The sequence below is a fragment of the Larus michahellis genome, chromosome 9 (genome assembly GCF_964199755.1).
Source record: "Larus michahellis chromosome 9, bLarMic1.1, whole genome shotgun sequence".
NCBI lineage: Eukaryota > Metazoa > Chordata > Aves > Charadriiformes > Laridae > Larus > Larus michahellis.
Genome location: NC_133904.1, coordinates 16587446 through 17071906, shown reverse-complemented (window position 1 = coordinate 17071906; position 484461 = coordinate 16587446). Strand labels below are relative to the sequence as shown.

General features: G+C 39.0%; 2 protein-coding genes across 4 annotated transcripts; one reads left to right on the top strand and one right to left on the bottom strand.

Annotated features, from left to right (window-relative positions):
- The first annotated feature begins 31412 nt into the window (after positions 1–31412).
- On the top strand, positions 31413–334269 carry THSD4 (thrombospondin type 1 domain containing 4). Of its 3 annotated transcripts, none has more exons than XM_074600956.1 (19): positions 31413–31622; positions 31972–32093; positions 52810–52917; positions 56890–56959; positions 73584–74026; positions 88102–88531; positions 107979–108081; positions 161313–161449; positions 262280–262484; positions 299034–299209; positions 303057–303153; positions 304079–304321; positions 306626–306755; positions 308497–308701; positions 310935–311108; positions 320377–320550; positions 323197–323376; positions 327024–327168; positions 328570–334269. In XM_074600956.1, the coding sequence occupies exons 3-19, from the start codon at positions 52889–52891 to the stop codon at positions 328710–328712; spliced, it is 3084 nt and encodes a 1027-aa protein (XP_074457057.1). In that variant the 5' UTR covers positions 31413–31622; positions 31972–32093; positions 52810–52888; the 3' UTR covers positions 328713–334269. The 3 variants fall into 3 exon arrangements, with proteins under 3 accessions (XP_074457057.1, XP_074457056.1, XP_074457058.1); XM_074600955.1 differs by having other exon boundaries at positions 31413–31688; XM_074600957.1 differs by lacking the exons at positions 31413–31622; positions 31972–32093; positions 52810–52917; ... (3 more) ...; positions 107979–108081; positions 161313–161449 and adding an exon at positions 208417–208856.
- A 105797-nt stretch (positions 334270–440066) lies between these two features.
- CHRFAM7A (CHRNA7 (exons 5-10) and FAM7A (exons A-E) fusion) lies at positions 440067–482247 on the bottom strand. The gene is made up of 10 exons (XM_074601061.1): positions 481907–482247; positions 480674–480813; positions 460888–460932; positions 455907–456016; positions 450421–450500; positions 449079–449246; positions 448493–448687; positions 447085–447171; positions 446316–446425; positions 440067–444240 (listed from the first exon to the last, which is right to left on the bottom strand). The coding sequence occupies exons 1-10, from the start codon at positions 481959–481961 to the stop codon at positions 443722–443724; spliced, it is 1509 nt and encodes a 502-aa protein (XP_074457162.1). The 5' UTR covers positions 481962–482247; the 3' UTR covers positions 440067–443721.
- Positions 482248–484461: the final 2214 nt, after the last annotated feature.

The following is a 484461-nucleotide window of genomic DNA, read 5'->3' as shown; positions in this document are numbered from 1 at the left end:
CGTACAGTTTTGTCCCGCTCCACCCACCTTTCCCAGTCTATAACGTTACTCAGAAGCCTACCAAGCTAAAAAGTCTGAAAGAAAGAGTTTGGCCTGTCTTATCTAGTGCACCAACTGCTATGCTTCCATCAGATAAGTAAACAGGGGGCTACCTGCGTGTTTGCAGCAGCTTGGTGTATTTGATGAATGCAGTCACCCTGAAGACACCTTTGGATCAGTCCCACATTCAGACCTGTCTTTGTAAGAATAAGAACTGCTCTGTTGTGGGAACCATAAAGCACTCCATACCCATGACAGTTCTAAGTGAAAGATCATAATGGTAGAAATTTAGGCCAGGTGTTTAAAGCAAACAAACAAACTGCAAACACAAACCCACGTTTTAAAGTTTTTTCTTCTTTGTCCATAACGCCTCTAGATTTATTTAAAAAAAAAAAGAGAAAAAATTTTTAATCTAGAAAGAATAGATATTAGCCTAGAAATTCACAAGGTAACTAAGGGCCTGTCTTTATGCTCCCTTCTGTCATCCTTTTTTCAGAAGCTGAGTTGATAGATGAATACTTATGTTGAGTATGTGTGTGTGCACGCACGTGTTTATGCAGGTTTGCATGCATGCTTTTGTATGCACTGTGTCTTAAATAATGTAAGAAGTAGTTACCACAGTAGGAAGTGCAGTTGTGTGTTTCCCAGTGCTGTACATTCTGGAGCAACCTGAATCTGTCTTATAAAAAGTAGTAGGTTGTAATACTGAACAGTTTGTCTCATACCAAACATCTTGATAGGACACTTAATGGTTCAGCAGACATCGCCAACATTGTATTAGGTAGAAGCACTGGAACTTTATCTTGCGACTTTATGAATTAAACAGAGCTGATTTGTGTCTGGCATTTTATACAGATCTACTATAAACATCCTAGTTTACTTGTTTTATTGGTAAGTGGGAATATAACCCATACAATTCTCTTAATGCAGACCTGCAGAGCTTAATTTTCTTCCATTGAGTATTTACAGTTAAGAATAATAACCCTTCCACTGTTTCATTAAATGCCATTTTATATTTTTTGTAAGGAGAAATCCAACTGATAGAACTATTTCTATTGCATTTAACCTCTGTAGCATAATTTTTTTAAAATAGATAAATCCTATTTCTTAGACAATACTTTATAGAATCATAGAATTGCTGAGGTTGGAAGGGACCTTTAAGATCATCAAGTCCAACCATTAACCTACCCTGACAAAAACCACTTCTAAACCATGTCCGTAAGTACCACATCTACCCTTTTTTTTAAACACCTCCAGGGATGGTGAATCCACCACCTCCCTGGGCAGCCTATTCCAATGTTTAATAACCCTTTCAGTGAAAAAATGTTTCCTGATATCCAATCTAAACCTCCCCTGACATAACTTGAACCCGTTTCCTCTTGTCCTATCACTTGTCACCAGGGAGAAGAGGTCAGCCCCCATCTCTCTACACCCTCCTTTCAGGTAGTTGTAGAGGGTGATAAGGTCTCCCCTCAGCCTCCTCTTCTCCAGGCTAAACAACCCCAGCTCCCTCAGTCGTTCTTCATAAGGTTTGTCCTCCAGACCCCTCACCAGCTTTGTAGCCCTTCTCTGGACACGCTCCAACACCTCAATGTCCCTCTTGTAGTGAGGGGCCCAAAACTGGACATAGTACTCAAGGTGGGGCCTCACCAGTGCCGAGTACAGGGGGATGATCACTTCCCTAGTCCGGCTCACCACACTATTCCTGATACAGGCTAGGATGCTGTTGGCCTTCTTGGCCACCTGGGCATACTGCTGGCTCATGTTCAGCCAGCTGTCAACCAACACTCCCAAGTCCTTTTCCACCGGGCGGCTCTCCAGCCACTCTGCCCCAATCCTGTAGCGCTGCATGGGGTTGTTGTGACCCAAGTGCAGGACCCGGCACTTGGCCTTGTTGAACCTCATACCATTGGTCTCAGCCCATCGGTCCAGCCTGTCCAGATCCCTCTGCAGAGCCAACCTACCCTCAAGCAGATCAACACGCCCGCCCAGTTTAGTGTCATCTGCGAACTCACTGAGGGTGCATTCGATCTCCTCATCCAGATCATTGATAAAGATATTAAAGAGAACCAGCCCCAGCACCGAGCCCTGGGGGACACCACTTATGTTTCACCCTAGATATTTTCCCTGACAGCTATAAGGATATTGTGAAAGTAGGAGTTCTGATGGGAAATATACTCCATTAAGCAGTTTATTCTTCAAATATTAATACAGTTGTTCTTGAATACATTTCTGAAATTACTGTAGAATTCAATTTTAAATAAAAATCTTGCCCCATTTTTTCTTACTATTGTCTTTCACAGAAACATGTACTAAGTGAAGTGTTGCCATAAATATTAACTTCATGCATCTGTCTGTACTTGGGTCTCATTTCAACAGAGGATTTATGTGGAAGTTTTTCAAGCATGTACTTAAATGAGTGCGGTAAGTGCTTATTGCTGAGCCTGACTCTTACGTGCTGTTGGGTCGGGAGCCTGGTGGTGAGAGCAGGAGCACTCTCATCTCCCTCACTGAGATTACGGTTGTGTTCTCTGCTCCTTCCAGGTAGAGGGGGTGGTACAGACGACTTCTCCTCCTTTTCAAATTTGAAACCACGAGGGTGAGAACATTCTCTTCTTTGGCAACGTTGGAGTGCAGTTCATTTCCTTAAATTTACTGTCAGTGCTTGAGGAAAGATTTTTTTGTTTTGTTTAGAACCAGGGGCCAAGCAGTTGCAGAGTTTAATAACCCAAGACAGGGTTATTAACAGACATATAAAAGGGGTTTTAGGATACTGGAACAAACTCAGAAAACCAGAGCATCTGGTGAAAGAAAGAGGAAAGCTAGTTTTGCCATGGGATGTGAGACCGCACGATAGGAGAATGACTGCAGTGTGCCACTTTGAAGCCATTGCAATTTTCTTGCAGACAAGTATGAGAAATTTAATGTGTAGAATTCCACCATTCTACAGTTCTTCCTTTGACTGGATTATAAATCTTTCTGTTTACCATCTCTTTCTACCTCAGTGGGATTTGTCAATTTCTTTTTTTTAAAATGCATCACCAAATTTGAAGCAACAACTTCCATGAAACAACTAATGAGGACAAGAACTTAGCAGACAAACTGAAATCTCTACAGCTAAACAGTGCAGTTGTCAGTCTACGGTTGTTCCGGCCTGGCAGCTGAGTGAAAAAGGCAGGACCTTGCGCCTTTTGTGTTGAGGGTGATTTGCTTAGCAGGGTCTGCCTCAGTTTGCTCTTGATTTTCACCTGTTTGCAAATTCTTCATTCCAGACCTTCTATCTGAAAAGTTCCAAGCGAAGTTTCAAGAAGTGTTAAATAAGTATAAATAGTTTTCCACGAGGCTTGAGAAATCAATGAGATTGATTTAGTGTCCATTTGGACAACGAGTAAATGAGTAATTTGTACCAGTTCCTGGAGATCAGGAAAAGGTAAAGTAGCAGCGTAGGAACTTTAAATCCTGTTATCTGCATGTGTCCCTGAGAACCTGTAATCTTCATAAGGGCCCTGTCCTAAAAGTAAAGGACTAAGTTTATCCTTACAAAGACTTTAAGATTGGATATCGGAAGTAAGAAGAAAAAAGACAAAAAAGATAGAGCCAGTCCTGAAATTCTGAAATTGTGAGGTCAGTTCCATAAATTTTAAAATAAGTCATTTTCGTCTGAGTTTTCTTTTTCTCTGCAATAGAAAGTTTCAGGTAAGCCCTGTTGCATTTTTTCCCCCATACAGGACATGAAATTCACTATACTGGATAAACCTATTTATTTGATTATTCCCTTCCCCCCTTTAACAATTGCTCATCTGTTTGCTGTCGCTTGCAAAGAACAAAGATTCACTTCCTCATCCAAATACTTACCTTGCAGGGTTTGGAGAAAAAGTATGTTCTATTTGCTCCCTTTGTGCCTCAGGGACCCTTCAGAAGATTCTTTGGGGTTTTCTCTTTGTGTTTTGTTTTGTTTTGTTTTTTTTTTTTAATGAAGTGGAAAAAGGAAGGAAAGAAGGGGTGAAAGAAGAGAAGTGGGGTGTAGAGGAATCTTGTAAAAAAGGAATTAGATTGATTCTAAAAAGTTCGAAATGTTTTCCCCTTAATTCTTAAAATATTCTTTTGGCTTTTCTCTTTAAAAGTATAAATACATGTGCACAGACACTGTGGTGTGTTTAATACTAGAATAGTAATGTCTTTTCCATAAGTTCTGCTATCTTATAAAACTTGAGATTTTTTTACAGGGTGGAGGGGGAGTGAGAAACCGGGTAAAAAGCATACTAGATACTAGTGCTTTTTTTTTTTTGCCTTTTTTTTTTTTCCCCCTCTGTGCTTGGAACGTTTTGTTCAACAGCATGCACGTCTGTGTGATTTCACTGACTGCTGCCTCGGCAATGGCAGGTTCTCCGAAAATCTTGATTCAGTTCAGGAGGAAGCTGTCCAAGAGCACTGGGAGCAGGGCTAAAGGCAGCCTATGAGCACGTAGGACCAAAGCATCAGAAAGCTTTTGGAACTCTTCCTTGGAAGGGTTTGCATGCTGCAAATGCTAGACTTGGGGATGAAATATGACTCAGAGAACTGATCTCAGTAAGAACCAAGGAAATGGCAAATAAATTATGTGGGAGACTAATGTGTAATTACAAATTTAGCGGTAACTTTTCTTTTGAAACAAAACATCATTCTGCTCAGAGCCAAGCAATAGTTCAGGTAACTGCTGAAGATTTACAGAATGTTTTTCTTGGCACTGGGCAGTAGATTAGTATTGTTATTCTCGAGTACAGTGACAGTTGTTCATAACAGCTAGAGTCCTCTTGCATCTGCTACTCTTGTTGCTTGAGACAGGACAAAGATTGGACAAGCATTAGAGAAGAAATGGAGAGAGACAAAAAGAATTGCTTAACTCTGGCATTCCCCTGAAAGAGGTACACAAGAAGGTAACGAATTATTTTCTTGTATTTCGAGTACCTTAAAGATTAAGAGACGAATCCAGTAGGCATAGTGGTGGAATTTGTACTTTAAATATCTGTAATACTCTTGATAACTGTAATATCTGTAATACTCTAGATAGCTATGAACATACCTACATTCTTGAATGCAGGTGTTGGTATGAGGCATTTCAGAAGCTGTATCTGTGGCTTTACTGTGAGGCAACATCAGCTGCCCATCCTTCTCCTACAATGCCAATTGTACTACACCTGAAGTTTCACAGTGCTTAGACTTTCACTTCCAAAATCAGTGGATTACTCTAAAATATTTGAATATCTTGTTCAAGATCAGTTACATGGCCAGGATGGGAGGAGATCCAAGTATTTTGCTCATTAGCCCACACTCTAACCTCTACGCTGCACTTGCCACTTTTATTAATAATTACCAAATCATGGTCATTCAAGCAGGCAGTTGCTCAAATAGAATTATACTTGGTGATCTTTTGTAGAGATACTAATATTTGGTCCTGTAGATATAATTCCCAAGGACGTGATAATACTTAATTGAATATCTGAAAAAAATATTTCCTCATAATTTTAATCTAGATCAGCTAGGTAATGATACTTGCCCCATTCTGCGTAACCAGTAGTTCAAGTGTGATAGCAAAACTGGAAAGAACTTCCTTGAACTAGGCTCTTTTTCAGGATTTACTTGAATGAATGTAGTTTTACTGGTAGATACTGGGTGGTGGTTTTTTTCTGTTGACTTGGGAACAGGTCCCTGAGCAACCTGATCCAGTGTCAAAGTCAGCTGTACTTTGAACAGGTGTTGAACATGATGAGCTCAGATCTTGGTTATTCTGTATTGTCAATAGGAGCAGAATTAGATTCCCAGTTGCATTGTCCTGTCTTACAGTCCCTCTTATTAGTCCTCTTAAACAAACAATTACTTTCAAGATTTAAATTGATGCTAAAAAGTGGTTAAGCAATTCTAAGCTAGATTTTTTTTATCTTGCAACAAGCATTCTTTTGGGTGTTCCTCTGAAATAACACCTACTTGTCTACTATTGATGGATTTTTAAAATGTGTGAGTAATCATTAACTCAATTTCATTAATTTCACCATGTTTTTTTATTGTTGTTATTACTGTAGTTGAAAGTAGCTAAACAGCTGTGACAAATTTGGGTAAGGAAATTAACTTGACATTCCTTCATTCGCCATGTGTGTTCTAACTTTAGGTTGTAGTGTGTGTTTTTATAAATCTTTATCTACCATGTGAGGCTTGCTTCATACAATGCTGTGTACTGAAGAAAGCAAGCTTTATGAGAAGAGAACACCCAGATTAAGCTCAAAGCTTGATGGGCTTCAGGTTTTCTGGCTCTTACATAGAAGCTTTACACTAATAACTTAGAATTGTTCCTGGGTTTCAGGCTGGTCCAAAGCAGTGATTTCTTGAAAACTGCCAGTCAGTATTTTCACTGAGCTAAAATATCAAAGACCAGGACAAGTCTAACTTCCTGTCTAATAAAAGCACTTCATGGAAGTTTTGGGACACAGCAACATAATCATTTCAGGTGCAAACTACAATCTTATCTTCACATGAGATTGCCCGATCCTGCTAAAATAATCACCACTGCAGCACTGAGAACCTAAGAAGCAAGGCTCTTGGTTCAGTAGCTATCTTCAAAGTGTCATTTAAACCTCTTCAGAATCTATTAGGAGGAGAGATATGGAATTAATAATTACTCTAATCATAGGATTTTTGTCTACAGTGGGGATTTCAGTTTTACTCAGAGAATCATGGCATCAGTCTTAGAAACGTGTGGGCTTTTTTTAGAAAGTTTCTGTAGTGGAGAATGCCTAATCACAGGGTAGAAACTCGGAGTGCATTAACAGGAAATCTAAGGCTCTAAGGAGCTGTGGTGTGAACACGCCTGCAAATCCTCCACTATAAAACTACAAGGGGGGAAAAACACCTTTCCCAAGTTGTAAAAGTTGAAAATAATTTCTTAAGGGTAGGTTTGGTTTCTAACTCCAGTATAATTCATTAAAAGTTTTTTTTCTGTCAGGCTAGTAATTTGAAATCAGCTTCTTTAATACCTAGACCCTAGCAAAGAGGTAGAGTGAGTTTTGATGAAATTCAGAGAGGAATAAAGGCAAAGACGGCTGCAAATGTTCATTCAGAGGATGCTTGCTTAGTCTGGAGAATGGATGCTCCAGCCAACATACTCCGAAGCAGTGCATTCCTTGACTAAGACAACTATGCCCTTTCTACCTTCCCTTGGCCCCTTTTACCAGGTAATGCAGTTGCTGGGCCGGCTGACTTCATTTCAGCATATCTTGTTAGCTGCTTTGACCTCCGCAATCCTTACATGTATTCTCTTTGGGAAGAAGACACAAAGGTAGCATCCAGCAGTTGCCTTTCTTGAAAGCGATTTTCTCATGGTAGGGTAAAGGAGGGTGCAGCGTCTTGCACTGCAAGTATATATATTTGTCTTTTTTTTCCAGCACAGATGAATCCAGTCCCATTCATGAATGGGTGTCCAGAGAAGGACCTGGGAGGCACATGTTATGAGAGATTTGGAGCCAGTTAGTAGGGTATTGTTTCCTCAGGTTATTATGCAGAGTAGCATATGTGAAACACTACCTAAACACTGTGGCGTTTGGGCTGCACTTTCAGTGATGGTTGGGCCAGACTGCAGCAGGGAAATGGAAGAGCTTTGCTGTACTACTTTAATGTGCCCTGGGCTGTAGTAGGCTGTCCTGGAACAAAGGACAAAGAAAATCACAGAGTGCTTTCTGCTGTTTAGTTCAGTGAAAACTATACGAAAAGGATGGTGGTTAGTTATGGCGCTAATTTAGAGCGCCTGAGTGCGCTTCCCGGAGAGCTAGGCAGGCTGTTCAGTCTCTCTGTGGCATGTTTCCCTAGCCTTAAAGGGAGCAAGAATATCCTGTCTGTGGTTCATCTTACTTTTGCTTAGCCAGGCTATCAGCTTTTAGGGAGGTGGTTTTCACTTGTGGTTTGTACTGGTCTGGCATTATGGGTCTTGGTGCTCTTTCTCAGGGCTCTTAAAAGCTACCGTTACACTACTGCTACTTCTAAGTTTTAGAAAGCCTCCAAAAACTTAAACTAATGTAGAAAATAGAGTTGTGTAGCTGTTTCCTGATTCCTTACTGCTCAGTAACATCTGAAGAAAATGTTTGGTAATCGCAGTCCAGTTCTTAGTGAACAGATGTCTCTCTCTTGGAAAGGCTGTCTCTGCAACTGGACTCTTTCCCTGGCAGTTACATCAGCTAAGTGAGATATAAGCATCCTCTTCTGGTTACGTACTTGAGGAAGAATTGCGTTTGATCTCTTTCTAGCAGAGTGAAACTTTGGAAAAGGACAGAAATTGGTATACCTTCTAAAGATGAACACAAAAGAATTGCCCTCTATTCTAAGGAAAGCAGTTGTGCATTCTGAATGGCTGCTCCTGTAGGCTATTAAGTCTCCATAAAACATCACAGGTCCTTGATCCAATAGCTGACAGAACAACAACAACAAAAGACTCTGGTACAAAGCTGCGGTTCTTTGGGATGTGGAGAACTTTGTGTGTTTTGAATTGGTGTGTTGGTCAAATATTGGTCAAATTGGTCAAAATAATGACCCTGTAATATGCTGTTAACACCTTTTGGATAAACTCAACAGATGAATTGGTGGATGCCCATGGACAACTCCTGAAATTGTTGGAATCAAAACTGTATAAGGGTGGATTAAAAGTCTTGAGGGTTTCAGTACTTGATACTGAATGCTTATCTTTGCTTAGTCAACTACTTGTTTGTTAGACACGTTTTCTTCAAACTGTGGAGATGTTTAGTTTGGAGGAGGCTGAGGGGAGACCTCATTGCCCTCTACAACTACCTGAAAGGAGGTTGTAGAGAGGTGGGTGTTGGCCTCTTCTCCCAGGTGAATAATGACAGGACGAGAGGAAATGGTCTGAAATTGCGGCAGGGGAGGTTTAGTTTAGATATTAGGAGGAATTACTTTACTGCAAGAGTGGTCAGGCACTGGAACAGCCTGCCCAGGGAGGTGGTTGAGTCACCATCCCTAGAGGTATTTCAGAAATGCCTAGATTTGTCACTTCAGGGCATGCTCTGGTGGCAGAGATTGTAGGGGGGTTTTTTGTGTGTGTATGGTTGGACTTGATCTCAAAGGTCCTTTCCAACCATGAGGTTTCTATGATTCTATGATGTTTCCATATAATACAATTACAGCATAAGTCTTTATGTGAAGATCTGAGGTTCCTTTGGATTTTTGCTGAAGTTGCTGTGGGGACTTCTAGGTGGCATTTATTTCTTCTACGTGTCTCTCTTACCGCCAAACTATTCTTAAGCAGGTCTTTTAATGCAGATATTCCTGTTGTTTGTGGTTCAAATGTATGCAGCGTTCCCAGGGTTTTTGCTAATTTCTCCAGGTAGCCAAAAGAGGTTTGCCTAAAATATTTACTGGGTTGCTTGGGTAGAGAGTACTTATGCATATGTTGATCTTCGAAAATTTATAAAGGATCTATATACAGATCTCTGTTCAGTCACAGACACGCGGGTGAATGATGAGTTGGAAGGCAAGCCAAATGTATCACTGTTGTAGAGAAGGAAAGAAAACAGGAGTGGAATTGTAGGGCTTTCCTGTGTCTCTGATTTGTACTTGGACAGCTGAAAAATAACTGTAAATAAATAAGGCATGGAGAAAATACTGAAAAGGAATATACTGATGCTAGCTTTAAGGTTTAGCTCCCTGAAACCAGAAAGATGTATTTGAATAAGTATAACTAGCATTTGAAGTGATTTTGGCTGCCGCTTCTGCCAGATGGCTGCCAGCTATTGGGCCCTGGCTTGCTGATATGTAGCATGTGGGGTGCACAGAATAACTAGCTGAGTTTAGTTTAGGAGCAGAGTCTGACTATTTCATTGTTGTTGTTTAATATTTGCTGTGATCACCCCCGGAGCAATAGTCAGAACTCATGCCAAACAGCATTCAGTGTAAAAACGATCTTTGCCTTGCATTGTTTCTAGTCTACAATTCATGCCCTTTAAATGAGAGGGGCAGAGCAAGCAGAAACCTCCACTGAGCTGGGTTTTGAAAGTTAGTAAGCAATTTATAGCAGCCTTTGATTGTGAACATGGTTTTGCTCTTGTGACCGAGTACATGCCTTCAGAAGTTTTGCATGCTCATGGGGCTTTTACTTCTAATCCAAAGGGGTTTTTGTATGATGTTAGCATGAAGATGACCAGAGTTTATTACATTAATGAAAGGAAAGGAAAAATGAGAATTTAAAATATGTTCCATGCTCTTGTATGGGTTTTATCGGCACCATCAACAGAAACGCATAGATTTAGACCATTCAGAAATCTGGCCTTCTATTTCATTTACTTTTTTTTCAAACCTTTCAACAGTGAGAGGCAAAACGAGTTCAAGTAGAAATTATTCCCAAGGGTTCTATGGCAAAGGGACTTTGCCTAGTATTTATGAATGATACAAGTTTAATATCTGGCAAGAAAAAATACATGTCTATGCTAGGAAAATTATCTCTTGCTGATATTAAATGTCAGCAGTATTGCAGCAGAATCACAGATGAATGTGGGTTTGCTGCCAGCATACACAAGGACAAAATCTGCTCACGACCATTTTGGGAACTGGCATTAATCTGGCACATTCTGCACTTTGCTTGCAGTTGCATTCTATTCTGCACTCTGAACCAGCAATATGTAATTTCTCTAGCGTAAACAAGGATAAAGAGACCGATCAGAAAATACCCTGAAGAAGAAAATAATCTGAAGTCAAAGGAGTAAAGCAGGACAGCTGTTGATGCAGAGCAATTTCGTAGTCCAGTTGCCTAACAGGAGACCAGTGAAGCAGCTGCTGAGAGGGGGGGATTGCTCTCACAGCAGCTTTCTGAAAGCCTGCAGATGCCATTACACGTTCTGAAGAAGCTTACTGAGTAAAAGATTACTACATGTATTTTCCTAAGGTGTTAAAACGGTCATATTGGGACTTGCTTTAAATTTTGAAGTTGTGAGGAATGGTGATATATTTTGACGATTTGAATGCAAACCTCAGCACAACATAGTATATTTTACATAAATGCTGCACAGTATGAGAAATAAAGTGAAGATCTGCTAGGGTACAGGATACAGAGAGATGATGGTGAGCTGAATAACTGGTGTTTAAAGGAGTATCTCAGGATTAGTGTTGATGGCTGTTGTGAACTTGAAATTTTGAAGAAATCAAGGGAGAAAATGGAATGGGCAGAGGGCTGACATTTGGAATAGGAGTTTCAAAAATGCTTTGTGAAATACAGAGCACTAGAGAAAACTGCAAAAAACTTCCATGTACAAAGTGAAGTCATAGGTGCAGGCACCACGATGACGGGTGGAACGATTGTCAAATGCTCAGTAACGTGCAATGGAAGGAATCACTTTAGCCAGTCACACATAAATTGGCTGCAAAGCTCAGGAAAAAGATGAAATATCAATGTAAATGACTCAGTGAAATTATCCGTTCAATATGAAGCAGAAATCGAAGAAGGAACTAAGCTGTGTAAATGTTTGAAGTCTGGGACAGAAAGTAATACTGAGCTTCTTACAATGCTTTGGGAGTGAAGCGTGCTGCAGCCACCCCCCTGTATGACTGGGAAATGGAAGGGGAACGAAGTGACCTCAAGTCCCAGAAAGACCAAAGTGAGAAGAAAGGAGGACTGTTCCTGTTGAAGAGATGAGAGGAGGCCTGACGGGGTGTTTGTAATGATGTGTGCTCTGAATAAGCCCACCTGTGTTTCCTTTCACTTTTTCCATAACGTTTGGACAAGAATATTCAAACAGATTGGAAAGAAGAATTTTTACAGTTGTTTTTTTTCTGCCTTTTTTTGTGCGTGAACAATAAAACAATGAACAGTAAAACTTGTCACCGTCAAATGTCAGTGGGGCCAAAAGAACTGCTGAATTCTTGGGCTTTTCTCTGAAGCGCTGTCATTAGTCACAGTAGGAGGAAAAACAATAGCAGATTGGGCTGGACTACTAGCCTGATTTATAATAGCAGCTCCTATATTTCAAAATCCCATTTGAAGTGCAAGGCGATGGTATTTCTATTATAGACAAATCTTAATTCCTAGTCAAACTCCCCTAAATTTAGCGCACATATCAAACATTTATTTAGAGGCATTTACTATCCCATTCAATATCCAGCCAGTTCTTATTGAAAGACCTTAATATCAAAATGCTTTTCTTTAAAAAGCAGGTGTCTTCCTTTAAACAGTATTCCTTTAAACCCTACAAAGCAATTATTCTTTAAAATTCCTGGTCAGTAGTCATCTTATTAATATAGATTAAAGCTTCGCAGTATATTAGGGCAGCAAGTTATAGATGCTCAGTTTTTAAAAGCTTATGAATAAGGACTGCAACCTGGCTCTGCTGTTTTGAAACTCTCCCTGGTTTCAGGGCAGCAGGATTTGATTCACTGGTGCTATCCATACTGATCAATATTGGTGTTTTGTTACAATTTAGCAAGATGCAATTGCTTTTTAATTCTTCTAAGGATTCTGTGAGAACGTCGATACATGTTTGTTCTTGCTAGAGTGAAATGGAAGCCAATGTTTAACTCTGTAAGCCAATAAATTGTAGTTTATTGAGACTTACAAAACATGGTGTCTGACTGCGGCTTGTTTCAACACTGGACAGAGTTTGAGAACAGTTTTTCTCCCTGCTTGGTGTACACATTCACAGCTACAGTGAGAGCGTGTTATTGTCAGAAAGCTGTCATCTGCTGTGTTGAATTACAAACAGTCAGGGCAACGATTCTTGGCTGTTTAGGTTCTCAAAAGGCTTGACATCATTTACATTCCGAGAATCGTATGTATCATAAACCATAGCATGGGAAGATTAGAGGGGGAAAAGATAAGGGTATGTATTTGTCATCATTCACTCATGTATGTTAAGTTTCAATTGCAGAGTGTGCAAATACAATGATGTACCCATGCTGTCCCCAGACAGTTATTTTTTGTGCTCTGATGGCCAGCACAGAGTTCTCTGATATCCATGTCTGCTCTGTCCTGCTCCGTACATTGGCCATAATAAAAAAGGGTAGGACATAAACGAAGGAAGAGATGGTTGCAGCTCTTCAGTGTTCCAGGTGCTCCTCAGAGACCCTGTAGTGCCATTGTACAATGTGCTTTTCTGACTTGTGCCAAAGGACCAGTACAAGAGTAACCCATAATAAGAAGATACTAGAAGTTGCTCATTTCTCAGGTGCGTAGAAGGAAAAGCATCAGAGAGTCACTTCTGAAATTCTGGTGTGGTCCAGATCATTTATGTCATTTGTACTTGGTCACTACTCAATACCTAGTGTAGCAACAGCTGTGTCAAGTAAGCTAGGACATAAATCAGTATTTTGGCACTCCCGGAGGGTCTAAATGTTTATTCCATCTTCCAATAGTGACAGTGCTTTCTCAAAAACCTAAATTCTCTGACTGAGAGAACAAAAATTCCCTCCTTAAATAATGCCTTCAGATACCTAGAAAACTACTGCAAAGTAGAAAGAATAATGTGTTTCCAAGTTTTGATAGGAAAAGAAATAATGGGCTTCAATTGCAATAAGATAAATTCTGCTTAGTTTTGGCTGATGCTTAGTTAGGGATAATGTACTACTCTTTCCTTGGGAGACTGTAAAATCTCTATAATTTGGGCTTTTAAGAAGAGCTCTAACAGGCAACTGTCAGGTAGATCTGATGCTGCTGTGGGGCAGAAGAGAAGTCTCCAGAGTCCCTGCCTTTAGCATTTCCTATGATGCAGCGATTACAAGATTCATAGCCTCTGTGGGTTTGGTTATTCAACATATCTTTGAAGTAGAATTATGGGGCAATTTAATGACCTAGACGCAAATGAAGACACTAGAGAGACAAGGAGTCATAAATTTAAAGAGATTAAGAAAATTATAGCTATTTTGATTAAATATAAGAAATACAGTGAGATTGCAAGGACAGTATAGAAATAGTTTAGTCTGCATTTAGGTGCCAGAATGTCTGCACATAAGCTTTGGGGAGTTATTTCTTTTTGCTGTCTATAGCTGATGCGTACTAACTCCAGCTGTGACAAAATTCTCTCCTTAGATTAATGACATCTAGACAAATTCCAGGAAGGAGGTGAATTTGGATGTGAATTTAGTGTCTGTTGAAGACAAGGAAGAGAGTCAGGGTGGTTTTATAGGCAAAATTAAAATATTGCTCCTGTTCCGTGAGACTTAAAAACTAAAATGGACTAACAATATGTAGTATAGGAGCAATTCAGGTGGGCAGAGGAATGGTCTACCTCCATCAGCGTTTTCTGTCAGTGGCTGTTATTATGTGCCTGAGTAGGGCATAACGCTGCACAATTTATGATGGCACTGAGAGGCTGACTTGATGACTGAAGCTCCTATAGCATATTGCTCTTAGGGGTATTGCAAAATATATATCAAATTTCTCAAGTCACATTTCAGGGTGTAGTTTATTATATAAGTGTCTTCAACTGATATTTAGGACTATTTTTGTACTACAGGGCTTGAGAAATAACTCCTGGCTTGAACATGAAGTCCATGCTATTTTTGATCAGCTTTATCTTCACACATCATAATTTTGATAACAAGTCAGAGTACAGGAAAAATGGGTAAGATGTGTATTTGGCCAGTGCTGAGCAGGGGATGGTTTTTGAAAGCCTTATTAGAACTGGGTGACTCCACAACAAGCTCCACATCTATCGCCTGGCCGTTGTGAGGAGGGGATAAGTGATGTTATTTCTCCCTTGATTGCTGAACTTTTCTGTGACCCTTCATTAGGGGTGAATGAACACATTATTGACTGGTAAAGCAGGGCACTGGAGTCAAAACCAATGTGTTGGAGTTAGAAACAAACCTGTTGAAATGTCTGTACCGACACCAGCAGTGAGTTTCTTTGTTTGAAAACAAAACAAACAAAAAAACACAACAGTGCTGTAAGAGAACAAGAGCTATAGCCTCAAGATTTTCCATGTCAATGGTCCTATGACAGTGAGTACCCACAGTCGTGGAAGAACAGGGAGGGTGAAGGACTGAGTATTGGAGTAAATACTGGGGAGGGAGTGTGAGCGAGCTAGAGCTGGCACTCACATCCGCTTTGTGGGCCAGTGCTGGCCATGGGCCATAGTAGGTGAAACTGTTGCAGCAATTTATCATATAAACAACAAATCAGGCCAGATTTATCTAATCAGCTTTTTGTGATTAACATATGTCCAGACTCCTTTTTCCAAAACTGAAAGGATTGCAGCAATGGCGAGATTAGGAATAGACTGTGTGTCTCTGTTTGTGTGTGTATGTTTATATGTATGTATCTATTTTATTTTTCTTTAAGCACTTGCCCTTAGGAGAGAGCTAAAGGACAAAAAAAAATGAAAAAGGATAAAGAAGCATAGGATTAAGAAATGGGGACTATTTCAACAAGAGTTGACAGTTAATGGTGGCGCCCTGGAAAGCTTTCAATAACTAGGAACTTTTTTTTTTTCCTATTTCAAGCAAGGTGGTTGTTCAAGATGAGCTGTCAGAAGCTTTCTTGACAGCATCAGACCTTGGGTGCAAATCTGTCCATGGGAAATGAAGTAGGGGAGGAAGCAGATAGAGATTTCTTCTGTCACTTACTTTTGATTGACTTGCTGTTTAATTCCCCCTTAGCACCTAGGGGACTGCAGTTCTCACCTGCTTCTTGGTGCTCTGGCTTCTCTCTCGAGGTGTGTGATTATCAGAGATACGTATCTGGATCACGACTCACCTTGTTATGGTACAGCTGGGCTTTGTAAGTGCTTCTCTTTCCCATGACACACTGCTACATGCTATGAGCCAAGCAAAATGGTGTAGGCAGGTGTGAATGTCTGTAATAGAAAGGATACATTTGGAGACTTCTATGTTTTAAAAGGGAATAGAAGAATCTTTTCTATGTTATTTAGTCTAGGGAAGACTTTTTCCTTCTCACTCCATCTCCTGTCACTTTCAGCCCTTCTGTCTTCCTCAACAAAAAAGTGCTCTGTTATTCCAAGCCTTGGTATCCTGTCATGAAAAGAAGTGTGAGAACGCCGAGTGTCAACATGTGATTCTCCCAACCCTGTGCATTGACATAAGGATTTAAAAAGTTGGATGTTGTGTGTTTATAAATGTCACTGCTTGTGTCTTGAATGTAACAGGTCTCAGTGCTCTTAAGAAGTCCATGGAAAAGTTCTCTTGCTTTCCTTTTAGCTAAGAGACCTTTTGTAACTGTTCTGATGGCTCTACAGGTCAGGCCCCTAGGAAAAATGAAACAGAAGAAAGAAGATCTAGAATGATTTTGGGTTTCCTGGGGGGAAATATTTCCAAGGGAGAGTACAAAAAATAAAAAATCTGAAGGAGTAAATCTGATTAAGTGATATGCTGAGTTTCTATTTTGTGTTGATATTGCATCATGGGCCATGAGGTCCTCCAGTCTCACAGAAGCCTTGAAAATGGAGAATGTGTATCTCATTTCCTAGAGTTCATTTGTAGCTGAGCCATCCTCGGACAGCCAAGCTGAGCAGGGTTTGGGATCACTTGAAGATAGGGCTCTAGGAAGAGATGGTTCTTCCACCTTGTCAAAAAATCCACTGATGTGTGAGATCCTTTGATTTCTGTGGTGTTCACAAAGGTGTTCATAGATGCAGTACAGATTTTGGTGTTTCCCTCTGTCCTGCAGTAAAATGGTATTATTTCCTGAAACAGACTTAACAGTTAGTCTTAAGGCTTAATTTTTTTTATAGGTTCTTCCTATCAGTTCTTCCCATCAAAGGTTATTATTAGCTTTTGAAGTTTATGAGCATCTTCAAACAATAGCTGTTCTCTTTGTAAAAAGAGACACACATATATTCTCCTCTTTCTATTATAAAGGTGTTTTCTTCTAAGTAATGCATATTCCAAATCTTTTCTGATAAAACATGGGCCAGTAAAATATGTCAAGATCTGGTACTTTGTAAGCTATTCTAGGTTACATAGAGAAGGTGTATGCTGTTGAAGGGTCTGTTATAGCAGGATGAGTTCCGTGTTGTATTTCTTACCTAGTCAACTAAGCAATATCTCAGGCAGATGTCTGCACGTGACCATAATCTTGCTCTGCAAGGACGTGCAAGGATGAGCGGATGGTGTTTGCTGGGTTATCCTGTAACTTCATGGTGAAGCAAGTGAGGAGGCAGTAGCTTTCTTGGTAAATGAAGAGCAATGAACTCCTCATAAGGTGTGCTTTAGGATCTGCCCAGCTGGCTTCTACATCATATATGCACTATTACTTGTAGTACGTGGGCTTCTGATTTATTGCCCTACTCGAGCAATGATCTTTCTTACAGGTGATGTTGCTACAGTTGCAACTAGCGAGGTACAATATCATAGAGGTGTTGCTCTGATTCATGTTCTTTGCTTTTTGTTACCCATTGCTGTAGGATTCAGAGAGTAGTCATCTTTCCGGACAGGAACTTGGTGTGGGAGGAGAGCCGGAGGAGAGCAGGCAGGGCCTTCGAGAACCTGAGCTCCACAGGCAGGCTGGGCGTCCTGTGGAACCCGATGAAGAACAACTCAGTTTGCTTGTACAGTTGCTGTCTGACTATTTAGGTACTGCCCATCTCTGAACAGTGCATGTACAGAACAGACTCAAGATAAATGCCTTTGAAATACTAGGCTGTTATACTTCCTGGCTAAAAAGATGCTCTCAACAGAACAATCATGGATGAGATAAAGAATTTCACTTAATTTGAACTAATTTTGAACAATGCAAAGGACACTAATGTGTTTGCAACCTAACACAGCTTTTATTACCTAGATTGACAGCCCTAAATTTTGTCTTGATCTCTCATCAGTAGAAGTTGTATAGAACTTAGTTTACCACCAGGTAAAAAATACCTTATCTTAGCATATTTGGAAAAATTTGATCTATCCACTGAAACACCTAATTTTGCAAGACATCGGGAAATTTTCTGTTGGAAGATACCGAACATTTTTATCAATTGAAGTTCAATATTCTCATTTTTCAACAGTAGTGATTCTAGCACTTCTTACAATTGAGCTTTCTAGAGTAACTTTTAATGTTGCTGTCCAAGCCCAAAGTAATACGAATCAGAATTAATCTGATTAAAGAAACCTAAAAGTAGTTGTGCCTACTATGAAACTGCCTGCATCTGACTTCATTTCTTTGCCCTACTTTTTATTTCCCACTTTTTAACACATGTGACTGCAGACCTTCTAGGCACAAAATGATGTCCGTCAGTGTCTTTGGTATGGGTGTAAAAGGCTGTGTAGTGCATTCTGGGAGACACCCCCCAAAAAACCCCCAGTGTCTTTTAAAAATAATTTTGTCACTAACTCTGTGTAATTCTTTTTTTCAATTTTTATAACTCCAGAACATTGTATTCCCATTGCTTTTCCATTGCTTGAAGTTCAAATCCCTTATGACATTGTAGTATTTTCTGCATCAGTCTACTGTGATTATAAAGCAGGAGTATTTCTAAATCATATGTGTTAAGGTTTTGCTTGGTTTGTTGGTTGGTTTTTTTTTCTTTTTTTCCCAAATGTTTCCATCTGGTGTCAGCAAAGTTCAAAAGGCCTCATTATTTTTTGGGTTATCAACAGTTTATGATAAGTTTTCTTCTGCCTGCTGCTAAAGAAGTTCTTTTGGAGCTTGGCTTTTCCTTGTACTAACAGTAATCTTGGAATTCCAAAAACTCTGTAATTATTTGCATTTCATGAATTTGATGGATTGTACTTTACAGTTTGAATCTTGACACTCTTCTGGGTTACATTTGGGTTATCTTAGCAATTAGAAAAAGGCTGTTTTCACACTTACGCATTTTCTTACTAATCTTCATCTGTTCTCCTATTAAGAAACAGTTTTTATTAAATACATGAAAACTAGTGGGGGGGAGGACTGCTTTCATTCTCTCTTCCTTCCCCAACCTCCTTTCCCTCCAGCTCCTTTCTTTCTAGAAGAAATTGTAGGAAAAAAGTGAGAGAACCAGAAAAGTATAGAAAAAACAAATAGGAAACTTATAATTTTTCACTGTAACTTAAACTTCTTTGGAAAACCCATCAGCTCAAAACTATCAACTTTCCCATAGGGATTAAAAAAACCCAGCTTTTCTATCCAGCTCCAGTCAGAGATTGTGAGGGAATAAAGTTTGCCTTCCTACTGAATGGGCTCAGGGCTGCATCTCTGGCCAACTAATTATTTCATAATCTGTCAGGAAATTCTCTAGATCTCCAAGTATGCAGGGGGATTGTCCCATCCAAAACAGAATGCCCTAGCTGAACAGCTTCGTAGTCTTCACTGCACGTACCAGGGAGCTGTGAGTTTGTGCAGGTAGAAAAACAAATGTAGTTGACTCAGAGTTACTTCTGCAGAGCATTTAGATGGATGTGTCAAAAACCTCAGCTGTGCAGAGCCAGGGTTCTCCGGCTACATTTCCCCTCCAGCCAGCTACATGCCACCGTAACCTGGAATTCCCAAGTGCAAAGTACCCTGGGAACATGGGAAGCAGAGCACAGTGCTAGTTAAGATTGAAGACTGACAGATTTCTGGACATTGTAATGCATTTTCTCTTCCTTTCATCTAGTGCACACCTTAGAGTGGAGGTTATGATTTGGCTGTAGGTACTTGCGTTGACAAGCTGTGCTGAGGCTCTGACTCACTGTGCAGACAGTGTGTATAATATATAGAGAGAGGTAGGTTTCTCTCTAGCTCTCTCAAAGTTGAAATTACATCCATAATTTTGGTAGAAAATGCTAAACTTTCAAAAGGAAGGCTGTTGAAGAAAGATAAATAAATGGAACTATACTGTTTTTTATAGACGAACATAAAACCCTGGAAAAACATGACATAAGGTAGGCAAGACGTACAGATGCTTCAGTGGTGCGGTATGGAATTTAGGGAGTTGGTCCAGTTGTCTCTGGTTCTGAGCTGCAAAATGTTCCAAAAGATGCAATGATTGCTAAAGAAATAGTGGAAGTAAATTACTATGTAATATGGAAAGTAATAACCAAGTGACTTGGAGCAATTTTAATAGCCCATAAAACAGTCTGTTTTGCTGTAACCTACTTGGTAGTTATGTAAGTACCAAAACCACTGTGTGTTATCTGAGATGGTAGACTAGAGAACTGTTACTTCTCTTGCTGCAGAAGTTGTTAGCAGAGGCAGATTCTCTTACTGCTTCTTGTGTCATTTTAGAATGTGGTAGTGTCCTACTGTTGAAGGGAATTGCAGCATCTTATCACATAATGATTAGTAAAAAAAAAATCTTCAGAGTTTGAATAAAATCTCTGTCTTCTCGATGACGTGAAGAATCTGTTTTGACTTCAGGTAAAAGTATCTAAAAATCTGTTATGCAAAGAGCTGCTTTTATGCTACCATAATCTTTTTTTCTGTTCTTCTACATGCTGTCTGCTTTTAAACTGCACAGCTGACTTGCGCACGAATGCTGTTGCAGTGAAGATGTTTTATCTGCTCTGTGTTTACCACAGCACAGTGATGTGCCATGAATGTAGGTGTGGAACCCCTGCCACCCTTGGATGCAGCTCAGACTTGACAAATGAGACCAGGACAGGCAGAATTCATTGTAGCTCTTTGCATCTGTCTGTTGAAGGTTCACGTATGGAGAACCAGGCAGGTTCTTCTTTCTCAGCCAGAAGTAGCTGTACCTTCTCTATTGGTATGATTCTCTTAACTCAGTGGTGAAGTTAGCCTGAAATGTTCGGTTTATCTCACAGCTCTCAAAGTCCTGAGGCAAGGATATTGGTGGGAGTAAAGAAATTTCATTCAGAGCTTATCAGCGCCGTCCTGTATTCTGTATCTTGCAAGTTCTACCTGAGAAGAGTAAAATGTCAGGTTCCATCAGAAGCAGTAACATTTAATTACCCAAATGAATGACTTTGACAGGTGGAGATACCAAAACTAGGGAACAAACTGTTCTTTAGGGCCCTGAGCAATATGAGCTCTTAAGCAATCATGGGCCCACCTTTCTGTATAAAATGATTACTTAGAAGTTGAATGTAAACTGTTTCTTCCTTGCAGTGTAAGGGTCTGACCCAGCTGGCTGAACTCCACGTGGTATTTCTTCATTGATTTAACTCAATTTTGGATCATGTATTGTAAGATTCTGTACGTATGTAGAGGGTAAATATAATCTAGATTTATTTTACTCTAGTTGTTGTTCTCACATCAGTATGTGACTGGTACCTATGACTTACAAAGGCCACTTCTTAATCCCTATAAAATCTCAGCGTAGAAGTTTCTAAAACATTAGCTGTTTGCAATGTAAGGACTGAAGATTTTTTGGCTTTTACAGTAATAAAATGTCAAGTAAACTCTCTTACTTTTTTCTTTCCTTTGTGAAAAGTATGCTCAAACCACAGATGTGTGCATGCGTAGATACACACAGAATTAAAGAAAAGAACCAGCTACCAAAGCTGGAATGCAAAGAGTGATTGCTCTGGTGGAAGTGCAGGCTTTCCACAGATGTTTGATTGTACACATGGGGCAGGCTTCACTCGAGATGAACAGACAGTACATAAAATCCACACTTTCCCTCCCCCGTTCCTCTTGTTTATCTGATTTTGTAGAAGGATTTTAATTAACCCTACAGAACTGCAATAAACTACAGGAACTGTAAAGTTAACATCCAGGAACACTACAAATAGAAAAAGTGATACATAGCTGTAAGGTTATGTTTTTCTTCTTTTGTGCCTGTAAACACATCTGTTCAAAGCTACATGTAAACTTCTTTTCTTTGTGCAGCTGAAATGCATAAGGAAATATTTTTCCTGAAAAAAATTATCAATGCCTACTTTAAGGAATTTGGGAGTTAGAGATATTTAGATAGTGGGGAGTATTGCACTCGCTCTCTAAACATCTCTGAGTTGTTCTTACAACATGGGAAAAGTGCCTTCCAGAGCCTTACTTTTATTTACTTCGTTATAGAATGTAAGAAGCTATCTACTCTGAGGTTATGTGTGTGTATATATAAATTTATATGTAAATGTAAATATACTTACATGTATAATTGTCCTGCTGAACAGATGTTGTTATTATGTAGACTGGGTTTTATGGGAAGGCAGATCAGTGAAGCAAAGTTTGGGTGTTTAGTTGTGCGGTATGTCGTGCATAATAGCCCTAAGAATATGCTTACACTGAGATGTTCCCAGAACCCTGGTCCTCCTCATCCACTTGTACTTGCCTGTTCTTCTCCCTTCTTTCAAGTGCTTGGAGTCTACGGACCATCTGCGTGAAGTGAGCCGAGTTCTGTTTACATTATGCACTAAGAAAGAAAACATATGAGGTCTAGTTTAATAAATTATCCTCATGTTAATCTTTAAATGAAACAGAATATTTTCCCTCTCCTCCCAACCCCCTTTGTTTCTCGCTTTGTTTCTCCCTTTGTTTCACTGTAGCAGATAAATTAGATTTGATTCAAGTTTTAGAAGCAACAGCTTTTTTGAGAGGCCGGATTCTGTTTTACTTTAGAGGGCAGGCAGAGAGCTTGTTGGGAGGGATTATCTTCGGGGCTGAGCCTTTGGTTCTGCGGAGTCCAGCTCTGTTTGGGTCAAGCTTCGTGTTGACAGCTCATCCTTGTGCTACGCCTGGCCAGGGAGCGAGCTGGAGAGAGACGGGGCTCTGCAGGGCTGGATGAAAGAACACGGTAAGGCTGGATGGGCTGTGCCACCTGACATTCTTATGTAGCTCAACTATGCTGTATCATCTCGGGGAAAGGATTCTTCCTGCTATGAAATACCTGTTATTTGTATGAGGTGTTTGGAGGAAAGCAGGAAGAAGACACATGTTTTACACCTCTATGTAGGGATAATTAAAGAGGAAAATAAAAAGGCAGGATTTTAACAACTCACTACAGCCTGATGCTTCTTAAGAGTCCAAACTGAAATAAAAGGCAGATTCTGTGTTTTGTACAAGTGTTTGGCACTTGTGGTTAATCAAACTCAACTCAAATGTTGAACATTAGGCAGTTAAAAATTGTGCATCCTGTAGTTGCTAGACTATATATTGCTAAAGTTATGGTCTGAATCTCTAGCATAGAAAATATTTTCAAGTGTGTTAGAACTTCTTCGAGTTACTCTGCTGGTAAACTTTTCAAGAATAACCCCAAGGGTGGCCTTATTAGATGAGGGAATAGTTGCTCATGAGTTATGTAATGTAGAACATGTCTTGGTTTCTTGCCCCAAAATGACTGCCTCTTTCTATGGAGGACAGGATAAAATCTTGTTCACGTTATGCTCATAGGGATTTGGCTGTAAAGATGACTTTTCATGGTGTAGAAAGTGTGTTACAAAGCAGCTGGATAGGCTTGGCCGTGACCATTTATATAAAAGGATAACTTGTACATACTCTCCCTGAAATGCTGCGTGCGTATGCCTCATCCTAAAACAACTTTCTTTTCAAAAAGGGAAATTGAGCACACGTCCATTTTCCACTGTCCTGTCTTTTTCTCTCTTTAATAACCTAATAATTCAGTCAGTACACAGTGTTCAATTGCGTTTTTACTCTTCTCTGTGTAGAACGGAAAGCTTGGCTGCATGAAGGCTCACATCTTCCAGTGAGAATAAAAGATGATGCAGATCTAGTAATGCTCAGGAGGTACAGGGGAGGGGGCAACCACAGCGTTTGCTTTCATGCTGTTCCTCATGCATTGGAAATGTTTTGAGGATAGACCGATGTTTAGATGTAAGATTTGCCTGCAGATCAGTACGCAGGTTGCCTGTGGTCCAACTGTTTTCATGAATCAGGGGAAAAACATCTAGGCATGTCTACTGTATGGGGAGGCAAGCCCCATAGCTCGGTACTTACATCATCTATAAGCCTTTTATTTATTTTTGGTAAACAACTCTCTTCTGCTTCAAATTAATACCCTGATTGAGTCGCTGATACAAATGTTAAACTATTTAGCATCAAGTTGCCAGCAGACAGCGTGACAAGAAATGATGATAGGAGTGTTGCTGCCAATGACTTGCATTCACGTATCTGATCAGAGCCATATCACAGAGCCTGGATCTGTGGACGTTGTTCTCCAGGTTAGACATTCAGCGTGTGCTTGAGTATGTGTACTGAAGTTTTTCTCAGTGGCAATGATTTTCAGATAATTTTAAGCTCAGCCAAGAGTCAGTAAATCAGGAAAGTGGGTAATGTTGAAGAGAAAAACTGTTTGAAAACAGCATCTATTCCAAGCTAGATATTTGAGTTCAGTCTGGGGGTGTGTGTGTGTGCGCGCCTGATATAGGTGCAGTGACGTGTACTGAAGTAGGTGGCAAGAAATAATGAGTACAAATTAAATATTAATGATTGACTATTGCATTGCTGGAGTTTACCAAGCTACCTTTGCCATTGCCAAGGGAGAGCACAGCTAAGTGCCTTATGTCATATCTGATCTCCTGTCTCCTCAGCTGTAGTTATGTCTGCCCTCGTTCTTCTCTCAACCTGTTCTGTTGAGAATAAAAGACCAGAAATTTGAGCCCAATTCAGCAAAACACATACGCATGTTTAATGCTGAAGTGCTTTTCTAGGGGAAGTGGTGTCCGATTTTCTCTCCAAAGCAGGGAAACAGTCAGTTCCTCGGTGTACTTGTCTTCTCTGTAACCTCCTGACAATTTGGCACTGGATCGGGGCTTTCCTGTGCATAACACTGGGAGAACCGTGTCGTGTTGATAGGGTGACAATTGTGACAATTGCTGCCAACCAGAATAGTCATGCACGAAGGGAATTGTAATCATGTCGCAGAGGGAGAAATAATGCTTTCCTAAAGTATATTAGAACTAATCCTAATGAGCTGCATAGGAATCATTTCACTGAAGTAAATTACGTTGCTTTAACTTTCATACTGCTGCAAATGAGAAAAGAATGAGGCTAGGCATGTGGCTAGTTGTAGCTTAGAAGATTTCTTGAAGAAAAAAGATTCATGGGTAAAATTGCACTGCTTCTGTAGAGGGGAAAAAAAAGTAGAAAGGAAAACTTTTAAGTGTAAATTCAAAAAATACTTTAAGCCAGTATTTCAGTCCATAATCAATAGTGCTCTGACATGTGTTGGCAGGAATAGCACTGAGGTGACAAACAATCCAGAGTAAATCAAACAAACAGCTTGAACTCCAACTATCAATCAAAATCCAGCCTTTTTTCATTTCATGACCAAGCAATTGCATCACTATTCAAAGGGCTTATTCTTGTGTCATGTATGTTGCCTTAAGCAAATTAGCTCTGGGAACCCACTTGGGAGGAAAAAGAAAAAAAAAAACAACAAAAAACAACACCCAGAATTTTGTCAGAAGATTTATCCAAAGTCAATATTTATGAAGTCATAACAGCCCAGGAGGAATCCATGCTGTTTCAGTACCACAAGCAGTGCCATTGCTTCCACAGTGTTTTGTAGAGTTTCACACCTCTGAATCAGCAAATAACTTCACAAAGGCAGCTAATGTGCCAGGGATTGTCCAGCCCCGGTCTCTCATATTCACTGCCCAGAGGGGTCAAAGCTCATGCTCAAGAACAATTTCCTCACTATCGTCCTGTTATTCTCACACTGCTTAGAAAGGCTCAGTTGCAGTGCTCCAGTGTGGGGAGAAAAGCACTAACCCGTGAGGAGGAGCAGAGCAAGGAGAACCGGTGTGTGGGTTCTCCCCCCACACTCTTTGTGGCGCTTAGCGGAGGTGGTTATCTTGGCTGCAGAGCTTCTCTACTGGAGGCTTCTAGCCACATGGTGCCCATTGTAACAAGCAGTACTACATGTTTGCACTGCAAGCACTGCTATTTTTGCTTTCCCACCAATAAATCCCTGATTTAGGAGCATCTTGAGGGAGCTGGGTGTTCGTAACTGCTCTCCTACTCAGCACTTCCTATCCTTTGTCCCATAGCTGCTTCTCAGCTAGAACACAGGACATTTTGAGTCTTACTCTTAGGTCTTCGTAACTATCCCCTTGCATCCAGAGGAAATAAAGATGTCTTAGGCAAAGATTGCAGGGGACTGGCCATCTGCAGTTTCTCACCTGTGAAAGATGCTAAAGTCCATGATTATTTCTCAGCTCCAAGAATTGAGCTCTCGTTTATTTTCCATGGCAGTATCAAGCATTAATAGCCTTGCTGCCTAGCACAGTGGCTTGCTTCTGGCTGCTTGCTGCCGAACAACTTGGGCACCCTTTGCTCCCACTTACCACGGGATATCTAATTGGTCACTGAAAGGTTTCTAACCCTGCTCCAGAGTTTTGGTCTAAATCTCCAGTTCTTTAACAGTTGTCAATAGACCTACAGCTGTGCATGGCTGTTTTTGGAGGAAGTTAGGTTTTAAACAAACAGTTTGGATCTCCCAGCTCTTAAGGCGAGCAGGCCCATTTGGAGAATGCCTCTCTGATGGCAGACAGACTGCACCCAGTATTGTGCCAAGTCACTCTCCATTTGTAAATATTAGAATGTGTTGTAGTTAGATACAGTAAAAGAAAGAAGGTTTAAATTATACAGCTGAGAAACAACAAAGGAAAAGAAATGTAAAACAGCACACGCTGTGTGTGCTGGAGGTCTAGTTTTGCTGTGAGATAGTAAAGATAAGAAACACAAGCTAAAAAGGCCGCTCAGTTGAATGACTCTCATGTTTTCCTAAATGCATATTTTTGCTTCACCTAAATCTATGTAGCCTTCTGCTTGTCTTTCATTCATATTTCCTGCTGTGAAGAAGGTGTTAAGGAAGGCTTAGGCAGGAAACGTGTGTAGACAGGTTATTTGACACCAACTTTGTATTACTAGCTCTAAGGGACTAAAGATGGTGATTAACAATGGAAAAAAGTAGGGAGTATGTCCACATAAAGAAAACTGTTGAGGTATCTATATGTAGTAAGAGCAAGGGACATGGTCTATGTAGTTGTACGTGATCTGGCTGTTGCTTATCTGGAGAAGCTGGAGAAGTCCATCAGTGTGACCAAAGAGAAGGATTTGGTATGGAGGAAGAAAGGGGAAGTCCTTTTTTGTTTGGCTAGAAAGCCAGCTTGCCCTGCTGTGCTGCTGTGGAATTTTCCTTACGAGTGAGGCAGTGTCCAGAGTGGCTGCAGATCCCAGGGAAGTGCCATTCCTGGAACTCCCCCTCATGTGCAACGTAGAATAAGCATAAAACAGGTATGTTCTCCCATTTCTGTAATGTGATATGTTAATTGAAAAACTTTCCATCTTCTAGGTGTCTCCGCTGTTCTCACGCAAGGATCTGACAGGGACAATTGACTTCTGGGAAAAGGCATATGTAGGGGACATAAAATGTAGGCTTTTCTGAACCCAGTTTCTGGGTGCAAAATACAAAACGCTAGTGTTGTTCAGGACAGCTAAGCTGCAGCTGAGCTAGCTACTGTTCCTTTGGTGTCAGGTACTCTTTCTAGTACTCCTGCTTAAAGAGTAACAGACCTAGGGGTGAAGAGAAAACTTGTAAAACTACACTGTCTTTCTTCCAGGCCAGCAAGCTAACTCATGTCTCCATTTTTAACTTTTTTTTTCCTGTTCGTTTTTGGGTTTTGCGATAGTGTGTTTTTTTGCCACAGATCTTGAAATATAATGCTTGTATAAAAGGCACTTTCCAAGGCTTAACTGTGCCACTGACCTGTGCTGGACATGTTGCAAATCTGACATCATCTTCCATATAGTAGGCAGCAGATTTCTAACTCTTTGCAATGTTGACGCCTGCTCTCACAAAGAGAAGGAAATGAAGCAGAAAGATCCTACTGCGACAATTAGTGGCTCACAGAGAAGTACTGAAACAAATAAGTGGCTGAAACAATTCAAGGGAGGGAAACTCTAGCTTCCTACTCTACCACAATCTGATCTTTCTCAGATTCTCTCCTTCCTTATCCCAACAGGGATTTTCACACACTTTCATTCCTACTGTTGGTGCAAGGTGATTCTTTGTGACTAGTGAGCCGCAGTTCAGTCCTCCAGGGCGTACCCCTGTTCTAACCCATTATCTGTTTGCCAGTCTTATCATTTTATGCTGTAATCTAGTCTGAATTTTCAAAGTAGCACTAATGCCTTGTTCCCAGGCTGCTGTAACCCAGAGAATTTTAATGAAATGGATTCCTATTCTTTCACTGAGGCAGCTGGCCAAAGAACTGGCTCATGGGCAGGGAAGTCTTTCAGCTTTGGAAGTAAAAATACCGAGATACCCTTTGCCTCTCAAACCTGAATCTTTGCAGCTTGCTGGGTGAGTGGCGCTGGTGGCTATCCCTGCCCTCACACGAGGAGGCAAGATGTGGCTGGATCACCATGTGCTGAACAAGTGACGAAGTAGGTCGATTCCTGTCCTCACCCAGATCTTTCTTTGCTTGGTGAGTTGATACCTCCCTCAAATGCGTTATTTTCTACTGCGTCTTCTGCTAGGAAATTAAAACTTTAAACTAGCATTTCCTTTCTGATTACTGCAGAAAAAATTACATTTAAACTCATAGTGAATGATGTTTTCTTTCAAGCCTTTGTGTTTTGCTTTCTATTTAAAAGAACCATGCCATTTCACAATCTCCTTTATGTCCATCTCTTAGAAAAGGGCAGCCAATAGCCTGAGTATATTGGGGTTTTTTCTTGGATAGCCCCATTTGTTATGAGACCACAAAAGACTTCAGATAGCATTGCAATGTAATGAGAAGGGGAGACGCGTAGCTCTGCAGTTGTTCAGAACAAATTGTGTGTCAGCTGCACAGGTAAGGTGTGGGAAGGACTGCTCCTCTCCCCCTCAGCAGCATGGCAACGGCTTGCTCTTGCACTGCTGGGCAAACACCAGGCCTGCTGTTCCTAACAGTTCATCCGCAGGGGAGGAGAAGATGGAGGGATTCTGCATTAGCCCCTGGGAGGGAGCAATCATTCCAAAAGTCAAATGGAAAACAAGAGAGAGATTAGGGAAATTAAAGGCAGCAAAAGAGAAAGAAAGGGAAAACAGGGACAGGTGTATGTTCCTTGGCTTTTCAGAAGGCCTCCTTGTGGTTTCTGCTTTAATGTACCAAGGCTCCAACTCATCTGATGCTATTAGCACCCAGCTGAACCGGCCTTCAGGGCCTCCAGGGTGGAGATTAAGGCTGTTCAGCTTCCCTTAAGGTAGAAGCAAGTTCTCCTTCCCCTGAGGGCTGATAGAGTTAGGCAGCTGGTTACTGGTACAGGTTAAGTAATCTTTCCCCGATACCAGGAGTTAAGAACTGTCTCAAGCAGAGCAATCCCACCGTGTTGGCTAAATATATTTAAGAAACTTATTTATACCTAAGTATTTAAGTCTTTGCTCTTGAAAACAAACTCTTGTTTCTAGTCCCTCTGGCCGCAGTTGTGTCTCTCCCAGAAGCAAACAGTAGTCGTATAATTGGCAGAGTAGATGAAGTAGAACACCTACTCTGTAGTAGGGCTAAAATACTGTAATCTGCCAGAGCTATTCTTGCCCACGTGCTACCTGGTTTAGCAATTAGTCACTTACGTACTTTATTAGATCACGGCCAGAGTAGTGCAGCAATTGCTTCCTGCTAGGTTGTCTACCAGTGCCAAACAGGCTTCGCTCTAGTTTCTGAAGCACAGGTACAGGTCTGCCTCATACCAGACCACAGCATGACTCAGCAGGGACTGGAGGAATTCTCTCTAGGTTAAATCTGTGTTTTCCAAACCCATTTATTTACTACAAGTGAGACCTCGATCTCTTGGAGGGAGCATAGTAACACAGCCTTTCTTTGCCTGTGAGAAATCTTTAACATACAGCTGTATACAGCTGTTGTTTTACAACTGAGATCAGCTGTGGTGCCCACAAGACATCTGAAAGTGCTTGGGAGTGCTATGCTGTGGCAATTGCCTGGTAAGAATACAGGGAAAAGTAAGTTTTCTGTAGTAGATCTTTGCTTAGAGCCTGTAGCTACACATGAGCTTGGGAATGGAATAGTGGTTTTGGTGCAATGAATAGCACACTCAACACATAATCTTTTACTGGTTCTGCTGGGTTCAAGTGTAATCGAGCCCAAAATGTTGCCAAGAAAAAACAACCTGTTTTGCTGTGCTTTAAAGCAAATGGGTTCACCTGGTTGGGTCAGTTCCAGCACAAGAATAATAGTTTTGGGTTTTTTTTTTAAAGCATAAAACTCAATGTTGCAATGAACTGTTGCCAGTGGCTATCCAGTTCTAAGGTTTAGAGCTCCTGCTGGACACTTTATTGCACTGTTCAATAAAAATGCCCTTAGGGATTTTAGGTCCGGTACACTTAATATAAAGCAGGAACAGAAAGACAAATCCAATTTTTCCTGCAGATGCTGACTCAGAAGTTATCAAGATCCTCCTCATATGTGCTTGTCTGTGGTTTGTTTTTCACAGTGCCAGTTTATCACTGCTACTGGCATGGTTTCAAAGGTCAGACTTTTGGGCAAATCATAGAATGGTTAAAGTGAGAAGGGACTTCGAAGATCATCTAGTTCCAACCCCCCTGCCCTGGGCAGGGACACCTCCCACCAGACCAGGCTGCTCAAAGCCCCGTCCAGCCTGGCCTTGAACACCTCCAGGGATGGGGCACCCACAGCTTCTCTGGGCAGTCTGTTCCAGTGTCTCACCACCCTCATGGTCAAGAATTTCTTCCTCATATCTAATCTAAATCCACCCTCTTTCAGTTTAAAACTGTTGCCCCTTGTCCTGTCACTCTACTCCTGGATCAAGAGTCCCTCCCCATCTTTCCTGTAGGCCCTGGCACTGGGAGGCCGTAAAGTTTTTCCAGAGCCTTCTCTTCCCCAGGCTGAACGCCCCCAACTCTCAGCCTGTCCTCACAGCAGCGGGGCTCCAGCTCTCGCATCATCTCCATGGCCTCCTCTGGCCCCGCTCCAATAGGCCCATGTCCTTCTGATGTTGGGGACCCCAGAGCTGGAGGCAGCACTGCAGGGGGGTGTCACCAGTGCGGAGCAGAGGGGCAGAATTCCCCCCTCGCCCTGCTGGCCAAGCTGCTGGGGATGCAGCCCAGATGTGGTTGGCTTTCTGGGCTGTGAGGGCACACTGCCGGCTCACGTTGAGCTTCTCATCCACCAGCACCCCCAGGTCCTTCTCCTCGGGGCTGCTCTCCATCCATTCTCCGCCCTGCCTGCAGTTATTCGTGGGATTGCCCTGACTGGCCGGGATCGCGCGTTATCTTCTCTTAGCGAGTGTTTTGGCTAGAAGCAGCTGGTCTTTCATCTTCTCCGTGCCGTTATTGCCGTGGGTGGGCGGGCGCGGGGTGGGGAGCGCAGGTGCCGGTAGGCGCGGTAGCACCTGCGCTGCCTCCCGCCATTACCGCCCGCCTCCCTCAGGCGGCGGCCCACCTCCACCTCGCCGGCTCGCTCGGGCCCGGGGGGCTGGACGGCCGCCGGCGGGAGGGCGGGCGGCAGGGAGGCCGGGCCCGGGCGGGGGGCGGCCGCCAGGTGGCAGCAGGCGAGGTCCCGCCGTTGCGCGGGAGGCGAGGGGAGAGGCTGTTCCCTCAGCCCCGCCGCCGCCGGGAACCTGCCTCGCCTCCTGCGGGGTGACCTGCGGCCGCGCTCCGGCATTCCCGGCGGAGGGGCCGCCGCCTCCCATGTGGGTGTCAGCCCTCTTCCCTCTCCGCCGCACGGAGAGACACCTCGTCGCGGGGCGAGCGGACGGGACGAACGCCGGCGCGGTGAGGCCAGGCCTGGCCGCCCCCGCGGTGGCAGCGCCCTGAGGGAGGGAGGGAGCCCCGCGCCAGGTGGGCGGCGAGGGGCCGGGCGGGCTGGGCGACCCGCCGGGGGGAGCGGGGAGAGCGCGGGAGGCGGCGGCCGGGGGTGCGGGCAGTGCCCCGGGGCGGCCGGAGCTGCGGGGCCGCGGCTGGGGGTGCGTCGGCGGCCGCGGCCCGAGGAGCCTTCGCTGTCCTGGCTGCGGGAGAGGCTCCCGGTCCGCCCCGCGGGGCTCCTGCGCCGTGTGCTTTTGGCTGGTTCTGGCTGTGAGAGGAGCCATTTCGAAGCCGCTCTCCCTGCGCGCTCGGTTTCCAGGGGCTGCATCCAGAGGGTGTGCGAGGAGCTGCGTCGCCTTCCTTGCCCGGGTGTCCCAGCAGGAGCCGTAACCGCACGTAGCCCCAGCCCGGTCCAGCAGCGCGCATGAGGGAGTGAAAGAAGTGAGTAACTGCTCGCGGAGAACGCGTGCCGCGGCTGGGCTTGTCTGGGGCCAGCGCTGCTGGTCTGTGGAAGCGCAGCGCGCAGAGCGTGAGCTGTGCTCGGCGTTTGGCATTTCTCTTCACGCTCTCCTGCTTCTGGCTTTGTTACGCTCTCCCCTGCCCTTAAATTCTAGCGGCACTCGAGCTGTTCCTGCTCGGCTGTCAGGCTGCAGGGGTGCACGCCGCAGCAGAGGGGAGCCTCGGAATATCTCTTCTCCCCCAGCTATAGCTTTACATTTTTTCAACTGTCAGTGTGCCCGCGCTCGTGTGTTTAATATCCCTCGGCACACTTGCCGTTAATTCGTCCAAATATTTGTTGTGTTTTTTTTTTTTTTTTTTCGTGCTAGAAGCATGAACGGTTTAGAAAACCTGGCAGCAGTGGGTTCCACAGGTGTGGAGTGTTGTGGGGAAAACCGACTTCCTTCTGCTTCTTTTAAATCTACTGCCTGGTGCTGTTCAGTCCTTATAAAATGAATGAAACTTGTTCTCTCTTCACTATCTTTGTGCTATTTCAGGACTGTGTTCTTTTATCTACCTCAATTATCCCTTATTCCAAGCTAAAGAATTCTCAGCTTTTTAGACACTTCTTGCATGTTAGTTCTTCTGTATCTCTCGGCAGTGTCATCACCTTTTTCTGCATTTTTTTATTCTTTTATATTTTTTTTAATCAAGGGATCAGCAAAACTAAGAGTTATATTTAAGATTTCAGTACGGAATGGGTTATGTAGCAGCATGATGCTCTCTGCTAGCGGATTTAAATCAGGGCATTGATGAGCTGAATAGCCAACAAAAGTAATAGTAAAAATAAAAAAATATTTGTAGCTCACTATGTGGTCACCTGTTGATGAATCGGTGTGGTTTATATTTATAATCAGAAACCACTATCTAAGTAACTAGTTGTTACTAGCTTAATACAAGTCTATAATGCCATGGATGAAATAGTCGCCTAATGGGCTCTTAATGTTCTGTCAGTCTGCTCTGCGTGTTTCTCCTGTCTGCAGTGGCAAGAGCAGGAACTGAAAATAGCCCAAATTTGTCTGAGTGTAGTGCTGTTTGTGGAACTGCCAATGCACTCCTACCAACTTGATCTATCAAGCTGTGGCTTGCCAACTCTGACTTCTTTCTGGCATAAAATTAGTAGTAAGCTACTGGTTGATGTGATTTCCACCCATTCAGTACCATCAGGGGTTTAAAATGAAACTTGATACTGCTGAAATTCCTTAGACAGCTGTAATTCTTGATGCTTTCTTTTCCATCACCTCTCTCCCAGGGAATCTAGTGGGACAATGGAGTTAAGTAGACTGGGAGGAGAGACTGCCTTTCAAGGAGGAAAGTGCTGTAAAATGAGAATTTTTAGCAAAGTTAAGAAATAGGAGGTGAGCTGGTTTGGGTTATCATATAGAAGCCTTCAGAATGAATGTAGGTAGGAAACATGGATTATTTGTCATAATTGTACCCTGTACGTAGCTTGTCAGGTTTTATTTTGGAGCAGGGCTAATCCCGGGTCTTGCTGATGATGAGTCTAATCTGAAACAGCTCCATTGGAATTAAAGTAGCAGCTTCCGATTCCTCACTCTCACTCACAGAAGCACTTGGGGGTGTTGCACGGTGCAAGATTTCTGTCTTTTCACACCTCATACAAGGGGTTCATTCAGAGCTCCAGCAGATTTAATTGCAGAAAATTAATAGGTTGCTGGTAGGCAGTGATGAGTTTTATGATCCCAGTATGAAACCTTTGCTTTTGCTGTAGAACAAAGTGGATAACTGTGGTAGGCAAACATGCATTAAACGAAGCCTGAAAACAAACCAAAAATGAACAGAATCTTCTTGAAGACTTAGAATGGCCTGAGTGTGTGGTTCTGTGCAGGCAACGGCAGCAGAAAAGCTGGTTTTCCACATAATAGTCTCAATTCTCTGCGATGTGACATGGGCTTTGAGTTGTTCTGTTAGAGAAAATTAAGGTTTGGTGGTTAAGCACTTAAAAACCCAGGAAACTCCAGCGTCAACCATGCACAAGCAATTTTGACTGTGTCCCCTATAGTGTTGTGTTATCATAACAGGCTTCGGTTTTAGAAGGTTGTTATTTATTTTGCAAGTTGGAAAAAAGTAAGAGCAGAAAACTTACTGTGTACCAGACCAACTTCTTAAATAGTTTGGACCTTGATAGTATCACTTCTGTCACTGTAGACAGGCTAAGCATTTTTGTAGCTTTTAATTGTGAAACACTTCCCGTGGTCATAGTGCTAGCTGGAGAACTTATTCTATGGAAAGTCTTGTTCCCTTAAGTAGGTGCATACACAGTTCGGTTATTAGTTCTTTTGTTTTCAGAAAGCAGCTTAACCCAATATAAATGTAGTTTGGAGGATGAATCAGGTAATTGTGAAGCTAATTCAGCTGTAAAATTATGTGGTTTAAATATGTGATCAATGGACATGATTTCATTGTTGATCTACAGTAGATTAAGTAAAATTTGTGTTCAATTAACTTCTCTTGCATTCAGGATAGCACATTACATTAGAAAGTTCCGTTTACGTGTATTAGAATGCATGGTCTAGTACTTCATTTAGAAGATTAATTAGGGAGATGTTAAGCAGATATAAATACAAGAGACTGATTAACAGAGTGATCTGATGGGCACTGAATTTGGCCTCATATCTCACTCTGTATAAGGGGAGCATATCTGAAACTATGTTGCCTGATTATTTTTTTACTTTGTTCTTTGTGTTAGTTGACAATAACAGATACAAATTCTGTAATTTAAAACAACTTGGTTCTCTTCCTGGAATGTTCTGTCCCACCCACTTTTCTCTTGGGGACTCATGAGTGTCATGTCACACATCAAATTTGTGTAGCTTCTCCCTGCAGGGTTATGGCATTCCCAGAGATGGGTCAGTGTTCATAATTTTGGCTGCTGTTAAACAATGAGCACTTGTCAACACCATGTATAGATGTCCGTTACATATTTTTTTTAAAAGGTAGTACCAAGTGTTAAATGTGGGGCTTCTTGGCAGGAACTGTTCTTGCACTTGAAATATTCAGATATTGATATGATCTCAGTACGATCCTTGTGAGAGAAAGTAGCCTTATCTCTTGGTTAGGTGATATACGTGCGAGTTGCTGGAATGTGGGCTTCTGTTTCCAGCACTGCCATTGACCTGCTGTGTGCTGCTGATCAAGTCTTATTGGCATCTTGCTCCACTTCCTTTATCTCTGAACAAGGTATGATAATTACAGGATATTGGCCAACTGTTAACTTTCCTGAAGATAATTTGCATGCAAAGTGCTGTATGCTTTAAAAAAAAAAAAAAGGGCTGGAATGAAAGTATCTATTGTATATGAACAAAATCAAATTCTGTAGTATGTGCCTCATAGGTTTATTACTGTGTTTCTTCAAAGCACAGCTTAAGGACTTGCTTGTTGGCTATTTCACATCAGTCCCGTGCTGCTGCTACTTGGCATCCCACTTCAGTATTTATTTTGGTCCTGGTTTTGGAATTTCCCTTCACAGGAAGATTCCATATTCCTTATATGGAAAAATTTATTTTAAAAAAATGACTTTTTTCCATTGGTTCTGTAGATTCTTTCCTCAGTAAGTGCAAGAGCTGCTATCTCTATTCTTTAAAGCTCTGATCTAAGGGCCAATACAGTCAAGGAAAAGGTTATCAGTAACTTCAGTGGCTTTTGGATCAAGGCGTTCCCATGTGATGTGCCCTTGTCATTGGAAAGAAGAGCCTCTGGTGTCAGCCATGAAATATTAGTGGCGTTTTAAACCATCGTTTCAGTATTTCTTTAAAACCTATCTGTTGGTATGCTTGCATTCACATGTAAGGAACTGCTTCTGTGTATCTTTTGGTTTTTAAAGCAGGCAGTGCTCTTTATTTTTCCAGTGGGACTAGTGCTGTATCTGAACTGTGGTAAAAGCTCATTCTCTGCTGGTAGAATGACTTGACAGAACATGTGAATGCAACTGTTCTCAGGCATTGGCTCATAGTCCTTGTTTGCATTAATCAGTTGGTGTTAAACATGAAAATTTTCAAGTGCTGATATGGCTGTGATTTGGGAGTTCAGCCCCGCCTAAGGTGTGGAGCCCTCCTTTCCTCAAACATTTTTCCCTATCATCATTTCAGCGCAACTGCCTGTGATCAGACATCAAAACTAAATTCTGTTTCACCAGGAATAAGGAATGCCCTATAACATAAGAATTGTGAGTTTTAATGAATAAAATTGACAAGTTATAATATATTTATAAAAGGAGCAGGGAAGGATGCTTTATCAGCACAGATATATTTAATGTCTTCATCTGATTTGTGGAAAGAAATGGCTATGCTTCAGAAATCTGGAAATAAATTTTACTGATTGGGTGGTGACATTTAGTAGAGGCACAGAAGCTACGTTTGTGGTTCAATGGCAGTTCGTTAGAGTGTAGTACTACTTCATGGAGCATTTAGGAATCAGGAGGTAAGTCTGCCCCAGAGTCATTAGATTGGTTTACAATTCCTGAAATGCTAAAATGAATATATCTGATCTCATGTTTTTGGAGCCCTTGGAGTTTACAGTCTTTTCTTTCACAGTACAAGATCTAGTAACTTTTTCTTTTAATAGGAGTTATGCTTGTTGTATAGTCAGTTCCTGGAACTGGGGCCTTTGGGAGACTCTGTGGGTACCAAAAAAAAGATATTTAAATTACAGGACTTGCTAGATAAAATTCAACCCTTTGCATAGGATCCCTTCTTTTAAGACTGCTATAAACTCTCAAGTTGTAGCTACGTGCCATTAAGTGTAGAGAGAAATACAGTTCTTCAGAAAGCTACTTTTTTTTCCTGCGTTTTTGTTGATTTTGCTTTGCTTACTTGATGGTGCTTTTTTCCTAAACTTAAACTTCTTAAAATACACAATAAATAAGAGAAGAATATTTCCTTTTTGTTAAATTCAAGGGACAACTGTTGTGGCCACAGAAGTTTCAACTTCTGAACTTTCTTTATCTGTGTATGAAGGTTTCATTGATGACTTCTTGTAGACGAATGAAGTTTAGCAGGGAAACTTGGTAGTAAGCAGAACCTTTCCAAATTTGTCTCTGTCAATGTAGAAGCAGCGTTGACGTACACCTTGGACCTTGCTTGCCCAAGAGGTGGGGCAAGGTTTGTCCTTTGTGACTGCATGGCCTAGCGAGATAAAAGAACTGGAGGAGAAGGCTGCCCTGGGTTAAATGTTTGTTGTGAGGCTAAGGATACTCTCCATACGTTGTGTAGAAGTACTGGGGTTTCCTGCTTGTTGACTTCTATGTGATACCCAAGTTGGAATGTGTTTTCTCTGCTATTTTTTTTGGGAAGAGGATGGATTAAAAGCCCTTTTTAAAAGCCCTTCTTTAGGAAGGCTGCATCTTGGTGAAAAACATTTGTTGTGCCTGGCCTTGCTGGATCTGCACTTGGGTGTGTGTGAGCATGGAATACTACTCCTCCAGGAGAAAAACGTCACTTAGATACTTGAATATCCTATGACTAAAATCTGTAATCCCGAATCAAGTGGATTCCCCTGATACTCCATTTGGATTAGCTGGACAGAACTGCATGGGAGGACAAACCTATCTCTAAGTGGCAAATTCAGCGAAACTGTTGACAATAGAGTAAATGTTGACTTGGAAAGTTTTCAGATGTCCTGGATTTCTTTCCATGGTAAAGGTGATTGCTGTAGTCCTGGCTTGGTAACATCAGGCTGCTGTTAGTTGGTTGTATATTATACTTGTATTTTTGTTTGGTTATTTTTATCTAAAACATGTAGTTTCTACGAAAGTAAAAAGAAGGAATTATTTTGCTTATCAGATTGGCAGAGAGAAGCAAGAGCCTGTCCAATCCCACCCTGTATAATTGCAATAAAAATGACATCCCATGACACAAGCTGCCCAAAAGGATGATAAATTATACGGAATGGATGCAATTACTTAATCTGGCAGCAATGAGAGCTCTGTCTCATTTTCCTGTAGTTCCATGGAGCTACGTTCACTGTGGAAGTGAGTGACGAACAGTGGGCAAACCTCTTTGCAGATCTTCAGGGTCTGCATGTGGAATTTAAGCACTTAACTAGAACAGTGTAAGACTAAGGATTTAAAAGAATAGAGTGTGTTAACCATTAACTGTTAGTATTGTTCAGCTTTGATGGCCCAGGAAATACTGTTCATGTGTTGAAACATGGGGGTTAAGGCAGGATGTCAGTTTTGATTTTTTTGTAGTGATAAGCAGCCATTAAAGATGTAATTTCCTACATTCCTTTACTTCTTCAGACATAGCTTGTACTTGTTAATATATATTGCACATCAAAAAGACTATTATCTTTTTTGTCATTCTTTTTTTTTTCCCCTCACAGTTCAGAGGACTGCTCGCATTGGCACTGATGAGTTTGGAGTACTTTTCATGCTTCTCATGGGAATGTTTACAATTTTGCAGGATCAGGTTCGAATTTATTACTTAGGCACTGACAATGCTGCTGTAATTAATCAGTTGTCATAAAGCTGTCCCTCCTGCCTGTATTTGTTTCTGGCCAAATTCATCACACCAGGGCTGAATGCAGAGTGATGGCTTGTGAGCATGTTTAAAATTTAAATGATGATAATTAATAACTATTTTAAACAAGAAAAAAACCCCTATGCAGTTTTGAATTACGAGGGCATGAAAGGACTAAAATGTCTTTGCCGCTTTCATACTGTTAGAATTGAACAGAAACTGATCTGACTGCTTTTGAACCCTGCTGCTTGTGATTAAGTTGTGATTGTTTCTACTGCTTTGAAATGGAAGAGGGGGAGAAACTGTTTCCAAATGTATCTTGCTGGCAATTGTGGGTTCAGAAAGGTAGGGTTGGTTTGGTTCTGCTTTTTGTTTTGACACTTTCCTAAAGTTATGTTAGAGGGGCTTTTCAAAATTCCTGTTTACTCAGACCATAGAGATTTAAGCTTAACCAGGAAAGACAGTGTCAAGCAGTGACTGAAGAGCAATTACATTTGAGTTGTATTCCTTTCAGCAAGTCTTCACCTATCTCCAACAGTGAGTACTCAGTAGAAGATTGCAAGTCACTGTATAAAACCCTACTTTTCTGACTTTAAGCAGTATACGCAACAGCAGTAGACTCTAATTTAAAAAAAAAATAAACATACAAAACTTGGTCCCCCTTTTTTTTTTAAAGATCACCAGTGATCTTGCATGCTCTGCCTGTGGCATAGGGGCTGTTTAAAGCAGCAACTGAAGTCTAAAGGGTTGGAGGAGCAACTCTGTTTTCTCTGCCAGCGCTTTGTAATTGTCTGTTCTTGTTGTCTTGCAAATACAAGTAGTCTCTCATTCACATTTTAAGTCCCCATTTTTCAGTTTGTAGACACATGGATATTTTGCCTAAAGCACTAAGTGATGTCAGGTGAAGGTCAGTGCACTGTAATAACCTGCCCTCGAGCACAAATAAGTTCAGGCTCTACTGCCAAGAGATGACCTTTGATTTCTTTTTACCTTATGCAATAAGGGCCCTATTCAGAATTCTTCACTATCGCTTTACTTAGGCCAAGTCCCAGCCACTTGAATAGGTTTGCTTGAGGTCGCAAAAGTTTCCTAAGCATGGTATGATGATGGCAGAGGCTTCTGCATTGGAGATGATTTTGATAAACCAAACTAGGTTCATCATTTATTGTGGTCAGAAAATAAGAGTAAATGGTGAGAGTGGATTTTATTCTGACTTGTGTTGCCACCAACTCTGAAACTACTATTAAGCACTGTTTCTAAGCTACATCTGATCAACAGACATAGTGAACAAAGATGCTTATGCATTAAAACATTCGTTATATACAGGGAGAAAATAATACTTTAACCTGAAGTCATAATTGCTTTTAGATACAGCCAGAAGGCTGTATATGCCATCAGTGAGTAGACCTGTATTGTCGTAGACACACTTTCCTGCTCTTGGTATTCTCCTAGTCCAGGTATGTCATTGAGCTGTGAGGTGCAGGGTCCCTCAAAACTAAGTGTAATAATTTTGCCCAAACTGCTGTTGTTGCAAGATGGGATTGCGAATGGGCTAGCTTATCCTGAACAAAGTAGTGTATGGCTGAATGGGGAGGCAGGATACAGTCACCTTTTGACTACGCTGTGACTAACTGTACTGCTGGTTTCCACGGTGTTATTAAAAAGGGGATTTCCATTAAGCTGCCTTTGTTTGCAAGCCTGTGCAGGAGTTGTAGAGAAGTACAGTATTTCTTACATTTTTTTTCTCTTCAACCCTTCTAGCTTTTTGCAGATATGAGAATGGGTACCCGTGTGTATCAGCTCCAGTGAATGACTTCGCAAGTAGCAAAATCGTTTTGGTTCTTTCAAGGTCAGATTGTACAGTCAAGCCTTAGAGCTACTGTCAGGCAAACCTCTCCTGAAAGCAGTAGCACTTCTAGGCCGAGAAAAACTCAAGACTAGAACCTGACCTGGAAAGTGTGACTGGCAGTGAAAAAGGAATACAGTCGTCTTGACTTATTAGTTTAGTTTTTTGCATAATGCTGTTAGCAAGGGTGACAAGGGTTGTTGGTGATTCTGTGAGGTTAGTATCTTTTATCTGTCAACCATAAACTCATTCTTCACAGGCCACTGGACGGCATCTGCCAAACTGTGTATTTCCTAATAGGGAGATTTTAATCTGCAGCGAGTGAAATGTTTCAACTTTGCTGCTCAGTGATTGATAGCCTGAGATTCCTTGAATGTATGATTATCTTTGTGTTTTTGTGTCAAGGAATGGCATCTCCTCTAGGAGTGTAACAGTTTACACAGTTTACATTAAATGGACTGAAATACTAACTGTCATCTAGACCACCAGAGCACAAGAGGCATAGCAGCAAGACAAGATTTGTAGGATGTCTAAAATCCCTTTCAGACTGGCAGGATAAGAACAAACCGCTCCCACTCCCCACCCTTAAAGGGTCTTGCAGTTCAGTTTTAAAATACAGGAGGCTGAAGGGTTCACCTCATGGAGGTACGATGGATACAAGCGTTAGGATATTTCTGGAAGTCTGAACCAAACCTGAACTGAATAAGGACTTCAAGAAAATGATATTCAGTGACTTCAGTCTCAAGGAGTAGAATTGAGATCATAAATTGTTTTGGGATTTCTCAACGTATGAATTTTACATTTCTGCTGCTGCCACTAATCATACTGAATCTTCATTTCTCTTTCTTAAGAAGACGCAATGATACTGTTGCTTGTCATCCTTACTAATTAAAGCTGGGTAACATAGCATTTTCCTTTGTTAACATCTTCTTCCCTTAAAGAAGAGATGCACAGAGATGAAACAGTTCTTCAGTGAGTTATACCTGTATCTATTTGCCTACAAAATTTAATATTTGCAAAAGATTTACAAGGCAACTGATTGTCATTCTTCCAGTTGGCTGTCAGAGATCCATTGATAATTTATTTTTTTCATGTTGGGATTAAGTTCCCTAGTATTCTGTTTCAAAATTACGAAAGAAATGCTTAATTTCACAGTGCTCTTGCAAGACCTCTCATTAGAGCTATTACTCGTCATTATGTAGGAACATAAAAGAAAACAATAAATCTTCAAATTCCATTGTTGCGTTTCCATACCAGGATGTGTGGAGCCTCACATCAGAGAGGATTTTAATGAGAAAAAAGTCAGAATCTCATCATTCTTATAGTATTATTTAATAACAAAGTAATTTAATAATCTTAATTGCAAGTTGTTTCAGGAGCAAGGTGCATAAGCTGTATGCTGAGCTGTGTTTCTGCCCATGATCTGCAGTTCTTATCTGTACTGCCTCTTAAAAATAAAGCACCCAAGTCTTGCTATTAGGTATATGAAATTTCCTTCAGAACAGACCAGAACAGTTGATTTGTTACTGTTTATTCAGCAAAGGTGTGTTTAGGATTTATCTGAATGCCACAGTATCACAGCACTGGTTTTTTTTGGACATATGTCACTTATTTTTCAGCGGTACCTAAAGCATATCCCCGTGTGGTTTTCTGAGAAGCTTCTACACCCTTGCATCTGGCCACTAGCCAGTTGAAAGCCTATCTTGCTCTCATATACTGCGCCTATTTAGGATGTGTTTATTGCCCAAATTCTCCCCAAATCTTAGAGGACACTCTATTGTTTGAATCTTTGAGCTTTTAAGAAGATGGTACACCTCTGCCTCCCCCATACTCCAGTACAGTACAGTCCCTTAGAGTCATTGCCCAGTTTTTAATGACAGCTGGGTTGCAGCAATACTGTTACCTGAGCAGTGCTGTTCACTTCGGTTCAAGTGGAGCTCAATTCAGGTGGGAATTGCATGAAGGAAAAAAGAAATATCTTCTTTTTGACAGAATAAAGTAGCTGGGTTTGCTGATTGCAGGAGAGGACCGAGGGGAAGAGGACTTTCATCATGCTTAATGTGTATTACGAAAGCCCTGGTCACTTTTTTTGGACATTGGTTTGTACAAAAGGTACGTCAGTAGATAGTCAGTAGGTAGTCGCTGTTGTTTTTCCCTCTGGTTACGGCAGTATTGAAATGCACGTTAAAGACACTTGCCCTTGAAAACTTGTGTAGAAAAGGATTGGGCGAGTTCTTGTGGGATTCATGTTCTCATTAATCTCCATTAGAGAGAGTTCAGGAAGCCAGTGGTGTAGCTGTTGGACTACCAAGACCTCCTTACTTTGCTGCTGGAATGCTTGGGAGGGGGATACTTGCTTGGCTGTAGCCTGGCATATACATTTTTAAACGTATTTTCTTTGTAAGTAGATGGGCTAATAATCTGATGCTGAATTGCCTTGCTTTTACCTGTACTAAGAAACAGTTGGGGTTTTTTGTTTGTTTTTTAATTGTTCTCCTATGTCAAAGTCACCTTCAAGTCTTGAGGGAACACCAGCCTTTCTTTAGAATGCTTAACCCAAACCAGAGAACTACATAACAGGCAGAGAAATCTCTGAAGTTCCCTGGGAATTATTTTTATCCCATTTATAGTTCTGTACACAGAGAATAAAACTACAGAAGCCCTTGGAGTCACTGTAGCCAAAGTTTGGAATTGAGCCCCAAGGATCTTAACGTTAATTTCAATGGATGCCTGTGTTATATTTATAGATATGTGTTCCAGTTAGTATCTGCTCTGCTGCATAGGGTTTTACTTTAGAAAATTAAGCATCTCTGACAATAGTGGATATGAATAGCTACCCAGAAGAGAAATATTTAGGCAGTCTTGACAAGACTTTTTTCCCTCTGGTTAACTTGGATGATCTGTGGTGATCTCTTCCGAGGAGTAAGAAGGCTTCCATTAGAGGTTGGCTAACAAGTTTCAAAAGTGGTTTGGTTTGACTTTCGGAGTGTCCGTGTACAAATACAGCTTTATCGCTTGTCTGCTCTGGAAGAATGTACGAGTATTCCCAGAAAGCATTATTATTTAGAGGTATTGCTTATGCAGGGAGATGTTTCCTCCACTCATACTCCAAAGAAAATATTTTGTTTCTGAATAAGCAAGCAAAGATTTCCAGTCCCCATTGCATACTCTCCTCCCTGGTGTGTTCTAACACTGGTACCCCAAGCACCTCAGAAATCTTGCAAGCAAAACAGAAGGAACTTTGTGAAAGTTAATACTTTGAGATTGCATGTGTTCAGGTAGTACCTTGACAGGGACACCAATTTCATTGTGTTTTGTTTTGTGAGGACAGCGTTAGATTTAAGCATTCATCTACTATTTAATTTCTTCTTTAGAAAATCACAGCTGTGAAGGTCAGGATTTTTATGTTGTTAGAAATGTTTCTGTGTGTTCACAGGGCATTGCTGGCTCTTTATACTATCCTGTTAGTGTGAATCGGCCCTAATGTAGAGAATGGGCAGTTTCACGTCAGGTTTTCTATTTGTGTTGGAGCCATGCAAAAATTTAGTTGTGATAGGCTAATGATACACACTTCTATTTACCAGTAAATGAAGTATTTATTTTGAAGGGTACCTCGTCACCAGGACCACTTGATCTTCACCTGTGTATGTTGTTGAATGTTGCCTGATGCTCACGCCAAAAAATTTATTGTCTGAAGCACGGCCTCCTGTATTTTTTATTTATTTATTTATTTTCCCTGTGTGGGGGATGTTGATGCTTGGGCATGTATTTACAATATTTATTGAACAGCGTGAAAGTGAATTCTCATGGTAAGTGGTTTACAAAAATGAAAAACAGACTTGTGTTCTGCTGACATTAAACAGATGGTTGAAAAACAATGTTTTCTCTTTGCAAAAGGAAGGTGTCTTCTAACTGCGCAATAATTATGTAATATATGTGATTTTTACTTGATGAGAGGGGTGTCTCCCAGCTGTATTACTAAGAAATAGCTGATTATACTGCTGAAATATGTTGTGTGTTACTGTCCTTGTACATGTGCCTTCAATTAGCTTTGCTGAAATATTTGTTTTCTGTGACCTTTTCAAATAGGATGTGTTATAACTCTTTGAGTGAGGCTGGTCAGTCCTTGGTTTTCATGCAGAAGGCGGTAGGTCCTCAGAACCATCATCTGCCTCTTGATGTAAACTCCACTTGGACACCGTTGTGAGCCTATGTTTTGAAGAAAACTGAGATAGGTTGAAAGTTAGAAGCTTTCCTTTGATTTCAGAGAGACACCTTGTGTTCTGAAAGCGGCTTTCATTAACCAAGTCATGAAAGAAGTATAAGAAAAACTCATTTTCTTTGACATATTTACAGGTAAAGAAATTAGTATGGTTAAAAGAGGCTCTAAGAAATTTCTGTTATTCCTGGTTGCTCTGAAATGCAGTTATATGCTTTGCAATATCAGTATTGTTAAGACTTTTACTAAATAAATATACTTGGAGACTGACATTTCATACGTACTACTTCTCTCAATGAAATATTTCTAGCCAGGGCATTCGAAGTACCAGTCACAGCAGACGGTTTTACCTGAGTCTCCACAAGATGGAGGGGGTCTCGAAGCAGTATATGAACCAGATCTAAAACACCACTCTGGCTACTTAGGCTTGGTAGAAAAGTATCTAGAACAGTAACTTGTTGAAAATAAATTCGTGTTCTTACTGCTCATTTTGTAGCCAAGACTGTAGCTATTTGATAATCATAGCAGAGTTCACACAAGTCTGTTTCTCTTGCTTGTCATAACTGTGAAGGATTCACCTGTGTTTTGAATTGGTGCTTGTAGGGATGTCAGGTATTTCCACCTGACTTTTTAGGCTGTTAACCGTTCCTTTTTCCATAGCTTTCAATTATCAGTAATCAGATTAATGTTGATCAGGATGATGGAAAGGTTAAGAAAGATTGTTTTATGAAAAGGGTCTTGAACATGTCATCTCCCCCTCTCTCTTACCTGTGCAGTACCTTCTACATCCTTGGTTTGGAATACTCAGATTGTGGCAGAAAAGTTCTTTAAAAGGGGAGCAAAATTTATTAAACATATATGGAATGCGGCCTCTTAGAAGAGGTGATGGTTTCTAATGTGAAGAGCTGTGAAAAGTAGCACCTTTTGTAGTTTTCAGGTGCTGAAACTGCTAGAACTTCTTTCAGATCTCTGGGCTCATTAAGTGTAGAACGGGCTGCTCTTAGTGGTTGTGTGTGCAATGATTGTTACTGGATCTGTGAGCAAAGGGAATTTGCAGCCACATTCGCATGACACAAGTGGAATATACTATTTGAATGTTGAGTAAGTACTTTCAGATGGGAACAGAATTGCTCTGGTCTGTACATACTTGTCTTATATAAGGTCTAGCCAGTTTGTTCTGCACAAGTGATATAGAACAGATATGGCAAGAGTTGGAATTCCTTAAATCAGTGAATAGTGATGAGCTGGTATTGAGATTCCTATAGTAGCCTCTTTAGAGGGAGAAGGGAAGGTAAAAAACCAACCACCATGTGGCTTGGCTACCTTAGCTTTGTTAATTGTGTGCTGGGCTTCTTTTTATATACCTACAGTTACATGAGTGCATATTTTGTATCCATTCCTTCAGCAGTAATACCAATTAACTGGTATAAAATAGAATACTAAATACACCCTGCAACTAGTTGGTCTATCCTCTGTTTATTGGAGGTGTTTTCTAGTTTCCTCTTATTCTGCCTACAAAGGCTTTTGAAGAGTTGAGGAACCCTTTCAGTAAAATACAGTATCTGGCTTTACTACTTGGTAAAAGTTGTGGAAAACGTTACCTTGACTTCAAACTGTCCTTAGACAATAATACAGTAAATCCAGGGAAAGATCAATGACCCGATGAAGCTCTATGGGTCTCTGATTTGGAACTTAATAACATTTTGTAAATCAGTTGTTGTAGAAGGCAACATAGATTCAAGAACTGAAAGATGCACTCTGGGTGTGATTTCTTGACAAAACGTTCAGTTAGAAATGAGGTTGTCCATCTACAGTGTCATCATAAGAAATCATTCTTCTAAAAATTGTAGTTACTAAGCATACTTTTAAAAATAACGCCAAGGATTTGGCTAAAATTGCACAGCCTGTCAATTTAAAATCTTGAAATGAACTTAAGGTAGGTTTGCAATAGTTTCCACACAGTTACATCCCAAGAATCTCTCTGCCGATTTGGAGAGAGATATGATCTCACTTTTGTGATTCATTTTACCTTTTACATAATTGTCCTCTGCCTGGAAGCCACACATGAGAACTTTAAATGCAGTAAGTGTTTCTGAAAACTAGCTAAGGCTTTCAAAAGGTGAAAGAGAGGGCAAAATCAGACTAAAAATGGCAATTTTGGTGCAGCCTGAACCTTGAGAAAGGGTCATCTTTCTGGGTTATTATTTCAAAGAAGTAAAAAAGAACAAGTAATTCAATTTTTCTGGCACTCAATATGATTTTGGGTTTTCTGTTCCTTTTTTTTTTTTTCTTTTAAGGTTGGATAAATCAGAATTACTAATCAACTTAGCACTGCTACTCCAGCACACTTCCTTTGTAATTGATCTCAATTAACTAACTATATGTCGTAATTCATGCCACAACAATGTACTTCATTTGATTATCAAAACTATTACTGTGGTGTTAAATCCATATTCAAAATTGTTATTGAGTTTAAGAGGTCTTTAGTGAATTTTAGATCAGGTTCATTTTATTATAATATTTTCACTTTTATGATATTTTTGTTACTAATGCACATTGAGCAAATACATAACCAGTGTTGTGAACAAAGATTAAGAAAAACGAAATCTAGGGGAAAAATTAAAGAAACAAATCCTACTAGTCCTAGGTAAAGTGACTGCAGCTCACAACCTATAAACAAGCGCTTTCTTGCGCTTCTCCCCTTTGCTCACAAGATTAATGTCACAACCCTTGGTAGATCTTTAATTAAATTGTGTGTACTTCAAAAAAGACTGAAGCAAAATTGTTTGAATTATGCCACCCTCCAGCATAACCGTATTTTTACAAGCCAAAATTTGCATCTTTTGAGTGGATATTTTGGGAAATTTTGTGTATGGTCACTGTTGGATTTCACCAACTTTGAGTTTGTCTCCTAGATTTTCAGAGGACAACTAAATGTAATAGAAATGGATGCCAAATAATGGATGCCACATTTTTTCCACTGAATTCCAAAGAAATGAGCTGAAATTGTTCTTTGAGAAGTGGAACATTTGCTGAATAAAGAGACAGCTCTAGAAATGGGACCAAAATTTTAGGCTACTCTGGGATGGCCCTCAACCTTACGATTATTGTTTTATTTAGGGTCTTTGGTGCTTCTATGTAGAAGCACAACTTTATAGAGAGTCAGTGAGCGGTGGGTAAGGTGCGTCCCTGGGGCACCAGGGAGTGCCGAGTGCCCCCCTCCTTGGGGCAGAGGCTGTTGAGTCAGGGCCGCCCATCACGGGAGGTGAGTCACCCAGCTGTTACGCAGAAGCAGATGATGCCAGAAGGGGATGTTTAAAAGACAAGTAGTAGTTTTACCTGTGAATGTAAGAGGCTTGATCGTGTCTCTGTCTATGTTGTTGTTTGTGGAGTGTACTTACTGGACTGGGGAGGGAGGGTTTGTGAGATTTTAGGCAAAAAAATGAAAGCTTCTGGATCTTGATCAAGCTTAGGTTGGAGACAGGCACTGAGCTTTCTTGGACTGCAGTAGTTCTGGACACGCCCAGAAAGAGAACTTTAAAGTTTTCAAAGCATTTAAAGTAAAACAGAGAGGCACCTTCAGGGTTAGGTGGAGTAACTTGCAATTTTTGTTTTAATGAAACTGTTTGCTCCATTTAAGCATCAGATCTAACGCTAGATTTCTCTGTTATGCAGCTTTCAGAGACAAGTGTGTGTTTTAATGTAGTTAATGAATATGTCAAGACATTAAAACACTAGTGGTAGGTGTGAGCAGCTGCAGTCCAAGCTGTTGGGTGCACGCACAAATGATGTAGCTAGATAAACCCCGTGCACTGTGGGGTGCTTCATCAGAGTCTTGTGAATGTCATGAGTTTTAGATCCAATCCAAAGGACTTGCATTGAACATCATTTAATAGGTGGGAACAACTAAACTAATTGATACACTATACCAATGTGCAAGGCAACAGATTCAAAGGGTACTCTATTATAAAGAGTATGTTATTTTTTTCTTTAAGCATTCCTAAGTATTTACTTATGATTTCTTTTCCTAAATAATATAGAAAGAGAGCTTTGCACATCAGTGGAAACATGACTCAGAATGATGCTCAGATTTCATAGCTACTTCAAGTTGCCATTGTTGGTAGCTGGCAAGATACATAATCCAACCAGAAAGACAAATATTGAAAGAAATTTAAGTTGGCTTGCTATATGTTTAAGTCAACAAGATAAAATGGGCTAAAAGCTCAGAGCAATTCTGAACTTAGTTGAGTTAGTGTATGTTTCTACATGATGTGTCTCACATCCTTGTTGTGAGTTGAAATAGAGGGTCTTGGATTGTTTCAGTAGGTAATGTACATAGGCACATGTTAAGAAATTTCTGTTACAGTTAGTACATAGATGCATATGGATGTATGCGAGTTGACAGGACTTGTAAGAAGTATAGGTTGATGCTAAAATGACATTGGAATTCATGAAAGTGAAATACCACCCACTCACAATACACAAAGGGTATAGTCACATGAAAAACTGCATGTGAGTGGTCCTGTGATATTTAAGAGGTTAGGATAACTAATTCTGTAAATTTTCAAACCACTTTGTAGGAAGACGTTTCTTTAAGCTAATTAGCCGAGGGGGAAATATCGTTGTTGACTTTCTTCTTTCTTAAGTTTCTGTACAGTTTCTGTAGTGTCTGTCCTGATAATTCTGTGTATTGCATCATTTAACTCTCTGAGAAATCTTACTGTATCCATTTTGGCAAATTTCTGGGACTGCCTATGAGCCTACTAGATTATTTTTTTCTGATTTACTGCCATTATCCATCTCTGTCCCTTTTTGAAATCTCCATTACAAATTAGTGGTTTTCTTTACTAATTTCATTTAGACGCTCATCTAAGGGCTGCAGTGTCTGACTACAAATGGGCTGTTGGACTGAGATGGTTAAGGAGACTCTGCAGGTAAAGCTGACAGTAAGCTCAGAGTCAATTTCAGTAAATACCAAGACTAAGGACGGCTGATGACTTGGTAGTATAACTGCTGAGACTGGCAGCAGCAGTTTGAAGGTGTGAGGATCACTCACCTGCAGTGTGAAAAGGGAGGAGACTTTAACCAGGATCTTACTATCCGGTCTCATTTTCTGTGACCTGATGCACATTGTATTATGTACACTGAAACACCTCTCACTTTGATTCTCGTGCCATGGTTGTTCTGGAGAAGGGGGTTAGAATTTCTCCAGAATCCTTCCATCCTATGTGATGGGTTGGTTGGTTTGGTTTTTTGGGGGTGTGTATGGTTGTGGGTTTTTTTTGTTGTTGTTGTTTTTTCCCCTACTTAGTTTCACAGATTTTGTTTTTACCCTGCTTGGAGGTGAAATGGGGAAGATTGCTGAAATGTCAAATATTGTAATGCAGGGGAGAAAGTCTTTCTAACTCCGCCGAAATACAGGAGTGTGGGCTCTTCCAGTTGAGATATTAATATCTATTCTGCTGTAAATAGGGTTACTAGAAAGTCTTTTGCTAAATAGGTCTATAGTGCTCCGAAGCCCCTTCTGGGAAGGTAATTTGGCTTTTACATTTGCAAGACTTACTGCAGTGACTAGCACATAGTACACCTCATCAGGTTTTTGAAAGTTTCCATGCCAAAATTCATGTTATTTAATCCTAGTGTTAACTGTTTAGCCATTTCAGATATTCATTTTGCCCTGGATCTTCTGGAGGGAAAATGATTGTCACGTTTGCACATTTTCCTATCAAAAACACCACTGCCAGTATGACATTTCTTTCAATAGGCTGTAAGCACCTAAGCACTGAAATAATTTTGAAAACGAGCTTTAAAGTTGCTTAGATACTTAGCAGTTTTTACACTGTGCTACAAATGATACTGCAAAAGAATGCATCTGTGTGGTGCAGTAAGAAGTGTTTTGAAAAAGGCATTGAAATACTGTTGAAAGTTCAGTTTGTAATGCAGCCTGCCATTGACAACGAAGATACAGACGAACTGAAAAAATTGAAAACATATGTGTGGACTTCAGGCATTCTTTTTAAGAACAATCTCCAGAAACACCGGAGGTTCCTTCCCCACTTCTTCGCAAAACTAGATCTATAATAGTATCTTTTCTGCTTTCCAAATGAGGTGCAGTTTACAGAGTGGATTAGGGGAGCGCACATTTCTTTTTCTGTGGGTTTGTATCCTGTAACAATGTTCAGCTGCGATTGTGTCCCTCCATACAAGGATGCTGGATAAAAAGATTATTTTGGAGTGAAAAAAAACTGAAAGAGAGTACATCTGGAAAAAACTAATGATAAGAACTTGAACCCATGTTGTTTACAATCCATGTTACGTGCATATCCTTCATTTTCAATATGTGATATAAAAGACTATTGCCTCAGTGTGTCTGGTACTTAAGAGCCAGGTTGCAGGAAGCAAGACATTTGTTTGCTTCGCGATTCAACATGTCTGTTAGTAAATAGTATCCTAGGGGATCTGTCTGAATGCTTTGTGTTAGTGCTGTATATGTGGACTTGCCTAACGTTTAAAGGAATGTAGCTTTTTCTGAAACCGTGTGCTAAAACTTCACATAGTGTAAAGTGTTGCAGGAGATCTAGACTAAAAATCTGTTTTCAGAAGTGCTGCCCATCTTTTAAAAAACAGTTGTACGACATTAAGCAGTAAAATTGGTAAGTTTGAGAAAGCCTCTTAGATCTACCAGCCATGGAACTGCAGAAAGAGAGGGTGAAGTTTAGCTGAGCCCTAGTGCTTCTTCCTCATGACTAACTTAAACCTGTTACAGGCAGAACTTCTGTCATCGTACTTTCCCAAGTACTCAACTTTAATGCCATCCGTTTAAAAAGCTAAACAATCGAACAGTAAAAAGAAGAGGAATTTTCTTTTAAAGTTGTCAGAAATATTTTGTAACTTCCTAAAACATTTGTTTTGTTCTTTGATTTTTTTACTTGTGTGTGTGAATTTAGCTTGTCCAGTTACCTGCAAACAATCCACATTTTCTAGTGGCAGGATCTGTACTTTTTCTAACTGCACGTTTCTTAAGTTCTTGTAAGTCTTGTGCCTTTCTAGGCAGATTGTAATTATCAGGCTGCCTGACAGAAATTGAGAGCTCTTTATCTATGAACAGCAATGTTCTCTTGTTTCTGCTCACTCCACTGCATTTCAACATGTAATCACTTGTAAATGGCAAGATACAGACAGCGGTTGACCAAGCTCTGAAATATATAGATTTAGGTTCAGTCCTAATAGTGTTTTATTTCCTCTTACCCTCCCTTCTTCCCCCCACCCACCGCAATTTATATTGTATTTCCCTACTGCAAGGATCCCTTTCCTGCTTGAAATACCGGAGCGGCATTTTAGGTGTCCAATATATGATTACAAATTTACCAAAATAAGGACTTCCCAGATGTCTGGACATTTGAGAGTATTTCCAAACAAATGAGAGTGTATGCAGGTAATAACCTCTCAAGGGCTGGTAGGGCTTCTGTGCGTTTGCAGTAGTCATGATGCAATGATAGGACTTTAGAAATAAGGATCAGTTGAATTTGTATTCAGAATGCTGTTGAACCCCAGATTTCCTCCGTGACTGTGGGCACGGCATTTAACTTCGTTGTGGCTGTGTTTGCCATCCGTAATAGAGAGGGAACAACGCTGCTCTGGTTTTTTTCTGCAGACTGTATGAGCACTCACAAGAGGATCACTCTTGTATTGCTCACAAAATGGAGAGTGTAATAATATTATTACTATACAGTAGAAATGGGTAATCCAGTTTCAGTTCTATGAATTCTATTAACACGAGCTGTTAAATAAAGCTGTTTAATTTATTGTCATACAAGCGACATACCAAGAACGTGAGATAAAAAGGCAAGTAAGGTTAACATCAGATTTGCATACTTGGGAATTAAATCAAGATTCTGCATCCTGTAGCCTTTCAGCACAGCACTTTGGCACTGTTGAAGTCCTGTTGCAAAAAATGGGGTGTGTCCAGTCAATTCATGTAACATGCAGTGTTTGAATTGCTGTGAAGTCCCAAGAATTGAGGTAGAGATGACTGACGTAGATCTGTATCCAGTTTCATAGGCATCCCGGAGAATACTGAATAAGCAGTGTTAATGTTTTCCTCTTTTTCTGTAGGATTTGTGTGTGATCGGCATTGTGCTGCACTACAGTGAAGAGGTATTTTTCACTTTAAGACACCCTGCATTAAAGGATCATGGTAGACAGCTTAATAGTTTCTTTAAGGTAAGTGATGCAATAAAACATTTAAAATCTTATTTAATATGCTCTTAACACACTGCAGTAACTATCAATTTTGTTGTCTCTTGCTTTGGTGTTAAAGGTATTTGTAACATAGGAGGCGTCCTGGTTTGAGGTAAAACAGAACCAATTTTCTTTTCAGTAATTTTACTTCCCAGCTAAGCCTCTTCTAACTGAACCCTCTGAAATTAACGGCATCTGTTGTTCGTTTTAGTGGCCAGCCCAGCCCAAACCACAACAGGAGGATAAATAAAAATCTTATTCAAAGACCAAATAATCAAGTATGTGCATACCAGACATAGGATTCTTTGGCGATAGTAAAAAAAGAAAGTTTTCATTGTTTGTTTATGCTTAGAGCATCTGTTAGTGTATGCCAGTTCCTTTTTTTTTGATGAGGCTGTACAACTACAGTCACTGGGCTTAAATTACTGGTTTACATGTTTTAGTACCTGTGCTGCAATTCATTCAGGGATTTATACTATGCATTCCTGAAACAGTTTGCCAGTGGGCAAACATAGGAAAGACCTTTCAAACAGCTTTCCTGACAAAGGAAACATTTAGCTGTTTCTAAGCTGGTCTGTCCAGTTCTGTAGTTGGGCAAGCGGATTCAGGGACAACAGGCAGCTGTGATGCTACAGGAACAGCAGTTGACCTCCTGCGAGGAATGACAGCTGCATGCTCTTTCATTGTATGGAGGAACTGTCAATATCAGCTCTGATCTAACCTTCATTCTTGTGAATTTCAGACATCAGTCTTTGAGTTGCAGTTCTGACACTCTCCTACTATGCCAGAGCAAATTCCACATCAAAATGGATCTGTCGCATATTACTGATGATACTACCGGTGTTATCTTTCCTGTTGAGACTTCTCCCTGCATAGCTCCTCCCAGGCTGTTCTGCAGACTTTCATTTGGGAGAAAGTCAGGAATATGAGACAAGAGCCATACCGCACTAGTCAGTACTAGTCACTTGGCTAAAATACTTTCACTCCTATCTGGACAATCCACAGTTGGCCGTGATAGCCCTTCATAAAGTACAGCTACTAAGAGACAGCAGCCATGCAAGAAATCTTTTTTTGGTATGCTGCAGCTTCATTCACGGAGAGCTAATACTCACTGCAATGACAGAGGAAGAACTCTGAGAGGTGTTCCTAAATGAGGTGTTAAATAGCAAACTTTTTCTTGCTGCTTCTACGATGGAGCTAACACTACTTTGCTCTGCGCCTCCTCAGTTAAAGAGAAATTGCCAGTTAAAGAAAGGAGCGTGTTTGCTCTTTGACTTGGATAGACTAACAGTTTAATGCCTGTCTTTGCTTTAAACTAAGTACTTGGCTCCAAATAGTGCCATAGCTGTGAAAGTGTGGTCTGTACCAGCAAGATTCTTACACAGAGCCCAAGTTAAACAGCCATCAATCAGCTGCAATTGGTACCTGACCTGTTCACATATACTTGAAAAGATTTGTTTTATTTTGAGGAGCACTTGTTCTTTTTGGCTTTTCTGCACAGTAAGAATACCTGAAACAAGCCCACTGAAATTGGAGAAGCCTATTTTTGTAGCTTGGGAGGCCTAACGTTAGTCAAGCATGACAAATAAAAAAGCTTAGTCCAGAGAAGTTAGCCAAAGCAAGCTACTGAGGGAAATAACATTTAAAAAATTAAATTGCCACACACTGATTTGAAGCTAGAGGCTTACCTCAGGCTAGCCTAAGTATTCCTGGCAGATCTATGTGTTTGAAATAGTGGGTTGATACTGTTGTTTCTGAGAGATCCAACTGCAGATACAGAAGCAAACTTAAAAACTAGCTTCATTGTCCTTGAGCACATACATACAGATGGTGATTACAGTGCAACCTCATTAAAGAATGGTCAGGAAAAGCTTGGCACGGAGTAATCACACATATACTGAAAGTTTGCATTTTAGAACTGAAAACTTTAATCTGGTAAGTAATTTGCTTTGAAGATTACATTTCTCACTCGGTTTAGAACTCCCAACCTTGTGCATGATTTCAGAAGAACTTATGCGTAGAAATCTGTAGTCCTTCAGACTGATCAGAAAAATCCTGTCCTGTTGAGGATGAAAGCATTCATTTCCTTATGCAAAGTTTGAACTTTCTTTCACATGCTCTGAGGGATTATAGGGAGCAGGGAGTGGGTAGGAAGATTCTGAAAAGGAAGTTAAATATAATTTGCAGAAGATGTAGGCTGGGCCTGTCAGAGACTGCGCTCTGCCTACTTAGAAGCTTGTCATATTTTCCTTGAGAATAGTTAGGAGATTACTTGAGCGCTTGAAAAAGGGAAATGCAGGTCAGTTAAAGACAGACTTGATGCTGTCATTTTGCAGTTTGGCCGTCTGAGTTCTACTTTTGATTCCAGGTGTGATTGGCAAATCAGTTTCTTCATTCATGCCTTTGGCTTCCATCCACCGCTGTGTTATGGGCCTTGCTCTGAACTGTGTGTTTTGACTCCTACTGTGGTTTCTTTATAGTGCCTTACACTGGCTCTGATTTCAGCCACCTCCCCTCTGTTTGGCTTTATCACAAATGATAGCTTTGTGAAATGTAATACTTTAAAAGTCCGTTAGAAGGAAGTGTTTTAATTGTTTGTGGGGTTTTTTTCTAAATTGATGTGGCAAGTAAGGAAGTAATGACTTTTTCTTGCCTTTGAAGGGTTTATTGCTTTGAGAGAGAGGGGCATAGACTATGGTGATGAGGTGATGACAGGCCATGTGCAATCAATACTTACCTAACGGTTCCTTTTGCAGTATATTAGCATGAACAAACACAGAAAACTCAAGAAAAACATTCTTCTTAGAATTTTTGTGTTGGTGGTAATGAAATGCTTATTATTAAAAAAACCTTCTTTCTGTTTAGGAGGTCTGTCTGAAAATACCTGAAACAATGAGAAATATTTAAAGGGTTACTGTGTAGGGAGCAAAGGAAGGAGCTGTGAGTAGGAAGCACAGCTGGATTTTGTCTGGTCCATTAGTTTGCAGCTGGATTTTGTGCCCAAATCCATCAGTTTTACTTCTGCATTGAAATTCAGCAAATCATTAGCAGCTTTCCCCATTATAGATGGTCTGAAGCATACTCTTTGTAGACTGAAAAATCAAACTCTTGGTAGAAATAAAGACATTTTGATCCTAATTCTTGTACCTTTCTGTGTTTTCTGATGAAGGGGCTTGCTAGAAGAGGGCAAACCAGTCCCCAGTGCAAATTATAGCAAACAAAAGACTGAGCTAACTGAGCCTAACTTGTAATGGGCTCCTAGGAGTCGTTATGGTGGTGAGGCTTGACAGAACAAAGTTTGTTTGGGCTTAGTTCCCGTTATGACTCCTTTCAGATTGAAGGTGTGGGGTCTGGGGTGATGCGTGGCTGCTTATCCCAAGTCTCTGGTGAGCTGTGTCCGCCACTTTCCATCTTCTGTGCCCATTAGGTTATTCAATTTCCACAAGCATTAGGCAACTGGGGAAGAACCTATTTTCTGCAAAATCATGGTGATTCATTGCATGTTTCCTGTGTGCTGGAGGTGGAGCGTTCACCTGTAAAATGAGGAGCCAGAGCTAGAAGTAGACTTAGTCCACAGATAGGTGAATTCTTACTTAGCGCTTTAGAAAACTTGCAGAGCATATGTCAGTTTGATACCAAATGCTGAGACGTTAAAAGGTGCATTGCCAATAGGATTTTAATTTAAACATAAAGTTATGTGAAATACTATCAATGGATTCTACCTGGTGCACTTTTGCTGTGTAGGTGGGCAAATATACCTGTGTACCTGGTACTGCCTGCTGTGAAGAGAATGTCATAAGAAAGTTTCATATAGTTCAGTGAGTCTGCTTTTGTTAGTAATGGTATTTAAGTGTCTAAATAAGTTCTTGTGGTATGAAGCCCTGTAATAGATTGTAGATGTGTGGTTGGTATTAGTGGTGATTATATCTTCTCTTTCACTATTTGCTTTTTCAGACTTCTCGGCTCCTTGGCAGTGCTGGGATTTCAGTTTGTCATCCCTCAGCCTTCAATTGAACACAGAAAGGTAAGCATTAGAATGCATTAGCATTTTGTATACTTAAAGGTAAACGTAGAAAACATTAGAGTAAGATGCATAAAGCGATGCAATCTAAATAAAGTTCTGGGAATAATGTGGCTTTTGTTTTGTGTGTGGGTTTTGTTTCTTTTTTTTTTTTTTTAATATGAATAGATACTTGGTTAAAAGAGGCTCATCATGGTTAATTAGCTGAGTAATTGTATGGAGTGTTGTAGGTCACAAATAGGTCCCTGTCAGCTTACTCAAGCTTTGGAGCATTTTCATCATGTAAGACAAAGGGGAAGAAGAATTCACATCAGTTAGAGCAGCGCTCAAACATGGAGTGATTAGCAGAAGCATCTGGTTGCTTATAGGTAGCTCTTACAGAGATGGAGATGTCTGAAATAGAAGTTGGACCCAAACCATAGTCTGCTGCTAGATTTAAATTGCTAGAGATCGGAGCTGGAACCTGTTGAACTTTCCTGTTGCACTCTCATGAATGGCTCACTCATAGACATCGGCCTGTCTAAGGCAGCTTGCAGCCTGTGCGCCATCCATCCTGCTCAGCATTCCTGAGGTCTCGGCTGGACTACTTAAGTTAGGTTTTTGCACTGCTTTTCAGGAAAGTAGTGGGCAGTTTGGAGAGAAACAGAGAGCAGCAGTGATTATCCTCAAGAGGTTTTAAAATCTTGCCTCTGAGGGAAGTTTGAATGAATTCAGGTTGTTTAGTCTAAAGATTAGAAGACTGGTGGAGGAGGCAGATATAATCTCCAAATGCAAGCGCTAAAGAGAAGGCATTTCTTTCTGTCTGTGCTGGAGTAGATGAGAAGAAATGGATTTAAACTGGAGCAAGGGAAACTTAGGTTTCCTGTTAAAAAAACCTTCTTATGGTAAGGTAATAAAGAAGAATAGACCATATTGACTGGCTAACGTTCAGAATTTCCGTGATGGAGGTCTCTGTGAATGTGTTGGACAAATGTTTGTCAGGAATGATGTGTAGGTGTTGCTGATTCGACCAGAGACCTGAGGGGAGACCCCTTGAATGATCTTCTTTCCCTTTATGGTCTGTGACCTTATGTAGATGTTGTTCTCATCTCTTAGTATTCAAACGCAACCAATTCATTATTAAAGGTATCAAATAACATATTTTTTAAAAAATTTGCTTTTTACTATAGGTTTTTAAATAATAACGGGAGATGTGTATTTATTTTTAAACCACCCTATCCCCACCGGAACCAGGACAAGGAGGTAAAAGGCAGGTTTGCAGGGTTTCCTTTTTTTCTGTGAATATGCCACTGTCTTTAGGGTGAAAAATTATTTGGACGATAGCTCCGTAGGTATGGACTAGAGACCTGAAGCCATCCGATAGTCATAGTTCCTGAAGAACATAGCTGCCATGTTCAGCTCCTTGTGCAGCCTAATTGTAAGACAAATTAAATGGGGTCAGTAATGATGCAGTCTGAAACTGGCACGGTCCAGTCTGCAGCATTTCTCAAGCTGCCCAAGTGTTCAATTCTAAACCTGAGTACAACATAGTGTTTTTCCCTATTTTAGATCTCTTCCATTTTGTTGTGAAGTTGAGATGGTCATGCTGCTGCTCTGTTTTCAGTACTCTGTCTAATTAGACATTCTTTTGTAACATTGACAGCGGAGAGATGCTGCAATCCAGCTTCCAAATGGCCTTAGGGGAAAAAAAATCTACTAACTAAAATAGAGTAAGTCAGAGAAACAATTGCTTCATTCTCTGAAGCTCCGGAATTAATTTTGATAAAATCAGATTCTTTGTTTTCAGTTGAATGAGAAATGCCACGGGTCTGGAGTGTCTTCTGTACTCGTTAAAGGGGCTGGAGGCATGCATGGCACTAAGGGGCACGGTAACCACCTTGGAGCTGTTCTTTTTACTGAAAACAAGAGAAGCAGAGGTTTCCTAGTGACCATCTCGTACAGGCTCCAAGGCTGGCTGTCATTCTCGGCTCTTACACTACGGGAGACGATTCTATTCATGCCAAACTGTGTTTAGACTGGAAGTCTGCATTTATTAAACTTTTCAGAAACCTTCTGACCCACCTATCGGCTCCAGGCAAGAGGGGCTGTTAGGAACTGTGAAGGCCGAGACCGACGTGTTTCTGAGTGTGAGTGCTCAGCTTTGTAGCTCTGGAGGTTGTTCCCCTTCTTTTTATGCAGTAACCCGGCCATGTGTTTGCTGGCGTCCCTCGCCAGTATCTCCTGTGTACTTCTGCGCGGATCATTCTGCTCTTTGGCAGAGTTTCTTCTGTGTGAGAGTAGGTCGGTTTTGCAGGAAGAAAGAGAGAGGAGGGGGGAAGGATTTGATGAACAATATGTCATTTTAACAATGTAGTGAATAACAAAAGAGGTGGCTGGTAACTTTCATATCGCGCTCAGAGGGTACAATGTGTGGAGACTGAGTAACTAGAGCTGGATTTCTAATAAAACATTAGCTTATACCCCAATCCTTAGCGTGTGTTTATTTTGCAGCTTGAAGTTAAGCATGTGTGCACAACTGATGCTTGAACGTGCAGTGTTGCAGGGTGTTTGGATTCTGTCTTTTGCACCCTGCATCTAGTTATTTTTGCTCTGGAAGCTATGGACAGGGAAATAAAATCAGAGAACTGGACTTGGGTATTTGGCTGAGTAATTCATTAAAATATTTCCAAATAGTCTTGATTTTTTTTCTTACACTAAAACTTTTGGGAAAATGAAATAACCCCCAGGACAGTCCCCAAAGCAGTTGATAGAAATCCAGTTGTAACTGCCTCTGGACACCCACAGTTCAGCTGAGATGTTGTTTTTTTAGGACTTAAAAACACTTATAAACATCAGGGAATACTATTTTCTGTTTATTTTAGAATCTTGCTAAATTTTTCATCTTTTGTTTCTTCTTTCTTTGTAATCCACGTTTAAAGTCATACTAGTTTCAGAGAGGCTGACACAATGTAGATTTTTGAACAAAAATCTGTTTGTCGTTTCCGAACTCTTACTTGTCAGAGTTTTCATTTAGCTTTGTGTATATTAGAACTACTTAAAGTGCCATTTAGCTACTCTTGACTTAGTGGCATTCATTTAGGACTTTAACATGAAGAAAGACGTTTATCTTATCAAGCAGCAATTAAAAAAAAAAATAAAATTAACGGGAAAATTCGTCAACAAAATCTGGGAGAGGAGAGCTCAGCAGGTTGCTTTCCTCAGATGCACACACAAAAATCCATTTCTGGCATGACAGTCTGGGGACTATTAGCTAGAAGAATGAGCCAAATTACTTCCATAGCAGGGAAGTGCAGATACTGCAATTAAGACTTGGGTGTGTGCGGTGTGTGTGACATGGTCAAATGGGAAAGTTTTATTTTTTCTCATTTGCAGTTTATTCTGTAACTTTTCCGCTTTCTGGAGTGTCCTCCCCCACAACTAAACGCAATACTATTCCCTTTCAGTTCCCCTTCTTTTGTTACTCTGGGGAAACTTAAGCTTGGCCATTAAAGTAAAAATGTTTCAAACACTAGCTAGTGAGCAGATACTTTTTTTGGGGGAAAAACATTTGACTGGGCAATGTTTTCTGCTTTTAGGTTTTATAATTTTGAAATTAAAGTCTTGGAAGCTCGTCCATCATACAAAGTCAGAATTGACCAATAGAGAATTTCTAGTTTCAGAAATACCTGGCTACCTGATTTTTATGTAGAAGTAGCTTTTTTGCTTATTTACTTTAGGCAATGCTGTCTCTCCTGTCAAAAGTGCACAAAAACTGAAAACAAAGAGCATCTTTACATCTTCCTACATCTGAGCTTATGGTACTGCTCTGTTTGTTAATCTTATCTCTATAAATACCACATGTTTGGGCAGTAATACAAATACATTAAACATGGTATGTTCATTAGATAGAAATAAAAATTCCTATGCAAAAGACTTTTATGGTTTCTTGCTGAAGACAGGGGTTGTAGTGTTTGTAGAGGCTGGTTTTTTCATGATCTACTCCTCATTCATAGTACATAATTTCTAAATGTCAAGTGTATTCCTCCATAAGGCCAAAATACTCATCAATATTAGCAAAAAAGGAGGAGATGTTATATGAAACCAAATAATTGACACTTGGCATTTTAAAAATCAGCCGAGCTGTCTGCAACTGGTTAAACTGAAATCTTTCTTAATATTTGAACAATGAACTTTCCTTGTCCATCAGTAGTGGATATATGAACAGCCCTCCTGCTGCTCATCATGCAGTCAAGCTCTCTGTTCTCTCTCCCTATGCTTATTTTATTGAATAAATATTATTTAACCTTATCTGATAAGTGTCATACTGTGATGAACAGAAGGTTAAACTATGAAACATAACAGTCCTCCTCCCACGCAACCACTGGAGTCTGTATTCCCGATTTTTCAGAAGTAATTCCTGGGTGGATTTCTAATCATATGTTGCTGTTTTAAGAAAGTAAGCTGTAGTTATATTTATCCCGTGTTTATTTTAGTAAAATTGGTAACATAAATAGTAGTAAAGTTTGTCCAAATAAAATTCCTGATGTAAATATTGCTTTCTTTAAACATCTTGCTTTTGTTATAGCATTAAATAGTAGCATTGAAGCAATGGAGTTGCTTTGAATTTATGCGTATCCTCTTGTCATTCAGTTGTAGGTTAGTATTGACTTCAGTGGAGGTACGATATCTTAACTAATTTTCAGTGTATGGAAGAAGTGTCAGGATTTATTTTTACAAGTATTGGGGCACTACAATATTGCTGAAGAATTTTGAGCCTGTTTGGGCTTAGTGGTGTTTCTTTATGCTGGCTCTAAATTAAAGAAGAAATAAACTGGGTGTTATCTCTTGCTATCAGACACACAACATCTCTATGAAAAGCATCTGCATATCAAGTGAATGTAGCTGTACTCCCCACAAAATTTGGAGATGAATATGCTTTATGATATGTGGTGTTGGGTTTTTTGTGTGTTGTCGGCGTTCTGTTCCCCCCCGCCTTGTGTGGGATTCAAATATGCCTGTTGACTTGCACTGCTAAGTCAGGAGAAATAAGGAAGAGGATCAGGAGCAGAAGCTGAGGGAAAAGAGAGGACTGGGGGGAAGGGAAGGGTGGCCAAGATCCCTCATTTGCCTGCCTTGAGCTGTTAGAGCAGTTCAGTTACTTGTGGAAGTGCAGCCTGAGTAGCAATGCAGTGCAATGGCCAAAACCCATCATTGCTCAAATTGCAGTTCTGTTCACAAAAGGGAATTTCTACAATTAACATCTACTTCAGAGCAGCTTTCCTATCTGTATTGTATTGGGTTTTGGTGAGGGTAGGTTTTTCTGGTTTGGTTGGAGGGCTGGGGGTTGGTATTCTTTTGTTTCTTTTCAGTAGACACAGAAGTTTTCCTTACCTCTAGAAGGAGTGATCTCTGAGCTACCTCTGTTTTCCTTTTTCTCCTTAAATCCATTACATAATAACGCTGTGTTGACTGCATTGGCAGAACATGTGAAATTGAATTAGGAGCTTATCAGAAGTTCTTTTTAAACAAATTAATCTGTCACTGTGGATTGACCGTGAGGATCTATGCACTTCTCCTTTGCTTTTGGACAAGATGTTTAAAAATACTGCATCTCCCCTGCTTGCCTGTGCCCTTATCTAGAGTTTTTAAATTGTTTAACATCAATGTTTGTTTGCTGTAGGACAGACCTTTTTCTGGGCAGTCATGTACCTCCCTGAAGTTTGTCCTAGGAATGGAACATTTATACATGGCAAGTAAAATGAAGTGCTAAGGCTTTAGGGAATTCTGGCATATTCTTAGGTTAATTGGACTACCTACTTTGAGGGGCAAAAGCAAAGAGACTAGTTTTGGTCTTGCTCTCTTCTGTCTTTGAAAAAATTAAGAAGTAGGCCACTGATTTCATCTTTCTGTCTTTTCATCTTTGCTTTCCCTGGCAATCTTCCTTGCTTGCTCCAGTACGCTACACCACCTCAAAGGGCTTAAGGTGCTAGGGCTAGGTGCTTCTAGTTGGCTGTAGAAAGAGGATGGTGAAGATGTAAGTGGGAAAGAGTGTGCAGAGAGGGTGATAACTTTAGTACTAATTCAAGTGACAAGGATTTTGTTACTAAATCTGACTATGGTAACATTTTTAGGATTCATATAGGAAATACTGTGTATAAATGTGATCCTACACCTTCATTTATGTTGTAATAATGAGAGTGAATGGCAATGTTTCTTCATTCCCATTGTTTTTTTACCCTACCACACCCCATAAAAGTCACTATTCTGTTAACTGAGAAGGATACAGCTGCCTAATACATCTGAACACACTGTAACAGAATAAAATGTGAAGCATGAAGCAACTCTTACTATATCCTTGAAACACTGGAGGAAACTGGACTTAGACAAAGTAGTTAATATCTAAGCTTGGCTTTTGGCCAAGACACCAGGGCTGGTGCTTAAGAGTAGTAAGGATTACGGTGGGATCTCCACCACAGCTGGTCACCACCTTGCTTTTGTGTACCCTGAGGAGCAGAAGCGTGTAAGGGACGGCTGTGTTCTTCCTCGCAATCCAGGTAGGGTGAAGCTCTGCCCTAAGCTCAGCAGCGACTGAAATGTGTAACTTGTGGGGACTTGCTGAGCTGGAGCTCAGCTCTTGCCAACAGGCCTACTGCAGAGTTGCTGTGGTTCTGTCCTGCTGGGCTGCCTACGCTGCGCTGAATTTTACTAGAGCAGCTTAGTCACCACCTATCTGCATACAGCTGCTGCGTACGTGTTCCCTGCAACAATGTTTGCAGGTGTCATGCTTTTTTTAAGCTTGTAATGTTTTTATTGTTTATAACTGCTGTCCATTAGCATTGTATTTTCATGCACATCAGTTCTATAAAACAGTACCAACTGAAATGTAGTCTGTATTCCTCTTGCAGTTTTCCCCTGGTCAGTATATCTGATTGCCTTCTGCACCGTTGCTTGACTTTAACTGTATAGGTATGCATGCTGTTTCATTCATTGAAACTTTGGTAAAATAGAGCCTTTTGAGCTAACAACATTGCTATTTTAATGACACTGATCTTTAGGGAACAGGAGAGATTATTTAGTCCATGCCAAGACTTTTCCTTTAAAGTTAGCCTTTTAATGCAACAGAATATTTAGAAGAACAGATGAAAGAATTTTCTTGCTATCTCTGCATTGTTACTAATTCCCTGTCCTTGATGTTGTGCATTAAAATGGTTAGGAAATAAAATTCTTTGTTTGGGGAAAGGAGATAGGGTATTTTATGGAAATATACTCTTTGAAAAATTCAGGCCAATGGTTTTGTTATTTTTAACCTGCTTTGTTGTGGACATCCGAATTCTTTAATTATTTTTTTTTTAATTAAAAAATACTAACTTTAAGCTTGGAGCGCGAGGGGCTTAAAGCTCATTCTGTGTTTCTCTGGAAAAAAAATGAAAGGACCTTTGTTCCAGTTGGATTCCAGAGCAGGTGAGCTTACCAAGGTCGCAGATAAGCTTCTCATCTTCCTTCAGAGCAGTGCTGCGTCCTGGTTCTGCCCCGGGCTTTGGATCAGAGCGGTGGTAAAGATGAGAAGCTTTTTGGAGTTCTTCTGTTGGGGAATGCTGCTTTATGTTTTATGATTCTGCTTTATTGAGTGACGGGTGGATGGCTCACCGAGAGATCTTGAGAGGTGTTACATCAATTACTGAATAAATAAAATCCATGTTTCCACCATGTGTGGATCCCAAAGAATTTTCTAAGTGTAGAAATATGATAGAATGGCAACAGCTTTGTCGCAGCTGTTGTACTACGTGTTGTAGTAGTACAACCACAGCTCTTGTACCCTTGTTGTACTACCAAGGGTAGTACAAGCTGAGTAACTCAGGTCACAGATGATAGCCAATGATGAGGACATTGCTTATTAAAATAAAGAATCCTAATTTGTGTTATAGTGAGGGCCTGATGCTTATCATCTCTACTGTAAATCAGCACCAGTCCTACTGTTGATAAGGAGTGATTGTATGGAACACGTAGATGTGAGGTGAGGAGTGAGCCATCTGTTTACTTGGAAGTACTTCATGGTCTCACAGAAAAATGGAAAGAAACCTCTTCCTTGAAACATCAGGCTCACAGAGCACAATGGAGGTGGTCTTGGTGTGAAAAGCTGTGTTGGCACAAAACCTGTTCTGAGCGTTTTTCAGAGCTGTTTACTTTCTAGGCTATTTAAATAATGTTGAAGTTTCTTCAGATGTGGTCGAAGTTGGTTGAAGGGGCAGTTAAGCTTTCCAGGCATTGTAACTCCCTTCAGTGATTCGCGAATACAAAGGTCTTCTATTTCCAGGCTTTTTAGCCCTTTAATCTTCACAGGCACAGATGTTCAGACAGAGTTTTTATACAAAGAACGGAAACCCAAATCGTTTAAGCTGGTAATATTTACACTTACCATGTACTGTAAAATTCGAATGGTTTACTACATCTCTGATTAAAGGCTTCCAAAATGCACTGAAGGATTAAAATAGCTGAGCATACTAACCAGGCAGACATGTACGCATTGTGTCCTGATGTTTTGTTTGGCCTCTGCCCCATTTTTCTGCTAGCCTTGAGAGATCTGAGAAGTTGTTATCTGCAAGTTTTAGGGTTTTTTTTGGTAGATTGTTTTTTATCAAACCACCAATGTTCCACATGTTTCTTGTAAGAGGCATAAAAAATACAGTTGTTGCAAATGAACATCTATAAAATGGACTGTAAAGACTTTCTGCTGGGAAATTGTCGTGGCTATATAAGTATGGCCTTTATTGGAAATCAGCTGAGCTAATACTGGAAGAATATTCCTTTAAGATGCTTAGACTGGTGAAAGAATTAAACCAGTTCCATGGATGTGTTTACAACACTGGCAGGGAAATACAATAATGTTACACTTGAACAGGTTCTAAAACTAAACTATAATTTCCTCAGCCCATTCAAAATTTGGCATGCTCTGCTCTGAAATGCCGTTCAGTTCTAGTTCCTCTGAGTCCCCCGGCTTTTGTTTTTATACTCTTGAAATTTTAAGAGGGCAAAGACTAGCTCTTACTGTGCGGGATCGATCACTGATCAATTATATAGGAAGATGGTGAATGTTCATGAAGAATGCTGTGTTCAGCTCATCCCAAATATGACACACGTGTTTTTAGTAATGACAATATCCCATTATACTGGTTTTTGAATCGTCGGTCAGGCTGAGCCTGGCCATGATAAAAGCTGCATGCGCATCTTCTGCGACAGGCTGGGCCCTAGCGAAATCGTCAGACAGTCAGAACTATAAAATAAAGGAGGTGCGACCCTGGGGTAGTGAAATAAATAAGAAGGGATCATGTTTTCCAAGTGCCTTGACACTCCTTCAATGATGACGGTGACAGTTTAGTGTCGTAGCATGGGTTACCACAAGTGGCATAATGAGAAGGACCATGGAAGAGATTATGAAAAAATGCCTAAAGGGTGTTGGGGGATATTAACAGGATTAGGGCTCTTTGCTATGGGAAGCACAAGACAAGTATGATAGTAGTAGTTTAAAATAAAAAATGGCTTCGTTAATTCCACTTTGCATCCAGCGCATGAACATGAGTTTACTGAGTGAATATCATTGGTAGCATTTTTCTGAGCAGGTAATAAAATGTTGTTCTGGATACAATTTTTTTGCCTTTGGGCTAAAGTAATACCATAAAGCCTTGTAGAACATACATTTATGCCTGTTGCATCCCTTTCAGATGTATAATTAGGAATATGATGTAGTTACTTTGTTCATGAATCCATTTAAATTCAGGACATTTAACCAGAAAAAAGAATTACCGGATAGCACGTTAGAAATTAAATCGATGAAATATAACATCATTGTATTTAAACTGAAATTGGAAAGAACCAGAAATGTCTGATTTGGTTTAGATATCTCCATGTTTAAAGCTTGCCATTGTCTTGTATCCCTTTTCAGTTTTGCCTTTGGACTGCTTTAACATACTCGGTATCTGCAAAATACTTAATAACATTGGCTGTGGCTATGGCAGCTTACTTAATTTTGTAGCTGGTTAAAAAGTATGTACTGTCACCAAGCATTGTGATCATTATTACTGTGGAAGTCCGTCATTAATTGACATTTGGAGTACTGCATGCAGCATTACACACCCATGTCAAAATGTAGGAGTGGAAAATGTGCTGAGGATCAGGACACTCCAAACTCTGGCCTGTTTTCCTTACAAAAAGAGACTGAACAGATGAGGACTGCTGAAATTCAGAGAGAGAGCCTGTAGCTGGACTGTGTTAGTGATTTCAAATCAAACATTGTGGTGTGGTGAAGGAGAATACAGAATGATCGTTCTTCATTTATCACAACTGAAAAATTTGGGGGGGAGAGTGAAATTGTCAGGCTGCATGAGTAACTAGAGGGAAAGGAAGCACTTTTCCAATGTAAACGGCACAATCTTTTGGAAGCCAAGATCAGAAATATGCTAAAAAAGGGATTAATTGTATTCATGGAGATTAAGTCCAGTAGTTGGTATTAAAAACAATTTGAATATGGTGTTTAGCTGAAGGAGGCCCTTAAATTACTGATTAGCTAGAAGCAGAGGGTCCGTAGATGTCTCTGAACATGTCCTGGTTCTTATACTGTTCCCTAAACCTTTCCACGCAGTCAGAAATATCATGCTGGCTTAAATGGGCCTCTGATTTACCCACTTTCCCCCCGTTTTTCTGAAATTTTAATTTGTATGTAAGCTATAGCTTAATAGGATGAAGTATGCTACAGTATTTAAGATCAGTGTTTGTCAGATGAGTACAGCATAGTCAGTTGTTTTCATGCACAACTAGTTACATTTGAAATATTTGTGGCTTTCAGTTCTCGTGATATTTCCTCTTCAGGGACATTCTTGCATAGTATAGTTTCAACAACTGCTGAAATCCCGAGATGCGGATCTTATTACTAGAAATTTGCATTGTATTTCAACAGCTTGTGCACTCTTAGTTGTTGCTGGAATTTTTGATTCAGGATCAGAGTGATTGCTGAATTATATGAATTCAAGATAAACTATTTTTCTATTTAAAAAGCAATCTATGTCAACTTACTGGTTGCATGTTTAGTTCAGTAAGATCTAAGGTTGTAGTAGCGTAAAAGTGAGGAAAGACTCAACGCTTGTCATAAATCTAAAGTTACAGGAATGACAAGTATGGCATTAACCAGTGATTTAGTGGAGAATGTCTGCCTAAAAGCTACTAAACGTGTTAAAATTCTATAGGGCAACTTTAAATTTCTGAAATCCTTAAAATTTGGAAGTAAGCAAGTAAAAAATATAAAGTTAGATTTTTTTTTTTTTTTCCTCGGAGCATAAAAAGAGAAAAGGATGTAATTAAGGAAGCAAGAGACATAGTATTGTAAAGTATTCTGCTTTCAGTTTTTTTTCAATTTATTACCCATGATAATACAGAGTTTTAGTAGCTGTAATCTACATACTCGTGCCTGTTTCATTGAAGATAAGTAAAATGTGTGTCTAAACAAACTTAATTGCACTGTAGTTCCTCTACAATTCATGGCAATGTGGAATGCTAGTTATGGATTTTTTAGTCCTGCATTTAGGATTAAATTCCATGGATTTATATAATCCTGGTGCATTTATTTAGTTCTGCATGGAATCAGGGTTGAAGATTTTGTATGCAGAACAAAATAAATGCCTAATTAGCATTTAAGTCCCTGGGATTTATACACAGTTCGTTTGAGAGAAGATTCTGGTGGTGTGTTTTTAATTGTCTTTCTTAACTTGGTCAACCCAAGGCAGCAAATACGATGCATGTTGCATGGACCTGAGGAAAATGAAGGAAAACAGGGGAGTTAGAATTTGTTTTCTTGTCTGCCACATGGATAAACATCTCCCTCTTTTCTGTGTTGACTTCTGCTGTCTTAATAAGTTTATTAACTTGCTCTGTTTAGTGTTCAAAAACAGTAACTTAAATCACAATTATTATCTTACAAGTCTTGTACAACAAACCAATTTTATAAATAAATTACAAAACCCAAAGAAACGGGGAGGAAAAAACCAAACCTCCAAGAAACAGGGAGGGTCTTAGTATCTCTTAGAAAGATAAAAAATAAAATTGAAATTACATTGTTCCCATAGACTGCCTGTCCCCAGTGGTATTTTTGTTAACATTTTTGGGAATTCTCTTATCTGCTTCACTGTGCCTGAAACAGACTTTGGGCTGGTATTGATGTTTTTCTCTTATATTATTTCTAAATAAATGATCGCAATATTGAGAAGTTTTGAGCTTCTAACAGGTTCTGATTAAATCAGATAATTTGAGACTGTTTAAAATAAGGGTGTTTTTCTGGCTTTTTGTTTGTTTTCAGTTCAGCCAGGTTTATTTAGGTAAATAAAGTACTTCCTTTTGGAAGTTTTAGTCTTTATATACTTTTTACACAATGACCTCATGTATTTATTATATAGATGAATGATGTTTTTGGAAAAAAAAACCAACCCAAAACCAACCAAACAACAAACTGTTTTAGAAACTCTGCCTAATTTGAAAAAGATGACTGTCAGAATGAAGCCTGAATGTAACGCAGCTCCTGTTTACAAAAGTAGAAAACTAGCAAAATACAAGAAAAACTGTGGGAAAAGAACAGAAAGGGATGCGGAAAGCTGATATGGAAAGGAAGAAGAGTGACCCTGCAACTACTCTTCTAAAAATCTAGCCTCAATTCACTTTGCCACTCACTGTTAGAAAGGTGACAGATTGGGAGATATTTGGTGCCTAACCGTCATTATGAAGACATTTTCTGATTTAAAGGATCTTTGATAGTAACGTGATAGGAGTTAGTGCAGGTGTAGAAATTGCAAGCACTTGCACGCCTGAAAGCTTGCCTTACTTTTCTTTACTTTGTTTGCTACACAGCTGTACCTAGTGAAATGTATTACTGCCACTTACAAACTTTGCCCTGCCAAGTAACTGAAAACATATAGGAAAGAGAGAAAAGGCTAGAATTAAGGGGTGAAATTAAGGGAAAAAACAGATTGAATTTGTAGAGCAAAATATTTGGTTGTTGATTAACTTGCAGTAGACAGAAATCTCTTTGATGGTGCATTTATAGTTAGAATGAATATTACTAGGTCACCTAGAGAAGGAATCAATCATGAACTATGGGAAAGTAGATTAAATGGCTTAGTTGATCTCTCCCTTTTGCAGGCTATGTGATTCTAGTAAAGAAATTACTTTCATGACTTGGCAAGGAAAATTCAGTATACATTTCACTTGTTTCCCATTGCAGGCTCAAACTCTTCCCTTTCAAAAGTGTGCTGTTTAATGGGTAATTTTTAAAGGGATAGCAGGAAGGACCTAGTGTCGTGTATCTCTGAGTACGTGGTGCTTCTGAGATGCTCTGGAATACTTCAGCTGTCTTGTAGCTACCGGTAATTCCTTGTCCATATCCTAGGGCTGTGGTAGAATTCATTGCTGCCTACAGAGTAACTTGGAAATCAGAGGACGGAAGGATGGGGAACGACCTGTGAGTCCTGTTGTTCAGCTCCTCTGCCCCGGGGGAAGATGAGTTATGCCTTAGTTGTTCCTGGGAGAGGTTCGGGCTCGGCCTCTGTGGTGCCAAGATCTCCTCAGGCCATGTGTTCCCAAGCTTTGTTTGCCTTTCCATTAAGTAGTTTTTCCTAGTAGCTAATTTGGATCACCTCCGATTAAATTTAAATCCACTGTTACTTGTGTGTAGGCTATAGACATGGAGAAAATTTGCTGCAAAGAGACAACAAATGTCTCTGTATTTATTTATGTAATCTGTTTGGAAGACTCATTATTGCCCCCTATGTTTTCCATTCCTTAAGCTAAGCAGCTGCAATTTATTCAGTCTTTCGTAGCAGGTTTCACTGTGTAGATTATGCTGTTAATCACATGTCATCTTCTCTAAAGTTTCATCTGTAGCTCCCATCTTTCTCAAAGTAAAAAAACAGAGACCTTAATTAAAAAATTAAAGTGCATAACCTGATTTGCTACTGAAAATTCCCATCTCAGAATTTTGCATCTCATAACTAAGTAGTATTGATGAATTTGTACATCAGTATAAGACATTATGTTACTTTTTGGTTAGTTTTATTATTATGTTCTTACTTAACTAGCTAGATTAAACCTTCTTATGCTACGTCTAGAACTCTTAACGGAGAAGATTAAGGGGTGTGAAATTACTTTACATTGCCTTCAGTCATTTAAAATAATATTTCATCTGAAACAATTCTTGCTGCCATGAAGTTTGGCAGCTAGAAAGTTCTCCCTGCAACAGGTCAACACTTGTCACTATTATTTATATCAGTTTCTATTTTTGCATAATGAAATATTTCTTATGTTAGTGGTGACTTGAGTTGCTTGCAGATGAGTAGATTTTAGTTGTTGCCTGCATGAGAGTCTTTGGCTTTTTAAAAAAAAGGTGTACCGAACCATCATAGAAATGATTGAGAAATAGTCCAGGCAAGTGAAACCTGACTTGTCTGATAACAAAGGACTATTAGTTTTATAATAAGTAAATTCTACTGCAAACTGGGGTCAGACCAGAAGGGTGCCTCTGTGTATAACCGTTATAATTTTATATCTGTGGTAGAGCTACGTTACTGTGTAGTGTAAGTATGAACAGGGAATATTCACTGAAAAAATCAGACTGAAGAACAGCTTGTTTAGTTGGTCAAATTGTGAGCCGGTGGTGTTCTGTTCCTGGATATGAAAGCAAATGTAACAGCCAGAAACCAAGACCTTGGTGCATGTTATTCATAATTTCGACATTATGCAGTATGAGGTTGTACAGCTATTGGATTTAAAAGGCTGATGCCAAATGGGGTACCCACAGAAAAAGGTCATATTAAATACAGAGACATCTGCTCCTGTTTTCAAATAACATTGGAGAAATGGGTAACATATCACACCAATGCAGATGCTTTTTATTATTCACAAGTTACAATTAAATGCAGTTTTTTCTGTGGTCAGTGATGAAAGTGTGAGAGCAGCCTCGGAGGGGGGAAATGTTTCAGATTACGTAGACCACAACTGACTATTACAGAGCCACACCACAAACCCCGCGCTGGCTTGCCTTTTTGTGTTGTAGTGGTGTATTCAGCCCGTGGTTTGCAAACCACGTCCCACCAAGGCCAGCCCCGTGGTAAGGTGAGCTCCCTGGCACCGGGGCTCCGCTGTTTGGTTAGTGACTGCGCGTGTTATCTGTGGCCAGGGGCAGAGTATGTAGATGTTAACCTTTTGCTGTTATACAGTCATGTTTGAGGCAAAATTATGAATGGAAGTTAGGTCTTGAGGAGGTCATCCTTTGAAGGGGGGAGAAGTGACAGATGGAAAAGGGTGTCTTTCCAAGGCTCATTTTGAGATAGCTACACACTTGAATTGGGGCTGGAGAGGTATGGCAAGCATTTGTTTGTGGACAGTGCCTTTTTTTGTCTCCTAATTGAATTGATATGCGTGTGTGCTTGTCTGTACAAAGATTATTCAGAATATAAACTATTAAAGGATGCTCATTTAAAAGAATGTTCTATATATTAATAATTGTGAGAATCCAGGCATTTGAAGCCTGCTTTGAAAATTTGTGATTTAGCCAGTTGGACAAGGGAAGCCACAGGAAAAACTATGTGTTTAATGAAAATGGATCTATTTTCTATTCAGCAAAGTTGAGCGCTCTGCCCAGCACGAAACATTGAGAAATCCTGCCTGTGTCTAGCTGCAGGAATGGGTAAAGCTTGGGGCACGAACCCACAGGAGATGGGGGTGGGTGGTTGTAACTTCTAGGCCGTGCTGATACCTTGCCATCCACAAGGTCAGGATATTTGAATATTTGTCCACAGCTTGAGAGGTTAACTCTCCTTACGGTAACAGTCCCTGCCCTTCCTAATCCTTCCTAGCTTCCTTCAAGAGAAACCCCCCTTCTCTTTGGGGTTCTTCTTTGTTTCGCTTTCCCTGTGCTGCTGAGTGGTGAGCGTGGGCTAAGCGTCACTGAGCACCTGAGACCAACAATTTGTCCTGTCTTACTGAATTTGATGGGGATTTCTGTGAATGTAGGATTGGGTGGGTCACCTTGAATAGCTCTTTTCTTCCAAACATTAATATGGGGGAGCGGGGAAAAGTGGTAATATAAGAGAGAACTATTGCAGTATTTTTGGCTGGTTGGAAATCAGCCTGTCCTCTTACGTTATTGCTCTCCTAAAAAGTTCCACATTAGATGGGAGTTCCTGAACTACTATTGCAACCTCTAGCGATCTCCATTGTTGAGGCATCAGAGTGGAACAGAGCAGTCAGTGTCTGTTGACCCAAGTTCGTCACCAAAAATGACCTTACTTCCTGACTTTGCTAATACTATAATAGTTTTCAGCCTCTACATTTCCAAGCTTTGCATTATGCAATGTTTTCCATTGCTGAGAACTAAAGGAAATCTATTCCTATCCAGATAGTCCAAAAAATACTTTTGGTGGGAATGGCTGGTGGCTGTAGGAGACCTCCTCCTACACTGGCAGAACAGGCAGCTGTTTGACAGGGAATGAATAAGACAAGTTACTTCCGATGTCCTTCAGTTTCACTTGTGAATGGATTAAAAAGGATATCAGTGTTCTCCTGGTATTACAGTGTGAATTCTCCTTCCTAAGTCAATCTCTTCTGTCTGCAGGTTCCCCAGAGGATAGAAGAGCAAAGCGATGCACCGGAGGATAGCAGCGGGGGAATCCCAGGCATGTGGGGCAGCTGGGGCCCCTGGTCTGCCTGCTCTCGGAGCTGCAGTGGTGGGGTGATGGAGCAAACGCGGCCATGCCTCCCAGCCTATTATCGGGAAAGGGGCTACCGGCGGCCGGGCCGGCAGTACCCGGCCTCAGAGAGGACTCTGGCTCATCAGAATGCTCGCCACCACGAGGACTCGCTGACTGCCTATCCTGGCCATGTCATTTCTGCCATCCGCACATCTGTGCCGCTTCACAGGAATGAGGAGCAGCTTTGGGCTGGCCTTCGGGCCCCAGCTCCTTCTGGAGGCGGAAACACCAGCCAGCTGAGCAGGGGGGCGCTGAGGGGCAGCAGGCACTCCCAGTCCCAGAGGCAGAACGCCAAGCCAGAGAAGAGGTACGTGTTGATGCTCGTATTTTGGCCTTGCTGTGAACGATGTATCTTAAGAATGACATGTCAGATCAGAGTTGATATTTTTTTAATACTTACAGAGAAGTTATTAAAGACTGACTTTTACAATGTTTACCATCTTCTGTGGAAGGCTACCCTCCCTGTTGACTATTTGTATGATAATACCCAAGGACAGATATAATTATTGTTCACTTGTACTAGGCAGATTATCTTATTTCCCTTAAAGATCTGTTTTATGATTTATTGAGATATTTTTCCTTTTCTGCTACACTGTCACTTGACATTTCCATCTTCACCATAGTAATAAAAATCAGAACAAGTAATAGCTCTAAACTTCAACAGCCATTCTGATTTTAACTGTTTGAAAAAAGGTTAATCAAACTTTTTTTCATAAAGAACGGCCAACTGTCCGTTCACTTTTTTCTAGTCAAAACTTGTATTTTTCAAAGAGTTTCTATTTATGGGCTTTTTGTTTTCTCTTTTCACTTTTTTGTTTTCTACCACCTCTTTTAGCAACATTTCCTATTTGATGAAACTAAAAATGTGGCTGTTTAATACATAGAATATTTTAAACACCATATATGTTTATATGAATTTACTTATAATAGCTGTTCAGTCTTTAAGGCTGGGTGGAACTGTGCTGTTACAATTAATTCTCCAATTTCTGGAGAAACACTTTTTTCTCTTCTTAGATATGAGTCTATCAAATCTTTTTATATATGTATGAAAGGAAAATGGATGTGTTTCCAGTTTGGAAACTGTGGAGAAATGGGCACGGAGATCCCCTGGGAGGAAGTGCTCCTGAAACATCTCTTCTGTCTGTCTGTCCTCAGAATATGTATTCCAGTGGTTCTCTGGTTCTTTGCCTCTCAGCTCTCTTCTGGGAGATGCATGGGGAGATATTTTTTTTTGGGTAGTTAACAAAAAACCCCAAACAAACTAAACAAAAATAGAACCCCAAACCCAAAACAAAAAACCCCTCCTTCATATCATCTGCTTCTTTAAGATTCTTAGGTGAAACAGTCAGCTGTAATTCCCTTTTTAAAAACATCTTGCTGACCCAAACAAAATAAAAGAACGTTACCTTGAGGCAATATTCCAGCCTGACTGCAATAAGACAGTAGGACTCTCTGTTGCCGGTGATAAAGACATCCTCAGCCCCTGCGAGAAACTCTCTCCATCTAAAAGAATATTTGAAAATAGAAATTAACCTGTTGGCCTCCTGTTTGTCTCCGTGAAGCATAGATTTCAAGAAGCAGGACCAGCTGTTCAGATTTGATGTCCCTAGGTGTTGGTGTTGGCCATTTCCTTTAATCACTGCTTTGCCTTTCTTTCAAGCCCGTGCAAATGGATAGCCCAGCCCTAGTCAGTATAACTTTGATACTGCACTGATGATCTCATAAAAATTCAGAGAATGCCAGAGGCAGGCTTTGAGGAGCAGCGTTAACAAGACTGCATTGAAACAAAAGTAATATTTTCTTTTTTCTGTTTTCCACTTAATCATTTCCTATAATGCATGTCTGTTCTCAGCACGCAGCGTAACATGTGCAGGTTGTAGTATATGGCTGGGCTATTACTAAACTGGAAGCCTGGCCTCGAACCACCCGCACAAAGCCTTTCGAAGCCTATTCGCTCCATCCCCTTGGCACCCTTCGCCTCCGAGGGAATCCCACGTTGCTAGGGCCATCCCCGCCGCCTGTCCCTTGCTGCTCTGGTGGCCTCTGCAGGCCAGGAGAGACTGGAACACTCAAACTTGTTCCACTGCAGTTGTGGCTGAAATACAAGAGGACAATGAGCACAAAATAAGATTGATTGTGTGCAGAAGTGAAGCTATATTATTTCCTAATAAATGCCTTGCCCTATGAAATATTAAAATGATCATAATGTCTGCTGTGCCTCCACTTTCCTGCATGATGGAGGCCTTTGCTTTTGAAAATTCCTGTGCTTTCCTAAGCACAGTGCAAGCTTCTGTACCACAGTTGATTTTTCCACCCCCACACACACACCGCCCCTTGGCAAAAGACTGTGGATTCAGGGTCAGGGTTTTAATCTTATTTGCGTAATAAGTTATTTCCATCTTGTGTTAGGAGGGTCCCTGGTGGCTTTAAAGCCTGTTGTATTGCATAACTTTCAGATTCTTTGGTGGTGACTGTAAAAACAGAATGAGAACAAAAAGCGTTATTTGAAAATGAAATTATTAGAATGACAAACCTGATAGTTTTCCTTAATTTACAAAACCCAGAGTACAAACCTTCTTTACAAAGGAGATTACTGCTCCAATCTGATATATGGAAAATGGATTTAAAAATGTAAGTTACTCTAAACATGATTTTTATTCTGTAGAACAATGTTCAATGTTTGCTAAGTGGGTGATATTGGAAACTTGTGTCAGACTATTAAAAAAAGCCCGACCCATGTGTGTTTTCACAGTATGTAGTCAGTGAAAACTTTTTGGAGTTTTCCTATTTACTGTACTGGACTTTATATAAAAGCTATAATTTTAGCAGACTTCCATAAAACAATAAAAGAGGAATGGATGTTTGTGTCTGAGATAAGCTCACATTTGATAGCATGGTAAGATGAAATTGGATGGCTTCCAAGGCAAATACATTTTGACAGCCACAGCAGTCATTCAAAGCAGCCAAATATCTTTGTATCATTTAGCAACAAGTGGAAAAGTTCTCTTACCTGCTTCCAGGCAGCCGACAAAGAACTGTTCAGTTCTTTTAGCAAAATTCAAAATATAATTTATATATCATAAATTTTGACATACCTTGTCTGTGAAGAGGATATTCACATTTTCAGCTTTTGAAAGGTAGTTCACATGTCATTTAGAAACCAGGGCTGCACATGAAGCTCAGGGAGCAAGACATTTGAGGTACCTACAATTAGAAGCCAAATTTAAAAAGTTTAAGTGCTCCCCTTTTTGTCATGGTGCTCTAAGTAGAGTTCCTGCGTAACTGAAATGTGTTAGGAAATTAGTCAGTCACTGGAATGAGGGTGGAAACACAAGAACGCTGATGGTTCGCTGGATTGTCCGCTGGGTTGTCTTGGCGAGAGGGAGCTCTTCACACCTTGAAAGAGTTGAGTTCCCATTAGCACAGCCTTCTTTTTTATTTCACCTGGATACAAAATGCATGGACCATACCATACAGTGAGAACAAACTGGAATGAGGAGGTAGTGGAAAAAATATCAAAGCATTTAGAAATCTTTACAGACGGGCACATATGGAAAAGTAGTAAGGGCGTGCAAAAGGATAACGTGCTTTAAGAGAGAAAACACATCTCAAAAGGAAATATCATTCATGGACTAGGTTTTAGTATTCCTTAAATGTTGTATTTCTGATTCTCTATTTTGGTGATAGAGAAGACAAACCCGTAATTTTACATAGACGTCTTGAATGTTAGGGCGCTTATAACTGCCGCCTTTGCTTTCTCTACAAGTTGACCTCCATGTCGGAGCAGCAAAGCTCCTGTGTCCACTTCTCAAAGCACAATGTGTACTTTATATGTGCTTCTTAGGAGCAGAAAGAAAAAACTACATTTATCACCAGAATAATGAAATAAGTAAAGCAGGCTTGCTTAAATAGTGCCAGTCTAAAGAAATATGTTAATAAGGAAAGGGCTTCCCTAAGGCTCTTTTTGTATTTGGAAGAGGAACGAGAGGAAAGGCTTGCATTGAGGAAATAATCCAAAAATCATCACCTTCTACCCATGGCTGTGGCTCTGTGGTCTTTATTTGGCTGCCAGCAGCTGACATGAAAGGCTGCTGTGCTGCTTTGTACCCTGTATAGGGTCACTTTGCATCTCTAGGCCTGTGAGCAATGGGAAGGAAGAATGTATTGTTTAACGTCAAAACAGAATTTCCCTTCCGAAAGTATTTCTTTTGCCCCCTCTCACAGATGCTTTGACCAGGCAAATGTAGGTCACTCAGTTGGCAGGTCTACAGTTAACCTTTAGAGGGAAAATTAAGTTGTTCTTTCCTTAACCAGTTTAAGCATTATTAGCTCCATGTTCTGGTGTAATTTTTGTGACCTGTTCTACTGGGTTCCCGTTTGTAGAGGTGGACAAATGTGTGATTGCTGGACCTTCAGGTTCAAGAAGGTATTATTTTCTCAAGTTCTGAGGCTTTATATTTATTGGCATGGGTGTTTGCTTTTCCTTAATATTTGGAATGAAACCCAGCTCAAGTACTTAGCCATCTCTCCTTTTATTATTTCTCTAATAGAATGAAAATGTGATGCATTTTACCCCAAACCCAATATGGTTATAAAAGCTTGTTGGGCGTTGGTGTGCGTGCAGGAGAAAGACAAAGGGAGAGGATTTGATCCTTTTCTGAGGATAAATTTTCCAGAAATCTAAGACCAGCAGTCGTAATCAAAGAATTCATTTTGATAGCACAATGGGGATTTTAAGCCATATGAGAAAGATGTTTATTTTCCTTCTGGATAGAATTCCAAACAGGTTCTAATAGCAGTAAAGACCACTTGAGGTATTTCCTGGCAAAATGAATAGCTAGCTGGGGCGGTTGTGGCCTCAGGGTGACTTTGTGCTCTCCCACCTCTCATCTGGTTATTAATCCCCCTGATGGGCTCTAGGTCTCACTTATTATTACCTAATTAGTATCGTTTTTTATTATGCTACTGTGAGCATGCTTTGCATGGTAGTACCAAAAACGCAAACCTAATGTGATACTATAATTGCAAGCCACCCGAGAAGCTTTCTTAATCCTACTGCTGAACGTTTATTTCAGCCCTTCCTGGAGTGGGGTGGCTGGAGGAGGGAGAGGACACGAGAACACTGCGACCATTCCGTCAGGTGTGAGATTGCATTTTACTGATGAATTACTGCCCGGTCAGTAAGGGGTAGAAACACAACAAAGCTCCCATCACAGTTGTAGTGCAGCTCAGCAGTTATGTGGTTACTTGCCTTGAGTTTCTGCTGTTTTACCTGCCAACTGCACAGTTCCGTTATTCAATCAAACCTTCAGGATGAAGTGAAGGGGAAAAACTCATAGACTTGTAACTAAATTTCCTGGGATCTGAGGTGTTATTCAACTTATAGGAAAAGAGGACTGTAGTATTTGGGTTCAAATTGTGGAATCCTGTCTCAGTGTTGAAAGTGACATAAATGAGGTTACGTATAGCACGTGCTGGGAGATCAGCAAAAGCCAATATAGTAAGTTATTGTACTGGGCCTATTGCAGCTGTGCTGGACTGGGGTATTAGTAGTGATCTATGAGGATGGAAAATTGCATGTAAGATAGTCCACATGGATCTCTCTTATATTAATCCAACTAATTAAACCTGTTCCTAAGAGGCAGTTTACTTAGTGACCTTACTCATTGATTCTACTCTGTCAGAAAAATGTAAATATTTCTTGCCCCAATATAATATAGAAATGAGAGAAGAATTGCCCCATTTTCCTACAAAAAATGCACTTTTTAGGTATAGTTGGTTACTTTGTGTCCTCTAGCAGTTGAAATTTTTAGGTCAAACATGCTCACTGTAGTTTTAATACTCATATGCATAGATGATACATGGAAGTCGTGAATATCCACAAATCATGCTGTGGTTACCAAAGTTACCAGAATGTAAACCAAACTTCTGAGTTCCATAATGAAAATCAGTAAAATGAAGTGAATGCCTGTACTGATCTAATTGCAATGCACTGATGTCGTGTGAATAACGTGCTATAATGTGGCAAAAGAATTTTGTGACGGTGGCTCTGTTTTCCAATGCGTGATACACTCTCGGAAGGTGTGGTTTAGCTCTCGTGACCAAACATTTGACAAAGATAACTGCTCGCCGCTTTAAGACGGTTTTCTAGGTCAGTGAGCAGATAGGCGTGCATTTTCATAACATAAAACAGAGTCAAAGGGCTCCCTTCTTTCATTCATGTTTAAGTGATTTTCTCCAGATTGATTGAGAGCTGGTGAAAAGTGAGTCCGTGGAATGCAGAGCTGCACAGGGCTGTGGTACAGTACCGAGAGGCGACACATAGTGGCTTTTGATGAGAAATCACCCAGACTGCTGAGAGCTCTCCCTTTTGAGTAGATGGGAATATGTTCCCAGAACCAGTACATAATTTGTTTTTGTTAAAAATTATTCTTGTGAAAGAATCTGCTAAAATACTGCGAGGTGTGGACTTGATAGCAGGTATGACCAGGATAAGACAGTTTATTTTGTGACTTAAACAAGCAAAAAATGCATGGTGGACACTCTTTTTAACGTAAACCTTGTTAAGTGTGTGCCTAAAAATATATAAAATCTGAAGGAAAACTAAAAGCAGCAGGAGGGCTGTGGAGAGTAAATGATTGAATTGGACAGTTGTTAGGCCACTTACAGTTTTCAATTATGGAGGAAGTACCAGGGATTAAAAATGTGTATCTGAAATTATTTTAAGGATACTATTTTAGGAGTAATAAAAATGATGGAGTACACTAAAAAATATATATACCTGTACCTATCTTGCTAACAGAATAGTATGTAATTAGGACGTGTTTTTTCCATTTGAAGTTGAAGTTTTGTGTCTGCAAAGACTTCTTGGCTCGGTCTCCATTTATTTATTTTTTTTTTCTTAATTACATTTTAAATATTGGAGTGATATTTCAATAACTTCATTGCTGACAGGAATAGCTAATAAGTCACTTTCAGTTGTTCAGAAACAAAATCAAGGCAATTCTAACTATATTAAATACTTGAACTGTATGTAAAGGGATAGTGTCCTTTAAAAGCTGTCAATTACAGTAATGCTGCCAAATAGGTATTTTGCTGTGATCTAAAATATTAGGTTAAATCTTGGTATACTTATCCACAGAAATAGATGTAATTAAGTTAGAATATACATAATTAATTTAGTTAAAGAGGATTTGGCCTACTAACTCAAGCATGTGGATAGTCCCATTAAAACCATGATGGGTAGTAGGACTTAAATTTAAGCTAAAGAGCCTTTGTAAGGATCTAAGGGGATTGAGCTCCTTTAGAACTAAGTTTCTAGTGGGAATCAAAGAAATGCACTTTTGGAGCATTTTTTTAATAGAAATGAATAACTGTACTGCAGAACCACAAATCAGTATAATTTAGAATGCATTTTGCAGTGATATGTAATGTGGAATGTTGTTTGGGAAATAAAGCTATAAATCATATTCGTACTCTTTCTTATGTCTCTTCTCCTGCTTTTATCTTGCACATAGAACCTCTGTTTCTGATGATGGATCACTGTTAAGTTCAGCTTGAGTGGTGCTGGCTGTGGATTGATTGCTGTGTTGACAGGACAGAAATACAGCCAGCAACACTTTGGAGATTAGATTATAGGCATCTGCTGAATTCCCAAGTGAGAAGAATAGAAAAGAACATGAAGAATGCTTGGGTCCTGGGCACCCAGAGCAGCATCAGGCTACGTGTCCAGTTAGACCAGGCTCACTGATAACATGATTTACTTAGCATATTAGAAGACGTATTTGTTAATTCCAGGACAGGATTCCTGGTAAAGCAAGCCTCTGAAGATTTTGGGGAGAAAAAAAAAAGTTTCAAACTCGATCAGACTGTCAACAAAATTAAAAGAAAGCATTGGTTTGACAGCTGTCCAAATGCTCTGTGATGAGTTTCTGTTGGCTTTCTTTGCGGTGGTTGATGTGGCTGGGCATGCAGGGAAAAAAAAAAACTGTCTTCCTTTCTTACAGAATAATTTCTGCCAATAGACAAGACAAAATTTTGGAAAAAAAAATAATCATGAAGCCTGCAATTCTTCTGCAGTTTTTCCTTCACATCGCTGGTGAAATTGGTGGCTGAAGGCTGTTACCTTCCCAGGACATGACGTTACTCCTTGAGAAACAGTGTGAAAGGTTGTGAATTGAAAATGAGGGAAATTGGCAGTTTCTTTGGGTTCATTCTAAGAAAACATTCCAACGGTAGGACACCAAGTCTTCTGTGGTGTTGTAAAAGAGAGCTTTTGCTAATGTTCAACCTTGCAGTTTTTCATTTACAAGAGAAGAAGTATTTTGATACTAGGAGATAAGTTGAATGAGATACTGCAGAGCTCATGTGAAATGCATTCTTTATTCTATCTGACATCAGAAGAAAAAGAAAAGGAGTTATGCTTCAGCTGGAAGTGAGCCAGGGAACCTCTGTTTAGAGAACTCTGGGAGAAATGTAAGGAGCAAGGAGAAGTGATGAAAAAAAGGGAAAAAATGAAAAAGGTGTGTTGGAGAGAGGCTTTGTGAAGAGCACTTAAGAGAGCAGGTGGAGTCCCAGGAAATGTGTAATCTTACTTGTGTAATTTAAAGACGCTGCATATCCTTGGTTCAAAGAGGGTTTCTATTCAATATAAATAACCAGCCCACCAGCTCTGAAAGTACTTCATTCTTACTGAACCTCAAGAACTCTTAAGGTTCAAAGCATTGTTTTTAGTATGAACTCTATGAAGCAGTGATAATGCATTTATTTGCCGACCAAGGCACACGTAGGCTTATGGCTAAAATTAGAAAAAGCTACTACAACAAAATTCCTTCTTGTCACTCCGTGTGCTGTGAGGGGCCAGATCTCATGTTCTCAGCTGACTTATCCTCAGCATGAGACAAATTGTTAGTAGTTAGACCAATAAGAATACTAGCTAACAATAATTGTTTTTAAATGTTTGCTACAATCCTTACAGTAATAGCACAAAACCTGATTTTCAGACTTGTCTGGGCAAACGTATTTTTGAATTCAAGAATATATTTAGGTTGGCTTAAGTTTAAAGGGGCCCATCATTTTTGTTATCAAAAGCGCTAAATAGATTTGTCTGAACAATCAGGTGTGTGTGCTTACGAGAATTATGCCCAAAGAAAGAAGGTTACCAGATCTGCATTAAACAGCTGTTATGCCTCTACTTGAGATGAACACAATAGATCAGAGATGTCTACTGGCTATGGTCTGACATGAAACACTTAATGCAGCTACTTGCTTTTCAACATACCTTTTCCTGTTAAGCAGTAATTTGCCTTGAGATGATAACTGTTAGTGGTGTCATTTTTTCCCCCCTTTGCTTGTTCATAGTACATGCAGTCTTCATCCTAACTGACTGCAAATATTGCTGAATACTTTATTTTCCTCCTCTTCTTCCCTCTTTCTCTTCTTCAGTCCCGTAAAGAACTGAACAATGTCTTATTATTAAGCGTTTATTTTATATACTAGGCAATTTAGCCAGAGAGCCTAACAGGTGATGGAGCTGGTGAGATTTACTTATCCTTGCCTTTTTGATATTCTTCCTTTCTGTTGCTTCTAGTTCTTGAAGGGATATTTAGGACCTTTCTCCATGCAAAGTATTGTAGGCAATTGTTGATTGTTATCTTTTTATTAGAAGCAATAAAATAAAAGGCTTGGTCTATGTTAAATAGTTTTATTAACACTAGTGGATCAGGAGTGGCAGAAATATGACTGACATAAAGATATGCTGCCGAAAGTCCTTGTTTAAAATTAACTGGCCTAACATATGAGAAGCCTGGGAACATGTTGTTTCTCTACCTGAGCTGATCTGGCTGATGTAGGAGGAGGAACTCTTCTCTAAATGGAACAGATGTAGGATATGAAGGTAGCTCTCCCCAGTCCTAAGCTGTCTCTGCACATCCAAGGACCGTATGGACCCTGGGAAGGAAGCACACCTGACAAACTATTGCGTTTCTGGCTATGAACATTAATTTATAGGCAATGGAAAATTAGTATGACTGTTCTGCTAATACAGTCATATTTGTCTCAGCCAAAAAAGAGACTGCTTTTGAGAAGATTGATGTAGAAGGGAACTGATAACTTCCTTGCTCAAGCATGTGCAAAAAGAGCACTGGATTTACACAAGTGAGAAGCACTGAGTAATCCTGCAGAATAAAGTTCCAGGCTTCTTCTTTGTCCCGTCACCTGTTTTTCAAACAGTTGGTGTTTTCTCCTCTCTGGGACTTGGGCTTCTTTTGATTTTTAACTATTTATTGCATAGTTAAATTAGCAGTAAAGTGTTATTTTAACAGCTTCACTTGTGAGCGTGGTAATGCTGGTATCTTAGTGCCAGCGGCTGGACTTCTCGTACCCTTTGGAGTTCTACCCTGCAATCATTCTCATGACCGATGCGCCAACTTACAGATTTAATACCTGAGTAAATGCATCTGTAAACAATATGTGCTCTGCAGGGACTGTGTTTATCAGAAGGAACCTAGGCATTATTCATTATTGCTGTTTTCTTACAGGGTATGAGAAGAATTTGTATTGACGCAGTCATAACCTTGATATGTCAGTGCAGTGCAGCATGTTGCAGGTTTTAGAAATATATTAGAATCCTTTGTAAATATGGCTATTCTAGGAACTGTGCTGGTGGAAGGCACGTGGGGCCCCACTCTGGTGCCAGACTCTTGTAATTAGTTCTATTAATGCTGGGGAACCATGGACTTGCAAAGACAGAATCTAACACCTTGCTGGAAAAGCTTTGTCAAAGTTGTCTAAAACATATCTTGCTCAAATTGGATCTTCAGAGTTTGTCTGAGGGCTGTTGACTGTGGTTCATACACTCAGCTTCACGCCTGTGGTTACACATACTCAACATCCTGTTCAAACGCTCTTCTTAACCATTGCTACATTAAGAAGGATGACTCCGTTGGTTTTCAGCATACCTGGATATGTGAAGTCTAATGCTGCAAAATCCCATGCTAGCTTAGGTCTGGCTAAGTAGGCACAAGGATTAGGGGTGTGCTGTTACTTGCTCAGTCTTTTTTCCTCCTTTACTTCTTGCATTAAATGAGAGTGCATCTCAACTCTGACCTGGGTCATGATAATGTGCGTTAAAAAAAAAAAGACCAATAAGGAGGAACTTCCAAGCCATGCTGTGGGGAGGAGTGAGGTATGTGGTTTATAATGAACACAGGTAATCGTAATGAATGACAGATAAGAAAAAGTCTTGCTGGCAACTGGAAACTCACATGAAGCCATCAGGGCTTGACCTACTTTCTTCCCCTACCAGCAGATCAAAGCTGGGTTGATTTTAGCATAAAGCAAACAATGTCAGCAAGGTTAGTTTAATTCTGATTTTTATGTTAATGGCAGATTTTGTCTGATATTCTTCCCCCTTTCCTTTCCCTGATTCTCCGTTGCCCATTGTTTTCTCATTGTGTATGGACCTACATAACACTCTCTCCCTTGTTCCTGCATGATATCATAAATTCTGCCTGACACTCACCAAGAATTGTTAAAGTTAATTACCACCAAGCTATTTTTACAGGCTTCTTTATTACATTGCAACAAACTGCATTCCTAATTTATAAGGATGTTGCCAAGTGTGAATGAAAGGTGCTTTAAGGCAAAACAGACAGTGTTCAGAACAGTTTCAGTCCAGGCAATATTGGTTCAAATGAATGCATGAACACTAATAAAGATGTTAATAATTAGAGGTTGTGTGTTACACTTTGTTTCCAGAAGTTTGTTTGTTGAAAGAAATGCGATGTTCCCCGCTACAAAAAGTTAACCTTCCATTTCAGAGGAAGTGTGTTTCCATGGAAATTCCAGGTCATAATTACTGCATAACCTCAGCAAACTGAAACTTGCATTCAGTGGTACACGGCAATGTCTTGGGTTATTCTGGCCCTAACTGTTATGGGGGAAGAGCCAAAGGAGAGGACTCACCCCTGATGAGCTTGATGCAACCATGGGCATGTCTTCATAAGGGTGCTGGAATCTTAGGCTACCAGAAATGGGGCCTCGTTTTTTCATCAGTGGTGACTCAAGCAACGCTTCCAAGTTACAGTGGAGAAAAAGAAGCCAAGACAAGACAGGAACTAACAGTAGGAATGTTGTTACTGCACTCACTTCTTAGGCGCTGTGGTTTTACGTTTGCTGCACCAATCAACCATTTCACAGCAAAAAAAGCCTGGCTTCCCTCAAAATTAACTTTTTCTAATTTTTGCAAATAATTTGATGAGATTACAACAGTTTTTGGACACTTCCTGCCTTCACCTATGGGTCTTTATTTCAGCTACTAGTCACTCTATGTTTAAGACTATTATATGCCCATTTCATCATTTTTTCCAGTCTGAGGAGTCGTAGTTTATGTCACTGTTTCTTGCATGTCCATCGGTTCTCTTCAGTTCCGATTCATGACCCTGAACTGGAGATTAACAGTCAAACATCAGTCTCATTTTTGACCTTTTGCATGACCTCTCCAAAGTTGCCAGGCAGCAGTTCTTCTGGGTGGGTTGGGCAATGCATCTAGGGGTTCCTCTCAGGAAGAGTCTGGTGCTTGTTGCTGCAAAGAGTTTGGTGTTCAGAAGGCTGGGACAGAGGCATATTCCTACCATTCCGCTTTTTCGTCCCTTAATGCCAAACCCCATTATACTGCTTTTCTCTACTGTAACTACCCCAACCCTTCCTCAACAATGACCATCGTGGTCACAGAGCAGATTAACAGGTATAAACAGCTCAAGAGTGCTGGTCGCTTATCTGCCAGGGTAAATCAACACTCTTGTTCACACATCCTTAAGCCAGGAAGGGCTGATTAAAAGCCCCACGTGGCCATAAAGCTAGAATGTTAAGTGAATGACTTTCAAGGTTCCCATGTAAGAAGAGTCTTAAGAGAATATAAGACTTGCGAAGAAAACACAAGAAAAAACAAACCCAAGGAAAAGTCTCTTTGATCTGGTGTCTGGCTGACATCTGTAACACTTCAGTTTCTAGAAAATAAGTATGTCAATTTATAATCTCTGGTTTTCACTGCAGTTCATGTCTATTTTACATATATTAAAGAAAATTACCTTCTTTTAATGGTGTCTCCCTTCCCGAGCTGCAAAGGTTACCCAAAACAGCTGTCTTCACACATTGGTCTGAACTGGAACAAATCCTTTTTGCCAACTTATTCTTCAGACTGCAACATTAGAAACCAAGGCCTGAGGCGATGTTAAGCTGTAGAGGATGGCAAGAAAAGCAAATCCAAATGAGCCTATTGCTTGCAGATAAAATTCCAGGATTAACTCTCTTGAATGGTATGACCCAACTGTGGTACTGTTCATTTTGTGATTTTTCACTTGTAATTTGGAGCTGAGTTTCTAGAGTGAGTCCATTGTGTTGCTGTGAGTGTGCAGAGGACAAAACTACCCTCCAGGGAGGACCAGCTGTTTGGGAGTGCCGATACAGGTGTAATACGGCCCAAAACGCTGGGTCTTCAGTAAGCGAGAAGAGATCTGTGCGCAGGCAGACCTGAAACTTCTGTGATTAGTGCTGGGGGCTGTCAAGCTCTTGTGTAATGTTTTAGTAATGTACACTGAGAGGTGGGCTTTTGTCCTGACGACAGATTGGGGGCTCATGGCTTATTCATTAAATATGGTGTTAATCCACACGTTGTATATTAAAATAAAAAAGATTAAAGCTGCTGGCCAAAGAAGAGACAGTAAACTGTGTACAATAATAATGGTATTTTCCTTCATTTGTCATCTTTTCCAGAGTTCTTTTATTAATATTTTGATGTTCCTTATCCTTTTTCTGTTTCCATTTTTATTTCTTAAGTAGTAAATGAAGCAGAACCACAGGAGGCCTTTTAAATGCATACAAAATGGTTAATGATCTTTGCCATACTGGACTCAAATTTTCTCCTGTCATTACTCAAGTCCACAGTAGGGTCTTCCTGCTGTTATGTATCTCAAGCTCCTCAGAAACATGGTTATGTATATTAAGAATATACAGCCTTGATTCTCTGAATTTCCATGTTAAAGGAGAGTCCTAGGGATTAAAAGAACAACCACCCCCGCCCCCCCAAACCCCTACTTTATACCACACCTAACCATTTGCTCTTGCTAGTTGGCACTGACCTCCCACGTGACTCTTGGCCGAAGAGGGCCCAGGATTTAGTTCAGCCAGTAGACTTCTTCAGAGATTCCCAATACACCAAGCAAGACTACAGCTTGGGCATGTTTTCTGTATAATAGATTGAAATTTTGGGTTACCTGTTGCTTTGCAGTGAATAACTTTGACAAATAACAAGTCATATAAGTTTCTAACTGTTCTTCACTTACGAATTCAGTAACTGTTTTCTCTCACTTTCTCTGTTTTTAGAAGCAGAAACAGAAATCCTATTGGTCCAGGAAAGTATGGATATGGAAAAGTCCCATACATTTTACCTTTACAAACTGATACTGGTCAGCAGCCTCAGAAACTTCGGAGGCAGCGACAGTCATCAAGGAACCACGTATTTCATCAGAATCCAAGCCTCATGAACACTTACAGCCAGGCAGCTAGTCCTTCGCTTCAACACGGGAATCTTTATCAAGAAGAAAGTGGGACTCAGGCTGGGCATCAAGTCCTGGGACCCTCAGTTTATCAGTCATCATCGTTCCCTGTGTCGCAGAGCCTGTTTCACAGCAGTGACTCCAGCCATCACGGGTCTGCGTCACACCAGGCCCTCCAGGGCCAGCCCCAGCCTCAAAGGGCTGCAGCAATTGTGTGCGTTGGCGCCTACAAGCAATATAAGCTCTGCAACACAAACGTAAGTCTACTTTTCCTATATTTTATTTGTTGGAAGGCTGTTGGTTTTCCCTAGGTTGCTCAGTGTTCACATAGTCAATGAAGTGAAGTTGAACGTTGTTTTTTATTAATTTAATGAAATTTTTTGTGACCTTATTTTAAAGCGTCTTGGGGAGTACTGAAAGTAGATGTATAATGTTATAATTACCTAATATCATACCTTCAAGGATTTTAAGCAGTCACTAAACCTACGAAATGCGTACAATTCGAATTTGATAGAGGTAGAAACTGAGTCACAGACAAGTTTAGTATTTTTCCATGTAAGAAATGGAAAAATGGAGCTGGGGCAGAGCACGTTGTGAAGGCTCCCTACTTCTCGATCCCATGAGATAAGGCTATCCTTTTGGGAGTGCCAGTCATGCCCTAAATAGCATGTAAAGCCAGCACCCAGAGCCTGGATCACTCCAGTATCTTCCCAGGGTGCTGTGTGCATTCTGTCACAGATGCTGCTTTTACCAGCATTCGAGCTCTGTGTGCTTTGATTTTGGCATCCTAGTTTATTGGAGAGAAAATCTGTTCTGTGTTAATTTTTAAATAAAACTTACTCTGTTATTACTCTATTCAAACCCGTTCGGCTGGGTGTAGCTCTATGCTCTGGGGCAGTCTCCCATTCTGTGTGGGAGGCTAGTGAGGTTCTGCTGTTTCTCCCCACGAGCAGTTTTCATCCTGCTAAAAATTTCAGTTTCTGGCTGTGTCATTTTAGTATTTCTTAAAGTATCTCTTCCTAATATTTGCGTCTTATTTGGGCTACTGATCTGACTTAATGTTGCAAACTCGAAGAAGCTCGTATTTGAATATTAGAAGCAGGATATTAAAGAGTGGTCTCAATATGTTGACACAACAGGCCCTACTTTTCTGGGTGGGTGCACATCTGATTCTTCCGCCTCTTAGAAATTCGTTTCGTTTAGTGGAAGCCTGCATAGTGGAGATGTAGAAACAGAACATATGATCAGGGTAACGAAAACACAATCTGAACAAATTAGATGAGTGCCTTTTTGCCTCTTAGTGTAGCAGTTATTACATTTGCTTCATTTATTTATGAATAAAGTCCATTGATGGAGACTGGAGCAGTTGATTGAAGGGACCCACTGTCAAGAAAGTTTTAGCGTGTTTGTCTGAAATGGAAAACATGAAAGGGCTAGTCTGAGTCTCTGAGAACAGTCTCTGGTACAAATTGCTCTTTTGAAAAACACTTTCTGTTTTTTGAAGGAAATGGGAAATGAACTTAGTGCAGGGCATTAATTTGGAAAGTTTTCTGTGCTGAATTTGCTCAGTGGTGTCCAAGCAATACACAACTGCCCCAGTCTTTATTTCATCCCTTACTGCATCAAGGCAAAAAGTTGGACAGTATTCTTCCTGACTTAAGAAACCTGACAAAATTGTTTCCAGGAAAGATCTCTTTTCAGAGAGAAGGGGTGAGAGGTGAGGAAGTTAGAAGTGAAGTGGAAGAAAGAAGCGATCCCAAATGGCCGAGGTATGGAGGAGGGTTTGTAGAGGAAATTTGTTGAGAATGATAAGTGGGCTGGAAAGAAAAGGGCTGCCAGCTTGTGAGTTAGACAGTGGCAAGACACTCAGGTCAGTGCGGTGAGTGGTCTGGCCATCGGCAAATTTCTTTTGATAGTAGGGGAACAGGAGTGAAAATACTTTCATGTTAATTTTAGCAACTGTTGTTTAAACAGGAGACTTCAGTAGATGAAGAGGAAAAAATAGGTGAGCATACTGTTGCTGCATCTTTGCCACTGTTGCATGTATAAATGCGGTTATTGAGAAATCATCATTTATATTACAGGACACTTTTAATAACCAAGAGAAATTGTAGGTGGTGCAGCTCCTCCTAGGCATGGAACTCTATATTGTGATATTCTTTATTTAGTAACATTTCTGTTGCCCTCGGAGAAGCTGTAATTGCTATTCAGGGTTATTTTTCTCCCTAGAATGTGGTAATTAATATAATTATAAAAAAGAAGTTGCTAAGAACAGTTTTAGTATAAAGGCCAGGATGAGAGCAAAACAAGGCCAATAGTGTTTCACTTTGTTTGCTTGTTCTTCCTGATTAAATGCTTCTGCACGTGGGCTTTAATTTAATTTATTGGCAGTGACATGTACCAGTGGTCTTGCCAGCACGCAGAGAACAGTATCTTTTTCTTTCTTTTTCTTTTCTTTTTTAATTCTTCTCGGAGCATACCAAAAATGAAAATCTCATTTATTGAGTGGAAAGTATTCTGTTAACGGTTATCCTAGTGTTTGGCCACTCCCGCTACAGTTTCTCCTAAGGGCAGTTAATTAATAACAAATTAAGTCAATCTGCCTTGGTCCATTAGGTCATTTCCTCATTATTGTACATTTATTGTTTTTTCATTAATAGCTGAACTCATTTTACGTGACTGACAGCTTGATTCCGAAAAGTTGAACTTGTGGGTTTTGGTTGGGGAGAGCCTCGGAAGTGCTTGTGTTTGTTCAAGTGTTTCTGCGGGTCGTTAAACCTATTTTCTTATTGTACAAGTGGCTTCCCCTCTTCAGCACCTTGCATGTTGGCTTTGCGCGTGCTCACCTCGGAATGGGCAGCTGCTCTCGCCTCCTTCAGCAGGAACCAAGCAGCAAACGTCTGTCCTTCACACACACACCGCACTGACGGATCTTCCCGAACCCAAAAGCTATTCGCAATGCAGTGAGATTCTTCAAATGTAGTCTGCATTCCTCCAAACCTGGGGAGTGATGAGTAAATCTTCCTTACTTCCCCCTGCATTAAAGGAAAGAGAATTGTATGGGCGTGTGAGGGAATTAGAACTTGAATGCAAACTTGTTGGCGTTGTTTGTCACCAGAAAAAAGGAAGCAACTCAAATGGAACATTTGTTTGCTGAGCACTTTTTGTTACTAACTCTCTCAAGCACTGCCAAGTCACTAGCTCTTCGGGAGTGTCTGAATGTGTGAGAATGTATTTGTAAATTAACTTCAGGCTGAGGGTTGCTTGGGGCAGTGTAAAAGAAGCTTTCAGAGTTCTGAAATTCAAGCCTACTTGTTTTGCAGTGTAAATTTGGTGATACAGAGTGCCCCTTTTTAAAGTCAATTTGATCTGATTTATTTTATTTTTTTAAAGACACACAGTGAATTACGGCTTATTGGTAAAGGCATTAATTCTTAGTATGTCTCTACTTAATATGCAGAGACTTTATTGCAGCTTTTCAGTACTCAAAGGGGACTTCTAAGAAAGACGGGGAGGGACTTTTTACCAGGGCCTGTAGTGTTGGGACAAGGAGCAACCATTTTAAACTAAGAGGGTAGGTTTAGATTGGACATAAGGAAGAAGTTATTTGCTGTGAGGGTGGTGAAACACTGGCACAGGTTGCCCAGAGAGGTGGTAGATGCCCCATCCCTGGAAACATTCAAGGTCAGGTTCTACAGGGCTTTGAGCAACCTGGTGTAGTGGAAGGTGTCCCTGCCCAGGGCAGAGGGGTTGGAACTAGATGACCTTTATAGGTCCCTTCCAACCCAAACCGTTCTGTGATTCTGTGTTGTCCTTGATGGTGAGTTCAGGTGGTTACTCTGACAGCTTGTTACCTCTCCTCTTCTGCAGTTCCCACTTTTCCAAATTGCACAAATACAGTTGAGTCTGAAGACACATAATAATCATGACCACCTAAATGCTTTGGTTAGAAAACCTGTAAAATAAAATAGTGCATGTTCCAGTGATTCCGTTACAGTGCAGCAAGGAGTATGAAAAAATAGGCAGAGGAATTCATACATGAGTTTCACCACGAAGAGCAACGCAAAATGAATGTAAAATCTAAGATGGACCGAGGTATGGTTTTGACCAAGTTTATACATTTACTTGTATATGAATGTGCAAAAACCAAGCTAAAATGTATGAAAGACTAATAGCTGAGAGCTCAGTGAGATACGTTAGTGGATGAAATTTTCCTGAGCTTGTCCAGTTTCATGCACAGTTGCTCGCTTGCCCACTGGTTCATATGGGTTGCTATCACGTCTCCAGTTAGACTGTGTTGCCTTTCCCAGTATTTTATGTGACTGATACTTAGCAAGAAGTCAGTTGTGTTTTGGAGAAGTATCTAAATAGGATCAGAAAACAATGGTTACTTTTACTTTCTTAACCTGACTCTTCAGCTGTACGTGGTATTATTCCGGTAGCACAGCTATGGAAAATCCAGCTTTTCGTTCTGAATTAGAGTTCTCTGCTTGGATCTGTGCTCCTGTGTGCAGAGCACTTGAGAATGGCACCTTAGCAGATACAGCGAAGTATCGGAAAAGACAATCCTGGAAATGGAAAGGTTTTACAGTTGAAGGGATGAGGTAAGGTAAAGGGCTCAGGGCCAATCCCCAGCTCTATCCTGATGGGATAAATTAATAAATTTAATTTCCTAAAGAATATTAATGATGATGATACTAATTTTGACTGGTGTGAGTTAAAACTTTTCCATTTGAAGGCTTTTTTGGATGCAGAACCCTAATTAAACAGAACCGAAACATTCTGCAGAAATGTGTCGAGTCCATTAAAACCTGATGTGCTTTTCTGTCACCTAAGCACATAGGTAGGCATTGGCAGGCTCCCTTGGCACCTGGGATCTTGGGCCATTTCACCAGCTTGCTGGCGTTCTGCCCAAGTGTTTTTGAACGTTTTCCACTCTATGGAGAATAAAACATTTCCAACATTTCAAGTTTTAAAAAAGGTAGAAGTGGAAATGTTGAATTTTGTATGGAACAGAAAATGTAGTTTCCAGACAGGTCTTTTTAGAAGTGATATGGGGTGCTGCAAGGATGTGTGCACTCTCTAATATAGTTGGGATGCTCAAATACTGAGGTAAAGATAAATAGAAGGCTATGTATTTTTAAAAGAATTTTTTTTTTTAACTGAAAAGCCCTTTCTTATTCCCAAAGAGCTACTGTGTGGTTTATTTATTCTCGTTTTGAGATTTGTATAGAGTAGGTGTTTGACATAAGTGGCAAAGCGGGGTTATGATGACATATCTTTTCCTGAGGAAATTTAACCTTGACTTTATGTGAGGAATTTTCCCTGCAAACACTGTGGGTTTGTATGTATGTTCGGTAGCCTGACATTCCGTGGGTGTATAGGAAACTTATTAAAAACTTACATTACTTTGGGTTGTACTGTCTTTTCTTTGACTGTTTTGATATTTGCAGCTGAATTTTATAAATATTAATTCAGAATGTGTTGTCACTAACACAGGCTTAATTTACCAGGCACTGGCCCAGAGATACCGCTCGTAAAATGTCGTGCCTCGTTTGATCAATTGTGCCTTGTATACAAAAGAGTCACAATAGAGACATCTTTGATAAAGCTCTTGGACCACGGTTGTTTCCTCTGCATCTCTGCGCTGTGGCTTTATGACATGCCCTTCAACAACTGAGAACCCTGTAGTGGAAAATATTTTGTAATATTATTATGAGAAACTATCTGCCTTAAATCTTTAGGAAGAATATGCTGGGATAACTGTAGAAGCTCTCTCAAACAGTTTTATTCCACAAGTGTGCTCTCTGTGTGTGGCAGTAACAGAACACAAGTTAGCTGTTTTACACAAATTAATTATTACTAGGTTAATTACTTACTAATCACTTACTAAACTTGTAAAAAGTTAACAATAAGGCCAAAATTGTAGAAAATTTTGATGTCTAGAGGCTTATGGGTTTTCACTGAAAACTCAATTACTTACTGTGATCAATAACTCTAAGTTACTTAAAACTAATTCAGCATCTAGGAGTCCAAGAGTCTCTTGGTCTCCTGGCTCTAATGCCAAGAACTATAAAAACACAGACCAAAAAGATAGGTGCAGGTGAAAATTTGGTAATGGCTACAATCATAGATTATATTCTCCAGGTCAGGGAGAAGCGACCCGTAGGATCTGTCATGTTCTTATGATGACTCTCTGTGTCATACAGAAATGATGAGATTTCTGTCTTTCTCCAAAGACAATTTAATAAGATATAAATAAAATATAGTAGAGCCTAGGATAGAATGAACAGCTGAAGGCAATAAAACAGAAATATTCGACTGGAAATGAAAGGTTGAGAGTCTGTATCAGTGATAAAAATCTACAAAATGTGAGAGGGCATTATCAGAAAGACACAGCAAGAAACTTAAATGTTCTGTTTACGCACAGAGTAATTACATTTTTTTAAGGCAAGAAATGCGGAAATTGCCATAATTAGTCAATGAAACCATCTTAACTCTGCCTTGTGTGGGGCAGAACAACCTTTTTTATGATTGAAGCATTTTTTGACATGCTTCTAGTTTGAGTTCTGATCTTTAATGAATGGCACCAACCCCTTTCACCCATTTTCCACTCAAATGTTATGAAAGGAGTAGTGGGATTCACACCGTAAATTTGGAAAATCCATAGCAGGCGCCTATGCTGACTGCAATTCTGCTTACTCCATAGACAGTAGCATTGCTTTTGAAACAGTGGCCATACCTAACTTACATGAAATATGAAGTATCTCAAATCATTATGAATATAGCTCAGGACAATGTACCACGGTTGAAGTTCTCTCCATGCAAAAATCCCTTCTCTTGTAAAAATGGCCGAATAATCCTCGTGACATTCAACCTAAGTTTTCAACTTCTTTCTTGTATTTCATGTTATTGCTCCTAAATATCTTAGGGAATTCTCTTGTTGGTTCTTGATGTTTATACAGGGTAGACAGTTTCTATATTTTAGCACAAGAGTTAGCCGATTCATATACATTTAGTGCCATTACTATGTTTGGGGCTTCGCTTGGGCACTCGGGGAGCTGAACTTTCCAGAGGCTCTGTCAACTTCCCAATGTATATTTTCTTGATTTTTACTGTACAGAAGTACTTCAAAAGGAATGGTTAACAGTAGTACCTCAGTGTTTTATGATACTGCAGGAAGCATTGAGCTGCATTTTTCTTCTGTGAGGTTTATTTTGAAGTTCTGAGCCTGTTAAACGGGTTGCATGGTAAAGTTGGAGAAGTCTACGTACTGGTTGTAGTTGAGTGAATTTGTGTCTAAGAACTGCTGAAGACTCAGACCCTCATTTATCTGTAGTAATAACGTGATATAAAGATGTTAATAATTCATCTAAATGCCTCAAAATCAAACCCAAAATGTGTATCAGTTGACTAAACCATTTGTTTCCCACCTTCCTGGTGAGCTATGAGTGGTAGGTTTCATATAGCAATTGGAATTGTCTGAGAAGTTACCTTTTAATTCTTAGAGTAAATGGAATGCATGTGTCCCGGAGGAGAGGAAAGGGGGAATAGATCCACGGTTATCAGATCACTTCATCAGCTTTGAATAGCAGCATTAGCATTTACAATATTGGGGAGCGATATTGGAAACTTCATTCGGATGCCTGTCGAAATGAAGCCTTTTTTTTTTTTTTTTTTGTTCCGCAATGAAACATGACTGCAGGGTGATTTAGATGCATTGCCTGGTTATTGTTCCAACATAACCTCTGTGCCAAGTTTTAAAGAGGAAACTAATCAAGGAAAATTGTGACTTCGGAGTTGCAACCAGACGGTTGCATTCCTGACATATTTGTAGTTTGTTTAATAGGGTACTGTAAATTTGAGTAGTTGTCATTTATTGATATAGACAAGTGTTGTGGGAGATATTTTAAGGCATTCCAGCTTGTCTTTGTTTCTTTTTGTCAATCCATATTGACAAAAGTCTTTGTCTGAAATTCCGGTGCATAATTATTCAACACTCCTATAATTTGAACAAGAAGTTGTTTTTGATGCATATGTTAGTTTAATTGCATCCAGGTTTGTGAAGCAGAAGAAGCTGCAGATGTCTAGAAACTTTGATCAGGGGAAATCCTTTGAATTAATTTACAAATAATATTTTAAAAATGTTTTTATGGACATTTGTTAACTATTCCCATTAATTACAGGTATAGAAAACATCTACTGACAGATGTCAGCATCTGCTTTGGTACATGAAAGGGGTAATTTTTTCCTGGTATTTTTATGAGATTAGTTCAGTACTGCTGATAACAATGAACAAGTTAAAGGCACGTTTTCAAGCCAGATAGCAGGACAAGAACATAAATTACATCGATACAGGAACTTCCAAGTGAAAGTACCCACCAGTACAATCCCAGGTGAGGTGACTGGAGGAAGAAGTAAGTGCAGGAGAAGCTGCCAAAATTAAGCTAAGGGTCCTGAAGGAGAAGTGGTCTGTTAGCAATGCTGTTGCTAGATTTTTTAGGTTTGTGGGGTTTTTTAATTTTAGATTTTTAAGCAAGGCTTGAAAACAACAAATGGCCAAAACTCATGTAGAAAGTAGGAAACAAATGCAAGATTATCTCTAGCAAGCATGTGTTCCTTTGCCTAACCACAGAATAGTTGTGTTGAAGGATGTTACTCCAAACCCTCTGCCCTAGAAGTGGTGAAAATGGAAGTTGGCACTACATGTCCTGTGGTGCCCAGAACAGTTAAATAAGACTTTTGCATATGATACGTTAAGAGCTAACTGCATACAGGACAACGCAAAATCCAGAAATAATTAAAGCAGTGGTGATATTAAAACAAACAAAACAAAAAAACCCCAAATAAACCCCAACAAATAAACAAAAAAAATGAGTCTGTGGTGCTCTGTCTCATCTTTGCTAGTACTTCATCAAGTGTGGTGTGTGTTCCTCCAGAAATAACACCTTTGCGGGCAGCACATTGCACACAGAGAGACATGCAAGTGTAATTAATAAAACAGAGTTTCTTTCTAGTGATAGGTTGGTAAGGCTGTTTATTGTCAAACTCTTGACTTATATTTGTGGAAAAGCCGATCCCGTCTATTTTGTACCTGCCATGACCGTGTTAGAGAGGCAAAGGGTGGCTGATCTATAGGGAGGAGAAGCCAAGGAAACATCCCCCTGCCTTGTTCTGCAAACTGTCCTCGGTTTTTGGCTTCAACACTCAGGAACTTCCCAGCCAAGCAATGTACTGTTTTCTTTTTCTATATTTCTGTTTGCATTATCATTTGTTAAAGATAGCAAGTGGCTAATTATCTTGACGGCTTGTTTGGGACCTTAGTTTGGGTCACTTTTTGATGAAAATTTTTTGTGATGGTGTGTAGTTTTACTTTGAGCGGCAAAGTGCCAGTAAAAGGACTCTCTTTTGTGACAAAGTGCAAAGGTTTAGAGCTTTCAGAACTAGAGTTTTGTCAATAATCCTATGGTAACTCTTGTGTGTTGAGAAAATTATTTAATTACCTGATAATATATTATTTTACCCCAGGGTCCCTGCATAGATCAACAGCTTAGTTATTAGTGATACACTACTCAATGTTATTCTCTTTATTATTCAGCTTTTGGCTCCCTGCCTTTAAAATGCTCCTTGCAGAAGAAGAGAAAAAGTGGCTTCTCTAAGGACTAGTCGTTGGTACTACTACTGCAGTGTTTGATTTAACATTCACAAAGCTGCTGTGTGGTAAGAAGATCTAATCTCTATTGTAAGAAAGGGAGCCGAGATATGGAAGAAGGAAGTTTAAAAGAAGTGCTCGATAATTTAGTGCCCCATGTTGAGTAATTGGGATTGGATTTTTTTTTTCTTCCATGTTCAATATCATATTTCAAAGCAAAATTTGCATTGGCCAAAACTGTAATTATGATTTGGCAGCTCATCTGCAAATTGGATCCAGAGGTTTCCAATCAGAACCCCGAAGCAGAAAGTACATAGTTCACAAGCTGAGAAAGGATTGGATTAAGTAAATTGCATGGGAGGTGACATTTTTCCCCGCAAAACTGGTAGAGTAGCTAGTTCCAGAAACTGCAGACTGTCTGTCATGTTCCTTATTCTGCATGTCATTGTATACCTGCTGGTTTCTCCAGTGAATGAGACAGAAATTATATAAATAACTCTTCTAACTAAACGTTCCCGATTCATCCCCAGAGGAAGTCCATTCTGCACACTGAATGAGTCATAGATCATATGGAAAAAATAGTATGTTATCCTATAGTTAAGAATGGACCTCACAGGCAAAAAGAGCCAAATTATATAGTAATTGCGTGAACAATCTCTTCTAAGTTGAGGTTAAACATTCTTTTAATGTCCTGTGACTTACCGTATATAACTTATAGTTTTAGAACAAAAATAAAAAAGCCTTCAAAACTAGAATGCCATCATGTGATATGTCAGAATTCATGGGCCTGATCAGACCGTTGCAGTTGAGCCAATGGTGGAAGGAATTTGCCCTCTACTAGTACTACAGGGCAACGAAAATGCTTTGCCATGGTGTCGTAGGTTTTTCTCACCACAGGTGTTTCTACCTTTCCTCCAGATACAGCCCGGCTCTGCCCCTTCCCTCTGGCAGAAGCTGTCCCTTTGTATTTTCTTGCTTGGTCACGCTTCTCACTTCCACAGAATCACACAGAATCTTAGTACCTTGCCTAATATTTTTACATCTCTTCTCCCCATCTCTTCTGCCTCCAGTCACTCCTTCTACTGAGGTTCCCCAGCGTCTCTCCAGTTTCATCCAGTTGCACTTTCTTCTTTTCGGTGCCTTCTTCAGCTGACTTGCTCATCCAGTCTCACCTCTTGAATCCCAGTCCCAAGATTTATCCAAGTTTTTCCAAAGTGTTCCATGCATTTTAGGTACAGGTATTTGCATTAGGACGCTTCTTTGCTTTGTCCCTGCTGCCTGCAAGAGGCTCAAGGGTTATTAAGAGCAGAAGAGAGAAATATCTTGTTTTCATTTCCAGTGCCGGCCCCGGATGCAGACCTCAGGAGCACGTACCAGTAATTGCTGGGAAACTTGTCAGCCTCTCTTAGCCTCAGATGTGGAACACGCTCCTTGTAAACAGATTGTTCCAGTAGTTCAGCTGCAAAACTTGAACAGGTTTTGACTGAATGTGTACAGAGTATGATTATCAGAATTTTTTTCAAAATCTTGTGGCCTGGCTACATTTGGTAGCTTTTATATGGTAGATTTCCATATAAAAGGCAGAGGATGCATTCTTGACAAAACCCCACTTTCCTGGCTGACTTAATTTCACTCATTAAAATAAAACAGGCACTTACGTTTTGAAAAAAAAAATTATCAGAATATTTGAAGCACGGAAAAAAAATAAAATGCTTCTGCCCCTCTTGTTTTCCTTCAGACTCATTCTTGGATGAAATACTTCAGTCAAAAAAATGAGACTAAGACAGATACCAGGAGTGGAAAGTTTTAGTCTGAAGGGTTAAAGTTTGATGAACTCATAAGTAAACAGACAGTGCTACCAGCTGTAGCGGTGCCAAAGCATTGTAAAAGATGGGACACGAATCTGCTAGTTTAAGGTGCTTTTTTTTTTTTTTTTTTAAGTAGTATGACCTAGGAAGAAAGAACATATTGCAGAAACAGTGTGTGTGTTGTATCAGAAACTAATTTTTGATGGGAACAAGAACTCTAAAATATGAATAATGCTGTAATTTCTGTTACACTTGGCTCCTGCAAACTTACAGTAATTTTTAAGCTATATTTACAGTGGTCTACAACTCTTTGCTTTTTGTGGAAAACTAATTGTTCCATATTGTAGGTCTTTTTTTTTTTAACCAAAAAAGAGCAAAATGCATTCTCTCAATGGACTTACCAGAATTCACCCTAGATGTAGTAACATCTGTACATTTGTTCCTGTACATTTCTGCCTCATATAACGCTGCATAAACATTTCTGTTGCCTGATTGTCACTTAGAGATCCTTCTCTAAGAACATTGTGATTATTGCTGTAATAAGAATTTTTAATTAAAAAAGTGGAATATCATGGTAATACAAATGAGAAACTTTCCTGAACTTTCAGCCCTTCTGCTGGAACCATTTCGGTAGTCCCTCCTCCCACACAAAGGCCAGTCATTTAAATGGAATGCATGCAATTGAATTTCCATTTAAATTGATTAGGCTTCCGTGTAGAAAACTGGTAGAGGATTATTCCCACGTTCTGATGAAGCTGGTAGAATAAAAGCATAAAGTAGTGAAACCTCTGTGATGTAAAGACTGCACCCCCAGAAAGAACAATGATTTCTAAAAATGAAATAAAATAGTGCTGGAAACCCCAGAGTAGATGTTTTATCACATTGGAGTAATTTTCTACAAACTACGAGATCTAGATCTATCATCTTTGCTTTAAGTCGGTTGCTTTCACTGGAGTTGCATCAAGTATGAGTTTGTCTCAGGGTCTTTCAAAGCTGATGTTGATTGTGCCTTTCAAAAAGGGGTTTGGAGTGGCTGATGTTTCTAGTATAAAGAATGCTGCGACTATTATATTAAAGCAACAGGCCTTAGTACATAAACTTCACATTTTCTGAGGAGGCCTCTTAAAACATGCTCTGTTTTTCAGATGTATTTGAACAATGTAGGCAGATGAGACACCGGATCTGCATCAAGGCTGAAAGCTTCCATGTTAAGGCGTTTTTCAGACTTTGAGCCAGGTTGTGTCAAATGCAAATAACTTTTCGTCGATTTCCCATTAAACGAGGCAACAGTGTGCAGTTTAAGCACCTTGAGCATTATGTAGTGTTTCTATAAATAGATATTTGAATGGAGGGATTCTTGTATTTAGTGGATTTCTTGATGCAGCCTATTTATAGAGAAAAGTGATACCACTGCTGAGACTGAGAATGGCCGCTGTACAAAGTAGTTATGATTTCTGTTGCAAATGCCAAGCTTTTGATGCTCGATTGGGATCATGTAAAGAATATCCTGCGCGCGCTCCAGTCTCGGTACTGAAGTACTTCTTTGCTCAGGAACTGGGCACTAAAAGAAACTTGGGACAGTAAAATAGTAACTATATTTTGAAAAAAGAAAGGGTTTTGGAATGAGTTGATAGTCATCTGGTCTTTTGCTGGATCAAAAAAAGACTAACAACAGTCAACTGACTCGATGGTTGGCAGGTGTGAGTTGACATAGCTCTGACTTCCACAGCATACTTGCGTATCGCTTACACCAGATGATAATCTGTTCCAGTATGGTCTGTTTTCAGTGTTTGTCTTCCAGTTTCTAATTACTAAGCTTAGATGTTGTAGAAACCAATTATTGTTGCTCAGATTGGGTTTTCTTTGGTTGTTTGGTTGGGGTTTTTTGGAATAGCATTTGTAAAATTTTAGCAGTAAACAGAAATGGATGATTTCCTTGACGCATTTTTGGTACTACTGAGGAACTGTACTGTTAATTTTCCTACTATAGCTTTTTGGTGAGCCCCTCCTAAGCTTCTAGTGCCAAATGTTTCCAGTCATGCACATTAGATCAGTGTAGATGCTTTCTGTGGGATGAAGAGTGGCTAACATTTTATTTAAAACCAAAGCTGGACTTGAATCTTTTAGAAGTTGTTGAAAACCTTAAATAAAATAAGTTATTTCAATCTAATCACATGGATCTGCCAGTGAAAATTTAAAAAAACCCCACAAACCTGTAAAGTTAAGCAGAAATACTTCTTTTTCCATCTGTTTGGTTGATCTTTCTTCCCCATCATTAGACATACTGTGTTTTCAGCTGTAAAGTACCATGGAAGGGAAAAAAATGTAAGGGCGTAGTAAATGCACTTCCCACATTGTGCATTAATGCCTTATTTGTCTGACACATTGCAAAGTTAATAAAGATTAGGTTTGGGTAACACTTCATAGACTTTTCTGTTTAAATTCAGAGGACTTTCTCAGTGCAAAGCTGAAATTGTTAATGGAAAACGGGGTTCTTAATTTCCAGGCTGAGGTGGCAGCAGTTCCCTTGCCCGTGGCAGTGGGAGCCAGCACCTACCTCGGGGAAGGCAGGCGCCCTGATCTGCAGCTCTGCCACAAACCATCTTCCTCGTTCCAAACACAAGCTCGTTGCCAGCTGAATGTGATTGGGGCAGAAATATAATGATTCGGTATTGTGCACGCGTCTAAGGTCTTTTCCATCAATGGCGGGCAGCCCCTTGAAAAAGAGAAAAGCTGCGATCCTGTATTACTTGCTCCCTTAGACTTCACATCACTTCAGAATCTCTCTCTGGTTCGTAAAGAAAGTTAGCAGTTTATGACGACTGTCATGACGAAGCTTAATCTCCATTGCAACAGACACGTAGGTGTAAATTCATCGCTTGAGGAAGTGCCGAGATTTTGGCAATACAGGTGCTCATTCCTCATAAACCTGTCCAGATACCACTGCGTTCACAGATGTTAATTTTCATTCCATGTCAAACCAGACATTTATGGTGTACTGTCTGTGGTTGTGGTCTGTAACTAGAGCTGGCTAGCACTATTTTTACTGCAGAGCTGTTCTTCACGGAATTTATGCATTTTAAAGTGTCTTGCATATTTCGGTTTTTCAGAAGCATCAATTCCATTTTAATAAAAAATCTGATATTTTGTGCCACAGTTATCTAGACACATTTAATATACCTTATTTCTTTTTTTAGTTTGCAGACAATTGTCTTCACGTTCTGTTACCCTTTTTAAAAATGAGAACCATTGGGGGAATAAAAGAATCTTCAGCAGTTTAGATGGATGTGTTGCTGTCTTTCAGTGTGTTCATGTAGACAAAAGCAGGTTGCCTTGATTCCACGTAACGCTGATAGGGACATGCATGGTCCTTGGTGATCCAAAGAGAAACAACTTAGCAGAAGAATTAAAATTTGAAGGACCCCAGATTCGGCTTTCAGGTATGGATGTGGAACTTGCGTAGGTTTCAGAAGGAGCAAGGCACCAGCACTTCAGGGCAGAAGTTCACTGCCGACACGGACATGGTAGATTGCTGTGTAAAGAATTAGAATTTATATAGTGTGCATATTGCAAGGACATGCCACTTCTAAGAGTATGTTCTGAAAATGAAAGAAGATTCTTCAGATTACTGTTTCAGAAACAAGTATTTTAATTATTTTTCTTTGGCGATGTGTTTATCCTCTGGAATGTCAAAGGATTAGTATGATTAGGTAGAACCACTGCAGAAATGAAAACTGCAGTACAACTAGATTACTTGGACTTAATCTAATATATAGTATTGCACACATAGAAGATATTAATTATGAATTATGCCTGAGCCTGGGGAATCCAGAAGGACTATGGGGCCTTGGAAAAAGAGTTTGCCAGTTACTGTGGGTCATAAGAATGAAACTGTGCCAAAAATCTTAGTCAGTATTTTAATTACCTTTAGAGGTGGTTTCACAGGATCAAAATGGCCCATTTCTGCATTTCCAGAAGTGCATTATCTCAGCGCAGCTTTGGAAGAGCGTTGCTAATGGCAGACGTGCATCCAGCCTGAGCCCACACCTGCTGCCAGGCTGATCCTTTTCTGGTGGTTCGCCAACACTTCATTAATTAACCAAAAGTGTCAACAATTTGTGAAAAACCTTTGCTTTTCAAATGTTTCCCAAAAGCTAAAAAGCAAGTAGGGTAATTTCTTCGTTTTACAGTCTTAGCTGTACTGGCAGCTCGTTTTAAGACAGCTGCAATGGTACATGACAAAGGAAGTGCTGTGTGCTGCTGTCCTTCTGAATACTTTCATACCTGCATAGTTCAGATGATATTGAGGCATAAATAAAGCTGCTGTTTCAGAAGTGCAAAGTTCCTATCAACTGCAGGCACAGTGCATTTGCAGAAATTTGGCCTGAGGCCCCAAAGCACAAAGGGATACTCTTAAAATGTTTTGCCTGAAGCACTGCGGCCACGTCTGAAAGGACAGGAAGAGACGCTGGCCGAGATGTCCTACTCATTGAAACAGCCTCTTCAAAACGCAGCCCTGGAAGCTCTGAACTGTCTTACCTTGGGTGAAAATGTCCAGCACGTTGAAGGTACTTAGCTGAATAAAGTCCCATGTGCTTCATTTACAGCATTGTTTTTTTCAAGCAGCATATTTTAAATAGGAGGGACATCATCTAAAAACATACAAAATTATGGATTCTAGATGTTTTTTCTAATTTTATAATGCACAGCTATAATAATAAAAAATCCTCTCCCAGCATAAAGTATAGTTTTCTACATAATTTATATCTGCCTCTACACAATGGGGTATGAGATTTATCTTAGTAGATGCAATGTATATTTTTTGCTGATCTGGCCTCCACAGACCTGGTTTAAAAAGGAGATTTTATTTCTTTTTTTACAAATGTCCAAAGAGTCATCCTGTTTTCATATCAAAACCTCTGTGAAAAACTTTAGATAACTCCCTCAGTAATCACAAAACAAAATGAAGTTTTTGAGGAAAAAATGAAACTGTAGCTCTGTTGTTAACAAAACAATGAATCAAAGTCAACGTTTTGTTTTCCAAAAAATTGTTTTCAAGTCCCTACCAGGCAGCATGATCCTGATGCCCTCGTGTCACTGAGGGGGGACCCAGGGAGAATCACACGATAACGTTAAATATTTTATCAAAGTTCATTCTGAAAGCCCCTGGAAGATTTTGGAAAGAGATCCAGGTTGTTTAAATCCTAGTGCTCTGGCCTAGCCATGGGAATGTTCTTCATCTGTAAACATGCCAACATGCCTGTTTTTAAAGCCAAATTGCTCTTCGTCGGGCAGGTCGCAGGACCTGCGTCGGGGATGGGGCCGTGGAAAGCCTGGCTTTCTCCTGCCTCCCCTTCCAGCCTCTCCCAGCCGTGGAGGGGAGCCAGCGATGAACTCTGTAAGGTGCAAGGGTTGGACATTGTAAATACGAGCTTGCTTTGGGGTTTTCGTATTCTCACCAGAGATGCTCATTGCTGTCTTTTTGGAGTTTTATAGTCAAGCTATGTGTGTTTGTGACAGAAATAGTAATTAAATAAAAGTGTAAAAAATTGGTTGTGCTCTCAGGGAATAAACAAAAAATGAGGATCTACATAAATCCCCATGCTAAAGTGTCACTTTTGACTGTGCAGGGTCGTGCTTTTTCCTTTTGGTGATAACACTGTATTTTTGCCTGAAAGATGAGCTGAAAAGCCAGAGAGGCCAAGAGAAAGTGCCTGGCACTCGAAGCTCTCCTGAGAAAGGCTCATGGATTTCATTTTGGGGGGGGCTGAGCAGTAGGAGGTGTAAAAGTGTAGTTTTGTTCAGCTATGCATTAAGAATTTAGGTGGGGTTAATAAAAGATGTGTAAATGTTAACTAGTATATATGTAGAGTGTAGTATAACTCTTTTAAGTACTGGTCATTCATAAACTGAAGTAAGTTTGACTAGTTGTACCTCGTAGTTAACTCTTTCAGAAAATATTTTTTTAAAGACATTTAAAAACAAAAATGAGTATAGTCTGCATAAAGAATAAAGCAAAGAGGTTTTGCAGACCAGGTCATTCTCAAATTTTTACTCAAAATTGTATTTTATTTTGTAATTAAACTTTAATGAAAGAAATGGAGGAGGGACAACTGAGTTGGGACTTTTAAAGTAGCAGGGACGTTACAGAGTTAGCCTTTTCTTCTGATTTTGGCTTGATCCCCTCAGAGTTTAGCATATCTGTCAGCCCTTTGTCCTGCTTTAAAGCAATGGGGCTCTGTCCCGTGGGCAACTTTCAGTAAGTTTAAAAACAGAAATTGTAGCTATATAAAAATGATCTTAGAAGGGGTGGGTGTCACTATTTTTTGGCAACAGCAGTGAGTATTTTGATCTTTTTATTCATGTGCTGTCTGCAGTTGGTATGAACGGGGTGTCCGGGAAATGGTTTATGAGCCAGAAATACTGGTACACAAGAGCACAAGCTCAAGGCTCAGGAAAGGAAAAACAAGAAACAACAAAACTTCACAATAGACTGTCAGAAGATGCGTGCCAAAAAAAAGGGGAAAGCGTTCCAAAAAGAAACCCCTCAGGCTGGGGTCTTTGCTGATGCAAACTGATGTCATTCTGCTGTAATTTAACGTGGTGACCTTAATTTATGCCAGCTCAGGTTCCATCCCTTCACCTTTAGGATATGTGCTACAATGGGTTTCCATAAAAAATGTGACCTTGCCGGCCTGGGTGGGTTGGCTGGTGCGGCAGAGCGACCTGTGCTGCACTGCTGTGTCATGGATGCAAGGGCGCGCGTTTCCCTTGGGCGAATAGAGCTTTGCTTTCTGCATTTGGCACTGGAAAGACTTCTGGTCCCACCCTTCCAATGTAGTTTGGTGGCTCATGGTCCTACTTTCAGGGAAGCATTTTTTTTTTTTTTATTAGAGGGTTTGTTGAGGAAAACAATAGTTCAGTGTACTTGGAGATCTCGGAAGGGTGGGCGAACAAAGCACAGATGGCTGTTTGCACAGAAACAGTGTTTATTCTAGAAGATTTGTTACCGTGATTGTAAGAGAAGATAAAGTAGTCCGTGAACCTTCCCCCAGGCTGTCTTTGGTACGGTTTATAGCCCACTTGAAAACTCTTGACTGTGACGTCTCACTGATCCAGTTACAAACATCTTCATCTATAGATGGTGGACACAAAGTGAGAAGTGCCCTGGGGCCTCTGGTTTGGCTATCGCCGCAATGACCAATATATACAAATATAAGAGAACTGCCTTGCAGTTGCAACAAGAGCTCTTACTGATTCTCTTGCTGTTCCCTTCAAAAACACAGACATTTGGGAATGCTGTTTTCATATAATACTGTCTCAAGTTTTCCCTTGAAATCTGTTTCCTGTACAAAAAATACTCTGCTGTTGTAGTCCGATTCTTCAAGTGGTTTCTATAGTTCTTGAATAGTGTTTTTAATACCCATTTTGATCATCTAAAGGCTACCTAAAAAAATGCATCTGTGACCAAAGCTTGTCTGTTTTCTCCAAGCGCAGAAATTGTTCTGATTAACCCCCAGCCTTTTCTAGAAATCTTTGTGCGTGCCCACACACAGAGTAGTCTCTGTAACCGCTGTAGTGTGAGGATATGGGCGGAACGAAGTAATTAAGTATTTAAGTATCTAACTTGTATTTACTTTTGGAATCTGCTTCACATCTAAACAAGGCTTGTCTGCCAAAAAGGGGGTTGTGTGTGTGTTAAAATACAGAGTAATGCAACGACTGTAATAGCAGCATGTAGAAATAAAAAAGAAAAAGCGGTAACATGGTATTGAAGCAGAGGATGAGAATAAGAAGCTGGTGTGGCCAGCTTTTAGTAAGTCATAGAAGCAGGTATGTTAAGTGTTTCAACTGTTGAATCTGAGCCCAGAAAATTAATAATGAAAAATGTGAAGCTGTTGTGGAAAGGAAATGATTCAGATCTAATTTATTGAATTTATCTTGGAGTGTCGTCTTTTTGCTGAGGAAAATGATGGCTCAATAAAAAATTTGCTTTTTTTTATAGAACTGTTGCTCCATGAACTCTACAAATTAATATTTTTTTCCTACAGGCACTTTTGATACTGTTACTTAAAAGCGGACTGTTGTTACCTGTTTTAAAGAAAAGGAGTCTCCAGATGTTAATATCATTCATCTGGATAAGAATTTGGCAATGCCTTCATTAACCTTCTAAAGTGAATTAATAAGAAAGCAGTAATAACATTGCTGTTGATTATAATGTGACTGGTTTTTTTATTTAAACAGATGTGTCCCGAAAGCAGCAGAAATATTAGAGAGGTGCAATGTGCATCATACAATAACAAGCCATTTATGGGTCGATTTTATGAATGGGAACCTTTTGCAGAAGGTAAGGGAAGACAACTTGGCTTTGCATTATTATACAGAATGTGTTTTGGAAAGGCGAATGTGATTTTTACCCAGTGGAAGCCATCAGGCTTTGACTGTGTGTCTTGCTCAATTTGCTCTGTTTGTCTGCTGCATTTGTTCATGGGCAGAGAAGTAGATAATCTCACATCAATATCTCTTATGTTTTACAGGAAAAAAAGCATGTAAGTCCTGCTTTGACTGGTATACCATTGGCTCTGTGTAGTGTTGCAGCGGTTTTTCAGCTACTACACTGTTAACTATCTTCTTACGTATTTACTTTCGATGACAAAGGCTCAGTCTGGCTCCATTTCAGTAAATGGAGTTCCAATTTTTTTATGCCATTTCAGCATGTGAGTCATGGTCCTTACGCATTGATTTCAGGTCTCTCTGGCTGTCTAATTTCTGTTTTCTAATGGTATGTTTGACAGTCAGGATGGTGACTGTGGGAGGAATACCTGTGCTGTGGAGTTCCCCATCTGCACGTTGAACTGGTTGTCCTGGAACACAAAGCAGCAGCAGCTCTAGTAGAGGTCTGCCACCCAGCTCGAGTCCTAACCCTTGGAGGAGGAGATCTCAGTCAGTTGGGGGTTACAACCTTTCTCCAGGAACTTGTTTTGTGAAATAGTTATTTATTTTGTTTTTCTTTCTGTAAACAAGAGCTGGGCCCACCTCAGTTGAGAGTCGTGATTATTTATGGGGTCAATAATTTATTCTTCAAATATGTCTCTGGATTCAGAGGAATTTAGTTCCTGTCTTATTTTTTAAATTATCATTTTTTAAAAGTTGTTTTCTAGAAAACTTCAAAGAGCAAAGAGGATTTATGATAGAGAAATATGTACGCGTACTGTGGACTGGCTGTGTTCAGTATTCTGAGGCTGTTCTGTCCCTTGGTGAGAGTCACTAGGAGGAGAGCACATCCATGACTTCGTTACTCACAGAGGCCTTTGCCAGCGGCTGTGCGTGCTCTGTGCCACGCTCTGTGCCACCTCTCCCCTCCAAATGGAGGCACGGTCTCACCTTAAAATTGTAAAATGCAGGATATAGGCCCATTTACTTATCCTTTCTGCATTTGAGAAGGAAGAGAATTTGCCTGTATTTTTGAGTGTCTCTTGAATATGACTTTTATTGTCTTCTGTGTAAGTAGCTACATAAAATACAATGCCACACGATTAAAGTAGAAGTAATATATTATGCCGTGGCTTTTAATGTCTTACAGTCCATGTTTGCAGGGATTTCTCTTTGCTGGAAGACTTCACTACAAATAAAGGCTACAAACGTATTATGATTTATCTTTATGGCAATGCCCTGCCCCTGTGTGTCCTAAAATTGATGCAGTGGCAAGATTTACCAGATTATGCACATGGTCAGTGTTGGTGATGTGCTCTGAGGCAATTAGTACTCTGTGGATGCTTTACTTCAGTCTTTAACTCATCATGCTAAGTTGCTTTCCCGGCTTCAAAAGGGAGGCACAATAAGAGAGTTGGAAAAGGAATGGGAAAGTTTCTTTCGTGGTGGAGGGATTCCTCCTGGTTCTCGTATTTTTATTCCCCTTCCCTTCATCCTAATAGGTTTGGAAGGAGAAAATTCAGGTGATAGCTACTGGTGATTTTTTGCTGGTAATAGACCGAGGTCATGTCTACCCTGTAGTATAGAGCCTCATGCTACGTTTTGAAGTGAAAGCAGTGAAAAGTGTGTCTGTGTGGGGCTGCAGCTGGGTGCCTCAGTGGCACAGGGCACGTGCCGCTGTCGCTGTGCCGCTCCTGGTGACAGGGGAAGCCCTTGCTGGGCTGCACTGGGTGAATGGCTCTCTGAGCCAGTGCTGGGGTTTGGTGCCTCACGCTTCTTGCAAAAAGGCAAAATCTTTATTTTGTAACAGTAAAGACCCTTCCAAAGATGTGCTGAAGGAAGTATTAGAAGTTGTCATCTGTTTATTTTTCAGGGGATTCAAGGAGGTGTTCCAAATGTGTGAAGTTCCTTTTTCCTATACCTATACCTCTGCTATGAGGACAGGCTGAGAGAGCTGGGGTTGTTCAGCCTGGAGAAGAGAAGGCTTCGGGGAGACCTTATAGCGGCCTTCCAGTACCTAAAGGGGGCCTACAGGAAAGCTGGGGAGGGGCTGTTTGCAAGGGCATGTAGCGATAGGACGAGGGGCGATGGTTTTAAACTAGAGCAGGGTGGGTTTAGATTAGACATTAGGAAGAAGTTCTTTACACTGAGGGTGGTGAGACACTGGCCCAGGTTGCCCAGAGAGGTGGTGGAGGCCCCATCCCTGGAGACATTCAAGGCCAGGCTGGATGAGGCTCTGAGCAGCCTGATCTAGTTGAAGATGTCCCTGCTGACTGCAGGGGGGTTGGCCTAGATGGCCTTTAGAGGTGCCTTCCAACCCAACACATTCTGTGATTCTATGAAATGGACGTTTCCGTGGGTACTTAGCATGCTAGCATCCTCTCTAGTTCCTTTAGATGAGCAGCTTTGATCCGCAATTGATGTTACCTATTTTTACAGCTCTACGTGAGTCAGTGCAGGTCAGGTAGGTTCATATCTAACTCCCAGTTGATCTAATAATGTTTGTTTCTAATATAGTCATGCCTCAGTCCTGGTTTTATCTGCTGTGGGTAGAGTGTAGACTTGCAGAGCTATACCTCTTTATCTTAAATCATGAACATTTGGTATATACTATGCTTTTAATTAAAGTCACGTTCGGAACAGTGAAGTTGCCCAAAAGGAAGTTTCAGAGCTCTACAACTTTGACACCTTGTACCATGCATTTAGGCACAAAAAAAGAGGTTGGTACCCCAGCAAGCACATGGCTGAAGGCGTATTCTGCGAACAGGATGACTTTTCCTCCAGCACGGCCCCAAAGACTTACGATGTATAAGCTTTGATGCAACCCTTTTCAAACTGCTATTGACAAGACGCCGCCAATGCTGAGCCAGCTCAGCCCACCTCCATCTCTTTGCTTCCTACACAGCAGCTTTGACTCACCCTGCCCCGTGCCAGGAGGGATGACTCAGGGGATCTAAAACATCCCACAGTCATTTCTTTTTCCCTCCCCTGCATAGCACAGCTTGCGTCTAGTGTTTATGTTGGATCAATAAGGGCAGCTAAACCATAATTTACAGCCCTGTCTTGATGGCGAGTTAAGTGTAATTATTATTATTTTTTAAAAATACACATATTTTTATTTCCCCCTTGTTCAGATTGGGTGCAGCTGCATTTCTAAGCCCTGTTTTATCTGCTACTGCTCCAACACAAACTTTTGTCTTTATTAAAAAAGCTATATTAAAGGGACTATAAACCCTATGAAGTTATAGTAGTTAATGAAAACCCCCTAGTTTGTGCTGGGGAACCAATAGCACATAGTGACTTTAAGGGCAGGATTTGAAAGGAAGAATCCAGTTGTGACAGAGGGAAAACATCACCGTGATATGACCATAAAACCTGTAAGGAAGTTTAAAGCTAAAGAAGCAATAAATGTTTAATCATTCTGATAACTGAACTCTTTAATTTGAACTCTTTATTTCAGCTAGCTTTTATTTTTAATTGTGGTGAAAAATTCATAATCTGAAGTCTTCGATATTTTGATGGGTGTATGAAAGGAACCTATTGAAAGGAGGAAACCTATTGGCTCATTGAAAAGGATAACTCAGTGGGAATCTGACCACAGGAGTCTCTCGGTGAAGAATAACTGCATTTTTTGAGAGAAGGGAGACAACTGCAGGTTGTTTTGGTCAGAAATCCTGTATAAGGTTAAAGAAGAAATATAGTCCTCTCCAGAAAAATCTCTGTCTGAGACTTCACCTTCAGGAGGATGCCTGGATAGTCTTATGCATCCAAAATACATTTTCAAATATGGTATTTTCAAATCAACAACTGCAGAAAATCCTGGTCAGCTGCAGGCCCTCTTGCTTGGGCAAGGGGAGCTGCCGGTAGGGCTGCCTCTGCCGGCTTTGCCAGTGGAGGAGGACTTCCAAGTCTAGGAGTTGCTGTGATTGCGTCTCCAGTGGCTAAAACTTGAAATAGCTGAAAATGTATTCTTTGGGGGCTTGGCTTTTTTCTTCCTTTTAAACGTAGCCATTTACAAGCAGGAAAATACTGCAAAGTTTTAGCATTTTCTCCTGAGACAATTTCACTTTCTTAAAAAAAAAGAAAAAAAGAGGTTTTTGCAAGTCAGAGCCTGGTCCACTGAAAGTCAGACGTGGTTTGCCCCTAAAAGATATTGAGACTTTGCCCCATTCCCTCATAGTAAAAGAAATGCAAAATTTTCATGGAAATTATGATGTTTTCTTTTTTGGATTTTTTTCATTTTGTTATTTTAGAGCAAAATTTAAAAAAAAATACAGACTTGACCAAGCATTTCAAATGATGTTTTTGTTTGCTTTTTGTTGAAAACCAGCTCTAGTTTCAGTGCTCCCCTTTGAGGTGAATGTTCTTGTTTGCAGGGCAGCACACTTATTTACCTGCTTATTTGCCTACATCGCACTGAGAGCAGGAATTCTTGCTCAATGTATGTGTTGTTTTACACCTGCCCATGGCAGGGGGTTGGAACTAGATGATCTTTAAGGTCCCTTCCAACCCAAACTGTTCTATCGTTTACATGTGCAGCTGTAGCTTGTGTTAGAGCTCAGTGGACGCTTGCTAACAAAGGTAGTAACGGGAATGAGAACGTGCTAAAGGATCATCATAGCGGTGGCTGTACAGTTGATTTCATTCCACTTGGTAGAGTCGAGATGTCTTTGGCTTAAAATACTGTATGAAGCCAGATGAGTTTCTAGGAACAGAGCCACGCTTAGATCTTGAAAGCTGTTTGAAGAGTTTGCTGCTGGCAGATGGTGGCTGGAGCCCGAGGGCTGGCACGGAAGCCCCTGCTCCCTGCTCCCCGCTCCCCGCGGGCGGGCTGGCTGGGGGCAGCACCTCCAGTGGCAGCTCTGCAGGGTCAGCCAGGGAAGGGGACCTCTGGAATGCCTGGCGGAGTTCATTCCAATTTCAGCTGGCTTCTGTTTACTTGAAATGAATCAGGATCCAAACTTGGAATGGATGGAAGGGTATTTGGGCTGTATGCTTTTCATGCTGGACTTCACAGTGCTCTTTCTCTCAGCGCTCCATCCTGAAGCCCGTGTTGTGTCCAGAGGAGAACTTGCTGTAGAGGTAGATCTGTGCAGGCTGTAAAATCCTTCATTAGTTTACTTCTGTTTTAAAAAACCTTCTAGTAACCTGACTTCTAGCTATAGATGTCTCCCAGCTACAGCTGTGAAAAACATGAGTTCTAAAGAAAATGAAATGTATGACTTCTACAGGTGTCCAGCAAATACTGCAACTTCAGTACTTCGTGTCAGATAAGAGGCATTTACAATTTAGACTGAATTCATTTTTGCTATTAGGGTGGAGACTGAAGACTAATGCAGGACTGCTACGTTTATTTATTCATGTTTGTTGTTGCTGGATCTGGAACATCCGGTTTCACTTATTTTGAGTGACAAAATAGCTTCTCATAACAGGTCAAAATGCAGTAGCCCAATTGAAGATGTTAAGTTGCTAAGAAATTTCAGCAGTCTGCTGGTAGTTGGTGGGTCTGAAGACACTGAATGAGCTCTGATTAAGATGATTTAAGTAATTATAAAATGGAAGAAAAGCTGATTGTTTTTTTAAAAATCATGATAGCATTAAGGACTTCTGGAACAGAGTACCCAGAAGTCAGAGGGGGCTGCCTTCAGAGAGCTGGTGCCAGGAGCACAGTTACCAGGACAGTGCAGACACTGCCTACAGGTCCTCAACAACCAGCTGCAAGTACAGAGTGGTTCTGCCGATATTTCAGGGTTTTGGGAGGTTTTGGCTCATTTGCTTGGGCTTTGTGCAGGCAAGGATATATAGACTTGTGAGGAAACCATTTATTGAGTTCTAAAGTTTCATCAATTAGATGTTTTGTAGAGCATTTTCCATTCAGTTGATCAGCAGAAATCATCCACCAGAACTAGCGAACCTCAGGACATCCCTTCCTGTGAGTGTCTGTAAGTCTGCTAAATGAACATCAAAATTCTGACAAGTTACACTTCTCTTGTCTTGTCAGATTTCTAGATGTTGCTTCCAAGCGTTCTGCTATTACATGTGACTATTTGTATACAGTTACCAAATGTACATATGATTTTGCAGTAAGTTTTGGGGCCAGATATAAATGTGGCCTATTGAGTGTTGTGTAAAATTGCAAATTGATGAATATTCTGGGCCAATCCTGAATATATTTGTTTTCAGTGGTTTAGTGTGTTGTTTTTTCTTCTGTTAGAATTATGAGATATATGTATAAACAAATCATTACAGATCTGTATTGTTTGTATGCACGTTATTAGTGCAAGTGTTCATTCAGTGTCCATTGTTGGATTTCATATCATCTTAATATAAATCCATTCTAGAAGCATTGTAAAGTTTGATATATACAGAGAAACATAACATTCCTGTCATCTCTGTGTGGTAACTGGAAGTGGAATTCAGTTTAGAGTAATCAGAGAATTCATCCTTGTGTAAGATTGGTAAGGTCGGTCCTGCTGTATGTTCCCCGAATGCCTGAGATTTCTTGGCGAGAGGCGTGCAGTCCTTGACAAGCCAAGGTAACGGAGTCCCAGTTTAGGAACTCTTGGCCTTTCCTGGTTTGTAACGACCCATTCCTCATGGCTCAGGATATGCTGTGCTGCACTAGGATTCTCTTGGTTTTATGTGCAAGACTTTGACAACATAATTTTTTATCTGAAGGATGAGAAGAAGTCTTTCTGTTTTATTTGTACTTTCTCTAGTAAGTTACTTCTAGTTGGTGAACATACAGGTGTTTGAGTATATATACAGTATCTCAAGAAAAAATCCAGCTGTGCTGCAGTTCGTCCAGCTGCAAGGTGAATCTTCAATGAGGCAGCTGCTTGAAATCTTCATTTCTCATTGCAATAGACCATACTTCTCTGCCTTTTTCTTTTTTTGCCTCCACACGTTAGAAATCTTGGTTGATTTTATTCCATTTTGCGGGTAGTTGTTCTTGAAGCTTGTACTTTAATTGCATGTACTGTATTTTCTATAACTTTTTGTTTGTTTGTTTCTTATTCCTGTTTTATGTGAAATGCTGTAGCCAGACAGATTCATCAAAGAAGCAACAGACAGAGTTTTGGGAGGTTTCAAGTCTAATGGATAGATGGTAGATATAATAGATATAATGGATAGATTTGTTGATTGGCTACAACTCAAATAGTGCACACCTCTGTAATGATAGGTAATAACAGAATTGACATTCGTATATCTCATCACAAAAAAACCCAAAGGGATTTGTTTTCCTTGTGTGCAGTAAGTGCGTAGAAAAACCAGTCCAGGAGTTGGTCTCAGTTTCTTCCTGCAAACCAAAAGTCTAAGTCTATGCCTGTCAACTGAAATAAGCGTTAAACAACTATCCCAATATAATTCCTTTCTACGTGCTGTTCATATGTGATTTCACATGCACTTTTCTTCGTGGTTATAATCTAGCATAATTTGAGATTTAGGAAATAAATTTGGAAAAATCTAGTGAAAACTTTGCCCTGTTTTATATTTTATGAGAACTGATGGCTTCAGGTCTTCAACTACTGTGTGAGTTGACAGATGAAACAGACTGCTATTCGCTCTCCTTGGCCTTTTCTGTTATCTGTTGGGCTGCGTTCAGGTTGGATCAGTCTTAATCTGTAGCTGTTTCAGGAACAGTTACTCAGCAAATGAGTAGCATTAAACTGAACAGTAAACCAGTCGCACGTTAGTGTAAGACAAGACATCCTAAAGCATATACCTGAAATCATTGACAGGAGCATAAGCACTGTAGGGATACAATTCCCCGTGAATTCTGGTGGAATATTAGCTCTGATTTCCTTTAGACTCATTGGAAATTCTATCCGAAGTATCAATTTTTCATACATTACTGAAAATTCAGTTTCATTTTAAGCTGAAATCTCTTACAAATGTTGCTCACTTAGGAGACTAGAATTTATTCAAATGCAGTAGAACAAGAAGTTAATTTATACTATATTCCTTTTTTCCCTTTATTTATTTCCGATTTGTGAATGGATCACAAGAGAAAGCAGATGGAAGTTTGCAAAGCTTTAAAAGTATGGCTGGACTAAAGTATCCGAGGCATTTCTTTGACTTCATCAATAAATCTGCTTCCTGAACATCTGTTGTGTTGAGCTTGACCTGGAAATTGTAAATATCCTGTGTATTACTGAAATATGTAACTACTTCTATAGAAAGCTTTAATAAAAAAATGCTTAGATACTTACATATATGGAAACCTAATGCTTCCACATGGCAATTTACCTTTTATAGTTATTCTTCCTATATAATTTTATTAATATACATGTTTTGATTTGCATTTGTAAGAAGTTTAGCAATATCAGAGCCTGGCTTTTACCTGGGATTCTGTGGTTTGTTACAATTCAAATAATAATGCATAAGTATTTTTAACTGTACTCTTTTAAGTAGGGACCATACTCTGATGTATGAAGTCATCCATTTCCCTGTAATAGGCCACGTGCACTGCATGTTGTAATATGTCTAGTTCGTTCTGCATACTTCAATTTCCCCACTTTTCTACTTGCTATTTGGAGGGGAAAATGAGTTAAGAGGGACGAAAACAAGAAGATTTGGGTGTTTATAGATGGACACCTGGACAAACCTCAAGAATTGGAAAGGGTTTTTAGTGCCTTTAGGCAAATGGGAAATGACATCCATCGAATGTTATCATTCAGCAGTAAACTCAGTCCACTCCAAAGTGGACTTGAACATAAACCATGTAAACAGAACGCATTTTTAAGAAGACAGGAAAGTGAGAGAAAGGAGATGAGCTGACAAACCATTATCTGTCCTAATCTTACGGGGTTTAGATAAATTTAACCTCGCTTTGCTGTAGAAGAGACATTGTCTTCTGTATCCAGGTGACCAATATTTTCTGCTTTATTTTAGAGTATCTGACCTGCCTAGTTGCATTAATTGCGAGTTGGGGAACATCTCAGGAAGAATTATGCCCTCGTTTCAAAGCACATTTCTTAGTTCCTTTGATGTGAGCAGAAAGTTAAGGACGGATGTTGTGGCTTTCAGGCTCAGATTTAGAATGAAAATTGTATCCAGATTGTGTGGTAATGAAGATTGTTAGGCTGGAATAGAATGTAGAAGGAAGATCTGATTTTTGCAAAGCACTTGGCAAGCAAGTGGTATAGATCCTTTAAAGCCTACCTTGATAAAATTTGTATTGACTCCCTCCACTTGCTACCAACAGCAAGACCTCCTTGGGCTCAGATGAGTATTCATGTCTGCAGTATCCACACACTACCCGATACTGTGCAAGCCTCTCTGAGAAATGCCGTGCAAATGCATACACTCATGACTTCAACTGAAAAAAAAAACAACAGCTTTTTTCCACTGTAATATTTTCTGATTTTATTCTTTCTTCTTAAAATGCATAAACAAAATCTTTGCTGAATTTCCGTAGTAGATTTTTACCTGTTAGTGGCCCTTGGAACAAGATACAGACACCCAACATTCAGAAATTAAAGTGTAATTTGTTACACTCCTTTTATATACATTCCTTACATAGCTTCATGTGTCCAATGGCTGTGCAGAGCAGTCTGAAACTTGCTGCAAGTGGACAACTGAGGATTTGGATCCCTTTGATTTGGGGAGCATTCTGAGTTCTATAGAGATGGGCATGGGAGTACCTTAGAAGCAGATTCCTACTAGGAATCAGAGGGTGTGGTTATGGAAATGATCATCCAGGAGTGAAAACTAGCATAGAGCAGGGTTGCTTTAAATTAAGATGCCCATGGAATTTAACGAGCCTCGGGCAATTTCAGGGGTTCGTCTCCATCTTCTGTGTCCTCTGTTATGGATCTTGTGTCAAGCACAACTTTCTCAGAGCCAAAACGTCTGCAATGTATGAATTAGGAAATAAAGATAATGCCGATTCCTATTTTTTGTCGGTTCTAATAAGGGTTGTGTGGCAGCCTTACACAGTGGTAGAATTATAATATAAGAAGGACATGGACCTGTTGGAGCAGGTCCAGAGGAGGACCACAAAGATGATCAAAGGGCTGGAGCACTTTTTCTATGAAGACAGGCTGAGAGAGCTGGGGTTGTTCAGCCTGGAGAAGAGAAGGCTCTGGGGAGACCTCAGATCCCCTTCCAGTACCTGAGGGGGGCCCACAGGAAAGCTGGGGAGGGGCTGTTTGCAAGGGCACGTAGCGACAGGACGAGGGGCAGTGCTTTTAAACTAGAGCAGGGTGGGTTTAGATTAGACATTAGGAAGAAGTTCTTTACACTGAGGGTGGTGAGACACTGGCCCAGGTTGCCCAGAGAGGTGGTGGAGGCCCCATTCCTGGTGACATTCAAGGCCAGGCTGGATGAGGCTCTGAGCAGCCTGATCTAGTTGAAGGTGTCCCTGCTGACTGCAGGGGGGTTGGCCTAGATGGCCTTTAGAGGTGCCTTCCAACCCAACACATTCTGTGATTCTAATCTTTGTGAATCTCCATTTCCTTTTGTTGCGTCAGATCCTTTTGTATGTTGGTTTTGTCAAGACAAGGGAGGCAACAGGGGGGCAAATGAAGTATCTCAAGTATCTCAACCGTCTTATCAAAAGGGAGCTTTTCTCACACTTTTTAGTGCTGTTTGCATTGGTGTGGGTACTGTATACAAGTACATATGTAGAATAAAGGCTTTGGGATGCTTTAGTCTTTTTTGAGATGATATTTTAATTTTTTCAACTCCAGTTGTCAACAGGAAAAGTCCTCCGTTAAGCTTCAGAGCCAAAATGACACTCCAAAAATTTGCCTTTGCAGTTGGATCAAAATCTTTCCCTTCCTTTGGCTTCTTTATAGCAAAACACCAATATAAAGAGGGAATCCTATCCTCAGTCCTGTACCTCTTTTGGGGTATGAAAAATGAATCTTAGTCTGAATTCTCATAAATCTGCTCTTGTTGGTGGTAGATTCCTTTTGTAGCAGACAGAGACAAGCAGGCTTGGATGCTCTGAACAGATGTATTTTACAGTTTCACAAGGAAAGTATTTTATGTGAGTTTTATGATTGTAGTCCTAGGAGTCCTTGTCATGCGGATCTGCACAACCATTTCTTGTAGTATAATGCACTAGAATAAGGGAAGACTTAGAGCTCCAGTGATTTGCAGGTGTGCGCTTCTTGCACAAACCCCAGTGATCCTGCCATGTCTCCCAGATCCATGAAATAGTCTGGAGAATAAAATAGAGCTGTAAGGTCAAGACTGTGTAATCTTTTTAACTTGTTATACGTTGACTTTGGGAATATTGAATAAACAGGGCAACAATTAAGCAACGGATTATCAACGTGTGTTCCATCTTTGTTGTTAAATGTATGAAATATTTATTCAACACATTTCTTGTACAATTTTAAATTTTTTAAATCAAGTTTATATTCTCGATTTTACACACTCTCTTCTGTGCAGTGTGGGTTGGTTAACGTAGAAGGCAAAATTGAAAAATGACCAGTGAATATTCTTTTCATGTCTGAAAATAAATGAACAAGTGAGACATAGGGAGAAAATACATAAAGTGAGTTTGATAAATAAAGTAGAAAAGAGGGTCCCTACTGAAAGATACTTATCAAGCTGTCTTAGATTTTTAAAATTACTATCTTTGCCTCAGTTTATGCGTGGAAATAGTTTTTGTTGATTCAATTATACATTTCAAAGGGTTTTAAGTATTTTCATAATATTTTCCATGTGTTTGATTTCAAGAAAGCTTTCACATTTATCTACTTGTCCGGTCAACAGTGATTGTCCAAACAGTGATTGTCCAAACAGTGATTGTCCAGTGCTGCGTGTGCAGCGGGCTGCGCAGCTCCCAGTCAGGTTGCTGCAGAAGTTAAAGGAAGGCAATATAAATGAGACTTTTTATAGGTCCTAATGGTCCAAGAATTATTGAGGTTAGTTGGAGTTTTTCCCATTCACTTCAGTGGCTTTTGGCTGAGGTCACCGAGAAGAAAATTCACCGTGTAGCTAAAAAAGTGATCAGAACTGAGGACTGATCCTGAAAACTTTATTGCAGATTGATAACATCCAAATTTCCGTGTATTCAGGGAATTGGTATGTACCTAATCCCATGAAGGCTCAGGACCTCAGTAGAAATTTTCAGTTTCCTTGAAAAAAGATGACTCGGTTCAGAGAGTCCCCTGCGGTCCTGACTCTGTTCAGAGGTGTGAGGAGCTTCTGCTGGGTCTGGGCCTGGTTCTGTTGGGTGCGTGTACGGGCAGGGACTTGGAGAGCAGCGGCACATAAATGTGGGATTCAGAGTTTTCTTTCATTCTCTGAAGAATTCCAAGTACGCAACGGAAGGGTTTAGACCATCTCAGAGACCAAATTATTTCCTTCTTCACCCCTCCCCAGAATAGCTCTGCCTTTTGTTTTACTGTATGTGTTCCTGAGCAATTAAAATTGTGACTACAAAATGAAACATTTATTTTATTGCTGAACCTTTTAAGTATTAACAGTTGTCCTAAAAAATCAAAATAATATATGTATTCCTAACTCCAAACGCTGAAAGTAACCCTTGGAGAAACGAATGATAAAAGGGGTCCTAGTGAGTACAGGCTCTTTCCCATCTACTTTGGGAGACTGATTTCTTACAAGTATTTTTCATTATGTTGAAAGAATTACTTATAAAGATACTTTTCATTTATGGTTTGTTCATTTTGAGCCTGTTCCAGTATCAGCTGATACAAAAGGAAAGATAACATTAATTTCAGAGGGAGTCAGATGTGAATCTAAACATTTATGTTCACAGTTTCCATTTATGTACTCAAAAACTGCGCACTCTCCACAGTAGAACTTGCTCTTTCTCTTTTTGGAATATTTAAGCGCAAAATTCTATTTTCTTAATGTAATTTCTATGGCATTGTGCAGATTTTAGAAATTAACACCTACGTATACTGAAAAGGTAGATGCACCAGTTGTGGTTCTGGTGAAATTTGTGGATTTTACCTGATTAGCTTTATAAATGTTTTCATTTTAACTGATCAGTTCCGAAACGGAGGTTTGGGTCAGTCTACACATGGTGCCAGAAGCTTTGGTCATAGTTATCAGTAGCAGTGTGGTGTGAGTTCCCAAGTCCAGAAGTGGTGGCTAGCTGAAGAGTTCAGGAATCCTGCGCAAGTACAGGGGATGTCAGGTTTCAGAGCTGGCGAGTCTTTTGCTGCTGTGTTTTAATAGTGGGTGGCTTGTTGGTGATTGACATTTAAGCATGGTGTAGGGCGCTTAAAGCGTGAGCAATTTCTGCCCAAACTGGCAAATCCAGGTGCCCTCGGGTAAGGCCGTAATCGCAGGTGTGTAATAGCCATACTTCTAACCTGTGGCAAACACAAGGCCAAAGTCATTTGCTTAAGCCTCCCTTATTCTGATAAAACCTCTTTCTGTGGGCTATGAGTGAGAAGACTGTCTTTTCTTTGGCAGTAGAAGGTAAAAGCCTGCGAGGTTTGAGCTGGGTCCTGGGACTTGCCAAGCTCAGGTTGGAGACTCTGAGCAAGACTTTTAAGAGTGGGGGAGGGATGGGAGGTTGTAAAGATAAACTGCTACAGAGGGTTCATAAGGATTAAGTATTATAGCCTATTTTTTAATGTGGCATTCCTTTAAGAGCCCTCAGATTGACAATTTCCAACCCCATCTCCCAGCATTTCAAAGGAGCACAGAGTTTACAGCTCTCATTGATGTAACTGTTTGCTAGAAAAATGAGGTTACTTATTAATATGAACGTGGATGCCTGTGCTGCACATTATTATTTAAATATAGGCATTCCTGTGTTTCTGGAGTATTCTCTTAATGTTTTGAATGGAGGATTTTGGTAGTGCTGAGTGTTATGAAGGGAATTAAAAAGATTTTGCCAATTTAGCCAGCGTAAGTAGTTAGACTGGCATTTATATACGCTTGATATTCCTTCTTGTTATGACGAATTACTATTTTTCAAAGCAAGGAAAATCTTACCCACTGTGAAAGAAAAGCTTATAACATGGATGAACATCAGAAGAGAGATTCCCAGTGGTAGTATATAAAATGAAAAGCAGAACTGGCTTCTATTGTGCTCTGTTTCCATTAGACATCTTGGAAGTTTTATAAGCATGGCGCATAATAAATATCTAAGCCACAGTTTGAGGTCTTTTACAAAGGAGACACAATTCTTGCTAATCTTTTTCTGGATCAGTCCTCCCTCTTACACCCAGATAGATACAAATCTCTGGCATTTGTCCACAGAGTCAACTTGTGAATTTGTTAATTTGCTTTCCATATTGCACAGTGTAACTCTGGATTTAAATCCAAATGCCACAAATTTAAGATCAAGTTTGAAAGAGCCAGAGAAACTGTGCATTAAATTTGCTTATATATCTGCAAAAAAAGGAGATCTGCTTCTGAATAATTTTGGTGAGAGGCCTAAAAATGCTGAGGTGAAGCTCACTATGGTTGGTTCTGCTGAAACCGTGCAGTGATCCCTCTGGAGAGAGATCCCAAAGAGCGAACTGTTTGGATCCATTACACCACTGAGGTGGATATCAACTACAAAAACAGAAACAGACCTCAAAAAGTTGAGCCTGATCTTTTTTTTCAAATATAATAATATGAGTCTGGTGACATCATCAGATCTGAAAAGTAATATAGACTTTTACTGTACTTTTTTTTTTCATTACTCCAATATAAATGTAACCCAGTGTATGTAAAACGCATTACAGCAAATCCGCAAGCAATTTCCTTCATTGTAATAAATACCGTATCTCATTAGAGCAAAAACAAGCTCCCAGTTACGTTGCAGAACATCTGCTTAATAATTTCAAGTTCCTCCAACGATGCTGCTAAGAGTCAGCATCCAGCCCGTGCCGTTGGTCAGCCGCTGCAGTGGAAGCGCAGCCAAGGCACCAAGCGCGGCTCTGCCGTGGGCACTGCCTGCTGCTGGCCCTGGGCTCACAGACCTGTGCCCGGCGCTGGTGGATTAAGGCGCTGATGGAACTGCAAGGAGGATGCACAGCAAGGCTTCTGGCTTGCATAGGTTTCCTAACAGTGAGAAAGTTAGTTGATCTTTCTGTTTCCAAATCCTGACTCTAAAACTCAGTTTTAAATGCCCTTTTTCACAGAATCATAGAAAGGTTTTGATTGGAAGGGACCTTAAAGACCATCTAGTTCCAACCCCCCTGCCCTGGGCAGGGACATCTCCCACTAGACCAGGTTGCTCCAAGCCCCATCCAGCCTGGCCTTGAACACCTCCAGGGATGGGGCATCCACAGCTTCTCTGGGCAACCCGCGCCACTGTCTCACCACCCTCACAGTAAAGAATTTCTTCCTGATATCCAATCTAAATCTACCCACCTTTAGTTTAAAACCGTTGCCCCGTGTCCTATCTCTCCACTCCCTGATACAGAGTCCCTCCCCAGCTTTCCTGTAGGGCCCCTTTAGGGACTGGAAGGGGCTCTAAGGTCTTCTCAGAGCCTTCTCTTCTCCAGGCTGAACAACCCCAACTCTCTCAGCCTGTCCTCATAGCAGAGGGGCTCCAGCCCCTCTGGTCATCTTCGTGACCTCCTCTGGACCTGTTCCAACAGGTCCATGTCCTTTTCATATCTCATGGGGCTCTCTGTAGTGCACATAGGGTGCTTTAACATTATTGACAAGAGCTAAGGCATCTGTAAACAAACAACAGCTCAATGTTTACGTAAAACTTGGCAGGAGTTGTAATGATACTTATCATTTGTCTACTTTTTGACTATACCAGTTTCTTCTGTGCATGTCTTAGGAAAAGGGTCGCTTGGTGTTGGTGCAGTGTTAACATTGTGACTGCTTGCTTCCATTCCAAGTGTGAACAAAAACTGAAAATGGGAACATTTTCCAGGAATACAAAACATTTTTTAAGTATCAAATTATTTGGGGTCAGTATTGTCAAAACTGAAAAATATAAGTATGATTGTGGTATTATTGGCATTTCAGTTAAAAAAAAGAAAATTCAATAGACTAAAATATTTCAGCATTGAAATTAAACAAGGAAGTGGAAGTGGTTTTGACTTCCCTCTGTCCATTTTCAGCAAAATCAACATGTTCCGAGGGAAGATTTCAGTTTTCACAGAATTCGATTTTTGGAAACAATGGGGAAATGTCAATTGAATGAGTCCACTGTGGTTTTAACCAGATTGAGAAATATGCAGAAAATATAATATATATATAGCAGTGCAGGTACTGAATTTACAGTTTCCCGGTGGAATTATTGTTGTGCAAGAGCCGAGTGAAGACTTGTTCCTTCTTTGAATAGCAATGTGTTACACCATCCCGTTGTGTGACAGTGACCAGCGCCTTCTCTTTCTATGGGCTTGGTGTTGGTTTCTGTGGGAGTATTTTTATTCTAAATTTTTTAAGGCCCAGTCAGTTAGTCACCTTGAACTCAGTTTCAAAAAAAAACATGCAGGATTTTAACCCTAAAGAATCTTAATCATTATCAAAATGCGGCGGTACTGCCCCAGCTCTGCCCAGGGCACTGTGCCTGCTGGCTGGCTACCCCGGCGCTGCTGTCACTAGCCGCCTGAATGGGAATTAGTTTCTCCTGCTTTTACATATATTGACAATGCAGAATTGCTTTAGGTAGTCAAGAATGATAAAATAGTCATTTATAATGAATTAAGAAAAAACCTTGAAGGGAGTGTTACACTTTTCTGATTTGTTATTTCCCCTCTTACCTCTGGATATCCATTACTGCACTGAAAGAGAGATGTGGTCTGAAGTGGCTCTGGTGCATTTTGGTATTAGAAGGTTGAAGATAGACTTTAAACTGCCTCAGAGTTGTATAAACGTAATATAAAAGGTTTTTTACTTATGTAATTTGGGAGGTATATTGACAAAATGTGGGCTAGGGCATTCTGCTTTACTTGCAAAGCACAAGATTTCCCTGGAAGATATCTGCATTGTTAGCACTGTGAGATTGGAAAATATTGAAATATCCCGTTTTAAAATGTTGTTTTTTCTTTTTAATTTTAACTGTGCCAGTAAGTGTGAGAAACATCAAGTCTTCATTATGAAATTTTGTCATGGAAACATTAAGCTACTACTGGGCATGATGCTTTCTGTTAAAAGTTAAAATTGGATAAAAAGGTGCATGGAGTCTAAAGAATACAGAACTTTGCAAAGAAACCTACAAACATCTATGCATAGTAATGGCAAAGAAGTGTTGCGCTAGCTACTTGAAATCCAAAAACCGGAACAGAAGCAAACCCCAGTGTGTTTTCCTATCACAGTAGCTGTTCTCAGGTGGGGTAATGTGGCGCGATGTGAAGACCTGGGGATTGCTTTCCTTCTGGGTAGGCCGGGGCCAGCGCAGGGTGCTGGGCAGAGCCCTGCTCCGAGGTGCCATGCAGGTGTGCCCAGGGGGGACGTGGGGCTGTGCAGGTCTGATGGAGCTGGCCCTGTGGGTTTGCTCCAGGGAAAACCAGCTCAGGGCTGGAACAGATCCTGGCTGTGTATGCGAAGGGCGTAGGGAGGAAAAAACCTGTGTGTTTCATTGTTCTTCCACTGCAAGAATTTAACTAGTGACATTCATTAGGGTGTCAAAGTCAAATCCCTGTCATTCTGAAAGGTACATCATAGCTCATACAGACAAATACGTATCTGAAGGGTTTCAGCTGTACAACTGGCACTATGCGGATGGCAGAATTAAGGGATCACACTGGACCTTTGAGGGGTATGATAGCCATAAGTATTTGAATCTGGGGTTAAGAAGAAATGCAGGAATAAAAATTGGCATTTGGAACATTACCTTTGAATTCGTTGTGATTTGTAACTTCTGCTGTGCCACAGAAAGAGAAAAGGAAGAACAATAAGAAACAAAAGGTTTGTTTTTTTTTTCTCCTTATGCCCTTTGTATAGCGGAGAGAGGGATTAATGGGGTTTGAGGATGTCTTTTTCATGAAGTTCTGTGGGTGTGTTGTTGTTTGGGCAGAAGCGGCACAGACCAAGATTAAAAGATGTTTCAATGCCAGAGTGACAGCCAATGTATAGACAGCACTTACTAAATTCCTGAACTTCAGTCATTTCCAAGAGATTCTTGCACGTAGCCAAGTCATTTGAGAAGAAGAGAAGCCTGATTCCGAACTGATTAAACAGGCCCCCCAAGAAGAGAAAACAAGCCACTAGTTTGTTTTCAGCTGTTGGATGCATCTCAGTTGAGGTTACTTTTTAACTACCGTCATCTTCCAAAGCACTTGTAAAATAATGTGGAGAGTAATTCGGTGTGGTGTTTGGCAGAGTTTCTCTGTTTTCCTCAGAAGCAATTTGCACTGGCGTTGTAGGCTCAGCTCCACCGATTCCCTTGCAGTATTTCCTGGTTTGTTCCCCCAGATTTTCCTCCTTTAAATGCTGCATTTGTAACACATGTAATTTTAGACCTTGGGAAACATGCTTTGCTTTGTTGGACGCCCAGAAGGTCTTCCGTCAATGAAATGGCCCTCTGTTTAGTTGATGTGGTGCTCTTTTTCAAAACTAGTTTTAGCAAGAAAAGCTTTTGAATTGCATCCGAAATTTGAGTTTAGGCTTCCTGCTGAAGTAAACATGTTGCTGTTTATCCTGGGGTATTCCACTCTTTATGTTTTGGTTAATAATGCTAATGTTGTTGTTAATCGTATAATGTATTTTTCAGTCTGGGTAATCTGCATTGGGTAATGATAGTGCATAAGGAAGAAAAATCAAACTCCACTAATAGCTTGTTACAGCAGACCCTCAGCGTGTTCTATGTTGTTTTAACGTGATGGTGCAATAGCAGTTTCTACCAGTTGAGGGGCTGCCTCTTGATGTTTAATTTTACTGTAAGGAGATACACAAGGACTACTCTAAGTACAGGTCTGCAACGTGTAACCGCATCTGAGAGTCTAAGGGTCTAGAGGAACCCAAGAAAATTCCTTTTGTTGTATGTATCGGTCCAGAAGCTGTCATGGGATAGGAAAAATTCCAACCGTTTTCTTATCCCTCGCTTTTTATGCAGCATGATTAGATCTGCCGTCTACAAACAGATTGGCAAATTCGGTTGTGGTGTAAATGGCAGAATTTGATTCAGCAAAGTGGCTGGTTTTACTTGGCCAGCTAGAGAGTGTTGGCTAGGAGAGCTGAAAGCAGGACAGAAGAGGAGCATGCTTTTTGCATCCTTTTTCCTCCTTAGGCCAAGCATCGTGGGTTTGAGAACACCGTCTGTGGCGTGAGCTATTGCTGCAGGGCAGTCGGTGATTGCCACAGAAGCAGTTTTTGCCATGGAGTTCAAAGAGCATGTAAGAGAACGCGAATCCCAGTGCTCGTCCATTAATCGAATCAGAATTTCGGCAGGAAATGCATAGAATAAACATCATCTCCATGAACATGTAGAAAGTTAATAGGGAAGAGAGTCAAAAAAGATGTGCTGATTAGCCTTATTTATCTATCCTCTGTTTCATTATGTATTTAGAACTTTATTTTCTGAGTTTAAATGGTCTGTCTTCTCCCTCGGAGAATTTTCCATTATTTAATAATCTCACTGTCAAGTGGTTTTGTTTTTTGTTTGTTTGTTTGTTTTTAATGAGTTAGGTTCTAGGCTCGGGTTTGGGGGTTTTATTTTGATCTTACTTCTTCTGAAACCCATATCAACTTTACTGAACATTCCTAATCCTTTTTTATGTACTTCAAATATTTTCAGGTGTTTATGCATTAATTTTCTGACTGTTACTTATACTGTATGCCTTTAGCTTAAAAATAGTTGGAAGGAAAGTCTGGTTATTTCTCTCTTTCTTTATGAAAGGAAAATCTGAGTCTAAGACTTCCAAAAAGTTTGGCTTTCTCTCGTGACTATTTATAATTTTTCAGTGTTGGTTTTCTAGCACTGTGGTGAGAGCTGTTCCTGGGCAGCGGTATGGATTACGGTCTGCTTGATATATTAAATTGCTTTCCTCCCCTTTCTCTCTTACTTATCCTTCTCTTATACTGACAGTCCCTCGGTTTTCCCGATGTCAAATACAAAGGCCCATCCTGGAGTTAACATGCAATGTGTCACTCATTCACAGAGGCAGGGCCAGCTTCCCCCAAGGTTGTACAGCTCTAGTGCATTTCACTATTACCTGGCTTAAAAATCCTATAGCAAAAGACAACATTTCTTATCAAATTTTATAAGGAGAACAAAAGCCAGCTGTATAAAGTATTAGCAGTTTGTCTTCAGTTTTAAAATATTGTTCATGTGCGGGATGGAGAATTCATCAGTAAACACGCTTAGCATCAGCCCCGCGTGGCTGAGACGGAGGAAATGTGATCCTGGGTACGGTACGTGAAAGTATGCCTGCTCTTACTCTGGAGCCTGGAGTAAAATTTAAATCTCCAGTTAACGTTTAGCATTATCCTTCAGGAAATTTTGGGGATCGGAATGATCTTTAAATACAGGATTGCTTTTGGCCCTTTTTCTAATACACGCTGTGCTGGGAAGTCAGCTCTGGCTCGTCCAATAGTAACATTAATTCTGTATTTTTACCGCTACTGCCCTAATCTACAGAAGTTACTCAGATTCTCAAGGATGACACGTTGTTGGTATCCAAATGAAATAATAGGAATGGTGGGTTAGCATTGAAGACCTGCAAAATTCAATTTGGCATAAATGGAGTGGAAATATCAGTAACTTTACCGTGTCTGGGAGTTTAAAATCCCAAGCTGATAACGTACAATTCAGTTCTAGCAGCTTTTAGTAATCAAAATCCTAATGAAAAATATGGTGGAAGACTTAACAAGTATTTTTAAATTCAAAATCAGGCTAGCTATCTGACCGTACAAGCCCTATAAATACTGCCCAATGCATGCAGACTCTTGCAGACAAAACTGTTTGCACTAGTAAGTTTCTGCTTTTATTCTTACATGTTGGTATTCATTCTGATGAAGCATACCTCTAATCTATCCACTTATCTGAGTTTAATTTTCATGGCATGAATGTTTGCAAAGAGACAAAAACAAACAGTTACCAGTACTCAGCACTGAAATATGTTTTTTAGTTCACTGAACTGTGGACAAACAAATTTTAAAACTATGTGTTGGCTAAGTCCAACAGCAGTTACTCTTGTCTTATTTATACACTGGTAAATCCACCCCCGCCGTTTAATTGAGGAATTGTGTGTGTGCAGGCTTGGGTGGTGCTTGTGTATGAAGGAAATGCTGGGTGTATGCATAGCTTGTATCGTATACTCTAAATGTTAATCAGTTTATAATGTACGAAACTATGCTCCAATACATATTAAGATATTTACTGCATTTTTAAAAATACATACTTAACTAAATATTTCAATAAATATTTATTGCATAATTGCTTATTGAAATACTTATTGCATTCACATATAAGTTGACATTTTGTTGACCAAAGCACCCATTTATATTGGATAATGATCACAGTTACTGCTGGGTGTTGAATTTGGAAGGCAAAGTGAAGGTCGCATATGTTCCTGTACTTGTGAGCCTAACCTGGTTAGCGTGGGCATCAGCTGCAAGGAAAATAGGATGACCTGAGGATTTGCATATATTGGCAACCAGCATATACACCTACACCACAGACAGCTTAAAATCTGTGTGCATTTGCCTTCACAGCTGTTTCTAATCATATTAGCACGATTGACTTGCTAGTCTGTGCCAGAGGCGATACCTCCACTTTCTGTTACAGCCATCCTCTACACAAGCCTGCAGGACAGGGGCCTGAGGTACAAATAAAGAATTGAAAGCAGGTGTTAATTTTTTCAAAGGAGAAAAGGCTGTGTTGTTAAGAACAAATCCGAGTTTCAAAAGGATTTTTCTACAGCCTAGGATATTGGATCTCTTAAGATAAGATTCAAGGAGTTGTGAAAATACGGGTATCATAGACATGTCCTGCTGTTATCAACGTGCCACTTTATTAACGTTCCTGTTCTGCTGATTATTCTTCAGTATTTCTTTTTCTATGAGTTGCAACGAAGAAAGCTACTAGCTTTCTTCTGAGAAAAAATCCTCAGGCTTACTGCTTCTGAGACTATTGCCTCTCGTCATTTTTTTTGAGATAGAGTTTGCATAAGGACAAATAAGTAATATGCTGTTACCTAAAAGACCTTTTTTTCTAGGATTATTTATGGTTTGGGTTTTTTTTGAAAGTCTGTGTCCCAAGAGACCCCTACACTTATATCTGACATTGTGAGACTTCAGTAAAAGCACTCATTGTATTACTGTACCTTACCTGCCTCTAGCCACAGCTCAGGTAACATACCTTGCATGTTGATATATTTCAGTTATTTAATAAAGTTTCGGCTAGTTTAGAGAAAAAGAAAGCAAAAAATATGTAATAGAATAAATCTGATTCAAAGCATTTAATTTTGACATTTTCTTCAATTTTATAATATATTTTCAAATGTATTTAATTGAAATGTAGGGAATAATTGTGGGTTATGTGAAAGCCTGACCCTGTGTGCTTGTAATGCTTGCTTATGGTCTGTACCCCAGGAAAGCCCCAAAGGATGCCAAACTTGTGTGAAAGAAAGGAGGACTGAATTATGTATGAATGGAAGATGAGTTCACTAATAGAGTTGTAGGCTGGGATCTGATTTTTGTTTTTCCAGGTCAGTTGCAACTCCGAAATTCAATGGATTTACCTACTGTAAAGAAAGAGTTGTAAGATCCAAATCAGAACTTATTCCTGAAAAGTCCCCAGAACTGTGAAGATGCCACATTTTGTTACTGAGAGATACACTGATGCTATATTTCTGTCTTTATAAAGGGAAGATGTTGTCTTCTAAGTATGTAATGAGGAACCCAGTCAGATGATTGCATACTTCTTTGTCCAAAAGGTCAAAAGATGTAAGTCAGGATTCCGAGACTGTGATTTCAGAGTTTAGTTTGGCCCAAGTTTATACAATATACATTATTTTTTTCCCCTCTAGAACTGTAATCATTTGGAATAAGTACATAATATCTCTCCTCATAAATATAAATGGAAAATCAGTTTAAAAAACAAAACAAAAGAAAAAAGTTGAAGACAGCCCATGAGCTTTGGTTGTGGATAGAGAGAAGAAAACAGGAAGAGAAATCAGACTTAATGCCTACAAATTCTCATATGGTTTTAGGGATGAACAGCCACTCGGCAATATATAAAGTAACACCCATAAAAACATTTTAAAGTGACGACCTGAATCTATAAATTAAATAAAATTAGTAAGAATCTGTGGAAATAATTTTAGGTGGGCTGCTGAAATACACTGGGCAGAGGGTTTGAGGAAGAGGTCGGAGATGTGTCTATAGAGCACTGCTGGGCCACAGGCAGTGTGTGGGAGCGTGGGGATGCGGGAAGGGCAGTGTGGCATCCCGTGCTGCAGGGTGCTCTGCTCGCTATCCGGAGTGCGCTAGAAATGCTAGAACTGTTTGACTTGCATGAGCTCATGAGCTGGAGGGCTGCCTTTCTGCGAGTAAGGGTGGAGAAGGTATGCAAAGTATTTAGAGTATGTGTCGATGCATGTCGTGTAGATCGGGCTCTGTATACTACAGCAATAAAAAGTAGAGAATTGCTTTTCAGAACAAAAAATATGTTTATTTCCTTTCCCAGGGTCAATTTTTTTTTCTTCAGGCTTCTTTTACTCCACCTTCTGTCATGTGGATAGTTGTTGTATAATATATGTCGTCAAACTAAAGCCTTGAAAGCCATGAATGCTGCACTGAAATTATGAAACCTCAAAGATTGTATTTTGGGGAAGGATTTTTGTTCACTTACTAAATTTTTTGCCTTTAGTGGAGTTGCTTTTAAAACCATTGTCTCTGCACACATGAAAATCAAAAAGTTTTAAAAGGGACCTAGAGCTTGTCATATTTTTATCTGTAGTTTTAAGAAAAATACCAAATATTATGACATTTAAGGTAAAGTCCAAACAGCTGGGAAAGCACTACTGACTGCTTTTGGTACAGAAAGTCATATTGATGTTAAAATCTGCAGGAGTTAGAACATATGTGATACCCAGCAGAGACGTTTCTGGCTTACTGTCTGGATGAACTGCAGATGCTGTTCTGTCTGTCAGTCTGATGTGTGGTTAAAGAAATTTTAGAATGATATTTATTGCCTAATTTGGGGCACTTAACCTAAAAATGGGATTTTTGACTGTCTCTATTACTGTTTAGTATTCTGTGGTACATTGCATGGAATGATGACAAGTTATTTGGATCCTGTTGTTAGAAGATGTAATTAATTGTTATGGGTGTCTTTATGCATAAGTACAATACACGTGAGGTTTTTTGGGAGGGTCTCAGGTCCGGGTGGTGTTTTTATTGGTACACAGAGTAAGGGGAAATCTGAAAGAAAACATGAGCTACTTGGGATTGGAGTCTTTGGATAGAAATAAAGGCCGTTACCTGCGGTTGTAGGTCACAGAACAGTTGAGGTCAGTTGAGCCCTGGAGATCATCTGGTCCAATGCTCCAGCTCAAGTGGGGTCAGCTACAGCAGGCTGCCCAGGACCACGTCCAGTCGGGTTCTGAAATAACAGATTCCTGAAATAACAGATCCATTGCATATCCTAGAGTAAAAAACGTAGCTTATTTGAAACAAGAGAAGTGGGTGATCTCTTAAGGCTGGTACTTTGCAAATAAAGCTGATGTAGCTGAGTGCTTGAAAAGTAGCTCCTGGGCTCTAACAATTGCTTGTTAAAGGCATTTTCATAAGAAACTTTATTAGTGGTGCATGCCCGAGTAGCAAATATGTATTACCACTAAACACTTTAATAACTCCATTGGGCAAATACATATTTTAAAATCATTAGCCAGCCATTTAGAGGTCCAGCTGCATTCCAAACTGCACATTCAAAGCCCGAGTATATTTTAGAGAGAGAACTTATATACGTCAACTGATGTAATTGTCCAGTTCCCAGAGGCAGCTTATGTAAAAGTTGGTGTTTCCAGTCTCAGGGGCATCAGGAAAATTTTCCTTTAGTTTTGCTTTTGATTTGTGTGGTTTTTTAGCACCCACAATATTTTTGAATGGAATGGACCTGGATGTTCAAAACCAAAAGCCAGAAGCTGCACTTGGTTTGCTCATTGGCATTGTGCAAATATGACAGCTGCAGGTGTTAGGTGTGGTCCCATGTGCCAGCCCATTTCATTAGTGTAAAATAAGAAACATATTTCTTCCAAAAACCTGAAACTGAGTTGGTTTCATGTAGCCTTAAATCCAATAGTAAAGCTTTAATTCCTCTTTGTAAAGAGCTACTCCTAAAACTTTCTGATATCAAAAGGTTAATGCAGGAGCAGTCCATTGTCAGTCACACACCTGAGGTAAGGGCTTTCAGTAATAACAAACTAATTGGGTTAGAATCTAACCTAAATGTGGTGAATCTTTAACAGGGAGTTTTCAATTACGAGCCCCTGACAGGTGAGGACGGAGTTAGAGGGTTGTTTAGTTCAGCACAGCGTTCCTCAGCTTTCTCCTGGCCCAAACCAGCTCTGCAAGGCAAAGACAGTCCCAAACAAATCACACAAGTAAGAAAACTGTTGAAAGGAAAACGTGTCCCCAGAAACTTGAAAAAAGTTACGAAGTCTTTGCTAGAAAACAAAGGAAACACAAAAACTTTAGTTACCTTTCCAGTCAGCTGGAACAGGTAATGCCCTCTCCTTTTAGGCCCTGTACAACTAGATAGTATTTGCCCAATGTTATACATTTATTTTTTTTTTGGTAATACGTGTTTCCCCTATAAACTCACTTAGGATCCAAGTGCTTCCATCAAAGTTGATTATAAAAATCATAATGAATGCAATAGCATCAGGATCAGGCCCTTAAAAATAAATATTTAAAGTATACCTACAAAAGCCTTTAGTATTCAGAGTGGAGTTGTGCCTATTGTTATGCCGTTGGAACTAAACCTCATCAAGACAAAGCACCAAAGACGACAAAGCTAAATTCACATAATAAATAATAGCAAGATAACAATTTTCATGATTCTTTCTCCAGAGACTTAGCTTATCTGTCACAACAGTATTTGGAAGAACGTTTCACATATTTCTAAAAGGCATCGTTTGCCCCCTGGCTAGAATGAAACTGGCCATTACAAATGCCCTTGAATAAACCCTCATCCCACCTCGGAACACTATTAGAGCAGGTATTTAATTTTAAGAATATATTTAATGGTAATGACTACAAAATAATCTAAGCGTGCGATTATATGCTATCCAGAATTATGGAGAATCTCACCATATGTTAAAAACCCAAGCATAGGTGATGTGCAAGTTGCAGATACATACAAATAGTTTGAGTCCATTCTACTTCGCTAGAGCACAGAGAACGACATTGTTCACATAAAAATATCTTGATTATTTTGCCTGAATAGGCTCAGTGCTCTGGTGAGCCCGGTGGGTGCTCTGGCACCCATGGAAGCTCGGTGCTTTCCGGCGTGCCATTTGCGCCGTGCACTCTTGTGTACCCGGGAAGCAGCACAGCAGTTTCAACGTGAAAATCCCCTTGCCCTGGTGATTATTGAGGTATCTTAGCGCTCTCTAATTCTTCTAGCACTGCTGCATTTGGTGGCACAGATGTCCTTTGCAAGAAAATCATGCTCCAGAAAAAAGAAGACTCTTGAGATTGTTTTTAGCATCCCCTTTTTTAGGGCGCTAAAACCTCTTAAAGTGAATAGGGCATTTTGTGGAAAATTCCTATCTCATCACTGGATTGCTTATTACTTTCCATGTTGAGTTGATTATCTTATTAGCAGTTTATAGAGGGGAGTTTATGATCTCCTGTTAGTATTAAGGGTGAAAATCTGCTATTCAGCTTGTGCATGTGAAATGTGTTTGGTATTGGCTGTTTAATAAAATCTATGTATTAGAAGGCTTTTAATGAAAGCAGTGATGTGCCACGTAATTTAAGTATTTACATGTATGTAAAGGTTTAGGGAACTTAACATTAGAAGTGCTCAAATTTGATAACTTCTTTTTTTCCCTTTTTTTTCTTTTTCTCTTTTTTTAAATGAATTATTTTGCAAAGAGCATTTGTAACTGTTTCAAGTATTTGGAACAAATCGTGTTATGTCAGCAAGTAATACCTGGAGTTTTTGTTTCAGAAGGTTTACATGTTTCATTATTAGTGTTTTTTAAGTAAAGTATTTAGCACTTCTGGTTTCTGAGGCCGGGGGACACTGTTGACCCTTCTCCCTAACCCTGGAGGAGCTGACACCATTCCCAAGCTCGGGAGCAGCCCCTCTTCTGCAGAGCTTAATTTATGACTTGGCCATAAGACTGGCCCTGTGGCCTACCAAAGGAATCAAGAGGCTCCCTGTAGATTCCCTCCTCCTTAGGTAGGAATAATTTGGCGCTCTCCCAGTCATGTCTTGATAATTGGTCTCCCCGCCTTTTTCCTAGAAGGGCAGCACATGCTGCTGCCCTTAAGTGTAGGTTTGTAGAACTGTGACATTTGTATGGAGTAGTCCTCTACTTTCATATATCATAGTCTGAAATTCATTAAAAAAAGGAATTAAATGTGTTCCTGGACCTTGCAATTGGATGTTTGGGGCTGGTAAGTCAGTTTCTGGTAAGGCCTTAAAGAAAAAAAATGCTTGAAGAGCCAAACACAGGGTTGGCAAGGGAGCAAAGAAAGCTGATCATTGCTTTCAAAGACACCTTATATGCAGAAAGCTGATGTATCTCAAACATAAAGATTTGTGCTTTGCTAAAAAGTTGCCTTGACTTTAGGAAACTGTCTAGTGAAAATAGAGGGAGGCATATTGGTTCACTGCATCACATTATGGCTGCTCTGCAGTTCAGGCGCGACACCAGGATTGTGGCCAGCCAGCTTTGGTGAGTGTCAACACCTACCTGCGTGTACGTGTGCCCTGCCGTAACGGGCCAGAGAGCTGCGAGGGAGGAGGGAACACTGGCCTTGCATCCCATTGTGGGAGGAGGCTTCCTGTAGATTTCCTGTGAACTGCACCAAACTGTTATTTCATGATGGCTTGTCCCTCAGGAACGTATTCTGTCATTGGGTCTCCTTGGGAAATGGGAGCTCGATAGCGTAGTCGATCTTGCACCTGCGATTCCTGAAAGTCATTTCGTGAAGTGCCACTAAATATCTCCAACATACATATAAATAATTCCTTTGTCTCTGGTTATCAAGACAGGGAAAGTCTTGTCTGTTCTTCCTAATGTAAGAGAAATATAGGCTATCAGTACCTTGAAGGATGGAGACAGTGATATTTTTTGTTTCCCATGAGCAACAAAAAGAAAAACGTAACGCGGTATGTGTCATGCTGTCCCGTTTTATCTTTTTAACCCTCTACTTTCTGTTGGTATGGTTAGAATTACCAGGAATTCTGATGCTATCTAGATGGTTACACAAATTTAAGTTATGGAGCACGTGGAATCTCTGCTGAATATGATCTTGTTTTAGATCCAGAGAGTGGAGATTTTAATAGCTTGCCTTTAATACCTTCTAATAAATCACAAGTTGAAATGACTAGTTTACCTCATAGAAAGATGTGAATCGCTCATTGCTGCCTCTTCCAAGAGTTGCCTCACTTGTTCTGAATTTGGAAATATTTCCAGTGGGTTGGAAGTGCTTTCTCAGTTGCTAGATTACTCATGCACATTTCTGGTGTGAAGGCCAGATCAGGATTCTTTCATTCTACGACTAGTATCTTTCTGCTAAGTAGTTGTCTGTCTGTGAGGTTTGCTCTCTGCTACCTTTACTTTATTGTTGGGGTGCTGCATCTTTCCATCTGCGTCCATTCTTTGAAAGAATCAGTTCAAATAAAGGAGTAAAAAATTCTGTGATACAAATGACCTACATACAAGTGATGATGGGCTCACAGTCCAAGAATGTAGGCTGCAAGCAGTAACCATTTTGTGGAATGCCTATCTTGTCAGTAAGTGCTTATGAAGTCTTTTAATATAGATATCCTTTTTAAGGGCCATAAAAAATAGGTAATTTTTAAGCGCAGGTTAGAGCCCCTATTCTTCCTGGTACAGAAGTTGGTTGCTAATCCCAGGGGAGCCTTCCACAATCATGGAATCATAGAATCATTTAGGTTGGAAAAGACCCTTAAGATCATCAAGGCCAAATGAAACTAGTCCACAAATACGGAAACCAAATAAATTTCAGTGCAAGAAAAAATCCCAGTGTTTTTCAAAAGGAATTGGCTGGTAGAGAGAAGCAGTTTATTCTCAGACTTCCAAAGGCAGTTGCAAAGGGGCAGCTCTTAAAGAAAAGAAACTAAATAAATGCTCAAAGATGTGGTTTAATTATGCACTGATTCTTATTATTGAGAAATACAATAGAATAAAAAAGGTCACTGAGTCACATATTGTTTTCAAGCTCTAGAGAAGCAATGAAGTGATGTAAAACAGAAGAATGGGGGAGAAGCTGAGAAAGCTTTCAGGGAGGAAGATCTAACTTTGCCGTGTGATTCAGCATAAAGAACTGCAGGAACGTGAGGGAGTGGAGTCGGAGCTGTAATCCTTATGGGGCCATTTGCTCCCTGTGTGACCTTGGACAATCAACTTGATCTCTATGAGCTTCAGTAAATGGAAGTAGGCAAAAAGCAAGCTCAAACGTTGTGCTGTCACTTAACTGCGATTTCTACAGTAACCTATTAAGAAAGGTTAAGAATGAAAGATTAAGAAAGAAAAGAGAAGAAAGCTGAGCCTTGCAGTATCCCAACAATAAAACCAAGAGCCGCTGAAATAAATGTTTCTTATGGCCCCCCTCTGTACTTCGTTTCTGCCAGGTAAATACTCCAAATAAATGAGGGACTGTTAATGTTCTAGAAGTAAGCATGTATAACTACAATTGCAGAATCAAAGTCTAAAAATGAAGCAGCAAATAAACCAGAGTGCTGTTAACTTTAGGATTTTATGTTGACTGCTCCCAGTAACCAGATAATAAAAAAATAAATAAAAAATTATAGTTAGGTCTACAAGCTAGCATAAAAAAACAGAACTTCCAAACTGTGACTAACCCATACTGTCAAATGTCTCAAAAAATATCCACAGGCTTTCTGACTGACTGACTGGAAATATTTTTTTGATCTGCAGACTTTCTGAACTTTAGTAAATGCAGTAATAGGAGTCATGACTTGCATAAAAATGGCATAGTCTGATCCCACTTACTGGTAGTTGACATCTGAAAAATGCGGTGCCCTCTTCTGATTTGCCTTCAAAAAGTCTCAGTTGGCATTTCAGGGAGGGAACCAGCAAAAACTAAATGAAGGTAGTAAGCCTTGCTGCCATCTCATTTGCTTATTTGATGGTTTTTCCTATGGTTATGCACTAGCTGAGCACGGCCACCTCGGCTTGTTGTTGGGAGAGGGCAGTCCCACAGTATACAGTGGCCAAAACTGAAACCTAAGAAGGTAGGCAGGCTCTGCCAAACATCCAGTCCACCAAGACTGATCATCAGAGCCAATAGCACTGTTGCTAATGTTTTAAACTTTCTGAGGCTGTGGGAAGAGATAAGCATCTCAACCACAATCCTGAAGTTATGTCACCTTCTTTCTTTGTTTTGTATTTCCCGATATTTAATGGCAGATGGCTGACGTTTTCTGTATTTTTATGAAAGATGTTTTCCTCAAGTAATTGCCTCATTCACTTTCCAAAGGATTATTTTACTCCACATTAAATAGCCAGGAAAAATCACAGTCTTTGGCCTGTTGTAAGATTTTTTTACCCTTTCTTCTTCAATGCCGTGGGACTATGCAGTTCACTGGCTTTGGTAGTGCAACCAAACTGAGATTATCCCATCTCCTGATTCTTATTCCTGCAAGTAACAAGTGGCAGAGGAGAAGGTGGTGATACCACAGAAACCTCTGCGGCTGACTTCATCACTAATGAGAATTGTGTAACAACATCCTTGGGAGCAGCACAAGGTGCGAAAACCAAGGCTTAACTAACATGAGACTATTTCAGAATAATTTCCAAAATAAATCTGTGCTTCTCACTTGACCTAGTTTAAACATTCAGCCTATAAGTTGAGCAGATGCTAGGTCCCGCAAAAGTGTGTGTTGATTGTGTCTGCTGGTTCTGCCCACGTAGTGCCTAATCCACCATTTTAAATAAAATACATGTTGAGATTTTGCAGACATCTTGCCTGTGAAATCCACTGTATATACTTAAAATGTGGGAGGTTCTACTATTATCAGTGTATTAGATCAGCATTATGAAAGCTGTTCCATATCACAAGAAGTTCGTGCATCCTACCATACAAAAATAAACTACTTGGTGTGGCTGCTGTTGTCTGACAATTAAAATGTAATTTCTTCAATGGCACATACCTAAAAGACATGTTACGTTTAAAAGCTCTGTAGGTTAAGTCCTGACTTCATGGTAGTCAATGGGAATTTTGCATTCTACCCTTTTTCATGTGACGGTGGAAGATTATTTTTTATGATGCTCAGGTTTGTACATCTTCTGAAGAGGCGAATTGCCTGAGGCTGTGGTCCTGAGCGGAACACAGGCTGGGAGAGCTGGTCGCTCATTTGGGTGCGTGTGAATGCGGAACTTTGCACAGTCTTTGCGAGCCAGCAGCGAAATGTGGCAGATCATTAACATAATCTGTGAAAACAGGATTGTGGAAGTGTTGATGGTAAGTGGCAGTACAGTGGAATCAAGCTCTTTTTTGAAAGCGTGGTATTAGCGGGCATTACCTAGTTAACTGGAAACGTGCATTCCTGGCACATTGATAAGCAAGGAAACCAATTGCATTTGCCTTTTCACTTCTGTAAGAAAATACAGCTTTAAAGAGGGATATTGAATGAACAGATTTTTGTGGAGTTTGTTTATATATAGCTTGTTAAAATAATAATATAGGAAAACAATAAAGGAAAAATTATAGTAAAAACACCTACAGTTTTGCATCATCGTCGGTTCCTTTTTATCCTCTGACGTGTATTTAGTATATAGGGTCGATTATGAACTGTAATCTAGTTTACTAACATCTCTTGCTTTGAAATTGTGGAACCAGCTTCTTAACCTTTGCTCAAACACTTAATATACTCAGTGTAAATAGTTCAGATTTATACTTGCATAACACAACAAAAAATCTGATCTCACGTTGGTTTTCTCCATTTCCTGAAATTTCAAGTGCATGAAAATCTGAGTTCTTTCCAGAAGTACTTTATTTGAGTAATGCAGTCTAAATTTCCTGTATTAATTGAGTTTGTTGCCAGGAATTGTTTTGTTGATAATTGTGAAAACATACAATGTTAATTTAGTTTAGATTATGATGCAAATTTACTGTCCTTATTTATGTCCACAAAAATAAGTATGAGAAATAGGGCATCAGTAGCTATAAATAAGCCAATACCAATTTCTTAATGGGAATGACAGGCAATGTTTACACTTTTTGTTTGTTCCCAGACAGACCTAATGCTCCGTGTCCGTCCATGTCTCTTACTCATTTCCTAGTTCAAGCACTCTTTGCAATAGAGTGTTGTATGTGACCTGAAACCGTGCTGGGAAACTGGCTGTCTCCGGCCCTAATGCTTCTTTAAAATTTCCCATTAAACCAAAAATGTTCAGTCACCTGCAATAATGGGTTGCAGCAGTGACAAGCCAGCACCCCAAGGTTGAGGCTTTCTCATTTCCTATGCCAGCTATGCATGTTTAGATGGTTGGCAAGGAACTCCCCAAAACTCGGCAACAGGAGTGCTGGTAATTGTGGCTGGAGTGCATGAATCCTACTGGAAAACTGTAGCTGTCTTTGGTGTGGGGCTTGCCCAAAGCAGGCCTGGCCGAATTTCAAATATTAAACCAGAAATTCCCTACAGAAGACAGGTGGCATTTGAGCGCACAGCTGCTCTTGTTGGTGGGTTTTGCTGCATCTCCAGTGCGGGTGATGTGGCTGTGCTGAGGATGGAGATCCAAATGGCAACCACTTCAGTGGGCTGGTATCGCTCGCTGGGCTGAGGAGAGCAGAGCACAGCAGACAGGTACTTCAGCACTTTCATCCCTGTGGTTTACATTTTCTGTAATTCACATGTGAAACTAGACCTTCTCAACTCTAGCAAGGTTCTGCTTTTACATGCTTCAAAACTGTGATATGACATAGAGTAGCTGGCAAAGCCCTGGGATGAGGCAAGTTTCAGAAGACCAGGACAGAGAGGCGCCAAGGGGCAAACTGGGTTCCCTTACAGATCCCGTGCCAAATCCAGCAATCCTTACTCATGTCAAATGATTGCAATTACTCGAACTTCAGGTGCTTCCCTTTAATTTCTATAGGAGTGTTTCCCCTGAACAAGAACGGCATGATTTGATTTCCTTCACTTCTAATTTCTCACTTTAATCAGCTTGATAGTCACCCACCAGTTTTGGAAGGATTTGGGGGAAGGAGTCCTCACATCCGTTCATTGTTGAATGTAGTCACATGAAGAACCTAAATATAAACAGATGTCCATTTTTAAAAAGTCAGCATATTGCTGAAATTTAATATTTTTGTTAGCGTCACTGACAGAAATTTTATTGCAGAACATTCAATCTCTGGTTTGTGTTCAAACAATATTAAGAGATTGTTGCTGCACTGAAATTTGGAGGGTTTTCAATAAGAGCATTCTGCAGCATTTACTTATTTATTTATTTAGTGTCCCGACTGGCAGAAACTGGAATTACAGAGTTCTTTGGCTACTGCTACTCACCTTGGGGAATGGGGTGGGACGAGTGACCCGTGGTTTGTCTTCTTTCCTGCTGCGCCCAGAATGAGATGGCTGTGTCTCACTGCCTTTGAATCTGTGTAGGAAGCAAGAAGGTTTAAATCAGGTCTTTGAAGCATAATCGAGGGGCTGCTTTATTGAGAGTGGTGGCTAGAAGAAGTGTCTTGGCAATGCATGGTCTTTCTGGCAGTGCAAGGGGGATATATGTAGGGACCAGGTTCTTCTTCCACAGTAGGAGCACAGGGAATGTGTGAGCAAAATGAAGCTTGAAGAAATGCCAGATTCTTTCAGATATTTTACAGGTTCACCAGTTACTGGTTCAGCAAAGCAATATTTAAATACTTTGTAAGTGTGTATGAATCTGAGTAAGTCAAAACCAGCATGTTTGTTTTCACGTATGTATGTACATTTATTGAGGGGATTATCCAACACAAGGGAGTTTGAGTAGCTCCTGTTAAAATCAGTGGTAGTTATCTAGAAAAATATTTTCAGTCATTTCTCTAGCATGTTTGCAGCGTCCTCATTTTAAAGAAAAAATTTAAACTTTTTTAAAGTGATAATAGCTAAGTTGGAAAGTTTGACTTATAAATGTCAAAAGTACTATTGTCTCGGGACAGCATCTTTTGCTGCGTCAATCCGCGTTTGGCAAGATGGCAGGTTTTTATGGGTTAGCTGGGTTGACACGGTTAGCCCTTCTGTGACTCAAGTCCTCTTGTCTTTTCGGGGTGGGAGCTGGGAACAGAGAGAAGATGCAGCATATGGAGGAAGAAGGTGAGCTTACTAAATGAAAAGCTTCGGTTTTCTTTACTAGAATAAAACATTATCTTGATAGAAACAGCGTATGTTAGTCACTGGGAAATTAAAGAAGATATTTGAAAAATGTTGGATCTGTTCTATGAAAATCAGTTTAGAAGTCATCAGTGGATCAAGTCTCCTTGGGGTATCGCAGGAACACTGGATAAAATCCATTTTAAAATGAGGTCAGATTATACTTGCAATAATATCCAAACTATGGGGTGAGTTTTTCCTGCTAAAACAGCTGCAGATAGAATTGATGCTGTGTCTGCTGCACGAAGATGAAGATTTGTGTGCAGTGCTCCTTCTCGGGAATTCTTGCGTTTAGAAGCTACACCTGTTTTGAAGACACAGATGCCAATTTTGTCATGCTTTCTTAGACTGAATGCTGTTTCACTCTGGACATAAATCTTCTTTGATCCTGGTGATATCTTGTCAGATATGATGCTACCCAATGTTAGGGAGCAGGAGACTCAACCTGTTTGGTACTTGTTTGGCTCTTGTCACAGTACATCTCAGCAATAACAGGAGTACTTCTGTGAGAAGGAAAGTTCTGTCCTGATTTTGTGGTTTGCAGTTTATAGAGCATGGCTGTTTCTGTTTTGTCCAATGCAATAAAGCAAGGCTTAGCTATGGCAGGATCTACTATGAAGCATCCTGCCTAAAATGCTCGTTATTCTGTTCTTATCCATCATTCTTGACACCATTAAAGGAGAAACGAAATGTCATGATTAATTTAACTCTTATAACTATAAATTAATTTTTGGTGGAAACACTGATGAGAAAGAGTTCTATCTTACCAATGTGGTAAGCATTTCGGAAATTACTCCGAAACCATCTCAGCTGCTTTCAGTGTATATACAAGAGAAAAATATTGTTAGTTGCTCATCTTTGCTGTTAGCTAGTCGATTCTAAACTAAGCATATTGAATCATATATAATACCAGCAGGCATCCTTCCTCCTGTTTCTAGTACTGCTACATTGTGCCAAACCACACGTCAGTGCCATCACCACTCTGTCCACAGTCACCACCAAAATGGAAGTGATTGTCTTTCAGTGGAAATAAAATATTGGATCAAGAATTATTTTCTGACTCTAATTACCTTCTAACATGCTTAGGTCAGTTGAGATACATTTCATTCACGTCCCATTCCCATGAGCCATCCTTATTGTCTTTTGAAGGACTTGCAGCCAACGTTAAAGAGATGTTGTGGGAGCTTTCTCTGGCTCTATTTGCTGCCCGTTGCAGAGTGGAGCCGTGGCCTTGTACTTAACAGAGATGTTTGCAAATGGAGACAGATATCTAGCATCAGTAAGAGAGTCTGACCAAACACATACAGACTGGAGATTCAAGAGAAATGGAAAACATTTAGAAGATAAAGCAATTTAAATGACTATATGTATTGCAAAAATGCAGTTCAATGTCTCCACATTCACATCTGATCTTTTACCAATTCTATTTTTTTTCTGAAGTGTATACAGATAGGTCTGTCCATAGGTCCTTCCCTCTGCATTCTCATCATCTCTTTCCAAACTGACATGATTGGTCTCAATTGCTGTGAATTAGCTTGCTTCTATAAAGTCTATTTATTTTTGGACATGGAGAGACAGCCTAGGTATGAGTCTTCTGTGCTGAACTGAAATATAGCTAAAACTTACTGTGAGAACTGGTCTGGTGTAAGGAATACCTGCTAGGGCACCAGGGCTGTGTAGTACTGTTTCTCCATCCCATATAACGAGCTGTGCTACTCTACGTTTTTCAATTAGTGGCATAATTTAAAGCTTGGAAGGTGTTCTAATCAGGATAAGGGCTGTCTTTCATAATGAAGGAACTCAGTTTTCATCCCAGGGCAGTGCAAATTTCTGGATCAGGTCCTCATGTGCACTGTAAATGTTCAAATATTAAATATCATGCAGTATGTCTGTGGCAGATATCTGTCTACAGCAATTCCCAGTTGTAACTAATACATTTTCCTATTTAATATAGTCCATAGTCAAGGAAAATACCTCCATATGTTTTGAATTCTCTTGTGTCTTCATTGGAGTTCTCAAGAGTGTGCTATTAATATAATATAGGAGTTTGTTCTACATTTGTGTTGCATATAAGCTGATCAATACACAGACAATAAGCTTTGGAATAGCTAAAGTATTGGCATGTGTAAGGTGTATTTAGCACAAATACTTGGTAGGGTCAGCATCCTCTGGTATATTGTAACGAAACTCACTGGTCTTTTAGAGAGCTGCAAAATTCAAAATATTTATTTCATCAGTAATCTCCTTCTCAGAATCTATCTGAGTAGGTCATTTGCTTGGCAACGTCTCTTGTCCAGTAATTATTAATTCCAGAAGAATAGCAGCTAATGCAACTTGAGAGCTGCTCTATTTTTCCTCTGACTCCCCTCTGTTTTCCTTTAAAGACACAGTCATTGCACTGGGTGCGATTTCGCTGTTCCCTTGCAGTGACAGGGTAGTGCCAGCTCATGGCCACGCTCCTCTTTCACTGCAGAGTGTTTTAGAACTTAGGAGAATGCCAAATAAAAGAGAGCATTGAGCGAGGAGGAATATTTAATTGCTTTTATTAGCCTGAGTATTGAATAACAGTGCAAAACCCGCTTGTGTTTCTCGTTAAGAGCAGCAGTGGATTTTTTTTTTCCCCAAATCCTTGATCGCTCACTATGGGTTGGGCATCACATTGAGTAGGCTGCTTAAAGGACTTAACCAGCTTATTTTCACCAGAGGAGCGGGCAGTAATTCCAAAAGGGGGAGGGTAAGCTGTTGAAAGCTTGTATGTATATATCGTTTTAAAGTGTTTGAGCCAGTACAGAACGGTTTCAATGGAAAATGGATAATGGTTAACATCAGCTTTTGTACAGCTGCTTTTTGGCTAAAAGAGGGGTAATTTATATTTAAAGTCTGTGAGTGCGATTCATTATTTTTCACAATAATGTTTTGCTGAAGTTTCCCCTTCTTTCCCCCTCAGATTCTTTGCAGTTAGTAAAGCTACCTCTGCTATTTCAGCACAAACAGTTTATTCCTTCATGAGGTCTGTTCCAGGTGAACCCTAAATCACAAACTGTGCTTGCCCTCCGTTTTTGGATAATATTTGTGAATAGCTTACATATTTGGCTGCAGTCTTACTGCCAGACTTGAAAGGATTGTTGCATTACTGAGTTGCGTTGACTCCAACTTGAGGTAGGGATGGGGAGAACAGCTTTAGCAAGTTTTAAGGGAGGTGTATTAATCTGTGTCCCTCTTTCTATGCTATGTTAACAAGCATTAATTGATAGAGACACTTAAAAATGACTTGCGCATTTAAGCATTCATTCCCTCTCCCCCCTAATTGCTTTGGGAAGAATGAGTGTAACTAGGCTGGACACGGTTTATTAACTTAGCTTTCTTGAGGGTTTGGAAACATTTTCGCAACGTCCCACGTCTCCGCTAAAATTATGTATTGTTTTCTGTCTGCCTGGCTGCATGGACACAAAGCAATAGACTAATTTGCCTCACACATTCATTCTAAGGTGATTATAAATTGTGGCTTTAACACCTTAAAATTATATTTCACAAAAGCGAGAAACTTTACTGTTTCAGATCTTTGAAATGGTTCTGATACTTTCGCACATAGATAACTGTTGGCTACTGTGGTATGGAAATTAAAAAGTGAAGCTTTAAACAAACGTGCTTTGTATTGCTCCCTGATGATGGTAACAATTGTGTTATCCTTCAAGAAAGGATTTTATAGTTTTAAAGGATGTACTTAACTACCCGGTGTTCATCCTGATATTTTCATTACTAAAGATTCATGGTTTGACCTCCAGCATCCTGTTAAGACATTTATACTGAGATGACTCAAGGGGTGAATCTAAGGTTGATAGAAACTAAGGTGTTTCAGAGTACGTAAGATGAAGTAGTTGCAGCATATTTCATTATTTGAGAGTAATTTTCTTACAAACTAAGAAAATTATGCACAGCAACCTTTAAAAAGGCTGCTTTCAGGCACAGCCTGAAACCCAAATATATATATTTGATGTTATCTGGGCATTTGAGGCAGCAGTTACTGTGTGGGTTGGTTTTGGCATAATGGTGATAATATTTCCAGGATGATTTTTAAGTCTTAGCACTGACGTTGCTCCTACTGTGTTACACTCACAGCTGTACACTGGTCAAGCTGAAGATGCTTTTCATATAGAATATTGGTGACAAAAAACTATGTATTTTAATTATGTTTTCTGCAGTTCAGAGCTAGAGGTAGGATTTGCAAGACTGTGAAATTTCACAATTTACTGCCTCCCAGAGACAAAACCTGACCTATCAGTAATATTTTTACAATTAAGGGCTAATACTCCTTGGTGCAATTCTCTGGAACGGAGTCCAGCCAGGTGCAAGAAAGTCTTCCTTCTTTTTCATTTTGAACTCCAAACATATGCGTATCTAGGTCTGCACTTGAATATTTACATTTCTTTGGGGAGAAGCCACAGTGTGAGGTTTATTCATGCAGAGACTGCTGTGAACTGTTTGTATTAAGGGTAACAATTGCCTTGATGGTAAACAACAGCATCTCAAAGTTTACTGTATGATGGCAAAAATATTTTGAAGGAAAGCTACTGCTGTATCTATTATAACTAGACACTATGGAAGTCAATCAATAAACATAGGAAGGCTTGTGCACTCTGCCAGATCCCAGGCTAGGAACTTGAACCCTTTAAAAGAGCACAAGGACTTCATTCAGTTTGCCCCAGTGCCAGTCTCCAGTGGTGGAGATTCTGCAGTCTCTGTAAATAGGTGGTGCTTAATTATTCCTGGATAAATGGAAATTTATCTGTGAAGTATAATATAAATCTTCCATGCTGCACCTTTAGGGCATTACCTCCTTTGCAGTTCACAGTGCATGTAGGAACTCTTCTATTCCATTCTGTACTTTATGTCTACTCGGAGACTGACATCCCCTCTGTTTTTTCAAAACAGCATCATGATTTGAATCTTCCCTCTGTGATCATGGTTTCTAGAGCGCTGGTCACTCGTGCTGTCCTTGGGACAGGCTTCACATGGACCTGTGTCCATAACTGGATGCAGTGCTCCGGTTGAATGCTGGAGTTACTGATGTGGTTTGCAGACTGCCTCCTGTTTTATATCTATACTTGCTTATTTTTTGTAAGTTCGCCTCTTTGAGATCTTGTGTTAAATGAGATCCACTGTCTGCTCCAGATTCCTTGTTTCATTACTGCTTCCCTGTTAGTTACTCAGCCTGTGTTTGTGCAGGTGCTTGTTCTGTCGTAAATGTAGGATATTGCAGCAATCCCTATTACATTTCATCCTGCCTTTTCAGACCCTTCCCCAGGCTGTCAACATCTTTTTTTGAACTCTGATCCTTCCCTCCAATATTCTTTCTGCCTTTCCCAGCTTGGTGTTATCTGTGAATATATCTCTCTATCCTAACATCTGCTTTGTGCATGAAAACATATGCTGGAACTGTACTTGGGAAAGATCTTGCAAATTCCCACTCAATACATACCATAATCCAGCCGAACTACTGAGTATGGTTTTCAAACCAATTTTGTACATCCCTTATAGCAATTTCTTCTAGATGCCGTGTTCCTAGTTTGAAGAAGTGTCAAACACCTTAGAAAAGCCAAGCTAAATCGCAGCCACTGCTTCTTCCCCACACAGAGCCTGTTTGGAGAAGGAAATTAAATGGGTTTGACAAGATTTTTATCTTGACAAATCCATACTGGTTGCTACTGCTGCCCTGATTATTTTATGGGTGTTTATGAATAGTGGGTTTGAATTCTTGCAGAATTTTTCCAGGAAATGAAACTGAGTTGACTTGTTCAGCATTTCTCGGCTTGTTGTGCACTTCGCAGCTCAGAAACTGTGTGTCCTTTTCTAGTTTTCTACCATTTGACACACCCTCCGTAATTCCCAAAGATAACAACTGCACCGAGATTGCTTCGGCAATTTCTGCAAGTGCCCAGGGTGAGTCCGTGGAGCCCGGCTGCTCCAGGCACCCCAGCCTCTTGGCTGATCACTTGAATAGCAAAACCTACATCAGGAGGTGAGAAGAGAGCTTAATCTTTGTTATTTTGAAGTCCAGTTGCGAAGAGCGCAGAGGCGAGTAGTGCTATGATCAGAGCTAGTGGAGGCCAGCTCTCAGCATCAGGGAGCAGTAACTGGCTTCCCAGTGTCTTCCAGTTAGATTTTCCTGGATCCAAGCTTGCTGAGTCAGTACTTTCCAGTTGTTTTTTTTTTTATTTTTATTTTTATTTTTTTTAGTCTTAACATCTGGCAATCAAAGCGTGAAAACTTGGAAAACCTAAATTTAAAAAAAAGAAAAATCAGAAATCTTGAGTCTCTGCAATGACCATTATAGCCTTTATATAAGAATAGTCTTAAAAAGAAATGTAATGTGAAACCAAATCTCCAGTATGGAGAGAGAATATTTAGGACTTTATCTGCTACCAGAGGGAAAGCAGCTTTCAAGTTAACTGACCCAGCTCCAGGTCACTGGCATCCTAGTGAAAACATTGTTCTAATGAACATTCATTTTTTTAACTAATCTTTATGAGAATTTAGGAAATAAATACCTTTGAGTATGTAAATAAAAGCACAGAATGTTTTAACTGATCCTTAAGTATTTATTTGGCTATTAAAGGACTGTGGCAGGGGACCATAGAAATACACTTAGGACATTTTAGACTGAATAATATCTGTATTAATATTTAAATAAGTACAAGTCTTTTTTAGTATTTCAGAAACACCCATCACATCGTAGTAGTTATTTTACTTAAGGCAATTCTTAAGTGCATAATCTGTGAAATGGGGATCTCGGGCCTTTCCAAGGCCCTTGTGTCAGGCCTGAGGGCTGCCCTGCGTTGCAGTGTATTTATCGCTTACGGAGCTGCTTATTCTAGTGTACAGGAGCAGGAAAACAGCTTGGCTGAATTTAAGTAAAAATTAGTTCATTATACATATTTATATTTGCATTAATTTGCACACAGGTGGTTGGTATAATAGCGATACATTTAGTGACAAAACAGGGTGTCCGGTTCAGGCCTATCCCTGGCTCCCCAGTGCTGTAACTGGGCAGCACAGAGAAGCAAAATAACGTCAGGGTTTTTTTTGTAGGCTCTGAAACTGAGACTATCAGGTTTATTTACTGGGTCTTCTCCCCCAGTTTTAAACCTCTGTGTTTTTCCCTTTAATTATCCTGTAGTTCTGTCAGCACACACAGATGCATGCCATTAAAGAATCCGCATGCCGCCCTTTCTCCATAACTGCCGTCTCATCTTATTGTGCTGGAGCTTTTCACAAAAGCTTGTTTTATCAACAGCAAACTTGGAATAGTTATGATTTTTAAAAGGTGGCTTATTCTCAGGTTGTGCAAATCATAGAATCCCAGAACGGTTTGGGTTGGAAGGGACCTTAAAGACATCCAGTTCCACCCCCCTGCCCTGGGCAGGGACACCTCCCACCAGACCAGGCTGCTCACAGCCCCATCCAGCCTGGCCTTGAATCAACTGTGTACCTTCATTGAATTTGTCCAGCCACAGGTAGTGGATTTTAAGTTTGTATTATCAAAGCTGCTGTGTTTATGTCACTGAAAACTGTAAATGACGAGGTTATCAATCAGAGAGATACACTGTTATTTGCAGTATGTGAATCAATCCAGAAACTGGATTTGTGGAAAAAAAGATGTGTTTCAGAGTCACTGCCTCCTCTGGAGAAAGCAGGGGTAAAGAGGTGAGGAATGACAAGGATTATTATAGTTTGATCCAAAATGGTTTGTCTGGGAAATTTTGGTAAATTCAGTCTGTTTAAATAACTGAAAAAAATACGGATTGAGATGGCTGAAAAGATTATTATTGTCTCTGAGTTGTGTAATTAATGTAAAATGAAAGTTGATTCCTGTATACCAAAATTTTAAAAAGATACTGTGTCATCATTTCTTGTAAGTAATGATGTAACAATTTTTATTTACAAAGATAAAATTTTAAGTTTCTTCCTTCCCCCCACCCCAAGCTAAGTCACTCAAGGAAGCATAACTTCAGAAAGCGTTTTGACTTTAATGCAAGCTGGGCTTTTCAAGGGCAAGTTCAGTGCTCCCTCCCACTGCTGATGGGTAATTTTTTGTCCCCATATCGCAGAGAACTGAGGATGCGCTTCAGTGAGGAGTCACTCCTTATGTACGGAAAAGCGTGCCGTTAGTTTACAGGTAACTCCACTGGAACACAAACACGAGGCAAGACTTTCTTGTGGATCCCTGTTAGGAGTTTTATTATATACTAGAGATCTGGATATTATACTCCTGGACTTTTAATGAAAAGCATTACTCTGGGAGCTTTTAGTGTTCAAGTACAGAGTTCTTGTTTTAATAGGAGAGAGACTTCTAAGACATTTAACTTTGTCAGCATAAATATACTCCTTAAGAGATGACTGAAAGCTTTTGCCTGGAATGTTGCTGGGGGCTTCACAAGCCTGAACTTGAATCTCCTTTCTTCCCATCTACCTTTGGCATTTATTATTCTGAAGTGTGACATGAAGTCCTTCTTCAGTAGAACTGATTTGAATTAAAATGGCCAAGCACTCTGTGGAAAGTCTGAAGATAGGATTTGGAGGCATATTTACTAATGTTCCCAAAGTATTGATTTTTACACAACAACTTTACATTTGCAAATTTTTTTTTGGCTACTAGTGTGCTGATATTTCAAAATACAGATCTGGATGCAAGCTGAGATTTCAGAGGCGTGTAAGAGTCTAATAGAGCCAAATAGAAATACTCATTTCTTTCACATTTTAAAGCAGTATTGAGCTCCTTTCAGAACATCCCAAGCTTGGGACTGATAGCTCTTACCTCGGAAGTGGTCAGCACTTCATGGGATGGAGCACTTTATGGGATTTTCCAGATGAGAAATTGCAATGCACGTAGCAGGTTTTCTTCTCTGATGAGTGCCAGGATTTAAAAAAAAAATCTGGCTGGAAAATTAAATTGTTTAGTTTAGTTGGAATTTTTTTTTCTCTGTAGTTTGGGCTTTAATAATATGTTCCCTAAATATTTTCATTTTATTTTTAATAAATTCTGTATAACATCCCTGCAAGAGAAGGCATCTTCCATGAAATCCTAATAGCCTATCTTCTACAAGCAGTTTCTAGGGGATGCCAAATGATACAATTACTGAATGGTTGATATAATTGAATTTACATTGATTAGCCAGTTACACCAGCAAATGAGTAAAACCCTTTAGAAACACCCATGTTTGACGTTTTGGACAGTTCTTAACCCATCATCTTATTAGGGTTTTACTGATACAATTTTAGCTGTTGCTGGATATAAAGGGAAGCAAAAAGTTTTGAGCTTAAGGAACTGTTGTTTGATTTTCTTCTACTTATCTAGCAACATTTTAATAATTTGGATTTTACATACTGGGAGCTGTTCTTCAAAGCTTCCCTGGAAGCGCAGTCCACGTGAAGCTGCCATCTGTGGGGCCATCTCCCGAGGGATAGAGGGTGCAAGTCTGTGGCTGTTGTGCACTGTATGCAAAGTGTAAGTGCTGGCTTGTAAATGCAGATAAATACCTTTGAAAAAACTTTTTTTTGACTGACAGAGAACTTTAATCTGTGTTCACATAGGGCAGTGGAGACATCCAGTGGCCAATGTCTTCAGTGACTGACAAATGGTAGTCTCTGGATTCTGCCTGCCTAACAAATGAAAGGCTGATGTGAAAAAAGGCATTGGTAGGAGGTGGGGTTTTTTCCTTTAAATTCAGAAAAGAAATCCAAATGCAACACAGTAAAAACTAAGGTGTGTGGAAAAAACTACTTACCTGGTCATGTCATTTAAAGGGGTACTGGCCTTGAGCCACTGTTAAACATATAACTTGTGGCAGTTCAGCTGACGCCAGCAGCCCTTACTATTCAGGTACTCACGTAAACCACCTGATGAAGTGCTTTGCTGAACTGAGGCCAACAGCACATCGGCAGCTACAGTTTAGATTTAAATTGTTACGAGCGAACACATTTTAAAGTTTTTGTAGGCAAATGTGTATGTATTGATTTAAACTTTAAATGAAAAATTCAGTTCTGAGCACTGATTGAAAAAAATTGTAGTTAAAAAAGAAACAGCAAAGGCGAGGAATTGAGAATTGTGTTGTGGTTTCCCCAAGCCTTGACCAGACCTCCACCGTGATCAGAGGATACAGAAATGCCCTCAACTGGGAAAGACTGGCCACCTTGCAATATGCAGTGGTTTGAAGCAGGCACAATTGTTTATAGATGCTTTATTTAATTATGGCTCAATAATTATATTTGTAGGGTTTCCCCAATGCTTGTAAAAGCTGTAACCAGAGCAGAAAAGTACATACTCTGATAATGATCCTCTGCCATTCATGGGGTAAGTGCCTAATGTTTATGTCTTCGAGCAGTTATGCTACTGTTACTGCAGAAAATCTCTCATTGTAGGAGTTATCACTATTGCTACATACTATTAAAAAAAAAAAGAGGGTTGTTGAAGCAGCTCTTTGGATTTCTCTCTCTTATAGAAGTAATTCAGAATGGCAGACATGACTGAGCTCATTGTGGACAGTTCAGAGGCTTTTATTAAACATCTCAACTTCTTACATATCTACATTCCTCCCCTTTAACAGCAGGACCCAGGTAGAACATTCCTACTATGTTAAGGCAAATTTTTAGGCAGTCGGAATAAAAAGAAATCTCATAAAAGCACATCCAGCTTAGACCTTTTGCTGATTTCCAGATGTCCAGCTGGTCAAGAGAGACTTGAATGTGTGTGATTTTATGAATTACCTCTTTCTAGTTAGTTTCTTTTAATTTCATTGGGGAATAATAATCAACTTCCCAGCTATTTTTACTGGATGACAGTAAACCTGTAAGGTAGCATTAATAGTTTTTTAATGACAAAGGGATTTGGGAGGAATGGAGAAACCAGGAAAATTGGAGTAAATGACAATGTTTGCAAGTTTCTTACTGCCATAAGTGCTAAATATGAGGATGAGATTATGGAATATCGGGGTGTTTCAGAAATATTTCTGTTCACTGAAGAAAAATCTTCACTGAATCTATTCAGCAGTAGTTCCCCATGACTATTTAACATAGGACTTACTGGATCGGGGAGTAGAACAAACTGTGGTGTATTCAGGTAAAGGTGAGAAGCTTGTTTGAATGATATTTTCCTTTTGGGCTTCATATTTGTTAAAATGTACTTGCCATTTCGTTATAAAAGCTTGAATATTTTTTTTTACTTAATATCTGAACGCCAGTGAAAAAATATTTTAAATATATACTAAGTTGTTGAGACAAGATGAAGTAATAAGCATCTTTATTACATGACAAAATGAAAAGTGGAAGTGAAAAGAAAAAAAAAAAGGGAATGTTCCTCTATAACTGGAATGAAGAATGGAAAATTATTTTTGAAAAAACATCCAAGCCAGAGTAATAAAAGTTTCTAAGAAGTTAAAAAAACCGAAAGGGACAAAGTAAAAAATAAACACCACTCTTTCTGGTTATTGTCAAGAGATGTTCCCAAGCCTAATAAGGACAAAGTATCAAAAAAGACTCAAATAAAACAGATCGCACCACATTAGTATTTCTGTTGGAAAGACCAAATGTAGTTGCATGATAATGATTTCCTGGAAAATGTTTGCATTTTGTTATTTAGAAATCTGGCAACAGGTAACTGCTGCAAAAAGCTTATTCCTTCTGGCCTCTTCAAAAACGAGTAACTGTCCATTGGTGGAAACCCAGCCTGACTCAGGATGTTTTCTGTTGTGGACTGGTAGCCTCCATCGCTAAATGGCAAAACTGCAACTGATGTTCCAGCACTGATAACTAAGCCAACGTAGTCTATTATCCTAAACAGTGAAACCTTAAATAACGTAGTTCTGTTTTCTTGAAAGCTTCGTAGGGAATGTGGTATTTTTTTGTTTCCAACACATTTTTCTCCTTTCTATAGGAAGCTGGATAAACAAAGTTGCCTCCATTTAGTACTACACCAGCACTTGTCATCCCTGCCAAGCCGCGCAGGTGGGCACTGGTGGATGGTTTTGAGTATGGAATTGTCAGGTTTGGGTCTGTGTCTGGCGTGGTGTATCACTCTAAAGTCTGCAGTGCAGCTGGCAGCTTACAGCCGCAGCAGAGTGCAAGAGGGCTAGACTTCTGCTCCTAGCGTGTTGGACCCGTCCGTCTTTGTTTCCCTGCTTGTCTTGAAGCACTTCCTATGTGCAAATAAAACCTTTGAAACTTTGGTTTCACAAAACTGTTAAGTTCTGCCTTGGGGAATACAGTACATTAAATGACAGCTCCTGGATGGAAGAGACCACAGCTTTATTTAGATGACATCAGCCTGTAGACTTGGTATAGCGTTACTAACAGGTATAGTGAGTACAGGAGTCTGAGAAGTGCCAGGCTCCTTACTGCACTCTTCTTCTTCCTCGGCCCCACGGGCTTCTGTGGGGGAACCAGGAATGTCTGTAACCTGCAAGTCTTGTCGCCAAAATCCCACAGCATTGGTGAGCTTTATCTACAGCAGATGTTACATGGATAGACACGAGCACATCTCATAAAAGTTTTTCCAGTGTCTGCTATGCCCCATTACACTGCCCGTAAAGCAGATTCATGGCTTTAATCGTGAGTAAATACTGAATTACAGCCCATGGTAAGCTAGGCCCTGAAAATAACTGAGCTATGCGGAGACAACTTGTTCCTGGAACAATCGGTTCTGACACATGGTGGGTGAGTGTATCTTGGCTCGTTACGGAGAAGCACTGAAGTTGCCTTTACAAGGCAGTGTGCACACAGCCTAATTTAAATTTGCTTAATCCCATAATGTAGCATTAGCATGAATGCGATATTTGCTTGCCAAGAGTGTGCATGCCACTTCTCTATGGGCACCCTCAAGGCATGTTTCTCAAATTGCAGAGCTTGTTATTAACTATTTTTAGATGTTTAGGCAAACTTACAAAAACTGACAAATGGTAAAAGTATTGTGTAATGTTCTGTGGAGAACCAGAACTGCTACATAGATAACAACGGGGAGTCTGAATCTCACATTAAATTAAGAATTGGACTGAGGAACCATCAAGGAGAGCTTGAATGTTCCAGTTCCTGCCTCATGGACTTTCTTTGCTGTATTCCAGTTGCACTGACAGTTGGCATTCTCTGTGGTGGGAGATTTAATGTGTGTACAGTAAGACACCGTACATGCTCCAGGCTGCTTGCAGTCTCGGGAGCTGAAACAGAAAAGGAGGAACTTACTGCATTTTCTAAGGGCAGTCGGTGTACACTTGTGTGCAATGTCATTTGTTTACTGATCAGTTGCAGTTTGATTTGATTTGCACATTATTTCCTGGGGTTTTTTGGTTCTGTGGCTATTTTTAATTTCCCTTTGAACAGCTGAATACATTATTTAGCAAATGTATTGCAGTTGGAATGCTCTTTCTTGTAACATTTTTTCCTAAGAATATCATTAGATTGAAATTCCTTGCATTGGCAAGCTGCCTGTTGAGCTCTCTCTGTATCTCTTCAAGCTCACTGCTGAGTAGCTCTACGACCGATCCGGCCTCTCCATCCACTGTGCCTGTTCTCCTCCCTGCCCCATCTCCTTGGGCAAGAGGTGGGAGAAGATGGAAGAGGAGGCTGAAGGGGAAGGGAATAGCTTACATGAAATCCACAGCCCTTGCATGTGCTCTGGTGCAGCCTCTGCTGCCTGTTCGTAAGGGTTGTGTCAGCCTTGACCAGCACCCAGGGATGGCAAGTTTCGTCTGGGGGATCTTTGCTGCTCTTTGAGGGCTGCCACTGTGTGCCTCTGGGCATGGCGTAGGGAGCAATGCCCTTAATTGGGCTGGAGGACTCCCTGTCAGTAAAGTTTTAACATTTGGAAATATTCTTTCTCAATGAAATGCAAACAGATCTATTCAAAAGCTTCTGCAAGTAGGAATGTTTCCAAAATGAGGACTTTGTGCCTCTTTAAACGTGCACAGGTTTGATACTTGGGTGGGGTGTTTTTTGAGGGCAGTAATTTCTTACACTTTCATTTAATGAAATCAATAAGGGCCAAGATTGATGTGGGATGAGAGTAAAATTATGCAGAGTTCTGCCACAGAGGGGCTGATTCACCTCTTGTGCCAGGCAGTAGGCGAGGGCATGAGGCAATCGTTATTTCCAGCACCGTGTAACGATGCTGGGAATTTTCCTGCAGCAGCTGACCAGCCCTGGCGGCGCCTTGTGCTGGGAGCATGTCATGGGCTTGTACAAACCTGTGTTTTCCTAACAGTGGGATTAAAAGGAGTTTAGGATTGCTCTTTGAGCATCAGCCTGTGAACCCTGGGGGAGGACAGTTTCCCCATGCTTGCTTGTGCTGCGGCTCGGTCCTGCCCCTCAGCCAGGTCAGAGTAGAGGCCTCTGCCTGAAGCGCTGCTGAAGGCCTGGTTTCAACTCCCGCCATTGGTTGTAATGCCGTAACATCTAAATCCCTCTTTTTCCCCTTAAAAAAATGTGTGAGTGGGTCGTACAGTTGATTTTTTTTCTTCTCAAACTTGTACTGCACTGGAATCTGCAGGGTAGGTTGAGATTAGATATGAGGAAGAAATTCTTGACTGTGAGGGTGGTGAGCCCCTGGCCCAGGTTGCCCAGAGAAGCTGTGGGTGCCCCATCCCTGGAGGTGTTCAAGGCCAGGCTGGATGGGGCTTGGAGCAACCTGGTCTAGTGGGAGGTGTCCCTGCCCAGGGCAGGGGGTTGGAACTGGATGGTCTTTAAGGTCCCTTCCAACCCAAACCATTCTATGGTTCTAAACAGGCTTTTTAAGGGAAATTAATTATATTTATATTTAATTGTGATTTAAGTTTGATCAATTAAATCACTCTTAGGAGAATAAAAGCAACCGTAAATTAATGTATGGGTTGCTCCTACTCCTCCACTCTTGCATTCATTTTCACTATTGCTTATTGTGTGAACTTGATAAATGCACTTTGGAAAGTCACGTTTCCTCTTTTTCCAGGTTTACGCATATTTGTCGGTACACATGCAATGCAAAATATGGTCTGTGTGTGAATTTTAGTGCATCAGTGAATAGGACAGATTAACTGGAAATCAGATTGAATTTTGTACTTAATGCTGTTACTGCTGGTAGTGACAGACTTCAGGTTTTGTCTGTCTGGAAGGGTAATGATTTTTACATTAGTTCCCATCTGCAGGGCTTTCGTGTCTTGGTAGAACATGTAAAAGGCTTAATTTAAGGTAGATTTACCGCAATATCTGCTCTGTGGCATGGAACAGGTGCCGCTTGTAATTAAACATGGGGTCTCAGTACCCTTACTGATGAGCTGGGAGGTGACAGAACTGTCCTGTGGTCCTGTTCTCACCTGCCTGGGTCTTGTAAAGAAAGGTGGAAAGTAAGTTTCAATGGAGGACTTGAGAAAAACTCCCAAGTCTTGCAGTTTAGACAAGCCCAGGATATCCCTGAGGTACTTAAGGCTAGTTTGGCAAGGACATTATAAGAAATGTACTGATTTTTTTGATTTAGATACTTTTTCAGTCTGTAAAATGAAAACCAAACATTACATATTACCAGGATTATTTACTAAAGGCACCTCCTTCACTTAAATCAATAACAAATACATCTGGCAGACCCTGCGCGGTAGCATTAAATTTCACCAGTTTGCTATTTAATAAGGTAGGGTAGGGTGAGAATTTCTGCAAAGACTTGGTTGTGCTAAGGTGGGCATGAGAATGAAAAGCAAATACATTAGGAAGAAAGTAAAACAGTACCTTATAGTGAACTGGCTTAGTAACTCTGTCACCCTTAAAAAGAGCCCATTTTTGAGTGGAAATGTGTCTTGCTGCCAGCTAGTTTGGAAGGTCTTCACCTAGAAGCTTTACTGTATTCCCTGAGGTGAGATAGATCCTTTTGTAAAGTCTGGGATCAGATGACACAGTACTAAAACACGTTGCCTGCGTGGAATCAATCGCTTCACAGCTCATTGTTTAATTGACATTTCACATCCAGTTGCCAAGCCAATAGTCTAGCTTGACCTACGGCTTAAACTATAAAAACTCAAGAGCTGTGGCAAAATACTGGGTAAGGGAGGGTGTCAAGATACACGTGAGGTTAATAGGCAGTCGAGTACTTTTTACTAGTGCAGTATCTTGTTTTACAAGGGAATTCTAAAATGTGTTCATTCTGCTGTAATTTATGCATAGTAAATACACAATGCATACATAAAATCCTAATGGGAAATGCTTTGCATTCAATGGGGGCAATTCACACAGCAGATTTTGCTTTTCTTAGATGAAAGGTTTTTTTCAGATCTTTGACATCTGGGAACATTGTCTTTAGGTAGTAGTAATTTGGTATATGACTAAGCAAGGCAGTGCCTTGCGATTGCTCATCAAAAGAATCTGAATATCAAAGGCCAAAGGGTAGTAGGGTGAGGTCCTCATACAAACTTTTATTCCGAAGTATGTTTATTATTAAAGCTTGAATTTTTATTTTTCCGGGGGGGGATGACTGGTCAAAACCAGTGGCTGTTTTAATTTTTCTTTTTGTATGAGCAGGAACAGTTCCTAATAAGAAAGAATGAAGATAAAAGTTATGGAATAGGAATCATATTTTACAGCACAAGTAATCTCAGTTTGCTTTTTGGTTGTTAATATGCTGCATTAGCATCAAATCATAAATAAAGGAAGAGATAGGTCCAGGAAAAAAATACCATACTTCACCAGTTAATTTCTTCATCTTTCTGAGTTCCACAAAGCTTTTCTTGGGATATAGAAGGCAAACTGAGAACTTCAAGAATAAGTACTTTAAAGGACCAAAACCGAATGAGAGATATTAAGAGGAGGAAGAGTACAGGAAGGTGAGGCTTCAGGATACTTTGAACTAAAGGGAATCAACACAGAAGATAAGGACGTTTCCGAAACTCTGAACGGCTAGTTTGACTTGATTTTAGGGAATGGGAAGATAAGAAAATGTACACTGTGGAGGTGCTGCTTGATGGCTAGTGTTGCAGGTTATAAAAATAGGACACTTTCAGACACAGAAAAGGACAAGTTGATTTCAATTGTAATGAATCACTGAAGCTGTATTATATTTATTTGAGAGTTCTGAAAATAGTTATGTGTGAAGTGACTAAGCTGCTAAGAGTAATGCTCAGTTTATCATTAAAACTAACTGTTATACTTGGAGATTGAATGGGAGGAAATACCTCACTTTTTTTTTTTTTTTAATAACTAAGTGAAGCAAGTCCTTGGAATGATAAGCTAGTGAATCTATCTTAAAAAAGCAGACAATGGAAAAATTACCTAGTTGAGCATGGCATGCATAGCTTCTGCAAAAATGGAGTGAGGTAAACAGATCATTGACCCCACTTAAAATTAGTGGAGGTTTTTCAGGATTTTATTAAAAGGTTGCCAGATGTGATAGATAATGTATATGAGTAGCAATTCACTAGCTGCATGAGGGCAAATCTAACATCCAAGTTTCAGAATTGGTCTGTGCTAATCCTGTGTCTGCACAGGGGTAACTTAAGTTGAGCTGAAAGTTTGTTAATTTTACAGAAAGCAGATGTTAAATATATCTGTTTGAAACAACTGCGTGTATTTATTTTGTCTATTTGTTACATCTAAGATGAAGACTCAAATATACACTTAAGTGAAGTGGGAAATCCTGGGAGTACCGTGTTTTAGCAGTTAAGGTGTGTAGCGTCTCCTTTGACAGATTAAATAGTGGGTTTCAGTTTTGTTACAGGGTATGAGCTGAAGCTTGGTGAAGTCAGGGGAATTTCAGTTTTTCATTATGGCAGCAAGGAAAGTCTTGTCAAAAGAAAAAGGAGCTCTGTTTGTCCCTCAGCACCACTGTGTAACAGCGCTACTCTCGGTTGGAAAGAAGCTGAAGGTATTGTTACTTCAGTTGGCAAATGGGGGTAACGAACTGTGTGCAACTTCAACCCGACAGATGATTTGAAACAAAAAGACTACACAAACGTGTTAACAGACTTGACAGCATAAGATATGTGGAGTGTTAGGCTATATCTGTTTAAGTAACAGATTTTCACAGGAGAAGATAGCTGTTTCTTGTCTTCTGTGTTCCTCTCACCCAGAATTCAATGGATGATTTCCTTCTGGTTCTTGCGTGTCAACAGAGATCACGAGGTTTTGAATAACGATATGTTTTATATGTTTTTAAAAATCAAAGAGTTGTTCTTTTCTTAATTTTCTCTTGAACTAAGGAACAGTCACTAAAATGCAACTTGTAAAAACGAAGAGTAAAAAAGAATGGATTCTTTTAAAAAATTTGCATCCAGCTTGTTTTATGTGTTTCTTAATGCCAAATGTTAGTGTGCTTATTTGATGTGAACTGACCGGTGACTACACGTGAGCCTAACTTGATGCACATCTTTCTGATTACAGTGTAATGTTGTTGACACTTAAGAGTTATGAACTGTCATAACATCTTATTATGTTTTAAGAAAACTAAATTTGGCAAAGTTTTTATAAAAATAAAAAATACTCTTGGTCATTTAAGAAAATATCAGTCATTAAAAACTGAAATGCTGCTTAAATTTTCATAGGATGTGTTGGAATGCTTACATTGGAGTTGGTTTCTTAGTCACCACGCGTTTGATGTAGCCATCGCAATGTATTCAGTTTGCCTATTTGTCTCTTCCTCCCAAACCTTAGTGTTAAGTTAATGGGCTTTTTCTTTTTAAAACTACTGCTGTGGTCATTATAACGGGGACTTTTCTCTCTTTCCACAGTGAAGGGAAGTCAGAAGTGTGAGCTGAATTGCCGTGCGATAGGCTACCGATTCTACGTGCGGCAAGCTGAGAAGGTGATCGATGGGACGCCCTGTGACCAGAACGGGACTGCCATCTGCGTGGCCGGGCAGTGCAAGGTACGGCTGCTGCCTCGGGCAGGTCCGCCTCTGGGCGCTCAGTGCCGGCTCAAAGTTCTCTAAGAGGTTGATACCACTGTACCTCTGAAATGGTGTCATCAGCTTCTTTATTTTTTTGAAGTAGTTGTGAAAAATGTTACTATTATTACAGGTTTCTTAACCAATTTTTCTATTTCTTAACTAATGTTTCTGTCTACTGAGAACAACTGAAAGGCTGGATTCAGAAGGTGTTCTGGCCACAAATAGGGTGACTTTCAGTAAGCTTTTTCCACATGTATAGCTTTCTTCAGAAGAATCTCGATGAAAGAATCAGAACAAAAAGATTGGAAGCTTAAATAAGAGAGAAATATAATATCTTTCTTTCATTAAACCCTAGAGTGGAGATATTTTTTTCAGTCTGCAACATAATGGTTTATTCAGGTATGTGTTTATTTTGATTGCTTTTTAGCTGGTGTTACTGTAACTTCTCAGATTGGTCCATGTTTGCCATTTTTATGAATCAGGTCTTACTGTCTGTCCGTTTACTCAGCGGTGATGTTCTCTTAGAAAATACTTGAGTGAATGGTTATTTTTCAAGGGTTCAGAAGGAGCTACTGTGTTGACTTTTTGCAGTCTGGTGTGTGAATTCCCGTTGTAATGAATAAATACACTGCTTTCTGCAAGATGGTAGCAATTTCAAACAAAATGTTACGGTGTTTAGAAAAAAAAAAGTTTGTTTGTAATCTTTCAAGTAAGGTTAGTGGAAGAAATAAATTCCTAGCAGGGGGCATTTGACACTTGACTGATGTTTCCCATATATGTTGGCAAAAGAAGCAGAAGTGGGTCAGATGCGACTCATGAACTCAAATAGTGAAAGGTCAGGTTCAGTTTAAACAGTTGGTTTGCCAGAGGAAATCACTTATGATTACAACCTTTTCCTCTGTGTGTCCAGATTCCTCTTACTTGTGCACATCTGGACAATGCCATGTATCTTTCTGTTCTGTATTTCTTAGTGCAAGCAAAGCCATAGCTTTGAATTGCCTTTGTAGGTGATAGAGCTGTGTGAAGTTGATTATTCTTTAAAGCTTTTCTTGATTGCAAACCAATTCAGAAAGGGCCAGAAATTTGTTTTAATTACAGTTCTGATTTATGACTCAAAAATCTGAAAAATAGGTTTACTTTATCAGCTGTTGTATTCTCCCAATGCTGCGCAATTACAAAAGCGTATACTGATACGTTTGTATAGGAGGTCGGGACAGAAAGGAAAGGCAGTCTTCAGCAGCCTAGTAGGAGAGTGTTCTGAATTCTGAAAGTCACCCATTGCCTGTGTAGGATGCCACTTCCCAAAGCTGCGTGTAAACAAACAGTAGGTTATGAATCCTTACTGAGAATATGTAACTTGGGATTGATAGAATTGTGGAATAATTCAGGTTGTAAGGTGGCTGGGAAGGCCGTGTATTTCAGCGCCTGCTGAGAACGGGGCCTGCCATACGAGACAGCTGTCATGGCCTTTTCCAGCTTGAGTTTTGAACCTGTTCCAGTGTTTGAGCAACATCATAGTGGAATCTTTTTCCTCATATTCGACTGAAATTCCTCGTACTGCAACTCGTGCCCTTGGTCTGTCAACATAGAGCTGTACATCTCTGAGAATCTGGCTCCATCTGCTCTGTTACCCTCCCACCCATTAGATGTAGACAGCAGTAACATCTTCCTTTAGCCTTCTCTTAAGGCTGGGGGTTCCTAGGCTGTAGTTGTTTTTTGGTTTGGTTTGGGGTTTTTTTCCTGCGGAGTTGAAAATAGACTTAAAAATCAAAATCTCTGTGTCTATTTAAACTCTTCTATATTAAAATTACTTAACTTATTCTTTTTTTATCGGTTCCCTATGTAAGATTTCATGTTCCCTATGATTTGAGGGTGAATTAATCTGATACGCAAATGAATATTAAGTTGCATATATTGCCCGTCTCCTTGGACTCCCAAGATTTGTATCCCACTCGTGTAGGCAGCAAAACTATTAAAAATAAATAAAACAATTTTACTTAACAGTGATACTATACACTGTAGAGTGAACATGGATGTAGCTGAAGGATGTAATAACTGAAAGAATCAAATAATTTAAGTTTTGTACTGTTTTGTACTGCTTAAGAATATTTTTATGAAAAGTTGTCCACATTTACAGTTAACTGAAAATATTTCTCGAGTAATGAAGCTTATTCAAATTTTTGTGGTAGGTAGCTCTTCCTTGACTGCACATTATTTTTATTTTGTTTAAAGTCAGAGAATTTAAGTGTCTACCAAATTTATGGTCTCTATCGCCCTCTGTTGGACATTTTGCTGCATTACCAGAACAATAATATCCTTGTGTTAAAAAACATGGTCTGCTTTGTTCCCAGGACCATTGTTTCTGGTGGTATTTTCAGTTTACTTTATTCTTAGAAACAAAAGATGGAAAATGTTGCTATAATAAAAATTACTTAGAGACAGAATAAAGAATATGAAAGAGACAGGTTTACCTTCCTCTGAAATAAAAATTCAACACGTATGAAGGGAGGTGTTTCTCACTTCTCACTCTTTAACCATTTATAGCATTATGTAAGGCAACCACAAATAACATTAGTTAAAGTTCTCAATATATAAAATGCAGTCATACCTGTTAGTGCTGAAAACATATTAAAAAGAAGTTTTGTCTTAACGTCAAAATCAGAATGTTTAATACATTAATTCTCTCCTTTTTGAGTTGTTAACCAATGTTAGATACAATAGCCTTTTAAAACTGAAGTATTGTTTAATCTTAATCTTTAATCAGCAAAGATAAACTATAGCATACAAGAAGATTTTAAAAACAGTGGTATGTACAAAAGTCCTTCCTAAAGCCTGGCTGTTGTGGCCGTTACAATATCATGCAGGAAGGTCAGAGCAACAGTATATTTCTGACTACCTCTGAACAGCATCCCAGGACCATTTCCTTACTTCCAGTGAGTGTCTTTTTTCACAGTTTGCTGTTCTTTTGTTCAACTGACCCCCGGAGTTGGATGTAAAAACTTTATAACTTGTCCAGCACAAGAAGTGATATGTAAAAGCTCATTTTTCAGATGTAGTCCTTCAACAAAACTCAATTCGTTTTTATGATGAAATATCGTTATTGGTTTGTTGGTTTTTTTCACTTTCGTATTTGTCTGGGGCATTGCAATAACTGGCACATATAATAATGCAAGTAATAAAAAAAAAACCCTTACTCATCATTGAAATGATTATGTACTTCCTGGTGTAGACTATGAATTCTAGTGAAATGAAACCTTTTAGAAGCAATTAAATAATTTAAAAATAAAATCAGGCAAAATGGGAAGAACCAGGAGATATTCTACCAATGCAGAAGAAAGAATTTTAACAATGATCTTGATAATCAGCCTTTCCCAATATTCAGGCAGGGGTGAGCACTGACTCATTGTCGTTTTGGGCACAGAAAAAAGGTTATTTGTGAGCTGTGAAGCAAATTGGGTTTGCAGAGATGTCAGTTACCACGCAGTGGCGCACTTTACAAAAGTATTAGTTAGCATTTCACATAAAACTTCATTTGGGTGGGAACCGTAGGTATCTGAAACAAGTATTTTGTCTCCTGATTTTTATATTACATTTTCTCTTGCATCATAGTTTATTTTCATTTTCCAACTTTCCAGCTTCTGAAGTTAACTGAAAATATCTGAGCAGCTTTAAAATGCACACAGTGAGTAACTTCAGTAGCAAAATGACTGGCAGTAGAGATTTTACTTGCATTTTAAAAAAAAAAATATTGCATCAGATGTTGAAATCTTTGCAAACTTTATGGGGAGATAACTTAAATCAGCTATAGGAAGCATCGCCAAGCATCCTAAATCTCCATCAGAAAAACATGATTAGGCAAGGAGCTGCCATCTGGAACTCTGCTGACATGCACTAGTGTCCAGGTAGCAGACCCATAGGTGGCATTGTTGTCTAAATTAGGGAACTCTTAATGTCTGCAGGGTCAGAGTGACAGATCAGAGTGATGAGAACTGTGTGCTTTCTGTAAGTTAAGGTTGTTCTCATAGCTCATATATGTTGGAATATAGGTTAGTCCTATCGTTGTTCTTGTAAGGGTAAAGAATCTTTTTTCTGTAGGAGTCTCAACTTACTTGTATTATGTTGACTGCTTACACTTAAAAAAAGTGTCTGGGGTGGATTTGGTGTTTTTGTCTGTGTGTGTGCTTTCTTAAAGTTGGAGCCAGACTTCCCTCCTTTCTCTGTCCTCTTCTGTTTAGTTTGTAGGTTCTTCCGAGCCAGTACCCTGTACAGTGCTAGCTTCTGTGAAGCTTTTCTCCTTGTTCCCTAGGCATTACAGTGTTAATTTTTTATCAGTAGTAACGTAAGAAAGGACCTAATACCTGGATTACTATAGCAGAAGCAAGGGCATGTGGATATCTGTATCTGTCCCTCAGCTGAATTACAGGAAATGTTTGTGATCGCTTCTTCATCTTGTTTGGTTGCTCAGAAGAGGGGAGTGTATTCTTCACTGCACAGGCACTTTGTGTAAAGCTCTATGTCTTGAGATACAAAGACTTTGAAAGCAGGCTGAGAAACTGTACGGAGTGAAACCTTGGTCTGTGCCTCAGTGGCGTGCTCTGGCCATCAGTACGTTGGTATTAGCCTAACTGGCACGAAGGTGAGTGGGTGAGGATTGATGTTAAGCATTACTTGTATTTGAGGAGGACCAACTCTCTCTAGGTACTTGACCTTATCCTAAAAGGGGGCCTTGAAATAGCGAATTAGTTACGTTGTTTTCACCATGGGAGCGGCTGTGTTAAGAAGTTGCCTGCTGCAGAGAGTTGTCACCAAGGCTTTGCCCAGGATACGTTTGCACACAGTATACGCTCTATGGAAGTAGAGAACTAGGTTTGGCAGCCTAATGGCATTCAGATGCTGAAATGTATTTCAGGATCAAATGAAAATTAATCTCTCTAGTTTATTAATATTTGAAGGCTTGCTTTTTTCTTATTTTTTGTTTGGTTTCTGTCAGTAGGAGCTGAGGACACTGTGCTCTGAGCTCAAGAGCTTTTCAAGGACTAGATAGGATGCATTCCAAGAGGCAAAAATCAGCATTCTGCCAGATCTTTATTTAATTTTGCACATACTGTGTATGGAACCTCTGTTGGAGGCTTTTTCTTTTAAGGAAAAATAGTTGATCTGTAAAATATACCATAAAAGTGAAAAACTATAGTTGCAATAGAATGTGCTCTCCTCCTCGCTGCCTTTTCGTATGTACTGTTATAATTTCTTGGCTGTTGGAAATAGGACTCTTCATTGTTTCTCTTCATAATGACTTGCTAATGCCAAGCATTGCACTGGGAAACACCTGTCTGGCATTAATAAGGTGTTAATGGAAGAGCTAAGAAATAACTCCTTTTGCCACTTCTTCCCTTTGTTTGCATAGTTTTCTGCTAAATGTTTTACTGAGAGTAAGTGAACCTCTGTAAGGTTTCTTGACCTCACTATCTAAAAGGTCTTTTTGCCTTCCTCCATTTATAAAGCAACACTAGAATTTTTTTTTTGGCATATCATCTTTGGCCATGACCTGATTTAAGTTGCTTCTGATAGCTGATACACAGCTGTGAAAGATACTGGAAGGCTAACTTTACTACCTTGGAACCGAGCTAAAACTGATGGAAAACCTGATGACAGGAAATAATGAATAGCAAAGCATTCAAGTCAGTTAAGTTCAAACACAATGAGTAAGCACGAGATCTCTGTATTTGTTCTTCTCCCCTTGTCTATCAGCCTCTCATCCCAAGAAAGACCTCATAATTCAAAGGATGGAGCTCCTCACTCTTCCATGAAGCTGCTATTGGAATCTGTAGTTCCACGCTCTTCAGTCTCATTATAAATAACCCAGTAATACAGATGTTGTCAGGATCAGGTGTTACAATGGCATTTAACGTATTTATCCAGCCCATACAGTACAGCATTTATGCTAGTGCTGTGTTTTGGGTTTTTTCTCCCCAGTTTTAAGCCAGTTATGGGGGGACAAACTGATCTTTATTCAGTTTACGTTAACGCAGTATAGATATGAATAGACCGCACTGAAATAACCTTAATCAGGCATGAAAATGTTCAATAAATTTAATTTAATGAGAGTGAATTTATATAAGAGCTGCCTATTGTAATTGTGTACATAACCTTTTTTTTTTTGCTCCAGCACTTGGAACCCTAAAGTGAGATTTCACTGTTTTGTTGAACTACGGCCTGACAAGAAACTTGTGAAAAGACACAACATAATTCAACAATGTTAAAATTTGGCTTACAGAAAAATGAGATAATGATAAAGATAATGAAAAATGGAGAAAAATGTTATCACTGTATGTTAAAATGTTTTCACCAGAGCTGCTGCCTGATTAAACAGACTTTTTTCTTAAGTGATAAAATATTCCAGTGTCAAATACCTGAGGCAAAATCTCAATCTTGAAAAACATCGCAATCAGAATTCAAAAAATTAAATGCTTTGTAAAATTGTATTTATCATTTCAAGTTCATAGCATATCAATAGAATGTGTAATTAAGGTTAATTGATGCTTATAATTTTATGAAATATATTCCTTCTTTTAGATCAAATTATCTAGATCGTTTTCTTAAATGGCAAAGAGGAAATAGCTTCCTTGTGTAACTCAGAAGATTTAAAAAATGAAATACTAGATCTTCTAATTATAGTATATCTTAGAGCTGTGAATGAAGTTAAAACTGTAAAATTTGGAAAAAACCACCAACAGCGAAAAACACCAAACAAACCTAAAATGGTTTTACAGAATGTTTTAATTATAAAATATTTTTTTAACTGCTTTTAATTATTCTGCATAGCACATTGCTTGGAATATGTTTGCTTTACTTCAGTTTGGAGCAAAAATAGATGCTGAATTGTGTCATAGAATATGTTGGGTTGTAAGACACCTGTAAAGGCCATGTAGTCCAACCCCCCTGCAGTGAGCAGGGACACCTTCAACTAGATCAGGCTGCTCAGAGCCTCGTCCAGCCTGGCCTTGAACGTCTCCAGGGATGGGGCCTCCACCACCTCTCTGGGCAACCTGGGCCAGTGTCTCACCACCCTCAGTGTAAAGAACTTCTTCCTAATGTCTAATCTAAACCCACCCTGCTCTAGTTTAAAACCATTGCCCCTCGTCCTGTCGCTACATGCCCTTGCAAACAGCCCCTCCCCAGCTTTCCTGTGGGCCCCCCTCAGGTACTGGAAGGGGCTCTAAGGTCTAGGAATGGATAATCTAAATTCTGATTACCTGCGTGCTCCACCCTGTGTCTCTGTTCTGCTGTCAAATGCAGTCAATAATGTAGAACGTGCCGCGTGAAGCAGCTTGAGACATAGGACAGTCAAGGAGTTGTGTGTAGCTTTAATTTGTTCTTGTTTCTGCAACTCTTTTTAGCAATTATTTTGCAGATTCATGTGCCTTTCTATAAAGGTAGAATGCAATCCCTAGTCTGCAGTATGCATCTGTCTTCACAGGTTGGATAACGGTGGTAGGAAGTGCGTACCAGCTCTGAGCTTAATTGTGTCACTACAAAAGTAGTTCTGAAAGCAAATGCTATTATCTCTAATGATCAAGTGACACAATTAGGGAATCTTACTACATTTGAGGTACTCTTCTCTCTGAACTAGTTTCAAAGTAACACATTTTTTAAAAAATCAAAAATAAAGCTGAAAAAAAATTTAAAGTTTTCAAGAACGCTAGGGATACTAATGGAATAGAAAATAAAAATACTGTATGTTTTTGGGCCCTGCTTTTTTTCCCTGATTAAACAGGTTGATATACATCAGGCTGCAAGTGAAGCCAGGTTTGGTTATTAATCTGATGGTATTCCCTATGGCAGAATAATCAAAGGATCACTCGTGGGTGCTGCGTACTTTCTCTGGGTATCTACTCTCTTCCTCAGCCTTTGACTCCAAGACAGCTGATGATTCCGGCAGCTGAAGAGGAAACCAACCTCTATAATTCCCTGCCAGTCATGTTTTTTCCGTTCCCATCTTTTAGACTTCTTTTCAGAGTTTTAGTGTAGTATCTTTTTTTAATGTCTGTCCTTTTAGTATTGACTTTCTTCTTTGAAGTTTCTCTTTTAGCTTGAAGCTGTTGATAGTACTTTTCAGTGTCTTTCTGAGGCCGACAACTGGCAGCATTTGCTGGGTAGGAAGGGAGAGACGAACTTGATTGTTTTGAGTTCACTGTACAAACAGCAGTGCATGCGATTTAGTAATCCTCCCAGCAGAATTATCTTCTGCACCCAACATGCTTTTAAAGAAACAAGATAAAGTCCTGTAATACAGTAACATACTACTATCAAATGATGCTGAGAGTGTTTATTGAGAAACATTCAGTAACACACCAGTCCCTTCACATGGTTATTCATAGAGTCATAGAATGGTTCGGGTTGGAAGGGACCTTAAAGATCATGTAGTCCAACCCCCCTGCCCTGGGCAGGGACACCTCCCACCAGAACAGGTTGCTCAAAGCCCCATCCAGCCTGGCCTTGAACACCTCCAGGGATGGGACATCCACAGCTTCTCTGGGCAACCTGGGCCAGTGTCTCACCACCGCCACAGTCAAGAATTTCTTCCTCATATCTAATCTAAATCTCCTCTCTTCCAGTTTAAAACCATTACCCCTTCTCCTGTCACTCCACTCCCTGATAAAGAGTCCCTCCCCATCTTTCCTGTCGCCCCTTTAGGGACTGGAAGGGGCTCTAAGGTCTCCACGGAACCTTCTCTTCTCCAGGCTGAACAACCCCAACTCTCTCAGCCTGTCCTCACAGCAGAGGGGCTCCAGCCCTCTCATCATCTCTGTGGCCTCCTCTGGACCTGCTCCAACAGGAGCACTGCAGGGGGTTTTCCCCAGAGCAGAGGGGCAGAATCCCCCCCTCGCCCTGCTGGCTACGCTGCCGGGGATGCAGCCCTGGATGCAGTTGGCTTTCTGGGCTGCGAGCGCACATTGCCAGCTCACGTTGAGCTTCTCATCCACCAACATAAACAAACCTGAGCTCAGTCACTCGTTCTGCTTCTGAATTACTGGTTTTCTGCCATGATGTGGAAATAAAGTGTAGACAAGGAAAAAGGAGTATAGATAAAAATACAAAATAAATGTGATCTCAAAGCTATTCCTTTTCCTCAGTCCCTTTCCCGAGTATTGATGAACGTGTTCTGAGAAGACAAGCCGTGGTAGCCTGCAGTGAGGTGGCCCGCAGCGTGGTGCTGCGCTCACAAGAGAGGCAAGCTGGTGCAGAACGCGGTGCCATGGCTGGGGTGGAAGTGGTTGATGTGCTGTCTATTATGCAGGAATTAGTATTTCATAGTTAATGTCTTTTAAGTAACTAAGAGAACCAAATCTGTTTTGTGTTACATCACAGCAGTTCAAAGAAAAAAAAAAAAACAACAAGAAATTTCAACCCATTGAAATTCATTTGGGGAAGATGGGAAAGCGATTGTAAAAGGGAATCATGTAGCTAGTGCAAGACCCCTCTTCTGAGGTTAAATAGCAAAAGGAAACAAAGTAATTTAGATTTTATTGCAAAGAAACAAAGAGGCTGCGGCAGAAATAATGTTCTGAAACTCAGATGTAAGGGATCTGTTTAACACCTGGACAAGCAAGCAGTGGGGAGAAAGTTATTAAGAAGGGGACTGACTGCATAAATGTTCATTCTTGGTCTCCTATTTACAACATGGATGAAAACGTCACAATTATTCCTAAATTATAAAAAAAAAAAAACAAAAAAACAAAACACCCCGATCTGTGTTTTTAGTTACAGTATTTTTCTCTCTCTGTTTATTGACTGTATTATGGGTTTTTGTGCTAGAGATCAGAGCTTGGAAATGTTCAAGCCATTTGACTTTCAGAATCTCCTTGTGGTGATTAGGTTAGGATTCCCAAAAAGGGTTATGGATTCCATTTGTCAGAACGTACAGAGAGATCCTGGCACCTTGATTAGATGCCTAAAACTAGACATGGTCAGTAGTCCCCCAGTAGTCTGAGTGGTGCTGTGGCTTATTGTCCGTGCTGAGTTTTGTGTCCGTAGCACAAAAAGAGAAATGAAGAAACTATTGTTGTCTGGTAATGTTTATACTAGAAGGCTGTCACTGTAAACAACCACAAATGATTTTGTCATGATAAACATAGGAAAAACCAGGAAAAAAAGAAAAAAAAGACTTTGGCTTGATATGAGATGACATACTCCAGGAGAATTTTCATCTGATTGTTCCCTTTCTCCCTGCTTGCTTGCTGAGTGTCTGTTAGTAGAGTTTAACTGGCAGTGGGGCTGAAATCTGCAATAAGACTACTACAAGTTATTGCAAATATAAAGAAAAAAAAAAAGGCAGTGTATGTGTGCTAGAGATAGCTTATTGCAGGTCAAAATGTTTACATGGTAGATGGGGTCATGAAGTTGGAGGGAGGCTAGTTACGAACATTTGTGGGGAAAAATAAAGGCGTGCATGTGTCAGTATTTATGAAGTGAGTGCTAAAATAATCATTGAAACAATAAATGGAATTACTATTTCATTTTCATTTTGTTGCTTTTTTTGTTGCTTTCCCTGTCAGTTTGAATCCACTCTGTCTCCCGTGATGGCCATGGTCTAGAGATCAGCTTTTTCCCTTTGTTTGCGGTTGGATGACCCTGTGCTGGTTTGTGGTGGCAGCTCCTTTGTGCTAGTGCAGTGTAGCAATTATGTGGTTGACCAGGGATATTTCAGAGCTCACCTTCAAGTCGGAGTTCTTAGAAATACAATATGAAAGTGTATTTATTGATAAAGGTTGGCTCATCTTTTCTTGTGTACTACTAATATAACAGCTGGTGATAGGTTGATATCGGTAGTATTTTAATTACTGTTACTAGTGATAAAATTATTGATAAGATGGAAAGATGGAAATTCATAAGATGGAAATTTTATTTCAGAAACTTTACAATTTAGGCACTGTAGGATTTTTTTGGTTAACTACAAAACTACTGAGAAATTATAATAAACTATCAGAAGCCAATAACCCAGAGGTCTTAATGAAAGTAGAAGAACTTTTAGAAAGTGATGATAGTGCAGCTTAGTCTGACCTAAGCTGTTTTTTACTAAGGAGCCAAATAGTATGTAAATGCTTAATTTTGTTTTCATGATTTTTGGGAGCAAATTGAAAATACTAATAACTGTAACAGAATATTCCAAAATACCTATTACTTAATCAGGAAACTGGAACAGCAATCTTGGAAGTCTGGTCTGCAGGAAATTAAGTATTTAGGCTTTGTTTTCATTTAACTACATTATATATTACTTTAGAGCCTGGAAAGGGTCCAGTATGTTTTTAGGCACTTCTATTAAAACAGAAATTACAGTTTTGATAGGCAGGGTTGGGCACATTTGTCACATGAATAAATAAATCCTTGGGAGGAAAGTATGTACAGACAGTAGTTCTGTGTGTGCATGTATTTTTCTTCTTATGTAGGCATTTGCACACACACATATAGACGCACCCAGAGCAAATAGTTAAGGAGCTGTTCTGTCTTAAAATATGCTTGAAGTGTTGTCTTACTGTGTTAAAGGAAAGCCACGAGAAAAGGTACTATTGTGTTAGGAACACAGAAAGACATTAAATTTGTGGTATGTGTATGTGTAAAAGAAGAGACACTCGGCAAGCAGAACGGTTCAAGCCTTCCCCGTATCTGATGGGGAGATAAAGCCACCGGACTCTGTCGAGTGGATGATGGTTTCCTCCCAAGGACCGGTACGGATTCGGATCCCTGGTCCAGTCCAAGAGCAGGGCTGTTCTGCAGTACATTCCCCCTGTGACCTTGGAGATTTCATTTAACCTCATTGCTTATCGTTAATACAGGACTGTTTAAGGATACCTGAGTGTGTGCTGAATGTGCAAACTGGACCCAAAAGCTCTTTTTCAGACTCTGTAGCCCTGTTAAGAACCAATTTTTTTTTTAACCAAGGTGGAGCCAAATAGTATTGTGATTTTCCTCCTTTGGGTGGCTTGCTGGGAACTAGTTCTCATATCCCCTACATGATGCATCTTTGTCACAAATGTGCTCTTAATGCCTAGATTCTCCATCTCAAAAATGGGAATAGCGTGGCAAATCCTCGTTCTATAGGATAAATACAATTTGTGAGACCTAATGGTAATGAAGCGTACACAGGGACTGGATCAATAGCAAACTGTTGCACTTCATTGTAACAAACCGGTTTTGTGTACTTTTTGTATATTTTGACCACGTTGATTTGCAGAAAGTTGTGTTTTGCCGTTTAGAAGAACAAAAGTGTGGGAGAATATTCTCAGAGAGAGCAAGAACGTGAGTCATAGTCCTTTGCTGAGACCAGAGCTTCAATTTTGATGCAGAAGCTCATGTTTACAAGATGTTTACAAGATACAATTTAGTTTCACAGGAGTCTACACAGAGTTCCCTTCAGTTAAAATTTCACATTGGTTAAGTTTTCCCATAAGGTTTTTGAGCTTTTCTCAAAAGCTCAGAATAAAAAAGTATTCTGGATGTCATCTGGTACCACCTCAGTCTGTGAAATTTAATAAGATTAGATCAGAGATTGTAAAATGGCATATACAGCTAGATCAAAATGACCTTGTTCAAACTTGGTTGAAATTGAATTTTTAACAGAACCTGAAATCGGCCAGACTTTTCTTAGAGCTTCACAGTGAAGCTGGAATCTCAATATTGACAGTTTTCTTTCTTTTCCCCCCACAACTGACATGGTATTTGATTTCTCTTGAAGTCCTACAGACTGGAGTCACATGAATGTGTGATAATTTAGGGTTACATTTAAAGTAATGTAAATTTCCAGCTTTCGTGGTTGCTGAGAGAAATAAAAAACAGACGTGATCATACACTTAACGGCTCAGACTTCACAAAACCAGTGAGGTAAGTTCAAACCCTTATGAAAAATTCTATTGATTTGCAAGTCTGTGCCCTATTTTGGGGCCCCAAACATCTTACTATTATAACAACAGGTTTTTCACATTGGCAGAAATAGCAGCAAAACTTGAGCAAAACAGAACAAATGTGATGATATTACCAAAGATTGACATATTTAATCCTTTTTATGGCCACAGCTCTTCTGCAGTCACAGGAATGTACTATGTTGTTGGTGGTGATGAGATAATCCAGTTTCCTGAAATTCTGACAGTATGGTATCTTTGAACAAGAGTATTTATACCTTGCTCAATGGAGAAGTCGTCAAAATGCTTGTGAATAACTTCCTATTCCCTCTTTGTAACAAACAGTGACACCTGATCTGCTCAAAGTCCCTTGTAAAAACCTACTTGAGCACATGCATTAAACTTGATAGATTTTGTTTTTAAATTATGGTGCATATAAATGTATCAATAATGTCTGCCACATGACACTGTTAGCTTTGTAGTTTGAGGCAGCTTAACCCGGCATCTATGTGCATTTCATGAAACGAAAGCTTGGCCAAGGTTAAAGTTGTTGTGCCCACAGTCAAGCGACCCGAATAGTTCACTGGCAGTATTTTAGTGTAGCGTGGCTTGTGTATAGTTTTAACAAACCCTGGGCAGTGGAAATTAGAAACATAAGTATGTATGTATCTCATAGCAGGGGAAGATGACTTGGAAAGAAAAATCTGTTTTATTCTCTAAAATAGGAAACATTTTTACAGACATTGCCTTTCCCTTTCCATAATAGAGCTGTACCTATAATTTTAGTAACTGTCATTTGCCAGGATATTGACCTTACAGAAATTAGAAATGTCAGAGACTTGTTAGTTACTGATGTTGGGCTGTTGTTAATGCTATTTATATGTAGCCTGCCTTATTCTTCTCAAGTTCATGAACACGCAAGGAACTATGATGACAGAAGAGGGAATGTGCATGTTGGTTTGGTTCCTATGTAAATGTGAAAAATATCTGGGGAATACTAGCGAGCAACTTCAAAAACTAGTTATAAGTAAAATCATTCCTCTAGTCCCAACCTTTTCTGTGACAGAGGCACTTTGTTGCCTATCCTGTCCATGTTTATTCCCTGTCTCCCAAGCTGTTTTCTGTAGAGAGGTGTGAGCCTTGACACACAAGTCTAGTGAATTTATGTAGGTGTTTTGAGTGTACGTTGGTGATATCTTATGAAATGCAAGGGGGAAGTCACTTAGCATAACAGTTTTGAAGGGGACTAACTTCCTGCTTAGTGTTAAATACAGGTTCTTACAAAGCCGATGCTTCTTTCTCAACACTGTTTTTGCCATACGATGACGACAAATGAATGTAGCCTCGCTTTCCTAGAAGGGTTGTTTCATACCATAGCTGTATCACTGATTTATTCTCTTTAGCACGCACAGAGTTTTACCCAGTTTAGTAGGGTGGAAAGTATGACTAAAGGAAGAACTGGGATTCTCTAGTTGTAACTTACCTGATGCTTCTGTCTGATAATCAGAGCAGAACCAAATCTCGACTGTTCTGCTATAGATTTGCAGTGATACTGGTAAGAAAGAGCATTAATTCTGTAGAGGAGATAATGGAAGTCTTGTGCAGCTTGGGTAGTATGAGAAGGAAATGTGTATGTTTCACATATGTGTGCAGTACAACAAATAGCTTCACAAAAACGTGGCTTTAAATCAACTGGTACTCGCTAAAGTTCAGAAGTACTTGAAGGGTTTGATGCAAGACCACATTATTGCAGATTAGCTAAAAACCAGTAAGCACCTGTGAGTATGATGCTTGTTCAGGTCAAGTGAAAAATAATGCAGTCTGGAATTGCTGCAACTAGAGACTTAAGATAATTTCATTACCTTTCATTTGCTGTGGGCGGAGGGTTACACGATGGTTGTAGCTCTGTTCAGCTGTATTAATGTTAAATTTCAATAACTAGATGTAGCTTAAGTATTGATTTTGCTCGTATTAGAAACTGGATTTTCCTAAAAGAAATTAACCTTTTGAAAAAATGTAATCTTTCAGAATAGCTCTTTTAATTTTTCTAGCAGCATTCCTGATCCAAAACAACATGAGCAAAGGGCACAGACACAGTTCCCTTGAGGTAGCTGATAGAGGGAAAACTAAATAAACATACTTATCAGAAGAGAACTCAAGCCTGCATCTCTGCATCTTCAGTAGCAAATTGAGCAATTTTTAGCAATTTCATTGCTGATGAAAGCTATTTTAGGCTAAAATGAATTAGTTCAGTATACTTCTATTCTGGAGGTTGAGATGGCAAGATTATTGTTGTACTGAACGGCAGAAATACGTATGCATTGAAACTATATTAGTGTCTGAATACCCAGCACTTAAACCCTTAAAAAGGTACAGTGGCCTTTAGGCCTGGAAGCAGCCTAAAATGTCTGCATTCTTTAAGACTGGAAAATAGTTGTCCTAATTGTTATGTGTCTGCTACCGTGGCAAGCCTTAATTTTAAAGGGATTGTTGCAGTTTGTGCTCACCTTTCAAGAAATGGGGCATGACTAAAAGTCTTTGAGCTGTGGAAATCCTACCTGCACAAGGATATTGTTTTACAGCCTATAGGATTTTATTAAAACAAATAAATTTTAGTACCATGAGATGTGTTTGTGTAGAGTTGGCTGTATGTGGCAGATGCAGTTTATCTTGCGTGTGTGCAGTTTGTTAAACCCTGTTGCCAAGGTGAAGTCACGGTGTGAGGGACAGGACTTCGGGGCTCCGCAGTGTTTGCAGAGGACCTTGGACTGTTCCGAGGTCATGCACCTCTGCTACGGACACTAAGGAATTTGTACAGCTACTGAGGCTATGCTGCAGCTTGGAAATGCTTTTGGGGCTTTCTTTCCCCCCTCTGATATAAGACTTAAATTTCTATTCTTTAGGAGAGCAAGAAATTTAAAAAAAAAATTTATTCTTTTGCAAGAAATACCTGTACATTGTGATTTTCTTCCGCCTTCCATGCAGCTCTGAGATCATCTCTGTTTTCAGCAACAAAATCAAACGGGACGAAATAGATTCTGATACCATTGGTTCTGTTTTCCTTATGCATTAGTTGCTCATTGCTTATTCCAGTCTTCATTTGATTTTCATGCCCCTTTCAGTGATAAAGGAAGTAGTAAATCTATATATCAAAAAAAGGGTAAAGCTAAGAATTTTTGGAATAAAATTTCTATATAACTGTCATTGCTTGTTGCATATGATTTGCCAGAAGTGTTATCTTGCCTGTGCAGTGTTTCTTCCAGCAGTAACAGAATATGAAGATTCTACAACAGATTCATTGCAGATCTATAGCCGCCTCAGCTTTTAACAGTAGCTGTGTGGAAGGTATACTTCATGGATGCTTTGCTGTCCTTGTCGCTTGTCCTGACAAAGATAGTTCACAAGACCAGATACTGGACAGAACTAATTAAACCAGCCCAAAAGTAGATCATGAGCAGCAATCTTAACTAACAGGATCTTCCTGGCCTACAAAATGCTTGCCTGCTGCTGTACAGTGCTTTTTAAAATGTGGGCTTCCAGTTCTTGTTACTTAACCTTTCAGTAGTACCAGATACTTACGGCAGTGTATATTTCCGTATTATTCAGGAGCCAGTACAAGCAAACCATGATGTACTTTCTGTGAGTCTAATGTATTAGGAGTTTAAAGCCTTGTGTTTTTGCAGTTGCATTACTTCCAAATTCTGCACTGCAATATCAACCAGCCAGTGAAAACAGTACTTAAGAAAAGCTTCAGGCTTATTTTTGCACTGTGAGTCATTGTTGAAAAATTGGTTCATCTTATTTATTTTCTCCCGCAGTGCTGCTTTGCTGAGCAAAGTTAAAGTGTAACTGAAACTTGGGACCACATCCCTCAGAAAATGTTTTCCGTAGAGTTGTTCTTCTCATGTTAAACTTTCTGGTAACTATTTTATAAAAAGGTATCAAAATCTTACCTGACAGGTGTTTGGTCATTTGAAGTGTCAAATGTCTAAGTTCCATTCTGAGAGAAAATTATTCCAGTCTCGTTAAATAGAAAGCTTTTGGTTCTGTTTTCATCAGAACCATATTATCTTTATCTACCCTGCTTCCTAGAAAGCATGAGGAGGACTCATCAGTCTCAGAAAAATCTCACTCCTCAGGTATTTTCAAATAATCTTAATAATACAAATGGAACCATTCCCACTTCATATACTGGCAGCTTCTCCTACCTTTGCCACTACTCTCTTTTGAGTATCAGTGATGCAAAGGGGAAGAAGTCACAAGTCCTCAGTTTCACCACTCGCATTTGGTCCCAGCTGTCAGGTTGCCCTGGGTTTAACTTCCCGTGCAGTGGCAAGGATGAACCTGGCCTGGGAGCAGCAGTTGCCAAGTTTGTTGGACATTGGCATGGGAGGAACAGTTCTTCTGCTTTTTTCTTAAAAAATAAAAGAATGTAACATTCTTTTTTTCTGTGCAGTTTTTATAACTCCATTTTCTGTATTGGATTAGATGCGAAATGGTCTTATCTTGGGGTGAATCTTCCAGCCACCTCTTCCAGTTCCTTGGATACATTGCTTTGATGTTCCTGCCATAAAGCTGTGTTTAGAAATGACAAACATTTCTTGTTTTGTAGCATACCTTGTTTTGGCAAAAAATACTGCAGCTTTTGAGCATCTGCATTTAAACTGCAAGTAAATGCAAAGTAAATTAGATTATTTTGTTACTACAATTGTTTCAAGGCATTCTGTTGGAAAATGTTGAAAATGGGTATTTTTTTGAAGCATCTTCTATTTCTTACCAGCCTTGAAGGTGGCTGAATTTTTTTCCTATTTTGCCATTGTAGCGAACTCAGTGGGATTTGGAGCTATATCCCATTGCTTTGAGAATTATGCCGGTCACCATGCCGCTTGGTACACTGGGCATGGTGTTACCTACCAATACTCTGGCAGCTGTTCCACTTCCTGTAGGAGTTATGGCTGTTACTTGGAGTGGGGTCCCACCTTCCAGGTGAGTATCCATCACAGGCTGTTGAACCTTTCTCTATCTTGTTCTTTGCCTCAGCATTGAGTAACTCCCACAGAAAACGCTGAGGAATTTAAAGCATCACCCCATGTTCAGATCAGCTGTATTTGCTTGAGAACACACATGAAAATTTTGGTAAGTCTTGCTAGATCTTGGAATTTCCACATCTTGTGCCCTCACTCTGGGCATTGAGGAGTACTAGGAGGAGGGCACTGCCAGTATCCAGCACATTTTTTAAGTTAGCCTTTTACTGCTTTTATTTAAGTAGGTTTAAATGAAATGGGTATTCTCAAATGGAATGCATTTCAGTTTGACCCTTTTTTTTTCTTTAAAAAAAACCAACCCAAACCAACATTGTGCTTGTTTTTAAATTGATCCAAATTGTTTACTTCTTACATTTCTGTGGAGCAGTCGGAGAACTTGTAATAATAAAAAAATTAAGTACAAGTGGCAGTATATTTTTAGCTGTTATATATGTTTAACTGATACATGTGACTCTGAGAAATTACCTGACAACAAGGATGTAGGACTGTGTGACTCCACTTTTTGCTTCGCTGTTCATCACAGCATCTACCATTACAAACTTCTTTCCATTTTTTGACAAAATTTATACAAATAGTTCATTTGCATAAGGATTTGTAAAGGTCTCCATTGAATAAACCCCAGGGAGGCACTGAATTCTTCCAGAAGTTTAAGTTGCAGGACTGAATTCTTGATTACATTAGTGCACCAAGTTGAAATTATATTCCAAATTTAGACTTAACATACGTTGTTTGAAAAATATTTTAAATTAAGTGCAGCCCATAAAAAGAGGGGGAAGTGTCTGTGCTCAGCAGCATTAGGCAATTATGTTCCTTAGTAACTGGATGAGTTGTGTGAAGCAGCATAAATGCACCTGGAGAAAATGCTTGTATGCTTTAGTATTAGCTTTTCTTTTAGTTATGATTTCCAACAGCTATATTGAACTTAAAAATACTCAATTTAGGTTTGAAAATAGCTTGGTGGAATTCAATAACTGGATTCCCAGTTAACTCTGATTGTTAGGATTTTCTGTAAAGATAGTTAAACAAATTATTTTTGATGTTGTGCATATTCCCTAGAAAGCTGCTGTGCCTTACAGCTTTTGCTGAACATTTGTTCTCCATTCTGCTTATTTCCTTTTTTAAGGGCTTGGGTCCAGGCCAAAGAGCACAATTTTGCTTACATGGGCCTTGATTCTCAAACACATGCCTAACTAAGCAAGTAAGCAGTGCCATTAAAGTCAATGGGATTACGTGCATATTTGGATTTAGGTGCAGGCTGAAGTGCTTTGATGCATTGAAGCTTTACCGACTGACGGAGTATTGTAACACAAAACAGCTTTTCTAAGCACAGATATATTAATGAAAATGCTGAAGTAATGGATCTCACATGGATAGAATCAGAAATACGTATTTAGTGGGGAAAACAGTTACACTATATGAAAAAATTAGTAATTAATGACACAAAATCCTCAAGGAATAATGAGTGTGGCTGTTGTACTGAAATAGGAAGTCCAGCATATGCTGCATTTTTTAGCGTATATCAGTGGGAAATAATTGCAGTCATCTAATACAGAAAGTTGCAGCGGCAGTAGCTTATCATATCTTGAACAGCATTGTTCAAAGAGCTGGCAGTTATGCACATAGGACTTTTGGCTCTGTATTTTTACTGGACTGCTGCAAACTAGCAATTTCCTTGAGTGACCTTACTTTCTAAATGTGAAATTTTCTTTGGCTTTTCAGTGATTCCCAAGCAGAAATCTGCATTCAGAAGAACAAAGCAATCCCATGACTGTTGCCCATCAAAAAGGGAATTCATATGAACTAAGAGGCAAATAAGTATATTTCTGACCTGGAGCCTTGGCGAGAGATCTCTTGGCAGCCTGGGCATCGGCATATATCCCGTGAGGCTAAGATGCAGTTAGCAGGGCTGCCTTCATTGGCCGAGTTATACCCATCCTTGTGTCCTTTGTGCCTTGCGTGACAGTAAAGCCCCAACTTTCATACTAGTGGGAGCTGACCTTTTTCTGTTGACCTTGAAATAGTTTCATGTGGTTTCTCTGATTCTGCATGTGCAGTGTCTGACTCTGCTCCGGAGCGGAAGGCCAAAAGCCATAAGATGACAAAAGCTGCTCGATCCCGCCAGCTTGCTGCGGTCTCTGCTGTCGCTCTCAGGAGTCACAGCGGGAGCAGGGACCCTGGCCAGGAGCCTGCTGTGGGCAGGTGAGGAAGAAACCTCTTCTATCCAGGCTGCTCAAAGAACTCCCTGAACAAAGGGAGAAGAGATTTGTTTCTCTTTCCAAATTTTCTCCATTGCCGTGGCATCATCAGAATAAATATAGTTCAGATCTTAACTTGTATGAGCATTTTAAATCTCCACTTTGGATTCATGTGCATGCTGTGAAATCAGATAAGTGTTTCTTAATCTTTGAAGAACTGTTTTTTCTGGAGAACCTTTTCTCCCTCTGTCAAGCCCAGCCAGGGAACAGCACAAGCTTTACAGGCTAAATCGAGGAACTCTGCAGACCCCCAGAAGGTCGTTACTAATCTCATGAGGCTAGCGCGCTCTAGTTTGAGAACATCTGCTTTGCACAATATCAGGTATTATTGTATAATTGAATGCTTTTCAGATGCCAATCTGTGGCGGGTTTTTTCCAGCTGTAGCGTAGGGTTGGTTTCTGACTTCAAATAACAGCCACAAAGTTGTTGAAACTAATAAATAATGACCCATAGTGGTCTGAATGCTGTGATACTGTTTCATTGCTCTCTGCTGCTGTTCCTGGCTGAATTTTTCCTTAGGGAATAAATAGGTCAGTGCTAAGGCTTACAAGAACAAAGATGTGTGTTGAGATTGCAAGGGTTCTTTTTCTTTTTTTTCAGGGGGTGGGGTGGGTGCTTTTTCTTGGGAACTTGAGAAGTTTGGGAAAATGCATAAATTTAAGTTTCGAGATTTAATGGTGAAACACATGAATTTTATGCACAGCAAAGAATAATGTGCCTTACAAATTCTTGGATTGTGTTTCTAGATATTTGTGGAGTTTAAAAAGTGTAAATATAACAACATGGGCAGATATTACTCCACATACTCCCAACAGGATAGTACCAGAGATAATCTAAAACAGTGGCGTTTGCAAATGTAACTGAAGTAGCATCACATTTCAATATAGTGTAGCATCTAGATTTCAGTCTTCTGGTACAGCTGACAGAGCTAACTATATTTTCCTATTTTTGTCACATATTTCTGCTGCAAAACTAGCAGAGCAGATACAATTGCTAGAAAAATTAGTATTTACATCTGGCAGAGTAGTACAAGGAGTCTGTTCTGCATCATCCATCTGGCGATTGTATTTTCTAGCTATGTAATAGTCTATAATTTATGGATAAAATCATATTGCTGGATAACTAAATAGTAACACTGAAAAGTTTAAGTCAGTACTTGCAGAAGTTATGACTTCCTGAGGTCCCTGAGGTTTAGTTTCTATCTCCTCATACCTTTCTAAAATTTATCTGCCCAACATTGGAAACCACAACAAAATAGCAGCCCTAAATAATTGGTGGTGTTAATTCGCACCTGAAACAGAAAAAGAAAATTCATTGCTGGTTGAACATCCCAGGTTTTAGCAGAAGTCAGGACATGGCTCCAGAGGTGCTGTCGGTCTGCAGCAAGTACTGCGAGTTGTAACAGTAGAAACTCATCGCAGAGCTCAGTCAGATGTGCCTTCTGTCGGAACACACAGAGAGGACAGGGTTACAGGGTTACAGTTTGCAAGTAAATAGTGAGGAATTCAAATGAAATCTCACCACTTGCTTTCCACTGCCTTTGCAATACAGAGTAAAGTATGATGCCCTTTTGCATCTATGTATAATTTGTGATTTATGTCCTTGAGATAGTGCGAATGTACTGCTCAGCAGGACTGCTGATTTTACTGCCTTGCTATTGCTCAGCTTCTGAAAGCCCCCAGAATCAAAAAGTCTTGCCTGGAGCTCATAATTTCTCTTGGCAGTTTCAGGGGAGTGTACAAAATCCTAATTGGTTACATTTGACTTAGTTATTTTTTTTTTAATTTTTATTAGTTAATGTCATAAGTTTATTTCCTTGTCCTGATGCAGAAGATGTGGTGTCTCTGCAGAGAGATTTCATTCAGAACCTTTCCTCCTTAGTGTACTTTCTTTCTTCGTTTCTTTTTTCTTTTTTTGTTTCAGTCTTTTGTAAGATAGTAATTACAATAAAGTGGCACCCCTGAGACTGAGGTATGTGTGTGACATCCGGTCAAAAATTTTCAGCCAAAAGCCTCATGCGCTCAAATAATCTATTTCCAGCTTGCTTTGAAGTGATCTTTTGCCATGCTTTTTGGCAGACAGACACAAGGTTTCTTGGCTCGCCGTGCTCCTTGTCATCCAGCAGCTTTGCAGCCCCGTGATGCTGATGCTGAGCGTGCCTGGTGCTGGTGCTTTCTCCCAGAAAGGCGTGCAGTCGTCCTGGGCACTGGTACATCTCCACACCTTTCGCCCTTTGTCTATAGGGCGCAGAGTTGGTGTCCGGCAAGTTTGAAGGAGGACAGAGTGAGTTGTGTCTGCCTGCCAAGTATCGTGTAGGCAAAAAAACCAGCAAAAGATACCGTCTTGAGCTGTAAGGCAGCTCTCCGCTCGCTCAGTGGGGAGCTGTAAGCAGGGATCTTTGGGTGGTGCTCCGTGGTGCTTGTGTTGAGTGGGTGCACTGGTCCGTGCAAATCTTTCGTGGAAGTTTTTACTGGTAAACCTCAGCTTTCACATGGTGGGCTACTATTTCAGCAGCTGTGCCCAGGGCTGTCATCTAGAGAATATTATGGTTCTGAAAACATTTTGGCATGCCACCCTTCTACTCGGGGGTAATTAATTTCTATGATAACATCTTAGAAGTCTTAGTTAGTAGTTTACAGTTTACTGTGTTCAGATTGGCTTTTTTGGAGTCATATAAACCCCTCCTGTGACCTGAGTCTTTGGTTAATTCCTTGGCACTGCTGCCCGTGAACCTTGTGTGGAGAAACCTGACTCCTGGCACAGCAGGATTATGGCTCCCCGAGCTGGTACGGCTGCGCAGAGCTCCGGTGGAGCAGTTCCAGCCCTGGTGACCTGCAGCGCTGTTTACAGGGCTAGCTTTAAAACCTCCGGGGGCTGCAGTTACCCGAGAGGTGGAGGAAATTGGCTTGTGTGTTCTCCTCAGTTTTAAGAACGCTGTTAAGGAAAGCTAGGAAGCCTACTCATAGGGTGGGTTTGTTGGAAAACAAAAAACCAGATATTTTTCAAACTTTTGACACTATAGTATTTACTGCTTGCCTTTTTTTATTGAGAACTCTTGGTAAGTTTCTTCTTTGAAGCTCTTCTTTTTGAGGGACAAATAAAAAATGATAATTTGATTGCATACGAATTGTAAAATGTAATCAAGAGTTCATTTTAAAAACAGTTGCAGACTTCACGCACAAACTCTTCTCCCTTAATCCTATTGAGCATTTCTTTTACAGTGTTTTACCAGCTGTAATAGCTCTGGGCAAAGCATGTTGTAAAAGGTCTGAGATCTTTGGAGATCTTCCTTTTGGAACAATGGTGGAAGCCATTTAGCAACACAGACCTAACTCGTTGGTGGTTGGTTCACCTTGTCATAGCTAAATTATGTTCTGTACTTGGACCAGATCTCTTGAAGACTAATTTGGGTATCTCTGCATTGCACTGCAATGTCTGTGTTAGTGAAGACCTGCAGCAGCCTGGGAGTTTCTGAGTCTTTGTTGCCTTGTTTAAAAAATGTACTCCGAGTACTTATTCCTGAGTGCTTTGTTCTGTTTTTGAAATATTTTATTAAATTTCTTGCTAGAAAAATAGTTTAAAAATACATTTGTCAGTTACAATGCCAAGCTTATCCTCCAAATAAAAACAAAGGTGGTAGCACTCTCAAAAAACATAGCAGAAGTCTAATGCTGAATACAGGGAACAGTCATTTCCAAGAGAAGAATCCTTTTAGAGATGTTTTTACATTCTTGTTGCTTTTTGGGGGAGGTTTTCTCAAGCACTGGGGAAAGATAAACACAAGATGTGTTGACTGGCACTAGGATCTCTGGTTCTGTCACGCTTCAGGTACTTTTGAAAATTTCCTCAAGGGCAAAGTGGCTCCTTGACTAATTGGATTTCATCAGCTTTCTTTTGGATTTGCTAAGCATTGAAGACTCATTATTAAAATTTGAATGTAAAATTCAAGATGAAATTTTGCCTTTGGAAATCTTCTGCAGCAGTGCCATGTTTCGTGAGCAAATCTTTCAGTGAATTGAAGAGACTCAAATCTCCCAGACTGAGCTCCAGTTTTCTGGTTGCCATTACCTTTGACGTTGCTGGTAAGCTTTTTTGTAGAAGAATCTCTGGAGGGCTGTGAAGGAAGCATTCTCCATAGCTCTGTGGGTCAGAAATGTATGTCCTGATCCTGGTCGCTGTCGCTGATACACCTCTGCTCACCAAAGAGGAAAGGCTTTTTTATGAAAGCTGATGTATGTTTGTGAATGTCTTTTTCTGTAGACATCGCATCTAAAATCTCTGCCTTACTGCCTAGGGAAAATGTTACTGCCACCCACCATTCCTGTCAGGAAAGGTTTAAAAGTTCAGAGAAACAGTGGAAAAGCCATATCATTTTTAAGTACTTAATAAACTACAGATCAAAGCCATTTATGATTGTAATGTTAATGGCATGTCACTGTTACAGTACTTCTGTCATTTACAGAGAGAGAAAGCCTTTGTTCTAATGGTAAATAGAGAGAACCTGGCTTTGGGTGTTTCTGGATGACCAAGATCTTGAGTCTTGCTCACAATTTTTCTATTTGACATTCTTACATGTGTGATGACTAATTTAAGGGGTGCAATTGAGTTTTGCAAGTATGTATTTTTATTGTTTTGCGAAGGGTGATTCTTACATATATTCTTTAATTTTCCATTTTAGTATTTTTTTTAAATTGCATGAAAGTCTTTTACTTTTAAATTTTCAAATAATGGTTAGCTAAAATTGAAAGTCTGCAATACTTAGATGGATTATCTATACTTTATTCTAGAATTTTCATGCTCAATGAGGAACAAAAAGTCTTCCAGATGAAATTATGGTAGTTTAGCCCAGTCAGTGTTTGTGGTGCCCCTTTAGATTTTTGCTGTTCCTCTGCAACCTGTTCTACACAAGAAGTCTCTGATCTTTTCTTTATAAGCTAAAATTGTATTCTCAAGGACCACTGGTAGTATTTATATAGTAGGATCAACTGTTGTATCTTGCTGGAAAGTGTTTGGGTTTCGTTTTTTTAATAGAGTATGCTTTACTTGCTGTTCATTATCCTTTCTAAGATGGACATAAGGTGCGTGTAAGATGGTTCACTTTCATTTTGTCCTTGTTGCTTGTTTGGCAAGCATATTATATTATGACCTGAATAATTTTATATAATCTCTTTCAATATTTCCTGAGATAATCACCGCAAAAGTATTATTCCTAATGTGTTCACTTGGATACTAAGTGCTAATAATATGCACTAAATGGGTGTTACGTTCCTATTTCATAGGATCCTTATAATGTACATGACAAACCTTTGGCCATTCTATATTAATGTTCCATTTATGGAACAGATTATTTTTCTGGTTTTATAGCATGCGGAGGTTCCAGCTATATGGACAGTGCCTATTGTGCTTATGTGCTATCCTCAAATTCCTTTGCTGGAATATAGCAGGAAGGGTACGTAAGTTTTATTGCTATGGTGACAAATAGCTGGATAGCTGGTCTGGATTATAAGAAATGGGAAGGTTGAAGAGGACTGAACAGCCTAACTTTCCTTAAAAAGCTTGTTTCTGCCTGAGAAGAGGAAATCCTCACTTACCCATGGGTTCATACTAAAGCCCTGATACTCTACCCCTAAATCATTTAGTTCCTGCACTTTCTCATCATAGAATCATAGGAAGGTTCGGGTTGGAAGGGACCTTAAAGATCATCTAGTTCCAACCCCCCTGCGCTGGGCAGGGACACCTCCCACTAGACCAGGTCACTCAAAGCCCCATCCAGCCTGGCCTTGAACACCTCCAGGGATGGAGCAGCCACAACTTCCCTGGGCAACCTGGGCCAGTGCCTCACCACCCTCACAGGAAAGAATTTCTTCCTGATATCCAATCTAAATCTACCCTCCTTCAGTTTAAAACCATTACCCCTCATCCTATCGTTACATTCCCTGATAAAGAGTCCCTCCCCATCTTTCCTGTAGGTCCCCTTTAGGTACTGGAAGGGGCTCTAAGGTCTCCTCAGAGCCTTCTCTTCTCCAGGCTGAACAACCCCAACTCTCTCAGCCTGTCCTCATAGCAGAGGTGCTCCAGCCCCTCTGATCCTCTTCATGGCCCTCTGCTGGACCCGTTCCAACAGGGCCATGTTCTTGTGCTGAGGACTCCAGAGCTGGACGCAATACTCCAGGTGAACTCAAACTTGTCTTCCAGCTTCTGGTCTCAGTTTAATCATGAGCGTTAGTCTGACTCCTCCTCCTCCCACTCAACACACACCTTCCCATCATCAGCCTCTTCCTTTCCCATATGAGTTCTGGGCTTTTATTACTAACAGAGTGTTATCCCTGCTTCAGTAGTCGATCTCTAACCTCTCTTTATTCTCTACTCCTCATCATTGTGATTTTGAGAGTCCTACAGGAATGTTTTTCATTTTAGACAAGGGGCCACACAGACAGAAGAAATCTGTGCAGGGAACAAGAACACAGTGCAAAAATATCATCCTTTGTTTTGCCATTTTTAACAGCCTTTTTCTGTGCACACTTAGATTCAGCTGGAATGTTCATATTCCAGGCAGGCAACTGCACCGCCTTCGTGTCTTTCCAGAATTCCAAGTCTCCCTTTATTCACAGTTTTCTGTCCCAGGGTATATCGTGTCATAGGATGGGCAGCGGATACCTGCATGATCATATTTATGTTGTGATGTTGATTAAAAAGTCATTACTATATAGACAGCTAGCCCATTCATTTAAAAGCAACATTGGGAATAATCTGTAAAATATCTTAATCTAACCTGGTTTTGGAAAGGATAAAACATATATTTTTTTGTTGGAGCAGTGAAAGGTGATTAGATCACACCTAATTAAAATGCAAAATTTTACTAGCTCATGACCAGCTCAGACCAACAATAACTGTCCCACTGTTTAAGAGTTCAGTTAAAAATATTTTAAAATATCTAACATTTTTTTTGCTTTCTTATTGTGCTTATATGGGCACTAATGACATAAGACATCAGCCTGAATTAATTTATGGCATTAATTGCTATAATAAGTTTCTCTCCTGCTCGGTATATCTTCCATACTAATTCTGATTTACAGTGCTGGAGACTGAATTAAACTACAGTTAGCTATTAAAACTGTATAGCCAGAAGCAGAAATCTGATTGGTATGAGGCCATATTTTATAAGCTCTAGCCCACACCTTAGAAACAATGTGGTGAAAAGTCAAAGGTTTGAAAACACGGCCAGGAAAATGCTCATTAAAGAGTTTGAATGTGTTAGACCGATCAGAGTGCGTTAGAGCAAACAAAAGCCATGTGTCTGAATTAACTGTTTGTGCTATCAGTTTGACAACATGTATGTCATCACTCTATCTTTGTTGTCATAAACTTTTAATAGATGCTAAACTGTCCACAGTATTCTAAGTCTCTTCACGGCTGAGCTCTTTGCTACTTGATAAATCAGCTGAATTTAATCTCGCATGAAACAAAGATAAGTATTGCAAATGTGCGGTGTTGTGCTTCTTCCATCAAATCAACAAATGCTCCAGTGTTGTGTTGACTGTTGTGTTGACATTGGGTAATCCTGTTGATTTCGGTTGAAAGGTTGCCTAGTTTTAGTTCTATAGTTGATCAGAGACTGATGTTTGTGCCAGATTTTGTTCTGTTTGTTGAATAAAAAAATGCAGAAGACAGGAAATGAAGAACACGAATATTTGGCTAGTGAGGAAAACAAAAAGTTACTAATGAATTCACATCAGCCCCTTAATTGCCCATTAAAGTCATTGGCAAAATTGTTATATTATCTGTGTAGAAGCAGATTCAATAGACGTTCAGTGACATTTCTGTCTGAAAGGTGCCTTTCCTTTTTTCAGCTATGACAAAAAACATTCCATTTAACTTCCTTTTTGTTTTGTTTGCATAGTGACAGCAGTCTAAAATAATTTCCAACTTACCTGCCTATATATACTAAATTTCCCTGGTGTCACCAGCTATTTGATCGCAGAATCATGACAGCTGCTCTTGACAAACAGTTCATGCAGAAGCTTATCTCCAGCTGTCTAATGTGAATTTTAAATCAACCTGTTCTGTTCTATTGGTTTGTCTAGTACATGCTCTCAGCAACTCTAATACCCAACTTTGTAAGCCTACGTTATTCTGCACATATAAACTGTCAGCTTTGGATGTTTGGAATCTGTGTTAATTTCTGTGTAGGATTCAAGATGCGCCTGCATAAGAAGAGAATTGGGGATCACCAAAAGTGTTTTAGAAAAGAGGTTGCTAAGAATATTGCAGACAGTTAATACTCAAAGCCTTCTAAGTACTTTTAAGGGGTATCTAATTTTTTCATGCTTTCTGGAAAGTCTTTCCAGAGTTGTCACTATTGTGATTACCTGCAAATGACTATTGGGCTAGAAGAGAATATTGCAGAAATAACTCTACTCGGGACTCGACTAACGGGAAGAATATTGCACAAAGGAGTCACAAGGACATTTGCAGGGCTCTCTAGTACAGAAGCAGTAAAGGCTGATAGAGGCCTTTCTGTAATTTCCTTGGCAACAACTGCACAGAGACTGTGGAAGAGGGAAGCTGTCGCTGTGGGGGCTGGATCTAGGAAACTTTTAACACTTCTGTTTCTCATCTCTCTGTTCATTTAGGGTTTGGCCAGAAGGAACGTTGAATGTAAAATCATTACAGTTCTGGAAGTGGTGGTTGGAACTGCATCTGCAGATCACAGTCCAGCCTCATAGTTTTTCTGTCTATGTCAGATTTCTCTAAACTTCTCTATTTTTTTCTCTAAATTCACTAATTTCTCCAGAATTGTGAAATTTGGTCTTCGTTCAATGCTGGTCTTAAAATTTATACTTGATCTTGAATTACATTTGTATGTGGACATCCAACTAGAAATACAGACAGCTCATTTCACTTGCGCTCGGCTGTAAGAACCTCACTTTCCAGATTCCCTGACTGTTGCCACAGGCACAAGACCACCATGGACCCTTCTCATACTGCACAGTCATGAGGGGACAGAGGGAGATTTACGTGCTGTAGAACAAGAGAACATGAAGCTGTAAGTTACCAGCAGCTATGTAGAGGTATTTGCCTCCTTCTCAAGGCATGTATTTATTAAGTGGTCTCAGTACAACTGCATTCATTCTTACTTACTCTAAAACTAATTTAAGACAACCCATGTTTAGGGAAGTCAATCCCAGATCCTCAAGTCAGAGGTTGAGGTGGCACGTTTGTAAAGAGTTGTTTGCTTTTGGCTGAAAAAATGATGAAGGTAGCTGCCAAGAAAGATTTAGCTAATATATCAGTTTATAACAAATATGTAAACCCTTAAGAAGAATACTGGATCATACTGTCTGTTTGTTGTCTGACATTTTTATTGCGCAAGTGCTTAAGGTGCTGTACTTCTGCCAACACGCAAATTAATTCTTTCTAATATGTTTGATAGAGGATATATGGTGAACATTTGGTAGTTCATACACTTTGATTGTGCAGTTTTGATCTTGCTTTATGCAGTCAAATTTTGTCTATTTTTCTGTAGTTTCATTTAAAAAGAATCAGAACTGTCCACTCAATTTGCCATAAAACGTCTTGGTTCTAGGGGCAAACCTGTGCTTCTTATTCCAGTATGTGTTGCCAAGAATAAGTATTTTATATTAGTTTGAAGTCTTTTTAAATCACTGCAAGCACGCAACCACAGAGAATAGTCAGGATTTGCTAACTTCTCTTATACAAAATACCGATTAGAAAAACAGTATGTTACATAGTCTAAAGATCCTCACTTTCATATCACATGGCGGCCAGACACAGCAGCTGAAACCCACATTTAGAAAGGAAAACATTTTAATATAGTGAGAGTTGATAGACGTGCATCAAAGTGAAATGTTATTTTTGTAGTGATCAGCAGGCTTCAGACCTCCCATGCTAATCATAAACTTTCCAGGCCAATAAAGCTAATTTGTTCTGTTATTGCCACTGGCCTCCAGCTCCCTTTCCAAAGGGGGATATTGCGCTTGCCGCTAGGTAGAAAATTAGCAAAAGGCCTTCTCTTTCTCCTTTTCCTTAGGCCTGTTGTGTGTGTGATATTTTGGGTTGTTTATATGGTGTCTATGGGTGTGTCTTAGATGTATTCATGAAGAGAAATTGGATGAGCTACCCTATCCTTCTTTCCAGTCTTTCTATGTTAATTTATACTGCACTGGTTATGGCAACCATATGTTCAGGCCTCATCTCTTCCTCTAAAATATGTCCTTCTGTCTCCCTGGAAATGTTGACCTGAGAGAATTAAAGGCTTTTGCGTATTTGTCCAGGCTATCCAGATGTATGATGTTACGCCCAGTTTTACAACCTAGTGAATTCTACAAAGGTACACCAGCCTTTTTTACATGTTTGTAAAAGGCCCATTGAGCTGTCGAACAGGTATTCCAAAGGACAGCTCAAGACGATCAGGGTCGCATCCAGTCGGTCTGGCGGGCTCCTCTGTGAACTGACAGGAGCTCTTAGCAGTCTCTCAGCGGGCTGCAGTTGAACCAGACACAGACCCTAGAGGTGCTCTGCATTTGCAATTCTCCAAGCCAAAAAAAAAAAAAAAAAAAAGGAAGGGGGGGGGACGGACAGATTTGGAAATAGCAGCAGCAGAATGGAGGGCAGTGCTGAACCTCCCTACGGCTGATGGTCACATCACGGATGATGGGTTTGATAGCTGTATCTATGGCTGTTTCCGTGTTACAAATGGAGCATCACTGAGTATGCTTTCCTTTTGAAGGCTAAAGAAGTTCATTATCATAATGATTTCAGTTTTTTTCTCCAGCTTTCCCATGGCTGATGGGTGCAATGAGCACAGGTTTTAATCAAGTGAAGAGGAAAGCTCTGTTCATAGTGTGTACCTATTAAACAGCGTGTGCGCCGAAGAACAGTTGAGGTGAGCGTGTTTGTAAGTTGGAAGGAGAACCTTGACATCAATTATTAGAAGAAAGTAGAATTAATCACTGATAGAAGTTTAAGATTTTTATTTTCTCAAAAATATTTCTAAATATTTGTTTAAACTCGGACTTGATTGGAATTTTAGTTGTAAAAGGAAAGATTATTGCCTGGCCAGCTTCTGATTTACAAAGAGGGACGGTAAGATAATTTTCAAGAATTTGCTTTTGCTGTGTTCTTTTTCCAAATGGAGACAGAATTAGGTGCATTTTTAAGACTTCGTAGCCTGTTATATGAAATGATAGGGAACTAGTCTAAAAATCTTAAGATGGTGTTTGCAAAAGTGTGATACAAGAGATAGGAAGAAGTAGTATCGGTCTATTTCAGAAGAGTGGTGTGTTTATTCTGTTACGGCTGCAGTGGGTTTAATCTCCTCAAGTAGGTAGGTTCATATGCTCATTTCATTCCTGGGAATTTTTGTGTTACAGAGTGTCCCCACAGACTAAGCACATGTATGTTCAGATTAAGCATCGTGTGACTGATGTGAGTAGTAATAGCAGTATGAAAGTGGGAGTATGCTCAAGCCTGATTGAATTTATGGCAGAACTGCAGAATTAGATGCAGAATTATCATATGTTGCATAACGAGTCTCTTCCAGAGCAAATTCTTTAGAACTTAATTTTGTGTAAAAGTAAATGATTGTATTTCTTTAACATAATTTCATCCACTTTTCTGAACCTGAAAGTAATTCAAAAGCAATTTCCAGCTCCGAAATTCATTGCGAATCTGTCACTATACACATACTGTACAAATTATCACCAAGATGGTCCACCATGCAATACATTCAAAAGTTTGACTCTCACAAAAATGTTCCTTATAGTCTTCCTAAAATCAAAGTAAAACCAAAGCTACCTTAAAATCATGTTTCTAAACTCTTCTGTGGTCAACTCTGATCACATCTGATAAACTAATAACAGTCATTATTGCACAGCAGCTATTATCTTCTGGCTTTTCTCATTATGCTTTAGGAATTACATTGATGAGTTTGGCTTCAAATTCTTACTTGCTTTTTGTTACGTATACAAGAGGATATTTTGCTTTCAGCACTTTTTTTCAGAACTATAGTTCTGACAATTTTCTTTCTCCTTTTAGTGTAAGATGCACCGTACTGTAGCTGATCAGACTTTCCTCTTGGTTTTCAGTTTGCAAGAGGAATGTTAAATTAAGCATGATGGGTGTTTACTCTCTTTTGGATTAAAAACCTTTATATTCTTCCAATTAAAACAACGTGCTAAACTACTCATAACTTAAACATGCTTAGAGAAGACATTTATTGGGGAAGGTGTGTCTGAATGTTATTTTTTCCGACCGTATATCGGCCAGTTCCCACTTCCCCTCTATTATGCCCTTTTAAAAAAAAATTTCTTTGTCTAGAGTTACTCTCTGCAGTGGTGCTGCGGGATGCTTGCTTATATATTTAAGTCTGTAGCGTTTTTTATTTTTATGCAACATGACCAGGTGACATCAGCAGACTTCCTTCATTTTAAATTTTTTGGGGAAAGTTATATTTGATTTCAATTCTAAACTTACACATCACTTTCTCTTCTCATGTAACTGCAAGTTCATTTCGTAATATGGCTTTTGTGTAAAGGTGAAAACTAAGTACTGGTGCCGATGTTGGACTCTCCACATGGGTCTTTATTTTGAAAGGCCTGCTTGCCGAAGATGTTCTTGTACTTAAATAAACCTTATGGGCAGCATAGTATTGCAAGAGGAATGTGAAGGAGCATTAATATGGCTGAGTGGGGCCCTATATGTTTTCCTTTGAAATATCTTTACTGCTTGCCAAACCGCCTTGGCAGTGAATAGCAGGAAGGCTAGATGTGGAATTATGTATGTGTACTGTATTTTTCTCCACAATGAAGGGAATACATAGTCTGTGCCTCCTACACAAATCCAAAGGCAATGACTGAAAGTGTTAGGGTAGTAGGATAGATGTACTGAAGAACCTAATTGGTAATCCCTTAATACTCTTAAAGTTGATTATGCTCTCCCTAATGATACATATAATAGTCATCTTGGATAGGGATTTCTAGGAAAATTTTCTTTCTTCTTAGATATATTGATGACTTTCTAGATAGACATAGGAATATTTACTTTAATAGGTAAAACTATATACAGTGTCTGACTTTGAATCCTTTGCAGTTACAGTTTTTTAGAGGAAAGCAAAAGGTCAGTTTTTCCTAGAAATAAAGGTTACAAATTGAAACCTAGTCTTTACTAAACCCTTTCTTTAGTGTCTCTAAGTTGCAAAAAATATTCAGAAGTGTCAATACATTATATGTCCTAACAACTAGTTCACATAAAACCCGCTGGCTCTGCTTTGCCAATGTCACAAGGCATGAATAGGAGAGAAAAAAAAGAAATATGTGGCACTTAACTTTAAAAGTAAAACATTTAATATTTACCTATAAGACCATGCACCAAAGAGTCAGTCTGTTTACAGATGTTTGTTGGAGAAGCAGTAATTTTTATTTCCCTCTAAGATATTGGGAAAGTAGCTGTTTTGTTATCTGATGGTAGCAATCAAGCTGAGAAATGGTGAGGAAACAGGGACTAATAATTGTTATTACAGGGGAGTCTATTTGAAAAGGACATCAGAGAAAGAAAGATAACTGAGAACATGGAGGTGAAGGGTTGGAAAAGCTGCGAAAAAGTACCTGGATAGTACTACTTTTAGATTAATGTTAATCTGTTTGATGTAAAAGGAGTGCTTGTTAAGTTAAAGAATGAGATTTTAAAAGCCTTTTTAAGATAAATGTCTAGTCTTCCATGAGAATACTTCATAATAAATACGTTACTGCATAGATTAATGCTTGATTTAATCTTTGTCTGTTTTGGCTTTAGATAAGTAGTCGTCAGTGGTCCATGGCAGATTGAATTTGTCTAATGCCATTTACCATCACATTTTAGCATGTATACTAAAGTATTCTCTTGATCTACTTGCACATAATGCATTTAGAAATTTGAAGCAATGCATATTTTGTATGAACTAGATTTCTATTCTGGCATATTTTATAGAATTTTGCACTGAGTTTCTATGAATGAAACATTTCATAAAAGAAAAGAATATCATTTTCTTTCAGTAAAAAAGAAGGAAGGGAAAAATCTGTCTGTGGTACTATAACAACGAAAGGACTGATTACTGAGATTGAAAGAGAAGCAAACAATCTCCAGTCAATCCCACCTTTTCTGGTTAAATATAAATTAACTAAGACACTATAAAATTATTAATTACTTTGCAAGTTTGAGGACACAAAAATAAAAGATTCTACACATAACAGTTCAAAATATTATTTGGATATTTGTTATTGTGTGTGGGTAAAAACATGCTGAAAACCTTATCACTGTGCTTCATTTGGTGTATTTCCTTGGAAAGGGATAAAATGACTGTATTTAATTGAAAACTTGCTTCTAAACAAGTAACGACAAATTTGCAAACTTATATAGACAAAATAAAACTGCCAGTTTGGAAATGGTGTCCCGTTTTATTTGCTTATTTGTAGTTTGGGGAATTTATGTACCTGTGTATACTTTTTCCAGATGATGAGTATTAATAATAAATAGTGTTCTCCATGCAGCTGTCTAGTATCGTGGCAAGCTCTTGGTTTGATCTTCAAGTGGTTTCCAGATACATCAGCAGAGTAGCTGTGGTATTGGCCATACTTGTCATCCTTCACCAGCTCATGCCATTGGGTTGCTATATAGCTTTGAGAAATTTTTTTGTAAATTAATGGACAGAATGCTGGCGTGAATGATGACTCGATGGTTAGACTACTAGCCTTTGACTGTAGGAGAATGTTTAAAACAAAATTCAGTTCTGTGTTACACCACAGGCTTACTTGTTAATGTGCAGGCCCCTGGGTACCAGAAATTTTCTAGGTTGAAGAGGGCAAAATAATAATTGTCTTTTTTGGGGGATGTGTTTTTTCTGAAATCTCTTTTGTCTGATGAGGTGAAGTTTGAAATATCTGTAGTGCTTTAAGGTCATCAGTAATTGGATTGATCAGCAGCTTTAGAAGAATCCTAATCCTTACGAATTATGAATTAAGATGGCATTTTCTTTACTATTGGAGCATGATGGTAGTGCGTACCTGGCTAGTGCGTATTGGTGATTCTGAAGAAGTGATCATTAATCTGGGGTTAAAGTCACTTGGACAAATTCCTATCACTAACAGTTTGGACCATATCCATTAGACAGGGACACTTTAGGAAGCTGGGCGTTCTGATGAAGTTCATGAATTCTCTTGGGAAGTTCTCCTTTAACTGCTGGAAGTAGTAACAGCTCCGTTGGGATAACCTGGCGATCTGTATTGTAGGATAATTGTGTCCTTTTGATGCCTTGAGAAATCCCTCTTCAGCTTTCCCAAGTGTAATTGTAATGTTGGCTGTTATGTGACACTATTTTCTGCCAGAGTTTCTTTCCTACGGATGGTATCACAAAGTTCATTACCTTTCAAGAGTCATCTTTTCTTACAGTAATATCCACAACGAAATGAGCAAGCTAAACAAAACCCCCCAAACTCCAAACAAACAAAAAGTTAAAGATGGGAGAAATATATCTATTTTTAAAAAAATAAAAGTCTTAATTTTGTAACTGTTTTGGATGCTTGCACTAATCCCTTGACAGCGTACCTAAATCAGCAGTCATAGATGGTTTGCAAAATACATGTGAAAAAGCAAGTAAAATCTAAATTAAATGTGCTACCAATGGAATGGCAGGGTTATAATGCTGTTACGCTAGGAAAATAACTGGTGAGTACCATTGCGTCTTTCATTGAACATGAGCTGGCATGTGGAGCTGTATATAAAAATTAATTGATATATTCATTGAGAAGTAGTTCATTGTGAGGAAGTCTTCCCTGAAACATTGGCTGAAAATGATTTAAGACATTATCCATTCAAATATGAAGTTACGGTATTGGAAAGACTTGGAACTGGAAATCTTCAGTAGGAAATCTTCCTTCCACAGTGAAGGAATTTTCTGTGGTTTTGTTCACTTGCTTTTTGTTGGAATTCTGATTGTTTTCCAGCCGTGTGATGGTGTTGGCTGCACAGATGTGCTTTTACAACCAGATTTCTCAAACAGTCAAGTTTTATGTCTCTCTACGGGCCTTTAAGATTAGAACTGGTGTTATTGCTAGCTTTAACCCACGTAGACAGTCTGAGTATGGGGATAAAGTAATCAGCACCATTTGCGTCTTTCAAAATATACGTAGAGAATGTTTCCTCACTTCTTTTGTTCTATTTGGCCCTGCAAGAAGTTCTTTTTTTTTTTCTTAGTATTCATTTTGTATTTATTTACACCTTGTTATCAGCAAACATTATTTCCAGATTTTATGCCAATATGTAGAGATTTTACAGTGTATACTGTAGATTTAGCTGTGTAGCTGATAATTGCACATAACTGCTTAAAAATAAAATGGCATGCTAACTAACATTTTAAAAAATGTTTTCAGAGTATTGAACTATTTCATGCAGTCATTTTGGGCTTGACTCTCCTTATATAGTAGAAAAGTGTTCCTGAATTTAGGCATGCCGTCTGTCCCATGAGAAAATTTGACAGTACTGAACTTGGTTCAGTTGTCTGTTTCGGGACAAATTTCAAGTTAAATTATACTGGACATGCTTTGAGTACTCAGAGGCTTATCAGCCGTTTTTACAAGTATTTATCAGTTTTTGAGTTGCTGATCCTATAGCAAATGAAATATTTGAGACATAAGAATGCATAATTATTTTAAGATCCTCGTTATCTAATTTGAGCTGCATATGAATTTTCAGAATTCATATACAAGACATGTAGCTCAAGATTTAACATAATGTATAGCTGTATGTTTCCAATTTCCTGTGTTGCAGAAATCAACCATGCACAAGAATTGGCCATTTTCTCTTTGTAAATGGCCATTTTCTCTTTGTAAATGGCATCTGTGTTTGCAAGACACCTAGAAAAATGGAGTAAAGTCTGGGTACCTGCTCTACCTGTTTGCTTCCCAAACTTTTAAGCTTGTGGAACCACCATCCCGAGTCCAGACAGCTGGAAGACTCCACATACGCTAATAGTTCATTTGGTTCTAATGGACAACATGTGTTTAATGTGATTACTTTAAAAACAAGCACATTTATAAGATAAACTATCCTAAAATCTATTCTGTAAGCAATCAGGTTTCCCCAGAATTTTGTTTTCATCAAGACAGTAAAGATAGACAGTTTCTCTTTAATTAAAACAAGTTCATTCATTTTTTGTATGGTATACATCTGCAGAGAAAGAGAAGCCTTGTTCTTGCGCTGCAGCTATGCTTCTAATTTGTACCTAATTTGCACCAGCAGTGTAACTGATCTGTTGGTGCTGCGCGTTCTTGACCTGGCACGGACCCCCAGTGATGAAAAATGAGCCTTTAGTCTACTAACAGGGTAGATTTTGACCTGGGCTAGTGTTAATTCTTTTAATTTGCTATGCAATTAGGGGCAGGTTTTGTGCTGTAGTATGCTTAGGTCAGACGGTCTTATTGGAAGAGGTGGTGTTGGGAAGATGGAATCAAACAGAACATGAGGAGGTTTTGGGAAGGAATAATTGCATCTTTGGATCAGGAGTTTTGTAACTAGATGGGAAAAGTTGGGATGTGGTGGCTGCCCAAAGCATAAGTGACATCACTATGAGATTAGTTCTCTCGGCTCACTTCAGGTGTCTGGGTTATGTAAGGAAATTCCTTTGTAAACCTTCCTCCTCTTTCTTCCTGTATTTGGTTTCAGGATGAGTGCTTAATCCAGTATGTTTGGATCAGTATTACAATTACATCTCAGGTCTTATTGAGATTATTTCATATACATTTCCTTTGGCAACACAATAGCTGTTTTCATTTTTTCTGTCAGAAGAAGAGAGGAGAAACCTGGTATTCCCATAAACTACAGAAAATACAATTTGATCATGACTATAAAAATCTTACAAGATTTTTTTTCCTTTCTCCTTCTTTTGGATCTGAAGGAAGCTCTGGTTCAGTACTGCTGTGACATCAGGAGAGCAGAGCTGCCTGTGCCACAGCATTGTCCTTGGCTCTGGTGATCCAGCTGTGGGACTCCTGGGCTGACGATCACTTTCTTTTGTTAGGAGGAATGCTGATCTAGTCCCGTCCCCTAAGTAGCGTCTGTAACCGTGCAGTACTGGCCCCTTTCTCAAGCTTACCTCTATTTCAAGACTATTTATCTGCTGCCTGATACAGCCTGTTACCTTCTTCCTTTTGCTTTGTAGATTTCTGCTGTTCCTAGCCCTGTATACCCATGGTTAGAAATGTGAGTTTTGGTATAGGCACAGACTTTCAGGACCCCAATTACGCTAATCAGCCTTAATGACCTCGATCAGCCTCTCCCTGGTGGGCTTCCCCCCACATCTCTGCTCATGGGACCAGTAGCCCTGCTTAAATTCAGCCCTGGGCCTCCAGTCCCTGCTTGAGCAACCTTGGAGATGTGCCTCTCACCAGCTCCACCACAGCCAGGCATGCGCCCGGCCATGGACCCTGCTGAGCTGCGTCCTGATCCATGGACTGACTTTTTGGCTTGACCTTGGACCTGCCTTGTCACCTTGACTGCCGCTTGTGCATCTGCCCTGCTCTGTCTCACGGTGGCCATGGGATGGAGTCCTCGCCAGTGTTGGCATGCTTGATGCCTGGCAGCCAGCCGTCGCAGAGCCTTTGAAGGTTGACTGATACCATTTTGCTGCTTTAGTTAAGTAGTAAGCATGAAAAATGTTGGCCAGCTTTTGCAGAGCTTTCTTTTCATCTTTAGTTGGTAGGATATGATGCTCATTTCTTGCAAATGTAGGTTTTACCATGGTGGTCTTTACACATTTCCTACCAGCATATTGGACTAGTACGTGCTATAGTTGATACACTCTTGGGGAGGCCTCACAATGATTTTCAAAGTTCTTTCTAGATCTGTTTTCCCCAGTCTCAAAGAATATCATTCTGGCTTTGAGATTTCTACCAATGTAGAAAATAACAGGACAGGTAAAGTATATGCAGGAAAACATGTTCTACATGGGTTTCCACCTCTGAATGAATTTCAGGAACATTTCCAAGCAAAATGGAAAATTATGATTACATTTGCAATCCTAACTGGTTAGTTTTCTCTTGGAGACAGCTTGTTCCCATTGTTTTATGATGGCATGTTTGATGTAGCTGTCATTTGCCAACTGGACACTTGGGAAAATGCATCTTAGCGCTAAAATCTAGTTTTAATGTGTTTTAGTTTTGGACCTGAGAAAAGACTTTCCTTTATAATTCTGACTTCATAGGAGGATTCATAGCGTAGGTCGTGGCCTACTGCGCAATGCAGTTTGGTGCTTTTTTGCCAGGACCTCTGCTTATTTGTTTTTGTAATTAAAATATAAGTATACTTACATGATCCAAAGGCCTCACCTTTTTCCTTATTGTATCTTTAAAATACTTTCTACATGTAAAGTTAGAATTATCAGCCTTTATCCCTTATGAAGAAGTGAAAGATTTGAAAACACCATGATTCAAACTTATATTCAGAATGTTTTCTCTAGGAGGAGGCTTACTTTTCATGGGAAACAGACATACATTATTTGTGTAATTTATAATTAATTTGGTTTAGTTAAAGATTATTTAAAGGGGTTTGGGGGGGGGGGGGGGCTTTACTTTTTTTAAAAGATGAACAGGCCTAGTCCCATTTCCTGTTTTAGGTAAAGTATTCAAATATAGCAGTGGTACCAAGCAGTTTATTTCCAGTTTGGTGATAGATGCAAAGGAAGGGGTTCAAATATTTTAAAGGGTAAGGCATGCTTTTTCCTTCAGTTCCTATTTTTAGGTGGCTGGTGATTTGCACGGATCAAAATGCCTTATGTGCAACTAGTGTGATGAGAGTTAGTTTTCTAGAAATGTGTGTCTGGTTTTTATGCATACAGAGAAAGAGACTAAATATGATCCATCAAAGAATTCTTTTCCTCTTGCTTTCATCGCTTTTTTATGTATAGGAAGAAGTACAAGACAGCATGTATTATGTTGGATCATGTGTTATGAAAAGAGGTAAGAAAATGATATTAAAATAAAGTGTGAGGAGGACCAGAATATGGTGCTAAAAATCTTAATGCCACAGAAGACATTGATTAAGAAATGCAGGCAAAACACTTTTTTCACAAAATGAGTGGTATGCATAACAATTAGAAGTTCCAAGCATAGTGTCCACTTGTTCTGTTGTCAAAATGTAGTGTTGGGCAGAGGAAGGAATGCCTCATAAATGTCGCCTTATTCTGCTTGCACTTTGCAACTACTGTCTGGGGAGGCAAAGAGGTGCTTTGAGAACTTGAGATATAAACCAGAATTCTATCGTCAAAATACAGAAAATTGGAATATGGCCATGAAAAATATGCATTCTAGCCCAGCCCGGGGCAGGTGACAACCAAAGGTTTTTTCTTCCCTCTAGCACACTGTCATGCCAGGAAAGAGAAAGGGATAATAGATTTAGTACTGAAGGAAAGATTCAAGATGATAAATCAATTTGAGGTTAATACTCAGCTCTTTGAAGGTGGACCTTTTCAGTAAAGTCTGGCTTTGTAATCAAAAGTCTGAGCTTTACCAAGTTAAGAGTCAGGAGAGGAGGAAGGAAATGCTCGGATTTCCTTTTCAGGCTTTGGGTGTAGTTTAAAAGCCCCACGCACTGCCAGTACTGTGGTGGTAAGAGGAGAAAAGGCAGATGATAATGAAAACTAATGCATTATTCCTGAAGTAACTGACAAACTTCCGGGGATGTAAAATAAGTGGACGGACCTAATTATACACAAATGCCTATTTGAAAATTACTTTGTAATGCCACAGGATGCAATAATACCTTTTTTTAATCGTGTACTTTCTGAACTGATCTGATCAGATCTCTACCGCTTCACAACAAAGAAACAAAAAGATGAGAAACAGAGGAAAAGCCAGAACTTGGAGTGACTTTAGATGAGAAACAAGTGGAAAAATTAGGATTGTTCAGTTTAGAAAGGGAAACAAGCAGGAATAGAAGTTGAAAGGTGAGTTGGAAAGTGGTTAACTAATAAAAGCATTAGGAAGGCCACAAAATAACTGTATGGGATAATTTATTAAGAACTCTTTAAATGTGTTTTTTCCACAGCATCCCTTTGTCTTTTTCATAACTGTGTAGTGGGATCAAAAAATGATGAGATGTACAGATAGATAAGAATATCCCTACCTTCAGTACTTAAGACAGTAGTGGAAGACATGCTGCCCCATGCAATGGTGTATTCTGGTAGACAATCAGTTTTGCAGTTTTGCAAGGAATTCTTTTCCGGGCCTAACCATCCCCTTAAAGGTTTCTTATGATAAGAAATGATGTGAAGTCAGCTGCTTTCTTAATAAAAATTTTGAGGAAAAGGGTACAAATAAGACCGTGGGAGTTACTTAGAAAATCATTAGTATCTGAAATACTTTAACTGAGTTAAAACTTCAACCAAGAAAAAATGCTGAGCTGCACTGAAATAGATGTGAGGCTCTGGGGCTTGTTTCCTTTTCCTTTTTTGGTGCTCAGTGTCTGGGGTTTGCTCTCCTGCGGCTCCATGTACTTAACCTTTAGGCTCAGACTTCGACTCCCTTCCCAAGCTGTGTGGGTTTTGTTTTGTTTAATGGCATGTGTAAAAGTCCAAACACTCCTTCTTGGTCCTTCTTCTACCTGTTGTTATTTCATCTGTTCTTGGTCAATAAAAGATAGAAATGCTGATGGAATTCAGATTCAGTGTGAGTATGAAGATGCCTCTTCCAAAAGGGCTGCAATAGCAAGGAAAAATGCTCTAACTCTAGAAGGAGAGAGCATTGGAGAGACTTTCTTGCTCGCTTTCTTCACTTTGGCCAGTGAAATGCAGAAACTGGTGAAGTGGGTGCAAAAGCCTCCATGAGGGTAAAAAAATCCCTTTGTGGTTCAGCTGCAGTATTTGCTGATTCCAAGGAGGCAGGGCAGGGAGCGGTGTTCTTCTGCATGCATCCTCCTCAGCACACTGTTTAATCTTCAATGAAAATACGTTCTTTATGCAGTCTAAGGTCCCTGCCTGCTCAGAGACACACGTGGGGTGGCAAGAGACCTTTTCTTTATTTCAAGTGTTTAATTAAACACAAACTTTTTTTTTTTTTTAATCAAGAAAACTCATAGAAGAAATTTTGAATAAAGTTGTATGGCCAGTGTCTCTCAGTAGTTCAGGCTAAAGGACAACAGTAATTTATTCTAACCTTAAAATATCTGAATAATAAATTCAGAAGGTAATGCTTCGTGGAAATAATAAAATGAGATAATTATTGGCAACGCCTATCTGACAGCTTTATGTATGGCAGCCATCTTTACACATGACTTCGTCAGGCATATAAGACTTTCTCTGTTAAACCTTTCTTCCTTTTTTGTTGTAAGTAGCCTGTAGATCACTAACTGGGGAAGATGACCAATTAAATAAAACCAAAAAGTAGTAGATTTTCCACTTGATTTTTCTTCTATTATTCATCAGCATCTCATGTAATTTGTACTAAATTTCTAGTACATTCAGCCTTTTTTCTCCTCTGTTAAATTTTTACATAGAACATTGAAATAAAAACTCAACACCTTTTCTTAAATAATGGAATATGCAGTGTCTAGTTAATTTGCTTTTCCTGTGAGTGATTCCAGAAAGACAGTGTCTGGCCAAAGCAAATTGACAGAATGCCATTTTAAAGACTTGTTTTAAGAAACAGTTAGGGCTTATGGGTTATGCTGTAGCAGCAGACTTGTTTCAGCCTTTATCTTCCTACATGCTTCAGCAGAGCACCAGCAGACATCCCAGTCAACCTTCTCTTCCCTCCCACATTCAGTAGCATCCACAATGTACCCATGATAACAAAATGGGAATTAGACCAACGATTTTCACTTGTACGTATTAATACTTTGAAATACATAGAAATCATTCATTGTCTTATTCTAGAGTAGTTCAGCCTGAAATTTGTAGTTATGCTTCATGTTACCTTGCTTTAAGAGTTTGAGAGTTAACCTCTACAAATATTAAAGCTATGGGAAGTAGAAAGGAAGCCTTTAGAATGTTGTTTTGGCTCATGCTTTCTCTTACTATGACTTTTATATTAGGAATTTGATCAACTTTCTAAGCAAATATACCTTTAGTAGAAAGAAGTAACTGTGAGTGATTTGACGTGAGCATACTGTTGATGATTTCACGTGGAACTACAGGAAGGCTGAGAGACCTGGAGGAGAAATGGCTTGCTTTTGATAAATTTAACAAACTTGTCCTTATTTGAGATTTAGGTGCAATTGCCTCAGGGGGTAGCTAGTAAGCAAACTTCAAAAACTGATTCATATTTGCAAACCCCTTGAGATTGACACAAATGAAAGTCAGTACTTTTTAAATGAGAACTGTGCTATCCAAAGATGCATTGTGAATTTTTGTGTCTTTAAATTTCTGAGAGTAAGAGATAGGAACTTTCCTCAAAAGATTCTGATGTCTTTTTCTGGGTTTTTTTTGTATTTTTGTTTGTTTGTTTTTGGGTTTGTTTGGTTGGTTTTGGGTTTTTTTTAATAATTGGATTTTGTATTTAAATGGTATACCTAAAATATTTACAGTGTTATTTTGCTATGTTTGTTTGTTTCTAAGTAAAAACAAGGATGCTTTTGTTCTGAAATGAGAGACGTTTTATTTCTTCAACTTTACTATTGCAAGGTATTTTGGCTTCTCAATCTGCTGCTGCAGAACTTTGTATCTGAAATAGCTCTTCAGTCATGAAGTGATTTGTTTCTGTTGCACCAATAGTTTTGTAACCTCCTGTGTAGTGACTGGTGAGGTTTGCAGGGACGTTCTGATGGTGGTTGCAGCAGTGCGGGTTTGGCACAGTGGTTAAGTTCCAAGTTCCTTTGTGCTGCGAAGAAGGGCTGTGGTTGTGATCACGCACAATTCCATCCAGCTCAGCTGGATTGAGCTTGAAAGCGGAGTTGCAGGTATGGACAGATCTTTTCTCTTAATACGGAGAACAGAACACCGGCTTCTGGATTTCAGGGAGCTCTGCCTGTATGTTTTTGTAGAGGAAAAATTAAATGCATATGGAAAGAATTAGTTATATGACTTAATAAATGGGAATGTAGTACCATTTTCTGTGCTCACAAATGCATCCTAATCATATTCAGTTAGACTTTGATAGGGTTTTTTATTATTTACAGAGCATAGACTGCATTCTGGAATGATCAGCAGAGAGAAGACTAAAATCACAGTTACTCCTCATTTTTTAAGTTTCCTTTTCTACCTGCCACTAAAAAAGAGACGACTGGCAATTTTGTTCCTGTGCTATTTATTTATTCACAAAAATTAGTTCACTTTGTGAAGAACTGCAGAAAAAGGCAAAGCTTTGTTTTATGGAAACAGTAGTCATTCTGTATGAAGCAACTTTCAGTGTTGGAGTTTTTGTTACACACTGCAGCATCTGAAATGGTGTATTCTTTTTAAACTTTTTTAAGCACTGAAACTGTAGTTTTAAGTATCATAGTTGGCGCGCTCATGTTGGAAGTGTTTTGAACTCCGCTTTAGTTGGCAGTTTGCTCACTATCCTTTTTCCTTTTGTGGTACATCTAGATATTTCAAAAAAATATGGAAGGACAGGTTGGCTTCCTGACAGGGTTTTGATGGAAAATTTCCTTAAGTTTATTTGGCTTTACTTTTTCAGTCCGGAGACTTTGCCATAGGCAACCAGTGTACAAAGTACCTGTAATGGCAGCGCTACATTTAGCTGTCAGCACAGCGGTATGGTCTGCAAACCTTCAGCTTGACTTAAGGGGGAAAATGCTGCTTTCATTGAGGTCTTGAAGGGAGGTGCTGTATTTGTGAGATCAGCACAGGAGTAGAGAGTTCTGGATGATTTTTGCCAGACAGTACCGCTCAGGTTATAGCGTCAGGTTTGCAAAACCTGCGGGTTTGGCTGTCAGTCGCCATTCTCACAGCTCTGTAAGAACCACTCCGGGCTCCCCACTGAAATCGCACTCTGGCTTTTGAAATCTCCTCCCAGCACCGTGAGCAGGTTGGAAGAGGGAGGGCTCGCCACAGGCAAGGCCAGTTGTCTATGAAAGGAAAGGCCTGGGAGGGGAGAGGCACAGTGACAATGACATCTGGTTAATACAGGTCAGATTTTACTGTGCTGGAGAACCAGATACCCAAATTCAAATACAGCAGAATTTGGATTTTTATCAGCAGTGAGAGTGCTAATTTTCTATACCGGTTTAGGAGTTTTGACTGTGTTTAATCACAATACCGAAAGCTCTGTAATACATAAAAGTATTCTGTTGTTATGATTTCTTTGAATATAAAATAAAAGAGGGAAAATACTTGTATCTTTCACCTCTCATAGCAGAGGAAAAGAGTGGTTGGTAAAGCTAGTTTAAAAATAGGGTGAGGAGTCTGACATATTCAGCTGTGTATACAAAGCTTACCAAATTACAGAAAGAAATCTAATCCATAGTAATGGTGTGCTTCTCAATTTCACCCAAATTTTTACTTCCTGCCTCCTAAAATCTAGAGATATTTTAAAGTACCTGTGTTCTGAGTTCATGTGGTTTACTGTCTGACATATGAGATCAGGTTATTCTTGGGTCATATTTTTGAGATTTCCCCTGCAACCATAAGGATAAGAAATATGTATTTACATGAAACATGAGAATATAGTGCGAGTTCTTGAGTTCAGGCATTGGAACTTTCCGAAAGACATAACGTCTCACATTCCCATGATAAAATACTTAAATAGGCAACAGTGAAGTTGGAAGACGTTAAAAACTAAAATGAGAAAGGGAAGGAAAGGGAATACAGGACTGTAGTGTCCTGTGCATCTTATAAAGCAGTTCTTCTCTCCTGCTGTTCAATGTGGTAGATCATTGGGGTTCAAACCTTCTTTTATATTCTGTATTTTTATGTTGATTAGTTTACCATAAGAAAATGCCTATTGTGTTGAGATTGCAATCAGACATACTCAACCAAAGGGAGGCCCTCCAACTTTTATAGCTCTGTTTGCAATTTTACTCACTTGTGGGACAAACACTCAGTGGTCTGCTTGTGAGATGTACTCATTCAGCTTTGTCCCAGGCTTTCAATACTGCTTTATTCCTTACTTGAAAACAGGTCTTACTTCTAAAAGAAAAGATTTTCTTTTCAAAGGCTTGCTCTTCAGCTTGCTTAGTCAAAGCAGGTTATTTGATAGGTTGGACAATACATCAAAATTGCTTTTATTCAGCTATAATATGAAAGAGAGATTACATCCATATTGTGCTCCAGGATTGTGCTAAAGGCCGGGGGTCCATCTCAGGAAGCAGTTGTGACATTCTTGAGAGCAAATGGAGACTCAGGTTCCCTGTGGGCAGGAGGGAGAGCCAGCGGATTCTGACCGAGTCCCTGGCAGGATCATTTGTGTCACAGGACCGCGCTGATGTGGGGCTGACTGTAAAACCGTAGGCTGCCTCCTGATTAGATCTTAATTTATGATTTATTGATTGTAAACTACTACTTCTCCCAAGTAACAGGTGATAGGACAAGAGGAAAGGGCCTCAAGTTGCGCCAGGGGAGGTTTAGGATGGATATTAGGAAAGATTTCTTCAGAGAAAGGGTTGTCAAGCACTGGAACAGGCTGCCCAGGGGAGTGGTGGAATCACCATCCCTGGAGGTATTTAAAAGACGCGTAAATGTGGTGCTGAGGGACATGGTTTAGAGTAACTTGGCAGTGCTGGGCTGATGATTGGGGTCGATGATCTGAAAGTTCTCTTCCAACCTAGCCGACTGGGCGATCCCAGCCAGGGGCGGTGCTGTGCCTTTAAGCGGCAGCCGCAGCCGCACACCGGCTCGCCGCCGCAGCATCCTTGCCGGCTGCTCCCGCCGTTTCTCCAGGCGCTGCCGGACCTCCCCGGCGGGGAAGGTCGCCCTTTGGCTCCTGCGGCAACCCCGGCAGATGCCGAGCCTGGCCAGCCCTCTCCCTCCCCTTCTCCGCTTCACTCGCCGCAGCCCCCGGCCGCTCGCCGCAGCCCCGCCGGGCGGGAGCAGCCGCGGCGCGGAGCTCGGCGCGCCCGTTCTCTGCGGGGCCGGGGCCGGGGCCGGCGGGCCGGGGGGGTCTGCTGGCTGTCAGAGGGCTCTCCTCGGCGGGAACCATGGTGGTCAGGTACCTGGCGCTGACGCTGCTCTGCTCCCAGACGGCGCTCCCCGCCGCGCCCGGCCGGCAGGTAAGGAGAGTCCCGGAGAATCCCTCCCCTCGGCAGCGTGGAGCTGCGCCCCGGCCGTGAGGTGCCTTCCCCGCTCTCAAGAGGAATTGTGAATGATTTTTATGTTGCTAGACGTTTTGGAATTGCATTCAGGTGTTAAAAGCTATTGTTGTGGTTTGGTTTAGTGTGGGGAGTTTTTCCGGTTTTTGTTTGTTTTGGTTTTGTTTTTTTTCCTTTCTTTCCAAAATCCTCTAGGTACTAAGGGAGAGTAGTTTAAAAGCTCACTTCTTGCAATTCAATACGCAATGTGCTTTCTGTGAGAGACGGCTGTAACTTGTGAATTTTTCTTTACTAACATACAGCGAAATACGATACTCTTTGCAGCAGTAGATGGTAGTGTTCTGTTCACATCTTCTACCAAAAAAGGTGCATGATTCAAAAAGTTTTTACAAAGGTTATATTTTGGGGATCATAGAATTGGCTAGGTTGGAAGGGACCTTTAAGATGGAGCATGCAGAAACTCCAGGCTCAATTACTTTAACAACATTCTTTTTGTGCACATATGTAATGCTTAGTATGTGGCAGGGCAGAAAGAACTTTATTTTTTAAAAATTTATGTCATATCATTAAAGAGGGACTTTATGCATTCTTAATATGAGAAATCTTAAGTAATGGAGTAGAACAGCCCTTGTTACACTCTAAAAAGTTGCTACTTGATTTACGAAGATAAATACTCTGGATTTTTGTTCTCATCAGAGCAGTTTTTCATCAAATTCTTATTTCATGCCAAAACCAGAAAATTTCAGCTACTCGTTTGTCATTTAGGAAATAATTTGTCAAGCATAGCACTATTAGATATGAAATATTCCGTCTAAGGAGGTTACTAGCAGAAAACACATTTAATTCTCCCTTGCTCTAACTGAAATGTGATGTATGGTTATGCATTTTAAAGGAATCTTTGGAAAGTTTTGTTCCATAACATGCTTTCCTTGAGTAAATCTTCTGAAAAGAGTGATTTTGCTTTAGAACTTTGTCTTTTGTTAGCCCTGACATAAGTTTATAGTAGCCTAATAAAGTCCAGAGCAATTACTTTCCCTGGCAAAAGAAAGTGGAAGTGAACTCGAAAAAACACCTTGCCCGACAGTGTGTGGTTGCCACTTTCTCTAGCTCGTATGTCTAGACATAAACTGTATTTTGCTTTTGGGTGTTTTAAAAAGAGAAGTTGTAACAGTTTTGATTCAAGAAAATGTCTTTTAATGAAATCTTGTGCTGCCTTTGATCTAATTAAGGCAGGGAAAAGTTTTCAGCGGAGGCTCAGGGAATTTGAATGGATTGATGATCAGAGCAACTGGAAGCTGATATGCTAGAAGGTGTGTTATTGCCCTCTAGTTGTCACTGAAGTTTTTAACTTCCTGGTTGCTTGTTACTGAGCACAGAAAATGATAGATGGACTCACCTTGTCCAGACTGAGGGACCTTAAAATGTGTGGTGGCTCATATGGAAAATATTTCTGTCACCACTGTGTGCACATGTGGTCTTCAGAGATCCATATAAAGAACAAATCTAGAGCAGCAGCAGTGTTGCCTGCCAATTATCCTCGTTAGCAAGTAAAATAAAAGCAATGCTGTGTTCTTACCTGGAAATGAATTTCTGCAGTAAAAGTGCAATGTGGAATGTTTTAGCACTGTGATCCACATGCCAAGTACTTTAAACTGTACTGTTCTTCTGAGTTTTTCAGCTAATACAGCAGACAGAATATGAAAAATGGCCTGTTACTTTGTCAGTGAATCTTAGGTTGTAGGTTTTAGTAGGTAGTGAGAAATTTTCTCCTTTATTATGGTCATATGGCTAATTTTGAAAATTATATACTAAAAAATATACTGTCTACTATTATTAATATAGTAATTCTTTGTCCTGTAGAGACCACCCGATAATCTTGTGCAGTTCCTTGCTCCAGCTGCAGAACCTTGGCTACATAAATATTATTTCTCTCGGAAATTACTTAGTTAAGATTTTTCCCATGGTGGACAGACAGTGAACTGAAGACAGGGAAAGAAGTGAGAAGCCATTTTTAAAAGGATTGCGTGTTGTAGTTTTTTGCTCCTTTGAACCGTTCTGTTTACTTCTCTGAATATCTTAATTGATTTATAGGTATGTATTTTTAAAAGTTATGCTCATAAAAGTGTCAGTTTGTGATAGATATAAAGTCAAGGGGAAGTTGCTTTTCTTGCCAGCTTGCTTGCTCTGTATTTTAATGCTGCAGAACTTTGACTGTTCAAGAAATAAACAGTTACAAAAATCCAACTGTTACATTTTTACCCCTGTAATTCTTGAGGAACCCCTAACACTTGTTCTAATGTGTATATAATTATGTTCTGCTTTTCATTTGTTGTAAGTTAAGGAACAACTTGGCATGCAGTCAGTGAAACTGCATTGCATCACTTTTCCATTCAGGAGGGAAATAAGGTTGTATAGCTTTGCTACTTACACACGTTTGCAGTGGCCAAGACCAAAATTTTTTTGGTGTGCTTCTTAGGAAATGAGCCTGACTCTCTTCTTCCATAGCTGGAAGCTCTAGCTGGCACCTCCTTCCAGGATCAGCCTTGCTATAGAGGGTCAGAGTTCCGCTTCCTTCTCTCTGGGGTATCCAAGAGCAGTTGTCCTCATCGACAGCCTATATCTTCTCTGACTGAGAAAAGAGCTGAGGCTAAGTTGGCACCAGATGGGATCCTGTGAGATAAGGAATTAGAAAATAAAGATGAAGCAGGGTAAAAATACATATTGCTATGCAGAATGCATGAGGCCTGAACTCCTCATTTCAAAACAACACCTAATCAAGGTTTCCACCTTCCAGCTTCTTCTAATCTGGTGGTTTGGAATCATCTCTAGTGTGAAAATCGTTGGTTTGACTAGATACATTGGACTTTTGAGAAATCTTTAAGCAACTAGAGTCTTCCTGAGGAATAGCCTATCCCTGTATTTTCATGTCTTCCTAAGCATATCATTATTCTTCACTCATTGTTGAGCAAGTAGCCTTTTAAATATTGTTTTCTCAGTATACTTGATAGATATTTGTATTTTGAGAAGAGAATTTCACCTTCCTTGAGATTTTAGTTGTTTCGGCTGAATTCCTCTCCTGCTGTAGTAGCTTCTGTACATGTTGGCCATGAATCAGTACTATCAGTGTTACTTGAATTAGCACAGGTGTCAGTGAAGCTGTGCAAGTGTACTGAAGTCACCAGCCTGGCCTCCTCAGCAAACAGGCAAAATCAACTTGCACAATTTTGAGTTTTGTTTGTATTGTTTTCTATTAGCATTAAAAAAATTCCGTCTAGCTGACAAAATGTGTGGACAAAGGGAAGTAAATGTTGATTTGATCTCTGTTTTAATGTGGCAGGTGGTCATAATATGACTAATAATAAAAATACAAGATATATGACTTAACACAGAACTTTCAACAGGTTTAAATGAATATGAACTGGTTTGTATATTGAACCTATTTATTTGCAGTTCTTGAATAGTATTTGTTCAGATAACAGGATCTTTTGCTACAGTTAATTTAATAAAGTTGTTTATAGAAGCAAAATTTTTACTTAAATATATGGATACTGTTTAGCTTTAAGAATATCTGAATACTAGATATTTAGCTTTCTTCATAAAGCAGTTAACATGAAGTGTAGGAGATACTAAACAATGTTCTCAAAGCTTGTTGTGATAGATTTTTTATTATAAATTATTTAATTATTTATTTAATCACAGATGTAAAATACTCCCCTTTGGAATTTGGACATAAAGAGGGTGAAAACATCACGTTCCAATTGCTAAAATGTGTAAGGGAGCCCGAGGGACTTGGAGTCTGAGTCTGTATGCTGCAGAATCTGCTGGTTCTGATGGGAGGCTTATGCGTCGATACTTGGAACGGCTGTTGAACACAGTGCCCCGAGTTACACTCAGGGAATAAACACGCAGGGATGGAGAAAACCCTATTGTTGTGAGCTCCTGTTCACTGCATTTCTACTTCCGTAGCGGCCGTCCTCTCTGCAGTATGTAACTTAGGCTCAGGAACCAGAGATGCTAAGTGAACTTAGCATGTATATGACAATAAGTCAACATTTTTAAAGACCATTCTGTTCTGAACAGATTCAGGGGCCACAAGCCCCACTACACAAAAGCAGCCCATTGCAAGAAACTTAAGAACACTTACAGGTCCAAAGCATATTTAACTGAAAACTGTCACAGGAATTAATGACAAACTTTAGAAGATTTGGTTCAGACATCAATCCAAACTATACATACTTCACACTCAGAGACAAGGTCCCCTTTCTGGCCCAAAACACCCCAATTACTAAGTTACATGACAACAAATACTTTTAATGCTATCTTTGTAGGTAAACTGATTTCATTAATGCCTAAAAATAGATTGTTTTGCTTCAGAGGAGACTAAAGAGAGTTTCTATTAAATCTGAACATTTTCTTCCATTCCTAATTATCTTTCCTACCTTCTTAAAGACCTGTGATACTTATTGTAAGCTTGAGGTTGTGATTTTACTTATAAAACTTCGTGTGCATGTGTATATGCATGCATATGTGCATGCAGAATTAATTCTGTGCTCTGCTGGGCTGTGGAAGAACCACCTTAACACAGAGCATTTTAAAAACCATGTTCAGAGTGTGTGTAGCCCTGTGTAGAATTCTCTCCTGTCTGCCCAGTCGGTTTTGGAGGTTAGCTAGAGAGTACAGCTGATCCCAGCATTGGGACTCATTTCCTGGTGGGACAATAGGAATGGAGCTTTCTCTTGCTGATCTCAGAAACCAACTGTTTAAGCAAGAGGAAAAAAACAACAAACAACTTGGTCATGGCCCTTTTGACACTGTTTCTTGACTGACTTCTCTTGTCGAGGAAGAACTCTCTGTCTTCTGACTTGGAGTAAAATTTCTGACCTTACCCAGTGGAATGTTCTGGTGTTACACGGTCAGAGCTGCTGCACGTGTGGCAAATGGCATGTGCTTGTGAAGAGGCCTGGGGAGACGCTAATTAGCTGGTCACACATGAGTAGGGTAATGGCATTTCAGCACAGTCCTGTGGAAGGACGCTGTGGAGAATGGATGTGGCAATGCTCACACTACGTGACTGTTAATGATCTTAATTTATTGCATTCAGCTTTATGGTACATGTTGGCATGACCTTAATTACTGTTCTATATGTGGATTTTGTTATCTTCAATTTTCTTATCTTTGTGATAGTCCCGTGAGATAGGGGAGTGCTGTTACACAGCTATTGCTTACAAATTCCTGGTCCAGAGAGGTAACATACCATTCAGAAGCTCAGAACGGTTGTCAGTAAGAACAACTTGTAGATATGCTTGACAAACCAGTCTTTCCATCACCTTAGTGGTTTTGCATCCTAGCACTATCTCAAAGAAACTCTGTACGGCCAGGAAATGAACTGGTTAACCTATGTCTGCTCAGTCACCAGGCTGCAGTTACGGATACACCTTCTTCAATTATAGGCAGGGAGCACGTGGTATGACCCAATAAAACAAGCATTTCCATCTCTGACTTTCATGGGGCCAGCGTATAAGAAAACGTAATTTCTCCCACTGACATACTGACAAAAATAATTTCTCATCTCTGTACCTGAGTGTTCCCATCTGCAAGCCAAGGTTAATAGGGCTTCCATTGATTCTCCTGAGAAACTGGTATGTCACCTTGACTATATTTTCCCATAAAACATCACCCTTAACCCTTCTGTTTTTGGAGCATGAGAATGTTTGAGAGCCTTTGTGGACTGGTAACTAAGGAGGCATTGAACCATTTATTTATTTAGCATGCATAAAAGAAAGTTATTTGGATTTACTTTAAAATTACCCTATTCTGAGTTAGAAAAAACAGATGGTAATTTACATATGGCAGTAATTGCTGACATCATCAGTAGACCATCTGAAAGTGAGACATACCATAGTTGAAAAATAATCCTGTCAAGTAAATATCCACAGACATGGCCAAATTATAAGAATATGCTCTGTATTGCTGTAAGTACTACAGAACAGGTTTATTTGACCTCTGGCATTCTTGCCTCACTCTTCCTAGCTTTATTGTTTGTATCAACTGCAGTATTAGTAGCACAACCCTATTTTGCTTTAAAAAATGTGGTGGAAACTTAGTGTAGTAGGATGTTCAGTTTAAAGTTACTTACATTCTAGCAAAATGACTCAAAATGTATTCTTTCACCCTTGGTGATTAGGCGGAATAAATGTTCTTCCAATTTTCTTCTCAAGATTTCTCTAGGGCTTTTAGTTCTTCCTGTGCTGCCTCTCCTTGCCTATCCGTGTGGGGAAGGAGGACTGAAATACCAGCGGAGCGGTGTGTGCTGGCACAAGCCCGTGAGGATACCTCCTTAATAGCTCGCAGATCACAGGCCTGGATCCAAAGCCTTTTGACTTCAGGCTGTGGTTCAGGCTGTGCTGAGCGTCTTGTTCCATGCTATAAACATCTAAAAGACAGATTGAGGGCTACAGTAATTCCCACAGTAGTTACAGCATCATGCTCGGTCCTACCATAGTTAAGCTAAATTCATTAAGTCATTACCAAATAAATGGTTACGTGTGATGGATGAGCTAATTTGTTTCTTAGACATGGTTCATAGACCATTTTCTGGAAAGCTGTCCTAGAAACTTGTTGGATTACTTATTAGATAGAGGTATGTTTTAAAGAATTTACCATGAATTTTACACCTGGAAATACTATTTTACCGGGAAACTAACAGTTCATAAAATACTTTCTTATTTCATTATCAGTATCAGTTCTCTTGATTTACTTGCTTTAATTTTTTTTCATCTTTGCTTTCTGAAGTAATAATTCACTTAAAATTGAATGCTAATGAATGTATTTTCATCACTGTAACGTAAATGCTTTTTCGTCGGGCACAGAAAGCTTATCTTGAATTTCTTAGAATTTTAGTATTTGTTCCAAATATGCTGAGTGTATAATTGGATCAATGAATTTAGGTGGCAAGTAGTATATATATGTACTGAAAGGTACTCACAAACAACAGAAAAGGGGGGAATAAAATCTAGTAAGTAAAATAGGTCCCTGTAATTGTTTTTCAGTCCTAACAGTCATTGTATGCATAGGTCTTTCTTCTAAAGAAGACTTCTTTGGTTTTCCTATCTCTTTATGGTAATGTTATAAGGCTCTGAATTTTTTTGGAAGTGCTCTGATGTATAATAGGGCACAGGAATGTGTTTGTTCCAAGACTCATAAAATCTTTAATTAAAAGAATGGAAATTCTTGTAAACTCCTGGTGGTTGCCTTTAAGTAATATCACTTCTTAAAACACGCCCCCGCCCTCCCCCCCCCGCCTTTTCCCCAGTGCCTGAGATTATCTTTCATTTTATGTGCAGCACCGTTGCGTTCTGCATGTGTATGATGTACACATTTTAAGGAAACGAGTTAATTAATAGAACTACCCAGCCTTTTGCCACCAGGGCCGTTGAGGAAATGAGACCCAGCAGAGAAAAGCGGCTGTGCTGAGGAGCTGAACAAACACCCTGCTGTTCCAGTCGGGACTGCAGTTTTGCTGGAAGCTCTCCTGGAGGTGGCTGCAGTAGATGGATCGGTGGCAGTGCTCACCCAGCTGTGGCTCAGAGCCTGTGAGTCAAGAGTACGGGGGAATTATGCAAAGATCAGGAACGTAAAGCAAATATTCACTGCATGGTTGAAAGGCAGTGGATAGAAGGGGACCGGTATGTCTGATATCCCTGTCCTTACTTGATCTGTAGCTTTCTTGATTCTTCCTTCCATATCACTTACTATTCATGGCTGCCGAAAGGACGGCAGCAGGGATCAAACATCATCTGTTGGTGTGTTTAAGAACCCAAAGGCACCAGCACAGCAATTTTATCACTGACAGCAGCTACATTGCTTCTTTTTAAAGACCCCTTCTAAACGAGACACATGAAAGTGGAGCATGAGAGAGTATTAAATTAAAGGTTTGCCTGTGTATGTCATTGCCTGAAGCTGTCGATCTGTTTCTTCATGGTTTACGGGTATTATTTTCCCAGTGTGTGGGTTGTGAGGAAGGTTTTATCACGAGACAGAACTTTTTGACAAACTTCCACTCCCACCTATTTGGCAGACACAGGAGAGTGAGGTGAATTAGGAGTCAATAAAGTAATCCTTCCAACCATAACTGCTTTTTGACTGCAGCATAATGTTTGCTTCCATTTTTCATGAGATTTCTTCCCAAAATGTCACGGTGGTGGGAATAAATCCTTTAACATTTTTGACTTAAAAGAAAAATCCTTTTGTTGTTAAAATGTGTTGGTTAGAAACCACTTCTTTCATTGAAAATTTAAAAGGTTTTTTAAAACTGTTTTTTGAAAAGATACCAACTAATGTGTAAGTCGTCACAGGTAAAGGATACCATAGCAGTAGAAAGTTGTTATTTTAATACAAGATTGCCTCCTTGCTCTTTGGAAGTTGAAATTACAGGAGCAAAGGTAAAACCTGTGGAAATGCTGCATTTTAATCCCAAACAGTTAATAGATTTACCATAAGAAATTACACCCTCTGAGGAAAGATCTCTTTTTTTTTTTTTTTCTCTTAATGTAATAATTTTAGTATACTTTTGAAAAGAGTTTTAAGTAACTGCTGCAGAGACAACACAAACATATTTGATAACATTCAGTGTATGGAGGGTATATGAACATCTGTACATGAATAGAGCATGTGAAACACGTGCTGGACTCTTGCTTGTAAGTACTTGAAAACTGAGATTTATTCACTGTTGGAGTGAGCAGGTGATAGTGAAATATTCTAGCCAGGGGCACCAACTGTTTTGATGTTAGCTATGAGCCAATATCCTCTAGAAAAGCACAAGGACACAGAATAACTATATAAATGACTTTTCTTATTTCCTCATTAAGTGGAGAATTCTTTGCTGAAATGGTAGAATTATGTTGTTTGAGCCAGTCTACTGAACTGAAGACAATTTTGTGAAGTATTTGCTTATATATTTTGATACTGAGAACCTCAGGCACAGATTGTCTTGGTACTGTGGAGGAACTGGAAGAGGATAAGAAGCATAGTAGCCCCACGCCATTAAGGATAGCACATGCACACCCTGCTCGTGACTGGAGGTGATTACAACATCATTTGCTCTATGGCTGCATCTCATCCTTCTGAAATTTTCGGATATTCAGGTGATTATCTAGTATTTCAAGGTTGACTATTCAATGTTATGTTCAGGCTCCCTGGTAGAGCATCCCCCAAACGCTTGTTAACGTTCATCGAGATGCTCGGTTCTTGGTGATATGATGGCACTGGGAAGAACAATCCATCACCAAAGAAACCAGTAATTAAGGATGATCAACATGAGAAACAGCGATCTTTCCTCAACTGTTTTGTTATGGTTCAGGAAATTAACAAAGCTAAAGCAAAGCAAAAAGATAAGGAAATTCCACTGTCAGACCGTTCAGATAGTGGAAGTAAGAAGATACCTGATGCATCCAGCTGTCACGGTGTGGCTGCTGGGGAGTTTCTCTGGTAAGAGTGAGTTGGCAGAGGCTGGGTTGTGCCCTGCCTTTTCTCTCTGAATGACCACCATGTCTGATTGTCAGGTGAGAGGGAGAAATGCTAGGAGTGACAACTGCTGTCACGATGCTTTATTTGTAATGGTAGAAATCAGTTTCTAACCATGTAAAATGGTTAATAACTAAATAAAACAGTGCTTAGGGTTCAAATAAAGGTAAAAAATCATAGTAGTTTATGCAGAAGAAATTAGAAAGATTAGTAGTCTTATTTTTAGGTGTACTAACTTCTCTTCACATAGCCGTGTCAATATCGAGAGGCTTTAAAGGAACCTCAGTCTCAGCGAGAATCAGGCTGGGAGTCTATCAAGTACAGTTCTGGTTTCTTCTTTGTTCTCACTCCTAACACAAGCTACCTAAATATCACACTATTTTAAAGGTGATAATAAATGTTAAGTGTGGTGTTTTTCTGGCCGTCCACATTTTCACTGTAGTAGTGGATACATCAAGTCATTAGGCTAATTTTAATTTTGTCATTCTCACTGCAGTAGATTCTGCTTGTGAAAAAAGAACTGTTAAATTCTTTTCTGATTTTCCCAAAGGCAATTTTAGGAAAGAAGAATCAGTAAATACCTGTTTAGTGTACTGCAAAAGCAGGAGTAACTTGGAAAAATCTAATACCTTTTTTCCATGTTGTCAGAAGTCAGCACTGTGATGCACAGAAGTCCATTAGTCCCTGGAAAGAATGGCAGTTGGTGTAGCTCCAGCCATATATGCAACCGTTCATTTTAAGAATTGATTGAGAGCAGATGAGAGCAAAAGTTAACATCTGCAGCTGTTTCCAGCTGCTAAATAAGCATTAAAGAGCTGGTGAAGCTGTATTTTAGTGAAGGAGAAACACTTCAGAACTTGCAAGAAGAAATTTCAGTGCTCATAGCACTATAGCACTGTTTGACTCGGGTTTCAGGACTGGATTCTTCTCTCCATTGAAGAGAAAGCTGGGAATACCCAGCAAGCAAGTTAAAATTTGTAGAACTTTCACATCTCCCTATAAAGGATAAGAAGTTAGGTCTTGGATAACAAACTGACGTTGCTAGAAAATGCTAACACTTCTGCTTCAAGTTAGAAGGAAATTTCTACTTTATCATAAACAGTTTGGCAAAATTTCAGAAAGTAAGAAGTGAACACTATTGCTTAAAACATTGTTTGCTTTAAGAGGATTTGGCCATGGACCTATAGGAAAGTAAGGAAATGACCTGAAAAACAGTCAGCCTTGTGGAAAGTATTGGAGACTTCATTAGGGAGACATTGCAGGGAAGCAAAAGTGGAGGATCAGCGTTGGGAATGTCAAGGTGAAGTCTTGGCTCAGGTGAAGATGATGAAAGCCAAATTGTCACTGATTTAAAGCTGTCATAAATGGGGTTTCGTTCTTGGCAACTCAGGATTTAGGAAGAGATGTCATTAGCCAAATCCTCCTGCCTTGATTAGATGCAAGTTTTCCTGTATGCGTTGTATAAATATCTGTACAATGGCTGAGTTGTAAATGCATTGGTTGGGAGGATTTGAAAAGAAATGTGGTATCCTGCAACATGAGGAAGGAAAAAAAAACATCCGGTGTGGGGCATATCTAAAAATAGTAAGAGCTGACTGAACTCTGTGGAAACTGTTTCAAATTTTAGAATGGCCGTGCTAAAATTTAGGAGAAATACTGTTCCTTTTTCATTCATAAAAGTGCTGTGGCATAACAAGTGGGTTTGGTTTTTTGTTTTGTTTTGTTTTTTTAAAAATCTAATTTTAAAACATTGTCAAAAGGTGGAGACTGGTGAATAACCTGCGTGTAATTCAAGGAGCATCCAGGCATGTGCCTTGTGCCAGTTAATCACAGCCAGCTCTGCCTGGATAACAACCTTCTGCCAGTGGGCGGAAGAATCAAACTATGTCTCAGTCTGGACATTTAATGAAACCAGCCTCACAGAGAGTTAGGTTGTAAGCTGGATGACTACTTAATTAGTAATACTGCATGGGGGGGGAAGTGTTATTTCAGCCTTATTGTTTCTCTTTTTTCCAGATGGTAACTGTCCTTATGTGATAGAACTGCTGTGTGTGCCATCATTGGTGGTTAGTGTAAGCTTTTCTGCTGTCTTATGTCCATACTGTATGTGATGAAGTCTTTGTATATGGCTTCCAAGGGCTTGCAGTAGATGAGTTCTCAGGCCAAGTCAAAGACCAGAAGCAGTATTTTCCAGTTTTGTGTTTAAGAAAAATAAAAATATGTGACTATGTCCTAGCACTTTGTGGTATTACAGCAATTATTACCGGATTATCCCAGTTTCCTGTTTTGGATTTTTTTTTTTAACCTCTTTCAATTTTTCTGTAACTGTCCAAAAGGATGTTTACGTTCAAGGTAAAAGATTGTGTTAGTGTTGTGATCATTTTCCTGGTAGTTATCCTGTTTGGTAATCAGTAAGTAATTAGTGAAGATGGTAATTTCTCACTTTTCAATGTCAGCTGTGATGAAAAATCAGAGACATGCCCTGTTCAGCAAAGTACTTGACCATGTTCACAGCTTCAAGCATGTGAGGAGTTCCCTTGAAATAGTGTGCGTGAGCTTCCTGTTCAGGTAGGACCATAGTCAGCATTACTTTTTGGAGATGATAGGAATTTCTACACAAAGCAATGGAACCATGTTTCCAGCTGCATTAAGGCCACAGTGTTACTGGCAACGACAGAAAAATTGGGAGTAAAATTAATTATGTGAGACTTGACAGCATGATTGTAAAGGATTCTCTCCAAGTGTGTATTTCTTATGCAGCATCTTGAGACCTGGATGTTGTGGTAAATAACGTCTTGAGGTGTGTGAGGTTTATGAAAAATTAATTAGGTCAAGAGTTCCTGCTGGTGCAGATATCAGAAAGTGATGTATTTTGCAATCAACTAGGAGTGCTGAGATTAATAATGAAGACATTGTTAAGAGAGATTTTGTAGTGATGTTTAAAAACGAAGTCATCAAATCTGTTCTTCCTGTTTAAAAAGTATCTTTTCTTCCTCAAAGGAAAAAAAAGTCTCAAAGCTACTCATAATTTTATGCTTGGGAGAACTATGTAAGAACTAATTTTCACTATTACTATTTTCACATGTAAATAAAAGCCTAATGAAAGTGGAACACTGATAATACCAAATGAGACAAATGTGATAGTTAAGTCTTGTAATGTTTTAATTTGATTTATTGAACACATTCTGCGTACACATGCATTTAAGCCCTAAAAGTGTTGATTACTGCAATGACATTTAGGTAGGCCTACAGAATTTTCTCAGCTTATTTATGTAAGAAATTTCCTACTTATTTGTTCCAAACAGATCCTTTTACTGTAGGTTTTCTGTTCAGTTGCCTATGGGGATGTTTACATAAAGTTAAACTTCCCTTGTCTATCTCTACCTTGTGTCTACTTTTAACTGCTTATAAATTATGGACTTCCGAGTTTGAAACTGTTTAAATCATGAAGAGTTACTATAACTGTAATCGTGATACACAGTCATTCTAGTGTGACAGCTGTCACTAGAATATGAGTGACAGCTGTTTTTCTTTTAAAGAAACTATCCATGTGCTTACCAATGTATTTAGATTGTACGTATAAACGCAAGCATTTAGTTTCTTTGTGGTCTCTTTGCATTTCATCAGAACGCACCATTTTAAAAATAGTTCCTGAATATGACAAAAAAGCTGGTTTTCACTCATACTTCTATGAGTTGTTCTTGACAAAGTGTTCTTGATGTGCTATTGGTATTTATTATGTCTCTGACACCAGTGAACATGAACTACTCATTCTAATTGTATTTTATAGCATCTTCTGGATAGACTATGTAATGTCTATGCTTCTCAATTAGGTGTACACAATTTTTAATGGATTACAGCCTTGACGTGTATTTGTGTAGACTGCATGAAGCCCAAAGTACAGACCACAGTTTGTGAAGTCACATGAACAGTTGTAGAACATTATCAGATGCATGAACGGATTGCTTTAGTAGTTGGGTGGCTGGGTTTTTCTTCTTTTTTGGTTTTATTTTTCGCTTTTACATCTGTCCTGTGGAATGGTTTCTACTAGGGATTTGTTGAACTTTTTCAGATAAAATGCAAACTGTGGAAACCTTATAGTTTATGGTCAGAAGTCAAACTAAACTTCATGTCCTTGAAGCTTTAAAAATGTAACTGAATTTTTCCCCTGGTATTTTTCACTTTTAAGTATTTTTACTGTTTTGTCTAAACAAAAGATAGAAGCATTAATAGTCATACTGAAACATAAGATTAGAATTGCCCTTGTTGGGTAAGCATGTCCAGCTTTCTGTTGCAGGTCACCTTATCCTAATGATCTTTCTTCTAAACCTGAAAATTTCCATTTTGTTCCTTTTTTTTTTTTCCTTCCGTCCTTGGAGGTTCTGAGATAAGTAGTTAAATTTAGGAATATGCCTTTTGTTTGGAAATAAACCTACAAAACTTTGATAGTCTGAGTATTTGACAGTTTCTCAGGAAATATTTACAGTCATGAACATCCCCATAAGGCCTTTTGTATTGTTTATTTAAAAATTGGAGTAATTTTGGAAACAGTTCTACAGTAGCAACTAAGAAAAAAGGCAAGCTCATGATGTTTTTTTTCTGATGTGGAATGTCACCCGAATTGTTTTGCCAGCTTTAGTTTCTTCCTAGCAATACATTAATTTCTGTAGCTGCTTCAGTTTTGATGGTACAGGCCGACCCTGATTTAAGGGGTCTTTCCCATGTGGATCCTCTATTGTCTAGTTAGTCAGATACTTCAAATCAAGCTTTTCTGAAGTCATGATGTTCAGAAGAGGCAGTTTCTGTATCAATTCTCTAACAGAGGTTAAGACAGGCTGATACTTTCCACTTTTTCTGAGTGGGAATGCTAGTAATCTCTTGTTATCAAAAGCTGTGGTACTTGTCTCAAATGTATAGGTAAGCCACTCAAGTTGTCAGCGTATTTAAAACTGGTCAGATCTTAAAACTTCCCATTGACTCATCCCTGTTCCGCCGTGTATTTCTTGTCTTGCCTTTGCATGACTTAAGAGGTGGGAAACTTCTGGTCAAGTCTGTAGCTGCTTCAGCATCACGTAAGTACTGCTCGGCTGTGGGTGTTCTTCCTTGGTAAACTCTGCTTCGTGAGAATAACTACAGTCCTAAGGCAGATTGCTTTACCTGCTTGACCTTACTCTTCGCATCTGTTAAACAAGGATAACACTAAATTGTTAGATGATGGAATGCCTGCAATGAAAGCTGTATGTCATGACATTCTGAAAGTTATTTCCATTCTCAAGTCCTATGTGCCACTCAATTCTGTAACGTTCTGCTCAACTTGCCAAATTCACCTTCATCTGGGAATCTTGAGGTAAAATGAGGGAGTCCCAAGCCACAGGGCAGCATCAAAGTGTCCACAAATGGTCTTAAAAATTGCTGGTGTCACTAATCCCTTATTAGATATAATGAGGCCCTAAAATTTCTTTTTGAATTGCCTTCATTAACCTGAGTCCTGTGTAACTTGGAGAGGCAGATTTTAAATGTCTTTGTTAACATAGCAAGAGAGCTTATTAGAGGTTAATCCCTGAAGCATGACATTTTTTTTATGCAGCTATAAATTTATTTGTGTACATTAAGAATACAAATGGTTTAAAGTTCAGCCCTTACAGTCTGTCTGGAGCTTAACTCAGTGCACAATCGTGGCAGATGTCCAGAGAGCGGTTGTGCCAGGCTGCAGAGCTGGTTTCCCTGTTGTGGTGAAGCTGAAACCATCTGACTCCACAGACTTGAAGCCAGTTTACTGTTGAATTGGCAGCAAATGCGGTCAGGCTTCAGTTGTAAGAAAATGCTTTATTACTTTCAAGTTTCCCTTTCAGCGAAGAACACTTACAAGGCCATAAAACTGTCTTGTGTCTTTCTAAGATTTATCATGGCAACCTGGTAGCACAGCATCTATTTCTCATCTGAAGGGTTAGTGGTTTCCAGCTATGTAGAAGGCTATAGTAGTAATATTTATTTGTCCTCTGACTTGTTTCCTGTTGCTGTAAGCTTTGTCCTTTCTGAAAAGCACTGGTCTTCTTCAACAGTGCGGAGAGTTCAGTTCCTCTATTGGTTTCAAAACAGGTGGCGCCATAACTGCCGGGAATACCTGCCGCAGCAGAGATCAGCGCTCTTGCCAAAAAGAAAAGGAGAAAAGTGCCACAGAAGTTTAAACCCACTCTCTGTGTAAAGTGGCACAAGTTGATACCTTCTCCCCATCTTTATCTCCCAGATAAAATCCATCTTCACTGCTTTTGTGTACGGTAACCACGCATGCCAGTCCATTTGCAGAACCATCTGACTTCACAAATTCCCTATTTTTGGCCGCCTTCACCCATATTTTTTTAGGCAAGTACAGCAGTGGCATCATAACAGATTACCACACGTGGCTTCCTTCCTAAATGGAAAGTAAGTGTAGTGTGTTCATTAGCTTCTTTCAGCTAAACCTGAGGGAGAGGATCCCTTCTGTTCCTGTTACTTGAAAATACTAAGGGTACAAAGCAGGCAGCTTTCTTTTTACTGTAAACAACGGGGTTTTTTGTGAGGAAAATGAGAATCTTATGCCTGTATTACAGGTCTGAACTTTTCTGGAAATACTATTTTGCATCCTGGTGCACCAATTTTTTCCCCCTTAAGTATAATTAGTTTAGATTTTGATACAAAAATTTGATTTGGATGGGAAAGCTGGAGTTTATCCCCTCCTGCGAGTCATGAAGGACTCGCAGCGGGAATAGCGTGGGAAGTGAAGGCAATTGGGTGGTAGCCCTGTGCCCCGCTGTTTGGGAGGGTGAGAACATTCACTGACTGATCATAAGACATAGAATTTTGGTGGAGGCAAGTCTTCCATTAATGCAACTTTTTGATATTTGGAATGCAGGCTGGTGTGGGCCCTCCCCTGCAGCAAATCCTCCTGGTCTTCCACAGGCTTCTCCTGATGAAATCCAGCAACAATTTCTGTCCTATGTGATTGTCTCCCAAAGTGCTCTTACCAACCCAGATGGAAAAGACCTGCTGGGGAGGAACAAAGGAATAAATAAGTAAATCAAAATTTTTAAAAGTTTTTGGGCCTTTAACATTATAGAAAGATTTTTTTTTAAAAAGTAATCTCATTTCTGTATCAACTGGAGTACGACTACGTACAGTTCTGTGAGCATGATGGGAAAACTGAAATATTTGTGTAGTTCATCCAGTTCCATCAGTTCATTAGAAAGGTTTAAACTTTCTTTTGAAATGTACTGCATATGGGAAAAGTTGTTTTCAAAACTTATCAGAGTTCTTAGCTCCTCAGATTTGAGTTTGAATCAAGGACTTTCCACCAGTTAGTAAGCCAGTTAAGTTCTCTGACGATCACCTATAGAGATCATTGCAGCCCACATAAATCTTTTGAAAAATACTGTGTGTGGTTGATAGACAGGTGAGAATGCTTTGTCTTGGTTTCTTACAGGTGCAGGACAGAGAATACTGAGGAGAGGTGGAAAATTAGTATGCAAGAGATTTGTTTCTGTTTCCTATTACTTTTTAAATTCTGCTGCCTGTGTGGAGTCTGAATCCTTAAATCTCCATTGAAGGAGTGAAGGAGAGGCCTAGATGGCTGTGATAGTTAATTCTGGGTGGCGGATCCAACTGTTTCATGTGCATACTGGTAGAGCAGAAGAGTAGGACTTAAAAAATATCAAAAGACAGAACTTAAGGTATTAGATTTTTCTGATAGTGGTATGTCATGCAGTCTTATCAAGGTCTCATGCTCAAAGTAAGCAAAAAAGTTCAGTTATTTAATTTATCAAAAGTTGTGTTTTATGTGGGTTGGAAACCTATTTATGAATTTGAATCTAAACTTAAAAGAAGCTAAAAGGGGGGAGAATGGAAACATGCAGAAGCAAATTAAGAGTGAAGCGTGATACTTAAAATGCAGCTCTGTGGAATGTTGACAGTTGGCTAAAATTGGTTTAATAAAATTTATGCTTCATTGTAAGGTTTTTAATTGTTTCACTTCAGTTTGAACCAGTCCTCGCTCTTAAACCATTAGTAAAGCCCCCACATCGTTTTTTTCACAATACTGATGGTGTTTAGGGCTGTCTGATTCTGCGAACGTGGACCGAAGCCACACAGAGTGCACCCACATAGGTGTGAGAGAGAATATACCTACGCAGGTGAGCGCAAGCGTGCTCAGATGCCTTGAAGACCCCGAATGGACATGTCACAACAGTGACAGTCTACCTGTTAACAGAGTGTTTTCTTTTCTAGGAAGCATTTCTCTGAACCTAAATCTTCCTGTATCTCAGATATTCTCCCCAGTTTGCTAGTGGGGCTGTGAGACACACTGAAGAATAGTATCCTGTGGGTTACACAGATAAGATGAGGTACACTGCTTTAAGCAGAGCTTCCCACTCGAGAGATGCCCAGCTCTAAGCAGAGCTGCACATTCAAGTAATCATTGCTTGACTCTTTTAGAGGGGTTTTTATTTTAGGTCCCAGATATTTTTTTCACGATTGTTAAGAAGTTGTACTGAAAAGCTGTAACTGCACACAGAATTAGTGTGGTCACATAACTCTACCAGTGCAAGCCTTTCTCTATTCCTTTTGTCCTATGCATTCTACAACATAATGTAAGTCATATGGAATTAGTAAGATGCTCATTTGTGTATTGTAAAGTAATTTATGATTTTCATGGCTGGAAACACGAGCTACTGACCTGCAGCAATGACTTTCCCTCACATTCTCCTTAGCTTACAGAGCCACGTATGTTCTGAGCCAAACCCAGCAGTTGTTACCCAGGCAAAACTCCCACTGACTTCACTGACTGCAGTGGGAGTTTTGCCTAAGTAAAGACTGAAGGATTTGGATCACCAAACTTAGAACATAGAGTTTTCTATAACCTTGGTCTGAATTGCACAGAAGACAGTGGGTGTTTGAAGGAAAAAGGAAATACACTTTTTTCTACAATAATTTCATCCCTGTTAGTGCTGAAGTTAAAAGCATTCCTTTTGAGAACGCCTGGCTTCTAAACTCTACCAGTGTCTGGGGCTGGGGACGTTAAGAATTACCTTTGGAATTCTTTGTACTTTATTGCCAAGTTTAAGGAGATACCCTACAATGAATTAGGGTAAGTATTAGTAGGGTCAGTGGTTTTGTCATGCGGTAACAGAATAGATACTCTGTGAAATACAACAGTGTCCTTGCTTTCTCTTGCTTTAAGTTTAAAACAAAGACTGCCAAATATCCCACAAATATAAAACCCTTGAACCAAGTCCAGGAAACTTTTATTTATTTACCCAATACAATAAATATACAAAAAGCCCATCTTACAATTATTTATTGATTACAACTTGTTTTGAAAGCAGTGATAACAGCTTTCCTCATCACACTATTTATTGCCCAGGTACTGAGATAAGCATGTTGTTTTTACACGACAGTGCAAAATAAGCTTTAAATATTAACAAATCAGAATGTTAGTGTTTTACACCCACTTTTCCCTCGTGCCTGTGTCCAAGTAAAACGCAAAGTATGGGAGAGGCAAGCCTGGAGTACTTATATAGCAAAAATGCAGCAGTAGCATCTTCCTAGCTATTTTTAGAATCGAATTGACGAGATCGATAGTGAACAGGATGCAAGACCTGGAATTTTCAATGTGAAATTGGGCTTTGTGCTTTCATGCTGTTAGAGGCTGGGTATGTCATAAATGCGGCCTGTTGAAATCTTACTGCGGGCCAGCGTGGTGGTTGATAGGAATTGCACAGGAGTGTTTTGCTTTTCTAGGAGCACTTTATCTGCTCTCCTCGTTGGTGGTTAGATTAGGTACCACAGTAGCTCTAATCTGTGGTGTTCTGCATAGCGCTGGAGAACATAAAGGAATGTGGAAACAGAATGGGGAAACGTTGATGAGACCTCATGCTGAACCCTGGCATCCTGAAACCCTGCCTCTGGCTAGAAATCCTGCGGTGTATCCTGTGGCCAAAGCTAGGACGAAGGGAAGTCTGCCAGGGAGGTCTGGAGCCACACAGGACTGTAGGGAGGGGATGGAAGGGCTGGATCCTAAACCATGGTAGTTTATTCAGGCCTCCAGATTTCATAGTCCCTTTTAAACAGCGTACGTCAACCCAAACTCTTTGTTAATGTTAGGCAGACTTTGAAGATTTTGTGTCAGAACTTCAAAGTGCTGCTAATTTTGCTCTAGGGTAGAGAGTAGAATATTTAGGCTCTTCCTTAATTCTAGCATCAGGTTTCCAAAACTCTCTACGATATGACTTTTCTTTATACTGAGACTCTATGCATTGTATCCAGAATAATAGAAATCATTCTTTTGGAAACTAGTCTTCATATATGGGCAAACAGACTTACGTCCTGATTTCTTTGAATTCTAATCTGTGCATAGAGATTTTTAATAAATAGATAGTAGGAAACATCATGTAGTGGCTTTTTTTACAGCTCCGTATGAAATGGTGGTTGCAATCTGGGTTAAATTCTTCAGAAAGAAAATATTTTAGAAGTAATATGGTAAGTACATAATAGCCCAAATTCTGTGGTCTTTATAAAGTTTCCTGATCCTACATTTTGCAAGTCTTGTGCTCCCTGCATAAACTCCTTGAATTTCGTGGTCATTGATCCCGCTCAGTGTAGCGGAGGAGCAGAGAATTACTTTTCCTCCTGTCCTGCTGACTGTGCGCTTGAATATCTATTTGGTCTTACGCTGCGGAGCGCAGAGTGGTGGAAACTTCTTGGCTCTGCTTCACGTGCAGAGCACAGGGTAGTGGAAACTTCTGGCTCTGCTTCATGTTAGTTTGCACTTCGGGCGGTTTATTCAGCAATGACATTGGATTATGGAATCTCTTTTCTAACACGCTCCCTTTGTAGTCTGACAGGTACAATGGTCCCCACTACCACATAGCTCACCCTCACTTCTTGAGCAGGAGGGACCTTGCCAAAAACTCATCTGGACTGACCCTGCAAAGGTCTGGGAATTTTAAGACTGTCAGGCAGAATTTTGCAATGAAGGAGAAGTACCTCACATTGTAACTGTCATTACCACAAGCACTGCAGTGCTTTATCAGTGTGAAATAACAAGAAAATTTGAAGAAATTTTAAAAGAAAGTGTTTCATGTAATTACCCCTACTAGTAGTGATAACATTATCTTTGAGTTGTCAGTTATATATAACACATCAGTTATTTATAACCTATTTCATTAAAAGATAGATTGCAAAATAATAAAACCTAGCTTAAATGCCTAATTATATATCCATAAAGAAAAAGAGTATCAGGCCCAGGACATCAGTCAGTCAATAACAAGTCAAACATTTCTGCTTTTTGACAAAAATGGTGATGTTTGGGAATAGGCATTAATTGTTCAGGAAGCAAAGATTAATACTCAGTGATGCTTGGTGAACCAAGCAAAATAAGTAATGCGGTCATTCTCCATATTGAGAGGACAGGTCTTGGAAAACGATCTGTTAATCCACAGCCTTGACATTAGGACTCTTACATAGTCCTGACTGAATTTAGAAATGTGAGATAACGCATTTTGAACTGAGCAGTAAATAGAATGAGAGTAGGGGATACGCTTTGTCTTCTGCTACTTTGGCAAGGCTGAAGTAGTGATTGATTTAATGTCAGAATGACGATTTACTGAAGGACGTAAATGCATTCTAATTCTTAACTGCTGAAGCATACTTTTAATTTAATTCTTAAATTTTAATTAATTTAGATTCTGATGGTCGGATGGTTCGGTTACTTGCACTTGCTTACATTTACTGATTGAGAAAATGCTTGTGGGGGGAGAACCAGCCTGGTTTTAAGTTTTAAACCATTAACATCTTTCCAGTGCCAAGGAAACTGTTCTCTGTAAGAGGTTTGTAGAACTGATGACTAGCTTGATAATAATAACAACAGATTTTCAACTTCAAAGATAAGGAAAAGTTGTGGAATTATAGAAAGAGGTATTCCAAATTTTATCTAACAGATTAGAGGTTTTCTAGGAGTAAAATTAACAAGAACGTATGGCTTGCTATGGACCTCACGCTGGAAATCTTAAGAAAAGATCTTGGGGCATACTGAAAATTGTCAGCAGCTTGTGGTGAAACAGTGTAAGTGTTGTAAATGGGTCCTGATTGTATCGTTTATATAAACATTTTTCACTGTGACTCATTTGTTGCCAGGTGGCACTTTGGTGGTCAAGGATGGTGAGACTTCGTGAGGATATTTACCCAAGCTTTCTTCAGTTTAAAGTCTAAATAGTTGTGCAGTGTATAAATGTTGGGTGTTCTGGAAACATTCACTCTCCTCAGGGTTTGAGCTCCTATCTGCTGCTTTTCACAAGTCAAGTGTTAAGTGCTTACAAATGTAACAAGCTACAGCAACCAGTGTAAAATTTCATAGAGGCTGGAAGACCTTCCGTGCTGCCCTATGAATAGCTGATGAAGGGTGTCCTGCATGTGCAGTATTTGTCCTGTTTTTTCTTGTCATTCCTTTCATTCACTAAGGCTGAGATTGAAAGGCTTATAGATAACTACGGCAATTTCTTCGGCAAACTCTTGAGCACCAAGACCGATAACCTCCTCTAGTCAGGCTTAAGCCATGGAAGCCACTTGCTTCATTTCCTTTATCTTTAAAGTTTCAGCAGGTATTAATCGTGCAATCATAGTAGAGGGAACTCAGATTTCTAGGTCAAGTACTTCAATTGCTGTAAAGGATTTAACCAGACCAGATTTAATCAAATGTTAAACCAGTGTCACCCATTTAGTTGTTAGAGATTCTGGAAATTGTAGATCGTCTCATTCAGTTCTTTTTAACTGTTCTTTTGTAGCCAATCCCAACAAGTTTTATGTTAGTGTGGACTTCACTTTTTATTTGAGAATAAATAGTATATAGCATAAAAGAGAAGTGTTAAGTTATATGGCATTTTTGGAAGCTGCAGCAGCTTTGATATGTGCATTCTAGAAAATTAGAATAGTTGCATTTTATTACTTTTTTTTGCCTTTTTTTTTTCTTTAATTAATTTATAACCACCTAGCTGACTTAGGTGAATTTCAGGACTCATGAAAGAATTGGGCTTAGATTTCTGATTGGTTTTCAGTGGCTTTCTGAGGTTAGCTCTTTACTTTCTTTATATAGAGGTATGGTTTTATTGATTAATTCACTTTCCCCCTCCTTTTTTCTTCCTTTGTGCTTGTATTTTCATAGAATCATAGAAGCATAGAATCTTCATGGTTGGAAAGGACCTTTGAGATCATCGAGGCCAACCATACACACACAAAAAAACCCCTACAATCTCTGCCACTAGAGCATGCCCTGAAGTGCCAAATCTAGGTGTTTCTTAAATACCTCTAGGGATGGTGACTCAACCACCTCCCTGGGCAGCCTGTGGATGATTTTCTTTTATCTCTAGTTTGTTACGGGGTTTTTAATACTTTGTTGTATTACTGCACCCATTTTTGAAAAGATACATGCTTCATGTATCATTAGATACATAGAAAATTTTCTTTTTTCTGTAACTCTACTGCTTGATGCATGTACAATCATTTTACTGTAGTACAGCTGGTGAAACGGTGGACATGGCTAGTTGTGAATGGTTCTTCATGTAGACTGTGCGTGCTGATAGCATGCTAATAGAAAATTTTATTCCCTCCGCTTATTCTTGCAGAGAACTGCTGGGAAACCCTTCCTACTCTGGTTCCTCTGTGGTTAGAGAGATCTGCTCTTCAGTGTATGCAAGCTGCTCCCATTGCCTAGGAGAGAGCTGTGTCTCTTGAATATTTACGTAGGTATGAATGCAGAAAACAGATGCTTGCATGAGTGTTGGCAAATTTGATCAGGATATTGATTCAGTATAACAGCAAATGCAGTTGCCAGAATTCTGTGCTCTGGACTATTTTATGAATTTGTTCCAGGTGGAAATTCACATCTCTTCCTTCTCTCCTTCCTCGGATAGGAAACCAAACTGTGTGTTCTCTTGGCTGGTTCTTTCCTTGCTTGCCACTGGTATTTTGTTGGCAGTTTTCGTATGTCTTTTGGCTGTTTCTCTAATTGAAATAACCTAAGTTTGCCAAAAATTTTATTGACACTGTACTACCTGCTTTTGCAGTTACTTGTTTTGTACTGCTTCTCTGCTAGGGAAGAGAGCTGAGTTTGTGGTGGTTTTTTGTTGTTGTTGCTTTGTTTTGTTTTGGGTTTGTGTCAAGTGCATCTGGGCATATTGCAGGACTGGAATGAGGAAATGATTCAGGTGTTTGTTTTTTCTGCAGTTGTATAGATTAATGTGGGTGGATGCTACAGTTAGTCTCCTTTTTACAAGAACTCCTTATTCAGCTGCTTGTGAAATGTCAGTATGAGATACCTTGTGGCATCCTTTTGGGTAAGGCAACTGCATTTCTAAGCATTAAATGTAGATGTCTTAGCAGATTTTTCTGGAATGTATTGTAGTTTTTATTGCTACTATGCACACATTTATGACACTTTTAACTTATGCTTATTTGTAGCACACCTTGTTAAGTTATAGCTCAGCCCTGAAGACCTCAGGGCCTTATTCAGAGTAAGATCTCCACTGTAGTCAAAACTTGCAGTGGAGTTACGTCTTTGGGATGTTTTGTTAAGGTGAATTTTCAGCTTTAAAGCATTTAATAAAATTAAAACTATGTTTCTTTCATACAGTAGTGTTCAGTAGTCCTGGTAAGCAAACATTTAAAAATGTTTAAAGACGATTACTCCCTAAAATTGCTTAGGCTTTTGGTTTGCATCTGCCCCGCGTTCCACTGCATGTCCACATTAGCTTTTATAATGTTCGGTCTGATAAGCAAATCCTGAAGAAGTGGCTGTCTAGTTAATCTCAGCAAGCCTGAGCAGAGTGTGTTTGTTATCCCACAACCATTAAGTAGCTGCATAGTGGAAAACATTCTGTTCTTTATCACTTTTATTTTTCGTCTGAATAGACTTTTAAGCACTAGTGGGGAAAAAGAGATGCAAACGAAGTGACAGGCACTTGGAAGGATGATGAGACTGGTCAGTTCTGTGTCTTCTCTTGCAAGCCTTGCCCTTTACCAGTGGGGAACGTCTGCTGCTTAAGATACTGAGAGTACAATAAGCACATAACCCTGGCAAAAATGGAGTGTATCTCAGTTCATCAGAAATGATACATGTGTGCGCACGGGCTTCTTATGTTCCCTAAAGACAACATAAAGCTAAAGGTTTTGGTTTGTGTCATATAAAAAAGTATATGTAATTATCCCATTAGCTACAACTTACCTGGCTACTTAACCAGTGTTTTAGCAATTATCATATAGGAATTGACATAGGCTAGGAGTTACTATTCAGCAATAGTCCATATGTTTCCCTGTATGGAACAGTATAAAATATCTGCAGTATGTGGGACACTGTGAGATAACTTACAGACAAGTGGTGTTTTTTATTTGCAGTCACCATGTATTTTATGTTGTGCACATTGGTAACTATGATCATATTGCTTTACGTAGTTTGACCTTTTGGTAATTTGCTTTACTTTCTCCTTTATAGATGTGTGCACAATATTTAAATTGGCACAACCGGGATAAGGCGGTGTTTGTATGCTTTTATGTTAAAGCATTTGTTATTAGTTAGTATTTAATTTGATTCAATCTAGATCAGAATTTCTGTTGTAATTTAAAAAGCACTGCAGAAGGCGGCATGTAATAATCTCATTTGTCTGCTAGTATTTTGCCTTGAGATAGTACGCTACAAAATTCATTGTCATTCAAAATTTTGATGTCTTCATAACACAAGATACCTACTTCTTCAGTTTTGCCTGTTGTAAAGAAAAATAGATATTGACTGAAATGCTGGATAATCCTTTAATTGAACTGATCCTAGAGAACTGCACGGACTATGGATTTATTTTGCGTTTGTGTACTGACAATTTCTTGGGCAGTCGGAATAATGTAGGGTGGAATTTAGGCCCCCTCTACTCCTTATATAAAATACATTTTCTGGAACAAGCTTTTCTAAGCAAAGGGAGTTCCCACCATATTCTCAGCAAATTATATTAACTCCCATGTAAGTACAGCTGGCCTTGTTTCTTGATTTTCCTTTGCTCCTAATTTAAAATAACAAAACTTGAGATGCAGCTTAGTGCTCTTTCTTCGTAGAAGAAGGGTTCTTATTTGGGAATGTGCAAATCTCATGTGCCTTACTCTAAGACACTTTCAGTAAGGCTTTGTTATAGCCTCTTCCTAGAGGTCTTTACCTAAGAGAAAGCTTCTCCTAGTTTTTTGGATGAGTTTACATATCAAAAATCTCTTGTTCTTCATATCTGATAGCGTTGTATCTCTGCAGTTGGCCAGTGATTTTATTGTGGTGGGCATTAGAGTAGATGTTTAGGAAAATCATAATTAAATAGATTATAAGGAATTGTATACTATTTCAAATTCAGAGAGAAGTTGTAGGCAAGTTAGAATCTGATCAGGGTACAGAAACTAAATTCTCTTATCAATTATATGTGCCATAAAAACTTATACGAGTAACTGTACTCAAAATGGATTTTAAAAACATAAAAATGATTCCAGAGTTTTTGAGCTGTGGGCTTCTAGAAGACAGAGCAAGCAGAACAGTTTTGGTCAGGAGAACAGTTGTCTGGGATGTCTGGCTGAATGTCAGAGAATTTGCACTATTCATAGCGTGATGGGCATTTGTAGTTACATCGGATGGTTGGAATTGCTATACCAACCTAAATATTAGTCAGAGTGCCTGCTGGTTGCATAGGACCAGTTCAATAAATCACAGTCCAAAGCACTGGGAAATTTAGCTAGGTGGTACACGCGTGTCATTAGCTGTCGCTGAATAACATCATGGAAAAGTGATGCGTTTTTTCCACTGTGTTTGCCTGATTGAGAAATCTTTTTTTCAATAAATGAAGTAGCAGAATTACTACTGAGTTCAGTACCTAGATATTTAGAGGGTTAAGTACAACACATGTTTTATCATTTCTCTCCCCCCTGCCATGAATAAACAGATACTTGAGTGATAAAGTAGAGAGAAAAAACTGGAGAAAAGCATGCAAAATTGAAAAAGGAATGGGACTCAAATTCTTCACAGCAGGTAGCAAAGTAATGTTTTTGCCTTCAAGCCGCAGTAGATAAAATAGACTTAAGTGAAAGAAATCAACAGTTTTCTATTTGAAAAGCGCTTACTGGCAGAGTAACAGATTTTAAAAAGGCGGAATTAAATGGAAGATAATCCTCAGTTTAGGGCCAGAGGAAAATTTGTATTTATTTCCAGCAAGAGCCTAAATGTGGATCTGCCTTGAATAGAAATGTGGTGTTACTTTGGCTTCCTATAATGTACTTTATCAGTCACTTGGAGTAGAGAGAATAAGCCTAAAGAGTAATAGCTCTAGAAGAGTTGTTTTTATGATTTTGCTGGGGATCAAGAACGGGCAGACTATGTGGTTAATCCTAACTGTTATGTCTTGGCACAAACAACATGTAATAATTAAATTGCATCAGTGGGTTCACTGGTAGTTTGGAGTGAGAGATTTTAAAATGTCTAAAATAGGACTGAAACTGAGATTGTGTGTGACCGGTGCCATACAGTGAGTGACTGAGAATATTACATTGCCCCTGAGGCCAAGCTCATTTACTAACAGATGGATTATACATTCTAAGAATGGAACTGCTGGGAAAAAGACGCGTGTGCTTTGCTACTAGCATGATAAATATAATAGGTTCTAGTTTTTAGTGTAGAAGTCAAGCTGGGAAAATACTCTCATTGTTGAATATGAATTTCTTGAAAGAACAGCTCAGTTCTTGTTGCTGCAGACAGTCCCTTGGCTTTTGGGGTGCCATCGAAGCAGGCAGGGGTACTGTTAAAGTGTACTTTGTCTTGTCTGGGGGGTACCACTTTCAGTTGGGGGCAGGGAGAGGGCTGGATTCAGTCCCTTGCTCCTGAGCATTAGGATGGCTTTGCAGGTTGGTAATGCAAGTTGTGACTTAAACAAACCACGGTGAGGACAGAGGTGTTCTATATATGTAGACAGACTAAAAGTGAAAACATAGAATCATTTAGGTTGGAAAAGACCTTCAAGATCATCAAGTCCAACTGTTAACCCAGCACTGCCAAGTTACCACTGAACCATGTCCCTCAGCAATCAGTCTGTCTTTTAAATACCTCCAGGGATGGTGATTCCACCACTCCTCTGGGCAGCGTGTTCCAGTGCTTGACGACCCTTTCAGAGAAGAAATTTTTCCTAATATCCATCCTAAACCTTCCCTGCTGCAACTTTAGGGCGTTTCCTCTTGTCCTGTTGCCTGTTACTTGGGAGAAGAGACTGACCCCCACCTAGATGCAGCCTCCTTTCAGGTGAGATAGATCCCACTTCCTACCATGGGCCGTCGACGACTTCCTCATATTTAAAGAGCTGAAGCATTTCTTCAGAGGAGGCCTGAGGTTAGGCCGTGGTACGTGTCTGTAACCCTCCCTCCCCGGCAGGCCTAGGCCTCGCGCTGTTGTGGAACGTGAACGTGGCCGAGGATTTATTGAATGCCTAACCAAGTAAGTGGCAAGCCAGACCTTTCAATAAATTCTGTAGCACTTTCTTACTAAGAAAGAATGTGTTTTATCTGCCGGACTGCTGGGCCTGGGTGCGGTGCTGGGGCACGTCTCCACACTGTTGTGTTTTGGAGCACCACTACCTCATGAAGCCTGACCTTGGGAATCAACACGGAGTTTGAGGGGCGTATAAAGAAAGTTTGAAAAGTTTACTTTAATATTGTCATTTTTCTATGTTTGGAACAGTCATAGGAGCTTGCTTTGTTTTTTAAAGAAGGAAAGCTGTGAAGCCCTGCCTCCCCCCCGCTCCCTCAACTCACCCCAAGATTCCATCATGGAATCACCTTGACTCTCTAGAGACCAGCGAGTGTTTTAAAGTTGTTAGATAAAAAGCAGGTGGCTGTCGGCTGTTTGCTGAACAGCTGAAGTGTTCAGCCTTGGGATCCTTTGCTACCGTTCCTGCAGGTTCTGGCGGGAAACGACTCGCCCTCTCCTCTCCTGTCCCTGCGCTGGGAGAATATCCTTCCCGTAAGTCATGCTCCAGCTTCTCTTTTTGTCCTTGTCACCCTCTGACTGTCTCTTCCTCAATCACATACAGCAAACACACTGTTTCAGCTGCTTTTACTTCATCGGTGAAGCAGGCTGTTTTCACGCGCTTTCCTTCATAACAGTAGCAATTGCAGGCAAAGTTTTGAACTTACTTGAAACTGTGGAGCATGCACAGTATAGCTGGAGTATTTTTTTTAGTGTTGTGCTGCTCAGTTCTTAACAAGTCTGTCTTGACTAGATGCCATGGTGATACTTGGGGGGTTTAAATCTTGACTGAAGGGACATTGTTTCATGAGAAAAGTGCACATCCTTGATACTGCCTCAGCCTCCGTGCCAATTTTGAGCCCCTGGTCTTAAACAAGAAAAGTACAAGAATTTCTGAGTAAACCCATTATAAGTTCTTTCTAAAAATATTTACAAAACACAGAATTATGTGTAATCCTAGTTTTTGGAAAAAATGAAATTATTTTTACTGTTTATTTTCTTTGAAAAGAAATGTTCAGCTTGTTTCAAGTACCTGGCAAGGAACTTTTCAGTGTGGGTTATTAACTTTTGGCAGAGCTGTAACCATCTAAAAGCAACAGGGATATTATTGGAAAGCATTTGAAAATATTAGCTATTACTATAGTTACCAGCTCAGCTTCTATTTTTTGTTGTTGTTGTTTTTAAGCTAAATTGTAACTTGAAAGATTGCTGGGGATAAAATTGCATCAGTGAAGGTAGTCTGAAAAGTGGGTACACCAAGGTGGAGAGGAGATAAAGCCATAAAAGGTCCCTTCCATCTCAAACCATTCTATGATGCTATGAAAAGCCAGCGGCAGCAAGCATGGCAGGGTGGAAACCGGGCAGAGGGGGAGCTGTGTTCGTAGGAAATCCTCTGTGCATCCGGTTCCTAGGTGTTGCTGCTGTTTAGGCCATGCACCTCATAGCTCTCAGCAGCACAGTTCCAGGTGTAATAGGCATAATTAAGGCCCCAGAGGAAAAAAAAAAAAAAGCAACACTTGTTATAGAATTTCAAATTTTATTAGAATTAAAGGAATTAATTAAAGCTGTCCTGGGAGAGAATAGAGAACACTGTTTCCTGTGCTACTTTTTTGTGAGCAACATAGTGGATAAAAAGAAATACATGCAGTTGAAAGGGAGGGCTGATGAGTAAGTGTTTATTGCACAGATATATTCTGGCTGTGTTAGCTGCTGTTTCAAGATCAGACATCTGTCCTTAAAATATTTTGCTGCTTGGAGGTTTTCTCTTTACCTTGAAATAAAGCCAAGATTTTCCTTCATAAAGGAGAACACTTGAATAAACATAACCCTAGTATAAAGCCAGTTGGGACTAGTCTACTGGCAGTGGCCAGAGTTCTTTTCACATTGGGAATTATTAGAAAGACAGTGACTCTAACTTCCCCCATCTCAAGGGTAGCTCACACAGTCTCTATTCTTGACTTCTGCATTATTAATCAGTATGGAAGAGACAGAAGTTTACAGGAATATTATACTAGGCCACTTTTATATATGGTCTGTTATTTTTCAGAAAATATTAAATATTTCTTTCTTTTTAACTTTGAAATTGCAAAACATGCAAGTATTTGGTAAATACAGTATTCCCATAGGTACAGCTATTTACACATACCAAGGAGGTAAAACTTGTAAGGCTCCTGTTACAGAGCAAAGACAGTTGAGAAGTCTGAGCAGCTGAGAAAGCTGAGGTTTGTGTGTTCTGGGGAGCAGTGTTGGCGTGCAATAGTACTCAGCTGTAAATAGGATTCTGCAGAAGTTTGCGCGCATTTCTTTTCCTTAAAAAAGAACTCGTAAGAGTTGTATTCTCTGTATGTTAGACTAGGTCACAAGACTTGTAATGCTAGTAATGGCTGAAACTAGTTATTGAATTCCTTTGTCCTCAGTTTACCTGTCAATAAACTGTGTGCAGTGTAGCATCTGCCGCAGGGATTTTAGGTTTCCACAATCCACTGAGAACTTGGATGAGGTAACCAAATTGCTCCCTGTTAAAACTGGAAATTTGTTTTTTTAACAGATTATGTTAGTTTAACTTTTATTTTGTTCTTCAGTAAAAGGGAAGAAGATTAGAACAGGTCAGCAATGACTATGCTTTGCTTCGCCTCTAGGCATTTTATTTTTAATCCAAATTCTACTGCTCTGAGAGACTCCTGGCATTCATTTATCTCTGCTTATCAGTGGAGCGGACTACACTGAATGCCAAGGAATCAACACTGTTATAACACTGACTGCAAGAAATACTTAAATAAAATAAAAGTAGCTATGAGCTTGCACAGTAAAATTCAGGCCCATCTCTCATCTGAACCTCAACAGTGGTGTTGTCTTTTTTTATCTTGACTTTTTGTTTATTAATACTTACCTACACAGCTCATCTGAGTATTTAAGCATTCACTGATTAATGTCTTGTGATGGCATTGTTTTAAAAGGAATTTAAAATAAATGCCTTGTTTTGATCATTATTAGTAATTTAGTGAAATCCATAAAACTTGAGAGTTCATGGAGAATGTGAAGAGGAAATGATTGTCATTGTCTTTCTCAATACAAGAACTACAAGGCATGCACAGAAATTACCTAGGGTTAGTCTCAAAGTAAAATGATGTGGCATCTAGCTAAACAGTGGTACTTTGATGTAGGAATTAGGGCTGATAAAATTTAGGAAGGAAGCTAAGCATATTCAATAAAGGACTACTAAATGATAAAAAAGACATTATATCTGGCTTAGGAAGTCTTTGTGCCTCAAATAAAAAATGCAGCCTGGAAAAGTATATGTCAAAATAGCATATATTTTTCCCAGTTTGTGCATCCATTGTTGATGTCTTTGAATAATGGACCTTTGGTCTGACTTGGCATGACTTTCTTATGTTTCTGTGTTCTTGTACTATAGCTGAAGAGTTTTTGTTGTTGAATCTGATCATTCAAAGGGCCTGGTTGTTCACTGCCTTAATATTCTTCTGAAGCTCTTCATACTCGTGCTTTTTTGCTAACCTGAATATCTTCACGTTAGCAAGAAAATACTAAGCACCAGGAACATTTAGTGCAAATTAAGGATGCAGTCATTGACACGATGGTGAAGCTGAACATACTCTTCTGAGGCAGGCATTAGGCCTCATTTTTTTCCTTATTTGCATGCCAATCAAAACAAATACATGCAGATTTCCATTACTTGAGGACCTTGTCACTGATGTTTTGCACGTTTTCTCTCTGATTAACAGAAATAAAAATATTTGGAAGTTTGCAGCATTGAAATATGTAAAGATACTAAATACAGCTTTTTGCTTATGCCTGTAAGTCAAGACTTACAGTCTTGATCCTGCAAGTATCAAGAAACTGTGCAGGAACATAAGAAAACGTTGAAAATTTTTGAAGGGAATTAAAAACTGTATGTTGAAAGTGCAAGACTGTTGTTAGTATAAATAGTTTAAGTTCTATACCATAAGGTCAGCGGAAACCATTCACTCTATCTTCTACACTTAATAATACTCTATATAGTTCAGGAGGCAAGGACTAGTTAATTTCCTTCATAACATAACAAATCGCATCCTGTAATGAAGAACCCATGAGAATGAGTTAATAAGCTGCATTTTACTGCTCCATGTCTAATTTGGCAGTAAGGTTGTCTGGTTTTTTGTTTGTTTGGTTTTTTTGTTTGTTTTGATGAGCACTGGCATGGTGACGAGTGAAAAAAGGGACCAAGCAAAGCTCAGTTAAGACCTGGACTTTACTGAACTGTGGATTATCTTCTCTTGCATCATTAAGGAAAGTCTTTTTGTTTAAATCAGGCCCTTCCTGTAACTGCTTTGTACAAGCTGACAGGAGAGCATTTTTTTCCCGGTGTCCAAATTTTACTCGTAAAGCAAGTATTGGTTGTGTTTCCCAGCTCTTGAAGAAGACGGAGTGTCAGGACAGAGACAACTGTCCTGAACTTAATAACAGTTAAAGAACTTAATAACAGTTGTGGAAAATTGGTATGTAGTCTGTGTTGTCGAGGTCACTTTAAGTGTTGTCTGTCTATCTCCAAATAGATGTTCCGTGGTTTGGAAGTAGTCATTTTAGATTTTTAGTGATAGAGAGGTCTCCTCTACTATTTCTTGACTTTTCACATCTACTTTGAGATGTTCAAAACAGCTTAGTTGAGTAGCAGCTTAAAAAAATCCTTATGTTTCAAGAATAACTTTAGTAATACAAGCTTCTAAATCTAACCCCTATGCCACCTCATGAAATCATATACAGAGGTAATTGAGAAAGGAACTTAGCACATTCAATGTCATTATCTTTAGAAAGACCATTCTTAAGTTTTCATTTTCTGTGAGAAACTGCTTTCCTGTTGGCTGAATAGGTTTAAGAGGCTAGAAAAGGGATTTTGGTCTACAACTCAGTTTGAGGAAAATAGGCATCCTAAGAGCTGGACTTTATCAAAGAGGAAACCAGAAAAATTATGAAGAACAAAATTCCCTGGTTTCTGGCTGCAGAAACATAACTCAAAACATTAATTTCATTATTTGATAGAGTTTGAGCACAAAAAATGTGTAATGATGTATACTGATTCCTGTAGGGGAAACTTCTGACTGCAGTACAAACCAGTCATATTTAAAACAATGTTTAATATACTATCTACACAATAAATTATTTGGGCTGAACAGTTTTAAACCCAGAAACAGTAAAACAACATGAATGAAGAATGTGAGCCAAGGGAACCCGTTGCAGACCTGTAGCATCCTGGTTGCAAAATGATCAAGGAACAGCTTATACAGATAAGGAAGAAACAGTTCCTGGTAAGATTATGTTTCACATGATAGTAAATTTTATTTTTTCTTTTTATCAGATGGGATATTTCTGAAGTTTGCTTTGTTGAATCTCAGCATAGTACTTTGGCATAAAGTTTACAGTAACACCACGTTAAGAAACAAGCACTAGTTAAATCCAGTCCTTGGTGGCTGAAGAGCAAAGGATCATCTCTTTCAAGATAAGTCTTAAAAGTCTGACAAATGCTCACATGAGATCCTGAACAGACATGATCTGCAGCTGTGTGGAGTCTCCCGCAAATAAATTTTCTTTGGTATTGCTTGCATTCATAGGAAACGGGTGTTCCTATTTCTGCTACTTGTGATGCAGATGCACACTTGGAAGGAGCTGGTTTATGCCATCACATCCTCTGCTCTTGTGGTCTCCTCCCTTTTGGATTCACACATCTCCTTCCCCTACAGCATTGATGTACAGCCAGAAATCCAAATGGCTGAATATTAAATGGGCTTTGTACTTAACTCGCGTAACAGAGCTAGGGTGCACCACCTCCTTTCCTAAACTCTGGTCAACAGGAGTATATAAAGCTCCAGTGCGTTTAGATGCCACTTGTCTTGCAGGGGATTTGCAATAAGCTCCTCCCCCACCCCCCACCCCGCCTTTTTGTGTTTTAATGGCTGTTATTTTCTATACGACAGGCAGAATTTTAGTATTGCAGGACTGCAAGCTCAAATAGAGCTTTGCAAGGATGTAATCTATTGTTTTGTTCATTAAAAAGTAGAAAACTTGAACCTGTAAGTTTGAAAGATTCCCTTCCAAGTATCTCAGTTGCAGCTCCATGTAGTACATCATTTCTTAAATAGAGAAAGCATTTGTATTTGTGCAAAATCACCTATGTTGTTTAAATGGATGTTAATGGGGATGATAAAATACAGCTGTTCAGCACCAAAGATGGAGAAAATAGAACTGTATTGAATGGAGGATTCCACTCCAGGCTGTGGCATTGGAGATGTCTGCTGCATTGTGGAGTGGCTGCTCTGCCACTTCTGATTTTTCAGAAGGAACAGACTGTATTTTTCCATCATTCAAATGGAAAATCTACCAGTCCATTTTTTTGTCTCCTGTTCCTACATGGCAGGATAACAACAGCATCACAGAGATCATCAGGCCATAGAACCTTTCTGCAAACAATTAAAAACTTGCTGTGGAAGCAGAGGCTCTCACTGCTGTGTGGGTAGAGGCGAATGTTTGCCTCTAAGTGCTCAGGAGGCTATTCTAAACTTGTGTCATAACTTGTGTTATTCAGCGCTCTTCTTGATGTTGTCTTCAAATGTTATTGCTTGTTTACGCTCTTTGTGACGTTTATGAACCAGAATGTAATAATGGTAGGTATTGTAAGAGTTCAGGAGAAAACTTAAAATGCAATCTTTCGAGGCCAGCAAGGAGTACGTATGTTATATTGGGGAAACAGCCATATCCTTGGATGGGTTATATTGAGTTTTACACTTGTTTTCTGAAGTATCAAGCTTTTGAAGAGAATTGTGGAGACCTTTCATTTAATGCTGAAATGGGCATAGTACTACTTGCCAAAAACATACTGAGGTATAATCAGGGTGGTGCTCACATGCATTAGCTTTAGCCACTTAGATAGGAGGAGATAAGAGGTGTTTTTAAAAGGCATAGAGTTAACATCAATGACATAAACTGTATTATTTTATTTAATTGTTTCTTGTCATTGCCAACGAGGTCAAATTAGGCTAGATTCTAAGAACTGTTTAATGTATTTTCAGACTGCACTGTTATTGGATTCAGTACATTTGTACATTCAAGCCTTTTGCGTTTTTGAAGGCCTTAGCCTTATGATCTACATCATAAACATACACTTTGTGTACAGATTCTAGGAAACAAGAATCTGTTCTTCAAGAACTGCAATGCGTGGAGTTGGTGTCTGACCTTAGATACTGAAATGATTTTCTGCTCTTCCAGTTGAGTTGTATAAATAGAAGCATAAAGTTTGCTTACTCTTGCTGAATCTATAATCTCAAGTAATTTGGCATATTTACAGCAGATCAATCTATTCAAGCAGACGTGAGTTCTTCATTATATGGGATTTGGAATATTTATTTCAGATTAGATTTAGTCTGGTCTCAGACTAAAGCAATCTTATTGTTCTTGTGGTTTGTTTTAAGTTTTCTGAAGTGAAAAAGCAATTAGTGCATTCTAGAGATGCAAATACCATTTGAACCTGTTGTACCTCGTAAGCATTAGAACATTTTTGGATATGGAGCTTCCAGTTACAGATGTAATGTTCAGATGAAAAAAACAGTCAAACTTTCAATTCAGGTACCTTTTCATTGTTTTTTCTATCACAGTGTTCCCATGCTTAATGAATGTGAGCAATATGATCTGCTTGGAAGTGTGAAAACACAAAACTGAAGCCCCAGGGCCCTAGACATGCTTCTGAATGCTCTAGCAGCAGATAGGTATGTGAACAGACTGACCTTAGGGTCCAGGCTCGGTGAAATTAGTCTCCTCCTGTGTTACGGCCATGTGCTTGTGGTTGGATTCAGTGCCTGGAGGCTCCTGAATGGTTAAGATAGGCTTATTCTAACCTAGGCAGAAACGAGTGCTGATAACTGAATTGTATACGATCAAATGAAGAAAAAGGCCTACAAGCCTTACACTCACCTCCAATATATATTTTCCAGTTTCCAGTGGAATGTATATATTATGATGAGGCAACTTAAATCTCCTTCACTCTTGAACGCTACTAATACAGACTCTTCAAAACACTTGAGTAACAAGCTTCTTTAATAAGCTCTTTGTAGAGTAGAGGTCTCAAAATTGAATAGCTATCTTTACTTCGATAAGGAGATAGCCAGCAATGGTCTATTTCTATTTCAGCTCTTTATTCCTGCGGTATTACTGGCAGTTAGCTTGACTTCATACACCTTAAATTGGTTCTGTGTGTGGGAGAGCTACAAGTCCCATTTATAGTAACTTTCCTTAGAACAAAACCAATGTAAGCAAAATTGTTTTTTTAACTGTCAGAGGTATCAATGTGAGATGCATGCTTTAGATTTTTAATCCTTTTTTATTAGCTGTCACTAGTTGATATCTTTAAGACCATCTTTTCACACGATTACTTTTCCTGGATGGCTTTACTTTTTCCATTGTAACAGGAATAAAACCTTTTTTCTCTCGAGTAATTCTCTAGCCAGCAAGAAACCATTGAATGCCTTAGTGAAAGGGTCTTTATATGTCTTTATGCAAGTAGCTTTTTTTTCATTAAACTGGTGCATATCTAGATACTATAAATGTCATCTGGGTTCTTAAGGTTGTCAAAAATGAATAGTTTGTTTCTTCTTGCTGTCTGAATTTTATCTGACAAAATGAAGTTCAATATAAAGCACAGATAGGTAATGAAAACAGCTATTGTGCAGGTAGAAAATCTGTGATTAATTAAGTGGGTGGCATCTGGATGTGACCGGCATCTGGATGTGACCAGAATCTGTTTGTGAAGGGCTGTAAATAGCATCAAAGATTTGTGAGCATTAGGTCTGTGGACAGCAGGAAATATTTGAAAGCCAAAGTAGGATCAAATGTTTGGGTAAAAATTATGGTTATAGCTAACCACAAATCAAGTGAGAGCCGTTAGAATGTTGTTTGTTATCCTGTGGTTGAATGTAAATTCTCAACATTGCTTCTTTGATTTGTAAAGCAAATGAGGGTTAGGCTGCAACCTTGAAGACATGTGAGATGTTAAAGTAAGACAGGAAGGCTGTGCTGTCTTTGTTGTGCTCTGCCTTTGGAAGTTTTCTGAAGGTATCTCTTGCTCTACAGGTATAGGCATGGCTCCTCGCTGTTGAACACCCTGCTTGTTTTGTTTACGCTGAAGGATTTGCAACACTGGACCTCACACTTTTGTTTGTACACGTTAAGTACCTCATCAGTAAAATAATTAAAAAGCTGGCTGTATGGTGTAATTTGCTTGCTGTTTTGTTAGAATGCTATGAAGTGCATACATTTTGGCTCCCTCAGGGATCAGCAAAGATGAAAGCAGTTCCTGGAAATCTGTATTGTTCTTCTCATTTACAAATAGCTCTGGTCAATGAGGTGTACATTTCCTGGGAATCCCACCAGGAGAGGGGATGTAGTGGCATGTTCTAGCTATTACTCTCCAGCACTCATAAAATCTTCATTGGTGTGTCATTTTATACCTGTCACGGATGGATAGCAGTGAAAGGAATAATCTTCATCTAACTGTAGGAGTTAAATCTGTGAGTTCATATGTAGAGGTCAAAGGTTTTAACAGTGGCCAGAGAAAACCAGTATTGTTATCCTCAGCTTCCTCACCTGTTGAGGAGAGAGCCATCTAGCCAATCTGTAGGCAGCCTTGCTTAGATTTGGGGTGGGGCGGAGGGAACAGAAAAACTAGGGTCCTCCCTAGTGGAGAGGAGAGAGATGTATCAAAGGCAAGAAACAAGAGTTGGGGTGGAAGTGTCAGAAACTGGCTGTCTAGGGAAGTAAGTCCACTAACACAAATTTATTGCAGAAGATGAGGATCCAAAGCTTTCAGATCCCAAAACAATACATGCTTTCTTGTTACTAATTTAATGTACCTCCTGCCTAGAGGGAAAGGATTAAATGAGCAGCATTTCTGTGAGTTCCAGCACATGTTCTGGTGCATGGAGTTATTCTGGCCGAGTTGCAGGACTTCCATTTGAACTTCATGTGGTTCCTGCCTGCCCTTTCCTCCACCCTGTTAAGGTCCCTCTAAGTAGCAGTCCTGCTTCCCATATCTTGCCTGCTCCCTGAAATTTGGTATCACCTGTACATTTGCTGACAGCACACTTTCATCTTACTGTCCACGTCCTTAAAGAAATGTTAAACAGTACTGACTCCAGTAGGCCTCCCAGAGGGATGCCGCTGGTACGTGCCTGTCAGTTGGATTTTGGAGCAGTGATCGCTACCTTTTAAGTCTGGCAATCCAGCTGGTTTCCCCCCCGCCTTGTTGTCGACTTACCCAGTCTGGATTACTCTGGTTTGGCTTTAAGAATACCGTGTCAAAGGCCTTGCTAAAGTCAAGGTAAAAAATACCCGCTGTTCTCCACTTATCCACTGAACTAGTTATTTAATCACAGAAGACAGTAGCTTGCTCAGGCATGACTTAACCTTGGTAAACCCATGGTTGTTTCTCCAAATAACTTTTTTGTCCTTCATGTGCTTGGAAATGACTTTCAGGAGGATTGGCTCTGCGGTCTTTCTGAGGACTGGGATTAAGGTGACCAACCTGCAACTGAGTCTCAGGTCCTCCTTCTTGCCCTTAATGAAGATGGATGTGGCACTTGCTTTTTCCAGTCGTTGGGCATTGCCACCGATCACCACGACCTCACTGTGATGTCATCCAAATCCATTGGCACCTTTGGTTGCATCCCGTCTAGTCCCAAAGATTTATATATGTAAAATTTTCTCAGGTACTCCCTAATCGGTTTTTTTCTCTACTCATTTCCACAGCCTCAGTGGGAGTGATTTAATTTTACACAAAAAGATACGCAATTGGAAAAAAATAGAATATATACTTCTGTTTGATGCACTTAAAACCAAAAGTCATTTAAATTCGTTAGTAAATTTTGGATTGTGAAGACCATGGAATTGACATTGTTCTGCCTTGTCAAATCCATAAAGAGGCTGACTCCCGTGACTTGGCAAATTTCCAGTTGATGTCAACTTTGAAGTCAATGAGAATTCCTTTTGAGGAAAGACAGCAGTATTTGGATTTAAATATTTATTTATGATTGATAAATGAAGTCCACCTGGTCTCCAAACAAGAACAGATGATGCAAGAAAAATCAGTTTGAGAGTTTCTCCTTTGTTTCAGTTTTGCTTAACATTTTATTTCAGACTAAAATACGTCCCAAACCAAAAGAAATCTTTAGATTGACTGATAAATATTAAGAATATACTACTGATAAAAAAATAGCAGAGGCTAATTTGGGAAGAAGTGCAATACAAACTTTGTGTTTATGTGTAAGAAATTAACTGTTTATTGCATGGACCTTCTACATTTTGATTTCACAAGGATTGTAAGTGCCACCTTGTGGACAATATTATTAATTTTGTATTTTGTTATAAGACAGAAGTTGGTGAGGTAGGATAGTAAAATTTAGTTTCAATTTCTGTGACAGAAATTAGTTACATTTTTTTTGGAGATTGGAGGATTTTGATTTATTGTATTTTACAGTATTTTTAATTGCTATTCTGAGACTTTACCTTCTTAATTAGTGTATGAGTATTCTGCAAGAAATCTCTGAAGTCACAAGAATTTATTACTATTGGCTTTGATGGCTGTGAATAAAGCCACACTCAACTAGTTTTACTGTGGTGTCTTACTACTTCATGATTTTTGCAGTTCTTGCTGAAATGCCTTTGTTGGTCACTCTCAGATCCTGAATGCTAGCTTGTGTGGATCACAGATTTGGTTTGAATGGCAATTTGTTACATGATATGTAGAACTTTACTAAGGATTTTTAAATTGCAGAAAACAAGGTCTTTTCATTAGTAAGTTCCCCTTTTTCTCAGCTCCCCAAGCTCTAATAGTCACCAGATAGCCCCACCCAGCTTGAGAGGGGACCAAGCCTTTGTTCCCAGTAGTGTTAAATACAGCCTTTTGTTAGTAATTTAAAACCTTTCAAGGATTTTTTTTTGTCAAATCTTTTAACATTCCTAGATTAATAAGAAAAAAACCCCAGTGTTTCCCCTTAGCTTTAAGAAGAATGTAGAAGCATGCAGGAACAGATATATTCTCCATTTATTTTCTTCTTATCACACATTACTAGGAGCTTCAAGACGGTCTAGGTTTTGAACTACTGTTGGTTGCAGTGTTACATCATGACAAACAGTAAAATGTAGGTAACAACTGCACCGTGCAAACTCCCACTGATAGGGGAAAAATTAAAGTTGTGAATTTTCTGCTTATTTTGACTTGAAGAGTTTTAGCTTATCTACAGCAATATAAATTTGCCTTTGGGGGGGTTCTTTTTTTCTATTTAGTAAGCAAGCTGCATTGCTCAAAGCAGGAGATCTTTTTCCTTTGACTGGAACTTGGAGTAGTGGGGCAGTTTGACAGGCAGAGGGAAAAGAGATACTAACGTGATCAGTCTCATCTACAGTGTCAGGAGCAACAAGGACATGCTGATCGGTAGAAGGTGAACCTGGAGCTGAGAATCACAGCAAACCAGGCAGACAGTGGCCTTACCAAAAAGGGTGTGTGTGTCCCCAGGTCCAGAGCAAGTAGGGCAGGTTTGATGGTTGCCAGACTCAGACAACAGTCCAGATGTCAAGGCCAGTCCCTAATGATGATCTCGATCCTATGTCAAGCCAGAAAATCAAGCCAGCGGGTCAGGACCAGGGTCAGAATCAGGGTGGTACAAGATCCGGTACAGGTATACCTGTCCTTTAGAAGCACCTCCGGAGAAAAAGGAGGGCAGGAGGCATCTCAGCTCTGTGGGTTCAAGGCTGGATGGCGACATTATGAAAGTTAGCCTTGAGCCTGGGCAGCTAACCTCCCAAGAGTGGTACACAAGATCTGAAACAGGGAATAAACTCAGCTTTGTCTAGTTCAGAGCCTGGGAAACCAGGCTAAAGAGGTTTTATCCTACAACTGCCAAGCTCTGGTTGTAGCGTTTCTGGAGACCTTCCTAGGGAGTGCAATGCCAGAATCTCTAGCCAGTCCTGCTCTATCGGATGCAGCTGCAGCCCTGAAATCTCCGAGGTGCTCACACTGTGTTTAGAAAGCAGGAAAAAGAACCCATCTGCCTTCCTGGACAAAGCCCTTTTTGTAAGCCTGCTTTCATCATATGATTCTTACATGTTTTGCAATGTGGGCTGAGTTACCAAACCATGCCAACCCAACTTCTATTAAGCTGATGTTGACTTAACTAGAACTGAACCTAAGCAGCTTCAGGCCCAGAACTGGAAACCTGAAATGAGCCAAAAACCATTCTGGTTTCACTTTCTGCTTCTCTTTTATGTTTAGTTTCCCAAGACCTTATTCAACCTAATTATTTGCCCAATTTTACTGTTTTCGATTGTAGTGTAATTGAGTCTCAGTGATGGATGTGATTGCCTAGCTCTTCCCATTCTCACTGTCAGTTTTTCTTAGCTTCCACCATTGTGTTCCAGGTTGTGTGTTAAATGGCATCAGTATTTTCTGTGTTGCATTGGGGACCAACAAAACTTGATGTCTTTTTGTGACATCAGTGCAGAAGGAATTGATTCAAAATGGGTCTTCAAATCAGAAGAACTCTAATAAAATTACATTCTTATAACTTGCTTTGTCAAAAGGCTAAAATGGATTACATGTGTGTATCTAGATGTTGTCTTACCCAAATGGATATTTGATGGATGAATAACAGATTGATAAAGCAGCAAAGCTGGTGTTCAGATTTCATACTTTATTAAAGGTGGGTGTCGTGTTTGCTAAATTAGTTTAAATCTTGTATCAGTTTTAGAGATCCCTGAGATAAATCCTGTAGGTAGTTACAGTTCTGTTTATGTGAGAAAGAATGTTGTAAATAACAAATAAAGGAGTTGGTATGCAGTTTGGTCTTGGGAGCATATGTGCAAACTTTTGGTTCAGAAATTGCAAACAAGTTCTGTGAATAGATGACTGAAAGGGGAACAGACAACATCACTAAAAATGCATATGGAAGCTGCTCAGACTTACCGAGAGAAAACACAGCTAACCTCTGAGACAGCAACACTGGCGTGCCTCTTCAAGTTTTGAAGGCAAGATCTTAACGAGGGAACTAGTGTGTAAGAGAATTCCCAGAAAGGCAAATATTTACAGCTTTAGCTTGAAGCCCCTGTCACAGACAGGAAAAAAAAGTGTTGTGTATTACAGACAACAAGATTTACATACAAAATGCTTTGCTAAAAAGTTAATAACAGTGTTTGCAGGTGTGAATGTAACATTGAGCGGGGTAAACCTTTTAGGTAAATTGGGATTCATAAAACAAATTTCTGGTTCTGGCTGCAACAGCAATGATTGTTTCCAGTGGCAAAAGTGTGAAAGAAATTAAGGTATCTGTGAACCAACCACCAAATAAAAAAGGCTATCGGTGATAGTGTTAAAATATTTTTTCTTCATATTATTTAGCTTTTTGTAATTGTCCTGGTGGGCTTGAGGTTTGTTTAGTCCTCAAATTTCACCTTAAGCTAAACAGTAGAATCATAAACCAACTGAGAAAACGAACAACACTGTATTCCTTCAGAGTTCGAGACCCTTATAAGACTAGATGCAGACAGAGAGTCCCCATGGGGACCTCCTAAATTACCGTTGGAGGTGAAGGGCTCTGAAAGGCCGTTAATCATGCTGCATTTGTGGGACAATGAGTCCCACCACTTCAAGTTGAAAATCCTCCACACTTACAAAGGGCCATGAAGTAAATTGTGATTTCAGTAAACTATTCCTAGTGATCAAGAACAGTAAATTATACTTTTGCATGTTTTGTAGATGGCATTTCACTGGAGACTGGAGCTAATTCCTAGGCCAAACTCCCACTGACTTCAAAGGGAGCCTTTCCACTGATTTCAGTGGGATTTGGATCAAGAGTAACTATTTTAATACAAATATGTTTCTCCATGAAATAGATATTTTTGGATATCTGACCACTTACTGCACGTATACTATGCTTATTAAATGTGTGTGTGTGGGGGGGATTAGAAGAGATCCAGAAGAAAACATTCTTACTAATCCTTTTAAAGCCCCCTGCATATTCTTGGCTCAAGAACCCACTTCATTCACTCAGATGCATGTGTCTAGACCACAGTCACTGAGTAGAGATGTTTTATGTGAAGGTAATGCACCATCTTTTAGCATAATTGCTCCACAAGGGAGCTAAAAAAAAAAAATAAATCTAGTATCCACTAGATGTTACATCATGAGGAGATCTGGAATATTTAAAGGAAGGAGAGTTGGACACTGCATACAACTAACTGCTGGTGAGAAAATGAATTACCAGCTTTTGGAGCTGAGCAGCTTTATGCTGTGACTGACTTCATCACTGCATGGTTTTTGATTGGGAAGGAGAAAGAAGAATCCATTTAGGGACTGAGGAGAAAAAACAAGGAATTCTTGTAAAGGTGGAGGGCAGAGTACTTTCTAAGTGTATAACGGAGCAGGCTTGTGTCTTCTGGCAACTTCTCCTGAGTAAGACATCAATGGAATACCATGGGGGTGAAATCCCAGATGGCCAGTAATTTGACAAGCTCCTTATGCTGTAACCCCAAATGTCCTTGTATAAAAGTGGCTTGGTAACAATAATTCATGCAATGTCATGAAGTAGCATGCGTAATTTTTAATTGTCAGCAGTTATGTTATCTGTATATGCTTTTTTCTTTTAAGAGCTCTTACTTCTGTCATGCTCCTGCCCAAAGGCTTTTGAATTCTGAACGACAGTCTGCCTGCCAGCAAAGGAGTGCCTCAGAAAATGCACAGGGCTCCCTTGCATCAGGTAGGTCAGAGAGGTGGAATTTCAGAATCAAATACTGCATGACAACATTTCAGCGTTGAGCTGAAATATGTAAAGCAGAGCTCTGTGTGAAAGCAAACTAACCTTCATGCTCAGAATTTGCCCATAGGTTTGAGAGAACAGAAAAGCTGATGCTTCCCAAAGCCAATAAATAAAATTCAATTATGGTAATGCAATAAAAACTTTGCAGTATGTGTTCTTAGAATCATGGTATAGTGGACATTGCAAAGTACAGTTGTTGAATTCAGTCATTTTAATTTCCTCTATTCTGGGCTTTCCAAATAATGTCAGTTTAAAAGAATTACAGAGCCTCTAAGTAATACCAAAATGCTGTTAACTAGAAATGAAAGTGAAGATTTAACAAGACAATAAATGCCTTGTCCATCTTGAGCAAAATGCACAAAGGAAATGAATAGTATGTTTAGGAAAAGTAATGACTGTTAAATGTTTCCAATGATCTGTTCAAGCATTTAAGGTGAGAAATTAAAATAAAACAAAGCCAAAAAACAACCAACAGTGTTTACTTCACTGATACATTAAGTTGAACAAATATTAGGAGAATTACATTCACAAAGAAGAAACTGCAGTTTAATTAGCCTGTGTCTGGGCTCTCTTTTACATTTTTCCTCTTTGTCTTCCTCCCTTTACCTCAGCCATTTCTCTAAGCATTTGCGGTCAATTTGAATGGTGGGATTCCAGTATTTTCTGTAAACACAAATGACCGGGTACATCTTCAAAAGGATTACTGAACTCTGGTAACTAGATCAGCCGGTATTCTGTATCCATTTGAAATTAAGCATATGTTAGCAGCCAAAAGAAAAGGAAAAAGTGCTGTTGAGTTGTTAGTGCCCTGAAGAATATAAGTAGTATATCAACGAGCAGCAACAGGAGGAGGTAGTAACGGTAGTAGAAAGGGATAATTGCGATTGAATTGATTCTGCTCCCCCTCCCCTGATGCAGCAAGAAACAAGATGTTGCTTATAGTGTAAAAAGTGGCAAAATGAGTAATACCAGCAGTATGCAATAACGTGTTCTCAGGATTGAGAGAGCACCGAGAGCAGGAGCTCTGTGGATGACTGTGCCTCCTAACACCTTTTTCAGCTGCAAAGATTCCTACAGATTTCAGTGAACTTAGTTGAAATCTGTACAGCGTATTCTGAAATACAAAAATCTCCTTCCAGGAGAGCTTTCTAGAAAGTGTTTGTCAATGTTTTTTCTGTAATTTATAATGGAGAAATTTATATTGTTCACTGTATGTTTGCAGAAGCAGAAAATATGAGTTATTAGAAGAGCAGTAGAAATGTAGTTAAGCTGCATTGAAGTGTCATTCCTACAGGTCATTGTTCTACAATTGGAGTCTAGTTAAGAATTCAGTTGATGCACAAACCAGAAAGAAATTAGTCTCACGTTCCCATAGCTATGTTGGCCCTGCAATGCTAGGGAAAATGAGACTTTTTTCCTGGTTTCTGCATCAACAGAGTTTCTAACTTGGTTCCACTTGCAAAACAATTTTCTTGAGGAATGACACGTCAATAGCAGCTTTAAATCTGAATATGGGAAACCAAGTAAAAATAGTGGTATAATGGAGGCATGGTCTGGGACTTGCATCCAGAAGGAATTTGGGGTTCTCCCACAGACCTCCAGTGTGACTGCAGGTTGTTCGAGCAACCTTATCCTTCCAGATTTAAAAACAATCTGAAAAGGCGGCTGCTTATTCACCCCCTTCTCCTGACCATGTCCATGGGTGACTGATTTGTGGCTCTTGAACAGCTCAGTTATCGTCCCCATGTTGGCTGGCACTTTGTTGTGAGTGATGGTGGACTGTGATGTTGGGAGGGTGGCTTCATAGTCTGCATCTGTATGTGTGGGTTGTAGGTTTTCTTTGCCAGACATCCTGTCCTGTCCTGTGTTTCTGGCAGCTGTATTCTGCTGTGGGATGTGGTGTTGTGACATCTCGTGGTGCTGGGTGCGCCAACTATGCCATGTATTTACAGGGTTTTGGAAAATGTCTTCTCTCTAAAGCCTGGGTACAATGGTGCCTGTAACAGCAAGCCCTGACTCGGGCATTTCTGTGCTTTGCACAAATAAAACCAAAATTTTCTCTGATGAATATAGAGGTTCTAATTATATGCAGTTACTTTTCTGCTTTTTAATAACTTAACGATAGTGCTATCCAATTCAAGGTATATTATCTGCTGCTTATCTTAAAAGTGTCTCTTGAGGATCTGGAGCTTCCCCTCTAGCCAACTCAAATTCAAGCCTGTATTCTAGAAGGAAATTCTATGCGGTTTGTCTGTATGCTGTTTAGCTGCCAACCATTCCAAGTGCTTGTGCACACGCAGCCACAAATTCCTGCTTATCTCCAGGTTATACTTAGGCCATAACCAGTATGAAAATTCCAGGACATCAGATCTCTTCCTTGGCTTGCTGATGAAGTGCTTTGTATGTTGTCCCAAAACAGGAGCTGATTTCTCTTATAGATAAGTTGGTTTTAAATGAAACTGTTACAAAAATATACAGCAGCACTGTTTTTATAAAAATGCAGTTATATTCCCGGTCAGTGAAGAAGTCTCTGAGTTAGCATCTCAGCTCTTGGGAAGCTGTTTTACATCTCGCCCAAATGGTTACCTCACTTACGTCTCCTGGGGACAACACTGAATTTCTAATGTGCAAGTTCAATTGTGTCCATTTCACTACTGGTTGAATTACTAAGATTACGTCTTCCCATTTCTGTTTGACAGGTTTGGGAAGTAAAAACATCAGACTGTATATGGAGAAGATACCTGACATGGCAAGAAAAGCTCAGTCTACCTTAGAAATTTGTCTAGAATATAGGAAGCTGTTTATTAAAGTGGGGATGAAAGAAGGTCTAAGATGATTTTCTTAACAGCAAAACAATGAACAATGTAGAACAAGGGTTAGTTAAAAAGTTAAGGCTCCAGCATTTGGTAGAAAAGATCAAGAATGATGGAAGAATTGTCTTCCTGTTTACATGCTTTTATCACCTTTTAATTTTACCCTAAGTGGCTCTAATATTTCCTTTTTCTGTTAAATTGTTGCTGTATTTCTAGCTTATTATGACATCTTTCCGGACTTTCAGCTTCAGCTTTAGATTTTGGGAATGATTTCTTTATGCTTGAATGAGCTTTGCTTTTTTTTTTTTTTTTTTTTTTTGGGAGACCTAATAAATATGTTCAGGAAATTTTAGAGTTAAGGGAAAGGCAAAATGACACTAAGAACATTTGTTACATTTCCCCCTTTTTTACAGTTCTTTTTCTTCTTCATTGTTCTCAGAGATGCCATAGTTTATTTCATTTATTTTGAAAGGAGGGATTAGGTAAGTGTAGAGACCTTTTCTTCTATGGACTTCAGTTAGGCATGTGTCTGGGGACCTTGGAGGTCTTGCTCAAGAGGAAAACCAAGAGAGGAAGACTTGGAAGAGGCAGTTTCCGCTGACACTGTTATGGACAACTGGAACTTCAGTTTCTCTGACAAATTCAAAATTAAGCTAGTGGCAAACGAAAGCACTAAATTGTTGTTGTATAGCACCACACAGCCAACACAACCTCAGAAGATGTTGCAGTACTAATTATTAGCATAATTCTGTGGGAGAATTGTTATATTACAGTGTATAGCTTGGGGTAAAGTGATATTCCTTTATAGCGTAGTATGTGCCGATTTACAATATGAATACTGGAAATGCCAGACTCCTGACATTTGGATCAGAGCCTGTGATACCTAATTAAAAAAGATATATAGTTAGAATCCATTCATCCCATCTTCCTCATCTGAATGTCAATGAGAAACTAAATATAAATTTTGCAAAATCCTAAATGAGTCCTAGTAAATATCTTCTCAAAAATTCATGATCATTCTGAATTAATTCTGTAGATGGCTTGTTTTAAATGAAGTCTGACAAGTTTCATGAAGAGTTTGAATGGTAGTGTTACTGCCTCAATATTTAGTCTTTTTAGACCTTTTTATAGATATTCCAGGAAAAAAAGGCAGGAAGAAAATAATTTTACTGTAAGGGTGACTTATTTGATAATGCCAGCTAGGTGTTGTATATGATAGTACTGCTTTTTTGAATTATCAGCTGGTATTCCTACATCAAAACCCTCAAATCTCTTATCTGGTAGAATTTCAGAATACTTTATCAAATGGTCTTTGTTAAAGGCTTAAGAATGTAGGCAGGCTACTTTATTTCTTGCAGTCACTGTTAGGAGAGGATGTGCCCTCTGTTGAATTTCTCGAGAGTCATGTATCCTGGTTGGGTCTTAATCCTTGCTTGTTAATTTAAAGTCCTTGTGAGGTACCTGTGAAAAGTTTCTGTAGAGTATTTTACCTCTGGGTAAATAATCTGTTCTGCTTCTTGCTTGCCCTTCGTATATACATCTAATGACTGTATATTCTCTGGCTTAGGTGTCAGACTGCATAAAAATAGTTCTTATTCTGTTAATGCTTGAATCTCATTCTCTGTATGCCGCACAATCAGCATTCTAGATCTCTTTTCAGATTTACATAATATGTTATTGAGACTAATCTATTCAATTTTATAGCTGCTAACAGTACCAATGAAACTAGGTAACAGCAAGTGAGAGCTAAATATTAATAGAGAAGCATCTAGACATGCTTACAGGATGTCTTTTTTCTTTTAAATCTGTTTTTCTATTTTCAAAATTAAATAATGTGACAAGGATATGTATAGGTATTACCTATTTGCTTTGGTAGTTCTGTGTCAATATGCAGATTTTCTTATCCTGACATAGTATTTTTGTAATGTAAACCACGGAGTATTTGTATTAGTTTCTACTCAGGTATCTGGATGCTTAGAAGGCAAAGAGGCTCAAAACAGCTGATGTGAGAGTTGGAGGATCTTACTTTTCTTGTTCCTTAAATGCAGCAAATAATTAATCTGTACAGTGTTAAAGCAGGTCTCCCACCAGTAGCCAGGGATTATTCTGCTACCCACTTAACTTCTGTAGTGGTGTTTTAGGCCATGCACCTTGCTTGATTACTCGTGCTTGATTACTCTTCTCCTGTTACCCTGCCTAACATTTCTTTAGCAGGTGGATCAGTTCTGCTACATCCATACCTGTCCCTGACCCTTTTCGTAGAGTTTTTGACTTATACTTGAGTATGACTTCCAGTAAACAGGATATTCTTCTACCTTCTGGCCCTGTGGGTGCCCAGACTCCAAATTACTCATGTAATACAACTTTCAGCTAACTACCTGTCAATATAACTGATTTTTGAAGTTAATGGTGTTAATATACCACAACTCAGAACTGTGGCTTTCCTACCTGATAACACAATGCAGCTAAAGCAATGGAAGCAAGTTATTGTCGTGTTTTATTATTTATGACACTCTGCCACATAGATTGCAATTTTTAATAGAATCTTTTACTATTGGGATTGTAACATCTGTTTCCCATTTCAAGGATCAGCACTTCATGTTTTCAAATGCCTGGCACTAGGCCCATTCTATTGTATACATATTCTTAAATCCCTATTAAGTCCACCACTGAGTATTTCATCCATGTTGTCCCTTGTTTCTCTCAAGAGTTTTTATTTAGATTAATTTTGGCATACAGTTGGCTGTAATTTTTGAACAGGGTCTTTCATGCTAACTTGTAACTTAAAAGAGTTTCTTGAACCACTTTGCAAAAATAGTTGAGCAATACAGAAGATGTATAGGTAGTGCAAGTCCAATGTACCTCTTCTAAGAAACAACACTTTGCAAGAAAGTGTTTTAAAGGGACAGCTGTGTTCTAGATCTCCTCATATCGATAGCCAAGGAACAGCTTGCAGTAGTCCTGTCCAAAATCCTTTTGATGGGCAGAATGCGTTCACCTTTGTCTTCTCATTCATCTTGTATTCACAATCCTAGTATTTCTACATTCACAGCAGGAATGTTGTGTGTGATGTGGCTCGAAAAGTGACATCTGCTTTTGGATTCCTTAAATGTGTATTACATGATGAAAAACAGCTGTGAATTCTTCATTGACCGAGGCCACCTTTCACCATTGTGAGAGTGTACTGGGCTGTTAAATTGGGTGTTAATGTATTTGGCACCCACTTGACATCTCAAAGTTCCAGGGTTATACAAGAAGACTATCTGAGATTTCAGACCTACTTGCTTTTCTAGCAAAGCTTCTGATCTTTATATCTATTGACATAGTTAAGACTTACTTACGTTCCAACAGTAGTTATCAGAAGGAACACTCACAGTGGATTCCAGTTTGTATCACTTCTTACCGTAACACCATTTTTTCTTGCTGGTGTATCACAGTGTATTAGGCAATGTGATAAGGGGATTTATGTTTGCTGTGTATACAATGCTTAAATGTAATGAATACCACAGCCTGAGAGAACTTAGAAGTTGGTTTGTATTTTTATATAAATGTACATTAGCCAAGTAGCAAGGTGATACTTCTTAAATCTATAGTCATAACAGAAAAAAAAAAAATTGCCGAATTATCAGTTCATTACAGTTGCATGGATTCTACATTTTTGTTTAATTTGGGTGATTTCTGCTTACTAGCCTAGTTCTAAAAGGATGACTACCGTTACAAATCTCAGCACAGCTTCAAGCATCTGTTTAAAAGCAGAAAGAAACAGAATCAGCTTGCCAGAAAGGTGTTTCTTTCATCTTCCCCAAATTACTCTGGACCAAGGCCCAGGACATCTTAAGTATTGAGTCCTGGACCCATAACAGGTGTCTGATCCAATATGTTGTGACCTGTCTGTGCTAGAAAGCTAGTTAGAAAGGGAGAGTCCCATAGAACATGTGGGACGCAGGCTTCCTATATGATATCGTTGCTGGATCTGGAAATATTAGAGAGTACATAGGCATTTTTATATGCCTGCCTAAACTGTATTAAGCAAATGTCAAGGTTTTCTAGAGTGTATTAGTTATAACTGGCCTCCTCTTCTGAGACCTATGCAATGTTCATCTTTAAAGCACATAATTTCCATGGAAGCCCCAGTTTATTTATATCTTAATGTTTATTGTATTTATTATGTTATTTATCTTGTGTTATTTATTTGTTATCTTAATATGTATCTTATTTATATACCTGTGGTTCTGTGGCTTTTTTCCTCATTGTCAGCTGTTGGTTTCAAATTATTAGGTCCTTGTCTCCAGTGACTCGTTCTGAGTATCTTTCTCAGTCATTTCTGTGAAAGAGCATTTAAACATCACAGTCACTTTTTGTGACACAGGCTCCTTTTATCCTATATGAGAAGAATTCCAAATAGTACAGCCAAAGATTGACAGCTGTTTTGTATGTCAGTCAATATTTGACTAAGACAGACATGTGAGTTTAAAACAGGTTTGATATTTATTCCCTACAAAGGAATCCCATTTGTACTGCTTGGTTGTGTTTCTTCTGTGAGAAGTAGTTCTGTTCAGACTGACCACAGCAGTTCTGCATTACGGTCTCAATGAATAAAACACACTTTTCTCTATTCTCTTTTACTTGCTAAGAGGAAGAAAATTGTATTAACCTGTCTGGGACTCAGTAGTGATGGAAAACACCATTAAACTTTTAGACTAGGAATTCATATTGTATAACACCTCATACTTGAAAGGATTCCCTCCATAAAACAACTTGCTGGCAGTGGAAATTTTCTGAAAATCACGGTATAACATAGACTGATGCTACGTACTACGACATTTCCATCCAAAAAATATATGGTAGAGAAAGTGTAAATACTCTCAGCAAAATATCCTTCAAGGAGGACTAGTATAGAGATTAATGAGTCATTGGGCCCAGCTGTCTTAAACTTAGATTGCTCACATTTTTCAGATTATTTTAGCAGGTCTGACATCGTATTGCATGATTTGGTATAGTGACACTTTCAATTCCTATGTTTAAGCAAGCATATTACTTTGTTAGTAATAAAACTTATTTTGAGGCAAAACCAAAAATTGAACTCATACATGATTTGAAGATTTCAGTCAAGCGATGCAAATGCAAGATGTTAAACCAAGTGTTTCTATTTGAATCCAAAATCTTGAAATCATGCAACGATCTGCTCACACTAGACTTGATAGCATGAAACAGACTTTTAGTTACCAGGTTATCCCACCATGAAACACAGAGTGCTCGGGAATCTCCTTCATTCTCTTGCTTTGTGACTACAAACAGGTATCATCATCAAGCTGCATGTGATCCTGGCAGTGATGAGTTAGATGGTTTTGCCTGTGTTTCTTGGATAGTCATAAAAAAAGATGTTGGGTGTTAAATATTTACATTGGAACTAAGCAGGCTCTGGCTTGCAGTTTAGAACATTTTTCACAGCAAGGGCCAAGCGTTCATATTGGGAATAGGAGAGAAATACAGTGATGCCAAGGCTGAAGATACTCCCTGTGTTGTTAGCTGGTGGTATCAAAAAATTCTTTTTCTTTCCCTTCCTACTTGGATGTTTCCTTCCAGGAAAGACCATAAAACAATAATTAACCATTTTTTCAACAAGAATTTGCAAGTATTTTTGACAATTTGAAATAATAGAACAATGTCATTTATTCTGTACATTTTCCATCAAATTACTACGTTTCATAAAATATGTGATAGGCTTCTGTTCTACTGACTCATGGAATACTTTATTCTTATCTGAGTGAGAATGAGAAGTTCTTTTTTGCATGTGCCAGTTAATCATATAGATATATGTTAAGCTTTCATCATAAATGTTTTTTAAAGTCTGTAAATACAAAAGAACAAGGTCAAAGAACAGAAATGTTTCTGTAAGGGAGGGGATGGCCTCTACAATATGTGAACTTCTAAAGCTCAATAACCGCGGAAGATTTTTTTTTTCTTGTTTATGTCAAATCTTTAACATTTTTTCTACCCTTTAATTTACATTATTTTAAATTATTCCAATTTTTAAAACTAATTTTTTAAAAACTATTCAATTTTTTTTTTTAAACTGTCCAAGCGGGTGTTACTGAGTGGGTTGAAGATTTTCTGCTCCGTGAACAGTAGGATCACTTCTATAACAGTACAGTCTATAAAGACTTTTTAGAAACCCCCTTTGGTGAGAATAGGCTCAGTGCTCATTTTTAGAGGAGATTAAGACAACACAACTTCTGCTTTTGTAAAAAGCCCATTTTTGGATCATAAGAAAATCATAACTCTTCACCTCTTTTCTGACTAGCAGCTACAGGAAAGATGTTAAGAGATTCTTTTCTTTCAGCCAAGGACGGTGTAGTCAGCAATGATCAATGCATTAGTGTTCTTTAGTTCTTTAGTGTATTCTTGTATGTTGGGTAACAGGCTGTAAAAACCTGTCGGCTATCTTGAAATCCCTGTGTCTGTGAACCCTCTGGTTTTTATTGCCTTTTTGCATACGGAAAAACAAGGGAAGAAATTGCTGAAATGCTAATACACAAAATCTGTTCAGGATGGAATCTTCTCTGAAAGTCATACTGTCCCTGGTTGTTACGGCTGAAGTCTGCAGTTGTAAGATCTTGTAAAAAGAAATCTTATTTTATTTTGCAGAGCATTGGCTGTGACGACTATTTGGGTTCAGACAAGGTGATTGACAAGTGTGGAATATGCGGAGGGGACAACACTGCTTGCAAGGTTGTGTCCGGAGTTTTCAAACACACGCTAACAAATCTCGGCTACCACAAGATAGTGGAAATTCCCGAAGGAGCTACTAAAATCAACATTACTGAGATGTCAAAGAGCAACAACTATTTGGGTAAGTTGCATCTCAGTGAATGAAGCACTGTTTGTGTGCTTGTGCAACGGCGTGGAGGTTATGCCAGGAAAAGCCACTTAAGCAGTGTGAAATAGATGTCAAGAAGAAGAGAGGAAAAGAAAGCGGGGGGTGGTGGTTGGGGGGTGGTGGAATCATTAAATAGGCATTGCGATCAGAACTAACTGGCAGTTTATAATTCTGGGTTGATCTCGCATGACGAACACCGTAGACCTGTTACCATCTTTCCCTGTCCGTCTGACTTGGCTTTGGTGGTTCCTACTAGTTGTTCCACTGTGGTGATTACGCTTCTCACATCGTTAACCTTCTCTGAGCGGTCAAGAATCCAGCCAAGCGGCATGCTCATTTATGTAAAGTGTACCGAGGCTGCTTGAGGAGAAAAGAGTGTCTTCTGAGTACCTAAAAATTTCGATTCTTTTAAAGTGAAAGTATATAAAAATTGTATTGAGATAATGTGATATTGGGGTGGTATCTGCAGAATGCAGGGTCATTTGTACAATTGTGTATTCTGAAGCAGGTCCTTCATTCAAAAACATAGAGAATCCTGGAATGTTTGTATTTAATGTCATAGCATCTTGTGATAGATTTCTAGATCTGTCTAGCATGCTGCAAATTAGAGATGATGTGGAATTTCTGCAAATCTATGTCTGTCTTGTGTGCATTTTGTGTGCCATTCCCTATTGTAACCTCTGGTGTTCCCAGGTTAGAAAGCCATCAGTTTGCCTACATTTGTGCTTCTGTTTTGGAGCCAATTCTGCTGAGTGGACTGGAGAGAGGAAAGTCAGTTAAGATTTGTAAGACCTGCCCCTCGCACTTTAATTTCTCCTTAGATCCGTCTTTAAAATTACCATAGCAAACAATAACAATGGAGGTACTTACGGCCTTTCTTGCTAGCTTGGTGTAATTACTACTAGAACTGTCTAGCTGTACTGGAAGTTTCGGATCCCGGTATTCTTGTTTGACAGCTGCCTTATCTCACTTCTGTCTGGTAAGTATCTCAGCTACTGGTCCAGCAAGAAAGGAAAATCCTCGTTATTAAATTGCTTCTCTCCTCTTTTCTGCTTTCTTCTCCTTAATTCCTGCTGGAGCTGTAATGAGTTCTACAGAAACATTTGCCTGTAGATTGGAGTTTGTTATCAGGAACAGTCTGATCCGTAATGTGAACTCCATAATTTTACCAAAAAAGTGATTCTTCAAAAGTAAAGCAATAATATAAGCTACATACAGTCCAAGAAAATCAAATGTTCCTGACCTCTTGTAGGGTGATCTTACCAGTTCTAATTTGTCCTGGTTTCATCCAGATATATTTTTGACACATTATACACACCTGGCTTTCACTTTTTCATGTGATCAGTTTGAATAGTGTCCATCAACACTAACTTGTTTGATGATGAAATAAACCAATAATTCTATCTAAAGAGCTTCCATAGATACTTGTACATTCGGTACGAAATGAGTGAGAACACAGCTTACTTGGCCGGACAGTGAAGGCAGCCATGTTACTAATATATAAAATGTTGAATGTAATTTTTCTGTCAGATTTATATGCCAGCATCTGAAAACAGCTGGCAGAAAAAATCCCTTAACTATGTTAAAATGTCCTGAGCCACTTGAACATTTTTGGAATGGGCAGGACAGAAAAAGAGTAAGATTTTTTGCTTAAAAATAACCGGGCTGATGGCATGTATGGGAAAGTGGCAAAGTTTTCCTTTCCCATGCTACTCCTTATCTCCTTATCCCCTGAGCTCTTGGTTTATGCTATCACTGTTTCTTTCTTTCTTTTTTCTTTTTATCCATTTCATATGTTTCATTTTAAAGCTGCTGGTATGGATTTAGTCTGCTAAATTTGCCAGCTCCCTCCCCTGTTAGGAATTCTTGAGACTGTAGTTCCAGCTAGAAGGACTCCAGGCTCTCTGCTTACACTGTTACAGTTTCTTGAGGCAGGTGAGTTGCACTGGGGCAGGAATGAACATGTTCTAACAGATCAGAAAACTGAAACTAGAGAAAGGTTTATCGAGCAGTTTATTAGCCAAGTGAAATGGTAATTGGGAGATGTTTTTTGGCATATTGGTGGTCCTGGATTTCTCACTGATAAAATAGCGTTCAAAATTTAGACACGCACATTTTTATAGAGCACATATCCCTGTTAGAGCTGGGAAGCCTGAAAACTCAGCTCTGGTACGGACTGGTTTCTCTATGCTTATGGTAATAAGCAGGCACCTTGAACTTTACAAATACATTAAAAAAAATCCTAAGCTTATCCTTATGCTGCAGCAGCAACAAGAAAAACAACCCAGCAGCATTCCTTTAAGCACATAGTTGAGTGCTTTGCCAAACGGAGGTTTCAGGTCCCTGTTCTGTCATAGTCCAGCTGCAGCCATTGGAGCAGCTCCTAAGCAACAGCCTTCTTGTTGCGAGGAGCGCACGTTAGCTGCTTTGGGGTTTCCTTTCACTTTGCACATTTTATGGTTGCTTCGATGCAAAATTATAAGTCAGCTCAAGGTCACTAAAATTTTTTTGATAGAAGATGACAGCAGATGTTTCTGGGAATCTGAGCTACCTTGCTTGTCTCTGTTCAGGAGACTGTCTTGAGTTCCATGTGGCTTCATTAAACAATTTTTACAAAGCTCCACACTTTTTCACTGCTTTATCGAAAATACTAAGCAAATAAGTAATCAGGGAAGTGTGTTTTCACAAGATGTATTTCTGTAAAATCAGGAGGTGATGGAAAAAGCAGGCAAGAATGTGAAGTTTCTGACCCAAAGAGTTTCAAACTCAGCTAAAAGTCATCCAGACATTTGAAAGCTTCTCCATACTCCTTTTGTAAACTTTTTTTAGTAATTTGTTGCTCATGGTTGCAAAACTGTGACCCTCATAAAAAGCACAGTTCTAATGATGATGCTGAATATGATGGTAGCTCATTAAGGTTTGCTAATTTTAAATACTGCATTTTTGTTTTTTGCACAGTTGGAGTGATGGCAGAATGAAATTTTTAAGTTCTTGCTCTTGAAGACAATAAACTTTAGTTAAAAGAAAAACATGACAGTGGTATATGAACCTTTCAGTGTTTCTGGAACAAGTCATTATCTAGGTAATTAGAATATTCATATTAAAGGAGATTTGTAATAAAACTATTTCAATGGTCGTTCAACTGGTTGTTTGTGTAACTTTGTAATTAACTTTTCACAAAAACTACGAAATCATAGATTTCTTGTGCATCTAGTGATCCATACTATTTTATTTCTGTATACCTTAAAAAACTTCAACAACAATGTTTTTGTTTTCTTCTGCCTATGTTTTCTTGTTTTGAATGAATTAATTTCAAACAGCACAAACAATCTTTTCATCTCCCTTCCCCTCTCCCCTCCAAGTGCTAAAAATCCTTTTAGGTTTTCCGTTTCTTGAAGATCTTTACTGTAGGAAGAGTGTTGATCCGATAAAGGAAAATAAATTTTTAACAGTCAAATTGAGAATGGCCTGCAACATTGTGTTTCTTAGTGAGACAAAATGAACTACCCCTAACAGAGCCATAAGGCGGATCAGAAATTCCCAAGTAAGCATCTTGTATTTTTTCTTGTGTGTGTGTTTGGAAAGAAGGCAGTCCAGTTTTGGGCTGCTATATCATGGCTATTAATAAATATTAAAAATGTATTAATCAGTCTGTATATTTACTATTTTTTTTTACAGTTAAAAGCAAAACCTACATATTACAATTTAGGTTTAGACTCTACAAAGGGTAAACAAGGCTGTAGGCTGTACAGTCCTGAGCTATGTACAGAATGACTTGCTTCTTAAAGTATATTTTAGCAGTATTTTCTTACTGGCTGATGCGTTAGACCTTTCGTCAAGAGAACTGCTGACCTTGGACAGACTTTTCCATTGGCAAAGTACTTCTGTCACATGCTAGTCTTGTACAGAAAAGAGACAAAGACATACTTCTTATCCCACTGGTAATCGTCAGCTGGCCAGTTCTCGTACACTGAAATGGGAAGCTTGCCACTGAATTAAGTATGACCATAATACCTTAAGTGGGACCGGTTCGTTACAGCACTTATGCTCCAAAACGTGTGGATTTGAGTATGAATACTTCAGCATCTTTGGGATTGGGATTTGGGATAATGGCAAAATTTTAAAACCAAATGACACGAATCTGAGGTGATTATTCAGAAGGTGCTTTTTTGCACATTGGGTCTTGAGAACCTAATTCAAAGCAGCTGGTTGTTATCCATATCCATAGCCTCAACAGCAAGAGAATCTGATGTGAAGAAGGTATCAATAATAAAAATTAAAATTCAGCTTAATTCAAGAGTAAAAGATACAATGGTTGAAAATGCATTCGTTTTGAAATACACTTACCATGTGTAATGAACTTATTCTAATTGGAAGGAATCTGGTAATGTCCTGTCACTTAAGCAGCAGTTTATTTCTAGAGCAGTTGTCTGAATCTGGAGTCGTATGACTTTGAGATTTGGTTCTGCAAACGGAACCAGACATATGCCTGCCATCATCGGCAGCAGAGGTTTATGAGATACCTTATGAAAGGGAAAGTATATATATTAGAGTTTTGGCAAGTCTCTCAACATTTTGTGCTTTACCTGAATACTACTTATGACAAAGATGATTCATAATGAAATTTATTTCATTGCTAATTGTAAAGCTCTTTACAGTTCCTTCAGGGAATATATTATGTATTTCATGGAATTAAGTTCTTTCAGCTGCTAAATGAGATAGGGAGATCTTTGGATCTAATCCATTTTTCCTGCTTTCTGTAAAATGATACTCTGCTATTCTAGCATCTTCTATTGGCACATGCCAGTATACAGTGTTTGTGATTAAAATAAGAGTTACACATTATTTTTTTAAACAAAAGTCTAAGAGACGTTAATTGCATTCTTGTGAATATTGGTGTGCCTGAACATGAGTATGGATTTAAGGAATTTGTCATGTGAAAACAACAGCGGCTGATACTAAAGGGTCTGTGAAAAGATTCTCTGAAAAATATTTTGATTCCTTATTCCCTGCAGCAGATAACATTCAAACAGTGTCTCCCATGATGAAATACTGTTTGCAGCTCTTGAGCTTAAAGTAACATTTTGAAATCAGTTTAGAGATTCAAATTTACAGCAAATAAAGGAGTTAGATTAGAACACTGGCAGAGATTTTAGGAGATAAACATTGTTAGAGGCACTGCTATATCACATGTGATCCTGTGAGAAGTTTTATAATTTATCGATTAGCAATTGACTCCTTGATTTCCTTCATGTGTTGCTAATTACATCAATTAATGTCCTTTAAAATATACATTTTTTAAATTACTCTTAATTAATTTTTTTTTTAATTTTTATATAAGGTTAAAGGTTTCTGTTCAACAAAGTTGCAACAGATGCTATATAGTAGTACGGAGAAGAGAGGATATGTGTTTGAAGTTTCAGGGCTTGGAATGAACATGCAAGAATATGCCAGAGGAGGAGAGTTTTTCTGTTCTCTCAGTTACTTTATATGCAAGGGGATCTGCTTATAGTAGACTTCTGTTACAGTGCTTAGGTGTGCGTTGGGTTCCCTGCCTGTCCCAAATAAGCAGTGAGAGCTATCAGTGCACCACTGAGATTCTTACATTCCTATTCAGAAAGAAAATCTACAATTTTTCATTTGGGTTTACGAAGTGCTGCGACCCAAAGCTATGCTATTACGAATGTTTATTGTGATGGACTTGTGAAACCCCAACAAAGCCTTCGACATTGTATTTCTTATGGTGTACGTTATTCATTGAGTGCATCCCTCTATGTGTCAGTCTGTGCATTAGAGTTGGAGAATCTCTCTCACATGTTCAGCTTACTGAATGCATTACTTATAAACTAGGTAATTACAATATCTGGATTACAATAACTGTTTTTTTTACCTTTTGTCCTTGGTCCTCTTGCCTGTTCTCTGCTGGAGTTAAACAACAAAGGCATTTCTTTGTACAGATGATGATATGCTCCAAACTGTGAAGAAAAGATTTAAGGAATCACTTCTTAAATAAACTGAAATTAAGCACAGCAAGTTCAAACCATAAGGAAATTTCAGAGCAAATTAGTGCTATCTGAAGAGGCAGCTGTAATCTCTGTATAAATTTAACCAGAAGATTTTGATTAATATTCTTAAATTATGCTTTTTATGATTAGGAATCCTAGCAAATCTGTTGTGTAGTCATTTCCTGAATACTGAACTGAAGAGTCAGGAAATAATACACTGAAAGAGAAACAATTTGTTTGTGGTTTTTTTTTTGAAAATGTTTGCAAAATCCAGCATTCCTATAAAAACATAGTAATATCAGTTGATAACTCCTGCTTTTTTGCTTCTGCTTTATCTCCTTGTCTCCACTCTCAGTCTTTTCCTGCCATGCTTCAGATTTTACTTTTGGTTAGGTATTTTCTGACTCTACAAAATTGACCACTAATGGAAGTTTAACCAAGTTTTGGCCACCTCAAAAGGTTCAATTCTGTGTCAGCTTTAGAAGAGACCTAATGAACAGAGAAGATTTTGGTTTTTTCCACTTCACTTAATTCAGTTTCGTTAGCATTAGTTGCTTAGTTGTAGATATATTGATTATCTGAATTAATAATAATTTGAATTAATTGCTCTCTGCGTGGCCATGCTTTAATTCAAAACTAACACAGATCTACTAAGAGCTTTGTCTTTCTCAACATGGATTTTAAAAACAGCCTCAGTACTGCAGTGTCTCATGCTTACCCTATCGAGGAGAATGCTTTTCTATGATGGTTGTTTTCTGCACGGAAGCTCAGTATGATCAGACAAACATGCAGCTACCCAGTCCAGTGCATGTGAGTTCATATTACACTAATTGCTGACATATTCACTTCAGGATTTACTTTTCGACTACCTGTGCTGGCCTGAGACTTTCCACGGGTTGCATTTCCATAAGCCGAAAAGTAAGAGCAGTATTGTGGTTAGTTGGTTATGGCAAAAACTTGTTTAGATGGATGATGTTTTATCATTTCGTGATCTTCCTTTGCAAATTATAGTTTCAGTGGGTGTGGGGCCTACAATCTACTCTTATTTTGGGTCATGATAATTACCTTTAACATAGCTAGTCTGGCTACCACATGCTGGTTGGGGGATTCAGGACAATGGTGAAGAGTCATGAGGAGTCTCTGGTTTATGGCTTATGCCTGGAGACGCCAGAAATCTTAGAAGCATATTCTGTCAATAATTTTTTGGTCAGCCTGAGTTTGGATCTTGCCTTCTGGGGCCATATTCCTGCCACCATGAGCGTGGTTTTTCCCGATTAAAAAGTTATAGCTAGGATGAAGTGTTAACTGTTTTACATACAATTGCATTATTGATAATATTCTATTTATTAAGTCATTCCTTCCTAAAAGGTTAGGTTACAGGACAATTGAGACCACTGCTTATGCTTTCTAGCGACAGTTCTATGTGTGTGGTTACCTGGGTTAGTTAGTTCTGGGATTTGGAAGGCCGCCTCTGTGGTGATGCTAGCTAAACATCTGGGACACACAAAGCCAGGCCAGAGCCTAGGATCTTTCACTTGTAAAAGTCTTTACAAGGCAATGATTTTTGAAAACAATATGAGCTTATCATCAAATTTAAAAGAACAAAATCAGGAAAATCCAGGACTGAAGAATGACGATGGGACAGCTTCATGTAAGGTGTACGATGTGAGGCAATCTAAAATCCAGTGTGAACTCTCCTGAAGCTGCAAAGGGGACGTCACCTTGAAGTCCTTGCAGGTTTGGTAAGTATTTGGCCTTTGGAATTCAGCCGATGTTTGAAGATAATGCATGTGTAGGTTAGTTACAAAGGAGAATAAAGACTGCCACAAGTTTGCTTCTAATGCAAAAGTGTTAAAAAATAAAAGGAGGCAGCGCATTAAGACAGCTAGAAATGTGCAATAGCTATCTTCCTGACGCTTCTTACCCGAAGTTCATCACTAAGGTGCCTGGTTCTTCATGTACACACACCTACATTTACATATCCTCTGAATTATTGTCCTTAAAAGAGTTTCAAATTGATTTTCTGCAGGGAGAGTTTCTTTCACTAAATAAATGTTCATCTTATTCTAGCCAACGTGTATTACTTGGCTGGGGTGATCACTTACTAAAGCTCTTGAAGTTGTTAAGACTTTGGATGAAGTTCAACCCTGGTGTTAATGAATTCAACTCCACTGAATTCAAGTTGCACAAGAGTCTTACCTAGTCTAATGACCTGTAGTTGAACCAGAATATATCTAGGACATTATTCTTTGCTGACCATTTATTTTTCCAATACTGGTGTTGCTTAAATAATTACATTTTAGAGTTTCTGGCAAGGTTATCTTATTATAGTAAATTCTAAGGTGACCTTTTCCCTTCTGGCTTCATTGAACAGCCAGCTAATATCTAACACTCTGTATAGTGGTTTGTAGGGTTCCAGGCACATTTTGAAAACACGCAAAAGAAATGCTTTCTCAAAAGCTGGTTTATTCTTTTCTATATATAAAGTGGCAGATCTTAAAAAAAGGCAGACCGTGTTATTCATCTGAGTGATGGGAAGTACTCTTTCCCCTGGCTTCAGGAAAGTGGTTAAGCCTTAATGGCTGGGTTAACTTCTGTATCACAGCTTGCCACCATTGTCTTAGAAAACAGTCTTCTGCATTGTGAGCTTCTAAATGAGCTTCTCCTTGCTTGCTGGTTGGGAAGAACTGCTGAGAGAGAGCCCTAAGTCAGGGTGCAGAGCAAAAAGCCTGGGTGCCTTGTCTGGAAGACTGGTGGCTTTCCATCTGGCCTGAATCTCAAGGAGAGTTCTCCATGTTGCTGCTTTTCCAGGTAAACAGCTTCCTGGCCTTTTTCCTCTTTTTCCCTCTGCATCTTGAAGAATAATATTTCTTTGCAGCACCCATTGGCTAGGCTTTTTGGCTCATACATGCTCATTGATGACAGTGGTCGTGACCAGTTTTGGAACACATAGAAATCATGTTTTCATTTCCTGTTTTTCCTAGTTCTATCATCATTTGACAGAAGTGTTGGTGTTTTTTGTTGTGTTTTTTTTTTTTTTTTTTTTTACCATTTGTCTGTAAGTGATGTTCTTATAAAACCAGCTATCACTACAGCAGTGCACCAGCTGAAGCCTGCTGTTGCTTTGATGATCTGCCCTGCAAATACATCATCTGAACAACAGCCAGCAGCAACGAGTCCCACTGAGGTGCTTGTTTCATAAGTTCTGTATTGAAAGAATGTTTTTTCCTTCTCTTGAAATATGGAAAGGTTGTTTTGAAAGGAAGGCAAAGGGATAAAGAGAAGTATGCAAAATAGCAAGAGGAAACTCAGAAAGGCTGGTTATTCAGTTTGATTTGTAAAGCACCCAGCAATCCCCCTTGGCCAGGAAGCCTCTGGAGAACTGAGTATTTCCTGCTTCTTGTCAGACCCCAAAATCTTTAATTTCAGCCTTTCTCGCAGTGTTTTGATTATACTTCTGTTTCCAGTTAAGGACAGAACCAACAAACTTGAATGCAAAATTTCAAAGAAAATGCATTAAAAAATGAAAGGGTTGGGCTGTTTGAACAGTTTTTATTAATCTGAACCCAATTAATGTGAACTTCTTAGATCTCAAAGCTTTAGATTATTTTTGTCTTCTAGTTGATGACCAAACCATCAAGTAGTTTGCATGAGGATACTCGCTTGAACATTGGTTTTAGCGCACAGTGTTTGGAATATCAACACATGGTTTGTTCAAGGCTTCTTAAAAACTCTGAGCTCTTCTAGAGAGTGTGTATTAATTGAGCATCTTGCGATGCATAACATTTCATGGCACTGACCAATATTCAGTAACATGGATTCTCCTCTCACTAAGGCAGCTGACTTTCTGCTTTCACTCCATTCTTCCTTTGTCTCTGAGATGGCCAACAAGGGACAATTTTGGAAATGTCATGTACTCTTTGGAAGTCATTAGCTTTGTGAGTTGATTAGAGTCCCTGTAATGTATGTATCTGTTGCGCAGTAGTCTGTTTACCTGGAATGATCACTACTTTGACTAAGGATGTTCCTTTTTAAAGTTGTGATCAAGGTGTAGTGATTTTACTTGGTAGTCATGGGTCTGATACGATGCTTCTCTCCTCTTTTTACAAATTTTACTTCAAAATTAATTTTGTACTCTGACTTAGCTATACATAAAGAATGATCAGCGTCAGTCCAAATTCATAAACTATCCATAGGCAAATTCCCAAATCACATGAAGACACATTTCTTCCTTTTCTTGCCAAGAGGAGAGGTTGTTACTAATTTAAATAATTGTTCAAATGCTATACAACAAAACTTAAGAAAAAATGGTTGGGAACCTGGTTTCAATTGTCGTGGATATTTCTGTACAGCGTTCTTTTGATTCTCTGATCTTATTTTATCCTGAGCAAAATTCTCTTTTGGATAGCGAAAAACTTTTCTTTGTTCCTTAAGTGTCCCTTGATCTAGTCAGATAGAATGTGTTCCTACATCTTTGTCTGATTCTGTAAAATAAACTTAGTGTTTTTTTTGTTGTTTTTTTTTTTTTTTGCTTTGCTTCTCTTATTTCCCTTTGAACTTCTCAGTTTCAAGATTTTTGTTTCTTACCCTTTTTAAAATCTCTTTTAGTAAAATAATCACCCAGTAGAAAGTCTACATGATTAGTGGCTTCATGGTTGGGTCAAATAAAGAGATTTCATCTGCAGAGAATATTTTTATATTGCAGCATTAAATTCCAAAAGAAATCCAAGTCTTTTCTAATACACAATATAGACGGGGATTTAAAACTTGATTTGTAGGCTGTGTGATTAAGTTAGTCAAGGGAGATTAAACTTTATCCTTTATTTCTTAACTTGCCCAGTGTCTTTGTTTTCTATTGAATATTGCTTCAAACACTTTGTGTCAGAAAAATTCGGGTGCTTAGAAGCCTTACAGACCCAATCTTCCTTTCATATTTGTACCCATGGCAGCAGTAGTTACCCCACGGTCATGGCTCCATTCATTTTATACATTTGTGAGGTAATCAAACTGCTGTAATTGTGAAAATGTTGGTCGTGTGGCTGCGAGTTCTGGGTCAGGTGAATGCCTGCTGTGAGACTGTGAACTTGATTTTAGTGAGCTACTTAGCAAATGTTGCCAGCTCGCGCTGCTAATCTAGACATGGTTTAGGTACCCTGAGATAGAAAATCTGAGTATCTGTTGACAACTGGTAACCACAAAATGCAAATAAAGGGATTTATTAAGGGCATGATAGTCCAGCTACAGCTAATCTGCATTAAGAGGTTAATAGCTCAGTCCATCTCCTTCACCTACACCAGCACTTCTACCGAAGAAAACACATAGCTTTGAGTCAGCATGCAGTCAGCTGGCACCCGTGATTGCTATGGCTCAAGGCTACAGCTCTTTCCTCCGTGCCTATAAAACCTATCTAGCTGGTACAGAGCAAGGCACATCTGAATGTAACCTGAAGTAAGGGTTCTGTGTGGCGGTTTCACTGAAACGACGGGAGGTAAACCTCAGGGAGGAGCAAAAGCAGGGCGGTTCTCTTGAGCAGGAGGGCTCTAACCAAAGCATGAGAACACTTAAATGATAAGCAATACCAGAGCTTTGCAAAACTTGGGAAAGAGTTACATTTTTATTGGCAAAAAGAGGCCCCATCATTTGTCTTGTAAATTGCTTGTAAGGACCTAAGGCAACAACGTCTTAGTGTATAATGTGTCTGCAGATGTTCAGTCAGACTGCAGAATAAAGATTCCTTCAATAAGTGGAATTATAAGTTTACTGTTGAATTTCTGTCATAACACTTAATCATTCTCTTTTAGGTTTGTATTCCAGAGGGCTGGGGGGATTGATTTTTCTTTAAGTGTCTGGCAGGGTTAGAAGAGGTTGTTATATATCCAGAATGATAGTTCCCTCTGATTTTTTTGTTGTTCTTACCAAATACTTTTTCTTTCCTTCCCCAAGCCTAATTAACGCAGGGGAAGGCCAAGCCATGGGGATTGGTTTGAGCTTAAATTTACATTATAAACAGACAATACCTTTCTTCAGTTGTCTTCTGCCAATAAAAAAAAAGCCTGAGAAGCACAATGCAGTCTTAAATTTGTGTTTAGAGACTGTAACTTTCCAACATCATCATTTTCTGTTGCATTTTTAACAAAGTGGACTTTTGAGAAAATGTCTCCAATGTGTCAGTTGAAAAAAGCATGTAATCCTAAGAATTTGGCGGTTTCTTCAGCCTGTATTGATAACTATAAATATTATATCTATCTGTTGATATAGTGATAAATTAATTTTTCTTATTACCCTCGTCTCTCTTAATAGCACATCATAGTTCATTCCTAAAGCTTTTCAGTCTCTATTTCAAAACATTTCTTCATGGATTGTTTTGAAACTGTTGGTACAGTCCTAATGAGCAACAGACCTTGTTTATTGTTAACTATCCGTTGTTAGCTCTATTAGAGGGAGAGGTATTGTGTGTTGAAACCGCAAAGTTTGTCCGTATTTATAATCAAAGGTTCCCTGGTTTAAGATCGAAACAGCAGGTTCCTTCCCCGTGCCTCTTAGTGTGGGCTGCACTCTGAGCAGGGGACAGATTTTGGAGAACTGCAAAGGAAAATACAGGATTTTATTCCATTCTGTTAGTTTGTGAAGAAGTATTTGTGATTTAGTACATTACAATGAACATTGTAGATAGTTTAATTTAAAAATGTAAACATGGGAAATTCTATTTATGTGTTCAGATTAACCTTGAATTACCTTGTACTGATGGTGGCCCTTTGGAGTGTTTCTTTACAACTAACTGCGTGTGGTAGCTCATGTGTCAGGAGAGGCGCGTACCCAGAACCCAGGGAGAAGTGTGTCCCATGACCACTCCACAAACAGAAGTGGTGTTTTCACAAGCTGCTTCGGATGGTGCGGCTTGTGTCTTTGTTCTTTGCCTTTATTTGTCTTCAGTTAACAGACTGTGAAATGAGCATACTAACAAGTAGAACACAATGTTATTGTAAAAATAAACCCAGACAATTATTTCAGGCACTCAAACATTTAACACAAAACACAGCAATGTGACTTTCTGTAGGCACCTTGGAAAAGGAATGTTATTTTGTATTTATTGAGAATCAGGTGAGTCTGATGCCTTAGGAAGTTTGATACTCTCTCCTGCTAGAGTCATGTTCCCGACATAGATTTCATTGGCTAAAGTTGAAAGTTAAACTGAGAAACAAAGCAAAGAAGGAATCTTAAAATTCACTGTCCTCTTGTTTTTCAGTTTAGAATGTGTGGTGTGTCGGTAGCATGTCCATCTCCAGTTTGAAGCAAAGGTGAAATCAAATGGAATGGTTTTGTTCCCACCTTGAAATGTCTCTAACGATTCCAGAGGAAGAAACAGGGAGTGTGGAATGGGATGTAAGCATTTGTGGTTTATTTCAGTATCATCCCTACGCAGATGAAGCAATAGCAATTTAATACTTTTCTGGAGATGAATTGATGAAGGCTTTTTTCAGTCTGTTAGCTTCATTGCTTGTTTTAAGCAGAAAGCAATGGTAATATGGTCAGGATTCCTATGAAGTCCAACCAAAATCAGGCATGTTGGAACCCAGCTAGGCTTCAGAATTAGTGAGATGCATTTCCATTGGCCTTGATTCTGCAGGTGCTGATGGGTACCCTCTAAAGAAGCTTAGAGACGCTCAAGTTTCCTTAGTATTGAAGAGTTAATGTTATCTGTTAGATTGTAAAATAAGAATCTAAAACTCAGAGTGCTGCATTTGAAAACAAAGGAATACAGTGACAGAGCAGATGTAACGTTACTGTGTAATGAAGTCTAAAATTTTCTTTCGTATTTCCTTAGTATATTTGTGTATACGTCTGAGGATGCAGATTTTCCTGGTCAGTTCAGGGCTTTCTTTTCACTTGGTTGAACTGTGCCATTTTCATTTACCATCTTTGAATTTTCGTTGTGTCTTAGAGGTAGAATGAATTAACAAGACTGAACAGTAAGCACTGACTATAGCATCTGCTCATTTGCAACTCATCTGTTGCTCCCTCGTTCTGGTATGCCTACATCTTAAAATTGGTGCAATATTGTGTATGTAGAGTCAAATTCCTGTCGGACTTAGATTTTAACACGAACTGGTAACTGTTATGCATTGACACTTGCTTGTGCTTTTTTTTCCCTCCTCCAGTATAAAGCAGCCATCCTATATCTTTCTTCTCTTGGAAACTGAAAAACAGCTTTTAATGTCTGAGTTGCAGTTCTCACCTCTTGTTCTTCTCTCCTAAGGCAGTTCACTACCACCCCTTGCAAGGGCAGAATGTCTACTTTCCCTAATGGTGCAGAGTAATGGAATAGTGGAATTCTTTAGGCCTGCATATGTGCTGACTTTGGTGACTTAAAACCTTGAAAATACACTATGTAGAGGAGGTTTTCAAGGAAATGTTTAATGTTAATGGTAATGTGTTTAATTGGTCTAAGGTACTTAGAGTCTGAAGTACAGATTCTGTTTTGGCGTGTTGTGTGTCAGATAAATTAGACTAATCTTTTGCAAAGTTCTGGGTTTCACAATGGAGATGAAAGTGAGGGTGCTACCAAAGGTATTGCATATTTGCATCCCCAGCAGAAATGATAGTGGATTCAAGTTAAATATTTATTTTGAACCTTTTCTGTGTCATGTTGCCCAGAGAGACTGTGGCTGCCCCATCCCTGGAGGTGTTCAAGACCAGGCTGGATGGGGCTTTGAGCAACCTGGTCTAGTGGGAGGTGTCCCTGCCCAGGGCAGGGGGATTGGAACTAGATGATCTTTTAGGTCCCTTCCAACTCTAACCGTTCTGTGATGATCCGGCTTTCTCAGAGTCCAAATCAATGTAAGAAAAAGCCTAGAACTGATCTCTGAGGGAATGCAGTAACGGGCCAGACTTTTCATCTTGCGCATGGTTTTGCATCCATAGTGCCTATGAGTATAAGCAGACCTGCCTAGGTTTCTCATTCTTTGAAAGGCTCCCAGACTTTAATAAAGCATTAAGATGTTCCAAAAGCATTTCAAGACATTGCCTTTTAAAATGTAGCTGTTTAGTGCTTAAAATCCATTCAGCATGGTGAATAGCTCCAGAGAGAAGATGGGAACAGGGAGTGAAACTCCTTGCTGTGCAAGGCTGCCCTCCTTCACCTTGTCTCCGTGGTGTTTGCTGCTGCAATCCACCCGTGTATGGGTTTGTATTTCATGCCTTCATCCAAGATTTGGCTGTTGAAACAAAAGCTCTTTGGTTCTTTGAGAAAATCGTCGCAAAAAGTGGTTCTTATCTTCAAAGTGTTTTTCTGACATTAATTAATTGGATCCTCACGATCCTGTGAGCAGGATAAGGAACAGCCTGAAAATGCCCATTGAGCACTCCTACTGCAGTGAACTGCATTAAACACTTTTGGAGCCTAGCTGGATAAAATGTTTTTTCTACTGCCCAAATAACTTTAAAAGCATTTGAAAAGAAGTGCACAAAAATTAAAAATGCTTTTGAACTTTCATCAGACTTTTATGCCTACGTGCTTGTGGACGTAGAAAAGCTGCTGTTCTAACAAGCAGGGGCAGATCCTCAGCGGCTTGGGAATTACAATGGTGCCATTGATTTCCGTGGAACTGGGCTGCCTGAGACAAGCTGAAAGGCCTGGCTCTTTGCTTGGGAAGTAGAGCAATATGGAATAACACCTGATTTGAATAAAGAGCTTTAAAACCTAATAATAATAACAGTAACAATACCTCAAATGAGTATATACTTGCGAACACATGGAATAGATTTTGTGTGGGACAGAGTCAAGAGAAAGACGCATTAAAGAATGGAAAAGAAAGGCAAAACAAAATAAAGTCATGGGTATTTGTGGATATATCCTAGTATGAAAATGGAAAATACTTTATCTCTCTACTGAACTACCAAAAATTCCTTCCTCTCTCTAGTGACCATTATCCCAAACTGTATCTGACAGTAAGTCATTGTAAAGGGAACCAATTTGTGTTTTGGTATTTCGGGTGGGGTTTGTTTCTGTCTTCACTGGAGTTAGTCAGGAAATGCTGTTACCACTGAAATTACTGCGTGGATTTTTGATAGGATTATAAATGAAAAATACGCAGCATTGAAACTTGCTGGACTTGGACTATGTGCATATCAATATCGCCCAGAAAGACCTTTAATACTTAGTTCGCATTGTCAGTTTGTGGTCAGATATTTTCCCTAGGAGTTATGGTCCTTACGTAATGTAAGCATGATATTTAGTTTGGAAGTAAAATAATTGTTAATTAAGTAGGCTGTGAACTGGTGAACACTGAAATGGAGATCGATTGAAAGACGACAGATAAGCATGTCATACTGAAGACTATGAATAGTATTTCAGTCTGCCAATTTTACATGAGAAATATTACTTTTACTGTATCGGATTTATGGTACCTTCCTATTTAGTGTAGAAGAAATGAACCTAAGGGATGGGAGAAGGGCTCTTGAATAAATTATTTATCTGTCATGTTTGGTATGTTATGTAAAGCTGAGGTTGCGGTAACGTATTGTCTTTTTTGGTCACTGATAACCAGGGTGACAGTGTGGGATTCTGTAGACAACTCAGAGTGAAGCAACATCCTTGTCTTTGAACAGGTTTTACCTGGATGTGTTGGTGGCTCCCAGGCCTGTATGTACACATGCACAAACACAAATTAAGGGACTGCAGCTCTTGGGCCATAGGTATAGAAGATCTTCATTCTCTAGAAATTTCATCCATTTGCGTGTTGTCCTTTTTCTGCTGCTTTAATATTCCTGCCCTGCCCGAGTAAGCATTGGAAACCGTTATTGGTTATCGATTGGTGCATTGCAGATCTGCTGTTTACAGCATCAGCTGCTGGATGAAGTGCTGAGCTTCCTGCCGCACTCCAGGCTGAGAGGGTTGGTAGAAGGCTGCGGCTCAGAGCGATCGACATCTAGCTCAGTTCTGATGAGGTGCCTAGCAGCTATCTTTTCTGCAATGTAATAACTGAAAAAAGGTGTTAGAAAGCCTTACAGGCTTTCTCACCATAATGCATTTAGAAGTGGGAAGAAACAGTGTGTTTACATCACATATGTGAGAAAAGTATTGAACAACAACTTTGACAAAAAAGAAAACTCCATTAGCTGATCAGCAGGGCAGCAGCAGTGAGCTTCAGAGAACTTCCCTCTTCAGAGAACAGTATTTGCCAGTCTGTTAGTTATATTGCAGTGGTTTGCAGTATTTTTCCATGACTTTTTCTTTTTTACTGTGGCTCTTTCTGTTGTGGGGTTTTTTGGGTTTGGGGTTTTTTTTTTGGTGTTGTTATTGTTTGTTTGGTTGTTTTTTTGTTTATTTTGGTTTGAGGTTGTGGTTTGGGGTTTTTTTTGAGCAGAAGAGACTGTCAATGCAGATGTATGCAGTGATTTTATTGGCTTAAGTGGAAGAGACATTGTTGGATTGGCTGGTTATGGTTTCTTTGGATGAGGTGGGCAGGGTTTGTGTTTTAATTTAGATTTTTTTTTTTGGCAGCTAGTATAGAAACAAAAAATGAGTAAAGAGAAAAGAAATAAAAGTGGTGGAGAAAGTTAAGGAAAAGGAGATGCTAACTGAAAGGCAGTATAATGCCTTTCAAAACCCATTCAAACAAACTCACTCTACCAATGTGTTCTTTAAAATGTGAGGGAGAATTTTAGCCTGCATTTATGTATCTATCAAAAGTCATCAAAGAAATATCTGTGGATTGCTGTTTACTTGAATTGGTAACAATTATCTGTGATAAAGACTTTTTTCGGTTCAGTTAATTTGTTTAAACTTATTTTGTGTGGGTATTTTTAATTGTAGGTGACCCAATTGCTTTATTGAATGACTGTTTCTCAAACTCAATTTCTTTATGTCATATAATAACTGTACAAGTCCTGCTGTGCGGTATATAAGGCGGTTGCCTACCACATGCCTAGCCTCTAAAGGATCCTAAAGCCTCTCCTAATTTTATATAGTTGACTCTTTTTGGTTTTCTTCTCTCCAAAAAAAATGTTCTTAGTTTTTTGGTCAGTAGTTAGACCATTTCTGTATTTCATTATCAGGGATAAGAGGTAAATTAGAAGATGCATCCTTCCAGTTTAACAGTTGAAATTAAACAAAGGCCACAGAAAGAGCTTCGCTGGTGAAGTAAAAGCCATAAAGTACAGTTTATTAAAGGTTGTTTTAGTTTACTTGAGCTTTTAGCCCCTGTTTGTCAACAAGTTTTCAGTGGTGTTTTGTCTTTAATATTGATAGTATAATAGTAGGGTAGCTATTGAACTAGCGCTTACGTGGTTAACTATTGGAATCAATGCTATGAAGCATAAAAAGGCTGCAGGTTGAATTGATGGGTTGAGTGAGATCTTTCCCTGCTTGAAGATGAGGAGCGCTTTGCCAGTGACCTCCACGCTACAAGGGGGTCACCTGCCAGATGGGATTTTCAATGCTGTGCAGGCGGAGGTCAGCCCGAATGAAGAAAGGGAGTGAGCAGAAGGAGATCTTGGATCCTTGATTCTGGGTCACTTGGGCTATAAATTGCACTGGAGGAGGGAAGAAGGAAAGGGGATTGTTCAGCAGAAATTGCAGTGCAGTACAGCAGAGTTTCTCCCAAGCTATGTCCTTTCCCACTTTAAACAAACAACCAGCACGCTTTCACGCTTGTTTTATATTGCAGAAGGGAGCAGAGTTGGGCTTTGCACTGGTGGTGGTTCCCTGATGCAGCATGAACGTTCTCCAAGACATTTCCAGCCACTTTGATCTCCTTTTGTTCCCAGCAGGAACAAAGGACTCTGAGCTAATGTTTCAGAGTGGCACTCAATCCCCAAGATGGCACTTGAAGTCAGATTTATTTGCAGAATTACACTGTAAGGTGTTTATGGATCACCGGAGATGCAGCTAAACAGCTTGCCCACCACAGAAGTGGTAGCTTGTGCTGTTGTCTATTGTGGTGTATAGGAGGCGATCACTCGGGCTCTCGTGCAGCAGAATACGATGTGCATAGAAATATCAGTGCTTTGATTTATGACTTGGCAGAGGCCTGTGAATGTAACCACTTTAAATTACAACAATCATTATGGTCTAGCCCACAAGGAACGGGATTAAGAAGATTAATTTATCTGTATTTACCCTCTCCCTTATAAAACTCCTATTTTTTTACTTGAATCGGATTGAAGTAGGTCATATAGAGTTAAAGACTTTGTACTCTGGTAAGAATCTATGTTATCATTCAGTAGCATGAAGTATTTTTCGAGACTTGTTTAACCTTTTGCCATTGCAGTAATTATTTAGTTTGTGTTTACAACAGAAAGCCAGTTTAAATGACTTTTGGGAGGGTAGGTATTTAACAGGCTCTTTACTCATAGCATTCATAAGACATTTCATAAAATGGAAAAAATGTTCCCAATCGAGTATGAAACTAGGTGTACTAGACATACTTTTACAAAAAACTAAATTCACTGTTAATCTAAACAGTGTGAAAAATGCTGTCTGAAATGCAGAAAAAAAATAGATTATGGATTATATAATTTATGATTTAAATGAAAATTAAGGCTATAGCTAATCACTTTTTATAGGTCTAAAAAAATGACACCAGAGAAATTCCATTAAAGGGAGAAGATAGAGCTTAGCAAAGTGTATTATAAATTAATTGAAGACATAAAGACAAGGATTTTTCTGTTCTAAGGTGGAATTGTAAAGAAGAAATAAGAAATGTGCTTCTGAAATGTTGAATATTTAATGTTCAGCATGATGAATTCATTTTGGTCATATTTCATGGTTTAGGAACATAAACTTGGGCTGTTGTTGCTACTGAGATTCCCTAGCTCCTCTGGAAAATCTGGGCCTGTGTTAGTCTATGGCTATAACAATCTCCGCTCAGTGTATTGGTCAGGAGACATATGGGACTGGAAGCAGAAGGTCTAGAAGATCAAACTTGAGAAATACTAACAACTGTCTGCAGAGCAGTTTGCAAGAGATCTACTTGCACAGCGTAGGTGGGAGAAAATAAATAACTTCTTGGTAAAAGAAGGAGAAAACCGACTTTCTTGTTATTTATATATTCTTCCCCACATATGCTTGGAAAAACTTTAATTTAGTTCCTGAAGGCAAAATAATTATGTAGTTTGTACTAGTGATACTTAACTAACTTTCTTCTATTATCTATTCAGAATCTGGACTCCACTGGTTTATCTATGCTGCAGACAAAATACTGCCATTAATTAACCAGATTTATTTAGTGATCTGGGGATAGACTCACAGCATGCAAATCCATTATTTTTTTTTTTTGCGTTTCCATGAAAAAGTTTGATCAGAGAAAATTTTTTTCATTAGCATATTATCTTGGGAATGAAGAACAGTGATAAGATGAGAAGTGAAACACTGAAATGATTTATATTTGGGATAATCCTGTGCTGCTTTTCATGAAATGATTCAGTCATATTCTTTGTTGTTCTTGGACCTATAAAAATTATCAATAAAATGAGATTATTTCCATTTTTGTCATGTCTATAAGTTTCTGGGCTTACCTCCAGGTATCAGTTGTGTGTTTCACAGGGTTTGATAGCTTTGTCAAATAAATATCAAACCCGTTCAGTCCCAGAGCATCTTTTTTATGTTTAAATGTGCAGACTGACATAAGCAGTAACACGTGTAAGACTGCCCTGAGCTCTTATAGCCAGAAAATAATGTATGAGACAGCGGATACCAGTGCTGAATGGACTTGCTGCATTTCCAGCTTTCCCCTGACCACCCAGCTTATTGTGCCAGGAATTCATCTTCTGGCAAAGCGTTCTCAGGTAAATGGAGACAGCCTTTCATTAGTGTATATATTCTTTTTCTTTGCTAAGAGCCAAATACTCGGGAGGATCTGTAATAAATTCGTGTTGTTTTAAGCTGGAGACCAAGGTTTAATATGCTGTTGTCAGTTTTTATTGGAAAAGAGAATAAGTCAAAAACTGAACGTTTTTTCGGGGCTGAACATGGACAGTGGAGCTCTGTCTGGTTTAGTTTGTAGCCTCTATCCTTACTGTAATGGCCACTGAATTAATCAAAACTACTGTATCCTCACCATAATGGCCACTAAATTAATCAAAGCCAGTCTTCTCCCACCCATAATAACCTCTGATCTCCCTGGCTGGCTGCTGCTGGCTGCCTGGCATTAAAGCTGTGGGCTCATGCTGTCACAGCTTTCCAGTAGGGGGAAACGATTTTGGGTCTCTTCTCTATCCAGTTTTCAGCATTTGTTCAAATGTTACTGTGTCTGAGCCTTCAGCACCCTTGTTGGACTTGCCTGAAATCAGACACAAGGTTTGAAAGCCCCCAGAGAGTGGGAATGATGGATATAGAGCCAGGAATTCATGGCTGAGCTGGGGACCCAACAGTGCTTCGCAGCTTGCAGTATTCAACTTTACCACACAGAGCATCCAAAATTCTTGAGAAATTCCACTTGAAATTCAAAACAGCTTAGTAATAATATTCATTAGCTCCAGTTTTTCATTGCCAGGAATTAAAGCTATTTAGCAAACAAAAGGAGCAGTTATAATTCTTTCTACTTCAGCTTTTGATTCTCATGAGGTACAGCGCCATTTTTCTGCAGAGGTATCACAATCTGCTGTTTTAACTTAGTTCTCTTACAGCTATTCCAATTCTTGGCAATTGTCAGGAGCAAAAGGAGGTACAAAACATTTTTTGTTATGCCAGCTGGAGAGAAGAGTGGGGTATTTGCACGTGTGCATTTCACTAATCTGGCCCTTCTGACTGAAGTAGTGTCTAGATTAGAAGATAACTCAATTGCATTTATCCACCCATAGGAGTTACGCCAAATGTGTGCTGAGTTTCTGTGCTGGACTAGCTAATGTGCAGCTGAGCGGTGCCAGAAGGCTCAGCTATCACCTTCGGAGCCATTTGCAGCCAGTCCCAGCAACTCCTGAAATATAAGAACCAGATTCTAACTGAAATTATGTACCTAAGCCAAATGCTATAATCTGCAGGTTCAGGGGGAGCTGCATAGCTGAAATATCACATGCTACGTTGGAAGCGTATCCCTCCTGGAGACTGCTGGTCCTGAACGTTGGTTGTTATTTCTAAATACTTGGTTTATGGCTATTGCCAGTGAAGAGTATTTCCCAATGGTCCTGAGGTATGGTAGGAAATATTTTGCTAAAAATTCAAGACATGCTTTTTCATTGGGATAAGACTGAAATTCTTGTTAAACCTTATAAAAGCTGAAGTTCTGAGACTGATACTTATAAACTTTAACCTTAGTTATGCCCTGCCTTCTTTAAGGGACGAGATTAAGGATGTGTAATTAAGAATGTGAAAAGACTTTTTGAAGTTCTGTGTAGAAAAAAACCACACAATTATAAGTTACGTGTGTGTTATTCTGCGGATCAATTCCTATGTCCTTCTGAACCACAAGAGTTCCCTAGAGATGCTGTATTTCCTAAAACAGAATAGTAGATGTGCAACTGCGTATACATTTAACATAGCTTCTCTACAGATACAAGACATGCATGATTCTTACTCCATTCCTCTGTTTTTTAGCGCTGTCCTTTATCTTCTCCCCATTTCATTTCACTCAGACTACTTTTGTGCCAGCCCTTCTGGGCTTCCTCTTCAGTATTTTCAGGACAAAGCTGAACAATGGTAAAATTATATACCACTGAAAACAGCAGAATATTTACACTGACTTTAGTGGAACTGGGAATTCTGTCATATCCTCCTACGCTTTCAACTCGAGGGAGATTTCTGTGCAAATTCAAACAGAATGAGCTTTCTATAGATTATTTTAATAGTACTTAATAAAATGTATTTGAGGTATATAATTACAGAGAATAGCCAGGTAAAAATAAATGGAAAGCTCATCATTCTTTATCATATACTCTTATTTTGTAGATTAATTGTGTAAGTCCTTCTAGTTCAGCTCATTTACACAATAATAGGAAGCCTGCTCCTTTTCAATTATCGTTGGAATGAGTATTACCTTCAACAAATACTGTGCTAGCCTTTCAGTAACTTCTCTCTTACTTCCCATCCAGTATAGACTGTAACATACTACTTATAAAATACAATGTCTGTGTTTAGGTGTGTTGTAATTTCTTACAGGATATTTTAAATCATTACAGTCCATACACTTTGATATTAATTTGGAATCGAAACACCCTTGGTGCAGAATTGGATTGTTTTATCTTTAGTTGTGGTAGTTGTTATAGAGATCCTGACCTGGAGCAACAATTGTATATATTGTTAACAGCATACCATTAATGCCTCCACACTTCCCTGACTTTAATAAAGCCTATCATGCTGAAGAGGAGTAAGCAGGTTTATTTTTGTGCTGTATGAAAAACTGGGAAAAAGGCTTTATATTATAGCAATTTTAAAGAGGGGAAGCAATAATAGAAAAAAAAACCTGAAAATGAAACCCAAGATGCCAATTCATAAGGAGTGCTTATGCCCTGCGGTGGAAGAATTGCCAAAATGCTGAAATTCTGCTTTAATTACCCTTTTTACTTGCATGATCTAATCTGCTTCATGAACTCCCTATTTCAAAAGTTCCAGCCCATATACAGCCATATATTTATGGTCTTACTCTTAACAGATGGATGAGTAAATCGGTTTAAATCAATTCTCTGATTGAATAATATGACTATTTATATCTGTTTTCAAAACATCCCTAGTTAGATCTTCAGTGTTGCACACTGTTCCCCAGTGGGATTAAGTATGGTGTGTGGGAAAGCAGTAGTGACACTGAAGCACAGTAAATGCCAAATAATCACATATTTTGCAAATACCATGCCATATGCATGCATCACTGTATGCATATTCTGTAGTAATTTGCAAGTATCAGAAGTTGAAGAATACTGTAGTCAGAGAGTGGTTTTGTTTCATTCTGCTTCTCATCTCATCAAAAAGACCTAGCAAAGAGGAAGGGGAGATTAGCTAAGCTGGTTTTGTTTCAGTTGGCTATTATTAATACCTCTCAGAGAAGACTGTATTAAAAAATGTGGGGAAAACCTGCATCCTCTTCTGATAGAAACTAGAGATGCATGCCCTTCTGTAACACGCAGATTAAATCTGAAATTTGTTTGGAGATTTTATCAAAGCTGTCGAGACTTTGAACCTCCTGTGGTGTCTGGGCCTGAATAGATCGTATCGGTATTTGATAAATCAGTTTTGTGTCTCAAAGCCTGTATTATTTATTGCAGCAGTAGTTAATTATCTGTTCTGCTTTGCTGCCCCAGCATTTTCCTGGTGCTGATGCATCAACATGGCTTTTGGAGTCAGAGGTGAAAGAAGGAACAGGCATAACTGAGTGAAGAGGGAGCTGCATCAGCAGGGGGAAATTAGAGAGCAACAGTTCAATGAATACTGCAAAAGGAAAATGACTGTTTGCTGCAGTGGCAGAAAAAGAACATTTTTGTTTGCAATGAGTAACTGTAAAACCTTTACCTTTAAGCAGCTAAATAGTATTTTCGTTTTGCAGGTAGAAAAAAAAAATCAGGACTTTTTTGAAAACTATAGTGGGATTTGTTGCCTGAGATGATCTGCAAGAACAGGCCCATGAGGAGCTCTGAGCCAGATTAAACTTCTTTCTCTGAGAACGATCTCAGAACTGTCATGAAATAAAGAAGTTCTAATGACAGCAGTATTTTAGTGTGGAACTTCACCCATGCTGCTGCTTTAGAGACTGAGATATGAGAGGAAAAAAAAGATAATTACATAAGTGAACCAAAATTGTCTTGCCATTGTAATTAAAACTTGGGGAATACATGCCAAAACGTAGCAAGTTCAAAAAAAGTCTACGGTGGGATGAAAACTGTGTGTGCATCTGTGGCAAATTCATTTGGTACTTGTGGCCACAGCTCTTTCAGAAATGCAATAGATGTTTGTGAAACGATATTTTCAAATTTTTATTTTGACACAATTAAATTTCAAATTCAATCTACATTTTTTCAGAGTCATACCAAAGGTACTAAGGTTCTGACACCAAAGCAAAACATCTAATTTTGTGCCAAAGTAATATTATTTTGATTTTTGGGTTTGTCTGGTTTAGTTTGCTGAGCTTTACCATCAGTACACTGTAGAGAGCGTAGAAAGGGCAGTCAGTTGTTTGGTTTTGGACTGCTTTTAACAGTGGGTGGCAGGGGAGCTTAGAATGGTAATCAGAAAATCTAAAATGAAAAGTTAGGAGACAGTGTGTCTCCTCCAGGCAGCAAACCATTGGAAAAGTTGACAATAACTTGTCTTCTGTGAATGCAGTGTTGCAATCCCTGACACATCTCTGCGCATAATTCAGAATTGAAATGTAGATTGATCACAGCATACAGCTGACAAAGCACAAGAAGCCTTTGTAATTTAGCTTTATCAATTCATTAATACTGGACTTGCTTGTAAAATAGTCAAACACAAAAGAAAAATGTATCAAAACTAGAGGACGTTTCCAGACAATCTTAAGTATTTTAAAATACTGTCAGATTATATTGGATCACAAACAAGGTTAAATGTAATAGATTAGACAGGAGGAGGATGAGGTCTTAAAGAACTATCTTAACAAACATATTGTTTATTTTAAGCATGTCCTTGGGAGCAACTGCATTCCCAACATCTCAGCACTTGGTGATTGCATGAAATCCAGAAAAGGAAATTGCCCAGAAGCTGAAGTAGAACGGGCACTGCTCTTTTCGTTAAGCCTGCTGGATGCGTTGTAGAAAAGAAGTGGCCAAGGAAGATGAATGGCAAAAAGTAAAGGAACCGTGAAGGAATTGGATTCCAGCACACTCTTCTAGTATTAGTAATGAAGATTGTTTTGCGACATCTATATGTAACATGGATCTGCAGTAGAAAACTGCAGATGCAGAAAAGCCAGCTTATAATCAGAAAATAGAGGTTGAAGATAGATTTTTCCATCAGCTCAATTGATTTCTCATCCATCTGTTCTAACTTACCATTAAGTAATCTATTTCCATTCTAACACTGAAGATTACGTGCCCTGTCTTCAAATCGATACCAATTGACTAGATCACATTTTTTAAAAAAAGATGGCTCTCGTAATCATTAGGCAATGCATCCAGCAGTTGGCTGTTCCCTCACAACTGGAACAAGAGAATATTAGACTTAAGACAGAAGAGCAGGAAGCTCTTGTACTGGCTTTTTTTGACTGTGTCACTGAGGAAGGATAAAACCTGCCAAAGTAGAACCTCAGGACAAATTTGGCAAAATCAGTTTAATGCGATTCGCTCTTTCAGATTTATACTTCTATGAAGCAGAATTTCTTTGATATGATACCATAGCTCCCCAAGTAGACTATCAGAAAAACTTGAGCAGGATTATGCTGAAGAACATAATGTTGATTTGAAGTCTACTGTTAATATTTTACATAAGAAAGAAAACTGCCTAAGTCTTTCCTTGGAAATAATAGTATACTTGAATTATAATTCTCTTGTATTGGGAATATGGTATTTTTATCTCCATATTTATCTACTCCATACTATGAAAATATTTAAGCAATTGCTTGAATGCTGTTGTTAGCAATAACACTATGTGTCATACGTAATTGGCAATGTTTTGACTACTACTTAGTTCATGGATAACATGCAACAATATCTTTGGGAAATAAGCATGTGCCCAAGCAAGATGTTTGTTGGGTTTCTAAAAAGCAGATTTTTAAGTTTCTACTAGGTGAAAAAATGGTCAAGATTTGTCAGGATAGGGGTCTATGTTACACTATTTGGGTTAACTGTACAGAAAGACAGAACCAAGATTTCAGATGCTTCCCAGACCCAAATATGGACAAGTATCTCAAATTTGGATACTTGTGCAAAAAGTTCCGCTCCCTAGGCTTTGCAAAAGGATTGGAAAAACCACAGGATCCAGCTTACTCTTCGTTTCAGTCAGGATCTAAAAAACACGTGAAAAGTTGTATTATGCTTTTGTATCATGTTTGTATCTGGTCCTCCCTGGACTGTGGAATAGTGGAGGCATCCACAGGGTTTTTTTGTTCTAAAGTTTGCACTAGAAAGGATTCTTCTGCATGAGGATTATGGAGGGTCATCTGGTACTTCCCAGTGGAGTGTCCCGCTCGCTGGTCTGAGTCCCTTCTGATGCTGTTGAAGTGACCGGTAATGGCTTTGAACTTCCAAAATGGTTGAAAACTCAGCAAGACTTCGTCTCAGCTATACACAGTTAGAAGATGCCCCACTTTTGTCATGGAAGATCTGTGCCCTTACCCTCTCTTGGTTGCCAGTGAAAAACCCAAATACAGTGCAAGAGATGAAGGTGTCCCACCTGCAGAGATGCTGTCTTCAGATTGAGTGTACACAATATGATATGAACTTAGGGTCCCGTCAGTGAAATGCTGACCGTTTTCTAATATCCTGAGTTGGCCCTAGAATAAGGGTTTTGTAGGATCAGACTGTTAAAGATCATTTGATTCTGCTGATTACGAGATTCTTAGCCCTGCTAATATTTCTTGAATTAATCTCGGAGTCCTGTGGGAGCTTTGCCATGACCTCAGTAGGAGCTTGAATTCAAAAGGTTAGAGGCAAATAATACATAATTCAGCACAAGAAATGTGCCAGATTTCTCCTAAATATTCTGTAATTAAGGTGTGTTAATAATCAGAAAATATCTATGCTTTTGGAAAGGAGTTATTTCAGAGAATCCGTTTGAACTAATCTGTATTTCATTATTTTAAAACTGTAGATTATTGAGTCTTTAGGCATTTGGTTTATTTTTCTCTTTATGCATCAGAGGTACTTTAAGTTGCCTAGTAGCTGTATACTATGACTTACAGTATTTCTAGGTTGTGGTCAGTATGCTCTTTCTTTATTGACTTAAAATGTATTGTGTATTCCATACTGCAAGGCTGACATGAAGGCAAGCTACAGTTTGTAAAGCTGAATAGCATTTTTTTGTAACAAAATAAGGATCTGAAGTTGTCTTCAGGTACTTCTGGAGAGTTTTACAGTCTGTACGACTTCAGCAGTAGCCAGTGGTGTTAGGCGTTGGAGGTGCGGTACGGCAGCTGGCCAACAGGCTGTCAGCGTGGGCTGGTCAGAGTTAGTGGCTGGCATGATGCCGGACAGGGGATGGACTTCTCCAGCAGCCCCCACGTCCATGTCTCCTGTGCTGTCCCACTCCCCACTGCCATGGGATGCCGGGGTTTCACTGGGAAACAGACTGCGCAGTTCACAGGAGATGCTACCAAAGGGTACCTTCGTGGGTTAGTGGTACAAGCTGCACCACTCTGCACTGATTTTTATAATCCAGTGTGTGAATATTTTAGATTTGTCTCCAGAGAAAATATTTTCATACAGGAAAAATAAGTAGCAGAAGTTGTGTGTTTCTTTCACTTCTTTCATCGTAGTGCCTATTCAGAAGTAGCCACATTATTTACTGCAGCTGTTTCTGGGCACTTTCTTTAAAGATGCTGGAAAGGCATTGTTCTTTCTAAGAAAAACTGGTTTAGCCAAAACATTCTTACACTTGAATTCAACTTAAACAGCAACAGAATTTTTTAAAAAATAATGCTTATTAAAGTAAAATATCAAAAATATGCTCCAAATGTGATGTGTCAAGTAAAAGTTGTGCTGAGGTGTAAAAATAAGATAGTTGCTACACTTTGCCTATCAGATGCTTTGGTTTAATTGGCAGCTGCAAAACAAGTGTGGCTTGAGCGCCCCATCCAGCTCACCCTCGCCTTTGCTAGCTGCCTCTGTTGAGGAAATTTATCGAATAGTTTTTCACCATGTTTTATCAATCTTTGACTTGCATCTTGAGTGCATCTGCAGCTTGTCAAGGTTCCCTGGATTAAATTACCAGCGAGACATTTGCAGTTAACTTCGGCAGCACAAGCCCTGCCTGCGTTTTCCACTGAGGGCAGTTGCACGCATGCAGTCCTCCTCCCAGAAGAGAGGAACTGCTCTCTGCTTCTCTCTCTGTGGTTCAGATCCAAATGAGAGACACTTAATAAGTTTAATATATGGGAAATAACTTTGATTCTGTCTGGCTCAAGACTTTATGTGGTTTGTGAAGCAATTAAGTAGGACTTAGGACACTGTTCTCCCAGACAAAAAGGCCTTAGGACAGAAAATAAATATACTGTATTACTCTGAATATTAGTGCTGTTGCCAGGTTTGGGAGGTTTTGTTTTGCTATTGGTCCTCTGCCCATGCGATTTTGGGTGAAAATGTACTGCCGATTGTGAGGCACTAGGGCCACATGTAAAATATTGCTCTTCAGATATGAAGTGGTTAGAAAAATAGGAGTAATTCAGCAATAAGTTTACAAAATATAGCAAAATGCTTATATGGATTGGGAGGTTTCCAGTTTTCTGAAGCACAGGTGCTGAGAATAGTGCATATATATTCTTTCTGGATCATACAAAGCTTTTAGCATCTATTTTATAAATTTGCAGTGCCAGACAGGACATACTTTATACAATGTGTGTTTAACATTGGGTAGACTAAAACTGAATGTGTACATAAATGACCTACATTTGAGGAATATGCGGATAAATAAATAGGAAAGTTTTTATTTTACCTTGCAGTCTTGGTAATTGTTGTAGAAGTTGCTCCGATAGCTGTCCTTCCAAAGATCCATGAAACAGTTGCTTTCCTTAACCAACCACATAATGAAATCTAAACTAATGGTTTGTTCCAGAATTTCGCTGTACGTTTTTCCTGTAAATACTCTGCTGCCCAGAATTGTTTCCCTTGAAAACCGTCTAGCACCTTCGCAGTAGGTGTTCAAAACCAATTTATTAGATGTCAGTCATTCACTCGTGCTCAAAACTCTGGTTTTCTCTTCATATTTTGGAGTATTTTTAAATGATGCTGTCTGATGGTATGTAACAATTCCACATGTGTAATGTTGGCAATACCTGACACATTAACGTGGATACACTGTAAATTACACATCTTATAGAGGCAGTTGCCATTTCTTCCTATTTAATTGCTTGCTTTCTTTTTGTTGTCTTATGTTATCATCATAATGAGATACATTGAGATGTGATATGAACTGCAACTCAAGCTGAATGTATTTTTACATTGACTTTATGTGAACTTTAATTTTCAAAGGCAAATGTTTTGGGCTTTTCCCAGAACCAAGGCTTAGGAAAATGCGAGGAGAAGAGGTTTTTCTTGTGTAATGTGAACTTACTATGAAATGAAAAGTTCTGGAAGTCTTGAAACCTTTCCGCTGAAGATTTAATGATTCTTGTTACTAATTTAGGTACTTAAAAATATCTGGAAAACTAATTTTGTTCAAACTTAACTTGGTAGCTGGAAGTATATTAGGATTTTTCATACAGAGTTATTTCTCTAACCTCTGCAGTGGATCTGTACACGTGATACTCTTTTACTGACTCACCATTACTTCACTGTGACTGAATCGTGACATTTTCCTTTCATCAAGGCAGTTATTTTCACACATGCAGTTCGTGACAGAGAGTGAGTTATTTTATTGTTCAAGTTGATATTTATTATATTTCAGGGGAATCATCTTAAGATGGCCAAATTCCAGCTATTTTGTTTTCAGAGTTGAGAAGAGCTAGAAAGACTTTCTGGTCAGTTTTAACCCAGGGGGACTCTGAGTCATTAAAGATCAGATAATAATTTTGGAAACAGGGAGACTACTGAGGAGTTGTATCAGGCAGTTACCTTATGTCTAATAATCTGCATATTAGTTGCTGTAACGAGAATGAGAGCACATTTGTGGAAACTGTCTTTAGGAGATATGCAATGGTATCAATTTTTTTGAAGTTCCTCTCCATCTGCTTGGGCAGCACTAGGCACTTACCTAAGGTAGGAGTTTTGAGCAGGAGAGAAAATGGCTTTATGTTAATTGTATCCATACTCTGATTTTTCAAAGGTGGGTTGGTTTTTTTTGGTGGAAGTACTGTAAATGACATGCTGTAGTTCTAATAAGGAGATCACCTGTTTGAAAAAGTTGAGGGAAACTTTTAAAAACTGGACCACCAAAACTTACCGTAGCTGTTAAATTACCTATAGCTAAAGAGAAAGGAGAAAGAGGAGTGACTGATTTATGTCAAAACCAATGGGTTAGTAAATGGTAAGGAGCAGTGCATTTTTTCCTGTGTAAGATTCTTAATTTACTGTTACACACTTAAAAGTTTTATAGAAAGTTTTCATACAAGCTGGATGATGTCTTTCACAATAATAATAATAATACTGGGGTCTTTTTACTTGTAGCATAGCTTTGACTTACACTAAGGTCAAATCTTCGTATGTTTTTCTAGTTCTAAGTGTTACAAACTGCTTTTGTAGTTTTTGTTGTTTTTTTAAAAAAATTCACTTGAGACTATGAAGTAGTGGCTAACATTCAGGAGCTGTGGAGCATGTTGTGGGCTACAATCGAGAAAGCTGGCAAAACTGAAAAATGCAATAAAAGGGAACTATAGTAATGGAATTATCTTTAAAGTAGTGGAGAAGTGGATTTTGTAATTTTCTGATTGCAGTGAGGTAGTTTAAACTAGAATTACAAAAGCTACTCTTATAAACCATCAAACGTAACTTCTAACTGGAAATACTGACCTTGAAAGTGGACACGAGTTCGTTGTTTACAGAACTTTGCTCCATTGCACCACTGCATCAACTACCTTTGATTTAAATGGTCTTTCGCTATTTTTTTTCCAAGTTCTAGGGGAGGCTGTTTAGAACTGTTAAACAGGAAGACAGGAACCGTAAAACATCTTTAAAAGGAGAGCTGTAAGCTGAACTGTACAAAATTAATTGGTACTCTTCAGACATTTGAAATACAAGTCTTAATGTATGGCCTATTGAGATTCTGCCATAGAACTGCAGCCTGAGCAGAAGTGTTGATCAGAGTTTGTATCCTGAAGTAGTCCATATCTCTAGTGCAAAACATTACTGAAGGCCACTGTAAACAACACAGTTTTAGTTAAGAAGCTGATCCAGGATGAAAGGTAGATGAAATCAGCAACAGACTGTATGAGGAATTCCTCATGAGGAATTACTGGTAAAGCTTTACATAATCTTTCATCCTTTGGCTAAAAATATTAACACCATAAAAATTCTTCAGGGGGCAGAGTTGAGGTGGTAGCTGCAGGGTGATCAAAACATAAGAGACACATTTTCCTTTTTTATGGGGAGGCCTCTTTCCGACCTGTCATATGATGGATTTGAAATTAAAGTTTAATGGAATCTCAGTTTCTCAGACAGACATCTTTCTACAGCTTCATTATTAACAACGATTTAATCTGAGTCGGCTCTCTTTATTTTTTCGGAGCTCTTGATAATTCATTTATTTTATTTGTTTAGTAGCAATATAAGAAAAAATACTCAGATCATGAAGTTAAGGAAGTGCTCCATATTGAAAAACAATGTAAAACCAGTCTCCAATAAATTTTGCTGAACTGTTTACTCCACAGTTGCTTGAATTAAAATGTATCAAGTATAAATAGCACGTAAATAGTGTGAATGGATTTCGTTGTTAACCTGTATGCAATGCTATGTGAGCCGTAATTTTTCCTCCCAGCACTATATGGGTTATGATGCTGTTTTAACGGCTGTTGTTGCATGACATATTTTTCAACTAATGTTCACGGTATAGAGACTGTTTTGTTAATGTGTCAGAAAATAAGACCTGGGGACAAGTGGGTGTATGATAGCTCTTGGGAAAATAAACATGTAACATTAAGTAAAATAAAATTTCAAAATGTGTGAATACATTTTTACAGTCTGATGCAGAGCCATTAATGTCATTTAAATGTTTTACTTCAGTTGCGAGCCAAATCACCAAAGGTTCTTGATTATGCCAGCTATTTTAGCGCTCTTTTGGGAATGACACAGACTGACTTTGCTTTCCTTCAGAAGTCCAGAAAGGTGGGAAGTTCTCCGCCGTGACTCATGCCTTCGGAGTTTATGTGGGTGCAGCTCTGTCTAGCCACTCAAACCCAACAAGCGTTTTGCACAGGGAGAAGTAAAAGTCTGAAACTTCACCCATCACAGTTCTTTACAGGGACAAGTGGTCCAAGGACAGTCCTATGTATTTCCTTGAAAGTAAAGACTCTCAACAATATGGGCTTCTTCCTCATAGGGTCAGAACTGGTGATAGCCAACTGCTTTCATCCTTAACCTTCCTACATCTCACATTTTGTCCAGAACAATGGAAAAAATAATTTCTTTTTAGTGTATAGAGAAAAGGAATGCAATATTATAAAGTCTTTTAAATTAAATTGTCTACTTTTATACCCATTCTCTTCAGTTACTACCTTATTTTTGTTTTAATGAAAAACAGACTTGATGCTATTACAAATTTTTCTTACACAAACTTGGATACTAAGGGCCACCAAGATGATCAAAGGACTGGGAGGCCTGCCATATGAGGAAAGGCTGAGGGAACTGGGTTTGTTCAGCCTTGAGCAAAGAAGGCTTAGGGGAGACCTCACCACCGTGTTCCACCATTTGAAGGGTGGCCACAAAGAAGATGGAGACTTCCTTTTCACAAGGAGTCACATGGAAAAGATGAAGGGTAATGGGTACAAGTTACTCCTGGAGACATTCTGATTATACACCAGAGAGAAATTTTTCACACTGAGAACAATCAGCCATTGGAATAATCTCCGCAGGGAAGTGGTGGATTCCCCATCATTGGACACTTTTACGATTCAGCTGGACAGAGTGCTGGGCCATCTTGTCTAGAGCATGCTTTTGCCAAGAAAAGTCAGACCAGATGATTCTTGAGGTCTCTTCCAACCTGGCATCCTATGATTCTATGATAATAAAGAGTAAACAAATTTATATTTTAAATTTACATATTGCACACATGTTCTTATGTCATTTGTTACCTCACCTTGAAAAAGTAGATTGCTGAGTCCTTAGCCTCTCCGGAAGAGTGAATGTGTATCGGCTTAGCGAAGGGATGATTAATAAAGCCTATACAACTGCAATTCAAATCTACCATTAGTGGTTAGATAATACGTTAGTATTGCATACCTCTGTTCCTGCATGTATTAAAAGTCAAACAAATCAAGCTGACTTGAAAGTTCTAGTTGGTTGATGGTTGAAGACTGATAAAGTCACTCACTTTGTCTAATGAACCGTTGCTTTTTCATTGAAGAATAACAATGGTAAGGACTTAACAAGAGACATAAATACATAGTGGTATCTAAGCACTATTTACAAAATTTATCAAAAAACACAATGAAGTCATTTCTATAAACAATTTCATCGATATTAAATAAATTAAAAATAGTTGATTAGTCAGCAGCAACCACTCCCATCGGGGAAAAAGAATTCGAATGTTGGGACTTAACAAGGCAAGGACACTGCAGCATCACTGTCCCTTCACCCAGTGTGTTCTGTTCTGAGTTCTTCTGTGCTAGATTGTCTTTAAGCTTGGATATCAGCTCACTCTTATAGCAGGGACACAGAACTTCCTCTGTGGATCAAGGTACTGTCCAGTTCCCTATATTTTGTAGTGACTGCAACAGTAAAGTTGTAAGAATATGCAGTTGTCAAAGATAAAATAATCTGCTCAAGTTATAGGTCTTAGCCTAATATACATAGGATGTTATGAAGTTCAAACTTAAATATCAGGATGTTCCTTCGCAGCTAATTACCTTTATTAATTAAATATCTATATATATACACATACCAGTCCAATCCCTTCTTGAATCTTATTAGAGTGTTCCTCTCAACAGCTTCTTGTTGAATTGGGGCTAATAGGCCTATGGACACACATCGCGTGAAAAGTATTCTTTTTTAATTTACAAACCTTTTTTTCCATTTCTTTCCCTTATTTTTTTGTTTTGAATTGGAATAATTGATTTTTAATCCATATGTCTATATTTGTCTGCATCTTTATCTGTAACTATGGAATCTTCTCAATACAGAAGGTTTTCTTTCAACAGGGGGGTACTCGAAGAGTAATAAAGTGATTGACACGGTTTCTGAAATGTGGCAATAGTATTGCATGTAAAATCGCTAATTTATGTAAAAGAACAATGATATTTGCAGTGTGGTTCGCTATTGCTGTCTTTTTTTATCTTAACATAATGCACCTTTACATTGACATTTATGACCGTTTCTCACCACGCAGTCGCACTGATGTTCTTCACTGAGAGGCCTGCAGCAAAAGCAGAAAGACTGCTTCTGTTGATTAATTCAGTTAATTCAGATGTCTGGAATATGTAAAAACAATTTAAGTTTCTTCTCTAATGTGTATTACTTCGGAATTAATGGCATAAATTTAATTTCCCATCATTTAGGCCGTGCATGTAGGCTTTGTAAGTTTTTCCCAGCAGCATAAATAGTTGTATATAATGCTGAGAGCATTTTAACTGAGCAACGCAGTTGTGACGGGACAAAGAAGAAACAGACTCTGGAGTAACGGGGTTTAACATGGAATAACAGTTTTATATGTTCAAAGCTTGTACCTCGAATTTGCATTAAAAGGTAAATTACCAAGCAATATACAGCCAAGGATATTAGTAGATTTTGTTGTCTGTTTTAAAGTCTGTATTTAAAAGCAAATTATTTTGTAACGAAATTGAAAAACTTTGAGTAGGGCATTTAGAGAAAAGTTCAGGTCTTTCCTTTGTACTTAAATAATGTCTGATTCGGTTTCAGCCTCGAGATAATACTATATTTTAAAATCCGTAACTGTAATATTGCATAAAATTATGCATGTGTATGTATGTGGTAAGAGTTTCTGACCTTAAGGACTTAAAATTGTAGTTGCATAGAGAGATAAAGGACATAGGAACAAGAAGGAACAGGGGCAAGTAGAAATCAGTGACTTTCCCATGATGACAAAGGGGACGCACTGCACAACTGCATATTGAATCCATATTTTATCCTTCCCTGGCTGGTATCTGATTTGCAAAGTCACTTTTCCTTACGCAAGAGATACTACTGGCATTTTTAGAGAGATCATCATTCCAAATAGTGCTGCAGAACAGGGTTCTGCAGATGTTCTGGCAAAAAAATTATGTTCTGAAAAGGAAATGGAGGAAGTAGCCAAATGGCTTCATGAAGAATAACTGGAGTATTTGGCAGTCCAGGGTATTCATGTGTCCCTAAATTGTTTGGTGCTTCTGCATTGCATTATCTACTGATTTTCTGTATCTGCCTCTGTGGTTTTTTTTCTGTCTAAATCACAAAATAGTCAATTGAATGGGAAGGAAGTGGAGGAAAACCACTTCCTCGGCATCCATGTGTGTTCAGCGTATGCTGCTGGCTGGCTGAGAGTCCCATGACAACCTAGGAGGAACTGTTGAAAAAGGTGTCCAAGATATCTTTGATTCTTCTTTCTTTTCTTGCATCATAAACGCACCAAGTGTTCGGACAAGTTTTCTAAGCTTGGTGGGTTTTTTGCACAACTACTAATGTAACTCTGTTCTTTTCAACTGCCACGGAGCTCTGTCCCCTGGCATCAGAGAACACCCAGCAGTATAATGCACTTTGGAGGATTTGATTGGACACCAGTAGATAAAGGTGATTTCTTTTGATCAAAGTCCTTGTTTTTTGTTCCCAACCTCTACAGCGTTGCGGAGTCGATCAGGACGGTCCATCATCAATGGAAACTGGGCAATTGATCGACCTGGGAGATATGAAGGTGGTGGGACAATGTTCACTTATAAACGCCCAAATGAAATCTCCAGCACTGCAGGAGAGTCATTTTTAGCTGATGGTCCAACAAATGAAGTCCTTGATGTCTATGTAAGTTACTTGTATTTAGATTAACCTACCTGATGGAAAAAAATTGTTCAGCTCATTGCTAACATGCAACGCTAAAATTTCATTTAGTACCAATACTTTGTTAATGTTCTGTTCCTTTAAGTTTGAAACATTATTTTTGCTATTTTCATATTGATTGCTGTTGCTCCCCTCTTGCTCCAGATCATAGGAAATCTAACTAACAATGAAGCCTTTTTCTCTCAGACTTTACTGATCCAATAAAACCAGTCTTACTTGTTCAGTAGAATAGAGATAAACCATACAAATTTCCAGGGGTTTTTTGTGAACTGGATTTTCTCCGGATAGTTTCCTACTCAAGTAAATTTTGCATAGCTTAATTTTACAGTGAACTGAAGCAAATAGCTAAATCAGAGAAGGCCTCTCACAGAGGCCTTTCTTGTTTCTTTAAAAGAAACATAAGTCCAAAAAACTATAGAACGTGGGATTTGAAGCAGGGCAGTTTTAATATGAAGCTGTGCTAGGAGACCATACATAATAGCCATTTTGGAAAGGAACAGAGAAGACGAATAGTAGCTAAGAGGGGAAATCACATTGAAAAAGCTGTTTACTTCAGATGGGATGGGTTTTTACTGCATCATATTGAAATAAAAAATATAACTGGAATTGATTACAATTTATTCAAAGATAAATGGTGTGTGTTCCGAGATTATGCACTTTCACATGGTAAAATCCATTCATTGAAAAAACTAGATTAACTGGTGGTATGGTTGGGTCATCCAGCTGCAGCTTTTTTGCCTTTAAGTGCAATATGGGGTGGAAAAGTGAGCGTGCTGGGTTGTTCCATAGAAAAATTAATAGTAACTACCCTGATTACTCAGCTGGGAAAAGTTATATGTTGGCAAAGTTATTCCCCATCTGCTATATGGTGTCTTAACAAAGCTATGTAATAATTACGCAAACGTTACTTCTTTTGGGGTAATTTCTGATTGATTGCAATTTTAGACTGGCAAAAACTTGGAATATTAAACGCTTGGTCTCCTAGATTCTGCAAGGCAGATTCCATGTTTTTAAAATATACGTGTCGTTGTGTAGTTACAGGATGCTGTGAGCTAAGGTATGGTCTTAAGTTTTTATTGTCAGCTTATTGATGCCTAATACTTAATGACCTGGGGAGAAAAGGATCGGGAAATGGATTAAACAGATATTTCTAAAGTAATACCATAAAAAACATTAAGCTTAAGTTTATCATATTTTAATGTTTTAGTCTCTTTTTTTGTTGTTGTTTTTGCAATGAATATAAGAAAGCTGATCTGATGGGCGTAGCTTTATCAGTTTTGCTCCGTGGCTGCTGCTATGGGTTGCCGTATCTAATTTGACTGGACTCTTATCTGAGATGCTTCTTGTAGATATGCGGAATACTACAGTTCATTATAAGCTGATCGTTTAGTGTCTTTTTCAATACAGTGTGGGAAGATAAAAATGAATAGTGCTAGATGAAAGAAAATCAATCATCAATATGACACAGCCTCTCTTAAAGGTTTGTAGCTGCACAGATACAGATGTCTTTCTTCAGACTTTGTCTTGTAGTTTCTGAATCATGTAATCCTCTTTTCATCCAAACTCAGGATCTTTATGCTCTGAGTAGAAAAATGAAGAGATTTGCAGATGGGGAACTCCAAATGGCTTTCTGTTCCTTTTTCCTGAGATCGTGCTGTCTTTCTTCCACACTAAAAATGTAGAGGAAAAAGCTGTCTAAGTTACATCAGGTTATAATTAGCAAGATAAAAAGAGATGCAAGTTTTGTCCACGTGTGAAGTATACATTGCTACAAAGACTTAGGTCCAATAACTCAAAGCAAAACTATTGTATCCTTCCAGGTATTTTCCTGCAGGAAATCTGTGACAATATATTCATAGGGACTTCATCAGTTAAGCTCTTTATAACATGTCCTTGTCAATTGTTTTGAGAAATGTGATGGAAAAACGATGGGTACCATTGGAAAGTTGTTCCTGGAACCATCTTAAGAAGATCCTGATTCTGGAAGGTGGGGAGGGGTACTCTTCTGCTGAAGTCACCTTCACGGTGCTCAGGTCTTTCAGGACCAAAGACAAAGAGGGTGTATTTTTTGGATGACAAAGTGACGTGGGAAGGACAAACCCTTACAAAAAATGTTACAGGCAATGCATTATTAGATGGTTCAGAAAAGCAAATGATCTCTGAGGGACAGAGTTTAGAGGAACAGCTATTATATTTGGCAAGGAAAAAGTGATTTTGACACAAGGAAAAACAAAGGTCTGAATCCCTAGTTTGTTTTAATTGGTGTGATGAATTTGGTGAAACCTTGACGCATAAGTGTGCTCTGCTGGGTCATAAAGCCATTGGCATAGCATGGCTTTTTTCTTTTTGGCTCATGGTTTGTCAGAACCAAAGACCTAGTGCAAGCTCTGGTGGTGATTTTGGTTTGTTTTTTTAAAGAAACGGTACTTTAAGTTAAAGTGTAATCTGAGGCTTCTAGCAGACCAATCCCCACAAAGAGTTCAGGACTTTTAAAGCCACAGTGTCAGTAGAAGCAGTACTGGAGTAATCAGAGCTAAACTAGTGAAATTAGCATCCGATGGCATCCCTGCCTTTCTAGCGTGAGTATGCTCCGGCTCTCAGCAGCAGCAACGTAACACAAGCCCTTTGGGTACGGAGTGTGCTGCTCACGCTTTTAAAAAGCTTTTATAAAGTCCTGTCTTGCTCAGGTCTTATTATGCCTAACTGCTTAAACAAGCAGACAAGAAGTGAGGCTGACTTTCCGAGGCGTGCTCATGTCAGCTCACATGGGCTTGTGCAGCAGCAGTCTGAAACCACTTGCCTTCATTTTCACATTTGAAGGAGAAAAGCTTGTGGTTCACGCCTGTGTTTCATAAAGAACACTTTGATAGAGTTGTTGTGGCTAGCTGTAAAGCAGCGGGAGTCTGGCTGCACTTACTTACATTGCACCTTTACCCACTTGAAAATCAGCGTGGAAGGATGTGGGAGGGTTGCACAGGCACTCTTAAGCTGCTGTGATGAGTCTATGGGCCTTTGTAATCTGTTCACTTGATCTTTATTGAGCGATGTTTATGGTGAGAGCAGCCTAGTGTTAGTAATTTTAGCTAGTTGATTGTTGAGTCTCTGTTGAGTGGCTCAAGGCCAGGCTGGATGGGCCTTTGAGCAACCCGGTCCAGTGGGAGGTGTCCCTGCCCAGGGCAGGGGGGTTGGAACTAGGTGATCTTTAAGGTCCCTTCCAACCCAAGCCATTCTATGATTCTATGGTGCAGAGGTAGCGTCACGGTGATGCAAGGAACAGTTTGATTTGTGAGATGGTACACATGGAATACCACATGTGTGCTGTCTGGACGTGCTCCCTTCAAGTACAACTGATAAACCTTAAAAAAGGCCATTGGCTAGACATGTAGATTGGGGTCTGTGGTATTTATTTTTCTCTACTTTCTTTTTTCCTTGTTTGTGTTTCCTCAGGCGTCTGTCACGCTCCTTCTGCCTGAGGGTGACCTTAGGACATCTCTCGTGCCGCTGGGGCCTGGCTGAGCCCCTGCTGCCTGCACTGGGCCCCCAGCGTGGCAGGTTTACGTTTCCCAAAGAAGATTTAGAGAAGCAGTAGTTTCTCTGCCATCACAACCTAGCTCAGTTCGCAAACATAGTAACCTGTATTTTCTTATTTTTTCCAGAAACAAGTATCTTTTTTTGGAGACAGTCATTAACCCTTGTTTCTATCCTGACCAATGATAAATAATGTTATGTAGTTGATCAGTTCAAGTAAATATTTAAGCATTAGTCATATAATAAGTGGAAGAAGTGAATATATGGCTGTTTTTCTTTTTAGATGATACATCAGCAGCCTAACCCAGGTATACATTATGAGTATATCATTCCAGGAGACAATGTCATTAGCCCTCAGTTGCTTGCTCACAGGAGGCCAGGTAAAATGCCACTATTTCCTATTATTAAACACATTTTGTTACCCAAGAAACTAATAGAGAAATTCATACCATTAAATTCAGTGTAAATGCTGCCATTGATGTGGGAGAGGCCCAGAATTTCACCCTACGTGTTGAAAGAGAAGTCTGCATAGATTTGGTAACTTCAGTGAATTAATACTGGCAGAGATTATTTATGCTGTAGCAGGGAATCTGGTCGCATATTTCTGCATTCAGTAACAATTTTGTTATAAAAATGTTAAGCATGGCTTTAAATGAGCTGGAGTGTTGTAACCATGTCTCAGAAATGAAATAGAACATTATTTTTCTCTTCGGAGTTTAAGATAATTTAAAACAACCCTTCGCCATTTCTCTTTCCTCTCCCAACTGGAGAGGACCAAACACAAACCTGTTGCCTTCCCAGAGTAGAATCCGGACCGCTCGTGCTCCTGCCTGAGCTGTGGATATATGCCGTGTGTACTGGTATAAAGTTCTGAAGGACAGTAGAAAATTTGCAGGCGAGTTTGGTCTTACTTTTAATGTTTGTGGCTTGCCTTGACAAGTTTCCAAGTGTGTTTGCAGTCTGTTCGTAACGAGGAACAGCTGTGCTGTGACATGGGGAGGCACAGAACGCAGAGCATGGTACACCAAAAAAAGGCTTTGGGAAATTTTGACACTGGGTGCATTAAGTCTACAGTGTTTTTGGAGATTATTCAGGTTTTAATGTATTTGCTGGCTGAGACTTGGTTATCTTAGTTTAAAACAACACAATCTTTGCAGGACCCTATTAGGAGGTCTCTGCATAGCAGATTAAAGCTGCTTTCAAGTTTAATGATCCTCCAGTTGTGATTATTAGTGGATGAAAACAATGACTGATATTTGCAAGTGAGGCTCATTATTTTACTTTTTTGTTATTGTCCATTGTCAGGGGAGCCCTTGAATGGTCAGCTAGGAATGCCAGAAAGTACAAATCACGAGGATGAGGATTTGCACAGGGAGACAGACACTCTCACTGGACAGTCAGCTGGAACTTTTCCAGTTATTCAGCCAGGAAGATTTCCTTCTCATCAGCCAGAAAACCAGGTGCCTGCTGTGCAACCACCAAGACAAAACCGAGAATACAACTGGAAACAGATTGGAAAAACCGAGTGCACAACTACATGTGGGAAAGGTAAGTGCTTCATACACCATGCACAGAAAATAGATGACACATGGGAGGGTTCCAGCGTGGGAGAGGAGAAGCCTGGATGGAAGCAGCATCGTGACTATTCAGCAGCTCTTGTATGCCCAAAGCATTGCTGGACCTGGTGTTTTCTGTTATCTTACAAGCAAAAGACACATCAGTACTATTATGTGTGCTTATATTTAAATCAGTAGAAACAATAAAATTAAAAATATGGAAGTGTGTAAATTAAAAGGGAATATATGTGGCATTTGCCTCTGAAAGGAAATATTTCAGTATTTTATGGCAAGCTGCTTTCTCTTGCACCCTTGATACACAGCTGCTTTCCTCAGCATTCTTTGGCATTCTTTATCCTTCCATTTGGCCTCTCCTGCTCTGTCAGATACACCCTCAGTGCTTCTTGTGTCTCTGTCAACAGTTTTCTGATGTTTATGGGAAGGTTTCACAGGGACTCCATCAGCCATATCTTTGCCTCATTGGATGTTGCTGGAACAGCAATAATGTGACTTCAGAAAACCGAAGTTTTCATAGGGGAGAGCTGGGAAGGAAGAGGGATGGAAAGGGACTGGTAATTAGTGAGCTTTTGGGATGTGATGGATACACTACTTGGAGCCTGACAAATTAATCTTTGCTGTAAGACATTCGCAGTGACCATAGATTCAATGACGCATAGCACAAGCAATTATTTGAAAGAATAAGTTTTTGTGATAGTAAAAGTGAAATCTTTTGTCCTATACTTAGCCACCCATCATCATACCTACAAAATCGCAGAGCTTCGAAATCAAGGCATACCAATGAGGCAACTCAGCTGACTGGCACCAGTTCATATACGTTGAGAACATTTTCTTCCTAATTAGTTTGAGAGGACACTGCGAATTTGGTCCAAGGCCAGATGAGTGTCAGTGTTATAGCTACAGATAGAGCTAAAAAAAATCCAGCAATATTGATACCAATCAAAATTGCTTCCCACTATATTGAGAAAACTTTTTTTCCTTGGAGAAAGTGCAAAAGTTAGAGCTAAAATACAGCCTATAAAAGTCAGAAGACTTTTGGAATTCAGCCTTTTTGTGGAGAAAAGGAGGGAATGTAAACCAGAATTGTTTTGGTTGGCATTTAAATACACTATGTGTCTTTAATACAAGACATATGGGCAGAATGCTTAATTGTACGTGATTATTGCTTAGCAGCAATCAGTGAGTATCACCTGCTGAGAGTCTGGCCTATCATACATGTGGTGAATTTCAGTATCCAGAGCAGGTAATTTATGATGCAGTTGCAGGAACACATCAGGGTAAATGTATTCTTCCTTTACATCATAGAAGTCTTGGTTGTATTTCCTATGGACCTCACAGACATTTAAACATAGTTCTTGCCATTTCTTCAGAGATCTGGTAGTGGCAGTGGTATTAATAAAATCTGAGTAAAAACGATGATAGCAAAATTGGAGGAAAACAGAATTCAAAGGATATCTTTCAGCCTTCTATGCAGCTTAAATTCACCCCATGAGATTTAGCAAGAGAACTCTTAAAAATCAGTATCTCTTTTTCTGTTATTTGGAGATTTGTGCATGTTCTGATCAAGTTTAATTCAAAAGAAGCCGGATCTTGAGAGCAGGATCCTGATGCTGTTGAGACTGTATGAATATTCCTTGTGATCTTGGTGTGAGAAGCCTGTCTGAATCTCTGACGCCTCAAAGGCATTTCAAGTCAAAGTAGGTTATACAGCCTGATAAAAAATGGAGTCAGAAAATCAGAAAGCAATCTTGTACTATTTAAGGCTTTGTTTTCATTTTGTATGATTTGTTACAGGACACTTCCTTCTTTTTTATTTTTTCCATGTTTTCCTTTTTTTCTGCCACTTTATTTCTTCATGTAGAAATGCAGATGGTACATGGTCTTTATTTATTATTTTTTTTCAAAATGAACCTGTCAAAGCTAAATAACATTAGGAAACTTTAAGCTGGAAGAAGAAAGAACAATTATTATGTTACCTAAGGAAAAAGTGAGGATAAATTAACAGTTTTGGTGAAAAGCTGTGAGATTTCAAAGTGCTTTTAAGTAAAACTTTGGCTTGGAAAAAAAAGACTATTATCATTTTTTTAAGAGTAAAAATGCTTCCCATGAGAACTGCCACCAACCCTTGTCCCAGATTTCCATTTAAGATGACTGAGCAAATAGATCTGCTAGAATTTGGACAGTGTGGAAACTGCTACTGCATCCTGCAACTGCACTGTTGTGGCTTATACTGCAGAGTCTTTTGCAATGCATCACCTTATTTTCTTCTTCATTTCAGGGTCACAGTACCCAGTTTTCCACTGCGTCAACAGAATCACTCACGAGGAGGTATCTGAGAGTTACTGTGACAGCAGCACCAAACCCATTCCAGAAGAGGAGGCCTGCAACCTCTTCCCATGTCCAGCTTTGTAAGATATTACAGTTTAAGTCAAGTGAAATAAGCAATGTTATTGAGGTTTTGCATGTGAAAGAGGCTATTCTAAGTGGGAAACTAGTTTGAACTTCTAAGTACTGTGCACTTACTTGTGTCATAAAGTGTAGTAGATACTTTTTCCTTAGTTGTTGGTGGCCACCCTTCCCCTTCACAGGGAGCAACAGCATTCAGAGAAGACAGAAGGGAAGTTGGCAACAAATGAGTGTAGTAATTTCTCAAAATTGGTGTGATTCTTCAGGCACGCACACTACACGTGGTCTCTCTATGAGTACATTTTTTCAAGTGACAGGCCCAAACCACACCAACCTGTCTAAAGAATAGGCTCTGTAGGTTATATTGCTCCACATTGGATCAGTGTGCTGTGGTATCCACCTGTTCACTCCATGGTGTCATATTTAAAGATGAAATTCGGCTGATACCGCTCACAACAGCCCCCTCATAAACATCACCTCTCTTTCCTGGAATTCAGTAGTGCAACTCAAAGACTGGATTCTGAAGTGGTAGCCCTTGTTGCCAGCATACTAATACAGCCAGCTCAGGTGTCATTTCCTTCTGAAAAGACACTTGCCAGCAGGAGACTGTGACATACAATTGGCTACGCAACTTCTTTTAAATAGTCCAAAATAAAAAAAAAGGTCAGTTCATCCAGGGTGTATACGAAGAAAAGGGTTAAACCCAGTAGCAGCTTTATTTCAGGTCAGCAGCTGTATTTTCCATCTCTCTTGTGGTTACATTCTTCAGTTCTCTTCTGAGCAGCAAGAGGCCACTCCTTATCCCATGGAAGTCCCTAATGGTGTAAGTGCTGTTACAGTGGGAGAGATGCCTGACAAGCAATTTCCTAGCACATATTAAATACTCAGAACTTCTGAAGCCACTTATTTGGAGATGTCTTCTCTCACCAAGCATTTTTCCCACCTTTTTCTTTCTAACAACTCATAATTATTCAGCTTCATTTGTTTACCCAGGATAATATCAAGAATATAAACAAAGATATGTAAATGTTTATTGTAAAAAATACAAAGATTTTGCTTGCTCTCCACAAGAGCTCTGAAATAAAATGTGTGAACAGTTCGGATACTTCCCTTATTTGTGTATGTGTTCACACTTGAAACGAAAACTGAAAGGGGAAAATGACATGTTTATACAAAAGTGATTAAATAAATACAGTGAAATCTTGGAATGAGAAGAATATTTCAAGGGATTTTTTTCATCTCTAGAATTAAATGTATTTTTTCATTGCTTATAATTTGCTATTTCAGTTTTACTGTTGAATGAATGTCTGGATGCATTATGTGATTCTTCTGGTATTGTCCTTTTTTAGAGCCTTTGCTGCGGAAAAATTTCATGCAACACATCTTAAATTTTTGGGAAGTGTCATAGAGCAATAATATATATTATAGACAGATCCTTTAAAAAACAAACAGCTATTAGTGGCTTAATTAATGTTTGCAATAAGTCTTGAAACCATGAATTGTGCAATCTGTATGCGTGCTTATTTTTATCAACCACTATGGGTAGATCGGTTACAAATATATAATGTTGCTTCATAAAGGATTAAGTTATGCATGCAGAGGCTTCAGTGTCATTTTATAAGACTCAGTACCGGCATCAGAATCATGTCATTTGAGTTCTGTTAAGATCAGTATTAGAGAAATCTTTACTGAAAAAATACATCCTTTTTCTTTCTTTTTTTTTTTTTTCCTTTTTTCCTTTAGCTGGGATATAGGGGAGTGGTCCGAGTGCAGCAAAACATGCGGCCTTGGTATGCAGCATCGACAGATCTTGTGCCGGCAAATGTATGCCAACCGTACCTTGACGGTTCAGCAGTACCGCTGTCATCACCTGGAGAAACCAGAGACAACCAGCACGTGCCAGCTGAAGATCTGCAGTGAATGGCAGATTAGGACAGAGTGGACTTCAGTAAGTATGATTCATTAATGTGGGGCATAAAACCTCAGAAAAGAATAAGAATTTTCTTCCAGGTGTCACTAATGAAACATGAAATTTGTTTTTGCTTAAAACAGGAAAGGTGGAATGTAAAAAGCCTTGGAAATGTGTGAATTTTACTTCAAGAAAACCCTGCTCAATTATGACCATTGCAGTTTACTGTTCATAACCAGAAAGAAGCTGAAAAAGAGCGATTGAATAGTATGAAACACACAGATGTGTGTGTACAGAAGTACACGAGTTTTCTCAGCAATGTTTTTTTTTAAATACTATATGAAGCAGAGTTGGGAGAGTCCTGATAGGTTTGTCTGGGGTGGCAAAATTCCTGCTCTTTCTCATAGCATGTAGAGTTTAGCTCCAGGAGTTACTTAACCTTATGTATGCATTAAGGATAGAGTCAGCAGTTGCTGTTACTGCAGTTGGTTTGAGGATATGCCAAGACTTCAGATAAATGCGAATGGTACAGTTTTGAGCTTTAATTTCTGTGTTCCTCACAAAAGGTTTGGCCAGTCTGACAATCATCCTAGACACTTGCATGGCCATTGTTTGAAAGAGAAAATACCCTGGTGTTTTAGGTGGAGTGATAAACAAATCTCTTTGTTAGCCATGAAACAAAGCAAAAAAAATTTTAGAGTTGCTGAACTATGTGGGTGGAGACAGACCGTGAAAAATTCCAGATATGTTGATATATTCCTGATTTAAAAATTAGAAATACCTAGACAGACGAATGTAAAGACATGTTGTTTGGTTAATTCATTATTCATGATGAATTAAAATCCATCCGGAGTTTAAAGGACAGTAAAATTGGAATTAAAGGTAAAGTTTTGATTATTTTATTGTGTTGATGATGAGAAAAGGGAGCTGGCTTTGTGTGTTGTTGCATTTTGAGAAGTATTTCAGCATACAAAGCCTTTAGAAGTTTACTGCATGGCATGAATCAAGCTAAACAAATGCTTTAGAAATTGTAGCTGGTTGAATATAAGTGTAATTCCAATAAAATTCTGTGATTATTTCTTGGAAGTAAAATTGAATTTCTTGGTATGAGGAAGATCCATCATAAAGAAAGGAGCAATTGAGTTTGCAAACTCGTTTCAGTAGAACATTTATTTGTGTTTGTGCTTACTGAAGTACAGTTAGGTTTTCAGTTCGGAGACAGGTCTATGATCTAAAGGTAAGCCCATCTTAAGATTTGAATATGCTTACCATTTTTTCTGACATACAAAAACTTTGATCTAAATCTTATTAGAAAAAATGGCATTGTGGTAATTTTAAATTTGGAGTCAGCAGACTAGACTTCAAGAGTAACTCTGGAAAAATTGCTCCCTTTATGACATCAGGAATAGGGTATTTGTTTTTATGAGTATTTTGCTATTTAATGATCTCATACATGTAGTCTGGGTTTTGGCCAGCGTTCTAGAGTGAGCAGTTGAAGAAACAGCTGCAGTTTGAAGATGAAGTCTGTGAGATATCTTGCTGTAGGGACTATATTTTACATGATAAATAATAATAATTTGATATGCAAATATAGTAGACATGATGGAGTATTCGAAAGTAAGGAAAAAACAATGAGGCTGCCTTTGGAAGCTCTGCTAGGTACCCTTGTATGCAGGTACTGCAGCCTTTAATCTTAAAATTCCCAGATATTTTCCCTTTTAATTCTAGAGCGTTCACAGGACTCATCAAAACATTTCATGTGTACACAGCAGGAAATTATGTTCCCATCTTGCTTCACGATCTGGATGCTTCACATCATCAGGCAGAGATATCAGTAGTTGTCAGCTTTCTCTGAGGTTGAAGAAAAGAGAGCGGGAGAAGGTGGCCTTTACTTGTAAGAGGGATTCAGAAGTTGTGTTTCTTTGCGTTCGTCTTGCTTCATATCAGCTTAAAGGTCAAGATCAAAATTATGCAGAATATGTCAGCCTGCTATACAAATAGTTCATTTTGATAAGGTGCAGCATGGCCTGGTGAAGATAGGGTTTAATTTTATGTTTTCCAAATGTATCTGCATAGTATACTGTAGCATACTACAGACTGAGAATAGGATTTAAAACTACTAACATGTTTTTGTTCCCTATTCCTGGCAGTCTAGAGTAGTTCTATAGCTTCTGTGGATGCCTTAGCAGGAATGGATTAGCTGTTCCCAGCTCCCCGATGAACCGCTGCTGACCTTGCACAGAGTCCTGATGCAACCTCCCTTTTGTTACAGTGCTCGGTGCCTTGTGGAGTGGGGCAGAGGACCCGAGATGTGAAATGCGTTAGCAACCTTGGGGACATTGTTGATGATGAGGAATGTAACATGAAGCTGCGGCCGAATGACATTGAGAACTGCGACATGGGTCCCTGTGCTAAGAGCTGGTTCCTGACAGAGTGGAGTGACAGGGTAAGGCTTCTCATTACCTTTGTGCTGACAAATCTGCTAAAACAACAATTAAAAAATATACATCTGTACAGCCATAAAAAGAGTGATCTTATTTTCCATGTTTATCCTTGATCTGTTAAACAGGCAAGAGCAAACAAAAAAATAATGATCCCAAGGGCATCTTGAGTTTGTGTTAGATAGAAGAATGCATAGAAAGGGCAAGTGTGTGGGTACACGGCCAAACATCTGGATTTAGAATTGGCTCTATGTCTGAACTTCCCAAAATATTGAGTGCGCTGAGATTTATTATTCTGCCTTGCTTAGCCCTGAGTCTCAAGATTCAGCCTCTAAAAGTTTCCCTACTGTTTTTTTAAGGGATGCAGGTTTAAGGCCTGATGTCTGGGTTTAAATTCAAGCCATAAAACAATTATCCTGCAGCTGTGAAAAGAGGGGAACAACTTCATAAACTCAGACAAGGTTGATTCAGGCTTTTTTGCTTTTGTACTTTGTGAACATGGATGTATTTTTTTATTCCAGTAAGTCAGATTCTCTGCATGAAAGCAATAAAACCCGTGGTGATTTACCTTGTTTCATGATTGGGCTCAGAGTTGTTGTTCAGTAGTGATATTTATATGCTTTCAGTAAAAGGCTTACAAACATGGGCTAAGAAAAAAAGCCCAGGTATTTTGTTCCCTCTTGTGGATGCTTGCATATCAATTTCATCCGTTGACGAGTTGAGCCTTCAGTATGTAAAATCCTGATTGCATCTCCCTTTTCTTTCACTGGTTGTTTTGGCAGGTAAATAATATACTTTGTCATTGAAGCTGTAAGATTACATCCATAACTTCATTATTTAAATGCATTTTGTGGTAGTATCTCTGAAGGCTAGGAATGTCTGGTTCATTGATTATACATTAGTTTGGACACTCAGAAGATTTTCCGCATGTTTTAAATGCAGAGAAGGAGGAACTTTACAAGTAGGACAGGTACTTGGTATGTCACATCATTTTAAAAAGGCTGATCAGACTCATGCTACAATTAAAGGCCTGCAAAATGTTCAGCCTCCAGACAACTCAAATAGATTTTATAAAGAAAAAAAATTATACAATAATAAATCTTTGTTGTTGCCATTTGAATTTTTTTCCAGTTGCTATTGATTCAGCGTACACTCTTGCATAGCATGGACAGAAAGTTACCGAGTAAAATACAGGTATTAGTGCAAGTGGCAAAGCAGTGCCTTTTTTTTTTTTTTTTTTTTTTTTTAGCTTGTACAACTGTTCTTTGTATAGTGCTATTAAAGTGATATTTTACAAGAAATGAGAAAAATGCATTCTACCCTCAAAGACATCTTTCTTGAAAAAGCTGACCCAGGTACTATCAGGTAGTGCAGTTCCACCACATAAAGCACATAGATTCCAGTGACGACTCTAGCATCAATGTTTTCTTCATTATTCTACATTGATATTTTGTCCTCTGCAGGATTAAAAGTAGTTTTTGTAGCTGAAGGTTATGACTGTAGAATGTTATTATGCTTATTTATATGTATTAAATGACATATAAAAGTGAAGCAGGTAATGTGGAAAATGTTGGAGGTTTTTTCTTACCACAAACGTTTTAGGGTCAGAGAGTAAAGAATGGATTTTGTTACCTTCTCAGCTTATATAAAGTGTACAAATTAATTTCTTCCAAATGCTTGCTACTGTAGTTGGCATTATCCAGCATCGCTTCTGCCAGCAGTGGGTTTGGAGTTTGATTCTCAGAGAATGGAAGGAACAGCTTATTTCAGGAAAAAAGTAGATTCGGGCTAGAATGTGCAGAATCTCCTACGGTTCACACATACCTTATAACTCGGATGTTCAGAGGCGTTTAGTGGCAGAGATTCCAGCGGAAGTCAGTGGAATACAGGAGCTTTGCAAATCAGGCCTTTGGCCATCAGCTTTCTCACTGCGCCTTTCAAGGCTGTCTTTTAGGATCAGAAGTCTCTCTTTGTAGAGGAGTGTGTTTCTGTTGAAAGACAAGAGGAGAATTCTGTCACGGAATGGAAATGGGCACTCCCAGGTGTATGGACTTTGCGTGTGTAATTTCGCCAAACAATTCTTTAAAAATTACTTTAAGCCAAGCCACACTTCAGCAATAAGCATAGATCAGCGATGGGCAGCCACAAATGGTTCAGATAAGCAGCCAAAAGTTCAAATGCTTAAAGAAAGCTTGTTCAAACCTCTTGAGTCCGCAAAACTGTGGTGGAAATCTCACAAGAACAGACCTTCTTTGTGAGATTTATTACATGCCTACTTCGAGTCCCAGCTGGAAATACCACAGAACAGTCTTTCCCATTGTATTCTGACATTTCGGCCGTGGCTAGAAATAAGAGGTAAAAGAACTTATCATAACTTTTGAGAACATTGGAACTTTGAAATGGTTGAGTTCAAACTTGGTTACAGCCATAAGAGAAGGCCTGGCCTGTACTTTTCTGAACCCGTTTTGCAAATACTTCCTGTGTACTGTTGCACATGCAGCAAGTAGGGATTTCCAGAGGCCTGTCAGAGATTGGTTAGGCACATACTTTCTCTTTCAGCAAGGCATATATCAAACTTCCATGTCTGGATTTATATGATGCATGGGGCATTACAATATAACCTTGGTTAATTAGCGACACATCAAGAAAAAGCACAGTAACATAAAAATTCTAATTGCCTTTGCTGCCAACAGTTGTTAAATTACAGGATTTGATAACTGTGATAAATATTTGTGCAGAATTTGACAAGGGTATTCTTTAACGCAGGGAGAAAAAAAGATGAATAGTCACATCTGAGTTTTAAGAAAAGGACAAGATGTAATTTAGGATTGGTGGAAAGATTTGGGGTTTTCTTATGTTACTGAAACCTTGCAAAGTTTTAATTGATGCAAAATCACGCTAGTTGCCTTCATTTTCATTAATAGTTTCTGTGGTTCGGAATTGGAAGATTACGTCATTAAATTTCCCTAAATGTAACTTCTGCAATACAACATATGTGCACTTAAAAACCTGCAGAGTACATAGAGTTGTGTGTAGGAGTTGTGTCTCCTTCCCAGGGTGGGCTGTATGTAGCTTTACTCTGTAAGTAAAACTTGGCTGCCTTCTCACCATGTTCTCCCGCCTTATTTTCCCACAACTTATATTTATGTATTTTATGGCCCGCCTGTTTTCCTCCATGGCATTGACCTTCTTGGATTCAGTTTCTGCACAGACCGATCGTTTATACGTATAATTAATCCAAAGTAAGTTAAAAAACCTCCATGTTCTTAAAACAAGACAGTTCTTGATTTATTTTGATAAACAGGTATCAGAATCCATTGTATGTATGTTACACGCACACAAAGCTTTTACCTGCAAAGCTTCTGAGTTGTATGGCTGCCATGTGCACACTGGTGGAAAACAGGAAGGAAGGAAATTCATCCTTAAGAAATAAGCCCTTACTTTCTGAAAAGTATATCCCCTGTTATTTGTCTTTGAAGTAGATCTAAACACCATATTCTGATATGCCCCAGTCTCAATCTGGAGACAAACAGAAATTTTTACTCATGTCAATGGGAAAGATTACAGGTTAAAAGTCTCTAGCAGCAAAGTGAGACTCATCTTACTTTGTATGTGTCTGTCGTTACATTTATTGCTCTATCTTGAGTATAAATAAGAGAATTAAGTTTCATGGCTTTGTCTTCTCCATGATCTTTAACCCCTTTTGATGATAGAGAGTCTGGCCAAACTTTTGTGATATTTTTACGTGCGTTTGTAGAAAGATGGCTTCCTGTCTCATAATTCTCTTAAAATGTCATACTGCATTAAAACGGCAGAATTCCACCAAACTGCATCCATTAATCAGTAGAGTAAAGCTGGTGAACCTTACTGAACTTAGCAACAAACTTGGATTGATGGGAGCAGATGAGATTCTTGCAAACATTTCACATGACTGATTCTTTGACAGCTCTAATTGCTGGAAAGTTTACTTCTCCTATGGGTCAGAAGCGGGAAACTGCATTCCCCTGATTTACAGCAATGGGAGGCCTGCCAGTGTTTCCTTCCAGCTAACTGGAGCATTCCCCTCTTGCATTTTTGTTTATTCCTCGTTGCCATCCCCTCTGTTCATTTGTTTCTCGTTTTATGTTTAGAGCATACTCAGAAAAGAAGCCAAAATACAAACAATTCTTAGATGTTAATGAGATTCTGAGGCCAAAATAAAATCTTGGGAAGAAAGAAAAAATGCTGCCCATAAGGGAACAAAATCAAACCAGATCAAATGCATGCTCTGGATTTCACTCTTCATTAAAAGGAGTAACAGCGATGCTTCTGTAATATCTTCCATTAGAGAACCGTACTGTGCTTCATAAAAATCATAAAGCATTACCTAACAGGTACAAGTGGGTTTGTTAAGCAGTCAAATGTGGAACCACCAATGAATACTGCAGCTCACGCGCTCCTTTCACTGCGTTTTATTTAAATCTGGATGGCTCACGTAAAATCCCTGGATCCTTGAAAAAAAAAACCAAAAGAAAAGAGACCACCATGGAGATTGTGCAGGCGTTTCGTTATTTTTGGTTATCACTGTTTATTTGTTTTCAGTATAAAACAAAAACAAGATAAAATACCCCTTTCTATTGTTTTCATGTGGGAATCATATGGAAATAGAAGTTTTGCGTTCTTTATGTATAAATATGCAGCACACTTCGTGATTTGCAATGAAACATGCAGCCAGGAGAGTTTTGAAGGAGACAGTGATAGAAAGGTGGCCAAGACCTACAGAGATTTCTGTTTTCTTCTCTAGAGCTGATCTCTCTTTGCCACAATTCAGCTGGTTTAGATGAAAATCAGCATATAAAACTCTGCATGGCAGGGAGGAGCCTCGCTGGCTGGGGCCCACAGTATCCCAGTTCGGTCAGGAGGGCAGGCTCATAGGTGGCAGGCAGGGGCAAACGAGAGTCCAGATAATCAGGCAGGATCATGGTGATGAGGCAGGTCCAAGGTCAAGCTGGGAAATCAGTCCACGGCTCAGGCCCAGTGACGGTACCCAGGGTCAGACACAGCCCAGTGATCCTGGGGCAGGTCCGTGGCGATCAGGCAGGATCAGGGTCAAGCTAGGGAGTCCGAGGGCGGGTATTGTATGAGCCAGAGTAGTGAAGGAGTCCCTTCCCTCACGTTATTTACTTCAGAGAGCATCAGTAATATGTAAATACCAGCAGTGTTACCAACTATGTATAGAAAAAGTAACAGTGCGTATGTAGAAGCAATCATGACCCAGCTGAAGTGTCCAAAAATTCTAAGACCATATTTCAAAACTTTTGTTACCTTGGAAGGATACCATTGTTCTGCTAGAATAAATACAGAGAAGGTTTGACTTCTGATCCAGCATCTACTGTATGTGTAGATGCATTCTAAAAGGAAATAATTTAAATCTAGGTATCAGGAAGTGTTTTGGCAATGCATAAGGATATTTCTGATTTATACCCCCTTTTATTTTAACTTTTTTTTTTTTTTAAGAAATCAAGGCTGCTCTCAACAGTTTTATGTCCTTTGAAAATCTGCCCCCAATCTTGGAACTGCAGCAGAAGTGAGCTTCTGAGAGACAATTCTTCATTTATTATTGGGAAAACAAAGCTTACATAATCCTTCTAAAATCCCCTCTGGAAGGTATTTTCTCAGAGTAGGTAAAATACTGCTAAAGAGTTTAATAAATGTATTTCAAAACATAAATCTTCATTTTTATTTTTTGCAGTAGTGTAACATCAGGAGGATGTTTCATAAAAAACTTTACTATCTTAGGGGAATAATTAAGGTGAGGAAGGTTAAAGTGTGGTAGACAGAAATCCTGCACAAACGGGGACATTTTACTGGAACTTGGTTGTTATTTTGAAATTTAATTAAGGCTAGCAATGATGCTGAGACCTGTGTGAAAGGACTTGAGGTCTGGTAGCTTTCCTCCAGTTGAGGGCAATGAGCAGGGCTGGCACTTTGCTGCAAGGGAACTGGCACCGTTTGAGGGGTTTTTGCTCTGCCATGCCCTGGGGCTGTGACAAAAATCTGGGCTTCCACTTGTAGTTTCCCAAGTTTGCAGGAACCGGCCTTATTTTCCTGGACTGCTGTTAGAGTTGTTTTCTGACAACTACCAGAGCACTGGATTAGGGCTTTTTTTAAATTTTATTTTTAGTTTTTAATGGGAATGGAAAGCTTCTGAAACTGAACTCATGAGGGAAGGACCTCAGGAAGAGGAGAAATGGCAGACTCCTTAAAACGAGGGAGGGTGTTCCACAGGCTAAGGTTTCTGAGGAATTTCTGCCAATTAAAACAAGACAGTGAAACAAAATATCTTTAATAATAGCACCAGAACAGAGAAGTTACAGCTTGTGAAAGTTCCTCATGTCATACAATGTTAGGTTATGGCAGTTACTGCGTATTAATGCAACAAATCAATGGCACAGAATTGAAAGTAGTGGGTGTGTCAATTGGGAAAACCAAGGGGAGAGGATTCGTTATCCAAATGCTCCCTACTCCCTGCCTTGGGATTTGGAAATCCTGGCTCTCAGATGGAAGATTTTTACTGAAAGGAAGAAAAAACCCATGAAAATCCAAATACTTAATGCAGAAACATTCAGGCTTAAGTTTGCTTTGTAAATCCTTTGAGGGTAGTTAATCTGTAGTAAAATCTTGCAGCAGAGGGTGGGACAACCTTCCCATTTGGTATTTCCTTTGTTATTTGATATGTAAGCCTAGTTCATGCATAATCATTTAAAACATCAGACTGTGGAGATTTTCTGGATGACTTTATAGACTAAACTTGTTGCCAGCTCTGGTGTGCAAAGCAGAAAAGCAAATTAGATTGTCACATGAAAATTACTTAAAAAGAAGAAAAGTATTTGCAGAGTATGTGCATAGTTCTCTATGCATAATGTAATTGAACATCCTTGCAGAGGATAAAATATGAACAGCCACAAAATTTATTTCTGGACAGTGGGTTTGAAAGTTAGCCATTTTATATGGGGCTTAGTTAAACAGTCGGTTTACCTAGGATTGGACTGTTTGAAATGGGTTGGGTTTAGTTTCGTTTTAGTTTACGTAAACAGGAAAATGTTCACTACTAGCACAATTTACATCATTCTTGTATTTTCAAGATTTTGACAAGTTTGCTTTAAAAAGACCTCCTTAGCCACCAAATCTGGTTTGCTGAGGAGGTAAGTGTATTTTACGTATCTGTGTGAAAGTGGAAAATTTTGTTGTGCACCACCACCAAAAAAATGGTTCATTATGTTTTTTATGTGTGTCATTTAAGAGAAGCTTAATTATTCAGTTTTGCATATGGAGGAAGAAACCATTCCAAAATATGAGCATTTTTTTCCTATTCCTATGGAGTACATAAGCATCTCTTTAAATTCTGAATTTCTAGTTATTCTAAAATTGTATTTTTAAAAAAAAAAACAACTGACTTGTAAACAGTTGAATTGCTTTTTCAGTTTTCTAGGGATTCCATTTCAGTAAAGCTTTGTCCTTCTATTTGAACATCCTGTGAAAGACAAGTTTTTCTATACTGTATGTGTGGAATAAATAAGACTACATGTTTCACACAAATAACCAGTATCCTTCAGTGCGAGGGAGTAAAGAGTAGTTTGTAACCAATTGTACATTCAGGCACTGGCCTGTCTCTTGAGGTGGTGAATGCCTGTATTGGTTAATCCCGTTACTAATAGTGGTGCTATCAGGGCATCTCCTGCCTGTAGCTGACCTACTGGATGTGAACCCTTACATTATTACCGATGGGAGCCACGTCAAGCTAGTGGTCAATTCTGTGTCTCATCACCAGTTCTTTGAATCATTGAATTCTTACTTTTATTCAATAAAATAAAAATAAAATGTTCCAATACAGACTTAAATTCATGCACAAGGAACATACTATTTGTTGTGGAAGTAATACACAGTTTCTCCTAACTAATTACGTTGGATGTTAAAAAAAAATCTGAAATGTCAATCAAATGCATCTTTTTCTCCCATATCCTTCATCCTTATTTGTGGTTTTCTTTGCATGTGTAATGTAATTATTTGCAATTGTTTAAATTCAGTTATATACATATCTTTCAGCAAGCTGCATATGGGTTTTTCTTTATTTTAATGGTCTAAACATGAAATGCCAAATGCATTTTAAAGAAAAAGAAAGAAAGGGGAGATTTAGAAAGAATTAAGCAACCACAAAACAATCAAACATGTGAATTGATTGTTTCCCTGGCACATGTTTCTGTTTTTTAAACATCAATGGTATGATGCTGCCCACAACAGTGGAATATCAGAGATTTTCCCACTGAAGTAGATGAATGACCAAACTGTAAAGGCATAAATGGAATTTATCCTACGTGATTTATGGATGACTTACATGCTGTCTCCAAATATGTGACATAGGAATCTTCATATCACTATTTATTAAGAGCTTTCAGAATTTAGCAGTGAAAAGTTGAGAATGGTGAATGTTAGTTACTGGGAAATCATTTCATTAGAAAGCAACATTGAATTTACAAAAAATTCTATGGCCACCTCTTCTGCTAAAACTAATTAACAGCTTACAATTGAAACAGGTTGGGCAATAATTAGTGGTAGTTACACTTATCTGCCAAGGATTTACCTGACTATTTTGAAACCACCTGTCAAAAAATTTTGTATTTTTCTACTGTCTACTTTATTGTGCTGTTATGCTCTGTCAGCTTGTTACATTGAAGAGTTCAGTGAGAGAAATGACACACTATGCAGTCATTTTACTACCAATGCTCTCAGAGTCTCCCTGCCCTCCTCCTCATAACCAGTGTAAGATAAGAGTTCACCTGCCTGACAGCTTGAGTGGTTGGAGGAGAAACTCCTAGAATGATTCCAAGTCTTAAAGAGACTGCCGTCTGAAAAGCTGCTTATTGAAATTACCCCTTCTCAGTTCTATTAATTGGTATGCATAAAGATGAATAAAATGAAAGCTGAAAGAGTTTACAGACAGGAAGAAGGAAGGAAAAGTAAGAATGCTAATAAAAAGCTATAAAAATTAGATTTCTTTCTTTCCTAACGTTTCGATTTCTTTCATTTGTGACTGTGAAGGACAGCTACTATGTGTAGTATGAAAGTGTAAGAATGAATTAGAGGTAAAAATTAGAGGTAAAACCATCTGAATTAGAGGTAAAAATAATGGACTTTGCATAAATTCGTTGACTTTTCATGATTGTTGCTTCTCCTCATTTCATTGTGCAGTCCGGAGGACGGACTAATGAACATGTTCTGTCTTTTGGTCCACAGTGTTCTGCAGAATGTGGTGACGGCGTCCGTACGCGTTCAGTGGTTTGTATGACGAACCATGTCAGCAGTTTGCCTCTGGAAGGCTGCGGCAATAACAGACCCTCTGAAACAACTTCCTGTAATAATGGGCCCTGTGCTGGTAAAGTGGAGTGGTTTGCTGGGGGCTGGACACAGGTAAGCTCTATATCTAACATATGTATTTGTTTCCTGCCGGTATTTTAATTTAAAAAATGTATTTTTGTGCAATGAAAATGCGTGCCGTAAGGTATTTCTACATCTCTGTGGAATATTTGGATGATTTTTTTCTCTATTTTGCTGAGTTGATGCTCAATACTTTTCAGCACCTGCTGTTTTTATACTTTGATGAAAATAAGATTTTGTTCTTCTTTTCCTCTGTACCTTCGTTTTTATTTCTCATCTCCTAACCCAGTGTATTTATAAAATGAAAGATAACAGAAAGCTGCTTAGCATATTCAGGTGAACACTAAAGCAACAGATTTACACCTTTTAAAGTAGAGCCTTTGTGATCATGCATACCTGTAGGGAGATACACATTTATATAGGGAATTTCCAAAAGATAAATAAGAGAAAGAACAATGGTTAAGCCCAAAAGTTAGCTTCAGTATTGTTGTCCTGAAATTCATGATTATAGGTGAAAAGAACAAAACTTGGTTTGTGACCTGTATCCTGATGCTCTTTTGTCAAGGTGAATTCTTCCCTTGATCTGCATCTCATTAGTCCTTCTTGTTTTAAATAAACGTTTATGTTGTCATGAGCAAGGCCATTTCAGAAGCTGATGCCCAGACATTTATGTCCCTTTGTGTAGGCTCCCATAACAGCCTGGAGAGCCTTTCCATTTGCTGGTACCAGCACTTCATCGACTTACGAGGGAAAAGTCTCTTGGCTGTGCAGTTAACTCCCTGCATTTCAGATGCCAACATCCTTCCAGCTGATAAGGAACTGGAAATTGAACTGGTACAGCTGACATGGAGATTACAGGGCCACTACTATGCTAGTGCTTTCAAGTGTAAGTGATAATTATTTGTATTGTAGAAGAGTAATAACAAATTCAGATTTAAAACACACTTAGCTGCAGTTCTAATAATAGGTAAAGTCTGGGCCTTGTTACTTACACCACTCCATGCAGGTGAATTGGAACTTTGTACCGTTCTTGCTACCACAGAGAGAGGTGTTGATAAGGTCATCTCAGCCCTCCCCATTCTGTTCTTAATAAAGAAGTTTCCGTCCTTTGCAATTTCCTGTTATTTTAAGCTAATTCACCTTCTTTCTTTGCATGAGATTGAATTGTTTGATGCACACCAAGGGTACAAAGTCTTTGTTCTATGTGACCTGAAAGAAGTGTCTGAGATCTATTCTACCAGCCAAACCCAAAATGAAAGCAGCCGGTCAGTAGACCAGAGCAGGAGGGAGCACTGCTGGATGGATTTCTGTATTCTGCTCCGCTAGAGCTAAGGCTGAATGCTGAGATACTGTCTTTTGGAGGAACCATTAAAAGAGAGCAGTGACGGAGAAGTTCAGTGTTAAAGAAAGTGCAGTTACATTATTTCCTGTAGAATGTTTCATCTCAAGGTTCTTCATTCAGGTCAAAGTTTTTGTGGTTATCTGGTAAAGGAATCATAAAAGCGACACAAAATATAAACAAAATCCTGGCTTTTAATAACATTTGATTGGTTTAGGCTAGAAAAAGCCTTTGAAAATCATAGTCCTTTACACAACGTAGAAACTAATATGTTGCTGGAACCATCTTCTAAAAACCTTTTTACAAGTGCCAGGAACAGTATTGTGTGTGTATTTAACCTTTAAATGGGCAGTAAGAGTCCATGTGAGTCACATTTGATTTTCAGAACTGAAATGAACACTGCATCACATAGATACTTGCAAACATGAAAAGAACACCCTGGCAGATCAAGGCATTTTCTAAAAACCACACAGAATGTGGGGATTTGTAAAACTGCAAAACTGCTCCAACCATATAACCTTACAGTGCAGTGCATACAGTCCTGCTTCAGCAAGAAGCAGTTACGCTGTTTATGGAGAAAGTAAGTTATGCTTTTCTTTTTATTAGAAAAACAAATACCAGTTTCTTTTTGTAGCTACAGGTAAAATTACACTTTTAGATTTCTCCAAAAACACACTTACAGTCATATGTCTTCTTCTTTATAAAAATAATTAGAAATATGTTTTGAGTCTGTGGTACCATGTGGAATAAAAATTCACAGACATACAGTTTTAACTGCTGTAACCATTTTTAAGACTAAAAATTAAATATGTAATTCCTGACACTTACATGCAGTAGTCACTTAATGAATTAAGTCATTACTATATACTTCAGCACGTTCTTGTCCTGATTCCTAACTGGGACTGCTGGCTACAATGTTAGTACTACTTACACATAATAGTAACACAAGGCTTATCTAGGCTGCTATTCTGGTTCTGAGAATTAAAAACTTACCGCAAGAGCTTAAGGAATACTTTACCCTTTTCCTTTCTCTTCAAGTCAGACATATGACAGTGATGGAAGGAAAGATACAGTTAAGTTCATTTTACTGAGGAAAGAACATATAAAACTAAGGAAATGGATTTTGGATGTTAGCGTCTAGGTATGTGTCCAAGAATAGGGAATAAGCAAAACTTAACAAATTTTCCTGTTTGAATATTAATTTAAAATGCAAGTATATGTGTGTGTGTGTGTTTTATTTCAGAAACAAATAATGTGGAGAAACATGTTACTTCGGAAACAAGTTGAAGGGCATAAGTAGAATAAAAATTCCACCACTTTTTTTTTGTTCTTTGATACAGTGCTCTACTGAATGTGGCAGTGGAACTCAACAGAGAGAAGTAATTTGCGTTAGGAAAACTGAAGGTAATTTTGATGTTTTGAACCCCTATGACTGTTCATATTTGGAAAAACCTCCCAGCCAACAATCCTGCTACCTCAAACCCTGTGGATCTAAGTGGTTTCATACAGAATGGAGCACAGTAAGTCTATCATGCTTTTCTAGATCTAGTTTTGTTTGCTACATGTTTTTTCCATGTATATTGAAAGGAAACACTATTTGGATAAAACCATTGATCATGAACTTGACCTGATCGTGCACAGAACAATACTAAAAAGAAAGCATACTCTTTAATACCCAGTGGAGCTTAGGAAATACCTTGACCAGAAGGAGACACTGCATAGTTGTCTTTTCATCGCCGATCTCTTCTGCCTTATAAAGTTGGTTTGCCCCTTAATGAGACTATGTCGTGCACTAAGAAGTTCTTTTCAGACCTCTAGTTTCATTAAAATTAAGGAGCATTGAATAAAGAATGAGGGATGTATTCAGTTTTTAAAGTCAGTTTTACCATAATATTTTACTGTAAACACTTCACTGTAATATTTAAAACTTTACTGAGAGAAAACTTACTGTAGAGCTTCAGGTATCTCCAGTTTCCCCTGGAAGTGGACCAGCTACATTTACCAGTGCCACAAAGTGCTTTCGTTTCATCTATCCGTCATTTCCTATACCCAACAAAGCTTCTCGGATTTTTACAAAAAATCAACATTCTGCTGCTAAAAATAAAAAAATCAGAAAGTCCATTGTCATCATAAAATAAAAAATGGCGTGAAAACTACTTAGATGACATCATATCTAATGTAGTAACTTACACCCTTCCTTAAGCCTTAAATCAAATTCAAAATGACAACTCTGAAATGTGGAAGCACCTCAGATGCCTTCAGTTTGGGTTCCTTTAGTCAGGAACCTTTGGAAATACCTCATCCACATGACATGAGACCGAGAAATTATTTTGGTTTTCCCTAATACTAAACGGTCAATTATTTGACTGGCCTACTGGCAGCACTAGAAAGCAGAAAAGAGGGTAGAATGGTTTTAACAAAATAAATCAGCTGAAGGGAATCCTGATTTTTCTTCCTTAGTTGCAGGTATGGATGTTTATTTGAAAACAACATCCGCATAATACAGCCACGTAGATCGAAGTATGTTCTTTGATGTTGCTGGAAATTCTTTGGATTCTTTACTGAGCTGTTAGGTTGGATTAAATAACTTCTCCTTAGCAAACCTGTTAGCCAGCCTGTTTTCAAATGTGAACCTGCAGGTGTGTAGCCACAAGAGATACAGCCATCTGCATCCATAGAATGCAGCAGATAGATTCCTTCTGAAAGTGAAAATATATTCTCTCTTTGCAGGCACAGAAGCAATAAGGTACTAAGACTCAGAATCTGATAGGTATTTAGTTACTGTTCAAGTTCCTTCTTCCTAAGAAGTGGTGTCTAAAAATCCTTAAAGGTCTAAGCCTTTGTGTGACCATCTTCACTGTAGGAACAAATACGTGTGCTAGCTGAGGCTTTACAAGATCATATTCTAAGCGTTTTTCAATTCTCCTTCTGATACTGTTATCAACAGAGTATGCGGTATTTCTTACTGTTAGACCTGAAGAGAAAGGATTATGGGGTTAGCTGTGAGCAAATAGCTGTTCAAAGCCCCTGTTCTAGGTTTTGAAACTGTCCCATTCATATCTTCAGCAGACTTTTTATCTGACCTGGGGTAAATGACGTGGCCTCTCAGTCATGGAGATTAAATGGCTGGCTAATTCAGAATGGTGGGGTTTGTGTGTAGTGTGTTGTATGTAACATCTAAATTTTGTCTTGGTTCCATTTTAAGTGCTTAAGATCTCTAAAAACCTGAACTGAAGTTCTTATTGTTAGATGTGGGCTAATTACAATATTCTATACAGGCATGTAACAAGAGTAATTATATATATATAAAAAAAAAAGTGTTCTATTACTGTTGCCACAGGGATATGTCTTTTATAAAGTGGGGAAAGGTGGTACTAAAAGATGAAAGAGCAATTTAAGAATATATTATTGAGAGTATTGTACTTAGTTTGCTACAATATCTGATTTTGTGATAGTGGTAAGTTGTTTTTGCAATGTTAGGAATAATTATGCCAAAAAGTAAGAAAGAAAACATTCTCGCTAGTTTGGGGCTATTAAGGTTTTAATCATTATAAATGACCCAGGTTTAATTAAGTTTGTGAGCGTTCAGGTCAAACTGGACAGCGAGCCAAATCTCAAAGACCTCACTCAGGCAAAATACTTGAAGTCAACAGGGGATTTGCTTCAGTATGGGCAGAAACATGTAATAATTGGCTTTAAAAATACCATGACAAGCAAGTACAAAAGTCTCTGGCTTCATAACAGACTTTGAAGGAGCACAGAAATATTTTCTTTAGAAATTCAAAGAAACCTATTACGCTTAGTAAAATTGTTGTGCTGCAAGAAGTGAAAAATAATTGAGGCTAGGAAAAAGGCAATTAAAATTATTCCCGATTGTATATACATGGAGGCAAAAGGGCAGTGGAGGGCAGTGCAGTCAAGTAGTAAAGTTTGGTGCAGGAAGTTTAAGTAAGAAATGGGAACACTGTGGAAAGAGTAGATTTGGGCAGGCTGGATCAACGGGCCATCAAGAGGTCAATGGTGTGAGGTTCAACAAGGCCAAGTGCTGGGTCCTGCACTTGGGTCACAACAACCCCAGGAACACTACAGGTTTGGGGCAGAGTGGCTGGAGAGCTGCCCGGTGGAAAAGGACCTGGGGGTGCTGGTCGACAGCTGGCTGAATATGAGCCAGCAGTGTGCCCAGCTGGCCAAGAAAGCCAACAGCCTCTTGGCCGGTATCAGGAACAGTGTGGCCAGCAGGACTAGGGCAGAGATCATCCCCCTGTACTTGGCACTGGTGAGGCCCCACTTTGAATGCTGTATTCAGTTTTGGGACATTGAGGTGCTGCAGAGCGTCCAAAGAACAACGGAGCTGGTGAGGGGTCTGGAGCACAAGTCTCATGAGCAGCAGCTGAGGGAGCTGGGGGTGTTGATCCTGGAGAAGAGGAGGCTGAGGGGAGACCTTCTCGCTCTCTACAACTACCTGAAAGGAGGGTGTAGCGGTGGGGGTTGGTCTCTTCTCCCACGTAACAAGCGATAGGACAAGAGGAAACGGCCTCAAGTAGTGCCAGGGGAGGTTTAGGATGGATATTAGGAAAAATTTCTTCACTGAAAGGGTTGTCAAGCACTGGAACAGGCTGCCCAGGGGAGTGGTGGAATCACCATCCCTGGAAGTATTTAAGAGACATGTAGAAGTGCGGTGCTTAGGGACATGGTTTAGTGGTAGTTTTGGTAGTTTCTTTTCAAAGAAATCATAATAGGTTTCTTTGAATTTAGGTTAACAGTTGAACTCAGTGATCCTAAAAGTCTTGTCCAATCTAAACGATTCTATGATTCTGTGATTTGGGAGATATGTATAAATAAGCAGAGAAAAACAAGACTAATTAGAGAAGCAAAAAGCTAATAAAGTCAGAAAGGGAAAGATTCTAGCATGCTTCCAGTTGCACAGTGTCTACCACGTTTACTTGTCCAGTTGTTGCCCTGTGGTCAAAAATGTTTTTGAACCTTTAATGAAATCGCACCCGTGTGTTGAGGACTTTATAGTTAGAAAACAAAAAGTAACAGAAGTGGTGAAGTTGATAAAAGGCTACAGCGATACCTGGGTCTGGCTTCAAGGTTCCCTTTTTTTTTTTATTCTGTATTTGCACATTTCATATGGTCTTCATGAACTTCAGCTTTTGTGTTCCAGTGTTCCAAATCCTGTGAAGGAGGATTTCGGGTTCGAGAGGTACGATGTCTATCGGATGACATGACAGCCAGTACGCAGTGTGATCCACAGCTTAAGCCTGAAGAAAAAGAACCATGTAACACGCAAGATTGTATCCCTGAAATAGGTAAGGAAGTGGAAGCTTCTGTTTTAACTATGGAACTCCATCTAGTGGAGAACATATTTAATAATCTTGTAGAGGTTTTAGAGTATATTTTCTTTATCAAGCTCAGGGTTTTATTTTTACACAAAGCACAGCTCTTCTCTATGGTGTAAAAGTAGGTTTTCATTTCTGATTAAAAACATTTTTCTTGTAACATGTAAGAAACTGGCTTACTTTTAAAGTTGCAGAGTATGTGAGAAATCTGCTTCTGTGAAAATGGAACATATAGGGTGTTTTTATGCAGCCTCCTTGCATTCTTAAAGGCTTCTTTTGGCAGTCTTTAATACAAAAAAGGGTCACGTACAATATACTGTGTTTGGCAACAGGTTATATAAGAACCCATAACATTAAACTAAGATATTAGGGGCAATTAAGCAGTTTTCTTTTATGCATAGTAAATATATGCATACACATAATTTGGCATTGGAATTAGTCTTTCGTCTCATACAGATTTGATTTTAATAGTAATGAGAATGACTAGGGAAAAGAAAATGCAGGTATTTAGAAACAGTTTCACATTCTACGACAATTTTCAGTTGAGAATTATTCTTCAACATAATTTAAGATAACTATATAAAAAAGTGTATTATTATTTAATTGTTTAAATATTATTTTAAAAATATTTTATTTGTGTTGTTATTTCTTCATTCAGAACAGGTGTGTACAGAATTGCTCATTTTTAGATCTGCTGTTAGTGTTTTATCATTCAGTCTTTTTTTTAACACCTCAGTTTCAGTGATCACATGCATGATCATATGAAAATCTTAGTTGTCACTTAAAAAGTATTTCTAACGCTGTTGGTTGTAAAGAAAAACTTCAAAATGTGAACAGACCACATCTTAATAGCATAGGAAAATGGGGACAGTTAAAAACAGCAACTTGTCTTTTTTTACCTAGTTATTTTAAACCATCTTTAATATTTGTAAGGTTGGTTTACTATTTTCCAGTAATTAGATTTGTCAGTACTTGAAATTAACATTCACAGGTTCTGGTGCCACAAGAGATTAGTACCTGTGAATCTAAAAATGAAGTGGACAGGTACCTAAATGAAGAATACTAGACACTTTCCTATCATTTTTATTCAAGACAAATTTTGTGTTTAAAAAAAACAGCAACAAAACCCCTCCGAAGCCCCACAACAGTATAAATGGGAGATAGGTACATTTCTTCCACGGTTTCATGTAGCTTTATATTAAATGTAGAAAATCTTGATTAATCTAAGTTATTTACATAGGTAGCCTATTTTAACCTGACAATTAATGTTTAAATACAGGTCTAGGGGATTTTATATAGTAAAAAGACAGGGGGTTGGTTACTTGTTGCTCTATTTTCTTCAGTTTCTTCTCTCTTCCTTTTTCTCCCCAGATGAGAACTGCAAAGATAAGTACTACAATTGCAATGTGGTGGTTCAGGCCCGGCTCTGTGTCTACACCTATTACAAAACAGCCTGCTGTGCATCCTGTACCCGTGTGGCAAACAGACAACCAGGGTTTCTAGGACGCAGATAACAAATACTCTTCTACTCAAAGCGGCAATGTCAGTCTTCGGATGGAGCTTGAGCAGTGTTACTGTTTTGATTACAGCAGGTTTTAGCTTCTTAGAGATTTTTTTTTTTATATTGCTGAGTACATCAAGACTATGGTTAAATCTCACACCCTTTCAGTTACAGTTACTGTGCAGTTATGTTTTTTAAAATGTTTGTTGTAAAACCATGATCTTTTTAAAGCATTAATTTTTAATGATACTATTCTTTGCACCTGCTCATCAGATAATTATTTAAAGAACATACCAGCTTTAGTATTGTGAAATTAGTGAAAACAAAATCAATCACAGGCAATTACTGGAGATATCTGACCAGTATGGATGCAGCTGCTGCATTATTTTCTGAGTGCTTACTATTACTTGGTATTTTGGACTGCCTTAAATTAGACGATTAAATCAATGAAACATGCACATGAGGAAATAATGCTTCACAAAGAACCAGACCCTTGAAGACCCATTTATCATCAGTTTCTTAGCACTCTAACGTATATTTTTAATTACTTCAGTCCATTCATAATAAATGAGAGTCACTCATTTATTGAGAGAGAGAGCTAAGCTCTCTCAGTTGTACTTTTAACTAACTTCCTCTCCTCAGGCAGCAAATATATATATACACTTGACTGCCAATAAGTGCCTTTATATTTAATTCATAAACTCTTGAATTTACACTTTTCTAATTTTGTATGGATTTTAAAATACATTGCCTACCAGAGTGCCACTAGTGCCTAGCCCTTTAAGTCAGCTGTCAGTGAGAGAGGTTTACCAGAAAGGTGAAGAGCCTTTGCTGGTGTAAAAAAAGTGATTGTTTCCATTGGCAGGGTCTCTTTCCTGTAGGGAATTATTTCATTGAACTGGTATCTTGCCTAATGCCTTGTCTCTGCACTATTGCTTAACAACTACCACACCAAAGTACTTTGTCACCAGTTTCTGAAACACTCACCAAAGGATGAAGGCCTCTGTGCTTTATAGTAGTCTGTTGCTCTTGCTATCAGGCAGCAGTATGAGTGTAGTAGATGAGTAGCTGTAAAAAGGAGATCTTAGCTATTGACATTCTTCAGGATTTGATCAGTTATTACAACATACTTGTCTTTTTTAGTCAATGTTTCATCCCACAGATCTATTCATATCATCCTTTTCTACTACTCAAGAACGGCTCCAGACTTAAGAGCTGAATTTAAGTGGTGATTTTTCATTTCTGCAATTACTGTACTAAGCCTTGGGGCTTGCTAAACGTAAACAGAGTGTGCTGTGCAGTGCAGATGAAAGATTTTGCATTATCTGCACGTTCTCTAGCCTTTAGCTGAGAGGTCTTTCAAATGTGTAGATAAGGCTGAGGGAAAAAATAAACACCTCTTCTTATTCAGCTGTTTATTACAGCACATTGCTTGTAAATTAGTGGTACCCAACTATGCATCTACTTCTGAGGTGCCTGTTGTCTGAGCTGAAAAACAGGTTTAATAATCTATGTTAAGTCACTTCCAGCAATGTGATATAACAGTGATTAAGGTGTCATCCTACTGATGAAGAGCCCTGTTTGAGCCTCGTTGTGTATTCTTTTCTTCTTACTGCTTTGGTGGAGAGGGCATAGAAGAGGGAATGGGGCCCTGGGAGGCAAAGGCTGCTGAGTGTGGTGCTAGTCACATCAGTTTGTGTGCCAGAAGCCACAGGAAGGTGGGACTAAAAGCTGCCCTGGATTGAGACAAACGTTAGATTTTTTGATTCGGTCTTGTGAAAAATATATTTTGGACATGATGAACTACTACTGTTTGGCTAAGTGAAATGGAGAAGTGCTTCCCCTAAAATCTGAAGTTACTCTTTGTGACTATGAACCAATAATGTCATTGGCTGTTTCTGTCCATCTTGATTTGGGCTTTTTCACTGTAATTAATTGATATAAAGCTGTTAGAAACAGAAATGCTAATTAGAAAATCTTCCATTCGAGTTCACGAATCTTTCACAGTCCTGTTTCCTTGTATTATAAAGATGTATCCATGAAGATAATTTACAGATTTGTGATCGTATTATATTCCTTGACCAAAGAATGATACGGAGAAAGTGCAGCATAAACAATTCTGGAATCCAATATTTGTAATAACAGATTTTCATGTGGATATCTCATTGCAGCAAATTTTTACGTACAGTATATAATTTTTGCTGTTGTCTCTTTTGTCCCAAGGAAGTGTATCCTGCCAGCTTGAGGGAAATAACTGATCCATAAAAAGGCTTTCTGAAAACCACAAGGTGAATGAAATGCAGAGGTAATCAGGTTTGCCATCAGTTAATAAAAAATAATCTGCTTGCACACACTTCTGGCTGTGAGACAGTCAGGGACTCAGCACATAGGCAGGCGATCCTGGTCTTTTATAAAATATGTTAATTTTGCTCTGGAATATGTCGCCATTGGGTTATATTACAAAGTTGATCATCTTGCAGGCACCATTAAGCTGCCACTAAAGTAAACGGAGTTCATGGGAGCTAAATATCAAAGGATATATACATACACATAGAAATACAACCCTGTATTATGCTGCAGGTATGCAGTGAGTTATGGTTAAACAAATTATACTTTTTTTTTTTAGTAAAGGGACAGTTTTCAGATGTACCACATAAAACAAAAACAGATTTTTTCACCTACTTAAACCCATAATGATAAGGAAACTGCCAGAATGTTGCTGATCTTAATCATTTATCATCTCTTCTCATGTGTCAGCATAATCAAAATAGTTGTTCCTACAAAATGAAACCCTTCTTTGCAGCACTTTGATGTACTAATATTACTTACACAAAGTAAGTGCTACGCTAAGATTTCACAATCTATATTATAAAGTGCACTTTTGAAGTGGTGACTATAGCAAGTGTTTGTTTTAGTAGAGCAGTGCACCAATTTAGGATGATGCCTGCAGAGGGCCTGATTTTACTTTCACTGTAATCAGAGGTGGCCTTAATTAATGCAGTAGACTTAGAGCACGTGTAAAACCAATATAAGGAAGAAACGATGCAGGCTTCTGAGTTTGAATGCTTTAATTTCTTTTTCTCATATTTTAACATCAGTCAAAATCCTGCAGAATGGTGGGAAAAAATGCTTCCTTGCCTTAAATGTCTTCACCTTACACAATCCAGTAAGACCAGAGTAAGTGTAGGAATACTGCTGTAGATCGTTGATGGAAAGAGTCTAAGCACTCTAACTGCTTTTAGGGGTAAAATCAGCATACAGCTCTCATGTCTTGCAGACGGCCAAAATTGGCTGCATCCAGAGCAAGCTCTGTGTCTCAACTTTCCTTCTGGAACTGAGGGCTGTTGGTATGCAGTTGTTTATCAAGTTATCAGGGGTCCCTCAGGGTTTGCTAGCTCCTGCACAATTTCAGATCCAAGCATATGTTGTTGGTTAGATCCCACTTTTATGACAATATCGTGCAGTTCAGTTTGGTCCTTTTATACAGCAAAAGCCCAATGTGCTGCAGTGCATGTTAAGTTATTGACATGTTAATGTACAGACATATTTTAGGTTACTTGCTCATCAACTTGATAAAAGTGGTCAGTATAGCCCTGAGTTGAGTGAGTACATAAAATTCATAGAACAGAAGTCCAGATGGGGCAGCAGTAATTCCAGGACCTGGGTTCTTACTTTGCTATGTCCGAGTCCTAGAAGATGCCAGTGATCACCACCAAGGGAGGAAGGAGGCAGATGCCTGAAGCAGTTTATGGCTAGTAAGGGGGAGGTTATGCGTTCCTGAAGGAAATACTTTGCTTCTACTCTTTACAGTCTATACCACCATAAGTAGTGAAACATGCTTTCCAGGGCTTTGCTTTTCTTCGTCCTCATCCTGACATGTCTCCTTTTAATATCCACAAGTGTTCTCCTCGTCCTCTTATCTCACCTCCATCCCTTTGTCCTTTGGATGACAATACTCAATTTTGCCAGAATTACTGAAAATCCTGAACTGGCTGTTTGGTTGATAAGAATCTGTGTTAGAAATAAGCCCAGCTGTTGAGAGAGCTATATTCCTGACAGTCCAGTGATTATTTTTGTGTTTGTGTGTGTGTGTGTGTGTCTGTGTTGGCTAGTTTAAAATGCATGGTATTAAACTACCTACTGAATTAATTCCTGTGCAGCGAACCTGTGATTGCACAGCTATGGAAGTGTGTAGTGACCCTTTATTCTCACATGTAACATCTATTGCATAAAAAAAGAGAATTATCCTCTTCACACTCAAAAAGGAGAAACTGTGTCTACCTGGTTTTCTTGAGACTTAACACTTAGTGTCTCTGACTTCTTTAAGAGCTGTTCTGTGTACTGAGCAGATAATTTATGTGCATGTTTGTAATTGGAACACAAAACATGAAATTTTGAACACTGAAAGTAAACATCCATTATTCCTAAGCTTACAGAATGTTTGTGGGGTATACATTATCTGTAGTTTAGAAAATTGAGCAAAATAATTATTTCTATATCAGAAACGAAAAATCATCCACTAAGCATTTTCAATATATTTTAAAAGAAAATTGTCATCGTTATAGTATCTCAGCAGTGCGGGTGAAATTCAGACCTGGTGAAAGGGAGAAAATTCCATTTAAGAGAACTCACACCAGACCTGAACCTCAGCTCTTTGGTTCTCAGCTTTTAGCAACCAGAAGTTCTTAAGAATGTGAGTTTCCAATCTTCTATATCCCCATTTACTGTAACGGGTTACCAATAACTTACCACTATACCTGGAGAGGAGGGGAGCTTAACTTTGAGAAATCATTGATCTTCCAGCGACAGTCTGTCATTGCTGCTTGCCCTGAACTGTTCTGTCCATGCTGTGTTTGGTTCTCCTGAGACCAGTGGCCTTTGCAGGGGTTGGGTACGTACGAGCTTGTGAAGTCCCATCGTAGTCACTCAGGATCTACATAGAGGATCAGGAAGGACTGGAGACAAAAGAAACCCTAACTTTTTTAATATGTATAAAATTGTCTACTTGACCCTCATAATTGATTTTGGCAGAAGGATATACTTTATTATAACTTATTTTGTTGTTATTTGTAAATACAAGATGTCTATGGGAAATATGTAATTCTGAGCTGTGTCTATGGTACAAGCCACTGCACCAAATATTTCAAATATTTAGAATAGGCAGATTTTTTATTAAAAGGGACCTAATATGTATTTATTTACATATACCATTAAAATTTTGTCCAGCTTTTTCATTATACTAACCCAGCTTTTTAGGGAATTTTATAGCACAGGTATTACATATATATTTTTGTATATATGTCATACTGTAAATCCATAATACAATTTTCTAAACTTTCTGATTAGCCAGTTCCTTGAGTGAATTAAAGGGGGAGAGTATAGGCAGATTGCTTTCTGACTCGTTCAGGAATCTGTATCCATGGCAATGCACCTGAACCAGAACTGTACAGCATCCTTTTCATATTGTATACATTTTCTCTTTGATGAAAAAATGTTAACTATTTTTGTTTATGACTAATTTATTTTTTATTATTGTGAAAAATAAAGTAATTCAAGATTAATTTCTGCGACATGATTTATTTCTCATTTGGTTTCCGGAGTTTCTTGAGGAATTAAGTACAATTCTTAACATGGGTATCGCACGCTAAGGGAAACCTTACTCAAATTTAGGAGCGGGCAGAATACAATCATGTTGCAAAAGGCTGTGAAACCTCTGTTATGGCCCTACAGAAGCGCTAGCAGCGCCCTGGCAGACTGCCCGAGGGTAACAGGGTGCCGGGGACGGGCGGACATTTCCCGGCGGTCTGCTGGGGCCCGTGTGTTGCCCACGCAGGCTTGTCCCCCGTGTACCCTCAGCTTTACTGTCACTTGGCAGGATGAGGCTCTGTCGCTGCCCCATGGAGACTGGGCGAAGGAGGCGATTTGGATTTTCAGGAAGATGGATGTAACCTGCTGGAGCAGCACCGCCTGCCAGGACTCAGTTGAGCCAGCATTCCAAGTTCCAGAATATGGAATTCTTTGTTTGTAATTGCATCTATTTTTCAGTTAAGTGCTCTACCAGTGACAAATGAGCAATGTAACACCAGAAGGATCGAAGCATGGATGCAGCTGAAGCGCGCTCACACCATAAAGCGCTGTCTTACGCTGTCAGGCGAAGTATCCAGGCGCTGAGGGAACGTACGCTCTCCAGGTAGAATTGCTGTTGGTAGCCCATGGCCACACATTTTTCCCCCCACTCTGGCATAACCAGAGCAGCACTACAGACAGTTCATTCCAAATTCCAGTGTAAGAATTGTAATAAATTCCAAATTCCCTTGTAAGAATTGTAATAAATTCCCAGTAACTTATTTGACCTTTCACCTTTGCTGTCACAGGAAATTCTGCACAGTTCGAGGAGAGTGGAAGTCACTGCTATTTGGAGTTTTGCACTTTATTCCAAAATTCACGGTTAGATGTGTACTGACAAGACCAAATACCCTCCACACAGTGTGCAGCGCCTCGCGCCTGCGGGGGGGTGGGCGCGCGGTGCTGCGCGCGCTGCCGCCGCCACGCGCCTCTGGCGCTCAAAGGGCGTCCCGGCGGCGCGCGCCCCCTCAGCGCTGAGGGGAGGCGGCGGCCCCGCGGCGGCGGCGGTGGCGGCTGCTGCGCGCAGGCGGAGTCCCTCTCCCGCCGACGGTACGCGGGGTTGCGCGGAGCGTGGCAGTCTCGATGAAGTGGAACGTGGTTCCCCCCCCCGCCGTGGTCCGGAGCGGAGCTGGATCTGTGCGCCGACAGGGTGAGCGGCGGAGTGGCCTGCGGCCTCCTTCCCTGTGGGTTCATGGGGAAACCAGCATGTTTCTGTCTCTCTGGGCTCTACAGGTGCCGAGACTTGTGTCTGTAGGTGTCTAGTAGATATTAGGTGAGTTTTTTTTAAAAATAGAACTGGAATTATTAAACCATAAAATTACACATTAATCATAGAATCACAGAATGGTTGCTCAAAGCCCCGTCCAACCTGGCCTTGAACACTTCACGGATGGGGCAGCCACAGCCTCCCTGGGCAGCCTGTTCCAGTGCCTCACTACCCTCACAGTAAGGAATTTCTGCCTAAATTTCTAATCTAAATCTCCCCTCTTTCAGTTTAAAACTGTTCCCCCTCATCCTATCACTCCATTCCCTGATCAAGAGTCCCTCCCCAGCTTTCCTGTAGGCTCCCTTCAGATACAAGAAGGGGCTATAATGTCTCCCCGGAGCCTTCCCTTCTCCAGGCTGAACAACCCCAACTCTCTCAGCCTGTTCTTATAGCAGAGATGCTCCAGCCCCTCTGATCATCTTTGCGGTCTCCTCTGGACCCACTCCAACAGGTCCATGTCCTTCTTATGGTGGGGACCCCAGAGCTGGATGCAGCACTGCAGGGGGGGTCTCCCCAGAGCGGAGCAGAGGGGCAGAATCACTTCCCTGGCGCTGCTGGGAATGCAGCCCAGGATGCTCATCACTGTTTGGCAATTGGACATTGAGCTGTTGACCACAACTCTTTGATTGTGGCCATCCAGTATAATAATAAATTTGTTGCTTTTCTCCCATGTGTTCTTTATGTTTAAAATAAAATCTAAATGTAAAATTAGGAGGCCTGTAGCAGATGCAGTACTCTTCTTTTTCTCATCTTTGTTGAGCAGTGAGGTGGTCATGATACATACAGTGATTTGTCAGAGCCTTCAAGCCTGGGTAGCATGAGAAGGATTTCATAATACCAGATGCTGCCTGTTTCAGGCCACAAACAGGGTGTGTTCATTACTTTCCATTATTTATGCAAAGAGTGGGCCTGTCTAAAGGTAAATACAAGAATTTGTAAAATCCAGTCTAACTTAATGTCAGAGCAGCACCTGCCTGAAAAATTATTTTTACTTGGTAACTGAACCAGCTTGCTCAGCACTGAATTTTGGCTAAGTCTGGAGAATAAAATGTAGTAATACTTTATAGTTTCATCCTAGAGATTGGTGAGTGATGAGCTCAGCTGTATAAATGCACAAGTATCCATTCAGACTTTTCTGATATATTTTGACTCAAAAATCTTAGGAATTGGAAGCCTGTAGCAGAAGTAAGCCTTTATGCTATTTTAACAATGAAGTAGTAAAGGAGAGAACAAGGGAAAACATACATGCAAAGTTTCTACTAACTTTTTTATAGTTATTAGTAGATAACCTTGAGAAAAGGTGTTTATTTGAAAGATTGCTTCCCAAAAAAGGAGAAATTCTATGCATAATTCATATTCTACCAGTTATGTGTCCATTTCTAATCATGTTCTTGCTGTAGCAATTTGACATATTGTTCCTTTAATTTAAAATGTTATTAGGGCATGAGCTACTGTTTTTCATTAAAACATCACTTTTTTTACACTAAACTAATAATTGAATTCTTCCCCCCCCAAAAAAAATATATTTTTTTTTTAGACACAGGGCATACTCTTCCTTAGCATACAAAAAAAAATCCTAAAAATGCCTGACTTGCCCTGTCTTTTCTTGATGTAAATAGGTAACTTATGCTGTTGTACCAGGTCAGTAAGTACAACCTGTGGGACTTGGATACAGAGCATAAAATACTTTTTATGTTATTAACATAAGTAAAGAATGAGGGCAACAGAGAATATGTGTGTGGAAAACATGCAGACAATAGATCAGCTTCTTAATTCTTGCTGATGTATACTTATATTAATACATATGCTATTTCCATGTTTTATCCAAGAACTTTTAAGGATAAGATTAGAAAACCAAGTTGTGAATTGCAACTGTAATCTGAAATCGATAAAATCAAATAAAATAGAAAAAGGTTACATTATAAAATACTGCATTTGGTATGTAAAATTAAATGATTAAATGCAAATTGGAGAATAACTGCATTAGAGAAAAATCCCACAGAATGAATAATTAGAGGTAGCACTTCCAGCAGTGACTTTTTTTGATCAGCTTGAGTTCATGTGAAAGTAATGATTTTCTGTCACTAGCATTAACAAGATCTATGCTGAAATCCTGTGTCGCAGGGAAAGTATTATTGATGAACTGAAAGAAGTTTGGAAAAACCAAAATAAATAATCTGCCTCTGTCCACTATGAGCAATTTTTAAATGAATTAGGTTTGTTTATTCTGGGAGAGGAAGCCTGGGCATGGATTTAACAGTCCACAGTGTGAATTTTTAATTTTTTTAAAAATGTAATTATTTTTATCATTAGGAGGCTAGTGATCAATAAGAGAGTCTTGCAAGGATGGGGGGAAAAGCAGTTTAATTTTCAAGAAGGAAGGTTGCATTTACCATCTGTAAAGGATAGAATTATTTTCTGACTGGGGGGATATGGTAGAAGCTGGTGGTGGTGGCTGACACACCGGAAGGCTGTGCCGCCATACAGAGAGACCTGGACAGGCTGGAGAGTTGGGCAGAGAGGAACCTTATGAAATTCAACAAGGGCAGGTGTAGGGTGCTGCACCTGGGGAGGAGTAACCCCATGCACCAGCACAGGTTGGGGGCTGACCTGCTGGAGAGCAACTCTGTGGAAAGAGACCTGGGAGTCCTGGTGGACAACAGGATGACCATAAGCCAGCAATGTGCCCTCATGGCCAGGAAGGCCAATGGCATCCTGGGGTGCCTCAAGAAGAGTGTGGCCAGCAGGTCGAGGGAGGTCATCCTCCCCCTCTACTCTGCCTTGGTGAGGCCGCACCTGGAGTACTGTGTCCAGTTCTGGGCTCCCCGGTTCAAGAAGGACAGGGAACTGCTGGAGAGGGTGCAGCAAAGGGCTACAAAGATGATGAGGGGACTGGAACACCTCTCTTATGAGGAAAGGCTGAGGAATTTGTGTCTCTTCAGTCTGGAAAAAAGACGACTGGGGGGGGATCTTATCAACACTTATAAATACTTAAAGGGTGGGTGTCGGGAGGATGGGGCCAGGCTCTTTTCAGTGGTGCCCAGCAACAGGACAAGAGGTAATGGGCACAAACTTGAGCATAGGAAGTTCCACCTAAACATGAGGAGGAACTTCTTTACCCTGAGGGTGGCAGAGCCCTGGCACAGGCTGCCCAGAGAGGTGGTGGAGTCTCCAACTCTGGAGACATTCCAAACCCGCCTGGACGCGTTCCTGTGCAACCTGCTCTAAGGTGACCCTGCTCTGGCAGGGGGTTTGGACTAGATGATCTCCAGAGGTCCCTTCCAACCCTATGGTTCTATGATTCTAGGATTCTATGAATTGCTGTAGGATAAGGATACTTTAGACAGATGTCTATTTTTGAATCTTGCCTCAGGACAGGAAGGTGGACTAAGCAGTCTTGAAACTGCATCTGTTCTTGGCTGTACAGTGTAGCAATAATGGTAAGAATAATAAAGTGATTCTGTTTGTCTTGGATGTTCCGTATGCTGTAAAACAGGGAATAAGCTGTGCTTAATTTTGGGAAATAAGCATGTTTGGAGTTGGGGGGATGCTGACAGAAAAGACTATTGTTTTGATTGGGGATCTGGCAGCAGTGGGTAAGTAGATGAAAATTATATACAACCTCCCCTTCCTGTGAGCATACAATTTCTTTGGATTTTAATGATTTTAATGATTGTTTCTCTGCTACATAACAATAGTTTAATTGTCATTCAGCTAGATTCATATACCACTTCAGGGATATGTTTTTGTTTGGTGGGGTTTTTGGGTTTTGGGGGGATTTTTTTTAATGAGTATGTATTTAAAAATATTTATTCATAGGAAGTGTGTTCTTCTATGCATTCCCTAGTTATGAAAAGTGGATCCTCCAGTGCTGTATTTTCTGGAGCCCTCTGCTCATTCCTATGTGCAAACCCTCACTCTTGTCATGCTGGAGTTGATTTCTGGCCTGGGAAACCACAGGCTGAAGTTTTACTTTAGCTATATTCATTTTCCCAACCAAAGGCCTGTGTTGCTTAAAGCCACTCTTCTCCAGTCATTCTTTCTGTCATCTTTCTTGTATACATGCTTCCTAATTCCTTGCATGTTTTTTCTATCTTTTGCAGAGTGAATTTTCAGTCCATAGGCACTTCCTCTTGAACAGCAAGAGAAATATAATCCAAAGCTGTTTCACTTAAATAACGTGCCTTCAGAAATTGCTAGGGTATGCCATTCTTTAGGTGTGAATTTCGACAGTGTTTATGTGACAATACAGACTTTCTGTTCTATTGTGAGATTTCTGCAATATCAGAACCTTAAACATTTTAGCATAGTCCTATGGTTGCCGAGTTGTCACTTTTTCTAGAATTGCTTCAATAGCATATTGAAATTGAACAGTAAATCCACTGTAATTATGAATGTTTTTAGCAAAAAAAGGCTGAAGCACTTCTCTGTCTACGTGAGCAATGACTGATCAGACCAAGAGTGCTATAAAACTCAGTTGCCGCTTCTGTCATTTTTCAGCGTCTGCTGCTGAAAACTGGTGATTTTTCTTTTACAAGTGCAGAGAGTATGACTGCCTTCCCCTCCCCCTGCTTCCAGCTGTAAAGTTGTAGTTTCTCCACATTAACACAATATCAGTATATATGGCATCTTTTCAGTCCTGTGTTGGAAAGACATTGTATAATTCAGCATGAGTCATCTTGGATTCATTGATAATAAAGCCAGCATAGCTGCATGTGATACAGCATTTGCATCTTTCTTTTTATCTTTATCACTCAGAATAAGAATGCAATAAAATACTTGAAAGTAGTCATCAGCCAGTTTGCTTCTTTCAGTTTGGCTCTACAGCCTCTTAGTGTTCCGCAGGAGATGCAAAGTCCCTTTTTACTAAAGGAGAACAGTTTATTAGTATTTATTGCAAACTAAAATCTGCCACTCTTTCTTTGAAAATAACTTGAAGAGTCTTGTTTAAGTATTTTCAGTATTTTCATCTAGATAAATTTAGTATTGTGGGACCTTGTATTTAAAGACATGTATTTCAGTTGCATACCCACGTTTTGTGGTTTAATGTGCTTTAATAATCTGCTTGGTAATATTTGAATGTGCTTTGAACTGAATACATCCCAAGCTCTGCCTGCTTTCTGGGTGCAGCCTTTTTTATTTTCTACAGTTATCACCAATAACAGAAAAGTTGGATAGGAAATTAATTCTAAAGCTTAGATCCTTTCACTTTCAGTCTGTGCTCATACAGAGCACCTGTAGGAAAAGGTGACTTCCCTTTTAGTAGATGTAGATGCAAATATAATCTGAGGCAACATGTAGCCTGTGGGCACTTGAAGCAAAGGTAAGAGTGTTTTGAAATAAAACTTGATCCATTCATTTTCATTTAAATTAATGCTGTTAAGAAAAACAGTCTTTTCCATGACTGAAATTTTGATTATTACAGAGGAAAAGGAATGGAAATCGTGTTTCTAGGTAGGAATTATGTTTCCTTTACAACTTTCTATTTCAGATTTTGATTGGCATGTTTTGTAGCTTTTCAGTTGGGAAATACTAGCTGCAATTGAGATTGAAGGTGCTTCACATTAGAGAAGGCCAAATGACAATGAGTAGTGACTACAGCTAATGTCAGCGTGAACCCTCCATTTTGGCTTGTTTTGCTGTGCTTTTTTGGTAACTCTCTTCTTTGTTTTTATTTTATTTTTCAATATAAGTCAGCATTTAGCTGTGCTTAAGAAGTAGCATGGGTTTTCTTTGTACAGTGCTATTCATTTTTAGAACATTGCAGTATGCTTTCCAAAAATTCTTTAACCTTGCCTATTTCATAATGAAGAGATTTCACAAGGACTTCTATTGAACTAGTGGAAGAGGCCTGTACTTCTCTCAAAGAGCTGTGGGAGTACTGAATCTCCCAAGAAAACCCTCCCTGCTACTAATCCAGATCATTTGTGCTAGGGGAAGGTTCTAAGCAGGGTTATGGATCAGGCGGTCAATTTCTATTTTCTCCCAATACAGTAATAATGAAGAGAATGTAACACTTCTCTTCCACATAGAAATCTGAAGTATAGCATGTTTGCCCAGTGTCCATAAATAATTTCATTAATCTGAGTGAGATTTGTAACACTGCAATGTCACCTCCCCCAAAAAAAAGAAAAACATATCTGAGGTGCTCTCCTTTTCACAAGGTTTTCATAGGAATGATTACATATTCTGTCTCTCACAAATTCCTACCTCCTGGCTATTGCATTACAAATGGTGAGAACGTTGTTTGAAAACTAAATAAAAAATAATAGGTTTTGAAGCTGTGAACAGATATGCTCAGAAGACATAACAGTTCAGGGACAAGAACTTGCTGTGGTTTATGTTGCTTTGTGGGAGCTTAACTCAGTTTCCTGATTGTACAGAGAAAAATTCTGCCATGCGTCCAGCACGCACACACACTGTGGGAAGCCTCTGAAGAAGACTCAAGGGCTGGGCCTTTGCATGCGTCTTTCACCACAGCAAACGATCCAAAGAGCAACTGCTATAAATGCTGTAATTTCCAACTGCAGAGGTCTCTTGCCCTTTCCTGTGGATTCATTGCCAACTGTTTTCTCAGTTCTGAAGTGGAGGATGTTCTGTAGCCAGCGTGCCCTTGAATAGTCCTTTGAGAGCTAATTTGGATTTTTGTTGGTTTTTGTTTGAATTTTTAAACTGACAGATTATTTTAGCAACATTCGTAGAGAAACATTGTCTCTTGGTGTTGCTTGTTCTTTTCCATTGTTATAACATAGTGAAACTATGTTGTGGATGATGCCTAGTCTAATATTTATACCAAGATTATTGCCTTGCTATGCAGCACTGTTTTAAACAATGTCTTCTTTACCTTGGAGCACAAAGGACAACGAGGATATACATTTATTTGCAGATTTCCCAACACAAGTTGTGGCACTTTTTGTGTCTGAAGAAATTGTATTAAGAAAATGCTAATTTGTCATTCTATCAGATGATGTTGAAACTCAAGTGTAGTTAACGGTCATCCATCCGAAGTGGGCAAAGTTCCGTTCAGAGGATCATATTTAACAGAATAAACTGTACTTTGAGAATTTCCAAGTATTAAGTAGCTTATTGGAGACTACTTTAGAGATCAATGAGGGGAAACATTTATTTAGAAGTAAAGGATGCAAAGATACAACTGGTTTAACAAAAATCAAGTTTAATCAAGTAGTTGATCCTGGCAAATATGTCAGAGCACTGCTACAGCATCTCTGCACTTTTGGGGAACATTGATGCAAGTTGGGGTGTTTCACTGTTCCCTTTTCTCATAGGTATTTTCTGGTTCTTTCTTAAGTAAGTGCATTATTTCAAAATCACTTAATCGATAATGTGACCATATCACTAATTTCAGCTGGCTTCTGCCAAGATATCTTAAAATTAGAGTTATAAGTGCATGCCTTAGAATGTGTAACATTTTTATAATTTTGCAAAGAGTTTCATGTAAAGAGACTACTCTTGAGTGAGCTTAGAGCTTGTTAATGCAAGATCTGTTTCCATTACAAGGTAACTGTGGTGCAATGGTAAGAGAAAACACTGAGCCCTGGAAGTTGTCCAGGAAGAGAATGAATATTTCTTGTTTTTGTTTACGGTGAGTATTCGGACACAGTTTGAAGCAAATACCACAGTTTGGTAATGTAATTCATGACATGTTTCAGGTACAGCAAGGTACAGCAGGTGGACACATGCCAGCATTTCAAGGAATTCAAATGGTTTCTTTCTCTGGGTTGTTCTGGAGAATTCCAAGTCCAGAGATTTTATTATTATTTTTTTTTAACAAGATTTTTTGTCATGATGTTTTTATTAAGTTTTAAGAAGTAGCTGCAATTGGTGGCAAGTATCTGAATGAGCTCACAGTGAAATTCCTGAAGTACTATCTCAAGCTAATTATATATTCATTCCAACATGCTATCTACTGGTGATGAGTTTACTACCAAAGATAATGCCTGCATTTGCAAACTGGTAAGAGTTGCAGCTGTGTTACTGTCTACAGAGTTAAAAGTGTATTGTGATCGTCCTTTGCAAATGAAGAACAATAATCATAATGAACCTAAACATTGCTATCTTCGTTTAGAAAAAAGGAAAGCTGAAATAATATCTTTAGGATTTTAAACTAGTAAAATGCATATTGTCCATAGGATTAAAGGCTTACAGTTTTTTATGCAAGGGGTTTAGCATCTGTAAGTCATTCATAGTAAAGTCTAATCCCTTATGTGCCATGGAAAGCAGAAAGCAATGATAGTTGCAGCTGAGCAACTGATAGATTGATAGTTGCAGTTAAGCTTAATTAACTAAGCATTTAATACCAACTGCTGGATAGGATTCAGGGTTTGGTTCCATTGTAGCCTAACCCAGTTGAATCCAGTTGAAATTGGTAGTCTTTTTTTATGAAGAATTAACTATAAATCACTTCAGTGAATTTTTTCTTGTGTCTGTCTACAGCCACTTAAGCATAGACTTTCCATTGGAGTTTAACTGGATTGAAGTGGGGCACAAAGTTGTCAGCAAAAAGATTGTGTTCGAGTTCCTCAGGTATTCCAAAGCATACCGGAGCTTGGCTAAAAGCAGAACTTTTTTTACTGCAGTGAAAGGTATCTGAAATGGTCTTGCTTCAGTAGCTAAATGTCACAGTAATGACTATGGGAACAATACAGTCCTGGGAGGAGAGAACAAGGAGAAAGTAAGTTATATTGTGGGAGGAGGACAAGAAAATAAAGTGTGCTGTTTTCTATCTGTGGAGGAGAAAGAGCGAGCAGATTCTTTCCTCTCTTCTTTATGCCTTCTCCTTTAGCTTTTATGTGTACTTTAACTGTTCAGACTTCTGATTCCTTCATCAAAATAGCATGAATATTCAGTCAAAAATAATACTGCTTTATGGGATATTTGAAAAAACAGGAAATCCTTCAAATCGGCATTTTATCCCAAAATTTACTTTGGTCTAGATCCTGCTCTAGAAGCTGTGTGAATAAATCAATTGGAGATTGAGGCTGTAAATGCCTTTCTAGCGTTCTGTACTTTCACAAAAGGATTGGCTTTGATCCCAATACAAGGTATGATGTTAGAAGATTATTAGGATGCTGAGTGTTGAATTAACTTAAATGAACTCTGGAAATTTATGCATGGTATTGGGCGAAGTGGTGTAAAGAAGAACATGAAACATCACAAACTGAAATGCAGTTGCCTACTGTTTATATGGACAGTGGTGTTTTCCGTGAGACAAATGTTTTAGACTATCCAAACTGTGCAGTAAAATCTTCTAAACGCATGACCTTGTCAAACAGAGTAGAACTTGTACGAAACAGAAACCGCCTTAATAGAAACAGTAAGTAATAAAAATCAATTCATAAGACAATCCAGTGCTCAATTCTGTTTGCTGAAAATATTTTGAGAATTTGTCAAGGACGACAAACTATAACATTACTTAGTTTATTAATTAGTTTCCAAAATAAAAAAATAGAGGTTGCTGCTTAAAAATTCATATTTCTTTTAAATAAGGAAACCTACTACTCTAATTTTTTTTTCGTATTCTGAATAATAATTGTCAAGTCCACCTCAGATATATTGTAGCAAGTGGTTTCCCCACTGCCCGTGTGCCATTAATACAAATGTTCAGTGGCTGGCCAGACAGAAGTGTTCATTTGGGGCTCAGCTGTTCAAGAGTCAAATCTGGTAGCTGCTATCAGGACTAAATTCAGGCTGATGTTAACAGTGGAGTTTTACACTTTTCTGTTACCTCTCAGCACAAATGTTACTTCTACTTGGATGCACAATTCTCTAGATATTTGTGTTGTTTAAGATATCTAGGCCCTGGAGGCATGTCACTACCCTAGAACTTCAGCTTAAAGTGCAAGTTTCTGACTCTCCTGACTAGGAAAATAGGAATGAATAGTGAATAAGCAAATGTGGACTTCTAAGGCGCAGAAATTGGGAAAAGTGAACTCAAACATTGTTGCATGTTTGGAATGTGACTGAGACTTTTAATACCTAGAGAGGGTAACACTAGCATCTGTTACTTAATATTTATTTGATAGCAAGCCTTGTTATGCGCTGTAGAATTGACATACATAGCTATATTAGTAGTTAGAAAGGGCGTTCTTTCCATGTTATCATTTGTGGGGTAGTGAAGAATGAGAAAGAATAGAAATTGTGCATTAATGATGTGTTTCCTTAAGCCAGTGCTTAAACGTTACCTAACAGGTGGAAATATTTAATTTCAAATCTTGAAGGGCAGTGTATTACATATCTAATTCAAATGAATCACATGGGAAGAGGAGACTATACAGTAAAATGAAGTTCCATTCAGAGTTGCATAACACCTAAACAAATCTTGCCAGTTTCAATCTAAAAAAGTGTCATTGCATGTAGTAGACTATAGGTGCTTCATGAACCAGAAGTTCGGTTGCTAAAATCATGTAACTGTAATATTTAAAAAAATATTCAGAATAATTTGTGGCATGAGTTACTGATGTAGGATTATTGCTTTTGTTGGGAGGAGAGATATTCTGCTTTTTTTTTTTTTTTTTTTTTTTTTAGAGACCTGCTTTTATCTTCAGGCTTTAGGTTCCTACACAGCTTCTTGAACAACTCCCAATGTCTGATACTTGCATAATTACTGGGGAGGGGGTAAAGTGCTCAGGCAAGCTTCTTCAGATTTTATTTAATGATGTGCTTCACTGGTGGAATGGCAGCTTAATTTTCTTAAACACATAAAAAAATTCATTTTAGAACTTTTAAGTTGCAATGGTAAGATGTAAAAGAATAAAGATTCAACCTTATTGAATAGATTCAACTTTAAGTTGAATAAATTCTTATATTTAGAAATAATCAGATTCTTCCCCAAAAAGCAATATCCCAAACCTTTCTGTCGCTGAATTGGAGCTGGAAAGATGTTGGCTCAAAAAAGAATGCATAAGGGCCCAGATCTTCAGAATTGAGTACCAGCATGTATCATGAAGTTCATGCAGTCTTATAAATGCGAATTCTAAGAAAGCCCATAGCTATTCACCTCTATCAAAATGTGTATTTACCTTAAATTTGTTCTTAGCAAAGCAGACATTTGCTGCATGCCTCGTGCATAAAATGGCTAAAGGTTAATGCAAGCTCATCAACTCTGAGTTGTATTGAAACAATTGCAGTCATTTTGCTGTTAATGATGCTCCTAAAGTTACAGTTTTAACAGATTAAGCTACCCACAAATTTGGGATTGCTGATTTAACATGCTTCATATCCTTTTCAAGACATTTCAACTTAACTGAATTAAGAGGATATTCATCGCTTTACAGGATATTCAGTTGAGATTGCTTTATGGGGATGGGTGGTGCAGAGTAGATGTATCTCTGGCAAGTTCACAATTTAAGTCTCATATCCCAATTCTCACTGCAGTTTATCAGTGGTAGGTTTTTATTTCTCGAGCAGGCGTCCATTTAAACTAGTCACAGTATACTATTTATTTACACTTGCCATTGTATTGAGTGTTAACACCCTTTCTTTTTACATGTATGGTCTGAAGGCTGTTCATTAGAAAATATGCATGGTGTCATAAATACATGTTCTCACATATTGCAGCTCTCAGCTGTGGTAGCTAGAACGAGGTATGGTAGAGTATTTGTGTTCAATGGAAGACAAAACTGTTGGCTACCCAAATCTAGACTAAATTAAAAAAACGAACACAATGTGTACGTGAGCTGCAATCCAGACACCTAAATGCAAAACCGTAGTATTTAAATGTTCTTTCAGCTGTTGCCTGGCCTAAGGCATAGGTTTTCCCCACCTACACCCACCCCCCCACCCCACCCCAAAAAAAAAAAAAAAAAAAAAGAGTTTTCACTATGCATAGGAAATTTTGCTTCTGCATGTGTTGGAGGCTTGAGCTTTATTCCCTTTTCTTTGTAACCAGGCTTACCCTGGTGTTCTGTGGTACAGATGCGTTCTCTTCCTCTTAACAAATCTGTTCTGGTGCAGAGGAAACGAGTCAAAAAGAAACCAGTATCACCTTCATCTAGTGGCTATGATCCCCGGTTAGAAGAGCTAATCCTTGCTGCAGGTACTCTCGTTCAGTTATTCAGAGGCTGTTTAATATCATATGGCATTTACAGCACATGGCCTCTTCTCTGGGTCAGAAACCTTGCCCCTGCTCTATTTTCTTGAGTCTTAAAACTCTGTATGTAAAGCACAATAGCTTCAATAGGTGAATTTCACAACAGGCAACTGCCTGGTTGTGAAGCATGATGCTGGGGGACAGGTGCTGTAAATTAAGGTGGAAGAGGGAATCAGACCTCATCAGGCTCCTAGAAAAAGGAGCTAATGGGGAGAGAAGGAGGATGGCAGTAGTAGCTTTCCTTCTCTGGCATGCTTTAAAATGTAAGAATGGTTTTAAATATTTTTCTTCAGGAGAGCTAAGCAGGTTGTTCTTCCCAGCTAGGAGGAAGAACTCCCTAATAGCACTGAGTGATGTGTCAGAAGTCAAGAAAAGATAAATCCATGTGCTATTGGTGTTTCCTTCTGACCATCTTGTGAAGCTCCAATATCAATAGGCAGGGAATTTTCTTTCCGCCAAATTTTCTCTCAGTGTTACAATTAGATTAAGTTAGATAACCTGTAATCTAAAGCCACGTGTCCCACTTACAAGACTTGAAGGAATTGCCTGGTACTGAGATGACAGATTTCTCTCTGGATCTGCACTGTGGATTCTTTGGAGACTCTGTTAAAGGTAAGAACTTAATGTAACATTGAAGTACGCACAGAAAACTCTGCTACGATAGTTGCAAAATTGCTCTATTTTTGTGATTATTTCCTTATGTCTTGCAGGGAGGTTATTTTCATAGAACAATTTAGAACACTGTTTTGTTCTAATTGTGTAGTTAGATAACTTTGATTCTGACTAAAAGTGTCATAAGGAGCTGTTAGGGGCTCTTTTGCTTTTTTGCGTGCATTGCTTCAGTTCTTAGTTTATAAAAAATGTGAATCTAGTTCTGTTGGTTTTCTTGTTCTGGCATGTAAATTGTTTAAGTTGACCAGTTCAGTGTGGTACCTGATCTAACTTGAGTTTGTCATCTGTGATTGTGTTTCTTAGATGCTGGAACTGATTACAGTGAAACTTGATTTTACAATAAGTCCTGCTTGAGCAGTATTTCCGTGCAAAAATTTTATTATGATTCACAACAAAAATAATAGAGCACTTTATTTCATCATTCATACTTGAGTATTTTTTCTCTCAGAATTTTATTTTTTTTTTCTATGTTGAGGTAATTTGTGTGGAAAAAGTGCCCTGGCACGCTGTGACAAATGTGACTTCTCCACCAGCATTCTTAATTTCTACAGGTCTCACAGAAGTTGAACCCACATATCTCATCCATGAATTGCTTTATTTTGTCTTTAGTGAGTTTGCTTTAATCCTTGAATGAGCTACAACAGTAAGCTCAGACAAGCCCTTGGGACTGAGTTGTTCTGTGAATATTGACATAGGCTCATAAGGAAGGACAGTTTGTCTTGTAGAATTGTGAAAATACATTAGGGACTGAATTCAAAGGCTGTAGTTTGGGAATACAGCATCTGTGTAAGAGGCTTGGTAAAGGAGTGAAAGTTTAATCAGAAGTGTTGATTATACTAAATAATTTACACTAGTAAAGGCTGAAGAGTTCCAGAAACTGGATGCTAAAACGTGACATTATGTTGAGCTACATTGAATCTGAAGTGATCCACATGGATGGGGAAATCCTAATGTTGCATATGAAGCAATGAGCCATGAGGTGACCATTAACTTCTCAGGAGTAACATTAGTTCTGTGGAAACATCATGGACTGGTAAAAAGCAATGTGAACCTCCAGAATTGTTGGGAAAGGAACAGAAAACAACATGATAGTTGTACTAAACTGAAAAGGCTAGGAAACAGATGACTAAGATGACATGTTGATAAAGGTCTGCAAAATATTGGAGAGAGAGTGTAATTGGTATTTTTTGTAATAGATAGAACACACAATAATGTGGTAAGCTCAAACAGAAGGTACTTTTTCAGTGACGTGTAATCTATGAAACTCCTTCCCCAAAGCATAAAAATCTACTTAAGGTTAAGTACATTAATGAAAAATAAATTTATTGAGTGATTTTAAGAACAGAGACTGCTTCATAAAGTCTCGGACTTCCAAACAGTTGGAACTGGACCCTAGCCCAGAAGACTTGGTGTCAGCCCTCATCGTTTTATGCTGCTTTCCATGGCTTCTCATTCTGTTTTGCCTTCAGTGTGTTCTTTTCTGGTGGGGGCAAAGGGGAGTTGGGGTGGGGAGCCAGGAGTGAAGCAGAGTTTGTAAAAAGGATACTGGGCTGCAGGTACCTTTTGGTGTGGCTCAGCGTGTTCCTGTTGGAACAGTGTGAGATGAAGTCTGAAAGGAGCAATGATGTGTCTGTCCTACTTGTCAAATAAGTCCAGAAAACTATGCTTTGCTCTTGTGCTTAATCAAAAGGTATATAAAAAAAATTTAAATATATTTTTAAAAAGTCTTAAATGCCCGTTTGAAACAAATGTTTCCCTTATTGAATTTTCAATAATTTTTTTGTTTTTCTGATAAGTGCAAAATTTTAAAAAAAAGAAGAAAAAAGCTTCAACAGCTAACAGTTTTCTTTGAGAGCATCTGAAATACAGTTGCTTATCTATGACCAGATTCTGCTCAGACTTGCATTCAGCATGAGGGGAATTGATGAGTGGAATCAGGGAAAAGCATCAATCAACTTTTTTAATGTGTGCAGTAGAAAATATAATTATCTGATTATTGCTGGAGCACTGCAAAAGCAGGGCTACAAGTCATAGAATGGCTATGTGATTAGTAAGCTTTGACTGTGGTAGTTTCCCTGGAAAGGAAAGGTAAAAAGTGTTATGTTCAAGCCAAGGACTGTCAGCGTATACCATCTTTTTCTTCTGCTTTCTTTTCTTGCAGTGTGGAGTTGTGGATTGGTATAAAACTAATTAATTTCATGAGGATATAGGAATACCTTCTGTGCCCAGCTGGTCAGAAGCACTGGTGCAGTGAACATCTAACAAAACCCAAACCGCTGCATAAAGGAAATGCCTCTCTTATATTCACAGTAAACTAAGTAGGAATTATATAATTTTTGCAATTTACATGGGGTAGAGGGGACTTGCAGAGTGTGAGTGGGTCAGGAAACGAGCTTCAGTTTGTGAGGGTTTATAGGACATTTCCTAGGTATAGAGCCTGGCAGAGTACAGGTGCTGGGGGAAGAGCTGCTCTTCGTAGTGTTTTTCCTTTTTACTCAGAAGCACTAACAGTCACGAGAATCCTCTTTACCTTTATTACAGAAGGCTATTGAAAAGGCTCTTTTCCCTTGTAGGCTGCTGGTGATGTGGCCCAGAAAATGGTGGGGAGGAATGAATTGGTGTAAAATGTCTGTAGGAACTGATCAGTGAATCCAGGAATTTATTACAAAAGGAAGATTTTGTGAGTATTTATGTGGTACATTCCTTTAACAGAAAGCTGGTAAATGATTGAGAGCTGTTTGAAATTAGAATTTGGAATTAAAGAATGGGGGATTCACATATATATAGAGGCATGCTTCATTCTTTTCCCAGTAGGATTTTAGGCATTGCTGTCCTTGGCAGGGCAGATGGGCTGGAACCAAGTCAGAGAATGTGGCTTATATGAGTGAAGGACGCCTGGATGTAGGCAGAGAGAGCCAAGAGAATAAATGGGGCTGGCTCTAGATGCAAGTTCCTCTTCCAAGATTCCAACCAATAATCATACAGATTAACTATTGCAAAGGCAAGAAGGAAGAGCTCAAGACTTTTTTTTTTTTTTTTAATCTCAATAGTTTATTTTTTATTGGGCATAAATGGCAAGGCTGTGGCAGTGATCGGGAGGGGAGGACCTTCAGAGGTGGCCTCTGTGAGAAGAGGCCAGGGGCTGCCCTGTGCTGGATGCAGTCGGCTCCGCAGCGGACCCACTGCAGGATGTGTATGTGCCCATTAGTGAAGATGGTCGAGCCTCTGTGAGAGCACATTTAAGAAAGGGCAGAAAGTGCCCAGAAAGAGGAACAATAAGGCCGAAGTTACAGGATTTGCTCCATGGTGGAGATGATATGTCCTCGAAGGGACCATGGCACATGGATAACCCACACCAGGGCAGGTATTGCCCCTGAAGGGACCGAGTGCAACCTGCATGGCTGACAAGGGAGTGGAGATTGCAGGGGCCTGAGGGGATGAAGATGTGTCTGGAGTCAAGTTGAGCCTGGGAAAGGGGGGAGAAAAGTGTTTTCCATGTGTTTATTTAACTGTTTGTCGTCTTTGTTTCTGAATACTTGAATCAGTAATTAAAATGTTAACTGATGTTAAGTTTAATTTCTCAAGTCCATTTTGTTTGCAACAGTAACTGGTGAGTGATTCCTGCCGTCCCCCACCCCCCTCATTGTTTTAACCCTTGAGTTCTCTCCCTTTTATTCTTCCCATTTTCACCCTGTCCTGTTAGCAGAAGAGAGTGAGTGAGTGGCTCTGTGGGTGCTTGGCTGCTAGCTAGGACCAAGCCACCATGTTTTTTATGTTCTTTTTAAAATTCATGAATTCATTGTGTCTTTCTCTTTAAAAAAAAAAAAGTTTGCAGGATTATAATATGAATAATGGAACACAGTCTGATGTATCTCCTCTTTTCTAATTACAGACTTACTCATTTATGCTAATAAGCATATTGCTGTGAAGTAGAAGTTCTAACTAGCTTTCTTAGAGCTCTTAGTTGGAAACAGCAGTATAGTAGTATTCTCAATGAGACTTTTGCATTCTTAAGCCTTGATACCCTGTACTTTCTCAGGAATTTGTAACAGGTGATGGTGATAGAAGATCCACTGAGTAGCAGACTCCAATTACAGTTGGCTAAAAACCTTGTAGAATAAATCTCTCCCTTTTGTTGGGGGTAGCTTTTAACTATTCAGGATGTTATATATTTAAAATTATTACATTCCTTAAATCTGAGGTTATGTCAATGTGTAGTGAAATAAGCTGTAATCAATTTGCTAAGCAGGTGCATGTGCCTGATTTCTGAGAATAAAATACGAAGTGATCCCTACATAACAAAAAGACTTTAAAAACAAGAAGTCAGAGTGCCCTTTTCAGAGGATTGGATGTGTGAGTAGATAATGGAAATTTCTTTCAAATGACTATTCTAGAAATTAAAACTGAAGGAAGAATGAAGTCATAGCAAAAGGCAGTTAGTGCAGATGAACACTCGAGATGAAGATTGGCTCACATCTTTGCCTCTGGCAAATTTGCAAGGAGAAAAAGAATTTCATTATTTTAAGTGGCATGATAATGCCTATATAAGTAATTTATGAACCTGAGCTATGCTCCCCTGGAACTGCTTAGCTGGACTGAAAGTACTGGGGTGTCTAGTTCCAAGCCAGTGGAAGGCAGGTATTTTTAACAATGGACTAAGTTCTGATCTTTTATTTTCCTCTTGTAGCATCGGTTGATTTTGGCAGATAGATAATGAGTTACTAGTTTGAGTGATGACAGTCCTTTGTTCCTTGTTTTGTTTTTTTTTTTTTAACTGTTATGATCCAAATCTGGACATGTGATGATAACCCAAGTTGAATGCTTTTTCATCTATATTCCTTCTATGTATTGGAACCTAATTGTCCTCAGCACTTGCAGGAAAACAAATCTGTGTTTGGACATTATGGGATTCTGAAAGCTTTAAAGACTAAAGTTTCCCACTTTTTTCGAGTTTAAAAGTATTCTGATTACTGTCAGTTTTATCAGTGTGATCACAGCATTAAATGTTGTTACCAAAGATACAAAATCATGTCTTAGTATCTGCCAAAGAGACCAGATTATAACTATTTCTAGGGTAAACAAACCTTTTGCAGAAAGAATTCTCTTATCACATGCATCACCTTGTACTTTTTTTATTTCGTCAGCAGGGTGACTATGTTTTAACAGAAGCCAGATATTTTAAATATGACTTGTTTGCCCTTCTACACTTGGACAACATTTAGAAATCTGTTGTGACTCTTGGTTTAAAAGATGGTATAACTTGACTATGGAGAAGCCTCAGCTTCGGTTCTGTTGGTGATAGAGTAATGCTGTGCAGCATGTTTGTGGCATGCTTTCAGGTCAGTGTTAGGAGAATTGTTGACTGCCCTGTTTTTTCATGGAAAGTTTGGGTTTTTTTCATTAGCTTAAAAAAAAACCCCATATCTTTTTGTAAAAATAGTGAATTTTCCACAGAAACTGATCTATTATTTTTCATAGGTTCCTGTATCTTTTATTGTTTTTTTCAGATGAGTCATTTTTACGCTTTTTTAGGTGCTTTTTTAAGAGGCAGCTCCCTGCTGAGAAGATATTCCTTTCCAAGTGCCATTCCTGCGTAGCTAACAAACAAACAAAAAACTCTTAAAAAAAAAAAAAAAAATTTGAGATTTTTTCAGTTTCTTCCGTTTCTTTTTTACTTTTACGTGAACTTAGTAGAAATCCTGTGCGTTTTTCAAATGAGATCAAATTATATGTAAGTTTCTTTCTAGAAATAATTGAAATAAATATAATTTTTTTCACCTTTTAAACAAAATTTTAGCTTTTTAAATATTAAATATACCATTCACAGGAGTGTAGGTAAGAATGTGACCTTTGTTTTTTGATCCTTAATCTGGATGATAATAAAATAGGTCTTCTGTCAAAGACAAATGCCAATATCTCTTCAACAGTTGAACTGTGTTTTGAGTGAGTCTAAATTTGATTAACATCTCCATCGGTTCCACTGTTATGCTCCTATTCACTGTGAACATGAAGCAAAAAAACCCTTTTTGAAGAGGAAGTAATTGTGATCCAAGTCCAGTTGTACTGAGGATTTTTATTGAGGGAGGGGAAAGATACAGTCCTTTGCAGAGAGACGCACTTATTTTTAGCTTACGTATAGTGTTGCAGATTTCAAAGTAAATTTTGCTGTGCTAATGTATCAAAATACTACCACAGAAGTATCTAGAGAGGATAAACTTTTACTTTTCATGGGATGATTATAAGCATTTGAAGTACATACCACTTTCTGGATAAAAGTTTAGTTTTATCTTTTGATCTTTTATGGATCAGTAAAGCACTGGTTGTATCAGAAGGGCTTGCAAGCATGTTGAATACCTTGCTTAGAATATCATTATCAGAAGACTGTACTTGTAATGCAATGCCTGCCTAATACATATCAAGCTGAAGGTATTTGGTGATTCCTTTTAGTAGCTGAATCCTTTGCACTGAATGTTTCTGATCTTCCCTGCAACTGTGGTGACTTTTTACTGTTGAAATATCCTTAAAAACAAAAAGGCTGAGAAGCGTTCTGAAACTACCACAACTGTACCAGTTAATGTTAGTGCCTCTTTCTTCGCTTACATGGGCGGTAAAAAAGCTGTAAATTTTTTTTACATGTAGACACTTCATTTAAAAATAAGTACTTAGTCCTAACCATGTACTTGCTGATTTTGCAAGGTGCGAAGTCTTGGTGTCCTTGATCATTTATGAAAGACTGTTTTCATGTTGCTCTGTGCTCCTCTCTCCTCCCCCTGCCTTGGCATACAATGCTAACTGCATCCGGAGAAACATACAGTTGTCTTAAAACACCAGAAAGTTTTGTTCTCATCCTTGGATCCAATTATTGTGATAATGGCGGGATTTTTATGTTTGAATTATGATCTAATACACAGGTAAGAAAAGTGCAGATGATCTTTTGCCCTGACACAAGTGTGATGGGATATATCCTGGATGATGTAAAAAAAAAAAAAAAAAATTCCTCAAATTATATTAGCAATAAGTTTTGATTTATCTCTACCTGAATGAAAAGAGCTCGTGCAGCTGTCTCCAGAAACAGATGACCAGAAGACACCAATTTTTTTCTGTTATAGACAAGTTTTGCATCACAGAGGCATATTGTTAATTCTGCTGTTGGTCAACCCGGCATGGTAAGGCCAGTGTTCATTGCTGGAGGTGTTTTAGTACGGGAACCACAACAATCAGTCTTCAGAGATGATGTTGGAAAGTTTTGGAAGGGCTCTGTAGAGCAGGCAATCTTTTTTTCAGATCTGGAGTTGCAATTAATAATGCATTTTTGGACCTTGTCTGTTACTTTTGACTGGTTTTAAATGTAGAAGTTAAAACACCTTGTTCAGAATGCATTCAGCAGAATCATTAAAAACATCATTCCAGAACACTTTAAAACTTCCTACTAAAAGTAATTTGAGAGTTACTTATGTATGTAAACATAGGTTGGTTTTACTTTCTGTTGTAGTAGTATTGAAAGTGCTGAACAAGTGGCAGATCCTGTAGCATAGAAGAATCCACAGTGTTTCTCAACTGATTTTTATGTTTTAGTGCAATTTAAATTGAATCTTACCCATCTTCGGGGACTATTTGGTACAACTATCTGATAGTGTAACAGATACGTGTTCTTATATAGTTCTTGCTATTTGCAGTCTCTGTGTGTCTCCTCTTAGTAACTTGAGGACTAAATTGATACTGCAGTCTGGGGAAGTGATTTCCAATCTGTATTAGTTCTGCTGATGTAAGCCCACATAGAAGCTGTGGGCTGTTTTGTGTTTTACCCTCATACTGTGCTTCTCCGTGTCGCCTGGAATAATTAAACACGAAGGTGTGTTTATACAAGATGCTTGCATTGTCACCACCCTTTGCACAGCTGGCTGCACATATAGTAGAAAGATTTTTAAGGAGAGAAATATACTGTTTCCTTCTGTGGCTGAAAAATACTCTGGTGTGAAAGATATTACTTTGATTTTGATAGGGTTAGAAGACAGCTGTGTTAGAAATATTAAAAGAAACTTAAGTTTGATACAGAGTGGTTTGGCAGCAGATTCCAACAGTGCATACACACTCGACTCCAGTTCAGAGGGTCTTGGAGGATGGTCCCTGTGAGGCTGGTATGTCTTGTGCGCAGCTACTTTCTTCTGTGCACTGTCTGGCCCAGCCCAAGGAGTTTTGCATTGGATTTGTAAATTGCAAACACTGCTAGGGAAGCTTCACAATTTGAAAACATTTAGACTTAGATGCCTAAGGAAGCCATCAACAGTTGAGGAATGATTCTGTACTCATATTCAGACATATAAGAATGTAATCTGAGATGCAGAACACAGTTTTGTGCTTAGATCTACTGAGCACGCATAGTTTTTGAAACTGCCTCATGGCTGTAAGCTATGTGTGGCAGAGGAAAGGAGAGGCAGGGGTTCACAAAAGATGATGTACCGATGATAACTTTAAATTGCTTTTGTAAGATGTCAAGAAGGGTATAGTTTGCTAGTGGTACCACATGCCACGTAGTCCTACCATACGTTTCAGTTGGATTTCATTTCTCTGGAGTATGGCATGAGTTCATACAATAATCTGAGCTTCCATGAGTAAAATAAAATGTTAGATGCCATATAGATCTTGGAGAAGGTGTTAGACCATACTTCGAGGATCTAAAGAAGCTGGGATTCTGTATGTTCCCATGGATAATTTTCCTTTTTTTCTGTTCAGTCAAGTTGTCTGCAATGTGCAAAGATTAAATATATTTTTCTTGGTATGTAGTTGTATTTTTAATGCATGATAGATGACAGGAATTTTGTTTGTACAGTTCTATCTTATTTGCTATACTTGATTTCCTTGTATTTTGCCATCAAATCCTGTTTGAAGAAAATCTGTTATGATTTAAGAAAATTAAAAAAAAAAGCCTGAGAGGTTGAGAAATGCATTTATAGTGACAAACTCATTTATCTCAAAGTCCTTGTGACACGCAAAACAAACGATATCAAAATAAATGTTATAGTTTCTTCACCAGAGATTATGGGAAACAAGCAAATATCCTATGTGAAAGAATGGCTATCCTGAAGGGGAAAAAAGTAATCAAAATGCTAAAAGCAGTATAAGCTTTTAATTGCATATTTAATGTATATGCTATTAGTCATAGAATTGCCCAGGTTGGAAGGGACCTCTCAGATTACTGAGTCCAACCATCAACCCAACACTGCCAAAACCACCACTAAACCATGTCCCTCAGTACCACATCTACCCATCTTTTAAATACCTCCAGGGATGGTTATTCCACCACTCCTCTGGGCATCATGTTCCAGTGCTTGACAATCCTTTCTCTGAAGAAATCTTTCCTAATATCCATCCTAAACCTCCCCTGGCACAACTTGAGGCCGTTCCCTCTTGTCCTGTTGCCTGTTACTTGAGAGATGAGACTGATCCCCACCACTACACCCTCCTTTCAGGTAGTTGTAGAGAGCGATAAGGTCTCCCCTCAGCCTCCTCTTCTCCAGGATCAACACCCCCAGCTCCCTCAGCCGCTGCTCATGAGACTTGTGCTCCAGACCCCTCACCAGCTCCGTTGCCCTTCTCTGGACCCGCTGCAGCACCTCAGTGTCTTTTTTTGTGGTGAGGGGCCCAAAACTGGACATAGTACTTGAGGTTCGGTACTGCTTAAAATTCTAAATTTTGTAAATTCTAAATTTTTAAAAATCATAGCATTGAAAAAAGCATAGTATTTGTGACAGAGTGTAGGGTGAATATTCTATGCAGGCTTTAGTGATAAAGCAGGCCATAATGAGTCTTGGGAGGATAACATAGCAGACCAAGGTGGGTTGTGTTTTTAATGTGGTTTACAAGGTTTCTTTACCTTATTCCAGATGACTGTTGCAGCAGGGCCTTTATGCTAATCTTACTTACACATCTCTATCTGCAGTCTGCATAACACCTAGTTTGTCTGAATCTGAGCATGTTGTTTCAGCTCTATTACCAATGAATCTTTTGGGGGAAATTTAGTGGCTGTTTTTCTTTCTTCTTATTGCGTGGAAGTCAGCTGCAGGAATCCTAGCCATTCAGGCCTATTGACTCAGATGAATAAACAATGAAAATTGAGTCCTAAGAGTGAAGAGCCTGAGTGTGAAAGGATGACCTATTTTTTCCATCACATCAATAATGAGGAAGTGTTCAAAGAATAATGTGTTTAATCTACATTGAAACACACCTGAAAGGAAGCTATCTGAGAACCACTTAACATGTCATGTTTTACTTTTAAATGATAAAACGTAAGCAGGACTCAGAATTTGAAATGGCATCTGTGAAAGTATATATGGAGGCAGTGGTCAGCTAGCATAAACAGATTTTATCTATGAAAGAAACTTTCTTGATTTAGCAATTGCAGAAACACACAGTTGAAAAAAAAAAAGAGTGAGTTGTTGGGGTTTTTGTTGCTGTGTGTGAAAGGAAACATAATTAGCCACCTCATTTTTGTTAATTTGGATATTTTTGTCTCCTGACTCCTAAGATTTGCATACCGAACTAAGCAGCAGCCTTGCATTTGGAAGATATGAGACTAGATTACTAAGCACTGAATCTTGAGTGATGGAAGAGTAAATTAGGTGACTCTGCAGCATCTTCTGAAGTAGGTGGTGATTGGAAAACACTACATTGAATATTCTATCCTAAATTAAGTGAACATTTACATAAATCTTAGATCACATGTTGCCTTTAATCCATGTTTGTGCAGATAGAGCACAAAGCTTCTCAAAGCTCCTGAGGAGAGCATTTCTGGAGGTGCTGTAGGTGATTTTCTTTGGCAGGAGTCTACCCTAGTGGCTGAGGTGAATCCTTAATATTGGTCCAAAATAAAAATATGCTTTTTTTCTTTAAATCCTGTCCAGACTTGTGAGCAGGCCTGTACTGATAATTACCTTCAAAGCTTAACCTTTGAACAGAAAGTAACAATTTTATCAAGAAGAGCAGTAGCCCAGAGTTCTCTACTAGACTAGATCAACCCCATTCTAATGAAAGCAGATGATTTGAACTGATTTGTTCAATGTAGGAACTATGCTATGTGGAGTATCAAATGCACCTGTCTTGAGTAATGAGTTGTTAAAACAGAAGAACAAGCAGACGGCTGAACAGTCCTTTTTCTAGTATAGCCTCCAGGCTTCCAGAAGGCAGCAGCTTAGGACCTGCGTTGGCCATAATTTCTTTGTGGACTAGAAGACAATGAAAGAACTCTTTCTGAATGAGATACTACAGTGAAACTAGCGAGATTTCTGTTGACTCTTTCATTACTTTATTTCTTTGTACTATTTCTATTCTTGTTCTAGAAATGGCAGCAGTAGAGATGGTGGTATGGGAAGCACCACATCTTCCCTCTGCTTTTCGTAATCTTTAACTGTCAAATGGCAGAGACTGACTTGCTGCTTGTACAATGCCTTTCTTAAGTGTCCCAAACAGTGATAGAAGTGTTTCGAAATAAAACAGGTTCTAGAAGGAACAGCACAAGTCCTAAACAGTGAGCGAGCCATGATGCTGTTTTCAAAACTGGTATTCAAGATAGATTAGCTGAAGAAAATCAACATTCAAGGACTTCAATTAAAAAGATGCTTTCAGACTTGAAAATTAAGGGGTTTAGTTACTCTTTAAAATGATGCAGTGTTAATTAAGAGCAGGATAGTATGGGAGAATGTAATAATGGGACACAGATCTCATATCCACAGTTTTGCTGATCTGCTACAGAGATTTTTAGTAGCTGTTAGTTGATATTACAGAAAGCATTGAACCTTCCTACTCACCCATTGGGGGATTTTGTTGAAAGGCGAGCATGAGAGACTTCAATTTCTCTTTAGGATTTTCAAGTAAAGAAAGATGGATATGTAGGGGATAACAATAGGAGATTTTCATATTTTCTAAGGCAGAAAAGGTTGAATTCATGCTAAAAATAATATTTATTTGAGAGTTTCATCTAAGACACAGTGGAGCTCTGAATATTGTTAAAGGAAGATTTGTGAAGATGCTTTGAAATCTGTGATTGTCTATAGTTGATGAAAGAGTTATAAGTGAATCCACTGGAAAGGTGTCAGTGAACTAACTGGAAAGACTTTAGAAAAGGTGAGTCTTCCAGAAGAAGAAAAAATAAAATAAAATAAAAAAACACACAAACAAAAGAAAACCCTTTCTACATAGCTAACTAGATATGCTCACTGTAATGTGAATACTACAGAGCTATATTTCACCCTTTCATAGAAATTAATCAAAAGCCTAACAGTCTATTCAGCCTAAGTGTTCCATTTTGAGTTATTTTCAGGAGGAATATGTGGATTAATCTTTGTGTTTGCAGCCTTCATTTGGACTTCCAATTTGTTTGCAAAGCATTTAAATTAAGCTAATGATGTAGTGGTGAGTTTTAAAGCAGCCTGATATTAAACTAGATTTCTTGTGCCAAGATGCCTGCTTCTGAATTCTGATAACATCCTCTGTATCAAACTTTGATATTATTAATGTTCTGCAGGTGTTTTTGCCATTGTATGGTATATTTGCACTATTTACTATGGGTCTGTTAACTTACATCAGTGTTACTAGGCTGTACTTTCAGAACTTGGGAACTGCCAAGAAAATTGGTTCATGAACTCCAGCACACGGAGTTCGTTAAGTGTTGGACAATAACGTTCAGTTTCAATTGTAGGACCCTACCTTACCCCCACCCCCATCTAGACCTTCGCATACTTAATATTAATGTTATCATTGGTTTCTTAAATTATTTTAACCACAATGTCTGTGGAAGCAACTAATGACTACAAACCAACAGATTATGGTTTCTGTACTGCATAATTGTGCTGAAGCATTGCTTTATTTGGAGAGTTCAAACACCTTGATGGGGCATCTAGTAAATGGAAAATACAGGGAGTAAATCTTAAGCATCTCAGAAGTTTCAAAAGCTACAGTCTTGCTTTAGTTCATTTGAATTGCTGTGTTCCATTAAAAAATATTCCATGGAACCTAAATTGAAGAAACTAAAGAAGTTTTCTGGTAGTACTTACAATATATGACACTTACTTCTCAGTGTTGTGTAAAAATTTGATTAAAGTGACTCATCTGCATCACTACATTTACACTGAGTGTATAAAACCATAGTTTTGTTCTATTAATTAAGCCTTAGATTTCTTCATTCAGTTGAATTCTGAGCTTTACCGTCATCAATGGCCAATGCTGCTTTGCTTTGTGAAAACGCCTTTACTTGTCCTTGTTTTTTCTGGTTTACTTCCAGTCTCTTTTGCTACTTGTTTTTCTTGTAGTTCATAGAACCAGTTGTACAAACATGTTTTCTGCTCCATGTTTTTTCTGATTCCTTGCACATCAGGATCCTGATTTATGGATGAAGTTCCTTGCAAGGCACATGTTAATGCTAATAGTAAATGCAAACCTAAATAATTTACAAAGTGCTAAAACATTTTAAAGTCACTTCCCAAATTTCTTGTATCTTTATATTGTCATCCTAATGATTATTCTTAGATGTATATTGCCAGGAAAACTGTGCATAAGACAATTGTACAGCATGTGTTTGTGTCTCAGGACAAAAAAGTACTTGAATTTTGAAAAGCCCTTCTATTCAGGTGAATGGTAATAGTTCAGTCCCAAAGATTTCTTTAGTTTTAGTGAAAATTCTAAAGGTGAGTGACTGCTAATGTAACAGAAGTTTAATGGGTGATAAAGGTTCTTTTATAGTTATATGACATTATTTGGAATTGTGCGGTTTGTTCTCAAACAGCAAGATAAATGTTACAATTACGGTAAAAAACTGTGCAGTGGTTAAGGGGTGACTTTTCTCTTAACTTATTTCAGCTTTCCAATGTGACTTGAAAATTGCTGTCTTGAAGCCAGTTATCTAAATCTATAATGTGCAAGATTGCTTTAGCCAGGGTGGCTTCCTTTTATTTTATTTTTTTTTTTTTTACAGGCAGGAGGTCTATTGGAAGTTAAAGGACTCAAAAGCCATCAAGGGTCTTTCTAAGTTTGGTTTAAATCATTTTAAATGTTCCTCTCTCCTGCGTATAATGCCTCAGTGAACAAGTAATGATGGATGCCACTTAATGTCTCTGTAGAATGTGACTGAAATAGAAAGATCTTTCACGTTCAGAAAGTAGAAATTATACAAGATGGATATTTCACGTGCTTCAGAAATAATGTATGCCCTTCTATCTAGCAAGTATAAATTGCAATGGAAAAATATGGATGTGTTGTTTTCAGTGTGAGCGTCTTCGGAGAACATTATTTTTCTCTTTCTGATGCATCTTTTCAAACTGGTTCGTACCTTATTCAGCATCTTCAGTGCCATGTAGGATAGAAGTCCTTTTTTATTTTAAAGGCAGATACTCAGCATCAGAGGGTATTGACTCAGCCTGAGGGTATCAACTCAGCATCAACTTCCCTTTGGCAGTCTGTTTTCTGTTTGAGTATTTATCTAGATATATTGTAAACTTTAAAAAACAAAACCAAACAAACAAAAAAAAAAAACCAACAAAAAAAAATCCAAAACAGCCTAGCTTCAGCATAGGAATCTTTTGCCCGTGTTGAATCAGCCATGAACATAAAAACGAAAATATTTCATGTTGGCTGCAATGTAGGATTATTTTCTCATTAAGAACCTGAGTATCAGTGATATGGCTTAAAATTGAAATTAATTAGTTTCTTTTGAAGGCATTTATTAATTCTTACTATTATTATAAATTCTTGGGGAACATGATCCAGTGAAACAGAAAATCAGATGATCAGTGAAATTATACAATAATGACTTCACGTTATTATTATGAAGTCATCGTACACTTCACAGTTCTTTAGAACAGTGATTAATTAGATAATTTTGACTTCCATCAAAGCATTTACAAATATTAGCAAGTATGTGGTTCTTATTTTTCATATCTAGATCTCAGAAGTATTTTATCTAAGACTTGCCTAATTTTACACAGTACTGTAGGGTTTTGGATTTTTTTGATGCTACCAAAGCTGGCATCTTTGCTTAAGTTGCTTCTTGCATTCTGTTATGATAGCCCTGGCATTTGGGAGGAATTTATTTAAAAAGGAAAAAATATAAATGAATTATGGAGTTGTCGTCATCAGGTTGGAGCAAGGGACTATCAGGCTGCTCCCTAAGGGATGAGGGATGGGGGCTTTGCCAGCCAAGGCAGGTGGGACAGGACTGGGGATAGTAGCCATGTTCAACCAGAAGTCCAGATCACCAGGGAAATTTGTGGTGATGAGGCAGGTCCAAGGTCAAGCTGGAAAGTTGATTGGTATGTCAATATCAGGCCTAGTGATGGTCACCAGAGTCAAACACAGCCTGATCATTACCAGAGAGTTCCATGGTGATGAGGCCGAGTGAAGGTCCAGCTGGGAAATTGGCCCACAGGTCTGGATCCAGATCAGTGGGGTTCATGGCCAGGCACAGGCATGGCAGTGGCAGAGCTGGAGACAAGCATCACTGTGAGAGCTCAGGCAGAGACAAGCTGAAATGGAGTTCCTAGGCCTGTCTGCAAGGGGTGTGGAGGAGGGAGGCCCCAGGTGAGGCTGTTATACACTCACAGCCCTGATAACCATTCCTCATATCCGTGCATAGTTTTGAAGATAAGATGCTTCTCCAAAAAGAAAATGGGAAAATAACATCCTAAGGAACAGAGAACTACTGGCAGTCTTTGAGACCTTTGTGTAACTGTAGTATGTCGAAGACAATAACTACAAATACTGGTCTAGGGGGAGTTCTGCAGTACAAGGAGCAGCTGCCAGCAGGGGAATGCACTAGATGCCATCAGTCAGTTACTGCGGCAGTGGTGACCACAGGTTTCCCCAAACAAGACTGGAGAGTCTCAATAGATAACAGGCACCATTGGAGAAGATTTTTCTTATCCACTGACGGTTGACCATAAATATGGTGAGTGTAAAAATCTAAGTCTCTGTTTCATCATGAAGTGGAAGCAGGATTCTAGCTGCAGGACCTGCTTACTTTTTGTAATGGATCTCCTATTCCTGACAGTAAAGGAGAACTTACAAACAAACCTCGAATATATTTTATATTAATGTGAAATGGATTTCATGCAACAGGTGACTACTGAGGCCTTGTGAGAGTACATTCCTGAAATGGGAGAAGAGCACAATTACTACTGTGTGCTCTGGCCAAAAGTTTGATATTATCGTGACTACAATAAAAGCTATTTTATCCATTGGCAAATCCAGCCCTTTTCTTATCCCTTTTCAGTAATATTGGGCTGGATCATGTCTGTCAATACAGGTGAGCTTAGCAGAAGATGCTTTTCTTTCTCAGGAAAGAGCAATTGTGACATTAATTTGCATATTCTGTTGCCTTTCCCAGCTTAAGGTGTTTCATAATTAATTAGTTCCACAGAGTGGTTTAATAAACTAATATAAAAGGATGAGGGCATGATTTTACAGTTATTTGATAAATTCCACTGATATATGTGATATTTAATAATGCACTTGTTTTTTAGAGGTTTGTCTCTTTCCTAGGGCATTTGTAGCAATTCCAAAAGAGTTTTTTGGGGTGTTCTGGGTGACCTGAGTGTGAGGGAAAGGACAGGAGTGATTTACAGTGTTGTTATGCTTGAGAAGCGTTAATTAGGCAGTCTTTAAACACAGCAAAAAGATGTAAATTTGGATTGCAAATCTGAGTTACAATCAACTTGTCTGCTTGTCTCTAGAAGGGTGACATGCCTCTAAGATTACTTTATTCTTGTCAATGTTTATGTGACCGATTCATTGCAAGGGCTGGCATTGCTTTGGCAGGGTCTGTGTGCTGGTACTTAACACGCTGCAGCCGAGGGACTTGGGGGCGGTGGTGGTGGGGGGCACTCATTCAGAAATTTCTGTACTTGGCAATATTTGACAGGCAAAAATGCAAGGAGTAAATAGCCAGGTAGAGTCCAAGGAAATCTGTGATGTGTTGGAGGCCAAAGCTGTTGTATTGGGCATAAATGGGAAGGGTTTGGTAGCAGGGGGTGCTGCAGGGGTAACCTCTGTGGGACTGGCTGCCCTGTGCCAGTCACAGCTGCTTCAGATATTTGAATTTTTATTTACATGTGTGTCTGTATACACGTACATATGTATATTATTAAGATGCACATCAGTCGACTCCTTTTTTTGGTTTGTTTGCTTTCTTCAATAAAAGCATATTGTTTTTTTTCCTCTAGCAAAGTGAGATTAAGTTAACATCAGAAGCCGATAGGGCATTATTTTGTTTACCTACCCAATGTTGTGTTTGAACTTCTAGTCCCCTCTGGGAGGAAAACCAGCTTGCAGTCATAAGCTTCAATCAATGAACTCCTGTTAATTTGATGAGGAACATGGTGCGTTAGCAATATTTATTGAGTTTATTAAAAGAGTACAGCACTTCAGTAAATGAATGTACCAGAATTTATAATGCTTTTACCATTTTGAGAAAGTATAGTGATATGAGGGTGCTTGTATGTCTTCAATCCATCATTTGCTGGTTTTCATCTGTGTTAATAGTCACCAATAGTAAACTTCCGTGTTTCAGGAAAAAAGCTGATTGACATTTATTATCGGGAAACACTAGAGAAAGAAGTCCTTTCTCATATAAATGTACACATTATTACATGTGGGTTGATTTCCCATTTATTTTTCAGAAGCAAAGCTCACTGTAGCAATTTCTCAAGTGTTTATAAAAGAGTATAAATGCTGTGTACATTTGTTATTACAGAGGTGCTTTCATTACTATAGATAGCATTATTTTGCTACCATAAAAATGTTGATGCTTGCAAAACTGTTTCTTTCAATGACAGCAATAGTAAGAACTGATGCCTTTGAGGTCTGAACACTGACTTTGAAATATGAAGTCTTTCTGGAGCTTCAGATTGAAGTCCTGGGAGGGATGATTCAAACCTCTATCTCTTGGCTGCTAAATAAAGGGTGTTTTGCAGTTTATTGTGGCAGATGTGTTGGCTGAGACCTTGCAAAGTAAAGTGCCATCTGGTCTGTTTTGGACATCAGGAGTCTTTGTCACAATGTGGAAGTATTCATTTTCCTCGCTCTTTTCAGTTATATAAATGCCTTTATCTTCTTATAATGTCTTTCCAATCTGTCTGTTTAGATTCCAATAACATGGGCTTTATCAAGTTAAATCAAGTTGCATCAAGTTAATTTCTTCCTCTAGTGAAAGGATCATACAGTGTGAGAAGGAGCTCTCCAAACATTACAGAATTGCAAACTAGTTGTTCTGCTGCCCAGCAACTGCCATTCTTCAAAAGTTAACTTCGTGCTGGAAACCTGCAAGATGAGCTACAGCAGTGCTCTATAATGGATCAACTTAGACAGCATGGTGTTTTCTTCCCCTAAATACTTTTTTGGCAATAAAACAGAGATCCTGTAATTCTAGTGGTGAATGCTTGATGAAATCTTCTTTATTGTTGCAAAAGGAAAAAACAGGTGATGCTGTGTCTTCCTCTGTGTGACTTGGCACATGAACTCTCTCATCGTATATAAGCCTTAGTAGGTCTGAGCTTTTGTTTTATTAAGATGCTAATATCTTGACAGTGCAGAATGTTACTATTAAACTATATTTTAATGACTAGAATCACAACCAAAAGTAAAGTTTTAATAATAAACTCTATGGCTCTTTCAAGAAAGTAATGAATTAATATTCTGAAGGTCTAGGAATGTTTATGGTGTTGTCTTCAGAACACTATGATTTTCATGGCTGTTCAATTATCTGTTATCGTCAGTGCTGAATGTTTGAGATATTCATAGTAAAATACGGCAGCTGTTATTTTAGTACTAAAAGAAATTTTTTTTGATCTCAGGTTCATTAATTACATTTGCTTATTTAACAACTTGTCTTACACTATTTGAATATGTGACAGGATACTTTTGTCAGAGGTGAGGTTGGAAAGTTATTGCAAATCATTAATAGCAAAAGGGGGGATTAGGAGAGGCTGTACTATGGATTGTCCCAAGCTAGACAATATTATAATGTAAACAAAGAGAAGAAACCCAATTTAATATCCAGTACAAATCTACCTACACTGCTGAAGCTTTGGGTCTAGGAGATTTTTAGTGGTATAGAATTAATTTTATACGGTACTGCATGTACGGATGGTACCTCTCTTTTTCCATATGGGTGTATATGTTTAGGTATCTATCTAATGTATATAAAATGATTAAGTGTATGGTAACCGTCATAGGATATAGATCCATGTTTGTTATGTCTAAAAAAAGTGAGGACCATTAATACTTTGCTTATTTTCTCTGTAGAGAGTAGAAGATGACTGAGAAACTGGGATGGGTTTTTTGTGTGTAATAACTTCATTAGAAGTGGGGAATGGAGAGAGAAGGTTGAAATTATGATCTGAAAGATACATATAAGTTTTGTCTTTGAGTTACACAGGAAATTTATTTGGTTTCCAAAAGATGAGAGTAGGTCCAAGGAAAGCATAAAATAGATGAATTCTGCAGGAGATGTTAAAAGCAAGAAAAATCCTTGGGAATAAAATAATTGTCTCATTTACTAAAAATATAAATGAGCAGGGGTGTTCTCTTTTATTTTGAAATTACAAACAGCTGTAGTAATCTTCTAAAAATCATTACATATAAGACTAGTCACTGCAGTAATAATGGATTTCCTCCCTTAGTAAAAGGGAATGCTCCTAGGGAATTAAATAATTTAAAAATGCTTAATGTACCTATAATTTGGAGCAACTTATCTATCAATATATCCTGCTCATACAGACTAAGAGCCTGTTAGACTTAGTCATAAGTCATAATGTGGGGACTCTGACCTGTGATGATAGTAGCACACAATATTTTCTGGTTATTTCTGTACTTGTCGCTGGCACACTTTCTTTTTTTCCAGAGCTACATGGCTCTGATCTGGTGTTTCAAAGGGTAACAGACTAATGTGTGTGTTTGCAGAAGCTTTGAATTCCCAGTATTTTTGATTTTTGGTGCGTGTTCTACACCATTTAATATGTTGCTCTTTTTCTGGAACAACAATTAAAAACTATTGACTAGAATTAGAATAGAATTTTGCTTAAAAAAGCAAAATGTTCCTTGTAGATCAAAACACTGTAACATAATGATATTAGCAATGATTAAATGACAAAGTCTTTTTTTTAATAATCTTTCAATGTGTATTGCCCCTCTACCTCAAACATACTATTAGAAAAGGTCACATACCCTCAGCCAGATAAGAAATCATTGGGCAAATGTGCCTGTAAATGTCAAAGACTATGGAGGGGGGAGAACTACCAAACCCAAGCAAACAAAACAAAAAAAAAAAACAAACCTGCAAGGGACTTTAATTCTTTAAGTCTTATGCCCATACACTGAGCCCTGATGCGTCAAACACTGCACACTGGCAGCTGGCTGTAAAGAACTCTTCGAACTATGGCCTGAGGCTTCACCTTTGTGGGCCCATGTTCAAAAATAACACTGGTTACTGTTTTTATCAAAATTGACTTTGGGTTGTTCTTCACGGGGGGCCTCTAATCACGGCTCGGCAAACTTGCTTTCAGATGCCTGACTTCTTGCAGTTCAGAAGAAGGGTGACTTGATGCTATGTATGAACATGATGGACTATATTATAAACTTACCTTTTTTTACAGCTCTGCAAGAGGAAGATCAGTATCGGTTGCACTTGGGGCGGGGGACAGAGTGGGACTCCTTAAACATTGTGTGCAAGACACAGTAACTTGAGAACTTAAATGTCCTCCATTCACTAAACCCCCTGTTTTATGCGTGCTGATTTTTGGCAGCAGCACAGATTAATGGCGCATTTTCTTTGTAATAGAGGTTACTACAGGTTTGTATGAGTTTTTGTGTCATTGCTGCAGCTAGAACCTGCAACATAAATTGCTGAAGGCATACAGTCACGGAGACCTATGGCTTTCCATACTCAGAAAATCATAGAATTGTAGAATGGTTTGTGTTGGAAGGGGCTTAAAGATCATCTAGTCCCAACCCCTCCTGCCATGGGCAGGGCCATCTCCCACTAGACCAGGTTGCTCAAGAAAAGAAAAATTATAATAATTAAGGTAGCTAAATGTATGTTGCTACAGAAATTTGCAGCATAATGAAATACGTCCTAGGCTGCTTCCTGAGGTTTGAAATACGAAAATGGAAGAATTTGTCCGTGGGGGCATTATTATATATGAACTGTATTTTATAATAAAAGAAACTATCTGCCGCGTTTTACATGAATACTGCATTTTTATAAAATGCAAATAATAAATTAGCTACTGCATTTTACATGAATACTCCTGTCTTCACTGTGAGGATGATGATTATCTTGTGCATGTGTGCAGAAAATGTGTGTTTGTTAGAAGAGCCTCTAAAAAAATTCCCGCAGAGTTTGAATATAAAAGCAATATATCAGTCTTAGACTAGTATTACTTTTAGATACATGGCAGCAGATATTTTGTTCGGTTTTGTGATCCTAGGCAAAGTATGCTAGAGCATTCCCTTGTGTGTCTCGGCATTTACATTCCTAATGAGGTTTTCCAGTTGCTCATAACTTACCTAAACTTCCTAGGGGAGTGAGCCATTGGAAAGAGAAACAGGGCAGAATCTTCATGCATGTGCACGTAACTATGGTGAGAGCAGTATACTGCATAAATAGGTCTAGTGAAGTTGTTGATGCGACATCTGCTGACACTAGAGAGATATGTAATGCATATTTGTTGTGTATTATTACTGAATCTATTTATTTTGGTTCAGTGCAGGCATTTGAGCTGATTTTCATAAATGATCCCAAGTTAAGGTTAATAAATCTATTTTGCTAGTGCTGATGTGTGAGAATATAGCCATGTTATCAGATGTAGTCCTAAAAATTAAGGACTTGCATGCATGGATTCCCCTGTGCAAAGTAGTTCTACATACAATTTATATATTGAAGTGTGTTTCTAATCTAACACAGTCACAGTGGTCATCAGTAAACATCTAGTAAATATGACTTCTATATAGGAAGCTTATTTACAGTTTACATCTATTTAATTTTAGATTTTAGAATAAGTCATGCAGTTCTGAAAAGCTGACAGTAATTCTAAGGGCTGATGCGTTCCCCATATCACTTGGCTCACTTACTGCTCAAATTGATGTAAAATAATATCCATGGTACAGAGAGAGACAATAACTCAATAGACTTCTCATGGCAGTCATTAAAGATTTTGGAATCGAGCTTTAATGTGGGAAGCTGTAAGCTTGACCTATGGTCTGCCAAATCTGGGCTGAATCCACCAATTACCAAATTGCTGTCTCTAATAGTAAGAAGTTCCAAAGGAATGTAAGCCTGTGTGGTGTTTTGTTTTGGTTGAAAAACCTGAAACCAATAGAGGTTTTAAACTTGCAAGATAAGGGGTAAATTAACCAAACTGTTCTCTTTCCTGCTTCTTTTCTTGTCACCATGCTGATTATCAGGCAGGTTTTGGAAGCAGTTACAAAACTGTGTTAAGTACAGTGTGCTGGTTGAGCACAGCTGTGTGTGGACTGTGGCCAAAAGGGGTTGTCAGCACTGTCTGTTTGCCGATTCCTTTTCGAAGTCAGGAGGAGGGCTCTTGTAGCTGCATGGTGAACAGGAGCTCATTAGCTCAAAATTAAACAGAATGACCTTTTTCAGTGACAACCTTCACTTGGATTTAGTGCTCAGATTTTAAGGGACCTGTGGGAAAATTCACTACAGATTGTGTGACAACTCCCAAGGATTTATTTCCCGAAGCTGTTTTTCTAAATGCCTTGTCATTCCATGGGAAGAGATGGGGTTTGATTGTCTTGCTCTGCTCCCTCTTTTAATTTCTCTATGCAAGTTGTCTGACGTGGTTCTTACTGCAGGTGTATACTTGGCCTGGTATTTCTAAGGTCGAAAATTTCAAGAAGCAGATTAAGGTTAGTTCTCTGTGTTGAAACAGTGCCTTTGCTATGGAATATCTTGTTGCCATAAGCAAAAGGAAGAGGTGCAGTAATTTTACTAGAAAACCCTCAACCACACAGTCTGCTTCTCTTTATTGCACCATTTAAATTTCAGAAATAACAAACTTTGAAACTATTAGCATGTAATACTGCAATATACTGTCAGGTATAGTTATGATTGCTCAGTTGTGGTTCTAAATTCCTTCTGTCAATTTGGTTTGTTGATTGTTTTGTGGAGTTTATATTACAGCAGAAAAATGAAAACTTAAACAAACCCCCAACCCTTCAACGCTATGAAAAGTATAGCAAACAAGCTTTGAGAAAGAAATCAAAATTCCTCAGGCTGGTTCATGAAAATGTAATGAAGATAAAGCTTTTAAAAATAGCTCTATACAAATAATTTATGGATGAATGTCACTTCAGAAACGGATGTCCCTAGATGGTGCTATTACGCAGAGCCTGGTTTGCTAGGAAGGCGTTTTCCTGATCAATTTTAATTTGCTCAGATGGTGCATGACGTGCACAGCAAAGTTAGTGTAAGCGGTATTGATTTAAATGAGAGCAGGATTAAGCATAGGTAACTAACACAGATGTACTATCACTGATTGTGAGGTCCCTTTAATGCTATGAAAGGAGTGAACTGTATATTTATGAGGGGGTTGAGGTTTTTTGTAAATATGCAATTTGTGCCTTACCAGAAAAGAGGGCCATACTGATCTGTCAGCCACATCTGTATATACACAGCATGATGATTTTGCACCTTTATTGTACCTTGGATGAATAACTAAGGATTGTTTGCATTTATTTAGTATACAGGTAAAGTTGATTTTCATTTAACAAACTGAATTTTGCAAGAGGCATGTATAGTATTTTAACAATGCCATCACTTTAATTTTAGGAATGTATGAACATTACAACATCAGTTTATCCTAAGAGAAGCAGTGACACCAAGCCATAAGCCTTATATTCTCACTGAAGTCTGAAATCTGATGAGATGTGGTCCTGTTACATTTCCTTCATGGAAATTGATACTTTACTAGATAATACAATTTCTACTTATTTTGCATCAATTATATAGGAATAATTATTCCTATATTATTTTTCCCAAGCAGTGGTCTGAACACATTTTCTGTAATAATACATTTCTGATGCAATAGATTTGCTTTTCATTTCTTATTGCTTGAATAAGCAAAAGCAAAATGTGATACCAATAGAAGTGCTGTGACATAAACAGAATTAGACAGACATTCTGACTAGATATCACCAAAGTAATAACTCTCAGCTATTTTCAGCCATTTTCTTAAATTGGAGTCTTTCTACATGTAGAAACCCTTCATGTCTCTCTTGGGACCTTCGTAAATGATCCTTTTCACACAGGTCAATTGCTGTCACGTAACATTGCTAAGCAGTTGAACGGATTGAATAGCATCTGTAAAAAAAAAAAACCAATTAAATACATCTGTATGCTGGGATCAATAATGTGGCTTCAGCAATTGCATCTTAATCAGTCCCAGTACCTAACATCTGTAGAATTTTTTATTATAAATAAATTTTACTTTCCAAACATAGATGCTGTGTGCCCAGTTGTGTGTAAATAAAAGACAATTAAGAATACACGAGATAAACAGCCTTTAAATGAAGGTAACTATTCCAAGCAGTTCTCAAAAGCTCCCAAATCAATTCTGCCAATTTCCAAGTATAGTAAAGCTTGGATGTCATCAGCTTTGTAAAGTTTGTATAGAATCATATGATTCTATGAAGATATGCTTCCTGGTCACTGGGGAGGGGGCAATATTTTGAAATCTAAAGATAGACCTGTCACATGCAAAGACAACTATTAATAGCTCCTCCTAATGCATCCAAAGGTGCAAGTGAACACCATGCAAGGAGTCGTCATAAAACCTTCATCCTAAAAAGTGCAGCGGCAGCGGTGGCTGGAGGGAGTACTGGAACAAGACAGGGTGATAAGCACCTGGCAGAAGTATCAACTGTCTCTTGTTGTGACTTTACCCACTTTCCTGTTCTGAGTCTTTGCCATGCTGCCCTTAGCCTGAACTCTCTCTCCACTGTCTCTTTTGTGTCCAGTTCTTGCCTCTGTGGCTAGTTCTGTGTAATCCCTCCATGGCCTTTTTTGTCATCTTGAAAGTGCAAGGACTATTCCTTGGGCACTTTGAAAATTTGTATTGTTTTTTCTAATATATCTTCATATTCTTCTTGATCAAACACTGGAGAACCAGTGCAGCTGAGTGTGAGTGAAATGCAGGTCTTTTCTTGTGGTTTTACCACTGAGAGAGTTTTGATACTCCTGCTCTGTTACACTGGTCAAGTTTGCCATCAATAATGGGCTGCTGAGATGTTACTGAGGTCATAATTTGACCTGTAAATCTTTATTACTTTTGATAGTGCATGAGAAGGGAGGAATGTGGCTTGGCTTCAGAAGTTTTCAGAACAGCTTGAAAAAAGAAAGAAAAAAAAGTCTGACTGTAGACTGAACAAGTGGAACTACAAGTATTGAGAAGTGGTCATTATGGATGATCACAATTGCTCATTCAGAGAAATTATCTGAGTGATAAACGCAGTTTATTCCCTTATTTTAAAAGGATCATTAATTCCAACCTCTCTGGAAATTAAGGCTAATACAAGAAAAGGGGAAAAATTAATTTAAAAATCAGCCAGCCCAGAAGGGTCACTAAACCTATGATATGCATGTTAAGCATCTACTTGCACAAACTCGTCTTCAGCAAAATGCTTGAGCCTTTTGGCTATATGTCAAGTTACGTTAGAGGCTCTGATCAATAAAGAAGCTGTTAGCCTCAAAGCTGCTTCTGGCCGGATGTCTATCCAGGAATATCTGTTAATTTTGGCCGGGTGAGGTTTTGGGTATGTGTGTGTACATGCACATAAAGTTTTCATTAGACTTGTACTGATTCCTTAAATCTAGAGACATAGCATTTTAAAGCAATTAGCTGAAATATGCTTCCAGGTTTTTTGGTTAGCTTTTTTTTTTCTTGAGCAGTTAAGTGGCATTTAATAGCCTGCCATTTTAAAGTACTGCTGCATAAGCTTTGCAAGCTGAATGTGCCAGGCACACTGCACTAAGCTGTAGGCAAGTTTATGTAGCACAATACTGTGCCCGTAGAGAATATTTTCTGTGAATGTTGTCTTCCTTTAATAATAAAGCCCTATGACTTTACTGCTGCTCTGTCCTGTTTGTCCAAGTATAGCTAATAGAACTGTTGCTGAGAAAGTGTTTTTTCTCTTTCTTTGTGAATGAAATTCTGAGGGCAGTTATGTTTTAGTGTTTATTATGATAGTGGGAGTAGGGAGGCAAATGAGGACAGATAATGTGCAGAGAAAGATGTTGATGATAATGATTTGCAATTGTGAATGCCAGGTAGCTCTAACTTCCACCAAAATGTATAGTTTGACAAACTGCAGAAAACCTGCAACAAGAGTGAGTTTAGACCTACTACTGCCATTAGTTTCAGTATAATAGAATTAAACTGAAAATAGAGTGTATTTGTGTGCCTGATTTGCTTAAGACCAGTCATTATCATTTGGTACACTGATGCAAGTGGGCTGGGGTAAACTGGTATTAGTTGATGTAAATCCAAATTAATGTAATAACCTTCTCATTCTGGATGAGTCAACAGAATTAACAAATGGTATAATCTCATTTATTCCTCCATGGTTCGTGCAAGTAATTCATAAATAGCAAAGTCAAATGGTATGTCATGACTGCCTCTGATACAAGAAGAAAGGGATAAGCATGCTTTATTCTCATCTACAAATCTTCCTGTTTCAAGTGTGTCTTATAATTTGTGAAAAACACCTTATAGTCTTATATGACTATTTGAGACCTTGCTTTAGCTCCCAAATAGCAGAATAAATATAAGGGAGAGACATTTGAAAGCCGGGGGGCTCTTGACTCTTAATTTCCACTAGAAGTAAGTTAGAAGCTGGAGCTCGTCCCATAAAGAGACCTTTGTACACAGCTACTACTTAGCCACCTAACTCAATGATTCTGTGTCTGCTTTAAGATCTGGGCTTTATCAGAGTGAATTACATGTTGAGGTGACACTTTTCTCTCTTAAAATTTGCTTCCCACAAGGTATTTGCAAATATCGTCACAAGAATCTTATTGTTTCTTAATGTCTTTGGTAGGGAACCACGTTCTTGTTTTATTTGCTGTGACTTTCATTAATTGCTCAGGTTTCTGTGCTATCTAGAAATGACATTCCAGAGTGCCTTTGTTCTGGGGCAAGGTAATACATCGGAGATGTTTGTATTGAGATGGCTTATCTTCTATCACATTCCAGTGAGAAAGGATATCAACTGCTTTAAGCAATGGTCCTGATCAGTTGTTTCAGAGAAATGCTGTAATCAGAATGTAAAGGATAAGTGTGTTTTCCTGACTGAAATTCTGGTGGAAATTAGGATACACTGCAGAGCTTCTGAGCTGAACTTCCTGGTGTGATGGAGGGCTTTGCTTCGGAAACAGCTGTTGAAGGTGACAGTGTGTTTCTTCACCTGACTTCCACCTGTTTAGAAGAAGGAGCACAAAAGAAGTGGCAGGTATGGTGTCCTTCTCTATGAATTACTCCATGAGTTGCTTCTACCTACATTTTTGTTAAAAAGTAGCTGATGAATTAAGTTAGCACGTGTCAGGCAAGAATTATGAGTAATGAAGGAATGCAGTCAAGAATTCTGTGGGTTTTTTTTTCTTCAGACTATTTCAAACTTTATCTCCTATTTAAAAATAAGACTTTTTGTGTTTCAATTTTGCAGTTTAATTAGATGCAGCTTTCCCTTACAGATTATCCACAAGATGAAAGCTTCAATTTTTTTGCCCAACGCTTTCTGACCTTTCTTTTTCCTCATTTTTGTGTTCTTACAGATATTGTGCCAATTTTAAACCTTTAGGTAGCATTGTAATGGAACATTTCGCTTCACGTCTGATATTTTTAAAACCCAATTCACATGCTGATGAATGTTTTTATCGAAAAAATAATTTTAACAGCACTGATTATGACATAGTCATAAAGATGCTTATCTTTTAGATTACTCCCCCCTCCATTTGCCTGCCAACTGTTACAGTTAGTAACAAGAAAGGAAGATTGCTGTCTTCACCAGCAGAATTTGCAAGACATGTCAAACTCGCACCTAATGGATACTTTTGGTAGTGATGGGTAGCTAGCTGTCTTTGAGATTAATATTGCTGAACCCCCCCTGGAAGGCAGGTTGTGACAATGATACGTTCTCATTGGGGAAGTGCAGAAGGCACAGGGTGAACAATGGTAACCCATTAGCTTATTAATCAGGTCAAATTAGGCTCCCATCACTGGGGTATATCTGATTCATGATGATGCTCTGGAAATAAACCCTTGGCTTTAGTGCAGGATGTTATGAGGCAGCCTGCCTTACACTCTGGGCATGGAGCTGTGGCCTGGAAGATGGACTGGTGGACACTGGTGATAAGACATGAAGCAGACACTTCCCGCATACAGAACTGAATCATCATTCTTCATTGCTTGTAACACCTCTAGTTATCGTTGGCGTGGGTTATGTGTCATGTATGGATAGGAGTGGATATGGACATACAGAACATTTTCTATGCATACATCTCTGCTTCTCAGGAATGGTCAGTAACGTGTCATCTGAAAGCTGTTGTTAGAGCTGTATGCTTTGCAGTTCATGCTATTATTTTAATTTTCATGGAAATGCATCTTGCATATTATTTATTCAAATCTCATGAGTAAAACTGTAGATTAAAGGTTGTATACTTTATCTGCAACAAGAAAGGATGTAGGGGGCTCAAACAGTGAAAACTATGTAAGCTCAAAAGAACAGAAATAGCTAAATGATCAAATCTTTCTTACAGTGCTGTAACAGGTCTACAGTTGGTAGAACTACATTGCAAATGTCTTCTGTGCTCTGGAATTGCTACAAAGACCAGCAATTTCAGTTATTTGAAATACCAGCATAATATAGGAAAAACAACAGGAGCTTGAAATGTTTTGCTCCTCAACTCTAATGGATTTGGAAAGTGTGTTTAATTTTGGTCTTTCTGTAGATGAGTTGCTGTAGTATATAGCCATGAATAAAGTAGCTATAAATTAAAGTCTTAAACGATAGCCTTGTACAAACAGGAAATAACTTTGAAGTCTCTTGAAAATAATGTGCTTATTTTAGAGAACGAGATAAGAGGGATGTCCAAAGTAGGATCATACAGAAAATTACAAATGTTTTTCCAAAGATTATTTTAATGTCGGAACATCAGCTGACTTATAAGATTTCAGTAGTGGCTTTCATATTGCTAAAGGGGGGAGAACCGGAAAGCAAACTGTGAAGAACAAACCAACCCGCATCAGACAAAGGATATCTGTGATGCAGAACTAGACTAAACAGGCTTTTTTGAACCTGTTTGTACTGATTCCACTCTCTTTGGATAGAATCACTAGAAACACCGTAGAATAGGAAGGCTGAACAACTTAAATAGGTGTAAGGCTGATAGAGACAAAGAAACTAGGGAAACTGAGGATGTATTACAGAAAAATCTTTTCTTCATCCTACTAAGTTTCTGATGGAGTGGCTTCCCAGTGACCAAAAACATCTACAGAGCGGTGTTTTTGTTGTTTAGCGCAGCCTGGCATCTCACTGCTGTAGGTCCTTGATGGAATTCTGTTGGAAGGTGGAGGTTATTGTTTTGGTTTATTTATCTGGGGGTACCGTTAGACTACAGTAACCTACCTCTTTTATTTTTTACTTTTTTTTTAATGTCCCTTCTGGTGGTGAGTTTCATTTTAGTTTACCCTTTTATCACGTCAGTTGCCTTCTGTAACTTGTTCTGTTTTTCAGTAATCAGTTGAAGTTAGTTGATCTGAATTCAAGTCCTGGAACAAAGTCAGAAGAGAATAATAATCTCATGGTCTTTACTGCAATTCCGTTTTCTTTTGATTGTCATTCTGTCAGTGCAGTGTTACATTTGGCTTCTTGGCCACTGTTACCTGTTTTTAACAGAGCTTTTAAAATGTATGAATTTGTCATTTATAGTATAGTTGGCTTTATGCTAGAAAATTCGTATCCATTATCAAGGAGGTAAAATATCAGCATCCTACCCTGAGCAATTACACAAAAGGAAAACGAAAATGCTTTTTCAATGCGGAAGACAGAGGCCAATGATGTAGGTCCAAAACCTTTTTTTTTATTTGGCATCCCATCTGTATGTGCTTAATCTCTTACAGTGGTCAGATTTTTGTTTGCCTGACTGGCACTAACTATGTCTTTTGACAGACATCAAGCAGAATTCAGACAGGAAGTCTCTTATTGGAAAATACTTATTTTGAAGAGACACGTATTGGTTTTTCACCTTAAAATAAAAACACGTTCCCAGTGAATGATGATTACCCTTTTCATCAGTAAGTTGTATCTGGTAGATTTACATGAATGCATTTTACTTCAAGGAACAGCTGGTAGATGATTTGGCTGTTGACTGTGAGCTGTACCATACTTTTTGGTTGTCACACACAGTTTGTCTAACATTTAGTGTTGTATAGCACATTTAGGAAAAAAACACGACATATCTTAGGACAAAAGACAGGATTTTCTATTCTTAAAAGTATATATGTATGCCATATGGCTGGCTGTGCACAAAATGAGAGCTACAGCTACTGCTGTCTCCGTACAATAAAAGAGAATACAAAAATTGAAAGAAAACTTCACAAGTTACTGGAATGTCTTCATAGTGTTTTGATCAAAAAGCAATTTTCTTCTAAAGAGATTGTAATTTAATAGAAGAGTATTGACAAATAGTGTTTTTAAAGATTGAAGGATTACTGTGTAAGTAAAAGAATAATTTTGAGGCCATAGCTTCAGATTTATACATTTTACACAATTTCTACAATAACTTTTGATAATGACATTGAAGTAAAGTGTTTGGACTGCCGATACATGAATATAAATCTAAATAAAATACAGTGTGTATATATAAGAAGTACAGGATATTGCTCAACAGCTGCTTCTAAAGCTCTAAATAAGATATGAAACATTTTAAAATACAACTTTAATAGCTCTTAAGGCATATTTAACACTATTGTAGAAGCCCTGCAAATTGTGTTGCTGTACTTCAGGTTCATTCATGCACATGGCACAAAAGTTTTCTTTACTTAATAAAAAAAAAAAAAAGACTGATTACTTTCTCCAGATAGTCTACAAAAAAAATAGATGAAAAGGTTAATTGCATACATTTTGGCAGTATTACTTTACTAAATAATAAAGCAGAACGAAAGATGGTCCCTTTCGTCTATGGGTTCTTGAACATGTAATCACCTTGATATAAATATTGATAGGGAATATTATTTATTTTAGAAAATAAATACCAGCCTCTGGATTAAATCTAATTACAGGTATAAAAGATAGCAATATCTGCATTCAGCATTGTGAGCTTCCCAAGGCGGAACCCAAGATGTGAAATTAGATGATAGAATTCCTCTATTTCTTTCTATAGAAAATTTTTATATTTCTGGGAGTCGATCTAGAAAGTCTGGATGGAAACACTCAAGGGAATGGTTGCAGTAGCATTTTGCAGGGAAAAAACTACTTGCCCTGTCAGAATTTTTCTCATCTTTTCTACTGTAAGTGCAAGAATATTTTTCGAACCAAGAAGCTTGGTACTGCTCTAATATGTTAGTCTTGAACAGGTGTTGCAGAATATGATGCAGTCTAGGGAGCTTCATGTCCTTCACTTGAAATTGCAAATGTGGGCAGGGCAGGGATGTGGTAGTTAATGGTGTGTGCAGTGATTCACAGTTGTTGCGTTTCCCCCACATTTCCTAAAAGTGCATCTTCTAAAGTACTTCTGTCATTGCTGTTAGCTGGGAGAAACATCAGGAGTAGCAGCAATAACAGGACAGTCAAATATATATTTGGAGATGCCAGTAGCATACGTAGAAACATAAAAATACTTGGCTTTCACAAACCATCTCTATGATGGCAAAGGCTGTCTCTGTGTATCCTTTCCAAACCATTGCTCTGCAAATTCAATGTACGTTTGAAGTTTGCAGGCAGGTCTCTGCAAGGAGGAGTGAATTTCTTCATCCTTGTGGAGTTGCTGACATAAAATGCAATTATCTTGGCTTCATGAGAGATGGATGAATTTTACAATCATTTTGTGCAGGTGACTGTCAGAAGTCTTCAGATGTCAAAAAGTAATTTTTGTGTGACTTTCAAAGTCTCCTTTACAGCTGCCACACTTTCAACCCGTCACAAAGATTTACTGTCTCAACTCTCAAGGCTTTACCGAAAAACTCTCATTCACTTGTTTCAGGACTATATGAATCTTTACTGCAATTCATATGTCTCCTCAGTTTCAGGCCTTATATGGTACGTTGGTATTTATTTACTGATTAAATCATTGATCTCTTCCTTAAGGTGCATAAAAAAGAGCTCTATTTAAAAAGAAACTAGCAGCTTCTCTCAAATGGACCTGAATCTGAAGATTACATGTGAAGCCACTGTATAAAGCAGCATACTTATGTGCCTTATTTCAGGTTTTCTTTAGTTAGCTGCAAAGACAGTATTACAGGGAATCTGCCTCAATTTTTCTTTAAGAAATTGATGAAGCATTTTTCACTGCTACTTCTGCATTAAAATTGGACCAGGCAAGCAGTCTCGCAAGCCTTGTACCTCCAGTAGGAGATTAGCCTGCCCTGGGATTGCTCCACAGGGCTTGCTGCTATTGCTTCTAGACTGTGAGGAGTTAACAAAAACATGTTGTACATATCTGCTTTTTGATATCAACCAACACTGCAATCAAGTATTATTGCCAAATCTCAGTACACTGAGTATCTGTGTTTCCTGAAGCCACTCATCAACGTCTCGAATAGTTTGAAATGAAATAGAGCTTCATACGTACTGCTGGGTTCAAGATGTATATTGGGGCACACTTATAAATAGAGATACTTTTGGACAGATTAAGAGAATTTCTCTGTTTCAAATTAGATGATATTTTTTAAAAAGCAGTTTTTGTTTTGGAAAGCCCTTGGAAAAATAGTTTAATCAGCAGTTCCTAGTATTGTAAAATTGCTAATTTGAAGGAGCTCCTTGGAACGCTGATGTGAGGAGGAGAGAGCAGACGGGTCCACACACATGACCCAAAAAAAGTTCCTTTCTGGGACCAGAGGGGATTCTACGTATTTAGATACACTTAGAAAGTCATTGAGTTGGTTGAACTCAAATAAAGGACCAGCCTCCTGAAACACAGTGTGCAGGAGAAGAGTTGTTTAAACCTCTCTTTTATTTCTCTTCTGCTTGTCTATTTGCTTTACTTTTTTTTGCTTGTTGCTTCTGTTTTTATCTAGGAGGTTAAGTGTTTCAATCCTGGTGAAATAAAATCTGCCTTTTGGTTGTCTTTGAGGATTCTACTGCTCAGAGAAGGTCTGGGCAATTGTGTTGCTCTTACTTACTTGAATCCTGTTAAGTTTGAATGAAACACATCAGCTGGGAGCAAGGTACCTTTCACAGGTTTCACATGTTTAGTTTTTGACAACTGCAATTCCAGAGCTTGTTAGCAGCCAACCATGTTATTAATAGAAATTAACTAAATGATTTATAACAATGAATAGCCATCTAGTATATTTTAAACAACAGTTAGCTTGTAACAGTCTGATTCATGTCAAGAATCAGGAAGGATGGCAAATGGAGAATGTGTACGTGTCTGCTTCCCATGGCAGTAAATGAAATGCATTAAAATATGTGGCATCGATGTCTCTGAAATAGGTCAAAATTCCATACTTTTGTCCGTGAAATAGTTTGTTTTCTGTAAAAACCTTATGAATAATTAGAAACAATTAGAAAAGGTACTATCAAATTGATATACAGTCATTTTTAATGTTCTTACCTTATTATCAGATATAGTGTCAGCTATCCAAATACCATCTTATTAGTAGTGGATTTATGAGTAACTGTTGCAGCTTGCTCAGGATTCAGAGATCTAGAAGAATGTCCTCCAAATGCTACCTCCTCAGAACACATTTTCTGCTTGGGAATTTGGGAGGGCAAGTGTGGTTAGTGTTGCGTGGAAAGGGGCCAAGCGGTTTTGGCAGAAAATAAACCCCCCTTGCATTCTAACACTCTTCACCGAGGTGGGAGGCTAGGTGCGGCTAGGTTTAAATTCTGAGTGATGCCCAATTCAGCACTATTAGTCCAATTGCGTTTAATATGTATTAAACTGTTATGATTTGGATACACTAATAGTGGACTGCACCTTCAGTCTAGTCGTGCTCATGAACTAGCACGGCCACTCTCGAGTCTTTGGTCGCGTTCGGTGAGAAACCAAAATGACTAGCTGCTTAAAGTGCAGTTTAATTAAACAACAGATATATAGGTTCTTAGGATTGCCGGTGATAAATACACTGTCGTAAAGCACGTGCAAATGAAAGTATTGTTACATATACAAAACGTGCAACAAAGTTATAAAGATACAGCCTGGCTATAAATGTAGAAAAGAGGGTCTCTAGAGGAATTCCTAAGTTTCCTGAGAAAGCACTCGGTATAATCGAAGTCTTACCCAAAGGCATTCCTATGGGGTGGAAGAGAGGCTCAGCCCATCGACTGATCCCAGAAGCCAGTGATGGAATTCTTCGCGATGGTGTCTTCCCTGGGTATCCCCCCTCTCTCGGGCTATTTTTATACTATTTGTTATGTTCAAGGTGGAGTTTGAGTGACTTTAGTCATACATACTTTCATCATGATTGGTGTAAATTTTTATCGCTTCACAATTAAAGGTATAGTTTACGAGAAATTCAGGGCACAGACTCAAGAAGGAGTGGTTGCACCTTGGAGGCAGGTAGCCTTTGGGATGGAGGTGTGTTTTGGTATTATAATGACATTATAATGAGCAAAGTTCGCACAAAGGACAGCATTTCATCAAAATTTCACAAAATGTTGTCTCTGAGTATCGAGCGGGCAGCTAATTGGCAGCTTATCTGTTTCATGGTATCATCCCATTCCCATATCTGCTATACATCATAAGGTAAAGCCGTGGAATAATTGCATCCCATCCCGTACCTCATGTAGCTTATCAGGGAACCACAGGTGTTGTATTCTTCATGCCAGCTGCGGCTATTTTCTACCTCAGAAGCCTCTTGATTTTATACTTTTCCTTGATGTGTGAACAATGCTGTACTTTTGTATTTTTAGCCAATTTAGTATTTATTCCACAGTTAGTCTGCACTAGACTTCTCTCAACATCATGGAAGGATGTGATCAGCACTTAGGTTTAGTAATTGATTTTTGCATTGATTTAGTGTAAATTGGGAGTCCCAAGTTAGTACTTAAATTCTCTTGTCAGCAGAGGCTTTAAAAAGTGTTGCTTTTTTCTTTTTTCCTTTGAGATCTATGTAGCTAAAGGCAAAGGTCTGTAATTAATCTTAGCACCTGCTGAAACTGACATTTTTGGTGAAAGTAATTTAGTAAGGATTTATTTTTTTTTTTCCCCCATATCTTGATGGTGGCTATTGATGGAAATGTCAGTTAACAATTGGATGGGGATTATCAAACTGCATTTTGTCATTGTGTCCTGTGCATTGTCTGGAAAGGCCTAGAGCCAAAATTTAGTAAATGCATGGATAAATCAGTAAAAATAAGTGAAATCTCTAGCCTTCTGCTGAAATACTGCAAGTACGAAGGTGGGGGAGGGAATCCCGTAAAAGAACCTTTCAGATGGCAAGTTTAAAGGGTAGAAACATGTCTTTAGTCAGCCAAAGAACTACTTTTTCCCAGAGTGCAATCAAGGAAAACAATTTTGGTTTAGATGTTGGCTGGAAGAAGGACTGTGTTTTGTCTTTTGAAATACTGTATTTTGTTTTTGTTCTAAGGACACAAAACATATCTGTTCATCAAAGGCTTTCCTGATCATGTTTCTCTTACTGATGCTATGCTAAAATAAAAAAGAATCTGATTACCAAATAAAAAACATTGTACAACAAATAATGATACTTGCACTATGCATTTATAATTTTATTGCATTATGGTCACAGTTATGTTCCCTTTTCCTGTTTCTTATTTTCTATGGTTACTACTATTTTACATATGAATTATGGAAAAAAAAAATATCTGTTAGCTTGTCCCATCTGTTTTACTGCCTTTTTCGGTTTTATTTGATAAAATAAAAAACTTGCAGCTTGTGACTATTGCATTTCAGCCTCTTGTGGTGCACACCCAAAAAGAGTCTTTTCTATAACCTCTGTTGGGTGGCTGAAGACAGGTTATGTGGCATTCCCTGCCCCTGCCATCCAGCCCAGCATTATTTTCTCCAGGTGAGGCAAGCCTTGCTTCTTTATCCTCCCCTTCCATGTCAGGTGTTCATCATGGTAGAATGACCGAACCTGGGAGCAGAACCTTAAGAAACAAGGAGTTGGCCAGCAGGCACCTATTGTTGCTACTTTTTGATATAGTATTATAAAATCACATTACTCTGGATTCTTCAAAAACATGCCTGTTTTTAGCATACAGCCTCTCTCTTAAAACTGATAGCTCAAAACACGGGTCATCTGAACGGAGTCAGGTGCATGTACATATATATATATATATATATATGTTTGTACTGTTCTTGTGACCAGATCCAACCTATACATTTGTCATAGCTCCTAACTTCATTGGCAGGCAGGGCTGTGCCTTAATAGGTAAAGTTGTGCCTTTGCCTTGATGGTTAAGGGCAGTTATTGCCAGTAATATCCCACTTTGTACTACAGCCCAGCTTCCTGCCAGGCATGCCTGTAGTCTCTTACATCTGTGTTTATCTTTGTCAGACTACTTAGAGGTAGCAGCTGTATCACAATGTTAAGCAATTCTTATTTTCTCTCTTGGACAGCGTGACAGCTTAAAGTGACGTGATGTTGCAAACATCATGTCTCAGGGTAGGTGGATTTTTTCATCCAAACATCAGCATATGTTATGTGCTTTCTTGGTACAACTGTTCTCTGTAGCTTTGTTGGGCTGTGCTAATGTTTCTGCTGTGGATGGGAAAATGCAGGAACCAAGAATCTTGTTAAATTACAATGAAATTGTTCTGTGTAAGGATGTCTGTCCTTTGTTTAAAAGTATGGAAAGGCATTTACTGAGATGGTAATTCTTAAACTGGTATTCATTTGTCCCATTGCACTTGAAAAATTTCTGAGGCTGCCAAGCTTGTCACCTTGTTGCTTGTATTTGTCACCATTTAATTGTTTTTGTCATGCTTTGTTTGCTATACTGACAGCATATTAATAGCTTGATGTGGAGGAGTTTTAGTCAAATACACATTTTTGTATAAAGTTCTGTTTTTTCAATTTAAATCTTGCCTTATCATCAAGAAAAGATGTCTTCGCTATCTTTTTTTACTGAAGAACCCATGTCGAATTTGTTTCTTACATTAGGAAGCATCTGTGTGGTTTGAGCTTTGTCAGTAGGAGTCAATCTCTCAAGGCCAATTTCCAGTCGCTCTTGGTTTCTTTTACAGAGGTGGTTTTTCTATTAATTTATTTTTCCATATTCAGCTGTTGATTTACAAAATAATTTCTTATCTTTCAGTTGACAGCATTAGCTAGTAGATTTCTATGCAGTCTGACAATTGCCAAAGCCTTTCCTCCTATTTCTCTGCATTTCTCCCACATACAATCAGGTCACTGAAATAAGCTGTTGTAGCAACTTCACATCTACTATAAGCTCTCATGTGAGAGGAAAGATTGGTTCAATCTTCTTTCTAATTTAATGTCTTATACAGTTGCAATTGGAAGGGTCGTTTGCTCCCAAGCAAACAAACAAAAGATAACTCATGCAGGTGACAGTCGGGCAACCACAGTGTGTCTCTTTAAATGATAATACTGTACATTCTTACATTCCTATTTTCTTCCCTGCTGGTGCAATGATAATCTCCATAATTCAGTAAGAATGTCACTGCTTTCATAGATTCTGGAAACAACTTTAGTTGTTCTAGACTTTATCAGTCATAATTCCTTGGTCTTGGCTCACAGTGCTGTTAGAAGATTACTTTCTGTGTGATAGGGTTTTAAAGCTTTTGATTTCTTTTGTCTGTAACACTCTGTGTGCTCTTGCAACTGGAAGAGGGGGACATTGCTGAGTTCTTTGTCTCATTCCTGACTCAGAAGGAGGGGAGGATCAAACACAGTCAGCCCCTTGTACTGTTATAGCAAAGGGCTGCAGACAGCTGGTAAACAGTAAATACATATACTGGTATATAATACTGGTATACAGTAAATAGGTACTAGAATGTTCCTCCTTTATTCACAACTTTATTGAAATTGTAAAGATGACTGGGATATCAAAAAGAATTGCCACAGAAAGGAAGTGCCTGAATTTTAATCAGGGTCAAATCATTGAACACAGCTGTGATAGATGAATGCAAAATTTAGTAAAGTATCTATTGTGAGACTGTAAATTAGATGCCTCAAATAATTGACAGATTACTTGGCAATGTAATCAATCTGGGTTAAAGAGTTGCACGTAAATTATTTTTGCAAACGGTTCCCTGAGATACAGCTGATGAATTATAATTATCGAAGAGATAAATGCTGTCTTCTTGCTGTTCACGTGTTTGGAAGAGGTTAAAAAACACTTGTTTGTGGCACCAGCTACTAAGAGAGTTTGTTTTGTCCTGAAAGAGTTATTACTAGATTAGAAGCTGCACAGTTATGTAGACTTTTGAAGCAACTTTGCTACTTTTGTTTCTGTAGAAATTGAATGGTAGAAATTTCAAAAGAAATTATGATCTCTGACCTGGGAGAACAGTTTTAAAAAGGAGGGAGAGAAGAAAAAGATTTGAAGATTTATTTTTTTCAGAACTTTTAGTTAGGGTTAGTATCTACTCAGACCTCACAATGCAGGCAGACATGCCAAACTTATAACTTGGCACTTTGTGTGCCAGTAGCAATTTCCTAGAGTGTGCTTCTAATTAAAATGTATATTACTCAGAATATACAACAAATAGCATCGTGCAGTGCTGTCTGTAAGAGTAAACCATGTTGGCAGAGTCTCAAAAAAGAACTCAATGCTAGGGAACACCCAGCACAGCATATGAAACAACTAGGGAATACAGAAGCTACAGCTATACAGCTTGCATGGAGCATCACAGTGTGGTTGTGGGCTGGTACAGTAAATGTGCTCTGTCCCACCCTGGGCACTGAGTGACTTGGCAAAGAGTGGGACTTGCCGACAACATCTACAGCCAGCTACATCACTCACAGAGGCATTTACAGTTAGATGAGAATATTTGATAAAGATGGGTGTAAAACCTGCTACAGAAGCATCATAAAGATGCCAAGTTAAACGTAAGTCATGTTAAACATGAATGATAAGGAAGCATGAAATTATCCTCTGTTTTATACTAGTGTTATGTGCAGAGAAAAATATGGGTAGCTGCTGCTGTTTAACATAAGCATGGCAGCAAATCTTGGAGAGTTCAGAATGAGAGAATTTGGGGGCCTGTGCGAATCAGCAGAGAATGGGGTATTGAGTGTGTTTCTAACTACAGTGTGTTATTAGAATACTTCAGGAGAAGACATTCCTATGTTAGACACAGGAAATACACACTAGGATAGACAATCAGTCCTAATACAATAAATCTTAATGTTTTAGAAAGTGTAGTATGTGACCTCATTTCCAGCAGGAGAGGAAAATGATGGGCAGAATTTAAATTATTGGTATCGTATGATAGGTCATATGATGATTCATCTGGAAACAGACCTCAAAATGTCAGTACTATGTCCTGAGCAATTTTATTTCCTAAGTATTTCCAACAGCCACTAAAAACAGAGGAGGCTTTTGCCTTCATAAGCACAGAAAAATAAAGTAGCAGTTAGAGAAAATTATTGAAAACCAGTTTATTGTGCTACTTTTTGTGTAACACAGCAGAAGACTAAAGACAGTACCAGATGCGAAGCTGCATAGGTGTAAAAATCATTATTGTAACTGTCCTTACCTCTTCTTACGTTTTTTTTTCCCCCTCCTCCTCTTCCTGGAGAGTCATTTGGGTTTGTGAGTAAAGTAGTTCTGAAAACATTTTCTTTTGCTCATGATTATACATAAGAGATTGTTTTCAGGTCATTTTTAGAGAGTAGCAGTGTTTGTTGTTGTTAGGCTTTTTTTTTAAAAAAAAAAAATAAAAAAAAACAAAAACAAAACAACCAAAAAACCAAACCACAAACCTAAAAAGCCAAAAGAAAACTTTTCCTAGTGGAAAAATTGAAAAAATATTGTTTCTTCTTTCTCATTTGTTGAAATTAAAATATTTGTATTGAATCAACATTTCATTAAAATTTTTTTGTGAAACTTACAGGGTTGTGGGTTGTTTAAACAAGGGCCTACTTAAAGGGATTGTAGAAAAGTAAATTTAAACAAAATTTGTCATTAATATCAACAGTAAGGATTTTTTTCCTCCCCCCGTGAAGGCCAACTTTTGGCTATGAGAATTTATTTCTAGATAATTCTGTGACTGTCTAATAGTTATGAGAAAAAATTATCAACTCTTTGCCTTTTAGTGAAGTCCAGGAAAATCAAACCGAGAAGGAGGAAGCAGCATCTACAGGCACATACTTGATACTAAGCGTAGCACTAATTGAACCGCAGAATGTGTCATTCATATTTCACCTATGTGCCATTTAGCAGCTGTATTGTAATATGTACGCTTAAAGTATTAGTGTACCTGCCACAAGGTAACTGAAACTAATGACCTGCTTTCGGAAACACCTTGGGGTGCTTGGAGAGCAGCCTAATCGTAATGCCAACATGCAGAACTGGCAGAGGTGGGGCAGGAGGCAACTGGGAGAAAAGATGCTGAATCCTGGTTAAGCAGGGCCACTTCTGCATCTGATTTTGCTGACCAGGCAGAAGACTTGGAGTTTCACAGGGGTAAAATAGGCGCTCTGATGGCAGAGCTAGGAGGAGATGTGGCAGTGGTTTAAAAAGTGCCTAAAAAAAGAGGCATGCGGCTAGGCTCTTGCAGTGCTGCTTTACCTCTTTGTGCTTCTGTGTGTGTATCCACATGTGTGATAGATTACAATCCAAATGGAGGGTAGGTCTCTAGATGTCTAAGTGATCACAACGGGAATCATTCTAGTTTGGCTTATTGCTATCTAATCATCTAGTTAGTATTGTACACAAATGAAACCATGATGTTCTTCCTTCACACAACAAAAATATACCTGTGAATCTGTTCTCTTGCCTGTGTCATTGCATCCGTAGTCCCCACGTGCAGTGCTACTCAACTCTTCTGCTGAGTTTGCTGTACTTCATATAAATGAGACATCAGTGTCATTCATGTCTTCTGACATTAAGGCCTTTCATTCCTGTTATAAGAACAGAAACTCTGGTGTTTGGTTTTGGGGAAGGCATTCCCATAAAATTAAAATGCAAATGAGCAATAATACCCCATGGGGTTCTACAATATCATGAAAGGAGGGTAGTTTTCTGAGAGGATGAAAACTGCCAAATGGCTGTTACAGTACAATTACCTTGAATTAGGTACTCTTCTTCTATAAGATAATGGCTTTATGTCTTTTGATGTGTTCTGGTAAGATCTCTCAATCTTTTAAATTAATGCTGAAACTGCAGGCAAACAAACAAAAATTTAATAACGTCAGTTATTAGTGGTATAACTCGCTATCTGTGTCCCAGCCTGGGCCTCTTGTCTGTCAGCTTCAATAAGAAATAACCAGGTATTTTCTGGTGTTAACCTGGCTGTTGGTGAGTCTTCCTTTTGTAATCAATTAGTTTTTGGAAGCCATCTGTCAGAAACCGTAGGACTTAAAAAAATTTTCCAAACATCCATTGTTAGTCTTCAGTGTCTACAAAATCTTACAGATTATAAATAAGGTTGAATTGTCTTTATTTTTTGTATTCTTCCAGCCTTCCTGCTAATTTGAGGGGGTGGGGGGAGAGTATTATATAACTTCAAAAACTCCGAGGTTTTTATTTAGATCTAGGGAAATGGCTGTCTGCCATAATGGTCTGTGCAGAGGTTAGCACTATGAGCTTTGGTCCTCTTTACGTAGATTTCCAGTAATGCAAATGGAAACAAATATTGCAGTGCAGTAAATGCAGTAGTGACATGCCAGCTTAAATTTGGCAGAATTGATGGCATGTCTCTTAGGTAGCAGATTAAACTGATAGTCCATTTGTAGCATCTATACTCAGCTTCGCTTTTAACTTTAACATACAGAAGCAGTTCTTTGATATTTGGAAAGCTTCAACAAGACATAAAGCTTAAAAGCTTTTCTAGTTTTAAACTCAATAAAACAAGAAGAGTTAAAATCATGTTTCATTCTTGTGCCATTGTACCAAACATTTCCTCTACCTATTTCTTATATTTGAATACTTTGCTTCGTGCTGTTTCTGACCAAAATATTGCCTGTGTTTGTTGCCTAAGCTTTATTTCCTGCACGGTGCTCAGTTAATTGAGTATATCTGGTCTTCCTTCAGGATCAATACTCCTTCCCTAAAGTCTGCCCTAATCCTGGTCAACAAGTCTTCATTCCCCTCTGATCATGTATATCTTGACCCAGATGCTTTCCTCTCTGTCACACTTTTTTGTTTTCCTTTCTCTCAGTCTCCCTCCTCTTTCCTCTGTGGATATTTGATGGAGTAGGAGTCGCTGGGGACCTTACCTTCAATTTCAAGTGATACTAATTTGCTTTTTGAAGGGGATTATGATCCTTCTGTTCAATATCTTGCTGATCTTTTTGGAGGCTGAAGTAGATGATTTCTTGAGTTGCATGTCTGTCTCCCTTTTCAACTCTCTTCTTGTTTCATTACATCTGCCCACTATTATGTTGTTTCAGTCTACCCATATCAACTTGTCTTCTGTCATCCATCCTTGGTTACCATTCTTGTCTTAAGTCAAGTTAACCCTACAGCATGACTCACAATTCACATTTGATGTCTGTGTGTGTTCAAGTTTGACCTTCTGAGTATGCTGTTCATGGATCTGACTCATCAGTTACATCCTTCTATCATTTCTTTCTCAGTCTTCTGAATTACATCTTCTATTCTCAAACTGATGGTGTTGGGAAAATTGAAACATTTCTCTGTACCAGAAGAATTGTCTTTATTGACGCTGGATATTTTTACTGCTGATAACTTGCTAAAGCTCCTGAGAATGGGAATTCTCTTTAAATTTTATAGACTGGAAGTTGGAAGATGAAAAAAATTTTGGAAGGTTTTTTACATAGGTGGGTAAAATAAATAAATAAAAACATAAAATAAATATGAGAAAATGTAATAAAACTTAGAAACATTGAATTTCATCAGTTGGTTTCCAGTGAGGCGATTTGGTAGACTTGGCAGTGCTACGTTAACGGGTGGACCTGATGATCTTAAAGGTCTTTTCCAACCTAAACAATTCTATGATTCTGTGATATTAAAGGCAAATGTTTCTTTGCTAGTTTTCTTTAATCCCTCATTTTATTTAATGACTCAGATATAGCTGGAAATTTTAGAAATAAATGAGAGGTCTTTGGAGAGTTATTGACAGATGGCATGTATGGAAGTTATGTAAAAAAAAAAAAAAAATTGCTGGCAGTCTCTCTTCAGCAAAGACAGGTTGCAGTGTTCCTGTGCCAAGAATATAGAAGCAAACTTTTTTTTTAAATTGTTGCTCATTGCATTTCAGAGTAAGAGCTGCTAGGAGAGATTTGTATAAATGCTTTCTATATAGTTCTGTAAAACATGCCTCACCAAGCAGAGTACAATCTGACTAATCAGTCATTCCCAATTTAGCAGTGTAATTTTGCTAAGACAAGTAAGTTCTGGTGTTACTGATTTTGTTTGCCATTTTCACAGTTGAAGTACAGCTGAGCATCCAATGACTTGCGTCCACATTACAAGCTCCTGCAGCAACTAATGATGAACATCATAGCCTGGGGCAGACTTAAGTTTCTGCCCGGCTCATAGTGATGTAATCTTGTAGTATTGATGCACTCCAGGAAACTGCCCTTATTAGAGGTTTTTCCTGCAGAAAGCCTAGCGAAGAGACATTTAAATAGCTCTTCCACAGGGCTTAACTTCCTTTATCAACCAAAATCTGAAATGTCTTTGACCTGATGCTCACTTGGGGCAGGGGGGTGAGAATTTACAGAAGGAAGGACAAAAACTTCATTGGCCATTTACATGGCTACCTCAGCTGCATTTTGAGGCTTTGCATAACTTGTGTATTCACATGTGCTTCTTTCAAGTGTATGTGTATTTGAAGATAAATAAAGAGAAATAAATGAAACAACTTTTGATACAATTAAACAAAATCCTAGTGCAGTAGTTAGAGCCTACTTTTGGATTCAGAGCTTCATCACTGTTAAGTATATAATACTCAAATGCAACAAAAATGTGTCTGAATAGATCTCGTATTCAGACTTAAAAAAAAAAAAAATTAAAATATAGGTATTTTGGGTTGCCCATGTTAAAATGGATTCAAGTTTTCTGCATATCCTAAATCTCTAAAGTACCTTAATAGAGCAAATGTATATAGCAAGGCTTACATTAAACTTTTTAGATTGAGGACTGAATCTTCACTGCAGACTTCTTGTGTACCCTAGCTTTCCATTTGTAAAAAGGGAGGAATAGATATAGTGTGAGAGTAAATATATTCAAGGTTATACCATGTTCAGTGACTTTTTAATAGGTGCATGAATTTTTAATCACCAGAATAGCAGAAGCTCTTTAGAGTATTACAAAATATTCTTTGCAAACCTTTAAATGAATAGCCCAAATTCAGCCCATGTGTCCTTATATGATCTGTATGTGTGCATATGTATACCAAGTTCTCATTGATTTCTCCCTTGTGTGAGACAGAATTATATGTCTTGTTTGTCAGAAATACAGGCACCCTGTGCACCTAATGAGCTTAATGTGCTCATTTGTGTGTTATTTTCCCTAAGCAGGCTAACGTGAAAAACACGCACTATTGCCTTTGGTGTCACAATTCAAAACAGAGAATTCTACAGATGAAGACGCATTTTGCTTACCTCTGACATGAAATTGCCCGTCCATGCTGTAAAGAACTGAGAGAGAAAAAATCCCACAGTACTTCTAGAGTACTGGACAAGACATCTTGGTCCAGGGGCTGCTCAGCAGCATCAGCTCATCTTGTTTTATGAGGTTATTTATTTCCATGTCCTTTTCATTATTCGATTCTGGTGCTGTTTGATATGTTATCTATCAATAAAGTTGCATCTTCTGGTTTTAATCTCAAGATGTCAGCTCGCCTTTGCAAACCTGTAGTAACAGCAATATATAGAATCATATTTGTCAGCCTGAGAAACCTCTGTGGTAGCTGAAGAACGTGAAGTTAGTGATCTGGCTCTGTGTAGTTGACAAATAATATGTCTGAATAGAATTTCTGCTGGTTGAATTTATTGGTTTTGCAAACTGAATAATAAGTAGAATAAAATCATAATAGTGATGCCTCTAACCAGACATTCTTGAGGAATTAAGACACATCAGTTTTCATTATTTGGAAGAAATTAATGTCATGGTGTATTGTGGCCTGACGTGTTTGTTTTCCTGACGTGCAGTACTCATGTTATTCCTAAATTAAAGTGGACGTGGCTACATACAGCCCAATCACGAACCTTCAATTTGCTCATCAAAGGCTGCTCCTTTTGATATGTTTTTTCCCAGTACGCACCCTTCCTGCTCTCGTGGGAATCTTCACTTCCTTGCTGAGTGAACAGAAGAAATATTTACAAGCCAGAAATGCATCAGTAGATTGATCCGCAGCACTCAATACACTGTCCAAAGCAGATGCGTTACAATACCATTTACCACAGCTTCAAGTAAGCAAAGAAAAGAAGCTTCCCTTATTCAATGTTTTAGGTAAAAAATGATGCACCTCTCCATGGGAAATTAGTTTGCTGTGTTCCCATCACTAGGTGAAAATTTCCTGCCTAAGGGATCATACTAAGGTAGGGAGAGGAGGAGGAAGGGGAAGAAATTTATGGGCAGCAAGTCTGTTACATAGTGATACCTGTTATGCTGTTACTTTCTTTTTATTGCAAAGTTGTTTTCAAGCTAAATAAATACTCTGCAGAGGAAAAACTGTTGTCCCTAAAGCAAGTACACCACAATTCCATAACTGCCATTTCTAAAGCATTTGGGTACTAAAGAATTTTGAATTCAAATGTGTAATTTCAGTATGTGTTGGAAACATTAATAAATTACTTCCCAGGTTTCTAGCAAAATATACTTCTGTAGTCAAGCAGAGTTTTCTGATAATATTCAGCTATAAATTACTGTCTTACAGTCCTTACGTCGTACAAAATTGCAGTATCAAAATTTAATAGGATTCTTATGCTGTGAAAATACAGGAGACTTCAAATTCAATCTAAGACTTGACTCTTCTATTAAAAGCTAATGGAAAGAAACAAGTCTCCTTTTATCTGGCTCTACATTCAGTGCTTTGAAATTTAAGTATGAAACAATCATCTGAAATGTTTTAAAGCATCAGCAATTACAGTAGCGTTTTACATTTATCAAATCTTTTGTTGACATACTTAATCTTTTGTTATATAATATAATCATTGTTGGATAAAACAGAAATAGAAAGACTTAGTGTATTCTGTGCTGATATGCTCTCCTGGCTTCCAGCTGCTATGTGCACTCCTTTGACTGTGAGTAAATGAACTTTAGCAGGGTGGTCTGTAATGTTACATGACACTGTACGTCCACTGATAAAAAATGGCACAATTACTGCAGTGTCGAGATTGGTGTTCCACAGAAGGTATCACAAGGGCTTCATCACAGTGTCTTCTACCAGTGATTAGTTCCATTTTTCACGTGTATACAAACTCCATGTAATGTTGAACATCAGCTGGCTTTATATTGTTTATATTCATCATTCAAAATGTGATTTTGCACTTTCACCCCTTAAAGCAAAAATTTGGCTGAATGAATGGGAACATTTCTGGCTAATCAATGAGTTTTCTGTGTCGCCCCATTGAAGAAAGGATATAAAAGATGGATTAAATGTTGCCTGTCTTCCTCCATCATTACCAGACGTGTTTGTGCCAGTGTTTGTCAAGTTATCACTCCTGCCTAAGTGAGGAATGAATGTGATCCCTGCACTTTGTCCTGATCTGCAGACTTGCCGCTAGGAATAAAGAAATATGAGACTAGCAAAGCTTCTGCTATACTGGGTTGTGGAGTGGTGCAAAGGAGCCAGTACCAGCTGCTCTGAGATAGAGGTTTTCAAAAGACTGGAAATGCAGGCATAGAGTGTTTGCTAAAAACAGCAGAAGATGCCTCCATGATCTTGAAGGCATGAACAGGCTTCAGGGTACCTCTGTGTAACAGAATGAGCAATGGCTCGTTCTGGATCAATTTTGAGGAGTCTGGTGGAGTTAAGAATGAGGAAGAATTGGCGCATGCATTTTGACTGAAGAGTGAGCAATTTTGTCATATGCCAAGTATGTTTTTCCAACTTTCCACAAGCAGAATTCAGATTGTTTTGGAACCGCTAGGAACGGTTCATTAGGAACAGTGTGTTGGAAATATTGCATCCATAAGAAATGCAGGAGCCAGTGTTAATGAATGGAAGTTGTTCTCTTAATGAGTGGAGTGACTTCGTCTTTTCCAGAGGCCTGTTTTTTTTCCTTTTTGTTTGGTTTTTCTCCTGAAGGCATGAATCAGCACTGAATTGATAAACTGCCTATTCAGAGACATCTTTTTTTAGTAACATTCCTGGTTAACTATAGTGTAAAACCCAGGATTTTATTTAAAAAACAAAAAAAAAAATCTGTCACAGCTGTGAGTACCTATTGATGGAGGCTAACAGTACCATATTACTATGGGTGAATTACCACAGGAGATTTCCCTGATTTAGTCCACTAGTCTCTTCTGGAATCCTCTCTTATGGCAGGGCATGTGTTACCTGATGTGGAAGGAGTGGAAGTCTTGGCCCCAAGCACATTTCTCTTCTGGATCCAAAGCAGCCAGTTGGGCACTTGTTCAGATACCTTGAGTCTTTACATGGGCTATTGGGTTTCTAACTGCACTTTCTTATATTAAGTGCTGAACTCCTCATGTCCGGTGTTTGACCCTCATCCCTTATCTCTGCAGCATAGTGCACTATGCATCAAGAACATGCTCTTTTCTTAAAAGAATGAAGGTGAACACTGTGGCTGTGCTGAGTAGCTGTTCCAGGCTAGTGACTGAAACTGTCAGATGAAAAAAATGGGACAGAAGTTAGAGGTGTGACTAAGAATACCTGCTCATGTATCTTCATTTCCTTTTAAGTATGAATCTACAAATACTTAAATGGTCCCTACAACAAGGAATGTAGGGACTACCTAGATGTTATAGTGTGGATGAAATGCAGTACTAATGGGTAAGTTCAGTCATTATTTCTGCACTCTCTTGTTGATCCAATGGCAATGATTTTCATGGCAATGGCCGTGTGGATTATCAAAATAAAAACAATTACCTGCAAATTTTATCTGGGTATTTCTTATGTAATCAACGTTTCTGCAGTTAGCAATCCTATTTCCCTTGAGATACAGAACCCTTGTGCACGAAACAAGTCTCAATCATATCTACATGCTACAAATGTGGTATCAGATCTCTTCGTTATTAACTGTCCTTGTGCTGTAGACGAATCAGTTAAAATATTATAATCTTTCCTTTTTAAAAGTAGGCAGATATCCTTTTGAAAGCTATTAATGCTGTTTTAAAATATATTTTCTAGTATGCTTTTCGAAGAAGTGTTGAAATCAACTATGATTACTTTTTTAGATAGATTATTTTTCCTGAAATTTAAAACTTGAATTTATAAAAGTACACTTTCCTTGCACTAAATAGGCTGTTTTCCCCAATGTGTTCTGTTTCTGAAGCCTTAGCCTACTCAACTGTTTTACTCTCAAGAAGATAACAAGTTAGTATATGTTAATAAGTAAAATGTAGGTTATTACATTGTAATGTGGCAGCAGTGGAGGAAAGTGTCTTTTTTCTGAAAACTACTGTTGATTAGCACTGATGAACGATAAGAGGAAGTATGTAAAATTTAGTGGTTTTGATGTATTATTTAATTTAAATCATTTTATCCCCACAGGTAGGTAGTTTTCTTTTTCTGACAAGAACAGCTAGTCTGTACAGTCACTCTTTCATTGAAAATTTTTTTTTTTTTACTTGGACACATCAATACAGCTTTGCTGAAACAAGCAAAACCTGCTCATTAGCTTCTCTTGTTCTTTCCAATTCATCATTCAGGGGCAGCCTTGTCCTTTTATCGCTTAATAAATCTTACCACATTATCCTTAAGGCTCTGAGCACTCTAGGCTGCACTGGATCTACTAGCCTTGGACCTATTTATTGGGGCAAACACAAGCACACTGTAGTCAAGGATTGCAAACTTAAACATAGCTCCTCATCTGTCTATAAAAATACAGATCTACTCCTCTAATTTTGAAAACTGCATTGCCCTAGAATACCTTATTGGGGCTTTAAATTGTAATTTTCCAGTCACTTCTCATACTCGATAATACAAAGACTTTAATATGCAATGTAAGATTATTCTATCCGCTCTATTTTGAATTCAGAAGGCAAAAGGATGAATCTTGCTACAACTGCACTCAATAGAAGTTGCTCTATTGAACTTCTGAACATAGACAGCTCTGAAGGTGAAATATTCATTAATATGCTAATATCAACTACTGGGAAGAAGATAAATTTCCAGATATGCATGGTGGGTTTGGGACCCTGAATAGTTCAGAGCTGTTCAAATGATGTTGTCTAAACTGCTAGATTAATTTTGTATACAAGTTTGTGTAGTCCTTTTACTGGGGTAGACCCTTAGAATTGAAGTGTTAAACCTCAATTCAGCATGTACCGCAGTGGCATGGAAGTGTGCTTTCATTAGAATCATTGGGTATTTTATCATGTTCTGGGTTCTCTTAGCTTAGGCACCAAATGATTTGTTTTTATCACAACATAGTGGTTGCTTGGAAGTATGTTTCAAAATATTCACCACCTATTGTAATATATTTTAGTATTTTTCTACACATAAATATTTGAGCTATTGAATCTGAATTACAAATATGCATAGTAGACATAATTTAATGAACCTGCGCTCTTTCTTGTTCCTTGATCTCCTTCCTCCCTCGAACTCTTCAGTACTTAACTGTCAAGAGCTTTAAGCAGCAACAAGGTGTTGAGATTGCTTCATGCAGGTGACAGGTGTGTTCTCCCTCTGTAATAGTAATTCACTGCTGGCATTGCGGGTTCAATCTGTGATGCTCAAGATGAGAGCGGATGTTGAGTATTCTTGCCTCCTCAAGTCTTTGACTGAAAGTTGATTTGATTGTAGGAAGACAGAGGGGGAAAAAAAACCAAAAAACCAACTCTGTAAGATAGCTCAGAGGAAAAACCAGAATGATTTAATAAAGTAAATGTAATGTAGTTTAATAAATATGTTGGAAACAGGAAATAAATTATGACTGATAGAGGTGAGGGGCTAAATGTAATTTTAAAATTCTTTCCAAATATGTCATCGAGAAAAGTAATGTTTTCACTAAATGAAGATAATGAAATTATTATCTCAAAATAGCTTAAAAAATAGAGTCCCATCTCGCAGGGGCATAATGTTTAAATGCTGAAATGAACCTAAATACATAAATTTAACATTTATGTATTTACTAAGGACAATTGCAAGAAGCATAAAACAATATTTTGCATCCCAGAGCTGAAGTTTACATTTTACGTTATTTGGAATAAATAGTTCATATGCATAATAAACTTAAATATCTCAGCCTCATTTTAAAACTTGGGAAGTGAAGTAGCACCAGTAGACTGGGAGGAAGATCACTAAGTATCACAAATGAGCAATCACCTCCGCATTTCTTTTAAACTACAGGTATTTGCTGTTTTTCTTATATCTGACAAAATAATGAACTAAATATCAAAACAAGAAACACTAATATTTTAGATTGTAAGGTTAAGAAAAGTAAGGCTTCTTATGGATGTAGAAAGAATTAGTTATTTTAATAAATGCGGTCGTCCTTTTTTTACTTTTGAAAAAAACCCCTAAGTATAGATTGCTACTCCTTTTTAAATTTGTATATTTAAATATGTATAAGCACAAAGGAGCTTATATTCAATTGTGATAAGGCACGGCACAATTTCCAGTTTTTGCTTGAAGGTTTGGGCTGAGGTTAGAGTGCTTATTAGGCAGCATCAGGTGTTCCCTTCTGATGCTGTGCAATGTGAAGGGAATCAGTTCTATGCCGAATTGTATTTACAACTTATACACACAGTTCTTCATCATTTCTTGCCCGATGTCGTTGACTCAGGTGGAATTTTAGTTTCAGCTGTTGTTGTCCAAAAGCTTTTTATTGACCCAGGCAATTGTATTTTTTTTTTTTTTTTAGTTAATCAGGAGATGAATATAATGAAGCAAATATAATTAAGAATGGGGTAACATTTTGATGAAACAGAGATACTTAAGAAAATATCCTTTCAAAGGATCTATAGTCGTCCGTAGCAAGCACGGACCACTATAGCAAGCACCAATATTTTATCTATTGGTGAAATACCATCTGGATTAAGGCAGAATTAACGCAAATTAATTTCAATCAAAATCTGAGATTTTCAAGTGAATGTAGCAGTTATTGAAGTGGTACCATAAGAAAGTCAGTAAAGCGTTTCTTGTGTAGCAGTTCAGTATCAAGTATGGATGAGATGGATTCACTGAGGAAACAAAATGAGTCTGGGCAACACAAAAAGCCCTGAGAAGGTGAAGAAAGTATAAACTGGAAACTAATTCATGTACCCTTCCCAAACGCTCAGGACTCTCTTAATAAATCTCCACAAGCTCCGTACGCATCAATCAGTAGGCTGCATGCTTCTACTAGGAGTTCTAATAAATACGACAATTTGCCATATACTTGCATGGTTAGTGCGACAAATGAATTATCTTTTCTATTAGTGTTTTACTCTTGTAAGTCTTGTAACCAGCTTGCACTTCACGTACAATTTATGTTGCAATTTGTAGATTGCTCTGGAAAGTGATACAAACATATCTTCACTGGAAAATGGCAGAATGTTTTGCATTTTTCAGAGAAATGTTTGAGATGACAAGATGTCTCTTCATCTCTGTGTCACATTAAGTCACTGTTCCGCCATTATTACTTTATTACTGTATGAATTTGTGTTGGCTTTGCTATTCAGATCCTTTCATGTTCTCTGCCTTTCCCTCTCTGTCAGTGAGCTGTGATGTGTGTCAGGTGATGCATTCCTTTAAAGAATTTTGTAAAGTAATGCACTTGCTATGGTAGTTGACAAATAGTACATCGTCTTATAGGCCTAATGCTAGCAAAATTCCTATTGGATACTAGTTTCTGATACAATTTCTAAAATTGAAATCAGACTAATTTGACTTAGTAAGAGAACTTAAATTTCAGCTCCATGATTTATGATGCAGTAATTATTGGTTTAAACTGAGCCTTTTCAACTCATTTGTCTCTCATTTAAGTTATGTTGTCTTTCCTATAGAAAAATCTTTACTAGAGTTCACAGAGTTCCTAATAATAAGAGTAGCAGTACATGGACTTTGGTGGTACTGGAAGAGGGTTAACATAACCTTCACGTTATTCTTTGAAAAGGAAAAGATACCTCAATGGCAATTGACTCTTTCAGCTTCAGAGTCAATTATAAGCTCCTGAAGAAAAACGAACCTCAAGCTATTCATGATTTCATGTGACCTTTTTACTATATTGTTAGAGTTTCTAATATTTTTTTTTTACCCTCACTTCTTTCTCATATTTACTGAATTGTATTCTGTGCAATCAGTCTTTCTTTCAGTGTGAATCATGTCAGTTATCTGTTCTTGTAGAATTATCATGAGATCATTTATGAGTCTTTCTGCAGGGCTTCCCAGGCACTTGCTGCAGTGTTATGTAAGCTGTTTAGATGATCAAAATTGGCTTCTGATAACAGTTCGCCTGTCTTCCCTATATGCATTTCTCACACACACACACCCCCCCTTAAGAACAAATGCAAATTACAACTACTACTTTGTAGGATGAACCAGCTGAGTAAAAGCGTGAGTAAGCTACTTGTCTCTATGCAGCACATCTCTACTAATGTGCAGAATGGTTTCACTGCAGAGGTAACCCAGGGTTTCAACCCCCGGATTCCTTTCCTTCCACACACGTACTGTCTTTTATACTGATTTGTTCATATTCAGAACATAGTTTTGCAGCAGGGGCTGGCTTAATGCTGTTCTGGTGAGTGTTAACGCTCTTCAAGGTCACTCACACTGTTAGCTACCTAATGTACTAGAATAGAATGTGTGGGTACAGTATTTAACAATGCAGTCTCCTTTGTAGTCTCATTAACACAGATATGGGGCTTACTTAAAACTACCTAATGTTTGTACAAAGTCTGTCTAAGTGCCGTTCACCTTGAAATACAGCTATAAACTTGAAGTTATTTGTTCGGTTCATGACGTTGTTAATATTGCTGAGACGGTGAAGTAAAGCATTAACATAATTGTTTTAAAATATATATTTTTTTTTTTAAACAGATTTGGAATCTTGTCCATGCCTTTACTTTACATAGGTTTTCTCTCAAGGTTTAGACTGCATATTAGGAAAAACTTTTACACTGAAAGGGTTATTAAGCATTGGAACAGACTACCCAGGGTTGGATGGTGCCCAGGTTGAGGCACCATCCCTGGAGGTATTTAAAAGACGGGTAGACATAATGCTTAGAGATACGGTTTAGTGATGTTTTTGTCCAGAGTTAGGTTGATAGTTGGACTAGATGATCTGAAAGGTCCCTTCCAGCCTAGGCAATTCTACGATTCTATGATCTGTCTGTTGTTGAAATCAATCGAAGATATGCCTTTGACAGGAATTACGTCAATTATGCTGATGCTTTCATTAATCTTTCAGTATAAAGCAGCTTCTTTGTGTTTTAGTTGTAGTGGGAAAAAAACAATTGAATTCCAACAACAGTGGCTTTCTAGTTCATGCAAGTTGGAGAGTCTTGCCGAGCTACGCTAGGAGTGTCTGCTTGCTTCTTTACAGATTGTCTGGTTGCTGTGACTGTTCAGTGCTTTGCATTACTCAGCCCATGGTTGTGGCCTCAGCATTCTCTTACATTTATTTGTTTTATAAAGGAAATAGAGTTCTCGGGACTTGGGATATTCTTTCTGTAATAAAATATACTGACCTGTGTTCCCTAGAACGTGGTGTTACAGGTTTCATTGGGTTGTGAGGAAGTTGAATGTTTTGCTTCTCACGTACATTAGCCCAATTAATTGTAATAATTCTATATATTCAAAAACTTGCTTCTACACTTAATAAAACAAAAAGTAGAAAATGAAGGATAAGGGAAGTTTCTGAATTATTACTGGATGCAAAAAGGTAGAGTAAGTGATTAAATATCTTTAAAACTACAGTCTGCACAGCCAATATTGTCTAATTTGTAGAGAAAACCCATTGTATCTCCACTGTCATAAATTTCAACGTTGATGTAATAATACTTGCACATGAATGCCCCCTTTCTGATTTCAGTTGTGTGATTTAAAATCCGTCTGCTCAGTTGTGTGCTGGCGTCCAATTGAACACTATAATGTGCTATAAAAGTCAGCATTTAAAATTAGTCATCAGCCTTGAGTGTGTAAAGCAAATACACTTGAACCCCTGGTGTAAAGTAATGTCATTGTTGTCAGGGGTTATTTCATCAAGTCTAACTCACAAGGAGAAACCTTGAAATGCCTTCCTGGATCATCTCTTGTCATTTTCTTGACTTAGAATGAGCTCTACAAACCCCATGATCTTTCTACTGTATTTATGTTCTCAATACTAAGGTTTTTCAGACAGTATATTTATTATACATAGCATGATAATTTTAATAGTCTGTTATTACTGACTTGTTTTAAAGTTAGGAACATCAGTGTTTAAATTATATTTCATAGCTGAGAAAGAGTGAAAGGTTTTTGAGATATAATATACTGTTTGTTTCAATAAAATAAAAAATAAGATGCAAGTTCAAATGTCCATATTCCTCTTAGCTGTGACAGTCATTCTATTGTGTCAAATACGTCTATTTAAAATGCATTATTCATTCTCATGGTGCTTAAGTTGATCCCGGTCTTGAAATATCTTTCCTGGGAACACTTACTGTCCATAAATAACCAAAGTCTTACTGTAAGTATAATATTTGTTAGCCTATAGCTGCGTAAATGGTATACAAATATACTAGTCATTTTCATTCAAATAGAGGATTGATTACTCTTAATACTGAAAAACATCCAGCCTGTACTATTAAGGTTTTCTTTGAAAAATATTAATGTAACTAAACGGCAGAAAAATCTGTTTGAATGCTCCAGAAGCCAGCAGTTATTTCAGAAGAATATAGTTACTCTAACATGCAGATTTAAAGAAATAACAGCAGCAGCATACGTGTTTAATGTAGGTCTTGTGTGGCATTCTTGACCAAACCAGTTGTTTTGACTTTAAAAATGTACAAATTTAAAGAGCCTCCAACTGAAATACCTTTAACTCCAAACCTGGACACTACAGGCAGAGAATACTTTAGCAGTTTGAAATTTGGCACAGATAAATCTAACCTTGAACTGTGTTATTAATGTTGTTCCAGGTCATCTGAGCTCATGAGAACACGACCTCTTCTCAGGATGTATCATTGCATAGTAACATGGACCAATTCCTAGGGAAATAAGAATCTATGCCCCAGCAAAGACAGAGGTAGGTGTAAGGTTTTTCTTTCTGTTTTTTTTTTTTTATTTATTTCCTCTGCCCTCTCCTCCCAACCCACCCACCAGTAATTTGGGAAGGTATAATATCCTATAGCTGCAAGTGTATGATTGCTCCTTCACACATTCTTCTGGTGTTTTCATTTACTGTCACAGTTGTCAGTTCAGCTTCTTAATTAAGTTGAAATGAGTATGACCAATTTATTCTGATGGGTAGTCTGATGCTTGATTATCAAGTTGTGAGCTGGGCATTGTATGGACTAGGTGCCTAGTCAGTATGATCAAGAGCATCAGTATTTACCCACTAGTAGCAGTAGATTACCAAAGAATATGAAAAAGTAATATTTACTTGCACTTTAATTTGTATGGTTTTGATTTTCAAAACAAAGATCGGAACTTTCAGTAGAAGAGCATAACACAGAATATGCATTGTGAAGACTTAGAGTGTGAGTACAAGGGCAAGCGTTGGTTTTGGATAAATCAATGAATGCCTGATTAATTTGAACAGTAGAAACATGGCAGTATTGACTCCGCGTGGAGTGTAAGAAAAAGTTTGGCCATTACATCTTTTCCATAGTGTTGTACTGTGGTGTTCATAATGCTGTGAGATTAGTAATATTTCATAAATAGCTTTCTTTTGACCTGAGCCCTGAGCATTATTTTGAGTTGGGGTGAGTACTGTATTTTAGTATCCAACTCACATGTTGATTACAAATAGATCTTCATGCTATTCATGTTTTAAATAACCAGCACAGACAAAACCTTTAACCATTTGCTCTCTGAAGTACAATTTAATTAAAACTAGGTGTTATGATTTAACTTTCTAAAAATCTGTTAATCAAGCGTTTTTTCAAAGTAACCTTGACTTTGTATTTCTTCTTGATAACCTCAAATGCTTTACAACTGTAGCAACAGGAACAAACAGCACTGACTTGCCACTGGGTTTCACTTCCTGCCCTTTCATGTACTAGTATCCTGAGAGCCTCTAAAGTTAATGACTGGTGGCAGCTCTGGCTCTAATGCAATTTTGGCCCTCTCTGCAGTTTTGTGTCCTAGAGCACACAGAAAGTTTTAGGACTGTATGATAATCTAATTATTTCTGATTCACTCTTTAATTATGACAACTTGGTATAAATTGTAAATGGAGCATAAATTACTTCTTTCCTTGACAAGACATACTGTACGTATTCTATGGAGTATAATATTTGTTGTGTCACGCCTTTTCTCACACCATCAAGTTAATCCTTTCTCACTGGAATTTTCCATCTAACCACAGCACATCACATTTCCCTGCAGAATAATTATACACTTCTTGTGTAAACTATGGCCATAATATTTAATGGATTATTAGGAAAGATGCATTATATCTAAATACCAGCTTTCTCTTGTGACTTATCTATTTGTTGGGCATTGTAGCTGTGGGAAGCTTGTCCTACTTTCAGGAGAGTGTTTGAAAGATTGAGAAGAGGACTAGTCATTGGTGTTCTTCCTGATATTGAATGCCATCCTGGGTTGAGAGTATCCATCCAGAGTTTGAGTGATTTGTTACTCCTCTTCAATGAAGTATATTAGTATATAGGTTCCCATTAATTGGTGGACAGGGCTCTTCGGAAATCAGCTATTTTTCCTCTGCAGCTGAAATGCAAACCACTTTTAAATTGGCCAAATATTAGTTTGTCTAATAATGAGATTAATGCTGCTTTCTTTGGAATCAATGACAAAAACTTCAGTGTGCAAGGTGGGAGCTACATCTCATTGGCAGCAGTGGACTCAAAGTTAACGTGCTCTGCCTCAAATATACTGCTGCAAATCTTAAAAAAATCCACCACTTTTGGTGATATAAAAGCATACAGATAATGTGGAAAGTGTGAACGTAATTCACATGCTCTGCGTAAATCCCTGATTTCGTTTTCTCATAGACTTTATATGCACAGAGAGAGTTTGAAGATTTTCTGGTTATTTCATCACCCATCCATACACCAGTACATTCTAATTGAATAGATGTTTTGGAGATACTGCAATCCTGAGGTGAAGGCCTCAAGTGACAGAAAAAAATACCATTTTTCTTGATGCATTTTCCCAATGGTTAGTTACGTATATTTAAATTAACTCCGTTCTAGCTCATTTTTCTTCTCGGGCAGCCTCTTTAGTCTTCCCCAGATGAAGTAAGATCCAGCCTGTCTGTCTTTAATTTTTCAGTCAAAAGACAATTTCTTGATTTTTAATTAAATACAAAACACTTAAACAGATTTGCAACTTTTGATCACAGAGGTGTTTTTCAAATTTGTTTTTTGAAATGGCTAACTGAAGTGGCATATGATTTATACAGGTGTACTTTCAGACCATAATCTGTTATGTTCTGCTCTCTCCTGACACTTAATTCACAGAAAGTGTCAGATGCATGGGATGTGTGTTTAAAACAAAATAGAAAAGCCCATCAAACAAAAATTTTTTTTTTTCATGTTTGCTTGTGTGCCACTGTCTGAAAGTGATAGGTAGTGAGAATAAGGGGTTATATCGTGTGGTTCAATCTAGCACCATATGGTTAATGGAGCTCAGCGTCTCCTGATGCAATGAAGTCATTGCAATTTGATGGAATTAAACATTACAAGTAGAACATTAAAAGTCTTTTTTTTTTTCCTAATGTTACAGTGCCTATTTCCAAAATAAAATGCTAATATAATATTCTCCTCTGTATAGGGTGTTTTTATTCTGTTTGTGTAGTCAGAAAGTTCTGCTGTCAGATGCATCTGTTTTTCAACAAGGTCTTGCTTTTGGTTGTTTTCTGGATGGCCTGATTTGAGTACAGCAATACAGCTGATTTGCTCCAAAGTCAAAGTAGTGTAGTTAAAATGTGGTTAACTCCAAAAGGTGCTGGAGTCCAGAAGTGACCTGAAGACTTTCTCCCAAAATTTAATTTGGCAACAGTATATCCTTCCCTTGCACCTCAGTTGAGCTGTGTTCTCTTGTATGGCCTTCAGGAGATCAACGCAACATAACACATACTAAATGCCTTTCCAGTTTTGTCTTTTTTTCTGAATCTAGCAGTTCTAGTGCAATTCTGACAGTTCCCATCACATGTCTGCTGAGTAGCTATAGCTATGGAAGCCTACGCAACTGTATGGGCTCAGCAAAGCCCGTGTAAAAGCCTAAACAAAATGCTAAGGTCTTTTCTGTGCTTGTAAGTATAGCAGAAAATTGGTTGAAAGGGGAAGATGGAGGATTACGTAAGGAGTATATACTGATTTGCAGGGTGATGATTAATCATGTTCCAAATATTACAGTCTATTCCTTTTTTTCTTGTGATAAAATTCTTACTTATTAGGGATTATTGTCTGTACAACTACTGTGGCATATGCTTCTTAATACAGTGATTAATCTTCTGTACAATTCACAAAAAGGCTCGTGTTCAGGTTATCTCTGAAATAGTGTTTTGAATATGTAATTGGAAAGTAATGTTCTTAAGAGAACCTTTTAAAGCGTCAGCAGCTGACCTGTTGTCATTGGACGAGTTCTCTCTAGTTGATTCAATTGCCTGTCAGCATGCCATTATACTTACTGACTCTTCAGTTAAGGTTTTCTGTGCACTGGAAGACATCTATACATGCTTTATTTCCAAAAGAATTTTGGGAAGTGGGTTTGATACAGTACGATCATTTTGATATAAAAAGATTTCATGCTCAATCAACTATAGGCTTAATAGACTGATAATTCTTCAGACATGAAGCCTCTTCTGGTTTAGATACAAATAATCTATCTAAAATAATGTTGAATACAGTGATCTATTCCAGAGATATCATATTTAATGTCTCTGCAGATATGAATTAACTGAGTTAGTGCCAACAAAACGGCATTTGCCAGCAAAGGTTTGAATTTGATTTTAGCATTAAAGCACTTTCTAGCCAGACCTGCCTTAGCAGAGGAAGCAGAATTTATAAGACTCATGGAAGCAGGCAAAGGAGGAACTGGTTTTGTAATAGATGCCGCTCTGCCAGCTCTTCAGATATTTTAATTCATATTAAGACTAATGGTGAAGAATTGGGGAAATCGTGCTTTGCAGATCTGCCAGCCATTTTCTTCTGCGTAAAGAACTGCCCGGCCAGAGCGCCCTGTTCTTCCTGGCACTGTGGTGGGAAGGCAGGCGGCTTTGGGCAGTTCTGTGCTAAATCTGCTTGTCTGGGCTTTGTTTCGAAGTGCAGGGTTTCTTGTTCAAGAAAAGTGTATCCATCAAACCAAAAGCCTTAGGAAAGGCATTTCAGCCTTTTTGTTTTCACAGTAGAAAAGAACCCTATTTATAGCAATGTTTCAAAACATTTAATACACTTGCCAATGAATAGAACTACTTTGTCATCTCTCAGTTATCCAAGGCGTAATGGAAGGTAAGAATAGGAGAGAAATTCAGTGTAGTACAAATTGTATGTAAATTAGGCTTATCAGAATATATTCAGTAAGATGATTTTTGAAAAGCCTGTAAGCATTTTTCTGTAGAGAGTAGGTGTGGGCTGCTTTAGACAGCAGAAAGCGGAAGAGCCTGATGTGAGTGGCTCCCCTGGTGTGACTGGGAGCAGGGAGAGAAGCCGCGCAAAGGAAGGACCAGCTTTGACCCCTTTACTAGTACCAAACCGTGCATTGCTGAGAATGGTCTGTACATCCAACTACAGTGTCAGACAGGCAAAGATAGTGAGAAATTATAAGTATCACTGAAGGACTAAATCAAGCATAGAAGAGGATTAATGCAAATGAAAAAATGAAGCGAGCTTCCTAATCATAAAGCTGTTGCTGTAACTACTACAACAGAATCAGAATCTGTGTCAGTTATATGCCATTATGTCTGCTCCACTGCTGTTCTGACTATAACACATGCCAAAGGCATGCTTCTGTCTTTTCAGTGGATTATAGGGAAGGTTAGAAAGCTCAAAACTGCATGCTGATTTTTTTTTTTCTCTCCCCCCCCCCGCCCCCTTCTGTCGCTTAGGAACAAACACTACTTACTCCCCACATGAGACTTTTATATGTAGGATGACATATTTTCTTCCTCAAGTATTCAGAAAATCCATTAACTGTTCAGTAAAATACGTTGAGAAAGTCCGGAGATGCAAGACAGAGCCAGCTATTTCATCATCAGGGGATTTTGTTGTGGTCAGGATGTGTGTTAAAGACCATGTTTTGTCTTCACACGCAATGTCTCCTCGCTGGAATCAAGGTGCAACATAAATGAGATGAGGCAGTGGTTTCACTTAAAATGTCCAACACTGAGCATACAATTAAAAAAGAGTTGAATAAACAAGTGATTTAGCTGTGTTGGTAATCACTGACACTGATAATTATCCACTTTGTGTATATCCTTTGTAATAACTGGTCTTACATGCTTGTTGACAGATTACATGGTATCTTCCTATTTAACTTAGTGTGCTACATCATCTTGAAAATACTCAAATATGAACATCATGTGCTTTCTCGTTTAGAAAGGTATCTACAGAGTAATTACAGACTACATGCTTCTTCATTACACTCAGAGTCATTTTCTGTTTTGTTTTTTGCAAGAAATATCACTTTCAATATATATCTGAGGTGAATGACGCTTTTTCGTAGTGATCTAATCTTTGTGATTGTGAGAGGGACTAAAGCCTTATGTTTTGTCATCCCAGTTTCTTCTCTTAAGCATCCTTCAAGCTGAAGTAGCATGTCACAATAGATCATGGTGTCACCACAAGCTGCTGCAAATTTTATAAGCAAAATATTTCGGGTGCCCCATAAGCATGCAACCTCATACACAGGCATATACCATTGTCTGAATAACAAATAAGAAAGGGAAATAATTATCTCCCTAGTATTCCAAATAAGTCAAAGTGTTTTTAATGTACTTACTCGCTCTATGGATAGTACTACTCACAGTTAGGTCTTACAACAGTGCGTTTTGCATCACTGTGTTGGTGATTTACAGACCACGGCAGCAATCTCTCAGCATGTATCAGTACCATTTATGGACGAACCTGTGCTAGATAGCTGTGCGTCATTGCCTACCTACCAGAAGTTTTTCTAGTGGTGAAGGTCTCATATTACGCTTTCAGTGACACATATTTGTGACCAGCAGAGCAATGTACATGACCTCAGGCACCGAACAGGTTTTGACGTGCTCATATTTAAGGAGTTGAGTAGCCTGAGTGGCCTAGGTACGCAAACATCAAGCATAACTCTGCTCTCAATATCAAAGAGCAGGAAATAATAAGCTGAAGGGCTTACGTTTTAGGTCAGTGCAGTAACAATGAATGTCCACCATTTGTGGTCACTGAGCGATAAGTAGTAAGTATTTAAAGCGAATTAGAATGGTACTTGTGTCATTGTGTCATATGAAAATGTGTTTTGGAAAAGTTGTTCCATTTACAAACAGGCATTTAATTGAAGTTGTTATTAAATTATTATTGAATTATTTATTATTAAATTAATTTTAAAAATTAGGATTTTTAGTGATTGTGTGGCAGCTGAAAACATTAGTGCTCAACCAGCAACAACAAAAAAACCCCAAACCCCACCCCAAACCCCATAGCGTAACTCTAGCACATTGGTGCCCCTGTTTATTCTCTCACATTTAAAAACAACTGTGTTGTATAAACTTATAGCAACCAGCGAAGGTGATGTTGCATTGTGTCTTCCACTTAGGATTTTATGAAAATAAGAACACTTTAAAATTTAACCCAAAAGGTTTCTACATGTTTATGAATCATGTCAGACAACGTATTGGGGGGGGGGGGGAACTCTTTGAGTTTTTTTTTTCCACTAAGTGACAGAATTCATACTTAGACCCATTTTCAGGTGATTGAAAGCTTTTGGTTTTAGAAATACTTCTGATTTTCAGAAGTGGAAAGCATTAAAATAAAGGATGTAAGAAGAATTCTGGATATACTAATCTCATAGATTTAAAATATTTCTGACATCATGGAGTTTTCTTTTATTTAGCCTTGTCATAAAAATAGAGACTTTGAAGTATAAACCTGGACATTTCGTGAACCAGCTTCATCAAAATCGTCAAGCATGTTTCAGGCATTTGATTCAGGCTAATATATATTCTAAATTATTGTGTTAAACCATAACATTTTTGAGATGATATTGTAGTTGTGGTTGACTGATGTTATGCGTCAGTTTAGTGTCAAAAGCACAAGAACTTTAAAATACTCTACCTACCAATTTCCAGAATTTTCCTCTATCTCTTCCAAACAAAATTGTAGGATATATTGCCTACAAGGCTAGACCTATACAGCCAAATCACTCCTTTTCTTGTCATCTTTTTTTTTTTTTTTTTTTTTTTTTTTAAAATCTGTTCTATTAACTGGTAGGCTAGATTCTGACTTAATTGTCACTGATGCAGATCTGGGTTAATTCAGTTGAGGTGTCTTTAGGTTTTCATTGGCGATTCCAGTCCGAATCTGCCCCATGTTTAATCTTTCTATGGTAGCTTATGAAAAGTGATTCCTTTGTCTTTAATTAAAATAAATATACAATTCCTTATAGGTTAACAAAAAAACCCCAATACGGATTTCAATATTTTTTCTGTCCCTTACCTGTATAGGTTGTTTGGAGTTAGGAGGAAAAAAAACAGTGTGGATCTTCTAGGGGAGAGAACAAGTAGTTGCCCATTGCCACTTTTAAAGTCCTATAGGAAAAAAAAATCTTTTATTGCTGTATGTCTGCCCTGTTAGTGACATATAAGCTACTCAGTAGTGTTTTGTCAAGGGTGTCTGAGGTGTCATTTGTATTAAAAGCAGCAGAGAACTGAACAAATTGGAGCTTGGCATGTGGCCTCTGCTGACTGACAACTGTCATCTGTTCATGACGCCATGGAAATATTTCCATTATGATCTTGCAGTCTGTGGACATCCTTCATTTAAGATGAATGTATTGGAAAGGAACTTGGGATCTGAATAATAAATTGGTAGTAAAACCTTTTAATTACAAAAATACATTGTTTATTAAGCTACAAAAAGAGCATTTGAATTTCTTTGAGAGAGTTAAGGAATGAGAGCTCTGCATTAGTTAAAAATGCAATTGTGGTATTTCTGCCCTTATGACTCCATAGCTTTTCATTTTTAATGCTTCTCAGATAACAAGTGAAATAGAATAGTAAATGTTCCTGATGAATAGTAATTACTCTATAATTATTCATTTCATTTATAATTTGCATTTGTATATCTTTAATTAAAATGCAATATACTGCAATTAGGCCATATTCAGCTGGTAATATCATCTAATACACACAAGGAAATGTAAATTTAAGGTTTAGTCTGTATCTAAATGTTCTCAGGACTCCTTGAGGGTAATGTCCTTCGCATCCAGCTACCCTGGATGTACTTTGCACTCTGTGTACACTCAATAACTTGTAGGGACAGGGTTTTTTCTTCTATATATTAAAATAAATCATATTAATTCTGTTTGTGTCAAGGGGTTTATAGTTCTGATAGGTAAAGGAGGTCAACGTCAGGCTCTTCATCTTCAGTCAGCAGTGTTTTGCCTTCTAACAATGCCTGAGAGCCTAAAGAGAGGGCAGTTTTATTTTCAGTGTTTTGAAGCAATCTATTTGAGTATGGTTGCAAACATTTCTATTAAATGTCATGTATTTTAGACTGCAGCCCTTGAGGAAAACCAGGTGGGTAGGTAAATAGCTTAAGTTTTGCTGGTCAGGAACTGAAATATATCCACGCTATATGTCTGCCTTAATAGAGAGCAAAAAAAAGCAGTTTTGTGACTTTGTTTTATCATCAGTGGTTCAGTGAGTTTCAGTGGCTTCTCGAAGAGCACAGCTATGCCATTAAACTCAAAGAAGCAGACATTTATTTTATTTCTCACAACCAAAAAGAAGTATTGGAAGGAACAAGATTGTGCTCTCTTGATATGATGTATGGACTCTTCCTCTTCTGAAAACCTGTAGCTTTTTTCTTGAGAGCGTTGCTTTTCCTCTATTCTATTTGGGAGGGAGACTTTTTTCTGTGAAAGACTACCCTCACTCATCACCACTGAGGTTAACCACTCTCTGTTAAACTTCAGGATTAATATGCAGACTTGATCTGAGCACAAGCAAAATAATCTCCTTTGCATTACTCACTTATATTTATTCTGTGGCTCATGGAACACTGATTATTTCTCTGAAACTGTTTATTTTGGTATCTAGTAAAGAATCGAGGTCATTCACAATATAGCAAGCCTTAAAGCAAGCATATACATCTTATCATGTTATCACCTAGCTTAAAAGGCTGGTTGCTTCTCACAGTAGTTGTTTTTCAAATGAGAATGTACCGAATGATCTCTCTGTGAGGCTTTCAGACAATTAGAGATCACCAGAGCTCTGACTGAAATCAGTAAGAAGTGGAGATACTAAGTGTGGGAAGAGCTGTGAGATTTGAGTTGTACATAAGGAAGTTAAGTTTGTTCTATGGTTATAACAGTGTTGTAACTGGATACCAGGACTGTGCCTGTATGCATACTCAGTGCCTGTTAAGTCATTAATTGGTTATGCGGGGGACGCAGGAACTTCCTGGTTCATCACCTGCATAGAGGAGATAATGGCGTAGCTTGCATCTGGGTGATTGACAGGACTCCCAGCCACCTTCAGGGAGGTATTTGACTGATGGCTTCAGGACCTTTACAGGTGGGAATTTTGGTCGGTTCTGAAGATTCCCCCTGCCAGCGCCTGCTGTGTTTAGTCCCATTTGTATGCTTAAATTATTGCCCTGGGTAGAGTGTCCCAGAGAGTTCGTGCTGCAGAAGAGGTCAAATTGAATATAGGTAAGACATTTGTATATAGTCCTTAGAAACTGTTCCTGTGGGTGTGAAAATGGTCATATATATTTAAGGTAAAAGCAATGTATTATGCATATGCTGGAGTGGTTATGCAGGACCATGGGCCATCTGGATTTGTGATATTGAGCAGAAGATTGGTCTGGGTAGTCTCTTACAATCCATATGAAGATGACACTGCAAGGGTCCTGGCAACACACACTCCCATTGCCTTCCAAACAGAAGCTGGCCAACCTGGTAAAGAGATTTGGTTCCCCATGTGAATGTTACCTGATACCTACCTCTTAAAGAACTAAGTTTTTCTTTTTAACAAACACTCTATCCATGGGTGTCAATGCAACAGTAAGCACCGTTGAAAATCAGTGTCCCTCTTTTGTCGTGGCTTAATAAAATAGTAAGAATGCTCTGTTTTCTCTGTTTGGTTTCATTCACAACTTGTTCATAAATTCACTTCTGCTGCAGTGTTTGTCCTCACTTCTGTCTCTCCCAGATACTTGCCACCCATCAGATCTGTCAGCTCAGCTGCTTAAAAGAACCCTGTCTGACTGGCTTCAGTTAAAACAAGTGGCTGAAATGGAGGATCAGAGGGAGCTTTAGCAATGAATCCGCTTTTTCAGAGTAGTGATCGTGTTTATTGGATTAATAATTAATGTAACTAGACTCTTGCAAATATGCATTTTTATTGCTAATTCCATTTTGGTATTAATTGAAGGAGACTTAACACTTTGTCCTGGTAAACAAACAAGACTCTTCATTTGCCAGTCTCACTTTGACAGTGTCTGCAATTTCCTTTGTTCACTGTTCATTCCAAAAAGAAATAGCTTGAAATAATTATTAAAACAGCTTGAAAAAATTTTTAAAGCTCGCTTTCATTTGTAGCTACTGTCACTTTTATGATGCAGTCTTAATAAATACCTCATTGCTTTCTTTGACTTACTTTGTTCCTAGTTCATGATAATTGAGACTTTGACTGATGATGATGGAATCATCACCCCTTTTGCAATGAAAGACTTCTGCTAGCTTGCTACTTTTTTTTTTTTTTGTACCAGCTTGGGCATGGCAGCACTTTTAGCTGCATCATAATATGGCAGTTACTTACATGTTATTAACAGTGTAGTGTTTCCTTAAACTTTTTTTTTTTGCACTATAAGACACCATGACCCTCTCTTGTTTGCCGAAAATGGTATTCTGTTTCCCACTGAGCTGTAAAACCTGTTCGCAGCTTTCACTTAACAGCTTTTGCTTGCATTATTCGTGGCTTAAATTATAGTAATTATTCAAGTGTAAACCAAGTATGCATCCCCTGTGATAGTTTAATATGTTTTTCCACTGTGCAGTACTGTCTGGTGATGGATAATGGATAATTATAACCTATTTATATTTCCATATTTATCTGCATATAACCATGTTTATATAACACTTATAACCATATTCTGCAGAGGATGAAATGGAACATAGGTTGCAGGTGTGTGCTTTATGGTTGTGCACCCAGAGTAATAGCAGAGAACAGGAATAAATTTGGATGACTGGGAGTTTTTTTGCAACAAATATCTGTAGAGTGTTTGGAAGCTTATTTTACTCAGTGAAACTCCCTAGAAAAAGTGAATGATACCATAAGTGAAAGTGTTGCTAAAACATGAATGGTGCTCGTGTCTTAAAAGTGAAGGGAAATGTCTCCAGAGCTTTTCTTCCTGCTTCTGCTCAGGCTGAGAAGGAAATAAACCAGTGACAGACTTTCTACAAGGATCAAGATGGAGTAGGCCCGGGTGACATGAGCAGGGTGACCAGATATCCCAATTTAATGAGGGTAGTCCTGGAGTGAAAGCCACTATTTTGTGTCAGACTTTATTTGTGATGTAGCAGTTTTTCCCCTTTTCAAACCTTAGTGCCGCATAGCCCCACCCTCCAAAGGTCGCTTCTGGGATCAGTTTGTGCTCCTAATCCTGAGTCATCAGCACTGTTCCTGACATCTCACCAAAACAGATTAAGATCCTGTGGCATAGCTCACGTAGTCTGCTGCTGGTGAGCCTGTGGGTACTAAAAACACTTGTTTCCATAAGTCCCACACTCAAAGGCTGGATAATTTTAACCACAGTGGAATTCCTGCAACTGAACTAGTGGAGTGGAACAAAACTATACCACCTGTGGCATCATTTCTAGAGGGCGGCTATTGTGCCAACAAAAATACGTGGAGATGTGGATCTTTTCAGATGGTTCAGCAGCAACAGGCATTTTTTACAGCTGCTAAATGCTCTGTCCTTAGTTGTTGTGAATCTTGTTTCTGTGGTGACCATCCAGAGCAAAACCCAGTATATGCTTCTAGCTTGCATTTGTTTCCATGCCAGGTAGGCTTGAGTTTAGTTTCCAAACCAAATACAAGAGATGCCCAAAGTGACACTGAACAGCTGTAACTTCAAAAGGGAAATTTGCCTGATTTTGTACACATATAGTATATGGCTATTAGGAAGAATAGGGCAGAAATATGTGACATCTTGCCCTATATTAGGAGAGAATCAGCAGTAGGACTGCTCTAACATTAACAACAAAAATGCTGGTTTTCACCCAGGTGCTTTGTCTGCTGTTGTCTTATCTAGACAAAGAGTTTAGAGAGTTCTTGTGTTGTGTTCAAGTGGAAAGACTTGAATATAAACAAAAGGATTGAATTAGAATAAATACGTCATAATTATTTTTTCTCTACACATAATTAATACTAATGCTGCTAGTAATGTTGCTGATGTTTTCAGAGTTGCAAATGATTAACTGGAGCAGATGAAGACTGTTTGGAGCATCCTGATTTTAGTATATGCCTATAGAATATTGGAAGACACTGATAATTTTTGTAGTAGGAAAAGAAAATATTGCTTTTCACTTTTCTTGTGATCCCCTAAAGCACATTTGTAGCATAATGATAAAATGTTCTGTGCGTGCCTATTTGTGTTGGTTGCTTAAAAACAGCAGCAGCTTGAGGGGCTTATCAATATGAATATACCTCTGCAAGTCTGTAGCTTCTTTCATGAAATGAATGCTTACAATAAGAGGTTTGGATACAAGCTTCAAAAGAAATGTATTTAAATGCAGACAGACAAAAAGGGACAGTTAAAGGTAATGTCCAGTGTATGTATGTGTATATATTATTTTTATATGTCTATATATAGAATATATATACATGCATGCATAAATATATATACTCGCATATATATATGTGGACGTACAAATTTGTTCTTTGCTGTTAAAGTGTAAAGTTTAAAGCTCCAGAGCACGTTTCTTAAACTACTAATGGAATTCTCTGAGGTTTTCAGGGGAAATTTATAAAGGATGTTCACTTATGCATCAATATCAGCCAAAGATTTACCTCGTGGTCTTCAACAGGAATAATTGCAAAACACTTCGATGATATTGTAAAACTGCTATTCAGCTGTGCTGACCATATTATGGGGTTTCTTTGTGCTTAATGATTTAGAAAGAATTAATTCTGTTTTAATCTTCATCTCTGTCTTCATGACTAGATGGTCTCTGGAAAAAGAAGTGTGGCGTATTCTGTTTGTTTGTTTTAACTCTGTTGCGTGCTGTACTTTGGGAAAAGACTTCATGAACTTTGTCTTGGGCTCTGATATAGCCCATCATAGCTGGTGAGTTTCTTGAAAGCATTAGCCAAGAATTCTTTCTACCACTTGCTTGGAAGTGGTGCAGAGTCAGGATAGCCGCTTGCGGAACTAGTTGTCTTTGTGTTATGTATAGTTATTGCAGTTAAACGGGATACTTTAGTAATCAAATACATTATTTTTGGCTCTCTGCCAACTATTTTCATGCAGTTTAACATAAAAAAGCTACAGTACTGTTCAAAGTTACGGCAATCATAGAATGGTTTGGGTTGGAAGGGACCTTTAAAGATCATCTAGTTCCAACCCCCCTGCCATGGGCAGGGACACCTCCCACTAGACCAGGTTGCTCAAAGCCCCATCCAGCCTGGCCTTGAACACCTCCAGGGATGGGGCATTCACAACTCCTCTGGGCAACCTGCACCAAGTGTCTCACCACCCACAGAGTAAAGAATTTCTTCCTAATATCTAATCTGAATCTCCCCTCTTTCAGTTTAAAGCCATTACCCCTTGTCCTATCGCTATATGCATGTATAAATAGTCCCTCGCCAGCTTTCTTGTAGACCCCCTTTAGGTACTGGAAGGCTATTATAAGGTCTCCCTGGAGCCTTCTGTTCTCCAGGCTGAACCAGCTGTCAGCCTGTCTTCATAGCAGAGGTGCTCCAGCCCCCTTTGTGGCCCTCCTCCGGGCTCGCTCCAACATGTCCTTCTTGTTTTGGGGACCCTACAGCTGGATGCAACACTGCGGTGGGGGTCTCACCGTAGTGGAGTAGGGAGGCAGAATCACTCGCCTTCCTTGACCTGCTGACCACACTCCTTTTGATGCAGCCCAGGATGCGGTTGGCTTTCTGGGCTGCGAGCACACGTTGCCAGCTCGTGTTGAGCTTTCCATCGAGCAACACCCCAAAGTCCTTCTCAGGGCCGCTCTCAATCCACTCTCTGCCCAGCCTGTAGTTGTGCTTGGGATTGCCCCAACCCACATGCAGGACCTTATGCTTGGCCTTGTTGAACTTCATGAGGTTTGCACGGGTCCACCTCTCAAGTCTGTCCAGGTCCCTCTGGATGGCATCCCTTCCCTCCAGCATGTTGACTGCACCACACAGCTTAGTGTTGTTGGCAAACTTGCTGAGGGTGCACTCAATCCCACTGTCTGTGTTGCCAACAGATGTTAAACAGCGCCAGTCCCAGTACTGACCTCTGAGGAATGCCACTAGTCACTGGTCCCCACTTTGATATCAAGCTACTGACCGCAACTCTTTGAGTGCGGCCATCCAGCTAATTCCTTATCCACCGAATGGTCCATCCATCAAATCCATGTCTCTCCAATTTAGAGACAAGAATGTCATGTGAGACAGTGTCAAATGTTTTGCACACATACAGGTAGATGGCGTCGGTTGCTTTTTCCTTTTCCACCAATGCTGTAACCTCATTGTCAAAGAGCAACAAATTTGTCAGGCATGATTTCCCCTTAGTGAAGGAATGTTGGCTGTCACCAATCACCTCCTTATTTTCTACATGCCTTAGCATAGTTTTTAGGAGGATCTGCTCTCTGATCTTGCCAGGCAGAGGTGAGACTGTCCTGTAGTTCCCCAGGTCTTCCTTTTTACCCTTTTTAAAAATGGGGGTTGTTTCCCTTTTCCATTCAGTGGGAACTTCACTGGACTGCCACAACTTCTCAAATATGGCGCATAGTGGCTTGGCAGCTTCATCTGCCAGTTCCCTCAGGACCCACAGGTGCATCTCATCAGCTCCCATGGACTTGTGCACCTTCAGGTTTCTTAGATGGTCTCGAACCTGATCTTCTCCTACAGTGGGCAGTTCCTCATTCTCCAAAGCCCTGCCTTTGCCTTCTGCAACTTGGGTGCTGCAATTAGAGCCCTTGCCGGTGAAGTCCGAAGCAGAGAAGTTGTTGAGTACCTCAGCCTTGTCCATGTCCTGGGTGACCAGGTCTCCCATTTCCTTCCGGAGAGGGTCCACGTTTTCCCTATTCTTCCTTTTATCACTGATGTACCTGTAGAAGCTTTTCTTGTTTCCCTTGATGTCCCTGGCCAAATTTAATTTTATCAGGGCTTTAATTTTCCTAACCTGATCCTTGGCTGCTCGGAAAAATTTCTCTGTATTCCTCCCAGGCTACCTGTCCATGCATCCATCCTCTGTAGGCTTCTTTTTTGTGTTTGAATTTGTCCAGGAGCTCCTTGTTCATCCATGCAGGCCTTCTGGCATTTTTGCCTGACTTCCTCTTTGTTGGGATGCATCACTCCTGAGCTTGGAGGAGGTGATCCTTGAATATTAACCAGCTTTCTTGGGTCCTTCTTCCCTCCAGGACTTTCTCCCATGGTACTCGCCCAGCAGATTCCTGAAGAGGCCAAAGTCTGCTCTCCTGAAGTCCAGGGTAGTGAACTTGCTGTGCATTCTCCTTGCTGCCCTAAGAGTTCAAGATCTCCACCATCTCATGGTCACTGCAGCCAAGGCTGCTCTTGGGTTTCACTTTCCCCACCAGCCCCTCCTTGTTGGTGAGAACAAGGTCCAGCATAGCACCTCTTCTGGTTGGGTCGAGTTAATATTATGGGAATAATTGTGTCATACTGCTCGTGGTTTTGTTGTTCATCTCTAAACTTTGGCCCTCAAAAAAGAGGGGAAAAAATTGGTATAAATAGCCTAAAGATAATTGCTAGGAGAAGGACTACATCCATGTAATCGGTGTCATTGTGTAGAAAAGGTAATAAATTGAGGATGTTTTTACGGGTTTGTGTTGTGAAGCTGGTCTCCACAGCATCTTATAGAAACAGTAGAGAGTGACTTCTCCAAGGGACATTTCCAAGTACCTTGATGAGTCAGTCCCCTGTATTGAGCTTTCCCTGGAGAAGCTCAGGCTTCCATTGCAACTTCTGAGTAACTACTGCACTAGCTGCTGAATAATAGGTATCCCCCTGATTATGTATCTATGGACACATCCATTCCATACAAAACAAGATACCCTTATTAGAAGGATATTAGAAAGATTTCTCCATTGAGAGGTGTGTGGAATTCATTTATGATGAAGTTAAATCCAGATGAGAGAGAGATTGTCATTGAAATAAAAATAATAAAATATTTCAGTTTTAGCAATGTGGGTTTATACAAATATGACCTTTATACCTGCTTTAAGTACAGCTTACAAGCAGAACGCATGTTTGAGAGGCTGCAAACAGTAGGAGTCAGCTGATCTGGATTATCCCTGCTGTGATAATTAGCAAAAAGATGACAGAAAATTAAGCATGAGGGGTTTGTTTCTTAAACATTACCTTTTGGATGAAGCATAAATAATGAAGGAAAATATGTCCATAATTAATATTTTGTCATTCCTACAGTTCATTGAAGATTAGATCAAACTGCAGGAGCACCAGAATATTAAGTAGCTTGTTCTGCTCTTTAAGGAGCTGATATCAGATTTCTGATCACACTTCTTGTTTTTTTGAGTCCGTAGTGCAGACCTATTTAGAAATGCATAAGTAGTGAAGAATTCAGGTTCATGTAGTATTGGGAGTTAATTAAAAACTATCTACTGTTCACAAACAGCCAATTTTAGAATTATCTGGCAGAAATTCAGATTAGATAGATACTTTCCAGAATGATAGTGAGAAATATGTCTTCTCTGTTGGCATTTTGAAATATCATTATGAGAGTCAAATTGTGTATTAAATTGTAGGAGGTTGGACTCATTTTGTAATGGGTAAAATGGATTTGCACTGTAATTTTTTTCAGAAAAAATCTGAACTAGCTTTATGAATTTGGAGAATGGTAAATAAATTCTCTTTGAAGTACTATCACTTATTGCATGGGAATGCTGTAGATACAGACTAAATATTTATAACATAAGTATATAAAGACCTAAAAGACTTCTTATGTAGTAGTAATTGCTAAATTTTAACTCATTTAGGAGCAAATTTTGGTAATTGCCAAGCATTTGTGAACTTACTAACTTTCTAGTGTATAAAATTCTTAGGAAATAATTTTAAAAAATGTGAACACACCCACATATTTTCATGTATACATTTTCAATTTATCAGTGGGTCTTTTTGCATGAATTCTATCACTGGACTCTATAGAGGCACTATCTGCAGCTTTGCTTGGCCACACTCATTACTTGGTGAAAGCTTCATGTTGCCTCCTAGTTCACATTAGTGTTCTCCTTTGGATTCAAAGACCCATTGTTTTGATTCTCCAAAGCCACACCTGCAAGCTCAGTTCCCAAACTCATCAACGAAAATCCATTCTTATTGTACTTCTATACTTAATTTTGAGGATTTTGACTTCCTAGTGATTTACTTTGTTGATGATTAATCTGAGGCCATCAAGAGTGTTACTCAGAAATTGATGGTACATAGATACTCATCACAGGGGAGGAACTTCAATTTACACGGTTTAAATCAAATCAGGATCAAAGTGGTTTATTGTCTTCGTTAATAACACGTAATTAGTCAACAATCAGGGAGCGGTAAATTCAGAATCAAAATGGTTTCTATCAAATCCCTATACACAGGTGTGCTTTGAAAAGTTGCTTGTTAAAATGAGATATCCAAATTCCATTGCATCTCATTAAACGCCAGAACAAATTTCCAGTGTTTGAAGTAAAGTTATTTAGAGTAAAAGAAGCTGTTAGAGCTAAATACAAGCTGTTAGAGCTAAATCCTCTGCCTTCCACACCCTCACAGGCAGCGGTGACCCTGCAGCCAGAAGTCAGCGAACGCTGCTATTGCTAATATGTTCGTTCTGTCCTTATGACCATGTGGCATGCTAGTCAAGAAAGAATCCCTCCTTTCGGTGGCCTGGTTACCTAAGGGGAGACGATCCCATTTGTATCATCTTTTCTCTGTGCTGGAGATCAGAGACTTCAGAGATTATGCAAGCAGCAACTTTAATTATCCTTTCTAGCTTTAAAATACAGCATTTGGGAATTGGTAAATGAATTCTAGAAAAAAAAATGTGGCACTACAGTGTTTCAGGGACAACGTAGCTGAGAAGTTGTGTCTTATATTACTGTAATCTGGTAAACAAGTTTAAGGTCCTTGATAATTATATGGGACCCCATGCTGATCAAAGTGGAATGGTCAGGTGATTTATTACAGCAGCGACCCGTGTTGCTTTGTATAATATTTAATATTTGGTGAGTTCAAGTCATTAAAAGAACATGATGACCTTGGATCCATATCTCCAGATTAATTTGTAGTAAGCAGGATGCTGTCTTGGAGAGTTTAGCTGCTTGAAATCACTTGTAAGTGAAGAAACTTTAAAGTGAATTTCTCTTCATTTGCAGCTCTGTAGATCATGGTTTTCAGTTCTGCTACCAAAATGTATCAAACTGAATTGAATCCTTTCTAACATGATGTCAAATTCAGTTTCATTTTTATCTTGCGTAGGGTGAGGTGGTTGCTTTTGCAATAGCAAACTGAATGAAAGATGAGAGAGAGCTCTGTGACTTAAATGTTCCAAGTACTAATATTGTGCATTAACCCATCCATTTCTGGATACTTTGCCTAGGTAAATGCAAGAAGTGTGTGTTCTAGAGAAGAAACAAGAGATTTTTTTCATTTCCCAGTATTCCTTAAAATAATCTTTGCATCTGTTAGAATTACTGAATCAGAGGCAGAATGGATTAAATATCAGCTCACTCAGCTGGCTTAATTGGCATATTAGAAAGAAACATGCCTTCAAAGCTGTGTTAAAGGCCACTATTTCTATTGTTGTATTCTTCAGTAAGAATACAACTAGTATTCTTAGTTTTTTTATTATAGTATTTTTAGTTACTAGCATGATGGTAGTACCTAGTGACACTGGCTATAACTGGTTTCCATTCAACATGGTGTAAGGGTAAGCTGACATTAGAACACAACACTTGGACTGCAGAAAACATGGTATAATTGGGGAAGACAGAGGCTGGAAACACCTAGGAGTTGCAATGATGCATGCAGACCCACTTAGCAAGCCACTGGTGGCACTGGAGAACAAGTTTAAAAGGTCTGGTTCCTCCTTGAGTGCCATATGTTTGGGGTTTTTTTTATTATGGCTAGTGCTTTTTTTCAGCTCTGGGGTGGGGAGGAGTGAGGCTGTTTAAAAACTTGCTACAGGCTCTTATTGATAGAGGAAAGTGGAAAGCTTGCACTGGTTCAGCACTGCGAACTGCCGTGTACGCTGGAAACAGCAGGTCCATTGTACTCTTCAAGCAGCATGTTCTGCATCGGCTGCCTCTAAGTGGTGATACAAGGCTAACCCCGTAGGCAGCTGACAGCCAGGACATCCTACAGGTGTAGGCTTGGACATCTGAAATCCCTTTTAGTTTTATCAGTTATCCATGTTGTTACACTGAACGCTATCTCAGAACAACATTTCTGATTAAGGGCAGAAATAGTAATTACAGGTTACATAATTGTCATTTCTACCTGAACTTCAGCTGCTTATTCTGCTGAAGCTGTATTAGAAACATAGGATTGCATTAACTGTCATCCTGTTCTTTAGGCAGCTGACTTCTAACATAATTGTGAACGATTTGGAGGTGTCAGTAATAACACCGGCTTCTGGCATCCTCTAAAGACTGAAATGGCCACTTGATACTTGAAAGCAAAGGAACTCTTTCATATCAGTGCTCTGTCTTCTGTTACAGAATTTCACCCTGAGAATAGTGCTCTTCTCTTTGGACGTACTGGTTTTATATTTTGGGAAATGTAGCCATTCTGAGCAGAAGACTGCGACAACAGACATGGAGACTTGCAGTGGCTATGTCTAAAGTAGCATTATGCTAATAGTGCTACTAATGAAGCCAGTACTGATCTGGATTCGTTCACTATGCTACGTAATTTATACTTGAAGACTATACCCTTCACTGTCATTTAAAAATGGAGCTTGTATTTTCTGGTGCTTTGTCTTATTTATTCTTTATCAGGTTTTTAAATTTAGTAGGGTAAGTAGGAGGCCACCCCACATACAGGAGGAATGCCAAAGAGTTGGAGTTTTTGGAGGAGACTGAAAATAGAACAAAGCTGGGTTGGAGTGCTGAATAGCTTACTGCAACAAAGGTCGTTTTTCTCCTCATGAGAACAATACCTTCGCTGTCCCTTTGGCCTTCACACTAGTTTTCTGTAAACCTGCTTCCAGGTGCAATGGAATTTTATTTTCTCTCTAAGGTTCTTTTGATACTCTATTCACAGTTGCCACCTGGCTCATCAGTCCTGTTAGACCGGGACAAAGAGCCAAAAAAGACTGAAGAGAACTTTGTAGAATGTTTGCTGCCTTTTCCCACCATTTCAAAGAGAGTTGTTCATCATCTTACAAAGACCAGCTTGATCTTCATAAATGCTGGCAAAAAACATGTGATCATCTGCCTTGCTTCTGACCCTTTACTGGTGATGGCTGATGGTAGGCATATTGAGTAAGGAATAATTCACAGGTTGGCTGCCTCTAATCACGTTGCAATAATATGTTGACATTCCCAAGGTGTAGTGATGAGATTATGAGAACATTTTAGGATTGTTGTGAGTATGAGTGCATTCACGTTCATGAGGCATTACCATCCTGTGGTGCTGGAAACCATATTGGGTCAAATTAAACGTTGGTATTTACAGTTTCATTATTTAGTCTTTTTATTCTGACATCTTTACACAGGATTAGGGATATATTGGAATACCTATGGCCATGAATCAGTCAAAGAGTTGTTGAAATTCTGTTGTGTTTAATATGTGATTAAGTTACTCTTGAAATTCTGCACTTGCTGAGTGTCTTGCATTTGAATTTTGTGGGTTTTTTAAAGGCACCAAATCAATTTGAAGCTGAAGTGTACTGTATCTTATTTTTCCTATTTCTTTCTACATTGTTTTTAAAGGTCCTTTTCTTTCTTCCATTGATGAGTGTAACCAGTGGCAGATTTTGCAGTAGCCTGCAGTCAGGTCAAGCTGTTTCACTCTGTAAACAGAGAAGTCCTTGTGCTCTCGTTGGCTGCTTCGTCTCGGTGAGAATTATGTAAGATTTAAGTACCCTTGCAAGATGAAATGCCAGTCCTTGCCCACAAATCAGCTCTTTAACAAAATTAAAGGAAGAAACTGTATCATACTGTTTTATGAAGAGATTTGAATGCTAAGTGAAGAAACCTTCAATCTTTTTGCTTTTTAATTATGTAGTAGCATGGAGGTTAAATTAGATAAATTTTAAAATTCCTATGCTTATGCTTAATATATTATATTATAGTTAGAGATATATAGAGAGGAAGAGAGAGTTAGATATATTCCAGTTTATATGACTATTTAATGATGTAATTTTTTATATATTCATATATTCTTTTATATATATATATACACATACAAACACACAGATCAATAACCTAAGACAGTTAAAACATTCAGCTTTATAATTTGTGGGAAATTGTTGCTTCACTGTTGGCAGCTTTGTAGTAAATGAGGAAATTGTTTATAGTTGACACTGCTGTGTGCTGTAAAGCATACAAAGATATGCATTACGTTAAAGCAACTGATTGAGCATTTTTTCTTTCTGAACTTTAGTCTTAGGAGGAGCCTAGGGTCTCAGGGACTGCACATGCGAATATACTCCTGCAGCCTCTCACCCACCAGGAATGGTGCGTCTCACTTTTCTTTCCATAGTTTCTTTTAAACTAGTGCAAATAAGTTACTGAAAACCTGTAGTACTAGTGAGTGAGAATGCTCTTCAGTCTCCTTTGTGTAACTTCTGCAAAGTCAACCAGTGCTTTGGCCACCTGTTTCAGATTGAGGGGAGTACAAAGGGGAAAATATTTAGCTAATTCAAAGTAAGATTATTTTGTTGCTAGTTTTAGCTAAATATAAATATTTAGCAAGACATACATTACTTATTAAGAATTAGATTGGTTAGGTTTTTTGTGTAATTTTTAACTTTAATACAATTAATCATCAGGCGATATAGAGATTATTAAGAATAAGGTAAGTGTGAATTCTTCAGTATTAGTATAGGAGGCTAGCAGCAGTTGCTTTAGCATTCCACAAGAGAAAGAGTAAAATTTTTGGAGATACTTAATGATTTATTTAGAAAATGGGGGAGAAATCTTAACTGGTTTCAGACATACCAAGAGAAGCATACTTTTTCCTGGCTTTCTTCACCAGAGAAGAGTCCAAAAAGTCCTTATAATGACCACTTGGAAAGTTTTCTGTCACTTTCCCATTTGTAACAAATCTGTTCTGTCCTCGCATCCTAACTTGTCCTTTATGCTGGCTATAAAAAGACATTTCATTCAAGTGCAGACACTTCTGTGGTGGAACTGTAATGTAGGAGAGGAAATGAAGAAAAACATCATTTACAATTAAGGCTGCAGAGAGAATTTAGGTAGACAGAACGTAATTACATAGATTGGAATTTGTCCAGTGTTCCAGGTCTAACAGCTCTATAATGAAATAAAAATATTTTGTTTACAAATATTTTATTCTTGTGAGCTCATCCTACTGCTCAGTTCCAATCAATTTCAGTATTACCAGAAAGAAACAAAGGACAGCTTGATGCTGTGAGTAGGAGTTGCATTGTAGGGGCATTCTTTTATTGATTTGTTCTGGGACTTTTACCTTCCAAACCATGAGATCTAATTTGTCAAACTTCATTTTTCTGTTTTGTGGGTTTTGGTTTTTTTTATATTTATATTCATCCCTACAGTAGATGAAATCTTACTCTGCTGATCAAAAACAGTTGGTTCATCACAAGGCAGATGGGTCTGATTATTTTTTTTTATTATTATTTTTTTTTCCTCTCTTTCTCTCATAAGGGTTATTAAGGAGGTACAAATACCAACACTTTGGTCTTTGCCTTCTGGTGCAATAAACTAGTCTTAATTTAAATCCATTTCTCATTCCTTGCTGAGTTTCCCAAAAACTAATTCTCAAGGTCACTGTAACTGTTTTTTAGCTGTTGAAATATTTCTGGTTAGTACATGGGGGATCTTTCTCTGGAAAAGTGCAGTTTGGGGTAGAAATAAGAAATAAATTAGAGTCATCATTATATTTTAATGACCTCGATCTGTTCTTGAAGGAGATTTTATTGTATATTCTTGTGCACACAGCATTGGGGGTGTGTGGGAGGAGTGTTTACTACAGTGATAGGGTGGTGAGAGTCCTGTGACTGTTGATACCCATTGAGTAAATAGCACGATTATCCAGATGGCATTTGCGATGGATGTGAACTCACTCGCAGCACTTGAGATTAACCTAGTCTGAAGTGCTGTGCCCAGATAGACCTCACTTCAAGGAAAACCGCACTCAGACTTGAAGGAGATGATTAGTGTAACCCACCCTTAAAATGATCCAAACAAGAACCCTGTGTCTTTATTATTTTGCACTGTGAATAGGGTGTTTAGGCAGCATTTTTGAAAAATGCTTAAGTAAGCCAGACACAAAGAATTCATTGACCTTCAGTAGCAGAGAAGCACGTAATTCTTTTAAGCAGATATAAAAATCAGTTTACAACAAACTATTGCAAGAATGAAATGCATTTCTAACCTGAGCAGCTAAAACCAAAGCTTCAGCCTTGGAGTATCAGTGAGGAAGTTTTATTATGGGGAAAGAAAGAAAAAAAGAAAAAAAGGCAAGCTGTGGATTTGATACTTACAACTTATGCCCTCCCATATTTTCCTTCCTGCAGATAAGCTATATAGTGTCTTTTCCATAACCAAAGACAAATATTAGCTAATTTCTACAGTTGGTAAAAATTCACAATAACAAAAGTGTACAGAGTAATAAATTTTCTGTGCACGTCATTTACCTACGTGGAAAGCTCTCCATTTTCTAGATATATCTGACCAAACACAACTTACTGTCTTTGATGGAAAGGTTCCTGGGCAAAATATAGAAGGACTGTGACATACAGAAGGTAAGGCTCCGTGGTCGGGTGACCTTTATGACTTTACATTTAACACTGTGACTTGCAGCCTATCACTCTGATACTCCCGTTGTAATCCCGAGTTGTGTTTTTAACATGCTTGATATGAATTGTGTGTGTCTAAAAAAAAAAAAAAAACACACACAAACAAATCTTCCTAAATACAGTTCTCTCATCTATCTCTAAAAGGAAAATGCAAGCAAACTTGTTTGTAATGCTGAAAATCCATGAATTTCAGCCATACCTTTATCTTCCCAACTACAAGAAAACTGCATCTTACTTAACAACTGCTGCAGAGGGAAGCTAGAGTCTGTTAAATATTTAAGTATCCGAAAAGAATCTTTTGCTGAAAATTATTCCATGGCTATAAAATGTGTCAGCTTTAATTTTCCATAGTAAGATGTACTCGTGCAACAGATTCCTCTCATTTTTTACTGCAGGCACTTGAGATTTTAAAAAAGGTAGCATAATAGATTAAGAAATATCAGTAACCCAGCTGTATAGCAATGGTCTGTGGAAAAGAAAGTCCACATGTTTTGCCCCAAGTGCAGAATGGGCTGTTTTAGTGAGGTGCTGAGATGCAGAGTTCAATGCCCAGTTAACTCTTGAGACACTTCCGGTGGTTGGTTGCTTCTCTGATGCTGATACATCAGACTTCTAGGAAAGAAACACAGTGGAAAAAAGGTAGAGAGTGTGTGGGGGGGTTTGTTTTCTTTTTAAAAAAAACCTGCAGTGTAGCATATCTGCACTTAGGATATTGCCACATCAGTGTACCTACATTAATACAGCCTGCCTTCATCTTGCCCCCTGTGTCCTCAAAACAGACTTCGTAGTAGGACTCCATCCATGTACAAGTAAGAACTTGTAAGCATTGACTCCTTTTGCTTTTGCTCAGGACAGATACAGGCAGGCTGGAGCCGGAACTTGGGAGCTGTAGGATGTTTTCCATGGCCGGCAGGCATACAAAGAGGGGAGCAGAGCCTGTTACTGTGGTGTCTTTGGATTATGCCTGATTTTGCTTTGTTGATTCAGTCAAAAGGATGTTGTAATTTAAAGCATATGATTATTCTTAGTATTTCTTTCTCAATTTTTGAATGTATTTAATAAATGTACTTAATCATGGTCTCTATAACATACTCTTCTATGTTTAGTATCAAAAAAGGTACGGTCTTTTCTTCATTTGTGTGGAGTCTGGGTCTTCACAAACCGTTCACTTCACTGGTATAAGGAGAAAACAAATGTGACCCAATAGCATACACCGTATTGCTAAGTCTCCAGTGGTACTGTTGGCTGGTTTCCCACGCTCCACTTATGTGTTTAGATTAGCAAGCCAGTAAACACAGCAATAGGAAAGCAGAAGGCACAGGTAGGCTTCTCATCCATTTTTCCCTGAGGAAATCTCTTCATATGAAGCCATCTGACAAAAAAAAAAAAACGAAACTCCCATACCTTGGTACACACCTTCGTATAGTTGTTCTGTAAATAACTTTCCCAAGCTTCCAGGAGTCATGGAATGGCTATAAAATGAAGGTGGCATTACGTCACCTTTAATTTCTATTTCCCTAATCATGAAAATCTGTATCTGCAGGTGGCGACTTAGTTGATTATATCTGATAAATATTGTATAAGCTTTATATTAGTTGAGAATAGTGTATAACCATGTAGACTGATGGGCTCTGTAATTTTTCTCATGATTAGTTATAGCTGTGGTGGTGGTTTTGTCTTTTTTAATATACTGTAAAATGCCATCTTGAACATATATTCAAAGGTTACTTTTCTGAAGGCACGACAGGTGCTGATGTCTCCGTGAAGTTAATACAAGGATCCACACTTTTACTTTTATTTCATTCAGTAGTCTATATTCAGCCTGATTTATATTTCTGTAAATCTGCAGAATTCAGATCCTAGGGTTTCAGTAGGATGTCACTCCCTTGTGTGTTCTTTCCTATTCTCTCTTTTGCTTACGGTTCCTTCTTCCAGGCCGTTAGTGTAGAAATTAAATTGAAACACAGTATTCCTTGATAAGAACTCTTCTCAGGGGTGTTATCAGGATCATCAGTTGAGCTTGGAAGACTGACAGAAAGAGAAGTAACGAGGAAGGGGAAGACATCACCCAACTCTGATGCGTGTGCGTAATAGGAAGATGGCAACGGAAATCATTAAGTCTATGTTTAGTCATTTGTAGGATCTCTGCAGTAGATGTACAATTGAATTAAAATTTTTTCTGCCTACCAAACACAAAAATCTGATCAAACTGCATACTTTTTTGTTCTATTCTCTACGGCAACTGCTGCATGAGCAGATATTATGAGCCAACTTTTGCCTTCTTTCAAATGGCTGCAACGGTTTGAACGATTGCATGCACTCAGCATGAAGTTGTTGTGTAAGAACACAAGAGTCTTCTGCGTTAATGGCTTTAGCAAATGTAATCTCAAGCCCATAGTCAGTTTTATAGCCTACTGCAGTTGTAAGTTTTGTCTTGTGCCCTCTAATCCTTTTACCAGTCTTATTCCTCATCTTTGAACTAACTTCCTTCTTCAAAGTGGGTCTGTCGCTTGAGAGTCACTATACATTTTTGTTTAAGCTGCTTGCAAAATTTTTAATTAGAATAGTGTAAGAACTGAATCCCTCCAAAGATTTTTACTTGGCTTGCTTTGTTCATCTGTTATTTAAGATTATGCAATTTTCCAGGGAAATACCCTTTTGGAAGACAGAATGAGGTTAGCAATACAAGCTTCATAGTGGGTTTAGAGAACATTTGCTAAAAAACAAATTTCAAAAAAAGTCTTGAGATAATACTACTTTTATACTCCTTGCGGTACCCATTGTGGGTTTGAAAGAAGGTAACTATTTTGTCTAGAAAGTTCCTGTGATGATACTGTGACACTGAAAATATGATAAAATGTTGCTGTTTTAATGGAAAAAATGCACATGTATATAGCTGTTGTCAGTCAGTGTATAAGCTATAAAGAGAATTGCATGTGGTTTTGGAATGGTATTTACAAATTTACAGATCAATGTGTAATACTGGTTCTTCAAAGAAGTGACCACATAAATGTCTTTCTAATTTATTTCCTCATGCCCAGAATAATAGTATCTTTAAAGAAATTAAAAACCTGCATCATTACCTTACTTCTTGCTGTTTTAAGTGCAGACTACTTCCAGGCTTGAGGCTTTTCCTGTCAAGGCAGTTTTAACCTGATGTATTTGATATAACTATAGATCTCTCCTTTTCCAATTGCCTGGAAAGCTTCAGAAGCAGAACTTTTCAGTAAACCTAAGGAAGTCAAAGTCCATAGACTGCATAATGTTTTCACTGAGTTTTGGAATAAATTCTGAATTCTTTAATAGACCCTATGGATGGGAATTTGTGATAAACTGCACACACTGGGTGCTTACGAGCTGATAAATTTGAACTTGAAAAGACACAAATTTTGGAAAGGGAAGAGTGTTACAGCCAAGGAATTTCATATTTCACTAGGTATAAACTCTGGATATTACTGTGCAGTAAATACTACAGGCATGGATACAAGAGGAGTATACTAGAAGTTTTGCAAACCATACAAAACTTGTTCAGGATCATATAAACAGCTTCTGCAAGCTATAGAATCGTGTGAATAGATTTATACTTCAGAATTGTTCACTTTATGTTTCTAATATGAGGTAAATAATACTTACGGTAGGTTTTAAGTTGCCAGGTCACATAGGTACCATTTAACCAACTGTTAAATTGCCAGAACAGAAAACTGTCACTAAGACAGCAACGAAACAAACGGGACTGTAGACAGAATAATAGTGGTTTTTTTGAAGACCTGTCAACTTCACAAGCTAACTTATTTATCACTGTCTTGTTGATTCAAAATAATTATTGGAGTGGGAGCAAGGGTTGCTTGGGGGCAAGGGGTTTCATAGTAAGCTTGACAACCTGCCCAAGAAGATTGTCTCCCCTACCTGCTGGTATCTCTCAGTCTTAAAGTTTGGGATCCTGTGGTTCAGTTTTTATCAAAGATCTATACTGACATCTTAATCCTGCTCCACGGTTCTTTGACAGCTAAAGATTTAACATTAATTTTAGTGGAGGACCCTGATGTTCTCTTGGAAGATGGAGGGCTAGGTATAACTCTAGGACTCAGCTTAGTCATAAGAAAATTCCTGCAATGATAAAATAAGGAAAAGGAGAATCATGGGAGCAGATTGGGTCATACTGTAGTGTTTAGTCTGTCGTTTAATTTGAAATTCATGTACTTTCCCAGCTTTTCTTTTAACTTCCTTCATAACTTCAGCATACTAGCTCCAGGCATGTCGTGTTATATGCTGCCTATTTGGTTGTGCAATTCTTTTCTGAGAGCTGAAAGCTGGATCTGCCATTTCAGTTGCTTCAATACTAGGAGTGCTTTGCGGATGTACTACACCAACAAGCACTGCTGGCAGCTGTGAATCATAAAACTGGATAGTGCAGCTGTAGGTGCAGGCAGAATTTTAAGCAGAGTAGTAAAGTAATAGTTAATGTCCAAATAAAATTTGTATGTGCATAACAACAACTTTTTCTATGCTATAAATAATTTGTATGTTGACAAAAAACCTATTCTGTGTGTTTTAAGTATCTTCTTGATGCTAGTATTCCACATGCATTTTCAGGTTAATAACACTGTACTTGTGCCATACTGTTCCACCCTTGTGATGTTTCTTTTGCACACAGTGTGTGGTATTCCACACAGAAATGGTACAATCACATCATTTTTTAATGCACAGTCTGTAGTTTTACTCTGAGGTGTTTCAAAATACCCCCAACCTGCATCCTTTCCTGGTGAAATCAGCTGGTTTCCCCAAGACTTTTTTAACTGAGCAAATTTCTGCTCAGGCATATGTCAATTCAACTTACAGCAGTAAATTACTATCCTAAAGATAGCTATTTATAATGCAGTAGTATCTGGAAGCAAGTCAGTAATTGGTCTATGCTAAATGTATTATCCTGTATCTCATCTCTGGAAGCAGGAGCATTTCTACTCACTTACTCTTCCTGTAAACAAGGTGCTGAGAGTTCCAAGAGCCTTACATGAAGTCAAACTCGATCCCTTTCTTTTGTATGATGGTATAGACACTCTCTTTTTATCATTACACATAGTACATTTTATTAGGCTATTGTCATTAGAAATTAAGAGTGTTTTCCCAGTAAGAAAGTAGGAGGTTTGATAGCCCAGCAGCTGCCCTTTTAAACACAGATGCCAGTAACTCACACAGGAAATATGAGGAGGTAATAAATACCACCAGGAACATTTGTGGGTTTCTTACAAGACTGTGTAAGTCCCAGTCCTTTTAGGCCATATAAAGCTATCAATTGCTGTGAAGCCACAGGAGGAAGAGGAGATACACCAGGTTAGAGGATGAATCGCTATCATCTATGAAAAAGAGCTTGTCTGTGCTCGCTGCAGGACTGTAAGGAGGGACAGGATGTTTTTCTTCCCCAAAACCCACCAACACAAGCACCGACAATAATTCTTTACAAACTGATAGCAAATGTTGCTCAGGCTTGTAGTGCTTTTGCTCCCTAAGCATATCCTCCAGGAGGATATCTTTCTTGAGCCTGATTTGTTGCCTCTGCAGAATCAGAGGTCTGTCAGTTTGCCTTGCGAGTTAGACAAGCTTTTCAGTAAAATAACAAAGAAAAACTTATTTAATGAGTTTTAGGCATAGTCACATGGGCATTAATTGAAACAAATGTTGCAACTAAAACACAAAAAGACCTTCTGATAGTTTAAGGGATTTTTTCCTAAAAATACGCTTGTTTTCATGGGGCAGTCCTGTCCTCCTATTCACAAGCCCAGTTGTAACTCTTCAGCACGTTGTCATCACTGACGTTGTTGGATGAACATTTTTGCAGATAGAATTTTTCAGGAGGTTGCATATCTGTTTCTAAAACCTGTCATTTTCAGATCTTTGCTGTGCTCCGTCATTAGCTTTCTCCCCTTTCTCCTTCCTACTAAGGCAAACTCTTGGGAGCCTATTGAGATCTAGAAATCCATCATGTGCTCTTGAACGTTTGAGCCGTAATTGGACATCAACAACATTTTCAAAGTTGTGGTGTTCACATTATTCTGAACTTTTGATAGAAACTATGTATAACTTGAATGGGTATAGTACTTAAAAGATTCCAGACATCATACAGGGCACTGGTCCTGCTGTCTCTAAGGGCAAACCGTCCCCACAGTAGTTGATTCTTCTGATAATTCTAATTTCTGAAGACTTCTAAGTGACTCTTCAAGTCCCTTGTGAAGTAACTTGTCTTTCCTAATGAGCACCACCCCATTTCCCTCTTTCCCCATTCTTCAGAGGAAAATATGCCCATTCTCACCTTGACCAGCTAGTTTTTAGGCTCTCTTCATTTCAGAGCAGCTCACAAGAATAAACAATCTCATGGTGAGCAACTTTTTAAAGCAAAGCTGTTCTTTGTTTGGGTTGGGTTTTTTTTTATCTGCAGTAGTCTGGAGTCTCTTTAGGTTGAATAATGTGTGTACACATAGTAGCTAGTCTTCCTCTCTGCTCCACTTCATGTTCATTTTACTTCCTATTTAAGACCAGTATCGCGACCCTGGGGGCTGATCTTCATTCATTCCTGGGGCATCAGGAGGCATCATGTTGCCTTCGCTAAAGTTCTGCCTAGTCTTTTCCTCTTCCTTGCAGATTATTGGCTGGTTTCAAACAGCAATATGACTCACTTTGCCTGCATGCAGACCAGCATTTCCACGCTCGCACATCCTCAGCAGTTTTCTGACTCAGCAAGAGCTTGTGCTCTGCTCTGCCACAGAATAGCAGACTGAGTCCTTCGCAGTGTGGGAACTGAAAATTTACTGCCTTTCAGTTTCCTTGGAACTACTCTTGTGATGAAAAATACACTTCGCTTCGCCAGCTTCTTTAAGTACATCTGCTTTTCTAGCTTTCATCTGCTATCACATATGTTGGGTTCTAGGTACTCTGCGATTTCATCATTTAGGCTAAAGGAGAGTTTAAAAATAAAAAAATCCTGTAATAACAGTTACGCTTTGGGCTATAATCTATTGCATTTGCTCACACTATGGAAGTTAAACAAAGAAAATATGCTTGGGGCATAGGTGTGTGTGTCAGGTAATGTGAAGGATGAGTTTCTCTCTTAAAGTGTTTTATTTTTTGTCAAGTGAATGGGAAAAATCAATGCTGCTACTGTCTGATGAAAAGTAGTATGGAGTACTTGTAACATCATGATGCTCCCTAACACAGATCATTTTTCCAAATCAGTTATGCAGTTTGTGGTATTATGGAAAGACTATTGAAGTTTCCATACTAACTCTATTCAAGAGAAAACATTCACCACCCTCACTGGAGAAGGCGGCTCCTTATGAAAATTGTCGGTAATGAAAGCTCTTTGAGCAAACACACTACATACTAACGAGGAAATTGAGACACGAAAAATGCCATCTCTGATATGGAGATAAAGAACTGGAGAATAAATTAAGTTATTTTTGAGCCCAAATGGTCTAAATTAGGTGTATGCATCAAAGTTGACAAATACTGCAATTCAGAAAGTGCTCTGGTTTTATGCAAAAAGTTCTGACGTTGTTTAGCTCTGAGAAAACATCTTTCTGTTGCTGTTATTACTCTGCCTGCTGTGCAAAGACATGATGCTGCTAATCTTGCAGCCTTTGGAGCAAGGGGCAGAAGAGTTTGAACTTGCAGAAGTTGCAAAATGAAGGTGCGTTTTGTATATAATATTGGGCTAAAACTCCTGTCATGTACACTGTGCAGGTTTTATATTGCTGCAAGTAGATAGGACATTTTCCAGTGCACTAGGGAAAGTGCATGAGAAAATAAATGGGCTTTTATTACTGTGTCTAGTGGGCATGAATCCAGTCTTTCAGAACTGAGGTTGGATGCTTTAGATCTCTGCAGTGCCATTCATTATGAGTTGGCTTCCATTGAGTGCGCAGAACAATCCATTAAATGACTGCAAAAGAAGAGTGAGCTTTTTTAAAAGCCTATAGTGGGCTAGGGTTAAAGCTGTGCTTGGCTGTCGGAGTTTTCACTTATACCCCATTCAACCCACACAGATTGCTTCAAAGTTTCAGCAAGGAGGTTGTTACCCCCATCCGATTTATCAGCTGGCATACTAAAACCTCTGGCATATTACTGCAACTGAAAAACTACTGGAAAGCTATGAATTCCAGTATATTTTTAGCAACAGAAACCATACTGGTTTTGAGCTAACATATAAAGTTTCTCTGCATACATTTGTCAGACTATTTTGCAAGTGTTTATTTACATCTTTGAGTATGTTTCGTTTTAACTCTGTCTCCCTGAAGCAGCAGACTTTATATGTACACGTAGAAAAAGGGGGAGGGTAGTGAGGTGTTCTCTGAGTTAGATAAAAGGGACAAGAGGGCTTCAAGCGATGAGCATCTCTAGACCTTGCATATGTATGCCATTAAATGAAGCACGATTCAGATCAGTTATCACAAATGAGGCTCTGCACATGTACGCTAAGGACCCAAAGTGGGAAGTGTGTCCATCTGTGCCAGGTCTGTCCCCAGTCAGTGGGGACCTGCCCCTCTCAGCCCCCATCGGGCACAAACAGACCAGGCTGTCGCTCAGCGGCCACGGCTCCAAGGAGCTCTCCCTGCGCTGGGCTAGGGGTACAGCTCTGGTGCTGATAACGGATCTCACACCTCCCTGGTGTGATGGTACCAAACCTGCCTCCCCCCATTCTCTGCCAGTCCTTCATGTGCCCTTCTTACCTTCTACAGCTTGTTTTAAAAGATACAATACTTGGGCAGCTTGTCCTTGTTATAGTCTCTTCGCTGCGAGATACTTTCAATTATAAACAACATGGGCGGTGTGTGAAGTATCATTAAGCAATGTTACGGCACATCTTTGCTAGCTGCAGACAGGATAATGAATGAGTGTTAGCCTCCACTGCAGAGAAAGATGCAGCAGTTTAACTTCCATAGGTTTTAAAACTGGTTTAGTGAAAAAAGAACTACAACCACAGTGTGTATTGTTAACAGCTTAGTCCAGTTTAAGCCAGTTTCTGATAGTCTTAAGAAAAAACTAATTGGGCTATGTATTGCAACCCATCTCTTCCAAGTCTCTTACATTATTACCTCATCAAAGGAAAGAAATACCTTACAAGCTGAGGTAAGCACTAACCAGTGAAGATGGCATATTCTCGTTGCACCCATGTACATAGCATAGTGGGGAAAAAAAAGGAATACAAACTCCCTTTTCATGCCCCACAGTGGAACTGGGGAGCCTGCTTTGCCCTACAGGGACGCTGCTGACATCTGGGAAGGCTCCCTCCACTGCGACAGGCATATGTGCCCTGCAGTGTTGGCACCAATATTTGATTGGAGCGTGTTTCTTCTAGGGCGCGACTTGACACAGTAATGTCAAATTTTGTGACTACAATCTCTCTTGAGTCAAGGGTTAAACTTACATACTCTTCCCAAATGTTGGTCCTGTAACATTGCTTCTGATCAAAAGTCTGCTAATTAGGTTTCACTTGGCCAGAAATGGGAAGAAGGACAGGGAACAATTAATGTGCTGTGTCGGCGAAAGCAGTCTCAAACAGGGATGCTTGTATACTAAGAAAGTTGTTGTGGAAATGTTTCACAGCTGTATGTAATCCATGTGTAGAGAGAGGTAAGGTAATATTGCCTGGGGGATGTAGTGCTTATGTCTTGCTTTGAGATGCAGATTTTTGGTTTCTAAGCCTAAAGCCAATTTAATATAAATATTTAATATTTGGCTTATTCTTAATTCATTTACATGCCTACCATGAACTGGAGTAATAATAAGTGATAACTGTGGAGTTTATAGGGCTGAATATGGTCCTGATCCCAGACTTCTGGATTCAGTAGAAAGATATCTCTGCGTTTTACAGGCACTGAGGCAATGGGTTATATCCTAATTGCTTAATTAAGAGGAAAACTTCTATGGATTTTACTCTCATGTACACATATTCTAAAGTAGCATTGTATCATGTCACGGCTGTTAAATTTTTGTTGGGTTTTGGGTTTTTTTTTGGTTTTTTTTTTTTTTTTAGAGGGAAAAATATGCAGATAGTTCAAACTATTTTGGCGTTTAAACTGCTATTATTACTGTATAGCTTTACTACAGGGGCAAGTCACTGCAGCTCTGAAAACCCAGTGATTTACTAGTGACATCTTTACAGTGAGGGTGTAGATAAGACACTGATACTAAGTTTTGGATTTAAGACTTTCACGTTCTATTAATAAATAGAGATTTTGAATGTGGTCATTGGAGTGTGAGAGATTGTTGTTTATGCTTTCTCTATGCCATCATCTGCAAATTGCTTCATAGCACAAACAAATGTTACATAAACATTAAGGTTTTCTTTTGAGCGGCAGAAGCAATGTAAGAAAAAGGTAATAGTGAAATGCTTTCACTTGTGGTTGAAGTCCTGTTAAGATCCTATTTGATTACCATGTTAGGAGTGCTGTAATGTGCAGATTTTGTTCACAGCCTTTTAAGATTTACTGATATTTTGATATCATGAGGTTAGGCTAAGAAATCGGTTGTGTTGACGAGAAAATATATTCTGATTCTTTTTACAGGATTAAAACTGGATGGCTGATACTGCTACTCTCGATAGCCAGAAGACCCAGTTCTCTGATGGACATTGCTGTGCACTGGGCAATGATTTTGGATCTGCTGATGTGTAAACTACTACACCGTAGCAGCTTTCAGTCTGCATATTAACTGACCAGGTGCCTGAGAGAGGTAGCAGACAGCAGTCCGATTTTAATCCCCATTCACAAACGCTTCAGAGTTGGAGTATGTGTGATGGTGGGTTCATACGCAGCCCCAGGAAACTGCCTGATGTGTGCTGAGCCAAACCTGCCTGACCATGTTGAAGTAGAACAGTAAGTCTGAGGTAAGATGTCCCACACCTCAGCACTCTAGAAGAGAGGGTAGGCGTCTGGATTGGCAGAGAGAGCAGCCATCAGCATGAGCCTCACTTGAACATCTGAGGTTGTGCCCTGTGGCAGCTCTTGCCCAAAGACAGGCTGGATTCAATAACAACTACATGCTTGTAGGACTTGGTGTCTTGACCTTGACCAAACTGGTCTTCATCAGCTGTTCCTTACAAGCTTGTGGAAGCAGTAAGAGAATGAACTCTTGGTTTCAGAAATCCTTGATGTTTACTATTGGCACATGCTTAGCAGGGTGTTGAAAAGACAGAAAGCTTTTCAGGAAGCTGTTTCAGCATGTGGGCAGTATAACTCACCTGTCTGAAAAAAACCTATGCTGATGTGTTTTCTTTCCTCTGTCTGGGGGATATTCTGCTGATTAGATCATTTTTTCACCAGTAGCTAACAAACAAAATTTGCAGCTGGCAAAACCAACAGTTTATTCAGCTGGTACAGATTTGTTTTTTCTCTCTTGTTTCTCTCTGTGTTAAACTGCAAGAAGTAAATTAATACTGGCATTGAGGCCAGTCCAAAACTTATATGATATTTTTGTCCTACGCAGTTAACTTTGATCGCTTATGTAAGGCTGAAGTAATATATGTTTGGTGTGGGACTGGTTTGCCAGGAGGATACGAATATATTTTTAATTCTCAAAGACCTTTGTCATCCCAGATTGATGTATCCAAAGACATTTTTCTTTCTTTTATGGCTATCCATGTTTTCTACTGCTTCAGTTTGTTTCCATCGTAGCAAAATGAGAAAGAATCAAAAGTCTCTTGATCTAAATCTTTTATTTGTACTGGACTGAAAAGGTATTGAATTGCTTATATGACAATCAGTACCTGACAGATGTAACATCTCTTTCTAATGCCCTTTATGCAATGTTTCTTAATGTAAAAAATAGTATAACAAAAGGAAAGAAAATCTGGGACTTTGGTTTACCTTCTTTTCTTGTTAAAGAAGGTGAAAAGTTGAATTGTCACAGGTGAACTGAGATTACATCCTGCAGCTAGAGAGAATGTAAAGAGAATTTAAAGAAACCTTTAAAAAAAGTCTTACATAGTATTATCAATTCCTATATAAAATAATTTAATATTTTAAATACTGTTTAAATAATTTATCTGTATTTAAAACTAAACTTTTAAAATTTTATGTTTGGAACTTTTTTTTGGCATTAACACTTAAATAATTTTTTTAAATATTAAAAAGTCTTTTAAATATTCAATACAATTCAATATAAAAACAGAAAAAGTAGTATACATTGTTCACACATAGTATTGTACATGACAGCTGAGCTCTAGAGTGAGCTTTTGAATGTGTCAGACAAGTCATAGCTTAGTTGTGGTGAACCCTTTCCTTATCTGCTTTCTGGACTCTTAAGATTGAAGCAGTTCCTTACCATCAATATGTAGTCTTTACTATTATATACACAAACTGTATACAGTATTGAATTTCCATCTCTATGCCCAGAATTGTAAATAAATATTTTTTTCCCAGCATTTAGATCAAAATAGTGTTTAGCGCATACACAAATATATTTAAGATGCACACAATTTCACAAGAAACATACCAATTTTGCTCAGCTCAGTTATAGGAAAATTTAACTCATAGATGCAAAATAACATAACTGAGAAGTTGTCATTGTTGTATTTAAAACTTAAAATGATCTTATTACCAAATGTTTACAGGTTGTGTTAACAGTAGGAAAATGAGGATTCACTTGTCCCCTTGGTGCATTTTTGTTAATCCTGCCAATGATAAAGGCAGTAGTGTAGGCATGATGCTGGTGTCTTACAGCTGCTTTGTCTAACACCTGGTATTTGCTGACAGAATTACTTTGACAGCATTACAAACTCAGTGTTACAGAATTTGGCAGGACTTCACTAAAGGCCAAAGACCAGTCTCCAGTTTTTAAGCATAGGCATGTCTGTCAATGATAATGAAGCTTACTGTCAAATTGTAAATTGCTTTCTCCACCATTCTGTAAAGAACTCCTGTATTTAGCAAGATGATTTCTACAGACACTGTAAATGGATTCCGGTGGAAAGAGGGGTACTCTCATGCTTCCTATATTACATGCATCATGTATTATGATTGCAATAGTTGTGTGCCATTGTACAAGGTAGGCCCAAGAGTCTTCATTTCTTCTTGAAAAATTCTTCTCTAAGAGGACCCCAAAACTTTACAAAGACTAAATGGAACACTCTACATAGCTACTTAGGGATACTTGCAGAAGGAAAAAATACCAATGCAGATCAACATTCACGTCAGGAAGCCTAGTCTAGAAACATTACTCAGAAGAGCAGCACATGCCACATGATATGTGTAGTTATTCACAAAAGAACAAAACCTCACATTTCAGATTTTGGACTCAGTTTCCTATTCATATGCAATCTACAAACTAGAAACTATTTGCAGGAATTATTGCATGACTAATTCTTAATAATTGTTCCTGAAAATATAACTTCTTCACAGATAATTCTGAGACATGGTTTCAAGCTGAGCTTTCAAGAAGGATTTGCATGCTTTGCTCATGTCTTTGCAATGTGAGGTTCTGAATGAACCTTCAGGAAGACAGAATTTCACAAGAAGTGAGAAATACTCTGCCTTCCTTTCACTCCTCCTGCCGCTTTCTCTGGTATGAAGGTGCTTGAGCAAGGTGTTCACTCAGGTGAGGGACTGTACCTGTGGTGACTCTGGGCTTGGTTTATGTGAATTTGATTCTCCTGCTTTCAGGGGAGCAGACTCTGAAAAGGAAATTGTTCCCTAGGGAGAATAAGCATTTCAGTCACTTTATTTTAAACCAGTTTAAGAGACAAACTGAGGCCTTGAGTTTATTTCACAGTAAAAACACAGTACAACAACAGGCCTCCATTTCTGTCTCTGAAGAGCTCAGACAAAAAGTTGGGATTCTGTAGGATAAAGCAAGCAGTCAATGCTAAAGTAATCGTCCCCCATATCTTTTACCACTTATATCACTGGTCAGGAATAGTGGTGTGCCAGCAAGAGACTAATTCTCAGCTGTTTTGTATGCACGACGTTTCAGGTCCTGCTATTCTCAGTTCAGCCGTTTTCATTAAGACATTGAAGTCACATGAAAACTAACCATATTTTGATGGGAGAATTTCAGAATCAGAAATAACATAAATGGATGAACTATTGGATTTGCCTTTGCAAATGTCTGTCTAGACTTAAGAGAATTTGTACTTATGTCTTAACCTTTCCTTGGATGTATATGCAGTGAGTATACATAAATATATCTTTATACAGTTCACGGTTTATATCAGACCTAAGAAAGTTTTATTATTCAGTAGTGCTCTTTGGGTGATAAACTGAGCAGAAAAGGTGCAGTTTTCTTGTAAAGACGTGTTATGGTGACTCAACAGAAGGAGGTCTATAAAAGGCTAAGCATAATACAGATCAAACAATTTTTGAATTAAAACCTTGATCTGAGGATTTAATGGTTTCTTTTTGCTTTAGATTCTCCATTTATGCTTAAGCCTGTACAAGACACTGAGTTACTCTTCCCTGTTGGTATCCGGTTAACAGTAAAGAGACAAGTGTGTGTAACTTTTTTTTAAACAACTGAGAATAAAGGCATCATAAATCCTTCATTTTCTTTTTGTTAGTTAAAAAGGTCATCAGTTGAAAGACTGTCTTTCTGGGGAGAAGGATGAAGTAGTGAACACTGCAAAAATTACTGTGAAGCCTGTTTAAGAATTCAGGCCAAACTTCTAGGTCAAATCCAGGAAGATCTAGAAGGACAAGTTATATGGTGTACCGTATTAACTTTCAGGTTTCTGGTGTCTCAGGCAAATTCAGAGTCCTGTAAAGTCCCATATGCTCTATGTAAAATGTGTGGAGGGAGTTATGGGTCTGCCTGGTTATGAGCGAGCCGGAGAGCTACATACCACAACTTAGTAAGAAGCAGTAACTGAAAAGGAACTATTTCTCCCTTTTCTCTCTGCTGTTTGAGCTTTCACCTATTTGGACTTAATCCTCTCCTAAACAGAAGTTTTTATGATCACTCATTCAAATAGCTAAGATGGACCACCTTCTATCTTTTATAACGAAGTCTGGAAGAAGTAACATTCCTGGCATTGCCTACCTGTTATTTTGTAATAGCCAGTTCAAAACTGTGTATGAGTCAGTGGTGCAATACCCTGTCGTTCTGAAGGGACTCACAGCCACTTCGCATCTCCCCCTGAAGAGTGCTCAGAGGAGCTGCGCACAGCCAGCCCAGGGAGAAATCCTTGGCTTTCCTTCTGAAATGGTGCCACTCTTCCGAAAGGAACTCAGGACCAGGGAGGGGGGCAAAAGAAAGCAGGCAATGAGAAGCAGTATACTCGTTAAAAACAAGCGATCAAACAAAAACCACGCTCTTAGTTGCTACATATCATACTTCAGGGAATCAGACTGTAGTTAGTAGTTAAGCAAAATCTTTAGACACAGCCTCTACGAAGTTTGGTGCTGACATTAGAATACCAATTGTACAAATGATTGTGAAGACTGAAAATGCCATCAAGCAGAGCCGATCCACTACAGAGGCTGCAAACTTCCATTCGTTGCAAATGGCTTCCTCTTCATCCTGGTCTCTGAATCGGTTTGCAATGTACCTGACCTCTTCCAAGATCTTAGCCAAATCTGGGTCACCTTCAGAGGGGTGGCCACTGTGCAGCAGGTTTTCTTCATCTGTTGGCGAGCAGGTCATCCTCCCACAGATCACCCCTGAATCAGTGGTGGGTGTGCAGTGAACCCCTTCCAGCCCCCTAAACCCAATGTACAGCATATTCCCATTGCTGGATTGCTGTCCACTCACGGTGTTCATCTCCACGCTTGATAGGCTACATCGACGCTGTTTATGTTGACAGGCAGGACGCACTTTATCTTCCCCTGGTCTTTTCATCCTCAGAAACCAAGCACACCAGTTGAGAAGGATGATTCTTGTCTGAAAGAAAATTTTTGAGAATAAACACCTCTTCACACAGCCACTGTCTTTGGTTGCAGTTGGTACTTTTGCAGCCTGGGTGACTGGCTGGTTCATGGTCTCTGCTTTATCTGCACAGAAGTTCTAGAAAATGGTGCCAGAGTTTTCCAGCTGATTAATTTGCTAATCATTGAGACTGCTTTCTTATTCTAGTAGTGCTGTTGATTGCCTCAGGCTGACTATCACTATTGGGAGTTCCCCCTCCTCCGATGAGAGTCCTCTATAGTGTTGATTTTTCCTTACACTTAAACAGTGGTATGGCAGCCTTTTCCAACTTTACTAGAAATCATGAATTTAAAAAAAAAAAAAACAACCAACACTTACAGAAGAGGAGTTACTTTTTAATAGTCTTAATAGCTCTGCTTTAAATTGTAGTCAGTAAATTACAGTTTTTTCACTCAGATTTGTGTTTTAATATTAAATTCCCATGACATTACTGTCTAGAGGGGGCTGCTGAAACAGATGCGAGACTGGACTGCACTGGGCGACCAAGCTTTACAATGTTTTGACACTCTTCTCACATTGCTTTCATGACAGTTTCTTGTAGAGTTTAGAATATTGCATGGATATAGCATAGAGGAAAGATGGAAAAATTACTTTGATTTAAAAAAAAAAATACTTTGCAAATTTAATCAGTGTGTATCATTTTACTGTTTTCCACATTGCCTTAATCCAGCCTTGCAGAAAGTGCAGGCAAGCCAGAGACTGTTCCAGTTCAGATGCAAGCTTTTGTAATTGATTTCAATCAGATTTTAAGAGCTCATTCCAGTGTTTCTTTTCCAAAGCACTAATGAAATATTATTGTCTCATATAATATTCAAATCTTACACTGTTATTAGTATTAGATTTGGCCCACTTCTTCTGACTGTGCATTGCCACTCAGATCCGGGCAAACATCCCAAGCAGAGACAGATCTTGCCCTCTTACTCTATTTTCACTATCAAGCTTCACCAAGAAGGAAAATATTCCATTAACTGAGGGCCTGATCCAAATAATGGTTAGTGGACTTCACCTTCTCAACACTAAAGCTCACTCCGCAACCTCAAGTACTCTGTTTTCTGAGGATGTTTGGCTCGGTACTAAACGTTTGTCCCGTTTAGATCATCAAATATGCATCTAAAGATATATACCTTTTTTTCTCTTCATTGAAATTGATTTTAAAGTTACTACCCCAGAATAAGCCAGGAAATATCTCATTATCTCTTGTCTCCAGGGCACTGCTGTATGCACACTCTTTTTGCCTAGTAAGGATAATAATAACTCATTGTTCTAGAAAGAAAAAAAAGAGAAAGGTCTTTCCATCTTCAGTAATGCCTGATGCTGCTGTGAGCTGGGTTACGTCAGGAAGAGTGGACAGTTAGATGATGATACTCATCAATATTTAGTAATCCAATATCAGTGTAACGTTCTCTGTAAAAACAGCCACTCACAGAACTACATTATAAAGAAAGTCTTATGTGCTTAGAAAAAGACTTGAATTTTAATTTGTACTTTACAGATGTTCTTGACCAGAAATGTAAAGATGAGGATTTTCAGAGCACGTTTCTCTTCCACTTTAATAGCCATCTTTAATGAGTGCTTTTTAGGCTATTGATCTTTCTGTGTGCACAACAGTGAAATATGTAGCAGCTGCACCTTGAGGGTGGTGTATTTCATGCATTTATAATCTCCATCAGCACCTTATCTTTCCTTCTACCTGTTTCACTTCTGACAGCTGCAGCTTATTTGAAAGTCATCTTCGTTTATATGTTTAGGTTTTAGCAAAATTCTGAGTTCCTTCTAGCTGTTGTGAAGGAGATTCTGAATATAGAAACAAGGTGAGATATATTAATTCTCTCTCGCATACACCCTCTCTCTAAGAAGCCAACCACACAAAAGGTATATGGACATCTCATTTCTGGTGAAACTACTTTTCAAAACAAAATTTTTAGGAAGGATTCATATGTTTTTAACAGTAAGAAGTAAAGGTGGCTACTCTATCACATCCCTGACCTGGTCATCTATGCAATGAATAACAAATGAAAATCGAACCTTACCCATTTAGGCATTTTTCCCCCATCTGGATCATGGTGATGGTATTGTAGAACAATAACAGTGACAACAACAGAAAGACCAACAATAATCATTGTGCTGGCAAAATATTGAGCTGCAAAATAAACAGATAATTACAGGAATATACTTTGGCTGATACTGCTTTTTAGATACTACAAGGGTTGTTTACATACATGCCTACATAGTGTTAAGTTCTTTTTCCAGTGTAGTGATACATGTAGTGCGTTAGGTACTTGTGAAAGATTTCTCAAAAGCAGAAAGAGCAGCTGTTATTTTGAGACAGTAGCCAGCCTTTAGTAATTGTCTGTGGAACTGAGCACCTGCCTTTTCTAAGCAACCTTGACAAAAATTGTCCTCAGATTTTCTTTTACCAGTATTGTAGACACTGGCTACTACTTCTTTTGAAAAGTTTCTCTTTCTGTTTGACTAATTACAATGGGAAGATTTAATCATGTTTAGCTCTATATTTCTAACGTCTGGCCAATTGCGTTGAACCTGCAACTTCTTCCATGGAAAACTGACTCCCTTATGCCTTCCCAAAATACACGTGGGTTGTCTGGTTTGTTCAGAGCAGAGAGCATGGAAGTTTTATAGAGGATCACACCCATCAGAGTCTCTCATCAACTGGCAATTAATTCAATTATAGTAGGCCATTGTACAGGTGGTAATTTGCCTTACTGCTGGCCTTTGTGCAAAGTCACTGCACCTCGTTTGACAAAAAATAAAAGTGAATAAAAGCTGTAGTTCGCTTACCGATTAAGGGCACAGAATCAGATGTTGCTGGCATAATTTCAGCCACAAGTAACATGAAGACAGTGAGAGACAATAAAACTGTTATACCTAAAAGATAAACATGAAGTATGAAATTAGATCAGTAGCTCATAGTTACAAGGCAGTAAGAAGCAGGAAATCAGTCTGAAGGAGTGCTTTTTGCAAGCTGCATCCCCGCTGCTACCCTCAGACCAGCACATCAGTGGTACTCCTGTCCTTTCTTGTACTACCTCAAGTTCAGGCTAGCAGTGTTGCCAAACTAGTACCAATGTTTGTACAGACCTGTGTATTTTTAGATCCTTGTACCTGTTCAGATTTTATCAGCATTTACTAATTAGCTGAGGTAAATCAAAGTAATTCTTGCTGCTTGTTTGCTTTAGACACATGGTGTGATTTTGAGTATTTGAGCATATGACACTTGGTTAATTGGTGTGGAAGCTACAGGTGCTGTAATGCATAATATTCCTGAACAACAGATTTGCTGTCTTGGACAGGCTTTGATATCTTTTGATATTAGCTGTTGGGTTCTGCATGTGTCTATGTCCAAGCAGTCTTGACTGTTGATTTTTGGAGGTTGAATTCTGTTGCTCAGTGATGAGTTCCCATCTTTCCAGAACAAGGCTCAACTCTTCTCTCAGGAGCAATCTTAAACAATAAGGATGGAAAAGGATTTAGGAACAAAGAATTAATTTTAAAATATGGGGAGGGACGTCTTGATTAGGGAGGCTACTACTCAATTAAACCATGTTCTGGAGAAATGTCAGTTTGGTTTCTACCTACCTAACAGCTGTATTCACTTAGTAGAAGCCAGTGCATTTTCAGTTTTGTATGGGGCAAAGTTTCATTACATATTTAATCTCCACCTTAAGGATCAAGTACTTAAAGTCATCAGATTTGTTTCACAAACCAATACTTTAGTTAAAATTCACTATAAAAATTAAAATAGGAGAAGTTAGAATCAATCTTTCTGAGAAGGCATCTTGAGTTCTTAATACAATTCACTATTAAAAGGAAATATTAAGAGGAATTCCATGGTAAAGTGTTGAAATGCATATTTGTAAACTTAAGCTTTACTCAGTGAATGTGGGATTTTTCTTCAGCAAGTAAACGTCAAACAATGAAACCCTGCTTCTTAAGGAAGGTAGTCAGGAACTGTCATGCTTCTACTTGGTTGGCTGGAATTTCTCCGTTTCACAACTTCAGTGTACCCCAAGCTGAGAGCATGGGTGAAACATCACACAGCATCAGCATCAAACAGTAAAAACAGCTCCTGAGCCAGAAGAGGGCACACAAGCTGTTCCTTCTTGCCTGCTAAGACTGTTTAAGAAACTTTAAAAACGGCAACTTCTTTTGGTTTGGTCATGTTTGCAATATCCTATTAAGGATTTACCTAGTGAGATCTTTTCTCCCGAGTCTGCTGGAAGCAGAAAAACTAACAAAGCAAGTGCCGATATCAGTACACAAGGAATAAGAAGATTGAGTCCATAATAGAGGGTCCTACGTCTCATAGTTACTGTGAATGTTACGTCTGGGTAGGGTTCTTTACAACATTCGTAAAAACTCTCAGTTCTCTTCCCAGGAACCCCTGCGTAGGAGAGAAGAAGAAGAAAATCAGAAATTAATGTGAATAAACTCTATATTATGTAGTGATTTTTTTCTTTAAAAAAGGATAAATGTAGTTTTCTGAGTTTTAATATAGGTAAAACTACTTCTTTAAGCTTAATTCCCAATTAACTAATTTTTGTCAGATAACAAAGGAAAATCAGATAAAAGATACTTGCTGAATTCAAGCAGCAGTTTTGTCACCTACTTTTTAATGTTGATTTTCATCTTCTGTTCTCAGGGTTTCAAATGCCACTAGCTAGGTCATTTATTAATTTAATTTGTGTCTTTATTTCCCAATCATTATTCCATCCATTTCAGCAGTGGAGACAAGGCTGCAAGTTCACAGTGTAAATAAGAAATCAAGAGCTTACCTACTAAATCCCACTCTCCATTTGAAATATAGCCAGATATATCTGCTTCTTGCATTTGTAAGTCCAAGGACCAGCCTCCGTAAGTCCAGGACCCAAACTTCAGGTTACACTTCTGAACATCGAATGGAAACCAGCGCACATCTATGTAGCATGAGCTTTTGAATATGCCTAGATTGGATTTTAAAAAGAACACTTAATTTAAATGCTTGTTCCACATAATTTCATGTACATTTTGTAACCAGACCTTGTTCTACATTGCACCCTCTTTTTTTAACTTGTAAAGCATATTTAGTCCCAGTTGTGTCTTGACATGTAAATAGCAAAAGTCAGTCATAGAAAAGGGAAAGGACTGCTGCACCATTGATGTCTTGGTGTTATAAACTATTTTTTGAAATATGCTTCCATTTTGGCACATAGTGGGAGAATATTTACAGAAGAGCTCACATTTCTAGATACTGTATTTCAGAAAGACATGAAGCAGAATATGCAATCTGTTTCTTCTATTTCTTTTACTGAATAAAATAAGAAATCCTGAAATATTATTTGCTGTCTTATTAGATTTACATGATCTAGCTTCGTATTTTTCACTCGTCAAGTCAGGCCCTGTCATTTAGCAGCTTTGAGAATTGAATTGAAAAACCCCCACTAAATGGAACAACAAAATTCAAAAGAACAACAGGCAAACCTCTGAAATCCTCTGGGGATCTTAGATGGAAAAACTAATTTGTCTGGAAAGCATTTGGCTCTATTGCTGTAGTTTCTAAAATTCAGATTCTAGGAAGAGTTAATTCTAAGAATTATGTTAAGTGAGTTTGGGAACAGACACAGTGCTCCACTGCTATACATCTAGAGAGTCAGTGATACATTTCTGATATCAAATAAATGTCAAACACAGACTACTTTCCTTTCAGACTAAAAATTGTTTTGATGAAGCATCCAGTGAATCATTTCAAATAGAAAATACATCCAAGGTGTTACTAAGCATCTTATTGTAAAGTTAACATATTAATAGAATAAACAGCTAAATTAATGAAATAAATTTTTATTAAAAGGCATTACCATGGCTTTAATAAACAATATCTTTTTATATTAAGGGCTTTTATACTTCCAAAATAGGGAATTACAATAGAAGAATTTACATAATTGCAATAAAAGAATGTATCTTGTATGGCGGTTTTAATACAAAAGTGTGAACCGTGTCATTCATGATGCATCTAGGCTTAAATCTATCAGATGGTGCTAACTAGAAAAATAAAATATCAGAGAATTGATGTCAAATTTGAAACCACACCATACATAAGTACTCTGAGTTACCGACATTTATGACGTGAAAACAGCCTACCTGGGGGCAGATATTGGCAATGTCCCGAAGAATTGACTAAAACGTTAGTGTGAAATGTAGCATCAAATCTTTCATCGGCACTAGAATAGGGAAGGAACAAAATGGGTTATATGCTCTTTAACTGGCTGAAGAATATCTGAGACGAATCCGTTCTTTGTAAAAGGATTATTTCTCCCCAAAAATTTGCCAGCTTTTCTCCTGTCACCATTTTTTTGTGGGCTTAGAGTAACTGGCACGATACTGTTGGATTTGTTCCTGATTAACAACTGTACGTAAAGGTGAGCCACCTCATTCTCGCTGCTCACCTGTGCCCCTATTCATTACGGTGCCTTTGGTCTGTTGATTTCCATTTGGAAAGTAAGTACTTTTAAAAAATTTCTCAATCAACTGTACAGGGAAATCTGTTCTCTTGCTGTCTACATTAACTGCAGCTAATGAATACGGAGGAGATGGATACTCCAGTGCCTCGTCCTACCCCTTGGTGTGGGTGAGCAGTGTTACTACATGTCATACATAAGACTGTTTAATGCAGCTCCAGCCTTTATTATCTACTTCAGAACCCACAAACTGGGTTCAGCAAAGAAAACCAAATTCTGTTAAGAGGTGTCAGTGTAGTGGTGCTGGCCAGGGCTGCCCTGGTGTGACATTCTTACAAGTCTCCAGAAAAGAATCATAGTTTAACTTGGAGAGTGCTTCAAATTATGAATTGGCAGCTATTGCCAAGGAAGTCTCAACTACACCTGACATGATGACCCAGGAATTTACTAGGCATTAAAATTTTAAGAACTTCTAGATGGGAAAGAACCTATTTTCAAATATTTAGATGATGAAATAAAAGACTGATTCCTATGAAAAGTTCAGTAAGTTTGCTGACTTGAATCACTCTGTGAAAGATGTTTAGATTACTTACCATTGCAATGGATATACACTCAGATAGTATTGTGCCCTATTTACAGTGCCCATTTACTACTGCAGGTTCTTGTGGTAAGGTATTACAGATTGTGATCTATGCATCATTTAAAGTTTGGGACCTAGGTGTTCAAGAAATTGTCATAGTTATTGAAACCGGTACCTCGATTAAATTGCACAGAATGTACTGGGGAGGTACTAGCAGTGAATTGTCTTTGCATCTCAAAATTATTTCAGGAAATGCTGTGTTGAGTTCATGTCTCACGGCTGTTGGCCCTGGTTATAGACATAGGCTCCTTTCTCGGGCTTTCATTCGTGCATGGGATAAGCAAAGTGAGACACAGGCTACTGGACTTTGTTTTTGCGGTTTCCAAACCGTCACCTTGCGGGGACAGGGTGGCACAAGAGACAAACGCAGTGGCAGCTGCTCTGGGGCAGGACAGGGCAGAGGAGGTGGCCCGAGTCTCGGGGTCTGGCTTCTTGCTGCAGTCTGTGCTTTCGTTGATCTGAAAACCTGTCTTGTGTCTAGGGTGATTTGAACACGACAAGTCTCTGATGTCTCTTTGCATATTTTTGGTTTAGTAGCTCATAATTTTCTAATTACCTTCTAAAACATATCAGAAAAATACAGTAAGAATCTGAGATGGGGAGGAAGTGAAATATTCATAATTCTAGCAGAAAATAAAGTATAGTAAATGGTATATCTTTCCAGCAGGAAAACTCATACTGAAATAGTCTTTTTAAAAAAGAGGACTTTAATCTATTCTTATGCAAATTTTGTATCTCAGAAGCTAAAATAAAGCAATCATTATTTTAGTCATTGTTACTTTGCATTTTATTTTCCCCTTGTGTATTTGAAGAAATTACATTTTAAAGTTATCTGGACTGGTCTGTGAAATATGCAGATAAGAAAAAACTAAATCCAAATAATTACTTGCCCATCTGGAGTTGCACTTTTTTCTGTGGTGTGCAGAAGGCTCATGGTCTTGAAAATCTTTGCAACTATTTAATTTAAACTCTGAAAGCAAGTAGAAAAGTCTAAATATTGTGTATGTAGCATGAATGGATTCTAGCACTTTGAGGGGAAAAGGCAATTCTAAGGCAGCTGAACTAACGCAGTCCGCTCTTCTTCGGCTTCAGAGCTCATGGCTGGATCCTCTGAGTTCACGTTGCAGCTTCTTGTCTGGTTGGAGCACTAATTGTTCTCCCTCCTTATCTTGGCTGCCTCTTTTCATGACACTTGTAAGAAACTGGTGCTGCTAAGATCTCTACTGATTGCGCTGCTAAATTTGGCAGAAATGGATTCAGAGGACACTGGGGCAGCCAGAGAGATCATACACAAACACATATATTCAGACAGGTGTGCATGCTCGCACATGCATACATCTCATTTCCTTAGAAAACCAGACTTAAAGTCCTGCAACAGGTCTCTATATTAGAGATAGACAAGTAATTGCTTTGACTTTAAATTAACAAGGGCTACATGATGACACTCAAACAAGTAGCCAAATTTAGGATGTAGAAACATCCATGTCACACAAAGTACTTGTAAAGTGGAAAGTAATGACTAGAAATAAAATTCTTAGGCTAGACTCTGTTCTCTTCCCCTCAAGTAGAGGGCAGTTAAGCACCAGAGGGTTGCTTCTAAGACCTTGCAGCTGTTTCTGGTAATTGGCAAAAATAAAAGTTTCAAAAGGACACAAGCGATGAAGGAACCTGTGTTTCATTGCCCTGTGACTTTGCTTTTCGTAAGACACGTTCTTAAAAGAGTATCGAGAGGTACTCGGACTCAAATATGAAAATCTTTTTTCTGAAAAAGCAGCATATGTGTTTTTCTACACTGTGCTTCTAATTGTTTTTTGAAATGCAATGCTTCAATTGGGAATGCACCAAGCAGCTAAACCTTTGTTTGATGAGACTTTGCACTCAAATGTAATGATAGAAAACCATTTTTGCTACATTTCTTCTTCAGGGTAGAACCACTTGAAAGCAGATATTGACTGAGTACATTGAGATGACAAAGCTGTACCTAGCAGATATAATCCCACTGGGACCTGTCTGGAGAATCTCAGGTTTATAAAACTGGAGAAATGAAACTGTTAAAATGAGACATAGCTACTAGAATTTTTGTTATTCCAAGAAGTACTGAACATTATGCGGCCATTTGGAAAATAAGTAATAAGTCTAGTAAAACTAACAAGTGGAAGAGAGCCATAGATGACACTAACACAGTCAATCCTGCAATTTGTACGTAGGCCAAGATTTTCTTCGCTCAGAAAAACTACAGATGAACTGGCCCTGCTCTCTTCACAGTAGACTGGTTGTAAAATTTAATACAGCTGCCACAAGTTTCCCTGTACTAGGCTGAGCAAGATGCATAAGGACTTAAGACATAGCGAAACATATATTCATTAAAAAGAAAAATTAATTTATAGTTCATTAATTTCTTTGTAACCGCAGATGCATGTCCCTAGTGAAGTGTATAGAAATTGAAAGCATCTATCTCAAAATACCATGTCAGTATAAGAGAACATCATAACATTCCCAATGCAATTTCATGCAGGAATAAGAATTTGTTTTAAATAGCTTTGCGCTCTGACTAAACACGGAATAAGATTTTGGATTAAATATGTGTTCGAAATAGAAACACTGTAGAATAATTACTTTGTGACCATGCCGTAGTTAGCAATCCCAAGATTCAAAAACCTATATTAACAGAAAATTTCCAGTTAAGTTACCCTTGTCATTCTATAATGTGCTTCAGCTACAGTCAGCATGTATGTATCAATATTACATATATCTAAAAAAATTACCCTTTCATTTTGGATATAATTACTTAAACATTGAAGCATAAATCCGCAGACACACTGAAAGTCTCTCTGAGGTGTGATATATATGAAGAAGAATATGGTCATAATCCATTATTGTGGAAACCTCTAAACTGCTGGTGTACAGTACTAATTTTATGACATGCACAGTGTGTTATTCAGCAGAAGAATAGAAATGAATGTGTGATTTGTCATATTCTCACAAGAATGCTGTCATTTACAGAATTGAGGTAGCAAGAAATAAATGCTTAAGAAAACAAATTCTCATTGAAAAATACATTAAGCAAGATTCATGTTGCAAAAACATCTGTCCAAGTTGCATGCTGCTCCATTTTATGTACAGAGCATATGAAAGGTTTTTAAGGCTGGTGCGTGGACAACTGGAGCGCCAATTGCCATGCTTAAAACAGAAACAAGAAGTAAGCTTCACAGGCAGTTATCCTAAGCATGGTGAACTCTAGTAGGGATCACCTCCAATCATTTAGTGTTAATGGTACCTTTGAGAAAAGTAGGAACACAGGGCCTGGAGAGAAGTACTAAGTGGGTGACAAATGCTGCTGTTATCACATCATTACAGTTCAACACCACCTGTGACAGTGACATTGCTCATAAAGGTGATCATCAAATGGCAAAAGGGAACATAACTGAGATGAAGTATTGGGTACAGCTGCTCTCCAGCTCTCGTTGCAACAAAAAGCAGTTCCTGAAGTGGGGAGGGGGAACCAGGTTGATAAAACACAGGAGGGTTGTCTTAGTAGACATATGGCAGAGAAACAGAGGAAAAAAGCCATCAGGAAGACAAAAGGTTCATGTCATCTGCATGAGCAAAACAATAACAACATACCCTGGCTACCACAAAAGAGCCAGGGCAACATGTACAGGGCAGCTGTAAGGTCTTTCCAGTACCTGGGGAACAGCACACAGGCCCGCAACAACTGCAGAAAAAGGCAAGTTGTTAAAGAGCAGGCAGCTCTCAGTGCTTTATATTTTTAAACTAAATAAATTCCACGATGGGAACTGCCCATTAATGGTGCAGCCAAAGAATCTCTCAATGTCAGCCAAAGGTTCTGCAGTGGATTGATGGCAATCTGTCTGTCCCTGAAATAAGCCAAACTCAGAACAGATAGTTTGAAGAGGAGAGCAGCAAATATTCTAGCTATTTTTCCAGCAGGAAGAAAGAGTGACACCAAAACTGGACATAGGAAAATGCAAAGGTACTTACTGGCATTTACCTGTCCTGCCTGTAGTGAAACCCAAACTAAAACTAGACAAATAGTCGAAAGTCAGATTTGAATTCACCAGTAAACATTTAGATCAAACAAATAATTTAAGAGGAAATGATCACAAGTTGTACTATTAAACACAGCCAGAAAAGTTTATAGTTTTCTAATCATCTCACAAAACTGAACTAGAATTGTTGGTAGGGAGGATGTTGTTGTTTACGAAGTATTTGCAGACCTGCCCTTCTATTGTGTAAACAGGAGACTGGTAATCTTCCAGTATTCCAAAACCCTAGAAAGTTTTGAAAAACTATTTCATAACCTAGGCATTTTGATGAGATGCTTATGTCATTTGCCTGGCCTTCTCTTTGCAATTGGACAGGGCGCTAGATAATCTTATCTAGGCCCCCTCACCACAAAAGGTTTGACCAGTTGATCTTTCGAGGTCCCTTCCAACCTGGGCTGTTCTGTGATTCTGCAATTCTATGATCTTCTCTCCTTCCCCACACGAAAAAACAAGTGTGTCTACCTGTTATAGAGAAGAATATCTGGCTTCCAAATCAGTCCATCGGGAAAGCGGACGTTCTTCACTCCTGGGTATTCAGACACGTTCCACTGTAGATAATGATCTGTCCAGTACTAAAACACACACACAAAAAGTTAGTTCAGTCATCTCATGCATTGGTTTATTGTACTTCTCTAGGGACTGGATAGCCAAAAAAAAATAGGTGTTCTCTTGTTAAAGAGATACTATTTAGCTTCAGGCAGTGAAATGTTTGGAAAGGGTGAATCAGGCCACCTAGAGCTCAATGAAAAGCATAAAAATCTCATTTTCAATTCACACTGCGGTGCACATAACAGCCTATAAAAGAAGATTTGGGGTGCTTGTATTTTATTGTTCATACTATCTCAGGTGCCAGTTTGGGATAGAACAGATTTTCTTTTACAGTTTGTGCATTAACTTCCATTACGTTTCTCTTCATAGACAACTTTGTTTTCTGCTGGAAATTCTCAGGTTGTAATAACTTCATTATAGACATGAGGCAGAGCATCTAACTGTCACTGCTGACAGGGAAAACAACTGCAATGGCAGGACAGTTAATGCCAGCATAGAAGGTCTCAGCAGCTCCAGTGGCCTGCGGTTGGGTAGCCCGGGGGGCAGATGTCAGCCCCACTGCAGTGTCCCATCTGGCTGGCCCACGCTGCACTGGAGCCACCCGCCCTGGGGACTGTCCGTGTCCCCTCCAGCCAGCCCTGGCCGCCAGCATAGGCAGGAGTCTGCCGCAGTCAAACCAAGAGGGCTTTGATCTGTGTTTAGCGCTGCTAAATCCCAGACTCTGTCATTGGAACATATGGTCATGCACAGTCATAAAGAGAAGTGCTGCCCCAAACGGCAGGCAGCTGAGTATCGTGGCAGCTCGAGCAAGCTGGTTACATCCCAGTCTCCTGAGAAACATTAACATGAGCTACTGTATTTTCCTGAAATGGAGGTCACGCTTCACCCCTTACTAAGAAGATGACTTGTTGGGATACAAGGGTGGTTGGTTACGGTTGTGTGCAAAAGGTACAAATAAGAAATAGTTAATTTTGTTTCACAAAATTAATTTTTTCTTATAGTTTCTCTGCTTCATTATATTGTGCCTCTCTCCATCCCCATATTATGTTATTTGCATTAATTTCTCATAGCTGTAGGCATCACACAACTTACAGTGACAACTTCTCCAGATTTACAGTGCTGTTGCAATGACAAATGTTAATCTTTTAAATGTAAACTTTGAAATGGGTGAGTAAATATACAATACTCATCTCTTCAACAGTCTAGCAGCGTTTGTCGAAATTTTTGAGACACGATAAGGTCAGAAAAAATTTCCAGTGGGCATTGTGGACGTAATGTTATCAATCATTTGCGTGGGGTATTCACATCAAGTTGTTGTATACAATTCCTTGCATTATTGTCACAGACAAGTTGCAGTTTGCTACACCGAACAAGTGCCCAGCTAGCCTCACGCTGCAGGTATTCAAGTGCGGCCTTGTACCTCTAAAACAGTGTTTGTAAACGCCTGGTTTGCTGCATGCAGCACATCTAATAGCATTCATCACACATCTTTTGTAAAACCTTTACTGTACAATTTCTTGGCCTGTACTTTTGTATTTATCTCAATCATTTTTTACTATGAATTTGTAGCGCCTTGTCACCTGGACAAATTGTCTGAGTTGTGCATTGCTTTTTCCTTTTGCTTTACTATAATACTTTTTTTACAGAAATCTTAAATCAGAGTATCTGATTGGCTCCATTTGTAGTTTTTTTCTTTTCACTGCCTGCTCCATTCACGGTTCTCTAATTGATAGATTGATGAAGAATAGATGAGCATTGTTCACGCTCATCTATACACAGCTTCCATAAGCTGATCAACTGCCTCTTCTCTTTTTTTTCAGAAATTTTGCCTCCATTTTTGCAGTAAATTGTTTCACATGAACATCCTAATGGACAAATGTCACTGTATTTTTTACCGTACCATCTTTTTTGAATGTAGAAATACTGAGATTCCTATGATACCTCTATTTTTTTTACAAAGTCCAGCAATGTAAACAAATAGGATGGGTGGTTTTGAGGCACTGACACCTAAAGCTGTGTTGGCTTTAGGCAATGCCCTGTCAGGAGCTGAGAGAACCAGTCCCTTTCTGGGCAGTGGATGCAAGGCTGAGGCAGGGATCCCTGCCACCGCCTCAGGTGCGTGCAACGAGCTCTCCTGTTCTCTGCCATTTGAACTGCATTATAATATCAATTTATATCAATACTTATATTGATATAAATATATAAATATAATATTTATATTAATAGAGCCAATAATTTCTTATTCTGACTTCTTTTAGGAGTTATCATGGCCAATGTGATGTAGCACAGGGTGACACTGAATGATGTAAAGGCAGTTAAAGGATGATAGAAAACTTAATATTAAAGTCTGGATTAGAGATAATGTTAAGCAGATTGTACGGTTGCTCTGTTTAGCTGTGTGTACAAAGTGCTTCGCCATCCAGCTGCCTCATTTTGTTTTAACTTTAGAGCTATGATCTGCACTGTAGCGGAGGTACATTTGATGCATATTAAAATAGCAAAAGCTCAGGGTACCTGGATTCATATTAATCTGTGGGGGGCAAGGCTCCCACTGTAACTTAGATCAAGTTTAAGATCTTGATACTGAACAGTATTGCCATGGAGATAGTGGTCAGGATCAAAGAGTCTGCATGTATAAATACTAGACTTATATTCCCCTTTCTCACAGGTTAGTTTTTTTTATTTAAGTATTTCAGTGATGATTAGATAAACTATATTTAAGATAAATCTCTGATACGTATATATATCAAGAAAGGGAGTGGAGGGGAAAATTCAGGGAAAAACTTACCTCAGACCATTTAGCGTAATAAAATGACATATGTTTGCCTTAAGCATGCTTTGAATCTGTCTAGTGTACCATTAATAGACAGTTAATACAGAAACACATTTCTCTTCTTTTGTGTGTACACAAGCCATGAAGAGTGGCTACATTTTTGTAGTAATCAAGTCATCAGCTCATTGCAGTCTTAAGATGCTCAACATACAATATGTGCTAAGGTCAATAAATCAAAAGAAATACATAATATATAAAAGAATCAGGAATTTTCTTAGGGGAAAAAAAAACCCAATCTTGAAAAGGATAAGGATGCTGTGGGATGAAAGAGAAGGAAAATAAGTGATAGCTTCTTGAGTATAAATTGTCATCTGTTTTCCTGGTAAGAAATCATAAGAAATCATAGCAACTGTTGTTGTTGTAGCTCAAAGCCAAAAACATATTAAATTTGACAGTTTTAATCTTACTGTACAACAAGCCTGTAAAATAACATGAGCAGAATGCTTCTTCCATGTCAACTTTTCTTTGTGAATAAATGGACTAGCTGTGCTGTCCTTTGTTAGGTCATCAAAATAGTCTTTCATTTGTTTCCTAAGGCCTACCAGAGTGCAAGAAAGATCCTCTGCAAAAAAAAAAATGTTGTAATAAAAGAAAAAAGAATACATTTAAACGGAATGAGCTGGTTAAAGAAACTGGGAAGTGTGAAGTTTGTGTGGAAGAAGCATGCTTATCTTGAATAATAAAACTCTTCTGTAAACCTTTACTTAACGCAAACAGTTCAGTTTCTGTAATATGGGTGGGAATTAAACTAATGGCAAATCCTCATCCTAGCTGCTATAGCATGGAGAAAGCTCCCCATATCACCCTGTCTTTGTGAAGCAAAAACTTATGGTAGAAATGTTTTGCGGAAGCATTAGGAGCCCACAGTAGTCAGCACGGAAAGAAGCATCTTGTTAATTCTCTTAGTATTAAATTAACACAAAAAAATAACCAAGTCAGAATAAATCTGTATAGGCTCCTTTGCTTAAGAGCAGCTCTCTTGCTAGTTAACCTTACAGAGAAAATAAATTCAAAATATTCACATGAAGTTCTTGAATATTCTATTTATTGAAAAGTGAGTGAAACTTTCTCCTGGCCAGCAATACCTGCCATGAGTTAATGGGAGCCAAGTTCCCTGCTGTGGTGTCTAGCAGTGGCAATAGTTATGGTTAAGAAATATGAGAGGATGTGAAATTCTGTGACAGCTATAGCAACTGAACATTGCAACATAAGGTAAAATAAAGCTACTGTCTGTTTGAAAAATGAACACCCTACGTGGGCAAAACAAACTGGGAAACCGGGAAAAAGTATACTGTTCCCAGCTGAACATTAGGAAAGTGAACTGACATTCCAGTACCCTTTTTAGTCATGTAACTAAGATACAGAATTTGGAGAAGTAACATAAAAAACCTCTCATGTTCACTGTTAACTTCTGATGATGACCTATGTTTAAACAACAACATTTTGAACAATGTGGGAACAGCATAGCCATTTTAATTAAAATCCTCTTGCAGTTTCTTAAGGAGATAGACAGCAAAGCAAGTAGGATGGCAGAGACATTCAGTTAGGACAGTGGCAGCAGCTCTCAGGAGATAATGAACCTCTTTGGAACAATTTTTCCCCTGCATCAGAAGAACCATCTGGTGATTATCCGTGCTAATCAGAACAGCTATTACAGATGAAATGCTTTTCTTGCATGTACAGTTCTCTTTCGCAATCAAATGATTTACCATAACATAGTGGATTTGTTGAAAGGGTGATAAGGCTCTTGCACCTACACTTACTCTGCCTGGGACTCTTAGGACACCGATGTCTTATGACAGTCAAGAGTTTAGCGTGACTAAATCAAATACAATGAGTTAGTTACTTACTTAGATGTAGTGACTCAAATTCTTAAAAGTTTTCAGAAATACCTGAAACAACATGAAGACCTAAATCTCAGCCTTACAGTTTCCCATTCAGCTTGGCTTTGTCCACTGCGTAGCAAGACATAGAACAAACGTTTGCAAGTCTCCTAAAATTCAAATTAACTAAACTCAAAAACCAAAGGGCAAAAACCCCATACTTTGTTTCAAAACTCACCATTTGTAGCCAGATGTTTGTTGTTAATACTTGATTCTTTTCATCCTGAGAGGAAGGAGAAAAAACCAAACCACAGCTTAGTACCATACAGTTAAAACAACACTGTTAAATACATTCCACTATTCTGAAATAGCCTGTTGTGCTAAGGTACCTTTTAAAGCAAAGGGGTCATTGCCTTGAACTTACTGCAACACGAGTTTTCCCAGGTACTTTTTCATGTATTTGGTATTATCACAGTCAATCAAACTGTTTCCTGAGGTGTCCTTCTGCCAGACTCTTCCCTGGGACTCCTTCTTTAATAAGGAATCTCGAAAGGCAAAGCAGATTACAGTAGGACTTGCCTGTTTCACCTTTGTTAGCAGCAGCCCTCTCACTGATTAACCTTACACACCAGACATATGCAAGTAATAGAAGAAATATTGAACAAAGAAAGTGTGCCTAAGCTCAGATGATGTGTGCTGAGGCCATATTGAGTAGCTTCCTCAGAGGCAAGTGGCACCGCTGACAGCAGCGGAACGGTACAAAAAGTGATGTATCAGCTTTACCAGAAAACTGTTGTCAGGGCAGAATGTTATTATTCTGCCTGGAATAGTTCCAATTTGAAGGCCTTCCCCCTTGCCTCCTGTGACTATTTGATGTGAGTTCAGGTGACACAATAGGCATCTTAATGCTTCAGTTAATTAAAGAGTTTAATTCTTCCCTCCTCAGACACAGGAAAATGTTGGTGACTTTATTTCTGTGGAGGTATTTTATCAGTATTCACTTGGGTTGTGTGAAGCTAATGAAATATACCATATATACTGCCAGTATTACACATTCCCCAAACTGACTGCACAATCCCTGTCCCAGCACTGGTCATTTGTAGTCTAAGGAAGTGTCTAAGTTTGCTGGCATGCACTCCCAGCTTCATTTGTAGTCTAAGGAAGTGTCATAGCAAGTTTCAGTCACCCGTACAGCAGCAGCTGTCAGAGTTGCTCATACGTGTAGACCTCTGAACTGAAATCTGTCACTCTTGAACTTAAATATTGTTCCTAAATGCACAAAAATGTCCCAAACCACCCATGTTTAATCACATTTCTTTTTTTCGATAATACTCTTTACTAAATGTCAATATTTTTTATTCTTTTGATGTTGCTTGGTGGACTTCTAACTGAACAAAAGTCCTGAGAGACCTTTAATTGAAGCGATTTTAGAGACGCACAATAATACAAAGTTACACAGCATATAAAATCAAATACAGTGCAAGGGACAGCAGCATTTTTAAAACAAGTGAAGCCTTTTGAGGAGCAGCATCAGTAAATCTATGCCAGTGTTACCAGGTCACGTATCATCACAACTAAATGTACAACATATGGATAAATAAAAAATTTTAGGTAAAGATCGGTATTGTGCATGAATAAAGTCTGCCCTCGAATGCACATTCCTACCTTCCTTTAAAGGTAAAATGAAAAATACAAGGAAGCACACACCACGGCTTGTGATTCAGCACTTTTCCTCTCTATTTTCTGCTTCATCGCCTCCATGAACCTTACTTTTACAAAACTATCTCAAGTGAGCACCTTATTTAAATGGCATCCTGGGGAAACAGGTCTCTTTAACCCTTTGGTTTCAGGAATACATTATTAACCTGCATTGAATTAACATGCTGAAGGCATTGCTGAAGATGTCAGCCAGGCAAAGCAGTAATTAATTTGCAATAGTAGCTGATATTCTGTAGCCATACAAACATCAATTTGGTGCTTCTCTCAAAAACCTGCTTATAGTGTTAGAGCACAACAAAAGTAGTTTGCATGGGATCTTTAATTCATGAATGAAGAAAGAATCCTTAAGAGTTCATTCATATTACCATGACCTAAAGTGTATAGACAAGTGTTGCAAATTAAGGATATGTAAAACCTATATGTTTCTATTCATCATAGCCATTTTTAGGTCAGATGTAAATACCACCAATGATAACTTATCATTAAAAGTTTGATAGCATTTTCTCAAAGCTCTGTGTGCTGTCCCAGATGAACACGACAAGTTCCTATAATGCAACGTCCCATCTATTACACTTGAGCAAAGCCGAGAGCACCGCTGCTGTGTTGTTTCTCTGCAGGGCAGACAGAAGTTGTGTTGCTTTGCACAGACGCAACTGGCTACTTACTCAAAGGTGCAGAGCAATTCAGAATCCATTATGTTGTGGGAAGCTTGTTTCAGGACTATTAGCTGAATGGCATGCACTCCTGCATGGTTAAATTCTGACTTAAACTCACATTTTATTCCCAGTGTGATCTCTTTATACACATAAATGGCCCCAGCCTTAGATTAGTGATGTTTCAAAAATTCCCTTTTCTCTAGCAGGAAGAGGTTGTACTAAAGCTGGAGTGCTGCTGATGCTTAAGCTAACGATACGCCGTGGGGATTTATTTTGAAGCCATGAGTGCACAGCATAGTCAGATGAACTATTTTAGGAGTACCAGAAAGGAGCTCTACTATCAACCAGCGCACATCACAGGCTGGGGAGCCATCACTGAGCAGTCAAACTAAGCAGAGATGAGGGGGACAGTAGGCTTTTAATCCAGCTGTGCTGCTGGCAGAATGATTCAGCTGCTCGCCACACTGCCAGGCAGCTGGGCACACCACAGAGCCATCGCAGGCTCGCCTGCAGGAGATGCCACAGATGTGTTCTGAAAGCCAGGAGTTATTCTGAAGTGTGATCTTTCACGAGAATCTTGCTCAAAGAGGGTATTCCTGAGAGAATTAACTCAAAAGTAACTTGTACAGTGAAGACAAGCCCAAAGTGAAGATGGACCACGCTGTTTTCCTGCTGTTTCTTTCTGTTATTTTTAGCATTTAGAGCCTGAAAGAGTATATTTGAATGAAATAACTCCCACTTGGATTACTATATTTAAGGTTCCATCAGTGTTTGAATTGTATATCCCATCATTGCTCCTCAGCTATAAAAACTTCGCTGCATGCTGACACTTGGTTTATAGCGGTGGGGTTTTTTTATAGTGTTTGTTGGAGCAAATGGCTTCCAACATTTTAGTCATTATTGGATTGACTCACCCATCACTGCAGGAAAGATTCTGATTTTAGAGGGTTTGTCTGTCTCTACGGTCCCAAGTGCAGCTGGTGAAAGGTGGGGCAGGAGACGTCCTGCGGGGTTCTCCTGTCTAGGGGAGGTTTTTGGACGCTGTTTTAAAAGCTTTACAGCAAACTGCATTAACACTGTTTTTCATGAGGGTTGTGCAGTACTTCCCCATAAAATGATGGGTGGGCTTGAAACGCTTTGTAGCACTTCACCAGTTTTTGTCACTTTGCAGTATTTTGTAAACACTTACTTACAGAAAAAGTGTCGAGCACAAAAGCAAAGCAGCTCCTATCTACTGTAGAGGAGCAAAGAAAAAGGACTTCACAATATGTTCTGATATGCTGGGAACATTATTCAGGGAATGAGACCAGAAGCTCTATCATGTTGTTTGGATTGGTGTGGGTTTTTTCCCCATACCAGCTACTTGAGGTTACTTGCTGTTCAGATATTGCTGGCCAAGTAGCATGGCTGATGAAGAGTGAGGTGCCACTCGCGCAGTGGGAGGCTGCTTCGCTCTACTCAGTTCATAACTGTAGTCATGATCTGTCAGGGCAGATGACAAAGTGCCACTGGACAGCTTATCACATTATGTTATGGCAGTGTGGGCAATGAAAGGAAAGTAACTGACATCAGCGATACTAGAATGGTCCTTCTTTCATTTTTGAAGGTAGAGGTAACTATTTCTGGAATTTTTTGAAGGGAATTACACTGTCGCCATTCTTCAAGTTCCCATCTCTGGTTTTGTCTGTCTTTTCGATTTAAACAGTCTATCAGATGGATCAGCTCTGTAAACACAGTATTAGATTCTCACATTGTCCTTCCCTTACCCTGTGTTCAACAGAATATATAAAAGAAGGGATGAAAATCTTTGTGAACGGCATTAGCATGGACATTACAGACTTTGTAAGGAATGTTATCTGCTGACTTTCAAAGGGATGTCAGCACATCTAGTATCCACACTAGAAAAGATGTGCAGCAAAAAGCAAGGGGGAAAAGAATAGGAATAAGTCACAGAATGTTTCTGATTTCTTGAAAATAGATGCAAAAAGTGCAACATGATTCAATAAAAAGTCAGAAGCCAAAAATATAAATTTTATCTGTTTCACTGCATTTTTCTCAAGACCACTTCAAACTGAAACACACATTTATATTTGCTGTTCTGACTTTTGCCATATCAGTGAGATTTTTATATAAAAACAGAGCTCTGACATCTCTGACTTAGTCTGGTAGTGGCACAGCCTACTGCTGGGAAGCAACGCTCCTTCAAAATTACAGCAACTGTTGCGAACTGTTTAAACAGAATTTAAGATGATGTGCTTTACTACTCAGCCCAGTCACCATGGTGTGCCAATTCTGCATGACTTGGCCTTGGGCTTGTGCTTGCCTTAGGCCAGCTCCCTTTGTGTCAGCTGCTAACTTGCCCTGATTCTGTTGGTGCTAAAAACCTCCTGAAAGTTGGTCTTCATTATTTCATACTCAGCCACTCCATGCTGCTAGTGACCTTAGTGAAAGTTGAAGGCATTTAGGACATCGCCCTTTCTTCTCTTCTACATTCCACTTCAAAGCCAAATTCAGCCCTGAGGCACCCTCACTGCTAGGATGATATCTGGCTCTGTGACTTTCTCACCTTCCAACTCAGAATCTTTCTGGCTCTTTCAGACCTTTAGGGATGAGATATTGCAGCTGTGCTCGTGAGTTAGCTAAATACCTCCTGTAGCATTAAGGTGAGTTTTGCAGTTAAATCTCTGAAATCCAGCCTGAAAATGTCTTCCTTACTTTGTGTGCTTCTTGATCTTTATTTCCTCTAGCTTTTTTTTTTTTCTAATCAAATTAAAATCTTAAGGAAAATCAAAATGTAAGTAGTTAATTAAAGTGAAATTTGAAAAGAAAACTTCTTTTCTGTTTAGCTCTTAGGTTTACTAGATTTATGATGGACGGAATATGGATTGCTCTTCATACTCTCTACCTGCTGAAGGTCTTCGTGAAATAGAGAACTGCTCTGGAGAATTGCTGCTGACTGGGGAGTGGAGTTTTGTTGTTGGAGATAACACAGACTGGCTCAGTTTGCTGCCACAAGCCATTTTTATATTTTAAAAAGGCTGCCTTTGGACTGTAAATTCAAAGAGGAGCAAGGCAATAAATGGCTATTCTGGGACTAATTGACGTAGTTATATGGGAAAGATGGAGTTTTCCTGTAGGGACACCTCCTCCTCACTTCCCCCCCACCGGCCCCCACTTTCATTTGTGATACAGTGAGTAAAGTTTATTGAAGTCCCCTAAATCTCTAGCCAGGAACAATGCAGGGCAAATCTTTGGCATATTCCCAACACAACCTGCTGTCCTAAGCACCTTCCGTAATCTTGAAGGACAGAGTGGCAGTACCAATCCCAGGTGCAGTGACAGTTCCTCTGTTTCCTATTTGAGTTAAAAAATCAGCCTCTTCACATCATGGGAATGGTGCAGCAGAGCTGAACAAGAACCTACACTAGAAAGTACAGCTGGAAAGGAGAATGCAGCTGAAGAGTATTTGTGAAATGGTTGAATCACCCATGCAAAGTGTTCAGGCTAATGACTGTTGTATATATTGGCCCAATTTTATAAATGAATTTATAAATATTTGTAGGAGAGGGCCACTGTTAATCCAGTGGCCTGGATGAGACAGGTGGGATTAAGGTCTGACTCTGCACTCTCATTCCGTTTATTTATTGTTCTTGTTTTGTTTTAGAACCGTGACCTACATTCAGTGATTCCTCTCTCTGGCCATATTTACTAGAGCTCTCACTTGTAGAAATTAAGGAGGGAGTCACACTTACTAGAAATAATGCTGGATAAACCAAGCATTCCAGCTCAAGCTACGTCTCTTTAGCAGATAGTCCTCTGTGACAGCCAAGACCTCATCTTGCTATTACTTCAACTCTGTGCAGCTTCTCACCTTCAAAGTGTGACCTATCTTCATAAATGTTTACTTAATCTGAGTGCAATGTTTAAAGATATGGAAGTTTTATTTCAAAGCAGTATCTGCTTATGTCATCTTCCTTTGAAATGCGCACATCCAGGCTGGCCTACGTATCTATGTGCGATGCCATTTTCTTTGTTCACTGGGCTGTGGAGTAACCCAGTGCCAGCAGTACCTGAAGCTACCCATAGCCAGCTGTGCCGTACTGGGTCTAACGTTGGGCTATTATTACTCTTATGGCATATGATACTTAGTATTTGTAGAGCATTTTTCTGTCTTGACAGTTAGTAAGCGTGTCCCTTCCATCAGGAACGTGTGAAATTGTTCAGACTATGTATTATTTTGGGGGGGGGTTTATAATGAATTATTATAAACTTGATTAAATGAGTAGAAAATCAACAAATGCTTTTTAAAAAATGACTTTGTAAAGTCTCCTTCTAACCTACAAGCACGTTATTTTCAGCAAATTAAACACAAGGAAAATGGCGCCCAGCTACAAACAACAAAGCAACAGTGCCAAACGAATACTTTGCAGTACTGCTGCAAAACTGTTACATAGCATTACAGATTTCAGCGCTGCTATAAATATCCTTAGCGGTGCAGTCTTTGCACAGTTACACAGCTCAACGTGTAGCAGCTTAGACTGCCACATCTGCTGACGTTCGTTCCAGATGCTTGTATGAGCACTAGACCAGATGCAGTTCTGGTCTGTGACGCTTGAGCCAGCACATATTTAATACGAGGTTTGCTATGAGCCTACCCGCAGCCACAGTTCCCACTTAGTGACTGTAGAGCTTGACCTACGTGTAAGTCTAAAAAAAAAAAAATGGGTGTTTTCAGGTATGTGTTCTGCATGGGTATTGAAGCCTGGACTTCACCTGGCCCACGCACTGTTCAGCTGCACAGGAAGGAGAGAAACAAAGGAGTGAGGAAGTAAACCTGAATACCACAGCCAAGTATGCTTCTGTGCTTATAGCTGAAGTTCCGTGAAAGCTTTAAAGTTTCTAGAGTTAAAATACTAAAATGTTACCAAAGCGTTCTGTGCTGCTGGGATAGGAGTAGATGCTTGGTTTTGGCCTTTTGAATATCTTAATTTTTTTCTTTAAAATAAAAATTAGGAAAACGTCATTTGAATTTTACCTGGGTTAAGATCGTGTTTGGAATGTGAGATGAGGAGTCTGATTGTGCTGCTTAACTTAATTCAGGTAAAATTCTGAGGGGGAAGTTGTTTGGTTTTGTTTTTTGGTTTTGGTTTGTTGTTTTTTTTTAATTGTGCCATGTGTGCTCTATTTTGCAAGTCTGAAAAACTCCAGTGGTTTCTCCACACCAACTAATCTCATATGCTTTTGCAAGAAGCATTTGCTTTCTCCCCAACTACTTTGTCTTGCTTTAAAAGAAAGGTGGAGTTTGCCCAAAACATACACAGGTCATCCCAGATGGATGCAAATCTTCCACAGCAGAAAATCTGCTGGAGCAAGAGCGTGGAAGTGCCATCTTAGCTCTGGGCAGAGCATCTGCCCGAGGAGCCTCCTCAAAATGGGGGAGCGTGTTTCTGTTCCGTCCATACTCTGAGAAGGTCTGACGGTCGTGTGTGCCATTGACTGTAACAGGGCTTTGTCCTGGCAATGGACTTCAGATGTATTTTCACTGAGTTTCACAGAAAAGAAGCGGAGATTATAAATATGTGTAAGAGCCTCCTGGTGTACCATTTCTGTTACCATGGGGACATAATTGTAATAGCAGTCTTTTTTCTTTTTTTTTTCAGTACATCATTGTTAACAAGAGATTGTATTTAGATTTGAACACATTCATCTTTGCAAAGACTAGCAGGGATGAGGCGTATGAAATGAGCAGACTACAGCATAGCTAATAACATACTTCAGCACATTTTGTGGGAAAAAAGTATTCTATTGAAGCGCAAGAGGGGGAGGTTGTATTTTTTCAAGTTATCTTATGAATTCCCGTGATTCGCTGTAGGTTTCACTCAGTTGAATTATTAAACATACCATAGAGCTTAAAGTACAGTTACACTTATTCCAAGCGTGTGAAGTAATAACTGTGTTCTGTGGCTTTATTTACAAATAATTCTTGATTCCATTGTATTCCACAGCAAACTCCCTTTGAGAGGATGGAACCCTGAATTAGTGTTAAACACTGGCTCTAGGTGCTGCCGATCGCTGTCAGTCTGACACAGATGGGCATCCCAGCTCTGCGTGCACTCTGGGATCTGGGAACTACCAACCATCCCACAGGCTCAGAGGGAATAACAGAGCCCCTGTAGCCCGACTCCATAGACAGCGTTAAGACAAGAGGGAATCAAAGCTTTTGAACTTGATTTATTTGCCTAGAGGTTAGCTGCAAAACATAGAAGTTAAAAGGTCAGGTTGCTGCCCCCAGATGTAATGTCAGGACAGCATTACATCAAAGGATTTGACTCTGTTTTTATTCTTGCTCATCAACTTTAAGTCATTTGACTTTTTATTAAGCCTTTCTCCTCAAAATGTTCCTAAGTCATATGGAAATGCTGTTGTAGCGTGTGTGTTTAGCAAACTAAATTGGAAGGAAAGCGGGTGATTTCTTCAAGGAGACAAGAGGAAGTCGTGGGAGAACAAGGAGCTGAACACAAAGCTGCCTCTTCATCTCCCTTCATGCGAGCAGAGCACAGAGCTCCAGCACCAGCCTGCTGCTGGCATTCCTCTGTCCTATTTTTGTGAATAACAGAAATTTCCACACCTAACCGGAGCATGCTGTCCATGTTTTAGCATCAGTTCACAGGCTGAAACTGCGGAACCTTCGAGGAACACCAGAGCCAAGGGATAGAGGCACCCGACTAGGACACAACCATCAGGAATAGCTGTGTCCACTACAAACGGGCATAGTTAAAGCTAGCTTTAGAGGACCAGGTAGCAAAGTGCTGTTACTCAGCCCGGTCTCTCTAACTATACTGTCTTATCTCCAGCTTCCCAAGTGTAGGCAAATTAAGGAAGAAGGAGTAGCTCCAAAATTCCTGTGATATGTAACATAATCCATTTTCCTTGATGTCATGGGGTCTCTGTTCAAGCTAGGATACAGCACAGACATCACCATGGCAATTAAAAAATTCCCTGGAGAAGGGTGATAATACAAAATACATTGCTTATCCTGCTAAATGTCTCTGCAGCTCTTGACAGAGAAGTATTACAGAGACACCTTAATAACTCAGGAAGAGAGGATGAATCAGCATTACAGAAAATCTAGTTATTCCTTACTCTACATCCTCTGAGGGACAGGTTTGAGAGTCCTCTTTTACAGGGTCTTCATTTTCAACTTTCTCTAAAAATCCATATGGTCCCCGCTTCTCTTTAATGCCTGTAAAGAATCACTGACAAAGGTACTGGGAAACAGTGAGCTTGGCTGAGGGGAGTATATTGATGAAAATCAACTGTGTGTCTCGCTCTTCACAAATGCAACAAGCGTCACGACTGAAATGTCAGAACACCTACGCAGTCCTTCAGGCTGCTGTTTTCTGCAATACAAAAGAGCAGACTCTCTCCTATGAAAAGAACACTCCTGTCTGGTGGGGTCAGAGATGGATTGAACACTCCAAAATCCATAAAAATGCTTATTTTAATTTCTTGAGCTCAGTGAGTGGTTCAGTCAAACTTGCCAGTGCTCATTATTTTTTCTGTCTTCATTCTTGCATTTAGTAGCATTGGTGGCAGTGGGTAAAAGGCCTGCTTCTTTCCTCTCAAATGTTTAACTGACACAACTGTGTAGTTACTGGGAATAATTATGGGGATGCCACCCACAGAAATATGTTAATATGCAGGGCTGAACACAGAAAACAGGCCAATAAAAGTCCAAAGCAGTAGTGCTGTATAATTAAACATGCGTGTGAGTCCTCGAACTCTGCACGTAGTTATCAATCCTCTTCCCTTCAGGCTACTCCATTATAAGGGTCATATAAGCAATATGGAGATGTGATTGTAGACCACGCAAATATGCCTTCATCATACCAGAGGTTTTTTCATCATTACCAGAAAAAGATCATATTCTTATGTTGCTTCCAATAAGCAGCACACAGCTTCGCGCCATGCTCTGAGCACCTCCCAGTTAGCTGTTGCTGAAGCCAGTGTTAACAGCCTTTCCTTTTCACAAATTGAATTCTAGTTTCAGGTAACAGGCATGAACATGCAAGTGTAAGTGAAGTTAAACCCAAATATAAGTTCCAGTTATTCTTGGAAAATAATTAACAAATTAAAAATAAATTATTTAAGTAATTAAAATTCTAACTGAATTTTAAAAGATTTCTTTTTCTCTATAAGTGCTTGTACATATATGCTCCCTGTTGCCAACCCAGTGTGAGATGATCTTCCTTTTTTTTTTTTCTTTTCCCTTTTTGTAACTCAGAGATATATTTAGATTGGGAACAGTTGGATTGTTCAGTAGTCTATTCAGGCGAACATGGTGAGGAGTTCAGGAGAAACTGAAGAATTCACATCTGTATCATCTAAATTTGAAGTAATTAACATTTGAATGTTTCTATGTTAGTACACTGTTCATAGATAGAAAAGTGTTTGCGTGCAATCCATTGACAATAGTTTGTTTGGCTGCTGTCAGCACTATTATATTTGTAAATCACTGAAAACTTTTTATAGTGTGTGCTTTTCTGAGAAAAGCAGGCACTGTATCTGAACAGGCCTGAGAATACAGCCCTGAAATGAAACAGAGACAGAATACCACCTGCTTGGATGTTGAAGAGCCATAACCCATCAGGACTACCATTTGAAAATGTTAAACCATGACTGACAACCTAACCTGGTCCCCAGGCTCTTCCGGTAACCCCGGTGCTCCCGAAGGTGGTGCTGGAGGTTAAGCGCGTTGCTTTAGCAGCACCGCCTGCCTTCCTGTGCCATCATCCCCCAACTGCTGCAGCACCTTTCCTGCCAACCTGGGGACCCGCAGGGGCAGGGCAGGGCAGAGGCTGTGATGGTTTGGTGTGGTCGCTTTTCCCCAGATCCAGCCCACAGCATCTTCCCACAGCACATCCCCATCCAGCCTACAGCATCTTCCCACAGCACTTCCAGAAGCCTTCCCAGGAAAGAAATGGATATGAACTGGGGTATTGAGTAGTGACATGATGTATTGTCTAGTACTTGAATATAACAGAAATATTCTCATTTTAACTGTATATAGTCTTTAAAAAAAAAAAAAAAAAAAACAACAAAAAAACCCCCCAAAAACCCCAAACAGTTCTGAGTATTACAGGGAGCATATTCATTTCAGTCCCCAAACTTCTGTGAATTAAAAGCTTTGTATAAGAACAAGTACTAGTTAGCCAGACCTGACACCCAGTAATTATGCCATGTGCTGTAATTATATTTTATTAGCTGATTACTGAGGACTAGTAATAATTACTAGATGATGTGACATTGCAAATTCTGTTGTTCTCCTAAGAGGTCCTGTGTAAAATGTGAAAGGTTTATGTTCTGGTCCCTGTACTCTACAGCAATCTGTCACAACGGAATCTGTTTTCTAAGACCTTAATCATACTTTTCCCAGTAAGGATGCAAACCTTCTGCATCACAGGTGGCACACCAGTAGATGTCTACTCACTTTTTAAGTTAATGGGGCACCCATACCAACGTAGTTAGAGAACAAAGAAATGAAGTACTGAGCTTTTATGATTCGTACTGATTATTTCTATCACAAAGGATAAGAAAAATGTTAGAGAAACTACTTTGCTTTACTCATATTAGAAAATAAACAAACACAAAAAAACCAACTTATTTGTATTACAATTCCAAAGACCTCTTTGTGGAACCAGAAAGCAGAACAGAAGTTTTGATGTTCACATACAATGAACATCTCTAATGTCCTGCATTTAATGATTATCAGGAGGTTTTTTATAGCCATTAGTCAGTCCTTTTTTCCTTCCTGCAAACTGCCTTAAATAAGTTTAAATCATTGCTTCCCATTCCATCCTGCAGAATACAGACCATGTTTAAAATTTCCAGATCTAATGTTGTTTGAGAAGACTAGGTAAAAGAAAGATGCTGAAGGAAAAAATAGTCAAAAAAAGCCAGAAGATATTCAGAAGCACAGGAAAAATGGGCAAATATCACAAGGTTGCAGTTTCTCTTAGTATATTAGTATCTCACCACGGTAGGGTAGGAAGAGTTGTTGTCTGCTTGATTAGATAGATCAATGATCAGAATATTTTAGACTGTTATTTGAAAAGATCTGTTCTTCATCTTTCATGGGGGAGCAGAATACTCTGTTTTCTGTTATAATCCAGTAAGTTTCATAGGTATTAAATTAACCAAAAATCTCGGAAAGCAAGTCCCAGCACTGCTCCAGTTTTCTAAACTCTCAGGAATAAATCACGGTAGAATGGAAATGGCTGCAAGATGAAAGTGAAAATACTTCTTCCCTTTAGCATGGAGGGAATGCAGATCAAGAAGCAAAGTGGGAGGAAAAGAAAGCTTGGAGATACTTTTTCTAATGTACACAAATGAATGCTAAAATTTAAAAGAATAACACAGATTTTATGAGCTTCTGCCACAACCATTGTTTGCAAAGAGGCTGCTGAGGTTTGATAAACAGCTTAGGAACTTCTTTAGCACCATTTCTCAGTGAGCTTCGTGATTTGGTGGTTTTAGTTGTCTTTCCAGATTTCAATTTCTTTTTTCTTTTTTTTTTTTTTTTGGCGGGGGAGATGTTTGCTTTATAGTCTGTTTCTTTACAGAAGCTGTTCTGCTTCTTTGAATGACAGCATAATTTTCTTTTTAAAATTTCAAGCTATTTCACATAATTTCACATTACTGTCTTGCCCGGTGGGTCTAGGGTATTTGATTGCAAATACTGAGCTACAGATTCTTATGCAGAGGCTTTGCTAAGCACTGTATGTACGTCATTGAAGTCAACTGTATCACTTACACTGTGTAAAATGTAACAAGGATGAAAGCCCTTGAATATATAAATCTAAGTCATACAAGTAACCAAGGGCAATGTAGGATGAGCAAACTTTGACTGAGTTCAGATAAACATAAAAAAGTTTGCATGCTTTCATATTTCCTTTGGTCTGCACAAGTGAGTTGAACAGCCTAGACGAACAAGATTTCTCTTGAGATTCTGCTGCTGCTCACTACATATAAACAACTATTCAGCACTTTTCTCTTCCCTAACTAGAAATTAAAAAAAGAAACAGGAGAAACTGGAAAATAAGCAAAAACTGTTGTGTAGTAAATGATTTAATTAGCTAGTAAATGTCTTGAGGAACCATGAAAGGCTCCTGACTAAACAGTGTTACGCAACATGAGTAAGAACTTGAATATTCATGTAGATAAATAATAAATTTGACTTTCTTAAGTAAGTTATTGAATGTTGAGTCTTTTGCTAGTTAAAAAAAAAAAAGTTCATGATCAGAGTTGATCAAAATGGACACATGCATACCCACCAAAATGTTTGTCACCTTAAGTCTTGCTTCAGAACTCACAAGCTAAGATAGTATTGATCCAGCATTTTCCCAAGTTTAGCAACTTGGCTTAGATAGAGAAGGAACAAGCTTGGGTTTTTGCTAAATATATGACATATTTTAAGTGCAAAACAGCCATGGATAGAGGTTTGTGAGCAGCTTAAGCTAATCTAAATCCAAACTAAGTAGAGGTCATCTAGAAAAATGACTGCTCAAAAAATTGACACAGCTAACTGCTCAGTCTCAGAGGCAGTGGAGCAAGCCAAAGGGGGAGGAAGATGAGGCCAGAAGTTAGGGAGATCATCTCTTTCAACAGCAGGGTGCTGAGATCAGCTTAGGACGCTCACAGAGTGCTGCCCCGAGTTCCGTGTAGAAAGTTCATATAAATTCTAGATTCAAACAAGAAAGCCCCACAACACTGTAAAGTTTTCAACAGTTGCAGAGTAAAATTGCTGGAATTCCTCAGAAAAATCTAAGACAACATTTTTATGAAAATTAATACCAGAAAGCCATTGGTCTGATCCCAATGCAATAATCCTTCTGGTCTTAAGTTTAGCATTTTTGTGCTGAAGTTTTATTTAACACTGTCTTGTATGCTTCAACAGTTATTATGATATGAATGATTCTGATGTTAAAAGGATCTAGTCTATCAAAATATAATTAGTTTGTAAATGTTTTGGAACAAAGATGATCTTTTCAGCTGTGTTTACATATCATCTAGCACAGGGACAGTCTGGACTGTGACTACAATTATAGTTGATGGAATGATAAAGATAATACAAATAACTGTCCTCATACAGAGGCAGTACTGACCTGTCTTTGGCTCTAGTTAAGAAAGCACTTAGGCATCAAATTAAACTGATTCAATACAACCAAAGCCACCAGCGGATGGATTATTTCCAGTGCATCCAAATATTTCTTAAAATACAGTACCCAAAATTTCACATAATTTAAGCTTTGAAAAAAACATGCATCAAATTGGGTCAAACCAGTCCTTTTACTCTACTATTACACCAAGACAATGTTAAGTTCTAGTTTAGCCCTCAGTATTCTCTGAGCCCTTCTCAAACTTACGTCATCTGCAAATTTAATAGAAATATTACTTAGTCTCTCTTCAAGGTGAAATGAAAAGGAAAAAATGACTCAGGATTTGTTCCTGGGCAATCTCACAATGTAACTAAATCTCCCCATTTTGACAGTGAACCACTGACAATTACTCTAAGGTTTTCTAACCAGTTCTGCCATGTGGGTTTGCCAAGGCCTTATTCTTTAGCTTTTTGCTGAGAACATTATTCCAAAAGGCTTTTGTAAAGTCAAAATACATACCTGGCTGCAAATAGCCAAGAAATCTGGTGTACTTCCCTAAAATATCTTTGTCCTGTGTACCCAATTTTGTAGAAGAAGGAAAGGCACCTCATTTTTCTAGAACTGTCTTTTAGTGTTGTTCCCAAGTTGGAACATGGAAAGTCCTGCTTAGATGTTAGGAAAACAAGTCTGCCGTGATGGTAGTTGAGTACTGGAACAGGGTGCCCAGGGAGGTTGTGGCATGTCTCTCCATGGAAGCGTTCAGTACTTGTCTGGACACAGTCCTGAGTAACGTGGCCTATTCAGACATATTTGGAGCAGAAGGGTGGATTAGATGAGCTCTGGAGGCCCCTTCCAAACTGAAATAAGACTGTAGGATTTTTCTACTTGTTTAGATAGCAGTAAAAATTGAGTTTGAACTATCACTGCATATCTCAGTGTATTCCAGTTCTTCATGTCTGTGTCTCTAAGCAGTAATTTGCAGTGTAAATGTACGATCATTTTGCATTAATTTCTAAGGTTTCATCTTCTGACTTTGGGGGATGGAATTCCCTCAGATATATTTCTCTTAGTTGTGTTAACTTATAGTAGATACAAATGTGTCTACTGTAAAAATGTCAGGCTAGGCACAAAATTAATACCTACGTTTTTCTATGCCATTCACTATTCCGCATGAGATGTAGCAGAGTAGGAACAGCACTGCTGCTGTGTCTATTCCTACTGTTCCCTCTAAACCAATAGGTAGCGGCGGAATATTCTCATCTGATGCTGTTATTGGGATGGATGTTACAAGAGAAAATAAGAACGTTAGAATGTGTTTGCCTCCACATAGTGTTTTAAAAAGTGGTGGCTGGCATTTTATCCAGTGTGGAAATTATATGTCAGCGTATTTCAAGAATCTGTTCCTCAAAAATGTGTATACTGGAAGTGTTTCTGAAGCATGAGTTAGATTCATACTCCATGCCAACGCTGAAATACTGGATAGGGAGAAGCCAAAGACTTGCTCTTTGTGTAGGTAGTGGGGTTTCCATGAGGTGAGATGTAGAGAAAAATAAGTAGTTTCTCTATATCATGCTTGTTATTTTTTTGACATTGGACTGAAGCTGTGACCTTGACCAACTATGACCATCCATTAACCCCTCTTCCTCTCCTGCCACTAAGGTATGCAGGTACCCTTAGTATTTGTTTGTTAAGATTTTCCTTCTCTGCTTATTCTTAAATTTTGTTTAGTTTTCTTAAGTCAGATATTTCCAAACATTTTCTGATTCAGGTCCAGAGAGATGTTTATTTTCAGCCTATTCGTTCAGTATACATTGCTTTCCTGCAAGGAGTTTTGAAACAAGATTTTAGCAAATCAGAGAGGAAGTAGGTTATTTTTCATGTCTTTCATCAAATTGCTTGGCACTTCTCATTTCAAGAAAATTGAAACAAATAATTATAAAAAGCAAAAGAAACCTCTTATTCCATCTTCTGATATTATAATAACTCAAATGTCCTTGAAAAGCACTTCTGGCCAGTTGGCTATCTCCACTTCGGTTTCACTTCAGGATGACTTAATTGCAAGATTGTTTGCAAAGGTTTAAGAGCAGTGATTTTTCTGTTAAGGAACATAGGAATAAAGCAAACTGGAAGATACCTAGATTTTCTGTCTTGAGATCTTATTCACTTGACACAGAAACTTTTTTTAAATTCCACTCCTTTCAAATGTCTTTCTTTCCATTTCACTCCCCATCCTCTTCCACCTAAGTTCCACCTTTCTTCCAGACTCCTTTGCTGTCTCTCAGGTCTGCCATGCATTCCCACTTTTCCTCTAAGCACTCCCCCAGTTCTGGAGCTCCCCTCTTCATTCATGTGTTCCCGAATGGCATTTTTCTCATGCTGCCACTGTTTTCCCTCCCAATTTAGCAACACTTTGTATAATTTACTATGCCAGCTTGCATTCTCATTAGACAGTTCATTAAGGACTGAACTAAGTTGGGGCAGTCATCACTTACAGGTCCCTCATTATGTAGTGCTGATATTAGTATTCATATTAGTATGCAATACCAATAAAAGAAAAATGTATCTGCAAGTATAGAATAGAAATAATTGCTGGTTTTAGAAGGAAAGGTAAGATAGGAAATGTAAAAGGTAAATGTAAGGTAGGAAACATCCATTGTATTTGAAAAAGGTTTCATGTACTGTCTCCCCTTTTCTGTCAGCAAAGTCAGAGTGCAATGGAAGAGGCTTCAAGTAAGGAATAGCAGCAGCCTGGCTCAGTCTGTTCTGGCAGGGATTTGACAGATCTGCTCTGGATAGGACTAACGCCCCTTACAGCTTTTATCAGCTGAGAAACCATTAAAGTGAATATATAAACTACAGGAAAGTATGATGGTGACATGTTTTGTTTCTAGCTTGTTAAACCAGTAATTGTTATTGCAAGTAGCTGTCATTCCCACCAGCGTTTGCTTCTTGTTGACAATGAAGAAAACTCATTTGTTTTACAGTGTGAAGCTTAATTTACTTCATGGTTGATTTCTTTCTTTGCCTGTCAATCCCAGATCTCTGAGAAAGAAATGCAGTCGGTTTTATAGCAACCAGAATGAGCTCTAACTAAACTGCCAGTACAAAACCTATGGCTTCTTACTGATTATGAAGGAATTTTTTTGAAAGGCACACAGGATCAAAAGCTCCCTTTTGAATCATATTAGCTAAGACTGACAGTCATTGACTATACCCAGATTGGCTAATGATCTGTGGATATTTGCCCTTCAGTTTGTATGGTTTTTAATTAAACTTGACAACTCTGGAAGAACTTAACTCTCTGAAGTTGACTGCCTGCTGGCCTTTAGCCATTTGTGTCTCCAGCAGCCAACTGTTCATGAGTAGTCAAGGGCAGGTTATAGCCACGTCAGGAGTGTGGGGAAGAGACCGCCCCACTATTAACTCACAGAAATGCAAAGGAAACCTTTATAGTATAGATGCAGTTTAAGTAGGAAAAAAGTCTCATGGGCATTCAGCCCTATTCTATTCAGGAAATGTTTCTGATGACGTAAAGAGGGCTTCCGTAAGCTGCGCCGTCACTAGGAGGGTTTGGCCATACAACAAACCTTCCACAGGTTAATACTTAAAAACATGTTTGCTTAACATATTCAGACCCGTGAAGGTCTGAGCCACCGAGAATAGCTGCAGCAGTAGCCCAGATGGGGACCTTCAGGCATTCAGACTGTCCCATGCTGCCCTTCGGTCTCTTCACTTCAGCTTCCTTCTCTTGCTTTCCTCTGACCTGCCCTGTCCTCATGACACCCAATGCCCTTCCAGTGCCTCTTTCTTTGTGTTACCTTGACGCATTCTGAAGGAATCCAATTAGAAGATGAATTGTTAAATTAATATATCCCTTACTAGGACAGTATCATTTATTCCTTCTGTGTTGATCCTCGCTTTTATGTTTTTTTCTGCTGTCTCTGATTGTTCAAAGGCATTCTTCCTTACTTGTCTGTTTAGACTGACTCTTTATGCCAGGAGTCACCCAGTACTTTTGGCTGCACAGTGTTCAGCAAGGGGAGATGCACTTTTTAAAAAATCTCTAAACCCACCCGTGATAAACATCAATTAATAACAAAGGCATGCCCACATACAGTTAGTGGGATGTTAGCGTCATCTGTTATATCAGCCCACTGGTACTTTTATCTCGCATCAAAGTTTGGGTCTAATGCCTGTTCTCTCCCAGCTGCCGTGCAGTACAGCCACCAGCTGCATTGAGTTCAGGCTGCCAGCACCTTTTGAAATTGTTGCATTCCACATAACACATATTCTTCCCTCACCGTCACTCAAAGAATGTCTCCATGTAGCTTGTGTTCTGCTCGTTGGTATCACACATAAATTAAAACTCAACTGCCATAGACGAAGATAGAACTGACAGATTTTGCCTATTGGCTTTAGTGGCACTGACACTGAAACAGCTCACCGACTACGACTGCCTACTCTCACTGTAGCAAATAGTAAATATCACACTGGAAATACACATCCTAGTTTTCACCTTAGGTCTAATAAATCTAATTGGGAAAATGTGTATAGAAACCCACGAGCATTTAAACCTGCAGAGAGTTCTCTGTGTGTGTACGGACCTTTAGATACTAAATGAACAGTGTCTGCATTTTTGGCAATCGGCAGCTTGTAAGGGAACAGAAAGCCAGCCACTTGTCATGAATAATCCCATCTTTCTTTCTTTTTTTTTAATTCTGTTGTGCCTTGAACTTAAAGCATCTGATGGAAAGATAATGGCATTTTAAGGTTAACTACTAGTTTTAAGTAATTAACATCTTTATTAGTATCTATAAGTAGTTGAATTCAGTAAAAATTAATACTGTAAACCCACTTATATGTAGAGTTTGATCTCTGTGCCACTGTGACAAAGTGAGGCTTAAATGACTCGTATTTGAACCCAAAAAATCCTACAGTGCATTTTATAAGCCTGCCAAGCGTGGCACAGGAGTATTTATTAATACACCAAAACAACTGTGGTTGCAAACAAAACATGTAAAATTTATGCATATAGAATGTAACAATCTTGTCTAAATAAGATAAGAAATAATATAACTTGGATTTTGGCAAGGACACCCTCATCTCCAAAAATAAGAAGTTCTTTAGTGACCACCAGAAATCAAGAACTTTGGATTTGCAAATCCTCCCCTCCTCCCCCCAAGACTGCACGTGTTGTTGGTTCTAAGTACGGTTAAGGATTCAAAAGGCAAAGTATGCCGTTTTGAGTTTCACTTTAAATATTTCATACTGCTAAGAAGGCTGGGAAATACTGACAAGAGATCTATGAAAGAGGCAAACTTGACTTTTAAGTTTACTTCTTTAAAAAGGCAGTCAAAATTTGGCATCGTGTCTTGAATTATTTGTGCTTTCCAATACCTTGCAGTCTTGCTTCGCTATCACAAATCTCCATTCTGAGAAGGAAAAATCCACCCGTTTAAAGAAATAGTTTCCTAGAAGGTTGCAAACTCACCACATCCATGATCTGCATGAGGCTGAGAGTGAAATAGACAGTGAGCGGCTGGGAATCATTTGCAACTGGTCGCTCCAGAGGATTGTAATTTTTCAGCAACTCCTTATAAAGCTTCCTTTGGAACTCTCCTTGCAGGGACTCTTTGGGCACAGGAAGAAATAGATAAATAATTAGGATTCTACATCAGAAAGTAAAGCTAGGACATATGCTCTTTTCTGACTGTCAGATATTATGTATCTATTATTTTACCTGCTGCATTCACAGAAAAAATGCCATTGTAATTTATATAGTTCATTAGCTACTACAGCAAAATCTTATCACAAATGAATCACTCCTTCTTTTCATCCCGGCCTGTAAGCGGGATTCCCTCTTTGATCATTTCTTGGCTGGCCAGGAGTGATGAATCCTAAATGCTAATGGTGCTTTGTCAACTTATGCACCCTTTAGTCCAGCAGCAAGAAGCAATGAAGAGGAAATACACTACCTGTGTTTTGACACCTGTCCTGGCATAGCTATAACCAGAAAAACCGAACACAGCTACGGCAGAGGGCATCAGCAAGACAATGGGAGAAAAATGGCCACAGGTTAGACTGAATCCTGCTCTCAGACTGCTTCAGATTGAGAACTCTTTGGGGCAAGTACTCTCTGCTTTGTTCTCTCTTCATGCAGCTATGAATAAAGCGGGGGTACGGGGTTCCTGGCAGAGATGATAGGCACCACATTAATATACGTGATAATATTCAGGGATTTCTGCCCTATTTACACCTCAAATCCAGGGAGGGTCTTTATTCTGCCATTTTTCTCTGAAGTGAGAGGGAGCAGGTCCACACGGATGGAGCAGAACAGACCAGGGACGGAGGCAGTTTCGGAATGAAAGGAAATGTGGGTCAGGGTAGGAGTAGGTCCTCTGCTGTCCCCGCTCCAGATGGACTTTCCTCTTCCCTCTTATTTTGTAGTCCTGAACTCCCCCCCCAAAAAAAGCCACAGCCTCTGCCCTGAAGCAGCTGCCATTTAAGTGCCATGAGGGAGTTCGCTCCCCATCCCCATCGCTCTGTCCATCTCCCCTCTCCCCTCCCGGCAGCTCCCCGCACCGGCTGCCCCGCGGAGCGGCCCGGGACAGCGGACAGCCCCCAGCCGCCAGCGGCAGGACGCGGGGCCGGGGGGGACCGCAGGCAGCTGCCCCTGCCCCCCCGCATCCCCCCCGGCTCCCGGCGCTGCCCGCCGCTCACTCACCGCGCACCAGCCCCGCCGCCGCCAGCAGCCACACCGCCAGCTCCTGCAGGCCCATCCCGGGAGACCGAGGGTGACACCAAGCCGCCAGCCGAGCCCCGCCGGCCCCGAGCCGGGCCGCTGGGAGCCGCCGGGGACCGCCGGCAGCTCGGCCCCTTCCTCCGCCCGCACCGGAGCTCGCCCTGCGGCGCCGCCGGCTCGGGCGGAGCGGAGGGATGCTGACGGCCCGCCTCCGCCTCCTGCCCCTACGCCTGATGGATTTCCCTCCCTTCCCCGGTCCCCCAGCGTCCCCGGGCCGGAGCGGGGGGAGCGGAGCCGCCGGCAGGCTGTTCCCGCAGCCGGGACGATGCAGTGCGCTGGGCAGAGCGGGAGAGCCGGCGTTATAGAGAGGAGAGCGGGGGCAGCCCCCCCACGTATCCCCCCCCTTCCCCAGCCCAAGCGCTCGGTCGTCCCCCTTTGCTGTCAGCAGCGGCTGCTGCTGTGACAGGCGTGAATTAGCCCGAGGGGCAGCAGAGCGCCCCGGGGGAGGGGACCAGGGCAGGATCCTGAGCCAGGAATTTGGCTTCGGTCACATTTTGGGGGGGAGGTAGATAGTCAAAATGATGTTGCACACACGGCCGTTAAATCCCCAGCAGAGACGCAGGGCTGGGGGCTCAGGTGCTGGATATTTTGTCTAGAAAAGGCAAAAACAGCCATGGCCGAGGGGCGTTGTGTTCGGTGCTTGACAAACACACGACTGAGGAAAATGATGCCTGAGCTCCCGCCTGGTGTAGGTATAATGCACCACAGTTGGAAAGCAGGCCTAGAAAATTCAGTGCATTTTGTTGATTGTATGTTCCCATTTGCAACTTTAAGCACATTTTTGAGACCACTCATGTATTATTTATTTCAGTCCAAATCCCTACCCTTCAAATCCAGTTGCTGCATTAAATGAATGTCATAGGCAGCTGTATTTCAGGGAGAATGGCACTGAAGAGTGCCCTCATTTGCAAGGGGTAACTAAATGCTTGTTTTTCAAATAACCCAGCAAACAGCAGTTTATTATTACATGTTAATTCTTAGCTTTAAAAATCCAGGTAATCTGTTTTGGCTAAAGCACTGACCTGATTTATGTAGCCACTGCTTAAATATTTTTGAGTGTTGAGCACAGGACCAGTGCCCAGCACATTGGTGCATCACGTGTCCCATCCGTAACGTACAGGAGGACCAAAACATTCCCCTTTTCAAATGAGCCAACATGCCGAACAACTTTACCAAGGGGAAGTGGAAACCAGCAAGTGGCAATGGTAACTCTCCAAAAGCCAAGATGGAGCTGATGTAGGGGCATACACTGTCAAAGTTCTCAGGTATTATTTTTTTTAATAGTCCATCTAGGTTGAGTTTGTTATTTCTCTTTTTGGTTTTGTGGTGGTGTTTTTTTCTATGAGATCTTGACCTTTTTGGACCAGCGAGCAGACAGGAGTGAGGTGCTAGGGGAGCTCTGTGTTATTCACAGAGAAGCCAAGGCAGTGCTCTTTGTACACAGATTTTTGGGAAGAAAACTCATTTTCTTGCCTCCTGCTCCTGTTACCCACTGCTGTTTTGGCACAGGTGCCCCAGATCCTTCTGGGTGTACAGTGAACAGCATACATTGTTCAGGCAAGAAATCTGGCAGGAAATGTACAGTTCATGGCTGACCTCTACTGTCAGCTCATTTTTTCGGTCTGCACATTGCTGTGTTGAGAACTGCCTCATCCCGGGTGGTGAAGGCAGGGTCACCAGTGAAAGCTGCCCAAGGGCCTCAGGGCTCTGTTAGGGGACTCAAAAGATAAACCTTCAGGGGACAATGCTGAAACCCCAAATTTCAGTAGTACAAGCACTGAAAGAATAATTCGTAACTTTTTCTTTGATAAATCTTCACTTATTTTTTGTTTGTGGCAGTCTCACTTGGTTTTGATGTTAACAAATTAAATTTTATAGGCACTTCAGAAATTCTCCTCTTTAGATATTCTTTAATAGCAACCACTAGCCCAACTCCTTGATTAAGCTGCGTTCAGTCAGGTGCATTCCTTCTACAGGGTTTACCTTTCTAGTCAGAGATTCTGGTGTGGATGCACACAGACGGCAGGAAGGGTTACCTTTGCTTTCTGTAGACATCCTGGCTAATAAAAGTTCATTCATAAATATTTATATGGGTTGATTAGCTAGATACTAGCAAAGAAAGATTAACAAAAGCTACGCTGAAGTCCTCTAAAAGCCTTCATTTATGGCACAAGTTATCTTTGTAAAAGTCTATTGGTTACAACTTAGAAGCAAGCTGTACAGCCTGTGGCCGGGAAAGACTCTTCTCTTTGCCTCCAATGCTCACCAAAGACCCACTCTGAGCTTTAATTCTTCTTCCTGTTCTGTCCTCTACAGCCAGGTGATTTGGAAGGAGCTGTTTTCCCTCCCCAGATAATAACTTTCAGACACAATGATGAATGCAAGTTCATTTTACAATTACAGGCTGTAGAAACTATTGTGGGTCTCTCAGCCCAGCTCCCACAGTTGGGCGTTTGTCAGAATAAAAACAAGCCCTT

What these genes read in the sequence shown, in the direction of transcription:
- THSD4 (XM_074600956.1), top strand. Translation starts at nt 52,889, where the DNA reads ATGGTAGACAGCTTAATAGTTTCTTTAAG. An exon ending in ATAAGCTCTGCAACACAAAC is followed by an intron (nt 88,532 to 107,978) that starts GTAAGTCTACTT and finishes TTATTTAAACAG; the next exon opens with ATGTGTCCCGAAAGCAGCAG. An exon ending in AAAGAGCAACAACTATTTGG is followed by an intron (nt 262,485 to 299,033) that starts GTAAGTTGCATC and finishes CAACCTCTACAG; the next exon opens with CGTTGCGGAGTCGATCAGGA.
- CHRFAM7A (XM_074601061.1), bottom strand. Translation starts at nt 481,961, where the DNA reads ATGGGCCTGCAGGAGCTGGCGGTGTGGCTGCTGGCGGCGGCGGGGCTG. An exon ending in TCATGCAGATCATGGATGTG is followed by an intron (nt 460,933 to 480,673) that starts GTGAGTTTGCAA and finishes CCTTCCTCTCAG; the next exon opens with GATGAAAAGAATCAAGTATT. An exon ending in CAAACATCTGGCTACAAATG is followed by an intron (nt 456,017 to 460,887) that starts GTGAGTTTTGAA and finishes TGTGTGTTTTAG; the next exon opens with TACTGGACAGATCATTATCT.